The 544,075-nt window shown below is 40.4% G+C and overlaps 3 protein-coding genes across 10 annotated transcripts; all 3 read left to right on the plus strand.

The window, feature by feature from the left end:
• Positions 1-159,491: 159,491 nt before the first annotated feature.
• cdk6 (cyclin dependent kinase 6) lies at positions 159,492-410,560 on the plus strand. Of its 6 annotated transcripts, none has more exons than XM_072575262.1 (8): positions 159,492-159,660; positions 161,885-162,204; positions 228,778-228,913; positions 287,700-287,867; positions 382,114-382,223; positions 402,533-402,583; positions 409,395-409,530; positions 409,854-410,560. In XM_072575262.1, the coding sequence occupies exons 2-8, from the start codon at positions 161,930-161,932 to the stop codon at positions 409,998-410,000; spliced, it is 1,023 nt and encodes a 340-aa protein (XP_072431363.1). In that variant the 5' UTR covers positions 159,492-159,660; positions 161,885-161,929; the 3' UTR covers positions 410,001-410,560. The 6 variants fall into 6 exon arrangements, with proteins under 6 accessions (XP_072431363.1, XP_072431366.1, XP_072431364.1 ...); XM_072575265.1 differs by lacking the exon at positions 159,492-159,660 and adding an exon at positions 160,386-160,402; XM_072575263.1 differs by lacking the exon at positions 159,492-159,660 and adding an exon at positions 160,605-160,722.
• A 13,018-nt stretch (positions 410,561-423,578) lies between these two features.
• Positions 423,579-466,599, plus strand: fam133b (family with sequence similarity 133 member B). 3 transcript variants are annotated; one of them, XM_072575268.1, is made up of 11 exons: positions 423,579-423,724; positions 427,854-427,951; positions 443,620-443,698; positions 444,687-444,761; positions 448,162-448,191; positions 448,330-448,398; positions 453,074-453,172; positions 453,236-453,310; positions 453,844-453,918; positions 461,368-461,415; positions 465,948-466,599. In XM_072575268.1, exons 1-11 carry the CDS (start codon positions 423,701-423,703, stop codon positions 466,038-466,040), a joined length of 765 nt encoding a protein of 254 aa, XP_072431369.1. In that variant the 5' UTR covers positions 423,579-423,700; the 3' UTR covers positions 466,041-466,599. The 3 variants fall into 3 exon arrangements, with proteins under 3 accessions (XP_072431369.1, XP_072431371.1, XP_072431370.1); XM_072575270.1 differs by lacking the exon at positions 465,948-466,599 and adding an exon at positions 463,076-463,233; XM_072575269.1 differs by having other exon boundaries at positions 423,580-423,724; positions 453,257-453,310.
• A 38,276-nt stretch (positions 466,600-504,875) lies between these two features.
• grna.1 (granulin a, tandem duplicate 1) lies at positions 504,876-539,923 on the plus strand. Its single transcript, XM_072575271.1, has 6 exons — positions 504,876-504,951; positions 509,221-509,361; positions 521,838-522,047; positions 524,229-524,471; positions 527,256-527,513; positions 539,404-539,923. Exons 1-6 carry the CDS (start codon positions 504,922-504,924, stop codon positions 539,548-539,550), a joined length of 1,029 nt encoding a protein of 342 aa, XP_072431372.1. The 5' UTR covers positions 504,876-504,921; the 3' UTR covers positions 539,551-539,923.
• The last annotated feature ends 4,152 nt before the right edge of the window (positions 539,924-544,075 follow it).

Here is a 544,075-nt window from a genome sequence, read left to right on the forward strand (position 1 = left end):
GATCTTATTTATTCCAAATATCTGGACCTCAACAGAGACAAGGAGCTTTAACCTTAAAAGTAGAGAGTTACTCATTCAGAGGTGATATTAAGAAGCATTTTGTCATATAAATGGTAGTGAAAATCTGGAAATGTATCATAAAATGTTATTGAAGCTGAGTCATTTGAAAACTTCACATGTGACATTGATCTATTTTTGTTGGTATTGAGAGATAGGAAACCAAGATGGGTCAGTGGAAGTTGGCTATCAGATAGTGATGAGCAAATGGAAGGGTAGAACATAGTTGAGGGGCTGAATAGCCTTTTCCTGTTCTAATAGCAAAACCTCTCCAAGTCACCATTATTGTCCCTGAAATGCATGGGGTAGAAAATTAATTGGAACTCTTGATTTTGTTTGATACCTGGCAAGCGTATCCCTCCCAACACATTGGCATCCCACCCAATCTTATTGTCCTGGAAAATCAATCTATTCAAGAAACAAAAGGTTTGCTCAAGAAGTGAACAAATATTCACAGTTAAACGTAGAATAGTCACAGAGAGTTGCCAAGGTATTGGAACTCTATCTCAACATGAGCTATCTCAACATGAGCCGAAAGGGGAGGAAATGAATTTGGGGATGCTCTTATTGAAAATCAGTGAAGAGATTTGATGCAGCATAGACTCTCGACAGATTCTGGACTGGAAATATAACTGGTGCTGTCTGAACCAACTCGAATCAGACAGAATGGGAAATTACCTCAATGTGTGCCTTGGTCCAAAAATATCGAAGTGAGAGCAAAACATAAAGCAGCTTCTGGTAAAACATGATATTATCATTGCAGCAGTAGTAGCAGTTACATTAACATTGTAAATAGGTGTTTCAGCATGTTTATTTCTTCAGCAATAGTAAACACATACAAGCTGGACAGCAGTGGGTAGAAAGTAAAACCTCCTGTCTGCGCAGTTCTTTCCAAGTTTGTAGACAAACTACCACATACAAACACTGTGCCTTTCTTGGTAATTCTGTGTGCTGAGCAAAACCACAGATAAGTTTGCATAATGTAAACAGTGGAAAGATAGGTTTTTTTTCAAGTGTAAAGCAAATAGTGGAGCTTCTAGAAACATCTAGAAACAACAGTCTCACCAACAAGAACCTGCTGTCTTTCTGGATTCATTTGTTCCTGAAAAAGAAATAGCAGCCTCAAATTTTCTGACAAAATAATGACATGTGAATAATACACAGCTTTTTAAATATGCAAATCAGCCATCAGCTTGAACCTAGATACACTGTGAATTTAGAATTGCTTACACAGTTCTGCTGTTGACTTCAAAAAATAGCAATTCACCATTAACTTCTTTTTAATCTCATGACGTTGCAGCCTGTTTGACTGGCACCCAAGCAACTGCCTTCAACACTCATTGTCTTCACCACCAATGACATTGGCAGCAGTGTGTAACACCTACAAGATGCACTGCAGTAACTCACCAAGGCTGCTCTTCAAACCACACCCTCCACCAATTGGAAGGAGATTGGCAGATGCATGAGAATAGAACAACTTACAAGTTCTTTCCCAAGCCATATACTATTCTGAAATTAGGACTATATATTTTTTCCTTCACCGTCACTGCGTCAAAATCCTGGAACTCCCCTTCTAATTAGCTTGCTAATATACCACAAGGACGGCAGGAATTGTAAATAGCCATCCAGGGTAATGGGATGGATATAAATGCTAAACTGACTAGCCACACCAATATCCTATGAATGAATAAAAATAGTTGTCCATTGAACTCGCTATAGAATGTTAAATCTGGTAACAACAGTACTACTGGTTTTTTTTTCTAACAACAGATACTGATAATGATTGTCAACCAATCTCTCCATCCCAACAGGTGAAAATATGGAACTCAATTCTAAAGGTTCAACTCTTAGAAATTCTGCAAAATTCACTTCTTTTTAGTGAAAAAAAAACTCTGACTTTGCCCTTGCACCATTTTTCTTTCTGCTTAGTGTATTCCATGGTCTGGAGTGCAGCTTAGTTCTGCTTGGTTGCTGCACAATTTGAGATCTCTCCCTGTGTCATTGACAGCTCATCTTAAAGGAACTGAATTCTGCAGTCAAACCATTCACCACAGAGTAACCTTCAACTGTGCTCAATAATAAAGAGAGCAATCAAGCAAAGGTAATCGCCTCCTATGCAGAAGGATTATGAAAAAAATGAATAGGCTTGAACTGTTTGGTTTGCAGTACAGAGGAAGTAAAAGTTTCCTTTACTACTTGCAGTAATAACAGCTTATTTTCATTTGCAACTGTCTCATGGGAGACATCTCAATCTCATACTGTCCTTCCTTACAGTTTCGAAGTCACTGTGTTAAGTATTTGCTCACCTTTTTCCTGATCCTAATGGTTGATTCCTGTTACAATGCAATTCCCTTGGTGCCAGTAGCTTTACCTGAACAACGACTCTTCACATAAGTTTACACAGTTAGCAAAATTTATGAAGTATAGCAGCAATGTGTGCCAACTCTGGGCATATTCCTGAGGTTGTCACCACATGACCTACTGCCTCTAATCATCCGACTGCATGCTCCTCCTACTGGCCATCCAAATAAGGCCAGCCTCACTGGCCTTGCCTTCATATGCTGGTCACAAAGTCAATGGATTCTTCAACACCTACCTGCATGATTGCTTGACTGTCCATTAAACAGCCTTTTGCCTTCATTTTGATATTTCAATAACAGGACAATAAAGCTATTCAACAACGTTTTTCAAAAAAAAGACGCATCATTTCTCCCTGATGATTTTTCTCTGGGATTTCTTGCAGAAGTGTACTGGAGATTCATCGTTATTTCTTGGAGACTCTCAAACATTCCTGGAGCATTGGCAAACTTTCTCACAGCCTTACCCAAGCCTGTCCTCACACCCACACAAGTGCGAGTTCATCTCTTTCTAGTACACCCAGTTGACTTCAACAAACTCTCCCAGTTAGATAGGTTTGAAATATACATTGAACAATCCCTTGATACATCAAAGTACTGGACAAATTCTGATAACCACAGTTTAAGTGTATTTTGAGTGTTTCAGTTTGTACAACATTCAATGGCAAATGTGACAGATACTTAACGACTGAGTCATGAGAAATATTCTGCTTGATTATTTGGCGAACCTAACATGAATCTAGTGTCTTTGAAATCCATTTATTGGATAGTTTATTTTTGTTAATATCTTTATAGAATTGTATTTCTCTCATCAGTTTGCAATATCCAGCATTACAGAGCCTGACCACACTGGTGGTGATGGGGAGGGTGGATTTAATTAATCCCACCAGGGTGCAAAACATAGTCTGCGGTATTACTTCATCAGACTGGATGCAAAATCTTGATTTCCTGACAGTGGGTTGAGAAATAGAGGTAGAGTCAGCAACTTGCCTGTGGTGCACCAAACATAACACTAGCTTGTAGCAGGTTTATGCGTCCAGCACATTACATGTCATGTGCACTGATTAATGTCCGACAGTTTTCAACAAGCTCCGACTGTCTGGCTAAAGTCAGCAGCTCATGAGTAGTTCATATCATCAGATTCATGACTGTTGAAAGGAGGCAAGTGCCAGTGGGCTCCGTGCAGCTGTGAACAGCCAGCTTTCCATGGGAAACTCTGGCACAAAGCAATGGATGTTGAAAGATTGGTGTTCACGTGCTGAGATGTCAGGGGGACAAGGAACGGTGGATAGAATATGGTGCTAGGATGCAGGACGGCGCAGTGGAAGAAAGGGTCTGGTGTCAGGGTATGTTTGTTCTGTAAAGAAGCAAGTGGTATTTGCTCCAATACCACTGTTGATACCTTCACCAGTACGTGGTATTTGGTAAGGATTGCTTGAAATTGTCCACTGTTACCAATCCTCGTCTGTCTTTGCCGTATCCTGGGCCTATCTAATGATTTGTGTTGGAGGTTACACCAGTGTACAGTGTCTGTAGAAGAGGTTTCTTAGATAACAAGAAAATTTATTGCATGATAGCAATAAGAACAACTATATTTGGTGAGACACAATTGCGCGGAGCTGGTTCAGATACATCGGCTGGAGTCGAAGTCCTTGTCTGCACGAACGGACTGTGTGTGACACCAATAGAATGGGTTGAGGAAATGTCACATGACCATTAACCCCTTCAGCACCATTCTTTTCTGCAACGGGGGTGGTGAGTCAAACAGGGATTGAAAGATGGATGAAGGGCTAAAGGATGTGGACCTGAGCATCAAATTGATGGCTCTGGATAGCAGAGGAAAGAATAATTTTCAAAGGGATTTGTGGTACAGGTCCAGAGTCAGGTTCAGGTACCAGGAGATCATATGGAATGGTCATAGAAGCCAGCAAAAGCATGGAGAAGGATAATTGGGAGAGTTCAGAATCAAAGTGGGCAATGGAATGGTCATGGAGGAGATGGCATGCGCAGGGTAATAGTAATAGAAGTCAGGGTAATGAGGAAGGGTTCAAGGGTCGGGGAAGAAAGAGAAAAGGTTATGTTGGATGGATCAAAGATGATTGGGGCAGGTCTGAGTGTGACAGGGAGGGTAGAACACACAGGATCAGATTTGGAATGTAACACACAATATAATTTTATCATTGCTTTTCAAGTGTGGATTTTCTGCATATAAGCTCGATTAATGGTGGAACTAGATTGGGTTGGAATATCTGGTCAGCATGGACGGGTTGGACCGAAGGGTCTGTTTCCATGCTGTACATCTCTATGACTCTATGACTCTAATGCAGGAGATAGTACATTTTAGGTGGGTGGACTTTATGTCATGCATACTTCAACACTTTAAGGGGATGACCTCATAATTTGTTAAATGGATGGGAGCCATGGACAATGTTGCTTTTACATGTATATCTTCCCTCTGCACACACTTGTAGTTTCTAGCCATTGGTCTTATTCATATGTGCTGCCCAAAACCTGAAGAAGAGCCAGAGACTGTGCAAAACAAGAAACAACACAGGATGCAAAACCAACAACATCAGTAGGGATGGCATTGGGTGACAGTAGGTACCAACGCAATAACTCGAGGACCAGGAACAAGCAACTTCTAACATGTCAGAGAAGGCTGTGCTACCAATGTCTGGTGATGCCCTAGGAAATTATTATTGAGATAGGTCAAATCAGGACATACAGCTGCATGGAATTGTTGGGACCAATGGCCCTCAAGGCTACAGTAGCACTCAATTTCTATACCATCAGTGGTTTCCAGGAGTTGGTTGGTTCTAAGTTGTGGCTGCCACACACAGGTGTATAAATGGGATGCCTAATGGCCTATTTAGTCAAACCAGTGATTTATTCACTTTGCCACCGAACAGGAGCACCAGGCTGCAAGGACAGCTGCAATCGGTGTCATCGATAAGTTTCCTCCAGTGTATCATGTCATCGACTGCATTCACGTGACAACAATGGCTCCTTGGGAACAGCCAGTTGCATTTGTAAGTCATAAGAGGTTTCACTCCGTGGTAGTGTAACTGGTGAGTGACCACAGCAGGGAATTGACATGACACACATACATTGCAAAGTCTCAGCTCCAAGAGCTTCAGGTAACAGTCACCCAGATCGATAGATGGTGCCTTAATGATGTGGATTATCCCCCAGGTATGTGGCTGATGGTACCAGAGAGGCATCCTTTGAAGGAAGCAGATGAGCGTTACAATCAGACTCTTGTGTCTGCCAGAGGCATCTTTGAGCATACTATTACACTTCTTAAAATGTGTTTCCACAGTCTTGACTAGCGTTGAGGTACTCTGCAATATACACGTGCTACAACACAGTCAAATGCTTCAAGGGAACAAGAAATATCAGCCCTCTTCAGATGAGGAAGAATTGTTGGACCTTGAGGAGGGGTCCAGACAACCTTTCGTGGATGCTCGAGTCATGGAAGGAATGCCAGGGGCAACCAGAGGAAAGGCAAGAGTGACTAGGCCTGTGTCTTTCAGACTTTAGAAGAATCAAGTGTGACGGGATTGAAATATATTAGATCCTGAGGGGAATTGACAGGTGCATGACAAAAGGCTGACTCCTCTTGTCATCCAGAATCTGGATCTGGAATTCAGAATTAGGCCGTCATCGTTTAAAAATAAGGGATCGACCATTTAAAATAGAGATGAGGAAGCATTCTTTTCCTCTCAGAGGGTTGAGAGTCTTTCAAATTCCCTTCCGCACAAAGCAGGGAATGCAGAATCTTTAAATATTTTTAAGGCAAAAATTCTTTGATGACTAAGGCGTGGAAAGATTATCAGGGATATGCAGTAATGTGGAGTTGAGGTGAAGATCAGATCGGCTGAATGCAGGCCTAGCAGGCTTGAAGGGCTGAGTTGCCTACTGTTGTTCCTTGCTTATAACCTGATCTAAGTAAAGGTTAATACAACAAGGAGTCCTCTCTATGATCATCGGGATACCACCCGACTTTAATAGCTGTGTCAGGCACTTTCACCTCCTTTAATACATATTTCTACCCATAATAGGGTGGAACATGCAGCTCCTCGCCCCTTATGTGGAGGGCATTGTGACTCTAGCCACCCCAAGCAGAGTCTGCTCTTGTATCGGAAGCTGCCCTGGTCTTACAGTGTCAAGAACTCTGAGCAAAAGCTATCCCATTGATTTGACTGAGGCCTGCTGACAACTATGATGGGCTTTTCTGGCTTTTTGTCTGTGCTATGGCAAGACAGCTGCAATGTAAGCATCATACCTTTGGCTGGGGTAACAAAGATCTAAGAAGCAAGGCAAGACAATGCAAGGCAAGGATGGGCTCAGAGTGAGTGACCAAGCTGGAAATGTAGCCTGGCCTAGGCCGTGAGCTGGGTGTATGTCCCTGAGAGCACAGTATCCTTGCCGCAGCATGATAATGATAGCTCCCGTGCAACCTGTGAGGCAGTTTTGAAATGCACAAGTGAACCATAAGTAGGCTGGAGAAGTGCCAAGAAGATTCTAAGAGGCTGGCACATGTCGAACGCCAATGTCCATGGATGTGGAATGCAATGCCCATAGGTTGTGCCCTGGGATACTGGATACTGGTACAACAAGGGAAGCCAGTTGGAGTAAGGAGAGGGCTGAATCTGCAAGGTACACACTCTGCTTTTTCTATGTCAGGTTGTTTGGTAAGATGGGGAGCTGAATATTAATGAAGTGAACCGACAAGGTGTTTAACAAACAATAATCCCCATCAAGTCGCAACTCGCCACTGCCTAGGGAGAATCTCGCCACACCACTGGTGAAAAGCTGAAAAGATAGAGCGACATTAAGGTGGACCTTCCAGCTCTTGTCACCTGATATCACCTGATATATATATATATTTACAAGTACTATTTATAACCTTCATTTTCTTTTGATCGGTAAGTATAAAGTGTAAATAGATTTCACGAACATAGGCATGTGAAGATTTCCTGTGTATAAAGTGTAGCAAAATTGTATTTGTGATCCGAAAGAATGAATTTCCACTTTTACTCCAGCTCACAGCGAAAACTTCTTTACCCGCTGATACAATGAAAGATTCTTTTGGTTTATTTCCTGTGTCTGACAGCGACTAAGAATCCAGTGAATTGAATAAGCTTTATTGAATTGTCGAGTAAAATCCTGCATTGTACTGAGCATTGACTTTCCATGCATCCATTTCTCATCAGGTCGCTTGTCTGGGGAGCAGGTGAAACTGCCCACTGACTTTGCTTTATTTCTGCATTCCAACAGTAACTACACTTTAAAAATACTTTCGTGTTTCTAAAATGCCACAGGAGAGGGAGGAAAGTGTTATATAAAGTTTGAAAGGGCCTCTTTCAGGAAATCATTTACGGTTAGCCAGAGAATAGGGAGGAAAGGCTGGCACAAGCTACAAATTAAACAAATCCAATCAAGCCATTAAATAGATGTAAATATTATTAAATACTATTCCACGAATACTGAATACAATGTTGTAGTGGGAATCATTAGGCTGTGAAATTCTGCAGGTTTCTCAGGCACTGTGTGATTTTGGAAAAATGTTCCCTCCAAGAATGTAATACTACTTTACAGGCCCTCATAATGAAATATAAATGCCAGCAGAAAATTCTTGTCTATGCCATGACATTGTTTTCCTTTACTATCAATCTTAGCCCCTGGCTCAATCTCAGACTTAGTCACTGAGCCTGCAGCTAAGCTGTGACTGTATGAAGACTGTTAGTTGGCAGCACTTACCGTCTGGGAGCTTGGTATGGCCAACAGCGCAGGAACAGGTCCAAACTGACTGGATGATTTCTCCACTGCTGCATTACCTGAAGGTCCTCTGGCGAGGTTTGGCAATTTAAAAAAAAGCATCGTGGGCAGAGGTAGCACAATGTGTGGCCCGCTTCTGAGACACCATGTCAACACAAGTGGCGACACACTGGCTCAATCCAGCCACATATTTATTCAATTCTGCCAATCTAAACTGTATGAAGCCTTGTAGAAGATCAACATCAGCATGGAAAGAGATTAGTAGGGCAGGTTTTCTGTTGCTGACTTCTTTTTTTTAATGCCAGAATGCTTAAGCCAGGTCATGGCTGGCCCCACTGAATCTCTGGAGGCAGTCCAAATTGAATACTCACGCTGCGCCCTTGATCAGTATTCGGTTTCCCATTGGCATGGTGGAGTGGGTGGAAGTAATAGCATGAGCTTTTGGGAACTACTGTCGCTCTTAAAGGGACGAGAGCAGCCATCTCAAGGGAAGCACTCCTTTTCTAGTCAAAATAGTATGATTCAGGAAATACCATGAATGACACAGTGACAGACAAGATTAGGTACGCTTAAGGAGCTCTTGTTTCAGAAAACTGATAAAAGGAGGGTTCTCCGATTGGGATAAAATCCTTCCCGTAAGGATGCAAGACAAACAATTTGGAGAAATGTGGCAAAAAATAGTGAATGTTCTGATCAAAATTTAGGAATCGTGATAGAAGTGAGAAATAGATTTGCCAGTCTGGAAACAATGCCGACATTAGATGGCCTAACATTACCCTGTTACAAGTTGTCACAGACAGATGGCAATTTTAAACTAAATCTCTCCACCTATTCTCACCACCCAGCTGTAAGAAAATTGCGATTTAAATTTTTCATTTCTTTTAAACAATGTGAGTAATTTCCTTTGTTTGCAAGCTCCAACTCTGTGAGGAATGCATTAATCCTGTGGTGACATTAAAGCAGAATTAGGGTTTATTCCACCGTTCGATACGGGGGAACACTTTGCACTCTCACATATGTACCAGAGAGATAGAATACGAAAACAGAAAGGATCTATTCAATCAGTAACAGTTCCTGTACAAACAAACAAGAGATACCAGTTTAACAATTAAAATGGAGCACAAATTAAATTCAGATTTACGCCATTTGTAAGAGAAGTAGTTAGGCATAAACAATGTTTCCTCATAACCTTTTAAAATTTAGCTCCTTCATAAGCAAACAGGTTAGAGTGGCTCTTTTGTAATGTCACATACATGCCCCCATTGCAACATGATATATTGTTGTGCTGTGACTAAAATGTAGTGCATGTGTTCCCTATAAATCCATGCAGCAAACCTCTCAGACAACCTGACAGAAAAACATATGTACATGCTACACTGATGCATATTTGGGAGCTAGCACCTCCAGCACCTCAGTGCTGTCTTCTGCTTATTGAACAAAGTATTGTGTAAAGAATTTTGCATACCCAAATGGGGGTAGCATCTAGCAATACTAATCGCTTCAATCTCTTTGAAAACATTACTCTTAAAATCATAGGTTTGGAGAACAGAGGAAGTGAAGAGTGATGCTGAGAACCTCCTCAAGCTCATTGCTTAGACTATTTTTGACCAAGTCACATACAGAAAATTTATTTGAATAACATGTATAGCACACAGGCTAAAAAGCATTTTTCAGATCATATTTCAACCAGCTTTATGTTCTTCTTCTATTTATGTGAGGATTAATCAAAAACAAGGCTGAGGTCTCACTGAAATTGTTTGGGAAGTTTTGTATTAAAAGGATTACATAAATGAAGCCATTGCTTGGTGAAATACAACTGACATACATACTCCCGACCTGCTCAGTGAGATTGGGTTGACTTCATGACCCATAGAAAGGGAGCAGAACCTCAGCAGATAAATCTCACAGGAGATTTTAAATGCTCGACTGTCCAATTTTCTGTGGGTGGACAGGATTAAAATTGTCTTTCAAAGAGATTTCAAAAATGGAACAATTGCGATAAACGAAATCTAATATAGGAATAAAACTGTTACAAGATATGGGAACAAACATTTTCTTATTCCAATATGCTAGATGTGACTATTTTCAAATCATTCAGCAAAAGTAACAGGAGTGAAAACCTCTTTGCATGAGATCTTTATTTCTAGGGAAATTCATAACTAAAACATTTAAAAGTGGTGAAGTTGACACTGAATTGGAGTCATGCCTTAACACTACCCCCATCACTTTCCTACAGTTCTGCCAGACATACACACACACACAATGGAATCTTCCAACTCCAAAACAATTTGGCCATTGGTGAAGTGGGGTGAAATCAATAGAAATTAGGTTTTTGATGTTGAGAAAATTTTGAAGAGTGAAGCAAGAATTTCACCAGTGAGTAATGAAAAGCTTACTTGCATCCATTTGCATGCATTAACATGCCATTAGTACCTAATCTGTACTCATTGATCTGGAGCTTCCTAGTCCCACAACTGCCGGATACAAACTTGGCGACAAGATGAAAGTCAGAGCTGGTACCTGGTGACTCCAGCTCACTACTTGCTCCTCTGGGCCTCCATCTTAGGCAGCAGTCCCCAGTGTTTCAGGGTATGGCCTGGGAAAGGGTCCACCTATATTCACCAACCACAGAGGTTGGCATCTGACATGTACCAACATCTCCACGTATCGTGACTCACTTACAATCCAATTCTGCACTTCGATGCTACACTTTGGAGCAGAGTAACCACTTGAGCTGCAATTCTTCTACCAGGACACATTTATCACAGAGACACTGGCCAGTCATAAGGATTGGACCAGCTGTACCTGAAGACTCCTTGCTTGTTCTCTTGATGCTCACTCAGTGCAGAGCATCTCCACCCAGGCCTTTTTGAACTTTGTTTCCTCAGCCAGAACTTAAGGCTCACTGTACTTCTGTCCTGTCTTGCCTTTCAGTGCAGGCACAATGCCAGGCAGCAGTCGTCAATCAGAGGTGAGGACATGTTGCTGTATGGTACCGTGCCATACCTGAATCATGTGAGAGCACCGTATGCCATAAACACATTGCACATGCTTCCAGTAAACAGCCATGGCTCACAGTCTAAGGCAATGGTCCTCACTCAGGCCAAGGGAATCAGTACTAATTCAGGGAAAGTGAATCAAGGGCATCCAGGGCCAGGATGCAGGCATTCAGACCCTTGGGACAGTCAGGATCAGGGGTTCCATATCACTACAGTCCGGGGAGTAAACTACAGTTGCTCCTTTAGGTCCAGTGCAATAAGTCCAGGGAAATGGCCAGGAGACAGGCAGGGGCATACTTATTTATCAGTCAGGACTATCTGACCAAGCTAATCAGAGGGGGTGGGCCATAATCAGTCCTGGGGTCAATTCAATGAAAGTCAAATGGATTATCAAGGACCATTGCAGTGTTCAGGAAGCTCAGGAAGTTCAGGAAGTTGGTTCTGGGCATTGGAGCCAGTGTTCGGGCATGCAGACAGGACAGTAATTAAAATGGGGGAAACTCAACATATAACAGGGGAGACAATATTAGATTGGAGAACATGAGTTACTGTAGGCCAGGGGCATGGTCTTTGCCAGTCACATCCATCTTGGCCTCGATGGGGGACAGTGCAGCATGCTGGTTGGCATGACCAAGCTGTAGAGCTAGTGCTCAAAGCATAATGTCTAGAGATGAAGTTGTGAGGTCAAAGCCCTGTATGGGAATGCGTGGAGGCACAGTGCCGAGGGGTTTGACAGGGAATGCAAGGAAGAAAGGAACATAGAATCTTATGGGAGCCCTTGGATTTTCCAGCTAAGCCTGCCCCTCCCTGTGCAAAGAGCAATCTGCATTGTTTTCTGTGCTCATGAATCATAAACGCTCAATGGAAATGAAAACTGGTTGTGGAGTGGATGGAGTCAGTGTTTCTTTTCAATAAGAGCCATTGGGTTACACTTATGATCATGGGGCAATTGCATTAATAAAGCACATCTGGAAACATTGTAGCCCCCATGTGAAATACATGCAGTGCCCAACTGTTGGGAAACAAATCCTGGTCACAAGCAATCTTGACTATGCCTTTGGAAATTGCAGATGAAGTAATCACTGGCAATGCCAAGCGTTTCACTTGTGGGTCACTATTCACGAGGGCCTGGAGTGGATTTTCTCTCATCTTAAACTGTAAGTATTTGACAATATGTTATTATTTGCAAAGTTGCCTGTCTTGGGTGACACAGGGGTGAAAGTGAGGACTGCAGATTCTGGAGATCAGAGCTGAAAATGTGTTGCTGGAAAAGCACAGCAGGTCAGGCAGCATTCAAGGAATAGGAGAATCAACGTTTTCGGGCATAAGCCCTTCTTCAGGAAAGGGCTGAAGAAGCCCTCCTGAAGAAGGGCTTATGCCCGAAATGTCGATTCTCCTGTTCCTTGGATGCTGCCTGACCTGCTGTGCTTTTCCAGCAACACATTTTCAGCTCTGACATAGGGGTGACCAAGTGTAAGTAATCATTCAATACTTGCAGCTGCTGATGTATTTGTGTGTGAAGGTCCGTACTACAGTCGTTGGAGTAAAGCTCCTTGCAAGAGTATTCCATGCCTCTCCTTGTCAGAGCCCTCCATGGTCCACTGTACAGAGGAGAATGCTAAGTAGCCGACGGCCCAATGCTTGAAAACAATGGTCACTGCGAGACAAGTGCTACCCTCTACAGCAATGGCTTCCACAACGCTGTGACTGAGGCTGAACATAGGTACAATACAACCCATTCTTTCATCAGGGCTATCATAGAGCAGATGATATGTTTACTGAAGGCAGATCCTTGTAGTATAGTTCAGACATAATCCACATAATCCTTACGTTCTGTAGTCTGCACAACTGGAGCAGACAAAAAGGGGATGTGAAGGATGCTGGCGAGCTGAGAGAGCAGCAGTGGTGTTCTGAGAAGAAACATTAAGACATTGAGCAGGAGGAATATCACCCGATACAGTGATGCAGTTTCGACTGCAACAAACCAGACACCCAGTTCCTGGAGAGGAGAGCACGGTGCATTGACTGTAAATCTGTTGCTGCTCCAAAGTTGTCCCAGAAGCAGATGAAGCGAATTTGAAATGTCCTTTTTCTTGACATTTATTGTTGTCGAATAAAAGTGAATGTTTTGAACAATGTGGAGACATTCCTGTATGTAAAGCTTGAAAATTGAACAATAAGATGTCCAGGTGCATTGCACACTGGGGAAAGAGTAGCTCTATCATTAAACAGCATTCAAAGGTGTAATGATGTTAAGGACAGGTAACCTGTATAGCTTGGTTCACAAACAGCAATACATTTCTGAATGTCCACTTATATTTACAATGAAGTGTCAGCCATATTACCTTTCTGCCCTGAGGAGTATTTCCCTTCCCACTACATGCACGGGGAACAGCAACTCCTGGCTAACAGCACTCAGCCAGTGGGTACAGCTGGGTTTGAAATATAATGTCGATACTGACTAATCCAGGGGGGATCCCAGTGGTGGTGTGTGCATCTGCCTCCGGCAAGAGAGAAGATAGGGTGAGGGGAGCACCAAACAGTGCACAACTAATGAGGTGAGTTTTCAGAGAATAATGGAAGGAAACTCAGCTGTGCTCATTGGGAGTACTCTCCCCCCTCAATGAAACCTATCAAACTGCTGTGTAGCCAATTTCTGGTAAAATACAGAAACTGACAGGTTGTGGAATAACCCTTAAACCAGAGATCGCTAAAAGAGAAGTCACTAATCTCCTGGGGCCTCAGCACAGTGTGGGCGCACTTAAAGGTTACAGTCAATTCAGTTACTATTACCGAAAGGAGATAGCAGGCCACCCTTGTCAATCATGCTGCTACAGACATTTGAGAAACACATGACTGCCCTGCCATATTATGGAGTGCCTAACCATTCTCAGAGACTGGTCATGTAGCATTTTCCAAACATATTTAAAACACCTTGAACCAGGAGAGTTCGGATAAAGTCAATTATGGAAGTCCACGTAAAACTAACATCCTCAAGAGCATTGACATAAGAAAAGATGGGGGCCATGGGGGAGGTTGACAGAAAATCCACTAATGAGCTAAATAAATTCAAGATTTTGACAGTAGTGGTGGTGGTGCTGATGGGTTGGGCTGTTTACAGCATAAGTTATGTTGAACTATGAGAGGCGAAATGGAACTGGTTTCACAACCACAATGAAGTCTATGTGTTTGAATGCCTGTAGCGATGTAATTCTGGCACCTATAGTATGGGAGTGGGGTGCACCAGACTTTGAAATACTAGGCGCAGAATGTGCATTTAAAATAAGTGCACAGTATCAGGCCTACAAGTTAATGGGCTGCCAAATGCAAATTTGGATCCAGGCAGCTTAGTTTACAAGAAGATGCTCATACTTAAAGCTGGAATAGTTCTCAGATGTGTCAAGTACCAATGAAGTTGCTGAATGATAAAGGAGATAGAAAGAGCAATATAAATTAACTACTGTACTTTATTCTTCTAAGAGCCTGCAAGAGCTGAAATAGGAGGTGGTGCAAAGCTTATTATTGAGGGGTTTTATAGGCAGTGAGTAATCTCCTTATGAAGGTAGTAGTGCAAGATATATAGAACACGTTTGGAGAACCATGGGCTCAGTGAACCTGAGAGCAATTAAGAAAAACACTTTTGGATATTTGCAGAAGTGGACCCTTCATTATACACATGCCTGCTGTGAAATTTGGTTCCCGCTAGTCAATGCAGTCTCCCTAGTGTGGGCGAACAGCCAGTAATGTCCCAAGAGGTCAATGACCTTCACTGCTGTCTGCAATGTCTTCCCCTACACAGTCTCACACCAAACCACCTCCAAACTGCCACACCACAGCCTCTGTGCTGCCTACTCACTCACCTGGATGCACCCCACCATCTTTTGATCACTCCCACAGCTATGTCACCAAATTTCATCTCACTCATTCCCTCTTCCAGAAGACAGCCCAGAAAAGGGAAGGAGGTGCCCAGATGGGTGGAAGCATGCCAGCAAGAGCAAGGATTCACTCCTCCCAGGTAGTGACCCGGGAGGAGGGAATTCTCGTTCTTGCAGGGGAAGACCGGGATGATTCCTGCTGGGATACTCAAATCCAACTGAGTGTGTATCACTCTTCATCCCACTGAAACTCCCACATTAACCCCGCTTTCATTGTCGGCCATTGCACATCACTTCTTGGCGGCTGTGCCCTCTCTCCGTTGTTTGTTACAGGCACCAGCAGGATGTCCCAACTCCGATGGAGAAATAGCCTGATCCCCCTGAAGACGCCTGTGCCATCTCGGAGGTCAAGATTATCCCGGGGAGCTTCAGCATGAGGATGTTCAGGAGTAGTGGCTGGTGGGGGTGCCCCCACAGATGGCCGAGGCACAGGTATGCCAGACCGCTGGCACTCAGAGGGCTGCCCGATGCTGGGCACCCGTTACCCACCTACCCCACCCAGTCCCAGGCAGGAGAGGACCCCATGGTGTCAGCAGTCAGGGACTTGGCCCACATGCGCAGAGAGGAACAGCAGCAGTGGGCAGGGATGTGGGAGGCGATGAACAACATTGTCCAGTGGCGCAACCACCTCAGACATGCGATCGCCTGCCTGCCCCCCTTCTGCCATTAGAGAGTCAGAAGACCCTAGACCTAGACGGTCTGCTGAATACATGCACAACCTGTGGTCCATTATCCAATTGATCCTCAGGACTGAACATATGGAGACAGGTCGACAGGGGAACATGGCACACATTCCAGGTGGCTAGAATAACACTGAGACACAATGGGAGAGAAAGAGGAAAACTCCCTTTGGGAGCATGAGTGACAGCGCCCTGGATGTAAAGTATTGCACTTGTATCAATGGGATTGGGCATCTGGAGCAGGGAGGTGAGCAGCACTCAGTGAATCCCAGGCACCCTCAGGGTTGTGCCTCAGGCAGTCAGTGGGTCTGGGTCCAATACTGGGTCCAATACTCACCACAGAGGGCCCTGAAATACCATCCCTCACAGCTCGAGACATTTAATCCACCGCCCCCACAACCCCAGAAGAGGTCACAGCCATTTTCTTTCTTGTGATGGAAGGCGACAGTGAGCATTCTTCAGATTCCAATACTGCACTTCTACGTGTCAGTGAAGTCCTGAACATCCAGATCCGAATCCAGGTGGCTGTTCCCTTGAATCCCAGAGGCTTCATGGCTCCCCCCCATCACTCCCCATCCTTCAATCCCCGGAATATGTGGTGACCACATCCGGTATGGTCATACACACCCCACTCCCTTGAAACCAGGGTGCTTCTGATTGTGAATGAACCCCCTTCCCGTATAGTCCTGTCACCCACAAATATCGATTCACACACCCCCCCCCACCCTTTACAAATGCATTTGACCACCTTCACAATTGTCATCTCTCCTCCACTACCCTCCTACTGCCTGCAGGCCCAATCTCAAATAGGTTCCTGAGTCTCTGCACCATGGCCGTCAGCCCCTCTGCCCCACCCTCAGGCCACTACCACTCACTTTTCCCTTAGTTTCTGTTGACAGAGACTGCCCTTGCGTTACGAGGCTGAGACCCTGTGACTGACCCTCTGATTGGTGCCTCCATGGCCTTTAAAGAGGATTACTTCTTAAAGACTTTGAGTCAGGGCTGCATGTTTGCTATACGTGAAGCGTGTTTGCTGCATATGCTGCTGGCACAGCGTAAAGCGTGAGATTGACATCCCATCCAATCCCATCACTGAGGACTGCTGAGCAGCACGACAAGCTGCCTGGTCCTGTGACTGCACCAATTAGTACACTAAGATAAAGTTAGGATTCTGTTAGCATTTTGTTAGGCTCTAAGAATGCAAATAAGCAGCCTGAATGCAGCCAATCCAATCCATGAGCTGACTGCCTACCTAAGTGGCCAAAGCCTTTCAGTATTTGGTAGTGGTGAGCAATAGAATGCAGACCTATGCATCCTTGGCATCCTGCAAGTAGATTGGAGAGATGAGGATCCTGAGGCATTGGCAAATAATGGATGTCAATGTCCATGGACAACGGGTGCATGTAGCTGATATCCATTGATGGTGCCCTGAGGTACAGCTTGGTGATAGTAACATGGAAGATCCCCAGAGCCAGCAATGAGCTGAAGTCAGATACTTGCTCTGACTTCCATGTCAAGAATTCTTAATGTTTAGTTTGCTCAGTGCATTTAGTATGATAGGAAGCTGTAAAACCCATGTCATTTAGGACCCTGTAAAATTCCACCTCATGTAGTGGTCTGGTGTGAAGAAGGAAATTAAAGATGTATGCATTAAGGGTGCTCCAGTAATCATGAATAACTTTAAGTTGCACATAAACCGGGCTAACCAGATCTGTAACAATTCCCGGGGTATACACAATATGTCTTTTTAGACCAGGACATGAGAAACCAACTTGGAAACAGATTATCTTAAATTTGGAATTATGCAATGACAAAATGATGATTAATAATTTTGGAGTGAGAGGTACTCTCGGAAAAAGTGACTATAACAAGTTAGAATTCTTCATCGGGATAGAAAGTGAAGTAGTCCAATTCAAAATGCGGGTCCTAACTGCGACTGAAAGTTGGTAAATCCCAGGGTTTGATAATCTACATCTAGGGTGCTAACTACTTGCCCTGAAATTGTAGATATGTCAGTTATTATTTTCCAAAATCCAGTAGATTTTGAAACAATCCCAACTGTTCTGAGTGGAAAATGTGAAACACACAATTTTAAAAAGGAGAGAAGGAGAAAACAGGGAATTGTAGACTAGCTGGCCTAACATCAATTGTAGGGAAAACGCTAGAATAGATTATAAACAATATGACAGGAGGGCACTTGGTACATACCAATGGGATTAAACAAAGTCAATATGGCTGCATGATGTGAAAGTGCCAGTGTTGGATTGGGGTGGACAAGGTCAGAAGTCACATGACACCAACAGTGCTCCAAAAGCTTGTGATCTCAAATAAACCCATTGGACTATAACCCTGGTGTCATGTGACTTCTGAACATGGATTTATGAAAAGGAAATCATGTTTGATAAACCTACTGGAATATTTTGAGGCTGCAATTGGTAAAATAGATGACAAAGTAGTGGGTGTTAGGTATTTGGATTTTCAGAAAGCATTTCAGGAGTCCTATATAAGAGGTTCATGTGCAAAGTCAAAGTACAGAGGATTGGTGGTAACATACTGGCATGGAGTGAGAAATGGTTAGCAGACAGGAGGGCAAGTTGGAATAAGTGGGTCATTTTTGAAGTGGAAGGCAGTCACTAAGGAATATAACAAGGATCAGTGCTTGGGTCCCAGCTATGCACAATATAGACCAATAATTTGGATCGGGGAATCAAATATGATATTTCCAAGTTTGCTGATGGCACAACACTAGGTAAGGTTGTGAATGCTGAGGAAAATGTAAAGAGGCTTCAGGTTGAATTAGACAAGTTGATCAAGTGGACAAATGCATGGTGGAAGGATTATGATGTGGATAAGTGTAGAGCTGTCCATAAATGGAATACAGGAAAGGTTCACCAGGCTGATTCCTGAAATGACGAAGGACCGATTAGATCTATCTTCACTGGAATCCAAAAGAATGACAGTGGGCTTATTGAGACATAAACATTCAGATCAAGCTGGAATGATGCTTAGCTGAGGAGTCAAGAACATTGGGTCATAGTCTCAGGTTTGGTAGACCATTTCAGAATAAGATGAAGAGAAACCTCTTCAGCCAGCTGGTGGCAAACTTGTACAAATCTCTACCACAGAAGGCAATGGAGATCAAATCACTGAATATGAATAAGACAGAAATAGATTTCTAGAAGTTAAGAGTGTCAGGGGGTATTGGGAGAGAGCGGGAGTAAGGTGTTGAGATAAAGGAACAGTCATGATCATGTTGAATAGAGGAGTGAGGTCAAAGGGCCAAATGGCCCACTCCTGCCCCTATTTTCCATGTTTTGATGCAAACATTAATATTTTTGATTGATTGGCTTCCTGGTGAGACTGGTTTTTCTTACGTACGTCATTATAGCCCAGTGATTTAACTGTGGAATTAACCTCTTTAGAACGGCATAAAATTAAGTCTTCAGTTCTCTACCCATTAGCAATTCTGATGGTGAGAAGCCACAGAAGTGGAGTGGGTTAGAGACTTTACAGCACTGTATAAAAGTCAACATTTTGCTTCAACATTGACTGTCTGGACCTCATGCTTGGCTTCCTCCTTTGACTAGTTAGCTCCGTGAGCTTGTTATATCTTCAAAACCAAAGTGGCTGAAAGCCCTGGGCCAGGAGCTAGTTTCCTTTTTTCTGGGAATGATGGGGAAGCTGGGGGCAGTCAGGAAGCCACAATGGGAGTGGCAGAGAGAGGAAGGCTAGTGCGATGAAATAAACTCTTTCTATTCTGTCCTGCAAGCTTCTTTACTTTACCCCTAACTGCATCATCTTTAAATTGACAGATGTTTCCCTTCACTTGAGGATGATGCCAGTTTTGTTTTTTGCTCTTTACACCACCTAGAGGTAGTGTTCATGGAAACCCTAGCCTTATCTGACAATTGTGTAATGAATATTTCATGCAAGACCCTGATAACTGTATCAATGATAATGGTGTTTGGCTTTCTTAAGCTCAATCTATTCATCAGCAATAAAGTTAGATTGTCTATCAAACAGAAATAGGTCTGTTCCCACCCATTTCCCACATTCTGATGGGGAAAGTTAGATGTATCAACAGCTCTCACCATTCAGGACTGCAAATAGCCCAAACTTAGCAGTCAGCTCTAAGTTTTGTTTGGCATCCTCAGCCACCACACCAATGACAGTGATCTCTTTCAAGAATTTTATTTGGTCTCAAATAAAAAAATAATTGTCAACAATTTGTAGAACTTAATCAAAAGAATCCGACTTCTTTTAACAGTTTTATGAGCTATAATGACACTAGTTATAATCTCAATTGGTAATAAAAGCATGCATACTTGTTCAGCTTCTGATTTAGCATCTAGCTTTGAAGCAATTCCATACGTTAGAACCATTTTCTCCAAGATGTCCAATTCTGTGTTTTATTTGGGTCATCTCTGAAATCTTGCCGCTGATAATATTTATGGTCTGTCCAAAATCCTAACATGCTCTATCTTTTCCCAACTTAGTTCCTATGACACCATTGAGTGGAATTAAATGCAATCTTCAACACTGATCTTTTCAGAAATATTACAGGTTTCATTTTGATGATATAAGTTAAAGAAATTGAAAATAAAATAGCAGACAGAGTTTACTGTCTGAGATTATTGATTAGATTAGATTACTTACAGTGTGGAAATAGGCCCTTCAGCCCAACAAGTCCACACCGACCTGCTGAAGTACAACCCATGCAGACACATTCCCCTTCACCTAACATTATGGGCAATTTAGCACGGCCAATTCACCTAACCTGCACATTTTTTTGGATTGTGGGAGGAAACTGGAGTACCCAGAGGAAACCTACAGGGAGGATGTGCAAACCCTACACACAGAGTCACCTGAGGCAGGAACTGAACCCAGGTCTCTGGTGCTATAAGGCAGCAATGCTAACCATTGTGCCACCCACAACACTGAACTCAATGTTGAGTCAGAAGGATATAAAGTGTCTAAGTGAAAGACATCAAAGATAAATGAAAGTAACAAAGAAGGACTCTAGGAAGGAAATATGGTTAACCAGGAAAATTTTGTGCTATCAACGAAAGTATCAGATTGAAAGAAAACAAATCAATAAGGCAAAAATTAACAGGAAGACAGAGAATTCGGAAAGTTTTAAAAACTTTCAAAACAATGACAATGTAAAACATCTTTATGGTAAGCTTGCAGGTAATATCAAAGTTAAAAAAATCACACAACACCAGGTTATAGTCCAATAGGTTTAATTGCAAGCACTAGCTTTCGGAGTGACGCTCCTTCATCAGGTGGTTGTGGAGGACACAATTATAAGGCACAGAATTTATAGCAAAAGTTTACAGTGTGATGTAACTGAAATTATACATTGAAAAACACCTTGATTGTCTGTTGAGTCTTTCATCTGTTCGAATACCATGATAGTTTCATTTCTTTCATGTGTAAATCACAAAACCTTTTTTTAAATGTTGCATTCCCAGGTTAGCTGTAACAATTGGTGTTAGCTAGACAATATGTTGAAGGTGTTAGCCCCCTGTGTTCTCTGTCTATGCCCTGATGTTTAGATTGATTCTAATCTAAAAAGTGAGATAACAGAGATTTACGTGAATTCATGCAGTTTTTGAGTAAAGTACAATGTAACTCTGCAAGTATAAATTCACCCCACAAAATATATGTGCACATATTGGTCTTTGTGTCTGTCTGTGTGTGTGTGTCTGTCTGGGTTGGGGGTTATGAGTGTGAGAGATCGGCATGACAGGTTGGCGCAACATCGAGGGCCGAAGGGCCTGTACTGCGCTGCAATGTTCTATATACTGTTGAGAGAGAAAAATTGGCAGATGAAATATAACGTGGGAAAATGTGAGGCTTTGCATTTTAGCAGGAAGAATAGAGGAGCTGAATATTATTTAGATGCAGAAAGACTGCAGAAAGCTCCAGCACAGACATTTGGGAGTCCTTGTGCATAAATCACAAACAAAAACAAGAGTACAAGTTAAGCAGGTAATAGGGAAAGGAAATGAAATGTTGACCTTTTTTCAAAGGATGTGGGGTATAAAAATAGGGAAAGCACAGCAGGTCAGGCAGCATTCCTAATGAAGGGCTTTTGCCTGAAACATTGCTTCTCCTGCTCCGCAGATGCTGCCTGACCTGCTGTGCTTTTCCAGCACCACACTCCCGACTCTAATTTCCAGAATCTGCAGACCTCACTTTCGCCTATAAAAATAGTGAAAACTTTGTGGCTGCTAGTCAGACCACAGCTGGGATACTGTGAATAGTTTGTTCCCAATATCTAAGGAAAGATAGTTTGGCAGTTGAGGCAGTAGAGAGAAGGCTCACTATTTTGATGCTGTGGATGGAGGGCCTGTCTTAGAAAAAAAGATTGATTAGTTTGGACTTATACTCATTGCAATTTAGAAGATTTAGAGGCAACCTTATTGAAACATACAAGTTTCCTGGGACTTGACAGGGTAGGTGGAAAAGGTTGTTTATCTTGTGGTAAAGTCTAGGACTAGAGGGTGTAATCTCATAATCAGCCATTTTGGACAGGAATATGGAGAAATTTCTTCCCTTAGAGGCTAGTGAATCAGTGGAATTCTGTATCACAGAGGGCTGTTGAGATTGGGTTGTTAAGTATATTCAGGGCTGAGGTAGACAGATTTTTAATCAGTAAAGGAATCAAAGGTTATGGAGAAAAGGTAGGCAACTGACATCAAGGGTTACCAAATTATCCATGATCTCATTGAATGGTAGAGCAAACTCAATGGGATGAATGGCTACTTCGGCTCCTACATCATATAAGGTCCTATGCTCAGAAATTACACTCATTTTCTTTCTTGCTTCTGCTTTCTCATGGTGGCTGTTTACCATTCTGTCATTCACCTATTCTAGACTCATTTTTTTTTGTTTTAGTTCCATTACCACTTCATTTACAACTCTTTCCATCTCTCCCTCATTTTCCTCTTTTTAGATAAGCTTTAAAACCTAACTCTATCACCAGACCTTTGATTATGTGACCTGGTTTCTCCTTACCTTACTCCATACCTTTACATTAAATGTGCAATATAAATTTAAGACTATTTTGCTGGAACAGAGATTATACCCTCTGGTTCTAGACTTTCCCACAAGCTCATAAACTGATGAACCTATCGCTCAGTGACAGCAGACCTATGCTAAGTAGTGTTTATTTTTGTATCCTTAACACCAGCAGGTTAAGACAGGGATAGGTAGCAGCCAGAGATGAGTTACCACACCATCAAACTCTGGTGCTGGGAGCAGGACCTCACCCTCACCATTACTTTTATTCAGCAGTATCGATAGCTACTGGAGATAACTAAATGCAGGTACTGCAACCTCTCAATAGGTGTGAAATTGGGCAACTGTACCACTCCATTTGAAAGAGCTATGTTCCATCCAGTGTTTAGTGACGTGAGGAACACAGAGTCATAGAGTCATACAGCACGGAAACAGACCTTACTGTCCAACCAGCTCATGTCAACCAATAATCTCAAACTAAACTAGTTCCACCTGCCTGCTCCTGGCCCATATCCCTCCAAACCTTTCCTATTCATGCATCTATCCAAATGTCTTTTAAACATTGTAATTGTACCCACATCCCCCACTTCCTCAGGAAATTCATTCCGCAAGTGAATCACTCTCTGTATAAAATTTTGTCCCCATGTCTTTTTTAAACTTCTCTCCACTCATCTCTCCCTAGTCTTGAAATCCCCCATCCTAGAGAAAAGACAACTACCATTATCTCTATCTATACCCCTCATTATTTTATAAACTTCTAACCTTTCTTTACAACTCAAACTTTCATTATTCGGCAGCATCTTGGTAAACCTCTTCTGAACCTTCTCCAGCTTTGATAATACCCTTTCTATAACTGGGCAACCAGCACTGGAAACAGTTTTTCAGAAAAAACTTGACCAATTTCCAGTACAACCTCAACATGACTTCCCAGCTCCTATATTCAAAGAACTGAGCCATGAAGGCAAGTGTGCCAAATGCCTTTTCAATCACCCTATCTGTATGTAACGCAAACTTCAAAGAATTATGTACCTGCGCCCCTAGATCCCTCTGTTCTACAACACTACACAACACCCTACGATTAAATGTATAATCTCTCTCACTCCCAATGAGGCTTCCAGCTTACTCAGGTCACCATAAGTCTATGCTTTGAGTGCTACCTTCAGATGTTGGTGAATTGCTTGGATATTTTGTTACTTATTGGTCTCCCATACCATCCCAAGAAGATCAATGGACTTTGAGAAGAATTCAGTCAGTGTCAAGGTTTGAAGGGAATGGACATATTCATCAGATATGTTCTGCTGCAATCTCCTGATTGGAAATCAAACAGAGATCACAGTTGAAGGAAGTTTTCAGAATATTAATCATAACCATCTATTTTAAATCTGCTTCGATCCTTTATGGCTTTGACATCTTTTCTGTCTGATTCTTATTGGTTCCTAAGGGCTGATTTTCCACTGACCAGATAGACACTCATTCTTCCTGTGTAGTTGGGGGGTGTGCATGAGGACCCTGCAGAACTCCCTCCATAGCAGACCCCAAAGGAATTGCCTGAGAATTAGAATTTTCTACTGGATGATTCCTTTGTGCCTGGAACCCTCTGAAAGTTTCCATTTAAATCAGAGGTTTTGATGAAAATAAGTAAAGAGCTCCTCAAGAAAAGTTAGACTGTTTATTACATGGTCTAACTCCAGAGTAACTTTCAAGGAGACTTCATTCTTAGCTGTAACTCTCCCAGATCTCTTATACCCCAAAGACCCGACCCTAATTCACATCCTCCCACGGGACATTCCCCCAGACCTGAGAGCCATTCCTGCCCGATCCTCCAGCTGGACCCAACCACTCTCACAGTCAGACCCAAACCAACTATTATCCACCCCCTAGACCCTTAGCTACACCCCTCCTTCCTGATGCCAAACTGACCCACCTCCCTCTCCCTTCCCCAATGGACTCAAACACTCATTTCCCATCCATCTTCCCTGGTTCTGCCCACACCCCAACAGGTATGAAAACCCTCCCTCACCATCGAATACCCCATACCTGATTGCTCCCCCCCACCCAAACTGACCCCTGGCCACCCCTGCCCACCATCAGACACACCCCTGGCACCTACACCTTGCTCCCACTTCCTGGATCCAACCTGATCTAACCCCATCCAAGTCAACAAACTGATCTTCATCTTGATTCACCACACTCTACATCTACGTGATGGCCACAATGAAGTCCAATTTCTCGCCTCCACAATTCCGGCCCTTGATGACAGCTTTTTTCCTCATCTTCAACGGAAGTAATTTGCATCTTTGAAGTTACTTGTACTAACTTGGAACATAAATAAATGTGAACGATATGTTTTTTCCTGCCAAGTTGCTATAATAATGGGCCTCTCAGACTGTGTAGTGCAAACGCAAAAAAACACATTTGCCATATAAACTGAAAAAGTGGAAAAGGTAGCATTAAAGCAATCAGAGGTATTTGTTTGACTTGACGATGAAGGCTGCCTTGTTTCCATAGTGCCAAACAGTAAATGCAAGGTTCCCAGTGGCTATAATCTCTGTTTGGCTGATCATTTTAAGGTTAATGTCAAGCAATTGGCTTAATTCCCAGCCACTGCCTTACCCTGAGAAAATAGATTTAGTCAGACATACAGACATCATCACTGGCCCTCACATTCCTAACATTTCACTCCAGATTAAGGCAAAATGGTTCTAGTGTTTACTGAAATCTCCTCGGTGTTGCATTTTTCTCATGGTTTCATTCAGCCAGGTCAACCACCTAAGGCAATCCACTATTCATTCAAATCAAAAGGAAGAAACGTGTGGTGTTTAGGCAACCCTTGCATGTAAATGCAGAACAACGGCACTTGCACTGGCCAATTGTACAGAACAGGTAATGCAGCTAATAAACTGGAGCACATAATGCAGAATAACAAACAATACTGACCACATACATTCCATAAGAAAGTGAAACCTTAATCTTATTAATCAGGATTCAAATCCCACAGAAGCTAAGGAAATAACTACGAGAACATTAGTCCTTATTCTTATCCCAATGTGAATACATTGTAAACCCTCAAAATAGATCTCCCAGGTATAAAGAGGTTTTTTTTTGTGTGGACTGTCAGCAATTGAAATTTATTCCTCCCAATGTTACTACCAAAGGCTACTGCCATATACTGACAATCCAGCCCAGTAAAAAACGTCAGAGTGTCTGGAAAAAATATGCGGCAATTCAAAAAGTTCAGAATTAATTTTGTGAAGTATTTGAGTGAATCGGACATTGTGCAGGGTGCTCCAACATCTGCAACAAAGCCCTGACAGAGGAATGTTAATTCATCAAATCAATCTCTGCCAGGACCCTGCAAGTGTCTACAGAGGGATGCCATGAGGATCGAGGAGCTCGGAAAATGGTGGATGCCAATGTCCATGGACATGATCTGACTGCAGCTGGTGCTCACTGTTAGTCTTCTATGATGCTGAGTATCATGGAAGTTCCTTGCAGGCAGCAGTGAGTTGACGTTGCCAGCCGCCTGTCCCAACTTGTCATGTCGCAATTTCTCGACATCCAGCTTGTTTGGAACACAAGCTAAGATCAGATAAGAAGCTGAATATCAATGAAGTAAGCTATGCTTTTAATAAGGTGTTTGGTGGCAGACACATAAAAAACACAACGAGATGGTCTTGACATCAAGATAGCTTTGCCAGACTCCTCATGCAATTCTGTCACAAATCTCACCACCACATTGCTCGGGGCCCTATAAGGTACTACCCATAAGCTTTTGATTTGTAGAGAGCTAAGTCCATTTTCCAGAGAAGGTTAGCACCACTGCAGCCTAGGTAGAGATGATTACCAAGTAATTGCTGTCTCTGCTGGGCTAGGATGTTGATATGGTTAGGGCCCTCACTTTTTAGACTGCCCTCTGAAACGATCTAACAGACCCTCAATTGTGTCAAATTGTACCACTATGGAAAGGTTGGTAAGAATAAAGCTTGATTGGACATCCCCAGTACTGAATACGGCTTTGATATGAAGAAGGCACACTTATCTCAGTCAAGCTGAAAGGGCTAAAGGGGGATTTATGTTGAAATGCCGGTGCTGTCCCAGACACATTAGGAAACAGCCTGATAAAGGGCTGGACTTCATGTGCCCCTTCCAGGGTTGTCTGTTTGATTCGGTGGCACATATGCTAGAGCAGGCACCCAGCCCACCACCTTCCCAATCACCCCCAAACTCATCTTCAAGATACAGGGAAGGGTTGTCGGTTGACATTGCTATCAGTACTGGATTAGTGGTGCTGGAAGAACACAGCAGTTCAGGCAGCATCCAACGAGCAGCCTGTCCACGAGGCTTTGTGAATAATTGAGAATAAGTTAAGCATGTTGAAAGTCAGACTGGAAGACATTTGTCGAGGGGCATGAGGAGCAGGGGAATTGTCCTTCAGAAGTTGAAACTTTCTGAACAGATCGGCGTATCAGGACGTCTGCAGGGTCTCGATGTGCACCTCAGTCACATAGCCAGTATCCGATCATTCGGAAATTTGACTCCTCGTATTAATTAAGAATCGCGCCCACTTCTTGCACTTCCATAAAGACTACATTTTTGATCTCTAACAGACCATTATTCTTTCCTCGGATATCCTCTTGTTGCTATCTATTATTAAAAGACCTACGTGTTTTGTTTTATTTTAATTGCATATTAACGTTGGACTAGAGGCACAAATGGGCCAGACTGGGAAGGGACAGCAAGCTTCCTTCTTTACAGGAAATGAACGAACCAGTTGAGCTCCCTGCAGCAAGCCAACATCACTGTGTTCCCTTATATTGATGTCACCTTTTTATTTGCAGATTGTTTTGTTAATAAATACCAGCTGTTGGTGTTGTCATTGTTGAAATATTATGAAGCAACATAAGCCTTCAGTTCTCTCAGTGGAAAATCCTGGGCAGTGATTTTTGCAAGGAAATTAAGGACAAGGTTCCTGCCCTAGAATTTGGCCCATGCCCCAATGGCACACTCACTGGAATTTCATCTCTTTGATATTACACCAGGCAGCAATGAGCTGGCCTTGTGAGACCATCTCTGTTCCTGAACGAAAGTAATAATTTTAAAAAAGGCTTATTACTGCATGACTTGTGGACAGCAGTAAAGATAGAGACACAGGGTAAAATATCACTAAGACCAATTTTTGGGCTGTAAAAGGATCATCCCAGGTCTGGGCCTGTTGAGGCAGGCAGCATGCAAAAATTTGAAAATGTTTTCCTCTTGATGGAGGGATCACTGACTAGGGGGCTTAATCTAAGGTCGGGGCAGGAGCTTTAGAAGGGATGTCAGGAAATATGTTTCACCAGAGGCTGGTGGGAATCTGGAATTCACTACCTGCAAGGGTGGTAGAGGCAGTAACCCTCAGAACATTTCGATGTATACTTGAGATGCCAAGGCCTACAAGACATGGGTAAGTGCTGGAAAATGGATTAGAATAGTTCGGTGGTTGTTTCTGGCCAGCACAGATTTCTGTGATGTAGACCTCAATGAGTCTATCACCTAGTCACCGCACTCATCCTGGCACACTGTTCAATGCACAGCAACGCCATCACCAATCCATCAGAAATAAGGATTGACACCTAACAGTCAGGTAGTCCCTCTCACCTCACACACAAATACCAATACTGTGAAATTCACATGCTTCCAGCTAGTCAGCAAGAGCAAACTCATCCCCCAGAATATTATAACACACTCAGTAATATTTATTTATCTTTCTTACATAAGAGCCTGTCCCTTAATCACAGTGAGCATCAGGATATGAGCCTATCTGTATTCCCATGCTCTTTCAGGACACTTTGCTGTGGTGATGGTCACTGAGGCCATACACTGCCAGGAATGTTCAGGATAAAGGCAAGTTCCTGCATTCTGCCCCTTCTCAAATCCCAGTCCACCATTATCTCTCCATCTAACATAAAGTCCAAACCGCAGATAGTGTCACCAGGGAACCCAAGCTTTCCAACCAATTCACCTTCCCTTACCTAAAACCTGACACCCACATCCATCCTTGGCATTCATTCTGTCAAATTTCCAGGACCTGCCACCCAGCCAGTTGGTGCTGTCCAGTTTTATGATGAAATGCAACAGTTATGCCTGACAGTCGTTGAACACAGAATTAGAGTCAAAGTGTCATACCACATGGAGACAGAATCTTCGGTCCAACTAGTCCACGCCGACCATGTTCCCAAACTAAAGTATTCCCACCTGCCCATACTTGCCCTGTATCCCTCCAAACCTTTCCTATTCACGTACTTATCCAATGTCTTTTAAACGTTGTAACTGTACCTGCATCCACCACTTCCTCTGCCAGTTTATTCCACACACTAACCAATCTCTGCGTGAAAGCATTGTCTCTCATGTCCTTTTTAAATCTTTCTCCTCTCACCTTAAAAATATGTCAGATGTTTATCCACCTTTATGTTTTCTAAGACCTCTAGCACTTCCTCTTCTGTAATGTGAACTGTTTCAAAACGTCAATATTTATTTCCCTGACTTCTCTAGCCTCCATTTTCTTCTCCACAATAAGAACTGATGCAAAATATTCATTTAATATCTCTCCCGTTTCCTGAGATTTAACACGAAGATTACCTCATTGATCTTTAAAAAGCCCTACTCTCTCTCTAGTTGTTCTTAACATATTTGTAGAATCTCTTTGGATTATCCTTAACCTTATCTGCCAAGGCTACCTCATTTCACCTCTTTGCCTTCCTGATTTCCCTTTTAAGAATGCCCTTACATTCTTTTTACTGTTCAAGAGATTCATTTGATTCATTTGTCTATATATAATAAGCGATTCCTTTTCATTCTTGACTAGAACCTCAATATCTTTATTCATTCATTATTTTCTCAGCATACCAGCCTTACCTTTCACTCTAACAGCAACAGACTGCTTATCACACTTTTGAAACCCTCCCACTTGTCACTTGTCTCTTTACCTGCAAACAGTCTACTCCAAATAACTTTTGAAAATTCTTGTCTCGCACCATGAAAATTAGCCTTACTCCAGTTAAGAACTTTAACTTTTATAGAAGGCATATCCTTTTTCATGGCTATTTTCAAACTAGTAGAATTATGATCACTAGTCCCAAAATGATCACTTGAGTGTGTTGTACAGAGTCAGGATCTATGCATGTTGAGTTACTGTACACAGCTAGGAAGGGAGGAAGGGCATGTTATCAGTTCACCCACCAGGGTCACTGAAAAATTCTGCTACATTGGACTCAGATGAACCTTTCAATGGGGTGGCCTGTAGGAGAGTGCTGGAGGTCACATACCATAAAACTATAAGGCACAGGATCAGAATTAGTCTGATAATTTGAGTCTGCTACATCGTTTGATCATGGCTGATATGTTTCACTACTCCATTCTCCTGCCTTCACCCCATCACCCTTACTCATCAAGAACTTTTATATATTAAAATGTTTGGTGCATTGACAGGTCAATTTGTTCACCATCAAGAAATAAGGATACTTTGCTTCACTTGAATCTCATCTTTTCCAGTGTAGAAGTGGTGGCAAACCCCATGAAAATATTTGTGGATGCCCCCATGATGTAAAATCTATAGAGTGATGTGGAAGTTCCTAAGAGTGATGAAAACCAACAACTTGTCCTAGACTTCCCACATTGATGCTATAGTCAAAAAGGCACAGTAATGCCTCTCCTTCCTCAGGCAGCTCAGGAAATTTGGCATGTCCATAAGGACCATCACCAACTTCTACAGATGCACATTGAAGGTGCATACTATTTGTGTGTATAACAGCCTGATACAGCAACTGCTCTGTCCAGGATTTAAGAAACTATGCTCCACCCAGACCATCACGGAAGCCAGTCTCCCATCCATTGACTCCATTTACACTTCTCACTGCTATGGAAAGGCTGCCAACATCATCAAAGACATTTCCCACCATGGTAATGCACTCCTACAACCCCTTCCATCACGCAGAAGATACAGAAGCTTGAATACACACACCGACAGGTTCAAGAACAGCTTCTTCCCTGCTGTTATTAGATTGATGAATGGATTATCTAACTTCAAATAATGTTGATCATGTTATTTTGATCTTGCTTCATGCACCTCCTCTGCAGCATAACCTGTATGCCCCACTATGTCTAAGAATCTTATGCTCTGTATGTCCTTGCTTAGTATGATTTGAGAATGCTGCTCACAAAACAAAGCTTTTCACTGTACTTAGGTACATGTGACTACAATAAATCAAATCAAATCAAATTGAACCATCCAACATCCCAGTATCACAGTGGAAGCTCAAACTGAAACTATGAGGGCCATGCTTGTTGTCATGTAGAGGGTCTGACTGCTGCTGCCATAGCTGTGGAGACTTGTGTTCAATGGGGTAAGTGTAGTACACTCGGTTACATTGGATATTGTATTGGTCTAATTTGTATGCTGTGTACACTATCAGAATAAGTGAGGCAACATCATATGTTTTGGCCTCTCGTTCAACCTTGTATAAGTTAGAGCAGTAATGATGGGTTCCAGCAAAGGTCCTGGTTCATATGCTCTCCAAACTTGATGTCTATTTCATATTAGTTTAGCAATAACAAGACTATTGCAGTAAATAGGGTCCTAGTCCCTAAGCAATCAATAAATCTATCTTCAATGATTTACAACAATTGCTATGTTTCATTTCAGGTGCGTGCTTGTTGTTCCATGGGAGCACAAACCTGCCATCCTAGCTCAGGATGACAGCACTCATACTCCTGACACTACCCTGCCTGTGTTCCTGCTGCTCGTTCTCAATCAGCCAGCTCATATTATTGCCATTCATGTTCAAGTCATACTATCCAAAAAGAGCTGAGAACTGCAATCTTCCACAGTGATGGTGATCAGCCTTCCACCAGCTGGGAGCATTGAACAGTCAGAGGAACTCATTGAACAGGCATTAAGGGAATACAAAGGTCAATAGTTTGATTTGAAGCATCAAGAGATTTGAGAGCCTTCATTCAAAACACAAAAGACTAGCATATAAATTCAGTAAGATATAAGAAAGGAAGATGGAATGTTTATCTTATTTCAATGGGAATTCTATAGGGAAGTCTCACTAAAATTCTACAAGGCACTAGCCAAACTACAGCAGAAATATCATGAGCAGTTTTGGATCCTTTATCTAAGGAAAGATAAGTTGGCAATGGAGGCAGTCCAGAGAATGTTCACTAGATTGATTCCAGGTATGGAAGGAGAAGTTGAGGAGGTTGGGCCTGTACTCATTACAGTCTAGAAGAATGAGAGGTGACCTTATTGAAATACATAAAATTCTTAGGGCATCTGGCAGGGTAGATGTGGAAAGGTTGTTTTTCCTCGGGGGACAATCTAGGACCAGAGAGTATCATCTCAGAATAAGGGGTTGCACTTTTAAAGACAGTGGTTTATCTGTGAAATTCTTTACTCTAAAGGCTGTTGAGGCTGAGTCATTAACCAAATTCAAGCTTGAGGTAGATAGATTTTCATTCAGTAATTGAATCAAGGGTTAAAGGGAAGAGGCAAAAAAAAGTGGAGATAAGGATTATCAGATCAGCTATAATCTCATTGGAAAATGGAGCAGACTCAATCGGATGAATAAGATGCCTCTGCTCCTACTTCTTATGGTTTTACAGGAGTTTCATTAATGCATTATTGGACATATTGCTCGATAACGTTAGGGCGTTTTTATGTTGGTGTCAACTCACAGCTTTTACTGTACCAACAGCATGATTGCTCTGTGCAGCTAGTTGCAGTGAGCTGACAATCCACCCAGAAATGGAGAAGTCCAAGGAGCTTCTGGGTTTACGCCTCAAGCCTCATTAAAATGTAGATGGTACTGCAGCCTGTACTGCAGGTTACTGCTCAACCTCCCAGCCGAGTGAGTAGGTTGGATCCTAGGAATCTGAAGGAGGAAAGGAAGAGCCTCAGATAGCATGGTCAGTCTTCAATGGAGATTGAAATGAGGAAGGTTGGTGGGAAATAGCTTGGAAGATTGTAGGCCTCAGAAATATTGTTGGGTCTTTAAAGAGCAGTGAGCAGTTTGCATCTGACTGGATGGAAATTAAACAAGATTTTGGAGGTCATGATTGCAAGGGAAAGATCAGAGAGGAAGGGAAAGATATAACAGAGACCTAAGGTGCAGTGAGCTGACAATCCACCCAGAGGGTGATGCATGTATGGAATAAGCAGCCTGAGAAAGTGGTGGAAGCTGGTACAATTACAACATTTAAGAGGCACCTGGATGGGTATAAGAACAGGAAGGGTTTAGAGGGATATAGGCCAAATGCTGGCAAATGGGACAAAATTTATATTGGATATCTGGTCAGCATAGATGAGTTGAACTGAAGGATCTGTTTCTGTGCTATACATCTCTAGGACTCTATGAATCTAACAGGGAATGATAGTGATTATGTTAGTACTTTGATTATTTATATGGCATATACAGTTAGCTTCCTAAAGGTAACAAGTACTTTCTTTCGCTACCTAGGAAGAAATTTGAAGCAAGGACTCTATTTGCATAGTTCAATCATTTGCCTCAGATATGTATAGAGGATACTTCTTGTTTGTCTTTTCATGAGAGAAGATGGAACACTTCTAGTTTGAGGTGAGCATGTGCTCCTTGTCCATCATTTTGTATCTTAAGACACCACTTTGCCTTAAAATTGTGCACTAATGTTTCTTCCCCTCAGACTTTAAAGATCAGATATACACCATTTTTCACCCTAACTGATTTATTTTTAAACTCACCATAAGTATGAGCTTGACATCAAGTTACTGAAATTCTCTGGTAGACTAATTTTGAACACATTAAATAACAATCCATCTAATATTATTATTAGTACAATCAGGAAAGTTATTTTTCTCTGTGCTGTGAGATCATGAAGATGCTATCAAAGTACTGGCATCAAATCTAAACGCATTCATTAAGTTAATGCATCGACCACCCAATGTTTAAATATTGTGAATGGAAAATAAAAAAAATGCAGAAGTGATATGTTGCATTACCTGAAGAACTGAGCATATAAACTGTCCTTTGCACTTGGTTTTGATTAACTTAAATGATAAGTTGATAGAGGCAGCTATACCAACACGTCAACATGAATGGCTCAAATCTGAAATGGAGCTACTGGCCAGATTCAATGTACCCCCTAGATATGGCATTATAATTTCCCTCTCCAAGGAGACACCTGACAAGAACACCAGTGACAGCACATTTCATCAGCAATAAGAATCATGCTACATTTTAAAAGTAACCTTTCTAATTTCATTTTTGTTGTTATTAAGCTGTAAATAAATTGTTGATATCACGGCTCTTCCTGGCATTTGTAGCTCTCTTACCTTTGGGCCAAACTCTTAAAAATATATTTCTTAATGTCAACGACATAAAACATGGTGTAAGTTTTCAAGTAGAACATGATTATTCATGGTGTTAGAGACAGCTTTTGAACATTCAGGACTCCTTCAGCCTCCCTGATGTGTGCAGAGCCCACAGGCAGCTTAGGCAAAGAGGATGTCACTCTGGAACTATCTTGGGTCAATGCCTTCAACTCAGTATGCATGGGTGCAGCCAAGAGATCACAAATAGCCACCATCCCCGCCCAAGAAAAAAAAGAAAACCACATTTCTAGCTGCTTTCATTGGAAGAACAGAACTGAAAAGAATTAATCAGCTTGACACTGCTGAAATGCAAAAAATTCAATTTGAATTTCCAAACAAAATTTAGATTGAGTAGGCTCCAATGACGGAAGTAAATTGAAAGAAAGGAAATGCTTCCTTATTTAAACGTTATTTAGAAAATTTAACAAGATGCATTCAGACACCTATCTAATGCCTAGACATCTCCCCAATAGAGTTGGCCTTCTCCCCGGCACTGGCCACTATGGAGGAACTGGACTGACTGTGACCCACTCCCTAGACTGCAGAGACACAGACCAGCTAATCAAGATCACCCTGACCTGATGTGTAACCATGGACAATTTCTAGATTGATGTGTGAGGCTGCCCCTAACTTATTATACAATGATCCCGTGACTAATGGGTGCCTCCATAGACTTCAGTGAAGACCAGTCAATTAAGACATGGCTACTTGCAGTGTGCTTGTCACATAAGCTGCTGGTATAGGATACATGTGTGAGGTTGACAACATACTGCAGTACAACCAGATGAGTACCCCAACCCCCAGGCTGAGGACTGGTTAGCAGCAAAGTAAAATGCCTGTTTGTTCCTGCGCTGTTGGCACAGCAAGGCAAGGCAGAGATGCTGCGAGCATGCAGGTAGGTGATAAGTGAGCAAGCGCTAAGAGAGCAAACAAGTAGCCCTGAGCAGCAACCTAATCCAGTCTGCATGCTCAGCGCCTCTCCCTGTGTATAGTGCCCCAGCTGCAGCCTTTCAATGTTAGATGCCAGTGCACTCTGCAATACATGTCTGTAGTTCCAGCGTGCACTGCCAATGGATGAGAGAAGTGCTAAGATAGTTGCGAGGTGTTGGCACATGCCAATGTCCATGGATCATGCCTGAGGCTTTGATGTGGTCATAGGCAACATGGAGGTTGTTCGGAGTAAGCAACCAACTGAACCTGTCAGGTAGTCATCCGAGTTTCCTGGTCAGGTTTCCCTGACATTGTGTTGATTTGGTGAGTTTGGAAAGATGGGAGGCTAAATACTAACAAGGTGAGTGGTACCATTAACAAGGTGTTTAACAAACATTAATCCCTGGTGTATGGCAACTCATTGCTGCCTAGCAAGAATCTCACCTTACCATTTGGGAAAAGCACAAAAGATGGAACGAGGTGATCTTGACATTGAGATAGACCTCACTAAAACTCTAGCCTGATTCTGACACCTATCTCACCGTAGCCATGTTGCTCAGACCCCTGTAAGACTCAGCCATTGTTTCTATTTAAAGAATCATCTAATTCCCAGTTAAAAGCCTCATTTGAACATACCTCCCCAATAATTCCAAACTGTGCATTCCAGACTGGAACCATGTATCGCATTTACAAAAAAGTCTCACATCACATTTTGTTACATTTGGAAATTACTTTAAAACTGTGCAGTCTTGATACTTTTCCAGATGGGAACAGTTTCGCCCTATCTACATTATCCAGCACCCTTATGATTTTGAAACCTTCTATCAGATCTCTTCTTTGCCTTCTTCCCTCCAAAGAGAACTGTCTGAACCTCTTCAATCTATCCTCACAGCTAAAATTTCTTCTCGCTGGAATCACTTTTGTAAGTTTCTGTTCTGCACCCTCCTCGATGCATAGATTTCCTTCATTATGTGACACCCAGTACCCAGATGAAGTCTTGTATATGTTCAGCATCACTGCTTTCTTTTCACTCTATGTCTGTATTAAAGCCCAGAATACTGTATGTTTTATTAACTGCTCTCTCTCTCTCTACCTACTCTGCCACCTACAATGACCCGTGCACAAAAATGTGCAACCACCTGATCTATATTAGAATAGGATGGAATATTGTTTATTGTCACACGTACTCAAGTACAGAAGTACAGGAGTACAATGAAAGGTTTTACAAAGTCGCCATCTCAGGAACAAGTACAAATCTTAGATATAAAAGAGGAATAAAAAGAAAAGTACTTGCATTACTTTATAATGTTTAAAGAATAAATTAGAAATAAGACATTATCAAAGGATTGACATTACAGTCAGATAAAAAGATTTCAAATAAACATTCCGTTGCAGCAGCTCAGTGCAGGCGTTTCTACATGTGGTCTGAGTGCCCATACCAAGCTCCAGTCCACCAACTGTCCCCGCTCCACTCCAAGCCTCCAGACAGCTCCGCACTGGCTCTTAGCTGCTCCGAGGTAAGTTCCAGGACTGCCTCCCCCACACTAGCTTCCACCCAGGACTCACTCCTCACGCCAGCTGTGGCTCCGAGACTCTTTCCCAGTGTTAACCGCTGCTCCGAGACTCTTTCCTCGTGCTAGCTGTTGCTCTGGGGATTCTTCCTCGTGCCAGCCGCTGCTCCGAGACTCTTTCCCCGTGTTAGCCACTGCTCTGGGTCTCTTTCCTCACGGTGGCTGCTGCTTTGGGACTGCCTCCTCACACTGGCCTCCACTCGGAACTGACTCCTCATGCCAGCCGCTGCTCCGAGACTCTTTCCCCATGTTAGCCACTGCTCTGCGATCACTTCCTCATACTAGCCGCTGCTCCGAGACTCTTTCCCTGTGCTAGCCGCTGCTCCAAGACACTTTTCCCGTGTTAGCCGCTACTTCAGGAATGCTTCCCCTATGCCGGCTGCTGCTCCAGAATTCATCTCCGGGGCTTGCCAGCTCCTCTGTTCCTGAAATGCATAAGGTGGGGGAGAAAAGGAAGAAAGAAAAATAAGGGAAGAAGAGACCAGGCAGAGCAGAGGAGCTCTGGCTAGCCCATCCTTGTTCTTCCTGCAAAAATGCATCATAGCATCACAATACCTCCAAGTTTTGTATCATCTGCAGATTTCACTAGGTACATTATAGAAAGCAGTGGTCCTAATGTGGACTGCTAAGGATTATCACAAAGTACCTTGCTCCAATCTAAAAAAAATACAATTGTTTGCCATGACTGTTTTTCTTTGGTCAGGGAACAATGTGCCACTTTCTCTGGTACTCCATGGAGCTTCAATGTTTCAGGCATGCCTATTATCATTTTACCAAACACCTTCTGGAATTCCATCAATGGTATTACCCACATCAACCCTCTCGTGAATCATCATAAATCCCATCAAGTATTTAAACACAGCCTGTTTTCTCAAATCTGCAATGGCTTGTCTTAATTGATCCATGTTTGCTCAAGTAACTTACTCTTCTTCCACATTGCTGTTTCTAAAAAGTTTCTACCACAAAAATTAAACTGACTGGCCTGTATTTAATGAGCTTACCCCTACACCCTTTTTTGAACAATGGGGTAACATTTGTAATTCTCCAGTTCTCTGGAGCCACTCCCATATCTAAGGAGGATTGCCAGTCCCTCCACAATTTTGATACTGATTTCCCCAATGGTTCCATCACCTAAAACGTACCCAGGTTTTCTAATGGCCCCTCTCAAATTCTAGCCCATCCACTGTCTTGACTATCTCCTCTATGGACTTAGAACATAGAACATAGAACAGTACAGTACAGAACAGGCCCTTCAGCCCACGATGTTGTGCCGACCATTGATCCTCATGTATGCACCCTCAAATTTCTGTGACCATATGCACGTCCAGCAGTCTCTTAAATGTCCCCAATGACCTTGCTTCCACAACTGCTACTGGCAACGCAATCCATGCTCTCACAATTCTCTGTGTAAAGAACCCACCTCTGACATCCCCTCTATACCTTCCTCCAACCAGCTTATAACTATGACCTCTCGTGTTAGCCATTTCTGCCCTGGGAAATAGTCTCTGGCTATCGACTCTATCTATGCCTATCATTATCTTGTATACCACAATTAGGTCCCTTCTCCTCCTCCTTTTCTCCAATGAAAAAAGTCCAAGCTCAGTCAACCTCTCTTCATAAGATAAGCCCTCCAGTCCAGGCAACATCTTGGTAAGCCTCTCTGAACCCTCTCCAAAGCATCCACATCTTTCCTATAATAGGGCGACCAGAACTGGACGCAATATTCCAAGTGCGGTCTAACCAAAGTTTTACAGAGCTGCAACAAGATCTCACGACTCTTAAACTCAATCCCCCTGTTAATGAAAGCCAAAACACCATATGTTTTCTTAACAACCCTGTCCACTTGGGCGGCCATTTTAAGGGATCTATGTACCTGCACACCAAGATCCCGCTGTTCCTCCATACTGCCAAGAATCCTATTCTTAATCCTGTACTCAGCTTTCAAATTCAACCTTCCAAAATGCATCACCTCACATTTATCCAGGTTGAACTTCATCTGCCACCTCTCAGCCCATCTCTGCATCCTGTCAATGTCCCGCTGCAGCCTACAACAGCCCTCTATACTGTCAACGACACCTCCAACTTTTGTGTCGTCTGCAAACTCACTGACCCATCCTTCAATCCCCTCATCCAAGTCATTAATAAAAATTACAAACATTAGAGGCCCAAGGACAGAGCCCTGTGGCACACCACTCATTACTGACTTCCAGGCAGAATATTTTCCTTCTACTACCACTCGCTGTCTTCTCCCTTGGAAAAGATTGATGCAAAGTACTGACTTGATACATCAGTCATGTCCTCCTCCTCTTAATGCCCTTTTACTATTTTTATATCTACAGACATGGCTTTATTTTTTGTCAGCCACCAATCTCTTTTATTGGTTTCTGTTTACTTCTCTTTTCATTTCACTTTTGAACTTTTTACCATCAGCCTTGTTCTAACTCGTATTATCAATCTGATATCTGATATACCCCTTTTTCTCTGGTTTATCTTACAATCTGTTTCATCATCGATGGAGGAAAGGATGTTTTTATGAATGCTTGTTATATGTGTGATTTGGAGATGCTGGTGTCGGACTGGTGTACAAAGTTAAAAATCACACACCAGGTTATAGTCCAACAGGTTTATCTGGAAGCACTAGCTTTCAGAGCACTGCTCCTTCATCAGGTGGTTGTGGAGTATAAGATCGTTGGACACAGAATTTATAGCAAACGTTTACAGTGCGATGTAACTGAAATTATATATTGAAAAAGTGAGAATGTAACTTGAGAATGTAACTTTTTAAAAAAAGTTTTGTGACTTACATATGAAAGAACTGAAACCGACATGTTCATTCTAAAAGATGAGAGACTTAACAAACAATCCAGGTCTTTTTCAATATATAATTTCAGTTACATCGCACTGTAAACTTTTGCTATAAATTCAGTGTCCTATGATCTTATACTCCACAACCACCTAATGAAGGAGCGGCACTCTGAAAGCTAGTGCTTCCAAATAAACCTGTTGGACTATAACCTGGTGTTGTGTGATTTTTTTAACAGGTGCCATGTCAGCCCAGATAATGCACTGAAGGTGGGAGGTGCCCTGTGTTCTGAACACTGGGGCAGAGACAGCCTCACACAGAGCACCTCACACCTTGAATGCATTATCTGGGCCAACATTCACATTTTAATCCAAATATCAACCTTTTAATAGCAAAGAGAAAACATATTTATGCGCACAATTATTTATAACTGGAAATTATCCAAATGAAGCACTATTCAACCAATGGTTAACATGTATGAATAGCTGTTTGTTATTCTTGTTGGTTAGTTTGGTCAGCATGATGACTGCTCTGCAATGCAGAGTGATGTTAACAGTATGGGCTCAATTCCTGTACTAGCTGAGGCTACCATACCGCTTTCTCAACCTCAGCCCTTATCTGAGATGTGGTGACCTGCAAGTTCAATCACCACCTATTGCTTCTTGCTCACTGGGACTACAGTGGCTTGTGCACTCTAATCAATCCCATTCTTGTCACTTTTTATAGAGGCTTGGAAGGTATGACCTTTAAAGTGTTTAGCCCTTGTGGTTTAGCTTCTTTCAATTACGACATCTCTTTTCCCATGCTGGATGCGCTTTCTTTTGCTTTATGTGATAGAGATGATGGAATAAGATGGGGTTTAATGCAGGAATGCGTGTCACATATGTTATAGAACATAGAACATAGAACAGTACAGCACAGAACAGGCCCTTCAGCCCACAATGTTGTGCCGACCACTGATCCTCATGTATGTGCCCTTATTAGGAGGAATTAAAAGGCAGACTATTACTTGAATGGAGATTAACTCCAGAAGAATGCAGTGCAGAGGGATCTGTGTGTCCTTGTGCATGAAACACAAAATCTTGCATGTAGCTGCACAAAGTAATTAAAAAGACAAATGGAGTATCGCGAAGGAGCTGCAGTTTTAAAAGAGGGAAGTTTTCTTACAGCTTCACAAGGCGTTGGTGGAGCTGCACCTGGAGTACTGTGTAGAGTTTTGGTCATGGTATTTAAGAAAGGATATACTGGTATTGGAGACAGTTCAAAAGAGATTCACTGGGCTGATTCCTGGAATGAAAAGGGGTAGACTTATCAAGAGCAGTTAAACAGGTTAGGCCTTTGTTCATGAGAGATTAAAAGAATGAGAGGTGATCATACTGAAAATCCAAGATCTAAGGGAGTTTGACAGGGTGGATGATGAGAACATGTTTCCACTAGAGGAAGGGGTTTTAAATCAGGGCACTTAGTTACAGATGGGGAGCAGTCATTTAAAACAGAGAATCAAAATAATTTCTTCTTCCAAAAGATAGTGAATACCTGGAATTCTCAGCCCCATAGAGTTGTGGGAGCTAGATCACCGAAAGTAATTAAAGAGTAGATGGATAGATTTTTGAAATATCAAGGAGTGGACACTATACTGAGCTGACACAAAAGAGGAGTTGAGGCCTAGGAAATATCAGTCATGATCTTGTTAAATGGACTGGACAAGCTTGAGGGGCTGAAAGGCTGCTATTTCCTGAGTTCTTATGGCCTCCACAATATTCACAATCTTCCCTTTGATATTGATCCTTCTGTTGGTTTTTCTGTGGGTTTTGCATCTTTTCCCCCACAATGTTGCCCTTGTGAGGGTCTAGGCTGTCTGTCAGCATGGTGATCCAGTTGGAGCTGCTTATCAGGGCAGTGGATAGACCTGAGCTGCTTCTCCACATTATGGACAAACTCACCAATTCTTCCATGTAGCTGTCAAGTTATAAGCTCAGAGCTTCTGCATATGCTTAAAACATTGACATTTTCACAGAGCAGAATTTTGTGTTTTAAACTGAGACTCAAAAAATGCTCCACAAAAGTAATTTTAAAAGTTAACATATTCAGTTGGAAAAGGGTGCAGAAAAGATTTACCAGGACGTTAGCAGGACTGGAGGATTTGAGTTAAAAGGAGAGGCTGGATGGCCTGGGTTTTTATTCCCCTGGAGGTTGAGGGGTGACCTTATAGAGGTTTACAAAATCATGTGGGACATGAATAGGGTGATTAGCAAAGGCCCTTTCCCTGGTGAAGGGGAGTTCAAAACTAGAGAGCAAAGTCTCATGTCTAAGATCAGTTTATCTTTGATGAGGTCATCTTTGGGTGTCAAAATGGTCAGAATTCTATGAGCTATATTCATGCAGTCACATATCCGAGATTGCGCTCTACTTTTACCTTGAACTCTAATTTCAAATACATATCATTCATAAAGTACTTTTACTTGGCGATCAAAGTGTACCTTCAAAATTTCTGCAGTCAGTATCTGACACTTTTCAGATAAAGTTTACACTTAGTAACAGTCTCTCCCCGATAGTGATCAAAGTGTAGCTACTCATAGCTGCACCAGCTTGGTAACTAAATCTGTCATAATCTCATATTTTTCCATTGTGAGCGATAAAACTGCCAGTTCTGTTTCATTTCTCTTACCTTTTGACTAGGCCCAAAAAACAAGCTTTTTGCAGCTTTCAACACCTCTGAAAATGTTGTGTTCCTTCTTTAGAGTCTGTGTTTATGTATAGTTCTTCAAAACTCAATCAGAGCTCCACTTCTGGACATATTGTGACATCTCTTTATTAGATTGCTTGATAAGATGGCTGCCTGCTATGAGCATTCCCCATGGCAGAAGTCATATTACAAGAACTGTCTATGAAAGTCTTTTGTATATTTTTTTCATTTTAATGCAAACAAATGGGAAACAATGCTTAACAAGCCTTTCTCTTGAAAGCCTGGAAATTGCACTTCTGAAATTGGGGTCGGGGCTGGGAGTAGGGGTAGTGGGGATAGTAAATGGTGTTCTGCTTGTAGTCTCCATGATTATCCCTGCTAGTGATCAAGCATCAGCTACTATAAGAAAATAAAGTTCTATTAAATAAGATCAGACTTCAGCATAGGAGGTCAGTTAGCTGGATAGTAGGTTTGCAATTCATTCCTGATGAAGGGCTTTTGCCCGAAATGTCGATGTTCCTGCTCCTCGGATACTGCCTGATCTGCTGTGCTTTTCCAGCACCACTCTAATCTTTCAATTTATAGTACACCAATGTGGGTTCAATAGCTGATGATATTAGAGAAGGCCTCTCCTTTCAATCTTGGTGTTTGTCTACGATCTGGTGAAGCTCAGGTTAAACTATCACTGGTTATCTTTCTCAAGAGGGTCAGAAGTCACATGACACCAGGTTATAGTGCAACAGGTTTATTTCAAATGATAAGCTTTTGGAGACGCTATTCCTATGTCAGGTGAAATGACTTCACCTCCGAAAGCTTATGATTTCAAATAAACCTGTTGGACTATGAGCTGATGCCTTGTGGCTTCTGACTTTGTCCACCTGTCCCAACACCAGCACCTCCCCATCATGGCTTCTCGAGAGGGACTGTGGTAAGTCTACCTTTATTGTGAACTGTGCCATAATTAAGAAAAACATTCTAGTTTGTAAAAACATGAATTATATTTATATTCCTTCACTTGAATAAATTACTATAATAAACAAACATTACATTCAAGGGTAACAAACATTGCAATTCGTAGACCCATATCAGAGTCCGAAGCCACTTATAACTCTCAATCAAACTTTGGAATGGAAGGCACACCACTGTAATAATGAATCCTTATAATATTAATCATTCAGGACTAATCAAGTAATGGAAATCTTCTGCCTTATGTTAACAGACTGGGTGTAACAGAAAACCATTTAGTTTTAATTCTCTAGACTTGAAAAGCTTTATGTTTTAAATGTCTTGACAGTCCTGAAAGGTTCGTTTGGTAGCCTCATCAGGTTCTCTTGACACTTTTACAATTCCCTTTGACAACCTGACAGCATTTTTTTTTACAGCTTTGACAGTTCTTTAAGCTTTGACAGTTCTTTGGCGTCTTGAATGTTATTTGGAAGCTCGACAATTCCAATGAGTTAATGCGATTTATAGTCACCAGCATGACTACTTTGAACAGTCCCATAGGTCACCTGACCTCTCCCAAACCAACTTCATTCCTGCCATCGGGAAAATGGAGAGTCCATTGTTCAGACAGAACTTGTGATTTTCACCTACTACTACCACCTTTGCCATATCCTGCCAGAAATCTGGGTGTCTCAGTCTCTGCAGCTTAATGTAATGTGAACACAAAGTTGTTGCTGTATGGCATAGGTTTGGAATATTTACACTTTCAATGACTTCTGTCAAGGGGTGGCGGCATGGTGGCACAATGGTTAGCACTGCTGCCTCACAGCACCAGGGACCCAGGTTGGATTCCAGCCTCAGGCAACTGTCTGTGTGGAGTTTGCACATTCTCCCCGTGTCTGCGTGGATTTCCTCCGGGTGCTGCGATTTACCCCCACAATCCAAAGATGTGCAGGTTATATGAATTGGCCATGCTAAATTGCCCATAGTGTTTGGTGCATTAATCAGAGGGAAATGGGTCCAGGTGGGTTATTCTTCGGAGGTTGGTGTGGATTTGTTGGGCTGAAGGGCCTGTTTCCACACTGTAGGGAATCTAATCTAATATGAATATGAAATGTAAACATTGTTTTGATCCATGACACCATAAAATACAGTAGTAGAACAAGGCCATTCAGCCCATTGAGGCAGCTACACTATTTAATCATGGCTGATAAGTTTATCTCCCATTTTCCTGCCTTCTCCCTGTAACCTTTGATTCCTTTATTAATCCAGAAACTATCTGTCTCTGTCTTAAGTACACTTGATGACCAGGCCTCCACAGCCTTCTGTGGCAATGAGTTCCACAGATTCACCACCATCTAACTGAAGAAATTCCTCCTTATCTCAGTTCTAAAGGGTTATCCCTTTACTCTGAGACTGTGCCTTCAGGACCTAATGTCTCCTATTAGTGGAAACATCTTCTCCATGTCCACTCTATCCAGGCCCCTCAGTATTCTGTCCATTTCAATGGGATCTCCCCTCATCTATCTAAACTCCATCGGATATAGACCGAGTCCTCAGCTGCTGTTCATATGACAAGCTCTTCATCCCCAGGATCATTCTTGTGACCTCCTCTAGACTGAGAGAAAGTGAGGACTGCAGCTGCTGGAGATCAGAGTCGAAGTGCATGGTGCTGGAAAAGCACAGCCAGTCAGACAGCATCCAAGGAGCAAGAGAATTGACGTTTCGAGCATAAGCTCTTCATGAAGAGCTTAAGCTCGAAACATCGGTTCTCCTGCTCCTCGGATGCTTCCTGTCCAGCTTGTGCTTTTCTAGCACCAACCTCCTCTGGACCCCCTCCAAGGCCCACACATTCTTCCTTAGACACGGGGCCCAAAACTGCTTACAATGCTCTAAGTGTAGTATGTGGTATGACTAGAGCCTTATATAGCCTCAGCAGTACATCCCTGATGTTGTATTCTAGACCTCTTGAAATTAATGCCAGCATTGTATTTGCCTTCCTAACTGCCCACTGAAGCTGCATGTTCACCTTAAGCAAATCCTGAACTATTATTCCTATCAAAGTGCATAACCTCACATTTCCCACATTGCTTTCCCAACTGTCACATCTTTGCCCACTCTCCTATCCTATCCAAGACCTTTTGCAACTTCCTGCTTTCTCAACAATATCCATCCCTCCACCTATCTTTCTGTCATCTGCAAACTTAGCAAAAATGCCCTCAGTTCTTTCATTCAGGTTGTTAATGAATAGCTGAAGTCCCAACATTGACCCCTCAGTACCGTACCAGTCATCACTTGCTATCCTGAAAAAGACCTCTTTAACCCCCCCCCTCTCTGCCTTCTGCCAGTCAACTAATCCTCTATTCATGTCAGTACCTTGCCTCTAATACCCTGCACTCTCTTCTTATTTAGCAGCCTCCTGTGTAGCACTTGGTCAAAGGTCTTCGAGAAATCCAAATAAGTTACATCCACTGGCTCTCCTTTGTCTAACTTGCTTGTTACTTCCTCAAAGAATTGGCCGACAATTTCCTGTCTTCTTCCTCCCTCCATTCTTTAACAGTGGTGTTATATTGGCTATTTTTAGTTCTCTGGGCCCGTCCCCCTGACTCCAGGGATTCCTGAAAGATCGCCACTGATGCCTTTACAATCTCCTCAGCTATCACCTTGAGAACTCTGGGGTGTAGTCCATCTGATCCAGGTGATTAATCCACCTTCAGACCTTTCAGCTTCCCTGCACCTTCTCCTTAGTGGGGTCCTATGCTCACCTGTGCCCCCTGACTATCCTGAGGTTTTGGTATGCTGCTGGCTTCTTCCACTATGAAAACTCATGCAAAGTACCTATTGAATTCCTCTACCATTTTTTGTTCCCCACTGCTACTTTTTCAGCCTCATTTTCCAATGCTTCAATGCCTATTCCTGCCTCTCTCATCTTTTAGATATTGAAAAAATCTCTTGCAATCTTATTTTACATGACTAACTTACCCTCATATTACATCTTCTCCCCTGTTATCGCTTTTGTTAGTTTCCTCCATTGAGTTTTAAGGCTTCCTAATCCTCTGATTCCCAGTAAATGTTTTCACATTGTATACTTTTCCTTTGCTTTTATGCTATCCTGATTTCCCTTGTCGACCATGTTTGCCTTGTCGTCCCCTTGATATGTTTCTTCTTCCTTGGGTTGAATTTCTGCTATGCCTTCCAAATTGCCCCCAGAAACACCTGCCATTGCTGCTCCATCATCTTCCCTGCTAGGGTCTCTTTCCAATCAACACTGGCCAACTCCTACCTCATGTCTTTGTAGTTACCTTGACTCGATTGTATTACTGTTACATCTGATTCCCACTTCTCCCTCTCAAACTGCAGGGTGAATTTTATTATATATTGTAGTTATTAATCCTAGGGGTTCCTTAACCTTAAGATCCCTAATCAAGTCTGCCTCAACACCTCCAAATCCAGAATTGCCTATTCCCTAGTGGATTCCACCGCAAACTGTTCCAAAAAAAAAATCTCGCAGACACTCCACAAATTTATTTTCTTAAGATTCACGACCAACTTGACTTTCCCAGTCCATCTGCTTAATAAAGTTTCCCATCGGTATTGTAATAGTGTCTTTCTTACATCCTATTTTCTGACTTTTGCTCGGAGGCCTGTACATAACCCCATTAAGGTCACCTTTTCCTTTGCATTTCCTCAGTTCTACCCAAACAGATTCTATGTCTTCTGACTTTATATCACTTTTTGCTATCGATTCAATTTCATTTCTTGCAAACAAAGCAGCCCCAGCTCCCTCTGCCCATCTGCAGTTCCCCAGGACTCTGGCCCCAGCATGATTCAGATGGAGTCCATCCCATTCAAACAGTTCCCTCCTTGATGCCAATGTCCCATGAATTTGAAACCCATTTCTCCCACACCAACCTTTGAGCCACGCATTAACCTTTTAAATTTTGCTGACCATGCACCAATTGGCTCATGGTTTCAGGTAGTAATCCAGAGATTATTACCTGTTTGACTCTGCTTTAAATGTAGCCCCGAGCTGCTCATATTCCCTCAGCAGAACCTTTTCTGCTTTCTATCTCTATCATTGGTGCCTATGTTTGCTCATTTTCCCAACACTCCCCTCTCCTCCACATAAGGAGAAAGAATCTCAAACCTGTTGGATGAGCTCCAGGGCTGAGGCTCCTTCAGCACTACCTTCTTGATCCTTCTACCTGTTTTGCTGGTTGTCACATCCTCCTGTCCCTGAACACTGACCAAATTTGAGGTATTTAAACTAAGGGGCATGTTTTCCTCCCAAAACACAGGGTCCAGGTAACTCTCCCTCTCCCTGATGTGTTACAATGTTTGAAGCTCAGACTCCAGCTCATCAACTCTGAGCCAGTGTTCCTCAAGCAAACACCACTTGTTGAAGACATGGTCACTATGAACCACAATGGGGTCCACCAGCTCCTACATCACGCAGTTACAACACATTGCCTGGCCCGGCATTGCTATTTTATTCACTTAGTCCTGAATTCTCCCATTTGCCTTCAATCTGGAAGTAACCTTTACAGGCCTGGGGCGGCACAGTGGCTCAGTCGTTAATATTGCTGTCTCACAGAACCAGGAACCTTGGTTCAATTCCAGCCTCAAGTGACTGCGTGGAGTTTGCACATTCTCCTCATGCCTGTGTGGGTTTCCTCCCATGGTCCGAAGATGAGTCAGGTGGATTAGCCAAAGTAAATTTCCCATAATGTCCAGAGATAAGACCATAAGACATAGGAGCAGAAATTAGGCCATTCAACCCATTGAGTCTGCTCCACCACTCAATCGTGGCTGATAGGTTTCTCAACCCCATTCTCCTGTTTTCTCCTCAGAACTCTTGATTCTCAAGAACCTTTCTGTCTCAGTCCTAAATATACTCAGTGAGCTGGCCTCCACACCCTTCTGAGGCAATGAATTCCATAGATTCACCACTATCTAGCTGAAGAAGTTTCTCCTTATCTCCATTCTAAAAGGTCTTCCCTTTACCCTAAGGCTGTGCACTCGGGTCCTAGTCTCTCCTACCAATTGAAAAATCTTCCCAACATCCACTCTGTCCAGGCCATTCAGTATTCTGTAATTTACAATTAGATCCCCCTTCATCCTTCTAAACTCCATCATGTATAGATCCAAAGTCCTCAAATGTTCCTCATATGTTAAGCTTTTAATTTCTGGAACCATTCTCATCAACCTCTTCTGAACATGTTCCAGGGCCAGTATATCCTTCCTGAGATATGGGCGCAAACCTGTGCACAATATTCCAAATGTGGTCTGACTAGAGACTTATAGGGCCTTAGAAGTACATCCCTGCTTTTATATTCAAGTCCTCTCAAAATAAATGCCATCATTGCATTTGCCTTCCTAACTACTGACTCAACCTGCAAGTTTACCTTGAGAGAATCTTGGACTAGAACTTCAGAGTCTCTTTGTACTTCAGACTTCTGAATTTTCTCCCCATTTAGAAAATAGTCCATGCCTCTATTCTTCCTACCAAAGTGCATGACCTCACATTTTCCCATGTTGTACTCCATCTGCCATTTCTTTGCCCACTCTCCTAACTTGTCCAAATCCTCCTGCAGCCTCCCTGTCTCCTCAATACTACCTGTCCCTCTAGCTATCTTTGTATCATCTGTAAACTTGGCCAGAATGCCCTCAGTTCCTTCATCTAGATCGTTAATGTATAAAGTGAAAAATTGTGATCCCAACACTGAGCCTTGTGGAACACCACTTGTCATCGCTGCCATCCCGAGAAGGACCCTTTTATCCCCAGTCTCTGCTTCCTGTCAGACAGCTGGGCTTCTATCCATGCTAGCCCCTTGCCTCTGACACCACATGCCTGTATCTTACTCAGTAGCCTCCTGTGCAGCACCTTGTCAAAGGCCTTCTTGAAATCCAACTAGATAATATCCATTGGCTCTCCTTGGTCTAACCTGCTCATTACTTCCTCAAAGAGTCCTAGAGATTTGTCAGGCATGACCTCCCCTTGATGAAACCATGCTGCCTTTGATCTATTTAATCATACACTTGTAAGTATTCAGAAATCTCATCCTTCACAATGGATTCCAGGACGGAGGTTAAGCTAATTGTAATTTTTCATCTTTTGCCTTGCTCCCTTTTTATACAATTTAGCAATTTTTCAGTCTTCTGGGACCCTCTCTCATTCTAGCGATTCCAGAAAGATCACCACTAATGTCTCTACTATCGCTTCAGCTATCTCCCTTAGAACTCTGGGGTGTGGTCCATCTGGTCCAGGTGATTTATCCACCTTCAGGCCATTCAGTTTTTCTAGCACCTTCTCCTTGGTGATGGCTTCCATACTCAGCTCTGCGCCCTCATTCTCTTGAACTTTTGGGATATTACTTGTGTCTTCCACCGTGAAGACTGAGGGGAAGCAATTATTCAGTTCCTCAGCATTTCCTTGTCCTGCACTACTATCTCTCCAACATCATTATCCAGTTGCCCAATGTCTACTTTTTCCCTTTATTAATCCAAAGAAACTCTTACCGTCTTCCTTTATATTACTGCCTAGCTTCCTCTCATATTTAATCTTCTCCCTCCTTATTTCTTTTTTTGTTGCCCTCTGTTGGTCTTTGTAAGCTTCCCAATCCTCTGATTTCCCACTGCCCTTCACCAGATTATATGTTCTCTCTTTTGCTTTTATGCTATCCCTGACTTCCCAAACCAGTCTTGCTTGCATCATCCTCCCTGTACCAGGCTTCTTTTTTCCTCAGGATGAATCTCTGCTGTGTCTCCTGAATTACTCCCAGAAACTCCTGCCATTGCTGTTCCACTGTCTTTACTGCTAGGCTCCTCTCTCAGTCAATTCTACCCAACTCCTCCCTCATGTCTCTGTAGTTGCCTTTATTCAGCTATAATACCGTTACCTCTGATTCTATCTTCTCCCTTTCAAATTGCAGAGTAAATTCAATCATATTACGGTCATTGCCTCTTAAGGGTTCCTTGACCTTAAACTCCATTATCAAGCCTGCCTCATTGTACAAAACTAAATCCAGGATTGCCTGTTCCCTCGTGAACTCCATCACAAGCTGCTCCAAAAAGCCATCTTATAGACATTCCACAAATTCCTTTTCTTGCAATTCACTACCAACCTGATTTTCCCAATCCACCTGCATATTAAAATCCCCCATGATCACTAACTTTGCCTTTCCTACGCATCTTTTCTATCTCCTGGTGTACCTTGCGCTCCAGCTCCTGGCAACTATTTGGAGGTCTGTACATAATTCCAAATATTCATTTTTACCTTTGTGGTTTCTCAACTCTACCCACATAGATTCTATACCATCTGAACCTACTTTTTTTCTTATTATTGATTTAATTTCATTTCTTACTAATAAGGCAACACCACTCCTTCTGCCCAGCTGCCGAGGTTTATGATAGGATGTATGTCCTTGAATATTCAGCTCTCAATCCTGATCCCCTTTCAGCCACATCTCCATGATGCCCGTTACATCATCCCTGCCAATTTCAATCTGCGCCACAAGCTCATTTACCTTATTCCTTATACTGTATGCATTCAGGTATAACACCTTCAGTCCTGTATTAATCATCCCTCTTCTCATTGTGATTTAGTTTGTCCAGTGTGCTTGAAGTTTGATTGCTAACCTTATCCATAAACTCTGTCCTGTTTGTGTCTGCGCTGGAGATTTTAATAACATCTCCTGAGTTCTGCACTCTTACCTCCTGCTGTAATTCAGATTTTCTAACTTCCCCTATAACCGAGCCCCCCACCCCCTCCACATTTTAGTTTAAAGCCCCTGTCTACAGCCCTAGCTATACGGTTCAGTAAGACTCTTGTCACAGTATGGTTCAGATGAAGACTCTCCCAGTGGAACAACTCCCTTCTTCCCCAGTACTGGTGTCAATGTCCCATGAATTCAAACCCATTTTTCCCACACCAATGTTTCAGCCACACATTTACCTGCTTACTCTTATTGATCCTGTGCCAATTAGCTTGTGGCTTGGGTAGTAATCCAGAGATTATTACCTTTCTGGTTCTGCTTCTTAACTTAGCTCCGAGCTGTTCATACTGCCTTAGCAGAACCTCTGCCCTAGTTTTATATATGTCGTTGGTACCTACATGGACCACAACCACTGGATCTTTACTCTCCCACTCCAAGATCCTGTGCAGCCCAGATGAGAGATCCTGAACCTGAGCAAGAGGCAGTCAATACAACCTTCAGGACTCTCAATCCTGGTCACAGAGAACAATGTGATATCTCTAAATATACTATCCCCAATTACCAACTCTTCTCTCCCCCCACTTGAATGGCTCCCTGCACCACGGTGCTGCACTCAGTCGGCTCTCTCTCTCTGCAGTTCTCATTTCCGTCCACACAGGGAGCAAAACTCTTGAACCTGTTCGACAAAGACATGTGTAGGTTAGGTGGATTAGCCGTGGAAATGTAGGGTGATAGGGCAGCGGGTGGGTCTGGGTGGGCTGATCTTCAAAGTGTCAGTGTGGACTTGATGGGCTGAATGGCCTACTCCCACACTGTATTGATTCTATGAACCTATAAACGATAGTCAAGTTAGTAGCTATTGCCAGCTAATGAATTTACAGATTTCCTGTGATGTCACTCTTTTGTGCTGAACCTGTGAGCTCCAATTTATCCTGTTCGAATAAATCTTCCAAACTATTAGCCAAAAAAGCAAGCAAAAAGCACCTCTGCACTGGATTCCCATGCTACCTCCAAATTCCCCAAACTATTTGCTCACACGGGTTACGGCTCATTCTGGGTATGATCTCTCCTTCCTGACTGTGTGAAATTCCAACGATAGTTCTGAAAAGGCTCACTGGAATAGTATCATACATACAGCACCACACTTTCAACACAGCCAGTTGTAAAAACGCTAAAAACAATTTTCTAAGTCAGAAAACTTACAAAATATAGAATCAACTGAATGAGGCACTCTACCCCAAAAATGAGGTGTCTTATATATCCGCTCTTTTACAGGCTTTGGTTTTAGTCAATGGTGATTTAAATGTATACTCAATAGAAAGTCGGAAAATAACTGTTCTAGCATTCCTGGATTTTATTGTTATTTGTAGTCCTCAGTGGTAACTGCCCTTTCATGGTTAGCGCAAATATCTGCTATGTAATACCCACCCTTTCAAGAAAGAGATGGATAGAGCTCTTAAAGATAGTGGAATCAAGGGTTATGGGGATAAGGCAGGAGCAGGATACTAATTGTGGATGATCAGCCATGATCATAATGAATGGTGGAGTTGGCTCGAAGGGCCGAATGGCCTACTCCTGCACCTATTGTCTATTGTCTACCCAAATTGAATAGATAGCCACAACTCACTCTGCTGACTCACTAATAAAGAATGGTCCTGTGAGAAAGTTACCAACGGATTGGTTGGCCCTTACTACAACATAAGTTGCACTCTGAGAGAACTGGAAAATATTACAATATAACAATATAGTTAACAAGTAAATGCTAAAGGAGAGCATGATTATGGGATGGGATTGCAAAGTGGAATTATAGAATAATTTCAGTACTCTGTGTAAAAGGTACTTCTTTTTTAAAAAAATCTTACTCGTGATACAGTGGTTAGCACTGCTGCCTCGCAGCGCCAGAGACCTGGGTTCAATTCCCACCTCAAGCGACTGACCGTGTGGAATCTGCACATTCTCTCTGTGTCTGCGTGGGTTCCCTCCGGGTGCTCTGGTTTCCTCCCACAGTCCAAAAATGTGCAGGTTAGGTGAATTGGCCATGCTAAATTACCAGTAGTGTTAGGTGAAGGGGTAAATGTAGGGGAACGGGTCTGGGTGGGTTGCGTTTGGCAGGTTGGTGTGGACTTGTTGGGCCGAAGGGCCTGTTTCCACACTGTAAGTAATCTAATCTAATCCTGTCTGTTTTCTTAAAGATGATTTTCTTCTTGTGTTCTCTTGCTCTATAACAAAGACAGTATTTAAATATGATTTGGAGATGCCGGTGTTGGACTGGGGTGTACAAAGTTAAAAATCACACAACACCAGGTTATAGTCCAACAGGTTTAATTGGAAGCACACTAGCTTTTGGAGCGATGCTCCTTCATCAGGTGATGAAGGAGCATTGCTTCGAAAGCTAGTGTGCTTCCAATTAGACCTGTTGGACTATAACTTGGTGTTGTGTGATTTTTAACTAAGTATTTAAATATGCAGCAACTACAACCACTTCCTGAATGGTCAGTGTACCAGGTATGTGATAGAACACAGATTTCCTTAGGTTACTGAGTAGATCTGGGCAGTACGGTGGCACAGTGGTTAGCACTGCTGCCTTACAGTGCCAGAGACTTGGGTTCAATTCCTGCCTCAGGCGACTGACTGCACGTTCTCCCTGTGTCTGCGTGGGTTTCCTCCCACAGTCCAAAGATGTGCAGGTCAGGTGAATTGACCATGCTAAATTGCCCATAGTGTTAGGTAAGTGGTAAATGTAGGGGTATCGGTGGGTTGTGCTTCGGTGGGGTGGTGTGGACTTGTTGGGCTGAAGGGCCTGTTTACACACTGTAATCTAATCTAATCATGTTATAGACTGTTGAGAGATTGTTTTTATAATTCCATCATTACGTATTCGAGTCTCTGCCCCATCCCGGGTGCTAATTGAGGGGGCCCAGGGATTAAAACCTTGCTCAAGGCATCTCCACTTACCAGCTCCTTTGATTAGAAGTGAAGGAAATCATATAACATTGGAATGTTAAGTATTTTCTCTGGGCTGTGTGACCTATTTACTTGCTTTTGTCTAGTGGAGACCCTATTCAAATTTCACTGTGTTCTATAACGCATAAGTTAGATCAAACAATTGTTGAAATTCTTCCTATTTGGAGCTGATTTCTGTACAATTGTTGAAACAAATGTGTTTTATTCAGAGAATTAATAATCCAGATAATGTAAAAGACACTTTTAATAAATCTTTTTGACATGAGTGCCAGTTTTTCTTTACAGAATTTGTGTTTCTTCAATATTCAGCTGAATCTGGAGTATCATTGTGGAGAATAATTGATGGTATAGCATGGTGTCGATTGCCAGTGGCATAACAGAACAAAATATATCTGCCCTGTTGCTCCCCCCGACACACACAAACCTTTTCCTTATTTGTAAGTTTGTTGATGAAGCCAATAATTTTGACCACCATCAAGAAGGACAACCTGAGCAAATTGAGCAACAGGATAACTTGGGTTCTTCACTGAACCCCTCAGCTAAATCGGACATCTTTTTGACTAAGAGTGAAATTTATTGAGTTTCATGAAGGGTTTCACTCCTCGAGGGCGAGGGAGTTGTCTTGCTGCACCTTACCAAACCCAGCTCATTAACTAGCTACTCTATCCCTATGTTGCCCTGTCACCTGATTCTAGCTCTATTCTACTACCCATCACTCCCAGGAGAACTCACCCCTCACAACATCCTTAGAAAGGCCGTCACTTCTGGTACCCTCACTAACTTTAAAAGGCTGCTGTACACCAAGACAAACACTGGCATTTCCCAGCCTCTAGGCCTCAGTACTGAATTCTTCAGCCTGACTGCATGATATCTATATTCTTATATTCCTCCTCTCAACTGCCCTCACTGCTTAGGCTTGTTTAGGTTGTTTATCCATTTTCCATTGAGAGGACCCATTTTCTCTTTTTCACACCTCAACTTGCATTCATTTTATATCTCTATTTCTCCCACACCACAATTAGTAACAATTTGTCTTTGTACTGGGGCTCTACAACATTTGTAGACCTCATTCCTGCTCCGCTTCGTTGAGAAGTACTGAACCATTATTTTTCAATCCCTTTCACATTCTAAAGAATCATACCAGGTTTGAAACATTCACTCTGTTTCTCTCTCCATAGATGCGGCCAGACCTGCTGAGTTTTGCCAGCATAGTCTATATTTTTTCTGGGTTTCCAGCCTCTGCAGTATCTTGCTTTCATTTGAAGGTACATGAGAGTTTCTGTGGAATGAAGAATGGTACTTACTCATTCGGCAGAACACGGGTGTCTTGGCATTCCCTCAGGAGCTGTCCCTGTCATCTTCTGCGGGGGATGGGATTCTTTCCTCCCCGGAGAAGAGGAATCTGAGGTCCGGCCCCTCCCCACCTGCCCAGGCTCCTCCTGGCTTATTGTGGGCTGCCTTGTCCCCGAGTGTGAGGAAGGGAGGGATGGAGTGAGATGGAAGTGGGTGTGGCAGCAGTTAGTGCTGGCATGGGTTGAAAAGTGGTGAAGTGTTCCGGGTGAGTGAGTAGGCGGTACAGAAGCCATGTGGGGTTAGTGCTATGGGAGGCTAACAAGGGTGGGGCTGGAGATGGGAAGTGAAGGGAGAGGGTGAATGTGACAGCAATGGAGGAAGTTATTGCAGGCAGGAGTGAGAATGGCAGAGCATGAGCCCTGGTGGGAGGTGGTTGCCATCTTTATAAATTCATTAATGTGACATGGCCATCATTGGCTGGTCGGCATTTATTCATCATCCATATTTGTGCAAGACAAGGTGATGGTGAGAATGGCTTCTTGAACCATCACAGTCCATTTAGCAGAGAGTGTGCGATAACAGAGAGAAGAGTGAGTCACCTACCCTGGTGCAGCCAAGAAAGACGTGACATTCATATGGCACTGCTGACCAGGGCTTGGTATGGTGGCCTCTTCTGCTATCCTCTGGAAAATGGTCACCCCCTCCTCTGTACCACTCCATCTACCAGGATCTACAGATCCAAACTGGAAAATCACATCACCATCTTACCTTTCCACAGCATCTTCTGAGAGACAGTCCATCACCATGCAGGGCAGCTCCAGAATGCCAGTGCTCACCGGGTGCACAGCAGCCTTTTAAATATGGCACAGACACCGGGATGCCAGCCTATTGGTGGTTATCTGAGTAACAAGTTATCACAGAATCCCTACAATATGGAAACAGGTCCTTTGGCCCAACAAGTCCACACCAACCCTCCAAAGAGTAACCCCACCCCCCCCAGACCCATTCTCTCATTCTATTGCTCTACATTTCCCCCAGACTAATGCACCTAATCTACCCATCCCTGAAGACTATGGGCAATTTAGCATTGCCAATTCACCTGACCTGCACATGTTTAGATTGTGGGAGGAAACCGGAGCACCCAGAAAACCCACGCAGACACAAGAAGAATTTGCAAATTCCACACAGATAGTCACCCGAGGCTGGAATCAAACCGAGGTCCCTGGCACTGTGAGGCAGCAGCACTAGCCACTGAGCAACCTTGCAACCCACAGTTGTTCCAGGAACAGCACATGGCAAGGTAGGACTGGAATCAGATGAGCGCAGTATTAGAGGGGAGGGTAATATTTAACGGACGGCAGTTTGCTCAGTTATGGTGAGAAACCATTCTAGGCCTGACAGCCTTCCAAAGAACTTGACACAACTGGCATTTACCAACAAAAATATAACATTTAGCCACAAGGCTGAGCTGCACACTGACTGAAAGAGAACTTCAGCAAAACCAATTGACAGAAAGCTAAGCATGATGGGAAGGAAGCAACGATATTGATGGACAGTGAACTGAACACTGGAGAAACCTCAGCACAGACAATCCTGTCTCAGCTAATAGTCTCCATTCTTGCAACATCTTTGTAAATCTCCTCTTTAATATGTCCAGTGTGATCACATCCTTCCTGCAATGTATGCACTGCTCCAGACGTGGTCTTGTCTCTTATACTGCTCCAGCGCAGCTTCTCTTTTCTAACATGAAACCTGAACAAACAGGAATGTGTCCAACGACCATACCCACCTCTGCGATCTTTGAACACACTCTCCAATGTCCTTCCAGTGCTCCTCATCATCTTACCATTTATTGCCTATGCCCTTGTCTTGTGTGTTCTACCTAAAGTCACACACTCCATGTCACTTTCTGCCTGGCTGACATATTCATTAATATTTTCCTGGAGTCTACAGCTTCCTCCTTCACAGTCAATCAATAGTCAAGTTTTGCATCAATTTCAAACTCCTTAATTATGCCCTTGACATTTAAGCCAAAATTATTGACACATACCAAAAAAGCAAAGGACTTAGAACTGTGCCCTGCAGAATTCTATTGGAAATAACTCTCTAATCTTAGAAATATCTTTAAACAATACCCTTTGTTTGTTGCCACAAAACGATTTTGGAATCAGCTTGATATCTTTCATTGGGTGCAGTTGGCTCTTCTTTTAATCCTATTTGATTGTATAGAAAGAACAGAGATAAAATTAAAAGGGATATTATGAAAGCAAATAGAAGGCATGAAAATAATTGACAAGTAAAATTACTTGTCAAAGGACGTGTTAAAGTCTATCCATCAAATGAATCCCTCTCATTGTTAGCTCACTAGAGAGGTTCATCAAGCTCATCAGATACTACCTCTCCTCAACAATTCCATTCTGGTTGTCCAAGAGTAATCTGGGTTTTTTTCAATGACTACTTATACTGTCTCTTAAAATGTTTTTAATAATTAACCCAATGCCAAGATTAGACTTTTTAAAAAAAATATTCTTTCCATCCCTTCCTTTTAAACCGTGGATATAATGTTTGCAGTCTGCTGTTAGTATCTAATTCCATTATCAGGTTAGTAAATACATAGTGGTTAAAGGTAACGAGGTGCTGTGAACTAGTTGGATAATTTCATTCATTTATATATGAGGGAATGTCAACCAGAAGATGGCTGAGTTTGTGGTTGGTTGAAATAAAAATCTAACTAGAAAGCCCATCCCTAGAATGCTTCTAAGATAGTTTAACTCGTAGTGAATCAGTTGTGCAGCACTGCCCAGTAACCCGAGAAGATTGGAAATGCTGGTCGGAGCCTTTACATTTTTCTCCTTTGTTTCTCTCTGGAGCCTGAGATATATTTCACTCAGGCCTGGCAATTTATTCACTTTCAAAGATGGCTAAGTCCCTTAATATTTCTTTTTACACGATTCCATACACGATTCTGTGCCCCTCTTTTAACTAATGGTCTACATTGCTTCCCTGTTTTGAATATTTATGAAGAACTATGCCACAACTTCTGCCTTCACACCCATTGCTGCTTAGACTCTCATCTACACTACTCTTCCTTTATTTTCCCTCTTGCTCTGTTTATTTAAACACCATCTTTAGATCTTCCTTAATTTTACTTGTCAATTATTTTCATGCCTTCTATTTGCTTTCATAATATCCCTTTTAATTTTATCTCTGTTCTTTCTATACCTATCAATGATATATGTGCAGTATTGAGCTCTCAATATCAGCCATGAGGTTCCCTGTTTGCTTTACCTGGTTGGTATCCAGGGGGTTCCGGATTTGAGTCCAATTCTTTCTCTTTGTTACATGTTTTTTTTTCCCCCAAACAGTCTCCACCTCCTTTTTGGATAGACTCCCCTGACATTGACTTACATTCAAGTAGCTGCTCCCACATTTTTGGTAAATCATTTCGCACATTCATAAAATTGGCTTTTTCCTGGTTTTTAACATTTAAGTTGCTTTATTTGTTTCCTTTTCCATTACTACACTAAATATAACTGAATAATGAGCATTGCTACCAAAATGCTGGTTGACTGATACCCCTTCCACCTGCCTAGCTTTATTTCTAAAAACTATTGATTGATTTACTGTTACCACATGTACCGAGGTACAGTGAAAAGTGTTATTTTGCATGCTATACAGGCAGATTGTATCACACAAAGTGCATCAGGGTAGCAGAGCAGAGTGCAGAATATAGTGTTACAGTGCAGAGAAAATGCAGAGAGAATGATCAGAATTAACATTTGAGAGGTCTGTTCAAAAGTCTGATAACAGTGGAGAAAAAGCTGTTCTTGAGTCTGTTTATACATGCATTCAAACTTTTATATCTTCTGCCGGATGGAAGAGGGTGGAAGAGAACGTAACCAGGGTGAGAGGCATCTTTGATTACACTGGTTGCTTTCCCAATGCAGTGGGAAGTGTGGATGGAGTCTCTGGATGGAAGGCTGGTTTCTGTGACAGATAGAGCAGTGTTCATGTCACTCTGTAGTTTCTTTCAGTCTTGGGAAAAGCTGTTGCCAAACCACACTGTGATGCATCCATATAGGATGCTTTCTATGGTGCATTTATAAAAAATTGGGAAAAGTCTTTGTGGACGTGCTGAATTTCCTTAGCCTCCTGAGGAAGTAGAGATGTTGTTTGCGCATTGACTGTCACGTCAACTTGGGTGGGCCAGGGCAGATTGTTGGTGATCATCACTCCCAGGAACTTGATGCTCTCGACCATCTCCACCTCAGCACCATTGATGCAGATAGGGATGTGTCCTCCATTCTACTTCCCAAAGTCAATGACCAGCTCCTTCGTTTTGCTGACATTGATGGAGAGATTGTTGTCTTTACACCAAGCACCTAATCTCTTACCTGTATTCTGTCTCTTCATTGTTTGAGATCTGACCTACGGTGGTGGTGTTGTCAGCAAACTTGTAAATGGAGTTGAGATGGTATTTAGCCACTCAGTTGTGAATGTATAAGGAGTGTAGTGGGTGCTGAGTACACAGCCATGAGGGGCACCAGTGTTGAGAATATTATGGTGGAGGAGGGTTGTCGCTTATTCTTACTGATTGCAGTCTATGGGTCAGGAAATCAAGGATCCAGTTACAGAGGGGGGAGATAAGACCTTGGTCTTGGAGGTTAGCGATGAGTTTATTTGGAATTATGGTGTTGAAGGTGGAACTGTAATCAATAAGTAGGAGCCTGAGGTAGGTATCCTTATTATCCAGATGTTCCAGGGATAGGTATAGGGCCAGGGAAATGTCGTCTGCCTGTTGCACTGATTTGCAAAGAATCAAGGCAATTTGGGAGGCTGGACTTGATGTGAACCATGACTAACCTCTCAAAGCACTTCATTATTACAGAGATCAGAGCCACCGTGTAATAGTCAATGAGACAGGTTGCATGTTTGTTTTCTTTGGCACTGGGATAATGGTGGTCTTCTTGAATCAGGTAGGGATTTCAGATCAGAGGAAGATGTCTGCAAATCCTGCACAGGGTCTGAATGCAGAGCCGGGGACTCCATCCATCCAGACCAATCACTTTCCATGGCTTCCCCCTTAAGAAGGTGATCTGACGTCTGCAACAGTGACCGTGAGTACACACATGTCCGAGGCTGTTGGGATAAGTGATATTTTTTCACTAACCTTTTGTTCAAGGTGAGTGTAGAATGCATTGAGTTCATTGGGTAGGGATCTACCATTGCCCACTCTTCTGTTTAACTTCCCTTTATATGCTGTTATGTCACGTAAACCTTGTGGTTGGTCTGGATCTCAAGATTAGTTTGGTAACACCTCTTGGTGTCCCAGATGGCCTTGCGAAGGTCATACCTGGATTTCTTGTATTGGTCAGGGTTGCCCAACTTGAAAGCCTCAGACATGGACTTCAGAAAGGAATGGAACTTTCAGTTCATCCATGGTTTCCAGTTGGAACATTCAGACTAAGCCAGACCTTTTAGATAAGGAGAAAATTCTTCAGCCAGACAGTGGTGAATCTGTGGAATTCATTGCCACAGAATACTGTGGAGGCCAGCTCACTGAGTATAGTTAAGACTGAGGCAGATGTGTTCTTGAGTATCAAGGGGATCAAGGGCAGAAAGCAGGAGAATAGAGGTTGAGAAACTTATCAGCCCTGATTGAATGGTGGAGAAGACTCGATGGGCTGAATGGCCTAATTTCTGCTCCTATGTCTTCTGACCCTCCTTTCATTAGACTTGTTACATACTGACTAAATAAAAGGTCTTGTAAATGTACTTTAAAATTGCTTCACTCTCTGTACCATCTTCATTGGTTACAAACCAGTAATTGAAATCCCTTGCTATTATGTATCATTTTTGCACTTTAGTCATTTTAGTGGGCGGCACGGTGGCACAGTGGTTAGCACTGCTGCCTCATAGCGCCGGAGACCCGGGTTCAATTCCCGCCTCAGGCGACTGACTGTGTGGAGTTTGCACGTTCTCCCCGTGTCTGCGTGGGTTTCCTCCGGGTGCTCCGGTTTCCTCCCACAGTCCAAAGATGTGCAGGTCAGGTGAATTGGCCATGCTAAATTGCCCCTAGTGTTAGGTAAGGGGTAGATGTAGATGTATGGGTGGGTTACGCTTCGGCGGGGCGGTGTGGACTTGTTGGGCCGAAGGGCCTGTTTCCACACTGTAGGTAATCTAATCTAAAAATTTTGCTACCTGTTTGCTGTTTTATCTCCCTTTGACTGTTTGAATGTCTGTCAGACTCTCCCAGTTGAGCGATTGTCCCTTTGTTGTTCCCCAGTTTAGCTCATCTGGCCTCATCTGATGATTCCTGTAACAAACCATCCCTCCTGTCCTGCCTGCAACAGTAGTAGACTCGCCAACATTAAGGGCATTTAAATGGTCATTTGGATAGGCTTATGGATGAGAATAGAATAGTGTAGGTGAGATGGGCTTCAGATTGGTTTCAAGGTTTGGCGCAACATCAGGGACCAAAGGGCTTGTATTGCACGATAATGTCCTATATCCTCACGGCTGTAAATGCTCTTTTCACCAAGTAACATCGGACATCTACCATTCCTTTTTTGAGCACTACACATCTCATTGGGACGCCCTGTAACCAGCCATGCCAGGCTGACTTTTCTGCCTTTCTTTAAACCCATAAGTTCGATACAGAAATAGACCAGAAACCCCAAACTGTTCACCCTCCTCCCTCAGAATATCCTGCAGCTGCTTAGTGACATCTTTGACTCTGGCAACAGAGAGGGAACATCTCTAAGGCTGCAGAATGCCAGCCTGTTCCCCTGAATGCTGATTTCCCATTTAGTTTTTAAGCAGGTTATATCTTCATTGCAAAGAGTAATGTGAGGCAAGTCTATTTGGGGAGACGTGCAGTTGCACATTTTCTTACTTTTCCGTCGTTTGCAAAAATCAGCTTGCTCAGGGTAGCTTAAACTACAAGTAAATCAACAACATAAAGTTACCAAAGCCTTCTGCACTTTTATTTCAATTCTTTCATGAGATGTGAGCGCCAACAGCAAGGCCATCATTAGTTGTTCAACCTTAATTGCCTTCAAGTTCACATTCATTCTTGTACACATGCAAACAGTGAAGCAATTTTGGCATGTCTGAAAGAACGAAGCATATGCAGGGTCGTAGACATGTGTTGAACATGAAGGCTTTTTGAAGTGTGCCAAAACTTTCAATTATAATTTACTGTTGCAATATGTGCCCTATGGGTATGCATGGTCAGCAATAAAGTACTGAAGGATGGTACAAATGTGCTGAACACAAGCCAACTGCTCCAACAGAATAGTAGTTCTGCCAGAAACACTCAACCCCAGGCCTGTTACAGACATGAACAAAGGAGCTGAATCTCAGCAATGAGGGCAGTGAAGCTACCCTACAGGACACTGGGAATCAGAGGAAATGCTTAGTACTGGCTAAAATCATAACCAGTACAAGAAAGGTGATTCTTGAGACTAATAATATCAGCTCCAGCATCACTGCAGAAGTTCCTCAGGGCAGTAAACCATTTTAACTGCTTTGTCAATAACCTTCCCTCTATAAGAAGGTCAGAAGTGGGGATATTTGCTTGTGATTGCACAATGTTCAGCACCTTTAGTGACTTGTCAGATACTGGAGCAGTTCAAGTCAATATGGAGCAAGACTGGACAATAACTAGGCTTCGGCTAATAAGTGGCAAGTAACATCTAAGGTACACAAATGCCAGATAATCATAATTAATCATCTCGTCTTGACATTTATGAGCATTAATGTCACTGATTCACCAACCATCAAAGTCCTGAAGGCTATTATTGACCAAAAGCTGCATTGGATGAACCACCTAAACACAATGGTTACAAGGGCAGTCACAGACTAGAATTAGGGATGATCAACTCACCTCCTGACTTTCCAAATTCTTTCTAATGTCTCCAATTCCCAAGTCAGTTGCGATGGAACACTCTCACTTACCCAAATGCACACAATTCCAACAACAGTCAAGAAGCTTAACACCATCCAGGACAAAGCAGTCTGCTTGATTAGTTTCTTATTCACCACCCTCAACCTACATTCCCTTCACCATTGGTGCAGTAAGATCAAGTCTACGCTGTTGTAAGTGAACAGTAACAGATTTTATTAAACATAAGAGAGATCAACTTCTGCAACATTAAGGATGCAAACTCTAGTACCAAGTGATCTGATTTATCCATGATATTGCTCCTTTTATACATGCTCAGTAGGTATCTTAAAGTAAGTTATGGTTAATTCTTCACAACACAACTGGGGCAGTGTGTGTCATATATAAGATGCACTTCAGCTGCTTGCCAATACTTTGTTGAAAGAACATTACCAAGCTCAATCCTCTACTATTGCAGAAGGTAATGATTCTGAAGGAGTTAATGGTCATGTTATATTGAGATCCACCCAATTTGATGATGTCATACAGTTCTTTGGGTGGAGACAGTAATGTTCTGAGAATAAACAAAGAGAGTGGATCTATTCTGCACAGTTCCTGACAGTCCTTAGTAATTGCCTATCAAGTTAATGTATATGTTGCTCATAGAATCAGACAGAAGAGGCCCTTCAGTCCATCAAATCTACACCAACAGAAATCTACATTAGTCCCACTTTCCAGCACGTTGCCCGTAGCCTTGAATGTTATGGATTTCAAGTGCTCATCCAAGTACTTTTGAAAGTTTGTGAAGTTTCTTGCCTCATCTACCTTGCCAAGCAGTGTATTTCAGATTCGCATCACATTCTCTGGGTGAAAAAAAAACTTTCCCTCAGTCCCCTCTAAAGCTCTTGCATTTCACTTTAAAATTACACCCCCTCATTAACCCTTCAACTAAAGGGAACAGCTACTTTCTATCCATTGTGTCCATGTTCTTCATAATCTAACACACCTCACTCAGGTGCCCTCTCAGTCTTCCCTGCTCTAAGTAACCCCAAGCTTATCCAGCCTCTCTTCATAACTAATCTGCTCCTTTCAAGGCAAAAGCCTGGTGAATCTCCTCTGCAACCCCTCTAGTGTAATCACATCCCTGGACTTTCAAAAAGCTTTTGATAAAGTCCCATATAGGAGGTTAGTGAGCAAAATGAAGGCGCATGGTATTGGGGGCAAAGTACTAACTTGGATTGAAAGTTGGTTGGCTGACAGGAAACAAAGTGTAGTGATAAATGGCTCCATTTCGGAATGGCAGGCAGTGACCAGTGGGGTACCGCAGGGACCAGTGCTGGGACCGCAGCTTTTTACAATATATATTAATGATATAGAAGATGGTATTAGTAATAACATTAGCAAATTTGCTGATGATACTAAGCTGGGTGGCAGGGTGAAATGTGAGGAGGACGTTAGGAGATTACAGGGTGACCTGGACAGGTTAGGTGAGTGGTCAGATGCATGGCAGATGCAGTTTAATGTGATAAATGTATGGTTATCCACTTTGGTTGCAAGAACAGGAAGGCAGCTTACTACCTAAATGGAATCAAGTTAGGTAAAGGGGCAGTTCAAAGAGATCTGGATGTTCTTGTACACCAGTCAATGAAGGTAAGCATGCAGGTACAGCAGGTAGTGAAGAAGGCTAATAGCATGCTGGCCTTCATAGCAAGAGGGATTGAGTATAGAAACAAAGAGGTTCTTCTGCAGCTGTACAGGGCCCTGGTGAGACCACACCTGGAGTACTGTGTACAGTTCTGGTCTCCAAATTTGAGGAAAGACATTCTGGCTATTGAGGGAGAGCAGCGTAGGTTCACGAGGTCAATTCCTGGAACGGCAGAACTACCTTACACTGAAAGACTGGAGCGACTGGGCTTGTATACCCTTGTGTTTAGAAGACTGAGAGGGGATCTGATTGAGATATATAAGATTATTAAAGGATTGGACACTCTGGAGGCAGGAACCATGTTTCCACTGATGGGTGAGTGCCGAACCAGAGGACACAGCTTAAAAATACAGGGTAGACCATTTAGGACAGAGATGAGGAGAAATGTCTTCACCCAGAGAGTGGTAGCTGTGTGGAATGCTTTGCCCCAGAGGGCAGTGGAGGCCCAGTCTCTGGATTCATTTAAGAAAGAGTTGGATAGAGCTCTCAAGGATAGTGGAATCAAGGATTATAGAGATAAGGCAGGAACAGGATACTGATTAAGGATGATCAGCCATGATCATATTGAATGGTGGTGCAGGCTCAAAGGGCAGAATGGCCTACTCCTGCACCTATTGTCTATTGTCTCCCATTATGTGGTTGTTTAGAAGTGCACATAGTACTCCAGCTGTGACCTAAACAATGTTTGTACAGCTCCAAGATAATCTCCCTACTTTTCAATTTTTGCTTTTTGATTCACCGTTTTTTGATTTAATCCCTGCCTTCCTCTTCACCTTTGGTTTCCCATAAGCATTGCTTGCTCTGGGTTTTGCTTGTCACTCATTCCTTGGCCATATGAATGTTTTGTTTCTGGTGGTGGAATATTAATGAAGTTATTGATTTTCTCACTGTGTCTTGCACCTACACACACACAACATGGGTACTGGGGAATATAAGCAGTAGTGTAGGGGGAAAATTATAACCAGGGGATTAGAAGCTCCTCAGTTGAGGACCAGCTACAAGCAGGCCGGCCACAGCTAGTGTACTGTGCATGAGGAAATAAAGAGCACTTGGAGAACTTGGACAAAAAGAAAACCCCTGCTTTTATAAGCTATGCCATAGCTGAATAAGGCAGTGTCTTATATGCTCTCTGAACTATCCCGTCAAACTGCCCTATGCCTTCCAGGAACTGTGTATAAACAGCCCAAAATACCTGTGTTCCTCTTAGCCTCCACTAGCCTACAATTCATTGTGTTCACCCTTGTCTTGTTAATTCTTCCAAAGTGCATCACCTCAGTCTTCAGGACTGAATTCCAACCACCTCTGATCTGCCCATCTGACCAATTCATCTATGACCTCCTGTAACCTAAGACCTTCGCTTTCACTGTCAACCACCCAGACAATCTTTGTGTCATCTGCAAACATACTTATCACCCACTTCACATTTGTTTCTATATTGCTTATATGTATCACAAACAATGAGGCACCCAGCAATGGCCCCCGTGATACACCATCGGATACCAACCTCCAGTTACAAAGAAAGTCATCGAACTTCACCCTATGTCTTATATTGTTAAGCTAACTTTGGCTCCAACTTGCCAAGTTACCTTGGATCCTATGTGCTTTTCCCCTCTTTCTTAGTCTCACATATGAGCTCTTGTTAAAGGTCTTACTGAAATCCGTACAAACTACATCAACAGCACTACCCTCATCTATACATCTGGTGACATCCTTAAAAAATTCTATCAAATTTGTTAGGCATGACCTCCTCTGATAAAGCCATGCTGTCTATCCCTGATCAACCCTTAACTCTCCAAGTGGTAATTAATTGTCTTCTTCAGAATCTTCTCCAACAGGTTCCCTACTGTAGATGTGAGACTTGTTGACCTTTACTTTCCTTGTCTACATCCTTTCTGAAGTGTGCAGCCATGTTAGCTGACCTCCTTTCCCCTGGCCAGACAGAAGTTAAAATTTCGATCAGAGCCCCTGTAATTTCCTCCCTCACCTCCCACAGCAGATTGGGATACAACACATCCCTGACATGGCCATTAATTCACTTGTAATGCATCCAAAACCTTCAACACCTCCTCACTCCCTAGGTCAGACTGCTCAAGGACCTCAAAGTCCCTCTTCCAGATTTTGTACCTATATGCTCCTTCTCCGAAGATGTGAAATGCTCATTTAACAATTGACCAATGTCCTCTGGCTCCATGCACTGATTTCTCCCTCAGTGCCTAATAGTCCTTACTTTTTCTCTGGTTATTCTCTTCCCATTGATGTATTTATACAATGTTTTGGGGTTCTCTAACCTCACCCACCAGAGATTTTTATGTCCTCTCTTTGCTCTCCTAATTACTGTCTTAAGCAACCCCCCCCCAACTTCCTTCAGTCTCCAGCACTCTAATGAAAACAATCCACAATTTTCTCCTTTTGTATCGGTTAACAGCTTCTCTTTTCCTTCTTCTCCATTCCTGACAGCTGGGATTCTCTGGGCTTGACGCTCCAGCATTTCCCCTGAAACTGAATATGTTGGGCTTGTACTCTCTCCAAGTCTATTTGAACACTCCCCACTGTTCTACTATAGATTTACACAGAAGCAGATGTTACCAGTCTACTATTGCTACGAACCACCTTGTTCTGTAAAACATGTTCTGTTTAGACTCACCAGTGGTCTATCCTTACCACTGAAAATTAGAGAAGCCATGGACTCATCATAAAGTAAGATGGATTAGTGTCAGCAAAGTACACAAAGCAGAATACTGCATGCTTATAGTGCACAATTTGATAATGCAATATGGTGCCAGTGGTGAGCAGATGGAATCCTTTTGAAACTGAGAAAGAAAAAAAAGTCATTTGCAGTGAAGCAAATTTACCACTTTTCAAGTTTTACTTCTTTAAGAAAAAACAAACTGTCAGCAGCTGAAATGCATAAACCAACAGGCAGCAGCAGCCATTGGAGCAGGAACAGAGTGAACTCACTAATCCAGCCACAGCCATTACCAAGAATCCAGTATGAGGCGCAGAAACAATAGTGTGAGCTACTGGAAGAGAAGTCACTGAACCACACTGAGGGAACTTAGCAAGGAGGGAGGAACAAAGGATTTAGGGGGTAAAGATAAGGATCACTGAAGGAGTTTCGAAACACCTCCATGAAAATGTACAAAGTCCAGGTAGGGAAAGTGAGGGAGCGAAAAAGGGAATTCTCACCTCTTAGAGACAAGGATTGCCACCATTGCATATTGGTTCTGTAAGGCACAACTGGAAGAGACAGAATAGACTACTCTTACTCCAATATTACTTTGTTTCTATTAATATCCATGTGGTAACAAACCCATCAGTTTGAAAACACCACAGTTTCCAGATTGCAACATCAACACCACCCATAGCCTGCCTACAGTTCACCCAGGCAGCTTTGATGCTATTGGCAACTTTAAAAGAAATGCAATGTTCCATTTGAAAGATGATGCAGAAATTGTTAGACCTGCTCTTACCAAAATAGAAGATGTTCAGAAGCTGTAACCCCACAAGTCAAAGATGATTTAAAAAGATTTCCTCCATTTTTTATTCACATATATTCTGTTTTTTGCAACCAAGGTTTCTTCTCTTTAAGACTTTCTCTATGAGAATACATTCCTTATATGGCAGGAAGATCACCAACATACTTTTTAATCTTTCAAAAACCATACAGCTCTAAAATATGAGAGCAGCTTGAGCAGCTTCTACAATGCCCTCAGTTCCTTCATCCAGATTGTTAATGTAATGCATGAATAGTTGTGTCCCCAACACTGACCTCTATGGAACTCCACTAGTCACCGGCTGCCATCCTGAAAAAGATCTCTGTGTCCTCACTCTCTGCCTTCTGCCAGTCAGCCAATTCTTCTATCCATGTCAGTACCTTGCTCCTAACACCGTGGACTGTTGTCTTATTTATCTGTGTCTTGTGCTGCATTTTGTCATAGGCCTTCTGGAAATCCAAATAGATCACGTCCACTGGCTCTCCTTCATCTAACTTGCTCATTACCACCTCAAAGAATTCTAACAGATTTATCAGGCATGACCTCCCCTTGATGAAGCCATGCTGAGTCAGTCTGATTTTACCATGCACTTTGGGTAGCTCGATGGCTCAGTGGTTAGCACTGCTGCCTCACAGCACCAGGGACAACTGCCTCAGCTGACTGTCTGTATGGAGTTTACATATTCTCCCCGTGTCTGTGTGAGTTTCCTCGGGTGCTCCGGTTTCCTCCCACTGTCCAAAGATGTGCAGGTTAAATGGATTTGCCATGCTAAATTTCCTGTAGTGTTCAGGTGGATTAGCCATGGGAAATGGAGGGTTATAGGGTTGGGAGGTGGTGGTGAGTCTGAGTGGGATGCTATTCAGTGAGTTGGTGTGAACTTATTGGGGCTATTGGTCTCTTTCCACACTGTAGAGATTCTATGGCACTTCCAAGTATTCTACAATCTCATTCTTAATAATGGACTAGAATATCTCGTCAACAAGTGAGGTTAAACTAACTGGTCTGTAGTTTCCTGTCTTCTGCCACTCACCCTTCTGAAACAAGGGTGTTGCATTATCCATTTTCCATTCCTCCGGGACCCTCCCCAACTCCAGTGATTCCGGAAAAATCACCACCGATGCCTCCACAATCACCTCAGCTATCTCCCTCAGAACTCTGGGGTGAAGTTCATCTGGTTTGGGTGATTTATCCACCTCCAGGCCTTTCAGTTTCCTCAGCAGCTTCTCCTTAGTGATGGACCACAACACTGGCTCTTCCCTGACTCCCTCGAAGTTCTGGTATGCTGCTGGTGTTTTTCACTTGTGAAGACTAATGCAAAATACCTCATCAGTTCCTCAGTTATTTCTTTGTTTCCCATTACTACTTCTCCAGTCTCAATTTCCACCAATCCAATGTCCACTCTTGCCTCTCTCTTTTCTCTTGCCTTTCTATATTTTTAAAAAACCCTGGCAAACTTCTTTTATATCTCTAGCTAGTTTCCCCTCATGTTTCATCTTCATCCTTGTTATTGCCTTTTTAGTTATCCTCTATAGAGTCATAGAGTCATAGAGATGTACAGCATGGAAACAGGCCCTTCAGTTCAACCTGTCCATGCCAACCTGATATCCCAACCCAATCTAATCCCAACTTTTCAGCACCCAGCCCATATCTCTCCAAACCTGTCATATTCACATACCCATTCAGGTGTCTTTTAAATGTTGCAATTGTACTAGCCTCCACCACTTCCTCTGGCAGCTCATTCCATACATGTGCCACCCTCTGTGTGAAAAAGTTGCCTCTTAGGTCTCTTTTATATCTTTCCCCTCTCACCATAAACCTGTGCCCTCTAGTTCTAGACTCCCCACTCCAGGGTAAAGATTTTGTCTATTTATCCTATCCATGCCCCTCATGATTTTATAAACCTCTGTAAGGTCACCCCTCAGCCTCTGACGCTCAAGGGAAAATAACCCCAGCCTGTTCAGCCTCTCCCTATAGCTCAAACCCTCCAACCCTGGCAACATCCTTGTAAATCTTTTCTGAACCCTTTCAAGTTTCACAACATCTTTCCGATAGGAAGGAGACCAGAACTGCACACAATATTCCAACAGTGGCCTTACACATGTCCTGTACAGCTCAACATGACCTCCCAACTCCTGCACTCAATACTCTGACCAATAAAGGAAAGCATACCAAACGTCTTCTTCACTATCCTATCTACCTGCAACTCCACTTTCAAGAGCTATGAACCTGCACTCCAATGTATCTTTGTTCAACAACACTCCCTAGGATCTTACCATTAAGTGTATAAGTTCTGCTAAAATTTGCTTTCCCAAAATGCAGCACCTCACATTTATCTGAATTAAACTCCATCTGCCACTTCTCAGCCCATTGGCCCATCTGGTCCAGATCCTGTTGGAATCTGAGGTAACCCTCTTCGCTGTCCGCTACACCTCCAATTTTGGTGTCATCTGCAAACTTACTAACTATACCTCTTATGCTCACATCAAAATCATTTATATAAATGACAAAAAGTAGAGGGCCCAGCACTGATCTTTGTGGCACTCCACTGGCCACAGGCTCCAGTCTGAAAAACTACCCTCCACCACCACCCTCTCTCTTCTTTGAGCCAGTTCTGTAACCAAATGGTGAGTTCTCCCTGTACTCCATGAGATCTAACTTTGTTCACCAGTCTCCCAAGGGGAACCTTGTCATTTCCTGAAGAAGGGCTCATGCCCGAAACATCGATTCTCCTGCTCCTTGGATGCTGCCTGACCTGCTGTGTTTTTCCAGCAACACATTTTCAGCTCTGATCTCCAGCATCTGCAGTCCTCACTTTATCCTCAAACCTTGTCAAATGCCAAGGCTTCTCAAGCCTCTGGCCGCCCACTAATCTTCATCACAATGCATGTTGTCTTTTATGCTGTCTGTAACTTTCCTTGTCAGGCATGATTGCTTTGTTATCGCCTTAGTACGGTTCTTCTTCCTTGGGATAAATTCCTGCTGTGCCTCCTGAATTAGCCCCACAAACCCCACCATTGCTGCCCCACCATCTTCTCTATTCGGCTCCCTTTCCAATCAACACTGGCCAGTTGCTCCCTCAAGTCTTTGTAGTTACCTTTACTCATTTATAATATAGGAACATTACATCTGATCCCAACTTCTCCTTTTCATACTGCATGGCGAATTCTATCATAATTTGGTCACTGTTCCCTCGGAGTTCCTTCACTTTCAGCTCCCTAATCAAATCTGTTTCATTACACATCACCAAATCTGGAATTGTCTGTTCTGTATTCGGCTCTACCACAAGCTGATCCCAAAAACATCTCGTATTCCACAAAAATTCCTTTTCTTGAGATCTATTACCAACTTGATTTTCCCAGTCCACCTGCATATTGAAGTCCCTGATGATTATTGTCATAGTACCTTTCTTAATAGTCTTTTCTACCTCCTGATTTATTTTCTTCCGCACATCCTGATTACTGTAAGGCGGCCAGTACATAACTCCCACCAGGGTTTTTTTACTTTTGCAGTTCCTCATCTCCACCCACACAGATTCTATACCTTCTGACTCTATATCACTGCTTGATATTGATCTAATTTCATTCATTACTATCAAGGCAATCCTAACACCTCTGTCCATCGGCCTATGTATCCTTGGATATTTAGTGCCCAACTCTGATCCCTTTGCAGCTACATCTCTGTGATACCCACAACATTATACCTCTCAATATCAAACTGCACTACAAGCTCATTTTCCTTGTTTTTTATACTGCGTGGATTTAAGTGCAACACCATCAGTCCTCCCTTGAGTAACCCCTTCACATGATTATTCCTCTTTCTGCTGTGTCTAATGTTAGATTCCTGACTCTTGCCATACTCCCTGTCTTATTACTTATTCTGGAAACTTTAATAACTTCTGCTGAGCTCTCCCCACCTTTAAGTTTTTCCATAGTTTTCGATGCAACTGAACCCTACACCCTCCCCTATCTCTACCACTATTTAATCTAAAGTTCTAAAAACCACTTTATCTTCCAGTAAGTGTGGACTTCAATATTAATCCACCACCTTCACCACTTTGGAAGTCCAGTTTTGAAGTCAAATGCAAATCACATTCCTAAAATACCATTCCAATACTCTTATGGGAGGGCATGGTGGCTCAGTGGTCAGCACTGCTGTCTCATAGCACCAGAGACCTGGATTCAATTCCAACCTCAAGTGACTGTCTGTGTGGAGTTTGCACATTCTCCCCATGTCTGCATGGGTTTCTTCCAGGTGCTCCGGTTTCCTCCCACAATCCAAAGATGTGCAGGTTAGATGAACTGGCCATGCTAAATTGTCCATACTGTTCAAGGATGTGTCAGTTAGGTACATTAGTCAGGGGTAAATATAGAGTAGTATGGGAATGGCTCTGGGTGGGTTACTCTTTGGAGGGTCAGTGTATACTTGTTGGGCCAAATGGCCTGTTTCCACACTGTAGAGATTCTATGACCAATTTCCAAAGAGGCAAAATTTATTGAACTTAATCTGAAGATCAATTTCAAACATTTGGTCATAACCAAGCAGAGCAGGTTCAAGAAGATATATATAATGTCCACTTCCAATTGCTCAAAACAACCATCTTCAGTGATTGCCCCAACACATTCAAGGGAGGCCCCTTTTTTGACCTTAGCAGTAAACTGGGACTCTTCATACGTGTAATTTTTAAAGTGATAATTCTGCATGCTCTGCATCAAACCATGCCAGACCACACACACATAGGTCACATGGGTGCAAAGCAAATCAAGAGATTTGCACATGAATCCACCTATTGGCCCAGCATCATTAAGGACAATGAACAGCTGATCACATTGAATGAAACATCAATTCCATCAACTTCAGCAATCATGAGGACCTCTCATTTCACACAAAATTCCTTCCAAGCCATGGTGCAAGATTGCGACTGATATTTTCAATGTCCAAGAACGTAATAACCTACTGCTCACCAACAACTTCACTGAAATCCATTGTTTCAGCAACTCAATGATACCACTAGATCAACAACTGTTGACACTTTGAGCCCTGCATTCAGGAGAAGTTCAGAGTCTCTCAACAAATCGTGTTTGACATCAGTTTGCAGTGCGCCACTGCACCTTTCCAAGAATTCAACTGTTACCTCCTCTCTTCACCACCCTCATGCTAATGTTCTCCAGAATGCTGTGGCTGTCTCATAAAATCCATGTACCTCAAGTACACCGCATCTTTCCAAGGTTTTTGGATGGCTATGTTAAATCATCATGCTTATCTTCAGGACAACAGTTTACCTTTTCTGGCAACCCTTATGTCTGGAAGATAGATTCACACAGTTCTTCCCGTACTCTCACTACCCAAACACGTGTGCTCCATGTAAAGAACAGAGAAAGTACAAGACCATAATGGATGAGCATGGAGATGGGTATCCCAACTTACACCAGAACAATTTCTAAGAGTTTGAGATCATCATATGATTCATGGAAGGGTATCACAATGCTGTGTCTAGCCGAGGTTATATGACATTGCAATGAGCAATAGTGATGCCAAGCGATAGATAAATATCATCAATCACGCAACACACAGACTAATGAATCAGACACTAAAACTATTATGTTAGTGCCAAACAACAGGAACGCATCAATGACAAATGATACAGATCCATCTGCAATGGTAAAGATACAGATCCATCTGCAATGATAGAGTGAAATTGAACGGCCAAGTTGTGATAACTGTGTAAGGACTAGGCCCAGTCATGTTCTACATCCATCAAGGTGTAATCTTAATATGTAGAGATAGCATATGTATATGCATCCATATAATTGTTTACTGGAAAAAAGACTCCTAGGACATTTGAGGTGGTACAATGGCTCAGTGGTTAGCACTGCTGCCACACAGCACTGAGTCTCAGGTTCAATTCCAGCCTCGGGCAACTTTCTCTGTGTTTGTCCATTCTCACTGTGTCTGTGTGGCTTTCCTTTGGGTGCTCCAGCTTCCTCCTACAGTCCAAAAGTGTGCAAGTTAGGTGGATTGGCAATGTTAAAATTGCAAGGGTGTGCAGGCTAGATGGATTAGCCATGGAAAATGCAGGGTTACGGGGATAGGGTGGGGGGCCTTGGAGGGTCAGTATAGGCATGATGAATTGAACAGTCTAGTTCTGTACTGTAGGGATTCTAGAACATTATTGGAGTCTGAGCAACATGGGTTATAGAGCGATGTGTGGCAGAATCAGGTCTCACAAGGTCCATCAAGATCATCTCACCCTAAGTTTCATTCACTTTTCAAAAGCAGCATGTCAAATTATTACTGCACAGTGGTGAATTGCAAATTGGTCTTGATTACACTTGCTAAGATCCTTGTTGACAGCTTAACTTGCCTCATTAACTTTCCGGGTGCGATGAGCTTGCCAAACAAGCTAGACATTGGGAAAATCCATCATCAAAATCACAGACGTCCTTAGTAGGTTGAGTTTGTCACTTGGTCCAAACAACATCCACATTAGACACAGGGCACCAACCCATCAGGGCACACTCCCTTGGTGCCAGCCACTTGCAGCCCACCAGGTTATGGCCCAACAGAGTTATTTGAAATCACAAGCATTCTCCTTTGTCAGGTAAAGGCACTTCACCCAGTAAAGGAGCAGCCCTCTGAAAGCTTGTGATTACAAATAAACCTGTTGGACTATAACCTGGTGTTGTGTGACTTCTGACCTTGTCCACCCAGGTCCAACACCGACACCGCCACATCATGTTAAGATGGAACATGAGATACCTTCCAGGCCCAGGGCTCTTCCTTCTTTCTGGAAGCTTGATGTTATCTGCCCGATAAGGTTCCAATCCTATCAAGGCAAGTTGAGATCTCTCAGAAATGGGGCAAGTTAGTGCAATTTGCTTCTTTTCCCAAGGGCTTTTGCTAGTTTCCCTTAATCCCAAAGAGATACTTTGCGAGGCAGAATAGAACTCCATGGAATTTGTCTATTATATCCATGCATTTGATGCTGGTAAAACTTTGAATTTTAAATCACTTAATGCTTGTACAGGCATGGGTCAAGGTTTTACACCACTACCAACGTCCCGCAATCTAGCAATGGGGCTGGAAGGCAGGAGAGGAGGGGGGGTGGGCTGCAGAATTGGGTGGGATGATGAGGGGCCATGTAGGGGTCGCTTTGTGTCATTGAGAGCATCTTTTCAGGAGTCCCATCATCGGCCCACAGGCCTGCTGGTGACGCTGGGACTGTAAAGCAGCCTGGAATCTGATTAGCAGGCAGGTTGTGGGGGCAGGAGGTCCTCCTTCATGGAGGCAGAAGCCATGATCTCGGGAAGTAAGTCCGGTCATGGCCTCCAGGTCCAGAGTTTTATCCCTAACTTTCCTGCCAGTGAGCAGGGCTATTGCCTCCATGCTAAATCACAGCCAGTGAAAAGGAACAGCAGTCACATTGCTAACTGCACAGCTAGGACTTCTCTCCTGCAACATAGTAGCCTATAATTGGAAGAAACTAAGTATAAGCTCTCTAATTCTAATTAATGCAATATGATGATTATATGTTTCAATGAAAATTTGAGCAATGGGAATATGGGCCACACGACCTCCCTGGCCTGTAGTTATCTCTATGAAGAGTGGTGTGAAGTTCTGGTAGTAATTCTGGGAGTCTATGGATTCTATCTATGTATATCAATGACTCAAGCTTTGTTTCCCTGGCTTAAGGTGTCACCAGCTCCACTTTATTGAATTACAGCCTGCCATTTCATGTTTTCTCATATATATGTATCAGAGACACAGCCTTTGTGGATAAGGGAAACCAATTATGGTCAAGGAAAATATTTAGGGCAATTTCAAATATGCTTCAGGTCATATTTCTACTTTTTTCAACTGTTGCCAAATAAGTTAAATGTAACTTTTAATGTTTGAAGAAGAAATTAGAAGAATAATCTTTTTCTCCCATGTGGGCTAAAGTAGAAAGGAAAATGCTTTGGAATTGCTATCATTGTGTTGGGAAATCCGTGAAGTACCACTGTGCATTGTTCCCTGTCTATCTAGAGACTGGAAACTGTGGGCCAATCTGGAATTTCTGAATGATCATACAATTGTTAAATTTGATTAATTCAAAGAGTTCTAAGATCACTTCCTTGGAAGCAGGGAATGTTTTGAAATTACAACAATTTATGTAACCATAACATTCCAAGATAGTTTAAAAATAATCAAATGAACAAAAATGTACTTATTTGCTAAACATGATCAGGCCTGGACAAAATAGTGTCCTCAATCTTAAGAAGGTAAGGGATTACAAGACAAGTTTAACTGCATGTGTTAATTTACACTTTAAGTCCAGGTTTAAATCAATTGAATCTACACCATGTCCACCCCAGGGCCAAATTATCCCCCCGAAGATGCAGTGCTGGGAAGTGAATGCAATTCACCCGGTGAGATTTTATGTGACTCTTTCACTTTGTATTTCAAAGATAAAGGCCAATGTTCCATTCTTTTGTAACATTGATTTGTTTTTTTTTTGTTATTTATGTACATGAACAACCAAATTTCTTTATAGTTCCTTTCCAGTTGGCAGTTTCTCAGCGAGAAGAAGATATTGGCCCACAGTTTCCAGTCTCGAGATAGACAGGGAACAGACATACCCCACAAAATGCACATTGGTACTCCACGGATTTCCCAACACAATGATCACCAGGAAATTGCTGGAAATTAAAATTCCAATGAGCAATTACGCTGAAGAAGGAAGTCTCCAAAAAGGTCTCCAACACTGAATTAGTCAGAGCCTTCAGAAAGTTTTGACTCACTTTCCTGAATAGCTACTCAGCAAATATTAAATGGATAACAACCAATTGTAACTCCTGGATAACTGTATAACTGGATAACTCCTGTACAACAAACCCCTACCCTTCCTGATGTCCTCAAGCTTGACTTGTCCTGACCTTACCACTGTCACCACCGTACCCAACCTATTGCTTTAACATCCTACCCAAGTGACACACTGTCACCCTGCCACTCTGTCCCCCACTGCTCTACAACTCTGCCACCTCACCATCCTAACACATGGCAACACTGCAGTCCTACCCTCGACTCAACTACCATGTTGCCATCCTGTCTCCATACCAACCCACCCAGCTGATGCACTGCCCTCCATTATCCACTTACCTCACCCACCCTACCAAATAGGCATTCACCTATTCACTCCGATAACACAAGGCCAATGGGGAAATAGCAACAGCAGTTGCCTTCTCCAAAGAGTGGAAGAGATGACCACTAGGATACAACAGGAAGTAGAACAGAACACCCCAGTGAAGCTGTGAATACAGTTCGCTTCATGTAAGTGAGTACCAGTGTCTCAAGAGTTCATGCCCCTTGGAAGGTCACTGCAGACATTTGGACCCTCCTTCCCGGTGGTTCAAGTGAGCTGCAGTGCCCAGTGGCCAACAACATACCTGTCAATAAATGTCAACCACTCCATCTCTGCCTCTCACCAAGATGACTTCTCTCTTCTCCTAAGAGGAGAGAAAGCAGGGAGCTGTGAGCAATTTTAATGACTTGTGGACAAAGGAATGAAGGTGACCATTTGTGGACAGTGATTGTGAGGCAGAGGCACATGAGGGCAATGATTTGGGGCCAAATGTTGGTCATTCAGATGGCAGTATTAGCAGCTTGCAAGGGGAGGAACGTATGAAGTTGCAAGCTACATTGACCCTGGGACATGTTGTACAGGAGAATGTTGGGCGACTGCAGCTTCTTGATTAGTAAGGGGCTTATGTGTTATAGCGAGAAGGCAGAAGAATGGGGTTGAGGAATTTATCAGCCGCAACCAAATGGTGGAGCAAACTCGATGGGCCAAATGGCCTAATTCTGGCACATTTCGGACATTTAATCAGATGGAAGAGCAGTGAATGGGGACATTGCCACTTTCTTATCTGATCTCAAAAGAAACATGCAACAGCATCAAGAAAGAGAAAGAGAAATTGCTGAAGAAACTCAGCAGATTTGGCGGCATCTGCAGAGCGAAAGTAGAGTTAATGTTTTGGGTCCAGTGACCTTCTTCAGAACTGATTGTAGATAGGAAAAGGTTGATATAGGTGCTGAAGAGGGTGATGAAGGGAAGGAATAAATGATAGATGGAGAAAAAGAATGGCAGTTGGGCAGACAAGGAATACATAATGGTGAGTCAGGGAGAAAGAAGAGCTGCTACTGGTGATCAGCATCTCATTTTCCACTTGGGAACACCCTGTGACCTTTAGGACTCAATATCACGTTTAATAGTTTTAAGGCCTGAGCACCTTCTTCCATGTCCTTCCCTCACCCCAACACAACAGACTTTATCATCAGTTAGGTTGCTTTCCCCACAGCCAATGATCAATGGTCCCCACTGCTGATTTCCTTTCTCCCTGGCTGACTATTATCCATTCCTCTTTCTGCCCGACTGCTGGTCTTTCTCTCTGGGCTCCACTTCCACCTATTGTTTATCGTTCCCTTCCCCCGTCATCTTCAGCACCTATACCATCCTTTTCCTAGCTACGATCAGTTCTGAAGAAGGGTCACTGGACCCAAAATGTTAACTCCACTTTCTCTCCACAGATACTGATGGACCTGCTGAGTTTTTCCAGCAATTTCTGTCTTTTGTTTCAGATTTCCACCATCCACAGTTGTTTGTTTTTTGTTTATGGAAATTGAAGAGCACAGCTGTTATTTGTCATTGCTGCTGCACAGGAGATTTGAATCCATGCTTATATCCTCATAATCCATAGAACTTTGCATTTTTCTTACATTTGTATTCAGCTTTCCTTTTAAATTGATGCTGTCTTTAATGTCGAAACTGGGCCGAAGGGCCTGTTTCCACACTGTAAGTAAAAATCTAATCTGATCAGGATTGCTCAGCTACATGATGGAACTTCTGTCTTATAGGGACTTGTACGAGTTTGGTATTGTACCAATTACCTCCTTGAATACTTGCCTGTGGGTTTACCTGTTAACCTTTCGGCCGAGTTTAATGTGGAAAATTTATGTTTCAACTTCAGAAGTTGCAGGTCAATGAGTTGCTCCATTTCATATTAACTTTTGAAGACTGGGTTTTGGGAAGCAATGGACTTCCCTTTCACCTCCCCAAATTTTCCTACCAAGGTTTTGAATAAAGAAGGAGCAAGCTGGACTGAATAGGTGGTCCCTGATGCCAGCACCCAGGCCGCCGTCTCTGTAGATCCAAGCAAGATTACTTCACTGTGACCCTTTGGCAATGCTGATAAAAGCTGTAATTCCTTCAAGAGATACGAGTTACAGAGTTGTGCCAGCTGCTGGACAGATGTAGGCATAGACTCTAGTGACAACTTCAAAAGAATTGTTTGTACTTGTTCTTGAAATGTGGATGACACAGACAGGGTAGCATTTACAGCCAGTCCTCACTGCCCTGAGGCCATTGCATTACAGTGGAACTGAAGTAATTCAGAGGTCCTGTCAGTTCAGTGTGGCAGGTTCATAAGTGCATTGGTTATGTTTTTAAGATAGTTTACTGTTTTTATTGTCGTTTTCCTGCTGCTAACCACAACTTAATCAATCCACTGGAATCTGCTCCCTCAGAATCATGACAGGATTTGTATTAATTTTCTGCAAAGTGCTTGAGACAACCTGAGGATGCGGAAGTTGCTAAATTAATGTAATTTATTTCTATGTATATTATACGTTCATTTTGTGCAGAGCTTTTCTAGTATTGGTGGTGAATGTTGATCTTTCATGTCATAAAACAATTCCTGCAGTGGTTTGTTCTACTTTTAAAGCTATTGTGCATGTAAAATCAGTGGACCAGCATTTTCCTCATTATCTGAAAAGCTCTGGTACCTGCCAGTAACTTCTTGGTGTAGCTTCTGTATGTCCCACCGGAAGGGTACCTCAGCCATCCAATCAGCCAAGACCCAAATTACTTTGCTGTTTTTGCTTCCAACATCAGAACTTATATTTATGCCTGAGGAATTGGCTGAAAATCATTGGTATTGATAGTGTGTTCCCCTTCAGTGGGAGGAGTGCTGCTTTGTTCAGTTCATCGCCAACAACGGAGATGCTATCAGCAACAAATCTCAAGTATAAAATGTTATAAGCTTGCATTGCTAAATAAATTGTGGCTGGTTATTAGACAGTGATGGTAACAAGTAACAAAACCTTAAACACCATTTAACCGCCCAGCTACAGAATTCTGACCCAGCAAAAAGATTCTTGGTTAATTCCTGGAAACCAATCACTAAAAACTGTAACAGATGTGCTGCAGAATGAAGGCTTGTCCTGCTTTCAGCTTCCATCCAGGACAAGTCTCCTACCAGCATCTGCAGCTCTGCATTTATCCGTAACATGATACTATGATCTCCATCCCAGGAAGTATGATTACAAAATTAAATAAATATCATTTCAGAAGCTTGGCAAAGTCGTCAATCAATGTATTAATGAATTTTGTGTGCCAGAAAGAGCTGCTAAATTGTACAGACATAATTTCAAATCCACCGATGTTTTGAACAATCCAGTAACCGTCTTTCTGGGTAAGTTTGAGGCTGAAGCTCAAGTGTTACTTATTAACGATAAACATTTTAAAAGGGTTCACTACAAACCTGCCAAGTGTTTACCTTACAAGAAAAGAAAACAAGTTTCAATGCAAACACGTTTTATTTCACAAAGAAAAACGTCTTTTTCTGAATGTAGCTAGGGCAGCAGAACTAGTCAGTTGTTAATGGAGAATGACCTAATTGCAGTTGCATTGTGAGCTCTGTGGGAATTTCTGTTTGACATGTGGTTTAAATTGAATAAAGAAATCCCTGTTTACTGGTAGTAATTACTGTAGGTTATGGATTTCAAAGAATGCCTTGATGATCAGTAACATGCTTGCCAAAGTGACATTCCTCAAAATCCATAGCCTACTGCTACCCATCAACAGGAATCCATGTCGTTTATTTAATTGAAACATTGTAAACATTCTAAAAATATTGTGTGATATTGTTAGCTAGACAGACACCTGTAAAAATGCTCGACTGAGAGTTAGCCTCAAAACTAAACATGATCTTCTCTTATGACCCTGTTAACTTCAAAATTTATAAACTGCCATTCCCCTCCCATTCTACATTTTAGAGGTGCAATAAACCTACCTTTTAACAAAAAACAGCTTTTCACTGCCTGAGAACCAGTTTTCAAAGATGGCTTTGCAGCCGATGAAAAGCCAAAACTGAGCAAATGAAGGTGCTCGCATCATTTGCCCATCAATTGTGGCAAAACAAGAATTCAATTCTTTGTCGGTTGCGACCTCCCTCCCACCCCAGCCACACCCCACCCTCATTCCCCATCCTGACAGTCAATGTGTCCGTGGTCAACAAGTGAGGCACTAAAGCTATTCCACTTGCCATGTATCGTATTGTTTCTGTTTTCATTTAATGAAGAACATTCACTTCAGATGCAGAAACTGGCAATAGTTTTTGAAGAAATTTTGAATAAATCTGGTCAAGCAATTAAAATGTAATGCATGTCTCTTATGAAATGGAAGAAAAGCGCTTCAAGGTACGTGGCATTCTGGAGAATTAACATTGTTACAACCTTAACCAAGGCTACAAAAAGTGAAATGTTGATGGTCTACCTTTTTCAAGGTCACCTGGAATCAAATTGTTGAAAAGGCAAGAGATGGATTCTTAAAATATGTGCAGCCTAAATGGATAATAGTACAAAATGGCCCTGAATGTAAGAAGAGCCCTATTTAACACCCCTGTACCTAGCAGGACCTAGCAGAACAATGCAAATTATCAGCAGAAAAAATCTCAATGCTAACTGACAGGAATAGATATGGGGGTGAAAACTGGGAACAGTATATTTATTCTTTAACGGAATGTAAGTGTCACTGGCTCATTTTGCATTTATTGTCCATCCCTAATTGCCTTTGAGAAGGTGGTGTTGAACTGCCTTCTTGAACCATTGCAATCCATTTGCTATAGGGAGACCCATAATATTGTCTGGGAGGTATTTTTATGATTTTGATCAAGCAAAACTGAAGAAACGGCAATATATTTCCAATTCAGGATGGTAAGTGGTTTGGTGAGAACTTGGATGTGGTGGTGTTCCCAGGTATCTGCTGCCCCTGTCCTTCTAAATGGTCATGGTCATGGGTTTGGAAGGTACTGACTAAGGATCCTTGGTCAATTTCTGCAGGGCTTCTGTAGGTGGCCTACATTGCTGCCCCTCAGGTCAGTGATAGAGGAAATAGATGTTTCTGAATGTGAGGCCAAACAATCCTGGATGGTATCAAGCTTCTTGAGTGTTCTTGTAGCTGGATCCATCTAGGCAAGTGGGGAGTTTTCCATCACACTCTTGACTTGTGCCTTGTAGGTGGTGAACAGACTTTCGAAGGTCAGGAAGTGAGTTATTTGCTGCAGGATTTCTAATCCCTGACTTACTCTTGTTCTCATATGGCTTTTGCAACTTCACTTACCAATGTTATACTGCAGTGTGACATGCACTAAGAGCAATTTATTACTAGTAATTTTGTATACTTGCATCCTTATTCAAATTGGCCACTCGTTAATATGTGGGATGAGCTATCAAAGAATCAAATGCCTTTCATTAGTAAATCATCTACTTTAAGAAATGTAGCACTGAAGCAACAATATAAAATCATGCCTTTTTATTTTTCTGGATTTTTGATTGTGGGCTGAAATGGAATAAGACTTGAAGGATCATCACACTTGTTAAAAGCAAGTAATCTTAAACCTAACCCTGGCCTGACACTCATTGTAAGTACTGTTCACACACCTGCTTGTTCAAGCAGTAGCAGATGGTTTGCAGATGAACTGGATCCAAGGGCTGTGTACAAATGGAGATTACGCTGGCAACAATAAGCTGTTAGTTCTATGGACTGGTGACCAGTTATCAATGACAAAGACCTTCTGCCTGCCAACAATAAAAAGATTGGTTCCCATCTTGGGACTATGAATGTTTTGGCGGAAACCATTAGACCACTGGAGGAGAAGGCACTGATTTTGCTCTGCAGTAAATGTATCTCAAGTTAAACTGATTTTTCTACTTTCCAGCTGCTGTAACTTTTAATTAATAAGTCAAGGACATTTATATATGTGAACCACACTTGTCTTTGTGCCTCCTACAAACAAGTGAAAGAAACTGGAGAAGGAAGTTTAAGAAGCAACATTCTGACCCACAAAAGGATCATCACAGCAAAGGTTATGGACAGCGATCACTGAACTTCCTTCTCAGACTAACCGTCCACACAAAACACCCAAAGGTGGTACTATGTCTATCTCTGGATGTGCGCACAGAAGGGCATTTTATAACAGGGTTAGAGTTTTAACTGGTAGTGTTCTATGCCCAACAGTTAACAATTGTTTACCTGTGGCTAAAGTCTATTTATTTCTAATAAACAATATTTCTTGGTAAGTAAAGAAATCTGCTCTGTGTTTTCTGTCAAAGTGTGTCTGAAAGTCTGACAACTTGGGAATTATGTGTACTTTAAAAGCAAACATTAACTTTTGGGATGACTCTGGGAATACTGGGGCTTGGTTGCCGGTACATTACTCCAATGTGGTGGACCAGACTGCTGTTGTTATTCTGTGAGAAAGGAGTGTGAAGTACTGGCAGTGCATCAAATGCTTGGTTGACCCATTCATGAAAGGGCAATCCATATGCTAACCTAGAGAGAAATGGAGATAAGAAAGTTAAGGGAGAAGGTGAAATTAATTGCTCGTAGCAACACCATCTTGATACTTTCAGTTGTTATTATTATAATGGAGCCACAGATCTCTGCCCAGCTAGTGTTGAACCTTAGGAACCACTTCTGTGCAGAGACTTCAGGTCGGCGTGTCAAGGATGGCTGATAAACTAGTGGCATCAAAGAACAGTCCAGTTCTGATGCCTGATGACCTACTTTACATATCTTCTTCCATTCTGAACTGCAAAGATCCTAAATCATTTACTTATGGTACTTCAAAATTACTCCCCACCATTAATGTTAACTCAACTCACAACTGACCATAGAACTCTACATTTAAGTGTCTTATTGATACAAATGCCTGTGATGTTTTGGATTTTAAGAGTCCCTTTTACATATCTCCTCTTCTTCAGTTCTTGCAATTTTGTTAAAGTACTTCACTTACAGTTAGCTTTCCATTTTATTATCAATCTACTACTATTTGACTGTTCTCAGAAACATTTCCTGTTTGAAGGAAGAAACATTTTTAATGCAAATATAAGACAAGTCAACAAAAGCCTGCGCCAGCAAATGTGCTATAAAGTTGGAAGATAAGAAGGCCTATAAACGTTGAGACCCTAAGACACAAGAGCTGAAGCAGCCCGTTCAGTCCATCAAGTCCGCTCCACCATTCAATCAGATCATGGCTGAAATGATGATCCTCAACTCCACTTTCTAGCCTTATCTCAATACCCTTGATTCCCTTACTAATTAAAAATCTGTCTATCTCAGCCTTCAGTATACTTAACAGCATGCTCTGGTAAAGTGGTCTACTGATGTTTACCATGTGAGAGAAGGAGTCCTCCCAACTTCCATTTTAAATGTCTAATCCCTTATTCTGAGATTATGCCCCCGAGTCCTAGACTCTCCCACAGGGGGAAACAATCATTTCACTTCTATCATGTCAAGTATTTGGCATATTTCAATATTGTCTGCTCTTATTCTTCTATACTCCAATAAATACAGGTCTAAGCTACTCAATGTCTCCTCATAAAACAACCCCTCCCATACCTTGTATTAATCTAATGAGCCTTCTCACAACTGCCTCCAAGGGCAGTTTCTCAATTTTTAGCTAAGACCCAAAAGTATTCACAGTAGCCCAGCTTTGGTATTGTATAGTTTGAGCAAAGCCTCCCTCCTTTTATATTCCATTCCCTATGAAATAAAGACCAGCATTCCAATTGCCTTCCCTATTACCCATAGACCTTGATGCCATCTTTTTAAATATATATATACGAAGATGCCTAAAACTGTCTGATCCATAGCTTTCTGCATTTTATCCATTTAAATATTGGCTGGCTTCTCTATTCTCCTTGCCAAACTGCATAACCTGACATTTCCCCACATTACATTCCATCTGTCAAGCGTTGGTCCACTTGCTTAAGCCATCTACGTCCCTCTGCATAATTCTTGTATGATCCTCAACATTCCCACTTACTTTTGCATTATCCACAAACTTGGTGATAGTACATTCACTTTCCTTAAACAAGTCATTACTGTACACAGTATATAATTGTGGCTGTGGCACTGGCACTGCTTCCTGTGGGACGCCACCTTGTCATCCTGAAAATACCTCCCTTACCCCAACTCTCCACCCTCTATTAATTGGCCAATTTTCTATCCATGACAATATATTAGGTTTAACACGATGAGGTCTTACCTTATTAAGTAGCCTGATGCGTGGAATGTTATCAAATGCCTTCTGAAAATCCAAATATATTATATCCACTGCTCCCCCTTTATCTAGCCTTGCTGGTACCTGCTCAAAGAATCTTAGTAAATTTGTCAGGCATAATTTCCACTCTATGAAGCCATGCTGAGTCTGCTTGATCATATTGTGTAGTTTTAAATATTGTGCTGTTGCATCTTTTATAATAAATGTTTCCCAATAATAGACATTAAGCTAACTAGCCTATGATTACCTGCTTTTTGACTCTTTGCCTTTTGAAATGAATATAATATTGACAGTTTTCCAATCCATTGAGACCTTTTTGCAGAATATAATGAATCCAGAAAGATTATCAACAGGGCATCCACTCTCTCTGTAACTACTTCATTTAACATCCAAACATGCACTCCATCAGGTCAGGGGCCCATTGGTGTTTCGCACTTTTAGTTTCTCTAGCACCCTTTCTCCAGTGATAACTATTGTACTTATTTCATTTTCTTCTTTTGCGTCTTGAATAATCTGTGACTTTGGCAAGTTATTAGTGTTTTCTACTATGAAAACTAATGCAAAGCATTTATTCAACTCCTCTGCCATTTCCTTGTTTACCATTATTGTCTGCCTACCCTCATTCTCTAAGGGACCTATGTTCCCTTTGGCTTCTCTCTTCCTTTTTAAATATTTAAAGAAGCTCTTGCTGTCCATCTTGACATTACTTGCAGGTTTACTTTCAAGTTTATTTTCTCCCTTTTATTTTGATTGTCTTTTGCTGCCTTTTTAAAACCTTCCTAATCCTCTTCCTTCCAACTAATCTTTGTTACATTGTATGTTTTTCATCTTTTCAATCTGATGCTATCCTTAACTTCCCTGGTTAACTATGGTTGACTGTCCCCTTCCAAGAATTCTTCTTCCTCACTGGAATGCATCTTTGCTACGTACCATGAGCTATTTTCTAAAACATCTGTCATAGATTCTCATGTCTTTGCTGGTAAAGTCCTTCCCCAGTCCACTCCAGACAGCTCTTCCATCACTCTACTGTTGTTACTTTTATATAAGTGTAGCACAGTTGTTTCCAACCCACATTCGTCCCTCTCAAACTGATTGCTAATTTCCACTACATTCTGGTCACTGTTTCCAAGGGGATCTTTTACTCAGATATCAATTATTAAACCTGCCTCATAATGCATCACCAGATCCCAAATAGCCTGAACCCTGGTTGAATCCAAAACATATCATTCTAGGAAACTATGCTGAATACACTCTATGAGTTTGTCTTCATGGCTGCCTCTGGCAATCTGAAATACCCGACCAACATGAAGATTGACGTCACCCTTATCTGCCCTCAATATGTCCTGATTTATTCTCTGTCCCAAGGTATAGGCCATTGTTAGGGGGTCTATAGATTACTTTGATCGTAGCATTCTTTCCTTTTAATTTCTTGCCTCCACCCCATCTGGATTCTACCTCTTCCAATTCAAAATCATTTCGTGCTCTTGTACCTATTCCATTCCATACCAACAATGCTCCCCCAGCACCCCATCCTTGCTGCCTCAACTAAAGCAAAACCACACACTCCTGTTTATTTAGATTCCAGCTTTCATCTCCTTGTAAGCATGTCTCCGTAATGCAAATACGAGCACATCAAGTAACCTGTAATTGGCAGTTAATTCTTATATTTTTTTCCAAATACTGTATATTCAAGTAAACAGCCACTATGTTTCCTTTTTTTATGATTTTTTCACCTTTTGTGTCTATTTTTTGCTGTTTTGCTCTTTATTTTTTTCAAAAAAACTCTGTCCCTTCCCACCACTCTGGGTATCATTATCCAAATAGTTTAAACCTCCTACAAGGGCGGGGGCACGGTAGCACAGTGGTTAGCACTGCTGCCTCACAGCGCCAGAGTCCCGGGTTCAATTCCCATCTTGGGCAACTGTTTGTATCAGGTTTGCACATTCTCCCCGTGTCTGTGTGGATTTCCTCCAGGTGCTCCAGTTTCCTCCCACAGTCAAAAGATGTGCAGGTTAGGTGAATTGGACATGTTAAATTGCCGGGAATGTTAGGGGTAAATATAGGGGAATGGGTCTGGGTGGGTTGCTCTTCGGAGGGTCGGTGTGGACTTGTTGGGCCGAAGGGCCTGTTCCCACACTGAAAGTAATCTAATTTCTAAAAATTCCTTGAATTATGACATTTCTCATAGGATCCCTCTAAGTGGACAAATATCCCCTTCTAAGCAAATAGAAAAGCACACTGGACCTAAATTTTTAAGGGGATGGAGAAAGTCTGGGGTCTGATTGTAACAAATTGGGCACACATGGCTACAATTTGAACTGACGGATGAAATAAAGGAATCTGAGTGGTTAAACTGTCGTTTTGAAACTATTTATTTTAAAACTACCGAAGACTTTTTGAGTTTGCATTGCCACAGTATAGAGATGTCTCTGTGCATTCCCAGCAGAATAAGAGAAATTACTTTTGAGGATCTTAAAGTTCTGATCTTTGAACGGTTACAAAATATAGGTAACGATATTCCCTAAAAGTACAAAAGCCCACAACTTTAACAGGACTGTCCAAAGATTTACAGGTAAAAATTGAGAACAGAGAAATGGAAAGAGTAGCACTAGAGTGATTCAAATTGGAGCAGCAGGAATTAGAATTTCAAGAAAAACAAATGAAAGGGAGAGAGCATGTAGAGGAAGAGAGAAAGAGAGAAACAGAAGGAAAACCAAGAAAGAAAAACAGGAAAGAGGGGGAAACAAGAGAATTTCAGGAAAATGGCAGGAAAGGGAGTTTGAAAAAGACAGCTAACGCTGGCTGAGAAGCAGAAGTTTTACAATGTTCCATGAAGATTCCACTGCTCAGAATGAAGAGAGTTGACAGCTCAGTTTGACCATTTAATTCCTAAATTTGAGGAAATAGAGTTGGAAGTCTTTCTTTTTTAATTTTGAGCAATTAAAGTGGCTAGTCCAACATTCGCTCCTATTACTGCAGAGTAAACTATCAGGGAAAGCACACAAAGTTTATTCACTCTTGGCTGAGGGAAAGGCTGCTGAGTACAACATAGTAAATAGGACTATCTTAAGTATGTACCAAACAGCATCAGAGGTGTACTGTTATTATAAAGATGTGGGTATACTGTACCTTTGTAGAGGGGAAAGTAAAAGATAGGTTAGAGGAATGAGTTGTAAATAGTTGTTAGTTAATTATTCTCTGTAATACTTTAAGAAATAAAGTTGTTAGTTTTTACCTTAAATAGTTCTTGGCCTCTCGAATTTTCAGAGATTACGGTATGGGATAAATCTTTTCTGTGTTGCGGGTTTATCGCGAGTCATAACAGTGTGGGGTCACATCGTTGGGATTTGAACTGGTTTAGACAGATTTGAATAGATTTGGGGGTATGAAAATCCCAGCAGATTTGAACACCTGCAGGTTAATGTCCTAGATCTTTAAATAAAATGTATTTGAGGCAATTTGTTTACTTTTGGTGACTTATGGTTGATTAAATTAAAAGTGAGAGAAATGGCTCTTGAAATTGCTAAAGAGTTTGAAGATGATTCTCAAATTTGCCAAGAAAGTTGAGAAGGAACGAAAAAGGCCATACTTTTAGATTGAACAAATAAGTTAGATTTAGGTTTAACCAAGGACAAAAGTAAAGCTGATATTGTAAGGGAATTACTCAAACACTTAGGTGTGTCAGAGAAACAGACAAGTGCAGTAGAGGCAGAAAAACTCCAATTGAGGAAAATGGAGTTAGAAGATAAACAAAGGGAGAGAGAAAGAGAATGAGAGAGAGAAAGACAGGAAAAAGAGAGAGAGAGAAAGAAAAAAGAGAGAGAAGGTTCTTAGCTGAGCAAAGACAGAGAAGAAGGGGAGAGACAAAAAGAGAGAGCATTTGAATTTGAGAAGTTGTGACTTGGCAAAGGCAAGTTAACAGGATGGAGATTAAAAGACAAGGTAGTGATGTATATAAATATGTCAAAACTCTGCCACATTTTGATGAGAAAGGTGTTGAAGCCTTCTTTATTTCATTTGAAAAATTGGCTACACAGATGGAGTGGTCCGAGGATTTATGGGTAACGCCAGTTCAGACTAAACTGGTAGGCAGAGATAGTGAGGTATTTGCCACACTGTCAGATGAGGGGTCAAGAGATTATGAAGAGGTTAAACAGGCTATTTTAAGTGGTTATGAATTGGTACTAGAAGCATATAGACAGTGGTTCAGAAACTCAAAGAAACAACCAGATCAGACTCATGTTGAGTTCGAAAGAATTAAACATAGTCATTTGATAGATGGGTGCATGCTTGGAAAATAGATCGGACCTCTAAGGCTCTAAGAGGGATTATCTTGCTGGAGGAGTTTAAAAACTCACTTCCAGAGATGGTAAAAATTCACATGGGGAAACAGAAAGTTCAGCAAGTGAAAAGGGCTGCAGAATTTGTAGCTGAGTATGTGTTGGTGCATAAGACAAGCTTCCAGCTAGAATTTCATCCTGTGAGGGATAGAAGTAGGGAGAAGGTGAGATCCTACACTGCAAAACCAAGAGTAGAGGGCATTGGTAAGAGTTTACCACAGGATCAAAAAAAAAAGCCCAAGAGGATGGAAAGGAGGTAAAAAGCCTCAGGTGTTTCCACTGTGGTAAAGTGGGACACGAAAAGTCACAGTACTGGTCGTTAAAGAAAGATGTGCTAAAAGAAGCTAAACCAGTGGCATTAGTGAAGGCAGTAAAGGAGACCCCAACAAGAGCCAAGGAGCTACAGGAGAGTGCACAGTCTAGGCAGGGGCTGGGTATGGAGTTAGTACCTGATCTCCCATAAAGAATTCACCTCTGTGGGTAATGTTTACTCAGACAAAACAGGGGGAGAAGGAGAAGTAGTTATAATTTTGAGAGATACAGGACCTAACCAGTTACTGATAGTAAGGGACAAGCAAATGTTCACTCTTTCTGATCTGTTACCTAAGAGTGTGGTAATTTGTGGGATAGATGGACAAAAATATAGTGTTGCCCTAAGTAAGATCAGATTGGAGTGTTGACGCAAGTCTGGGAAAGTAACAGTGGGAGTGATTGACAGAGTGTCAGTTCCAGGAATTCAGTTTTTTCTTGGGAATGATTTAGCAGGGTCCAAAGTGGGAGTGACACCCCTTGTTGTAGAGAAGCCCGAGGAAGATCAAGAAACTGAGGAGTTAAGACAGAAATATCCTGGTATTTTCCCAGACTGTGTGGTAAATAGATCCCACTATCATATGTCACAGCATGAAATGAAAAGTAAAGAGAAAGATGAAGGAGTCAAGATTCAATTAGCGGATACTCTGTTTGATGTAATAGTGCAGGAAAAACCTGAATGGGCAGACGGTCAGACAGAAATGTTTAGGCCTGAAAGGCTAAAGGTCTTGCAAAAGCAAGACAAATCAAGAAAAGATATATATGTGGATGCATACACCGAAAAGGAGGCAACGACTATTCCGGAGGGTTATTAACTGAAAGATAGAATCCTCAGATGAAAATGGAGCCCATGGCACGTTAGTGCAGAGGAGAAATGGGCCGAAGTGCACCAGATTGTGTTGCCGGTAGCATACAGACAGGAGGTGTTACAGGTAACACATGAACTACCTAGGGGTACAACAAACTCAGGCTAAGGTACAAAAACATTCTTATTGGCCCGGAATGCACAAGGATGTGGTTAACTTTTGCCGAATGTGTCATACATGCCAAAGGGTAGGTAAGCCACAGGCGGTAATAAAACCAGCTCATTTGTTGCCAATTCCTACATTTGAAAAACCTTTCACGCAGCTTATAATTGATTACGTAGGTACGCTCCCAAGAACTAGAAGTGGGAACCAGTATTTGTTAACCATAATGGATGTATCTACCACATTTCCGGAGGCAATTCCATTACAGAGTATCAAGGCAAAAAAGGTGGTTGAGGAGTTAGCAGCTTTCTTCACACGGTATGGGCTACCCAGAGAGATTGAGTCGGACCAAGGGTGATATTTTACTGCTAGGCTGTTTAAGGAGGTTATGGATAGCTTAGGTATACAGCACTTTAAATCCAATGTGTATCATCCTGAATCCCAGGGAGCTTTAGAATGTTGGCATCAGACCTTGAAGACCATATTGAGAACACACTGTCAAGATTACCCAAATGATTGGGATAAAGGCATCCATTCGTATTGTTTGCCATTAGAGATGCCTCAAACGGATCTATTCAGTTCACTCTCTTTGAGTTAGTATTTGGCCATGAAGTGAGAGGCCCTTTGAAATTAATTAAAGAAAAATTGACAGGACCAAAGTCGGAGATCTCACACTTAGGTGAGGGAGAGGTTAAATAGAGTAGGTGAGTTAGCTAAACACCACCTAAAGAGGGCACAGTGTAGAATGAAGCAGGTGGCAGATAAAAGCTCTGAGACTCAGATATTTTCTCAAAGGGATAATGTTTTAGTACTGTTACCAGTGATAGGAGATTCCTTCAAAGCCAGGTTTAGTGGTCCCTATCAAATTGAGAAAAAGTTTAGTTGGGTGAACTATCTAGTAAAGATGCCAGATAGAAAAAAAAAGGTATCGAGTATGTCATGTGAACATGGTGAAACCGCATTATACTAGAGAGAAAGAACTGGAGAAACCGGTGTTAGTTACTGCCCCGCAGACTGAGGAAACAAATCCAGATGATACGGATTTTGATGTGCCTCAAAATAGATTAGAAAATGAAGAATTCCTTGAGGAGTGGGATAGGTTAGTAAGCTATCTGTCTCAGTAGCACAGAATGTAGTTGAAAGATTTATTACTGCAGTATAAGGACATACGTAAGAATCAGATGGGGAGGACTAATGCTATTGTACATGAAGTAGATGTAGGGAATACTGCTCTGATAAAACAACATCCCTATCGGTTTAATCCTTTCAAACCCAGGTCCAGGTGAAGGTGGAGGGTATGGTCGACAAGGACATCATCAAACCAAACCAGAGCGAGTGAAGTTCGCCAATGGTATTTATTCCCAAACCGGACAGATTCAATGATTCTGCGTGGATTATCAGAAGGTTAACGCCGTTACAAAATCGGACTCATATCCAATGCTGAAATTGGAGGACTATATTGAGAAAGTTGATCAAGCCAGTTACATCACCAAGTTGAACTTAATGCATGGTTGCTGGCAGGTACCTTTATCAGTTGGCAAAAGAAGTTTCTGTATTTGTAACCCCAAATGGGATATATCAGTTTAAAGTGATGCCCTTTGGAATGAAGAATGCACCCGCCACATTCTAAAGACTCATGAACAGAGTTGTGGCTGGGTTAACAAACTGTGCAGTCTATTTGGATGATATGGTGATCTTTAGTAAGTCCTGGAAAAATCGCATGGTACAGTTGGCAGAGCTCTTGAACAAGTACAAGAAGCAAAACTGGTGATAAACTTCAATAAAACTGAATTTGTGAAAACAGAGGTGACATTCTTGGGACATAACATTGGTCATAGAAGGTTGACCCCATGGACCACAAAGATGAAGGCCATCGAGGAATTTCCACAACCAACCTCGAACAGGTGCTTTCATTCTTAGGACTCAGCGGATTCTATTGGAAGTTTGTTCCAAACCTTAGCAGTGCAGTGACACCATTAACCGACTTGCTGAAGAAGAACACAAAGTTTCAGTGGACAGAGCAATGCCAGGAGCATTCGACCACTAAAATCAATGTTAACCAGTTTTAGCTACACCAAACTTTTCAAAACCTTTTAAAGTCGCCATCGGTGTTAGTGATAGAGGAGTTGGAGCTGTACTCCTACAGGAAAATGAGGATGGGATTGAACTGCCAGTTGGTTACTTTTCAAAGAAGATCAACATCCACCAAAGGAAATACTCTACAATCGAAAAGGAACTATTGAGTTTGGTTCTGGCCTTACAACATTTTAATGTATATGTCACGAACAGTGTGTCAGAGACAGTCGTGTACACGGATTGCAATCCTCTTACATTCTTAGAACGCTTTAAAGACTAGAATATGAGACTATCTTGTTGAAGTCTTAAGTTACAGACATTTAATTTTTAAAAATCATACATTTTGCGGGTCATAAGAATATAATCGCAGATGCATTATCGTGGATTTAACAGATAAAGTTTTGATGAGATTTGTATTTATTTAATGTTTTATATGTATGTAAATAGAGGTTAAGGTGAACTTATATTAAAGTTACCTGTATGTTAAAGTAATCGGTTTAAAAAATGAAACCATCTTTTCATTATGATATTCATTTTTTTTCTTAACGGGAGACTTGTTATGAAGATGTGGATGTACTGCACCTTTAAGAGAGTTAAATGTGAGCAAAACCACAGCACTAACTGTTCTCAATAAGTTAACAATGTAACACTTGGTCAACAGCTAGATTAGCTAGGTTGGCTGGAGACAAAAACAGATTTGAATTAGACCAATCAGTTTAAATAAAACAAACTCCCAATCCAGTTTGAATTTAGCATACTGACAATCTTAAAAGCCAATGACACAATCTGGTGCTTTCAGGGTATAAGACCAGGGAAAATTGAACAGTTGGGATGAGAACTGCCAAGCCACCCGCATGGAAAGATGCCAAAAACAAGCTCTCTTAAAGGTACCTTTATCAACCAATAACCTGTAAAGCAGAATCCCCAAGAAGAAGAAAAGAAGACAGGAATACAGAGAAGAACTGAAAGCTGCCTGGTTTTGAGATAAGAAATTTTGTTTTGTAAATCTTAATCGGGATTTTTATTGGACCAGTATTGTAGAGGGGAAAGTAAAAGATTGATTAGAGGAAGGAATCGTAAATAGTTGTTAGTTAATTATTCCGTTATACTTTAAGATATAAAGTTGTTAATTTTTACTTGAAATGGTTCTTGGTCTCTCAAATTTTCACAGATTATGGCACAGGATAAATCATTTCTGTGTTGTTGGTTTAAATTAAGCAGGAAGGTTTATCCCGTGTCGTAACACTGTCAAAAATTTTGTCTTTGAAATTACCTGACCAGATGTATTTGGAATTTGAAAATCTTAATCAGTTTAACTTTGACCAGCCAATATGGACAGACAATGGAAGTCAGTCAGGCAGCATTGTAGACTCAACAATGGATCTAACTAACTGCAAATTCTACTTTCAGGAGAATGCAGATAAGGTTAAATGGAACTCTGGGATATACCAATATTTTTGAGTGAAGGGTAAGGTGGCTCTATTTCTCTGGGCTGAAGCATGCAAACCTATAGTAATACTAAAGGACACCAAGACCAGCCAAACACCACTATTGGAAAAGACATGATTCTCCCAGCAATGAGTGTAGTAACTGCCCAGGTACTGGTAAAAAGGATTGAAGGAGGCTATGTGCCCATTCCCTTGTGCTATATGCATCTGGAGTGTGATATTGTGACAGGACCTAGTGATCGTGAGAGTCATCCTCACCCTGATAGGATCAGCCTGCTCCTCTGAAATGACCTGATGGGATCAAAAGTAATATCACCTTCAGTAGTTTTTGAGAAACCTGGTGACGTCAGGGAGACTGAACATTTATAGGAGAAAGTTCCTGGTATTTTCCCTGAAGGTGTGATCAGGCAGTCCATAACAGAGCAAGCCCAGTCAGTGGAGGCTGGGGTGGCGAACAGAAGACCATACTGTCTGGTAATCAGAAACCCTTCTTGGAGTCGAGAAAATCTCAGCAGTAATAAACAGAACTTCCTCAGTCGCAGCCTCTCAAGCTGACTCAGTATTAAAATCATTAGCTCAAACTGCTCACACTGAAGCTTAGGCAGAAACAGTCCCTGAATGCTATTATAATAAAACAGAGGTGTTGATGAGGAAATAGAGAACCCCCTCACAGACCTGTAGACAAGGAATGGACATTGATCCAATGGGCAGTGGTGTACTGCGGTACCATGGGGAAATGCTCGAGCTAGCTCTTGAGATTCCGAAAGTTGGGAATGCTGATGTACAGCAAACCCAAACCTGGGTCAACCGATATCTCTACTGGTTACAGCTCCACAAGGACGAACTGAAACAGAACTATGTTAATACATAAATAAAATGACGTTATCACCATTACAAATGGATTAACTTTTCAAATGGGCAAAAGCATTGCACTTAAAAGAGAAATCCACTGAGCTCAGAAATAATTGCACCAATCTAACCATTGTGTGCCACTTTTAAATAAAGGTGAGCCAGGTGTCATGAGGTTCCCATACAATGTTGACTAAATCTTGAAAGTAGGAGTTAATTACAAACTATTATAAAACTGTGAGTATTAGTAACATGCAAATATATGAAAAGTAGGAGCACATCAAGGAATGGCATGAGGCCCAGTCTGCCACTCCCATGCCAATTATTTAACCTCTGCATCTCAGCTTGCCTTCAGGAAACCCAAAATGTTAGCTTCCACCTAGTTCAGATACCCCTACCCAACACAATTCCTGCTCATACAAACCCCATTAAGTACACCCTAAATCTGGTAGCTGGTATGGGACCTTATTTACTATAGCTACATGTTCTGGCAGAGAACATTGGGCAAAGATTTTAGGCATGATTGTAAATGGCAAAAGGCAGCTCTTAGAATTTCAAAGAGTTGACACCAAATCAATCTCCGATGAAAACAGGTGGAAAAATTGTCCCTATGAGTTTTCCATGCAGTGGATGTGCAGTGAATATTGAATGCAGAGAAAGGCAAACACGTTACTTGTTATTTGCAGTCATAGAGAAACTACACCACAACAAACCACAGCAAAACTAAACCTCAGCAAAATTACACCATAGTAATTTTGTTAACTATCTTGCAAGTTCACTTCCTATCTATTATTCTTCAAACTCAGAATTATCCATTGTCTGTGCCCAGAATAGTGATGATAACTTTAATTCCATGATCTTGTTTATGAGTAACACTGACTAAAATTATTTAAAAGAAAAAGGCTTATGTGCTGCATAATTGCTCTTTGAATGAAAAATAACATGTTTCCTCTTATTTTTGCAATCAACGATCCACAACTCAATCCAGAGCAATATATTGCTTTGTAGAGTGCAATTAATTCTGAGAAGATGATTTTGTCAGTGCTTGTTAGCTTGAATTAATAGATGAATTTTACTTCCTCTGAACATCATAACAATATCAAAAATTATTTGAGGAACAAGAATACCTTCACTCCCATCTAGAACAGCTCTTCTATAATTTTGAACTGAACTGAAACAGCTGCTCGTTGGATGCTGCCTGAACTGCTGTGCTCTTCCAGCACCACTAATCCAGAATCTGGTTTCCAGCATCTGCAGTTATTGTTTTTACCTCTGAAACAGAACTATGTCAAGATATAAATAAAATGATGGTATCACTATTATCATTGGACTAACTTTTCAAATGGGCAAAACATTGTATTGAATTTTTACCAGAATAATTTAAATGACTGTAGCTGCTTTTAATAGAGTGTAACCAGGCATCAAATCTAAGTAAGAGACATTACGACAGGTAACAAAAAGGCAGGCAACTTGAAGGGAAGAGTGGAAATGTGAAGTGATGTAGAGGGAGAATTTCTGAGCTTAAATGACTCAAGGAACTAAAGTGAAATCTGTGGCCAGGTGGCCAACAACCTAAGCAATTAGGCCAAACATCAAATTAGCTTAACAGTTTCTGCAAGCAAAGCCTGATGGAATGCAAAGAGGCTAAGGTTACCACAGGTCAAAAGCAGTCAAGGATCAGCTCAGGCCTGTATTGAATATTGAACAGAGATAGTCAACATTAACAATTAGTAGTCATTATGGTCTGAAATTCATTACATGGTACTCAGCCAGGACCATAGGGAGAGATATCACGTTTGTGTATTCCCTAGTCTTGACCAGATTTCTTGGCACTATGGAGTAATCATACCTTGGAAAGGGATGGATTCTCCTAGGATGAATTGGCTCCTGTGACTTTGCCCTGAGAGCCCATTGGATGAAGTCAGAGAACATCCCAGAAGGACTCAGAAAGGAGTGATAAGAAGAAACACCTGGTGGCCATTCCCTCAGTGAAGACTCAGCCAATGAAGACTCTGCGAGATCCACCTTCATACTGAGAAGATCGAGAGCAACCTGTCGAAGGAGCTCAGTAAATTTGGTCCTGCTGCCCAATCAAGTGCACTAGAGTGGTTAAAAATGTGTTTTTCAGGCAGTCAGCTTAGTTTGAGAAAAGGTCATTTGTGTTTTCTTTAACATTCAAGTGTTTTAATAAAACTGAGTTTGAGCCCCAGTCATTTATACGTCTCACACAATAAGATCCTGGATAAATGCGTTTTATGAATAATAAACTGATCAAATATCTTATCAATTATTTCACAGAGAACAAATACCTAATAGCACAATCTATTAAAATGCTACAATTATGACATAGCTTTGTAGGATGAAGGCTCGAATATTTGCTTCTCCACTAGATGTTATGTTTTTAACAACCAATTATGTCAATCACTTGATATCATTCTTAGTTTACAGCACTCTGTGAAACAAAATACCCTGTTCCAAATGGGTACCTCTGCAACAGTTCCCAGGCATCCTTCCCAATCAGTTGTGGGCAGATCTGAAATCTATAGCAGTAACTTGTAAAATCTATAATGCCACTTGCAAAAAAAAAACTGTCTTAGGTTCCAATAAAGCTTGGAGAATAAACCAAAGCACTGCTGGGCTTCAAGTGATTATGTTAGCTACTCAACAAGTTTCATTCAGATTTATTTACTATTTTGCAATTCATGCATTTTAAGTCTGATCTGTTCATGGATTAGTATGAATAGAATCTTAAAGACTGTTTAGCCCAAAGTATAAAATGTGTTTTCTCATCTTATACTAAAATCATCTTTTCTGAAGAATATTATCGAGTAGAGGAAGTTATACCCATTGAGAAGCACTAATCTGAAACAAAGAGCAACTGATATCACTGTCAATAGAGGTCTTTATCATATCAAACTGGAGAGGCACAGTTGAGTGAATTCCTTACAAGTAGTGGCTAGTTTATTGCATGGGAAAGTATGTCTTGGATTTCTACCAAAGCAAGTTATACTGGATTTCTGAACATGATTCTCAAGACAAAAAAAAAGTGTACAAACTTGTTCTTTATATGTTGTTGCTCTCCGATTGGCAATAATTTTAAAAGCGTGCTTTAAACTATTTCAAACACTTTGTCTCGCCTTTCCATCCCTTCTGTTATTCCATTTTTCAGTAATAAACAGTAATAGCAAAAAGTTCAGTTCTTCTGGCAAATGTCTTATTTAGTTCTAATAATGATATAATGCAGTAGAAACAGCCTCAGTAATAGTTATTCACTGACATGTACATAGTAATTCTGGATTCTCAAGTGATCCATTTACCTCCATGCATTAATGTTAATGAAAACTTTACACCCTTGACTCATGCTGAATTTTTTTGTTAGCATTGGCAGAGGATAATATATGTATGGATTTCATTAGTGAAAAGTACAGAATGAGAACCAAATCAAATATTGTTCTGAATTTTTGCTCATGAAATCCTTAAAGTAATTTTGCAAGTATTTTCTCTGTTCTCTAAGCACAGCAAGATCAATGTTGGTTTATAAAACTCCTCCAACAAAGAAAAAAACCTCAAGGCACTTTAGAAAAGAGTCACCGAATGGATGGACATTGAGCTCTCGGAGAAGTTAATAGATGGGGTGAGTAGTGGGGTTTAAAGAAGGTCTTAGATTAAGACAGGCAGATGAGGACACTGAACTGCTCAGGGAGGATTTGATCTCAAAGTGATTGATGGCTTTGCTATCACTGAAAGATGTAAAAGGAGGGGCATGTGCAAAAACAGCCGGAGGATGAAGAACAGAGGGCACAAAATCAATTGCCCCATTATTTATTCATGAGAGCCTCAACTCACAGCTCACATATCAATTGGAAATGAGGCATTTTGCTCTTCAACCTATCTGTGATTGCAGAGTGATCCTGCGCAGAGCTGGACTAGACCCAATCTCGATTTCCATGCAGGTGTGCTCTGCACACTCCAGTCTGCCAAGTATCACATTGTCCTAGGCAACCTCCCCTTCTTAAAGGCATCCTCTTTATGTAAGGCAAAGTTTCAATAACACATGCTGGATACATTCTTTACACTATTCAGCGAAAAGTAACGCTACAGCAAGTGGAGAGAACTCACAGGTTCTGTGATGCTCCCTTGTACTCACTTTGTCGAGAAACCCATGCCAAAAGGTGTCATTTTTCCGCCAAGGGAACAGGAAATTCTCCAGACTAATCTTGTAGAGAGGGTGGCAACAGGTAGCAAGAGTAGTGAATGCCTAGAATGGAATACCATTCACATGGCAGCAGTGCTGATGATCTAATTTACCTGCAAAAGACATTGCTCATGGTCTAGAACAGTTCCAATCCATACTGCTAATGCATCACACTTCCATCAGTATCACTAACTGACAGATAGAACTCATCCAACAGCCTTACAGTGTACACACACCTTCCAAACACATCAGCTGCATACATATATCTGCAAACATTTACACATCTACTGTCATGGACACTGAATTACCACATGGACAAAATGAAGAACCACAGATCTTTAACACATGAATGAAAGTTTTGTGAAGTTATCGCATTGACTTTTCCCAGTTGACCTATCCCTCAATTTGCACCCTCTGAGCTATACTTGCCATGAAGACTTCTGACAGTTTGTTTTATTTAAAATGGGAATAACAATTTATCACTCATGAAAACTACTTTACAAAATTCTAGAAATTACAATGATAGAAACTCATAAAACTGCTAACTAATTACTTGGAGTGTTTTCCCAAAATGCCCTTTCTCCCCCAAGTCAACTCTTAATCATGACAGACGAGACAAAAGTTTAGTATTGGAGGTTCGATATCGGGTGCAAGATAGAAAGGGGGAAAGGTCGTTGAATTCGGAGTATTTGAATCTCAGTCTAACAGTTCAGAACTCCGAATGTACTAAACCCCCCTGAGCAGCTCGAACAGTTTGGTGAGGAAAGAGCTTAAGCCTTTGAATCAATTACTGAGTTGGGTTGCTGCCTTCTACTGGGAATGTCCACATGGTACCCTACCAATGGGACACTCACGATATATCTGCTTGCCAAAAATGATTTTTCAGATCCACCTTTCCTGCTCCAGTTAGATTTCTGCTCAGTGCTTCGAGCAGTATCTCTATGGTTCCGTACCCAGCAGGCACTCATGGTGTGTTTCCTGTCTAGGAACAATCCTTTCTCAGGCCTTACTGCTCAAGCTCTAGTCATCGACTCCAAACACAGGGCTGCAGCATTTGGCTTCATGACCTGGGCCCCTTGTTTCTCTCCCCATTTGTACATTCTTACTAGTCATTTTTATACCTGTTGTGAGGTACATAGAACAGTACAGCACAGAAGCGGGCACTTGAGCCAAAGTACACTCATACTTTCTGCCTGCCATTGGTCCATATCCCTCCGTTCCTTGCACATTCATGTGTTTATCTAAAAGTCCCTGAAACGTTCCTATCATATTTGCCTCCATTATCCCTGGCAGCACATTCTAGATTCCTACTATTCTGTGTAAAAACAAAATGCCCCTCACATCTCCTTTAAATTTTCCCCCTCTCACCTTAAATGCATGCCCCCTGGTATTATATATTTCAACTCTGGGAAAAAGATCCTGACCATAAACCCTATCTACAATCTCATAATTTTATATTCTTCTACCAAGTCCCTCCTCAGCCTCTGCCACTCCAGAGAAAACAACCTAAGTTTTTCTAGCCTCTACTTATAGCTCTACTTATTACCCTGTAATCCAGGCAGTATCCTGATAAACCTCCTCTGCACCCTTTTCCAAATTCTCCACAACCATAACTGAACGCAATACTCTAAGGGTGGCCTAACCAAAGTCTTATAAAACTGCAACATGATATCCTGACTTTTGCATTCAACTCCCCAACCAATAAAGGCCAGCATGCCATACACCTTCTTTACCACCACATCTATTTGCATAGCCACTTTCAGGGAGCCATGGACTTGAACCCCAAGATCCCTCTGTATATCAATGCTGTTTAGGGTCCTGCAATTAATTTAACATTTAATCTCCCAAAGTGTAGCACCTCATACTTACTCAGATTAAACTCCATCTGTCATTTCTCTGCCATATTTGCAACTGAATTATATACAAACTGTATCCTTTGACAAACTTCTAAACTAACCACAACTCCACTGACATTTGTATCATCTGTAAATTTACTAATTCACCCATCTAAATTTTCATCCAAGTCATTTATATATATCACAAACAGCAGAGGTCCCAGTACAGATCCCTGCGGAACACCACTAGTCACAGACCTTCAGCCTGAAAAACACTCCTCCAACATTACCCTCTGCCTTGTATAGGCAAGCCAATTCTGATTCCACTTAGCCAAGTCACTGTGGATTCCATGCATCTTAATCTTTTGGATCAGCCTACATGAGGACCTTGTCGAAAGACTTACTAAAATCCAAGTTGGCAATACCCACTGCTCTACCCTCATCAATCACCATCCCCTTCTTGAAAAATTCAATCAAGTTAGTAAGACATGACCTGCCCTGCACAAAGCCATGCTGACTGTCCCTAATTAGGCCATGCTTTTTGAAATGCGTGTAAATCCTCTGCCTATGAATTTTCTCTAATAGCTTTCTAAGCACCCATTGAGACTCATCAGTTTATAGTTTCCTGGAATATCCCTATTTTCCTCCTTGAACAAAGGAACAACTTTAGTTACTCACCAGTCCTCCAGGACCTTATCTAGTGGCTAACGATGAAACAAAGGTCTTGGTCAATGCCCCAGCAATCTCCTCTGTGGCCTCTCTCAATAACTTGGGGCAGATACCATCAGACCCTGGGGACTTACCCACCTTAATGCTCTTCAAGAGACCCAGCACCACTCCTTTCTTGATTTCAAAATGCCAGAGCATATTAGCATGTTCCATACTAATCCCACAATCCTCCATATCCTTCTCCTGGGTGAATACTGATGCAAAGTCCTCATTTAGGATTTCACCCACATTCTGTGCCTCCAAGCACAAGTTACCTCCTTTATTGGAAGGGTCAAAGGCTTAAACACCCATCTTAGCTTTGGTTAGTTTTCAGCAATGTTGGTGGTTGTTGGAGGGGGGGGGAGGTGGTGGGTGCTGCAGTGTCCAATCCATGGCGAATTCTGGTCTGTCCTGATTTCTGCTTTCTCTCCAAGGTTAATTCCCGGCAGATGCCCGCTCTGAATCGTGAATCCCAGTCTTTTCTGATAAATATTTGAAATTAATGTTCAAAGTTACTTATAGAGGGAAATGTTAGAATGAACAGATAGTCATAACAGTACAAAGACTCAGTTATGGTAGGCATATCACCTGACCTCACTTAAACAGTCACTGGATTCTGCTCTCTCCCTTGTAGAAGAAAGTGATTTACAACACACATGGGAGGGAGATGAGGAGTGGAGGATCACTATAGGGTCCAGACCCACTATACTCTCAGACAGATGGTGCTGAGTATCATAGACACCTCATAGAATCAGTGCCACAGGCACTGCCAAGGCTACTATGGATGATGGCCTTAAGCATCCTCCCCAATTTCTTCTCATCCTCATCCTACTTCCAATGGAAACTGCCAATGGAGTAACCATAGATCTTCTGATTTCCTCCCATAACACATTGTTCTCCCCTCACTTAAATTGTTTTATTCTTTCAGATACCACAAAAAGCTCAACCTCTTCAGTATCATGTGGAAAGTTAAGAGCAGGAAGATAACCCTGAGGGAGAGCATCAACTCTCAACCCAAATCTCATAGCCATCAGCTTAAACACTGGCACTGCACGAATATCAGAAGCTAGTGCAGAGTTGAGTTCTGCACATGGTGTGTAAATGGGCACTAGTGAATCAGGGGATTGGACAGTCTCCATTCACAGTAAGATCAGATCACAGGCCAGTTTAGTTGCAGTGGTTTCAGGTAAGGACCTTATTTGGGCAGATTAGTGGAAAATGCTGATTACAATGCACATCAAGATTGTGGCTTCATTAACAGACCTATAAAGAAATGACAGTCTCTGGCTAGGAGCATCCATTTTGACACAGGGCATCATACAGAATTTGGAGTCCATCCTTGCCACCTTTGAAATGGTGGGTACCTCCAGCGTCTGCTGGTCAAGGCCTCAGTCTTCACTGCAACACAGTTGAATTGATGTACTATAAGGGAACTGAAGCAAAGCCTCACAATGCAGCTTTCCTTGTTCCTTCTTGGTGCTCATGATCTCAGTTCACTCTTGCTTCTTCTCTCCTTCCTTCGGAAGTGGCATTGCGGTTAGTTGTAGGGCTCCCATCGCTGCCAGATTATTGAGGGTGCATCGCAAAGCACAAAACCGTAAGAGCTTCTTGACTGTGTATTGCAAAGATTTCTCCAAGTGATAACTTTGCTTCAGTAACGAGTCAAATCAGGTTTCCTATTGTATTGTGCCCATAGGTGTTGGTGAGTTTTCAGAAAATTTGTAGCTCAGGTTGACGTTCTGGATGTAGGTTTGCTCGCTGAGCTGGAAGGTTCCAGGTTTCTTATTGAATTCACATATACGAAATTGCACATTGACAGCTTAAGAACTCTTATGCTATTGCTCCCCATTGTTATGAATCCCATCTCAACTAGAGGCTCCCCAAGGGAAGATCACCAGCACATATTCTCCCTTCTCTTTCTAACCAAGCCCCCCCCAACTCCCCTTATATTCTCTTGGGGGCTTACCAGCATGGTGCCAGTGATATCCCAGACTTAGCTCACAGTCTAGCTCCATGATAGCATCCTTCCCTTATGGACTTGCTGTAGTCCCAGCAGTGAGCTATTCCCCTGGTGGCACCTTTGGGACATGCAATGCTACCAACCATCTGACTGACTGACCAGCAACTCTCCGAGATAGAGCTTTCTGTTGGTGAGGGGTGGATGCAGGAACATAGAAACATTAGTAGGCTATTCATTCTACCAAGTTTGCTCCACATTACTATGTCATGGCTGATCACCTGTTCAGTGCCACATACTTTCCACATACCTTAATGTCACTAGTCTCCAGAAACCTACTGTCTTAAACCTGCTCAATGATAAAACTCCCATAGTCCTCTGGGGTAGAGAATTATCTCAGTCTTAAATAACCTTCCCCTTATCCTGGGCTGACATCCACTGGTTCTGGAGTCACAAACCCAGGGAAGCATTCTACCTATCTCCACCCTGTCACGGCCTGTAACTCTAGTGATTGTAATGAGGTCAGCCAGGTGGAGCTCCTGGAATATGAGTTCGCTCAATGGGGCTGTTAATCTGGTCCAATCAGGAATCCCTGGTTGACATAAAAAGAGTGTCAGGGATGCTAACAGTCTGGTGCCTGACTCTGTATGAGGCAGAGCTATCATCAAGGACTGTTCATGTGTAAATAAAAGGTGACTTGGTGATGGGATAAGTGTCTCTGTGGAGTTATTTCACTCAGAGTTTTGTGTGGTTCAATGCAATCACCTCTCATTCTTCAAAACTCCAGAGAATATAGAGCCAGTTTCCTCAATCTTTCCGCATCAGGCAATCCCACCATCCTATAGATTAATTTAGTGAACCCTTGTTGCACTTCCTGTATGGTAAATGCAATCTTCCTTAGATAAGGAGATCAAAACTGTACATAATATTCCAGGTGAAGTCTTATTAAGGTTCTACATAATTTCAGCAAGAAATCTTGATTTCTGCTCTCAAATCCCCCCAAATGACTGCCAGCATCTGTTTACCTTTCACGCCCCACCAATGCCAGGCTATGACCATCACCAAACAATCCAACAACTCCCCTTTGACATTCAATGGTGTTACCATTACTGAATTCCCCCACTATAAACATCCTTGGGGTTACAATCAGAGTCATAGAGTCATAGAGATGTACAGCACGGAAACAGACCCTTCAGTCCAACTCATCATACCGACCAGACATCCTAAATTAACTTAGTCCCATTTGCCAGCACTTAGTCAATATCATTCTAAATCCTTCCTGTTCATGTACCCACCCAGATGCCTTTTAAATGTTGTAATTGTATCAGCCTCCACCACTTCCTCTGGCAGCTCATTCCAGACACACACCACCCTTTGCATGAGAAAGTTGTTCCTTAGGTCCCTTTTAAATCTTTCCATCTCACCCTAAATCTATGCCCTCTAGTTCTGAACTCCCCCACTTCTTCTGAATCTCCCCCAAAAAGGCCTTGTCTATTTACACTATCCATGCCCCTCATGATTTTATAAATCTCTGTAAGATCACCCCTCAGCCTGCAACGTTCCAGGGAAAACTGTCCCAGTCTGTTCAGCCTCTCCCTCTAGCTCAAATACTCCAACCCTGGCAGCATCCTTGTAAATCTTTCCTGAACCCCTTCAAGTTTCACAATGTCCTTCCTATAGCAGGGAGACCAGAACTGCACACAATACAGGGGAACCTCAATTATCCAAATATCAATTATCCGAAAATCGGATTATCTGAAGGAGATCTAGAGGTCCCGATAGAAACATTACATCAAAGATGCGTTTCCCACACTGATCATGTCTTTTGTTACAATGCTTAAACAGGCAATGTGCCCAAATGACTGACTCTCTCCCCACATTTTCCCTGGAGTTCTACAGAGGGGTGTACCCTAAACTCCCCACTTCCAGGAATAATCTCTCCAACATTGTCCTGTGCAGGGCAAAAGTTCTGAGTGTGTGTGTGTGTGTGTGTGTGTTTGGAGGCTTACCCCACAAAGGCAGCAGCAGCAGTCTTGTTGTTGTACAATCTGGATGCCCCGGAGAGGGGCTGACAGTGCTAGGGGGCTGTATTGGGGCAGAGGCTCGCATGCATTGTGCTAGGGGGCGAGGCAGGGTTGGACCGTGTTGGGGGAGGGGGCAGGTTTGGACCATGTTGGGCGGGGGGCGGATTTGGTCTGGGTTGGGGGTGGGGGAATGGGGTTGGGTGCAGGGGCCAGGGTTGGAGGGTGTTCTGAGGGCGGGCGGAGGGCGGTGTTGTGGGCGGGGGCTCATGCACGTTCTGCTGGGGGGCAGGGGTGGTGTTGAACCGGGTTGGGGAGCAGTGCTGGATGGGGGGGTTGTCAGGGGGAGCGTTGTTGGTCCGGGTTGGGGGGGCAATGCTGAACAGGGGGGTGTCGGGGGTGGGGTGGGGGGGAGTTGTTGGACAGGGGTAGGCAGGCTGGGGTCTAGTGTTGAGAGCGGGGGGCAGGGGGCAGTGTTAGACGGCAGGGGCAGGGTCTCGCGCGTTGTGTGCTCTTAGTCTCCTGAACTGGGAGCAGCCTTTAAAACTCCGAGCCCCAGAGGAAAGGCATTTAATCGATTTTCCAAATAATCAATTATCCGAATGAAATAGTGCCCACCCATCTCGTTTGGATAATCGAGTTTCCACTTTATTCCAAAAGTGGCCTAACCAATGTCTTGTACATCCAGAACATGACCTCCCAACACCTATACTCAATGCTCTGACCAATAAAGGAAAGTATGCTAAACACCTTCTTCATTATCCTATCTACCTGTGACTCCACTTTCAAGTAACTATGAACTTGCACTCCAAGGTGCCTTTGTTCAGTGCTCCCCTGGACCCTACAACTAAATATATAAATTCTGCCCTGATTTCGAAGGTAGGAGATAGAGGGTGGTGGTGGGTGGCCTTTCCGACTGGAGGCCTGTGACCAATGGTGAGCCACAAGGATTGATGCTGGGTCCACTGTTTTTCATTATTTGTATAAATGATTTGGATATGAACATAGGAGGTATAGGTAGTAAGCTTAATTTAGATAAATGTGAGGTGCTGACCACAAACTCAACTGGACTTGCCATATAAATACAAATGCTACAAAAGAACGTCAGCGGCTAGGAATATTGTGACGAGTAACTCACCTTCTGACTCCCCAGAGACTGTCCACCTTCTACAGACACACGTCTGGAATGTGATGGAATACTCCCCACTTGCCTGGATGGGTGTAGCTCCCACAACACTCAAGAAGCTTGACACCATCCAAGGCAAAGCATCTCACTTGATTGCCATTGCATCCACAAGCATCCATCACCTCCACAGCCAATGCTCATGAGCAGCAGTTTGAATTATCTGCAAGATGCACCCCAGAAATTCAGCAAAGATCCTGAGATAGCACATTCGAAACTCATGGTCACTTCCCTCTAGAAGGACAAGGGTAGTAGAGATATGGAATACGGCCATCTGTAAGTTACCCTCCAAGCATCTCACCATCCTGACTTGGGAATATAACACTGTTTTCCTTCAATGTTGTTGGTAAAAATCCTGGATTTCCCTCTCTGATGGCAGTGTGAGTCAACCTGCAGTAGGTGATTGTTGCGTTTCAAAAACGCTTCTCAAATATCACTAGGAAAGGACAATAAATGCTGGCCAGCCAGCATCGCCCACATACCACAGTGAATAAAAAAAATTGTTTTCTGCACCTGCATGCTCATTTTTATTGATTTTTGGACAAGGATATACCCAGATACTTATTTCCTCACCTCTGACTATTCAAGAAATATTCTGCCTTTCTCAATTTTTTTAACAAAGTAAATAACTCCATACTTAATCACGTTATAGCTAATCTGCCACTTTCTCATTCATTCACTTAGCCTGCCCACATTATTTTAAAGCATCCTGCACCCTCCTCACAACTTACTTCCCCACCCAGTTTGGTGTTATGTGCAAATCTGGAAATATTCAAATTGCTCCTCACATGCAAATCATTTATATAGATTGTGAAAAGCTGTGCACTTAATAATCTGCATTTCATAATATCCTGCATTCGTGAGAATAACTTTTTTTTTCCAAACTCTTTTCTCTCTATTAAGCAATTTTCAATCCATACCAGTATCTTCACTCTAATCCCCTATGCTCCAATGTGGGTCTTTATCCAAAACATTCTGAAATCTAAATGCAAAACATCCACTGGTTCTCCTTTTTGTCTGTGCCACAAGTAACATCGTCAAAGATCTGTTAAACATGATTTTCTTTTCATAAATCCATCATGGTGCTGTCAATTTTGCCATTCTTTATGAAATCTTCAGTTATCATGTCTTATTATGTAGATCCTAACATTTTCCTTACTACAATATTAATATAGCAAGTCTGTCCTTCTCCATCCTTGTCCTTCCTTCATAAATTGTGAGGTTATATTTGCTACCTTCCAGTCAGTCAGCAGGAATCTTTCCATAATCTATAGAAGTATAAAAGAAAATCACTGAATCCACCATCTCTTTTGTTACTTGTACAGTCTGTTGAAGCACATCTGTTTCAGGAGATTTTAACTCTCAATCCAGCTAACCTTTCAAATGTTGCCGCTTTACTGATACCATTTCTTTTAGCTTTTCATTTTCAAAGGTCCCTTCATCACTAGACGACATCCTGCTCTGGGCCACATCCTAGACTGGGTAATATTGGCAGCATATTTTTTGTACATTCTTCCATGAAGACAGATAGAAAGTAATTGTTTAGTTTCTCTTCGACTTCCCTACTTTCCACAATAAACTCTCTTATTTGTCCTTGCTACGCCCCTACAGAAAATACTCTGGTCTACCTTTATTATCCTCTCCAGCTTCTATTCCTATTCTCTTTTCCATCTCATTATCCATTCCATTGTTGTGTCCCAAACTGTTCCCACAGCCTTTACTTTTTGTTTAACACTCTGATAAGTCACTTCAATTGATTTAATGTAATATTTAATTTATTTTGTTAACCACAGTTGATTCATCTGCTCCTTTGGGTGCTTATGTCTTAGAGAAACATATAATTGTTGTGGACCTTTTAGTATTTCTTCAATAGTAGCCAAACACACCAAATGTACACATACGTTTGCAAACATTCACATATCTGCTGTCACAGATACTGACTTAACCACACGAACAAATAAAAAGTGGGTCTGTAACACACGATGAACGTTTGTGAATTTATTGTCATAATTTGTATTTCTTTAAAAGTAATCATTGCTCAGAGAGTAGTAGGGGTGTGGAACGCACTGTCTGCCAACAGTAGTAGACTCAGCGAAAGTGAGGACTGCAGATGCTGGAGATTGGAGTCAAGATTAGAGCAGTGCTGGAAATGCACAACAGGTCAGGCAGCATCCGAGGAGCAGGAGCGTCCTAATGAAGGGCTCCTGCCTGAAATGTCAATTTTCCTGCTCCTCGGATGCTGCCTGACCTGCTGTGCATTTCCAGCACCACTCTAATCTTGACAGTAGTAGACTTGTCAAGTCATTAAAGGCATTTAAATGGTCATTAGATAATGATATGGATGAAAATGGAATAGTGTCGGTTAAATGGGCTTCAGATCGGCTCCACAAGTTGGCGCAGCATTGAGGGCCAAAGGGCCTGTATTGTGCCGTAATGTTCTATGTGCTATGTTCTATGCTAGGCTTCCATCAAGTCTTTTGATATGTACTCTCACATATAAAACCCTAATTCCAGAATGAAGGTTGTCATATTCAACATTTATGTAAAATTCTATTATGATCACTATTACCCAAAGGTTCCTTTATTAATGAATCTTTTCTCATTAGATGACAACAAATTCAAAAGAAAATCTAATTCCTAGTTAGCTCCCGAGCACACTGTTCAAGAAACCTAACTCATACATACTCGAGAATCTTTTCCATTATCACGATGATTCTTACTTCGTTAACCCAGTCTATATGGAAATCGAAGTCACCCATTATTTCTAGATTATCAATATTGCATACATTTCTAATTTGCTGATAATAGCACTTCCAACATTAGTGTCAATAGTTTACAATTTTATAAGATACTCCCACCAATGTTTACTCCCCTTGCTCTACCCAAACTGGTTTTACATGTTTATTCTTTAACCAAAGATCCTCTTTCTCTAATGTACTGATGTCACCTTTTATTAGGAGTGCTACTTCTCCTCCTTTTCCTTTTTTGTTGAATTGAATTGAATTCAATTTATTGTCACGTATACCAAAGCACAGTGAAAAGCTTTGTCTTGCGAGCAATACAGTTGGATCACAGAGTTAAGTAGCAAAGATAAGTAAATAATAGATAAACAGCAGCAAAAACAAAAACACAGGTACAGGCAAATGTTAAGCATTGGTGAGTCCATTCAGTATTCTAACAACAGTAGGGTAGAAACTGTTTTGAAACCAGATGTGTTCAGCCTCCTGTACCTTCTCCCCAATGGTAAAGATTGTAGAAAAACATTGCAAGGCTGGGATGGATCTTTAAGAATGCTGGCAGCTTTTCCTTGACAGCGGGACTGGTAGATGGATTCTATAGATGGGGGGGTTGGCTTTTGTGATTGTCTGATCCGAGTTCACCACTCTCTGTAACCGATCTTGAATGGTACAGTTGCCATACCAGGTAGTGATACATCCAGACAGAATGTTCTCGATGGTGCCCCTACAAAAGTTGGCAAGGGTATTTGCTGTCATGCCAAATTTGCTCAGCTGCCTGAGGAAGAAGAGATGTTGTTGGGCCTTTGTAACCAGTGCATCCACGTGAAGAGTCCAAGAAAGCTGATTGTGATGACCACTCCCAGGAGCTTGACACTCTCCACTCATTCCACCTCTGTACTGTTAATGTGTAGGGGGGCATGAGTAACATCTCCTCAAAAGTCAATAATGAATTCCTTGGTTTTGCCAGCACTGAGAGCTAGGTTGTTCTCAGTGCACCATTTTTCCAGGTCTTCCACTTCCCGTCTGTAGTCTGTTTTGCCGCCATCTGAGATTCGACTGGCTATGGTGGTGTCATCAACGAACTTGCAAATGGCATTAGTCTGGGATTTGGTGACGCAGTCATGGGTATACAGTGAGAACAGTAGGGGGCTGAGTACACACCCCTGGGGGTCTCCAGTGTTGAGTGTTAGTGAGGATGAAATATTGTCCCCAATATTCACTGATTGTGGCCTGTGGGTCAGGAAACTTAAGATCCAGTTGCAGAGAGTGGGGCTTAGACTTGACGGGATAATAGTGTTGAAGGCTGAGCTATAGTCTATTAGTAGGATTCTTACATGGCTGTTTTTAGTGTCAAGATGTTCTGGGGAGGTGTGAAAGGCAAGTGATACAGAACCTGCCATGGATCAGTTGGTCCAATAGGCAAATTGGAGTGGGTCAAGAGTAGTGGGGAGGCTGGAGTTGATTAATGCCACAACCAGCCTTTCAAAGTGCTTCATAACCACTGAAGTTAGGGCCACTGGGCGGTAGTCATTGACACATGCTGCATGAGCCATCTTAGGCACAGGGATGATGTTGGCCCTATTGAAACAGGCAGGGACAGTGGCCTGCTGCAAGGGGAGGTTGAAGATGTCCGAGAAGACCTCTGCCGAGAAGACGTCTGAGTGCACGGCCTGGTACTCCATCTGGTCCCATTACTTTCCTTGGATTCACACGAAGGAAAGCTGATCTAACCTCTGATGTTGAGATAGGTTCATCAGGACTTGTCAGAATAGGTGCTACCTCTCTGCCAAAATTCTGCTCAAAGCCAGCATAGAAGGCTTTGAGACGATCTGGGAGGGCAATGTCATCATCTGCTATCTTGCACTGTGTCTTTTTAGAACCTGAGATGGCATTCAGTCCTTGCCATAGTTGCCGGGTGTTTGTCTGGGTCTGTAGTTTGGATCAGTATTGGTCCTTGGCTGTCTTAATGGCTCCGCAAAGCCGTCTTATAGACCATGGCTCTATAAAGTCCATTAAACCATATCCATTTAACTCAATTTGTGAATTCATCTTATCAAACTTCTTTCAAGTGCTGCGTGCATTCAGATTGTGTGCCTTTAATCCAGCCTTTTTTCAACATTATTGTACATATTGATCCTATTTGGTGCTTACCATTGTTTCATCTGCCTTCGATTTTTAATATGTCATTGGGCTGAATCAGGCAAAGGTCTCACCTTCACTGAGATTCTTGGAGAGTTTCCCTCTTCAAGGGCGAGTGAAGTTTTCTTATGTTATTGTCCCAAACCTGCCTCATTAATTCCCTAACAAGCCTGATGGTTGCCCAATTCTCACACTTGCCATTAGGCAGAACTAATGTTCGTATCCTGAAATATCATGTCATACCTTGTGTCGTATTTAAAAGACTGTTGCATACTCAGATATGTGTGTTGGTCTCAAGCTGCCCTCATGATATTTGCCTCAGGCATGGCAGAGAAGGGCCATTGGAGACGGGGCCTCAAGATCCTGGTCGATGGTGCACTGTAAGGGGGCAACATCCACGTCCCCTAGGAAGCCCTGACAGCACCCCTGTCAGCCTGGCCCAACATTCCAACTTAGGACAGTGTGGTATCAGCCATCTGGAGGAACACGCAGCAATGTAGGAAGAAGGTCAATCACTTTAGCTGCTCAACCAGGGTAACAGCCATAATCTTCTCTCTACCACATTCTCTATCTCTGCTACTGCACCCATCTGCCACCAAGGCTTTCCCACTATAACTAGCTCATGTAATATCTTTCACTAACTCTCACCCACCCTATCCCTGCATCTGACTAACCCTCTATGGTCTCTGAGCTGCCTAGTCGCTCACTTAGGAGGTCTCCCCACCTTTCCCCAACCTGCACCAGCACTAATAGCTGTGCCACCCACCTGAATCTCACTCAATCCCACCCTTTCTCTCATTCCGGAGAAAATGGCCCACGATGCTAAAAAGGTTCCAGATGGGTGGTGTAATGCCTGACATTCAGCTCACCCTCTCAGTGGAGGGCGTCCTGACCCTGACCACCTCAGGCAGCCTATTGACCATATCCGTAGGCCTGGACTGATGTCAGAGTCTGTCTTTGACTGACTGTGTCAGGACCGCTGACTGGAGACTGTTTCCCTTCAAATACTGGTGCATGACTCCCCTCCGACTTTGAGACATTGCCATTCAGTTGAGTGTTGTCAGCTACATGTCAGCAACTGGCACATGAAAGAGGCCCATTATGTCCCTGCCAGTTACCAAGCACATTTCTTTTCTAATCTCATTTTCCACCACTCGGCCCAGAGTCCTGTATGTTTGAACTGTTTTTCGTTATACATATTAAATGTAGTGAGATTTTTGTGGTGCACTTTTCTACTTACTTTAACTGGATTTGTTTCCCTTGAATCTGAGCTCCCTTTTAGGCTTCAATCACCCCATCAATCTCGTCTAAATCCCCTCCCAACTGCACTAGCAAATCTTGCTGCAAGAATGTTAGTGCCAATCCTGCCAAGGTGCAACCCATCCACCTCGCACAGGCCCCAGCTTCCCGAGGGACTGGTCCCATTGCGTCAGAAATTGGACTTCCCCTCTCTGCACCCAATCGCCCCATTTGAATTTACAGCTATGTCTTTGAATATGTTTAACGTAGAATTTGATACATTTCTTATGACCAGTGTGTACACGGTTATGGGCATGTGGTGGGTAAAAGGCATTGAAGAATATGATCAACCATGATCATATTGAATGGCATGACAGATCAATAGACTAATGGTCTACTCCTGTTCCTGTGGAAGGTGATGCAGTTCATCTGAGACTGGATATTAGTCGAGTGATCTTAGAAAACACAGTTAAAGCAAAGTTTGAGAAAGAAACTAAAAGGATAATTGGGTCAAGAATTGAGTGTCAGTGGGAAGTGGTGAATTACAGGATTCAGGCGCAGAGGCAGATTGTCTCATGCTCAAAGAAATCCATGGGCACTTATTAGAAGTAAAAATGGAGGGGTATTATTCCACAAAATGTAACAATAAATAGGAAATCCTCTAAAGACAAGTTATTAAAAAAAGTCCCAGTTATGATTTACTTGAAACGTTTGATGATGACATGAGATGGCAGGTTTTATGATTTTTTTTAATCAGATTTTTTCATGAATTTATTTAAAGAATTAGACAAAAGATTCACTAATGCCTATATCACACCCAAATATCCAACGCAAAAAGTGTGAAACCAGTCCCTTCCTTCAACAGTGTCATCTCTCCAGCTGATGATTGTAGAAACAATTTTATGACTTGTATGTGATATTTAGTTGTTTATTCCATGGGCTGAAATTTACACTGGTGGTGGAGAGTGCAACTTTAATGTAAACTTCAGGGTGAACCAACTTCCACTTGGTCAACTGCTTTTGTAACCGCATAATGCTTGAGGTGGGCTGTCTTACCCTCTCAAGGAGGAGGCTCTGTCTCTAAGAACATTTGTCCCTGATTCCCTGATGTACCATTGGGAGCAGGTGAGCTATAGGAAATTCCTGAAGGAATTGTGCTGTGCTGGATATGGCAAGAAGGTGACACTGCAGTGTCACCAGGCTGAAGCTGGCTGGTTCTAGTGAAGATGGTATGGGCATGAGGTATACAGGAGAAAGGGAGGGGAGAAGCAATAGGGAGAATACATTGTTGAAGTTCTCTAATAGGTACAGAGGGCTGCAAAAAGAGATTTCCTCTGCCCTGGACTGACTATCAGCTACATGGTTTCATCTTCCGGACTGGATTATTGGCATCAGAACCCTCTGCATGGGCTGAAAGCCCAGTGGTGGTAATTGGACGCATAAAAGCTTCAATTGATCCAAGCACAAGTAGACCACTGGGCATCTTCCCAACCCCTCCACCACAAGGAAAAGTGCAGCAAGGGGCAGACAGAGTGGTGGGATGCCAGCAATGGCTCCATCATCCACCACACACCCACCATCCTATCTTTGGGCATGGCATGAAATTCCAGCCTATGTGTGCGATCACAGCAAGTCAAAACTTCAAACCATCAACTGTCACTTTAAAGTAAGTGATAAAATCAGCTAGCGCCATGTGCTGTAGCATATCTCACTTTCTTTGCAGAATAATAGTCCAACCCATGCCGCAACAATACTGACAAAAGAATAAAAATAGTCTTTGTGGCACATGTTCAATGTTTTTTGTCTAAAAAGGGTCAAAGATCCAACAGGCCCAGGGCTGCTTTGCTTCAGATAACATTTCCCTTTGATCTATAAGATCTGTAGTTAAATATTAGCAAACTTTATTTCGCTTTCATTTTATGTATTTTTTTCTATTTTCTTCTAACTCGCAAGTTTGGTTGCTTTGCATCTTTGTGTCCCTATTTGATTAAAAGGGCTTGCTTATTTAGCAAAAAGATATCTCCAGAGTGGATTAAAAGATTAAACTCCTGGTTGAAATAGTAAAGGTAAGTGACTAAGTAGGGCACCTGTTTCTCGAGGGCTTTTAACTCCCATCTTTCAGACTTCTTATACATTTAGCGGTTCTGCTGAAGGTCAAGGCTCACAGTAAAGAACACCAACAAAGTGAAAAAATAGAGTCAGAAAACTTGGGAGTTTTTATTCAAGAAGCAGAAATTGAGAAACTCTCCCAAAAGAGAGACATGGGTGGAAGCAGCAATTCAGATGTATTTTAAAGTTTATGTCTCCAGGTTGAAATTTCAACATTCTGAAAACAGACAACTGAACACTTATCTATCTGCCTTCACACGAATCAGGAATATTTCTCCATACTCCTGAAAAATCATGTAGGCAGTTGCTAGCTTGGCATCACCCCTCCCCCTCTGCTTTACCTGACTGGCAAACTGCATGAGAATGGCTTTCATCAGCAGCTCATTGGTTTCATGTAATGAGGCCCAAAGCCTATTTTTGAATTGGATTTGGGCTGATGTCTTCAAAAGGTGTACCTCTACACACCGTTTCCCATTTCACACTGGAAATCTGCATGAGTTGAATTCCTTCTACAGAATGTTGTGTTCTATTACAGAAAATAATGACGGTCTTATGTTAATAAATCATTCTACTATTTACAGTGTATGTAATAATTTGCACCTTCAGACTTACATTATCTTTTTTTTAATCCTTGGGAAAACTCTGTTTTCTGCAAATGCACTCAATAATCTTGATTGAAATTCTAAACAATATCGTTTGACCATAGATACAGACTGAACTTAAACTCTTTCGACATAGCCATTATGAAGTTAAATCTCCTTGCTTAAAATAGAGTACAACAGTGACAACCGATAACCTCTGTTTCTAAGAAATGTCTTTGGCAATAAACGGCTTCTGTGCTTTGATTAATCGGTTTGGCTTGCAGACCTGTCAACAAATCAGCCATAGAGACATTTATTACCTAATGCAGTCCTGACGAATGGAAATTATTGCTCAACAGTCTTGATGTAAAAAAAAAGTTTATTATCTAACAACGAAATGTTTTCATAGTCCTCTGAATGTTAAAAGTGCATACATTTTAATAATTCTTCAACAATTAGGTTTTATATAGTGCACACCTGCTGTGGTTATTCCAATAACTAAATGGTGACAAAGCATAAAATCCAGTTAACCCCTCTCTTAAATGCTTATTGCAAAATGCACGCATCTATTAAATCACGGGCAGCTGGTGTTCTTAAATTTTGTTTTTAAATGCTCAATTTTCAACAAACGTCACACAGAATGGGAGCGCTCTGAGTAGATAATGAATCTCCACAGCACTTTGGCTTTCAAATGTAATTATTTAATTTCTGAGAAACAGGTGTATTTGCTGTAAAGTAGCTGGCAATTTTTTGTTTGTAGCTACTGTGACTTACATGCTAGATGTCTGTTCGGAAAAACGCCTATCGATGGTGTACTTACTTAATATCATTTAAAGAATAATTGTCACTTTCAATACACTGCTTACAGTCAGATAATGACCTTACATCCTCTTGTAAATGTCAAGTTTTTTAGACCAATTGTTAAGCCAGACATCATTGGGTTGACTTATTCCCTAGTAATGTTTTCAGAAAGTAGGCATGCTTGATTTGGACCTAAATTATATTCAGAAAGACTGTTGCAATACCATGAAATAAAAACTAACAACATTAAATGGGTTTGATAAGGCAACTCGGAGCACAGGGTGTTGGAGGTAATACATAGAAGACAGTGTTTTGGGATAAAGGAAGAATTTTCAGGATGGCAAACTCTAACTAATGGAGTATCACAGGGATCAGTGCTGGGACCACAATTATTCACAACATACATTCATGATTTGGATGAGGAATGATAAAGTACTATAACCAAGTTTGCAGATGACTCAAACATAGGTTGGAAGACAAATAGCAAAGGTGGCTCAAATAGATACTACAGAGGAATGCAGACTCGTTAAGTGACTGAGTAAAAACTCAGTAGATGGAATATAATGTGGAAAAATGTGAGGTTATATACTTTGGAGGGCTGAATATCATTTAAATGGACAATAGAAAGCTGCAGCATCGAGGAATTTGGTGTCGTTGTGCACAAATTACAAAAAGCTACCATCTAAATTCAGCAAGGAGTAGGGAAGCCAAATGAGCTGGTGGCATTTATTTCAAAGGGAATGGAGTATAAAAATATGGAGATTTTGCAAAAACTATACTTGGCACTGGTCAAACTGCAACTGGAATAATGTGAGCAGTTTTAGTCCCCTTTTCCAGGGAAGGTATACCAGCATTGGAAGGAGTCCAGAGAAGGTTCATTATGTTGATTCCAGGAATGGAAAGATTTCATTATGAGAAGGGTTAAGTAGTTTGGACCTATACTTATTGGGGTTTGGAAGAATCAGAGGACACCTTATTAAAACAAGTAAGATTCTTGTTGAGCCTGGTAGAGTAGATGGGGAGAGGTCGTTTCCCCTCAGGGGCGAGTCTAATGTATAATCTCCGAGTAAGGAGTTGCATATTTAAGATGGAAATGAGGAGAATGTTTTTCCTTCAGAGGGTAGTAAATTTATTCGTTACCACTGAGGGCTGTCAAGGCTTGATCATTGAGTATATTCAAGGTTGAGATGAATAGATTTTTAAGCAATAAGCAAATCAAGGATTATGGGGAAATGACAAGAAAATTGAATATTATCAGATCAGCCATGATCTCATTGAATGGTAAAACAGTCTCAATGGGTCAGAGGCTTACTTCTGCTCCTACATCATACGTCTCAAAGAATTCATATTAAATATAATTCATCACCTGAACCTTCATTTAAACAAAGAAAAACAAAACTCAAACACACAAACACTGTAAGTACTTATTTAACAATACTCTATTTCATCAGTGTTTATACAGTATGAACTGGATTCACTAACATCTTTAAGGTTATAGGTTGGTTCCGAAAGTTTGAGACTCTGATCCCTGAAAAAACTTGTTGATTAACTTTTCAATGAGATATATGAAAAAATACTAATGTTTCGGCTAAAAATTGTGATGTTAACTTTAGATCAATGTTTACTTGACAATATAGGGCATTATCAATTTTAATGTCTGATTTGTTTATTATGGCTTCTTTGGATATTTTTCATTTGCTTAAATTGCAACTGCCACAGCATTCTCAGTTCAGAGGCATTTTTGAATCCAAGCTGATGTAGAGACATACTTATTGTGGTATAATTGAATAATGGGGTATGAATATGTCCATGATGATGTTACTGTCGATATAACTCTGATATTAACAGAGTAGAGCAGAAGAACAAACCAGAGAGAAGTATGATATGGAACAGGAGTAAGAAACACTAGAGAGCTATACTCAGTATCACTTATGTACACAAATATAAATAAAGACTATTCAGTGCAGAAGAGAGTTAGAGAGCCTTATCTCAAGATAAGCATGAATTAGAAATGCTATAAACAAGAATAGTTGCAGTCTAGCAATGAGGGAGCAGGATCAAGGAATAGATGTGTGGAATTCAACACCCAAACAATAATGCAGGGTGCTCTTGAAGTCCAAGGAAGATAATAATCATCTTACACCATGGTGATAGAGAGGAAGCCCTCAACATCATTGAATTGAAGTCAGATCATAGTTGATGGAACACAAAAGAGAAGCTTCTGAAGGACAGAAAAGAACCTTTGCAGACAAAGTAGCATAACGGAGAATGAGTGGAGTTATTCAGAAGAATTTAAGCAAAGGAAGGAAAAGTTCCAATACTTATCCAGGTCAACGCGATACGGTAAACAATTAGGGTGGTGGCTCCAGTTCAGCATTGCCATTGCCATAGTCATTTCAAAATGCTAAGGGCCACAATGAGACGAGAAGTGAAAGCTCTGCAGGCAGCAGTTGTACACATACAGCACCACAGTAGGAACCGCATGTTCCAGTCAGTGCATTTCTGTAAGCTGTTGAGCCTATTGACAGTGATCTCCTCGTGAGGAAGTATGTAGCAGAAAGTATTACTGACTTTTAAGTTGTAAGCAAGACATTCATTGTGTAATTTACTCCTAAAGCAAAATTTTGTCAAAGAATGAGTAAGGTTTATTCAATGGTCCTCAGTTCAAGGGGGTATGTTTACACAGATCCACAGGGAGCTGTGGAAATGAAGCATTAAAAGCTTTGCTAACAAGACATTCTGATGTTGCAGGCATTAGGGATGAAATGTTATCTGATTTTCTTCAGTCAAAAGAGGAGCTGATGCTAAAGCAATTCAATTTGCTATTTAAGCTGAAATCAGGGCCCGATATTGGTCTGTTTGTACAGGCAACACTAAGGGTCCTTCTAATTTTATCATATAATGGGTAGGTCGCAAGAATGGTGTTGTCAAATGCCAAAGGAACAAGAAATAACATATTTCCCATGAGGATGTTCACAATGTTCAAGGTAACATCACAAGTGCAACCAGTGCTCAACAGTTGGAGCAGAGTCCTGTTAATGTGGATGGCTAAGATAATTCAAGCAATACCATAGGTCAGCAGTACCTACATCACCATGGAAACTGAGAAATCTCAACTAGGCAAACATTCCTGAAAAAGAGAAATCATTTGTAAGGGAAAATGTTGAAGAAATCAAGGATGAAAATCAACAGAGCAAGCCAACATTCCTAGGTGAAGTCACAGAGGACCTGCAGTGTTTCTGGGCTATTATCTCGCAAGTGAAAGAGTTTAATACAGAAATGAAACAATGCGGATGAGGGAGGGGGATCGGTTATTTCAATGATGGCTAATAACTTGTCATGGTTAAAAATCAGTGAACATTTAACCTGCAAACATCAAACTGCAAGGTCCTGGGAACACAGGTCTTCAGTTTACCACTAAATCCAGTCATAAAGGTCAAGGGCTCAGTGGAACATTTTACTGACTGTTACTAAGTGCAAATGCATGCATTCAGTTAGGCCTATAAGAGTGAGTGGATCCAGTGCTGCAAGGGGAAAATGAAAGAGAATTTCATTAAGAATTTCCAAAGTTATTCAGAGGCTTGAGCAAACCAAAACAGGACTACCACACTACTCAATGAAAAGATAGTATGTCCTCCTACTCCAAGAAAGGTACTTCACCCACTATTAGAAAAAGTGAAGGCTCATTAGACAGCATGTTAAAAAGTGAGGTCATATCACCATTGACAGAATCAGCACAATGGTAGTCAAGACTGGTAAAGGTTCCCACATCCGACGGAGAACCACCATTGTACATCGATCTTACCCAACACATCCAAGAGATTCAAAGAGAGGTTCATCCAGTTTCATCAATTGCTGGCAGCTCAGCCAAATCAAACAGAAGCATTTCTTTTGAATAAATCAGACCCAAACCGCAACTTTTGTCAGTTATCATTTTATCCATCACGATTCTGTTTCAATCATCTACTTTTTGCACGTTCATCTATATTATATATCTTACAGACAGCAATGTCAGGGATTGTTGTCAGCAAGCAAGATATCATTTGTCCCTGGTACATAGCCAGGCCATAAAATAAAATAACTGCAGACTCAGAGAAGTTTTAACAGTTTTCCAAGTTCAGGGTCTACAGAACATGAAGTGTCAATTCTCAAAGACAATAATCGTTTTTCTGTGACACATAATACAAGAGCAAGACATCAGAAAGGATCTCAGCAAGTTGAGAGCCACAGGTGAATGTCTACAACCAAAGTGTGAAAGCAACACATAGCACTTCTTGGTGAACCAATTAGGAAGGTGTATTCATAGTCTTACTCAACAATTAAGATAGGTTTTGCAAAAAGGCCAACAATAATATGCAAGTCAAGAACAGAGAACAGCATTTCACTAGATTAAAGAGAAGCTCCTTTCCTCAGATAGACCATTTCTCTTTAACCCAGTCTTATCTCCCATAGTAGTCACAGATGCATTGTCAATGGGATTACGTTCAGGTGCAGAACAAATAAACAGCAGAGCATTAATATAAACTAAATGGAGCTGGAGTTGACAAAGAAACATTGACTGTTACATGGGGATGTTACAAGGTTTGCAGATGGTCTCACGAGGTGAGGATGATAGAATAAAACAATCATAAACCATAAGTGACATTGCTAGAACAACAGGAAATCATAAAAATGCCGGTGGGATGAGGACCTTACATGTGATTATTGGCTTACATGTGCATTAACTGGCTCTTTAACCATTTAAGGGCCTCAATTAATGCCTGGACAGGAAGGCCTTTCAAACCAACCTGCCCCTGATTTAATCAGGTGAAGACAGGGTTTCTACCCTCTCCCTATTAAATAATCCACCCCTCACCACCCTCCCTTTCCAAATTTACCATTGTAAGTACATTACATTACACCCATAGTTTTCAAAAAACAGCTGAATTACATTTCATCTGGAAAAAAATTAATTTGTCCTGAAATTTTCCTTTCAAATAATTTGAAAAGGAACAAGAACAGCTAGAAATATTTCATGAGAATTCCAACGGAAATAGTTAATCATGATATCATGCATTATTTTTAAATACTTTAAAGCTTTTACTTTAGACATTACAAATGTAAGTGACTGAAGGAAAGAAAGCAGAAGCAAAATTTCATAAAATATTTTGAGTGATTTTAGGAGCGAGAATGACACAGCATTAACCAGTGATGAGTTGTACCACTGTAGCAAGATGTGTTTGATTTAGAAATTTCACTATAAAAATGGAAATAGGAATTCCTAATGGGAAAAGATTGATTCAATGACAAGTCAAGGAAATCACAACAAAGAAATAAGATGCAGAATGTAGATAATGAGGACAGAGATATACAGAAAGATTTCTAAATTTCTTGTGATTGGCCATGGCAATACCAGAGACAGAGTGCAAATGCCATTCTTGATGTTTCTCTGAGGTTCCATTATATTTTCCACCAAAGTTGCAGCCATTGATCAGGTCAATCAGAATGAAATTAATGGCAAAGAATTTTTCATAAAATGCTAAAATATTTCTTGGGGCACTGCAAATAATGAATCAGAGAACTTGTTGTATTATGATAGAGATATTTATGTCATGGAAGGAATAACATCAGGACATGCATTCACAGTGACTGATTTAGTGAAATTCCATTTCATTAGATAGTACTCTTTGTGGGACAGGGTTAACCTGAACCAATCACAAAACACTATATTCAATGAGCACAAAAGTTCCTTACAAAGTCAAAAACTGGGAAATACAAAGACAATGCATATCTGGAGTTAAATCACAATGGCCAATAAAGGTCTAATCTCTGGCATGTGTCAATGTATTCTTGTTTGTCATACCAATGAAAAATCATGAGTAGAAATTAGTCTAATTTTGTTTGATAATACAGACTTCATCAAGATATTTCATAATAGTTACGTTTTTTTCTGGAGTGAACCATTTAAGTTCAGGGAGGGAGAGTCGGAATGAACTATTGGTGGAGAGGTGAATATTAGGTGCGTTCCCTTCCTACTTGGAACTGGAAACCTTCTCAGTTCCTGTGCTCTCCAGAAATGTCATCCAGTTGGAAAATGTTTTGGGAGATGTTCCAAAATAGCTCATCTCTATATTACCAGTTACACCATGAACTCCAACACCATCATCGCAGGTCTGAGGAAATACAGCCCATTATCTTATTGTGTGGGATAATGTTGAGGCATTTTTGTGATAAATTTCTAGAAATATACTAGATATCAAATCTTTAATTCACTTTCCCAAAAGCAGGTCAAGAAAGCTGATTTTGAATTTTCCTTTTGTTCCAATCAACCCCTAGTTGTAATATTCCCCCAGAAATCTTACATTTTAACAAGAACAACTAATATTTATTTGAAACTTTAGGATTTGAAACTTTTCCCAAGGCATTTCAAGGAATAATACAAATCAAAACATGATACCAAGGCGTACAAAGAGATATAAGATATATATTTTAAGGATTATTTTAAAGGAAAAAGTGAAAGGGAAATGGAGATGTAGAGGGAGGGTATTCTAAGGCCATCAATGATGATGTGATTACGATTAGGGATTCTCAGGAGGTCCGAATTAGAGAAATGCAGACAATACAAGCCAAAGCCTAACTTATGAAACAGCTGTTGGAACTGGCTCTCCATCTGTATTATTTCCTTGTTCTTTCTCACTACAAAAAGGCAGACTGATTTCTCATTCACCCTTCATCCATTGTTTGGCCAGCAGAACCACCAGTGAAATCTTCCATCATATCGGCAGTCAATTCTCACCAGAAATGTCAGCGGTGTCTCAGTGACTGTTGTTTTACAGATTTCTGCACCCAATTCCATTCCAGGACATGAATGTGAAAATTAACACTGTCTTGTGTATTTCTACAGGTGCTGTCTTTTGGTTGAGACATTAGACTGAAAATACAGCAGCCTCCTTGGATGAATACCAGGGTGCTCGTTCAAAGAAGAGCAGGGGAGTTGTCCAGGATGACCATGCCAATATTTATCCCTCAGTCTACACTACAAAAACAGATTACCATTGCATTCCTCTTGGTGGGTGTTTGCTGTGTGCATATTTGCATCCATGTTTCCTACATTACAACAGTGATTACATGTTAAGAAGTACTTCATTGGCTATAAAGTACCATATTTACAATGTCCATTGGTTGTGAAAAGTGTTATATAAATGCATGCCTTTCTTTCTTTTTCTCTTAAAATGCTAGGATAACTGAGCCCCATCATGATCAAATTAATGCAGTCATCCTCATTATAATGGCTGTGGATATTTGCTGGAAGCTCTGCGATGAAATAATGACCATTACGCTCTTCCAGACCATAAGGTCATTATGCAGTGGTCTTCATCAATCTAATTTGATTGCAGTACTCTGTTCCTTCTGGATTTAGCTGCAGGCATAACTTCATTTGTTCCAAAATTACTTTAGTTTAAATATAATCACTTCTTTATAATAAATTATCTAACCCTTTCCGTAGAAAAGGGTTAAAAATACAAACTTGTGACAGGATAATACCTTATGCTGTTCTTGGGAGTGGGAAGCAAGCCAGATGGGAGGACTTAATTTTGCAAGAGACCAAACATCAAGTTCCGAATGAATGGATGAAAGTTTACAATTAATTTCTCAGAACTCAAAAGGCAGGTTGAGCGTCCTGGTAGCAAGTGTTGGGAATCCCTTTTGCATGCATTTTTGTGTTATGCATGCTCATTAAAAGGCTAGCTCATCGGAATGAAGATGCTCTCAGTGAAATGAGAAATATGTGCTTTCTGATTCTGATTAAAAGAGGCACACAGCAGGCAAGGTAATATATTTGCTGGACTTTGCAATGACTGGCTGCTGCTTTGTCCTCTTTGAGGAGAATTTGTCTCTGCCATGTCACGATTGACATTGAGTGCTGATTGTCTTAGTAATGGAGGAAAGCCAAGCGAAGGAGGCTGGAGAATAATGGGGATAAGTCAAGGAGGCTGGCAAAGAGTGGAACTCTGGAAAAGGGTGGACATCTGTCTGGGAAAGGGAAGCAGGCTGACCAAAGAAGAACCTGAATACTTAGCAGATGTCCACTCCACTCTAGGGAATGAATGCATATCTTGTCAGCCTTTAAATAAGTGCGGTGACAAAGGGAATGCCCCACTACAGGATTCTCCAAGCTACTCACACATGCAGGGGCAATGAGTTGAGAACTATGTATTCTCACAAGAAAGGTTATGCTTGAACTTGCACTCCAGGAGATTTCACCCTTGATGTTTCTCTCTTACACAACCATAAGAAATTACAATATTATAATGACGAAGATTCATATTGTGTTTGCTTCCTGAATGGGTTAATGTTTCGTCTTATTCTTTTCATTTTCTGCAGTTTCAGTCTGTCTTTCATACAGCTATAAGAAAATCTAATTGTTTAAAGGGTAGCATGGTGGCTCAGTGGTTTGCGCACTGCTGCCTAACTGCAACAGGGACCCAGGTTCGAGACAAGCCTCGAGCAACTGTCTGTGTGGAGTTTGTATGTTTTCCCCACGTCTGTGTGAGTGTGCTCCAGTTTCACACACAGTCCAAAGATGTATAAGTGAGGTGGATTGGCCATATTAAATTGTCCATAGTGTCCAGGGATATGTAGACTGGTAGATGAGCCATGCAAAGTGCAGGATTGGGTGAAATGCTCTTTGAAGAGTCTGTGTGGAGATTGAATGACCTGTTTCACACTACATGGATTCTAATTACTGAATTACAAATAAAATGTATAGAATAAATATCTCAAAATTCAACTCATTTATTTATATGACTAAATGAACACACATTGAAAGAATGAAAGATTTCTTCTGTCCCACTACTCTTACTAATTAGCAAAGCAATACATTGTAGATGTTGACAGTGCACAGATGACAGTAAGGGATAATTATGTGTTATTTGCTTGAAGTTCCAGCTTCCTTTAAAATATGAGTTCAAATTAAAAATAGATTAAGCATTCCTTTGTCAGAATCTGAATTTTTTTTATCTTGTCATTCACGTTGGTCAAATAAAAGTCACATCAGGCCTATAATAGTTAGTGTTTTATTCAACATATCCAGATTCTTTAAACATCATATCTGAACAAAGTTTTCAGATCTGCTTTTGAGCATTCCTTCAATTATTCTGAAAATTGGAAGGAAACTGCTGGAAAGAATTCAGCAGTACAGAAGACCTAAATGTACTACTGCTACCAGGGAAATTATGCATAATGCACAAGATCAGACTTCAGCATCTAAAAAGATTTACCATTCAGATACACGTGTCAAATCTGAGCCCACATCTTTGAGACAGAATGAAACCTTTAATAATGAACAGTGATGCGGGCATCCTGGTGAGGGCAGCACTTATTGCTCCATCCCTTATTATCCTGCAGAAGATGGTGGTAAGCATATCCACAATGCTTCAGGGTGTTCCAGGTTTTTGACTCAGTGACAGTGACAGTGAACAAATGTTGATACAGTTCCAAATCAAGATGGTGTGTGGCTTAGAGGTGAACTTGTAGATGGTGTTTTTCCCATGCATCTATTGGCCTTTCTTTCTACCTGGTAGAGATGGGAAGTTTCAGAGGTGTTATCAAAAGAGCTAGTGCATCTTTGACTTGATACACACTGTTGCTACCGTGCATCAGTAACAAAGGGTGTGAATATTTAAGGTGGCATATGGATTGCCAATGTGTTACCTTGCCCTGGACGATGTCAAACTTCTTGAATGTTGTTGGAGCTTCTCCCATTCAGGGAAGTGGAGAATAATCCATCAACCCTGGCTTGTACCTTGAAGATGATTCTGGGGATACCTGAGATGTGTTAGTTGCTGCAGAATTCCCAGTCTCTGACTTGCTCTAATAACCACAGTATTTATATGGCTAGTCCAGTTCAGTTTCTGGTCAACGATAACTCCCAGGATTTTTTTTGTGGGCAATGCAGTAATGGTAACACTATTGAACATCAAGCAGGAATAGTTTGATTCTCTCTTGTTGGAGATGGTCAATGCCTGCCACTTGTGTGGTACAAATATTACTTATCAGTCTGAGGCTGGACCTTATCAGGTCTGGCTGCATATGTACAGGATTTGCTTCAATATTTGAGCAGCATTCCTGCTATTTCCTTTCCGGCTGCTTCCAAAGCCCATGTTTGGCAGTGATTTCTGAATCCACAAGTCAATGTCGTAATTAGTGTACCAACGTCGATTGTCATGTGTAGATCATCAGGCAGCTGAGCGCATGTGCAGCCATGTAGCTAGTGGGAATTTGGTTGCAAATGGCACATCTGCAATCATCAGTGAACATCTGCATCTCTGACCTCACAATGAAAGCAAGGTCATTGGTGAAGCAGCTGAAGATGGTTGGATTTAGGATACTACCCTGAGCAACTCCTGCAGGGATGTCCTGGAGTTGAGATGACTGACCTCCAAAAACCACAACCATCTTCCTTTCTGCTTACTATGACTCCAACCAACGAGGACTTTTCCCCTTATTCACATTGACTCCAGTTTCATGAGGACCCCTTGATGCCATATTCAATCAAATATTGAAATAAAAACAAAAAGTCCTGTACAAACTCAACAGGCCCAGTGGCATCTATGGAGAGAGAAAGACAGTTAATGTTTTGAGTCCAATATGAGTCTTCTGTGGGACTCAAGGGCAGTAACTCTCACCTCATCTTTAAAGACACAGAAAATTTGATAGATGCACAATTTAATAAATAATTATATTATTATAATTATCTATGCAATAATTTTGATTTCTTATATTTTAGTTGAACCTCTATTTTGCACATTAGAAATAGCAGATACTGAGGAAAAGAATGGCATTGGAAAATTTTTGAAAAGCCACTTGAGTGATTTTGAAAAGACAGCATTACTAAGTAGCTCATTGTGGTATTATAAATTGACAAGGCAGTATTACCCCTTCTCATTCATACACAAATTGCCAGAAACCAGTAAATATAAGCATATGATAAGACACAAACATTTGGAAATTGCTGTCTGATGAAGAGTCACCTAGACACAGAACGTTAGCTTGCTCTTTGTCCAATAATACTACCTGACTCATTGCAATTTCCAGCATTTTTTGTTTTCAGAACAATTTCACCCAGTCTGACTCGCTATTCTAATACATCAAATGCAATAAAGATCCTGTACTTTCATGGTACATAGAATATAAACTTGCCAAAGAGTGTTGGGGCTTGTCCATTCCAGACCATGCATCCTTTGAAGTTGTATGATAAGCCTTAATTGCTTACAAACAATCTCCACCATTGAATATTAACTATTCAAGTTGTGAATTATCATTCTTTGGTTTTATTATGTTATTGGATATTTAAGGTTAAATTAAACATAAATTTCATTTTTCCCCTCTCTCTTAACCTGATATTTCTTTCTCTCCTCTCTTTAATTTGCCTTCTGTACTAAATTTTCCATTGAGTTCATAATTCTAACATTTTTTAGGTCAGACTGCGCGTCATTTTACAATATTTCAGTCTCATTGGTTAAGGAGAGACACAGTTGTTTGCCATGGTCTCAAAATGTCTTTGTGAAGAACTCAATGCCATTTCAATCTTCAAATTGTATTGTGAAAATGTTTGTGGAAATGAAATGCACAAGTGCAAGACTAACAAACATCAGGCACCATTCGTATACTGTAGCCAGTAAATCCTAGCCTAACAAGTGTACATTAAAACTATCAATGATTAATAACATTCATATATAAAATATATGCAGTACTAGATGTTAAAAAGTAATAATAGCTTTGTTATATTTTACATATCAAGACCTGTAATCTGAGGAGTTTTTGTGTGGCATTTTGTTCCAAAAATGGAAACATCTTTTGTTCAAAATTAAGTTTACAAATTAAAGAACTACATAAAGAACTACAGTTTAGATTAATATTTATTCTTATAAACAGGGCACATTGCGAAGTAATAGTCCTAGCAATTTTTTAACAATGATCTGGATCAGAACAACAGGTAACAATCCATGAAGTTATGGATGAGACAAAGATAGGTCCAGGAATTAGGACCTTAAATGAAAAACACTGCTTGTAGTAGGATGCAGGCAAGGGGAGAAGATGAAGGTTTCAGATGTCCACTCTGATAAGCCATTTTGATATTTCAAATTTTCCTTTTGAGAAGATTTGTAGCTTAGGTTGAGATCCTGGATGTAGGTTTTCTCGCTGAGCTGGAAGGTTTGTTTTCAGACGTTTTGTCACCATACTAGGAAACATCTTCAGTGACCCTCCAAATGGAGGCTCCAAAAGCTTCCATTTCTGTCAACTTCTAGTTTTAATGTCAACTGTGTATTGATCCCCAGAGAAACCAACAAATGGAAAGGAACTAATTGACAACAAACTCCGACAAGAAAATCATGGTTTTAATTTTATGGCTTTCACCTTACCAATCAAGGAGCAGGAGAATCGATGTTTCGGGCATGAGTCCTTCCTGAAGAAGGGCTCATGCCCCAAACATCAATTCTCCTGCTCCTTGGATGCTGCCTGACCTGCTACGCTTTTCCAGCAACACATTTTCAGCTCTGATCTCCAGCATCTGCAGTCCTCACTTTCACCTTGCCAATCAAACCAAGATTGATATTAAAAAACTGAATTACCAGACAACTTATAGTCAATATAAACTATAAATAACACATTATATAGATGCAACATAGACTTCGTGCACTTACATGCAGTCTGCTTAACATATGTGGCTTTCAAAGCCATAAACTTTCTCTGATGGAATTCTAGCTCCTTTCCTCAAGATTTTAGTCTTCAGCCTTTAAGCAACAGAAATACCCAATCAATATGGATTCCACAGACATGTTTTGTCAAAAATTATGCACAGTTGCAGAACCTTCCCAGCTCTGTTCACCACAATCTTGATGGCATGGATGTCCCATAATCACCTGGATCTGAATCTTTTCTTGTAAATGCAGTAAAACTAAGCTTACACCTCAGCATGTGGTAGATTTTCTGTCACCATCTTCTTTCCATTTAGTGATCTATAGGACCTGCTTGGTCTACTGCAGTAGAGGAAAACCACTTGCAGGTCGAACTGGAAGAGACTCTTGTACTGAACAAGAAGTGATTTATTGGAAATTAGCAACTAGTCACAGATTTCATTGATATCATAGGTATTGTTACAGAGACTACAAGCAGGATTTAGATGTTAGATCTTACTCCTTTGAGATCCTCAGCTGTGCCTACAAGTCCACAAGACATCAGCCTGCTAAGCAGTGCTAAAGGCTTTCCTCAGAATGAAATCTTTCGGACTCTTACATGCTTATACAATATTAGTAATTATCCGTGCATCTTATGGCTGGTTCTGGCTAATTCGATCCATTAAAATAACTGAATCTACATCGGTAATTTCACTTTTATTTATCTTCACCCTCAGTCAAGCCATACTGACTTTGTTTTAGATGGCCCACAATCTTCTACTCCCACATGTGCTGGGCCACTGCTTATCCCTGTCTTTTTTTTCAAATATTGTAGTGTTACGTTACATCACAACTCTCTATTCCTTACAGTGAAATTGCTGACCTCTTTGTGCTGTGGTTAATACCAGAGCACTAACAGGTTATCTGTCCCTTATTTTAACAGTTACCACATTCATTACAGCTGTGCAGATACTAAACAGCCAGCCTTTCAAAACTCAGTCTTTCAATCCAGTCATCATAAATTACTCTTAAATACTTAAGTTCATGTGTTTTTTTTTACTGAAACAATGAAATGATTAATGTCTTAGGAGGTCAGATAGAAAATGGATAACAGGTTTATTTTACTCCTTATATCTACAGTAAACAAAATCTGTTAGCTGTCATTTCAACAGAGTGACAGTCCTTGTCTTGATATAATAACCAACATCCTGTAACCAGTGTAGAATCTACACAGCCAAGGCTGCAACTGTCTACTTCAAATTTCCTGTCACCTGTCTATGAAAACAACTGCTTCTTCAACACATGTTGGCAAGACTTTTTTTTATTTCATCCATTCTAATCTGAGTTCCAGTGCCTATAAATGCTAAAATCTTAAAAGAGAAATATCTTTTAACAACTTTTTTTTTAAATGTGAGAAAGTCAAGAGGTCAACTGGTAAAATTAAAGGTACTGCTAAAGATATGATTCTTGACATATTAATTGAGCAAGAAAAAGGTGACCAAAAGTTACAATTAGAAGGTGTCAAAATAAAATAACAAATTATAATGAAGAATTACAATAATAGGAAATATATGCACATTGGATTTATAGGGATTAAACTGTATAACCTCTGAAAACAGGTGCTGAGATTGCAATGCATGATTAACCCCTGGTCATTCAATGTGATGCAGGCATCATGCCAACTTCTTATCACCAGCTTATTTGAATGATTTCTGTGTGTAACCAGTCCTAACTGTTTATTGCCTGAATTCATTAGAGGGGCACAAAATCGTAAATTGTTAATTAGTACCAGTTAGAGTTAACCTATACTTCGTAAAAGAGAGGCTCATTGCAGCTGGAGCAATTGCTGGGATTCATGTAAGAAATGAATCTAACCCAAAACATAGTGGAGAATGGTACAACATGGGAAACAACAGGCGCCAAGACATTGAAGGCATCAGTGCAGGAGATAGAAAGTAGGAGAGATGTTCTTATATCCACAAGGGGCAGGTGGCTGTCCAGATACAGAGGAAAAAGACAGTGGATAGCTGTAGAGGTCACTGCTAGATCTCAAGACCAGAGAAGTGGCATGAAATACCGCACAAGAGTTCGATCTAACTGGGAGGTTGAAGTTAATGAATCTATCTTCAAATGCCATTTCCTACCAATTGTACAACTAGCTTCAGACACTGCTCAATATATCACACCTCACAGTCACCTACCTACAACCTCTACTAATCAGGATACATATTCATTATTCATTTGCTTCACATTAACCTTGCACATTTAGCTCTGCTACAAACCTCACACTCACATGCCACAACTTACATATATTTCTATTTCTTAACCACTGCACTGGTCAAAGACATTGCATCCATTTACTGGCATACTTGCATCAGTCTTGCAACAGAATGTGATGCACAACAGAAACAGTGGTGCCCAGCTGGAGGCTGGGTGATATTCATGGAGTAGTCTGCGCTGGCTTTCATTTGATGAGCTCCCTTCTTAAAACACTACAGTCTATCTGCTGTAGGTAGACCTGAAATGCCATAAGGGAGGGAATTGCAGGATTTTAAACCAATGAAAAATTATTTGTGGAAAATAAAAGTTCATGTATACATCATTGATGGGCAGGAAGTAGTAAGTGGAATTCTGCACATGTCTGTGCTGGGGTCTCAACATTTTACAATTTACATCAATTATTTAGATATGGGAAGAAAGTCATGATCACTACATTTACAGACACTTTCAAGATAGGTAGGAAAAATACATTATGAAGATATATCCCTAACAATGAAAACCTGAGTCACCAGAGCCAATGTACTTCATGTTGAGAAAGTTGTTGCTATAAACTCTGGTCTGTGGGTTACACCTCCTTCAAGCTAAAACTCTTATTCCAGCTCCAGTGCCCACCGGCTGTGGCGAAGCAGTTCCTGGTGCTGTTGATGTTACCAGGGCTGCTCCTCTTGTTCCTTGGGAGAGGTCCAGGTGAAAGCTGTACACATTTGTCCCATGCTGCAGCGAAAGCTGGCAGCTGGGAAGTTCAGATCAAAGCTCAAAGTTTGCAGCATCCAGTACCTCCACCCACTTTTTGTCATCATGCAAAATGAATCGAATTGGCTGCAAACTGGTATCTGTGATGCTGGGGACCACTGGAGGAGGCTGAGATAAATCATCCACTTGGCATTTCTAGCTGCAAATTGTTGCAAATGCTTCTGTCTAGACTCCTCTATTATTGAGGATGAGGCTATTTGTGGAAACTCCTCATTCATTGAGCCTCAGAGGAAGGTTAGACTAATAGCTAGAGAAGTGGAGGGAAGTAACAGATGGAACTGATCAGATGGCCTCAATCTTATAGACAAAGAAATCAATGAATTTCTTGCGCTTGTTGTTGGAGGTGAGGTTGGAGGACATAGGGAGGGGACTTAAGAGGACAGTTTTCAGAAGAGAAAAGAAGCTAGAGTTCACCATTGCATTCAAAGATAATTTTGCAATAGTGAACAGTTTTAACAGAGTAGAATAGCACATATAAATCATAAGAGAAAAAACTAACCAAGAACACAATAAAACAGTCCCCTAAGGTTGGTTAAATATATTATGAAAAGTAGATACTACTGAATAACTTCAAAGTGGTAATCAAAAGATAAGTAGAAACTGATTGAATTTTGTTTGAAACAAAAAAGCAAAGATGCTGGAATCAGAAACAAAAATAGAATTTGCTGTAAAAAACTCAGCAGGTCTGGTAGTATTTATGGAGAGCGAACACAGGGTTAATGTCTTGGGTCCAGTGACCCTTCTTCAGTATTTTTCTAATTGGTTATGATGTTATTCTAACTTTTAACTAATACACTGTATTTGAATCAGTCTCATGAACACATTATTCCATCTATGAAACTTTTCAAAAGTTAATTGTAAATACTTTATTGTATACCACGTGGGTATAACCTAAAGAATTTACGCATTTTGGTGTAAATTTATAAGTTTTATTTAAAAACATTTAAACAAGCAATTTTTATTTTACTGTAATGGATTATATTAGCAATCATTTGAATTATATAAACATAATTCATAAAACTATCATATCCAAATAATAACTTTTTAACATAAATAACATGTTAAGACACTTGTAATAAAAGTATTATGCAATCATATGCCAAGATTGACTTTCTAAACATGTAAAGATGTTTGATTTTAAGCTCTGATGTAAGATCACTGAACTGAACTTCTAACCTTTTGCTTTCAATACTAGCTGCTAAGCATTTTCAGCATTTTCTGCTTTTACTTCAGTTTTAATTAATTTTTACTGATCTCATAACTTAATTTTAGCTGAAACTCTACTGTGTCTCTGAGAGCGGACACATAAAGCACCTCCCATTACATATTTCACTAATGCAGTCTTATCATTTGCCATAGACACATGATTGTGGCAGGAACTGAACTCTATGGCCTTGGTCTTCACAATTTTTAATTGAAGGAAACTTCTGCTCATCCAGTGTCAGATAAGCAATAAGCAATTTAGAGATAGTTGAGAAACCAAGAGAGTGTTGTGAATAGCTAACTCATTATTCCTAAGTTTGAGAATCTACTTTCAGTTTCATTAAATTAAATTTTAATGACAATAAAGGGGGGCACCTGGCTCAAAAATTGATTTGAAAAACAAATGTTAAGTCAAACCAAACAAGACTAGGTTTAATTAACCCATGTTTATCTTGTAAGGTCAGAGTTAACCCTGATAAAAAACATGAATAATAAATGATTCATCTCTAAGTTTGTAATGGAACCAGAAGGATGGAGTATTCAGTGCACTGAATAGTACAGGATACATTTTGTGATGTATACTATAATATTTAGCCCAATTATAATTGCCTGGAATTTCCATATAGCGGATTTGCCATCCAAAGTAATAATTTACAATGTTGTAGTTTCCAGTGCTTCAATGGTGATTTTTATGCAAAATTTCATGGAGAAACCATTTGAAAATACCACATGAGTTTAGTGATGACTTAAAGCTGAAACAGTCAATTGAAATGTCTAGCTCAATGGGAACACAATACATGGCTCAAGTAGAAAATAATCCTGAAAATCATATGTTAAAGTTTTCATATTCATCTTAACACAGACACGGTAAATTAGCTCATATGCTATACTCACATTCAGGGAATGTGTGTGTCACTGGCTCGACCAGTATTTATTGTCCATCAATAGTGGCCCTTAAGAAGTTGATGGTGAGTTTCCTTCTTGAACCACTGCAGTCAATTTGATGTACATTCACACGTAACACCATTAAGGAGGGAGTTCCAGGAATTTTACTGAGTGGCACTGAAGGACTGATCATACATTTCCAAGTCAGAATGGTGAGTGGCTTGGAGGGGAACTAATACCTGCTACCCTTGTCCTTCTAGATGGTAGTGGTCATGCATTTCATCGTGTGTGGTGCACACATCTTAGGAGTCATGAATGGTGCTGACTATTATGTAATCATCAGCAAAAATCCCTACTTCTGACCTTATAATGGAGGGAAGGTCATTGATGAAGTTGCTGAAGATTGCTGCACCAAGGACATAATCTTGAAAAGCTCCTGCTGTGAAGTGCTGGTAATTCAATAACCACAACTATCTTTCTTTGTGCTAGCTATGATTGCAACCAGCAAAGAGTGTTCCGGTGGATTCCCATTGACTTTATGTTTGCTGCCACATTCAGTCAAATGCAGTCTTGATGTCAAAGGCAGTCACTCTTGCCTTTCCTCTGCAGTTCAGTTCCTTTTTCTATGTTTCAAGCGTGGCTGTAAGGAGGTCAGGAGTTGAGCATGAAGAAGAAAAGCCAGTGGATTCAAAATGTCAATTTCACACTCTCAGCTAACTTCCCCCCAGCCTCACCACCTCCCCCCCGGACTCCCATCCTTATTCCTGATGAAGGGCTTTTGCCCGAAGCATCGGTCTTCCTGCTCCTTGGATGCTGCCTGACCTGCTGTGCTTTTCCAGCACCACACTCTTGACACTAATCTCCAGCATCTCCAGTACTCACTTCTGCCTTGATATATCAATTCTCTTTCTCTCTCCACAGATGCTGCCAGACATGCTGAGTTTCACTAGCACTTTCTGTTTTTATTTCAGAAACTGAGTGGTCTAGGCAGAATGGGGTAGCACAGTGGTTCGGTGGTCAGCACTGCTGCCTCACGTTGCCAAGGACCTGGGGTTCAATTCCATCCTCAGGTGACTATCTGTGTGGAGCTTGCACATTCTCCCTGTATATCTACATGGGTTTCCTCCTGGTGCTCCAGGCTCCTCCTACAGGCTAAAGATGTGCAGGTTAGTGGATTGGCCATGCTAAATTGCCTATAGTGCCCAGGGATGTGTAGGGCAAGGTGGATTAGCCATGGGAGGTGTAGGGTGAGATAGGGATAGGATGAGATGCTCTTTGGAGGGTTGGTGTTGGGCCGATTGGTCTGTTTCCACACCATAGGGGTTCTATAACATTTCTGGCTGAAGATAGTTGCAAGTGCTTCAACTTTATCTTTTGCACTGATGTGCTGGGCTGCCTCATGATTGAGTATCCAGATGTTTATGGAGCCTCCTCCTTGTTCAGTGAGTTGTTTTCTTATCCACCACCATTCACCATTGGATATGACAGGACTGCAAAGCTTAGGTCTGATCCATTAGTTGTGGAATAATTTACTCCCATCTATCATTTGCTGCTTATGCTGTTTAGCACGCAAGATGTGTTGTAGTTTCACCAAGTTGATCACTCATTTTTAAGTATGCTTAATGCTGTTCCTGATACGCCGTTCTACATTTTCCATTGAACCAGGTTCAAGCTACTGTTTTGATGGTAATAAAAGATCTGCCAAATCACAAGGTTGCAGATTTTGTTGAAGTACAATTCTGCTGCTGCTGACAACCCACAGCACCTCATAGATGCCCAGTTTTCACTTGCTATATCTGTTCCAAATCTATTCCATTTAGTATAATGGGTCTGCCATGTACTTTCACTGTGAAAACAGAACTCAATGTCACTCCAGTGGTGGTGGCCATTCCATCAGGACGGTCAATGACAGCTATATCAGCTGCAGGCAGATAGGTGACGATGAGGTCAAGTATGTTTTTCCATCTTGTTAGTTGTCCACCAGCTGCCAAGGACACAGTCTAGCAGCTATGTCTTTCAGGAATCAACCAACTCAGTCTCGGAATTAACATTGAAGTACCCCACCCAGAGGTGCCCTTGCCATCTTCAATCCTTCCTCCATGTGGTGTTCAACATGGAGGAGAACTGGAATAGGGAGGATTGCTTTTCGTCATCTGCAGGATGTTTCCTTGCCGATGCTTGAACTAATGTCATCAGACTTTATGGAATCCAGAGTCAATGTTGAGGATTTCCAGAAGAACTTCTTCACGACTTTATAAAACCGGTCTGCAACCATAGGAATTGGATGGGGATGGGGTTGGTGTTGTCTGGGACATTGATTCCATGAGAATGAATGTGTCAAGCTGCGGTTTCGCTAGTCTATGAGATAGCTCTCCCAACTTTGACACAAGCTGCCAGACATGTGTGAGGAAGACCATACAGGTTCAACAGGGCTTAGATCTACTGTTGTCATTTCCAGTTCTTTAGTAACTGTTGGGTTCTTTAGCAATTAGAAACAACTGAGTTGCTTGACAGACCATGTCAGAGTCAATCACAAGTTCAGATAAAGGACATCAGTAAGTCAGAAGGGATTTTTATAACAGTTGACAATCATGAGACTTTTAATTTCAGATTTTCATTTAAGATTATTTATTTTACTCTGTACTGGGATTGAACTCCAGAATATTACCTGGGTATCTGATTTACTAATCTGACCACAATATAACTGAGCCATTGCCTTTTCATATTACATTGTCTATGGAATGTGATTATTTGTGTGGTAATCCACTTTAAAAGCCACTCTCAGATATGAAAACACAATAATAAGCTCTTAAATTTATTGTTGTACAGCAATACATCTATTTGAAAAGGCAAGGACTGATTAGGAATAGTCAACATGGCTTTGTGCGTGGGAAATCATGACTCACTAACTTGAGTTTTTTTTGAATAAGTAACAAAGAGGATTGATGAAGCAAGAGTGGAAGAAGCGATCTATGTGGACTTCAGTAAGGTGTTTGACAAGGTTTCTCATGGTAGACTGGTTAGCGTATGTATATTTAAAGAATTATGTGAACAATGAGGAGATATTAAATGGTTGGACACTTTCTGGTTTGAAAAGGGTTTACCATGTGGTTTCATCAAGGAATGAAGTCAACAGCTTGATATTTACCACAAGCACATGCTTTTTACTGAAAAATCATGGAATATAGGGAGAACCAGCTATTTGGATACAGAACTGACTGAGAGGTAGGAGACAGAGGGTGGTGGTGAAAGGATGCCTCTCAGACTGGAGGCCTTTGACCAGTGGGGTGCCACAAGGATCAATGCTTTCCACTGCTTTTCATCATTTATATAAATGATTTGGATATAAACATAGGAGTTACAGTTAGTAAGGTTGCAGATGGCACCAAACTTGGAGGTGTAGTGGACAGCGAAGAAGGTTACCTCACCGTGCAATGGGATCTTGACCAAATGGACCATTGAGCCAAGGAGTGGCAGATGGAGCTTAATTTAGATAAATGTGAGGTGTTGCATTTTGGAAAGGCAAATCAGGGCAGGACTTATACACTTAATGGTAAGTGTTGCTGAATAAAGAGACCTTGGATTGCAGGTTCATAGCTCCTTGAAAATAGAATTGCAGGTAGAGAGGATAGTGAAGAAGGCATTTGGGATACTTTCATTTATTGGTCAGAGTATTGAGCACAGGAGTTGGGAGGTCATTTTATGGTTGTACAGGACATTTGTTAAGTCACATTTGGAACATTGCGTGCAATTCTGGTCTTCCTGCAATAGGAGGGATGTTGTGAAACTTGAAAAGTTTCAGAAAAGATTTACAAGGATGTTGCCAGGGTTGGAGGGTTTGAATGATAGGGAGAGGTTGAATCGGCTGGGGCTGTTTTCCCTGGAGCATTGGAGCCTGAGGGGTGCACTTATAGAGATTTATAAAGTCATGAGGGGCATGGATAGGGTAAATAGACAAAGTCTTTTTTTGCGGGGGGGGGGGGAGGTGGAAGGCAGCATCCAGAACTATAGGTCATAGGTTTAGGGTGAGAGAGGAAAGATTTAAAAGGGACCTAAGGGGCAGCTTTTTCACACAGAGGGTGGTGCATGTATGGAATAAGCTGCCAGAGGAAGTGGTGGAGGCTGGTACAAATACAAATTTTAAAGGCATCTGGATGGGTATATGAATAGGAAGGGTTTAGAGGGATATAGGCCAAGTGCTGGCAAATGGGACTAGATTAATTTAGGATATCTGGTTGAGTTGGACCGTAACGTCAGTTTCCATGCTGTATATTTCTATGACTCTAATTATTTTTTGCCTGACTTTCCATATAATGCAAGGTATTTCCATTAGTGATTTTAAACACATTCCAGAAGAGGCATCAAAGTTTAAACAGCTTTCTTGTGAGATATATGCTCATCTCTTATAACACAGAAGTTTTACAATTGTTGGGAATGCCTACTTACATTTAAAGAATTATGTCAATGATTAGAAGATATTAAATTGTTGGACACTTTCTGGATTGAAAAGGGTTTACCATGTGGTTTCATCAAGGAATGAAGTCAACAGTTTGATATGTACTACAAGCACATGCTGTTTACTGAAAAATCAAGTGAGTTTTATGAAAAGCTAAGCCAAGCTTCTAAGGAAATAAGAGATGGGGTTTATGGTCTTTAATTAGTTTAAAACTTGATTTTAAAAAGATTTTGTGTCTCTGTGCTAATATTTGTCTGGGAATCCTTTCCAACTTAGTAGTCAATTTTATATACCTAAGCAGTTAGTAAGAAAGACAACATGGATACTGCAAATCCCCTTGCTGAATTTTTTGTTTTAGCAGGAGTTATCAAATACCGATAGGTCTGACTACCTTGTAAAACCTGAAAATCAGAAGTGATGTTCTACCACCCTGGAGCAGCCTCCCTACCAGCTTTGGGTGTACCTACACTAAACGGATTGCAGTGGTTCAAGAAGATAGGTCACCACCACAACTAAGGATTAATAAATAAATGCTGGCCCAGCCAATAATGCCAATATCCCATCAACGTTTTTTCAAAAGTCTATAACTGTCAAAGATTCAACTTTGTTGACAAGAAATCTAGTGTACCATGAAAAACTATTACCTTCTAATATTTGTTGTGTTTCCCTTTTTCCCTTTAGTTTAAAAGATTCTCTGCGGATAATTTTGTGTGTGTGTGTCATGTGACTGTGTCTGTGCTTGAGATTAAGGAAAGATAATTCCCATTCAGGATCATACTTTGGATGTTAACCACTGTTTGCCACTTGGTTTAAGAATAAGTTTTGTTTATAGTAAATTAATTATTTTGGGTTCATAAAATAAACTTTGTGAGCATTTCTTTTTTTTCTGGATAGCAGTACAAGAGAAGTGCAATTATATTTCAGGTGATCAAATCAGCATATTTATACAAAAGTGACTGGTGAAGCAGTGGGGCTTATTGTGCATTCCTCCCATCACAGTCATGACACTGTTTGTAGACTGGGGCTTAGACTGGGATTTGGATATAGAAATGGAAAATTGGATGTGGAGTATCAATAAATAGGCATTTTTATTGGTTGAGTCTTCATAAGGACATAGTGTAATTCTGTAAAACATGCCAAGTATTGGGAACACCTCAATGTACAATCAAACTGGCACCTTTAATGTACACACCACATTTTGAGGAACCATTCAACAGAATGCTAGTTGACTATGTAGGACTATTACCCAAAAGCAAAAATGGAAAACCAGAGTATCTTCACTATTACGAATATAAGTTGATTCCCAAGGACCACTATTTTGAGAATAATCACAGCCAAATTAGTGGTGTAAACATTAGGTTGAGTTTTTACTCAATGTAGACTATCAATCAAAATATAGTCGGACAAAAGTTCCAAGTTTTTGTGTAAAATTATTCAAGACATAACAGGAGCAAAACAGTTGACATCCACGGTATATCATACACAAACTATGTGAGATCACAAAATGGCTGATGATACTGACTACTGCAAAAGCCAAGGACCTGGACAATAATCCAGCAATTGTACTGAAGATTTGTGCTCCGAAACTTGCCATACCCCAAGTTGTTCCTTGATTTGGAGATGCCGGTGTTGGACTGGGGTTACAAAGTTAAAAATCATACAACACCAGGTTACAGTCCAACAGGTTTAATTGCAAGCACCAGCCTTCAGAGCGCTGCTCCTTCATCAGGTGGTTGTAGTGCAGCTACAACACTGGCATTAGAGTTATCATTTCAATTCCAGTATGCTTCTTCTTCAGAACATTGAGGAACACCTAAAGAAGAGTCATATTGGACTCTCAAAAGTAACTCTACTTCTATGGGTAGTGTGGCAGTCAGACTGTGGCTGTCACACCTCAGTGTATCTGAGCTGTATAATGTAGGCTTTCGATGATAAAGGCATCCAACTATGTACACCTTAACGACTTTAGAAATAAAGTTTAAAAATAAAGTTTAGAAATAAACAGCAGTAAGTAGAAGTTAGAACAGGGGAAGGAAGGAAAGCAAGGAAGAGAAAGAAAGAAAGAATAAAGAAAAAGAAGAAAGAAACAAAAGGAAAATGGAAAGGAAAAGAAGGAAAGAAGAAAAGAAAGAGAGGAAAGGAAGGGAGGAAGAAGGAAGGACTGACTATATTTATGGTAAATCGACTTTCAGTATCAGAATGGTTGATTGGCAGTAATTTAAAAATATATTGTTAAAAGTATGCTGAAAATGCAAGCCTTTGACTTTCTGTAGTTGAGTTTTTTTGTATTTACCGAGCAAATCATGAGATTCAATGACTGTAGATAGAATTCACAGTGCATCTCAGGAAGCAACTGTAGGATGTTCATATTTAACATGTCAGAAGTCACAAGTTAATTTACAAGTCGATGATGGAAAATGCGATTAGCCTCACCATTATACTGAAAGCAAAACTGGCCCAATTAACTGCAAAGTGTTGATTGTTTGCATCCAACTTGTCAACATTCAGTGAGTTGGAGGAAATCTGCCCAAATATTTGCAATGTTGGGAAAAAAACGACATAAACATAGGAAGAATAGGAAGTTATCAGCAACATGTATCGGCAATAAACATATGCTGGCAAGCTGCGGCCTTGGTTCTTAATTCCCGGCCAACACCGTACAAACTGCCACCTTGGTGTTCAAAGGATTACCCAGTTTGCTTTTAGTCATATATTTCATGCTGTGTGTCTGGTTCCCTCTCCACCAAAAATTGTCACTAATTGAGGAAACTGTGACAAAAGTTACTTAACTCCAGAAAATCCAGGCTTTATAAAATATGTTCAATATTATATTCAGAAAGCAACACTGGGTTTTGTGTGACCAGATTGTCATGAATACACCTAGGATCAGCAATTCGTAGCCCAAAGCACAGTAGTTGTTTCAGTTGCTTTAAAGTGAGAACACTTTTAAAATATGCCATGGTGGCTCAGTGGTTTAACACTACTGCCTCACAGCACCAAGGACCCAGGTTCAATTTCACCCTTAGTGACCGTCTGTGTAGAATTTGCACATTCTCCCTGGGTCTGTGCAAGTTTCCTCCTACAGTCCAAAGATGTGGTCAATTGGCCATGCTACCTTGCTCTTAATGTGCAGGCTAGCTAGATTAGCTGAGAGGGTAGGGTTTGGGGTAGTGCTTTTCAGAAGGTCTGTGTGGACCTGATGGGCTGAATGGCCTGCTTCCGCACTATAGGGATTCTATCAAATACAGAGAACTTTAGAAAGACTCCAGATAATGATTAAAACATATTTTATCATCTATCCCCATAATTGTACAAAGGTCTTTCTGTTACTTGCTAGCAGTGACTTGCTCCCGGGTTGATGTTTCATTTGAATTAATCTATGGTCTTGAGATAACAGGTCCATTTAAAGTGATCAAGTCAAACCTTTGAGGACAGAAAGATGAACTCTCCATATTGTTTTATGTGTCCATGTTCTTGGAGAGACTCTGAGGAGCATGCAAAGTCACACAGTGAAAGGTGAAGGATTGGGAAGCTAAGATTGCTGAAAGCAGAATATTCAAACAGGAGATAAAGTGTTAGTATGTTAATTACAGATGGGAAACCTTTGAAAGAAAGGTTCAGTGATCCATACAAGGTAATTAAGAAGGTTTGTAACGTGAATTATCTGCTGGATATTCCAGATTGCAGGAAGAAGAATTGGTTGTGTCATATTAAGTTATTGAAATGATATCAGTATAGACAGGAAGATAAGAAGGAGCATGACATTTATTAAGAACAGTAGAGAATGACAGAGACAGTGAGAGTGAGGTAGAAGGAGACAATGACAATTCACAAATTGGACTTTTTACTATCCAGTTAACCAAATACCGAAATACTAGGACCAAAATCAGAAATTGCTGGAAAAGTTCAGCGTGTCGAGCAGCATCTGTGGAGATAAATCAGAATTAACCTTTTGGGGCAAGTGACCCTTCCTCAGAACTGAAGGAGGCTAGACGAATGTTGGCTTATATGCAGAAAACAGGGTCGGAGAGGGGGTAAGAGTAAATGGTAGGGGGATAGAGCCCAAAGAAAGAGAAGACCAATTGGACAAAGGAGTGGATAATGATCCAGCCAGGAGGGTCTTTAATGGGGACTGTTAGTGGCTGACAATGGACTGTGTGTAATAGCAGGCTGTGTAATTAGATTAGATTACATTACTTACAGTGTGGAAACAGGCCCTTCGGCCCAACAAGTCCACACCGACGCTCCGAAGATAACAAGGCCTTGTCTATGGGGTTGGGGTAGGGACATGGGAGAGCTCAGGCCTTAAGGTTGTAGAACTCGATATTGAGTCCAGAAGGCTGCAGGGTGCCCAAGCAGAAAATGAGGGACTGTTCTTCGACTTGCATTAACCTTCACTGGAGCACTGCAGCAAGCCTGAGACAGAAATGTGGGCCAGAGGATTTCTGAAATACTACGACCATTGGACACCCTATTCTCACATTTACAGGTATGCCAAGGGTTAGATCTAATGAGATTACATATTGAAATTAAGGAAATTTGTAGATAATTCAAGAAGTACAACATTAGCCAGATATGATGTGGATGTAGGGGAAACTGTACAAGTAAAACAACATCCCTATTGTTTACCTCCAAAAAATAAGTTTAGGTGAAAAAAAGTAATTTAGGAAATGTTAGAAAATCACTTGGCCAGTCCAAGTTAAAGTAATTAGAATTCTCCAGTGGTATTCGTGCCTAAACCTGATGGGTCAACTAGATTCTGGATAGACTATAAGAAAAGAAATAAAGTAACAAAACAGATTCAGGCTCAGTTCCTTCGTATTTAAGGTAAAAACAATGACTGCAGATGCAGAAAATCAAATACTGGATTAGTGGTGCTGGAAGAGCACAGCAGTTCAGGCAGCATCCAACGAGCAGCGAAATCAACGTTTCGGGCATTCCTGATGAAGGGCTTTTGCCCGAAACGTTGATTTCGCTGCTCGTTGGATGCTGCCTGAACTGCTGTGCTCTTCCAGCACCACTAATCCAGTCCTTAGTATTTAAGATTGTCTTGATAGGGCTGGCAATGCCTCATTCCTTCAGTACCATTCCCTTTGAAAGCTAAGGAGATACCTGCTTTTATTACACAAAATGGATGTATGAATATAGAGTTATGACATTCAGGTTTCTAAATCAAAACCAGATATTTTCCAAAGACCAAGTCATTGTGTTCTAATTGTCTGGTGCACTTGAATGATGAGTTGGTATACAGCAGCATTTAGGTAATGCAACCAGAAGCCTTAATTAAACAGCTACAATTAACTGATCCCATGAAAATTTTACCAAAAGTGATTTTATGAAAACATGGGTAACTTGCTGATGATGAGTTGTAGTGCAAGAGCAAGTGTTGTCAAGGACAGCAAAAGTAAAGCAACCCTCCACCCCCATCCTCTGTCTTTTACCTTTGAGCCAGTTCTGTATCCAAATGGCTCGTTCTCCCTCTATTCCATGTGATCTAACCTTGCTAACCAGTCTACCATGAGGAACCTTGTCAAGCACCTTAAAGACTTCAGAAACAAATCAAAATATTGATTCATGCCAGTGGTGCAGTCTTATTACAAGAAGTTGAATCGGGTATAGAGAAGCCATTAGGTACTTTTGAAAAAAAAACCAGCACAAAATAAATTTTCTATAATACAAGAGAAAACTTTGGGACTGTTCCTAGTTCTTAAACATTTCAAAATTTATATCCATCATGACCACAACAAAATGTTGATATCTATAATGACCATAATCCCTTCAACTTCGTAGGAAAATTTTAGAATCAAAATTGTAGACTATTTCAGTGGAACTTGCTCATTCAGCTTTATAAGATAAAGATTGTTAATATTGTTTAAAAGGATAACTTCATCTGTCACGCACAGTCAAGAGTGTAATTAGATAGGAATAGTTGGGGATTAGGAAGGTGACGAGAAACTGTGGGTGGAATCTTTCCAACCCCTGAATGACATGAGCAATGGGAAATCAGTTGGCAAACAATGGTGAGTTCGGAAAAATTAGATTCTTAACATAAAGAAGAAAAAGTCCAATTATCCACCCAAAGTTTTAATGATGGGATGAGAACCTCATTTCTGAACAGTGAGGAATCGATTTGCATGGATTACCATTTTGCTATTACATAGGGCCAAATCTTATCAGGGTCTGAACAACATGAGCTATGGCAAAACATCTGGCAGAATCATGCAAGAAGCCCTTCGAGGCCTATCTCAATGACAACACAACTCAATGTTGGAAACACCCGCTATACCATTAGCAAGTACCGACCACCTAGGCAGCAGTGAGGTGTTTATTAGGAAGATTTTTGCTTGTTAATGACCTGATTAACTGCACATTTCCTAATCTCCTATTCTATCACCCACTGCAAGCAAACTAGACACAAAGAATTCTTGAAGTGGAAATCGGAACAGGTACCTGACGGCTTCAGCTTGCCTTCATGTTAGTCACCATGCAACAACATCTCAGGGGACAAAACATGAGCATCAGCCACATGCACTCCAGGACACTCAAGAAGTTGAGACCAGCATCAGAGGGTGCACCAGTGACTAGCATAGAAAATCTGCTGCAAGGACACTTTATGCACAGGACAGGCTCCACCTCAGGGTTCTGTCCACACTCCTGCACTTACTGCCTACCTGCATGCTCACAGCAACAATGCTTTGCCATGCTATGTCTGGTGACATGTTTGCACTTCAGCCTAAAGGCTATCATTACTGCCATATGAACCTGCTCTTTTCTACAGACATAGAGACAGACTGCTGGTCAAGTGTGTCAGTAGCAATCTGTCAGGGGACGGGGTATAATGAGATGTTAGTCTAACATCAACAGCATGTGCCCACTGCCTGTGCGGCAAACCCATTGCATGTTTATTCAACTGAAGGTGGAGGGGTATAGTCGAGGGGAGGGGGTGTGCTCAATCGGGAAGTCCTGAAAGCTCTGGTACCAACAGTCTTGGGCACAGTCTGCACACAGTCCAGGAGCTTGGCCACTGTCTATCATCCGCTTGGGCCTGACACGGTCAATGGAAATGTCAGGCTATGCTCCAAGGAGTGGGTCATGGTCAGTCCTAAAGGACCATCAGAAGATTGGCTCCTTCCAGGGAGTGATGTGTGCCCTGCATGAGATCTCTCAGTTGTGCTCCCACAAATCCATCAGCGCAGTGACTGATGCAATCTGAGCAAGGCCACACCAGTTCATTTTATTTCATCATCATGAAGTCAGGGCCGGAGCTTGGGCAGTAGGATTCAGGAACATAACTGGGCTCCCCAAGGTGTCGCATGCCATCTTAGACACACACGTGACACTGCCCCTTTTACACTGAGAGGGCCATATCACAATGCTGTGGAATTCATCAAATTGAAAGGGACCTGTTTGATTAATGTTCATGTGATAACTGCTACCACTTCCTGGGGGGGGGGGGGGGGGGGGGGTTAAATTTGTTGGTGCCTTGTGTGGGTATCCATCTTGGCCAGCATTGCCCAACACCTCCATTGGCATCCTTTGTCCACAGGAGTTGGTATCAGCAAAGCAGCACCCTCAGCACACCATCAGCACACATTTGGGACTCACGTTTAATGCAGTTCAGCACTTCAATTTTGCAATTTGAACTTACATTGCAATGCTACTAGTAGGCTGCATTGTGGGTAGGTCAGGCATCTGTCTCATGCATCTGAATAGGGTGAATCTAAGGGCTCTGAGCTGACTTTCTCACTCACTTTGCACTTACTTGGATGATCATAGTGTCTCTGCCTTTTACCACAGAAAGATAACCAGGTAACATTTCAATTTTGCCAGCAATAAACAGTAAAGGATCACGATGGTCAGTCAATGGGCAAGTCATTCATCCGTAAGGAAAGGTGGTTAAGTGGGTTAAGAGGGCAGGAATGGTGGGTCATTTACAGGGATAGAGTGGAAGAGAGCCATTGAAGGAAGATGTTGCATGCAATATTGAGAATGATCAGCCAAAGCCTTCGTGGGTACAACGGCACAGTAACAGTGAGTGTAAAGTATCAGAGAGAAGATGGTGACATGTACCCTTTTGAAGTATAGAAGGCCACTTCTTGTGCCATTCCTGTACACTCCCCCAGACCATGAATACTGTACTGATCTAGGCAAACCTGAGGACTGCAGATGCTGGAAATCAGAGTCTACATTAGAGTGGTGCTGGAAAAGCACAGCAGGTCAGGCAGCATACACCCTTCATCAGGAATGGGGACTGATCATTTCACTGTTTTTGCCTGAAACATTGATTTTCCTGCTCCTCGGACACTGCCTGACCTGCGGTGCTTTTCCAGCATCACTCTACTGTACTGATCTATCTGGCTGTATCAGACTAGACTGTCAGCATTTGATAAAATGCACAGCTGGCATTGAGATGGCATCTGTGGTGTGGGTAGCAGAAGATCCATCAAGCATTTTGCCATTGCTAGGTGCAAAAGCAGCACCACAAAGGTATGGTGCATAGTTAATAACATGAGCAGTGGAGAAAATTAAGTGAGATAGCTTGTTAGAGCCTGTGGTGAGAAATGCTCCATGAAACTCCCTGAGATTGACACTTAGACAATTTTTGGTAAAATTCCGCCTTATGTAAATTTCATATAGCAAATGAATATAGATGAATGAATGTAAGTTTACTCTTTTGGGCTTTCATGTTTTATATGCTTTCATTTTTAGATCAAATTGCATTTGGAAGTGGTATTGTCCAAGGGTGGAGGCTATACATATTTATAGTTAAGGTAAACCGTCTGCTGTTTACAGAAAAATCAAATGAATTTGGAGAAAAGCCAAGAGAAGTTTTCAATAGATGTGAGATATAGCTTGTTGCCTTTAATTACTTGGAAATCTGGTTTTGAAGGATGTAGGCCTCTCTGCTAATGGTAGCCTGGAAATCTTTCTGGACTTACTTTTCTGTTTTACAGACTTAAGTGGTCAGTCAGGTGTTAGAAGTCTCTCTCCTGAAATTTTTTTCAGAGTAGTTCCTGGGAACCTAATGAAGTTCCCAAATACCAGCATTCCTGACTACCTTGTAAAATTGGAATAGTTGGTCTGGGAACTCTTTCCAAAACCTTGGATCCAGGTTTATTGTAGTCAGAAATGAAGTCTTACCATCGGACTACAGCTGTCAGCGATTTGATATTGTTGACAGGAAACCCAGTGGACTGTGGGATAAAATCACATTCTATATTTTGTTTCCAGATACTTAGCCAACAGAGGTTGCTTTCTCCTTTTGCCCTTTCATAAAGAAATGTTGTGGTTGTTGAGATTGTAACAGTTAGGAAGCTAGATACCTTTCCCATCATCTGGGAAGGTAGGTAACTGGGGAGGTGTTGCACTGAGACCTTTAAGTGTTCATTATTTGACAGGTTGGCCATCCAAAGGAGCAATTAATTTATTGTTACTCCCTTTGTCCCTGCACAATTCTCCTCATTGGATTTGTAGGATATTTAGAAAGCATAGAAAAAATATGGCATAGAAGGAACCCCACTACCCATAATGTCTCTTCCTACAAAACTAAATGACCCAATCTAATCTCATGTTCCAATACTTGATCCATCTCCTCGGAGTTTATGAGCCTTCAGGTACATATCAAAACCCTTTTTAAGGAGTTCTGTCTCTACCACCCTTTCAGGAAATGAGACCCAGAATCCAATCTCCCTCTGACTGAAAAGCATCTAATCTTTCTAAAAATCACTTTAAAAATTATGCTGTCTCATAACTGACCCCACTGCTAAAGGAATTTGGTCCTGCAAATCCACTTTAAACAGGCTCATCACACCTTGTACACCTCGATCAAATCAAATCTCCCCTCAGCCTTTTCTATTCCAAGGAAAACAATTCCAGCCTATCTGACCTTCCCTCAGTGCTACAATTTTCCAGTCATGGCAACACCCTTTTAATTCCTTTCTGCACTCGATCTAGTGCAATTACATCCTGTCTGTAGTCCTCTTTTTTTTTATTCATTCAAGGGACGCGGACAGCACTGGATGGGCCAACTTTTAGTACCCTCTTTAATTGCCAAGAAGGCAGTAGAGTGTTAACCACATTGCTGTGGGTCTGGAGTCACATGGAGGCCAGACCAGGTCAGGCTGGCAGTTTCCTTTCCTAAAGAACATTAGTCAACCATATTAGTCTTCCCCAGACAATCAGCAATGGTTTCACAGTCATCATTAGACTCCTAATTCCAGATATTTATTGAATTCAAATTCCACCATCTGCCGTGGCAGGATTCAAACCTGAGTCCCTAGCATATTACCAGATTCTTTGGATTAATAGTCTAGCAATGGTGCCAGAAGGCTATTGCCTCCCCTCTGCTTGACATATAGCCTAAAATTGTGTTCTATATTGGTCCAGCATATCTTTCCAACTCATGTATTTAATGCTTCAGCTAGGAAAATGTTCCACAGGCTTCTTAAACACCTTATCAATCTATCATGCTATCTTCAGGAATCAACAATCATTCCAAGATCCTCACTTCCCCTATACCTCTCAGTCTCTTTCCAGTTACTGTGTGTTCCTTTACCTTAGTTGATATCCCCCAAATGCATTATCTCACACTTCTCAAGAGTCTTGCATGAGCTAAAGTTTATGTAGGGAGGAGAATTCCAGGGGAATCTTAGAGTAGTTGGATCTGGAGATATCTAATGCATGGAGGAGAAAGTGAGGACTGCAGATGCTGGAGATCAGAGCTGAAAATGTGTTGCTGGAAAAGCACAGCAGGTCAGGCAGCATCCAAGGAGCAGGAGAATCAACGTTTCAAGCAGGAGCTCTTCTTCAGGATTCATATCTAATGCATGGAGAGTTTTAGCAGCAGGTGGAACATGGCAGGAGAAGAGGTAGACTGTGTTACAGAAGTGAGGTTGCCATCTTTATGAAGGATAGAAGAAATCCAATAGAATGACTTTAACATGTAAGGAATGAAATTCTCAATTACCAATGTAGACTGACAATCTATATGCTTCCAACCTGGATCTAAAGGATGTGAAGACAATTTTAAAGTAAAAGCATTGCTACTAGTTTCCTTTAAATGGTAAAATTAACTAGACAAGTAAAAAGATTTTAATTGTACATGTCATAATGGAGATTGATATTTGATGAACTACTGTGTGAAATAACAACTAGGTCAAGCTCTCTGATTGTGTTCTAATAACAAAGCTTTAGCAACCAGTTTACAAGCTTTACAACACTTCATTTACTGAAATTCCTTTGTTCGTCATTATTATAACTCAGTCATCTCAGACCTGAGGCTGATAGAATTATCATTTTACATTGTGGAATTTTGTTACCTAAATGCAATGTTCTCCAAAGATGCAGATCAATTTTACAAATCAGTAGGTATTGGAGCAATGCATCAGATCTGGTAGCAACTATGAAGAGAGAGAGTAGAATGTATCTCCTTCCACAGATAACTCCAAAAGCAAATGAGTTTCTCCACACTTTTATTACAAGTGTCCAGCATCTGCAGTAGAGTCATAGAGATGTACAGCATGGAAACAGACTCTTAGCTCCAACTCGTTCATGCCGACCAGATATCCCAACCCAATCTAGTCCCACTTTCCAGCACCCAGCCCGTATTCCCTCCAAACTCTTCCTAGTCATATACCCATCCAAATGCCTTTTAAATGTTGCAATTGTACCAGCCTCCACCACTTCCTCTGGTAGCTCATTCCATGCACGTACCACCCTCTGTGTGAAAAAGTTGCCCCCTCGGTCTCTTATATATCTTTCCCCTCTTACCCTAAACCTATGCCCTCAAGTTCTGGACTCCCTGATCCCAAGGAAAAGACTTTGTCTATTTATCCTATCCATGTCCCTCATGATTTTGTAAACCTCCGTAAGGTCACCCCTTAGCCTCCGATGCTCCAGGGAAAACAGCCCCAGCCTGTTCAGTCTCTCCCTATACCTCAAATCCTCCAACCCTGGCAACATCCTTGTAAATCTTTTCTGAACCCTTTCAAGTTTCACAGTACTTGCTTTAATTTTACAAATCTCTACAGCACCATACAAAACAGAAATCTTAACCTGTCAATAATGCACTTAAAACAAATAAGAACCAAAGTAAATCTGTGGACATCATACCCTCACTTAACTAAATACTTTTGGGAATAGACTTTATGAAGGTTCTTTCAGTTGGCAGCTATAAACTTTACAAAAGAATGTGGAAATCTGGAAAAATTGAGCATGTTCGTATGTTATCTTTCTCGGGCTTCTGTGCCTCTTTTGCCAAAATTATCATGGATAAGCAGTAGAAACATTATGGAAATTCACTGATACAGCCATCCAAAATTTCAATTTTTAAAATCTAAATATCATTTTAGTTAAATGCACAACAAAAAATTAATTAACCTTCTGCTATTTCTTTCCCCAATTGTCCTAATTTAACTACATCAGTTACTTTTTCTCATCACATACTCTGAATTTTCATGGACTCGCTAAGTTTTGTGTAGACATTGAGGTTTACAATTATTTCAGCATTATTTTGTTCATAACTGATGATTAGGCACAGGATTTATTTGGTATGCAGCTTTAAATCTTCAAAATGTCAAATAATTGTAAGGGAAGAAAATGTTTTCAAATGTTTAAAGAAATGATTTTAGTCGTTTTTCAGTGACAAATAAATTAACTATTAAAGTAATCGTATTACCCTCAAGAGTATAATAAAATAATCTTACAACTTTTAACTAAAACATATTTCAACAATTGGTAGTTGATTGTAATACTTCATGATTGCCTACTTCATACCTCATGAAGCTCACCAAACATTTTGAGATGAATTTATATCGATTGACCAATGAGATATTTTGCTGCTAGAAAGTGTTTTTAAAAATTACCTTCATGGAGAGAAGAATAATATATTTAACATTTAACACTGGAATTCATACATCATAATTATAGCTGCTATCTTCTTCACTAAAGGATGGATGAAATAGAACCAGGAATATGTTATTCAACTTCTCAGACTTGCTCTGCCATTCAATAAAACCATAGTTGATGCAGTTGTGATCTTAACTCCCCTTTCTTGCATTACCCACATAAACCTTTACTCCCTTGTAGAAAAAAACTCAACCTTGATTGTTCACTGGAGAAGTGAATTACAACGACTAATAATCCAGTGAGAGAAGAAATTTCTTATTTCCGTATTAAACAGGAGACCCTTTATTTTGACCCTATGTTTACTGTGCCCTCAGTTCTAGATTCCATCAGGAACAAAAATATCCTCCTATGTTGTCAAATCTTTCAGAACCTTGTGTGTTCTACCTCTCACCTTTCTAAATTCCAATGGCTATAGGTCTAATTTCCTCATAAGCCAATTACTTCATCTCAGCAATCAGGCTAGTGAGCCTTCCCTGAACTGTTTCCTATGCATGTATCCCACGTTAAGTAAGTTGACCAAAACTGGATGCAGTATCATAAGTCTGTTCTCTCCAATACTCCACAAACTTATAGGAAGAATTTCCTATATTTGCATTCTACACCTTGCACTAAATACCATCATCCCATTTGCCTTCCTAATTATTCACTGTACCTGCATCTTGACTTATTATGATTAATGTACAAGGACACTTAGATCCAACTGTACCAAAGCATTCTAGGCTTCTCTCCACTTAAATGGTAATATTGTGATTTAATGTTTAAAGTTATCTAATGAAAATAACTGCATTTAATAAATATTGTAATTAACATGGAAAATCCAAGAATTGCAGATGCTGGAAATTACAATTAAAAACAGAAATCACTGGAAACAATCAACAGTTCTAGTAGCATCCGTGGAGAGAATGCAGACTTAGCATTTCAGATCCAGTGCTTTCTCTCCACAGTTGATGCCAGAACTTCTGGGTTTTTCCAGTAATTTCCATTTTTGTTTGTAAATAATGTGGTGTCTGTGATATCATAATGAAGTAGTTGTTTCTCTCAAGTTACAGGAATCTCAGTTTAATATTGAGTTTACTGAAGTAAATTAACATTTTATTTGTTTTGCTGCAAATCCATATTCACCAATTAACATCTTCATATAGACAGATCTGATTTAAGATCAACAGGTTAAAAGGATATGCATACCATTTATCGCATTAATTCAAGGATAATTTATTTTTCAACATTTTTCTCCAAATTATATTTCATTTTTCTCACAATCATTGTCAATATTTTCCAGATAAAATTTTTAATTATTTTAAAAATACTTGCTGAAAGGCAAAATTTTAAACAATTTCGGAAGCTGTGCAATTGTAAGTAAAGCAGCAAGATCACTGATTGTAAATAAACAGTATTTATTCATGATATTCTTAGGTTTGAAACTCAATACTTCTTAAAAAGAAGAAAAATAACAATCACAACAAGAAGTAAACAATTGGAGATATCAACGGAGGAGGAAGACATTCTTAAACTGTTCAGCTAGTCAGTCTACATCAATGGAGAGAACAATGAACTTATACTGTCGTGAGTTTACCTTTCAGCTAACCAGTTTTGACAAACGATCCACATCCAAAATATTGCTCTTCTTAGTCTCGTCTACTAAGTGTTAAGCAGTTTGAACAATTAAAGTGATTTAACTAAGGAAGTATTAGATTCCAATAAATAAGATTTTGGCAAACATAAGAATTTAAATAATTTAGTTAACCATCCCATGTGAAGTTAAAAATCACACAACACCAGGTTTATTTGGAAGCACTAGCTTTCATAGCACCACTCCTTCATTAGGTGGTTGTGGAGAATAAGATCATGCTCACGGAATTTATAACCACAGGAGTCCAGTGTCATGGAGATGTGATATAGTAAACAATCTTAGGTTAAAACTTTCATCTTTTATAATGGGATATTCTGGTTTCTGTTCTTTGATTATGTAAATCCCAGAGCTTCTTTCCATATCCCATGTGAAGGTCAAGTTTTACAGACATTTATGTGCAGAGAGATTAAGAAATAAGATACAAATTAAAAATTAAATTCAAAAGATGGTAGAATAGATAGTGATACAAATGCTATTAGCCACTTTAGCTGGATTCAGCCAAAATAAAATGACAAAAGAAATGACAAGGTATAAAACAAAGAGTGTACTATACAAAACAATAAAAAGGAAATACTTTTCAGTTTGTCCAAATTAATCAAGCTTGTCTATCCCTCACCAAACATTTCAGCCTTAATTTCATTAAACAATAAGTTGACTCTTACTAATACATGTTAATGCTTTCAAATAATTTCAAACAAAATGTTATCTGTTCAAGAAAGTTACTTGACAGTGAGATTTCATTGTACCATTTCTTTAGGTTTAAGTGATATGGTATATTAGAGATTTAAAATATTAGATACATTTTCAATGTTAAAATTATTAGTATTGAAGAGCCTTAGATATATAATATTACAAAGGTTTTTAAAATTATACACACACCAATAAGAAACTAAATTGTACTGGCTAGTTTGTTCCCAAGTTGATAAGAACAGAGTTTTGAGAAAATGTTGAGCAGAAAACATAATACTAAACATTATTCAGTTATTAAATAACTAATTACTGTATAATTTAATAGATTTTATTCTGGGATTACAAACATACATGAAGAAACTAATGTCATAAATAGTGAAAGATATTAATGGCCTGTTCCACACTGTAGGGATACTATGATTCTATGATTCATTCTATATGTCTCCGTATTTGAAAATTCCTTATTTAATTACATACTATACAAACACTACTTATTGACACTACGGCAAACTTAGAGAAGAAAATTCTCCTACACAATTCATGGTGTATAGTAAGTTCTCTAAAATGCTGTCTATGATTAAGGATGTTTAAAACACTAATTGCCTTCCATCCATTTACAGATAGAATCTGATTCAGGCCAAATATTTTTTCAACAGGAAATATTTCAAGATCAAAGGATTTTGCAAGAATAAAGGATTGGACATGGCATCTTTGACTCTTTAGCCTGCATTTACAAAACACTTTCTTTGTCAATAAATAAACTGAGTTACTAATTATTTTGAATGAGTTTGTCAAGGTGGACTGGGGTTGGGGTGGGGTTGGTGGGGGGGGGGAGATCAGAGGCGGGGCAGGTACAAAAACATGATCTTAAACGAAAACCTGTAATATTGATCTGTAACATATATGTTTTTCACTATACATCCAAATAGTTTTGAAAACTTACTAAGCATAGAAAAAATGAACAGGATTAAAGTAAATTGTCTCTATTAGATTATATAGGGATCATAAGTGCCAAAGCACAGATAATACTATGCATTAAAATGTGTCTTTATACTGATGAATTTATGTAAGTTTAATTGACTAATATCATTATTCATTATTAGAAACTTTATTTGGTGCTTTCAATACCAAAATTGTAAATTTAAATTATATATTCTACATTATGTATTTTAAAATGTTAATAAAATATTAATGGCTTATTTCATTATTCTTTGTGCTATGGATTACTTTTATATCGCGACATTAATGTATGTTTATATTTTATAGGTATATTATAGGAAATACTGTACAGAATGGAATTATAGGACCCCTTCGCTATTTAACATGGCTGTAATGCCAAAATCATGGATAGTGTTATACATCTCAAGTATACTCAAATATACACATACTACAATTCTTTAATAAAGAAATAATAGGTTTTCATAAATTAGTTACACAAAAGGCATCTTTCATGACATAATATTTCCATTTGTAATCATAATTATGACATAACAAAATATTAATTATAGAAATCTGATTTAAAACTTTAAGGAGAAAGAGTTTTCTGTATCTGCTGAGAGAACAATCAGCAGTGAAATCTGCTGAGTACAGTCAGCAGTGAAATCTGTTGAGTACAATCAGCAACGAAATCTGTTGAGTACAGTCATCAAATGAAATCTGCTGAGTACAGTCAGCAGTGAAATCTGCTGAGTGAAGAATTAACAGGGAAGCAAATGATTTGTACTCAAACTCCTTAACAATGAAGTTGAAAACCAAACACATCATTATAGCAATTTCGCCATCCTATTGGATCTAGCATTTTTTTAAATTTGATTTTCTTTACCTAATTGTTAAGAATATAAATAAAACAATTCAAATTGCTAAGTGCATTCAAGGTTTGTTTCACTATTAAATTGTTTATCCTCACTGCACAATGGATTAAAATTCTCTATTTTTTAAAATAAGCACTTATTTACATCCTGGATCTTTGGTCTCTGCAATAAAGTAACAACATCATCTAAAACATTTACAGCCATGGTTAGAAATATTATAAACTCTTAATAGCAATTCTAATGGAATTAATTTCAATCTGATCATTCCATAAGAATGTTAAAACAAAGTAGATATTGTAAATGTCTTTTTTAACACAGTGAAAAGCAATAGTAAGTTTACATCCACAATGTATGCTGTGAAGATATTTTAAGAAAGATTTATAAATAATACTTATGCAGTTTTGGCACCTTGGCTTTCTATGTTAATCATGCTATGTAGCTGCAACTTTCAACATATAGAAGGTAGAAAGCACATCACTAAGGTTTAATGTTAGAAAGCATATTGAACACTATTTGTTGTTTAATTTCAGCCGACAACTAAATTTTTACTTTTAAATGCATAGATTTTGATTTCAAATGGTATAAGAGTGAACATTCTGCTTTCTTTGAAAATTGTAAAGCATTCTAATAGCAACAAATAATTACAGCATTTTGAAAGTTCCAAATCAATAGATCAAACAATGTTATCAGCATATTTCAGACTACAAAGAGTCATTAATCCTATAAGAGTGTTCAGTTGCAATGTCACTGTCACTTTCCATGTTTGCTATTTTCTATTCTAAACAATTCTGAAAATGTTTCTGTAATTACTCTAAACGAGATTAAGCCTCTAGTTAATTCAATTCTGTAATAAGTATACACGTCAATGCTTTCTTTCATACTTAGTCATAAATAGTACACAAATCACATTTTTAATGTAACGTGCATGAAGGTAGCATTCCTTTTTCATGTTTCATTAATTTCAGAACTATTCCTCTTGTATATGAGATGTATGACATCTCTTGCCCTGAATTTAAGAACAGTATTGACCTTGCTCAAAAATCAACTGCCTTGTTGTTGGTTTTCAAATGAAAGGTCAATTAAATGTTCAATAATGTGGATAAACTGGAGGCTATGTTTTGAAATGCCAGACAAATAAAATATTTGGAATATACATGACACAATAAAGTCTATGATGGAATATAGCTTCATAATTTTATTACATGTTGAATATGTACAGATTTTATTGAACAGATATACTTATTTTATGAACAGTTAAGTATTATATTTCTTATTATGCGCTTTCAAGCATAATTTTTCAGGTTATTTTCTGAGCTTTTCTTATTTTCAAATTTGATTAGTTAATTAGCTACTTGCTCATTAGAAAGTCTTCTAATTGAAAAGAAGTGACATTGTTTTTCGAAACTTTTCAAAACCAAATGATATTAACAACTTCCAACAATAATCAGTTATTAAAGCAAGTTAATAACTATTTGTTATTCTATTTTACAAAAAGGATGAAACATTACATAAATTTTAGTGCTGCAACATTATGTAAAGATTATCATCTCTACTGATGAAAAATTGCTTTCCAAGTTGGATCAGTTTTAAAATATATTTGCTCTATGTATTAATATCAATTATATGAAATTTGTGTACAAATGTCTTTGACTCTGCTCTTTGCCTTTGGGAATCTGCCAGGATCTTTGTGGGGTAAAAGGAGGTGTGGGGGAATAAGCAGGAACTATACTGAAACATAACTTTGTCAGTATAGTTTTAGATGAATAAAACTTGTAAATGTACTTTTCACAGTATCTTTAGATCATATCGTAAATATACGTTAAAATCATTGTAATTAACTGTGATTCCATTGCAATAAGCAGTATATCATGATGTTTGAAAATTATGACTGTTTAAAAATTGCAAACCCCAAACACCACAATTCCTTTCAGAAATATCAAAAGTTTAAGACCTTAAAGAAAATAACACTTTCAGTTTTATCCATCTTTATAATTTTTAGTTCTAGCCATCAAATATTTAATGAAATATAAATCAGCAGGTATAACTAACCTAATAATGAGAAGATCAGTCATACTTAATGTTTGAATGCAATAATTATGTTAATATAAACATGAACAGAAACGTGTTAGTTTGTAATACATATTAATGTTGTATTTGTATCAGATTAAATCTTATTTAGTAAATCTTCAACTCATAAACATTTTCTAAATCAATGGAAGAGAAAGCTACATTCTAAGGAAATAATTATGCCTCTAAAGGTTGTTTTGAAAAACAGTACATTGTTTTTGTATATCTACTAGTTTCAACTAATGTCAATAATTCAACCATTGGATACATGCCTTGGATTTTAAATTGACTAATTTTTCACAGTTACTTACAAATTGCTAAAATAACATACCATAACTGTTTGCTACGATTTCAGGAATTTAAAATCATTACTAACTTTTCTTTTGTGTTTTACAAATTAGGTTTTTTTTCTGCACATTGCTACAGTCTTAGACAATTCATTTTCCTCCTCTCACTTTTCATTTTAACATTGTTGTAAACTGTAAAAGAGAAATCTAGAGAAAGACTTACCAAAACAAAAAACCTTTTGCCACAGGACTGTTGCATCGTGCCAGTTACAACGCATCTTTCAAAAAGGCGTAGATTCAGCTGATCTCTAAACTGTTGATTATTTTGAATAATTGCAACAGTAGGGTCAGGCTGGAATCTTGTTTCTGACTATATACACATATAAATCATCATGACACACAAATGAGCAATCTTCAAAGGGTTTTTTTTAGGAGAAATAAAGCGATTCACATTTCCTGGAATGGAGCAACTTTTAAACAAGTTCAAGATTTTCAATGCAGGTATTGATGTTTTACCCCGCGGTGGCCCCACTTGATTAGTGCAGTTTGGCCTCAATAACCTTAAAGATTTGAGTGTTCATGTAAATTAAGTAATGAACTGCAGTGTTTGAACTTAGAAAAATGCTCAATCTTTCTTCCAGAGTAAGCTAAATTTACATTATATGTGTGTAGTTTACCGCTGATGTTCTGAAACATAATCTATTGCCCTTTAAGTATTGTGGGTAAAAGAGTTGCTTTATGACAGACCCTTTGGACGTGTGGTTTGAAGAAAGTAAACGTTGTGTTGTAGGTTTAGTTCTGCCCCTGTTTACTGATTATCCGCGTAGCGTTAAAACTGGTTACTTTCACATCACTTTCGGGGGCAAGGGAAAAAAATCCTACACTTTTCAGGTTCGCAGCTGGCAACGTTGACAAGGGCAAATGAATTGGAAGTAACAGGATATGCGGTACGTATACATCGTGAACTTTATATCACTTTTGATTGTTGTTGGCATTATTCTGAACTTTGCAAGTTCACGATCATGACTGCTAATATACCGTTCGATTCCAATACTTTTTGTTAGCGAATGGAACAAAAGGGTCGGAATCCAGCGGGACATTAGCCAAGGATTTAACTGGCTTAAGTTTTCCAAAAGTTAACTGAGCTGAACCGTTAGCATGTTGTGATCCAGGAAACAGGATTGGAGTTTTTTTTTCTTTTTTTAATAAGGAGAAAGTGTGTTGGTGGTTGGTGGCGAGGAGAGGCGAGGGGGTGGGAGGGGAGAGGAAGTTTGTGTTGCGTTGTGTAGACCTTATGAGTTTCTTTTCCTTTCGAGGCTGTTGGAACTTGACAGTGAGAAACGAAAGGTTCATTGAGCGGAGAGTGCAAGAGAAAGAGAGAGAGAGAGAGAGAAAGTGAATGAGTGAGTTGGGAAGAGAAAAAGGCCAGGCGGCGTTTCGCCTTTGTTGTTTGAGGAATGCGGAAATGTTGATGCTCTGTGTCAACTGCTGAAGGGGGGTCACATTCAGGCGTCATGGGAAAGAAAAAGCAGCACCGCTGCTCTCTCTTTCTCTGACAAGGGCGAGAGGGGAACGAAATCCTCGGGATAAAAAAAGAGAGAAAGAGGCGGGGGGTGGTGGAGACAGACACTTTCCTTTCAGGATTTCTACACACACATGTATATATACTGTTCTGTTCGGCAAAGAAAGGTATATTTACTCGACAAGTTCTGCAGATTGCATGATCTGCGCCGATTTTTAAAAACTTTTGCGCGAATTGCAATCTCTCCTCCACACCAACCGCCCCCCCCCCACCATGGATTTCCCCGTTCACACGCTATAAAGTGTGCAGCATCTACCTGTGTGGCCCAGTCTGTTGGGATCAGGGCTGTCTGTCACATTGTACACTCGACTGTGGGGTTTTTTTTAAAAACTATTTTTATGTAAAAGGGCAGGGCTTGAGTTTGGCCATAGCTGTAATAACCGAAGCTGCGTCCCAGTGGGTGATCTCAATGCATGCTCAGTATCAGGTATATTGTTTTAATTCAATAACTCTTGGATTTTCGACAGCGTATTAAATATACATATGTAGTGTAAAATATATTTAAAGCTGCGTGGTGTTTTCAACGTGGGATCGTGACTCAGATATAAATATTCTGGGTGACAAATGCAATGGGGGAGACAGCACATGATTGCTGATAAATGTATTGTTCCCCTGATTTCAGCGTTTGTCCTGTGCCACACAGTTCCCCCCGCCCCCCACACACACCCCACACACAACACTGCCAAAAATCCCAGGAACCGTCGGCTCTGGAGAGCCGGCTGTCAAGTCTCGGTGACAGATCGAGATTTGAGGTAGGGGGGCGGGAAACGATAGCCTTTCTTTCTTTGTACCTGTTTTTATTTATAGAGGGGCAGCGGAAAGGCTGTCCGTTTCCCCAATCCCGTAGCGGATAAAATCCTACAGGAATTTTTCATTGTGTTGGGGTAGGAGGAATTCAGACACTAAGTCCACCCCCCATACCCCCGGACGATTAAAACTAAAGGCAGAGTGATTGACTGAAAATAAACTCCAGTACGGGGAGAAGTAAAGGGTGGGAGTTGAGGTGATCAAAGCTGCACCGGGGAGCTGGTTTGTTTAAGCTGGCGGCTGTCTGGCTGGGGATGAAAGTTTGAACTGCAATATTTGTTTTGTACACAATCTTTAGCCAGCAGCACGTGTTGAAGGTGGTCGCTGTGCGCATGCTTTGGAAAGTTGGGATCCCGGTCGGCGGCTGCAGTGAGCGGGAGACAGAGTGTGTGTGTGTGTCTCTCTCTCTGTGCATACCCGGGGGAGGGCTGCAGCTGCTCGCCCCATTAACCCATGTCGCCTCGCTGGGAACCGAGCTTTCGAGGCATCGCTGCGAAACTCTCAATGGTAGAGCGTCGCCCTCATGACTGGACCCATTAACTTTCTGTCAACTCGACTAACTCAAGTGTTGCTTAAAACCAAAAAGGAAGGAGGGAGGGGGGGATGGTGGAAGAGATTTTTTTTAAATTAAAAAAACCCAACTAGCTGACCATGCATTTTCATCTCAACTCCCCGCATTTGTTTGTTTTTCTTTAATCGTTTTGTGTTTTTGTTTGGGGGGGGGGGGGGGAGGTGAGTAGAAAACAATCATCCATCAGCCGCTCATTCTCTTCGCTTTCCAGATGTGATTGGCCCGACTCTCCTGTCCCCAAACTTGTTTCCGTCTGATGTGTGAAGGGGCAGCGCGGGGATCCGGAGCCGGAGCCGGCGCCATGGAGGGGAAAGAGGCGAGTTTCTCCGACCGCTACGAGCCGGTGGCCGAGATCGGGGAGGGGGCGTACGGCAAGGTCTACAAGGCCAGAGACAGGAACAACGAAGGTCGCTTCGTGGCTCTGAAGAAAGTGCGAGTTCAGACCGGCGAGGAAGGGATGCCTCTCTCCACCATCCGGGAGGTGGCTGTACTGAGGCAACTCGAGTCCTTCGAGCATCCCAACGTGGTCAGGTGAGGACGAGAGGGAGACACTGACAACTGAACTGGGGGAGGGGGGGTAACCTCACCACCTTCTATAATGCTGCACCCTCCCCTCGCCCACCACCCCTAATGGTACTGGGGAAACTCAATCTCCACAACCCGTAAGGTTGGAGGGGTGGAAATAGAGCTTAAAGTCACACCTTCGACATGTATCACTTCCCAGCCTGGAGCAAACCTGGGATTTTTTTTTGTGAAAGGACCCCGAGTTGTGTGAGATTTGTATTTGAATGCACACACACACACACTCACATATGCATTCACTGGTGGAAAAGTCAAACCGTGTCGTGTGGTCAGTCAGGTGCGAAAGCATCAAAAATGTTAATCAGTCCCACCCACAGAAACACTGCGCTTCCTCTAGCAGGCATTTATTGAAAAAGCACCAGTAAAACAAGCATCCCGGTCAAGTACGGAAGAGTTATTCCAACCTGCTCTGTAATATGCACTGCTTTAAACATTTTAGAAATATCTTGGGATGATTTGCCCATTCGAGTTCTAATTTAAAATGTGTCATAATTTAAATTTCATGCTTCACTAATTCAGATCATTTGCACGCGCGCTATTTGATATTCGGGGTATAAGTACTTGGGTGTAATTTCTATACTTTTTTTTACAAAGTACGTTTATTGCAACCCCCCCACCATTCAAAATACTTAAAGGCCAACATTTTAAAAGTGCCTGCCCGCATCATTTCAGGCAGTGCACGAGTCCAGAAAACACAAAGTTAATGCTGTGACATGGAGAACGTTTTGTGCAAATTAGGTGAAAATGCAACAAGTTTCTGATTCTCCGTCACACAAGAACTCTTGGTGACTCCCGGGGTGTCGGCGGTCTTTTTCCGAAGTTTACTTTATTTCAGAACTCCGGATTAATAATTGCAGGAGAGATGGACGCGTGGTGCTAATTTAAAGGGCATTCGGAAACCGGGGGCTGCTGAAGGTCTCGCGTAATTAAGCGCGAGAAGTGAGCGGGAAGGCGCCGCTTCTCCCTTTCCCGTCCGCTTTGGGGAGGGCTGCTTCCATCCCGTCTACTTTCATACCTAGCCTTACTGTCAATCTGGCCTCCTATTCACAAGAATTTCCACTGGACAAAGTGCCACCTTTTATCGTCCTGTAACGCGGCATGCACAAAAAAAATACGTCAATGAGTAATTGCCAAAGATAAGATTAATTTTAGCTGACATAGCTATTTAGGGAATTTCCCCAAAAGTCCTAATTTTAGGGACTCGTACTGAGTATTTTAGTTTAGAAAGGCCTTTTTTTGGAAACGTTTTGAGTACGTATGGGATGATTGTTAACATTTCTTTGTTTCAGTCTCCCTTCAATTCTTACTGTAAGGCAGAAGCACCAAAGCTTCTTTTGTTGGCGGTTTTCCTCATTTCATGTCATTTGCATTCAGCTGCAGAGTAGTTGTTACCTTTTGAATGCACATTTGGATTTTAATTTGATTATAGAAACCACCTTAAGTCACTTCTAGAATAGACGTTTTCATTTTCACTTGCAGCCAGAAGTTGGAAACTCCTACTGCCAAGAGATTTTTTTGGGGGGTGGAGAGTGCATAAAACAGTTTTTGGCTCTCCTTGTGAAATGCTTATTTTGTAATGGCTCATTTCATTGCAAATGACATAACCTTCTATTGACTCATCATCTATTCTAAGTTGAAAAATGTACTTCACTTCCTTTCACCATTAATTTTTATTTGTTGAAAAAAGGTGTTAATTCTTAAATTTTCACTTTTGTCTTTTATATAATCTAAGCAGAAGTTATTTTCTGCAAATATTTAAAGAGACAAAATTTTTGTTAAGTGCACGATGAACCAATTTTAATTTGTCTGGAAATATGGGATTTGATGCAAATCATATTGAGGACAGTCGTCACTTAAACATTAAGCCATAGTAAATGGGTCTCATTCAGTCTTCTCCTTCATCTTATTATAATAGGAGTTGATATATTTTCCTGGCAAAATAGTTACTCTTTCAAAATGAAAGGGAAGAGCCCAGTCGAAGGGAAAGAAGTCTTTTGAAACGTACGGAATTCTTTAGGTGCAAAATTGATTTCAATATACAGTATACATGTGGAATTATGCACAAGTATTCTGCTTGCTTGGAGCAAAAATGTACACCTAATTTATTTTATCTCTGTATTAATAGTGAATATAGGAAATCATATTGTATTTCCAGCAGTTTTGAGGAAATAGCATGCTTAGTTTTCATTCTAAAAGAAAGAAGAATGCACACTTACGTTGCAACTTTCATGATATTTGGATCTACAACTACTTAAACATAAAATGTAGGCACTAATGTAATATAGGAAACAGGGCAATAATTTGTTGCATGGGTCGAAAAACAGCCATAAGGTAATGATCAAATAATCTGGTTTAGTGATGTTGGTTGAAGAATAAACATTGAACAATGGGGTCATGTCTCCTGCTATTTTTCAAGTGTGGTAGGATTTTATGTCCAACTGAACAAAGATGGGACATTGATGTAATGCTTCATCTTCCGCGGGTGCAAGACTCTTATAGTGCTCAGTTGTAATCCAGTTGATGTAATCGACACTCCAACCTTCTGAGTCAACAGGGGATATGCTACCAACTGAACCATGGCTGACACATTTTTTGGATCTGGGTTGACTTCCCCCTTGATCTCAGAGCTCCCAAGTAATTTCAGAATTCAGTTCTGGAGGTAATTGGATTTGTGGTTATATTGAATCATAGAATTCCCACGTTGTGGAAACAGGCCATTCAGCCTATCGAGTCCACACCAATCCTCTGAAGAGCATCCCACCCAAACAATCTTACTGGTTTACAAATAAAAATGAATAGGAAGATAAAATTATACTACATCGTGTAGGAGGAGTTCACTTTAGACTGTTGTTTATTCTATTTGGTTAAATTACATGGAATGTTGATCTGTATTTGGCCTGAGCAAATAGGAGGCAAGTGGGAGAGAGGTGCAAATATTGGGAAAGGACAAGCAAGTTCACCAGGGCTAAAATCAGCAGCCCTGAATGCTCTTTATATTTTTTAACCATTCAGGTTGAAGTTACAGCATTAAGAGTCTGTCAGATATGGAATGTTAAGACTTGTGTAAATGCAATAGAGCAAGAAAATGAGGCATGCAAAGTTAGTGAGAGATAGAAAATGAATGAAAAAAGCCCACAGGGTATTTTAAAGATAAATGGAGTGCTTAAAGAGTTGTAAAGAAAAGAAACATGCTTTGAGAGCCAAAAGAAAAACTTGAAGACATGAAGAGTGGAAATAAGCATCGAGAAAGAGTGTTAGAGATATAAAGTAGGCATGAAGAGGCACTGTTTTGTGAAGAGATTGTATACAAAATAATGCTATGAGAGAAAAATTGGTAACTCTTCATAATTGAGCAAAAACCATTTCTGTGATCTTAGAAGCATTCAATCAGGTGTGTCTATGTTTTGTAGGCTTCTCCTCTGGATATGACCGGACACTTGGCAACCTACACTATATTTGTGATACTTCATGCAGATATTTCATCAGATTTATGTTATAATTTTTCTAAGATAGTGTACACAAATATTCAGCTAGCTCTCACGACAACTTGCTTTAGCAAAATATTTTTGTCAAGTTCATTGTACCATTGGATGTCTTGCAGTAATGCATTTGTCAGTAACTTATTATTATTCTTTTACTCAAAAAAAATTACAAATCAGAACAGCTGACATTACTGAATGAACATGACATCTGTAGATCATTTAAGATCAGAGGAAAATAAAATTTAACTTGTATTAGCTTTGATAATTAAATTTAACCACTATCACAATATACAATGTAGATTTAATAAAGTAAATGCATTTTCTTATTAATTTAATGAGCAAATTCTAGTTACTTTTATGTTTGTAAATTCATTGGAGAAATGTGAAGCCAACTTGTTCATTTAGCTTTCGGTGTGCATTGTATTTAAAAAGAGATTGAGTCTCCAATTGATAAATACCTTCTACCTAATGTTTAAACTAATTGATAAAGGTTAATGTATTTTAGTTGAAAATCAGATCTGCTCTAATCTTGAGAACTGATCCTTTAAATTGTGTAATATGGCTACGAAAAATGAGGAAAGCTAGAGAATTATAAACCAATTATCCGAACATTTAGCATTCTGGACACAGCAACAGAACCCCTCGTAAATTTTTAGCTGACCAGAAATAGCCATCAGGGATTTCTGATAGGAAAGCAATGTCTGATGAACCTGTTTAATTTTTTTTAAATGAGAAAATTAACTGGCATAGCAGACAGAGAAATTCTAAATTTATTTTAGCTTATTTTCTAATCAATCTGTTCAAAGATGTTGTTATGCACCCCTGAAACAGGTGGGACTTGAACCTGGGCCTCTTGGCTGAAAGGTAGGGAACTACCATTGTATCATAAGATCCCTTACAGGGACAGTCTACGAATGTCATTTGCGTGGGTTCTAGGAAGTATTTTATTAAAATCCCTCAGCAGAGGCTGTTAACTAAGGGTGAATCTTATTAAAGTTGAATTATTGATCTGGTTAGGAAATTGAGTAGCAAGACATAGGGTGAGGACAGTTGGCAGGTACTCTGATAGCATGTGACCGGTGGTGTTCTGCAAGGATGCATGTTGGGATCTCATTGCATTTATTAAAGACCTAACTGAGAAAGTCACATAACCAAGTCTTTTGATACAAAGATTGACATTGTACACAGTTAAGATAAAGACACAAAATTACAACAATATTAATAGATTGTGAATGGGCAGAATGTAGTAAATGCATTTCAACCTATTGGCATATGAGATCATCCAATTTGAATCTTAAAAATTAGACCCGGCTATTTTCTAAGTGGTGAAAATCTAGAAATAATGAAAATCCGAAGGCATGGGGTTACAGTGAGGGATGGTTGAGGGTGGAGAGGGATGAGCATGTTTTGGAATGACCAGCTACATGGATGATTAAAATGTCTGCAACTTAAGTATGTAGTCAAAAGGCTCCCAGAATGCTAACCTTTATATCTAGTGGACTATGACATGATGGGATCGATTATTATGCTTCAAGTCGTGTTATTTTACCCCTGATTATGCCACATCTGGTGTATAATGAGAAGCTCTCGATACCACAATTTAGGAAGTTTGGAATTGATTGGTACACTACATAGATTTGTTAGAATGGTAAAGTGATTCCCATAGAAATGTTCTGGAAATCTGCAGACCTAAACTGTCTTCATCAAGTTTTATAAGTGACTTAATAAGGTTTTAAATTGAAACTGGTTTAATAGTAATAAATTGAATGCTATCAACACATTAATAACTTCCCCAGCACTTTGAACCATTCTAATTCTAAGCATCACGACTAATGGTTGCAAAGCTCCAGACAAGAATAAAAATTCACTATTTAATAGCTCTTTGTATCAATCATATGGTATGCTAATCTTTTGAGGAATAACTTGTTTTTAAAGTATGTATGGACAGTGATAGATGTAGCATTTGTATCTTAAGAGATCAAGGAATATGGGGGAAAGCGGGATTAGGATATCGAGCTCAATGATCAGCCATAATCACATTGAATGACAGAGCAGGCTTGAATTCAAATGATCTATTCCTGCTCCTATCTGTTACGTTTCTAGGCTTGAATTTTACCCAATGGAAACCACTCTGGAGAACATTTGTCTATAATTATCCTTTAATTATCATTTTTTAAATTCATATCACGTTATTAATGTTGTTAAAAGATCCATCAAATAATCCTACTAACAGTTTTGATTGATTAGACACCAATAGTGTAGAGTACTGATTGGATAAAGTAACTCAATCCCTTACACATTATTTTCAGAAACAGACCACTTTTACACTTGGGAGGCATACCTACCTCATTAATATCAATTTTCCCAAAAAATATAAATTTTCCCAAAGCCATTATGAAAATAACTTGTGCATTTTTTTTCTTATTCGTGGGTCGAGAGTGTGTTGCTGGGAAAGCACAGCAGGTTAGGCAGCAGCCGAGGAGCAGGAAAATCGACGTTTCGGGCATAAGCACTTCATAGTTTTATTATTATGATTATCTCTTATAGTTGGATAGAGGTCAATGATCACTATTTCATTTAAAAGGCATTCTTAAATGAAATAAGTTTGAAAAACATTGGACTAATGTTTGAGGAAAGGTTACACAACACGGATATACCCAGAGATTCTTCTTGTTTAAAAGATGATTTTGATTAATTTTTCATGATGTTAAGGGGAATTGATGACGTTGATGGAGTGAAATTATTTTTGCTGGTTATAAAGCCTAGGATTGGGGACATGGCCTAAAAGTTAGAACCCGACCTTTCAACAGTAAAATTAGGAAACTCTTTGACACACAAGGTGTCATATCTTCCAGGTTATAAGTTAGAAATAATCACACTATGGAATCAAAATTCTGGAACTTCTTGACATGTATTTCTTTTAGTTCTCCATGTGGCTGGTGACTGTACTGTTATACGTTGCAATGACTATAGTGCAGCAGTCAGGATATATGTTCACACAAGTTTTTTCCTAGCTGAATACTATAACAGTGTAATGTAAAATGTGGCAAAGTTTGGAATTCTTCTCCAAAAGCGGCACTTCATACTGTCAGTTGTTAAGTTTCAAGGCAATTGATTAACTTTTGACATCCAGAATTGTTAAAGGATGTGGGACAAAAGTGGGTGGCTACCCGAAGTTGAATCCTGAAATACCAAATCAACCATTGTCTCGATGAACTGTAGAACAGGCTCATGGGACTAACTGGCTTAGTCACATTTCTAGAAACAATATCAACATTATTGCAGTTTGGTATTATATTTCATTACTTACTGCTCAGAAGTGAAACATAGGGCAAATTGCACTTGTTGAATTTGTCAAATTAACTGAATTTACAGGATCTTTAAAGAGGATTGTTAGCAGTACGTTGTTTAAAAATGGAAGTGATATAAATGTTAAAAAAAGAGACTTTGTTTGTTTGTTTTAAGGTTAGAACTTGTTAAAGCATCTCGGGTAATGTGGCACTGATGTTTAACATTGCATTTTTGGGTATTTGAAGTCAAGAGAGATTGTGAAGTTATATACCACTCTAAATACTGTTCATTGTGTCCATAACTTACAGTATTGGCAGCAGTGCTATTTGCATTAAGCATAAGTTGTTGTAGTCGCAGAGTGTGGTGCTGGAAAAGCACTGCCATGTTGATGAATTCCTGATGAAGAGCCTATGCTCAAAATGTTAATTCTCCTGCTCCTCTAATGCCCTCTGACCGGTTGTGCTTTTCCAGCACCACACTCTTCGACTCTGATCTCCAACATCTGCAGTGCTCGTTGTCTCCCATAAATCATTGTTGACCTAGTTTGTATTTAATTAGTTCTTTTAAAAAAGTTTGTTTTTTTGATGTTGGGTGCAATGCTAAGATAACAAGCACATTTGGCTGAATCTTTATCTACAGTACAAATGAAAATTAACTGTCCTGAATTAGCTTTCACATTTCTATAAGGCTATATAATTTGAATTGCAAAATTTTACAGCTCTGTGACATATTCTCCAAATCATTTCTTAAACGTAAAGGGAGTTCATTTTTCTTTTGATCATTTCCAATATTATTGTCCAATATAATTTTTGATTTTTCTCTGTTCTGCATAGTGTGGCTCAATATGAGTGAAGCAGAGTGAAATGTTCATTTTAACAATAACAATCATAAAATTTGTCATTATCAGCTTGTATGCAGTTTACAATGTTGCATAATGCATTTCTCTAAAAGTATCCAAAGACTTACGGTACAGTGATAAAGGGTGCATCCAAAAGAATGCTGTATAAATATCAATGTAATAATAGTACTGCTATAAAGATTTGAGATGAGTATGTTTCATGTTTTGTTGCATGTTCAGATGGTGTCACAGTTGTAAAACAAAACAGAAAATATTGACAGCAATGGAAATGAAAGTTGAGAGATGTGAAATGAGCTGCTGATTCATCCATTTTACATTATTGCTCCAATCATTGTGTTTCAGGGATGTAAATTTATCTTGGAATTCAAATGAACCAGCATGTTTTGGAAAAGCATTTTGCTTGCATTTTCCAGTTTCTTTGGGACACCTTGAAATTAGTCTCTAACTTGTTACAGAAAGATAAAACAATTAGGTCTTGTGACACTAAGTGAGCACATGATGCTAGATTTTCAACTCCCCCTCCTTATCCACTTATTAATTAAAAAAACCGAAATATCTGCAGTTTGTTTGTGACTCTCTCTCAAATTCCCTGTTTAAGATAATCTAATTTTTATAAGTGCCCATTTCTTAAATATAAAGCAGTCCCTTCAAAAGATGTTTACCAGCAACAAAAAGAGGAACTCAACTACATCATGTTGACTATAGCTGCACTTTAGCAGAGCTCTACTACTTTAATTACACGATAAATACTTCTGTTCTTGTAGGATAGTTGATTCTCTAACTTAAAAGAACATCGAACAGCACAGCACAGGCCCTTGAGCCTTTAATGTTGTGCTGACCTTTTTTGCACCTCTACGATCAAACTAATCGAGGTATACTTCATTTTACTATCATCCACGTGCCTATTCAAGAGTTGCTTAAATGAACCTAATGTATCTGACTGTGCTATCGCTGCTGGTAGTGCATTCCATGCACCAAGCACTTTCCACGTAAAGAACCTGCCTATGACATCTCCCCTAAACCTTTCTCCAATCACCTTTAAAATTATGCCCCCTTGTGATGTCTCTGACTATTCACTCTGTCTATGCCTCTTATCTTATTTGCCTCTAACAAGTCACCTCTCATCCTCCTTCTCTCCAGTGGGAAAAGCCTTATCTCCCTCAACCTTTCTGCATAAGACATGCCCTCCAGTCCAGGCAGCATCCTGGTAAATCTCCTCTGCACCCTCTCTAAAGCTTTCACATCCTACAATGAGGCAACCAGAACTGAACACGATATTCCAGGTGTGGTCTAACGAGGCTCTATACACTGCAGCATAACCTTGCAGCTTTTAAACTCAATCCCCCGGCTAATGAAAGCCAACACACCATACGCCTTTTTAACAACCCTATCAACTTGGTTGGCAGCTTTGTGGGATCTATGGACGTGGACCCCAACATCCCTCTGTGCCTCTACACTGCCAAGAATCCTGCTTTTAACCCTGTATTCTGCATTCAAATTAAACCTTCCAAAATGAATCACTTCACACTTTTCCTAGTTAAACTCCATCTGCCACTTAACAGCCCAGCTCTGTATTCTGTCAACATCCCGTTGCAACTCACAACAGCCTTCCGCACTATCCACCACTCCACCAACTTTTATGTCATAAGCAAACTTACTACCCAAACCTTCCAGCTCCTCATCCAAATCATTTATAAAAATCACAGAGCAGAAAGCCCAGAACAGATCCCTGAGGAACACCAGTGGTCACTGAGCTCCAGGTTGAATACTTTCCGTCTACTACCACCCTCTGTCTTCTATTGGCCAGCCAATTCTGTTTCCAGACAGCCAAATTTCCCTGTATCCTTTGCCTCCTTACTTTCTGAATGAGCCTACCTTGGGGAACCTTCTCAACTGCCTTCCTAAAATCCATGTACACCACATGCACTGCTCTATCTTCATCAGTATGTTTTGCCACATTCTTAAAGAATTCAAAAATGCTTGAGAGGCATGACCTGCCCCTCACAAAGCCATGCTGACTATTTCTAATCAGACTGTATTATTCCAAGTAATCATAAATCTTGTCTCTCAGAATCCTCTCCAATAACTTACCGACTGCAGACATAAGACTGACTGGTCTGTAATTCCCAGGATTATCCCTATACTGTTTCCTGAACAAGGGGATAACATTTACTACCCTCCAATCATCCTGCACTACTCAAGTGGACAGTGAGGATGCAAAGATCTTCACTAAAGACCCAGCAATTTCTTCCTGTAGTAACCTTGGGTATATCCTCCTTCTTAACATCAATCACCTGTTCCAGCATGTCAGCTCGTTTCATGCTGTCCTCACAAACAACAAGGTCCCTCTCAGTAGTGAATACTGAATTAAAGTATTCATTTAAGAATCTCCCCTACCTTGTCTGATTCCAGGCACCAGTTCCCTCTTGTATCACTCTGGCCATCCTCTTGTTCCTCACGTAAGTGTAGAATGCTTTAGGGTTTTCCTTAATCCTACCCATTAAAGCTTTTTCATGCTGCCTTCTAGCTCTCCTAAGTCCATTCTTCAGTTCCTTCCTGGCTACCTTTTAACCCTCTAGAGCCCTGTATGATCCTTACTACCTCAACCTTAAGTAAGCTTCCTTCTTCCTCTTGACTATGTTCCACATCCCTTGTTACCCAAGGTTCCTTCATCCTACTATCTCTTTCTTGCATCCAGTGGGACAAAGCTATCCAGCACTCTCAGCAAGTGCTCCCAAAAGAACCTCCATATTTCTGTTGTGCTTTTTCCTGAGAACATCTGTTCCCAATGTAGGTGCCCCAGTTGCTACCTCCTAGCATTGCAATTCCCCCTTCCCCAATTAGATACTTTCTGATAGCTTCTGCTCCTATCACTGTCCATGACTATAGTAAAGGTCAGGGAGTTGTGATCAATATCACTGAAATGCCTTCCCATCGAGAGATCTGACACCTGGCCTGGTTCGTTGCCAAGCACCAAATCCAATATGGCCTCCCCTCTAGTCAGCATATCTACATATTTGAGTGAGGAATCCTTCCTGGACACACCTGACAAAAATTGCTCCATCCAAACTATTTTGAACTAAGGAGGTTCCAATCAATATTAGGGAAGTTAAAGTCACCCAGGACAGCAACCCTGTTACTTCCACACCTATCCAAAATCTGCCTCCCAATCTGCTTCTCAGTGTCTCTGTTGCTGTTGGGGGGAGGAGGTCTGTACAAAACTCCCAATGAAGTGACTGCTTCTTTGCTGTTTCTGGCTTGCACCCATACTGACTCAGTAAACAAACACTCCTCGACAACCTCCCTTTCTGCAGCTATGATACTATCCCTGATTAAGCAATGCCACTCTCTGTGAAGAAAGACCAAGACTTCGCTGTACAAATTTTAAACCTCATTTTTACTAAGTACTTTCCCTTGTAAAACACAATGAATTAAATGAAATAAGACAAGTTCTTATCACCAATCTTGTAACACAAGATCGAATTTTCTATCATGATACTTGTTACAAGTACAAGTGAATTGCGTTGAAAACTGAACAGCTCAGTCTAGCTTCTGAAGCATAGCACAAGCCAAATGGTGCATCAAGCATTTAATAAATCATGGCTTTAGGCTATACTGTTAAACACCCTTTGTGCTTTATTAACTTTGCTGTTATTGCTTTGTTACTGTTTTACAGCAAATTATTTTGTTATCCTAATATTTATGTACCAGCTGTAAATGATTTTGATGTTCAGCAAGTATTTTAGCAACTACCTAGTAGCATGTAAAGAATGCCTGGATTAACAAAAATGTTTGATCCAACATTTTTTAAAAAATGACACCATGAATCTTTTTGGAAAATGGATACCATATTGTCTTCCTAATGGCAAGAAAATCAGTCCATGCAAGCAAGCAAACAAAGTTTTGAAGAAAGAACCTTTCCCAAAAACTCTAGTTCTCTTGCCACAGATGTTGCCTGACCTGCTGAGTATTTCTAGCATTTTCCCTTTTTAACACCACTTCATTATCAGCATCCTTTTCTGTAGCTCTGTTTTTTTTCATCTATTGGTACTGATGGAAGTTAATAATTTTAGCATTTTCTTTGGTCTTTTTAAGCAAACAAAAACCCTCTTATGTAATACATTAGACTGTCTATGCACCAAACTGGAAACAGAGTTGAGATGCAAATTTGACTTTCAATACATTGTGTGCCACCAAGGAGATACAAACAATAGTCCAGGCTGTACTCTTGCATCATAGGTAAAGAATTGTTGGTGAACGCCTGAGATCAGATTGTTTTATGAACTTTAGTTGCTGGATGGATCAGGCAAAAATAAATAAAGGGAGGTTATTTTGATGGGAACAAGTTGCTTTACGTTTGTTTTGTTATTAGGTCAGAGCAATAAAGGTAGTGTACAAAAATACCCTTGTATTTTATTTAAACACATTATATAACTGTTAAAAACATCCCCAGAAACCAACCTTTTATGCATAAGTTTTTTTTTCTTAAAGTTACTTGAGTTATTTTGGATTGTATTTATCCTTGTAAGATGAAAGCAAAGTGATTTTGAACTCCTGAAAAACGCAAATAACTATGTACTGAATCGTAGTTATCTACAGTTGATAAGAAAACTGCAATCTTATTAAAGCTTTCAACTGATATCAGAAATGATTTCTATAACAGTCAAACAAGTTCCATGCATTCGTTTACAAATGAGCACACCGAAAGAAGAGCAGAATTCGACCATTTAACCCCTCAAACCTGCTGTGCCATTCAGTAAGATCATAGTCATAGAGATGTACAGCATGGAAACAGACCCTTCGGTCCAACCAGTCCATGCCGACCAGATATCCCGACCCAATCTAGTCCCACCTGTCAGCACCTGGCCCATATCCCTCCAAACTCCTCCTATTCATTTACGCATCCAAATGCCTCTTAAATGTTGCAATTGTATCAGCCTCCACCACATCCTTTGGCAGCTCATTCCATACCCGTACCACCCTCTGTTTGAAAAGGTTGCCCCTTGGGTCTCTTATATCTTTCCCCTCTCACCCTAAACCTATGCCCTCTAGTTCTGGACTTCCCGACCCCCAGGGATAAGATTTTGTCTATTTACCCGCTACATGCACCTCATAATTTTGTAAACCCCTATAAGGTCACCCCTCAGCCTCCGACGCTCCAGGGAAAACAGCCCCAGCCTGTTTAGCCTCTCCCCATAGCTCAGATCCTCCAACCCTGGCAACATCCTTGTAAATCTTTTCTGAACCCTTTCAAGTTTCACAACATCTTTCCGAAAGAAAGGAGACCAGAATTGCACGCAATATTCCAACAGTGGCCTAACCAATCTCCTGTACAGCCACAACATGACCTCCCAACTCCTGTACTCAATGCTCTGACCAATAAATGAAAGCATACCAAAAGCAGCCTTCACTATCCTATCCACCTGCGGTTCCACTTTCAAGGAGCTATGAACCTGCACTCCAAGGTCTCTTTGTTCAGCCACACTCCGAGGACCTTGCCATTAAGTGTATAAGTCCTGCTAAGATTTGCTTTCCCAAACTGCAACACTTCGCATTTCTGAATTAAACTCCATTTGCCACTTCTCAGCCCATTGGCCCATCTGGTCAAGATACTGTTATTATCTGAGGTAACCCTTTTTGCTGTCCACTACACTTCCAATTTTGGTGTCATCTGCAAACTTACTAACTGTACCTCTTATGCTCACATCCAAATCATTTATGTAAATGACAAAAAGTAGAGGACCCAGCACCGATCCTTGTGGCACTCCACTGGTCACACGCCTCCAGTCTGAAAAACAATCCTCCTCCACCACCCTCTGTCTTCTACCTTTTGAGCCAGTTCTGTATCCAAATGGCTAGTTCTCCTTGTATTCCGTGAGATCTTACCTTGCTAATCAGTCTCCCATGGGGAATCTTGTCAAACACCCTACTGAAATCCATATAGGTCACATCTACCACTCTGCCCTCATCAATCCTCTTTGAATTTTTGAGAAAGTAACAATCAAGTTTGTTAGATATGATTTCCAATGCTGAACTGTTTACATTGTGAATTCCACATTCCAATCTTTCCGCAATATTCATTGATTCCTTTGAAGAATCTTTCCATCCGTCTTAGAAGCGAAATCACTGGATTTTCTGAGGCAGAGACTTCCAAAGTTTCACAGATATTTATCCCTCCCCTACCCTCCTTTTTCTTTTTAAAAAAAGTATCCCGTAGTTCTGGACTCACCCACAGGAGGAAACATTCTTTCCACATCCAGATCCAACTCATTAAAGCCATTCAAGCTCTTGGACACTTCAGTCATGTCAATCCTGCCTTTTTTTATGAACTCCAATGGAAATACATCTAGCTATCCAACCTATCCTCCTAAGACAATCCACTCGTTCTAGGTATTAACCTAGCAAACCTCCTCTGAACCACCTCAAATGCTTTTATATTTTTCCTTAATGAGACCAAAGCTGCATACAGTCTTCAAGATGTGGGGCCACCAGTGTCCTGATTAATTGAAACATAACATCCTTGCCATTATCAAAATGAAAAGAACTGCAGATGCTACAAATCAGAAAAATAGATTTCTGGAAAAGCTGAGCAGATCTGGCAGCATCTGTGAAGAGAGTCAACAGAGCACCCAAGTATTGGACCTGAAATGTTAATTCTGACTTCTCTCCACAGATGCTGCCAGATCTGCTCAACTTTTCGAGCAGTCTCTAATTTTTGTCATTGCCATATATTCAATTCTGATTGTAATAAAAGATGATAACATCCCATTAACCTTCTGGATTAGTCTTTTTTTTGTATCATTTTATTTCTATACTTAAGTTGAATAGAGTTTGTTGGGGCAGTTTTTTTAGTATAAGTTGTTGCTACTACAAACAGTGGTTCATGAATGATATCCTCATATAAGGAGTCATGTTGAGAGTTCATAAGAACAGATTTCAGCCATTCAAACCTTTTATACCACTTTGCTTTCCAATTCTATTCAGCTGTCTATCTGTACCACAATTCCATTTAGCCACTTTAGTCCCATATTCTTTGATTACCCTGTCTAAAAATTGATCTTGAAAATTTCAATTAGGTAAGCTTCCACAATCCTTTGGGAATGGCTGTTCAAAATTTCTACTACCTTTGTTTCATTATCATACTTCCTCATTTCTCTCTTAATTTGTTCTCTCTTTGGATTTCTCTAGCATGAAATATCTATCCTGTTAAAACCCCTCATAATTTAACACTGAGCCCTGTCATAGAAACTTAAAAAAATAAGAGCATGAATAGCACCACCCTTGGAGCCTGCTTATCTGTTCATTACCATCATTGATCGTCCGACTCAATAGCCTGTTCTTGCTTTTTCCCTGTATTCTTTGATCCCTGTAGCCCCAAGTGCTATATCCAATTCCTTCTTGAAATCATGCAATGTTTTTGCCTCAACTGCTTTCTGCGGTAATTAATTCAACAGGCTTGCCACTCTCAAGGTGAAGAAAGTTCTCCACATCTTAGTCATAAACCATTTATCATGGATCCCGAATAATCTGTGCATATCCTGCCAAGGTTGATATGTATTTCTTGAGTTTCTTTGATTTAAAAACTAAATTTAGGATTCCAGATCAGGTTTGACTGTGGCTTTTTAAGAAATTCACTTATGGGATCTGTGCATTGCTGGGAGGGCTAATATTGATTGCCCAACCATAATGGATATGATGCATACATTAATTCCTCACTTTTGCATATTGCCCACTTTTAGATGAATGCCATCAATCCATTGGCTTTTAGATGACTTGTTAGTGCTGTGTGTGTATGGTCATATAAATTCTGTTGCTCATCTGTATTCTGAGAGTGGTAGACCATGACTTTGTATGTAATGGAAAGCTTGTGACAGTGTGTCAGCAGCCCATTTTCATTGTTCCACCTTTAATACCTCTTAGAATACCATTTGAGTATGGTTGCGGCTCAGAATGAGGCCCTTTTGGCCTGTCAAATCCATGCCACTTCTTTGAAACAATAATTTAGTTAATCTCTGTCTGTAGCCTGCAGTTTTTCCCTCAGGTATTTATCCCGAAAGCCTTATTGTGCCACTATTCACCACCCCTGGATGGTTAGAGACGACAAATGGATTGGTAAAGGTACATCGAACTAATCTAGTTTAATTTTTTTTTCTCAACTCATTAGCATGATAAATATAAGAACTATCTTTCATCAGCTGGGAATTAATTGTATATCCAGTTTTAACATCTGCAAACTTTGTACCACTCTTCCATGTCTGTATCCAAATCATTGATATCCATATTGAATAGAATGGCTCTAACTGCACTCTGAGGGACACTGTAGCTGATTTCCCATAAATTCCTACAATTTCCCTTCCAACCAGTTCTTAGTCATAGAGTCATGGAAATGTACAGAATGGAAACCGACCCTTCGGTCCAACTCATCCATGCCGATCAGATATCCCAATCCAATCTAGTCCCATCTGCCAGTACCCGGCCCATATCCCTCCAAACCCTTCCTGTTCATACACCCATCCAGGTGCCTTTTAAATGTTGTACTAGCCTCCACCACTTCCTCTGGCAGCTCATTCCATACACCTATCTCCCTCTGTGTGGAAAAAGTTGCTCCTAGGTTTCTTTTATATCTTTCTCCTCTCACCCTAAACCTATGCCCTCTAGTTCTGGACTCTCCCAGCCCAGGGAAAAGACCTTGTCTATTTACCCTACCCATGCCCCTCATGATTTTATAAACCTCAATAAGGTCACCCCTCAGCCTCTGATGCTCCAGGGAAAACAGCCCCAGCCCATTCAACATCTGCCTATCACTCAAATCTTCCAACCCTGGCAACATCCTTGTAAATCTTTCTACACCCTTTCAAGTTTCCAATAGGAAGGAGACCAGAATTGCACATGATACTCCAAAAGTGGCCTAACCAATGTCCTGTACAGCTGCAACATGACCTAACTGCTGTACTCAATACTCTGACCAATAAAGGAAAGCATACCAAACGCCACCTTCACTATCCTATCTACCTGCGACTCCACTTTCAAGGAGCTATGAACCTGCACTCCAGGGTCTCTATGCAGCAGCAGTCCCAAGGATCTTACCATTCAGTGTATAGATCCTGCTAAGATTTCCTTTCCCAAAAATGAAGCACTTCACATTTATCTAAATTAAAATCCATCCACCACTCCTCAGCCCGCTGATCAAGATCCCGTTGTAATCTGAGGACCTTCTCTGCTGTCCACTACACCTCCAATTTTGGTGTCATCTGCAAACTTGCAAACTATACCTCTTATGCTCACATCCAAATCATTTATATAAATGATGAAAAGTTGTGGACCCAGTATCGATCGTTGTGGCACTCCACTGGTCACAGGCCTCCAGTCTCAAAAAACAACCCTCCACCACCGTCTGTCTTCTACCTTTGAGCTAGCTCCATGTGTTCCATGAAACCTAACATTGCTAACCAGCCTTCTATGGGGAACTTTGTCGCTCACCTTACTGAATTCACCTGTTTGCTTTCTGTCGTTCTGCTAATTCCTTGTTCCTTATTTTTCTCTCATAATTTTCCTAGGTGGTTCTTTGTTAAAATTTTTCCTGAGATCTGTGCATCTGCAGATGCACTGTTCTCCCGTTTAATATGTCTGTTATATCCTCAATAATATTTTAAGAAATTGGCTGTGCGTAATTGTCCCTTTTATAATCTGTTGGGTATTTCAAACTTCAAAAAATAGCACAAAACAAATTGTGTGTATTTGTTAGCAACAAGGAAGGGATTGAAAGATATAATTTTAAATATTTAAAAGATTAGTGCTTTGTGAAAGAGATTCATTGTATGATTCTACTCACATTTGAATGTTCTCCTTTTTCAAGTATTGCTTCTTATTGGGATACATTTGGAGTTTAATTTTAGATTAGATTACTTACAGCGTGTAAACAGATACTTCGGCCCAACAAGTCCACACTGACCCGCCGAAGCACAATCCACCCAGACCCATTTCCCCTACATTTACCCTTTCACCTAACACTACGGACAATTTAGCATGGCCAATTCACCTAACCTGCACATCTTTGGAATGTGGGAGGAGACCGGAGCACCCAGAGGAAACCCACGCAGACACTGGGAGAATGTGCAAACTCCACAGAGTCGTCTGAGGTGGGATTTTCTCATATGTAACTCTAGATAATATATCAAAAACCTTGTCATGTTTTCATCTGGCATTCACGTATGTATTACTGTAGGGATCAGAGCATGATGATCGAGAGAGGAAACCTAATCATGGCCATGTTCCCTGAAAGTAATTATATGCATTAGGAGCTTCACTGCACTTGGCAGAGATCAGTTGGAAATCAAGAGTTAAATAATACAAGAACAGGGGTGGATCAATTAACTCCTTGAACCTGTCGTGCCACTGTTTACCGAACTCCTTATACCCTCGTTGTCCTATATTCTTTAATAGCTTTGTCTAACAGAAAATCATGCATCTCCATTTAGGAACTAACAATTAATCCAGCTTCATTTGCCATGTGGAGAAACTATCAACCTTTTTGTAAAGAAGTGTTCCCCAGTTTTGACTCCTGAAACTTTAGCTCTATGCCTTCTAGTTCCGACCATTTCCTAATCAATGGAATTAGTTTTTTTCCAATCTGCTCAGTTTGGTCTCCTTTTAAAGTCCTGAAAACATCAATCAGATCTCCCCTTAACTTTCTGGAGTCTAGAAAATACAGCAACAGCTTGTGCAATTTCTTGCAGTTTTAGATTAGATTTCTTTTGAGTCCAAGTTTTATCCTAGTAGGGTTAAACTATGCTCAAGGCGTCCTCTTTTGTGTATGGTACAAAGAACTGTTGTACTCCAGGTGTGGTTTATCCAGGTTTTTGTACAGCTGAAGCATGAATCTCGCCTTCTGTATTGTATTTTTCTAGATACAACAGGTCAGTGTTCATTAGCTGTTTTGATCATTCTCATGTACCTTTCCCAGAACACTTTTTTTTTATCATTGTGTACCTCAACCCCCAAGTTTCTTTGAACTTCCACCGTTTCTAATTTTTCACTATTCAGAATGTACCATGATCTGTCGACTTTAGTCCTTATATTTGCTCAGTTTTCAGACCATTTCTTTTTAATTTACTTAATCAATGTCTCTTAACTTTGTGTATATTACTCACAATACCAACTATCTTTGAATCATTGTCAGATTTAGATATGTAAGTTTCTATTCCATTAAGTCAGTAAATAATTGAAAGCGCAGAAACAAAAACAAAAATGGCTGGAAAAACCCAGCAGGTCTGGCAGCATCTGTGGAGAGAAGTCTGAGTTAACATTTCAGGTCAGGTGACCCTCCAGACCACAAATTCTTTGGAATTTCACATTCTGGCAACCAGAGTGCCTGCTCATTATCCCTACCCCTTGCCTCATTCTGTTTAACCAGTTTCCTAACTCGATCAATAATTTGATTTGAATAATATTAGTTTAAAGTTTAACTACCATAATTTGACTATCTTTATTAAATGTTTTCTGGAAATCCATATAAGTAACAGTTGAAATTTCTCTGTCCAATATGTCAGCCATCTATTCAAAATATTTAACCAAATACATAAGGCATAACGTAACCTGTTACACATCATGTTGACTCTCAGTTCAGATGAAAATTGTCAAGGTGTTCAGTTATCCTCCTCTTAATTTTGGCCTCTTTGCAATTTCCCTCCATTAGCTTTCAACAGAGACAATCACAAGTTTCTCACTTCTGGAAATGAGAGAGATTTCAAAATTACATTTTAGGCACCTGCAGTATTCTCACCTGTTTGCCTTCAAACTCTAGCAATAAACCATCTAATATGTTGCATTTTAGTTTCATTCCTTTTTTCTATAAGTGGTAACTTTCTTACAGTAATTTTGTTGAGTCTGCCCTTGATTTAGTAATTGTTTCCTTGGGATGTCTGGCATACTGACCTCTTCCTGAACTGAGAGTTCAGATGCAAAGTAGTCATCATGTCTATCATTTCTTTATTTTTATTGACAGTGTTATCATCAGTTTTTGAGGGCCCTACGTTGCGTCTGACCTTTTTTCTCTAATTTAATTGTAAACCTACTTTTTGCATTGATTTTGTAGCCCTTGCAAGTTTCTTACAATACTCCCTTTCTGTCACTAAGACAATCTGCTTTGTTTCCTATTCCTGCTCCTTGCATCTTTCCTATTTACCAGCATCTATGCTTTTTTCATTTTTTTAAAATGTGCTTTTCCTTTTAGTTTTATGTTGTCTCCTGTTAGGATCTCATTTGAGACTTGTCACCCTTTAAATATTTAATCACCAGTAGTGAACTGCAAGAATTACAAATAAATACTTCACATATTTAGCAAAAACCTTTTGTGTAAAGAGTTGAACAAAGTAAGCGTTACTAACAGCATTATATTTCATAAACACTTTCTGTTTAAAACTTCCTGTTCTATTTTTATTTCAATGCCAGAGTTGCCCTAAACTTTAGAACTTTGGATTGAGTGTTCCCTTCACATTCCTTTGGACCAAACTAAGATGTGCCACTTCAGAAATTCACTTTTAATTCTTTTCAATGTTCTAATTATCCTTGAAGGAAGGATTTGTTTGGGGAGGCCCACCACCAGCATAAGGCTCAGAGAGCCTCATACATTCTTTTAAGCTTCTCACAATTGTGAAACCCTTGGGTATGGACATCGCCATTTTTTTGCTACGTTACTCCAAAATACGAGGCTTCTGGTGTCTAATGGCCGTTGGCTTCTGATCACCAGCCTTGGGCAGATTCAGTTTCTCTCCCTTATTGTCTCAAATCTACTTCCAGGCTTCAACTGCATGGTTCCATGAGAGAAAACATAGGTAAACCCAGAGGAGGAGATAGACCTTGCAATGTAGCCCCACAGCAATATGATGTCTGAAATAAAAATCAAATCCAAGGTCACCTGCCTTTTCCAAACCTGACCTTTGACCTGCAAAGTATGTGGATACTTGAAGTTTCCTTGTTGATCAGTTGGCTCCAAAGCTTTTTGATCAGGAAAAAATTCAAGAATACTTTTTATCTCTATTGGGGAAAACTGCAATCCTGTTGGACCAATTGGATCAGCTACAAAGCTAAGTAAGCTTGTTTATTGTTTTTGCGGCGTTGACTCTAACCCCTTTTAAAGGGCTGCTGTGTTGAGGTGGTAATGTCTCTATTTCTGAACCTGGAGGTCAGTATTCAAGTCCCATCTGTTCCAGATTTGTCATAACATATCTGAACAGGTTGATGAAATATGTAATTCTAATCTGCTTTAAGTAAAGATTAATCGAGTTGCATGTAGTCCAGTTTTTTAGCAACCTATGAGTATTCATTTTTTAATTTTAAGAACTCAACCCTTAAATGTTGGATGTGCCTTAAACATATATGAATTATGAAAGTACCTTGTCATAAATAATCTTAAACTCTTGATTTGTTTATGGATGCTTTTTGAACATGTCATTGATTTGCTGTTCTTTCATTTATCACCAGAAGTATAAGTTGCTATTTAATGATTTGGAGATGCCAGTGTTGGACTGGGGTGTACAAAATTTAAAAATCACACAATACCAGGTTTAACACAATAGTCCAACAGGTTTAACTGAGGTATAGTTAGTAAGTTTGCAGATGACACCAAAATTGGAAGTGTAGTGGACAGTGAAGAAAGTTACCTGGGATTACACGGGATCTTGATCAGATGGGCCAATGAGCTGAGAAGTGGCCGATGGAGTTTAATTCAGATAAATGCGAGATACTGCTTTTTGGGAAAGCAAATCTAAGCAGGACTTATACACTTAATGGTAAGGTCCTTGGGAGTGTTGCTGAACAAAGAAACCTTTGAGTGCAGATTCATAGCTCCTTGAAAGTAGAATCGCAGGTAGATAGGATAGTGAAGAAGGCATTTGGTATGCTTTCCTTTTTTGGTCAGAGTATTGTATACATGAGTAGGGAGGTCATGTTGCGGCTATAAAAGACATTGATTAGACCACTGTTGGAATATTGCGTGCAGTTCTGGTCTCCTTCCTGCTGGAAAGATGATGTGAAACTTGAAAGGGTTTAAAAAAGATTTACAAGGATGTTGCCAGGGTTGGAGGATTTGAACTATAGGGAGAGGTTGAATAGGCTGGGGCTGTTTTCCCTGGAGCGTCAGAGGCTGAGGGGTGACCTTGTAGATGTGTGCAAAATCATAAGGGGCATGGATAGGATAAATAGGGAAAGCCTTTTCCCTGGCCTGGGGGAGTCTAGAACTAGAAGGCATAGGTTTAGGGTGAGGGGAAAAGATATGAAAGAGACCTAGTGGGCAACTTTTTCATGGTGGTTGGTATGTGTATGGAATGAGCTGTCAGAGGAAGTGGTGGAGGTTAGTACAATTGCAACATTTGGATGGGTTTATGACTAGGAAGGGCTTGGAGGGATATAGGCTGGGTGGCAGGTGGGACTAGATTGGGTTGGGATATCTGGTCAGCATGGACGGGTTGGACCGAAGGGTCTGTTTTCGTGCTGTACATCTCTATGACTAGCTTTCAAAGCGCTGCTCCTTACCATCTGATGAAGGAGCAGTGCTCTGAAAACTAGAGCTTCCAACTAAACCTGTTAGACTATAACCTGGTATTGTGTGATGTTTAACTTTGTTTTTTGATAGTGATGTCTAACTAAAAGAGTATGGGAAAAGACTGACAATAAAGTATTTTGCCAATGGGCAACTAGGAAATTGTTAGCAAAAGGAATGGGGAAGGGAAGCTAATTTGGACCCAAAATATGATCTCTCCAAGGAAGTTGAAACAAGAACATCTACATAGGAGTAGAAGAAAGGCCATTCAGCCCATCGTCTCCACTCTGCCATTCAACATGGCTGTGCATTGCAACACCACTTACCTGCACACTCCCCATATCCGTTAATTCCTTGCGAGATGAAGAATGTATCAATCTCCGCCTTGAAGGCGTTTAACGTCCCGGCCTCCACTGCACTTCGTGGCAATGAATTCCATAGGCTCACCACTCTCTGGCTGATGTCTAACTCAGTTGAATACTGTCTTGATGTCAAAGGCAGTTACCCTCACTTCCTTTCTTGAGTTTGAGTTTTGTCAGGGGCTGAATTGGCCTGGTGTACCACAAAGTGAACATTATTAAACAAAGTAAAAATCTCACAACATCAGGTCTAAATCATTATTAAACAAGTTATTGTGGAGAAAGTGGATTGTGTGGCAATATCAATGACACCTTGCATAAATTTTCTGATTGTGGATATACTGGGGTGGTAATTAGCTGGGTTGGATCTGTCCTGTTTTACTTTGTCAGCAAGTTATATCTGGATAATTTTGCACATTTCCAGGTAAATGCCAATGTTTTAACCACAGTGGAAAAGGCAAGGTGCATGGCTGGTTCTGGAACATGAGTATTCACTAATATTGCTGGATTGTTCCTTTGCCTTATGCCGTTTCTTGCTGTAACATAGATTGAATCAAATTGACTGAAGAATAACATCTGTGATGCTGCGGACCTTGAGTGCTGAGTTGGATTATCTACTTGGCAATTCTAGCTAAAGATGGATACAGAACCTTTACTTTTTGTTCTTTATGCTGATTTGCTAGACTTCCACACTGTCAAGGATGGGTATATTTGAGGAGCCACCAATGAGTTGTTCCACGTTCCACTGTCCACTGACTTTCATGACTGCATGTAACTGGGTGTTCAGAGTTTAGAACTAATCTGTTATTTGTTGAGTTTCTTAGCTCCCTCATTTGCTTATGCTGCTTGGAACTTGTGTGCTTCATCAAGTTGACACACTACTTTGAACCAGTAGAGTGGGGTATGCTGGACTCTGAGGTGACAGATTGAGGTTGCATATTGTACTCCTACTTCCAATGGCTCACAGGACTTTGGCTATCCAGGCTCAAGTTGTTGGATATGCTGAAATCAATTGCGTTTGGCATGGTGGCCCTGCTACCCAACACAATGAAGTGTATACTCCATGTGAAGTTGAGATTTAATCTCAAAGAACTGTGCAGTAGTCACTCCTGGATATATTCTAATCAACTTGCTCAGATGTTATTACATGCCTCTAGAGTAGGTGCGACTTGAAACCAGACCTCCGGGCTCAGAGACAGGAACATTGTCATTGCAGCAGAAAAAAAAATCAGTGGTTTTATAGTCAACATTGGACTTGCTTTTGATTCCAGACTTACTAATTGAATTAAAATTGCACCATTATCTGCAGCAGGATTCAAACCCTTGTCCCCAAGACCAGAAGCCTAGGTCTCTGGAATAGCTGTCCCATAAAGCAATACCACTGTCATCGCCATCTGTTTGTTCCTCTCCTTTTCAGTAACCCATCCAAAACTGAAGACAAAATTAACAATTATTTGAATAAGGCTGGGTTGATTAAAGAAAGCTGCCATGGATTTTTGATGGCAATACATGTGTAACTAATTTGATTTAGCTCTTTGGCTAAACATAGAAGATTGATGAAGGTAATGTCAGATACATGTATAGATTTATGGAAAATGTACAGTCTTAAAACAAGATGGAAGATCTGCTTTGCAACACGTTTGGATTGAGATACCAAGTGACCTCTTGTCTGCCAAGATACCTGCAGTTAGACGAAAGTAAAGTTAGCATGCTTGTCTAGACAGGAGTTTAAAATGGAAAAATCTTCTGGAAAATTTTAATTGGGAAAGCAGTAAAATGCAACATATTTCTGCCATTGTATAAATAACTGTAGAAGCTAACTCATGGTGAGCCTGCAGATTTTCTGATTGTAGATTGACTTCTCCAGCATGTGTGTGAAAAACCCCAATCTATCATGAGATCCTGATAGATGTGAAACTGAAACATTTTGTCAGTTCCTCAATTGTTTATGGAGAAGTTGAACATTAAAGAAAAAAACCGAAACAACTATGGATGCTGGAAATGAAAAACAAGACAGAAGTATTGGAAAGTCTTTGCAGGTTGGGCGGCATCTGTAAGGAGAAAGCAGAGTTAAAGTTTCTGGTTCAGTGACCCATTTTCAGAACTTCAGAAGTTGAGGTTGTTCTCCTTGGAGAAGAAGAATGAGAGCAGATATAGTAGAAATATTCCAAGTCATGAACGATGCAGATCAATTAACTAAAACTTTTTATTTTGGTTGAGAATCTGCGAGCCAGACGTAATACACTGAAAAGTTTCTTCTTATGCTGAGAGCAGTTTGGATCTGTGCACAACTGATGATTGTGATGGAGGCAGATTCAATTATGGTTTCAGAAAGGAATTGGATAAACACCCGAAGATGAATTTGCAAGGTTACCATGGAAAGCCCAAGGGAGTAGGACCAACTGAACTGTACCTGTAGAGAATTGCACCCAGCCTCCCCTATTCTATAACCATTGTTGATATTTTATCTATCAAACTGCGAAGAGATGTTGTTACATTGCTCTGGAGTAGGTAGATCTTGAACTTGGACTGCCATAAGAGACCTTTGGAATGCTTCCGATAACTTGTTGAACAATTGGCAATAAATGAATAACCACTGAATTACTCCAAGAATTGGAAGTAGTTAACACAACAGTTGTCAATACATGTCAACTGTTTTGGAGTACATCCACCTGGGAAATAGAATATCATATCATTAAAACACATTAAATAATTCTTCCTTTTGTATTTAAGGTCTTTTAAATTTTTTTCATTTGGTATTTACAGTGCTTTGAGAGTTGTGGTTACGTATATTTGATAACTGGAATTCTCTCTTTTTCACCTTGGTCAACACTAGCTGTCTGGTTGCTTAAACTTCTTCCTCTGTTCCTTATTCGCAGTTGAACACCTGATTACTTCAGATTCTTATTGCTAAACATTGTTTCTGAGCTCATTTTTACCCAGACTTTTGCCAACATTTGGCTGCCAAAACTGTAGAGATTAAATTTTATTTAAAACTTTACAGTTCACATGCTTTCCTGCACTAATTACTGCTACCTATAGTTCACTTTAAATTATCTCTGACCTTCAAAAACTATCAGAATTCTTGGCCAATGTGGTTTCTCTCTCTCAAGCTATCCCCAGCTTGGAAAAGTTTTGATCTTCCAACCTTGGCCACTTTTAGTTGTCTTCCCTCCACAATCTAGAATGCTGTCCTTAAGCCAGAAGGGTAGATGACAGTTGTGAAAGTGGTTGCAATGGCAGGTTACTGTAAATTATAGATGGAGGTGGTTGACCTTCTTGCAGCACTGCTGACCCATGTATCTAAGCAGGCTGCCTGGGTCTGGTGGCATGGCCTGCTGCCTGTTTTCTGGGAAGATGTCTGTCCTTTGCGACACACTCTTGATCAGAATCTCCAAGTCCCTGTTGGGGAATTATAGTGTCACTGTCCCCTCCTTGGTATCTTCTGGGACTGTCCTCGACTGAGCAGGGCGGCTTCAGAATGCCAGTGCTCACTTAGGATGTATGACACCTTTTAAAGATGGTGCAGACGTAATGGGTGCAAGTCTTTTTAGCAGATATTCGCTGAGTAGTAAGTTGTCCTAGGAACAGCATGTGGTAAGATTGAGCCGGAATGTGATCTGACAAAGCCATAGAGATGGGTTAAGTAGTTAATGAGGCACATTTGGTAAGGTAACTGAGCAACAGCTTGTTGAGCCTGGCAAAGGAGTCTTCCAAAACTTGACACAACTCACACTTTAGCCAAAAAAAAGTAAGCTTCATACTATTTATGCAACTTTTATCAGAAATACTCATTGCATGTTCTTAGTCTTCATTCTTGATGGATTGAAATCATGGCCCCAAAAATCAGTTGTCTGTTTGGTGTACTTTTTCCCCCCCTCCTTTTTTCTACGTGCTCCCCGCTTCCCCCCACCCCCCCACCACTCCCACCACACCTTCAAAAACCTAGTGGCTGATTGCTGTGCTTTGTATAAAATAGCACTTGTCTCAAAAGATGTATCAGACAAGCATGAAGCCTTGTTACACTGCCACCTACATGTGTAACAGATACTGTTTAAGATATTTGAGTTTTCAATGAAATGTGCATTCTTGTGATGAAGAGCATGAGAATTGCTGGGCCTGTGGTTTTTGAAGTAGCCCTCACATCATCTGCACATGTTACATAAATAAACAGAAGTGACGCGATGGAAAGCATAATGTAGTATTTAACTTGCCTTATCTAACTTGTAGTACTTGAATAGCAGATAGTGATATAGCCTTTTGTGATAATTACTCATGCTTATAGAATTTCTTGGGATTTAAATCTTTTAAAGTATTGAATTATTTTGTAGATGTTATTGAGATTTGTTTGATAAGATTATAGACCTGTTCTTTAATAAATGGGATTGCAATTTGTTGTGTGTTGTGTATAGAGATATCAGACCTTCTGTCTAGATTTGCCAACTGGATAGTTGTCTTATTTTTGAAGCTGGTGATAACATGCTTTATTTATAAATCTATGGTGTGGGAATGTTCGACATTTTTGTTGTGCCAAACTGCTGTTGGAAGCTGACAGATGGGTGTATAAATACTGCATCCTGGCATTTCTCACTTCTGATATTTTGTGTTCATCCAAATAATCCTTTGTAATTGTTTTACAAAATAAAATTATGATATTGTGAACAGTTGCTTTTCTCGGGTCAGGCTGACCATTTACTGCCTAAGTTGACTGTGGCTGTCTCCTCTGTACAATAGCTCTTCCCTTATTGGCACTTAGTCTAATGACAGTCCTGAGAGAAGAAATTCCTTCTCCTTTCTATTTTAAATTCAAAAACCTTTTATAAAATTAAAGTGCTTGGGGTTGAGAACTTAATGGGAATATGAGTTGTGAGGAGGATAAAAAGAGACTACATGGGAATTTAAACTCCGAGTGGGCAAGAGCATTAGCAGATGCAATTAATGTGGTTAAATTTGAGGTTAGAAGAACATGAGTGAACAGTTATTTGTGAATGATGATGAGATTGGCAAATGTAATTATTTAAAGGGTGTAAGTGTGCCTAAGTCTCTGAGAGCTAGCATGCAGGTATAGCAAGGAATTTGGAATGCAAAAGATACTTTATTATCACAAGAGGATTTGAGTGCAGACGTAAAGAGGTCTTATTTGAATTGTATAGGGCATCAGTGAGACTGCATCTGTAGTATTATGTGCATTCCTGGTCTCCTTCCTTGCTTAAGGAAGGATATATTTGTCATAGAGGGAGTACAACAGAAATTCACCAGACCAAATCTTGGTATGGTTGGACTGTCCCGAAAGGCGGGATTCTGGAGACTGAGCCTGTATTTTCTGGAATTTTAAAAGATTGAGAAGTGATCTCATGCAGACTAAGGAAAGTCTTCATGATAAAGTAGATGCAGAAAGAATATTTCATGTTGCTGTGCGGTCAAGAACTAGGGAATATAGTCTCGGAATAAAAAACATACCATTTAAAATTTTGGGGAGGAACTTTGTTTCTTAGAGAATGATAAGCCCCTTTGGAATTTTTATACTCCAGGGGACTTAGAAGCTCAGTCATTAAGTTGAAGTTAGGAACTAATTTCTAATTATCAATGGATAGCATGGGAATGTGGTACTGAGATATATCACCAGCCATGATCTGATTTGTTTATTGTCACGTGTACCGAAGTAGAGTGAAAAACTTTCCTTATGAGCAGTAAGGACAGATCATAGTAAGCAATGATATACAGATCGTAGGGTGAGGAAGAAAAGCTTAGAGGCATACAAGTTGTGATGCACAGAGCGTGCGCTAAACAAGGTCAGCATTATTTAAAGTTAGAGTCCATTCATCAGTCTAATAATAGCCGGGAAGAAGGTGTTCCTGAATCTGCTGATGTGTATGTTCAAGCTTCTTTTATCTTCTGCCTGACGTAATAGGCTGTAGGAGAGCATTACCAGGGTGCAATGGGTCTTTATTGTTGGCAGCCTTTCCATGGCAATGAGCCATGTAAATAGAGTCCGTGGAGATGGAGGGGGTGGGTGTTTTGCTTCCATGATTGTATACACAGTCGAGACCATCTTCTGGTCGTGGGCAGAGCAGTTACCATACCAGGTCATTGTGCATGTGGATTGTATGCATTTGTATACATTCCAGTGGTGCATTTTGTAAAAGTTGATGAGGGTCTTTATGGACATTCCAAAATTCATGTGCCTTCTTGACCATCACATCTAAAGACAAAATGTGAGTTGTCATTACTCCTAGGAGTTGACACTCCACCCTCTGAACCTCAGTGCCATTGATGTAAATTGGGGGGGGCACACTGATTTAGTTCTTAAGTTTTGTTAGTGTTGAGAGGAGATTGTTCTCACTGCACCATGTCACCAAGACCTCTATCTCCCTTCTGTATTCTGACTCTTTGTTAGATATCTGTCTTACAGCAGTGGTGTCATCAGCAAACTTGTAGACGACATTTGTTTGGAATTTGGCATCATGGTCATGGGTGTACAGGGGGAGTACAGTCTGGGACAGAGGTCCCATCCTGGTGTGGGGGGAGGAGGTGGTTCCAGTGTTGTTATCATGGAGGTGCAGTTGTCTATCTTCAGTGATTGTGGTCTGTGGGTCTGAAAGCTGAAGATTCAGTTGCAAAGGGCAGTGATGAGACCAAGGTCTTGACGTTTTGAGATCAGTCTAGAGGGGATAATGGAATTGAAGGCAGAGCTGTAGTCAATGAGTGGGAGTTTGACGTAGGTGTCCTTGTGCAGATGTTCCAGGGCTGACTGCAGAGCTAAAGAAAGTGTCTGATGTGACTTGTTGCATTGATAGGCAAATTGTAGGGGATTGAGGCAGGCTAGGAGACTACAGATTTTGTGTGTGTGTGTGTGTGTGTGTGTGTGTGTTGACCAGCATCTAGAATGGCAGAGGAGGCTTAAGGGACTAAATGGCCTGTACGTATCTTGTGTGCACCCTAATTGTATCCTTTCCCATGAGAAGGAATATCTTTTAGCATGTATTCTGTCAAATCCTCTTGAAATTGTGTGTCTCTCTCAATAACTTTACCTCTTACTATTAAGTTCCAAGGAATATAGGCCCAGCCTGCTGAACCTTTCCTGAAAGACAAACCCCTAATCCCAGTAATCAAATCTAGTGAAACTTCTCTGAATTCATTTCTGTACAAGTGTATGCCTCCTTAATGAAGGTCCCAAAACTGCAGTGCACATTAGATGTGGTCTCAGTAATGTCTTATGCAGTTGTACCAAGGCTTTGCTACTTTTTGTACTCCATCCCCTTAACAATGAGGCCAAAGTTCTGTTTGCTTTCTTCATTGCAGGCTCCACCTGTGTGCTGGATTTGTAATTCATGTACAAAGATACCCAAATAGCCTTTTACTACAGCATTCTGTAATCTCCCTCTATTTAGATAAAGTTTTTTTTTGTTGTTTTTCTCAAAGAAGGCAACCTCCTATTTTCCCATGTTATTATCTGCCAAATTGTTACCCACTTGCTTTATCCCTTTGCCAACTCTCTGAATCCTCCTCACAGCACACTTCTTTCCTTTGTTTAGATCATTTTCAAATTTGGCTGCAATAATCATTCTGCTCATCATTAATATTATTCAATCATTGATAAAGTTTGTAAATATTGAAACCCTAGCACTAATCCCTGAGGCAACCACGAGTTTAGTTGACCATCCTGAAAATCTCCCTTGAACTTTTAGTCCTAATACGCCAATGTTAATATGTTACCCCAACATCATAAGCAATTACCTTGTTTAGTGACTTTTTTAATGGTATCTTACCAAATGTCCTTTTGGAAATCCAAATTGATTACATCTACTTAGGTTTCTCATTATCCACTCTTTGTATATCCTCAAAGAACTCTAATACATTTGTCAAACATGATTCCCTTTTCAAGAAACAGTGCTGAAAATGTTCACTCTCTTTGATTGTAATTTGGTCTTCTAAATGACTTTCAACTTTTTTTTAAAAAAACGTTCTGCTTCCTTTCAACAGTACGAGCCATCCTATTTTGGAATAATTGCTATTTGATCTTTGAATATCTTTTTACTATTTCCTTAATTTTGATTACCTGGTGTTGTTAATCTAATGATCCTTGATAGGCACCTGACCACCATAAATCCTTTTGATAATCGAGTCAGTCAGTTTATTAAGTTTACTTTAAGATTACACATAAATAAGTATTCCGCAGGAAGTGTGACAGACACAAACTAAATGTTTTGCAACTTTCTATTTTTGGTGCCTTTCAATTTTTAGTTTTGATTTACACCCATGGAATACCTGAATAATTCTTGATTCTAAAAGGTGTCTAATTGCATAGGGGTTGGTTAGCTTAGTTGGCTGGATGGCTAGTTTGTTATGCAGAATGATACCAACAGTGTGGGTTCAATTCCTGCACTGGTTGAGATTACCACAAAGGATCTCCTGGTTCTCAACTGCTCCCCTTGCCTGAAGTATGACCGTCAGGTTAAACCACCTCCAATTGCGCCTCTCTAATGTGGGAGCTGTGTCATGGTCTGGTAAAACTGGCAACTTTACCTTTGCTAATTTCATAGTTGTGTAGTCTTGAAGATTCTGTTCTGTACTCCTCAGTTCATTTTCACTCCTACTCTATTGCTGAGTAGCTTACTCACCCAACCTCTTTATTTCACTCTAGATCAGAATCTCTACCCTATGCAATCTGCCTTTTTCCATCTCCAGATAAGGTGTCAGGTCATACTGAGTATGTCTTCCAGTTATTTCTATGATAATGCCTAATAAATCTTTTGAGTTCCTGTCTCTGTCTTTGTCCCAGATCAGAATGTAGAGCAAAGTTGCAATGGGAAGGAGACGCTGGAGATGAAATGCACAGAAAAACAGCAGAGAGTTACATGAGAATGATGAATGAGGGAGGTTTATTGGGAGAGGTATGTTCAAGGCAGCAATTGGATAAGGACAGAAAGAGCTTTGACATGTGGGGCCATAAAAAGATGCAGTGTACTAAGGCAATTGAGAAATCCCTATTGGTCATATTTTAATGTCTATTGATTATGAATGTCTTTTGTTCTGACATTTGGGGAAACTGCACCTGTGAAAACCTGTTGTGCTATACTTTCAGCCTCCCACTTGTATTGGTGCTGCAGGACCTCATTTGCACAACTCCATGTTACAGAGAACCTTCTATTATTCAAGCAGCTCTTTCTCTGCTTCCTACATTGCCATACATGTTGTCATTTCGTTAAAAGTAGTATGAAAATTGAATAGTATATATAAGTAGGGGCATACTGTGTAACATTAAAATGTTGACTTAAGCATTTCTCCATACCCTGCTCTAATATGTGGCCAGTCATCTAACCCTGCTGCCCTTGGAGATGACCTTTGAGTCTAACTCTACGTGTGTAACAGCACCATAAAATGGACCAATATGTATTTTTACAAGATGCCACTTTTTTTTTCATGCAAGTCTCTAGTTCACTGTTCAAAGATTGATGGACTCCACCTCAACAATAGTCCATGGCAGAGATCTCTATATTCTAAACGTCTCTTCAATTATTTTCACAATTGCTACAAATATGTGTCCCCTCATCACCAAATGCAGATGAGTGAACAATCTTGTTGTCTTTGTTACCCCTTCATTATCTGAAAGATCTTTTATTGTCAATCTCTAACCTTAGAAATACAGAATACAATAGCAGATGTAGACTATTTGGCACTTCAAGCCTGTTCAGCCATTTTGTATGATCAGGGCTGATCATCTGACTTATTTCCATTTTCTCCCATATCCTTTGTTTTTTTTTTAGTTCCAAGAGTTACATTTTATTATTTCATGAAAGTTTTCAATGTATTTGGCATCAACAGTTTCCTGTGGCAAAATAATTCAACAAGCTCACCATTCTGGGTGAAGTCATTTCTCCTCATCTCTCTCCTAAAAGGTCTGTCCCCTATCCCTTATTGTGACCACTGGTTCTGGACTTGCCAGTCATCGCAAATATTCTTCCTGCATTGACCCTGTCCAATCCTATTGGAATGTTAAATGTCTGAGATTTCTGTTTAGATGCTACAGGAAAGTTGGCAAGAAAGGTGGGAGAGGGTGGCATTTTGTACCTAGAGAAGATACTTCTGAATAATTGTCCAGTGAAAATATATGGGTAGAAATCATAAATAAGAAAGGAAAGATCACCTTAATGGATTGTACTGTAGGTCCCTAGTAGTAAGAGGGAAATTGAGCAACAAATATGTAGGAAGATCTCTGATATATGTAAGCATAATAAGATATAGGTAAGCATAATTACCTACCACTGTAGGTAATTAGATTAGATTGCCTACAGTGTGGAAACAGGCCCTTCGGCGCAACAAGTCCACACTGACCCTCTGAAGAGTAACCCAACCAGACCTATTTCCCTCTGACTAATCCACCTAACACTATGGGCAATTTAGCTTGGCCAATTCACCCTAACTTGCACGTCTTTAGACTGTGGGAGGAGACTCTCATAGACAAGGGGAGAATGTGCAAAATCCACACAGTCACCTGGGGCTGGAATTGAACCCAGGTCTCTGGCGCTGTGAGGCAGCAGTGCTAGCCACCGTGCCATCCCAGTGGGGAATAATGGGGAATTATAAATTTCCAAAAGTTGACTAGTGCTGCGATGATGTCAAAGGTTTGGATGGTGAAGAATTTGTTAAATATGTTCAAGAAAATTTTCTTTATTCATATGTGGATGCTCCTGCTAGAGACGGAGCAACATTGAACCTTCTTTTGGATAATCAAGCGGGGCAGGTGACTGAAGTAAATATGGGATTAACTTTGGATCTAGTTTCACAATGGTAATGGAAAAAGATAAGCCTTCCTCAAAAGCTAAAGTTTTTAATTGGAGTAAGGCAAATTTTAATGGTATTAGACAAGAACCTTTAAAAGTTGACTAGAGTAAACTGTTCACCGGTAAAACGATGACTGACAAGTGGGAGGCTTTCAAAAGTTTGGTGATTTGATTTCAGAGGCATTCTGTTCCTGTTCGAGTGAAGAGTAAGGCTAGTAATTAATTTTTAGGGAAAAATGGATGAATAAAAATGTTGAGGTTCTAGTCCAGAATAAAAGAATCTTATTTTCAATATAGACAACTTGGTTGAATTGAATCTCTTAATCCATATAGAGTGTAGGGACATTCTTAAGAAAGAAATCAGGAAGGCAAAGAAGGGATATGTGATAGTATTGGCAAATAAGGTTAGGGATAATCCAAAGAGATTCTACAAATACATAAAGAGCAAGAAGATATCTAGAGAGAAGATAGGGCCTCTAAAATATCAAGAAGGTTGTCTTTGTGTTGAAGCCCAGGAGATGGGAGCGATAATGAATATTTTGCATCAGTTTTTACTTTGGAGGAAGAAATAGAATCTAAAGAATGCAGAGAAATAAATGATGTTTTGAAAAAAGTTTTAGAGAATATAAGGGTGGATAAATCTCCAAGACCTGATCTAATGTATCCCAGACCATTGTGGGAGGTAACGAGGAAATTGCAAGACCCTTTGCAGAAATATTTGCATCATCTATAACAACGGATGGGCTGCCTGATGATTGGAGGGTGGTTAATGTTGTACTTTTTGCTTAAGTAAGGTTATAAGGAGAAACCAGGGAACTGTAGACCTGTGTGTTTGACTTTGGTTGTGGATAAATTGTTAGAGGTGATTATAAAAGATAAGATATGTGGACATTTGGAGAGGCAAACATTGATTAGGGATAGTTAGCACAGTTTTGTGTGAGAAAAATCACATCTCACAAACTTGATTGAGTTTTTTGAGGAAGTTACCAAAAAGATTGAGGGTAGAGCAATAGATGTTTATTTGGACTTTACTGAGGGCTTTGACAAGGTTTCACATGTAGACGAATTAGTAAAGTTAGGTCACATGGGATTTAGGCTGAGCTTGCCATTTTGGATACAAAATTCGTGGTGGAGGGTAACATAGTAGACAGTGAAGAAGGTTTTCTAAGGTTATGATGGGATCTTGAATGAATGGGTCAAAGTTAAATCTGGATAAATGTGAGGTATTGCTTTTTGGTACAACAAACAATAGTAGGGCTTATACAGTTAATACTGGATTAGTGGTGAAGAGGGCTCCGTTGACGCCTCAGCTAAATATATGGATATATGATTGATAAACGTACAGACCTGTATATATAAATTCTGATCTCTGTATGCAAATGTTTACGCATATATGGCATGACCAACCGTACAGACCACCAAGTTATTTTATGAATAAAGTGTATTTTTGAAATTTAAAAACAAAACATGAGTGACAGTGTAGCCGCCGAAACGGTTCCTCCACCAAAGCCAAGGCTCCCAAGAAGAAGGCGACGGCTCCCAGGAAAAAACACCTGGTGCCGGGTTGGGAGAACTGATTTTGAAGGTTGTCAGGGATATCAAGGATCTGTCTGCTATAAAGAAGGCGCTGGAGAGAAGCGGGATCGATGTGGGAAAGTGAAAGGCACAGATCAGGATGAGTATCAGGAGGTGCCTGACGAACGGCTCCCTTGTTCTGGTCAAGGGCCAGGGCGTCTCTGGCTCCTTCAGACTTTCTAAGAAACCAGTCAAGGCAAAAGCGGGAAAGAAGGCGGGAACATCAGTGGCCCCCAAGAAGCCGGCTGTGAAGAAATCACCGACCAAGAAGGTGACAGTCAAAAAATCCCCAGCCAAGAAAGCGAGCGGCAAGAAGACGGCATCGCCAAAGAGAGCGGTGAGCAAAGCAGCGCCAAATAAATGCACTCCCGTGAAGAAGGTGAAAAAGACCAAGGGTCCTAAAGCCCCCAAATCCCTCAGCAAACCGGCTAAAGGCAAGGCCAAGCCCAAAGTGAAAGTGACCAAGACAGCAGCAAAGAAATGAACCAGTCAGTGTAATATATAGGGCTTTTGCCCGAAACGTCGATTTCGAAGCTCCTTGGAAATCTAAACTTCCAGCTCAGCACTGTCCCCTTGACTTGTCCGGACGTGTCCTACCTGCCTATCTCCTTTTCCACCTATCCACTCCACCCTCTTCTCCCTGACCTATCACCTTCATCCCCTCCCCCACTCACCCATTGTACTCTATGCTACTCTCTCCCCACCCCCACCCTCCTCTAGCTTATCTCTCCACGCTTCAGGCTCACTGCCTTTATTCCTGATGAAGGGCTTTTGCCCGAAACGTCGATTTCGCTGCTCGTTGGATGCTGCCTGAACTGCTGTGCTCTTCCAGCACCACTGATCCAGTATTTGCTTTCCAGCATCTGCAGTCATTGTTTTTACCTTATACAGTTAATGCTCGGGCCTTGGATAGTGTTGTAGAACAGGGCGAAAGTGAGTACCGCAGATGCAGGAGATTAGAGTAGAGAGTGTGGTGGTGGAAAAGCACAGCAGATCAGGCAGCATCCTGCTGTGCTTTTCCAGTACCTCACTCTCTAATCTCCAGCATCTGCAGTACTCACTTTCGCCTGATAGAACAGGGACCTAGAGATGCATGTACATAATTCTTTGAAATTTGTCACATTGATAGGGTGGCTAAAAAAGGCATTTGGCACACTTGCCTTTGTTGCTTAATCCTTTGAGTATAAGAGTTGGGGAGTCTTGTTCTGCCTGTTCAGGACATTGGTTGCCCAGTTATAGGAATGATATTATTAAGCTGGAGAGGGGTCTGAAGAGATTTACCAGGATGTTGCCAGGTATAAAAGGTTTGTGTTATAAAGAAAGGCTGGAATATTTTTCACTGGAGCATAGGAGGTTGAGAGGTGACCTGATAGAAATTTCTAAAATAATGAGAAGTGTAGACAGATGTAATGGTTATCTTTTCTCTGGGATTTGGGATTTCAAGACCGGGGGCACATTAAGGTGACAGGAAAAAGATCTTAAAAATTAGACAGTCTGCTGCCAAAGTGGATAACCTCACATTTACCAATTGATGCTGCATCTGGCACATATTTGTCTAGTTATTTAATTTGTGCAAATCGCACTGAAGCTTCTCTGCATCCTCTTCAAACATGACCTCCCATCCCACTTTTTGTCATCTGCAAACCTGGAGATATGACGCACTATTTCCTCATCTAAATTGCTAATCTATATTGCGAATAGCTGGCATCCAAATCATGATCTCTGTAGTACTCCAGTAGTCATTACCTCCTACTCAAAAATATCCATTTATTCCTCCAATCCATAGGAATTGTTCTGAATCTATAGAATTGTGGAAGATGACCACTAGTGAATCTTCGGTTTTGAGAACTACTTCCTTAAATAGTCTAGATGAAAATTATCAGGCCCTGGGGATTTATCTGCCTTTAATTCCCTTCATTTCCCCAGTACCGTTTTCCTACTATTACTAATTACTTTGTTACTCCTTCCTCCCTGTGTTCCCTTAGTATTTTTGGGATGTTGTTTTGTTTTCTTTTGTGGAAACAAAGCTAAAGTGTATATTTAATTGACCTTCTCTTTGTTCTCCATTATACATTCACCTGCTCCTCACTGTGGAGACCTACATTAGTTTTTACTAATCTTTTTCTCTTCATCTACTTATAGAAACTCCTTCTATCGGTGTGCATATTACCTGTAAGTTTATTCTCAAACTCTTTTCCTCCTCAATTGGTCTATTTATCTTCATTTGTTGGAAATTAACCTGCCTAATCCTCAGTTATATTGGGTTTTTTTTGGCCCAATTCCTATGCTTTCTTGGATTTAGTACTGTTCTTTAATTTCCCTTATTAAACACTTTATTTTTATGCCAGACTGGAATGAAAACCTTTTACAGTTCGTCTACGCACGCTAAATGTTTGTTGCCCACTATTATCTTTTAAGAAATGATCCCCAGTTTATCATAGCTAGCTCATGCCTCATTCCATTGTAATTTCCTTCATTTTATATTCAGGATCCTTGTCTCGGAAAGAAATGCATCTCTCTCCATATTAATAAAGAGATCTATCCTGTTTTGACCACTGTTTCCTAAGGGCCCACACGTAGCTAATTTGTCTGTTATTTCTTCCTCATTATATAGTACCCACTAAAGGAAGACTTTTTTTCTCTAATTGATTCCTCAACATACACATCCATAAAACTATCCTGTATATGTTTCACAATTTCCTTCTCTGTTATTACTACTGATTTGATTTGTGTAATGTATATGCAGATTAAAGTTGCCCATAAATGCCTTTATTACTTGCATCTGTAATTTGCTTTTTAATGCCTTCCCCCAATATTGCTACTACAATTATAGGGGGTCTGTATTAAACCCCTACTATAATTTTCTGCCCCATGGTGTTTGTCAGCTTACCCTGTACAGATTCTATTTCACCAGAGCCAATATGATTCCTCGTAATCACATTAATTTTATTTTCAATCAGCAGTGCTGCCTCCTTTTTTTTTTGTCTGTCCTTTGTATAAACAGAAAATCCCTGGACATTCAATTTCAATTCCTGGTCACCCTGCAGCCATGTCTCTGTAATCCCCAATATATCATGCCCACTTAAGTCTATTTGCATGACATCCATTTTATTGTGAATGCTCTGCACATTAAGACTTAACTTTTTCACATTCTTGGCCCTGTTCACTGTGGCTCTGCTCAATTCTAGCTCTTGAGTTCTTTACCTATTGGCTTTCTTATTTCCTATTTTTGTCTTGTGTTTTAGTCCTTATTTTGATGTAATCTATGTACCTGGAGAGCTTTCCTTTCCCCTATTATTTAAACCTTCTCCACTACTGGAAATGATATGCAATTCTCAATTGTCTTAAGCACTAACTGTTTGTCAATGGCATGGCCGTACAGTTGCTTCTGATATAATGTGATAGTTCTGTTTTTGTGCGATCTCGTGTTGTAAGAAAATCCCGCAATAACTGCGCCATTTAAATGAATGGGGCCAGAATTGCTTTATAGCCAATACAGGTAAGGAAAGTTTGTGTTCTACAAATAATAGTCTAAATTCTTCAATTGCATTAAAGCCAATTCGTGTTGAAGAAACAGAACTGACTGTTAATGAATCTAGATGACCCCTTTTTTGATTACTTCATATCATTCACCTAACAGAGTTCCGAAACTGCATGAAATGATGGGGCCTAACTAAGATTGTGAAAAGGTTAATGTAGCCATTTTGCTTTTGTATTCTGTGCTTTAAATTTTGGTTTTCACTGCACAGTCATGCAAATTGATCCTTTACATTCATTTTATAGATTTATCCACTTGCATGGCAAAATTGAATAGTCTTTGTATTTGCAGCATTGGGTGGTATGGTGGGTCGGTGGTTAGCATTGCTGCCTCAGCACGAAGGACCCAGGTTCAATTCTAGCTGTGGCTGACTGGCTGTCTGTGTGGAGTTTTGCACATTTTTTCCCAATGTGTGGGTCTCTGGTGCTCTGATTTCCTCCCACAGTCTTGGGTGGGGTGTTTCCATTTCCCAACATTTCTGCAAATTTAATTTTTATCCTTCACTCTAATTTATTTTTATACTTCTAACCTGGATTCTAAGACCAGTGCCTTATATTGTCTTTACTCAGCTGTGATGCAATTGGCATATTTGTTGCTCGTTCTTGGGATCTGTATGTCAGCAGAAATACCAGTATTTATTGCTTAAGGCTGATTCTGGGTGGTGGTGAGCTTCTTAAACTGCTATAGTCCAATGTGATGCAGATGGACAAACTATTCTTAGGGAGGGATTTCAAGAATGTAATCTGGCAATAATGAAGGAATGGTATAACATCAAGGAGAACTTGCAGGTGATGGTGTTCCAATGCATTTGCTGCCCTTCTTCCAGATAGTGGTTGCATCTCCATTAGTGTTGGCATTCACTTTGAGATCTTCCTTGGCCTATATCTGAGTTGCATGCCAGATTACTTATGTCATCAGTGAACCATGGGGAGTTGATGTCTTTTTATTATTTATATATTGAAGAACAGAAAACCAAATGTGCTTGGACACTGATAATATTTTTAAGCATTTCTAGAGAGCAATATTTAACTATGCCTGAAATGTCGATTCTCCTGTTCCTCTGATGCTGCCTGACCTGCTGTGCTTTTCCAGCACCATGCTTTTGACTCTAATCTCCAGCATCTGCAGTTCTCAATTTCTTTAAATATTTAATAATCGCTGAGATTTTTGTGACTGTGGGCCAGCTTATTAACATGACCATATACTTCGAAGTGGCAAAAATAAGGCACCTTAACCACAGAATTTGAAAAGAACAACAATAAAGTATATTTATGGACAAAGTTCAGCTCTACATTTATTCAGTTCTGAAGCATATAAAAATTACATTTTGATAATTTATCAGCAATCTAGAGGTTAAAAAATTTGCTTTTTAGTATTTTGCTGTCAGTGTTGTCAATCACCAAGTGAACCCGCAATGGGTGTACTACCAGAAAATCTATTAGGTGGACACATTTTAGACTTTTACTCAAAACCGTTTCAATGTCAGAAAAATGGCTGTGTTGCCATATCAGTGATGCTTCGTTCTTGATTCTCCTACACAAGGATGCATCACTTTTACATTCACTTTGTTAGGTGGGTGTCCAATTACTACTTCACTACTGTGTCCCTGTATGCTCCATGATCACCATCCCCTCGAATTCAGGAACACAGATGACTTTCATGTTTTGCCAGGATCATTTGCTTGTAGGGAGACAGTCATTTCGTGCTCAGGCACAGGGTAAGTCTTATGGCTCTTATGCCTGCTTTCTTTGTGTCCACTTGTTTTGCACTGACTTGCAGTTTATCAGCCTCTGTGACTTTGTTTTCTTACCCACACTGAGCCTTCCAGTGCTCAGTTACAGACTACCTGTCTTTGAGGTTTGCATTTTTGTTTAGTACGGAAGGAAATGCAAGCATCTTGTCAAGATAGGATTTAAGGGAGTGGATGTGTACCCGTGCACCACTATACTCCTACACACCTCCAACATGGGTTAGCAGTTTACATGTAAACAGACTACACGTGCTTCATATGTCCATGTGTGAAAATCAAATAGGACTAATTCTTAGTGAGGTGACAGGGGATCATAGAATCTCTACAGTGTGGAAGCAAGCTTTTTGAGTCCACATTGACCCTCTAAAGAGCAATCCCACCCAGACCCACCCCGTAATCTATCCCTGTAACCCTGCATTTCCCCTGGCACAGAACACACCAGATGGCCTCCTTCTTTAGAGACCGTAATTTCCCTTCCCACGTGGTTAAAGATGCCCTCCAACGCGTCTCGTCCACATCCTGCACCTCCGCCCTCAGACCCCACCCCTCCAACCGTAACAAGGACAGAACGCCCCTGGTGCTCGCCTTCCACCCTACCAACCTTCGCATAAACCGAATCATCTGCCGACATTTCCGCCACCTTCAAACGGACCCCACCACCAGGGATATATTTCCCTCCCCACCCCTTTCCACCTTCCACAAAGACCGTTTCCTCCGTGACTACCTGGTCAGGTCCACGCCTCCCTACAACCCACCCTCCCATCCTGGCACCTTCCCCTGCCACTGCAGGAATTGCAAAACCTGCGCCCACGCCACCTCTCTCGCCTCTATCCAAGGCCCTAAAGGAGCCTTCCACATCCACCAATATCATTTATCGTATACACCAGCACCAATCAACCACACCACCCTCTGCCCTGAAACTCTTCCACTTATTCATTCCACCTTCCTCCTCTTCTCCCCCCCCCCCCCCCCCCAACCTATCACTTTCATCCCCTCCCCCACTCACCTATTGTACCCTATGCTACTGTCTCCCCACCCCCACCCTCCTCTCACTTATCTCTCCACCCTTCAGGCTCTCTGCCTGTATTTCTGATGAAGGGCTTTTGCCTGAAACGTCGATTTTACTGCTCCTCAGATGCTGCCTGAACTGCTGTGCTTTTCCAGCACCACTCTAATCTAGACCCTAGCTAATCCATCTAGCTTGCATATCCCTGGACACTAGAGGCAATTTAGCATGGCCAGTCCACCTAACCTCCACATCTTTAGACTGTGGGTGGAAACCAGAGTACCCAGAGGAAACCCACGTGGACACTGGGAGAATGTGCAAGTTCCAAACAGGCAGCACATGTTTGGAATGTGGCTGCCTGTTTGGAATCCACATTCCTGAGGCTAGAATCGTGCCCAGGTCCCTGTTGCTAACTGAGACAACAGTGTTAACCACTCAGCCACCATGCCACCCATCAATCACAGGTAACAACAAAGTGAGTAAAGGGGCTCATCTGATTTAAATCCAGAAGGTTGGCCTCAGTTTATCAGGCTCTCGGTCCATCTGTGTCCATATAGTCCAGAGATTGTTTGTTTGTTTGTTTGTTTGTTTGTTCGTTCCTGTAGGCCCCCCTCAGCTGGTGGGTCACTGATGGTGTGAGGGCATATGTCCAAGGATTACACCAGCAAGGAAGGTGGTATGCCTCCCCAGTGAGTGAGTAGGAAGTGCAGAGGGCAGAAATAGTTTTAATAGTTTGGGAGTATGTGGTGCGTGAGAGTAAACATGATACATGCAAAAATGAGACTTGTAGTCCGTGAGCCATTGTGAAATATGGCAGAGTTAGTGTGAGTAGTGGACTTGAGTGAGGGGTTGCAGACAGAAGACAGTGATACTTTTCAGAGTGAAGATGATCATTGACCTGCTTCCTTCATTGCTGGGCATCCTGCTTCATCTGAGACATGTTTCCTACTGCATAGCAGTTTGAATCCTGATGACATAGCATTTGTGGTGGTATGTCCCCTCCTTTGTCGCATTGACCAGTATCTACAGGTCCCTATCTGTGAAATAGAATGGGGAAGCTAGCCTTTAAATATGGTGTCTCTGGCATGAACACCAGAAAGTCCCAACAGTAGAGAGCACCTCTGTCATTTCTGGTTGCATGATTGCTTGATGGCCATCTAAGAGTCTGTTGATTATTAATGAAGTGAAGAATGGAAGATTTTGAGAGAAATTGCTGAGCCTTGGCACACTGGGCTCTGTGCATCTTATTAGATAAACAACTTTAACTTAAAATGGGAAGCCTTTGCCCCAGATTGGTGTTAATTGGTTAGAGAGAGCATTGCTTGTGGTTTCATGTTTATATTGCAAAGTATTGAAGAATTTCTAGTATAAAAATATTATTTGTTGTCAAATTTTCTCAATCAGTAGTGTGGATGATTAGTGTATGTTTGCATGCTGCTTTCCTAACACAAGACTCTAGGTTACAATGTCCAATCAATTCTCTGATAAATGTTAGCACAAATCTTGACCTTTTATCTAGTTTGAGATTATTCCTTTGTATACAGTCCAAGTACTTTGGTTTATCTCACACTCTCTTTGTGTCCGTGATATCGTAGGTGTATTTCTACGAAGATAGTTTACTGTTAAATGCAATGTTGTATGTAACTTGTCTTCTCGCTCCATAACACTGCAGCATAAAGTTTCAAATTAGATGAACTGATATTTAAACGATAATTTCTGAATACATTTTAACTCATTAAGAGCTAGAATAATTTAATGGAAAACGTTAAGTGCCACAGTTGTTGGTTTGATGCCCATCCCTGATTGCCCCTTGTGTTTTGCGAAACTACCACAGAGGTCATTACAGTTGCATACAAGATATTTTTATTGATCATTTGCCATTGCAGAGCCTTGCCTTTCAGGAACATCAAATGGAAATTAGAGTATATTAACCCTGTGATTTTATTGATTAAAATGAAAAAAAAATTAAAATGATCAGACAAATATATTGTGACTAATTTGATACAAGTACCCCTAAGAATATTGAGGTATTGTACAACAGGCCCCTTTGGAAGTAGAGATACCAAAAGTGATACCTTGCTCGTGAAGCTTCATTACGCAGATAACAATGTTATCTCTGCTTTCTTGGAAGAGAATCTTCAAGCCTCGATGCATTAATGGAAGCATACTAAAGAATTGGTCTCCGTCTCAACCTCCAGAAGACTCTAATCCTTTACCAACCCATCCCAAGTCAAGTTTCGGTCCATCTCTCCATTAAGATCAACGGAGAAATCTTTCCAAATGTGGAACATTTTCCTTCCTGGGAAGCTACCTCACATCTAAGGTTGATATGTGGAGATTGAACATTGCATCAAATCTTTAAGTCCCACCTTTGGACTCCTGATAATGAGTCTTTTGACTGTGACACTGTGCAGATACCAAGATCATTGTGTCTAAGACAGTCTTTTCAATATGGCTCAGAAACTTAGACTAGATCCTTGAAGTACCATCAAAGCTAATTGAGACAGATTGTCCGTATCAGACAGGACAGACACACTAACATCAGCTTCCGTGTGGCAGTTAACAGTGCAAGCATTGAGGTGATGAACATCTGAAACCAACTCTGGGTTGGCCACATGCCTAGGATGCCAGATTTCCACCAACAATGCAAATCTTCCTCACCAGTCAAAGGAAGGTACTTAAATGAGAGGAGGATAAAGGAAACATTTCAAGTACTCCCTGAAGGTTTCCCTCAAGAAATGCAGTATACATGTCAATGCATGGGAGACTTTTGTTCAGAAGAAACAGTTTGGAAGAGCCCCCTTTATAAAGGGACATGATTTTTATTGAGAATACCCTTTGCCAGCAGAGGTATGGAGAAGGGATTGCTGACTATCTCGAGGTCAAGGAACAATCTACCTCCCAGAAACACCTGCCAAATGTATGGTTAGGATGTGGCTTTAGAATCAGACACAGCACCCACGCAAGGGCCCAGAACGCAGGACCAGTGACACAGAATTTAATAGGTGGACAACCATACTTCTTAGCAAGTGATCGCTGATGATATCTAAATGCCCATTAAGGTCAAAATCTTATGGAATGTCCTCCATAAGATTCATTTTCACAAAACTGTAACTTACACACCCACGATTTGATTGTATTGAAAAACTTAGCAAATCATTTCCTTTTTTATATCTATGATAGTAGACCATTTACTGTAGTAGATCTTGATGTCTCAATGATAATTTAGATTGGCTATTGAATGCAATAGTGAGCATATCCTCCCTGTCTCTGTTTAATATGCTGCCTTGGAAGCAGGGACAGTGGGTCAAGGCTGAGGAGGAGGATATCTGTTCCCTCAACGCACTAATACTCCTATCTCAACCAATCATATATTTTAGCCCTCATCAATGAAATGGTCTTTTTTAAAAAATCGACAAAGTACCATTAAGAGAGAAAACAAAAGTTAATCTGAGATTTTTTTTTAGCAAGAGAATAACAGCATTAGCTGCTGGGCTCCTTTTCAAGTGAAGCCTGAGAAATGCTGGACTTTAATGATGCTTTGCGCAGTCTGCTAAAGTACAGTTATGACAGATCATTTTTCACATTAACTGGTTGGCTTAAGTAGAACAAATCATTTATCATGTCTATTTTTCCCATGTTTGTGCATATCCAAGTAATTCAGGGAAATTGGTCATGTCAATCATTCCACATTAATAAAAAAATCACAAGTTTCCCCAATCTTTTCAGTAGAGATGCCTGCCAGTTTATTAGTTGAGATTGACAAATAGTTACCTAGAAATAATGCCATCTCCATTTAAACATACGCTAGGTTGTTCCAGTTGAAGAAAATTAGTTCCCTTCAGCCACTATATCTCTAATTTTAAAAACTTCAAACCATGTCCAACACAAGATACAATTTGCAATTGGATAGCAGTTGCTGTATAATCCAATGTGCGAAGAATTAGATTGACAATCTATTAGGTTCCAGCCCCATTGCAGAGACTTTAGCACATGATCTCGATTGGCACATCTGAGCCAGTGCTGCATTGTTGGACATTGTTATTTAGGTGAGACTATAAACCTAAACCTTGAGTGAGCGTAAGGGATCTTATGGTCCCCACTAATGCAATTAACTACCAATTTATCAGGTAATTCTTCTCCCTTGATTGTGGACTCTTGGCTAATGCATTTACAAACATTGCTGCAATGACCGTGACCCCAAAACATAATAGGATTGTGGTTGTAGATATAAACCTGCAACTCCTAAGAGCATACAGATTCTGCTGAATTTATCACTTTTGAGAGCATGCCATTCCCTGGCAGCTTGACAGGCTAGCCATTGTTGAAGGATGAAAACCAATGGAAAAAACTGCCAATCAGAAAAAGATGCGGGATAGGTGGGCTGTTGCAGTAGTCTGAGCATGGCAATGTTTGGAGCTTGAAGGGAGCAGGGCAGATTTTGGCCGCTGCAGATTTGTTTGAAGGCTGGAAGGGAGCATGCCTGCTCCTCCTGTCTTACAAGCATCACTTAAAGCCTTTTCTTTTTTGATCCAGCTGCTTCTGCTTATATTTACTTGCCAGCTTTGCCAAGTACTGGGAAATCAAGCTACTCACTGCATAAGCCCCTCCTGCCTGGGTGGGAGGTACAGTCTTAATATCGACCCTCGAAGTTTCAGAAATAATTAATTGAAAGTGAAGTGATATCCCGAAAATGCGAAAAATGCTAAATAAGTGGCAGTTTTCATACTATATGTATCCTGTGTCTGTCAGTGGCACTTTCACCTTGAAAATGAGCTCGTTGCATAGTAAATTACTTGGCTTTTTCTAGGGGAACTGGATTTAAACATTTGTTTCATGCATCTTTCAACTAATTTTAAAGGAGGCTTATTTGAAGTTAGTGATTTCTAATTGTTGTATAATTTCAGATTAATGTGTAGACAATAATGTGATAAATGGATTCACGTTTTGCAAAAGGATGTGTGCAGTATTTCTGTTCTTTTAAATCAGGAGCTTCTATCTGAAGCATTCTTATGTCAATATGATTGGATCAAACTTTGTGTAATTTCCTAAATTTGCAATAGAAAGATATTACGTTTAAGCTTATCTCAATTACATTGTAAATAATATTAGTAGCAAGCATAAAGTAAGTAAATCGGGGAAGAAAATAAGCTTGTCTCACTGAGAAAATAGCTTAAGTCATATATGTTATTAGCTCGTTTGCTGTAATAATAAAGCGAGAACATTTTGCAGGCATGATAGTGAACACTAGTTCTTGGCTAGTTATGAACCTTTTAATGACTAATAAATTATCAATTACTGCAGTGTAATGAATGCAGTCTTGCTTTAGTTATTCTTTTGACAGTAGATAAAAGGTATAATTACAAGAAAGCTTTTTAATGCTGATGGGAAATTAACATTTACAGTTCATTTTGTAGTGTCTGTAAATGGGAGATTGCTTCCATTTTTTTTTAATCACCCACAGGATGGGTGTTGCTGTCTAGGCCAGTTTTGCCCATACCTATTGCTCTTGAGAAGGTTGTGGTGAGTTACCTTCTTGAATTGCTGGAGTCCATGTGCTGTAGGTTGATCCACAGTGGCATTGGGAAGGGAATTCCAGGATTTTGACCTAACAACATTGGAGGATCACAATGTATTTCCAAATCTGGATGGTGAATGGTTTTGGAGGGGAGCTTGCATGTGGTAGTGTTCTTGTGTATCTTGTTCCCTGATGAAGGGCTCATGCCCAGAATGTTGATTCTCCTGCTCCTCAGATGCTGCCTGACCTGTTGTGCTTTTCCAGCACCACACTCAACTCTGACCTCCAGCATTTGCAATCGTCACTTTCTCCTGTCTGTGATGGAAGTGGTTATGGATTTGGGAACTGCTATCTAATGAGCTTTTGGTGAATTTCTGCAGTACATCTTGTAGCTGGTATACATGGCTAATACTGAGTATCTGTGTTGAAGAGAGTGGATGTTTGTAGATTAATGCCATTCGGGCGGGTTGTTTAGTCCTGACTGGTCTCCAGCTTCTTGGATGTTGTTGGAGCTGCATTCATCCAGGCAAGTGGGGACTTCCTATTACTCTCCTGCCTTGTGCTGTCTAGATGGTGGACAAGCTTCAGGGAGTCAGGAGATGAGTTGCTCACCACTGAGTCTCTGAACTATTCTTGTACCTGCTGTATCTATATGGTTGGTCAATTGAAAGTGTGGGATTCAGTGATGGTAATGTTATTATCTGTTATTGAAGATGGTCATTGCTTGTTGTGTTGTGGGGTGAATGTTACTTGCCACTTTTCAACCAAAGTCTGGATGTTGTTCAGGTCCTGTTGAATTTGGGCGTGCAAAATTTCAATACTTGAGAAGTTACAAATGGTGCTGAACATTGTGCACCCATTGACAAACATCCCCACATCTAACCTTATGACATAAGGAAGGTAGCTGATGAAGCAGCGGTAGATGGTTGCATCTGGAATTCAACTCTTTTTTTTTGGGTCTAAATTTGGACCAAGGCTGTAATGAGGTCTGAGTCTGGCCCTGGCAGAATCCCAACTTGGTATCACTGAGCAGGTTTTTGCTGAGGTAGATGTTTAACAGTAATGCTGATGATATCTTCTATCTCTTTACTGATGATCGAGAGTAGACTGGCTGAAGTAGTAACTGGGTTTGGATTTGCCCAGTTTTTGTGTATTGGTCGTACCTGTGCAGTTTCCTGGATAGATGCCAATATTGTAGCTGTACTGGAACAACTTGCCTAGGGGAGTAGCAATTTCTGGAATACAAGTCTTCAGTACATGTGCCTGAATGTTGTCAGGACCCATCGCCTTTGCAGTATCCAGTGCCTCTAACCATTTCTTTGTAACCTGGAGTGAATCAAATTGGCAGAAGACCAACATCTGTCATGCAGGGGATCTCAAGTGGAGGCAGAAATGATCATGCACTTGGCAATTTTAACTGAAGATTGTTGTGAATGCTTCAATCTTCTCTCTTGCTTTGAAGTACTGAGTTGTCTCATCATTGAGGATGAAAGCATCCTCTAGTGAGTTGTTTAATTGTCTGCCACCAGTAACAATTGGATGTTGCAGGACTGAAGAGCTTAAATCAGATTGCTCAAATAAAGGTAACATACCGTGGATGCTGGAAATCTGAAACAAATACAGGAGAATGCTGGAGAAACTCTGGTCTGGCAGCGTGTGTGGGGAGAGAAAGAGCTAATATTTGAAGATCGGTTTGGCTTCTTCAGCGCATGGCCTAACCTATTCGCCATTTTATCATTGCCATTAAGTCAACAGATTCCAAAGAAATGTCACAGCAAAGAAGGTATCGGTGCTTTGGTGAGCAGTATCTAGGTGCAATAGATTCTGATATGGAAGCATTTTCAGGGGAAATAAGGACTAGCGAGAGTAAAAAGTGACAGCTGAGGTCCTTTATTGATCGCCAAAGAATTGCCTCCTGCAGGAAAATGTAGAAATCGGGAAATAATTTTGGTGTGTACAATGGGTAGTATCTTTTGTTGTGAGTGATTTTAATCTGCACACTGAGTGGGCAAAAGTGAGGACTGCAGATCAGAGTGTAAGTTAGAGTGGTGCTGGAAAAGCCCAGCAGGTCAGGCAGCATCTGTGGAGCAGGAAAATCGACATTTCGGCCAAAAGCCCTTCATCAGGAATGAACTCAGATGGCCAGGGATGACATGGAAGACAAATTTGTAGAGTGCATCAGGAATTATTCCCTTGAGCATGAGAGTAGCACACCCCAGGCTGTTTTAGATCTGATGCTATATAATGAGGTAGAATTGATAAGCATTCTCATAGTGAAGGATTCTGAGAGGGGTAGCAATTACAAATTTCAAATAGTTTGAGGGAGCAACTTGGGTGTCGAACTGGAGTCCTCAACTGAAATAAATGCAATTATGGAAGTATGAAAGAGTTGTCTAAAGTGGGCAGGGAATATTTACTAAGAGGAAGGTCAGTGGATGACAGTAGCAGATATTTTACAGCATCAGCAAAACTGTATTGCTATTGAAAATAAGAACTCAGAAGGACGAACCACCTGTAGCTAACAAAGGGGGTTAAGGAGAGCATCCAGTTTAAAACTAAGGCATATGAAGGGTGAAAGTTATTGATAGGTCAAACGATTGGGAATTTTTTTAGGAACCAGCAGTGATGGCTAAAAAGCTAATAAAAGGGAAAATATTTGATTTGTGGAAGTTAATTAACCAGAAATATATTAACACAAAAGCTGTTGCTGTTTTTTTTCAAGAAAAAAGAAAGAGGGTAGCTGAAGTAAATGTGAAAACCTTCGAGGATGCAACTAGGAAATTAATGGGGAAAAAGGAAATGTTAGGTAACTTAAACCAATATTTTAATCAGGACAATTTTAATTATTTAAGGATAATTTTAATTATTACAAGGACACCAACTACCCCTCAAAGGTAGAGATAAGCAAGGTGCTAATGGGAGAAAAGATCTTGCAGCAGTCTAGCTTGTACTGTGTTCCTCATAATATAATGAGACTAAAGACTGGCCCTTACTAGGACCTGATGGTCTACTCCCAAGGGTTTTAAAGGAAGTGACTGCAAAGATACTGGAGGCATTGGTTGACCTATTCCAGTACTAATTGGATTCTGGGAGTGTTCCAGCAAATTGGAAACTGCTAATGTGGTGATTCTCTGCAAACAGGGCAGGAAACAGAAAGGGAATACTATAGGCCATTTAACTGAGAACCTGTCACTGGGAAAATGCTAGAGTCCATAATAATGGAAGAAATATCAGGGCAGTTAGGCTTAGTGTAGTCAAACAGCGTCAACATGGTTTTCTGAAAGGGTAATTCTGATTGGTGGAGTTCCTTTAATGAGTGGAGTTGCAAAAGAAGAACTAGTAGATTGGTATATTTTGACTTGCAGAAGACATTTGAAAAGGCACAGAGCGCACAAGATAGGAACTTATGATATCAGATGTAGTGTATTAGTATGGGTTGTGGCTTGGTTAACAGTGAGAAAATAGATTATTGGCTGTATTTCAGGTTATGAAAATGTGACTAGTAGTGTGCCACCAGGATCAGACCTAGTCAGTTATTGACAAACTATGTTAATGGCCTGGAGGAAGGGGATGAGTGTAAAGTATCTAAAATTGTTCAAGATGCCAAAATAGGTGGGAGGACGTGTTGTGATCTGCACGTAAGGAATCTGCAAGGGGATATAGAGAGGATGAAGGAATGGGCAAAAATTGGCAGATAGCGTTAAATTTAGGAAAGTGAGATCATGCATTTTGATGGAAAGAATCAAAAGACAGACTATTATTTCAGAGAGAGAGAAAAACACTGAAACAGTTCAGTGCAGAAGGATCTGGATGTTCCCATGCATCTAACATATTTTGGCATGCAGGTGAAGTAAATAATTAAGGCGGCAATGGATTTTTGGTCTTTATTGCTGGGGAATTAATTTAAAAATAGGTAAGTCTTGTCTAACTGTACATTGTGCTGGTGAGGCCACATTTGGTACATAGTGTACCATTTGTTCCCATATTTAAAAGCGTATGTTCTGGCATTAGTGGCAGTTTGAAAGACATTTTATAGGGTTATTCCTGGAATGAAGAAGTTGGCAGATTAGGAACAGCTAAATAGGTTAGGCTTTTATTCATTAGAGTTATGAAGAGTAAGGGATGATCTTATTGTAGCATGTAGGCTTGATAACGTAAATGTTGAGAAGGCTTTTCCACTGTGGGGGAATCTTGAAAATGGGACAGAGTTACAGAATAAAAGGGAACACATATAACAATGAGATACGAAGCAATTTCTTTTCCCGGCGTTTAGCTTTTGTCTGTAATTCTCCGGAGAGTCGTGAGGTCAGATCAACGATCGTATCTACCACCTCAGTTGAGGGCTATTGGGATCTGGCAATAAAGAGTTAAGGCAGTCGAAAGACCAGGTATGGGCTTATTCAGGAGTGGGACAGACTTGAGGGGCCATATGGCAGACACATGCTTTTGAGTGTTATGTCCTTATGTTGGAGTCTGTTTGATCTTTGTCAAGATAATACAACATGCAATATTCTGAGACATCAGCTGCAAAATTGCTAACATAATACATCCGTTTTACTTCATGCGGTAGTTTCCTTTTGACTTTATCAAATAACTAGCAAATTTTTATGCATTCTTTTGTACTTTCAGTAACTGAAAGGTAGAAGATATTGCAGTTTCTGAGCATTCATCTGTTCTACCAGAAAAGTTCAATGTGAATTTTGCTATCATTGCTCATACAAAAAGCAGAACTATCATATAGAGTCATAGAGATGTACAGCATGGAAACAGTGCTTTCGGTCCAACTTATCCATGCCAACCATATATCCCAACCTAATCTAACCCTACATTCCAGCATCCGGCCCATATCCCTCCAAACCCTTTCTATTCATATACCCATCCGGATACCTTTTAAATATTGCAATTGTACTAGCCTCCACCACTTCCTCTGGCAGCTCATATACCACCCTCTGCATGAAGAAGTTGCCCCTTAGGTCACTTTTATATCTTTCCTCTCTCTCACCTGAAACCTGTGCCCTCTAGTTCTGGATCACCCCCCCCCCCCACCCCAGTCTATTTATCCTATCTGTGCCCTCATGATTTTATAAATCCGCTATAAGGTCACCCCCTCAGTCTCCGCTGCAGGGAAAACAGTCCCAGCCTATTCAACCTCTCCCTATAATTCAAATCCTCCAACCCTGGCAACATCCTTGTAAGTCCTTTTTCTGAATTCTTTCAAGTTTCACAACACCCTCCTGATGGGAGGGAGACCCGAATTGCATACAGTATTCCAAAAGTGGCCTAACCAATGTTCTCACTTTGAATTAATTTTTGTTTATCTATTCACAGAATGTCAGCATCCCTGGTTGGGCCATCAATTTTCGCACATCCCTCATTGTGTTTGTAAAACTGGTGGTGAATGGACTTATTGAGTCATTGTCATGTTCTTCGCGTTAGTGGTCCCACAGTGTTGTTCGGAAGGGAGTTCCAGAATTTTGACCTAAGGATACTGAAAGAATGATAGAATGGAAATACATCACTGTTCCTTCACTGTATCTGAGTCAAATCCTGGAATCCTTCCCTCAGAGCATTGTAGGTCAGTGGACTTCAGTGTTCAAGAAGGCAGCTCACAACTGCTTCCTCAAGGGCAACTAGGATGGATTATAAATGCTGACCAGGCCAGTGACTCCCATGAAGCCACATGTGAATAAAAGAAATCCAAGTCTGGATGGTTTTAGATTTTAGATTACTTAGTGTTGGGCCAAGGGGCCTGTTTCCACAAATCCACACCGACCCTCTGAAGAGCAACCCACCCAGACCCATTCCCCTACATTTACCCCTTCACCTGGTGAGTTGGTTGGAGGAGAACTTGCAGATTAGATTAGATTACTTACAGTGTGGAAACAGGCCCTTCGGCCCAACAAGTCCACACCGCCCCGCCGAAGCGCAACCCACCCATACCCCTACATTTACCCCTTACCTAACACTACGGGCAATTTAGCATGGCCAATTCACCTGAACTGCACATCTTTGGACTGTGGGAGGAAACCCACGCAGACACGGGGAGGACGTGCAAACTCCACACAGTTAGTCGCCTGAGGCGGGAATTGAACCCGGGTCTCTGGCGCTGTGAGGCAGCAGTGCTAACCACTGAGCCACCGTGCCGCCCAGATGGTGGTGTTCCCATATATCTGCGGCTCATGTCCTTCTAAATGGAAGTGGTTGTGTGTTTGGAAGATGCTGTCTATAGAGCTTTGGTGAATTTTTGTAATGCATCTTGTGGATGGTACCACTGCTGCCTCTGCATCATTGTGGAGGGCTGAACATTTGAGAATTGGGTGCAAATCAAGCAGGCTGCTTTGTCCTAGAGCAGCACCCATCCAGGCAAATGGGCAATATTCCATCTTACACCTGACTTGTACCTTGGAGATGGTCAGCAGCTTTGGGGTGTTGAGATAAGTTGCTCATGTTATACCGCATTAGGATAGGATGTCGGAAATTGAATCCTATTGTTCCCACAGTCAGAATAAGAGTTAAACTTTTTCACCATGTGTGCAAAATTTCCAAATGTACATATCTTTTAGATCAGACTTCTGTATGTAACAAGAAGTCATATTTATTAAAAATATTTCTTGTCTGCAGATGAACAATTATGAATGGTCAACATATAACTCTTGTTAAAACTAGCCTCCTTATAAAAATCCCCACTACACACCTGTACAGCTAGAGAAAAGCATGAATGTTATGGGTGAGCAAACGATTGGGAAGTCAGATCCAATGGTCTCTATCATAAGGTACACTGAGATTATCTTTATGCTGTTTCTCAATCTTTTGTTCTCCAGACACTTTCACTTGTTTTCAAGAGGTATAGGGAGACTGGTACACACTTATAAAGATCTCTGGCTTTGAAATTAAATGTCACAACTTGCCATAAGTGATACATAGCTAGTGGACCTATGCCTTCCCACCAACTTCATCTTTAACAACAAAACTTACAGACAAACCAATGGAACATGCATTGGATCTCTGATATCAGGGTTCTTTGCAGAAACAGTAATGCAGAGACTTGAGCAAACAGCTCTGCCAACCATCCAGCCCAAACTCTGGGTCTGCTACGTGGATGACACCTTTTGTCATCACTAAATGAAACAAGTTAGAGGAAACCTTCAAGACCATCAATAGTACCCTTACTGGCATAAAATTCACTAAAGTGGAGGAAAACAACAACAAACTGTCATTCCTAGATGTCACAGTAGAGCGAACAGCCAATGGAGAACTTCAAACAAGCGTCTACAGAAAAATAACACATACGGACCAAATATTGAACTACAGAAGCAATTATCCCAATACACTCAAAGCTGCATCAAAACATTATTTCAACAAGCCAACACACTGCAGCACAGAGGAACTACGCAGAGCAGAGGAAAATCACCTATACAATCTATTCAAAAAAGAATGGGTACCCAATGAACACAATCTGCCAATTTTTCTCAGCAACAAACCCAAACGAGCAGACAAAACACGTCCAGAAACCCTAGCCACTCTCCCCTACATCAAAGACGTCTTGGAAATGACTGCCAGACTACTCGCACCCCTTTGGCATCATGGTAGCCCACAAACCCACCAACACTAAAACAGCAGCTAATGAACTTGAAAGACCCAATACAGACAACAAGCAAAACTAATGTCATTTACAAAATACCATGCAAGGACTGTAACAAACACCACATTGGACAAACAGGCAGAAAACTAGCCACCAGGATGCATGAACACCAACTAGTCACAAAAAGGCATGACCCTCTCTCATTAGTATCCTCACATACAGAGGAGGAAGGACACCACTTCAACTGGGACAATACATCCATCCTAGGACAAGCCAAACAAAGACACGCACGAGAATTCCTAGAAGCATAGCATTCCAACCAGAAATCTATCAACAAACACATCAAGTTAGACCCCCATCTACCACCCCCGGAGTAAAGGAACAGGAAGTGACTTCACCACAGGAAATAACATCATCAACCCAAAGAAACCCAAACATATAAATAAAAAGCAGGAAGTTTCAGTATTGCTTCGCCTGAGGTCCACTGAAGACGTTACCTAATAAGGTAATGAAACATCTGGAAATGAACCTTTCAGCTCAGCGGGCAAACCTACATCCATATAACAAAATCAATAAAAATGATGAGAACCATAAGAAAAATGAGTGGAGATCAATATCTGTTAAGTAATTGTATACCTCTAGTTATGACTAAAATTGACTCTGCTTGGTAGGTAGCTGTCTTGCAGTTGCGCAGCTATTACTGATGATGCAATTGAGTTCTGACTCCCTTATACACTCGATCGTGGTGTTAGCTGATGAAATCTGGAAAAATCATTTTGTTATTGTTTGGTTAACTAACATGAAAGTCCAGTTCATCTTTGAATATAAGCAAGTCAAGGGATGTTGGAAGTATTTTAGTGCAAGCTGCAATTATATGGAAATAGGGTTGCTGAAATTGGCTGCCCTTCAAGTGTAACATTTCACTGGAAGAGCATCTGGTCATAACCTACAACTGATCATTTCCAAAGGCTTTTGAAAACGTGTTGCATGCGCTTTGCTTAACTTTTTTTAGTTAGTTCGGTTTGAAATTATACTTTAGTGCGTGATCCAGAATTCTGTGTGCATGTGCCATGCCTGTGCGTCTTCCTATATACTAAATATGGGTGCTTCTAAATAGCTGCTTACTGGTAATCACCCATAAAAGCTTGAACAGCCAACTGCTGCAGTGCCAAGTCCTGCTACATCAATTAATCAAGAGGTCCATTCAAAATTTACACTACAGGGTTCTCCATACAAATTATGACTTCTACATGTCATTGTGGAGTGCCAATTGCTTGTGGGTCAAGCAAGAATTCGGACAAATCTTTTTATTTGTGCCTGTGTCAAAACTCCTTTGCTGATTCAATTTGTATCTTGGATGGCTGGCCTTTGTATACAGGTTCTGGGGGGTGTCAAACTGAATGGCCTAGCTATGGCTGTTTTCTTAAGAATAACTCCTGAACACCACTGATATCCTGTACCCAAGCAGGCAAAAGTGAGGACTGCAGATGCTGGAACCCAGAGTCTAGATTAGACTGGTGCTGGAAAAGCACAGCAGGTCAGGCAGCTTCTGGGGAGCAGGAAATTTGACATTTCAGGCAAAAGCCCTTCATCAGGAATAGAGGCAGGGAACCTCCAGTGTGGAGAGAGATTGGAGGGGGAGGGGGGGGTGGTGTGGAGGGTGGAGGTGGAGAAGAGAGGGTGTGGCTGGGAAGAATGTAGCAAAGAGTACAATAGGTGAAGGGGCGGTGGGGTGGAGGTGATGGGTCAGAGAGGAGGGTTGGGGGAAGGTTGCAAAGAGTAAAGTGGGTGGATTTTCCTGCTCCTGTACCCAAGTACCTACCAAATGTGTACTTTCCACCATCTTTACAAACATTGTCACTGACTTCGAGGTTAATCTTTTGCATAAGTTGTACTTTCAAAGAAGTGATTATTATAATGGGAAGAGAAAATCGTATGACTTTATTGGGCTGCTTTCAGGAAGTTTAGGGCTGCAGGAACAAGTTGGATATAGCATGGAGTACAGTTGTTTACCTTGTTTCCCTATCCTGGCTGTACAGTTCCTTTTCATTATAAAGTCTCTCGAATTCCACAGACACTCATTCTTCAGTTTTAGTGTCTCTAATGTATTATGAATCTGTTGAGGGTGGGTGTGTTTCAGCATACGTGAAGAGTTGTATTAATTTTGCCCATGGCCCAGCATGATAACTCAGATACATTGGCTTGGGAACTGGGATGGTACTGTGCCACCTTTACTGGTTCACCTGGAAACAAGTCAGCATGTGGCTTTGGGAAGAGGTGCCAGAGGGCCTCTGAACATCATTGGCTGCTACATCCTTTTCAATCCAGCTGTGGGCATGTGGCCGTTTCCCTTCTGTCTGCTGATGCCTAAGGTGTGCTTAGTACTCTCAATGTTGCCTGTTGTTCAGGCTTCTTGGCCTAAAGGTGGAAGTGGTGACTCTGTTGCTTCCTGGATGGAAATTTGCACAGGATTTCCGCACACATCATCCAGGTTGCTTCCTACTTTTGATTGTGATTATGCAAACCTTTTTGCCCTTTCTTAGTACTTTTCTTCTGTAGCTTCACATTGCTGCTGGCTTTTACTTTCTTAGCTGCTGGAGAGCCCACAACTGTGCAGGCAGTTAAAGCAGCGGGCGATGGTTGGGATGCAAACTGTGCAACTATGATTTCCTTCCTGGACTATGGGGGGTAAAAGACATGTATGAATAAATCAGAGTACAAGATTTTGCTTGCTAAGATTTGTTCCATGCCATGCTTACCACAAGTATTTTCAATTTACTTTTTTTATTCTATTGTTCGTTATTGGGATAATCATTGCTAGCGCCACACCTATGCAGTTGAGGACATAGATCATGCACTTCAAACAATGCTAAGTAGGTCAACTCCATTACTTGTCACTTACAAAATGCACAGCTGTACAAGATGGTCTATATTTCTTTCACAGATCACCAAACATATTCACTAGCCTTACTTTAAAGCCACTGTATCCGCCCGACTTCATTGTGGTATTGGGATTTGGAAGAAAAAAGTACTGACCGCCGCCCCCCACCCCCACCCCTCTCTTCCCTCCTGTTTCTATTTTAATGTATATACATTTGATGTTACTTCTGGATTCACACCAGGCATCAAAGGGCATTGGGACAAGAGGGAAAATTTCAGGTATGGTGTATGCGACTTGGGGAGGTGGGAAGAAGAAGAATCTTGGGAGGCACAGAATCTGGGGAAGCAGGGAGAAATTAATGGAGAAACTCAGCAGGTCTGGCAGCATCTCTGGAGAGAAAGCCGGGTGAACGTTTTGAGTCCGGTGACCCATCTTCAGGTTGGAGCAGCTGTACTGGGAGGAGAGAGAAATTGCAGCAATGGTGAGAGATTAAGTGATACCTGAAAGATTCCATTTAAAATAAACGAAAGGAGTTGAACGAACGATGTTGAATGATGTCAGAAACTTCAGATAGGGTGTGTAGAATCGCTCATCTGACTCTGTTCTTTACATGTCATCAAACATAAATCAGATACTTTTTAATTAAAACATGAAATCTCTTGAAGTCCATGGAAACTAGGAGAGATGTATGATATTTGCAATAGTTTTGTCGTTTTAAAACGACAGTATAGCACTTGATGCGATATGATATAATGATTAAACAATTCTTCAGGATGTGTGCTAGATGGCTACATGTTTGGATGCTATTAGGACAGTTTTCCAGAATATCATTATGTTTACTCTTGCACTTGAGGTTGTCTCAGTGTCTCAGCCCAATTTCTTGCCCTTTAGCTTTAATTCCTTAAAGGGGTATAGAGCTGTCCTTTTTGCAAAAGAATAGTGCATGTGGGATGGTGCAAGGTTCATGCCCAGGTGTTACTGGATTTTGAGTGTTGTGAATACTGGAACTTGCAACTGCCAGTGTTTCAGAGGCCATACCAATAATAATGAACAGTGATTTGCTTCATTCATTGATTCCATTTTCTTAACTGCAACCTCACTGACCAATCTACTTTGGGAAACTAGCATTGTACATGTTAACATTATAAAATGTTACCCAAATATGACTTGTTGCACACAAAGCAGGACAAATTTAATCATTGCCCTGTAAATCTACTGGGGGGGGGGGTGGGAAACAACCATCTTGAATCAGTATTTTCTCATTAATGTCCTGTTTGAGTTGCTAGGTCCTTTTACCTTTTCATTTAATTACATCCTTAATCCAAGCATGCATATCCAAGGTGAGGGGAAAGTGATTGCCCTTAATATCAAGCAAGGTTTGACTGACTGTGACATGAAGACGTGATTCTCACAAAAAGGGAGGTGAGGCCTTCCACTTGCTGGACTCGTAGCTGTTGTGTAAGTTAATAATTTTGATTGTATAGTGTTGAAGGTGCATTACCAACTAGATTATATCACAGTCTTTGTGTTGAATATAATTAGATGCTGATGAGATCCTGATGGCTATGGACATTCCTAGTTGCCTTTTGATGGTTGTAATTATGTCTAACCAGTTAATGATTATTGTACCTATTGCTATCATGCAATAAACTGCACTGTTATGTAAGATAAGTGCCTTCTTACGTCAAGGCTCTTTAATGGGCTTGACGATAGGCCTTTAGACTGAGTATAATAAATGGTTGGTAACTATAAAATACAATAATAACATGACACACAAATTGTTGTTTGTTTGGATGCCAGGAATTCCTGGTGTCCTGAGGATCACCATCTTCAGTTCCTCCTTCAATGAGGTCCAGCAAGAGGTCAGAAATGCAAATCTTTGTTTATGATTGCAATGATTTTAGTTCTATTCGCAACACTGAGACATGGACAGCTTCATTACCTACTTTACCAAACCTTGACAACATTTGGGTTTCAGCAGCTGGGTTACATGTACCATTCACGCCATCAATGTGTTTATCAATGATCATTCCCTAAAATGTAACATCCAACCATTCTCCCTTCACATTCAAAGACATTGCCATTGCTGAATTCTTCCAGTGTGTCACTGATGACTAGAAACCTTTAATGTACCAACTACATAAATATGGCAGCTACAAATGTGGAGTCAGGAGTCTGAAAGAATACACTCTCTCCATTTGTCCACAAGATTGCAGGTCACACACTCAAATTGATAATCCACAGCAAAATCACCAAGGCTTCTTTGCAAACAATTTGCAAACCTGTGAACTTTATTCCCTGGAAGAACAGGGCAGCAGTTGTGAGAAAACACTGCTGCTGCATATTCTCCTCCAAATCATGTAGCATCTAACGTGGAAATAATTCACTATTCCTTCATCATCCATGGGTCAAATTCTTGGAATTCCTTGCATTGTAGCACTATGAGCATACCAGAGGCTTAGCACCACCACTAAGGTCATTCAAATTTAGTTGTAAATTTTGGTCTTGGCAGTGGTGCCCAAGTCCCTAGAATGAATGCAAAAAAAAATTCATAAAATGGCTAGAAATCAGCAGATTCCAGGCAGAAATTGGATCTGCCGCAAATTGTACACTCTATGCTCAGATTGTCCCATTGCCTATCCTAAAATAGGTCAATGTTTCCACAATATTCGAATGTATTTATCTGTCCTTACTGTAATGTTAAACAAAGAATTTTTACAGCCCAGGAACAGGCCCTTCGGTCCTCCAAGCCTGAACTGATCCAAATCTACTGTCCAAACCTGTCGCCCAATTGCTAATCATCTGTGTCCCTCTGCTTCCCACCTACTCGTGTATCTGTCCAGACTCCCCTTAATTTACTGTATCCGCCTCTACTACCTCTGCTGGCAACGCGTTCCAGGCATCTACGACCTCTGTGTAAAGTACTTGCCGTGTGTATCCCCCTTAAACTTTTCACCTCCCATCTTGAAAGTGTGACCTCTCTGTATTGAATCCTCCACCTTGGGGTAAAAACCTTATCTTTATCTACCCTGTCTATATCCTTCATGATTTTGTAGACCTCAATCAGGTCCCCACCATTAAGATCACTCAACCTGCTCTTTGACAGTAAGAGCTTACCCAGATTCTGCAACCTCTTTAGTGACACCTGCTTCATCCCAGTTATATATTTAGTTGTCCTGTACTGCAAGCCTTTCAATCTTTGACCTTCCCATCAATGGGTTAGAGGTGCTGGAAAAGCACAACAGTTCAGGCAGTATTCGAGGAGCAGTAAAATCTACGTTTCGGGCAAAAGCCCTTCAGGAATACAGGTAGAGTGCCTGAAGGGTGGAGTGATAAATGAGAGGAGGGTGGGGGTGGGGAGAAAGTAGCATAGAAGTTTTCTTCCTCCTCTCTCTACAAGAATCTCAGGGAGTCCCTCTCCCACTGCAACTCCCAGGTCATTTCCTATGCCCTGAAGATCTTCCACCTGTCCACTCCACCCTCCTTCCTGACCTATCACCTTCACTCCCCTCCCCCATTCACCTATTGTACTCTATGCTACTTTCTCCCCACCTCCCCTCCTCTCATTTATCTCTCCACTCTTCAGACACTCTGCCTGTATTCCTGATGAAGGGCTTTTGCCAGAAACGTCGATTATACTGCTCCTCAGATGCTGCCTGAACTGCTGTGCTTTTCCAGCACCTCTAATCCAGAATCTGGTTTCCAGCATTTGCAGTCATTGTTTTTACCTGCCCCTTAATGGAGTGATCAGAACTGTATTTAGTATTCCAGCTGGGTAAGAACAACACTCAGCAAGAACTCTGAATCACTTGTCAGTTCATTGTGTACAGCTCAAGATATTTTAAGTTAAGTACTTCTGTCACATTCAGCACTAATAGCCTCTGTATTTATCTACTCGTAGTCCCTTTACTGTTCCATAATATTTTGTTCACATTACCACTGTTTATGATCCTTAATTTCATTAGTTTGCACTGCCCGCAGTCAATGATGAATGAAAATCATTAGTCCAACTTCCCACTTTATCTGAAGTATACTATCTCCAATCTTGGATAGTTTTGTTTCTGTTTTCAGTTGCAAATCACTTAAGTGCTTTGTAAAACAGTCAGTAAAATACTAATGCCTGAGGTAATCTACTTATTAGCTCTCCCAAAACCTGTGCAGCTCCAGATTCAACCACCGTTCACTCCATCTATTAAATTTCAAAGCTATTTCAGAAGCACTCTGCCTATCATGTTCCTCCAAATTGTGGTCCAATCTCCTGATCAGCAGTGAATGAGAATTTACGAAATTGGAAGTGGAGATCTTTGCTTGTGATTGCAGTTTTCAGTTCTGTTCTGAACAGTGAAGTTAATTAAGCAGTCCAATTCACCAGCCAAATAAGTGTTTTCTTTCCTGTTATTCACATTGTAACTAACCCAATTATTCCTACTATATTGATGACAATCCCACACATTGTCTCTTTTGAGTATATCAAACCAAATCACTTCAAATACAAAAAAGTAAGCAAACAATTTCATTTCATTTGGGACAGCTTATTTAAGTCTGTTTTTTTTAAAATGTCTTCGCCTTCATTAACACTTCTTTCTATATGTGTTCTATATTACTGGAAATTTACCTTGGAGATAGTAAGGACTGAAGATCAAAGTGTTGCATGGAAAAGCACAGCAGGTCAGGCAGCATCTGAGGAGCAGGAGAATCTGTTTCAGGCATAAGCCCTTCATCAGGAATGTGGGTGTTTGGAGGGGGGGGGGGGGGGGAATGCTGAGGGATAAGTATGGGGATGAGGTAGCTGGGAAGGCAGGTGCAGGTGGGGGGTGATGGTGAAAGGTTGGAGGGAGGGAGGAGGGAGGGTGGAGTGGATAGGTAGGAAGGAAGATGGACAGATAAGATATTTTCAAGAGGGTGGTGCAGAATTGGAGGGTTGGATCTGGGAGGAGATGGGGGGAGAGGAGACGAGGAAACTGGTGAAATCAACATTAATGCCATGAGGATGGAGTTTCCCAAGGCAGAAGATGAGGCATTTTTCCTCCCAGGCATTGGGTGGTTAGTATTGGCAATGGAGGAAGCCCAGGATTTGAATCACTGACTGACTGACTGACTGTGGTGGTTTGGGAGGAGGAGTTGAAGTGATCTGCCACAAGGCAGTGAAACTGTTTGGTGCGTGTGCCCCAGAGATGTTCCCTAAAACGTTCTGCGAGTTGATGTCCTATATCCCCAGTATAGAGGAGACCACATCAAGAGCAACAGACACTGTAGATGAGATGTTTGGATGTGCAGGGAAATCTCTCCTGGATGTGGAAGCGTCATTTGGGGGCTTGCATGGCCAGATGTTTTACATCTCTTGCAGAAGTGAGGGAAGATGCTTGGGGTTGAGGGGGAGTTGGTGGGGGGTTGGACCTAAAGAGGAAGTTGCAGAGGGAATGGTCTCAGCAGAATGCTGATAGGGGTGGAGAGGGAAATATATTTCTGGTGTGGTCTGACTGTAGGTGATGGAAATGGTGGAGGATAATGTGCAGAGTCTGGAGATTGGTGAAGAACATTAGGACCAAAGTGGGGAGTTCTGTCCTTGTTGCGGTTGGAAGCGTGGGGTTCAAGGATAAAGGTGGGGGACATGAAGGAGATGAGGGGGAGGGAGAATTGCAATCCTTGAAATAGGAGGCCATCTGGGATGTTCTGCAGTGGAATTGTTCTGCCTGGGAGCAGATACGGCACCGGTGGAGGAATTTGTGATAAGAGATAGCGTTTTTATAGGTGGTGGTTGGGAGGCGGCGTAGTCCAGGTAGCTGTGTGAGTCAGTGTGTTTGAAATAGATGTTAGTGTTGGGTTGGTCACCGGAGATGATGAGGTCCAGGAAGGGAAGGGAGATGTCCAAGATGGTCCAGGTGAACTTGAGGTCAGGGTGGAAGGTGTTTGTGAAGTTGATGAACTGTTCGACCTCTGTGTGGGAGCAAGAGGTAGCACCAATGTGGCCATCGACGTAGTGGAGGAAAGGTGGGGAATGGTGCCAGCGCAACCATCTATATTATGTAACCATCCATATTCCCTCTTTGGTTCCCTTGTTAGGTCCACATCCCTCACCAACCCACCCTCCACTCCTGGCACCTTCCCGTGCTGCCACAAGAGGTGTAAAGCCTGCGCCCACACCTCCCCACTAACCTCCATCCAAGCCCTTAAAGGACCCTTCCACCAGTGGCAGAGATTTTCCTGCATGTCCAAACACTACATTGTCCATTTGCTCTCAATGTGGGTCTCCTCTTGGGGTTTTAAATCATTATTTCGCCAACTCTTTGGGATACTATTACGATCTGGAAATGTGGAGGAGGCAGGTTCAATTGATGCAACCCAATGGCTTTGGGTTGAAGTAGTGTGCATAGGTAGGAGATTTCATTGAGTCAGGATGTACATTTAAAGTTCTTTGTAGGAATCGTCAACATTCCTTTTACTTTACCTGTACTTCCAGTACCTGCATATTAACTTTTTAACATCCCATATACCAGGACATCCACATCCCTCTGTACACTAAGCCCTGCAACCTCTTTCCACGTATAGTATTTCTATTCTTCCTGGCAATGTGGGCAGGTTCACATTTATCAGTGTCATACTCAATCCGGCAAATTGTTGCTCACTTACTTAGCCTCCTCTGGACAACTTTCTTTCTTAACCAGCCTGGCATTATCCACAAATTTAGCGCTTATTCAGTTTCCTCATCCACCTCATTCGACAGAGATAAAGGAGAAAAGGGAAATATTTGGTATTATCCTACCAAAAGGTAATCAAACACTTGAATGGGAAGCAAATGTGTAACTTTCCTGCTCTGACTAACTCGATCGCTCTCAAAACTGGTTCTGGCTATTGTGGGAGTGCAAAGTTTACCAGACTGATTCCTGGGTTTGTGGGACTGATATACAGAGAAAGACTGGATTGGTTAGAACTATATTCACTGGAGGAATGGGAAAATCTCAATGCTATAAAATTCTAACCGGACTAGACAGGGTAGATGCAAGAAGAATGTTCTCAATTATCCGGGAGTCCAGAACTAGGGGTTACAGTGTAAAGGTAAGGGATAGGGACAGAAGTGAGGAGAAATCCTTGAGAGATGGGTGAGCTTGTGGAATTCTCTGCCACATGAAACTGTTCAGGCCGTGACATTGAAGATTTCGAAGCAAGATGTAGATATAGTTCTTCAGACTAAAGGAACCAAAGGATATAGGGAGAGAACAGGAACAGGGTACTGAGTTGGATGATCAGCTATAATCGTGTTGAATGGCCTACTCCTGCTTTGACGTTCAGTGTTCCAATATCTATGTTTCTATAACATTGCCTCCCTTGTAGTTAAAAACAAATTCTTTAACTCAGCCTTAAAATATTCAATAACCCAATCTCTACTCCTGTCTGCAAAAGAGAATTCCAAAGAGTTACTGCCTCTGTTGAGGAAAAAAAAATATTTTCATCTCTATCTTGTATAGGAGTCCCCTCAGTTCTCGTCTCTCCCAGAAGGGGAAACATCCTCTCAGCATTTACTGTCAAGTTTCCTTCGGATCTTATGCATTTCAGTAAAATCACTAGTCACTCTTCTAAGTTCCAATTGAACAGTCCTGACTGTTCAGCCTTTTCTTTATAACTTAAACATTGTATCCCAGAAGTCAGTCAAGTGATCCTTCTCTGAACTGCTTCTAAAGCAATACTGCAAGCTTTGTTTTAACTGTAACTTTATGAACCAACACTCTCTCCAATTAAACTGGGAAAAATTATATACCTCAAATACTGCAACATTTACTGTATTATTCTGTCCAGTTGTTGTCATTTTTAATTTATCTCCATGTAAGAAAACGTGTTGTTCAATCGAATGACCACACGAAATATCAACGGTTGATTCAATTTCTCCTCAAATACCGCAATGTCTCAGTAGTCAGTCAAGGGTGTATGTGAGAAAGCTCACTGTTGGTAAGTTTTTATTTTAAGGCAAAGTTGCATTATTTTTTAAGTGATTTTACGCTATAAGTAAAGTGCAGTAGTGACTGTATATCCCCTTTATTACATTTTCTTTTACAACAATTACGCGGACATTTTGATTATCCAGAATATTTGATCAACCGGCACACTCCTGGTCCTGTGAATCCCAGTTAATAAAAAGTTTGTTGTATATATTTTTAAATTACAAAACCAAAACCAAAACTGCATGCAGTACTTCAGTTATGACTTCAGCAACAACTTGTATAACTGTAGCAAAACTTCCTAATCTTTATATTTAATTTCAGTTGCAATAAACAACAGCATTCCATTCACTTGTTATGCCTACGTATTAACATTTGTAACTCAAATACCAGGACACCCAGAATCCCGGTGTTCTGCAGAATTCTAAATTGTCTCTCCATTTAAAGTTTTTCTACACTCCCTTACAAATGCATTAGTTTGCATTGTCCTGAATAATTCAATCTGCCAAATACATGTCCTATTAGTCAAACTTCCTTAGTCATTTTGGAGACCATTTATATCCTCATCGCAACTTACTCTCCTACCTATTTTAGGCTGAATTGAAAAGCTGAAGACTGACATCTGTGATACTAGGGACCTCAGGAGTAGTCCCACATCGATCTGGCTGAAGATGTTGGACATGTGCCAGCCCTGACTTTGGTAGCGATGTGCTGGGCTCCTCCATCATTGAGAATGAGCTTGTTATGGAGTCCACTCCTCCAGTTAAAGTTGGTTAATTGTCATCCACTAGTCACAATTGGATGGGATCGTACTGGACAGCTTTGAGCTGATCTCTTGATTGATGGTTCACTTAGTTACATCTGTTCCATGCTATTGCAATTTTGCCCACATAATCCTGAGTTTTATTTTAGTCATTTGGCATCTATGCTGCTTCTGGGATTCTCTTCCGTACTCATTGAACTGGGGTTGGTCACTTTGCTTGATGGCATTGGTAAAATAATCACAGAAAAGAAGAGATTTTCTGGATGGTTGTTTGGGCACAGCAATGCAGAATCCATTTTGGCTTTTAAGAAAACTGTCGAGTATGGAAAAGGGTAGGACTATTAGGAATAAATGGCTGGTTCTTTCAGAAAATTATCATACACACGAAAATCTTGTTTAAAATTTTACTGTAAATTTTTGTGAGTAGGGTTGAGAATAATCAGGCCTACAGTTGCAGAGTAACCAATATATACTGACACCACCTGGGCTGAAGTATTTCAAGAAGAGAATTTAAATCTAGTTGTTTGGTACAATGTTTTACATTTTTTGTAATGTTTAATTTTCTCAGAAATACATAGTGATGAAGGGTTTTGATCTGAGAGGTTACTAACAATCGCATTCGTGTTTCCCATATTGAAACTTTATTTTCTTGTGTCCCTAGGTTGTTTGATGTATGCACAGTGTCTCGAACAGACAGAGAGACAAAATTGACTCTAGTTTTTGAACACGTTGATCAAGATTTGACTACCTATTTGGAGAAAGCCCCTGCACCAGGAGTTCCTCCCGAAACAATTAAGGTATATGGAGTGATATTAAATACAATAGCTTATATTTTAGCTCATTCACACACTGTCTGAAAAGTTGGCAACAATTTTTGATACATTAATTCTTATTTCTGTTGTTATTTTATTTTGTCTTGTGTATTTTTCCACAATAAGGGATTTCTTTTTGACTTGGTCACATTAATAACCGGCAGCAGTAATTGATCAGCATTGTTTTATACTTGTCTTCACTGGCATTGAAGATCAGGAGAGACACACACGATATGTTTTCATCTCATTGTCCATTTTTTTTTTGTCTCACTCAAATTGAGAATAATCCCCAAGAACTGAAGGAGAGATCATTCTTGAGTACAAAGTGCACAAGGAGCACTTTTTGAGTGACATTTGTACAATGAACTAAAGGATATGCTCTTCATGCCATTATATTAGATAACACCAAGCCCTTTGATTCCATCCCGTCTCACCTCTACTGTTCTTCCCTATTTGTCCTCCTACTACTGATCCTTTTTCCTTAGTACATACTCCCATCACCATCCCATCACAACTGGACCCTGTAAGCTCACTCAGATCTTTGCATTTGTGCTGGCTTGTGTTAAGAGTCACTCAGCTGGTCCCCCATTCTACCTGTAGTCACTTTCTCTTAAAAGACAACTGGATAATTATCTTAGACCTTGATTGAGTCAACTTCCGCCACACTGTCAGGCAGTACATGATTCTTGGAAATTAACTCTACCCAGACCCCTCTGTTTTAAATACTTCTATCCATTCCCTGGTTACATCTCTCCAAGGGGGACAACCCCAGCTTTTTCCAATCTGTCACATTTGCTCCAATATCATCACATCTTTCTGAAGGGGTCATGCCCAGATTTTGATACAATCTGCAGCTGAAGGTGAACTAATGTGTTATGGATTTAACAAAACTCCTAACCTTAACCCTTCCTTCCTTATGTTCTCTATTCCCCTAATAACACACCCCTAGATATTTTTTAAGCCATACTCTTAAATTGTCCTGGTACTGTTACAATATGTTAATATGCTGTTCAATCAGGCGAGAGATGTGTGATAATTATTCCTTTTTTCCCCTCACCTCTTGACATTTTTGAAATGTAGTATCCTAGTGACCCTTTGCCTATTCTTAAAATTTATGTCACAAAAGAGGTTTTTTGATAAGTTTAAATTAAAAAGAAAGGTCAATGGTCATCACTTCTGTGCTCACTGACTTACTCTTGTTTAACAGAGAGCCAATGTAAGGTTTTAAAATTCTCTTTGGTTGGAAATTGTCTCAATCACCTCTCTCAACCCCTGTAATCTCTCCTAGCCTGTACCCTCAAAATATATTTGCATTCCTCTAATTCTGGCCTCTTAACTATCCTTAATTTTAATTCTCCACCATTCATGGCTATTCAGGCTGTGAGTTCAGGAATTCATCTTTAAACTTCTCCTCCCTACCTCATTTTGCTTTTTTAAGGTACTCCTGAAAATGTTTTTTCTTTGATCTTACTGTTGGTCATAAGCTCTGCATCTCTTTGACTATACTGTGTACCCATGAAATGGGAAAAGCACCTTAATGTATTACAATGTTAAAGATGCCATAAAAATACAAATTATCATTATTTTACTAGTTGCTATGTGAGTGAGGCAGCAAGATCAAACTTTCTTCTTAAACATGTTCTGAACAATGGAGGTAAATTTTGTCCTTGGGCACTAGCATAAAATAACATTGTGATCCAGTTGTCTTGATATCCTTGATAAAGTTATTCTCTTTGGCAGGGAGAATGAAAAAGCAGAGTATTACTTAAATGGAAAACATCTCTGGAATTCCAAGGTGCAGAGAGATTTGGTTGTTTTGGTACAGTAGTCACCGAAAGTTCTCATGCAGATACGTTGCATAATCAAGTTGGTTTTAGGGATGTGATCCTTTATTTCAAGAGTTATTGAAAATATAAATAAGAGTGCTATGTTTCAGTTGTACAGGGCATCGATGAGACTGCATCTCAAATACTGGGTGCAGTTCTGGCCTCCTTTTAAAGAACAATATAAATGCATTGGAGGCAATTTTCAGGTGGTTTACAAGATTAATAGGTGGAATGATGCTGTGAGGATATGTTGGACAGGCTTGGCTTGTTTCCACTGGAGTTTAGAAAATTAACGGCTGACTTGATTGAAGTATATCAGAACCTAAATAATCTTGACGAGGTGAACTTGTGAAGGATGTTTCCTCTTGTGGTTAGGGCAGAACTGGTGGGTTTAGTTTTAAAATTAGGGATATCACTTTCATGACTTCGATGAGAAATTTTTCTTTTCTTTGAGGTTTGTGTGAACTCTGGAACTCTGTCTCCAAAGATGATGGAGGCAGTATCATTGAATATTTTCAAGACCCAGATGGATAGATTCTTTTTAGGCAGGGGAATAGAGGGTTAAAGGAAATGGAATGTGGAATTCAAAACAAACAGATCAGCCAAGATCTTATTGAATAGCAAGGCAAGCTCAAGGGGCAAAGGGCTCCTCCTACAATTTCATGCATTTGTTTATTAACGATGAGTCACATGCTAACAGGAGTAGATTTAGTGACTTGTAACATCATTCTAGAAGTGGAGTGTCTGTGGACAATAGTCCTACACACACTGCTCTACGTTAAGTACTAGAATCTCAGCCATTTCCACGTGAGCAGTTGTTTGCAACTTCTAAAAATCAGACGGTTAGACAAAATGTCAGACATTGAGGTGTTTACCTGAGTTGACACACCAAGCATCTGCGCCATATTATAGCCACACCTGCTCCATGCCTAGAGAACCACCTTGCCAACCAATTTTTGATTGTAATTTGAAACAAATGAAAGATGGAAATAACCTACATTAAGTAGAATGTTTGTAGGTGCTAACAGGTGAACTCATCTGTTAAACTATCAACTGCTGTTTTTCTTGCCTGGGAGGTATGTGACAACGAGCTTTTGTCTGACCAGACAGATTTCTATTAGTCAAGTTAATAATGCTTTAATGAAGCATAAGGAGCTATAACAAAATGACATATAATGGGTAGACATCTGCTGTTGATTTGTGCCTGGCCAAAGAAAACAATATAGTTGCTGAGAGCAGAGTTTAAACAACAATAGAGCACTTTCAAAACAGCAAATGCTCCTTCATTTTACCATGTGGTAGTTTTATTGTTGACTTTATTACACTCCTCTAAATGTAAGCACAGCCCTTGTATAATGCACTACCTTTTGCTTTCACTCAGTTCATCTGGATAAATATTTGTAACCTTATTTCAACTTTCCAGTCACTTCCAAACCATTTGCAGAATGAAGTAATGGGCCTCTCAGAACTTTCAATGTGGGGTCTTGGCAGGGCATCCAAACAACAGTCCTGTTGCAACCAGTGTCAAAGCCACTTAAAAAGAATTGGCAGCACAGCGTCCCTGTTAATTTCTGCATGTCATATGCTGTCATTCCAAGTTACACCAGAGGAAATGACCGTTAAGATGTATGGTTTCAACACTTGGGTACCCCCCCCCCCAGACATTTGCCCTTCAGTTAAACAAGTGGATGCAATTAGCTGTTATCCACAAACTGCTGCAGGCAAAAAAGGGGCTGTTGCTGGGGCTTTGTAAGGCTAAAGCTGAAGTTTAAATGCATTTGGCCTGCTAGCAGCAGTTTAGGATATGAAATTTTCCATTGTTTAACTGTTAAGGCTGGGGAAAAAAATGTGTGGCTCTGGCTAAATAATCCACCTAAATAAACTTTTTCTTTTCTACAATTCTATCGCCTTGGAGTAATAGAACCTGATAAAGTTACCCAGATGAGAAACAGTTTTGTTTCCTAGAAACCAAACAAAAACAATATTTCGCTCATTGATGAGTTAAAGAGTTACGTTAATGATTTCAAATGGCAAAAAGAAATGAATTTAACTTCCTAATAAAAGACCAATCAGGAGACAGCATCTCTCAACTCCATTAAGTGAGTTTATAGAATTAAAATTGAGTATTATTTTGTATCTATCTTCAGTCAGAAATGCTGAGTGCATAATCTCTGCCTCCTTCTGAAGTCCTCAGCATTGTAAATGTCATTTTTTTCAGTTCAATTCATTCCACATGATATCAAGATTAGATTAGATTAGATTAGATTAATTACAGTGTGGAAACAGGCCCTTCGGCCCAACAAGTCCACACCGCCCCGCCGAAGCGCAACCCACCCATACCCCTACATCTACATCTACCCCTTACCTAACACTAGGGGCAATTTAGCATGGCCAATTCACCTGACCTGCACATCTTTGGACTGTGGGAGGAAACCGGAGCACCCGGAGGAAACCCACGCAGACACGGGGAGAATGTGCAAACTCCACACAGTCAGTCGCCTGAGGCGGGAATTGAACCCGGGTCTCTGGCGCTGTGAGGCAGCAGTGCTAACCACTGTGCCACCGTGCCGCCCATAGCTGAAGGCTCTGGATACTACAAAGGCCATGGATTCTGACAAAAGTCTTGCATTGGTACAGAAGAAATGAGCTCCAGAATTAGCTGTCCACTAGCACTGCCTCTTTCCGTACAGCTACAAACTGGCCACTACCTGGAAGTGTGAAAACTTGCTCAGATATGTCTTGTCCTCAAAAAGCAGGGCAAACCCAAAGTGGGCGATTACTGTCCTATCAGTCTCCTCTCGATCAGCAAAGTGATGGGAGGGGTTGTCACCAGTGGTGTTAAGCAGCACCTAATCAGTAATAACCTGCTCACTGAGGCTGTTCAGCTCTTGAGTCATTGCCGTTTTGGTCCGAACATAAACGAAAAGGCTGAATTCCAACAGTGATGTCAGAGTGACTGCCATTAATAGACAATAGACAATAGATGCAGGAGTAGGCCATTCAGCCCTTCGAGCCTGCACCGCCATTCAATATGATCATGGCTGATCATTCCCAATCAGTATCCTGTTCCAGCCTTATCTCCATAACCCTTGACTCCACTATCTTTAAGAGCTCTATCCAATTCTTTCTTAAATGAATCCAGAGACTGGGCCTCCACTGCCCTCTGGGGCAGAGCATTCCACACAGCCACCACTCTCTGGGTGAAGTAGTTTCTCCTCATCTCTGTCCTAAATGGTCTACCCCGTATTTTTAAGTTGTGTCCTCTGGTTCGGCACTCCCCCATCAGCGGAAATATGTTTCCTCCTGCCAGAGTGTCCAATCCTTTCATAATCCTATACGTTTCAATCAGATCCCCTCTCAGTCTTCTAAACTCAAGGGTATACAAGCCCAGTCGCTTCAGTCTTTCTGTGTAAGGCAATCCTGCCATTCCAGGAATTGACCTCGTGAACCTACGCTGCACTCCCTCAATAGCCAGAATGTCTTTCCTCAAATTTGGAGACCAGAACTGTACACATTTCTCCAGGTGTGGTCTCACCAGGGCCCTGTACAGCTGCAGAAGCATCTCTTTGCTTCTATACTCAATTCCTCTTGTTATGAAGGCCAGCATGCTATTAGCCTTCTTCACGACCTGCTGTACCTGCATGCTTGCCTTCATTGACTGGTGGACAAGAACACCCAGATCTCTCTGAACAGCCCCTTTACCTAATTTGATACCATTGAGGTAGTAATCTGCCTTCCTGTTCTTGCCACCAAAGTGGATAACCAGACATTTATCCACATTAAACTGCATCTGCCATGCATCTGCCCACTCACCTAACTTGTCCAGGTCACCCTGTAATCTCCTAACATCCTCATCACATTTCACCCTACCACCCAGCTTTGTATCATCAGCAAATTTGCTAATGTTATTGCTGATACCATCTTCTATATCATTTACATATATTGTAAAAAGCTGCGGTCCCAGCACGGATCCCTGCGGTACCCCACTGGTCACTGCCTGCCATTCCGAAATGGAGCCATTAATCACTACCCTTTGTTTCCTATTAGCCAACCAATTCTCTATCCAATCTAGTACTTTGCCCCCAATACCGTGCGCCCTAATTTTACTCACTAACCTCTTGTGTGGGACTTTATCAAAAGCTTTCTGAAAGTCCATGTACACTACATCCACTGGATCTCCCTCGTCCATCTTCCGAGTTACATCCTCAAAAAATTCAAGAAGATTAGTCAAGCATGATTTCCCCTTCATAAATCCATGCTGACTCTGTCCTATCCTGTTACTATTATCCAGATGTGCCATAATTTCATCCTTTATAATAGACTCCAGCATCTTTCCCACCACTGAGGTCAGACTAACTGGTCTATAATTTCCTGCTTTCTCCCGCCCACCCTTCTTAAAAAGTGGCACAACATTAGCCGCCCTCCAATCCTCAGGAACTGACCCCGATTCTATTGAACTGTGGAAAATAATCACCAGCGCATCCACGATTTCCCGAGCCACCTCCTTCAGTACCCTGGGATGCAGGCCATCAGGTCCCGGAGACTTCTCAACCTTCAGACCTAACAGTCTCTCCAACACCAAATCCTGGCAAATAGAAATTCCCTTAAGTTCAGGTCCTTCAGCCACTGTTACCTCAGGGAGATTGCTTGTGTCTTCCCCAGTGAACACAGATCTGAAGTACCCATTTAATTCCTCTGCCATTTCTTCGTTCCCAGTAATATATTCCCCTGTTTCTGTCTTCAGGGGCCCAATTTTTGTCCTAAGCATTTTTTTGCCTTGGACATACCTAAAAAAGCTTTTACTATCCTCCTTTATATTCTTGGCCAGTTTACCTTTGTACCTCATTTTTTTCTCTGCGTATTTCCTTCTTACTAATCCTCTGTTGTTCTTTAAAAGCTTCCCAGTCCTCAGTTTTCCCACTTATCTTCGCTAAGTTATACTTTTTCTCTTTTAACTTTATATGTTTCTTTACTTCCCTCGTCAGCCACGGCCGCCCATGTCTCCTCCTGGGATCTTCTTCCTTTTAGGAATGAACTTCATTTTTAAATCAAACAGCCCTAATTATGAAGCCAATGAGAATAGAGGGAACATTCATTGTTGATTGATGTTATAACTAGCACAAAGGAAGATGGGTTGTGGTAGTTGGAGGTCTTTCATGTCAGTCCAGACTATCATGACAAGAGTTTTAGACCCAACCATCTTTAGCTGCTTTTTCAATGACCTTTCTTCCGATCGTGTTCAGAAGAGGGGATGTTCCTTGATTGTGCCATTGATTCAGTGCCATTTGTGACTGTGTACTGGAAGGTTTCCATTACTGGATTATTACTGCATGACTGGTTTCACAACCATTGATTACCGCAGTGGGGTGACTACCATTTTTGTAGTTTGATTAGCAACTAATGAATGACTTCAGATTCTTTTGTGAGACAACAAATCCAAGCGTTTGGATGGGTGGGGAGAATGTGGGGGGGGGGAGAGGGGGAGAGAAGAGGGTGGAGGTAGCTGAGAATGCGATAGGTAGATGAAGTTGGGGGTGAAGCTGATAGGTCGGAGAGGAGGGTGAGGTATTTGGGTGGGAAGGAAGATGGACAGGTAGAACAGTTCAAGAGGGCAGTGCTCAGTTGGAAAGTTGGATCTTGATTAAGGTGGGGGGAGGAGAAATGAGGAAACTTGAAATCCACATTGATCCTGTGGTTGGAGGGTTCCAAGTTGGAAATGAGGTGTTCTTCCTCCAGGCATTGGGTGGTTAATGTTTGTTAGTGGAGGAGGCCTAGAACTTGCATGTCCTTGGCATTGGGAGGGGGAGTTAGTGTGCAGCCACAGGGCAGTGGAGTTATTTCCAACACCACACTTTTTGACTCTGATCTCCAGCACCTGCAGTCCTCACTATCTCCACATCAGATCATCGAAGTAAGTCTTGCAGTCAGCTCCCCTCTGTCCACAGCAGCTTTGACATTTCTCTCAGGGTTGCTTCTCCTGACTTCTAGTCTTCAATATTAATACATCTTTTCTCTATTCCGAGAAAGTGCCACCTTTCAGAACCCAGGTTTTATAAAAGTGGGGTGATTTATATTTCCAATGTTAGCAACTATATAGTCTGAGTGACAATTCACAATCACTGCTGAGTTATGGATGCTTTGCCCAATGGGCTTAGAATTAAGAGCTGAAATGAATCAACCTAAAACTTCTGCATCAGGCTGCTGTACAGCTGTTACTAAAAAATCCAAATCTGAATTTTTCTAAATTAGATTTACAGGTAAGTCTATTCGCCAAAGGACCATTGAGAGTGATTTTGTTTTAAAATTCCAGTGTAGAAAACAGAAATAAATGTCATGATGAATGTAGCCTATAAGTTAAATATGTTTCTATTCTGGTATAGTCTGAAAAAGCATCCAACTTATCAGTAAGCTTTGACTACGTGTAATGTTTATGGTACAGTGCACTGGAAGTACTGCGTACAGCATGCCAATGTCTTGAAGTCATGAAGTGCATCATGAACGAACGTATGAAATACTTCTGATATTTTATCATTATTTATTATCAAGCTGTTATTTAAGTATGTGTAAAATTGCATTCATATTCATTTTTAATGTTAACCTTGCATCAAATAATCTCAATTCATGAGAATTTTTTATAAATGTCAAGAATGTTGTCTGTATAAAGACCACATTTTTAAACAATATTTTTTCCTTTGAATTATGGATCAAAATGGGCAAAGGACTGCTTTAAACCAAGAACTATGGAAGGACTGTTGCATTTTATAAAACAAGTTACTGGAAGTCACTAAGAATCCTGTTCACAGTGTTGCTTTGTTCAAACAGTGGGGAATGGTGTCAAAGATGCCATGGCATCATGGGTGCGTTTGTAGAGCAAATTTCGCCCAGAGACAGACTGCTGATTGGTTTGGTTTGGTTTGTGCCATCAGGACAAGTTGTGGAGGCCAGGAATCATCAACTTGGCAACTTCCTAATTGGCTCCTGGGCAGGTGAACAGAGTTTGTGAACAATGCTCTCTATCTGTCTTTCTCCTTTGTTTTTGTGTGTGTGTGTGTGTGTGGCGCACTCCTCTCTCTCTCGGGGGCGCCCTCCCCTCTCTCTCTCTCGGGGGCGCCCTCCCCTCTCTCTCTCTCGGGGGCGCCCTCCCCTCTCTCTCTCTCGGGGGCGCTCTCTCTCTCTCGGGGGCGCTCTCTCTCTCTCGGGGGCGCTCTCTCTCTCTCGGGGGCGCTCTCTCTCTCTCGGGGGCGCTCTCTCTCTCTCGGGGGCGCTCTCTCTCTCTCGGGGGCGCTCTCTCTCTCTCGGGGGCGCCCTCCCCTCTCTCTCTCTCGGGGGCGCCCTCCCCTCTCTCTCTCTCGGGGGCGCCCTCCCCTCTCTCTCTCTCGGGGGCGCCCTCCCCTCTCTCTCTCTCGGGGGCGCCCTCCCCTCTCTCTCTCTCGGGGGCGCCCTCCCCTCTCTCTCTCTCGGGGGCGCCCTCCCCTCTCTCTCTCTCGGGGGCGCCCTCCCCTCTCTCTCTCTCGGGGGCGCCCTCCCCTCTCTCTCTCTCGGGGGCGCCCTCCCCTCTCTCTCTCTCGGGGGCGCCCTCCCCTCTCTCTCTCTCGGGGGCGCCCTCCCCTCTCTCTCTCTCGGGGGCGCCCTCCCCTCTCTCTCTCTCGGGGGCGCCCTCCCCTCTCCCCCCTCTCGCACGCGTCCCCCCCTCTCCCCCCTCTCGCGCGCGCTCCTCTCCTCTCTCGCGCGCTCTCTCGCTCGCGCTCCCCCCGTCTCTCTCTCTCGCTCGCGCGCACGCGCGCTCCTCTCTCGTGCACACGCACTCCTCTCTCTCTCTCGCGCTCGCTCCCTCTGATCAGAATGGCTCGATAATAAAAGGAATGCCTCATGGCGGCCTGTGGAGTCATGATATTGATCTGTTCCTCATTATCTATTTTGCACTCTAACACCCACATTTGCCTGTGTGTGTATGCAGGGGGCTGGAGTTTCAGCTGATAGTTACATCATGATAATTCTTCATTTTGTATGCCTTCTTGCTAATAGTGGATCTTAAGTATCAGTGCAAGTGCAGTGTCAGCGCAAAAGTGCGTAATTTGATTAAATCATAAAAGTCCTCAATTTACCTGTCTGGTGGACTCAAGTTAGCAGAAAATACTGACCAGATTACTTTAGAAGAAACTGTTATACTGCCAAGAAATAACTATAAATCAAAGGCATACAAAATGATGAATTACCAACATATAATTATCAGCAGAAACTCTAGCTCCTTGTATACACTAGTTGTAATGGTAAGTAAAAGTTATAGGATCTCACTGATATCTTTTTGCCATGGGAATGATAATTGTTATTTGGATAGTAATTGTGTTTTTTTTTAAGTAGGTTCTTCTGTTGGTCTACTGAATACTTGTGGTGAAGTTACAACTTTGGTGGCACTGTGGTTAGCATTGTTGCCTCACAGCGCCAGAGACCCGGGTTCAATTCCTGCCTCAGGCAACTGTGTCTGTGTGGAGTTTGCACATTCTCCCCATGTCTGCATGGGTTTCCTCCCACAGTCCAAAGAATGTGCAGGTTAGGTGAATTGGCCAAGCTAAATTGCCCGTGGTGTTAGGTGAAGGGATAAATGTAGGGGAATGGGAATGGGTCTGGGTGGGTTGCTCTTCGGAGAGTCGGTGTGGACTTGTTGGGCCAAAGAGCCTGTTTCCACACCGTAAGTAATCTTTTCCAAACCTCCACTCCTTGCATCGTATCCTACACTGAGATACCACTTCTAACTTCTAAGTGATTGGGTTTTGAGCCCTAGGTCTTCCTCCTCAATTCTCCTAAAAGTAATTTCTGGTTGTGTAGCAGCTGTATCCCCAAGAGAATTGTCAACCCTACCAGGCAGCCAAACCATAGCCTCTTCTGATTCTGGTTTTATTTGTCATTCTCATCTGCTCCATTCTTGGCGGCAGTCATCAGCTGCCTTGGCCTTATACAGCAAAACACTCCTTTAAAACCCTCAACACTTTATTCACCCTTCAGTAGCTTCCGCATAAACATTTTCTGTTTGACCATGCTTTCAGCCATCTTCCCGCACCATTTATTACCATATTCTTTCTTCTGATGATCAACGTTATTAAATTGGACAGCTTTTTACTGCCAAAACATAAATGTCCTGACCTGAGACCTGTTGTTATGAAGCTGCCTATTGTTCACATGAAGCAGCCTGAGCATTACGATAGTTAATTCCATGTTTTAGTGTTTCACTGAAGGTCACTTAGTTTTCATGTCTTTTATCTTTGATATAACCTGCCAGATGATCAAAACACAATAGTGCCTGAGGCTTTAAGCTTATAAGAATAATCATATTAGTAAACCCTTCCTGTTTAAAGTCTTGTGTTTCAAATAGTACTAAACACAGAAGAGTAGATGACCTGAAGTTGGACTTTATTTAACATTGGCCTCCTGGGTATTAATTTTTTTTTCTTTGCTTGCTGACAGAACAATTATTTCCTGAGTGTCTAGCTAGGCTTTCTTTATGAATGATTTCTTTTTTTTAAGAGGAAGAGTTCTGTGAGTAACTCTAAAGCATAAGCAATGCTTGTGAGCATGTGGTGCTGTCGTTTGTTTAAAAAAAAGTCAAGAAATTTGGATGGTGTGATAAATATAAGCAGTGACATACAAATATTCTAGACAATACTTCAAGGCCATCTTCCTAAAGATAATGCTTTCTTTTTACATCATAGATCACTCTTACACAGATTACTGTCTTTGAAATGTGTCTAGAGTTAATACTGTTTTCTTGTCAAACTATGCAGTCTGTCAAATAACTTGAGTTTAAAGTCGACTGACTTGAGTCCAGACTGATTTTATTGGAAATGTTCAGAGTCCACCTCAAGGGGGTCATCTTTCATTACTTCAGCCTCACATCAGCTGGAGAATAACTGATTGGTACAGAGCCAAAATTTTAAGTGCTAAAATTAAAACCAGGTGATTTGTTGGCCCACATTTAAAGTTAATATTAATACAACTCTACAAAAGTAGATCAACCATTAATAATGATAGATGCTTCACCAGCACTTGGATGCCAGTGAGTGGAGCTCTGCACATGTATTAAAGCAGGCACAGACATCTGTCCATTCAGTGCAGAGTGGAGTGAGCAGGGACCCTGCAAGCCTCTCTAAATGAATATCACTCTCTTTTGTATGCATTAAGACTCTAGTCTTATTATATCAGTTGAGAAGAAAGGGGTTTTACTGAAGGATGTTTCATTTTTAACAGTGATTTATTAACCATAGCTCTTTTATCATACCCTGCCTATTGGTTACTCTGTGGCACTCAATCAAAATTGTTTAAAATTTATCTCAGTTTCTAAGGTGTGAACAACATGATCTTTTCACAGAAACATAAATACCTGTGTCTGAAAATAAAATTTTGTCTTTGGCAGTTTTACATCATGTGTCATGATAAATCAAATGCCTTTTTTTATTTTCTGTTCATTTCACCAACACTTCTCAGGAACAGTTAAAGATCAGCAGTATATGCTGACCGAACCAGTGAAGCTCATATCTTGAATGAATAATAAAATTGGATGGACTCTGTAAAGACCAGATAAACTTACTGCCAAAGATCAATCTTGCTTTATTTATGTAGAATATTTTTCCTTCTGAAACATTTTATTTTTTCAATATTTTAAGTAGTGACCTTATTGAACTTGACGCCAACTATGTGGTTTCTTTGTAGGTTTCTTACATCTCAGATGACTTGTCCTCTAATCAGCTCTTCACCTAATCTTGCTGCTCAATGATCCCCTGAAGAAATATATCTGAATAAAGATCCAAAGCTGATCAGCTTAATCTTATACCTTTTAATGCCCATAGTTTCTTTTTTAAGCAAGAGGTTTATCTTCACAATCTTTCGTGAACTGAACTGGAACATCTCTGCAAGAATTCCCCAAGTCACAGCTAATTATCATCAGTGACCTTCCCTCCATCATAAGATCAGAACTGGGGCTTTCACTGATGATTGCATAATGTTCAATGTGAGTCCTCAGATACTGAAGCAGTCTGTCTAAGTACAGTAAGACCCAGGCAGTATGCAGGCTTGTGCTGACAAGTGGCCACTAACCTTTGTGCCACATAAGTAGCAGGTAATGATTATATTCCAGCAGAAATAATCTAACTATTACCCCTTGATATTCAATGGTATTACTATCACTGAATCGCCCTACTGTCAATTTCTTGGAGGCTACCATTGACAAGAAATTCAATTAGACTAACCATATAAAGACTGGGGCTAGCAAAGCACGTCAGAGGCTAAGACTTCTCGAGCAAGTGACTCCATTTCTGACTCTCCAAAGCCTGTCTGTTATCTACAAGGCACAGGTCAGCTGTGTGATAGAATATTCCCCACTTGCCTGGAAGGGTGCAATCCACCAACACTAAAGAAGCTTGACACCATCTAGGGAAAGCAGCCAATTTGATTGGCACCACATCAGCAAATGTTCTCTCCCTCCACCACCTCTGAAATAGCAGTATATGATATCTGTAAATTTCTCTGCAGAAATGCACTAAGGCTTATTAGATAGCACCTTCGACTACCATGATCGCTACCAGCTGGAGGTGCAAAGGCATAAAATTCATGGGAACATCAATCACAAATTCCTGTTCAAGCCACACACCATCGTGATTTGGAAACTTATCTCTGTTCCTTCAATGTTGCTAGATTAGAATCCTGAAACTTGCTCAGTAACAGCATTGAGGTGGTGCCTAAATGAAATGAAGTGCAGCTGTTCAAGAAGATAGCTCTCTATCATCTTCTCAAGGCTAACTAGGGATGGGCATTAAACGTGGGCTGACCAGTGGCAAACCTATTGCAAAGAACAGCCTTTGGACTCAACATTAACACTGTTTCTCGCTCCACAAATGGTGCCAGACCTGCAGATTTCTCCAGCACTTGCTGTTTTTACTTACTGTGCTAATACCTGGAATGGGTGGGTTGTCTTACAAGGAAATGTTGGACAGGCTTCTATTTGTTGGTGTTTAGAAAAGTAAGAGGCAGCTTGATTAAAATATACAAGTTCCTGAGTGATCCCAACAGGGTGAATGTAGAAAAGCTGTTTTTGCTTCTGGGCAAATTGAAGCTAGACATAATTTTATAAAAATAAAGGGTTGCCATTTAAGACAAATGATGATTTTATCACTCTTGAGTAATGTCTTGCAAACTGGCAAATTTTCCAGAATGCCACAGCTGCCTCTTGAACAGGTGTCCTGATTTTTTTTTCTCAGCTGGAGATGAGATATGGGATAGACTTGCACCCATCATTCCCAGATGCAGTTTGGATAATACCAGAGGCTGTCAAGGGTCGGCATGGAAGAATGCCTTGGTTCACAAGGACTTCATTCCAGTTGTTTTTAATCAAACATTAGGCCGTCTAGTCCTCACTCCTCATTCTCCCCTACACACCAGCCATGTCTATACCAACCCAACCATCAACCAACTATTTCCATATGCAAATCTAATGCCAACATATGCCTTCTGCCCAATTCCTTTGCCATTGTTGTCTACATGCCCATCACCCAATATCCACCATTAGCAAATCTCAGGAGCCATGCTGAGATTAAATGAAATAAAACTCTAAGTATCTTTTACAGGCTTCTTCTTATTTTTTAAAAAAACTTCTACTTATGAAAGCTTATTCAATATATTTAAATCTCTTCAAGCTCTTAATCCGTTATTTAAAACAAAAGTTATAACCTTGCAGCAAGGACAGTTAATCATTTAATAACTTCATTGAATTGTGTATCAAACTGTGAATGTTCAAGCTCCAACTGTGATAATGAAAGCAATCAAACATTAATGATAACATCTGGAGTTATGCAAACAAACATCTAATGGAACTACTGGAACAGATTTTGTCAACTGTCAATCTACAACAGACTCTTTCCTTTCCAGTAATTAAAGGGCAGTCTGTTTAAATGACTTTGCAGTTCTACACACCTTACCCATACTTCAAGAGCATTTATCTCTATTCTAAAAATTTATAACTGACACTGTATGATAAGGCCCACACTCCAAAATCCCAAACTGGGTCTTTTTGAACTCTGCAATGAGTTCAAATTCTGTGCTGAATTTGTTTCCTAAATAGAGGATTTATGTCTGACACCCATCCTGTTTCTCCTCCTTGTTGTCTCTTTGCAATGTACTCCGTAATCAGTGCTATCACTCTCCTCTGTCTTGTCTCTCCTGAAGACTCCATAGTGAACAATATTGAATACACATACTGGATTAGTGGTGCTGGAAGAGCACAGCAGTTGCTCGTTGGATGCTGCCTGAACTGCTGTGCTCTTCCAGCACCACTAATTCAGTATTTGGTTTTCAGCATCTGCAGTCATTGTTTTTACCATATTGAATACACAGTCCAGTCCTGTAATACAGAAAACACCATAATTTCAAGGGGCTATATGCATCCGTAACTGGCCAATCTTAATTTCCACAATCAGTTTAGGCCTGTAAAAGCATAGTAACCCTTATTCAAACTTTATTGTTTGCCTTACTCTAGTGCTCTCTGACTCTTGATATTCTGTGCACCTCTAATATTACCTCACAGTTCCTAGACCCTTTAAATTTAGTTTAGACCCTCCCTAAAAAATCCATAATGCATGACTTTAAGCATACGAATATAGATCTCAATAATAGTAGTAGTGTAAAGGGCAGAGAGGGTCAAGAGTTCCAAGAGTATGATTGAAGAAAATTTGATAGCAGGATGTTACCAGTCCAATGAGAAAGAAGGTTTGAATGTAAATTAGTCTATGGGTGCAACCTGCCCAACCCTTATTGGTCCCACTTCCGCCAAGTATGGTCTGAATGGTGCAAGAATCTAAAGCCCTTTTTCATACACCATATTTCCAGGAATGCACTTGCATACATTACCCTGCCATGTCTATACTAACTTGCTACAAGGCACAGATTGGTGTTTTTGGAGTCCTGTTTAATAATTTCATACTTAGTTCACTAAATTCTGATAGCAGGAGCACAATTCTCTTTGACCTATGTAGAGGTTGCGGGAGCAGAGGAATCTGCCAATATATGTCCATTAGTCATTGAAGGTGGCAGGACAGTTGAGGGAACACTGTACAGTAGATAGTATCCTAGGTTTTAACAATAGGGCCATGGATAACAAGCAAGAAGGTTATGTTAATTTGTAGAAAACACTTACTTAGGCCTTAGCTGGAGTTATTTTGTCCAATTCTAGGTGCTATACTTCTGCAAAGATGTGAAGGCATTAAAGAGAGACCAGGTATATTTCACATGAAAGGGATGTATGTAGATTGCAGAAGTTGGGCTTGTTTTACATGAAAAGAACCTGGGGAAGCGTTGACAAAGTTATTTCAAATCATGAGTTTGCTAGTAGAGTAGATAGAGAGAAACTTCCCATTCATGGAGTAATCAAGAACAAGAAAGCACAGATTTAAGGTAATTGGCAAAAGAAGCAATGATAAGAAAAACTTAACTCCTGTGCTGTAAGCCTTTGAGATTCTGAATAATGCTGGCTGATCACTGGTGGCAATGTACATGGAGAATCAAGAGAAAGCATGTTTTTCAGGTGAACTTAACTTTGAGGAAAAAATGGATAAACTCACGTAGATGTAGTTTCGTCCCGCTAGAAAGTTGTAAAGTCAAACCTTTGAAAATTACTATTTCCGGTTAAAGTTTTACAATCTAAGATTATAACACAAGAATTGAGGAAGCAGACTTGGTGGGAGGATAGAATTTTGTATGTTATGGCAATGCATCTCGGGGTCATCTCCTCAAATAGTCATATACCCGCTGGAATAAAGTTAGTTTTTATTATGTGAGAAAGTCAAATGTTAAAAAAAAAGAACAAGTGGCCAGTTTGCAAATTAAATATTTGAATTCTTTGATTCTTTCAAAGTTACCATACACAAACCAGCAGGTATCCACAGTATTGATCAATTTCAGCAAAGAATTTTGAATCAAATTTCTTTCTTCACCAAAGTGCATGTATATAGCAAAAAAAATTATAGCACAATGAATGAATACACATAGAAACTTCAATAAGCCTGACTAAGCATTAAGCTTATCAAATAATTTGAATATTTATGATGGCAATGCTTTCAAAACTGATTTGTGCCCTATTTCAACTTGCCTTACTTGATTAACCTGTAATTTGAGTTAAACATTCGACCTGGATTTAATACCATGATAACTTTGAAACAAAAAGATTTTATGGTTTTTAAGACCACTCCTAATTGAAAAGAGAAACTGAGGAAGGAAACACAGACGGAAACTGAGTTTGGAAACCAAAACCTCAGAGCAAAATAGTTGAAACCAGCATTAAAGATCAGGTAATGATTCCAATCTCTGGAGGCCAAAGTGGATGGAGACCAGATCCAGAAGCTGAGGAATTCCAAAAATTCAGTTTCTGCAATTGTTATTTGAAGATAATAGTGGTGGCTCTGTACCATTCAGGCCATTGCAAACGGTTGAAGAGGTTCTACAGATGTCTCATTTTTGGTGAAGGCCATGTCCTTGGAACTCTGTAGTCAGCCATAGATGTTTTCTGACGATCAGGCTAAAATAATCCTAGAATTGGAAGGACCAACATCCTTCACCAGGAAGGCAGGCATTGGGAGAACTTTGTGACTGAAATCGATTTACACTGAAATTGGGAAGAGCCAAATCCAGACAACCCAGAATTCCAGTTATGATGAAGTTATCAGCCATTCTCTCCAGGGGAATATAATATCTAATGCTACAAGTCCGTGATAATCGAAAGGTTCAGCCTGATGACTCTTGATTACTTGAGTTCATGCATGCTTGTCATATGACCACCCCAAAAAAAAACAGCTAGGCCATTCTAAAATATAAAATCATGGGCAAGACTGCAGTAATGGACACACAATTGTTGCAGTCCATCCTCTACCAATATGCAATAAAGATATTTTAAATGAGGATGAAAGCAGACTGTTTTGTCATATTTCGTTCTTTACTGTTTAAAGTTGAAATAAGTAACGGTGCAAAGCAAAGAATGTAACACTGCTGTGGTTTGTAGCAATATGGATGGCAGCAAAAACCTGTTTCTTATTCTGACATTTTAAGTCCAACAAGCCACTTTGCTTTAAGAATGTTAAGACATCACCCATATGATACGAGGTTAGCAAAACTGCCTGAATGACCTTCAGCATGTTTGAGGTTTGAAAATGGACAAAATATATCAATGAAGTATTATCACCTTGATGACACTGAAAAATGTCATTATGCGTTGCTGTAGTGCATTGGAAATCGACCCCTTCTATTCCTGAAGTTGTCACAAATAGGAAAAGATTTAATTAAACTATTCAATGTCCGGAATATTCCTAATTGACTAACTAAAGTTAAAAGAAAATATTCTTTATGTGCATAATAAGAAAATAGCTGTTCATTGCATACAGATGGTTATTTAGCTGATAGCCTGAGCGAAACCTGATTTACTGACTCCTAACTCTCCATAATGCAACTCCTTTTAACAAAAAAAAATTCCACACACAAACAGATGTACAAACCAAGAAGACAAATCACAAATATTACGGAGGAATTTTTTTAAAAAAGTGAAGCACAGCTGTGGCACCAGTCCGGATTACTAGCCCGAATGATGTTTCCCATCAGTTCCCTTTTGGCTAGTTGAGTAAGATTCAATGTCATAGATACACCGAATCTCAAACTTGCATTCACCAGTTAAGAATTCACCCTGGGTTTACCCAGTATCTCTAAACTTGGGGTTCCTTTATTCCTTTCAAGAAGGGAATTTGTTGTGCGTGAATCATATCTGACTCTGTGTTAACTCTGTTTGCCTCTCCACAGTTTCTGTCAGACCTGTTGAGCGCTTGGCAGGTTCATTCCCTTCTCCACTCAAAAGGGAGAAAGAGATTTTTTCATAAGCTAGATGTTTCTGCTATAATGTCCAAACAAAAAGCTGTAATCACTCACTCGGGAACTAATCAAGTGCAAGTCATTCTGTTATAACGTGCATTTTGTTAACACAAATTCGCTGTAACTTGATTGATGAATTGGGGACACTGTTTCTAAAGTGTGAAGTTTTTAAGCATATATTGGTTATAATGTGATTCTGGCCCAATTAGTTTAAATGGTGATGCTTTAACACTACATTCTTATAACATAGGATTTCACGAGAACAGAACTGCTGCATTATAACAAAACTGACGGTGTTAGTATGGTGAATGCTTCTGAACACACAACTGGTACTTTTTGAAAATCCAGCCAAAAGTCTTATGGGGCAAACTTACCCTGAACACACACTATGTAGCCAGGGTGTCTTAAAATCCTCCCCTACATCTTTTAATAAGGCAACATTATGGATGTAACTCACAATGAGTTCCAGTAACTCATTTTGGTTTAAAATTGTAACATAATCTTTGACAGTCCCTTGTTTTAATGCATTATCTTTTTTCCATTTTGAGGTCCAGAGAACAAAAAATACTTTGTTCATAGAAATTAATCTCTATTTCAAAACTGCTAATGTTGTACATCTAGGTGTATTGCTACAGATTTCCTTATAATCCCGAAGTAACCTTACCAGATCTTATTGTTGTCTTTCCTCTAAATAAGAGAGCACAGTATCTTTATTGACTTGATATTTCCGTATTGGCTAGTTGAATTATAGGAGCTTCGGTTTATGAACTGTCTACTTTTCCTTCTACTTCACTGTTGCTATCGGTCGTCCTCCATGACTCTTGTCATTGGAAACAATTGTTTATTCTTATCTCCTAACCTGCAAAGATATCATGTCAACATGTTTGTGTGAGAGTCAATTTTTTTTTCTCTCCCTGTGATCAGGAATATTAATCAAAACGTTCATTTTATAAGGCAGTTAGGACACTTAGTAGCAGCTAGTGGATTTTTCCTTCAGAGGTTCATTTATCGATACTTAGTGTAATGCTTGAAATGTTCTAATTTTAAAACATTTTGTAGAATCACTGAATCTTTATAGTGTGGAAAGAGGCCATTGGGCCTATCACGTCTGCACAAACCTCCCAAGAACATCCCACCCTATCTCCATAACCTTACATTTATCATGGTGAATACACATACCCTGCACATCCCTAGATGCTACAGGGCAATTTTAGGATGACCAATCCACTGATCCTGCACACCTTTGGACTGAGAGGAAACCAGGACACCCAGCAGATACCCACACGGACAGAAAGTAGAAACTCTGCACAAAGTCACCAAGAATCAAACCTGGGTCCCTTGCGCTTTGAGGCAGTAATGCTAACTGCTGAGCTACTGTGCCACCCTCTTTGTTTGCCCATTCTTTCACATTTGCTTGTGAAGTTTTTAAATGCTCTTCCGTGACTTTACATGCTTTTGCTACTGTCTAGAAACATGGGCACATAATTTAACATTGAATTTGCATGCTTTTGTCTGAAGAACTTTAATCCGTTTGAATGGACCTCTTATCTGATGACCATAGATCAATGTGAATGCACTGACCCCTGTAAATTCATTTGGGGATCCTCTGGTAGCAAGAAATATCATCCATTGTCCCAATACTTTGCATATTCATGATAATAGGCTTCAGTCATTGTTTTGAGAGGCTGATAGAATCTCTCCTTGTTTGTGGGTAATAGGTAGCAGAGTTCAACTCTTTTATATCCAAATTGCTGATGATGATCATGGAAAAATTTAGATATAAAGTTAAAAACCTGGCCAGAATTAAATTTAGTAGTCCATTGTGATTAAATGATTGAATCAGTTTTTCCACTACTACTTGTGCTGTACTTGTCCATAAAGGAGCAGCTTCTGGAAATAGGGTTGTAGCATCAGTAATTTCACGACTATGCTGATAACCCTGTTTTCATTTCAGTCTACTAATACTGACTAAATGGTTTTCAAAGATTGACAATGATATTAGTGGTGCCAGTTTAATTACATGTTATGGTTTACCTGACATGTATGACATGGTGTAATTCTGTAAAATGTGTCTTTGAGGTCTTGGTCATGTAAAATGCCTGTTTGTCCATATTTGAGTTTTCCTTCTTCTTTCCCGTCCTGCCATAGGGCCCCCATGTGTTACGTTATTTTCTTACGATATTTAGGCAGTACTCCTATCTGATGAACAACCTTCCATACCTCATCCACAAGTCTTTGGGTGTTTCCAATTCTTCATCAGTTCTTCATTTTAATAACACTGGATTTATTTATTTAACTCCAAACTTGCTTTCTGAGCTTCAATTAATGAAGACATGTCAAATACTTCCTTTTGAAGTATCCCCTTCTTTAAATAAAGCTTCAGCTACTGTAACATCTGCTTGTGGTATTACTTTGACCTCTGATGATAAACTTTGTTAAGCCATTGCTGCACACAATAGAAAGATACCTGAAACGTGTTCCTGTAACTGTTTGACTTTTTAACCTCTTTCAGACTGTGTGATACTATTCTTGCTGCCTATCTGGTATTTGCAACCCTTGGTCTCAACAATAGTTCTTATTACAACAGTGAGTTCTTGAATTCTTCGAAGCGAATGGTCTCTCTGAGAACTTCATATGCAGCTTCAATTTCTCATGTTCTTATCCTCTATGACTCTGTGACCTGCCAAAATTACTTCACTTAATCCTTTCAGATTCAAGGTCGGTTGGTCCAGACTATTTCCTTAAATTCTAAAGCTTTCACTTAAATGCTCAAACTGACTCTGGCCTAGTTTTCTTTTTATTATTCGTCGTCGTTGTGGTCATCTGACAGTGAAGCATAAATTTTCTGTGCTTTGTTTATGTAGAGCAAGTTAACAAGTAATGTCCAATCTTCCTTTGTCCAAATTCACTTGAAGTGCAATTTTCTAAAATGACAAAGAATATTTCCTCAGTCTCCATTAGGGCTGATACAATTTTAAACATTTCCATAACTGGACTTCATGTTATGACTTGGATCAGCACTTGACATCATCTTTTTAAACTGCACCAATTCACAACCTTTCATTCAGTAATTGAGAGTTTGTCCTTCCTGTCTTAGGAGATTTTCCCTCTTCCCTTTCAAGAAAAGAATTTTCAAGGAGGAAAAAGTACCTAGTTGCTTGAAATGTTTTTATTTCTCCATTCACAGAAGGGAGAGTGGTGTTTTCTCCTCCACAAGCTGGATGTTTCTTCTGTATTGTTCAAATGCCAACTGGTTCCTGGGCAAGTGACACAATCAAGACGACATCACTATGCTGAGCATTTCAGTAAACGAGCAACTGGTCCTAAAAGAAAAGCCAATCACATTCTGTTACTTGGCAAAAGTGTCCCTAAGCATACACTTATGGAGCCAATGTACCTGGTACCCTCTCCAACTGTTCGAATAGGCCATCATGTAGATACAATACAAAAAAAATTAAATAAATCTGTGACATCATCTTTCACGGTACCTTGGTTTAATGCAGTTCCTTATCCCATTTTTAAGTAGAGTCCAAAAAATAAAAGTGAACTCCACGAGAACATGAGAAATTTTGCCTCACTCACCTGCTTTCCTAGAAACTGCAAATGGGAGGCAGAAACATAATGATATTGTCAATGGACTAGTAATTTAGATACCCAGGATGATGATCTGGGGATATGGGCTGAATCCCACTATGACCGAGGGCAAAGTTTGATTTCAATTACTAAACTTGGAATTTGGGGAGAAAAAGCCAACCTGATGGTAATTAGCAAGCCATTGTTGATTCACCAATGTTCTTTAGGGAAGGAAATTTGTGATTGTCTCTTGGTATGGCCTGCATGAGAACTTTGAGCCCACAACAACGTGGCTGACTCTTAACTGTCCTCTGAAAGAACAGCAAGTAATTGAGTTTGAGCCCAGTTAGGTGGGGGCAACCAATGTTGGCCTTATTGGAAATACCCATATCCCATGATGGAAGAAAAGCACCAGGATTCCACACAGCAACGCCGAAACACGGGAAACATGTTTGATTTCACTAATGATATAGCACACTCATCTGAAGACAGCATGCTAATTAGAAAAAAACTTAGGGTTTTTCCAGAGCTGGCTCCTACTGTTTTGTACCGCCTTTTACTATACAAGTTCAGTTCACAGCAAGTTGTGAACAAATTGAGAAATAAGGATGTTTTCTACATTTTTCTCCATGACTGTTTTTGTTTTTGACATAACCTGTCTTGCATATGAATCTGGTCTAATGAGGGGCTATCTCAAAGCTCTGCTTAATATGAATTTTATTGGTGACTCCCTGAATTCAACTTGTGACTGGATTGAATGTAGGAACATAGTGTTAAGAGCAGGAGTAGGTTACTTGGTCGCTAGAATCTGCTTTGCCATTTGCTAAGATTACAGTTAATATGATTGTGGTCTCAACTCCACTGTTGTTGTCTACCCCAAAAGCCTTTGACTCCATTATTAATCAAGAATCTACTTAACTGAGGCTTAAAAATATTCAATGACCTTGCCTCTACTGCTTTACTGGGAAGCGAATTCCACAGATTAATGACACCGAGAGATCTTCACATCTCTGCCATAAATGTTAATCCCTCACTTTTAACCCAAGTCCCTTGGTTCGAATCTCTTTCCAGTGGGAAACCTTCTCTCAGCATCGAGTTTTCCAGCTTCCCTCCGGATCTTGTATGTTTCAATAAGATCATTCCTTATTTTTCTAAATGCCAACTAATACAGGTCCCATGTTCTCACCTTTTCCTCGCAACAAAACCTTGTTATTGCAGAAATCAGATTCTGGATTAGTGGTGCTGCAAGAGCACAGCAGTTCGGGCAGCATCCAAGGAGCTTCTGCAGAAATCAGTTGAGTGAACTTTTTCTGAAATGCCTGCAGTTCAAGGGGACTAAAACTGAACACAGCGCTCCGGCTGTGTTTCTACCAATATCCTATACGGTTATAGTAAAACTAACCTGCATTTACATTTTGTCCCCTTTGTAGTAAATGACAACATTCAATTTGTTTTCCTAATCACACTCTGTACCTATGTAAAAGCATTATATGATTCATATACCAGGAGACCTGCTCCTTCTGTGCTGCAGAGCTTTATCTTTCTCCATTTAAACAATATATTGCTTTTCTAGTTTGTTGCCAAAGTTCTAACTGCACAATTTTTTCAGGTTATATTCCATTGGCCATTATTTTACTGACTCACTTATCCTATCTAATACACATTGTAGACCCTTTATGCCCATCCACATTTTACTTTCCCATTTACCTTTGTGTCTTCAGCAAATTTAACAACTGTATACTTGGCCCTTTCACCTCAATCATTTACGGCTGGTGTAAGTAGTTGATGCCCCACCCTGTGACACTCAACTGGTTGCAAATTGCCAATTTGAAAACAACCCATTTGTGCTTACTCAGTTTCCTGTTAGCTGATCAATCCTCTATTCTTGAACTGCTATCCCCCTACAACATGAGCTCTTATTTTGGAAATTTGAAAATAATATAATTCAAAAGTTTCACTATATTAATGTTACTTGTTACTTCCCAAAGGACCCCCTAATTAGTCAAACATAAGTTTCCATCCACAATATACTATTGACTGCTTGATTACATAAGAGCCTTATAAGCTCTATTATAACCTTATGTGGACTGAAGGTTCACGCCTCAGAAATGCTTTCTTGAAAATAGTTTGCATGTACCATTGCAGATGGTTTAACGTAACTTGGTATGGGGGTGGGAACCAGGATGTAGCATTACAAACAGTAAAAGATTCCCAAAGGATTTTGAGAAATAGCACTGGTGTGAGAAATAGTAAGGTACTATGTTGAGTCATTGTATGAGGGAAAGCAAAAATGTTTAAATTAATTTTACATTTTTATATATGTTAATGCACAAAATATGCTAAACAAGACTGATGAACTGCTGGCACAGATAATTACATGACATTGCGATGTTCTGGTAATGACCAAGACTCAAATAGGTGCAGGATTGAGTATTAAATATCCCTGAAAACAAGCTATTCAGAAAAGCGAGAGGGAAGGAAAGAAAAGAGGAGATTTTAAGTATTGGTGAAGGAAATATTTTAATGGTGGAGACAAAGGATATCCAAGTGGAATCAAGGACGGAATTTGGAGTTTTAAGATAGTAGTAGTTGTTAACAATTCAATGAGTGTTTACCTGTTGAAGTGCTGTGATTGTAAAAATAACTCAGATTTTCATTTAAGTTATTTAAAGGGAAAGAAGTATTTGGTATACTTAATGGCTAATCTCAAATACAATGCTTCAAATCTAACACTAAAGCATTCAAGAATTCACGCATGCACACACAAGTAAATTAGGATGTGGAAGGCTGAATGAATTAGATTTTAAATGTTGTTTAAAAGTTTTTCTTGGGTCCAGTAGATTAATGCCTTGGATTGTTTTTATAATATAGACACATGGTTCTTTCTGGATTATGCATCAAGACGTTTAAAGATGTTGACGGATGTTTTATCAATTTCTGCAGTCTGCAGTTGGGCTGATTCTTGAAATTCTGCCTATAGCCTGTGTCACATCGAACAACAGGCAGGACCAGACTTGCAGGATAAATGGAGAGTTGTGAGTACCCAGTCAGGGACTTTCTTCTTTTGCTATTATTTCTGCTTCTTCTGCCTGGCTAGGAGGAATACAGTTACTTAAAACAAACAAAAGAGCATTAGTTTGATCATCACACAATCCTACTTAAACATGGTCATAGCAAGTTAATTTTATGTCTGTGTTTTAGAAATTATTAGACAATGGCTGGAAGAGTTACTTTCTCATCTGAAGTGATCACACCCAATAGCTTGTTCACCTAGTTAAATATGCTGGATGCTTTGTATAATGGGTCAGATAGTGGGGATCATTAACTTTTCTCTGACATGATTGTCCTTGATTTGTTTGTCTAGTAAGTCTAACTTCATTTTTCATGTTTTTGGCATTTGTGAGGTCTAGTCTTACAAATCTTTGTATATGTTAGAAACTGCTGTTTTAAGCAATTAAAATGCTGTTACTGATCTTTTGTAACTTAGCCAGTGGTTTTAGTTCAGTAAGTAATTAGTCTTTTTCAAAATAAAATATAGCATTTATGACATATGGAAAAGAACAAGGAGCAATCTAGAATAAAGCTACTCAAGTGGAGAGGGGCTGATTTCAGTGGGATTAGATTAAGTTTGGCCTAGGTCAATTGTAATCAAAGTTTGGCAGGCAAAATTTTAATTGAACAATAGGCTGCATTTGAAGGAGAGATGATTTGATTATAGTTAAGATGCATTCCCATGAAAGGCATATGGAGGGCAACATGCTAGTTCAGGAGCAAAGATATGTGGGTCCTAGCTTAGTGTACAGGACATTCTCTAATTTGCTGTTCAAGTTTTCAATTTCTCATATTGGTGCCAATTTCCATTATTTTTTATTCATTTGGGCATTACTGGCTGGACAGCATCTGTTGCCTTCTTGAACCACTCCATGTGCTGTAGGTAGAGTTCCAGGATTTTGACTCTGTGACAGTGAAGGAAAGGTCAAATCTGGATGATGTGTGGTTTGGAGGGGAACTTTCAAGTGGTAGTGATCCCACATATCTTCGAGATGGAAGGGGTCAAAGGTTTGTAAGGTGCTGCCTTAGGATCTTTGGCACATTTCTGCAGTGCATCTTGTTGGTAGTACAGTGATACTACTGAACATCAGTGGTGAATGGAATGGATGCTTGCAGATGTGGTGCCAGTCAAGCAGACTGCTTGTTCTGGGTGGTGTAAAACTGATTGAATGTTTATGGAGCTGCACCCATCCAGGCAATTGGAGTATTCCATCACACTCCTTACTCGTGCCTTGTAGGTGGATGGACAGGATTTGCGAGCCAGGAAGTGCATTTTATAGACTGGTTGTAGAGACAACCCTGGGTGTTTTAACTTGAGCTCAAGACATCTGTAACATTATCACAGCTTCTCTGAGTCACAAGTGTTCTTCAGTTAGTGTTATTCTTACTGAGTTTCAACCTTCAGTAAGGGTAAGAAGAATGCCTTCAACCTGTCAATTGTTAGGAGTCACCTGGCAGTGGTGATCTCACAACAGGATTCTGGTTATTGGCTAGATCATAAAACAACTGGTTCAAAACCCCAACTAAGCAATAGCTTTTAGAGTTGAATCAAACTTTGATCAACTATTGTACAAGTCCTTCCCATCTTGGTTTGGCTACACAATAGTCACGATATGTCAAGGTCATTTAATTTGTGATGCAGTTTGAGATATTCTGACATGACAAATTTCTACATGAATGGAAATAATGACAATACGTGAAAGTACAAATGTGTCTAAAGTGAACTTTCAGCTGTGATCTCTTCTGACAAACCTATCCCCAGCTCCCACCCTGCATTTCAGTACTCTGCAGTGGCTCTCCCCTTCCCACAATGTGTCCTTCCTGCTGAATTGTGAGACATGACCTCTGCTTCCTCACCCCGTCTCCACACCCTACACCAATCTTCTTGCTTACAGGGAACTTTCCTACCTGGCAGCTAGCCAGCCTTTCAGTTTGTAAAACAACATTCCGCTACGGTCTGTTGTTAAATTGGCTGGCCACTGATATGTGTTCCCCGGTCCTCCCTTCCTCTTCCTAAATTTTGGTGGCCATTTATTGGGATCAATGAAATCCATTTTTTTTTGTGAAATGAGAGTCATCGAGTTATACAGAATGAAAACAGACCTTTTGGTCCAACGCATCTGCGCCAACCAGTTACTCTAAGCTGATCTAGTCCCATTTGCCAGCACTTGGCCCATATCCCTCTCAACCCTTCCTATTCATATACTCATCTAGATGTCTTTTAAATGTTGTGCTTGTACCTGCCTCCACCACCACCTCTTGTAGCTCATTCCATGCACACCACCATGAATTAGTTGTCCCTCAGGTCCCTTTTAAATCTTTCCCCTCTTCAATCTATGTCCCAACCTATTCAGCCTCTCCCTATAGCTCAAACCCTTTTCTGAACCCTTTCAAGTTTCACAGCTAGTTTCCTGTAGCAGGGGAGGCAAAATTGATTGCAGTATTCTAAAAGTGGCCTAAACATTGTCCTGTTCAGCTGCAACATTTTGTCCCAACTTCAAAACTCTGCACTGACCTATGAAGGCAAGAGTGCCAAATGCCTCCTTCACCATCCTGTCGACCTGTGATTCTGCTTTCAAGGAACTATGCATCTACATCCCTAGCTCTCTTTGTTCAGCAACACTCTGCAGGGCTCTACCAATAATTGTATAAATGCTGCCCTAGTTTGCCTTACCTCATGTTTATCTAAATTAAATTCCATCTACCACTCCTGTGTGCATTGGCACATCTGTTCAAGGTCCCATTGTGCTCTGAGATAATCTTTGTGTTCATTAAAACACCCATTTTGATGTCATCTGCAAACTTGCTAACCATGCCTCCTATGTTCACGTCAGAATGCCATCCATGTAGCACACTGGCTCAGTGGTTAGAACTACTGACTCGCAGTGTCAGGGTCCCAGGTTTGGTTCCAGGCGACAGTATGAAATTTGCACATTCTTCCTGTGTCTGTGTAGGTTTCCTCCAACTTCTGCAGTTTCTTCCACCGTCCAAAGATGTGCAGGCTAGATGGGTTAGCCATGGGAAATGCAGGGTTACAGGGATTTGATATGGTGGGATGCTCTTTGGAGATCATCATAGACTCAATGAGCTGAGTGGCCGTTTTCAAACTATACTGATTTTATGACATCATTTTATAAAAATGATGAGAAATAGTGGACCCACTGATCCTTCAGTCACAGGCCTCCAGTCCAAAAAAAACCCTGTACCACCACCTTCTGTCTCCTATCTTCAAAGCTAATTTTATATCCAGTTGGCTAGCTCCCCCTGGATTCCATGTGATCTAACTTTGCCTAATCAGTTTGTCACGTGGAACTTTGTCGAACGCTTGCTGAAATCCATACAGGCAACGTCTACAACTTTGCCTTCATCAGTCTTCATATGGCACCACATCTTCCTCTATGGTTGTCGATGATACAAATATCTCTGCAAGAGGCCCAGCAACCTCTTCCCACAAAGCTGTGCTTGATCTACATATCTTTGTGTTTTACAACCTCCAGCATCAGCTCTTCTGTGATGTGAGCACTTTTCAATACATCCCTATTGATTTCTGCAAGATCCCTAGCTTCCATGTCCTTCTCCATCATAAATACTGGTGCAAAATATTTGTTTAGTACCTCATCCATCTCCTGTGGTTCCACACACAGATGGCCTTGTTGATCTTTAAGGGGCCCTGTTTTCTCTCCCTACTCATTCTTTTTTCCTTAATGTATTCGTAAAATCTCTTTGGAGTTCCCTTAACCTATTTGCCAGAGCTATCTTATGTCCCCTTATTGCCCTTCTGATTTACCTCTTGAGTATACTCCTACTGTTCTTGTACTGTAGGGATTCACTTAATCTGAACTGTCCATACCTGACATATGCTGTCTCCTTTTTTCTTGACCAGAGTCTCAATTTTTCTCGTCACTAGCATTCCACATACCTTCCAGGCATTCCCTTCGCACTGACCGGAGCATATGTATCTGAATGCTCGTTGTCACATATAAAAGGTCTCTAACAACTATTAAGATAGCCTTGATTGTTGTTGGTTTTGTTTGGTTTTTATTCAGCTTTCATTGTTGCTTCAAAATTAGACCAATAAATTACACATTTTGTATTTACTTGATAAGCATCGGCATTTACTGATGCTGACTAGCAATGGCTTAAAGCTCTCCTTGCATCTGTTAACCTAGACAGATCATTATCAGAATTCCTTGATTATAATAAGAACACCTTAATGCCACCTGCTTTGAAACAAAGAGGAATGTGACTTGACCTTCTCAGGAATGTACAACAGTATATCAAAGTTGGCTTATAGGATGGCTTGCCAACATGTAGATGAGAAGGAAAAGTTAATTTGTTTTTCAAGACTTAAATGTTCAACGAACTAATCCATTGTACTGAATATGACAATGACAGAAATTAACGTATGCTTGATGAAGGCCACTTGGCACATCTTAATTCGTCCAACTAGACTGCACTCTCCTTCCATCACTAATTATCTCTTTGTGAATGGACCTAGGGTCTCCAGTTTAACTCGTGTAAGTATGTAACAAAAGACAGTTTTATGGCTGGATATTTATTTCAAATGACCGTCATTCTATAAATTAACAAGAAGCTTCTAATATCAGTATGAAGTTACCCTTTACCAGTTTGAACCTGCGTCTTGTTCCACTCCCACTGTTTGAAGTCATATTCCAGATTAACCTTTTCCACACCCTTTTATTGCCATCTGTCTGTGTAAAATTGCTTTTTCCTTTCCAGGCTGGAAAGAACTTGTCGTTTCTTAGAAATAAGTTCCATTTGTGACCTGTCCATAGCTGTAGATCTTGATCACAACGTCTGACTTGTATTTGACAATTTCGGATAAAGACATACAAATTGAAAGGGTTACAAAATGTAAACTAAGAAACATTAACTCAGGCTGAAAAACTTCTGGCCGTGTCATAATCAGTGGCCTTTTACACAGTCTAAGCTGGTTGGACATATGGGACAGAATCTTATAGGGGCCTGAACAATATGGCTATGGTGGGAAGCCCAGAATAACAGTTAGGAGCAACGCACTGCATCTTCCAAATGGCGAGGCCTGATTGTTGCTAGACAGCAGTAAGTTGCCAAAATGAGGGGGATAATAGTTTGTTCAAAACATTATTTATGCCAAAATGGAGATAATTTATATCCAGCTTCCCATCTTGCCAAATGTTCAGAATAAACTATACATCGAGAGTTCTCAATGTGGAAATCGGAATACGTATCTGGTGACTTCAGTTTACTGTGGGTTACGAGAAGTTTCTGTTGCACAGTCTCTCAGGGAACGAGCTGCATATAGCCCTTATCCATGGACATTAGCATCTACTTCAAGGATGCTCAGGAAGCATGGACGTGCACTGTAGGCTGGATAGGCAACTAACTTTTAAATCAACGAGGTAAAAACAATGACTGCAGATGCTGGAATCCAGATTCTGGATTAGTGGTACTGGAAGAGCACAGCAGTTCAGGCAGCATCCAAGTAGCTTCATTTAAAGGCTGTTGCAAGGGCACTTTGCATGCAGGGACAAACGTTCAGCTCACAGATTGGACCAAGGGCTGTTGTATTTGAGGGCTGTTCGCTTGTTTTCGTAGTGCTCATTGACTTAGTGCCTAGCTGGATGCTCACAGCATCCCTGCTTCACCTTATGTTGCTTTCCTATGCCAATTAGTGCAGTCACGCAAGCAGAGAAGAGGGTACACTTCCTCTACACCACCCACTTCAGGGACCTCCAGCACTATCATCTACTCTGACAAGTTCAGGATCTGTCCTCAACGTGCTGAGAAGCTCCAGAATACCGGTGGTCGTCTGGATGCACAGCAGCCTTTGAAATGTGGCACAGAGCTTGGAGTGCCAGTCTTTTAGCGGATATCTGTTCAGTGGGTGAGCTTTTCCTCAAATGGTATGTGATAAGACGGGAATAGAATTGTTCAAGATGGATGCCATGTGATGAGATGGATGTTTAGTGAAGTAAGTTTTGTAAGATATAGCAAGGAATCCCACTAGATCTCATGGTAAAAGCTCAAGACCTTTTCTGAAAATGGCACTTAGCCAAAAAAGTAAGATTAAACCCTTTGAATATAAAATATGTAAGATTTCTAGGTGTCTTTCATTCTTAAAGTTTATAAAGCTGATATTTCTGTATTGCGTTTGCTTGGCAATTGAACAATTGGAATAAATAATGAAAAGTAAGTTAATTTTAATTGGGGGTAATATTCCTGACATTAGGACCTTTTATATTATTGCAGCGATGATATTTGTTTTACATCATATTGCTGCAGGCATGAGGTGTGTGATGGCGTTTTTGTTAATTTAGGCCAAAAACTAAAATAGCAGCCAAAATATCACAAACGTGTTTAAGCATGCTCAACACACAAATGAAAGAACACAATTTGCCTATACGTGAAAATAAAATAAAAGCCTTGAGTAAAATGTTGATTTTTTAAAAAATTATACCATTTCATACTTCATGAAGACAATCATGATGGTGATGAAATTTAACATTGGCAAGGATGCAAAATGAATATCAGCACCTTAGCTGCCTATAATAGATATTTTCCAATCTACCTCTTTAGAAATGTTAGCACGCACTTCTGGAGAAAGTGGGACTTGACTTCAGGCTTCCTGGTGCAGAGGTAGAGTACCACTGTGCCACAGGAAACCTCACCCCACCCCGATCATTTTATCATCATCATCATCATCATCATCCACCTCCAGCTCCACATAAATGGCCATAGTACTCCAGTTGTGGGATTGACCAGTAATTTATAAAGTTCTAGTATGTTTTCTTTTGCTTTGATGTTATTCTATAGCAGACATGGTCTATATCCTAAGTTTGTAATGGATACTTGGAGCTATAGTAAATACACTGGTTATGATTTCCCATAGCTTTCCAGATTCTAAAACAATTTTAATGGATTGGAAGTTAGCAAATGTGTGCCAGGAAAAGATAACAACATCATATCTGGCAGTGATTTATTAGTTCAGACCAAATGGATCTCAGAAACGGGTGCTGGTTTGGTGTTGATTAAGAGATAACTGGGTATTCATATAAGAGAACACAGCATCAGTGTTGGAGCTTGTGGTGTAAGAATGGAAGTAAAACTCTGACTAGGAAGTATATGCTAGACACTCACTAACCAATATTTACCTCTGGTACTTAACAACTGGACAGTTAACCTAGGAAAATGTTGGAATCCATTATGAAGAAAGTCCTAATAATTCACTTAGAAAGCCATTTAGTAGTCAAGCAGTCAATGTTGTTTTATAAAAAGGAAATAATATTTTGACAAATATCTTTAATTTTTGAGAAAATAACTAATAGACATAGCTGAACCAGTACACACAATCTGCTAAGGTTAATTAAAGGCATTTATTAAGAAGCAAATAAAAGGGGTAATATGCAAGATAAGGACTTGGAGTGATATATTCACATGGATGGATTACTGGTTACTGGACAGGAAGCAGACAGGAGGGATGAAGGGCCATTTTCAAGTTGGTAGGTTGTGATTGGTGGAGTACTGCACAGAGCATTATTGGGGCCTCAGCTTTTTATAAAGAGAACAGGGGTTGCATTTACTTTCCTAGAGTAGACTGTAAAGAGTGAATATTTCCTGACTTCACAACTCAGTCAGAGAGAAAATATGTCAAAATTGGAATTTGTGTTCTGGGATGGGGCAAGGTTCACTGGAATGTGGGTGGAGTAACCCCAAAAGGTGTGAGGAGGATTCTGGGTGAGGCTGAGCAGATGGACTACATCAGAGTTCCAGCATTGTGTCCAAAATTTAAAAGGACAGAATAAAGTCAAAAACATGTTTCCAGTTCACAGCCCTCACACCTTCTCATCACCCAACACCGGTCAGCCTTACACCCCATGACTCCACTCAATTCACAACTTCTCATATGTTCTGTGCCAACTTAGTGCCAACCCATGTACCCCACTACATGGGTACATTTCTACCATGGATAAATGCCAAAACTCAACTCTGAAATGAAAAAGTATAAGCTTCTTAACACATTTATTTTTGTTAAAAGTTAACTTTTGTTTTAATAAAGAAAAGCACTACATTTAACTTCCTTGATGCTCACAGTCCCTTTGGATTGGAATTGGATAGATATTAGACTTCATTGTCTCACTTCAAATGTAGCTCCAAATGTTTATGGAGGTTATCAATGAAATTGTGAAATGGTAGGCACCTGACTATGATAATGGATGATTGTGAAATAAGTCATGCAGGGAGGTGATGGGTTGTGGTAACATTATTATTAATCCAGAGACACAGGTGATGTTATGTGTACCTAGGTTCAAATCCCACTCATGGATATTGAATTCAATTAAGAAGGGACAGCGATATAGTTCCAAGTCAACATGATGGGTGACTTGGAGAGAGAATTTCTTTATCTTTTTCAATGATTGTAGCCCTGCATTTGGAAAGTGGTTTCAGAGGGCCTTGTTAAATTTCTGCAGTGCATTTTGTAGATAGCACGCACTGTCTGCTTTGAATTGGTAGTGGTGACAATGAATGTTTGTGCATATAATGCCAATCAAATGGGTGCTTTGTCCATGAAGTAGGACAGTATTGTTGTTGAGTATTGAGTATTTTTTGAGCTGTACTCATCAAGGCAAGTGGTAAGTATTCCATCACACCCCAGTTTGATCCTTGGAGAGGGTAGCCTGGCTTTGAGGAATCGAGAGGTGAGTTACTTGCTGCAAGATTCCTACCCTCTGACCAGTTTTTGTCATCAATGCAATTATATTGCTGATGTAACTCAGTTTCTGATCAATAGTAACCTTTAGAATATTGATAGTGGGATACTCCATGATGGTAATGCCATTGAATATCAATGGTTATGGTCAGATGCTCTCTGGTTAGAGATGGTCATTGCTTGTGGGACGTGAATGATACTCGCCATTTGTCAGCCCAAAGCTTTCTGCATTGGACATCAACTGCTTCAATATCTGAGAAATAATTAATGCTATGAACATTATGTAATCATCAGCAAATATCCCACTCTGTCTTCAGCTTTCAGGCTGTAAGCCCAGGCCTCGTCCAATCTATCCATTTCTCTTTCTTTTTCGTTTTCTAGTTTGTGTTTTATTTTAACTTGGCGTCCAGAGAGAACTTGGTCATTAGAGGTGATAGCATCAGGGTTTGGAGCATAGCAGTGGGCAGACTGGCCTAGAGTGGGATTTTGGCAATCAGTGACAAGGTGCCTGGTGATCCGGTGGAACTTACACTGAAAAACTGGAGCGACTGGGCTTGTATACCATTGAGTTTAGAAGACTGAGAGGGGATCTGATTGAGACGTATAAGATTATTAAATGATTGGACACTCTGGAGTCAGGAAACATGTTTCCGCTGATGGGTGAGTGCCGAACCAGAGGACACAGCTTAAAAATACGAGGTAGACCATTTAGGACAGAGATGAGGAGAAGCTTCTTCACCCAGAGAGTTGTGGCTGTGTGGAATGCTCTGCCCCAGAGGGCAGTGGAGGCCCAGTCTCTGGATTCATTTAAGAAAGAGTTGGATAGAGCTCTCAATGATAGTGGAATCAAGGGTTATGGAGATAAGGCAGGAACAGGATACTGATTAGGAATGATCAGCCATGATCATATTGAATGGTGGTGCAGGCTCAAAGGGCAGAATGGCCTACTCCTGCACCGATTGTCTATTGTCTAATTCCAACCAGGTAGCATTGTGGCATTGATATATTTCCTGGCCCCGATGGGCTACATCCTAGAGTTCCGAGGGAGGTGGCTGAGGAAATAGCGGAGGCGTTGGTTGAGATCTTTCAAAAGTCACTGGAGTCAGGGAAAGTTCCGGATGATTGGAAGATCGCAGTTGTAACCCCCTTGTTCAAGAAAAGATCAAGACAAAAGATGGAAAATTATAGGCCAATTAGCCTAACCTCGGTTGTTGGTAAAATTCTAGAATCCATCATTAAGGATAAGGTTTCTAAATTCTTGGAAGAGCAGGGTCAGATTTGAACAAGTCAACATGGATTTAGTAAGGGGAGGTCGTGCCTAACAAACCTGTTGGAATTCTTTGAAGAGGTGACAAGTAGGTTAGACCAGGGAAACCCAATGGATGTGGTCTACCTAGACTTCCAAAAGGCCTTTGATAAGGTGCCACACGGGAGGCTGCTGAGCAAGGTGAGGGCCCATGGTGTTCGAGGTGAGCTACTGGTATGGATTGAGGATTGGCTGTCTGACAGAAGGCAGAGAGTTGGGATAAAAGGTTCTTTTTCGGAATGGCAGCCGGTGACAAGCGGTGTCCCGCAGGGTTCAGTGTTGGGGCCGCAGCTGTTCACATTATATATTAATGATCTGGATGAAGGGACTGGGCGGCATTCTAGCGAAGTTTGCCAATGATACAAAGTTAGGTGGACAGGCAGGTAGTACTGAGGAAGTGGGGAGGCTGCAGAAGGATCTAGACAGTTTGGAGGAGTGGTCCAGGAAATGGCTGATGGAATTCAATGTGAGCAAATGCGAGATCTTGCACTTTGGAAAAAAGAATACAAGCACAGACTACTTTCTAATCGGTGAGAAAATTCGTAAAGCCAAAGTACAAAGGGATCTGGGAGTGCTAGTTGAGGATTCTCTAAAGGTAAACATGCAGGTTGAGTCCGTGATTAGGAAAGCGAATGCAATGTTGTCACTTATCTCAAGAGGGTTGGAATATAAAAGCACCGTTGTGCTACTGAGACTTTATAAAGCTCTGGTTAGGCCCCATTTGGAGTACTATGTCCAGTTTTAGTCCCCACATCTCAGGAAGGACATACTGGCACTGGAGCGTGTTTAGCGGAGATTCACACGGATGATCCCTGGAATGGTAGGTCTAACACACGAGGAACGGCTGAGGATCCTGGGATTGTATTTATTGGAGTTTAGAAGATTAAGGGGAGACCTAATAGAAACTTACCAGATAATACATGGCTTGGAAAGGGTGTACGCTAGGAAATTGTTTCCGTTAGGCGAGGAGACTAGGACCCGTGGACACAGTCTTAGAATTAGAGGGGGTCAATTCAGAACAGAAATACGGAGACATTTCTTCAGCCAGAGAGTGGTGGGCCTGTGGAATTCATTGCTGCAGAGTGCAGTGGAGGCCGGGACGCTAAATGTCTTCAAGGCAGAGATTGATAAATTCTTGATGTCACAAGGAATTAAGGGCTACGGGGAGAATGCGGGTAAGTGGAGTTTAAATGCCCATCAGCCATGATTGAATGGCAGAGTGGACTCGATGGGCCAAATGGCCTTACTTCCGCTCCTATGTCGTATGGTCTTATAGTTGAGTCCAGAGCATTCAGCGGTCAGTCAGCGGTGAGATGGCAGTGCGGGTGATATTCAAGCCCTCATGGTGAAAGCCAAGTGTGGAGAGTCTGCAGGCCGACTGCTAAAGAAGGGCTATAATACTAAATGATTAACTTCATTTCTTTTTACTTTATGCTGAGAATGACTGTAATGTTTAACTTTAAACTTATTTTTCTACTTTGTACTAAGAATTTGTAACTAGGTACCTTTTGTACCTAAGATGGCGCCGGGAATGCTGACTTTGTACACTTTTCATTGTACTCCTATACCCCAGTACTTGAGTACACATGACGATAACTCCTAATTGAAATTCTAATTCATGATGGAGGGAAGGTCATTGGTGAATCAGCAGAAGGTATGTTGTGCCGAGGACACTCCCCTGAGGGAGTTCTAAACTGATGACCTGAAATGGATGACCTCCAACCACAGCAGTATCTTCCTTTGTGTCAGGTATGACTTTAACCAGCAGACCACTTTGCCCTGATTCCCATCAACTCCAGTTTGCTTGGGCTGTCCATCATTGAGAAGGAACGTGTTGCTGGCTCAGCCAGCATTTATTGCCTACATCCCATGAATGAAAAACAAAGCCCATATTTGATGGAGTGTGGCAGTTATGACCCACGTTGCTGTGGATCAGGAGTCACATGTAGGCCAGACGAGGTATGGATGGCAGTTTCCTTCCCTAAAGGACATTAGTGAACCAGATGGGTTTTTCTGACAATCAACAATGGATTCATGGTCGTCATTAGACCATTAATTTCACATATTTATTGAAGCCAACTTCCACCATCTGCCATGGCGAGATTTGAACAAAGTCCCCAGACCATTACGTGGGTCTCTGGACTAACAGTATAACAATAATACCACTAGGCCATTGCTGTTTCCCCTTTGGAATTCCGTTCTTTTATCTTTTTTTTATTCAAAGCTGTGATGAGGAATCCAAACTGTGCATTGGTAAAGAGGTTATGGTTAAGCAACTGTTGCCATCATTTTTTTTGAGTGTGGGTTGATGCAGCAGTAATTGTCGGTTGGATTTGTTCAGCTTCCTTGTGTACAGGTTGTACTTAGAAAACTTTCTACATGATCTGTAGACATTGGTGTTGTAACTATACTGAAACAGTTTGCTTGGGGTGCATTGAGCTATGAAGAATGAATCTTCAGTGCTAATGCAGGAATATTTTCAGGGCCCCTAGGCTTTGCAGTATCCAATTCCTTCAGCTGTTTCTTGATATTATGTGGAGTGGATTGAATCGGTTGAAGACTAGCATCTGTGCTGCTGGGGATCTCCACAGAGGCTGCGATGGATTTTTCTCTCAGCATATCTAGATGAAGGTTTTTGAAAATGCTTGAGCTTTTGCATTGATGTGGCGGGCTCTCCATCATTGAGACTGGGGATATTTGCAGAGCCATCTCTTCTCGTGAGTTATTTCATTGTCCATCACCATTCAAAACTGGATGTAGCATGACTGCAGAGATTAGATATGATGTGTTGGTTATGGAATTGTTTAGCTCTGTCCATTATTTGCTGCTAATGCTGTTTTTCAGGCAGTATGTAGTCCTGTTGTTTCACCAAATTGTCAGCTAATTTTTATATGTATCTAGTGTTGCTCCTGGCATTTCTTGCTTAAACTGTTCATTGAATTGTGGTTGGCTTTATTGTACCTGTAGAGTGGGGATATGCTAGGCCATTAGATTTGAGTACAGTTCTGCTGCTGATGGCCTTTAGTGCCTTGTGGATGCCCAGTTTTGAGTTCCTAGATCTGTTCAAAATCTGTCTGTTTTTCTTTTCTTTGGTCCCCTCACCACATGGTGCATACCCAGTCTAGCAACATTGACATTTAGGATTTGATCAGCTCCATCAGTACTGATGCTGCTGTTGATAGTCTTTGAAGTCCCACACCTAGAGTACATTTTGTGTCCTTGCAGCAGTCAGTGTTGCCCTCAAATAGTGTTCAATATGGAGCGTCATTGCCTCATCAGGTGTTGGGTGCAGTAATCAGCAGAAGGTTTCCTTAAACATATTTGACCTAATGCCTGCATTTGGGACCCGGAGGGAATTTTGTGGGCAGCCAGGACAGCTCCTTTCTGACTATATGCTAATATATCACAGTCTCTGCTGCGTTGGTGGGATAGGACATATCCAGAGTCAATGATATTGTCAGGGGCATGGTCTGTAAGATATGATTCAGTGAAAATAACAATGTTAGGCTGTCTGTGAGACAGCCCTTCCAATTTTGGGACAAACCTCCAGATGTTAGTAAGGAGAGTGCTTGCTATTTTCTTTTCTAATGCCTAAGTTGATGCCAGGTGGTCCATCCTGGTTCCTTTTCTTTTTGTCCATGTAGCAGCTTGATACAGCTGATTGGTTTTCTAGGCCATTTCAAGAACAATTAAGAATTAAATATGTTACATGTGACTTCTGACTTTGTCCACCTCAGTCCAACACCAGTACCTCCACCTCTTTCCTAAACGGCATTAGTAAACCTGATGTGTTTTTACATTGATCAAGAATACTTTCCTGGTCGTGATTAGACCTTTAATTCCTGATTTTTTTAAAATTCAACTTCCACCATCTGCCTCAGTGGGATTTGAACCTGGGTTCCCAGACTATTCTCCGGGAATCATGGTTTGGAGCCATCATCTGACTGCGAATAAGTTAACCATAATACAGTTTTTTAAACATTAAGAAGTGCTCTTACAACTGAATGTTTGTTTTCTTCCTCCTCACCAAATCAACTATGATACTTTTTTCATCTATTAGCCACCACCAGTAAATCACTCATGTTTTCCAGTTGATAATGTACGTGCAAAGCCCATTGATGGCAATGCAAACCATCAAAGGAGAGGGGAAGGAGGAGGGAGAGGGGGAGGGGGGCTAAACCAAAGTAGAGTGGGAAGGGGACATAAAGCGCTTCACCTCCTGCTCACCACTCTCTAAAGGCTTTCTCCCTCCCTCAGGGTACCCATTAAAGTAATTCTAAAGTAACAGCACAATGCATATCAGGTAATTACAATGAATATTTATAATTTTGTATCCCTCGGTGTAATTTCAAGATCAAAGTAAATTCCCACCTTGAAAAATATTAATTTCATTATGAAACTTTGATTCATTATATCTTAAGATGTCCAATAATATTCTTTTGCATAAATGATTTTTCATTTGCTTTATAATAATACTTTTTAAAAGCAAATTTAATGCTTGGCCATTTCTAAAGGATTAAAGCAGAAGAAGGTACTGTCACCACCATTTGTAATAATTTCTGTTAATGAATCGTGGATTGATAGAGCCAACAGATAATTTTATTATTTGGTGCATACTTTTCACAAAAGTGTTCACTAGTGCAGTGAATTGTACCATTGAGATCCAATGACAAGGCCTCCAAGAGGAAAAAACATTTTGTATTCTTGTCTTGCCTGGATGATATTGTTTGTTCTGTTTAGTAAGTTCGTGGGTCCTGGAGGTCATAGTCATTATATTTGCATTAATTACTTTTGAAAGAAGAGAAGAAGTGTGAATAATGGTTTGCTTTCTTTTCTCAGAAAAGCCTTCAAAAATGTTGATTGCAACAAACCACTTGGGAGTGTACACTCCAACCATTGCTTCCCAGATATTTATCTATGGTTTATGTAGCTAGAGTTGGATTTTATAGCTTTGTCTGTCGGTTTGCGTATAAATGGATAGATATTGTTTATAATCATTTAAAAGTTAAATTATTAGATAATTAAAGAAATCACAAAATTGAAGACACATTCTTAATTATCAAAGCAAATATATTTAAACTTGTCCCTAATTACCCTTCTGAAACCACTAAATCAAACTCAAATGGCAGCATAAGCAGCTTGCGTCCGGCCAGGGTAAGTTTGATCACTGCTGAGAAGAAGGTTTGTATTCTTTTAGACATTTTCGTAATTGCTTAAATCTATGATCTGTGTCTTTACAAGGTTTGATTTTAAATGTCTATAACAAAGGTTAGGTAGAATAAAGGCTTTCCAGCAGTTCTTTTCACTGAATGAATATTCATAATGTCAGATTATCGGTAGATTGTGTGTAGCCCTGAATTAAGGAAAACTAGATCCTCCTGCAATTTACCCAAAATGTTGAAACAGGATAGCATTTAAAATAACAACAATTTACATGTGTATAGTGCTTATCATGTTCATAAAAAAAAAATCCACTCTGTTTTGCAAAGCAGCAAATGATGAATAGGCCCAAGCATGAAAAGTGAAGAGGTATTTGGAAGAGGGAAAGCATGATCAAGGAGGAAAGTTGTCTGGGGCACAGTGAACCAATGTAATCTAACTGATTTAATGATGGGAGTGAGAACAGAAGCCAGGACTCTCTTGGATGGCTCTTTGTTTCTGAATGCCCCAGGAGAAAATACTTTGAATCCTAACCCTGAACTGGAATGTTGAGTATGCTGCTCTTGTCTGACGTGAGGGAAGAAGGGAACCACTCAAATCTGACCTACCACTTGAGGCTGGGGTGCAGAATTTTGCCAAGTCCTCATTTGTGAATGTTGAGACAGTGACTGCTTAGTGTTTAGGAATGGGACCTTTTTTCCTCAATTTGCCTCAGTGCCGAGAAACATGGATGAATTGCTGTTGTCTCTTTAAAGATGCTATTTATTGTTACATTAACTTCTCACAAAGGCAAGGTACATCTTATGAATAGAAATATTTGTTTTCACAAGTTTCAAAAGTAACTTGGGTTTGTGGTTTGGATTCCGCTGGCCACTTGTTTAAGGGGGTGCCCAAACTGGCCAATATCTAATTAGCTAACAGCTCATTCTGCACTTTAGCAATAAAGTTGTGTTTTAACCTGAGTGGGATATTAATGTCAGAATGTCTGAGATGGAATGGAGATGAAAGGGTAATGAAGCCAAGTGGGTATAAATAAATGTTTGGCCAGTTGTTCAATGTATTATTGTTGATGCAGTTGCCAGGTGGCTGCATTAAAAATGCTTGGCTACAGTCTGAGAATGACTCAACCAGGGTCTGATTACTGATTTGCAAAGGGGAGTGCTATGTTTGTGGGACTTGTATCTTTGTTATCTGATTTTTTTTTATTTGAAGAATTTTTTTTATACAAGATTAAGAAGTATCTAGTGGGTTGAAGATTATCTTTGAGACCTTCCCAGCTTGTATTTTGTTGACAGCGCTGTGAGAAGAGGTATAATGTTTTCAGAGCTAATGTTGAATGGCTTTTATTCCCTCGTAAACATTTTAAAGTCTTGCTAGCCTGAGTGAATTGCTCATTTGTAGTGTACTTTGCGCACAGTGAGTGCGCATGGTAGGATGTTTTGGGCTTGAACATGGATAACGTAGGAGGTGGTTGGAAAGTGAGAAATTGTGGGTTAGAGGGCCTAACCTTCAATATTATAACTGGATCACTTCCCCAGTAAATGGAAGTGGGTTTCTGAGCTGCTAACCTTACTGCTTACCTGCATCTGTTGTCTTCGTGCTGCCTCTTGAGGTGCTGGGTTGACCTGTAAACTAGGCTTACCTCCCCAATACATAGGTAGGGCAGCAAGATCTGCAAAAGTTGAGATGAAATTGAGAGGTCAGGAGCATTCTCAATTCCCCAGTCCTTGATGAAAATCCAATCCATTGTGTTCAATGATACATGTCCACACTAGCCACCTTTCTGACCTTCTGGCACCAGAAATGCTTTAGTGAGTTGAAGCTGGATTTGAAACCGGAGCAGTTGGTCCTGTACACCTGTTATTAAAAAAGGTAAGTAATAGTTTATGGTGCCTTTTGTCTTAGAGGTTAAGGCCTGGATATTTTCTGGAGCGAGTGGGAATGAGGAAATACAGAGAGCCTGCAGTAGAGTGGGGTACAGAATTTCAGACAGGAAATCGAAATGTCTGAATTTTCCTCCATGTTTGAAGATATAGTTCCTGACAAGCTCACTAAAATGTCAGCTTGATTGAGTGACTCAGCTTCCAGTTGAGGAGGAAGTGTTCTGGAGCAGACTTGGATGAGGAGATGGCCTGGGAGAGTTCAAATTCCAGATTCTGGAAGGAGGCACAGATCCCTGATCATAGGGTCTTCATACAGGGTGGAGGGAGTTATTCAATGGGATTTAGCCTGAGAAGAGAAGCAGTCCTGCTCCTTCTAACCAACAAGAAGTGCTGCAAGTGCCCAGAACCCCAAGACTTGGAAGCTTGCCTGCCCATGGTAAAAAATGCAGAAACAGTTTATTGTATGTTGCTATCCTTTTTAAGATACTTAACTGCCAACTTGCCTCCAGGTTGACTGCTCATGTAGGTGACACCCAGAGGTCAGCAAATTTTGCAGGTGGTTTCCCAGTGCATCTGGAATTTTGTTTCTACTTTTTACAGCCCACTTCCTACGCATCCTCCAAACTCAAAGCTCAACCATGTTAAAGTTCTCCCCTAAAAAGGCAAATAACACTTACTGTATTTACACTTTTTCAATTAATTTGTTTTAAACATTTTCACATTTGTAATTTAATCCTGAATTTTAGTTTTCTTCTCACGATTGCTTTCCTCTCTGATTATAAATTGCCAATTTAGCTAATCATGGCTTGTATTTTACTTAAGTCAATAAAATGATCAGCACAATGCTATGATCCGTGTTCAATGTTGATTGATAAGCTGCAATGGAATTAATGTTCACAAACTAAAAACTACTTCTGGTAGTTCTCTGTGCAACACAAAGATCTAAATCTTAATAAGACTTGCATTAGTCATTAAAGGTGGCAGGATGGGTGGAGAGAGTAATTAATAAAGCACATAGTATCTTACGATTCATTAAAGAGTGGTATAGAGTACGTAGGCATGGAGGTTATGTATAATATGTTTACTAAACCTCACCTGGGGTATTGTCTACAGTTCTGGGTACCACCATTTAGAAAGTATATGAACACATTGGATAGAGTACAGAGGAACTTTAAAAGGATGTTTCCAAGGATTCAAAATTTTAGTTAGAAAAATAAATTGGAGGATTTTGGATTATTTCTCTTGGAGAGGAAAAGAGGAAATTTGATGGAAGCTCTCAAAATCAAAAGAGGCCTGGAGAGACTATTCCTGCTCATAAACTGATCAAGAATGAAATGTCAGAATGATGTGCAAAAGTAAATGTGATGCTTGAACAACTTTCTTTCACACAGCGAGGTGGTTCACGTGTAGAATGCACTGCTTTGGAAGAGTGATGGAAATGGGTTCAGTCAAGGTATTCAAGAAGGTATTAGATGATTATTTCTATTTAAATAATGTGCAGGATACAGGAGAAGGGTAGGAGGCTGGAATTTGGTCATGATGCTCATTCAGACAGTTGTTGTAGATGTGGTGAAACAAATGATCTTCAGTATCATAGCAATTCTGTGACCCTGTGAAGCTACCAAAACTAAGCATATGGAACATTTTTCAAGTATAATATTCAAGTAAGCAAAGTACTAGACTTGTTAGATGTTATTTTGAAGTATTGCTGCTGTTTCCAATGTATTAAAGACATTGGCTCAGTGGTTAGCACTGCAGCCTCACCGCACTGGGACCCAGGTTCAATTCCAGCCTCGGGTGACTGTGTGGAGTTTGCATGTCTCCCTGTGTCTGCGTGGGTTTCCTCCGGGTGCTCTGGTTTCCTCCCACAATCCAAAGATGTGCAGGTTAGGTGGATTGGCCATGCTAAATTGCTTGTAATGTTAGGTGCATCGTCAGGGGAATGTAGATATATAAGAGAGTGGGTCGGGGTGGATTATTCTTCGGAGGGTCGGTGTGGACTTGCTGGGCTGAAAGGCCTGTTTCCACACTGTAGAGATTCTAAGTTCTAAGAAATAAAACTATCTACCACCTGAAACTACATGACTGTTAAAAACTGCACTTATGGATGTGCTGCAGCAGCTGGTTCTTGTGGCTATTCCTACCAGATCTGCACTCATATGTGTGCTGTACTCTGTCTTGTACCACCCTCACACATCCACTTGGCTGCAGCTAGTGAAATATTCTGTGACATCCTTCATCCAGCTAATCACCTACACCTAGGTCAATCTCTGACTCTGCTGTCCTCCGTTTTGCCATTTGAAGAGATCAATGTAGCTTTTCATTTCTGAACAAATAGCTGAAATTCTTGCATTTTCTTTTCTGGATGTCACTTTTCTAAGAGTTCTTTTTGCTGTTGTAATTTCACATATGTTTAAAATGGTGTACACATAAGAATTTTTAGCATATATCTTTGCATCAAAATTTCAAAGCCTCAATTTGCTTTCACAGACCTTTTTAATATAGTCCAGGTTTCTGACTCCTACAAGAAAGTGCATATAGTGTAATATCTTAGGAAGACTGTGACCTTGCTATAGGATCCTCAGCCAGGGGGACAGCACCCTGTATTTAGGGACAATCGAGTATGATTCAAGTGAAAAGAGGGGTATGAGAAGGCTGTGATGTTGCCAAACTTACTCGCTGTGTACACAGAGCAATTATTCAGCAAGTTATATTCAGAATCAGAATTTTATAGCTTTCAATGTGACCACCTCTCATCCTTCCAAACCTCAGTGAATACTGGTCTCATCAACTCTGTCTCTCCTTACCTCATATACCTGCCATCTCAGGTCTGGCGAACCTTCACTGCACTCTCCCGAAGGCAAATCTATGTTTCCTTGGGTAAGGAGTTCAAACTGCACACAGCGCACTGGATGTTGTGTCATCAAGGCCCCGCAGAGCTGCGGCAAGACATTCTTAGCCTGTACTTAAAACATCTTGCAATGAAGACCAACTACCATTACAGCTTCCTGCAAATACAATTTTGATTTCAGTGACTGCTTTTATTTTAATCTTATCTACTGGCTCCTGTGAAACGCAATCAATTATAATCTTCATTCAAGTTAATTCTAATATGTCCTTTCTAACTACTTTTGTTTTGACATTTTGGGTAACCACACACAATTCATATTGCAGAATTCTTGATTTCACTTGATCCAGTATATATATAGGACCTCTACTGATGCTGCATGTTCTTCCTGGGGCTGAGTGGGATTCCTCTGAGTGCTCCAGTTTTGCTCCCACAGTCCAAAGAAGTGCAGGTTAGGTGAACAGGTCATGTTAAATTGCCCATAAATTTTAGGGATGTGCAGGTTTAGGTGGGTTAGCCATGAGAAATGCAAGGTTTCAGAGATAGGGGAGGTGGGTCTGGGTGGGATGCTGTTTGGTTTGTCATTTTGGACTTGTTGGGCTGAATGGCCTGTTCCCACACTGTAGGAACTTTGTGATGATTATTTTAATACAGATTTGTGCAAACAAAGCTGTTGAAACCTCAGACGACTTGCATTTGAAAGACATACTTTCGATATCAGTTTTACTGGCTGCGAAGCACTTTAGTCAGTGAAGTACTTCTGATGTGTAGTAGCTCGTGGAATATGGAAAACACCTTGAACAAGTTGTAGTAAGTAAGCTCCCACAAAGATCAATGTAATGGTGCATAACCGAAATTGCTGGAAAAACTCAGCATGTGTGGCAGCATCTGTGGAAAGAAATCAGTTAGTGTTTCGCTTCCAGTGACCCTTCTTTACAGAACTTTGGTTTCAATGTAATGGTGACTTAAAAATGTTTGTAGTGATGGTGATTGATATAAATGTTGATGTGGAGATGAGCATATTTCATAAATATTGATCACAAGACCAGAAATAATTCCCTTTCTCTTCAACATTTACTAATGGATTTCTGAAGTTCACCTGAGATAACATTTGGGCCTTGGTTTAGCATCTCATCTGAAAAATAGCAAAAGATGGATAGGCAATTCAGCATCGAGAACCTGTTACATCATTCAGTTAAGTCATGGTTGCTCAATATTTTGTTTCTTTAACCCTTAATGTCCCTTGGATAGTGTCCTAGACTCACCATCCTCAGCTACTTCATCAATGACCTTCTTTCAATCATAAGGTCAGAAGTGGGGATGTTTACTAATAATTGTTCAAGTACAATTTTTAACTCCACACATGTGGAAGCGGTCTGTGTCTGTATTCATCAAGACAAGGTCAATATTCAGCCTAGGACTGGTAACTGGCAAGTAACGTATGCGTCACACAAGTTGTCAGGCAATGGCCATCTCCAGTGAGAGGAGGAATAGCCATCAAAGCAAGTGCATTCACTGATACCTCACCATCAACATCCTGGAGGTTATCACTGTGTTTGTCATATTAAAGCAACAGCAATAAATGTTGGTCAGAGGCTAACTATTCTGTGGTGAGTAGCTCATTCTTGACTCCTGAAATTCTGTTTACTGTTTAGAATTGTAATAGTAATTGGCTTGCTAACAATACTGAAGATGTTCTACAAGAGCATTCAAAACCAGTAGCTCGCTTGATTGGCTCCCATCTAGTATGTTAATCCTCATAGAGGGAATGAATGTTTGTGTCATGGTAGTAGCTTGTACCATCTACAAGATGCACTGCAACAATTCACTAAGGCTCCTTCAACAGTACTTACAAATTTGCAGTCTCTAACGTCCAGAAGTATGAAGGCAGTAGGCAATTTCCCCTCTGTCAGACACCCTCCTGAATTGTAACTCTATATGAAATCATCTTTGGCAGTTGTGGTGTGAGCAATGGCAAGAAAGCTGAAAAATATTGAAATGACTAAGAAATCAGAATTGTGACACTGAGAAATAGTTTTGCAAGTTATCTCTTGTGCTTTAAATGGTCAGAGTCTTGCCATCGAGGCATGACTCTTATTTCCAGTGCATCTTATTGAAGCCCAATTTGCCTTATTTACCTACCACTTCTAATTCTCCTCTCCTTCCCAGAGAAACTAAACAGTGCAAAATTTTCAACCTGTAAATCAGAGTGGGTATGGGCAGCTGCAGCTCACTGAATGCTGTCCTGACTATTATGCAATGGTTTCTAAGCAACAACATCTCTGCTGCAATCCTGCTTAGCCCCTCATTCATGCAAGCCAACATCGGCAAACAGCCATCCTCACCACGTCTGCTCTCAGAGCAACTTTCACACCACTTTTGCCTTAAACACTTTACAGAACCATAGTATCCTTGAGATTCAATGTAAGGTTGCTTGTGCATCTGAACAGGATGCACCTTGTGGCTCCAAGTTTGTTCTCTTAGCATTCAGTCCCTTTGAGCTTATTTGAGCTACTTCATATAACTTTCTTAGGTCAAACTCACTGACTTTAGGGGCTGTTGGTCTGTATGTGGCTTGAGTTGCTTTCTTAGTGCACAGGATCCTCAGTGATCTGTTGCAGACTATTATGCTGTAGTGTTGCATTTTAGCGCAGAAGGAGCAGAAGATAGCTTGTCATGTCGGGGAGCTCTGAACAGACCATGAGATGGATGTGTGTCTCTGTGGCACCATGCTGCTTTGTCTTTGCACTGCAGCATGTCTCAACAGTTTACACAATGAACTGCACAATAACTACACAATTGGCTGATGCTGCGTCCAAAGTGGATGCAGTAAATTACTGTTTTCTGTTTCTTCAGGGAGCAGTAAAACTTGTGGAATTTAAGACCCTGCTAGGGACAGTTGCAGTAATCATGGCACTGCTGGTTAAATATTGCCACCCATTTGGCTTCAGATTGCACTTTATCAGTAGGTATCAGTTGGTGCATTGTCCAAGAATGCACATTAAATCTATGGTCTTGAGTAATTGTGATCACTGTAGTATGTGCATTAGTTGCCGCCTCATTATGTCAGCTAAGCAAATGTAATCAGACAAGGTACTTAAAAGAGGTACCTGAAGTTTCCATTTCCTAAGCAGCTTATTCTAGAGCTAGCATTGGAAGGCAATGCTACATAACTGCCACATTTGCGCACTGTACTTTTAAATATATTTGGATACGATCTGTGATGTAGAAGAGTGTACTTTCTTTTGGAGAAGCTATCACAGTGGCTTACTATCAGAATTTTACTCCCTCTGTGTAACACGGAAATGTTTTGGCTATGCAGTGTGTGTTTGAATAAGGTAACATGCTTCGATCAGTTGCTGAGGTATGACAATAACTTTCCACACTGAGGGCAGATCATGAGGCTTCATTATTATGGATGCGAGTTCCTTCAATTAAATGGTGTTATCTTTCGGACATTCCCCACAGATTATATGCTCACAGATCTTGCATGGAAATCACCATGACTGGAGTCCTGGTGATCTTGCTGCCACTACAAAGATAGTGTAAAAGGAGAAAGTGGTTAGTAGTACTTCTGCAAGCCTAGCACAAATTAGCTGCTACAAGTTACCCTCTATTAGCTGCTGCACAACCTCCCAGAGGCAGAAGGATCAGGATGTAAAGGAGAACGATTGGACATCACGTCTACAGACTGCATTGTCATTTTCTTCAGTGAGCTGAAAGACAGTGCAGGTGCCAATTCACAACCCATGTCTTGTGGATTAAACCACAGGCCTCCTCACCATAAGGTTCTCCCATGGGATATTGCCATGTCGCCCCAGAAGGGTGTACTGCATCATTGTGGCAACAACGAGGAATGTCCTGGAAGCAAATGAAAATGGAGGATGCGCTGCAACCTCTGAAGATGAAGCTGAGGCAAGGGTCAGGACCCAATCTAAGTAAAATCCACTTACTTAGTGGATGGAGCAGGGTTTAGATTTTGTTTAATTGTTTAAGATTCTGTTATAATTCAGCAGGTAGCTCTCACTACTTTTGCAGTCCTTGACCTTTCATTGTTGCTTAATAAATGTCTCTTGGAAGAACCCAAATAGAAAACAGTAACTTACTCCGTCCAATTTGGATAAAGCAGTAGTCTGTGAGAGAGTGCACTAACAATACATGACTCTTAAGGTTAGGTAGATTTGAAGGCTTCTGTCATGATATCATGCCAGACTGCTCTGCATTGATGACTCTTACTTGGCAGGTTAACAGGAATTTCTTTTTGATCTCTCTCTATTGTTGATACCCTTAAATGTTGCAGAATTCACTAAAATTGTTAAGTTGTCTTGAAATCTTTGACATCAAGTGGGTCAGCATTGATCCTGGGAGAGGCAGGGCTTTGAGTGGCTTTTCTTGGCAGATCACCTACTATGAGTCAATGTGAGTATGTGACCTACCCATTGTGTATCTCCAACTTTGATTCGCAATGCCTTCCTGTGAAAAACTCATATGCTTTCCCAGCAGAGATAAGTGGAATCATCACTGATTCCATGCTCTCACCCCCAAACTGTGCGATGACATACACAGGCCAGCGCTTAGTGCAATCCATTCACATGGACGTGTAGACTCAATGTTATTCACATTAAAGTGCAACACACTAGTCAGACAACAGCTGGAATTCTGAGAACAGTTCTGGAACTGTTATCTCAGGAAAGTTATGTTGGCATTGGAGGCAGTCCAGAGAACATTCACTAGATTGATCCTAAGCGTGGAGGGACAGCCTTAACAGGAGAAAGGTGAGGAGTTTGGGCCTGGACTCATTGGAGTTTAGAAAAGTGACCTTATTGGAATGTACTAAATTCTTTGGGGACCTTTTGGGATGGAGGACATAATCTCAGAATAAGGGGTTGCACATTTAAAATAGAGTTGAGGGGGAATTTCTACTCTCAAAGAGTGGTAAACTGTGAAATTTCTTAGCACAGAAGCTGGGTTATTAATATATTCAAAGGTGAAATAGACTTCCAAACGGTAAGGGAATCAAGGGTTATAGGAAAAAGGCAAGAAAGTGGAGTTGAGGATTAACAGATCAGCCATGATCACATTGACTGATGAAGCAGACACAATGGGCTGAATGGCCTACCTCTGCTCATTTGTCTTATGACCTAACATTTGACTGCAATCATGGTTCAAGAATTCCTGATGTCTGAGACTATTTAGGGGTGGTTGCTTATGAGAGATGAGCAATGCATGGAAATTACAGCTTCTTTCATCCTCAGCTTGTTCTGAAAGGGCTGCTTATTTCTCATGTGGATAACCTAACCAGAGCTGAAAACGTGTTGCTGGAAAAGCGCAGCAGGTCAGGCAGCATCCAAGGAACAGGAGAATCGACGTTTCGGGCATAAGCCCTTCTTCAGGAATGAGGAAAGTGTAACCTAACCAGGTCTGAATACTGAAAATTATACTAAGCATACATTTTAAAAATGCAGGTGAACATACAGTGACATTTTTGGTACAATGAAGTTTCACCCATACCATCTCTGGGCCGTCAGTAAGTTAGTTTCTTTCTTTGTCTCCCACGATAACTACAGTGCTAGCTTCTACAGCTGGAATTGAGCCAGTCTACTCTCTAGTTAGCCCTGTCGGCTTGAAAGACTTGGGTGGCCATCTCCTGGTGCCTTTGTGCCTAGAATGCTCTTACCTCTTAAGACCCCCTCTGCCCAGATGCAAGCTCACCTTCCCAGCTTGAACTTCTTCAGACTGAGAGATCACAGGCAGGTGGAAGATGGAAGAGCCAGTAACTTCTGTGTTACCCAAGAAGCATCTTCTGTTGGTCCTGGTCTGACTCCTGTATCTTTTCTGTATAAGCTGGCACCATCCCCTCTCCCTGAGAGGAAGAACCTGAAGTGAGATCCAGCTCCCCCGTCCCACAATGTCCTTGCTATTGATGCTGAACATTAATGATTAGAGTCATGAAATGCATGCACGTGTGTATATTTGATGGGCACCCAATGTGCTGGTCCTGGGTCTCTGTTGCAGTTGCCAATTTGTCCATAGAGATAGCCAGATAGATCACGCCAGTGCTGATAATGTTAAAGAAGAACTCCTTCCTTTCACTCATTTTACTGAATGCTTCTATCAAACCAGTTTGATGTTCTGTGCCAATCTGTGCATTTTGATAAAATGAGATGATGGTATCATCTTCTGAATGATGCCCAGCTGCCCTTTGTGTGCCAGAGACCTGAGATGTTTCTTCCTTAAACAACTGATGTGTTCACCAGATTGTGCTCCTGGGTCTAGAAAGAGAAACCACTGAGGTGAAAGTCTCTGAGCTGGGGAGGGTGCAGGCTTTCCAGTGCATCCTCCGTGTTCAATGGCTTCCATCTCACAGGAGGAGGTGGAACTGCGGGTCCCTAGCAGTGGCCTCTTTAAGGGGATTTTCTGGGTGCTGCAAGTGCCTGCATAACAGAAGAGAAGGAATTAGTAGTCTTAGAGGGATAAAACGTTCGGCTGATGAATAATGAGCAACCACTGGTGGTAACACATACTGGGTATATAGGACATAGAATCGAGAGTGTGATTCTGGAAAAGCACAGCAGGTCAGGCAGCATCCAAGAAGCAGGAGAATCAACATTTCAGGGCTTTTCCTGATGAAGGGCTTTTGCCCGAATCATCGATTCTCCTGTACCTTGGATGCAGCCTGACCCATTGTGCTTTTCCAGCACCACACTCTTGACTCTAATTTCCAGCATCTGCGGTCCTCACTTTCACCATGTAGAACATAGAAGTCTTCCCAATCCATGCTGCTCCTCTGGCCAAGTCAAATATTTTCCTCATAATGAAAATCCGAAGTATGCCATTTAGCAATTAATGGTAATACCCAAGCAGAAGAGGTGGGGAGGTCCTTGAGTGAGTAGGAAGCTCAGAGGGCAGCAGAGGTTAATCATCTATGAGGGTGAGGTGCATGAGATTGACATGAGGCATGCAATATTGGATGCTGTAGTCCATCAGCCTTGAGATACTGTAACCGATCGAGTGAGTGAGGTGTGTCAATGGTGCAGCCTCACCACCCTTTTCTGCCTAAAACCTCCGATCAGATGTGACAACCTGCTGAATTTAAGCACATTACTAAGTGGAGGAAAAGAAACTAAGATTCCCCTAGTAACTGAGTGAAGAGGGAAAAGCCAATGCCATAGAGCCAAGTCCTCCTGATCGAGGCTTAACCCAGAGACTGTGTGAAGCCAGTGGTGGCCCACTGCTCATCAGGACGGTGTCTTCTCGGAGTCAGTTTGCTTGTGAAAGCAGCCCAAAGTGGGTGGTAAAAGCTATAGTATCAACCAAAATAGGATTAATGTGCCAAACAGCAAAATAAGCAAGTGATGAGACCGAGCTAAGAGATTCAACAACCAATGAATCAGATTTGAGCTGTGGAGTTCTGCCACATCCAGTTATGAAGGTGATGAATAATGAAGCAACTCACTGGAGGAGGAAGTTTCACAAATATTGCCATCATTAATGGTTGGGAATGTCCAACTTTACAAATTCTTTAGCGTTATCTTTTTATAGTCATCTTCAGCCTGATGTGCTGAGTGGATTATCTATCTCTTCCAGTCAATTTGATTTACTCTGCATGATATTAAATAATGGTGAAGGCACTGGATACTGAAAACAGAATAGACTCTGTCAACATTCCAAAAACAGTACTGAAGACTTCTGCTCCAAAACTAGCCATGACAGAAGTAAGCTGTTTCAGTACATTTACAACACTGGCATCTACCTAATAATATGGAAAACTGCCTACGTTGTGCAGAAAATGCAGGGTAACTCTAAATCAGCAATCAGCAGCACTTAACTCAAAAATAACTGACTTGCTGATGCTCATTATGGGTTCTGCCAGACGCACTGAGCTTTATATTTCCTTGCAACCTTGCTCCCAACATAGATAAAAGAACTGAATTCTCAAGATGCAAATGAATGCCCTTAACAGCATTTGACAGTTGTGTGGCTTCAAGGACCCCTCATAAAATGGCATCTGTGCAAATCATGGAGAAGACTTTCCTCTGGCTGAAGTTATATCTAGTACAAAGATAGATGTAGTTGTTGGAGATCGGTCATCTAAGCCACAGGACATAGCTGCAAGTGTTCCTCAGTGTAGTGTCTTAAGTCCAACCATTTTCAGCTGTTCATTAATGACCTTCCCTCCATCATAAGATTAAAAGGAGGGGTGTTTGCTTATGATTACACAATGTATTACTTGTGATGTCCTCAGACACTGAAGTGTTTTCTAATTGAAGCCTTGAATGGCCTGCATCTAATTTTATGGTTGCACCCCTTATCCTGGACTTTACAAATATACCTGTCGTATCAACTCCATCTTAAACACCTTAACCTGATTAAGAGATTCAAACTTGGTCTATGACATTTCTCGAAATGAACCCTTTTGACCCTAGTATTACAATCCAGTCCTCCTATTCCTCTATGCTGTTTGTGAATTCTCTTATCTTGCTGTCTGCCTTACAACCATTATAAACACAAACATCAATTATCATTGGTATTAAAGGAGAAAAGCTTCCTAGAATAGGAAGTGCACATCGTCCATATGACACATTGCAGTCCCCTATGGTTGCTCATTTGTAGAAGTCACCAATTGAGTTTTTTTCCTGGAATGAAATATCCTGTATGAATGACAGGACCAAACTGCATTCTGTTGGACTCCTCCAAGGTCACTGTACCTTTTTTGATTTATGATGCCCGGAACTGAACACTCTTCCAAGAAGATAATTCATAGGGCTGTATCAGAACTTCCACTCATCTGTAATCAGACCCAACTATAATTCAGACCTCTCACCAACATTCCATGTAGCGTTTGAATTACTTTTGTACTGATTGATAGGCCATAACGAAAATGTTTGAGCATGATGAGGACTCTTAGAGGTTGAGGGAAAGAAATGAGTATGGGTGGAGATTGATTTAAAGAACAGGCAACAGTAGGGCTTTGAGATATTTCATGTTGGCAGGATATGACTAAGTAGTGGAGTCCCACAAAGGTGAATGCTGGGGCCTCTGTTTGTAATCTATATCAATGACTTGGCAAATAAATAGAGTAATGGATCTAAGTTTGCTGATGATACAAAGTTAAGTGGAAATGTAAGTTGTGAGGAAAACGCAAAGAGGCTGCAAAAAGATGTGGACAGGTGAAGTGAGGTGAAGCAAAAATATTTTTTAAAAGACATGGAACATTTAAATGTTGATTTTGAGAGGGACTTTTGTGTTCTATTAGGAACATTGGAAATTAGCTTGCAGGTACAACAAGCAATTTTGGATGCTCAGTTGCTAAACATATGCAAGACTTCAATTTATACATTTTTGTTCTTTTAGAATGAAGAGATATGAAGTAATGTGCATAGAATTGTGGAGGCCAATAGCACAGAATAAAAGCCTTTTGGCCCATCACATCCATGCCAATCAAAAATGATCACCTATTATAATCTCAATTTCCAGTATTTGCCCCAAAGCATTGCATGTCTTGGTATTGCAAGTGCACCTTTGTAGGACTACTTGAGGCTTGAATATGAGGGTTTTGGTTTCTCATTCCTGGAGGTCGTGAGTTCCAGTTTCCCACCGCCTTCTGGGTGAAAAGGTTTTTCTTCACATCTCTAAACCTTCTGACCCTTACCTTAAATCTGTGCTCCCAGTCATTGATCTGTCCATCAAGGGAAAAGTCTCTTCCTGTCTACCCTATCTATGCCCCTATTAATTTTGTACACCTCAGTCATATCCTTGCTCAGTTTCTTCAGCTCCATGGAAACCACCCCCAGTCTGCCCAATCTCTCCAGTCCATGCGTGATAATTGTCCTCTGTGCCTTCTGCAATGCAGTCACATTCCTCCTATAATGTGGATTCCAGAACTACACACAATACTCTACTCTAGGCTGTGAACAAATCAACATTTTACACTGTTCCAGCAGAACTTCCCTGTCCTTAAACTCCATGTCTTGGCAAATAAAAGGCAAATACACCATAAGAGTTCTTAACGACTTTATCTATTTGTCTTGATACCTTAAGGAACCAGTGAGCATGCATGCAGTGATCCTTCTGATCCTCGATGCTTTCCAGGATCTATCATTCTTCATTTCTTCCCTTGCCTTTTGTCCTGCCCAAATGCATCTCCTGACATCTCTCCAGATTGAATTCCATTTGTCACTGATCAGCCCATCTATATTCTATTATTGTAGGGCTATCCTCCTCACAATTTAGCACAATTTTTGTATCATCTACAAACTTAATGAGCAACTTTTCTACGTTTGAATCTAAATAGTTTATATAAACCACAAACAATAAGCGCCTCTGGACGCAGTCTTTTAGTCAAGAAAACAGCTTTGAACCATCAGCACCTGCTTCCTGCTGTTCAGCCATTTATGCATCTAGTTTGCCAATTTGTTTTAGACCTATGGCTCTTATCTTCACTCATGCAGGACCTTAGCAAATGTCTTACTGAAGTCCAAGTAGACTTCATCAAAAGCATTGCCATTATCTGCGCACAGGGTAACATCTTCAAAAACCTCAATCAAGTTAGTCAAATATAACCTACACTTAATAAAACAATGCTATCTGTTCTTGATCAATGCAGATTCATTCTGCCCCTCACTATACTTCCACTCGTTATCCCCTCACTGAGGCTGATAGACTGGCTTGTTGTTTCCTGGTTTATTCTTTGCTCCCTTCTTGAATAGTGGTACCATATTGGCTGTCCCCCAATCCTCCAGCGTGTCTCCTATGACCAGGGACAAATTAAAGATGTTTGCAAGTACCCCTACAATTCCCTCCCTTGCTTCACTCAATCTGAGATATGTTTCATCTGACCCTGGAGCTTTATGTACTTTAAGTCTGTCAAATTACTCAAGAACTTCTTCTCTGTCTATGCTAATTTCTTTATAATTCTTCATAATTTCTATGTCCTTATTGTCCCTGTCACTAGTGAACACCAACATAAAGTATTCTTATCTATGTCCTCTGGTTTCACGCACAAATTAATGCTGTGGTCCTTACTGGGCCCAACTCTCCTTTTACCCTTAATGTACTTGTAGAACAACTTAAGATTTTCCTCCATTTTATCTGTCAGTATCCTTTCATGACCCATTTTAGCTCTCCAGTATCCTTTTTAAGTTCCCAATTGCACATTCTGTACACCTCTCTTGCTTCTACTTTTTGAGCCCTCGGTATCTGGCAGAAGCCTCCCTTTTTCTCAATCCAGTGTTGTACATCCCTGGACATGAAGGGTTCACAGGATATGTTGGTCCCATTCTTTTTCTTTGTTGGAACATGTTGGCCCTGTCCTCTCCTTATTTCCATCTTAAATACATCCCACTGTTCTGAGAGAGATTTATCCGAGTATGTCTACTCCCAGTTCACTCTGGCCAAATCATATCTGATTTTATTAAAATCTGCCTTACCCTAGTTTACAACTTTAATTTCAGCCCATTCTTGTTTTGTTTTCATAACAATCTTGAATCTAACGGGGTTGTGATTGCTGTCTGCAAAATGCTTCTCCACTGATACTTCAACCACTTGCTCAGCTTCATTGCCTGAAATTATGTCCATTGTCGCCACTCTGTTCTTGTAGGGCCTTCTACACCATAGCTTGAAAAGCTCTCCTGGCTGCCTCTTAAGAATTCCATTCCCTCTAAGCCTTTCACACTATAACTAACCCGGTTAATGTCGGAGAAGTTGAAATCCCCTACTACTTTTACACCTCCCTGAAATTTGCCTATAAATGTAGGCAACTTGTGCAGTTGTATAAAGCATTAGTGAGACTGAAGCAAAAGTATTGCATACGGTTTTGGTTTCCTTACTTGAGAAAGGATATAATTGTTTTGGAGATGTATTGAAGTAGATATAGGAAGGACGCTACCTCATGTGGGGAATTCTAGAGTGAGAGGTCGTACTTTTAGTGTAAGGAGTGTCAGATTTAAAACAGACAGGAGAAAATACCTCCTTACCTTTATACTCAATCCCTTCAGCAATAAATGTCAAAATTGCACACGTGCTCCTTAGTTAACTTCTATACCTGCATACTAGTTTTCAGTGATTCATACACAAGGACACTCAAATCCTTCTGCACCAAAGCACCAGAAAGCTTCTCACCATTTAAGCAATAATTTGCCTCTCTAATCTTCCGACCAAAACAGAGAACCTCACACTTGAACATAGTAAATTTCATCTGTCAAATTTTAGCCCATTCACCTCACCTAATTCACATCCATTTGTAAATTTCCTATTTCTTCACTGCAGCTTACTTTGTGCCCTCACCTCATTCTGCCTTGTTCACCAGAGTCCTTGCATTGAAATAAATACCACCCAACCTTACCAAACCCCCCTGTCCCTTAACTGGCCTATAATACCTGTCTTCTGTGTTGTCTCTTCTAATTTCAGCTGTTTATTCTCCCTGCTGAACTTCTCGCTAGTTCCCAACCTTCTGACAATTTAGTTGAAATTCTCCCCAACAGCACAGCAAACCTCCCTGCAAGGATGCTTGTCCCATTTCAGGTTCAGGTGCAACCAATTCACTTTGTACAAGCCCCATCACCCCCCCCCCCCCCCCCCACCCCCCAAAATGGTCCCAAAGATCTCCCTTTGCACGATCTCTCCATCCACACATTCATTGGACTAACCTCCTATTTCTGTACTCACTCTCACATGATGCCACAGATAATTCAAAGATTACGCATGGCTCCTGTTCGTTAATCTATTTCCAAGCTCCCTAATTTCTGCCCGCAGGACCTCATTTCTTTTTATACCTATGCCCTGTTGCTACTGTTCAGTGACCTCCTTGACCCTGGCACCAGGGAGGCAGCATACCATCCTTGAGTCTTATTTACAGCCACAGCAACATCTTTCTGTTTCCCTTACAATTGAATCCTCAACTATTAAAGCCCCTGCCATTCTTTTCCAAGCAAGATCCTGAAATCCTGCTGATCTGCAGTTACTAGCTTCTCAATGCTGAATAAACCAGTGTGACCTGTCTATCTTAGAGCCAAAATGGATTTTCATATTTTCTCACATTGATCATCATCAGCACATTTTGCCCACTCACTTAATGCATCACTAATCCTTTGCAATTTTTCACTCCCTTCACCACTATTTCCTGTATTATCCTTGTGTTGTCAGTAGATACATGACTCACTATTCCCTATTCCAAGTAATTTAGAAATATAGTGAAAGACTGAGGCCACAGAACAAATCCCTGAGGGGATACCACTCGCCAGTTTGGATGCATATCAATTATGACATAAATATTCATAATTTGAGGCACACATTGACTTTTATCACCCTCATTACAATGCAGTAAAGTGCACTTTGCTGAAGTGAAGAACTCTCAAGTTACTGAAAGTGAGTACCAAAAGTGAGATTTATCTTTTGCAGCGAGAAAGAACAACATTCAACATATTTAACTATAAATTATTTGAAGTTTCTAAATCAAGCCTGTGCCATGGGTAGGATTTGTTAAAAATTCTAATGTCCCATTTTTCCTTTCCTTTTACATAGGATATGATGTTCCAGCTGCTTCGTGGACTAGACTTTCTTCACTCACATCGTGTGGTTCATCGAGACTTGAAGCCCCAAAACATACTTGTAACCAGCAATGGCCAAATCAAGCTGGCTGATTTTGGCTTGGCACGCATCTATAGTTTTCAGATGGCACTTACCTCAGTGGTAAGTTCCTGAATGATTTATATGAGAATATATAACCTTGCAACCAATGGAATGTGTTAATGTTATGACTTGAAAGTAGGCTTTTGTGGAAACAAAGGTGCTGTTCCTTCTGATAGACCAAACTGGCCTTTTTTGGGAAAGGTAGTAAAAGAGACTAAACTCCGTACATAGCTTTTAAAGTAATTATATATTTTTGTCCCTTTTAAATAGTGTAGTTTGTTTGTAACTATTTCCATGTCTTCACATCAGACAACTCGGCTTTCAATTATTCTTGATTGTCTGGCTGTACTTAATTTGATGGATAAGTAACTATAATTCCTAACAGATGAACAGTTCCAAGGCCAAGTTGACATGTAATGTTGAGCACAATTTGTAATGATCACTGCTAAAAGTTTCTTATGAAATTGTGAATATTTCAACTATTCAGTGATATTTGAAACAACATGAAAATGTTTTGTCCAACATTAGTTCCCTGTGTTTAGTATTTCATTCACTGTATTGCTTCACTGGTAAATACTACTCATGAACACTGTGGATGATGTTATCACCAGTTTAGTGCATTCTATCAAATGCATTTTAGATTAATTTTTTAAACAAAATTGGAAACATTTACTCACTTATGCAGGATATATGCGCTACCAATTAGGACAGCATTTGTGACTCCTCACTAATTTTCTTTTATTAGCTCATTGAGGGGTTGTGGACATCACTGGCTAGTGCAAGATTTATAGCTGATCCCTAATTGTCATGGAAAGGTGAAAGTTGTTTGCCTTTATTAAATACTACAGCCCGTAAACAGGACATAGATACACAATGCTATTAGGGAGGAAAGTCAATGACTTTGTTTGTGTCAGTGGGTCAATGTCAATATATTTCCAAGTCATGATGGTGCGTGGCTTGAAAACAAACTTGCAGGTGGTGATGTTGCCATGTATCTGCTGTCCTTGTCCTTCTAGATGCTAATTGTCATATGTTTGAAAGATGCTGTGTAAAAATATACAAAGTGCTTTGCATCTTGTTTGTGGTGCACACTGTGGCTACCGAGCGTCAGTGATGGAGGCAGTGAATGTTTGTGTATGTGGGGTGCCAGTCAACCAGGTTGCTTTGTCCCAGATGGTGTCAAGTTTCTTAAGTGGTATTGGAGCTGCATTCATCCAGGTAAGTGGGAATATTTCATCATACTCTTGATTTGAGCATTGTAGGTGCCGGACAGGCTTTGGAGAGTCAGCAGTAGAGTTACCTGCTGCAGGATTCCTAGATTCTGACTCGCTCTTATAGCCACAGCATTTACATGGCTAGTCCAATTCAGTTTTTAGTCAATGGTAAGCCTGCAGGATTTTGATAGCGGGGAATTCAGTGATACGAATCCTTGAATTATTTTCAATGATATTGAATGTCAAGGGGCAACAGTTTGATTCTTACTTATTGGAGACAGTCATTGCCTTCCAGTTATCTGATATCTATTACTTGCCACACGTCAGTTCAAACCCGGTTGTTTTCTAGGTCTTGCTGCATTTTGATGTGGACGCTTTCAGAATCTGAGGAGTGGTGAATAATGCAGATCATTGTGCAACCATGTAGATAACATTCCCCACTTCTGACCTTATTGAAGAAGACATGGTCATACTGATGAAGCAGCTGAAGACGGTTGGGTGTGGAGCACTACCTTGGACTCCTGTAGAGATGTCCTGGAGACAATCACAAAAGTCTTCCTTTTGTTAGATATCAGTCAAGCAGGCTGTTCTGTTTAAAATGATGTTGAGCTTCTTCAGTGTTTTTGGAGCCTATCTTATCCACGCAAGTGTGGAATAGCACATCACACTCTTGATTTGTGCCTTGTAGATAGTGAACACTCAGAGTCAGGATGTGTGTTGGTCACCTTAGAATACCCAACTTGAAGATCATTGGCCCTCGGACGCAATTATGAGGAACTCCTTGCGGTGGTGTATTGCAAAAATTAGAGCATTTAATAAACCTTGGGTCTTAACGAAGAACTATGACATTCATTGTTTTCCTGTGATTTACTCCATAAAAGACTGCATGTTGACCAAACAGGAATCACTGCTGAGAAAAGAACAAATTTTAATCTTAATATCGCAAATTAATTTACTGATTTTAATGGAGATATCCTACTTAAATGTCTACTAGTTATGGAGAGAAACTTTTATGTTCTGTAATAGATCAAAAAAATCCAGTTACAGCTAGAACCATGGGCCAAAGTGGTTTTTTTTCTGATCCCAAATAACTTTGAATGAACTTCCAGATCTTTCAAAGTTACAAGTCCCTTTTTTAAAGCAAAGGATTCATTCCTGGGTGTAGACATGATTTACGAGGAGAAAGTGAGGACTGCAGATGCTGGAGATCAGAGTCGAGAGTGTGTGCTGCTAGAAAAGTACAGCATGTCATGCAGCATCTGAGGAGCAGGAAAATCAACGTTTCGGGCAGGAATCCTTCACCAGGAATGAGGCTGGGAGCTGCGGAGCTAGAGATAAATGGGAAGGGGGTGGGGCTGGGGAGAAGGTAGCTGAGCGTGCAACACGTGGGGGTAAAGGTGTTAGTTTGGAGGGAGGGTGAAGCAGATAGATGGGAAGGAAGATTGACAGGTGGGACATGTCACGTGGATGGTGCTGAGCTGGGAGGTTGGAACTGGAGTGAGGTGGGGGGAGGGGAAATGAGGAAACTGGTGAAGTCCACATTGATGACATGGGGTGAAGGGTCCCGAGGCGGAAGATAAGGCGTTCTTCCTCCAGGATTCAGGTGGTGAGGGAGTGGCAATGGAGGAGGCCCAGGACCTGCATGTCCTCAGCAGAGTGGGAGGGGGAGTTGACATATTCGATGGGCAGTGGGGTTGATTGGTCCTGGAGATGTTCCCTAAAGTACTCTGGGGAGACTGGACGCCTCCTCACAATGTAGAGGAGACTGCCTTGGGCACAACAGATACAATAAATGACATTGGTGGAAGTGCAGGTCAATCTTTGGCTGTGGAAGCCTCCTTTGGGGCGTTGGACAGAGGTGAGGGGGGAGGTGTGGGTGCAGGTTTTGCAATTCCTATGATGGCAGGGGAAAGTGTCGGGGTCGGGGGGTGGGGGGTCTGGGTTGTTAGGGGGCATGGACCTGACCAGGTAGTTGCGGAGGGAATGATCTTTGCGGAGAGCGGAAAGGGATGGGAAGGGAAATACATCCCTGGTGGTGGGGTCCATTTATATCTGGCAGAAATATCAGCAGATGATGCAATTTATGCATAGGTGGGGGGGGGGGATTAAGGTGAGGATCGGTGGGTTTTGTCCTCGCGGTTGGAGGGGTGGGGTTCAAGGGCAGAAGTGCGGGATGTGGATGAGATGCATTGGACGGCATCTTCAACATGTGGGAGGGGAAATTTCAGTCTTTAAAGAAGGAGGCCATCTGGTTTGTTCTGTGGTGGAACTGATCTTGGGAGCAGATGAGGTGGAGGAATTGGGAATACAGGATAGCATTTTTGCAAGAGGTAAGATGGCAGGAGGTGCAATCCAGGTAGCTGTGGGAGTCAGTGGTTGTTTAAAAAAAAGTGTTGAGTCGGTCATCATTGATTGTGATGGAGAGGTCCAGGTAGGGGAGGGATGTGTCAGAGATAGTCCAGGTGAATTTAAGATCGGGGTGGAATGTGTTGGTGAAGTTGATGAACTGTTTAGCCACCTTGTGGGAGCGTGAGGTGGCACTGATGCAGTCATCAGTGCAGCGGAGGAAAAGATGGTGAGTGGTGCCGGTGTAACTACGGAAGATGGACTGTTTTACGTAGCTGACAAAGAGACCAGCATAGCTAGGCGCCATGCAGATGCCCTTTCATCTGGAGGAAGTGGGAGGATTCAAAGAAGAAATTAAGGGTGAGGACCAGTTCAGCCAAATGAATGTGTATCATCGGGAAAGGAAGAAACTGAGGGCTTGGAGGCCTTGGTCATGGTGGAGGCGTAGAGGGACTGGATGTCCATGGTGAAAATGAGGCATTGGGTGCCGGGGAAACTGAAGTCTTTGAGGAGGGGGAGGGCATGAGTAGTGTCCCGAATGTATGTGGGGAGTTCCTGGACCAGGGGGATAGGATAGTATCGAGGTAGGTGGAGATGAATTCGGTGGGGCAGGAGCAGGCTGAGATGATAGGTCGGCTGGGGTAGTCAGGCTTGTGGATCTTGGGTAGGAGGTAGAATCAGGTGGTGCGGGGTTTCCGAACTACGAGGTTGGAAGCTGTGGATGGGAGATCCCCCTGAGGTGATGAGGTTGTGTATGGTCTGGGAAATGATGGTTTCGAGACGGGGGAATGAGATCATTGCCAAGGGGACGGTAAGCGGAGGTGTCTTCAAGTTTGTGCCTGTCTTCAGTGGTGAAGAGGTTAGTGCACCAAACTACCACTGCATCCTCTTTGATTTACCATTTAATTGCAAAAGGAACCAATTCCAAAATGGCTGATGTCCATGAGGCCTGAAAAATAGCTTTAATTTTAATAAATGTAAAATATCTAATTATTTTGTGCATTGCAGTACAACCTTGATTATCTGAACATCGATTATCCGAATAAGTTCTCAAGGTCCCAATGCTTGTGTAAACTGTGTTATCCGAATTTGATTATCCACATAAAATGCTCCCTGCTTGTTTCATTCAGATAATCAAGGTTGCCCTGTACATGTAAAAAGGAAGGAGTTTGAACATATGCCGTTCCTGTAGTTTATTCTCCTTCGTGAAAAGAAGTTTCTATATTAGTGCTGTTGTTGGACTGATAAAGTAAAATCCAACACTAATAATCCAAAAATATATATTTGTATTCCATCAGAGAAGCTGGGAAATTTAAATTTGGTTTAAAGTCTGAAATGAAAAGCTAGTATTTTAAGTGACAATGCAACTTACAGCTTGTCCTTTTTAAAAAAATTAGTTCACTTGTGTCCTTTTGACTCTGCTCTGCTTATCCGGTCTGGCCTATATGTGACTCCTGGCACATGTCAATGCAATTGACTCTCAACTGCCTTCCAAAGTGAGTCTCGCAAGCCAATCAGTTAAGGTTAGTAAGAGATAGGCAGTAAATTTTCATCTTGCCAGCAATGCCAATCTTGCATGAAAAAAAACAAAAAAAGTCAATAAAAGCTGAAAAACTCTCATTTGTGTCTGTTGAAAGAATTACAGCCTGAAAGTACAGACTCCACTTCATATCATTTCAACAGGTCAAAGTTTGTTTGAGCCAAGAATACATTGAGGACATTTTAGTGACAATGATTAACAGCATTGTTTCATTTTGACTTTGTATGTTTAGAGATAGTACAATTAATATTAAAATTGTGAATTAAGTTTGCTACATCCTTGCAAATAGTCACAAAAACACACCTCTTTTTCACAAGTTATTACTTGAGTATTGCAAATGTATTTTGAAAATTGTTAAACTAATGATTGGCAACCAATAGCAAATTTAGCTGGCTAGTCAAAAGCAAAAGCAACTTGAAGACGCACTTCATTATGTACTTGATGCTGAAGGCAGATACTAAGCACCCAGTCTTAGAAAAAAAGGTCCCTATCACTAGATCTGTTGAAAGAATCTTCTTGCTTTCCTTATTCGCATGTTACTGCACCCACATTCTCTGCTGACAAAGGGGCTGTTCATTGAGACAATGAGCTTTGCCAGAGAGCCTTCTGCTGAAAAATCCGATCTCGTCCACTAGATGTTGCAAGGATTATCAAAGCAAAAGCTTCCTGGCGGAAAATGATTTCTGCAAAATTCTGAATGCTGAAGAATTCCTGCTGGCAAGTACAACAATTTCAGCTGTGTGAAAGAGCTTGTCTTTTGGGAAAGCCGAGAGCCCTTCCATGGTATTCATGTGGGATGTGATCAAATGGTGCATCTGTAAAGTGAGAGTAACATAGCAGCTGCAGCAAGAACTATTGTCATCGTTTTGCAACTGAAATAGTTGATTTGAGTCAGACCTTTATCACTGACAGGAAGATGGTGGTGCTTTTCAGTTGATTTAAAAGTTGGGGTGTTCTGCGTGTGCTTTTGTCTACTTAGATATGAGTAGGCATTGTACTGATTTTAAAAGGAATGGTCAAGTCAAATAGTTAACAGTAAACTCGCAACTGTATACCTTTTCACTTTTACTATACATGCAATAAATTAATTGCTATATAACAGCTGTTAAGTAAATGTCATTTAGGTACTTCTTTACTGCACTTTTAATTTTATATCCTTTATTTGATCATTCTAATTTGAGGAGCTGATTCCATTTTTTTTCTTTAAGTGGCTACTTTAATACTCAAAAAAACCATAAAACATAATAGCTTGCCACAAATTTTGTTTTTTTTTTCTGATAGTGCTTTCCACAATTATAGAGGATGTTATAATGTCTGGACAAATCCCATGATTTCATTTTAAAGTGTCTCAGTTTATCCATCATTAGTTTTGTCAAGGGTGCTACAGTATTAGTTATGTCTCATGCTTTGTGCTGAAGAAATGCAATTGAATCATTGTATTGGCACAAAATGTTATTCCTAATGAAGCCTGAAATGTTAAGCCTGAAACGTCGATTCTCCTGCTTCTCGCATGCTGGCTGACCTGCTGTGCTTTTCCAGCTCCACACATCTCGACTCTGATCTCCAGCATCTGCAGTCTTTGCTTTCTCCTACAAAGTATGTTGTATCAGAAACAAAAATAGTAATGGTTGGAAAACTCAGCAGGTCTGGCAGCATCTGTGGAGAGAAGTCAGCATTTTGGTCCACCAACAGACAATTCTAAAGAAGGATCACTGAACCCTAATGTTAACTCTGATTTCTGACCACAGATGCTTCCAGACCTGAGTTTTTCCAGCTGTTTACTTTTGATTCTGATTTCTAGCATCTGCTGTTCTTTTGAGGCTTTTTTACATGATATATCAGTTTTGACCATAAGACATAGTCACAATATGGACACAGCTAACATTGATTTAAAATATCTAAATGCCACTCAGCAATCTGTTCAAGGATACTCAAGGGACTTGAGTATCGGTCTTCTGGTCCAGAGTTAGGGACACAACCACTACATCACATGGGCCCCCACACATGTATTTATTTTTAGCCTTCAGGTGAAAATAGTTAAGTGCTGCAATAAACAAGTTGATGTCCAGGATGCCCACTATTAACAATATAATTGTGGTGTTGCTGGTCCGCCTCATCGCTAGAAAAAAAGCACTGAAGGTGCTGTGTTTGCAAAGTCACAGTAAACAAGACTTGTTACAGAATTGCATCCATTTAGTAATGTGATATTAATAACTACAACAACCTCTCTGGCACTAAAAATACCTTTTAAACAAGTGGAAACACTCCTCTGGTTTTAAGCCTTTTAGGAGATTTTAAAAATGCAAAGTGTGAATTTTTCCCTTTACGTCTTTCTCCCAATCTTAGAGCACTTTATCCCTGACCCCACCCCTGTCTTTATTTCGCTTCTGTCAAACTCATCTACTCGATATTACACTTACTCAGTCCTTTCACTGTAACTTCTCAATCATCACTCTGATTAGCTGAGAACTGGTTTACAGATTATCTGGTACTTTGGCCTTCATTTTTCTGTTGTACTGGTTGCAGGTTTTGAATCCAGATCAGGATAGCTTCCTGATGTTGGTGTTCCTGTGATTTTTCACAGTGTCTGGCTGTCATGGGAATTTATATCCCACTCCATCGAGGCAGGCAGGCAATGAAGCCAACGAAATATATAATAAAGGGTTATTTTCTGCAGCTGTACAACTTCTCAGCATTGCTCAGCCCCCATTTTGTATCAAGTGCTTGGAAACATTTTGAAGGCAGCTCCTCATCAATAAGGTCAGTATATAATTTGATGGCTGAATTAATTGTCATCATAAGCAACAATACACAGGGGTCCATGAGCAACCAAAAATACTTTCTTTTGGTTGGGAGTTGGGGGAAGTGCAAGTCTTCACAATACATTTACTTTCATCAGAAGCCTTTAGGAAAATTGTATTTCCCTCGCTCACTCCAGCGGTGCTTGCATCTATCCGAGAATTTGTCTGACATAATTATTGCCCCCATCTACTAGGCCTCCCACTTCCCTGGTCCACCCACTGTCTTAAATGGATGGTAAGCATGAAGGTGGCCAATTAGAAGAATTATTTAGGACTGGGATAAGGAGAAGTTACTTCACTCAAAGTTGTGAATCCTTGAAATTTTCTACCACAGAGGATTATGGATAATTCTTTGTTAAATACGTTTTAAAGCGAAGATATACGGATGTTTATTCTCAGAGAATCAAAGGATATTGGGAGTAGTCAGGAAGGTGAAGTTTAAGCCCGTGATTATATTAAAAGATTCAACAGGCCAGATGGTCAATTCCTGCCCTCATCTTTTTGGATTATTTATCTTAACTCATGTAATATTGCTGCGGTGTGTGTACTGAGATCATCTGCATGCTCAAGATCTGCATATGGTCTTGATGTCAGGCAGCTAATATCCATGGGAAAATACAGCCTCATGTTTCCCTTGCTACATCAATGCAATTCGTATATTTCAACAAATTGCCACAACATTGAAAAGCCTAAGCATGCAAGAACAAACCTGACTAAAGGGGAATGATGTTAGCAAATTATACAGTATTAACAACTTGGCATGGCACCTTTTAATATAATACAGCATTTCCAAGGAATTCCATTGAAGCATTATAAAACCTGACTAAAAACTTGGCCAAACAGGTCATTTTTCAAGCGGTCTCTTGGATAAGCAATCTCGTAATTTTGTAATAGTGGAATTGTTGAGAGACAGAAGGTGGTGGTGGTGGAGGGTTGCTTTTCCGGCTGGAGGCTTGTGACCAGTGGTGTACCACAAGGATTGGTGCTGGGTGCACTGCTTTTTGTCATTTATATAAATTATTTGAAATTGAATATAGGAGGTATAGTTAGTAAGTTTGTGGATAACACCAAAATTGGAGATATAGTGGACAGCGAAGAAGGTTATAATGAGATCTAAATCAGATGGGCCAATGGGCTAAAGAGTGGTAGATGGAGTTTAATTTGGATGAATGTGAGGTGCTGCATTTTGGAAAAGCAAATCTAAGCAGGACTTACACACCTTAATGGTAAGGTCCTAGGAAGTGTTGCTGAACAAAGAGACCTTGGAGTGCAGGTTTGTAGTTCCTTGAAAGTAGAGTCACAGGTAGATTGGATAGTGAAGAAGGCATTTGGAATGCTTTTCCTTATTGGTCAGAGCATTGAGTATAGGAGTTGGGAGGTCATGTTGCAGCTGTACAGGACATTAGTTAGGCCATTTGGAATATTGCGTGCAGGTCTATCGGAAGGATGTTATGATACTTGAAAGGCTTCAGAAAAGAATTACAAGGATGTTGCCAGGATTGGAGGATTTGAGCTATAAGAGGCTGAATAGGCTGGGGCTGTTTTCCCTGGAGCGTTGGAGGCTGATGCGTGACCTTATAGAGGTTTATAAAATCATGAGGGGCATGGATAGAATAAGCAGACAAGATCTTTTCCCTAGGGTGGGGGAGTCCAGAACTAGAGGGCATAGGTTTAGGGTGAGTGGGGAAAGATATAAAAGGGACCAAAGGGACAACATTTTCACACAGAGGGTGGTGCCAGAGGAAGTGATGGAGGTTTGTACGAGTACAGCAAATAAAAGTCATCTGGGTGGGTACGTGAATAGGAAGGGTTTGGAGGAACATAGGGCAAATGCTAGCAAATGGGACTAGATTAAGTTAGAATATCGGGTCAGCATGGATGGGTTGGATCAAAGGGTCTGTTTCTGTACTGTACGTCTCTATGACTCTGAGAAGTGGTAGTGAGGGAGAGTTATGTGTCCTATGTACATGTGAAAATCAACACTGATGTTTTAGATGATGTTGCCAAGGGACAGCATTTAGATGAGACATAGAAAAGGGACAAAGGTAGATTCTTGGTGCTCACTAGAGGCAATGATTCAGGGTCTGAAGGAACAAAAAAACTATTGTAACTGATGACAAGCCTGCTACAAAGAACAGAACCTAGTCCCAGTAATCCCACCAACTGGTGGATGGTGGAGAGGCATTGGTGGAGGATGGTGTGTCATAGGCTGCAGGGAGGAATAGTTTACATTAGTCACAGTCACATGAAATGTCACTTATGACTTTGGTAAGGGCCTAATTATGGTCAGATATTTATGTGATAGTAGTAGGCCTAGTCCAAAGAAATAACTGAATCAAATGCAATAAAATTGAAAATGGTGTTCAGCAAGCATTATGAAATACAACAAAATCCCATGGCAACCTGCAAACATTTTGAATATTGTTATTAACCTGTTTAATATTTGTGAAAAGCTGACAGATTTCATTGGTTTTAAAATGTAACTGCTGTTGCGGTACTATTGAGCAGTACTTCTAAGCATACCTGCAGAGAGCTGTGTTTTGTCTGGATAAACTTCAACACAGAACTGGCTGTATAGCATGTGCCTGCTGGTTTTCTATAACTCACAGCAAAGATCAATAATAAACCTGCATTCTTGGGTCTTATGTTTCGTCACGTATTTGTGATCCTTGTTTGAGAAGAGATTTGGACTTAGCAGCAGTTTTGGAATTATTTCCTTTAGATTTTGTATGGTTTGTGATTTCATGTTGGCAGTTTGTGTATTGTTTGAAGTGAACCTACTCCAGGGGTCCAGATTTGCCTTGAATTTTGATTATTGACATTGTTTAGTAACACACACACTTCTTTTTCATCAACCACAGTCAAACCGTAAAAGTATCTTTTGGTATGAGTCCCATCTTCGGGCTTGGTCTCACCTAAGATCTGAAGTGAAGAACAACCAACGCAGTGTATCAGTATGACTTAGTAAAGCATTCCCTTTCTTGGTTGTATTCAAGTTGACCAATGCATTTAGAATGATCATAGATCTAGCCCATTCTTCTCGATTACAGTATATAACTTTCTTTTATATTCATGGGATGTGAGCACCACTAGCTAGACCAATATGTATTACCCGTCCTTAATTGCTCAGAGGCAGTTCAGTTTCAACCATGTTGCTGAGGGTCTCATGTTGTGTATAGGCCAAACCTGGTAAGAATGACAGATTTCTTTCCCTAAAGGACAATAATGAACCAAATGGATTTTTACGACAATCGACAGGAGTTACGTGTTACCATTAGACTATCTTTTTATTTTAGATTTTTTAAAAATTGAGTTCTGATTCTGCCATTGTGGGACTCAAACCTAGGTCTCATAACATCAGGCTAGGTTTCTGGGTTACTAGTTCAGTGATATTACTGCTACTCCACCATCTTTTCCTCAACTAATGTTATTAATTAAAGTCAGCATAAAATAAAATTGTGCCTTTTACAACACTTACAAGTCTGTAACATTGTTATCATTTTTTAGGTAGAACCTGAATAGCTATTGCATCGATATATAAAATTCTTAGCAAGTTTTGCAGACCCTCTGTTCTGCAGCAGGCATCCCTTTGAGATCTTGTAAGTTCACAATTGTATTGTGCCACCATGTGGTTGCTTACAAATTTGTCTTTGTTTCCTCATGTGAAAAGTTCCAAATCTCAGCCAGACCACCCAAGGCAAAATGCAGAATTGCTGTCTAAGAATCTTGTCTGACTGCTCCAGTGCATTGCAGTGATGGGTGCATTGCAGTAGGTTGTCTATCCTTTTTTTTCTGCAAATGATTAATACTGGTAATTGGGAAGACTGAGAAAAGAAGTGAGGAGATTTGGAAATGGGGAAAAACATTTGTAGAAAAAAGGAGCTGAAATATCAATAAAATTACCAGTTGAATGCTGCAATATATAGAGTTTTACGGATTTATGGTTCTGTGCAATCTTTGTCATTACATTCACAGAGAAGCATGGTTAATATTTGATTAGATTCCCTACAGTGTGGAAACAGACCCTTCAGCCCAACCAGTCCACACTGACCCTCTGAAGAGTAACCCACCCAGTCCCATTTCCCGCTGACTGATGCACCTAACACTATATGGGCAATTCAGCATGGCTAATTCACCTGACCTGCACATCTTTGGACTGTGGGAGGAAACCCGCTCAGACACCGAGAGAATGTGCAATTTGCAGTGAAGTAAAACTATGCCGTTTGTACTCCTGATTTCTGCATGACATAATAGTATGACATATCACATTTTATTGTTTGCTGTTTGGGGTTGGGAATGGTGACATGGCTGGTGTGACAACATTAAAGTGTTCACAGCAATGGTCTTTTATTGTATGTAAGGTCTTTTCAGGCCAAGACTCAGATTTTAAGTGTGATTACTGTCATGTGGTTTGTGAACATTCAGAGCACAGAGCAGGTCAGTTGCCAAAGTAAAATGTAAAAGTCAAAGTGGCCTCTTGATAATTACTTTGACCATAATGGTGAGGAATGACTTCAGAATTCTTTCTTTTGTAACAGTGGATTGGATTTCATTGGATGATGATCTTCAAAGCATTATCATTTAAGTAAAGAATTTCATTGCTGATTTTGCTGCTTATGCACTGACATTAAATCAATATTAATTTAAGAAGTTTCAAGATTAAATAATTTTTGAATTATTACAGATGTTTTATATTGGACAGTGAATCCTTTCTCTGCTTTGCTGTCTAATATTTCTGAGGACATATCAGATAAAGGTTATCCAAGGATAGCACACGAAAGTGTTCACTTTTTAATCGCATAACTAATGGAAAAAGTGGAAACACTTCAAAGGATTTGTGTGTTGCTGTCCAAGAACAGTTTTTATGCCAACAATTTAAAATATAAAGACTTCTAAAGAACTCTTCCATCTAAAGCAGACACCTCATTCCCTAATCCATGTTCCCACACTGTATTTAAGAAGTTCGATGCATTTTAGCTTATAAAGAACTTCAACATTGATTTATGTTTGGAAATGATATCAAACTGCTCCAAACATTAACATCCATGCTAGTTCAATTGATTTGTTTCTTCTTTGTTTTGACCCTGTGAAGGCTGATGACTTTGTGGCAGTGAATTGGATGAGTTGCTAATTTGTGCTGAGCCGCAAGTTTGATAAGCAATTGAAAATGACAGCTTAGTTTAAATTGAGATTTTGGTGCTGGAAACGCATAGCAGGTCAGGCAGCATCCGAGGAGCAGGGAAATGGATGTTTTAGGCAAAAGCCGTCATTCCTGATATCCAAAACGTCGATTCTCCTGCTGCTGGGATGCTGCCTGATCTGTTGTGCTTTTCCAGCACCACACTTTTGACTCTGATCTCCAGCATCTGCAATCCTCACTTTCACCTAGCTTAGTTTAAGTACTGTATCATCAATGATCATCACAGATAAATATGTCAGCTACTTAACAAAAAAAATTATTAGCTGGAGAAATAAAGTGGAAAGCTGAGAAAATTTAATCATAATTCTTTGCAGCTGAGTTTATAAGAAGGATCCAGATGAACAGACTCCCTTTCAAACCAAAACACACTCCACTCTGATCTAAACCGAGTTTGAAACCTTTGCAAAAACGTTGCTCATAATAAAGAATTGCATTTAGTTTTTTTGATGTCGTAAAGTGGCGTCATATCAAAGGGACCCAAAACTTAATTGGAGTAAAAAGTGATTTACAAACCTCAAATAACATATGGAGTGCAACTTTCTCTTCCTGGCGGAACATGATGAGAAGGGCAAATAATTGTGTGTTGTTGGCCCTGCAGAGATGATCATCACTTCTGACCACCTCAGCAATTAGCCATTTGCCATAAAGGTCAATTAATGACCACGTAAGGGCCCCAACTCTCAAGCCTGATTACGTGACTTCTCACAGGTAAGAAAAGTGGCTGGGACACTGCTGCAACCAACCCACTGACTTTGAGGTCAGGCTGTATTTGTCGCAATCTAGGGCCAAGGAATTAACCTTTGTAAGTCACTACCTGCCCTTGTCTCCAACTGCCCTGATTGTCCTCTCCCTGCGATTCTTCATTTGATGTCACTGGTACTTTTGATTGTTGGCAGTTAAACATTCAATTTTGATATTCTTGATTTTGTGGGGTTTCTAAAGTCCCTTTTCGCTGATTCTTTTTGAACTGGCTAACCATACACAAAACGAGAAAGATCCTTATTTTATTTTACCTACACTTCAAGGATGTTTCAATGGCTGTTCCTAAAATTGTGCCCTGAATAGTAATCTAGTCCAAACCGTAGAAAGTCCAGCCAATACTGTAAGCAGACTAGTGTTGCACTCAACTTCTTTTACTCCTTTTTGTTGCATGTTCCTGGAGGCTAAAACAGACATGTCTGCCAGATGTAGCTTTCCACTTAAAAGGGGTACAGACAGCCCTCTCAGTTTTTTGTTTGTTGATTTTTTTTTTGTCGTCTTGTTAAGTCTCTGCCTGTTTTGAAGTTTCCCTGAATCTTTTCAGGTGTGACATTCCATTGACTTCACACCAGACTTTGCCAGACACTACATTTACATCTACAGTTTCCCTTCTGTCATTCTGCTCTTTTTTTTTGAAAAAAACATTCTTTGGAATTAAAAGTGAATGGAGGTTATGATTTGTCTTCATAGCCCTTTCCCATGGCATGAGTGAAATCAGATCTATTCTCATTCAAAGGAGAAATATTTTAAAACTAAACATGAAACAGCACTCACTCATTTATATGTTCACTCTCTCATCACTCACTCTTCTGGTCTTGGTCAATTAACTTTTCAATTCTGACCAGGTCTCTCTAAGTTTTGAACATTGTGTCTGCAATCGCATTCAATTTCCAGTAATGTAAGTTATTGTTAAGTGAAATGGTTGAAGGAACAAGTTCCAAAGAAATAACCAGACATTTGATCAGTTGTGGTTACTATAAACTGTCTCTCACTACCTATTCCGGACATGTCTTTCAAAATGTTTGAGAGCCAACAATAAACAGACAGTTTCCTTCCCTGCTATGGAGTTCTGTTTCTGATGTATGTTTAGTTTTCTTTGAGAAATACCAAATTATACCAGTTCTGCATTTGTTTTCCTGAAGGAGGACAGCCTTTACTTTGTCACATTGAAGGCTACTTTTTAAATGCTGTTTAAGCAAGCACAGGTTCACTTGTTAAAATGGCTTTCAGTTTTTCAGAGTCCAAACAATCTTGTTTTTTTATCAATGGTAGGGCTGTCAACAGCACAGCTACTGTACCACAGTTTTGACAAACTTATAATAGAACCAATACCTTCCTTAGAAATCCATAATTTTCCATTTAATGGGAATGGCTACTGCTTCTACATTTGCAGTTTTTATCTTTGACCCACTATAAATCTTAGGTAGGTCACTTGGGTCTTAGCAAACTTGCTTTCTGTGAAAATCCTGGTGAAGGGCTTATGCCCAAAACGTCGATTCTCCTGCTCCTTGGATGCTGCCTGACCTGCTGTGCTTTTCCAGCACCACACTCATAACTTCAGGTTGACCAGTAGGTCAGCTGACTGTCTTTTCTGGAAAAGGCCTTCTAATTGCTGCAATTGCAATTCTCACTACGAGGCCATCTAATTACACCTGACACTATCTGGTTCATCAGGCCATGAAAGATGGCCGGGACGTTTCAGAGTCCAAAATGTCATGACTCAGCACTGGTATAACTTACCCAGTGTTACAAAGGTGGAGATTTCCTTAGGTAGGCAGTCAAGGGAGGACATAAAACGTAGGAGCAGAGGTAGGCCATTCAGCACATTGAGTCTGCTCCATCATTCAATGAGGTCATAACTGATTTCATAGTCCTCAACTCCTTACCTGTCTTTCCCTGTAACCCTTGATTCCCTTATTGATTAAAAACCTGATTGTATGAAATATACTAAGTAACCCCAGCCTCAATAGACTTTTGCGGTAAAGAAATCAAGAGATTTACTGTCCTCTAGAGGAAGGAATCCTTGGAGCATCAGGTTGGACTTGGCTGTGATCACTGCTTTAACTTTTCTGTAGTTAATGCAGAACTGTCTTGCTTAGTCTCTAGCACAAATGGGAAGCTCCAACTTCTGCTAGGCTGTATTGGTTGCTGCTCCAGCACGTAATTGCTCTCCATCTGACCCAAGGCCAGATTTTCTGGGCTTCTTTCTCGCTCATGTCCACATAATGTAGGTGAAGACTGGTGCACACAGGCTTGTCTCTACAAAAGCCCTTGAACACAGTGAGCAGCCTTGTTTAATTTGCTTGCTGTTCTGCACTTAGATAAGTGAACAAAAAATCTACATGTGGTAGTATTTCTGTATTGGTTAGACAGATAATTGGGGGTGGTGGTGATTGTGGAACTCGTTCTTTTCCCTCCAATTCAACCCACTGCTCTAAGTCCTCCAGATTGCAGGCAATGGGAAAGATCATCTGCCTAGTCCCTCCTTGGTGGTGTTGCTTTACTATGTTGACATGCCTTTGATTACCCAACCTCCACCTCGATCTGAGGTCTCAGCCAGATAATGCTTTTCCCCCAAGCTTCTCCAAGCCTCTAAACAAGGCACTGAGTCAGGCCTTTAAAGGTACACCCGATAATGAGAAGAGCCCACAGTTTGCTAGCTGAAAGGTTTGGGTTCGGCCATGTTTGTCTGTCTTGTGTTCTATCACTGGGAGATCTTCAAGTGTTCTTGAACTGCAGGTCATTCTGCTGTTCTTCATTCTTCGTCAGTGTGAGTTGGCTGTAACGCGATTGATGAATTCCGGACATTGTTTGGATAATGTGAACTTTCAACTGAACAGATATGTAGCGATTTTTCTATTAGTGATCTTCGACAGCGTGATTTTCTGTTGCAGATTTCCATCGCGCGAGGTCACAGAGGAACACAACTGTCACTTTGTAGCAGAACGACCTGTACTTATGGGCTGACAAGTAATGCTGTCAGAACTCTGCTACGTAGTCTACGACTAGAGACTTCCTGCTTGTGTTCTTATAAACACTTCCTCGTGTTGTTGAAGTGGCCCATAACCTCACATTGGGTGAGCCCCTGATGGCAATTAGATGGAGACCTAGTTCCTTTATCCCAGTCATGGAGGTACTCATGTAAAATGCCCTAATCATTATTTATAAGAGTGTGATGGTTCTGTTGTAGTGCCCACTGAGAGACTATAGATGATATGCTGAAGCCTTCTGTTGGTAGAAAGTTTCAGCAGCTGATGGGCTGAGGCAGGAATGGATTCAGGTCATGTTAACACAGAAGCATTTACAACACCTCAAGCCCCTACGTTTTAAATCTAGATTTAAGTCACTAAATGTAATAATCTCTACAAAGCAGATGAAAGGAATTCTTAATCCATTTAGGATTATTAAAAGTACAATGGATGGCACACTCTCTTTTCATTTCTCCAACTTTCCTTTCGGACCTAGACCAGACTGATGGGGTTAAGTATCTCATCTCTCTTCTGTGCGCAAGAGTCCCAAGTATAGTCAGTTTGAACTAGATTGCAGGCGTTAATAACAATTTTAAATTGATCCTAATCAGTGCCAAATTTACAGTCTTGCTAAGAAAAGCTGCAGTAATGTGTGGTATCAGAATTTCTGACCGTTAAATATAAAATGACAAAAAAACTAGATGAGCTATGCCATTAGTATGTTATAAATGCACATTATAAAATAACAATAGTTGAATGCTGATCTGATACTCTTGTTATCGATTTGCTTTAGTACACAGCATTTTTAGAGCAGTGTTATTTTTTCTGCATTTGAGATGGAAATCAATTTACCTGATTCCTCCCAATACCTAACTTATACGTCTACCACTTGTTAAAGCTTCAACAGAGTAAACTAAATCTGTGTGAGTACTGTTGCAAGGTCGGGACCTGTGTGGACAAGGAGGAAGTCTTTTTTACAAATTAAGGTGAGAATGAGACAGTAATGAAAAAAGTAATGAACATCATTGGCCCATTTTATTAGAGCCATACAGCATGGAAACATACCCTTTAGCCCATGCTAACCAAGTTTCCCAACTGAACCAGTCCCATTTGGCTCATAGAAAAACTGCACATCGAAAGTTTACTTCAAGCAATATTTCCGATTTGCGATTAATTTTAACCTTTTTTCTGGTATTCATAGTTGGTGTGTCTGGTAAAAAGGCCCAGCTAAACATCAGCTAAGGACAACAGAAAAGGAGGAGCCTTCCCGCCCCAATTCTTGGTGGTGTTCAAATACAGCTTCACCACCTTCTTAAAAAAATCATTCAGAATTGAGGATAACGTGCTCTGATGTGTTCTGAAATGGCTGATATGTCCACATGCAGTGCAGATGGTGCTTGGGAGCTGGGCAGATAAGTCCTTTGAAGGTATTCAGGTGTCTTCCTGATACCTGAATTCAAACTCTTCCTGTTCCCAAAGTGTCTCGATGTGATCACTTGCCTTTCCAAGTGAGCCGTTTCCATTTTGGTCAGTTACAAGCCAGGGAATTCAAAGCGTTGACAGGATGTTTGACCTCTTCAGGGATTCTTTGAAGACATTTGTGTTGTCCTCCTGGGATTCCCCATAGGGTTGAGCACTCAGTGGAAAGATAGACTCGAACTTAAAGTAGATGTAACTGATTGTGTTGTTTGACCAAGAAATAAAACAATTACGAATGAAAATATATCTACTCAGCTATCTACTCACTCTCCCTTCTACTCCCACACCCCCATCTTCAACATACATACCACATTATCCTAGCTGCCACTAGTCATGAAGAGGAATCACCAGACTCGAGACATTAACTCTGCTTTCTCCCTGCAGATACTGCCAGACCTGCTGAGTTTCTCCAGTGACAGGATTATATAGCCAGTTCATTCCAAAATATCCTGTCATTCATCATGAATACTCTCCTGACCACCAGTACCTTAGTTTGTGAAACAAAGGATTCTATTCCATGTTCATCCTGGCCAAGTTTTTGAACTTAAGTTAATACAAAGTTCAGAAGTAGATGGGTATCAGGTTATAACTAATTTTAGCAAGGTTTGTAAAATGTTTATCCATTTTAACTGTGCCTTTTTGTTTTGTGTTCTTGAAAACTGGGGGCTGAAAAAAGAAAGAGCTGTTTTAAAACCAGTGTTTGGAAGGGTGGCTACAGCTTTGAAAGCAAGTAACTTGACACTCATGCCAGGCATTGTGTGAAGAACTGTTTAAGTAAGACATAATTGAAGCTTGACTTTGCAGATGATTTGGAGCTGAGAAGGTGTTTAGCTGCAAATATTGCTGGCAAGAAGAAGTTGATTAATCTATGACTTAGTGATCACTTATCAATGGCAGAGATCGTTTCACCTGCCAATAACTGTGTGATCAGTTCTCATATAATTGAACAGCATGGAACTGAGAACAAATTAGAGACACAGAAGTATTCAGTTCTTCCCAGCTCAGAAGCAGTCTTTCTATTCTCTGCAGTCAAACTCACTATAAACCTAATTATCTTTCCTGCAATAGTTGATATATGCTTTTAACTGATGAACCACACAATTTTTGTTTGAGTGAACCAGCCACTGGTACCAACCAGAAGTATCCAGAGAAGGGCAACTGAAGTTATAAGGAGCATCTCAAAGAACCTAGGAACAAAGACTATTGAACTGTCTTTCCAGTTCCCCCTGTTTCTATAACCTATTTTATTCTGTCTGTGTGTAAGGAAGATTTTGTAAGAGGATTAAAATTTTAAGTAGTAGTGGTACATGCCAACAGTTTGTAAATGCTTACCTATAGCTGGTGCGTAATTACTTTTAATAAATAGTAATTCATGTTCAGTACAGAAACCCAGTCTGTGCTTTCCTGACAGAAAGCAACCTGAAAGTCTGATAAGTTGAGGAACTTTTGCATATTTTTAAAAGCCTTTAACTTTTGTGATAATGCTGTGAATAAGGCTGCTTGGTTTCCATGTGCTATCACAGAGAGTTATAACATAATGGAAATAACTGCTTGTGTTTTGCCTCTTTTTTTTTTAATCAAATAAACAAGTTATTTTTTACAAAAATGGCAAAGACATTGAAGACAAGAGCTAAGTATCTTTTGTGTCCCACAATCTAATTTCAGGCTCTATGAATGATTTAGGTATTTTCACAATGGGCCTTACATCAAAACACGTCTTTGCAATGATGAGCACCTACTGTTCTGTAAAAGCTGTGCGAAAACTCAGGAAAGTTTTTTTGTTTTTGAATTCTCTATTATCTCTATAGTGATCTAAGTTCAGCTGTAACCGTGGTTTCTGTACTTGAAGATTTCAGCCCTGCAGACTGTGGGTACCACTGTAGTGAGCCTCAAAAATAGTGCAATTCTCAATAACTCAGGACATTTTAAACTGTGTTCAATTGAACCTAATTACCTAGACAACAGGATTTTATTATGAAACAAATGATGCAGATGCTGGCGATCTGAAGCAAAAACAGAAATTGCAGGGAAAACTCAGCAGGCCTGACAGCATCTGTAGGGAGAAAGCAGACTTAACGTTTTAAGCATGATGACTCTTCACCAGAACTGATAGCAGCTAGGAGAATCTGGTGAAGATGTGGGGTCAGTGAGCAGTTAGGTGGAGACAGAGCCCAGAAAGAGAGATGTATGAAAGGGGTAGGTAGATAAGGGGATTATAGGTAATAAGCCAGAACAGAAGCCAAATAAGTGATTATGTGAACTGAGATTTAGAGGGAAAGGGCAGAGAGTGGGTGAGAATAGGTCAGCTGTGCCAAGAGTACCCCATATCATGACAGGACCAGGTGTGCAGATGGGTAAGAAGCTTCAGGCATTTAAGTTATTAAACTGATGGTGAGTGCTAGAGGCTGCAGATTTCCCAAGCAAAAGATAGATGCTGTTCTATAAGCTTGTTCTGAGTCTTACTGGAACCTCACAATGTGATTTCCTCTACATTTAGGAGATGAAATACAGAATGGGTAACCACTTCAAGAACACCTATGTTCTGTCCGAAGAATGACCCTAAACTTCTAGTCCCTGCTACTTAAATGCACAACTATGTTCCCGCGCCAAAGTTTTGGTCTCCGGCCTGCTGCTGTGTTCCAGTAAGCCTCAGTGTAAAGTTGAAGAACAGCACTTCATCTATCACCTGCAGCCTCTGGGACTCAATATTGAATTCAATAACTTTGAAACCTGATTATATTCTTCCATATTTTTTACTCTCACCCTGGTCCCATCATGACATGAGTTGCCTTCAGCACAGCCAACCCATTCTCATCCGCTCTTTGTCTTACATGCGGAAAATCCCTACAGTGCAGAAGCAGGCCATTCGGCCCAGGGCATCCACACCATGGCTAACCCACCTGGCCTGCACATCACTGGATATTATGGGCAATTTAGCATAGCCAGTCCACCTAATCTGCACGTCTTTGGGAGAAACCAGAACACCCAGATGAAACCAACACGTAATCCTTTCAGTGCAGCCAACCCACTCTCTGCCATCCCTATCACTTGGTCAGCTTTTATTCTGACCTGCTTTACTAACAGTAATCCCTCTTTCTGCTTATCTCTTTCATATTCTCTCTCTCTGCGCTCTGTCTCTACCTATCTACTCACTGTCCCTTATACTCCCATACCCCCATTTTCATAGCTGCCACCAGTTATGAAGAAGAGTCACCAGACTCTAGATATTAACTCTGCTTTCTCCCTGCAGATGCTGCCACACCAGCTGAGTTTCTCCAGTGACAGGATTTTGTTTTGGGTCAGGTGTCCCAGCCTCTCCACTATAACAGGTACAGATGTTGATTCTGTGAATTGACTGATTCGTGCCCCAGAGGACATGTAGCCCTTGAGTTATGGGCAATGGGTGAGCTTTCAAAGCTGGAGACCCAGTAGGAGGCACCAAATGAGTTGCAATCCCTGCTATTGCAGTCATAACAGAGAAAGGATCTGCCCAAGAAGCGCATCCTCACAGCTTTGAATAAATTGTCTCCAAATTTGAATAAAATTGTCTCCATTATCATCATCATTGTTTTTTTTTAAATTTAATCATTTTTGTGGGATATGGGTGTCGCTGCTTGACCAGCATTTATTGTCTATCCCTAGTTGCCCTTGAGAAGGTGGTGGTGACCTACCTTGAACCGCTGCAGTCCACCTGTTGTGGGTTGACCCACAATGCCATTAGGGAAGGAGTTCCAGGATATTGACCCAGCAACAGTGAAGGTAAAGTGATATATTTCCAAGTCAGGTGAGTGGCTTGGAGGGGAACTTGAAGGTGGTGGTGTCCCCACATATCTGCTGCCCTTGTCCTTCTAGATGGAACTGGCCGTGGGTTTGAAAGGTGCTGTCTGAGGATCTTTGGTGAATTTCTGCAGTATATTTTGCGGAGAGTACACACTGCTGCTAATAAGCGTCGGTGGTGGAGGGAGTGGATGGTTCTGGATGTAGTACCGATCAAACAGGTATCAAGCTCTTTAAATGTTATTGGGGCTGCACTCACCCAGGCAAGTGGGGAGTATTCCATCACAATTCTGACTTGTGCCTTGTAGTTGGTGGACAGGCTTTGGGGAGTCAGGTGACTTACTCACCTGACTGTAACCTGCTCTTGTAGCCACTGCATGTATGTGGTGAGTCCACTGAGTTCCTAATCAATGAAAACTCCCAGGGTATTGATTGTTGGGTATTCGGTGAAGATAACATCATTGAAGGTCAAGGAGTGGTGGTTAGATTGTCTCTTATTGGTAATGTCTCATAGCTAGGCATTTGTATAGCGCAAATGTTACTTGCCACTTGTCAGCCCAAGCCTGGATATTGTCCAGATCTTGTTGCATTTGGACACTGACTGCTTCAGTATCTAAGGAGTCACAAATGGTACTGAACATTGCACAATCATCGGTGAACATGTCCACTTCTGACCTTGTAATGGAGGGAAGGTCATTGATTGTGCAACTGAAGATGGTTGAGGATAGGACACTACCCTGAGGGAACTCCTGCAGAGATATCCTGGAGCTGAGATTACTGTACTCCAACAACCACGACCATCTTCCTATGTGTCAGGTATGATTGTAACTGCCGAGTTTTCCCCTGATACCCGGTGATTCCAGTTTTGCTAAGGCTCCATGATGCCACATTCTGTCGAGTGCAGCCTTGATGTCAAAAGCTGTCACACTCACCTCACCTCTGGAATTTAGCTCTTTTTTTCCACATTTGAACCAAGGCTGTAATGACGTCAGGAGCTGAGTGAAGTCTGTCCCGTTTAGCACAATTGAAGTGCCATACAAGACAATGGAGGTTATTCTCAATGTGAAGGCAGGACTTCATCTCCACAAGAACTGTGCGGTAGTTGCTTTTACTGATACTGTCATGGACAGATGCATTTGCAGCTGGTAGATTAATAAGGATGAGGTTACGTATGTTCTTCCTCCTTGTTGGTTCCCTCACCACCTGTCGCAGACAGAGTCTAGCAACGATGTTGTTTATAGAATCAAAGAATCCCTACAGTGTGCAAACAAGCCCTTTAGCTCCAGCAAGTCCACACCACAGCTGCAGCCTCTGAAGAGTACCTCACCCAGATCCATTTCCCCTACCCTATATTTGCCCCTGACTAATGCACCTAATCTACACATCCCTGAACACTATGGGCAATTTAGCATGGCCAGTTCACCTGACCTGCGCATCTTTGGACTGTGGGAGGAAACCAGAGCATTCGGAGGAAACCCATGCAGACACGGGGAGTATGTGCAAACTCCACACAGTTGCCCGAGACTGGAATCTAACCCAGGTCCCTGATGCTGCGAGGCAGTGGTGCTAACCACTGAGTCACCGTGCCACTCTTGTTTAGGACCCAACCAGCTCAATCTGTGGTAGTGCTGCTGTGTAGGCGAAGCCTTCCACTGGCTGGTCTGTTGCTGCAGCTGTGTCTGGTTAAACAGGGAAGATCTCAACGATGCCAAAGGCCATTAGCCCATAGAGTCTTTTGCAGGGAGGTTATCTTCAGGCAGCTGACCTTCCCAGCTCCGATGTGGAGACACAGGCCGGTTGGAAAATTCCAGTCAATTTCCGATAATTGTTTTTTTTTTCAAACCTACCTTAATAATCTACCTGCCATTGGATATTTTGGGCCTGGCTTTGGGTAGCCCTTCCAATCCCAAATCTGGGAATTTGGCTCAAGTGTGGCATGATGCTGGAATGGTGGCCAACTCTGTGAAATTAAGCACCCACTTGCATCCTTTATCATCTTACACTGAGGGTAAAATTCTGCCCCAGGTCTGAAATGCTAATCGCAATGCAGGTGATTTGATATCAGTAAATTTAGTAATTTTTTGGCTGGCATTGAAAATGACTGAGTAGATTATCAGATTATTATAAAGGCAGCAATTGTTCCTCTTCACGAAAAGGAATGTGCTACCTATATATGGTTTGGCTTACTTGTGACCCGTGATCACGTTATTTGGTTGACACGTAATGACATCTCTTCTAAGGCCATCTGAGAATAGCCCATAAGTGCGGTCATACCAGTACAGTCTGCAATAGCATTTGAAGGAAATGTAGAACCAAGGGTCATACAGGACTAAAGGAAGATCAATTAAGAAGTTTGGGGTGAAATTGAAACAATAAGCTAAGAGAGTAAGAGTATTCACTTAAGAGTAAGAAACTTGAGGAGTGCAGAGATTAACAAGAAAAAGAATGTTCAATGATCAACATGTTTCTTGCACAAGAATTAATGACCCTTCTAATGGATTTTATATCTCCAGTGGAGAAAGACGCTGTTACAAAAATGTAAAACCTAAAAATAAGTCTAACTGTAAGCAATAACTGTGTAAAAGCAATAATATCTACAGTAACTGATAAAAGGTTCATAATGACTCAACCAGATACAGTTCTGGTTAAATCTAGTCATTTTTTGCATTTTGGGGACAAACAGGCAATAGAAACTAGAACATCAAAAGTCCTGACATTTTAACTGATGAATTTTCAGTTACTCATAAAAATTTCCAAAGATGGTTTAACCAATTTTAGCAAATAATGCCATGTTTCTGAAACATTTTAATAATTAGTAATATACTGAAATCCTGATAATAACTTAAGGATGTACATTGGCCATCATTGCATGGCAGGGTGCAATTTGAAGTTGGAAACAGTCAGTTGATTCACCACTCACAGGGGGACTGTCAAGATTAGCATAGCAAAAACTGCTTCACCAACATGAAAACAAAATGATCTTCTCTGATCCCTTCATCACTGGAAAGTCAACACTGAAAGAAATGTGTACTTTAGAATAGGCTTCCATTGACCTTTGTCCAGTGTTGTCCCCAGTCCCTTTTTCAAAAATGTAGGCATTTGTATTTTGCCTAATTGTATTGTGAAACTGCATCATGGATATCTCAATCCAATCCATAAGTAAATGCATGACCATTTTATCATGAATAATAACCTTCTTTTGTTAATACTATGGCAAAAGCAATCTTCTGCTCTTAATATAATTTCAGGTGGTTGGTGCTTTGCATAACAAATCAAGACCCTAATGCTTATTATGACCGTGATCAAAGATGCATGGAGATTGCACAGCACGCACTCCTGAATTAGTTTTAATTGTTAGCAACTGAAATAGCAATCGTTGAAGAAATTGTTTACGAAGTGGCAAAGTTACATTTTTCATAATTTGCTTTCTGTGGAAACTCCCCCCCCCTCCCCTTTCAGAAACAACAACTTTGTATTTATGCGATGCTTTTAACGCAACAAGATGTTCCAAGGTGATTGCAGAAGAGTTACAGAGCAGAATTTGGCACAGAACCACATAAGGAGATATTAAGGAAGATGATCAAAACTTTGGGCAATGAGTTAGATTTTAAGGAGCATCTTAAGATTGGAAAGTGAGGCTGAGTGATTTAGGAGGGCATTTCGGACCTTAGGGTTACGGTAGATTAAGGCTTGGCGGACACTGGTTGAGTGATTAAAGCTAGAAATGCTTGAGGTCAGTTGGGATGCAGTTGGTAAATTGGAGGGCTTTGTAGCACTGTAGCAGATTACAGAGATGGGCTGAGGTATTGGAGGATTTTGAAAATCAACACAAGATAAGTTACAGGTAGAGGTTTGGATGAGGTCAAATCTATGGAGGTCAGACAAATCCTATCCACTTTACGTCCATTAATCAGAAAACCCATTCAACAGATGTATTACATTTTCCTAATAACTTAAACTCTATTCTTACCAATAATCTGTCCTGGAGAATTACATTACCTTGAAGTTTAACCTTTATTTTTATTTGTGTTCATCTGCCAGTTGGATTAACTGTAAACTACAGTACAACACAACATCTTTGAACTGGCTCATGAAATTAAATTCAAATCAGATAAAAGCAAAACAAATATTTACACAAATATTTGAAAAATAAAGGAGAATAAAATCTTGAGTTCCCAATGTGAAAACATCAAGCAGAAATAAGGTAAGCAATTTTCATGTCACAGCTACCTGTTTGCAGTTCTAAACATGACAAGGTTGGTTGATTGTCATGTTGATATACCGTTACCTATGCCATTTTTTGGGGCAGATTTCCATGCTTGAAGCCAGAGCTTCTGTTGGAAATAGGTGGCAGAGGTTTGCACATAGATGGAAGTCTGGATCAAATGACATAGTTAAGATGTCAAGGCCATTTTTGCCTTGACCTGTTCCTTATCAGGTGAAGATTAACATAAGCTTTAACATACCACAGAGTGATAGGAAGTTAGCAAATGTAATGTGGGGAAAAAAAAACTTGTGTCTGGAATGTACTGCCTGGAAACAGGTTCAGTTGAGGCTTTCAAGAGTGCATTTGATGATCATTTAAATGGAAACATTGTTCAAGGATATGGGGCAAAGGCAGAAGGCTATTGAGGGGAGGTAACAAAGAATGAGGGAAGATGTTGCGGACAATACTGGGAGTGTTGGAGCATAAGGCATGGTGGGAGTAAATACAGTGACAGAAATAGTGAGATGATGATGTCACATATGTTGATGGAGTAGAGACGTTTTGACAGTCTTCCTACGGTGCTCTGCATTCCACTGAGATTACAGTGACATAGGTTGGCATGTCTGGTGTCATGGTCTTCACTGTTAGCTCTGCACTACCCTGTCCAAGAGGATGTTGAGATCCTTGTCCACAAAGTGGGGCGCCAAGTGTTCCTTGTCTGCAATGTTCAAGGCAAATATCAGGAACCGACCAGACTCCAGTCTAACATTACTCATCTGGGTGCACAATAACCCTTTAAAGGCAGTGCTGGTGCTAGATATACTGCTCCATTCCAGGATATCCCAGCAATGGTGAGCTGTTCTGGGTATGGCAAGCAGTAAAATGGGGCTAGAATTAGAAGAGTCCTAGGGGCGGGGTAGGTAGTTAATAAGGCAAGCTTGTTAAGATGTAATGAGGAAACTCAATAGGTCTGTAGGGATGTAGTGGCCTAATGATGGTGTCACTGGGCTTGTAACCCAAAGGCCCAGGTTAATACGATGGGAATACAGGCTCAAATCCCACCATGGCAGCTGGCAGAATTCAAATTCAATTCGCATAATCTGCAGTTTTATTCAGAGAAGGTTTACAAGGATGTTGCCTGGTATGGAAGGTGCTAGCTATGAAAAAAGGTTGAGTAGGTTAGGTTTTTTAGATTAGATTACTTACAATGTGGAAACAGGCCCTTCGGCCCAACAAGTCCACACCGCCCCGCCGAAGCGTAACCCACCCATACCCCTACATCTACATCTACATCTACCCCTTACCTAACACTACGGGCAATTTAGCATGGCCAATTCACCTGACCTGCACATCTTTGGACTGTGGGAGGAAACCGGAGCACCCGGAGGAAACCCACGCAGACACGGGGAGAACGTGCAAACTCCACACAGTCAGTCGCCTGAGGCGGGAATTGAACCCGGGTCTCCGGCGCTGCGAGGCAGCAGTGCTAACCACTGCTGTTTGTTTTCATTAGAAAAAAGGAGATTGCGAGGGCTCCTGATTAAGTTTTACAAAATCATGAAGGGTGTAGATAGAGATGAGCTTTTTCCCAGGGTGAAGGATTCAATTACTAGAGGTCACGCTTTCAAGGTGGGAAGTGAAAAGTTCAAGGGGGATACACGCGGCAAGTATTTTACACAGAGGATGGTAGGTGCCTGGAATGCGTTACCAGCAGAGGTGGTAGAGGCAGGCATGGTATATTCATTTAAGATGCGTCTGGAAGATGCATGAGTAGATGGGGAGCAGAGGGATACAGATGCTTGGGAATTGGGCGACAGGTTTAGACAGTAGATTTGGATCGGCTCAGGTTTGGAGAGCCAAAGGGCCTGTTCCTGGGCTGTAAGTGCTTTTTGTTCTCTGTTATTTGTCTCATGACCAGAAAACCTTCCATGATACTTGCTGAAGACCACTTGGCCTATCCATCAACATAACACTTCTGTGAACTGTTAGATGCTTTTAAACTCTGCTGTAAGTTGGACTCCATTGTTATGTAATAACCTTTTATGTAGTTTAGTCATTATTGCTGAATATTAAGTCTGTCTTTGTCTCTGATGGAGGACAGTTGATTACTCACTCTTAATAAAACGTAAAAATTCTATTTCAAAAGTGACTCAGACAAAGCGCATTTTGACAAGTCTGTCTCAAAAAAAACTGCAAAATCAATAGATAAAGTATGATCTTGTGATATCCTATCAAAACCAACTGGAAGGGTTTTTATATTTTAATCTACTGTGTTCTGCCTCAGAAAACGAAGAGCCAACTAACATGTTGCACAAATTTTATCCCTCCATGCACTATGTAATCTAATATAGAATTTTTCTACACACATCAACTGAACTCTCCCTCTCTCCAGAAAACAGTAGTTTACCAAGTGATCTTAACTGCTTCACACAAACTGTCCTCCTTGTGTGTCCAGTCTGCAACATGCGTAATTCTACCTGTGGTTGCTGGACAGTGATGAAGAGTTGGTGTGCCTTGTGTTCCTCCCTCTAATCTAACAATGTTCCAATAGCTTATCTGCTTTTTCTTGTTTTCCATATTTTGTATTCTTATATATATTTCATCTGAGTGAATGATGGGTAGAGATAGAGGAGTTCTGTCAGGTAATTTTGCATCCTAAAGGTGCATAAGAATTGTGCCATAAAAAAGCTAGGCTCATTTGAACCCTGAATCACATTAAAGTTGTAGGTATAAAACAGGAAGTCATTGATTGGTAATGTAAAAAAAATGCAGAAAATACTGGAGGTTACTAAGAGTTACAACAGAAATTCTGGAGGTGCACTTCCACCAACACCTGGAAAGAGAAATAATGGATAAACCTTTTACGTTGACCTTTAACAAGGCTAACAAAATGATGTAAGTGTTAGAATGGGACAGAGATGCCTGTTGGCTTCCCCACCTAGATCTGGAATTTAAATGCTAATGGTAAGGCCCTTGGGAATATTACATTGTGGTTCCTTTTTAGCTGATCTTTAATCTTAGCTATATTTCATCAGTGTGCTTTTAAATTGCTTTCCTTATTTCTTTATTCCTGAACACAGACTTCGAGTAAATTATGATTGTTCAGGCATTAGAGACATGGAGTTCTTCCACAAATGGTTATTTTTTACATATTAATTTGGACAGTCAAAGTCAGAAGATTATTCAGCCATGTGTATTTCTCAGCTTAGCCTGATTCTATCCTCATTACAATATCAATGTTTTTAGGAGAGGGATTGGAATGGTAGTCTGAATCACATGCCCTGATCAATCTGCCTAATCATTACATCAAGATGCTGTCACCGACTGTATTTATTCCATTGTTGCGGATTATCCTTTAAATCAATTAATTATCTATTTTTATTAAAACCCAAATTCTGTCAGACCTTGCATAAGATGGCTAGAGACAGCTGGCTTTCAGACACTTCAATAAAATGGACCAAGCAGCATACAATGGGCAATGATAGATCGGATCAAAGCTCTGCAGTCCTGCCACATCCAATCATGAATAGTAGTGGGTGATTAAGCTGGCGAAGGAGGCTCTACAAATACCCCCATCCTTAGTGATGGAGAAGCCCAGCAACTCAGTGGAAAAAGATAATCTTTTACATCTATCTGATTAATAACTCACTTCCTGACTCCCCTTAGCAAGGTTCAGTTCAAGAGTTTGATAGAATTGTGTCCATTTGCCTCAGTGAGTGCAGTTCCAACAACAGTCTAAGAGCCCAATTCAGAACAAAGCAGCTCACTTCATTGGCAATTCATCTAACACTTTCAATATTAGCTCCCTCCACTAATGAAGCACAGTGGTAGTAGCGTGTACCATCTGTAAGATGCATTGCAACAACTTAGCCAGTCTCCTTAAACAGCACCTTCTAAAGCTGCAACCCCTATTACCTAGAAGAACACGACAGTAGATGCATGAAAGTATCACTATCTGCAAGTTCCCCTCTAAGTCACTTACCATGCTGACTTGGACCTATATCACCATTCCTTTACTGTTGCTGGGTCAAAAGCCTGGAAGACGCTCTTATAACACTATGACAGTACCTACACCAAATGGACTGCAGCAGGCAGCTCACTACCACCTTCTCAAGGGCAATTAGAGATGGTAATATATACTGTACTAATGAAAGGTTCTAACCTGAAATGTCAACTCTCCTCCTCCTCTGATATCGCTTGACCTACTATGCTTTTTCCAGTTCCACAGTTTATTGATTCTGACTTTCCAGTATCTGCAGTCCTCACTATCTCCAATAAATACTGGCCTTGCTAGCGATGTCTAAATTCTGTGGCCGATTTTATTTTAAAAACGATAATGATAAAAATCGCACTTGTTTGCCTGTGTATTCGTCCTTCGGATGTTAGCATCACAAGCAAAGGTGGCATTTATAGCCTATCTCTAGCTGCCCTTGAAATGGTTATATTAAACCATTGTAGTTCATGTGGCGAAGGTGACCCAGCAATGCTGTAATCTATATAGTTTCAGGATTTTGCCTCAGTAACAATGATTGAATGATGATTTACTGACAGTTCTGAGGAAGGGTCACCGGACCCTAAACTTTAACTGGTATCTCTCCGCAGATGCTGCCAGACCTGCTGAGCTTTTCCAGCAGTTTCTGTTTTTGAGGGAGAGATGAAGTCATGAAGAAGTTGGGAGGTGCAGGAGAAGCTAATAGAGCTGAAAGTACAAGTGGTAGGGCACACATTTGTTTCCTCCCCTCCACTCAAGAATGCTTATAATCTTCAAATTTTATATAGCTCACCTGTTAGGAGATGCAATAGTTTGTCAATCAATGTGAAAAAATTGGAAATTTGTACTTAAAACAGAAAAACATATACATTCGAAATATCACTGATCATCAAATATCCTACAAACTGAAGCTAAAATAAAACAAGATCTGAAACAAAAACAAATTGCTAGAGAAGCTTAGCAGGTCTGATATAATCTGTGAGAAGGAAACGGCTTTATATTTCGAGTCCAACTCAAAACGTTAACTCTTGAGAGAGTTGAAGAAAGAAAGGGATCAAGTTTTAGGAGGTAGGGGAATGAGCAGGCAGAGAGGGGGTAATGAAGGAAGAGAAATGGGAGTGGTGAAATAGAAGAAAAATGGGAGGTGAAGTCATGAAAGAGTTGGGAGGTGCAGGAGAAGCTAATAGAGCTGAAAGTACAAGTGGTAGGGCACACATTTGTTTCCTCCCCTCCACTCAAGAATGCTTATAATCTTCAAATTTTCACCCCACATCACATCAAGTCTGAGACAGTAAAATCAGGTTTCATCAGGAAAGGATTTTGGAAGCGCTGAAGTAAAATTAGCTGTTATGATTTAGTTAGGGACTATTAACATTTAGAAAAACATAAAAGTCTATTCTTTACCCACGTAGCATTCTACCCACTTGGCACCTTACCCAATTGCACCCAAACCCCCCACCCCCCTTTACCCACTTCCCACACTATTCAACCTGACACCCAACCCATCCGGCATCTTATCTTTCTAGCAGCCTAATCTCTCACTTGGCTTATATGCTTATCGTTTGACATTAGCTGTCAATGTGGCTAAGTATGATTCCGGACTTCAAGCTTCAGAATATTTCAGCTGAATGCTGTGGAAAGGGAGTATGATTTGCTTTCCTCAGACAGGTCTGATCCAGGAGAGATCTGCCAGAGTAGAAGCTACAGCTCTGCATCTCTGAAGGAGCCCTGATCAGAATCATCTGTTGGAGATACTGAGCTCTCCCCTTTCCTTAAAAGAAAGGAAAGAGCGAATGGCAATTTGCATGAAATTGCTGCAAAATGGAAAATCCAGTGTTTCAGAACAATTACTTCTCATCACAACGGAAGAAAGGTAGAAATATGAGGGTTTCTTATGATGGTAGAAAGGGAGGAGTTAAGCACATTAAAAGGGAAAGTGAGAGGACAGGAGGGATGAACTAACAAGATTTCATGCTGCGAAAGCTAGAAGGAATGGCCATGGGCCTGTAACAAAACAAAGCTCGTATCCAGCTGAACTATTAATGGCTCTTTAGGAGCCACTTGAGTGCATCACGAAGGAAAGAATCAAGCTAGCAAATAAAAACAAAAGATCTTTGAACAGGATGGAGCCAGATATAATGATCTAAAATTATTGAACTCCCTACTGAGTCCAGTAGGCTGCCAAGTGCAGAGACAAAAGATGTGATGCTGCACTTTGAGCTTGCATTGAACCAAAGTGGACTCCTTGCAGGCCATGGACAGAAACAGAGAATTAAAATCACAAGCAGCAGGAAGGTCAAGGGCATACTTACAGACTGAAGGACACCTATGAATACATTAAGCCCACAAAGCAGCCACCCTTTCAACATTTGGTCTCTAATATAGAGGAGGCCACATCATGAACATTGAACACAATATAAAGATGTACAGGTGAAACTCTGAAGTACAATCAAACAGGTGAATATTATAGAGTCATAGAGATATATAGCATGGAAACACCTTTCGGTCCAACTTATTGTTCAACTTGGAGAACAGGATGGTGAAAAAGGAAGAGGCACAAATTCAAGTATTCCATCCTCTGCATTAGGAGAGAAACGTACTTCAGGGAAGGGTGATGGTGTTAGAGGTAACTGAGGAGTGGACTAGTGTCGTGGAGGAAATGGTCCTTTCAAAATACTGAAGGAGCAGGCCAGAGAATATATGTTTTATGGTGGAATCATAATAGATGGGTAAATATTGCATAGGATGATCCAATGAATATGGATGCTGGTGACGGCGAAGAGGAACCTTTTCATTGCTTCCTTTCTTTCTCTCAGAACAATGAAAAGGCAGTAGATATGTTGGAGGGCCCTGCCAATTAGAATAAGTGAATTCTTCAGCCCTGTTCCTAAGCGTCCATTAATTAACACTTCACCTCTAAATCTGAGGATGACATTGGTGTAGGTTTTTGGTTCAGTGTTGGAGGTCAGTTTTCCATTTTGCAATTTTAGGAATGAACATTTAAGCACATTTATATGAAATGCCTAAAACAACTGAGTTGTTGCCTATGTGACATAGCAGATCTCAATAAGCTTGCTACAAGAAGACTGTCTTCTAACAATACATTAATTTGACAGAAACTGAATGGGTGAGTTCCATTGGTACAGTATGGATATAAGCAATTGGCTTTTCAAATATCAATCTATTTTAGTTTGCATAATTCATAACTTACTAAAGATGCATATGTACTTTATGTACTACTTGCAATTACTGGCATACTCACCACTTTGTTAATTTTATTATGATGCTTGGTTTTGGGGAAAGCGTAATTATTAAAATATCAAAAGGAAGTCAGAAGGTGTGTACTCTCTCAGTTACGAATTCACACAATTATCAGTAAAACAAAAAGTCCTAATGTACAACCTAAAACGGACAGCTAGTGAATAAATAATAGGTTATTGAGGAACAACAGAAGGGAATACTTCTTTGGAAATCATACTTTGATCTAGTCACAGTCTATTACATCACAATGTACTAGGCTTAGTAGAACTCTGCTGCAGAAAGATCAAGGATCAAAAGGCATTCTTGATTAACTGTTCAAGTTTCTAATTCCATCATGTTTTAAAATTAATTTATATGCCCTTCCTTCCCTGTTCACATTCCTACTAAATCCTACCTTTGATTAAAGTGTTTGTTTTTAAATTTAATCAGTTCTGTTCATTATGGTCTCTTGCTTACCTTGTTCCTGCCAACTGGCATTTTTGGTCACAGTTCCATTCAATTCTGGTATGCATTCATTTTTTTAATCACAATGATGTTGCTCTCCAATTTCATTTAATTTACCAGTTTCTGATCCTTAAACTCCCAGATCAAGCAAATCATCACAAATTCATAGGTATCCTATAGCAGACTGTTTTATCTTGTTATGTGCCAGGATATTTTGTCCATAACCGTTCCTCTCAGCTTCGTAAAACTATTTTGTTTTCTTTCTACTGTCACCATCAATTTTATTCTCTCCTGTTACTAATCCTGCCAACCCTTTAAACTGAATGTAATGTGAATATAGAATTAAAATTAGTTTTAAAAAAAACTTTTCCTGCTTCTATTTTTACAATGAGTTGCTTCACTGATGCCGAAAACAGGATGCTACTTGGCTGCTTGTGTATTACAATGTAATATAGCTGTGAAGATAAAAGAAAATACTGGAGCAAAGTTCAAGCTATATACTCATTAGATGAACCCAGAGACTGGAATACTGTCTTCACTCCCCTGACAAACTTATTCCTTTCTGTCTCTTTGCATATAAAATGGAAGAAAATCACCAACTGATCTTTAACATTCTTTCTAGAGATGTTAACCTATATTGGTTTGGTGAGTATGTGTTCACTAGTAGCTCTGTGGTAGCCTTCTTAAATGGTTACTTCATTTGAATAATGGCAAAATATTGTGGACTCTGGAAATCTGAAACAGCCACCGAGGATGTTTAGAAACTGAGCAGATCAAGCAGCATCTGTGGAGGGAGAAGCAGAGTTGATTCTTCGAGGCCAGTATGACTTTTCTTTAAACTTCATTGGAGCGTAGACAATGAATGTCAGTGAATTAGTCAACAAGAAGGACATCACAAACAAAGTCTTTTCTCATCTTCTATTCACATACCAGTAGGTTTCAGAAATAATTATTGAATTAAAAATCGGCAGTAAAGATCAGCTTTGCCTTCTTGGCCCAGGATCCTGCAGTCTGAGCCAGTGATAGTTGGGTTTCATCAGCAAGCCTGAGTGATGCTGTTGCAATGGAATGGGTTTTCCATGACTCTGTAGATGACATATGTAGGCGACAGTGAAACCTTGCCTCTGAGCAGAGAAACTCTGTAAAACTGAGACTATGACATGCTGCCAGAAGAATGTACTCCTTTCTCTTGTACAGAATTCAATATCTATTCACCTTCTCCTCCAGGTATTTCCACCTCTTGATTACCATCATCAACTTTGACATGCAATACCACCTGAAGCAACTCATTTTAAATGTCCATCACTAAGGTAATGCTTTACGTCTTGCGAAGATGGAAAGGTCCGGCTTTCCTCCTCTACACACAATTAGGAACATCTGGTTCATTTGTTTGGCTGCACAATTTTTAGTTTTAGGAATTATAGTAAATGGGATAAATGAGCTAAAGCAAACTTGTGATCTATTATCCTGAAAGTGCAGGGGCCATTTTGATATTGTTTATAGTAAGATCATAAAATATCATTTAGGTTACTCAGCTGGGAAGCTGGAGAAATGATCTCTGCATTCTTACGATAGTGACAGTCCAGAGAGATTTTTCTGTTTTGGGAGGTCAAGCTAAATTAGTTTAAAAGTATTTAGTGAACCCTGATTTGTATAATCCATTTGTTTAGAACATAGAACTTTACAGTGTAGTATAGGCCCTTCAGCCCTCAATGATGATGCACTGATCTGTGAAATCAATCTAAAGCCCATCTAACCTATACTATTCCATTCTCATCCATATTGCATATCCAGTGACCATTTAAATACCCTTAAAGTTGGCGAGTCTACGACTATTACGGCAGTGCATTCCACAGCCCTACTACTTTTGACATCTGTCCTATATCTATTACCACTTCATTTAAAGCTATGTCCCCTCATGCAAGCTTTTGTCGTCTGAGGAAAAAGGCTCTCACTGGCCACCCTATCTAACCCACTGATTACCTTGTATGTCTCAACTAAATCACCTCTCAACCTTCTACTCTCTAACAAAAACAGCCTGAAGTCCCTTAGCCTTTCCTCATAAGACCTTCCCTCCATATCAGGCAACATCCTAGTAAATCTCCTCTGACCCTCTTCCAAAGCTTCCACATCCATCCTATAATGAGGTGAACAGAAGTGTACAAAATACTCCTAAGTATATACAAACCAGAATTTTGTACAGCTGCAGCACGACTTCATGATTCCAAAACTCAATCCCTCTACCAATAAAAGCTAACACACCGCATGCCTCCTTAACAACCCTGTCAATCTGGGTGGCAACTTTCAAGGATCTTTGTACCTGGACATCGACCTCTCTGCTCATCTACACTACCATGAATCTAACCATTAGCCCAGTACTCTGCATTCCTGTTACTCCTTCCAAAGTGAATCGCCAAACACTTTTCCACATTAAATTCCAAATGCTACCTCTCAGTCCAGCTCTGAGCTTATCTATATCCCTCTGTAACCTACAACATCCTTTGTCACTATCCACAACTCTACCAACCTTAGTGTCATCCACAAATTTACTAATCCATCCTTCTGTGCCCTTATCCAGGTCATTTATAAGAATGACAAACAGCAGTGGACCCAAAACAAACCTTTGCAGTAACCACTAGTAACTGAACTCCATGATGATTATTTCTCATCAACCATCACCCTCTGTCGTCTTTCAGCTAGCCAAGTTCTGATCCAAACCGCTAAATCACCCTCAATCCCATGCCTCTGTATTTTTTGCAGTAGATTAACATGGGGAACCTTCTCAACTGCCTTACTGGAATCCATGTACACCACATCAACCGCTTTACCCTCATCCACCTGTTTGGTCACCTTCTCAAAGAACTCAATAAGGTTTGTGAGGCACGACCTACCCTTCACAAAACAATGTTGACCAGCCCTAATCAACTTATTCCTATCGAGATGATTATAAATCCTATCTCTTATAACCTTTTCCAACACTTTACCCACAACTGAAGTAAGGCTCACTAGTCTACAATTTCCAGGATTGTGTCTAATCCCCTTGAACATCAACATTTGCTATCTCCCAGTCATCTTGTACTATTTCTCTAGACAATGGCGACATTGAGGTCAAAGGCGCTGCAATCTCCTTCCTGGCTTCCCAGAGAATCCCAGGACAAATCCCATCTGGCCCAGGGATTTATCTATTTTTATACTTTCCAGAATTGCTAACACCTCCTTGTGAACCTCAATCCCATCTAGTCTAGTAGCTTGTATCTCCATATTCTCCTCGACAACATTGTCTTTTTCTAGTGTGAATACTGAGGAAAAGTATTCATTTAACGTTTTCCCCTATCTCTTCTGACACCAGCTCACTTCCCACTATTATCCTTGATTGGTCCTAATGTTACTGTAGTCATTCTTCTTTTATTCCTGATATACCTATTGGTCTTATTTGTCGACAACTTCTCATGTCCCCTCCTGGCTCTTCTTACGTCTCTCTTTAGGTCTTTCTTGGCTAACTTGTAACTCTCAAGCACCATAACTAAGCCATCGCATCTCCTCCTAACCTAAGCTCCTTCTTCCTCTTGACAAGAGATTCAACTTCTTTAGTAAAGCACAGCTTCCACGCTTGACAATTTCCTCCTTACCTGACAGGTACATACTTGTCAAGGACACACAGTAGCTGGTCCTTGAATAAGCTCCACTTTTCAATTGTGTCCATACACTGCAGTTTCCTTCTCCATCCTATGCATCATAAATCTTGCCTAATTGCATCGTAATTTCCTTTTCCCTCCAGCTAACTCTTGCCCTGTGGTATATTCCAATGCCTTTCCATCACTAAAGTAAACATAAGCAAATTGTGGTCACTATCACCAAAGTGCTCACCTACTTCCAAATCTAACACCTGACCAGGTTCATTACTCAGTACCAAATCTAATGTGGCCTTGCCTTGTTGGACTGTCTACGTACTGTTAGGAGACCCTCCTGCACACACTGAACAAAAACTGACCCACCTAAAGTACTTGAACTATAGTATTCCCAGTCAATATTTGAAAAGTTAAAGTCCCCCATAACAACTACCCTGTCACTCTCTCCTGTCGAGGATTATCTTTACTATCCTATCCTCTACATCTCTGGAACTATTCGGAGGCCTATAGAAAACTTCCAACAGGGTAACCTCTCCTTTCCTGTTTCCAATCTCAGCCCACACTACCTTAGTAGATGAGTCCTCGAGCATCCTTTCTGAAACCGTAATATTGTCCTTGACTAACAATGCCACACCTCCCCCTCTTTTACCATTTTCTCTCTTCTTACTGAAACATCTAAATCCCAGAACCTGCTCTACACGTCTCTGAAATGGCCACAATATCGAAATCCCAGGTACCAACCCATGCTGCAAGTTTACCCACCTTATTCCAGATCCTCCTGGCATTGAAGTAGACACACTTCAAACCAACTTCTTGCTTGTCGGTGCCTTCTTGCAACCTTGAAACTTAATTCTGACCTCACTACTCTCAACCTCCTGTATGCTCGAATTACATCTTCGGTTCCCATCCCCCTGCTGTGAATTAGTTTCATCAGAGCTAAGGCAAAATTATAAATGTCAGATCGTTAACCTAAAAGTCAGTTTTAGGATATCCAGGACCAGGTTATGTCCTCAAGTTTAGAAGGCTCCCTTGGTTTCAATTTATCTAGCTGATCATTGAGAAAGTTAGCTACATGCAGTTTGCGCTTCAATACACAAAGAAAGCAAAATAAGTGACCGAGGGATCTGCAGTGCAACAGTGTGAAAAGCCTAACTTCTTCAATTGCTATGTGGAATATAGGTGAGGTTTAACCTCAGTTTGAGTTTTCTGATGGAACAGAAATTTGAAAATTACCCTATTTTGAAACTTATGGAAAAATCCATAATGGTTATCGCAGTCTTATTAACAAAGAAAGTGACCAGCAGCGGTAATTTGGAAGTGTTGAAAAAGTAATTAAAACAATAGATTGAAAGATCCACAGTCAAGAGACTGTAAATAGAAGTTTTCCTTCTGAAAATAGCTGTAGTTGAGAATTTTTTAAAAACTAATCTAATCTCCAGAGGATTATGACCTACCTGCCATTGATCCCTGCAGAAATAAATAACATTAAGGCACCTGAACAACACTATAACTTATTCCCACATATGTTAGGCCTTTAAATTTGCTCCTTACTTAACCCCATTTCTTCTCTTAAGATAATTAAATTTGTTTTCTTTAATTCATTCTAAATGTCGTCAAGTATGTGTTTTATTTAAAAACATACAAATTAGGAGCAGATTAGGCCACTTGGCCCTTCAACTCTGCTCCCCCATCCTGTATGATCAAGACTGATTCTTTATCTCAATGCCATATTCCTGCTTTATCCCTTGATGCCTTTAAAGTCTAAAAATGTTTTGTCTCTTTCTTGAATGTTTTTGGTGACTTATTCACCCAGCCTTCTGTGATAGTGAATTTCACAGGATCACGACGCTTTAAGTGAAGAAATTTTTCTTTACCTCTCTCTCTTCAGTGGTCTACACTGTATCCTGGGACTATACCCCCTGCTTGTAGACTCCTCCGTCTGCATCAAGTCTGTTTAGTCCTGTTAGAATTTTAAACCTTCCAATATCTAACGAATGTTAGCCCAGTCAAATCAGCCTCTCCTCATTGGATGGTGCTACTGTCACCAGTATGAGCTGAATGCAATTCCAGTGCACTCCCTCATGGCAAGTATATCCATTCTTATAATACTCCAGGTGTGCTCTCACCAAAACAGTATATAACTGCAGTGTGATGTCCCTACTTCTCAACTCAAATCTCTTGGAATGAAGGCCAGTGTACCATTTGCCTTTCTAATTGCTTGCTGCACCTGTCTGACCACCTTTCATTGGCTGACTGGTATACACTCACTCCTCAATGGATGAGAATTTAAATAATACTCTTCATTTCTGTTTTTCCCACCAAAACGAATAACATCACATTTAGCCACGTTGTACTGTTTGTGTTGCCCATTCATAACTTGTCTATACTATATTACTTTCAACCTCTTTACGTCCTCTTCATAATTCTCAATCCTGCCCAGTTTTATATCATCAGCCAACTTGGAAATGTTGCAATTTGTTCCCTTGTATGGGTGATTTAAAGGAAGCATGAAATCTCGTGCATAGTTCTATTGATTGAAGTAGATCTTTATGTTTTTCTGAATGTTAATGTGGGCAACATTGTGCAATGATCAGTGAACATCCCCAATTCTGACCTTATGATGGAGGGCATGCCATTGATGAAGCAGCTGAAGACAATTGGATCTATGACACTAATCTGAGAAACGCCTGTTATGATATCTTGGAACTGAAATGTTTGATCTCCAACAACTGCAACCATTTTCCTTTGTGCTAACCAATGGGTAAGTTTTCTCCTAATTTCTATTAACTCCAGTTTTGTTCGCTGCTTGATATCATACTTTGTCAAGTGCTGCCTTGATATCTAGGGCAATCACTCTGACCTACCCGCTGGACTCCAGTCCTGTTTGACTGTGTTTGGGTGAAAGCTGTAATGAGCCCAGGAGTTGGGTGACTTTGGAGGAATCCAAACGGATCACCTATGAGTGAGTTATCACTGATAAAACCTTTCTTGTTGCACTGTTAATGACCCATTACTTTGAAGAGTAGACTTACATGGAAGTAAATGGACTGGTTTGATTCTGCTTTTGTTTTGCGGATAGAACATATCTGGACAATTAAGAGGTTGACACCTTGTTGGGTATGCTTGATGCTGCTTTATATTGTAATATGCTACCTGACATTGTTCTCTGTCCCATGTGTAGCAAGTTGCCAGATAACAGAAATCAAAAGCAGATATAATTCAACCTGAAGAAGTGTGAGCTGATGGATTTGAAAAGGTCAAAAAAGGCAAATCTACGCATAATTCATGGGAGAATGCTGAGACTCAGCTGGATCTGTCCTTCTGGTGGCACCACACATGTCCAGGAATGTAATGATGTTGTGTGACATTCTCTATAAGGTGCCATGACTACGATTAGGCTGTTGCTTGACTATTCTGAGAATCAGCTCTCCCAATCTTGCTACTAGCCCCAGATGTTAGGAAGGTGGGCTTGGTACGGTTGATAGTTGTCCATTCCAGTGTCCAGTGCTGGGTGGTCAATCCACTTTGGTTCCCCTTTTTTTTTTGAGACATTTTAATCATTAGATACAACTGTTTAGTTGCTCAGGCATTTCGGAGGGCAGTTAATTTAGTTGCTGTGTATTTGTAGTCACATGTAGGCCAGGTAAGGATGACAGATTTCCTTCCCTGCATGAACTAGATGGGTTTTTACACCAATCAACAATAGATTCATAGTCATCGTTAAAGCTTTAATTTCAGATTTGTTTGAATTCACCTCCACCATCTACTGTGATAGGATCTGAACTTAGGTCCCAGATCATTTTCTGGATTACTAATCCAGTGACAGTATCATAATGCAGTCTGCATGAAGTTTCATTAATATTCCCTTAACTGGAAGCTGTAGTCTGAGACCTACCTGAAGTGCACAACTCCTTTCAAAGATGCAGCATCGCTCCCCTCTGACTTAACATAATTTCTGTCAATTCATCCAAGTGTGGAATGGAATTACATTATTTCTTTTTGATTTTTAATGAAGTTTATTTTTGTTTAAAAGTGTGGAATAATTGCTTAATTGCTGGGTGCTCCAATTTCATAAATATAACAAGTGCTTCACAAGATCGTATCATGTAACAACAGTTTGCAATTAAAAGATGTGTTCATTGTAGCAAAACATTTCGAGATACTTCAAAGAAGCATTCTCAATAAAAATTTAATGCTGAATAACATAGGGATAGTACAATAGATGCTTAACCAAAGAGTCAGATTGTAAGGGAAGACTGGAGCTGAGGTCCGCAGCTGAAGATACAGCTACCAATAATTAGCAATTCAAATTAGAAATGACCTGTGAAAAATTGAAGAAGCTCTGAGATAGTGTGATTACTGCCCTGAAGGGAGGAAGCAGATGCTGGAGAGTCTGTCGAAAAGCGTGGCTCTGGAAAAAGCACAGTATGTCAGGCAGCATCTGAGGAACAGGAGAGTCGACGTTGCTGCCTAATCTGCTATGTGTTTTGCAGTGTCGTGCTTTTCGAGCCCATAGAGTCTTTGCTGACACTCCATAGAACAATCCAGTTAAATGCACTTCTTGCTCTGTTTACATAGCCCGACAAGTTTATTTCCCTCAAGTGCCCATCCAATTTTTTTGTTTTGAAGTTATTTATAGTTACTGCTTCCACTACCGTCATAAACACCAGATTGCAGGCTGTTACCAATTCATGTGAAAAAATTGTTGCTGACAACACCCTTGCAACTCTTTCCCAAGACCTTAAATCTGTGTCCTTGTGTCATCAGTTAATGAGAATAGTTTTTCTTTGTTCACTTTTATATAAGTGTGTAACAATCTCTTAGGGCTTTTGACATAGCCTAATAGATAAGGTGTCTGACTTCAGTGTTTAACTTTGGTGCTAGCAGATGATTGCAGGTTTGTGTCCACCTATAATTTATTCTTTATCTGAGGAAGAATGCTCTTGCTATAGTGGGAGTGTAGCAAAGGTTTACCAAATTCATTCCTGGGCTGGCAGGGGACTGATACATACAGAGAAATTGAGTTGATTAGGATTATATTCACTGAAATTGAGAAGAATGAAGGGGATTTCATAGAAACCAATAAAATTCTAACAGGACTAGACAGGTTAGATGCAGGAAGGATGTTCCTGATGGTGGGGAAGACCAGAAGCAGGGTTCATAGTTGAAGGGTAAGGGGTAAACCTTTAATGACTGGGATGAGGAGAAATTTCTTTATCCAGAAAGTGGTGAGCCTTTGGAATTCACTGCCGCAGAAAGTGATTGAGGTCAAAGCATTGTGTTTTCAGGGAAGAGGTGGAAATAACTTTTGTGGCGAAAGGGATCAAGGGGTATGGGGATTAAGGTTTTGTGTTTGATGATCAGCCACAATCATATTAAATGGCGGAGCGGTCTTGAGGGTTCGAATAGCCTACTCGAGTAGCAGGGTAGGAACACGATATATAGAAACAGGCAGTTGAGACCAACAAGTCCACGTCGACCCTCGAAGGGTAACCCACCCAGACCCAATCCCCCCACTGCCCTACATTTACCCCAGACTAATACACCTAACCTACGCATCCCTGAACGCTATGGGCAATTTTAACAGGGCCGATTCATGTAACCTGCACATCTTTGGACTGTGGGAGGAAACCGGAGCACCTGGAGAAAACCCACACAGACGCAGGGAGAATGTGCAAACTCCACACAGGAAGTCACCCAAGGCAGGAATTGAACCCTGGTCCCTGGCGTTGTAAGGCAACAGCCTAACCACTGAGCCACCGTGCCACCCCAAGCATAGAACATCTCTTCTATGTTTGTATCAGATGTTCTGTCAATCTTTTTTCCAAGGAGAAAAATTCTTCATTTACTTTCTGTATTCAGTTTCATCTCTCCTTGTCCGGTCATTCTGTTAGCTTACCTATTGTCTGTTACAATTGATTGCTTACATCTTCACTCTTTGCCATACCTAGAACTTGGGTACCATCAGCAAATTTTGAAATTCTATTCTATATTACATTATTCAAGTGAGATTACATAGAGAGAGAAACAAACCACATGGATCCTAGCACTGACCCTTGTAACACTTCTGTCTACATCTTCTAGTCTGGAAAACAACTATGTACCATGACTTGCTGTTATTAACAAATTTTTTTCCAAGTTGACACTCTCTCCCATTTCATGATGATTAGCTTTCTGAATCTTTTTATGTGGTATTTTGTCAAGTGTTTTTTTTTATTTGAAGTTCATATAACATACTTTGTTTTCCCTTCAGCAACCTGCTGGGTTACTTCATCAAAAATTCATCTTGCTTAATAAGCACTGTCTGCCTATGACAAATCTGTGCTGGCTCCCTTAACTAATTCAAACATCTCCAATTACCTATTGCCTTTTTTTCCCCAATTATTGTTTCTAATACTTTATCCACCACTGAAGTTAAACTATTGCATATGTAGTTGTTATGACTGGCTTTATACCTTTTCTTGAATAATTGTATCACATTTTCCACTTGCCAATTTTTCTGCACTTCCATATCTCAGGAATATTGGAAAATCATGGCAAGCTATTTCCTTACATACATGCCACACGTTTTAGCAATCGGCGATGCACAACAATCAGATGTGATGATGTATTAGCTCTAAATATAGTTAATGTTTCGGAATGTCCTGCCTATTAAATTTCAACCCGTTCAACTCTGAAGGTTAAAGGGCTGGAAGAATTTGTTATGTAGGAGAGAATGGAAGTTATGGACAAATCTGAAAACAAAGGTAAGAAATACAGAATATGTTTGTATGTTTATACATAGACCTCTGGTCTGAGAAAAACACTTCCTCGTACACTTTTCCATTTTCCACATCTGTCATCCCTGAGGTCTCATGGCTAGCTTTGTAATAGTCAACATCCATTAGGTTCTGGATTAAGCCTGCTCAAATTCATTTTTCAGAGGATACTTATAGCTAGCAGAGAGAGGAAATGTTCATCCCATTTGTCTGGGATAGATGCAAATCCAAGTCTCAGAAGTGAAAAGGCTATATTTAACTAGTTTTACTATGCAATCCTCCGGCTAATATTTTTTAGATCTATAATTAAAAACTGTGGTTTGAGGCAAGGACCGAAACACACAAAATGAAAGCCCAGTAATCATAAGAGGAATAAGATATAAAAGTAGAAATTGCAGGTGGAATTAATTGTCCCCCAGCAGAGACTTGAAGATAACAGGATCCTTTCTGCCTCCACCCGATCAGTTCTGGGATGGGGGGGGGGAAGGTTCTTGCTAACAATGTATGGTTGGAGTTATATGTAGGCCAAAGTAGGCAAAGATAGCAGATTCACTTCTTTAAATTAGATTTGATTAGATTAGACTCTCTACAGTTTGGAAACAGGCCCTTCGGCCCAACAAATCCACACTGACCCTCCAAAGAGTGACCCACCCAGACCCATTTCCCTCTGACTAATGCACCTAACACTATGGGCAATTTAGCATGGCCAATTCACCTGGCCTGCACATCTTTGGACTGAGGGAGGAAACCTGCGCAGAGACAGGGAGAATGTGCAAACTCCACACAGACAGTCACCCGAGGCGGGAATTGAACCTGGGACCCTGGTGCTGTGAGGCAGCATTGCTAACCACTGAGCCACAGTGCCGCTCAACATTAGTACACTAGATTTTTTTTTTAAATAACAACCCAGCTGCTTCTTGATTACTGGCCTTTTTTTCATTTTGAACTTTTTTTTAAACAAAATTCAAATCTCAAACTGCTATAGTTTTGAACTCTCATTCTCTGGATTAGAAAAAAGAGGTAAGGCATCAGTGTACTAAATATTTGAACATTTGTATATTCCTTGCTAACAGTTAACCAATGCATCCACCATTCTAACAGGACAAAAGCAGAGATCATGACCTTGCAGAGACGCAAGAAGAATTCATTGTATGTAGCTGATAGCTGAGCAAAGTGATTTTCTCCTATTCTCTACATTGTAGCTATCCAAAATGGATGTTAAAACCAAGAAACAGTTTCTGAAAATGGCAATTGGTGATAGGGTCAACTTGCGGGAGCAAGGAGGCCAGAGGTTGCAGGAAGATGGAGAGAGTGGCCGTGACTAACAGAGGATGACCAACTCCCAGTGGTGTAGGCCCAATTTAAATATATTAAGAAAGTAGTCTGCCTCTCCACTGAGATGTTTAAACACTTTAAAACTGCCACTTTAAATAAATGCAGTGTTCTCAATGGATTGTGGATGTGCCCCAAGTTATTTCACTTTTAAACCGCAGTGATAGAGGGTTTGAAATGAGAACCCATTTTACCTGTGATGTTTTATAGCAGGTACATTTTGGTGACTAGGTCTTTGTCACAGGAAAAGGACCATGTTCCTGAGTAACTTTCCATATTCCCCAGTGCATACTGAAAAATCAGAAGTTAAATGTGAAGTTACTTTTCAGTCCCCACACATGCAATTATACCTCAAGTTTAACATTCATTTTCAGAGTGATCGTGAGCACTAAGTTGGCAGAATTCCATATGTAAAAGCTCATCAATCTCGCTTAAAGGGATGATGTGTGACTGTTCAGAACAGTGTATCCAACAGCCATGCTGGTCAGCTGCAAAGGAAATAGTTATATGTAATATAAAGTGAAAGTGCTTTTGCAGTATTATTGTGTAAATTTCACCTCTGTACACTTTTGAATATCCATCTCTAGAACAACATACTGTACTTGGCATCACTGATCTACTACATAATGTACCAAACATTTGGAACTTCACCACTATCACATTCACAGGCGAAAATTTGGACAAATGCCTTTGCGTGACATATTCTGGGAATGACAAATCTCTGCTAAGTGTCAAAAATGGAGTGTACCAATAGATAAATTACACGTAGAACAGGGTGGCCTATGGGCAAGCAAAATAGCTAAACGACGCATAATACTTTGTATTTGGTATTTTCTGTCAGAGTGCCAGTTGCCAGGGAGTGTACTTTTTTTTTCCTGGTGTATTAATTATTCACCAAGATGGGCAAAAACCCAATTCAGTGAGGATAAATTGGGAAAATGTCATCTGGATATTAAAGTTTTGACTGTACTGGGGGAAAAAAAAGCAAAAATTACAACATATCTCAGGAATTTTCCACTAACGATATGCGGATGTGGTAGCACTGAGGGGGCTGGGTGGCGGGGGGGGGTGGGGGGAGCAGTGGGGAGGGGGGGGGGGGGGGAGAGTGGTGTGCAGGAAGAGCCAAACTGAGCTTTCTTTGTTCACAAGCTGGGGCCCCCTAACATTCCTTTTGAGCTCTGCTTATTAAATGTTGAGATTTTTGAATAGAGCATATTTTCTATGTCAGTTTTTTTTCCTGTTGCTGCTGCTTTTGCCTGGTGGCTCCAATAATGTTTAATGTGTTTCCTTGTTATTTTCCAGTTTTCTTTTAAACTTTGGTTTGCAGCATGAAATGATTTTCTTTCATCGGTGTCGTTGGATTTAGGATTTACTTTTCGGGGCGGGGGGGGCACGCACGCAAAGTGTTTTAGTTGCTGGGACAAGTACTTCAACAGGGCTCTGATTTTTTTTTGGTTAAAAATTGTTTGGAGCAGCATTTGAACAGTTAAATGGAGAATTCCTCTTAAAGTATGAGAGTAGAGGGGTCACAGCAGCTACAATTGAGAATTTAAAGGCATGCCATCAAAGGCCTTTCACCCTGTATTTCCCACCCGGGGGGGATTGTAAACATTGGCACATTGCTGAGAGTCCTGCAAAAGCTTTATGTGCATTGAACACCACCCTCCTGTTTTTAATTAAGGAAAACTGAAGAGCATAAAACATACATTTATTTTTATAGCGCGTGGAGTGGGACAGGAGGAAACATTGTATTGATAAAAGTGCATTTGAGGTCTTTTGTCAGTAGTTCTGTGTGCAAAACTTTGCATTCTCTCTGGTACTAAATGTCTGCTGTACTGTGGCTGCCTGTCTTGAGCTAATGGGACAACTTTCTCACCAGAAAAGAATGTGTAAAATGTTGTCATTTAATCATAACCAACTTGGGCTCTTTTATCTGCCATTCATTACTGGCCAGCATTATTGTTCTTATCTGTCTGTCCTTCAAGCTGCTTCACTGCCTTCAGACATGGGAACTTATAAAGTGAAAAGACCCTGCTATTGCTAAGCAATATTTGCATATTTGTATTGTGTTGTTTAACCTGGTCTTGTAATTAACCAAAAAGAAAAACATGAAAGAGTGAACTTCATAAGTGTTCTGTGTAGAGTTTGCACATTCTCTCCGTGTCTGCGTTGGTTTCCTCTGGGTGCCCCAGTTTCCTCCCACAATCCAAAAATGTGCAGGTTAGGTGAATTGGCCATGCTCAGTTGCCCGTAGTGTTAAGTGAAGGGGTAAATGTAGGGGAATGGGTCTGGGTGGGTTGCACTTCAGAGGGTCGGTGTGGATTTGTTGGGCCAAAGAGCCTGTTTCCACACTAAGTAATCTAATCTAAGTAATCTAATCTAATCTTACTTTTTTGGATTAACATGTTTGGTGTGTCATCAGAATTACCACTCTCCCCACCATTAAGTTATTTTGTCTTTCAAGTTACCCTGTGGCAGTGCTTTGGATCAAGCCAGTAGGCTGTCGCATTAATTTGAAAAATTCCTCTTTGCCATATGTTCTTAAAATGGGGAAATGTCATGGCAGTTGTGTGTCCATGCAATGAACTGTACTCTGTTTCCATATAATAGACACCAACAGTTATCAAATTCAAGTTAATATTAATGTACTGTAAATGAACCCTTAATCATTTGGGCAGTAACATTATTAACAGTGACTTCTGTGTGTTTGTTGTTTCATCCTTCGATCATGGAAAATTTGTATTGCAGTGTTCACAGTCACTGTCTTTTTCTGTGTAGTGCACTGGAGTGCCACTATTCACATGTTCAATATGCAAAGTATCTCTGAGGTGCAGGTGCTTATCTCTCAATACTAAGTCCATAAGATCAAGAGTGGCCAATCCATGCTGAACTTCTTTCTGCAGCTTAAGAATGTTACTTTATTTATTTGGGTTGGCCCATGCACTCAAAGTTCCCAGAAACCAGAGGTATAAACAAAAAGCAACACTTCTGCTATCAGCAGAAGCACAGACTTAAAGTCTGTCACTAGTCTTATATAGCCAAGTTAGGCAGAGCCTTTTGAGTCTCTCTGCTATTAACAGGGTGCCACACACACACACAAGTTAGAACAAAATCATATGCATTTTTCTCCCCCAGTAATTACTCTTCATTGATTTCAATGGGATAAAAAGCATAGGCAATGTATTCACAATTTTACAGAAAGACACCCATGGCACACCAGAATCAAGTCAAAGTTTGCTCATTAGTTGGAAAAGTTTGCTCATTGGTCAGGTGCATTGAAACGGAGGCTGTTGGTCACTGTGAGATAATTTATTTCCTTTTTGTTTTTTTTTCATTTTCATTGGATTGTTATTGGCTCCAGTCAAGGACAACTAGGAATGAGCAATACATGTCAGCAAGCCCAGGTTGTGGAATTTTTTAAAAAAACACACACTATAACAGAACTACGTAAAGACACAGGCAAGCAAAAAAAAAGTCATAGGTGATGAATGGCTTGAACAAATATGGTGTGCATAAAAGAGGTCATGTAAAAAAATGCAATACTTTTAGGACATGTTGTTAAGGGATATAAATATAATTCTTAGAAACTTTGCAGCTTTCCATTCCTGTGGGATTTTCCCAGGCTACTCTATAAGTTCTGGCAGCTAGAAGATCGCATGTTCTCATGGAGTTAATTACTTTCAATAGTTACACAATGGTCTTGGATACAGGAAGCATTTTCTCAGGGTTTCAAATGTCAATATTTAAAACCTTTAGGCAAAGCAATGCACAAAGGTACTAATTTTGGCAGGAAGAAAATAGCGTATTTAGTGCTTTGCCACCCTGGGTTTCCTGAAATGTTATCAGCTCAACTTTGAATGAACAGATTGCACCTTTGTTTTTAAAAGAAGATGCAGCTTGTAAATTTTAAATAAGCTGAATCATAAACTATAAAGTAGAAATGATAAAAGATGTGTGAGTTGTTTGTACACTATTGGGTTAGGGTTAGTTTTTCCTTCTATGTAAGTTTGAAAGTCTAACAAGCAGAATGAGTCCTTAGTTGCAAAATTGGGTTGTGCAGCATCTGCAGTATGGGAGCTACAGATTCCTATCAAGGGACCTGAAATAACTCCTCAGAGACCAAAATTCCATCACCAAGTCACCATTTTATTTACCTGTGAACAATCCTTGGCACTGATCCAGCTCTATCAGAGCCAGCTCGGAGTGCACAGGATGTCTGACACTCTTGTTCTTTTTTTTTTCTTTCAATATCCAAAAGGGGGAAAACACCCGAGTGGTCAGTGAGACACTCTTGTTCTTAGCTGTCTGCCAGGGCTCCCTCATTGGACCAGATTAACGGTCCCAATCAGAAAACTCCTATTCTGAAGTCCATCTGAGTGACCCCGTTACAATTAATACATCTTCTTCACCCCCACAGAGTCGAAGGACACAGGCCAGTTCTTTTTTTGTTGTAGCTTTTCCTGGGGCGCTTTAGCACTGGGTTAGGTTCCTCCAACTTTGCCTCTGATAAGGGCAACGTGTAACATGCAGTAGCTTTCCTCTTGTGCCCAGAGCGACACAGAAGAAATTCATTTTCCTCTTCAAGCTGCAAAAGCATCAAGGCATGACATCCGCCATGTCCATCTCCAATTCTGAGGAATCTTCAATGCTTGACAGAGAGAGAAAACCCACGGGTTCTGGAACAGACCAGAAGGCTGTCAACAAGCCAGGCATGTTTTGCTCCTGCACAGTTTGCGAGGTTGTGGCTTTCATGTGGTCTATGTGCTTGTTCAGGACTGTTGCACCTACCTTAATTTTATTTTTGACTGGACCTGATCATGCATTGACCATGCCAGTTACCCATGCAGGGCCATTCTCATAGTTCCTATACGAAACTTTGTTCCCTGAAGTACACTGTCTCTGTCACTTAGCAGTGTCTTGTGTCTGGCATTGTCGTTCCTGATGCCGTTTCACACACTTCAACCCATGCCCAGCAGGCCCAGGAAGATTAGATTTAACCTCATGCGGAGTCTTCTCCCCATCAGCAACTCTGCTGGTGCTATCCCTGTAATTGCATAAAGGGCAGTCCTATAATCAAGTAGGAACTGGAACAGTTTGGCATTTAGTAAAGTTGTAGGCTGTGTCTTTTCACCTGCTCCTTCTGCCAAACCACTGGATGATATGGAGCTGTCTTTATATGACGAATACCATTCAACTTTAGGTAAAACTCAAATTCCCTGCTGGTAAATGATGGCCCATTATCCATGATCAACACTTCTTGGAATCCATTTATTGCAACGGTACACACAGTTTTTCTATCATCATCCCTGTGATTTGACAACTGAACTCTATGCACATCCAGCCATTTTGAGTGGGTGACCACAATGATGAAAAACATTGATCCCATGAAACGAACTGTATACTCAATGTGTAACTGTGTCCAGGGTTTAATCAGTCATTCCACAAATGTGTGGGAGCTACTGGTGGTAATTTTTGTCCTTGTTGACATTCTGGGCACTGTGCCACCAATGTGGCTATGCACCAATCTGCATCCATTCCTGGCTACCAGACATAACTTCTCACCAACATCTTCATTTTGAAAACTCTGGATGACGCTGGTGGAGTTCAGCCAATATCTGGCAGCAAGCTTTGTTTGAACAATTACTCTTGCCCCCATAATAGTATGCCGTGTCCTACTGTGATCTGGTCTCTCTTCGGGTCCAAAAAAGTTTCATTTATGGTTGTGACAGCTGCTCGATTTCCCCCATTACTGTTTCAGTTTTGCCAGGACCGGAACTTCTTGCATCCAAAGTCTGACATCATCAGCTGTGACTGAAAAGTGCAATGATTTTGGCAGAAGCCTTAGGGGGAGACAATGTAGACTATATGCACAGTTCTGGAGAGTGATAATGACTTTGGCATTCATGTGCATAGACCTTTTATTGTGGCAGGTCATATTGAGCAAATGACAAATAAAGAATTTTAGATCTTGGGCTACTTGAACAATTGTGTACAAGGGAAGTTTGTGTTGAACATTAAAAGCTTTAGTTAGACCACAACTGAAGTATTGTGACCAGTTCTTGTCACCACACTTTAGCAAACATGTGAGCACCAAGAGAGGGCAACATGGTGGTTCAGTGATTAGCACTGCTGCTTCACAGTGCCAGGGATTTGGGTTCGATTCCAGTCTTAGTTGACTGTGTGGAGTTTGCACATTCTCCCCGTATCTGCGTGGGTTTCCTCCAGGTGCTGTGTTTCCTACCACAGTCCAACGATGTGCAAGTTATGTGGATTGGCAATGCTAAATGTGGGGTTACCTGGATAGGGTGGGAGGTTGGCTCTGTGGTATGAGTGGGATGCTGTTTGGAGGATCGGTGTGGACCCCTTGGGCCAAGTGCCTCTTTTGCATTGTAAGGGTTTTATGATTCTATGGGATGGTTATAAGAGATTTTCCAGAATGGTTCCAAATGTAAGGATTTTAACTACTAGATTAGGTTGAAAAGGCTGTAATAATGCTACTGGGAACAAAGAGTAAGGGGAGATCTGATAGAGTATAAGATTTTAAGTTTAAGTACATACTACAGCGAGACTTCGCAGAACTAGGAAGAAGGCTAAAAAGCAGGACGTCCAAGGTGGTTATCTCCAGTTTGCTTCCAGTTCCTCGGGCTAGTGTGGCCAGAAACCGGGAAATAATGGACTTGAATGTGTGGATGGGGAACTGGTGCAGGAAGCAAGGTTTCAAGTTCTTGGATCACTGGGGTATATTTTATGGTAACCATAAATTCTACAAGAGAGACGGCTTGCACCTTAATAGAACAGGGATCGGCATTCTGGCAGGCAGGTTTTCTGCTGCAACACCGCTACATTTAAACTAAGTAGCGGGGGGGAGGGGACAAGCTGGATGTTTAAAAAGGAAATTGAAGGGGTAGTTAGAACAAGAGAAGTCAAGAAAGACAACTGTATCAAGGAGGCAGAAAACTGGAAAAGGCATCATGCTGTAAAGTTGAGTGAAATAAGGGTTGAGGGGAAGGGTGAGAGCAGTAACAAATTAAAAATTCTATATATGAATGCACGAAGCATTAGACACAAGGTGGATGAGCTTGAGGCTCTTTTGGAAATTGGCAGATACGATATTGTGGGGATAACTGAGACGTGGCTTCATGGGGACAGGGCCTGGGAAATGAATATCCAAGGCTACACGTGCTATCGTAAGGATAGACTGACGGGCAGAGGGGGTGGGGTGGCCTTGTTGGTAAGGGAGGATATTCAGTCCCTTGCGCGGGCGGACCTAGAGTCAGGGGATGTAGAGTCAGTGTGGATAGAGCTTCGAAACACTAAGGGTAAAAAGACCCTCATGGGAGTCATCCACAGGCCCCCAAACAGTAGTCTGGATGTTGGAGGTAAGTTGAATCAGGAGCTGAAATTGGCTTGTCGCAAAGATGTTACTACAGTTGTTATGGGGGATTTTAACATGCAGGTAGACTGGGAGAATCAGGATGGTATCGGGCCTCAAGAAAGAGACTTTGTGGAGTGCCTCAGAGATGGATTTTTAGAGCAGCTGGTGCTGGAGGGATAAGGCGATTCTGGATCTGGTATTGTGTAACGAACCAGAATTGGTCAGTGACCTCGAAGTGAAGGAGCCATTGGGAAGTAGTGACCATAATACAATAAGCTTCAATCTGCAATTTGAGAGGGAGTGGGTACAATCTGAAGTGACAATATTTCAGTTGAATAAAGGGAAATATGGAGCTATGAGGGAGCAACTGGCCAAAGTTCAATGGTTCAATACCTTAACAGGGAAGACCGTGGAGGAACAATGGCGGATATTTCTGTGTATGATGCAGAAGATGCAGGATCAGTTCATTCCTAAAAGGAAGAAAGATCCCAGGAGGAGACATGGGCAGCCATGGCTGACGAGGGAAGTAAAGAAACATATAAGGTTAAAAGAGAAAAAGTATAACTTAGCGAAGATAAGCGGGAAAACGGAGGACTGGGAAGCTTTTAAAGAACAACAGAGGATTAGTAAGAAGGAAATACGCAGAGAAAAAATGAGGTACGAAGGTAAACTGGCCAAGAATATAAAGGAGGATAGTAAAAGCTTTTTTAGGTATGTCCAAGGCAAAAAAATGGTTAGGACAAAAATTGGGCCCTTGAAGACAGAAGCAGGGGAATATATTACTGGGAACGAAGAAATGGCAGAGGAATTAAATGGGTACTTCAGATCTGTGTTCACTGGGGAAGACACAAGCAATCTCCCTGAGGTAACAGTGGCTGAAGGACCTGAACTTAAGGGAATTTCTATTTGCCAGGATTTGGTGTTGGAGAGACTGTTAGGTCTGAAGGTTGAGAAGTCTCCGGGACCTGATGGCCTGCATCCCAGGGTACTGAAGGAGGTGGCTCGGGAAATCGTGGATGCGCTGGTGATTATTTTCCACAGTTCAATAGAATCGGGGTTGGTTCCTGAGGATTGGAGGGTGGCTAATGTTGTGCCACTTTTTAAGAAGGGTGGGCGGGAGAAAGCAGGAAATTATAGACCAGTTAGTCTGACCTCAGTGGTGGGAAAGATGCTGGAGTCTATTATAAAGGATGAAATTACAGCACATCTGGATAATAGTAACAGGATAGGACAGAGTCAGCATGGATTTATGAAGGGGAAATCATGCTTGACTAATCTTCTTGAATTTTTTGCGGATGTAACTCGGAAGATGGACGAGGGAGATCCAGTGGATGTAGTGTACCTGGACTTTCAGAAAGCTTTTGATAAAGTCCCACACAAGAGGTTAGTGAGTAAAATTAGGGCGCACGGGATTGGGGGCAAAGTACTAGATTGGATAGAGAATTGGTTGGCTAATAGGAAACAAAGGGTAGTGATTAACGGCTCCATTTCGGAATGGCAGGCAGTGACCAGTGGGGTACCGCAGGGATCCGTGCTGGGACCGCAGCTTTTTACAATATATGTAAATGATATAGAAGATGGTATCAGCAATAACATTAGCAAATTTGCTGATGACACAAAGCTAGGTGGTAGGGTGAAATGTGATGAGGATGTTAGGGGATTACAGGGTGACCTGGACAAGTTAGGTGAGTGGGCAGATGCATGGCAGATGCAGTTTAATGTGGATAAATGTCTGGTTATCCACTTTGGTGGCAAGAACAGGAAGGCAGATTACTACCTCAATGGTATCAAATTAGGTAAAGGGGCTGTTCAGAGAGATCTGGGTGTTCTTGTCCACCAGTCAATGAAGGCAAGCATGCAGGTACAGCAGGTCGTGAAGAAGGCTAATAGCATGCTGGCCTTCATAACAAGAGGGATTGAGTATAGAAGCAAAGGGGTGCTTCTGCAGCTGTACAGGGCCCTGGTGAGACCACACCTGGAGTACTGTGTACAGTTCTGGTCTCCAAATTTGAGGAAAGACATTCTGGCTATTGAGGGAGTGCAGCGTAGGTTCACGAGGTCAATTCCTGGAATGGCAGGATTGCCTTACACGGAAAGACTGAAGCGACTGGGCTTGTATACCCTTGAGTTTAGAAGACTGAGAGGGGATCTGATTGAAACGTATAGGATTATGAAAGGACTGGACACTCTGGCAGGAGGGAACATATTTCCGTTGATGGGGGAATGCCGAACCAGAGGACACAACTTAAAAATACGGGGTAGACCATTTAGGACAGAGATGAGGAGAAACTACTTCACCCAGAGAGTGGTGGCTGTGTGGAATGCTCTGCCCCAGAGGGCAGTGGAGGCCCAGTCTCTGGATTCATTTAAGAAAGAATTGGATAGAGCTCTTAAAGATAGTGGAGTCAAGGGGTATGGAGATAAGGCTGGAACAGGATACTGATTAGGAATGATCAGCCATGATCATATTGAATGGCGGTGCAGGCTCGAAGGGCAGAATGGCCTACTCCTGCATCTAATGTCTATTGTCTATTGTCTATTTTAACATGTTTAGATAAGTTAATCAAAGAAAAGGTGTTTTGTTAATGATGCAAGAACAATGGAACATGAATTTAAGGCTTTTGGATAAAAAAATCAGGGAGGATTCGAAGATGATCTTTTTAAAGGCAAACAATATTAAGAGCCTATAACTTATCACCTCCAAGGGGTAGTGGAAGCAACGATATGAATATGCAAAAGAAAATTGGATAGGCATTTAAGAGAAATAAACTTGCAGGGTAAATTTAAACTTGGGCATATAGCAGGTAAATGTGACTGATCAGGTTGTTCTAGAGAGAATGGCCTGGACTTGGTAGGCTAAGTGGGTCTCTTCTTTGCCAGTGAATCATTCATTGTGTTTGGCTAATGTGCTTGTCATGGTTGAAAGGTGACAGTGTATGCATTTTGTGACACATGGGTAGCTGTTTTATGAGGCTAAGGTGAAACATGGAATATTAGATACATATCCTGTTTAATAGAGACTGTTGGTAGGTGAGTAATGGAGGTGTGGTGATTTAGCTGTGGCTGAAGGTCATGGTGAACTTGGAGAATATCACCTCTGAAGACAGCATTCATAGCTCTTAACCAAATGTATGGAACCATCAAACTAATTGTGGCATTGCATGCAGGTCCTCGGGGCTTGATGGTCAATGTTAAAAACTATTATTAAAACCTCTAGAACAGGTGGGGCAGTACTACTGTGCCACAGGAGCCTGCTCCAAAGTGTTAGAAATGAATTTTCTCATCAACCTATTTAGCGATGTTGTGAATATCTGTGGAGCAGGTGAGACTTGACACTCGGGCATTCTGTCTTAGAGGCAGAGACACTACCTTTGTGCCACTAGAGTCTGAGTGTTAAGAAATGCAGCTGCAGAGTCATACAGCATGGACACAGACCCTTCGGTCCAACCAGTCAATGATTACCATGTTCTTAAACAGAGTTAGTCCCACCTGCTTGTGTTTGGTCCATATCCATCCAAATCTTTCTTATTTGTGTACTTAGCCAAATGTCTTTTAAACGATGTAACTATACTGGTATCCACTACTTCCTCTGGCAGTTCATTCCCACACTAACCACTCTGTCTAAAAGTGTTACCACTTAGTCTTTTTCCTCTCACCTTTTAAAATATACCCCCTAGTTTTGAACTCGCTCACCTTAAGGAAAAGATCTTTGCTATTCACCTAATCTATGCTTCTCATGATTTTATAAATCTCTGTAAAGTCAGCCCTCAACCTTCTAACACTCTTTAGTGAAAAAAGTTGCAGTTTATCCAGCCAATTTTTACAACTCAAACCCTCTATTCCAAGCAACATCCTGGTAAATCTTTTCTGAACCCTCTCCAGTTTAATAATATCTTTCTAATAACAGGGCAACCAGAACTGCACAGAATACTCCAGAAGAGGCCTTGCCAACTTCCTGTACAATCTCAACATGATGTCCCAACTCCTATACTCAAAGGTCTGAGCAATGAAGACAAGCATGCTAAACACCTTCTCAATTACCCTGTCTACTTGTGATGCACAAGATGTACCTGAACCCCTAGGTCTCTCTGTTCTGCAACAATACCCAGGGTCTGACCATTAACTGTATAAGCCCCGTATTAACTGAAAACAAGTGGGAAGATAACAAAAGCCGGGAATCCCTGTTTCTGACAAAAGCAAAGTTCTCAGGGAAATAGTTGATTCACGCTGCAGAATCATGAGTTATGATTATCCACCAATGTTTTTAGAATTGGAGCCATGAGAACAGTCCGAGAATGAAATGGAAATATTGACTCTGATCACTTTTCCCACCAAGAAGAAGCAAAGTATTTTGCTTTGGCTTTCTCCTTACCGGAAAGTAGTAAAATTATAGTTGACGTATTTTAAGAACTGGATGTAACAGACCTGGATAACATAGAGATTCTAATACGATTTGTGGACAACATATTTAAAAATAACTTGTAAGAAGCCTACAGATTGTGTTCAATATCTGATAATGAACAATCAGTCCATAGAAAATCAGATCATGGAGTTTGAGAGCTTGTATAAAAGAGTAAAGAAATTCAATCTCGAAATTCTAGAGTCTGTATTGTAAATTATTAGATTGCGCACAAATATTGTACAGGGGTAAACATTTGGACTTGACGAGGTTTCAGTTTTGTGGTAATATCTCTCTTTTTGAACAAGTGGCGGCTGCTTTGTTCTTTGTATATCATCTCAGGACAAATTGGAAATTCTGTGCTGGTACAGAGAATGGAACACAATGATTACTGAACTCAAGGTTGAAGGGGCCCAGTGTCAGGTGCATGTATAAGAATGGCATTGTTGAAGGATGTCTTAGAGAGACATACCTGAAATAGATTTATGAATCAAAGGAGAATGTAAGATTACAGTGACAGCTGGCAACAAATTAACTTCAGAAATCCACTGGAAATAACTGATCGATATTTACAATGTGACTCTAAATTTCGCCATGTCAGCAACTGTCCAAGAATCTGGAGTCAAGTATTTGAAGCAACTCATGAAACAGATGGTCTTGAGGGCGAATATGATAAGGATTAGCAGCTGAAGACTTGAGTCAGCCCATGAGTATCTTAGTTGCTGATTCATTCAGTTGTGCCATTTGAGATAGCAGCTATTCTTCAACAGTGTGTGGCATTGATTGGCTGAACTATTATTTGGAGACCCTGGACAAGGCAGACAAAAATAAAATCAAGCAATATGAAAACTGTATCTTTCAATTCATGGTAATTCATTGCCATCTTCAAAGAGAGCAATTCTCGGCTGTGAAATTACAGGATTGAGTCCATTCAGAAGCAATAATATAATTTAAAATGGCATACCTTTATAGCTAAGTAATCCTTCAATGAGAAAAGAAGAAACTGCGTTTGGACACAGAAAGAGAAAGCATTTGTAAAACAGTGAACTTGCAATTCTCAAGATCTGGATATTATTGTTATTCAGTTAAGGAAACCAGGAGTTTCTCGTCAAGTGGTCCAAGAAGTGTAATTGACCTCTGCATATAGAAGTTTATCAGCAAGGAAGAGGAAAATTGCATAAACCCTTCGTTCCTCCCTCCTGATAAAAGAAATTAAATCTGTTAATGATGGAAGAGCTGGCTTTGAAAAATACAAATTTCTTCAAGAACAGATCACGTTGTGTATATGTTAAACATTGGAAAGACTATTTGCAAGCACAAACATACAAAGGAACAAGAGTAGGCTATTTGGCCCTTTAAGCTTGCTTCACAATCAATAGATCACTGCTGAGCTGAGTTGACCTCAACTCTACATTACATTCCTGCATAATCTTGATAATCTTTCATTGCCTTGGTAATCCAGAATCTATCTACCTTTGCTTTAAAAATATTTAAGGATTCTACATCTACTACCTTTTGAGGAAGGGAATTCCAAAAACACTCTCACACCTTAGGAAAAAAAAGCTTCTTCAACTCTGTCTTAAATAGGCATCCTCTTATTTTTAAACTATGACTGCTAATTTTAGATTCTTGCACAAGTGGATACGTCCTTTCTACATCCATCTGGTCAAGTCACCTCAGGATCTTAAGTGTTTCAATTAAATTGTCTCCAACTCTTCAAAATTCAAGACAATACAATCCTAGTAACCTGTGTAACTTTTTCTCACAAGGCAATCTGCTCATTGCAGGTATTAGTTTAGTAAACCTTCTCTGATCTGCATCTCTATCTTTGCATATATACAGTGACCAGTATTGTATACACTAGTCCTACCAATGTTCGATATAATCTTCATTTAGCCTGGGAATTTTAATGAAATAATAGCTGTAAATTTAAAGTTAGGGGATGAGAATCGGAAAGTCTATCAATTACATTTTGTAGACATGGTGACTGGGCTTAATATATCCACAGTGATGAACAGGAAGAACAGACAAAGCCATAGAAGAGTGAATTGGCACAGGCCTTGGTTCACCAACAAAATTCTGAACAAATTGCAAATGACATATATTTTGGAACACATTTGAGATCTTCAACTCTAGTAAAGAATACAGCTGTAGAAAGTCCATTCAGCAATGGTTTGTGTAAAAGAAGCCATGCAACAATCAATGAGATGTTAAGAAAAATATTGACCCATCAGCTGTAAGCCACAAGTGGCACTGACATGGGCAAGAGATGCAAAAAATTCTTTGAAGATGCTTTGGTGGTATAGCCCATAACAATTAGTATAAAATTGGAACTCCAAAGTTGCCTTCAGTGCTGCATGACAGTCCTCAATGCTAGAAGGAACACTATCTTGCATACATCTAAATTACAGAAGAAGAACCTTCATTGAAGCTGAGACATCAGCAAAAATTAGCACAGCATTGAAACATCACTTGACACTGTCCACGAGAAAGTTCAGATCTTGTGACATGGTTTACCATAAGAAACGACAGAAGGATTTGAAAGGGGCAGCAAAAGTTATTGGAAATGACAGGAAAAATTACATAATACAACATAGGAATCAGACAGTAAAGAAATATTCCTGAAAGAAATGGGGATGAGCTATGCATTTTTGAACCCAGAGAATGTGGGAGAAGGTGTGATGCTGAAGCACCGGGTCCTTTGCATACCCATGAGTTCTACAATTCGGAACCATAGAGACAGGAGTTAGAGCTCAGGAAATACATGCCGATACATATATAAAACACACAGAACCTGAAAACATAATCTAGCAGGATTGTTTACTCAAAATAATTCCTGGATAGTTTACCAGCCAGCGGCTTAGGATGAGTGGAGTAGGGATATAGTAATGACGTGCAGTCAAGTCAATGGGAAAAATATATCATTAGCTAAACATTTAAGGTAAGGAACAAGACGTGAATGCCATCGTTGGCAGCAGGGAGTACGAGAGTGGACAACTAGAAAACACCATTCCGATACTGAGTCAGAAGATAGATTTAGGAAGAAAATGTTATGTAGAATGGAGAGGATTTTTAGCAGACATCCTGATGGGAGTAGTTCAACATGTGCAAAAGAGCCGCAACCAGATATGGCAAAAAGATAGTATGGGTAATAGATAAGGTGTCTTCTCAAACCATGGACAAAAGTAGAAATCCCCATGATCAGGAGTTATTTGTGGCTACTAATTGGATGGAAGATAGAGTAATAAAAACGGCTAAAGTACGTGTGCTACGGAACTGGAAAGAATTTGAATAATATTCAGAAATTGAGGACAGATGTCATCCTGCTTTATCACATAGATGAATCTGAATGGACTACTTGGGAATTATTAAGACCAAGGCTAGGTAGATAGCTAGAGCTTTGAGGAATGTTTGGGGGAAAAGCAAATTAGGGTAAACTATTCTACAATGGGACGATAGTTTTGAAAATCTTAACTAGCTATTTTGACCAGTTTTTATGAGAAGTGTAACTGTATGAATATCAAAGCAGCATTTCTTCAACTGCTGGAAAGGGAAGTATTCTCACAGCCCCAAAGGAAGCACAAGAAATTGTGAGGAAACTCTGGAAATTGCACAAATGTGTTCCAGTTAAATTATGCTTCTCAGGTGTGGTATATTTTTCAGTTACACAGTTCTGTTAACATCAGGGTGTTCACAACTGAAGGCAGAACAACTGGCATTATAGTGAAAACCATTAGGAATCTTTATAATGAATGTTAATTTTTGTGAGGAACACCAATAATAAAAGATTATAATTCCAATTAGGAAGGAATTCAAAATTGGAAGTCATGCTATTACAGCTTTAAAATATGTGGGCTTGGAAATTAAGCAGGATGGTCAAAGATCAGTGCTGAGTGCATTGCTTTTCATCATTTATATAAATGATTTGGGTGTATGGTTCACAAGTTTGCAGATGACACCAAAATTGGAGGTGCAGTGAGTACAATGGGATCTTGATCAGATGGGTCAATGGGCTGAGAAGTGGCAGATGGAGTATAATTCAGATAAATGCGAGGTGCTGCTTTTTGGGAAAGCAAATCTTCGCAGGACTTATACACTTAATGGTAGGGTCCTAGGGGGTGTTGCTGAACAAAAACCTTGGTGTGCAGGTTCATAGCTCCTTGAAAGTGGAGTTGCAGACAGATAGATAGGATAGTGAAGAAGGCGTTTGACACACTTGCCGTCAATTGTCAGATATTGAGTATAGGAGTTGGGATATCGTGTTGAGAGAGTGCAGAGTAGATTTACAAGGATGCTGCAAGACTGGAGGATTTGAGTTAAAAGGAGCAGTGGAATAGGCTGGGGCTTTTTTCTGTGCAGCATTAGAAGCTAAGGGCTACCTTATAGATGTTTATAAAATCATGAGGGGCATGAATAGGTGAATGGCCAAGGTATTTTACCTAGGGTGGGGGTGTCCAAATCTAGAGGGCACAAGTTTAAGGTGAGAGGGAAAAGGTTTAAAAAGGACCTGAGGAGTAACATTTTCATGCAGAGTGGTGTGTGTATGGAACAAACTGCCAGAGGAGGTGGGTACAATTAGAACATTTAAAGATCACCAGGATAGGTATAGGAATAGGAAGGGTTCAAATGGGCCAAATGTTGGCAAACTGGACTAGGTCAGTTTAGGAGGTATGGTTGGTAGAGATGAGTTGGACTGAAGGGCATGTTTCTATGCTGTGTAGCTCTGACTCTGAGCCTTTGGAAAAGGTCAGTCTTAGTGCAGTCAGTCATACCAGATACAGACAGGAAGGCGAGCCAGCTGCAAGGGTGAGATGGAACGGCTGGGGAGCCTCGTCAGACAACCCAACCTATTAGACTCAGACCAGACTAAATGGAAGTTTTGATGTGGTGGAGCTAAGTTTAGGAATAAAAAAATCCAAAGTGGAGGGCATCTTAAGAGCAAATATGACTTCTTTAAAAAAAAGTATACTCTGAAGTTCTCAGCTTTTGATGCAAATATTGAAAATGAATTTTCTCAATGCAGGAGGATTTGTGATATTCCTTGTGGAAGAAAATGGATAAAGTAGCCCTTGGCATAGGAGGAAATAGATTGGAAGAGTGTTGATAGCATATTAACTGCTGAAACTACAGCTTTCATTAATGTTCCTCCAAACAGAATAGCTCCAAGAGTTGATTGAGAGCTTGACAATTGTTTTTTGTTTTATTAGTTAATTGGTTGTCTTTAAAAATAAAAGATAAAAAGTGCCGAGTTTGTTCCCTCCCTTGTTGTCACCATCTTTTCGTCCGAAATTGTTATGACATGTGTTGCTGAAGAAGGGTCAGACTTTATTTAAGCAGTAGGGTGAGTAATTTGGTCAAAAAATAATTTAAGAGCTGAGTTTGAAGTGGTAGTGTCCCTACCTCTGGCCAGTAGATCTTGATTCACCTACCCCAGATGTCCGTCATAGCATGGCTGAATGGGTTGATTAAAGCAAACGATGTGTAGTAACAGAAGTGATAGAATTTTTAAAAAGCTGTGTTCTTCCCCAACAGGGATTTAGTTTCTGAACCAGAAAGGGTAGAAATTTGTATTTGTGCTAAATGATAAATATACATGAAATTGCTTGTAAATCTGTGAAAGTCATCCACTGCCTCATTCAACATATGGATGAACTCTGGTTTCTAGCATTGATTGTCAGAGCTGTATTCTCCAGCTGCTTTTGACTGTGTGTATCCAGAGTGTCTCCTGTCTGCAAATACAGATGTTCTTCCTGTACATCTCCTTCAGTGCAACTTCCAAAACACCTTGGAGAAAACTCTGTCCAGTGCTTTGCCACTCCCATTGTTTCTCCGTTCAGTCATATCCTGAATGATTCTAGCACCTGTTCAAACCACATTAAACTTTACTTGGTACCATAAGTTACATTTTTGCACCCCCTGCTGATGGTGTAGCCAAAAATATGTGCACGTAAGCATTTTCTGTACACACAACTCATCCTGTACACACCGAATGAAGGAGGCTGAGAGTTCAAATCTCACTTCAGAAGTCAAGCTTAACAGTTAAGGCTGATCCTCCAGTGCAGTATTGGGAGTGATATGTCTTTCTGGTGAGATTTTAATCTGAGCTTTCATCTTCCCTCTCATATGGAAAACACCCCATAACCTATTTTAAATAAGAGTGTGGGAATTCTTTCTAGTATCCTGGTGAATGTATATCCCTCACCTAAAGCACATTGCTGCTGTCCTGTAGCTGCAGCATTTTTTCCATTACAACAGTGATAATGCTTCAAAAAATACTACTTTGGATGTAGAGTACTTAGGGATTCTTGGGTCATGAAAGGATACAAATGAAAATCTATCTTCCTTTATTATATATCTCAATCTACAAAAGATACAATTTCTCTCATGATATTTACATGAAAATAAGGAATTCAAGTGTTAAAAAAAAGGTACATTTATGCAAGCAGTTGAGTTATAATCATGATTGAACCGAGTAAAACGTTCTTCAATGACTTTTTTTTTGGTAGATTCTATGCGACAACAGTTTGAATGGCAGTGATTTCCATAATTCAAATAATTTTGAATAAAATCACACACATTTTTAATGAGACCACAGATCTAATTTCCGAACTCCCAGTCTTATTTGGGCTGTTGGAATGGGAATGTGCAACAAGGCCAAACAGACTCAACATATGAAGGAGGGAATAAACATGATATTGTGGGAAGCCAAAGATACGGTCAAAGAAGAGTGTTCTTAAAAAAAACCAGAGGGGTGGGTGGGGCAAAAATGCCTTGGTAATGAATTCCAAAGATCACATGGTCAAATCAAATTTGGAATGAAGAGAGCCAAAGTTGTAAAGTCCAGTGTTTGACAATTAAAATGGCTAAAGTCATTAAAGTAAATGATATGAAAAGAAAAGGAGAGAATTTGAAACCTACCCTATTGGTGCACAATTTGTGGAACTTGTAGAGGATAAGTGTGAGGGATAATTTGAATAGGAACAAACTGCAGAATTCAAGATTATTTGAACCTGATGGGAGTTTGCAGCAATAGCAAGGAGGCACTTTTTCACTGTTAGATAGTTGAGGTAAGATCTAATCAATATGGATTAAGTAATAGATTTAATAGGATTGATAACTCAAAATTATTTCCTCAGGTAAGAAAAGCAGATATAGGATATATAGATATAGCCCATAAAGGATTCAAATAAAGAAACATTTTCTCACCAAAGGTTTCTGGAAACTGCAACTCATACTTGCCAAAGGTTTTTAAAACTGAGATTGATAGATTTTTGTCAGCTGCAGGTATAGACGAATAATTCATAATGTACTGTATTTATTTGTGTATAAGTTGATCACATGTATAAGGCAACTCCTTATTTCCAGCCAACAAATCTTGAATTTTCCATCTATCTCGTGTATAAATCGACCCTAGTTCTTTACAGTTATAGATCAACATTTACAATGCTGGCCATACCACTCCATTCTGAGTTTTCCGGTCTGCCAGCCATCACTGTCCACTCCAGCTTTTCAGAACTACTGTAATAATGCAACAGTACAGGGTGACTGCTGTATCCATGGAGTTTGTTCCATGGTTTCAGTTACCTGCCGTTTACTGCAGCCCAAACATATTACAGGGAACATTCCAGGACCAGGGGGCTGCCAGGCAGGTAAATTTCCCGTTTAAGTGAATAAGTTCGCACCTATCTGCAATTTCGGGCTTCTACGGTAGGTCTTGGAACATATCCCCCACAGGTAAGGGGGGGGAAATCTACTGTACCGTTCTACCATAGCAGGCAGAATGGTGACAGTGATTTTGTAGATAAATATTCAATAATGGCCATAATTCTTTTTCCTTTTGTTGTTTATTATTTTATGTAAAGATTTGGCTCTTGTTTGTCCACTTCTTGACTCATGCCAAGCATGAATTTCATCCCCTCGAAAACAATACCTCGTGTATTAGTCCACCCCTTAATTTCAGCTTTAAAAAAACCATCTTCAAAATTCAGCCTATACAGTAGTATATACAGTATCAAAATTGAGCTAAAATTCAGATCAGTCAAGGTTGAGGTCAGTGGTTGAACAGCTGATGTTCCTATATAAATGTTTAAGAATGCAAATTTTCCTGCCTCCATTATATATTTGTAACTTAACATCTGGGAACAAAATACAGTGATAAATTTGGAATTGATGCTTTGGTTTCATATGATCTCATGTAAATTAAATGCATATAACAAATTACATTGACAGGCTTTTTACCTTTTTAAATATTTTATGGACTTCCCATACCTCTGTGCCAAAGATGGTCTGGGTTTGGCCAGTACCTCTGTCAAATATTCACATATTCAAATTGAAACTCTAAAATAGTGGTTGAGGTGTTGCACCTTTGGCCTACCCAAGGCAAGACCAGCTATTTGCTTTCGTAGGACCCACCACAGGCCGGGTTTGAAATTTCTCTTCCTGAAATTTTTAATGGGTTAAAGGATTATGGGGAATGGGCAGGAAAGTGGAGTTCAGGTCAAGATGAGCATTTGATCACAGCTAATCTTAAGCGGCTGAATTGCCTGTTCCTGCTCCTTGTTCTTAAGAATTCAGCCCAGAAATTTGAGTCTCAAGCATCCAGTTAATAGAAAAATAGAAAGACATATAGCTCTCCTAATGCGAGGCAGATTATTTTGCATTCTTCAATAACTTAGCACTCAATTCCAAAATCCTTAATAATGAAATAATATTTTGGGCATAGTTCTAATTTACCAAACGATAAAATCTTGCAAATCAATTACATATCTGTGCCTTTAAAAACAATTATTGGAAATTTTTGTTTGACGTAGAAGTACAATGTTGTACAAATGTGTCTTCTGGTCTGATGTGATCATGTGACCTCTGCCAAGCAGTATATTCACTGCAAAGATCGATCTTACAATCAGTTCAATAATGATAGGGAGCAGACACCACCGTACTCCATTGAATTTGCAAAATTATGTCAGGGCTGGACTGAGAATGAGTTATGAAGAACTGCATATAAGCACAGTATATCTACTTAAAGAGGAACACCGAAGTGTTTAGTGCCTAACAGCCATAAAAGCAATTTTAAAGAAAACAAACAAAGAAGCAGACTGCACTTGAAGCACTGAGGTGGGTCACCACAATGGTTGCAAATTTTTCTAATCCCAGCACTGGTCAAAATGAAAGCTGACATGTGGCAATTTTTGTTAAATGGCAAAATAACAACAGACCTGTTTAACAATCCAGACCAAATCTTATAATTGTTAAGAAGAGATTGTTTGAAGGTCTATTCCATTCTAAATTACCCAAGAATAAAATAATGGACAGCAGAGATTTTACAGTGCCTCAAAGTCACATTTTGAATCCCAAGTGAACTTAAGAGACATAGGTGTACATTGCTGACCTCCTGACAAAAACAACTCCTCCCTGTAACATGCTGCATCTGAATGTGAAATCTTCCAAGTCCCATATGAAGCTGTAGTTCAATGTGCTCTGGAAATCATAAACCTTACAGAGAGTTTGAGTCTGACAGACAAGCACCTTGCTGAATTCAACCAAACTCTTCAACAAGGTACAACTCCATGTGGCAAGAAATAGTGACAAAAGGATCACCTAAAAGAGTCACAAGAACATATCGTGCAAACAAAAATGAATTGACAGTCCAAGGTAGCATGTTGGCACAGAAAATAGAGGCATTATCCGTAAGCAGAAATACTATAGTAGATCTATGCAAGCCACCAGGGAATTGAATTGAGTTTGAGGAAGGCAAGAGATACTGGCCAAACATTACCAATGGAATCAAGTACCATATTAGCCAATGCACAGTGTGTAATGTGTACCAAGCTAATGAGAGGCTAATGACACATGACATCTCAGACCATGGATGAAACTGGGAGTAGACCTCTTCATTCTCACAGTTGATTATCTTGTCACACTAGATTACTGTTCTGTCAACTGGAAGTACGTTGAATGACTGAAATTCTTGAATGCCTGAGAGCACACTTCAGTTCCTGACATTATGAAGAAGAGTGACTGCCCTCCGTTTGTGAGTAAAGAAGTCATAACAGACTGGTAAACTTGACACCATACAGCAGCATCACGCTATCCCTAACAAAATGGAAAGACTGAGCTAGCAGTGAAAAACATCAAAGGAAATCAAGAAAGTACCACAGATGTATGCAAGGCAATCCTCAAGTTGCAAAACACACCTATTGAAGGCATGGAAAGAAGTCCAGTCCACACTCTGATCTTTCTGTAGCAGAAAAGTCACTCAAACCAGAAACAAGCATGTGTGACAAAACCAACAGCAGGAAGTAAAACCTTTTTTTTGATAAAACTGCAAACTATCGCAAGACTTAAACATTCAATCAACAAGAGCCAATTCAAGTGGCAACTGGGGATCTAACAAGCAATGTGGATGAAGATGATCTGGTAGATATATTATGCTTAGATTTCCAGAAGGCACTTAAGGTGTCACATCTCAGGTTACTGTGGAAAATAAAGCTCGTGGTGACAGGGCAACATGTTAGCATGGATAGAAGGCTGGCAGAAAACAGATGGTATCCATAAATAGGTCTTTATTTGATTAGCAGGAAGTGATGAGTGGAGTCTGCAGGAATCTATTGGTGGGGCCTCAACATATTACAATTTACAATGATTTAGAGAAAAGTGAAGGCATGAGGCCTAAGTTCACATGTGATATGAAGATAGGTGGGGAAGTATGTTGAGAAGATATCATAAGGAGATTTCAGACGGATATAGGTAGGTACTGTGAGTAGGCAGAAAGTCTGGCAGATAGTGTCCAATGTGGGAAAACTTGAAGTTATTCCCTTTGGGAGGAAGAATAAAATTGGAGAATGTTATTTAAATGGAGAATGTCTGTAGTATTCTGAGATGCAGACTAATTTTAAATATTCTGGTGCATGAGCCAGAAACAATTGGTATGTGGGTATAGCACAAAATGAAGAAGGTTAATGAGATGCTATTCTTTGAAAGGAATTAAAAATAAAATAAAGTTATGTTTTAGTTATACAGGGCATTTGAGAGACAACATTTTAAATACTGTTTTTAGTTTTGGTCTCCTCATTAGTACAAGAACGTAAATGCATTGGAGGCGGTTCAGAGTAGGTTCACTAGATTGATATCTGGACCGAGCACAGTATTTTGTTTGGGTGCTTGGAAGGGATGACCTTGTTTCCACTGAATTTCTGGAATTCCTGATGAAGGGCTGTTGCCCGAAACGGCAATTTTCCTGCTCCTCGGATGCTGCCTGACCTGCTGTGCTTTTCCAGCACCACTCTGATCTAAACTCTGGTTTCCAGCATCTGCAGTCCTCACTTTTGTCCAGAATTAGGGAGCACTGTTTTAAAATTATGGGTCACCTTTTTAGGACAGAGATGAAAATTCTTGGACAAGTATGGAATTCTCTGCCTCAGGAGACAGTGGGAGGCAAGGTCAATTTTTTTTAAAGACAGACGTGGATAAATTCTTTTTTTAGAAAGGAACTATGGGAATTCAGAGTTGGATAAAAATGTGGAATTTGAAGCAGAAATTGATCAGCCATGATCAGAGATACTCAAGGAGCAGACTTTCTGTATGTGCTCCTATTTGGTATGTTTGTATGATCTGAGTAGAGCAGTTGTCACCTTGGTAGTACAGTTTGGAAGTGAATGACCAGGTTTATCACAACAACTGTACAAGCAGAGAAGCAGTTCCTTCATGGCAGGCAGGCAACCAGTCAGGATGATACAAACTCACCGTCTGCACAGACTGCAGATCAACTATCAGTGTCAGAGACTCTCAACATCCCAATAATGTAAATTGAGCAACGATAGTTTACATAGTAACAACAACTGACATGGAAATAGCACTCCCTGGAGAATAAACATCATCCAGATGAATGGCCAATGACAATGTGTACTCATACCCTTAAGAGACTGGCATGATTTAAAGACTATTCACAATGTATGTTGCAGAGACTGATGCAAAGAACAAACTGCTAAGTTGTAAGAACAGTTGTCTACATAACATTTAATCTGAGCAACACGCACTGTAAATGATACTGGATACAATTGTTTTTGTTTTTTTTATATGAAAATGGGTATGTTTAGGATAGGAAAGCATCTCTACTAATTTGCCTCTTGGCATAGTCGAGTGACCTCTACCATGAAACACTTGCAGGTATGCATCTTACAGCCAGGTGAATAAAGACAAATTACAAGCAACATTGTATTCCATTGAACTCATAACTATTTTTGTCTTCTCTTTAAGGTCCTTTGTCTGCCCCGTTGTAGTGGCAGGATGCTGCTCCAACTACTAATAACACTCATTCAATAGTCAGAGGCTTCATGCCCTAATTATGAAAGTCAACTGTATAACAATTTCCCCCTTCCCCATTGTTATTCAAAATCATTGACCATCTGCAGAATGTTTGATAACAGCAACACTGTTTTATCAGTAGTCCGCTACCTTTCAGCGAACAAGCCAAAAAGAAAGCACCCACAATGGTCAAAGAAGTGTTAGACAGCCTTCTTTCTGTCTTATCATTTTACCAACAAACCCACAAAAATGTGAAAGTTTGAGAAGATGTGTACTGTGATCATGTGTCCAAGGATGGTGTATTAATTAGCCTTTTTTAAGAAATGAATTGCCCAGATATGAATTCCCAATTAGCCACAGGTAACAGATATCTTATGTTTTGGTAAACATTGATCATTTTAGTTATTTCAAAATCTAATATGCTTCTAATTTGGGGCTGTTTGAGATAAATGCAGAAAATGCAAATTGACATTATTTGGAACTAATGATAATGAGAATAATCACAACAGATACACTATTCTATAATTAATAAAGACTTGTCAAAAAAAAGTTATCGTTTGAGAATGTAGCTCTTCTACTTAGTGACTCTTGTGAGCACAGTATCTCTCCACAAAGTTCCATCTTCATTCCTCTTGACAAAAATAGTTGTGCCTTACGGTTGTGCTATGTCGGGGGATGAGGTGGAGGAAGCGAGCAATATTTATTGAAAAATGTCAAATGTTTTGATGCAAAAAGACACTCCCTTTCCTTTTAAGTGGTGAAGAGCTGTAATTTTATGAAGAAACATTGAATCACAGATGTTGTGAAGTTGCCACCTCTATCTTTATATTTGTGGTGGCTTCCAGTGGTTTTTATACATAGGCAACGGATGTACCTAGAAGCACAGCATAGTTGGCCTATTTCAATGTGTGGTTCTACCTAGAAATGAAGTTGACAGTAAATACTTAATTGAAAGGCCTGAGGAGGCGAAATATAAATGCATGATTTTAATTGAGTGTAGTTTTGTTTATAATCGTGTTCCTATTCATAACAAACATCCAGCTGAAGCATGTATTGCCATGTATTTCATTTTATATACTTACCTAATTATATTATATTTTGTTTTCTTTGTTAAGCCTGTTTGTGGTGACACCACCGGTCAATATTAAATTCGTGTTCTATTATTTACATAATACTGCCAGGCTTTAAAGTCGTAGAAGAAGTTAAGGAAGGGTTTAAACTAGATTGGCCGGAGGGGGCATGGGATCCTCAACAGCAGGGAAACAAGTGTGAGGCTCAAAGGAGATACAATAGTCAGAAATAGGAAGTTGAAGAGACCGGTCAGACTGGAACATGACGGGGAATGAGGAACGTCTATTGGATTACATAGCATTTAGTTCGATGCAAGAAGACTGACCAGTAAGACTGATGAACTCAGGGCATGGATTGCTATGTGGAACTGGGATATTATAACCATTACAGAAACACGGCTAAGGGAGGGACACTATACAGGTGCTTTAGGTGGCACAGAGGTCGTGGAAGGAGGGGTGGGGGAGTTGCATTTTTGATTAAGTTGAGTATCACAGCAGTAGTCAGAGATGAAATAACTGGAGGATCATCCAGTGGGGCTTTGTGAGTGGAGCTAAGAAATAAGAAGGGGATGGTGACGTTATCAGGGTTATATTATAGGCTCCTAAATAGTCAACAAGAATTAGAGGAACAACTATGCTGAGAAATTGGGGAGACTTGCTGAACAAAGAAACTTTGGAGTGCAGGTTCTTACTACTTTGAAAGTGGAGTCTCAAGTAGATAAGATAGTGAAGAAGGTGTTTGGTATACTTTCCTTTATTAGTATGAACATTGAGTACAGGAGTTGGGAGGTCATGTTGCAGTTGTACAAGATATTGGTTAGGCTGCTTTTGGAATATTGTGTGCAATTCTGGTCTCCCTCCTGTAGGAAGGATGTTGCGAAACCTGAAAGGGTTCAGAAAAGATTTACAAGGACGTTGCCAGGGTTGGAGAGTTTGAGCTACAGGGAGAGGCTGAACAGGCTGAGGATGTTTCCCTGGAGTATCTGAGGCTGAGGGGTGACCTTATAGAGGTTTATAAAATCATGATGAGCATGAATAGGATAAATAGACAAGATATTTTCCCTGGGGTCGGGGAAATCCAGAACTAGAGGGCATAGAGTTAGAGTGAGAGGGGAAACATTTAAGAGGGACCTAAGGGGCAACATTTTCACACAGAGGGTGGTGCGTGTATGGAATGAGCTGCCCGAGGAAGTGGTGGAGGTTGGTACAATTACAACATTTAAAAGGCATCTGGATGTGTACATTGAATAAGAAGGGTTGAGAGGGATATGGGCCGAGTGCTGGCAAATTGGATTAGATTAGGTTAGGATATCTGGTTGGCCTTGACGAGTTGGACTGAAGAATCTGTGTCGGTGCTGTACATCTCTATGACTCTGACTTGCAAGAGCAATAGGCTAGTCATCGTGGATTTTAATTTTCCTAATATAGACTGGGACTGCCAGATGAGGTGGAATTTGTTAACTGCGTGCAGGAAAGTATCCTCCAGCGGTATATAGAGGATTCTGCTCGGGAAGGGGCAAAACCCAACCAACTCTTTGGAAATAGGGCAGGACAGGTAATGGAGGTGACTGTCGGAAAGTATTGTGGGATCATGATGATAGTTCTATTAATTTTAAAATAGTTATAGAGGGACAAAACTGGTCCGCAGGTTCACTTTCTAAACAGGGGCAGGGTGAAGTTTGATTGAAATAGACAGGAGCTTGCAGGTGTTGATTGGAGTAGTTTGTTTACTGGTAAAGGGATCTCCAGTAGGTGGGAGGCCTTTGAACATGTTAGAGATAGAGTTCAAGGTCTATATGTTCCTGTTAGGATGAAGGGCTAGGGTGGCAGGAATAGGAAACCCTGGATGACCAGAGATATTGAGGCTTTGATCAGAAAAAAGGAGGCGCAGCTCATGTAGGAGCAGCTGGGATTAAGGGAATCCCTGAAGGTATATAGTGGATACAGGAGTTTACTGAAGAAGGAAATCAGGAGGGCAAAAAGGAGGCATGAGTTTGCCTTGTCTGAGAAGATTAGGGTGAATACAAAGCGGTTCTTTAAGTATATTAACTAGAGAGAGAATAGGACTTCTCAAAGTGGACATGTATGTGTAGAACTGCAGGAGATGGGTAAGGTTCCCAATGAATATTTCTCCTCTGTGTTTAACATGGAGAGAGACATGAAGACTTGGGGAAGTTAATGGTGATATCTTGTGGATAGACCATATCACAGTAGAGGAGGTGTTGAATGTATTAGAATGTATGAAGGTGGATAAACCTCTGGTCCTGACCAGATATGTCCAAGAACTTTGCAAGAGGCTCGAGAAAAAAATTGTGGGGGCCCTAATTGATATTTTTGCATCATTGTTAGCCAAGGGTGAGATCCTTGAACACTGGAGAGTAGTGAATGTTGTGCCATTATTCAAGAAGGGCTGCAAAGAAAAGCCTGGGAACTATAGATCAGTAGGCTTAACAACTGTGGTGGGTAAGTTACTTGAGAAGATTCTGAGGGGTAAGATATGCATGCATTTGGAAAGGCAGGGTTGATTAGGAGTAGTCAGCATGGCTTTGAGAATGGGAGATCATGCCTTACAAAGTTGTTAGATTTCTTTGAGGTGACTAGGATGATTGACAAGGGCAAGGTGGTAGACTTATTCTATATGGATTTCAGTAAAGTTCCACATAGGCTGCTCTGGAAAGTTAAGTCGCAAGGAATCCAGGGTGAGTTAGCAAATTGGATACAAAATTGGCTTGATAGTAAGAAACAGGGTAATAGTGGAAGGATGCTCCTCCGATTGGAGGCCTGTGACTAGTGGAGTGTCTGAGAGGTTGTTGATGGACCCATTACTATTTATTATCTGTATCGATGATTTGGATAAGAATGTACAAGGCATGATCAATAAGTTTGCAGATGACATGATAATAAGCAGTATCATGGATAGTGAGGAAGGTTATCAGAAATTGCAGCAGCACCTTGATCAACTGTGAAATAGGTCAAGAAATGGCAAATGGTATTTAATATAGACAAGTGTGAGGTCTTGCATTCTGAAAAGTAAAATCAAGGCAGCAGTTTCATAGTTAATGGTAGGACTTTAAGGAGTGTAGTGGAACAGAGGGATCTTGGAGTTCAGATTCACAGTTCTGAAAGTGGAGTAACCGGTAGACTGGGCAATGAAAAAGGTTTTTGGCACACTGGCCTTCATCAGTCAGGGCATTGAGTATAGAAGTTGGGAAGTTATGTTGCAGTTATACAAGACATTGGTGAGGCCGCACTTGGAGTATTGTGTTCCATTTTGGTCACTTTGTTATAGGAAAGATGTTATTAAACTGAAAAGAGTGCAGAAGAAATTTACAAGATGTTGCCTGGTCTCAATGGTCTGAGTTATAGGGAGATGTTGGACATTTTTCTTTAGAGCGTAGGAGACGTAGGTTCCCCCCTCATAGAGGTATATAAAGTCAAGAAAGGCATGGATAAGGTGAATCCACTCAGTCTTTTTCCCAGGGTTGGGGAATTGAGAACTAGAGGGCATCAGTTTAAGGTTCAAGGGGAAAGAATGAAAGGGAACTTGGGCAACTATTTTTTACACAGAGGGTGGTAGGCATATGGAATGAGCTGCCAGAGGCAGGTACATTAACAACGTTTAAAAGACATTAGCGCAACTACATAGCCCATATTCTTCTAATTATTTCCTAGCTAAGTGCAGGGAAATGGTGTTAGTGTGGACTGACATTTTGATTGGGCTAAAGGGCCTGTCTCTCTGCTTTAGGGGCTTATGACTCTATGACTCTAAGCAATTTATTAGATTCCATACAGTTCATTTGAGAAGCACAGAGCTGCATTTAATGAAAAATTCCCTCTTGATTTTGAGGATGGATTTATTATTTTGAATTGAGTTGCTTCAGCTTCATAATAATGTGAAATAATTTAACAAAGGTATAAAATTTTGCTATCCAAGAAAGTATTAAAGAGCCGATTTCTTCATCTAAAAGTTTGGCAGACCTTTGCATCAGCATTGAAACTAAACAGTACTGTTGCATCAATGCATGTTGTTGCTTTAGATTAACAATGCAGGGAAATCCATATGTCATTGTTGAACAGAACATAAAGAACTGCTGCTGTGGCTACTTTCTCTTTATTGATGTGGATAATAGCTGAAAATGCAACACCACTTCACCAGTTTCCAAAAAACTGAAAGTGGCAGATACATGGGTGGTGGTACAACCTTGCTTTGCATGTACTGGGCAGCACACAGAGATGGCAGTAGTAATGTCAAACTGCCTTTAAGGCTGGCCTAGTGTATATTCTGGGGCCACGGTTAATGCCTTCTCAATATCAGTCATGGTTGAACGTCTCCAACCCCCACCAGTATTAGTTGAATGGACAGCCAGCAAACCTACAAGTGAATTGCTTTTGATTCAACTTTGATTTTGAAAAATTTGTAGTGGTAAGGTGGTTGTCCTTCAAAGGGGTTTTGGTGATCTGCCAGATTTTGAAGGGAATGTGGCAGGATACTGAGTAGGATGTCATTGAGAAGCCATGATAGTCAAGGGTCTGTCGAGTTATAGAGACTTTAGTTGCAATCCTTGAACCGCAACATGACAAAGGTATAGAGCACAGGTTGCAGAGGGAACATCCTCTGCATACAAGAAAGACATGGATTCTGAGCAGAAAGCTTTTCCCACCAAAAATAATCAGTATTTAGGTGCATAGAATCACAGAAGGAAACCCATCAACTCATCATATCCACACAAGCTGTCTGAGAAAGGAATTCATACATTCCCACTTGCCCACTTCCTGCCCATAGACCTGTACTGTAAATGTTTTCTGTGCAGGTAATTATTACATTCTCTTTTGAAGACCTTGATTTACTCTCAGGCATTGCATTCCAAATCCTAATCACTCACCACTTTTTTAAAAAAAGGTTTTCTCAACTCTATATTGGTGTTTATTTTGCCAATCACCTTAAATTAGTGACCTCACGTTTTCTTTCCTTCTGCCAAAGTGAACAGATTCTCCCTACCTAATCTATCCAGGTCCTACATAATTTTGAATATCTCCATCAAATCTCCTATTAATTTTCTCTTCTTTGAGGAGAACAGCACCATTTTATCCAGTGTATTCATGGAGCTAAAGTTCATTTTTCTCTGAAACATTCTCATGAATCTTTTCTGCACCTTTGCTAAAGAAAAGTCATGAGTGGAAGTGTCAGTGTTGGACTAGGGTGGACAATGTCAGAAGTCATATAATATCCGGTTATAGTCCAACAGGTTTATTTGTAATCACTAGTTTTCAAAGCGCTGCTCCTTTGTCAGGTGAAGTGGCTAAAGAAAGGCAAGTGGCACTAGTTCAGTTTGGGAAACGTGGTCAGCTTGGATGAGTTGGACCAAAAGGCTTGTTTCCATGCTAATTTTCATCCTTCCTACAGTATGATGACCAGAAATGGAAATAGTACCCAGCTGAGGCTGAACCAATATTTTATACAAGTTCACTATAACTTCCTTTTGGAAGCACTAGCTTTTGAAGCGCTGCTGCTTCATCAGGTGGTTAGAGAGAGAATAGCCATATTTAGTACTCATGAGGATGGTCTCAACTAGGATTTGGATTCATGTCACACTACAGGTGGCCACACATACATGCGCATGTACTCTCGCGCGCACACACACACACACACACACCCAACGCGCATACAAATAAATCCATGGGGTGAATTTGTATTTGCAGATACATTCTATTTTGCTGAAAAAATGCACATCCTGCAGGCAAGTGAATCCATGTAATATTTTGAAATTCCACTTTGGAAATAGAACCAGTCTGCTTCAAGATTGGGATACAAACATACTGTAACATCACACCTTTAATGCAGTCTGAGCTGAGCTGTCAGTTTTTTATATATAAAACTTTAAGTTATCTTGAGAATGTGTCTTAAAAGAAGTTCTGGGATTTACATATTAATGAACTGAAACCTGCATCCATTCTAAAAGATGAAAGACTTAACAACAATCAAAGTTTGTTTAACATATCATTTCAGTTTCATAACTATGTAATCTTTTGCTATAAATTCTGTCTTATACTCCTGCTTCACAAATACCTGATGAAGGAGCAGTGGTCAGAAAGCTAGTGCTTCTAAATAAACCTGTTGGACTAACCTAGTGTTATGATTTTTAACTTTGCCCACCCCAGTCCAACACTGGCTCCTCCACTTCATATCTATTTATAAAGCCCAGGATGCCATGTGCCTTATTCACCTGCACTGTCACCAACAATAAATCATGCACATATACCCCCCAAATGTTCTGTTCCTCCACTCCTTAGGAATTATACCCTTTATTTTGAATTGGTTTTCCTTGGTTTTCCAAGTAAAATAAATCATTTCACACTTCTCTGCCTTAACTAAGTTTTGTCATCTGCAAAGAGGTATTAAGAGAAACTGCATCTGAATGTCGACACTTAAAAACACCTCACACTGTACCCTAATACATTGAAAAAAGCAACCATTCGTCACTACTCTTTCCTGTTATTCAGCCAATTTCTCACCTATCGTGCCGTTGTCCTATTTATTCTAAAGGTTATAGGTTTGTTGGCCAGTCGATTTTTTTTTGTTCTTCATTAAATGATTTTTGGAAGACTATGCATTCCATATCATCAGTATTACGTTCATCATCCTCTCCACTATCTCATTTTTTTTAAAAAACTCAATCAACCTAACAAATATTGTCCTTCAATTTGTACTGACTTTCCTTAGTTAATCTATATTTTTCTCAATAGCTGCTAATTTCAATGTGAAATATCATTTCCAAAAGTTCTTGCACACGATCTCACTTGCGGCTGCTTGATTTTCAGAAACAGATGTGTAGCACTTAGATTTCTGCAGTCCTCTAGCGCCACCCCTGTATCTGAGGAGGATTAAAAGATTATGGAATTTCCACCCAACACATTGTATCCTTGGATGCATTTCTCATTCTTATGAATTATTAACTTGAAGTACAGACAGCCAATCGAAAACTTCCTCTTAATCAAATTTTAGCACATCCAACGTCTCAACTACCACCTGCAAAATGAAGGTGGTGAGGCGGCAGCATGGAAGGATTTGTGAAGATGAGGTACAGTACTTAAATGTTAGGTCGAAGTTCTATATGCTGATGAATGTATGTTACAGGTGAAGTGCTTTGAGTGACACATGAGGTTTGTGTTTAATAGATACAGTATATCTTTTGAAGATATGTTCACTGACCTTGACCATCCACGTGAGGCCATTGAACATTTCTCAGCACAGCAGTGATGTCTTTAATGCCAGATTTGGAGGATTGGTCTCCCTGACCACCTCCCATTTTTGCCCAGGAAGCATCATGAGAGCTTCCTGGCCCCCTGGAGAACATTGCTTCCCTCTTCATTTCTACCTCCTATGTATCAAAACCTGGGAGCCCTTTCTCCTGGTGTTCTGTTTGATGGGTTTTTCTTTGTAGCAGCATTGTGCAGAATCTGCTGCAACTATGCAAATGAGTGAAACTCCATTTGGGAGGTGAAGGCAGCTCTTAAAACATATAGGCAGAGTGAAACTTGCTAACTGTGCATACTGTTTGATCCCTGTTGAACATACAGGCAGCCACCATGTTTGGTATTAGACTACATGTTGTCATATTCAATTGAAGAAGCAAAGCAAAGTTTGCAAACTACCTGGTTCCACAGGATTAAACACAGCTTTCTCATGAATCGTGACCATCTCACCCAGAATGTCTTAAGAACATAAGAAATCAGAGCAGAAATATTCAGCAAGATTGTGGCTTACCTGCTACATAACATCATATATTCACAGAAGGCCACATCCCTTGATTAATTTACTACCCAAGAATTTTATATCAAACTTGGTCTTGAATTTCCAGCATCGGGAGTTCTTTCGGTTTTTGTTAATTTTATGTGATGAGTTTACAAGGACACCTAATTCTTCAGAATACAAGCATTCACTGCTATCTCACTTATTTGATAAAAGTCTGCTTCTCCATTCTTCATACCAAAATGAATAACTTTACACTTCCTCGCATTAAACCCAAAGTGTCACCACTTGCCCACACATTGAACTATCCATGTCCCATTGTAGCATCTGTGAATCCTCCTTACAGTTTACTTTTCCATCTAGCTTTATATTGTCAATGTTCGTGTATATACTACATGCAGTACCTCATTTATTTTATTGAAATTAAAAATAAATAGCTGAGGCTGAAATACTAATCATCATGAAATATCTCTAGGTACACCCAGCTATCTTGGAGTTGCCCCTTTTATTCTTAAACTTTTTTTGTTCTTTAATCAGTCCTCATTTCATGCTGAAGATTAGTGCCAATCACATGAACCCTAATCTTGCATAACAACTTCTTGTGTGATTGAATGTCTTCTGAAAATCTAATTCCACATCTACCCTGCCCTCTCCCAAGTTTCTACAGGGTGGGATTGAAGGTGAAGCTACTCATTTTCCATTTCCCAGCCTTTTAACCGTGTCCAGAACTGTTAGCAACTCACCAGGGGCTTTTAAGGTGAAACTGAGAGTTGGGAAAGCTTGAAAAGTTACTTTGAAGAGCTCGAGCCCTGACCGTTTCCAGACTGTTGACTAAAGCCCATCTGTCACAGAATGCTGTTACTGCTTCACCGCTGATTGCTACCTGCTTGAAAGGCACTTATCAGTTTTGTACTTCCCTCAGCTTCAATGAAACTTCCCTCTTACCAGTCTTTGTTATTATTATGGGAGCAGCTTACACAGCTGACTATCTTGCTGTAAAAGTAGAAGGTAGAACCTACAGCAGCAAGAAAGTTAGAAGGAAAATTGCCATGTATCTAGACAGATGTTATAACATGAGCAGAGTCTTTGTGCTAAAGAAATCCCCAAATGCTTAAGTAACATCTCTATTTTGGGATCAAATATAATTATGAAAAATGTGTTTTCTGAAAAATGGTTATTAATTCTCTCTTCACATTTTACTTCGAATCAATTTAGAGGAAATAGATTCTCCTGATTTGACTTGATAGGCATATAAATGTAATATCACAGTTCAGGAATTATAAAACCTCAGAACACAGGAGGTCATTCAAATCCTCAAGTCCATGCCGGCTTTTTGGAAGTGCAATACCTGTAAAGATTGTATCTTTTAATCTTTCTATGTTTTTGATTGTAAACTGAAATGGGAAAAGAACAGTTTTACAGTCCAAAGATTGTTGAAGGCTTGCTGTACTGTTTTAAAAGCCGAAGGGTTCAGAAAAGATTTACAAGGATGTTGCCAGGGTCAGAGGATTTAAGCTACGGGGGGAGGCTGTATAGGCTGGGGCTGTTTTCTCTGGAGCATCAGAGGCTGTGGGGTGACCTAATAGAGGTTTATAAAATCATGGATAGGTGAATGGACAAGGTCTTTTCCCCAGGGTGGGGGAGACCAGAACTAGAGGGCATAGAGCGAGAGGGAAAGATTTAAAAGCGATCGAAGGACAACTTTTTCACACAGAGGGTGGTGCGTGTGTGGAACGAGCTGCCAGAGGAAATGGTAGAGGCTTGTACAATTAGAACGTTTGAAAGGCATTTGGATGGATATATGAATAGGAAGGGTTTAGAGGGATATGGCCAAATGCTGGCAAATGGGACTAGATTAATCTGGTCAGCATGGACAAGTTGGACCAAAGAGTCTGTTTCCATACTGTACAGCTCTATGATATGATGACTGTGAGTAACCTGAGATCTAACCTGACACGCATGCTAAGTGCTATTCACACAGCTACTTATTTAAGCAGCAGGGGAAGCCGAGTTTGTAAACAAACTAGAGCCAGTAGTCGTGTACAAATTTAGCTTTTGGCTGGCAACCAGTAGCTCATTTGTCTGTGGGCTAGTAACTGCTCATCAATGGCTAGTAACTACTCATCAATGACAAAGACCTCTTGCCTATCAACAACAATGTGATTAACTCTCAGGTAGCTGAACAGCTTATAGTTGTGAATGTTTCAGAAGAAACCATCGCACCTCTGGAGGTGAACGAGTTTTTTGCGCAAGCCTGAAGATAGCCAGTGTGCTTCCCCTTGTACAGTTGCTGTAAACTGAGAGTTTGATTGTTAAGACCATAAGACATAGGAGTGGAAGTAAGGCCATTCGGCCCATCGAGTCCACTCCGCCATTCAATCATGGCTGATGCGCATTTCAGCTCCACTTGCCAGCGTTCTCCCCGTAGCCCTTAATTCCTCTAGACAACAAGAACCTATCAATCTCGGCCTTGAAGACATTTAGCATCCCGGCTTCCACTGCACTCCGTGGCAATGAATTCCACAGGCCCACCACTCTCTGGCTGAAGAAATGTCTCCGCATTTCCGTTCTGAAATGACCCCCTCTAATTCTAAGGCTGTGTCCACGGGTCCTAGTCTCCTCGCCTAACAGAAACAATTTTCTAGCATCCACCTTTTCAAAGCCATGTATTATTTTGTACGTCTCTATTAGATCTCCCCTTAATCTTCTAAACTCCAACGAATACAATCCCAGTATAGTCCAATACCTTTACGAGTGTGTATCTGTCACCCTGTGCCTCATGTCAACAAGTGAATGTATCTGGAGAAGGAAGATCAAGTGAAAGGATCAACTCAACAATCCTTACAGACTGTCTTCCCAGTCTTTCCCTCCACTCATCCTTTTATTTTTTTGTTGTGAATGTATGCATGTGTGTGTAGAGGAGAAGTTTATATGGGGTTCAAATTCTATGCCAACATTTTGTAATGCTTACTTTGTAGCAAGAGTCTATTTATTTACAATTAATAGCATTTCATATTTAATATATAAACTTGGTCTATGCTTTCTGTCAATCTGGATTTAAAAAACAAGTAAATTGGGAAATACTGTGTACTTTTCAAAATCTTTAACTTTTGTGATAACACTGGGAATAGTGGAAGCTGATTTCCAGTGTTCTAGTCCAATGAAGGGTAAGGCACCTCAGCCTTTTCATCCCCCCATAATTCTACAAATTAATTCTCATCACACATGTTAACTTGTATTTTTGAAAGTTCATATGGAATTCATTTTCAATCTCCTTTCAAACAATAGATCATACCAGTAATCTATATAAAAGTAGATTTTTCTCTTAAATCTATGACCTCTAGTCGTCATTTCCACTGTCAGGGGAAACACTTTCAACTTAGAGTCATAGAAATGTACAGCATGGAAACAGACCCTTTGGTCCAACCTGTCCACGCCAACCAGATATCCCAACCCAATCTAGTCCCACCTGCCAGCACCTTGCCCGTATCGCTCCGAACCCTTCCTATTCATATACATATCCAAATGCCTCTTAAATGTTGCAGTTGTACCAGCCTCCACCACTTCCTCTGGCAGCTCATTCCATACACGTGCCATCCTCTGTGTGGAAAAAGTTGCCCCTTAGGTCTCTTTTATGTCTTTCCCCTCTCACCCTAAACCTATGCCCTATAGTTCTGGATTCCCCGACGCAAGGGAAAAGACTTTGCCTATTTACCCTATCCATGCCCCTCATAATTTTGTAAACCTCTATAAGGTCACCCCTCAGCCTCTGACGCTCCAGGGAAAACAGCCCCAGCCTGTTCAGCCTCTCCCTGTAGCTCAAATCCTCCAACCCTGGCAACATCCTTGTGAATCTTTTCTGAACCCTTTCAAGTTTCACAACATCTTTCCAATAGGAAGGTGACCAGAATTACACGGAATATTCCAACAGTGGCCTAACCAATGTCCTGTACAGCCGCAACATGACCTCCCAACTCCTGTACTCAGTACTCTGACCAATAAAGGAAAGCATACCAAACACCACCTTCACTATCCTATCTACCTGCGACTCCACTTTCAAGGAGCTATGAACCTGCACTCCAAGGTCTCTTTGTTCAGCAACACTCCCCAGGGCATTACCATTAAGTGTATAAGTCCTGCTAAGATTTGCTTTCCCAAAATGCAGCACCTCACATTTATCTGAATTAAACTCCATCTGCCGCTTCTCAGTCCATTGGCCCATCTGGTCAAGATCCTGTTGTAATCTGATGTAACCCTCTTCACTGCCCACTACACCTCCAATTTTGGTGTCATCTGCAAACTTACTAACTGTACCTCTTATGCTCGCATCCAAAACATTTATGTAAATGACAAAAAGTAGAGGGCCCAGCACCGATCTTTGTGGCACTCCACTGGTCACAGGCCTCCAGTCTGAAAAACAACCCTCCACCACCACCCTCTGTCTTCAACCTTTGATCCAGTTCTGTGTCCAAATGGCTAGTTCTCCCTGTATTCCCTGAGATCTAACCTTGCTAATCAGTCTCCCATGGGGAACCTTGTCAAACACCTTACTGAAGTCCATATAGATCACATCTACTCCTCTGCCCTCATCAATCTTCTTTGTTACTTCTTCAAAAAACTGAATCAAGTTTGTGAGACATGATTTCCCACGCACAAAGCCATGTTAACTATCCCAAATCAGTCCTTGCCTTTCCCGAATCAGTCCTTGCCTTTCCAAATACTTGTACATCCTGTCCCTCAGGATTCCCTCCAATGACTTGCCCACCACTGAGGTCAGGCTCACCGGTCCCTGGCTTGTCTTTACTGCCGTTCTTAAACAGGGGCACCACGTTTGCCAACCTCCAGTCTTCCGGCACCCCATCGATGATACAAATATCTCAGCAAGAGGCCCAGCAATCACTTCTTTCGCTTCCCACAGAGTTCTCGGGTACACCTGATCAAGTCCTGGGGACTTATACACTTTTACCCGTTTCAAGACATCCAGCACTTCCTCCTCTGTAATCTGGGCATTTTGCAAGATGTCACCATCTATTTCCCTACAATCTATATCTTCCATATCCTTTTCCACAGTAAATACTGATGCAAAATATTCATTTAATATCTTCCTCCATTTTCTGTAGCTTCACACAAAGGCCGCCTTGCTGATCTTTGAGGGGCCCTAGTCTCTCCCTAGTTACCCTTTGGTCCTTAATATATTTGTAAAAACCCTTTGGATTCTCCTTTAATTCTATTTGCCAAAGCTACCTCATGTCCCCATTTGACCTCCTGTTTTCCCTCTTAAGTATACTCCTACTTCCTTTATACTCTTCTAAGGATTCACGCGATTATTCCTGTCTATACCTGACATATGTGTCCTTCTTTTTCTTAGCCAAACCCTCAATTTCTTTAGTCATCCAGCATTCCCTATACTGACCAGCCTTCCCTTTCACCCTGACAGGAATGTACTTTCTCTGGATTCTTGTTATCTCATTTCTGAAGGTTTCCCATTTTCCAGCCGTTCCTTTAGCTGCGAACATCTGCCTCCAATCAGCTTTCGAATGTTCTTGCCTAATACCGTCAAAATTGGCCTTTCTCCAATTCCTTTAATATTAACCATTGCATAGCCACTATCATGCCTTTTAATGTTAAAAATCACAACACCAGGTAATAGTCCAACAGGTTTATTTGGAAGCACTAGCCTTCGGAGCACAGCAAATCTCCAGAATCTCCTAATCAAACCTTTTAATGATTTTACCAATGTATGGCAGACATATCATCCTTCATACGTGTGTAGTTTCTTTTATTTAGGTTTAGAATAATGATGTTGTTGTCCATGTTTATTACAATTACCTAGGTAAGCATGGGAATTAAGCCCTGCATGTATATTTAAGAGGACACAAAAGGAGGTTGTCAAGCAAATTGTTTAAAATGGTAACCTCAGGATTACTTCCAATTGTGTGAGGTAATGAGCTTAGTAATAGGAGAATTACGTGATTGAACATATGACTAGAGAACGCGTATAGGAGGAAAGGCATCAGATCTCTGAGGCACTTCTGGGGCAGAAGGGACCTCAAAACAATGGATATGGGCAGGACCAGGATTAACATCCTATCAGGGAGACTCCACTAGTACTGTTGTGAATGAGTTAAACTAGATTGGCAGGGAAATGGGAAAGTGAGAAGGAGCATAGATTCCAGGAAACAGGAACTAAGAAAAGGAAGTTGAAGAGTAGATGGCAAAAATAGAAGGCAGAGCAATCGCCAATGAGCATGAAATAGGATCAAAATTGGAAATAATATTTTAAAAATAGAATTAAAGGCATTCAGCCTGAGTTCACTTATCTTTTGCAGAATGGTTGATAATCTGGATACACAAATTGAATGAAATGGGTATGATTTATTTGCCATTACAGAGGTATGGCTACAGAATGATCAAAATTAATACTTGGCAAATAGGAGGACTATGCAGAAAGAAAGAAAGAGAGGAGGTGCTGTCGCAGCCTTAGCAAAATGTGAGTTCATGACAATAGTAAGTGACGAGAGATTTAATTAGAGACATGGAGGGCAAATTTTCTTTTGTACACAGAAAGTGGTTCTCATGTGGAATGAATTTCCTGAGGAAGTGGTGGACATGGGGACAGTTACAACATTTAAAAGACACTTAGATAAGTATATGACTAGGAAAAGTTTGGAGGGAAATGGGCCAGGAGCAGGCAGGTGGGACTAGTTTAGTTTGGGATTATGTTCAGTATGGACTGGTTGGACCAAAAGGTCTGATTCCGTGCTGTATGACTATGAATAAAAATATGAATATCAGAAATAAGTTATATGTGGTAGATTGTGTAACTATTCGAAGATGGGAAAAGCCAAGTTTATTGCTGTTTCCTCAAATCAATAGAACCTTGTGTCTTTATTCTCTTAGTAAGTCTCAAAATCTCACATTTCATCTACTTGACAGAAAAAGTCAAACGGTTCTAACCACATTGTAACAAATTTGACTGTCCCGTCCAGCATCATCATAATACCCACTAATCAAAGAAATACTGCTGATACGATTTTAAATTTGTTGATTTCATGTATTACATGAATCACTTTTGTTTGTTTCTAGTCTTGTCGGCTTGCTGAGTTCTTATTCAAAAATAAGTAGTGAAGCAAAAGTATAAAAGAATGTGGAAAAAAGACTTGCTTCGTCCTGGATAACCAGAAATGAAGAGGAAACTCTCTCTCAAATGAGGAAGCTAGGGTTATTTTGGTTTATGTGGTTAATGCTTGAAAGCATTTCCATGAAATGAGAAAGATGCCCACAATCGGACGTTTTAGGTAACACTCTAAAACTAGTCACGTCACTGCTGTTACATTAACTCTTTGCCTTTTCAAGTAGCTTTAGCGAAGCATGAGTACAAAAGAATGTCACCTGCTGTCAGCACCTAAATGATAGCTCTTAAACACATTTATTTTGGAACACACTATATTGAAAATTAGGCAAAGAAATAAATGTGTCTTTTTTGTCAACAACTAAACTGAGCAAAGACTTTCACTGCAAACAGCTAAGCTCCCCAACACCTCCCCAATAGAGCGGGCAGCTCTTAAAATATATTACGCTCCTCTGGCACTCAAAAAGTAATTATTTCTACATTAAAATATAATTTCTCAGAATGCAATATAACTAAAATAATATCAATAATATTTGTTTGGTTTCTTATTGTTAGTGAAATCGCAATCAAGCCCACATGACTGATATTTACAATAACACTTATCATAAAAGGTTTCCTTTAAAACTAGAACATGGTAAAAAAAAATAATTTGATAAATAAAGAACAATGATTTTCTCTTTCTTGCTACTCCCCATCAAATAACGCACCTTTTGTATTTGTCTGGATATCTTTCATTTCCATTATTTTGTTTCAACATTTTTCCTTTGGCTACCTATTCCATTCGATGTTTGGGACTGAGACATGAACCGACCCTACCTCAATTTGCATTGTGATACCTGAAAACTTTCAGTATCTTTGTTATTTTTGCTTTCTTTCTGGCTTTCACTTTAAACTATACGGAGGTTGGTTTCTAAGAAATTTATCATACGCTCCTTTTATCTGATTTCCTCTTTCAATCAAATGATCTAGCTCATGTCGATCAAGACTAGCTCCAGTATTCACTAGATTTGTGAATCCTGATCTCTGTAAAACCACTCCAATCATACAAGGAAATTGCCAACCTTACTGGTCTGACCTACATGTAACTCAAAACGCACAACACTGATTCTTTACTCCCTCTAAAATTCCTTAGCAAGCTACTCAGCTCTAAGGAAGTTAGGAACGGGCAACTAATGCTGGCCTTTCCAGTGATGCTCACATTTCACGAAAGAAAAAAAATCTTTGGTGTTTTTTTTCTTCCATCATGGCCTTCTGACCAGTACTGAACTTGAGTTTCATCCCTGCTGTATCAGTAATAATTTTCCCTATGCCTTGCTGTTCCCAACTTTGCTACTGACATCAGTCCTAAGCAAACTAAGGCTTGTTCTCAGTTAATGTTTAAATAGAGTAACAGGCTTCACACCTAATCAGTTAGACTCTGGCATTACTCCTGAAGAGAACAGAAAATTGTTTAGCTTGTGTCAAAAAGAAACAAGTTACACAAGCAAATACTTTTGCAAGGAGATTTTGTTGCAAAGTGTTAGCATTTCTACTTCTAGATCAACAGTTCCACTTCAAAACTTGATAGTCATGAAAAGTGTGTTGTACTGCTGCCAATATATAAATTCCTCCAAATGGTTATGGCAGTAAAATGGAACCATTTCCTGGTCATCCTGAACACATTAATAGCTGCGTCCACGCATGCTAAAAGACTGTACGTGCAGGATGTTACTATAAGCAAACATCGACCTCATTCTGACAGATTACATCACCTCCCCCTCTCCCTCTCACGCACACATACACACTGTCACTCATATTATCCACACATACAAATCACACCTCACTCTTTCTCTCTCTCACAGACACTCACCCATCAGTCTACTCGGTCATTAGTAGCAGAAAGTTGGGATAAAAGGTTCTTTTTCGGAATGGCAGCCGGTGACGAGCGGGTTCAGTGTTGGGGCCACAGCTGTTTGCATTATATATTAATGATCTGGATGAAGGGACTGGGGGCATTCTAGCGAAGTTTGCAGATGATACGAAGTTAGGTGGACAGGCAGGTAGTACTGAGGAAGTGGGGAGGCTACAGAAGGATCTAGACAGTTTGGGAGAGTGGTCCAGGAAATGGCTGATGGAATTCAACGTGAACAAATGCGAGGTCTTGCACTTTGGCAAAAAGAATAAAAGCATTGACTATTTTCTAAACGGTGAGAAAATTCGTAAAGCCAAAGTACAAAGGGATCTGGGAGTGCTAGTTGAGGATTCTCTCAAGGTCAACATGCACTGGAGTCCGTGATTAGGAAAGCGAATGCAATGTTGTCACTTATCTCAAGAGGGTTGGAATATAAAAGCACCGTTGTGCTACTGAGACTTTATAAAGCTCTGGTTAGGCCCCATTTGGAGTACTGTGTCCAGTTTTGGTCCCCACACCTCAGGAAGGACATACTGGCACTGGAACGTGTCCAGCGGAGATTCACACGGATGATCCCTGGAATGGTTGGTCTAACATATGAGGAACAGCTGAGGATCCTGGGATTGTATTCATTGGAGTTTAGAAGATTAAGGGGAGACTTAATAGAGACGTACAAGATAATACATGGCTTGGAAAGGGTGGACGCTAGGAAATTGTTTCCGTTAGGTGAGGAGACTAGGACCCGTGGACACAGCCTTAAAATTAGAGGGGGTAAATTCAGAACAGAAATGCAGAGACATTTCTTCAGCCAGAGAGTGGTGGGCCTGTGGAATTCATTGCCGCAGAGTGCAGTGGAGGCCGGGACACTAAATGTCTTCAAGGCAGAGATTGATAGATTCTTGTTATCTCAAGGAATTAAGGGCTACGGGGAGAATGCGGGTAAGTGGAGTTGAAGTGCCCATCAGCCATGATTGAATGGCGGAGTGGACTCAATGGGCCAAATGGCCTTACTTCCACTCCTATGTCTTATGGTCTTATGATTCAAGGTGTTATCTACAGTGTTATCAAGCAGCACCTACTTCGCAATACCCTGCTCACTGATGCCACTTAGCTGCTGACCTCATTACAGCCTTGGTTCAAATGTGGACAAAAGAGCTGAATTCCAGAGGTGAAGTGAGAGTGACAGCACTTGACATCAAGGCTGCACTTAACTAAGTGCAGCATCAAAGAACCCCGGCGAACTGGAATCAATGGGTATTGGGGCAAACGCTCCACTGGTTAGAGTCATACCTTGTACATAGGAAGATGGTTATGGTTGTTGGAGGTCACTCTTCTCAGTTCCAGGACAGCTCTGCAGGAGTTCCTCAGGATAGTGTCCCAGGCCCAACCATCTTCAGCTGCTTCACTAAGTACCTTCCCTCCATCGTAAGGTCAGAAATGGGGATGTTCGCTAACTGCACACTATTTAGCACTATTTACGACGACTCAGATATGGAAGCAGTTCATGTTCAAATGCAAATTATCTGGACAATATCAGGCTTGTGTTGACAAGTGACAAGTAACATTCGCACCAGACAAATGCCAGTCTATGACAATCTCCAGTAAGACATAATCTAACCACTGCCCTTGACATTCAATGGTGTTACCATCACTGAATCCCCCACTATCAACATCATGGGAGTTTTCACTGACCAGAAACTCAACTCGCCACATAAACGTAGTGGCTACAAGTGCAGGTCAGAGGCTAGAGGTTAGTGGGCAGCACAGTGGTTAGCACTGCTGCCTCACAGTGCCAGAGACCCAGGTTCAATTCCTGCCTCAGGCAACTCTCTGTGTAGAGTTTGCACATTCTCCCCGTGTCTGGGTGTTCCGGTCTCCTCCCAAAATCCAAAAATGTGCAAGTTAGGTGAATTGGCCATGCTAAATTGCCCGTAGTGTTAGGTGAAGGGCTAAACGTAGGGAAATGAGTCTGGGTGGGTTGCGCTTCAGCAGTTCGGTGTGGACTTGTTGGGCCGAAGGGCCTGTTTCCACACTGTAAGTAATCTAATCTAATACTGTGGCAAGAAACTCCCCTCACCCCAAATCCTGTCCATGATCTCCAAGACACAAGTCCCACTTGCCTGAATGGACGCCGCTTCAACAACATTCAAGAAGCTTGACGTTATCCAGGATAAAGCGGCTCGCTTGATTGGCACCACATGAACAAACATCCACTTCCTCCACCACCAATGTTCAGTAGCAGCAGTATGTACTATCTACAAGATGCACTGCAGGAATTCACCAAAGACCCTCAGACGGCACCTTCCAAACCCCAACCACTTCTATCAAGAAGGACAAGGGCAGCTGATACATGGGAACGCCACCATCTACAAGTTCCCCTCCAGCCTCTCGCCATCCAGACTTGAAAATATCTCATTGTTCCTTCATTGTCGTAGGGAGGGAATTCTAGATTTGACCCAAAGAGCATTGAGGGTCAACCTGCAGCAGGTGGACAGTTCAAGAAGGCAGCTCGCCACCACCTTCTGAGGGGCAACTAGGGTCAGGCAATAAATGGTGGCCAGTCAGTGACACCAGACATCTGTGCTCTCTCATATGATCACCCTATTCTTTCTCACAACACACACACACATTGTGCGCATGTATATACATATGAAGTCATCCACACATGTAACGCACATGCACCATGCATGACATGCACACACCATGCATCCACACCATGTGCATGCACTCGCATGATGCAGAAACATGAATGCACACAAACGCATTGCCACACGTACATTCAGATGTGCACACATCGTGTACCCACACATGACATGCATCCACATGAATGCAAACAGCACACAAATACATCCACACACAAACATACACACTACATCCATGCACATTTCCACGAACACATAAAATATATAATATACTTCTGCTCAAACACACACACACACACAGTCATCTGTAAGATCATTTCATAATCTGTGCACTTGTTCAAGTATCACTATTCAATGTTGGGTGATGTAGTGGTGTAGAAGTGTGTTTGATTTAATTGTTACTCAGAAATATTTCAAGCAATTCTGACATAAGCTACAGACCATTGTCTGGCAACACCTCTGACAACTTATGAATTGTGAACTAACTTATCAAAATTAGTTTTAGCATTTGTGGAGTTGGCTATGGGTTCATAGCCATTCCACTTCATAGAAATCAACAGATACTCATTCACATTGGTCTGTTATGTTAGCCATGGAATTAAAGGAATTTTTGGTAGATAATTTCTCATCAAAACACACTTCACGAGTTTTCACTCATTCTTCAATATCCCTGTCTATAATAGAATGCAAAAATAACTTTTTGCTGCAACTTTGATGTGGGCATGCCTGTATGATTTTAATGAAGTTTCATACACCAATTCCTTCCTATCAGGAGTCTATGACCAATGGGCAAAAAACAGAACATATTCTACCCTATCACTAATTTGACAAGCGGTGGAATAGAGGAAGTGGTGGAGGCGGGTACAATTACGACGTTTAAAATACACTTGAACAGGTTCATGGACAGGAAAGACTAAGGGGAAATGGGCCAAATGCAGGCAATTGGGACTAGTTCAGTTTAGGAAACATGGTCAGCATGGACAAGTTGGGCTGAAGGGCTGTTTCCATGCTGTTTGACTCTATAACTCTATAATACTGTTATTGGAACAACAAGTCAGTTTGTGCAGAGGGGAATGTGACTTAGGAATTTCTTGTACTCTCCTTCTAGAGCAGATACTGGTGGAGCTGTCTCAGTGATGAGAGCGAATTCTGAATCTCTGACTTTCCTTTCTACTGTGAGTTGTTGAATTTATATTCTCAGCTATAGTACTCTCACCTCCCATTTGTTGTTTTACCTGTTTTTAACTGAGTGCAACTCTTGATTTTGTTTGGTAACATCTGTTTCATGTTTTTCATAAAATAACAGGTATAACACTTTGAATGGAAATAGGGCAATTTAGATAGGTAATGGCTACTGTGGCAATGGTAATGTCTAAATTTCTGTCTCTGAGACTCTGAACATGGCTACTGTAGACGTCACTGAAATCCAGTGAACCTCCTCTGTTGCCTTAGTTTCCTAATACAAGTTTTCCTTTCTCTTTCTTCCATTTACATGGATGTGGCCCCATTACAGGCCTCCTCAATAACAGTTTATTTACTATAGCCAATCGTTTGACCTGGATATTATTGTTCTGTGGGCTTCCTGCAAAAACGCCTCTAAGATTTATTTGTATTCTCTACATTCACAATGGTGAGATTTTTTTTTAACTCAAGAATGTACAGTTGGTTCTGCTATAATGCATGTTTCTTCAACTCAAAATGGCTTTAACGCTTTTGAAGAATTTAGACTGCTATTTGTAGAATGTGAACTTTCCTTACCTGTATTGGCTATAACACGATTCTGGTCCCATTGGTTTAAATGGTGCAGTTATTGCGCAATTTTCTTATAACACAAGATCGCACAAGAACGGAACTGTTGTTATATCAGAACCAACTGTAATCTACAACTGTTTCACAGAAACTGCAAGCAAGTGTAAGCCGTTCAGCCTTTCGAGCCTGCTCTGCCATTCAAATCTAACATCCAACTCAGTACCTTGTTTCTGCTTTCTCCTTATACCATTTGATCCCTTTAGCCTTAAGAACTAGATCTAATTCTTTCATGAAAACACTTAACGTTTTATTTTCGATTGCTCTGTGTGTCAGAGAATTCCACAGGCTCACCACCCTCTGGGTGAAGAAATTTCTCCTCATCTCAGTCCTAAATGGCTGACTCTATACCCTTAGACAGTGACCCCTGCTTCGAGACTCTCTGGACATTGGAAACATGGCTCCTGTATTTACCTTGTCTAGTCCTTTGAGAATTTTATAGGTGTCTCATTCTGCTAAATGCCTGTCATCCCAGAAATCAGTCTGATAAACCTTTGTTGCATTACTTCTATAGCCAGAACATCTTTCCTCAGATCAGGAAGCCACAACTATACGCAATACTCCGTGTGGTCTCACAAACGCTCTGTCTCCCTACAGCAAGATAACCCTGCCCTGTACTCAAATAGTCTCATAATGAGGGCCAGCATACCCTTTGCTGCCTTCATTATGTGCTGTACATGAATTCTTACCTTCACAGACTGATGTATAAGGACACCCAGACCTCATTCAACCTCCCCATTTTCCTATCTATCACCATTCTGATAATAGCATGCCTTCTGTTTTTGCTACCAAACTGGATAACAAATGAAGTAGGTGGATAAATGTGAGGTTATGTATTTACCCATTCACTGAATTTGGCCAAAACTGACTGAAGCATCTCTGCATCCTCCTCCCACCTCCCCCTCCTACCCAGCTTTCTGTCATCTGCAAACATGGAGATGTTACATTAATTCCCTCATCCAAACTGTTAACATGTGGTGTGAGTAGCTGAAGTCCAAGCACTGACTTCTGTGCCCCACTAGGCACTGGCGGCCACTTGGAAGAAGTTCCATTTATTTCTACTTTTTTTAAAATCTTTTCTGCTAACCAAGTCTCTACCTCGTCAGTACACTACCCTAATCTCACTAAGTAACTATTACCTTTGACAGAATATAACTCTCAGTGTAATTTCATTCTTAATCGTGCTATAATAAGAGTCCAGAATTTAATTAACTTCAGCATCATTCATAAATTTGGTCTGTTATGGGAAATAGTGGTTAGACTATGAGCCTCCCAAGATAAGAAAAACACTTGCCTTATCCCCGTCTTCTATTTTAGAGGCTTTTGCCAAAATGTCTCTCACCTTAATGGCACCAGTGTTCTTTGCTGGGGTTCAATTTCCCCAAAATTACCTGATTTCTTTTTCATCCAATTGCATACCATGTTGACTCAATGAGTTGTTCATGAATATGTCATCTGCATCTAGCCAATCTTTTGAACTACTTATACTTATTCATAGTCAACGTTTGGAGTTCCAGAAAGTGTGCAGTAATTGTTTTCAGTCCTTAATTTCTCAAAAGGAAATTTAAAAAAACAATCCATCCCCTCCACATTTTTTTTTCTGTTGTGTATTGCTTTGAGATATGATTCTCTCACGTTGACTCTCTGAAAGCAACCATCAACAAAAGAAAGGCAACAGAGAGGGCAGCTCGTTACAATATACTTTGTAAATCTTGGCATGCTATAGGGATTAATAGCTACGAAAATGGTTGTTTAATTTGAGGTACGAGGTGGGGAATCCTAAGGTTTGAAGCAATGGGATGTCAAGTTTGAAACATTGAGTACTTAAATACAATGTCACATAAACCTGAATGTGGATTCAGGGAACTGCCCGGTTTATTGTGACCACTCTAGCATTAAAAAGTCCTCTCTTGAATAGATGGTTACATAGGGCCAGAATCTTTGTGACACAGAAACATTTTTCTTCAAGTGAATATGTTCCAGAGAGCCACCATACCTCTCTGATGTTCTTATTTGGGATTGAAGGGGTGGAAAGTACTTCTCTTAAAAAATTTGTAGAGTACTTTTGTCACTGCATTATTACAATATGCCATTTAAATAGTCAGAGAAGGCATGCAGTGCTGACTTTTTGTACATAAAACTATTCTGTCAGTACTTGTCACAAAAGCTACAGATTAATATATGCCATTTGAAATGCGATGAGGACTAAATCAGACATCTTTACTTTGCAGGTTGTCACTTTGTGGTACCGGGCACCAGAAGTTCTGCTGCAGTCTAGTTATGCAACACCTGTTGACCTATGGAGTGTTGGCTGCATATTTGCAGAAATGTTCCGTCGAAGGTAAGGCTCTTTATTGGTGCAAGTATATTACAATTATTTAAGGAAATCAGGATGGGGGTAAGTATTCCTCTAAGCTCTCTCTATAATAGTATTGTGTGAATACTTTAGGACTTTTTTTTAAGCTAAGTGGCTACTGGGTCAGTTCTGTTTGACGATGGGGTCTGACGAACATGCTGCTTGTCAGATCCGTGCTCTGAATGGATGTCCTGCCATATCCCACTGACTTTAGATTTCTGCTAGATTGTGCAGCCCAGAGGCTGGCTGAGCTGTGGAACAGGCGATCTGGCTGGAGAATAGTCCTAGGGTGGGAAGGCTGAGGATGCTGCAGTCTGCACTGCTCTTGTAAAACTCCGAAGCAAACACTTACTCCTATTTGTCATGTATGACTATTATTATCCTCTTAACATTGGAGATGGAAAAGCCTGCTAAGAGAAAACTGAGCACAGTTTGCTCAGTGTGCCCTCAAAACTACTTCAAGGTCCAATATTCTTAACTTAAGACTGATCTGCATGGATTAATCTGAGACCCAGTTATTTAGGGCCAGCTAATAGAAGGCCAGTGCTGAAATAGCAGTGAAACAGGAATGGAACTGTAAGTCAACCATCTTGATTTAATTCTACTATAGTCCCAATTCAGTAAAATAGATGGACTTAGATTCCGCCATGCTCTCTTCACTATTTCTACTGAAACTAGTAATTCATTTGGAAAGAGCTTCCAATTCTGTTCATACTAGCAAACCTTGTTCTTAATGATGAACCTATATCATTGATTTAAGGGTTTGTGCAATATCCTGTGTATAATATCAAATAACTGAGTGTGCAAGTTTGAGTTCTGTTTGAGGTGCTTAAAGTGTTAAAAGGATTTGGTTGAGTACATCTGGAGAAACATTATGCTAGTGAAAGATTCACGAACAAGCAGGTGCAGCAGTAGAGTTTGAGCTGATTTATTCATCAAAAAACAAAAAAAGTTTTAGTGTACAATGATAATGGAATTCTAGAACTCACTCCCAAAAAAATATGGTTATTGTGTCCGAAAGCACTTTCAAGATTGATAGGATTAAATTTTTTTGGATAAAGATATCAAAGGATATTGAATTGAGGTATAGATCAACTATGGTCTACTCGGATGCTTGAGCAGATTTGAGGGGTAAAAGGCTTCCTCTTATATCCCTAACTTGCTAGCGAATGTAAGCATTCTTTTTGGTTTGCTTTCTGACACAGATTTCTGATTTGTTCGTTACCTAATAATTACCTAACACCTCATAGTTTTGATGCTATGGTTTGGTTTCCCTCTGTCCAACATATTAATTGCATTAGGAGTGGTGAAGGTAATAGCAATAAAGAGAAAATGGCCTACAAATTGGTTGAGCCTGTGTCAACTAAAGTCTCAATACAGCAGACGAAAAGTGCACAACATTTCTGACCATACATCACTGTCTGCTAATGTAGATAAGGACAAAATATCATTTACTCAATGCCGTCCCCAGACGTGTTTAGAAATAGCCATAAGTGCACAGCAGCAGCTCAATTTTGCACTGGGGAGTCTTCAGCCTCATTATTCATCCACAGGAAACATACTCATCACCCTACCCCATACACCCAAAAATGACAGGTCTGAATCTCTGGTTCGATCTCTTTTCCAATTTATCCAACTTTAAGGTTAATCATCAGCTCTCTGTGTGTGACTTCATTAAGTTTTCTAAGAATGCTGCTGCAGTTCTTGAGGATATCTTCACTTTGTGCCACACCTACACACTGTGAAGCAACCTACACACTGCCCAGCTCTTTATCACAGGCCAGTTGCTGAAACATATCAAGTGTATTGTTATCAGCTGTTATACAGTAAAGCATTGTCATGCATATCTACATGAAGTAAACGTGAAAGAAGGAATTTTTTTTTGCAGCACTTGGAATCGTTGTCATCTGTTGAGGATAATAATTCTAAAGCATTGGGAGCTCCTAAAACTTTGGTGAAAACTTCTATGTTTGCTTTTCAACATGAATGTGAACAATCATTTGTTTAAAACTGAAAAGCATACAGCACTTTGAGGTTCCTGAAATAATTTACAAATTAAATGCTGCAGAATTTTGAGCGATGAATTAAACATGTCATTCACAGGGCAACCAAACTGCTGAGTCACGTTGACTGATGCAACCTCATGCAGGTATTGGTGCTGGAATTTTCAGCCTGTGAGAGCAAACCTGATTATCCTTCGTATCCACACCAGAATTCATTTCTCATAAACAGAAAAAGTGAGGGCTGATGATCACAAATATCAGCTGGCAATTATAGAGATTTCCAAAGTAAGCACAATCTCACACTCTTCAGCTGTAGTTGCCCAAGCAAATTAAGCTGGGAGTGCCCCAGGCTGGACATTTCTCCACCTATTCAGATTAAGCCTTAGATATATTGAGGGTAAGTCATAGTGGAAATTAAAAATGGGTGAGATGTAATATGCGCTGCTGATTCACAGTCACCTGGTCAACACTTATCATGCAAATTCCAAATTTGCCCCATTTAGATTTAAGGAATTACCCCTTGTATTGTTAAAAATGAGAAATGAATAAAGTATTTTAAGCATTGGACAACATCAAGATGAACAATTTAAATACAGACATCGTTGAACACTTGAAGGGCAACAGTGCAGAAACACAAGTGTAGAGAATTGATCAGTTGCACTGGTCCAATGACTTGTGCACAAAGTCCAGACTGATAGTGTATTGTACTGTAGTAAGGCTGTCAGAGCTACTGTTATTTCCCTGTTTTCCATCTCTGGTTAACATGAAAGTTTCCAAAATACTATTTCTTAATGCTACTCAAGTGCACTGCTATCCAGACTTTCATCTTTCCCTTGTGCACACAATTCTTCATCAAGCCTGCAATTGTAAGCTTTATTCAAAGCTACAAATAGAGCGACATGTAATACTAATACACAATTCTTAGGAAGTAACGGTCTGATTGTTTAACCATTTTGAGCCAAACAGTAAGCTAGGGTATTATTGGTTTTTGGTTGTGTAGTTTTCCAGAGTTCCTTTTCAATGGGGATCGCTGTGACCCAAGGTACAAAGGGAAGAACCTTACTTAACAGTGTTAATTGGATTAGATTACTAGCATGAGTAGTGAAATATGAAATCAAATTGTTTGAGAAAGTGCTAGGGTGTAATCAACAAGTGAAATTCAGTGTTATTAGAAACGCACCAAGGGGATATTGTGCACTGGACAATAAGATGGACTAATGGCCTTCTGCCTAAAACTTGGTACTGACTAGTCATTCTACACTTTAAACATCATTTATTTAAATTGTATCCTGCATTTATTGTTTCCCAGTTTTTGTAGTACGCATTTTATGATTACTGGATGTTGTATTACATGTCCGATTATAATCCTGAAATATATCCAATTTCTGCTCTACATAACTATTTTCCCTCAGCAGCAACTGAATTGGTAATACTACTAAAAGCAATGCTAATGATGCTGTCTATTTCTAGGCTTACCCAGAGGACTTCATGTTTTTGAGAAGAGGGAGAATAATTCTGAAACATAGTAATAATTAAGTATAATCACTAAATCATCCAGGATCCTCCAATTATTCTCAATCTTCTAGCTCTCCCTCACAGTTAAGTACCATAGTAAGCAATTAATTTTGAAGTCATAAAATCCCTACAGTGTGGAAACAGGCCATTTGAACCATCCCATCCACCCAGACCCACCCTATTTCTGTAACCCTGCATTTCCCATGGCTAATTCACCTAACCTGCACACCCCTGGACAATATGAGCAATTTACCATGGCCAATCGACTGTAGGAGGAAACCCACACAGAGATGGGGAGAATGTGTAAACTCCACACACAGTCACCCGGGACTGGAATTGAGCCTGGGTCCCTGGTGCTGTGAGGCAGAAGTGCTAACCACTGAGCCACTGTGCCATCCAGAAATTTAATGCTTAATCATTATAATAATGTTTCAGTATTATTCTCCCTCTTCTCAAAGTCAAGAAACCAGGAATAGTTCTCTCCACATCTGCTTCCCCAGGTGGTAACAGATATAATTCTTTTGGCTGAGATGGTTCCTCAGCTGTGTGTTACTGAAGAGAAGGTAGTTAAGACCGTTATCTTCGTTACCTGTGGTTAAACTCTAATATTAGAATGTTAAGATTTTGAATGATTTATAGTTCTGTGGTTTTCCCTTATGTTATCTTTGCCTGTACTTCTGTTGTCTGAACCATGAAGTCATCCTGATAAAGCCACAAGAACAATTCCTTAGCATGTACCTCTTAACTCTTGCATTTTTCTCCAAGAATTTTTTTTAAATAGTAAGTTACTGGGGTTTTCATTTTAAAAGAAATAGCAAGCGCCAATTATAATTTGATATAAAAATCCAAAGGCTGGGGCCCCGGCCAGTGTGCTAGTTTTGCAATGCTAATCCTTACACTGAGCTGAAAATGTGTTGCTGGAAAAGCACAGCAGGTCAGGCAGCATCCAAGCACTGGCAATGTTCATTCCCAGCAAGGGGAGACTGGGACAGCAATTCTGCCTGCTGTATGAATCAGGTAAGTTGTAGGAGTTGCAAGCCTTTGTTAAGGGGTTGTTGAAATCTCACTGTGTCTCCTGACACTCCCAAAAGGGTCTCATTGTGCATACAGAAGATTGTGCACTTTCGTGCCCTTCCAGTAAAAAGTGTAGTGACACCCAAATAAACGCAATAAATATGAATGAATGGGACAGAATGACATCAGGGATAGTGCCAGTGTACTATAAACGTTAGCAGACATTCTCTTGAAGTTTGCACAAGGCTACTTGAGCATGCATTGTCTGAGGCTAACCTCCTGAAGACAGATGGACATAGAGTGGAGAATCTCAGTAAGAAGGGTTTGCAGTCTATCAGCATTCAACTAGTCGAGAACCATAAGCAATTCTTGCAAATATGTCCTCTGAGTAGCTGCCAACATTCTTCATCCTTCTGACTGCCTCAGCAGTTCATTTCAACTCGCCAATGGAATGATTGTCAAGGGATAAGAAATACTAACTTTTCTCTTGATGCCTCATGGAGACATAAGCAGAGAGGCAATATATATCCAATGCTGCCACCTCCCTAAAACATCTATTGTACAGCCCATCAGGAAACCATGAATATCATTTCATAGCAGGGATCATTTTGATTTTAAAAATCACTTAGATAAGTATATGAATAGGAAAGGTTTGGAGGGATATAGGCCAGGAGTAGGCAGGTGGGATAGTTTAGTTTGGGATTAAGTTCAGCATGGACTGTTTGGACCAAACAGTCTATTTTGGTGCTGTTTGACTCTATAGCTATGACTCTAACCTAGGGTGAGGAAAGGTCATGACAAGGAATTCGATCTGAGAATTTAGTGCGAACACATCTATCAAAGCTATGCACTGAGCCTTTAAATTCTTATCACCGAGGATGAAGGATGCATGTATGCCCAGGGTTTTGTCCTCATCAGGGAGATATGCATAATCTCCTTCATTACCTCATGGTCCTTTTCCAGTGCTATTTGTACAATGCAAAGAAAAGAAAACCATAAACCTTGACAGCATGAAACACAGCCTCTGTGCTTGTCCACTCCTAGGCAGTCTTCAGAGAATGCGGAGGTTGCCTGCTTACCACTGGGTCTCTTGGGCTGAGATGCTTTTGATGGTCATTCTCATGTTGCATGTGAACTTGGGGTCATTCTCTGAGGCTGCTGCACCTGTATCTCTAGGCCCTGCCATACAGATGGATCTCTGTCAGACGGGCCAAGAATGATCAGAATGCCCATCAGGTCCCATCATAAACTCCTTTCCAGCAAAAGATGTTGGTGGCGATTTTAACATTGTTTACAAACTCTTCTTACACAAGTTTTTAGGATCATTAATGGGTCCTTCTCCAGCCTTTCAAAGAAAAAAGAATTATGAGACTGAACATTTCTGATGACTAAAGTTAACTAAAGGAGTATGTTAATGCTCAAGATATTTACATGATGACAGGGGCTACAGCTCACTATAAAATGTTTGATGGCTTGGAAAATGTTAATAATCAGATGCTATTTTTGTCCAATTTCTGCTTTTCAGGCTAATCCCAATTTTGATTACAATCCACATGTCCACCCTCCTTCACTATCTGGAGGTTGGGGTTTGCAAGGAGCACAGTCTGATTAGGCAGGAGGGTGGCGATTCCATGGTCTTGCTGCCTCTCTTCAATTGTCTTCCTGTCTGAAGGCCATTTGAGGCTCTTAAGTGGCCACTTAAGGGTATCATCTGACTACCACCGGTATCCAACTAGCGACCTTTCAGCATTTTGTCTCTTACAGCTTAATTATATTGTCTGTTGATAGCTGAAGACATTTTGCTTTCTCGTGATATATTTTCAAAAGAACCCTGTTTTAAACAATCCAGAGTATCATTTTGCTTTGAAAGGGTGATCATTATATGAAAATTGTTAACATTACCAGTGTTTCACTTGAGTGAACACCCTCTTTCACAAAGTGAATCAGGTAGCATTTCCATTGTTAATTCTCCCCTGCATCTCCAGCACCTTGTGTCCTTTCAAATGTCCTATATAGCCTGGACAGAATTCAATAGATTAGATTAGCGTGGTGCTGGAAAAGTGCAGCAGGTCAGGCAGCATCCGAGGAGCAGGAAAATTGACATTTCGGGCAAAAACCCTTCATCGGGAATGAAGACCGGGAGCCTCCGGGGTGGAGAGATAAATGGGAGAGGCTGGGGAGAAGGTAGCAAAGAGTACAATGGTTGGATGAGGGTAGGGATGAAGGTGATAGGTCAGAGAGGAGAGTTGAGCGGATAGGTGGGAAGGAAGATTGGCAGGTGGGACATCACCTTCATCTCCACCTCCATCCACCTATTGTACTCTTTGCTATCTTCTCCCCAGCACCACCCCACCCACCCCTCCCCCCTCCCATTTATCTCTCCACCCCGGAGGCTCCATGCCTTCATTTGTGATGCAGGGTTTTTGCCTGAAACATCGATTTTCCTGCTCCTCAGATGCTGGCTGGCTGCTGTGTTTTTCCAGCACCACGCTAATCTAGACTCTTGATTTCTGCAGTCCTCACTTTTGCCTAAGATTCAATAGACTTTGAGAGTAAATGTATGAATATGGCCACGTGTAAAATCCAGGGAAATAGGATATTACTAGCCTACTATCAGATTTATTCTCTTGCAATTTCCTGCTAATGTCCACCATAGTTTTGAATGGAAAATTGATATATAACAAGCAACAGAGTTCATGGATTACACTTGGTTTAGCAAAGTATTTGAAGCGGTGCCCCCCAGGTTGCTGGTTGCATCCACCAGTGGGATCACAAGACAGGATTTTGTGGTCATGAATGCTGAGGCCACAGTAGCAGCTATGGAGTATGGGCTGATTGCTGCATCGTCCCTTTAAATGCTCAACCCTTTTCTCTGTTGGTGGGCATGGACTGTTCTTTGAGGCCACTTGCAGCTGTTAAAAAAAAAAGCAGCATACACACACCCACAGACAGATACACAGACACTCCTTTAAAACAGGGTTAGAGCAGAAAAACGTTGGGATGCACTGTTTAGATAATCTCTGTTGGATTATGAAACTTTTACTGCAATACATTTGACATCGAATAGAACATAACAATATTCCGATCTGTAACCTAACATGACCTATTTACTGGATTAGTGGTGCTGGAAGAGCACAGCGGTTCAGGCAGCATCCAAGGAGTAGCGAAATCGACGTTTCGGGCAAAAGCCCTTCATCATGACATATTTACTGCCCAGGCTAACCAGACAGCCCCAGTTTGAATCTTTGATTTATTCCTGTCCTTTAGTATTAGCATCTGCTGGCACTTAAACATATTATTTTTGTACAGACAAAATGTTAGAGGAAATAGAAGCCTTTTGTTCAATTCTTACAATTGTGATTTGGCAGCTATGAAAGCTTAAAACTATAATCTGGAAGACTGTTCTTGTTACCTATAAAATTGCCTCAAAACTTTCAGAATGCAGGAAGAAGAGTTCAAGTACAAGGAACTCATTAGCTTCTCCATATCTTAGGCAGAGTCTCCATGGTACTTCAGGATCTGTAAACAGAACCAGCCTTAGTTCATGTCGCAGAAAGCAACTTTTAACCCCTGCACTCGAACCTTAAACTTTTCTGCTCCCTATAGAACAAAGTCACATCTGTTTGCATATAAGGGAAAGTTGAGAAGAAGTCTTCACTGTGTAGATTTTTAAACTTTTAGTTTACAGGGCAGTTTAACATAAATGCCAATATGTCAATCAAATTTTAATCTACCTTATACAACTTGCTTGATGTTAAATATATTGGCTGCCAGTTAGTTCAGTTTAGTTAGTGAAATAAAAGGAATTGCTAATTCACCTACATTGTTGATGTCTTGATTTATTTCAATTGACAAACCTAGAAATAACACCAAGTCTGAAATTTCCTGCCATCTAATAATTCCAAGAATCGAGAAACAGAAGAGCTGCTGTGGTTACAAATATGTTTCAATGTTTTAGTTCAGTAATTTATTTCTCTTCATTTATCAACATTTAAAGATGAGCCATTTTCTGCAGATTCCTCAACCATTCAGACAATGTATAATTGCATTGGACATTCCAGTATGCCAGTGACTAAACTACACTCCAATTTGATACAATCTGTGCACAACCAAGAAGTTATTGAGTGCGCTAGACATAAGAGACTGCAAGTCTCAATGATATTCTGGTTGTAGTGCAGAATGCCTATACTCAGTAATTGTGCCTCAAACCAAGCTGTTCACAGCTACAATACCAGCACTTCATCAACAATGTGGAAGATTTTCAGATATGCTTGTAATGATTGTAGCAAGGTCAGCCAGGAGGACTTCCTAGATCATGAGTTCCCTGATTGGACAAATAAAAACAGGTGTGTCAGATATCCTGACACTCAAAGCTGCCTTTGAGATGCTGAATCAGTGCCAACAACTCTCCGTATGGAAATAAATGGTGACTTAGTGATAGGATACTGGCCTCTGGAATTATTTCATTGGCAACAAGAGAGAAGCACACTCCTAAAGAAAGTCACACACAACATTCGTCTTTGAGCTAAGGTAACCATTTCTGGTATCGTACCATTATTTGGAACATTGATTCATTTGATCCTCATGTCAAAGACTGTGCCCAGTATGTGGAAAGAATGTTTTACTCTTTCTAGGCAGATGAAAAGTAATGAGTAATTCTCCTACAAGCTTGTGGAGCTGTCCTGTTAAGCTGAATGCTAAATTCTACCATGTTGTGGTCAGTGTTTCCAGGGGTTCATTTACTCAGACATCGTTTATTAGACATGACTCATCACACATCAGATCCAAAATAGCCTAATTTCAAACAGTTTGGATCCACAACACATTGTTGTAGGAAAGTGTACTGAATATACTGTATTGTTATGCAAATAGCAGTCCTGTAATGCTGCCATATCATCTTGCTTTGCAAGTCTACATTTCACTTGTCCCAAACCGCCCTTTTATCGAAGGATATAAATGCATTCAAGGCAGTTGAGAGAAGGTGAACTTGACTAATAGCTGAAATTGCAGGTTGCCTTATGAGGAAAGGTTAGGCTTGTATCCACTGGAGTTTATTCCTGAAGAAGGGCTGATGCCCGAAACGTCGATTCTTCTGTTCCTTGGATGCTGCCTGACCCGCTGCGCTTTTCCAGCAACACATTTTCAGCTCAACTGGAGTTTAGAATTGTAAGAGGTGATTTGATTGAAACATATTACATATTGAGGGTTTTTGACAGAATGCTTCCTCTTCCAGGAAAATCTAGAATTAGGATCACTATTTTTGATGTAACAAGGTTTCTTTTCTCAGAAGATCATAAATCTTTGGAATTCTCTTCCTGAAAAGATGGTGGAAGTGGAGTTCTTAAATAATTTTAAGGCAGAGTTAGGTAGATTCTTGTTAAGGAAGGAAGTTGAAAGGTTATCCAGGGTAGCTGGACATGTGGATTTGAAGTTACAATCAGGTCTAGTGTGTGAAAGCTAAATATCTTTCTTCTGATTTATATCTACACATGTATGTTACTTAAGATATTTTCAGCACCTCACAAAACAGTGGCTCCACTGAAACATCAACTAAGTTTGTTAAAAATAAGTAGTCCCCAACAAAGGATGGAATTGGGATATAATTAATCTGCAGTGATTCAAAGCAATGTAGGAAGCACAAAATAATTTTTCTGTCTGTTAATTATAATGGTAGAAGTGTGCAGCACAATCTCAAGTGCAGTTCTGAATAGTTATAAACCTTCACAAGGGTCCAGTTATATATGAGGTTAGCACTGTTTAAAATTTGCCTTTATTATTTAAAGCCACCCTAGTTTTACGGTGGGATTCATTCTGGCTGGAGCAGGTTCTGGAAGATTATATGAAGTGTGATAGGTGAAAGAGCTTACCTCAAGGTTCTGCAATCTGACAGGAAATGGGCAGGAGGAGAGAGTTCTTTCTCCGTTAATGACCATGAGGCTGTCCACTCAGACATTGGCAGCACTCGGACATTCTTCAGCTCGGTGATGACATTTACTCAGGGTTGAGTTTTTACCATGAATCTTTCAGTGAACAAACAAGTTGATTCTCAGCCCACAAATCTTTGAGCACATTGAGCAGGATTCCCACAAACACGTGGGATCCAGAATGTAGATGTTACTTCTTTTTCCTACCTTCTCTGCCACTGCATTGTCTCATCATTAAATTGTCACTCAAACAGACTAGCACTAATAAGGTGGTGGGAGATGATGGCCATTGCCAGCAATGAGGTGAGGATACAAAGCTGCAGAAAAGTACAAAGCTTGTATCATTGTCAAGGAGAATGGAGAGGTCCAGTTGAAACCTGGCACAAGGCATTATACAGAGTTTAGAGTGTGTTCTTTGCAGCCTTCAAATGATCAGTAACACTGAGATCACTTGTGGACCCAACCATGGCATGTACCTGATGACCGATGACTCACCTTCCATTGCAGCATGAGCGGAAGCCATTCACCATCCAAGAGTTGGAGCGGGAGGTTCAAATGGGAAGCATGAAATCTCAGTTTGTTGCCAAGTTGACACAGACTGCTGGTATTATGGTTACATATAACAGTGCTCCGAAGAGCTTTCGGGATCTCGCAGCAGTCCTGACAATTTGTGCTGCAGCAGCTTATGTATTGCAGAGATATCAACCCGGTTTGTGGTCAAAGTGCCCTGTGGATTATGAACCTGTTGATCTCTCTTTCTCTCTGGATGACCGCATTTGTGCCCCAGTACAGCCACTTTTCTAGTACACCTGCTATTGCCTGTTAGCCAGCCAGGCCCAGTTTTGCTAGTACTGAGGTGGTGCAGTCTAAAGCCAGGCCTGTTACGGCCATAGCTTAGGTCAATCTCCCCCATTGAAGGTCTGTATGCTGCAGCCACTAGGGTAGCACTGCATCAAATGCTAGGTTTAGCAAGGACACACATAAGACAGCTACTAAGGGAATGTATAATGGTCATTTCGTTCTATTTTGCAAGCAATGTTTTTTTTCTTATGGATAAATATGGTTCAAAATGGTTGTTTAGTGTAGTGTTGATTTAAACATTGTGATGAAGGGAGATGTATGATGGGTCTCATTAGAATAATATGAGACTGTTATTAAATGGGCTTTGGGATTGCAATAATGGGAACCATAGTCAAATGAGGCAGTTAGAGACAGAGTCCCTTCTCCTCAGCTGACCACTGTTTCCTTTGAGCCAAAAGCTGTGACTCAGTTGTAGACAATCGAACATTTCACAAGAAATCAATACAAACGTTTGGAGGAATAGTGCAGGGCTCTTCCACAGTGGTCCAGATAACTGAACAATTGTTTCATTACCCCAACAATCTTCTCTATTATAGATTGTATAGTGGTATGGCTCTCCTCTTCATGAGCCACAGATAGTGCAGTCAGTATTGTGGCGCCTCACTGTTTTCGCATGGAGGCTGAGAAACGGCAGACTCCAGAAGAACAAAAGTATCATGGTGGCTGCCAGTCCAGTGAATATTCGTAAGTATGATGTTTTGATTGTGGTCAGTCACTAATTGCCTATTCTGCACTTGTTATCTTGCACTGTTTTGTATCTCTGTGTTTGGACACAACACCCCCAACACCATGTGCATGCACAGCTTGTTATCCTGGTGAAATCCCATGCATGCTCCAGCTGCTTCCTTTTCGTTGGATAGAATGTGATGAACTCCCATCTCATGGCATAAAGAGCAGTGATGTTAAACACACAGATGCTCACTAGGTCGCTTGCTCTAGATAGAGCCTGAGGCAAAGAAATTCAGGACCCTAGAGCCAACCTCACAGCCACTGGCTACACAATCTTTGCCCTGTTCTGAGACTGCATGTAGGACAGTTATGAGTACCTCCTTCATAAATCACACATGCTGCCCTGAGTTAGATGGAGGTGAGAGAAATTATCTTGGAAGATCCTAGACGGATTCTCTCTGTTGGGAACCCTCCTCCACCCCTCCCCCCTTGACAAGGGCTTGTCCATACACCCAGTGATAACTGGTAGCATACTGCCTAATTAGAACCTTTACAATAACACAAAGGACTTTGTCATGTTCAACCCCACTTACCATCTAGGCAATTATCAAAACCCAAAAATTGCAAACCATAAATGACCTTCCAGACGGAAGTCACAAAAGCTTTAATGTAAAAGTAATTGTCTCTGCAGTTCTGATCCAATGCAGAAATAATTTGTAGCCCTTAGATACAGAGACTGACCACTTCAACCTTGGACACGTTTGCATTGAGCACCTACAAAAAGCTGACTGAATGTGACTCGTGCATCTACGATTTCTATAGAGCCATTAAGTGGTATGTTAAATATGTCAAAGAGCAGAGAATGCTGCATTGCTTCACTAATCACAGTAGAAATATGTACATCCTTTCCATTTCTAAAACACTATGCAGAAAACAATAGTGACCTCTATGGTCAAATCAACCATTGTACCCAGCATCTGATGAACATTGCCTCATTTGTATAACACAGACGGGTGTTTACACAATGGGCACAATCTGTGCAACAGCCTAAAGAAGATAGGAAATGTATCACCTGGTATAAATTACAGTCACATGTGGCCCCATTAATAACCCACTACCAGGAGGAACTGCAGCTAAAATGATGGATCTTTCTTCCACAAGAGAGCTGACTAAGAAACTCCCAGACACATTCACAGTGTATTATAAAGAGCCTCCTTGGACTGCAGTGGGCCTCAGTACTACCTCTTCACTGACCTTCTAGCCAGGTTAACCTCACTTGGTCATTTCTCAGATGACCACTGCTGCTATCTTGTAGTATTTGCCACTTCTGCCATTATGCAGTACATGGTAAGAGTTATTTGAAGCAGTAGGCTTCCACTAATCCTGCTTTGTCTTTGCCAATCTAGTGATTAATGGTAGAGAATACATCGCCATAAAGTATCAGTAAAAGAGAAACTGTTTTTAATAACATTTGCTGCGACGATACCAATAAGTAGTTGCATTTGGTCAGGCATAGTTACTAGGGAACTGGTAAAATCATTTGAATGGATGGAGCCAATGAAAAATGGACACCAACCTTCTTTAGAATCATACTTTATACAGCATCTACCCACCAAGTATTTTTCCTACAGTTAATCATTATAAGATTATGTCTATATCTATATCTCATTTACCATTACTCATGTCTTCCCAATTCTTTAACTTTACAAATTCAGATGATCTGCATGTTTCTTAATTCTCTCTTGTTTGAACTTGTTTGAACTTTGAGGAGTTGTATGTCTTTCACTTGTGGTCTGTTAACCCTGGTTCCAATCTGTAGATAATTTCTCTCCTAGAGGACCTCTTATTTCTCACATATCCTATGCAGGTGGTGTTGTTCACCCATTAACCTATCTGGAGCACTCCTAAATTTCTTTCCTGAAAGAACAGCTGCTCTATTGAAATCGGTATTTTATTTCTTGTATTGTAATCTTCTTGACCATATCTTGCATTCGTGATCTTTCATCTGGCTCACATGGAGTCATGTGCAAATTATCTCCCTGGAGTCATTGCTCAGGTTGATCTCTTTATTGACCCATTGTTTAACTGGTGAAATAAACTCTTTCAGGCTTAGTCATGTCACTGAAAGATTCCTGCTCACTATCTCTGTTCCTAGCATTACCTGATCTGTTTTGGAAGACTAAGGATTGAACATGTTTACCAATCCAGTGAAATCTTTGGTTCTCTCTATGTTGACTACATTAAATAGCTCTCCAATGCTTACATTGGGAAACTAAAAATCGAAAGAAGCAATTAAATCATTGTCAATAGTTATAAAACCCTTCTGGTACACTAATATCTTTTAGGGAAGGTAGTTTACTGTTCTTGCCCAGTGTAAGTCCAAAATCACAGCAACGTGATTGAATCTTAATTTCTGAAGTGGCCTGGCAAGCCCTCACTTGCCTCAAACTGCTGAATAGTCTCAAAGGAATTTGGAGGAACTGGAGGAATCACTGAAGGTGCATAGAATGTACTCTGGATGTAGAACTTTGATGTTCATCACCAAGAGTGCCTTGACAGCATCATTACTAAACAAACTGGTCACAGTCTGAAAGAACATAGCTGCTAGTCTGGAACCGACCTATTGTTTAAATGTAGTATCCTTAGTGCTGGCTTGACATTGTCTGCGCCAGTGATTGTTGCCCTATAGCATTAACACTGGTTTTTGGGCTTGTTACAGGCTGTGTGGACTTGTTACATGCCTCTCTAGACTGTCCACAACTTATAAAATTAATAGACTATGTTGCCCTCTTGAGGTAGTGTTTGTGTTCTGCTTCAGGATTTTTCTGAATCTTTAAGGTTTCTGCTTCTAGGACAATTTGAATCACTTTTTCCAAAGTTGAATATTCTTTGGACTCTAAGGAATCTGACAAAATTTCATAAGGAATTCCAAAAACAATTCTGTCTCTTTTGAATTTTGATTTCAAAGTGCCCTATTGACAGTTTCCCATTAATCTGGAGAGGTTATTAATGAAATTATATAACCACTCCTCTGTAAACAGAACTGTTCTGTTAATTCCTGCATATTCAGGAATTCTATTTCTTACATTGAAATAATTATTGAAAGCATTTTGGACAACCTCAGCATTTTTTTGTTAAATAATATCATTTGCAGTTAGGGACACTGAATATTATAGTCTGTTCACTTGCTCACATCACTCTTGAAGTTTAATATTGAGGCTTATCTTAAGAATTGTCAAGTTCATTAAGTTCAATGCTGTATTCTGCATTGTCTTTCTCTGACCTTGAATCTTTTAGGAAGTTTTATATTGTTTTCCGTTTCTTCTCAATGTGCTGATTGATCTTGTAAAGATATTCTAAATCAATATTGCTTTACATCTGTTTTTTCACTTTTGTATTTCACTTTGTACTAACTCATGCTATTTTAAACTGAATGTCTGTAGAGCTTGCCAGAGTCTATGCCACATATGTGTCATTTAGATTTTTAAACTCTGCATTGCTTTAATTGTAGTCTTGTAAATTATATCAACTGGTTGTTCCTTGGTGATCTACTGAGTTCAAGATTTTTAGGTCTGCTTCTGTGTTTCTATACTGCTTAGTCAATTTGCTACCAAGATGGAATTTTCCTGCTAAAAAGAACATTTTCCTGCCTTTCATGGTCTAAAACACAAAGCATCTTCTTCTGTCCAAGTTTTTAAATAAAGCTATTGGGTTGCATCCTTTATAAATCTTTTTGCAAAATTGTAGATAACTACTGAGTCTGTCCTTAAACGCCTGTAACTTTTCCTGCTTGATCAAGATGGTAACGACAATAGAATTAGATTTTATTGTCACGTGTATTCAAGTACAGGAGTATAGTGAAAAGTGTACAATGTCACCATTCCCAGCACCATCTTAGAAAATCTTGTATCTAAGTATCTTTGTAACTATGAAGAAAAATAAAACGTTAAAAATTAAACATTAAAAATTTAGCTAACAAGTCCTTTTTAGTATAAAGTAGAAAAGAAAGAAATAAAGTTACAAGTTTAACAGGTTTTTTTTAAGTGCTCAGCTATGCTAGGCTCACACTCCTACGAGGGCTCGATCTCTTCCATTTTGGCCTGCAGTCCAGGAGACTGCAGGCTGGCTGCTGTTGCCGCTGCCGCAGTTGCCAAGGGAACCTCACACACCACCCCATTCGGCTTGCTCTTCCTGCGATGGGTTCAATATCCAGCTGTCAAAATACTGTTCCCGGGCCACCAGATGCTCCCATGCATTGGAACCAAAGAAGCCACAATGTGTCACCGCCACTGTCTCCATCACCGGGCTCTCGCTGGAAGGTCAGTAAGTAGAAAAGCAACATACAAGCTAAAACTAAAAAAAAGAAAAACGAGAAAAGACAACAAAGAAGAAAAGCAGTTAGAGTGGACAAGCCTACTCTCCCGCTGCTGTAAGCTACCAGTCATGGTTATCTGGGAAAATACCACAATGATCTCTCTGTGTTTGTATGTGAAGAAATTGAATACAATATTTTACGCCAGATGAGCATAACTAACTGCAAAGGTTTTGAAGAGATTTGGCTGTAAGCTGCTTCATTGTGTATGTGAAGTCAGAATAATATGCTTAAGGAATTCTGAGCATATTTATTATTAACAGTTACCAGTGCCAGGTTTTTGTGAATCCTGGTAATGGTGAACCTTTCTTTGGCATTTTGTAAGACTATTGGTTCTGTCCATTAAACAGCAACATGTTAATTCAAAACAGCCAACGTTTCTAAAGGCAAAAGGCAATACGATTTGTAATGTTGTGTAATGAGAGATCACAAGCAATGCATTCTTACACATTTTTAATTTGTCCTGGCCAAAATACTTTGGATTACTATGGCCCATCTTCTTCATCCATGCAAACTATAATTGTAGGTCATGCACACAACAAACTGAACTTCATAAGCAACACGCACTGCGGATTGATTTTGTAAGGATTAAATTATGTAGTCATCTTTATTCGGTTTTGACAGAGTACAGTGGATAATTATAGTTTGGTTTTGCACTGTAATAATATAATTCGCAGCAAGTTCCTATTTGAAATCTACATAGCAATAGTGGGAAAATTCCTTCAGAATCTCCAACATTGTACTTAGTTGGCATGACACTCTCTTTTAGGTAAATTAAGAATAAAACTGTTTTTCCCTTGATGTTGGCATGTGTGTAGGACCGTTGAAGTCTACAGTTGTCCTATTTGTTATCACTTTCTATTTCTGGCCACGATTCTGTTCCTTGGACACTTGTTCAGTTTTATCTGATAAGCCAATTGTATAAATATTCTTTGTCACATCATGCCCTTTCATCATGGTTTAGACATGTACCTCTTATTTTTACTTCTTTATTACTTTGAGTTAATTGATCATTGAGAGACATGAGAATTTCTTTCAATATGTCACTTGAAATTCTACATTTGATACAGTACCTGAAACAAGCACGAAAAGGTGCATCAGTATATTTGCACAATATTCAAATTCGTCCTGAACATTTTGTATGGATTTCTCACCTCATTCTATTTATATCTGAGCCACAATCTAAGCCAGCACCAGGATACACTAATTCCTGGATTTCCTTCAGAGTTTGCTAATATGTTTACAATGGAGCTTCCGCCATTGCACAGATTGAATGAAGCCCTGGGTAGTTTTGCACTGTTGCTGCGAGGCCAGAGGAAAATAATGTAACTTTCTACAACTTTGAGTCTTATAGCCCACTAGCTATCTAAAATTACCATAGTAAAAATGATTGGAAAAGGTGGAGAAGTTTTTTTTAAATGTTGAGTTGTATACATTGAGTAATGTTAAAAAAGAAATTTGATATGTACTCACAAAAAGAAACTTTTGCTGAGCTGTCATTAAGAGCAGGAAAATGTGACAATTGGTTAGCTCTTTAAAGAAGCCTGTATAACTATGATGAACTAAATTGCGTTATTGTGTTCTGAAACATTCTACCAAACACCACAACAAAATTGCAGTAACAATCAAATCATAATCCATCACAGAAAATGAGATACAGTTCTGCTCCATGGATTAGCATGAGAACACTTTATAGGCAGTTTAATGCACACTGCCAGCAAAAAGCTAGAGACGTAGTCCATGGATTTATATTGTCCCTGTTTTGCTGCTGACTTGTTTTTTTTTTGAGTGATAAAATGTAAAACTATTGATATATAAAATAAAAATATAGTAACAGGTGCTCATATTAACTTGGACTAAAGCATAATATTGGAGCAGAGTGAAGTGAGCTTTGCTGTACATCTTTATCTAAAGTAAGCTTACTCAAAGCTGATATAGGTTATCTGTAAAGTTTTATAAAAAGTCGATTCCTCATTTTGATGAGTCGAGAAGATTCCAAAAGAACTGTGAATATGAATGCATAGGTAGCTTAGGGTTTAAATTCTACAAGCTTCATCAGCTGTGCAAGTGTTTGTAAAACCTATCTTGTACCCTTTAAAAGAATTAAGAAACGTATTGTATTATGCCTACATATTTTTTGGGACCTAATATGCAAGCATGCAGCAAGCTGACTATTAACTTGCATGCAGCAAGTTAAACGTGTTGCATTTTCCTGAATAGTGTCAAACTGTTTGAATGCTGTTGAAGCAGCACACACCTGATTCATGGTTTGAATATATTTAGGGAATTATAAGGCGAGGTATTCACCTTGGAATTTTCAACCTGTAACCTGCACATGTAGTCAGTGTTTTTGTGACTGGCTCAATTAAGTACTGGTCAGTCATGAGTTCCAGGATGTTAATAGTGAGAAACTGAATGCAACTTCATGTCAAGGGAAGATGGTTAGATTCTCTCTTCCTTCAGGTGGGCCAGGTACTGGTGTGGCACGAATTTTACTATCCGTTCTCAAAGTTACTGAAGGCTATAGACACTTTCAGTATCTGAAGGGACACGAATGGAACCTGAATATTGTGCAATCATCTGGAATCCTTCCTGTTTCTGACCTTGTCAGGCTGATACCAGTATTGTAGTTATTCTGGAACAGCTTGGCTTGTATCTTGTCTAGTTCTGGAGCACATCTCTTCACCACCCAAGCTGGGATGTTGTTGGGCCCAAAACTTTTGCTGTATCGAAATTGTAAGTTGGAAGCGTATGGGTTTGTAATGTTGTGAGGGAGAATTTCACCTATTTAGAGCTGGAGTTACATGGTGCAAGCATATGCCAAATTTATGCCCAGCAAATAATGCTTCCAGAGTAAGAAGGGGAGGGATTTTTACTTGTATTCCTCTGAGCATCGTCATAGAGTGCGGTGCTGGAAAAGCACAGGAAGTCAGGCAGCATTCGAGGAGCAAGAGAATTGACGTTTCAGGCATAAGCCCTTCAACAGAATTCCTGGTGAAGGGCTTATGCCCGAAACGTCTATTCTCCTGCTTTTTGGATGCTGCCTGACCTGCTGTGCTTCTCCAGCACTACACTCTCGACTTGGGTCTCCAGCATCTGCAGTCCTCACTTTCTCCTTTGAGCATCACAAAAATAAAAATGAAAATATTGTGTGTTGTTCTTTGAGTAGCCTCCAACAGTGCCTTTAAAAAAACAAATTAAAACTAATAAGAAATCAGGCAGCTCAACACCTAACCTACGTGGTTACAGAGTACAGCAAACATACTCGAAAGCTCATCAAAAATGCCCTCATGCCTACACCAGTCAACCTGTTCACCTAAAGACCTTTACCTGGATAGTGATGGCTAGGATACCAGCGGAAACAGAATGGGAAGTGCCCAGAGATGATCTTCAGGCCACTGCTGCTCCGTTTGTACCTAATGGTCATAGTTAAATCTTTCATCATTTGTTTTTACTCTTCAGCTGTGGGGTCAGTTAGATTTGCAGTCAGCCTTCTAAGTCCATCTTTAGCTTGATGCAACTTGTTTTACTTCAAGATATTATAAAATAAGCACTGTGTAAAAAAAATCTATTGTGAAACTACAAACAATATTTAAGAGGGGGTTTTTGGTCATTGGGTGAAGCCGCAATCTTTTTTTTTTCTCTCTCTGTATTTCTACCAGGTTAGGGTCATCAGACTGTATATATTTAGTTCATACTTGATTCAGAAACCTGCCATTTTGGATGCTCTGAATGTATCTTGAATTTGCATAGGGACATGAGCCAATACAGAACTACAAAGAAGGTTGACTTGGCAAGCTATTTCATCACTCAGAACTAAATTATTGAGAAATTCAATCAACTGTTTGAGTGCACATCATTACATCAATGGCAACTCTGTGTCAAAAAATGACTAAATTAACATTTTGACTAATAATTTGTTTCTTTTTTTTCCAGTGCCCTTTTCCGTGGTAATTCAGATGTTGATCAATTAGGAAAAATTTTTGAGTAAGTTATCTGACTTTTACATTGTGGTTATGTAGTGATTATAGATTAAAATAATGGAATTAAGGTGAAATGGGGTTTAACTGCTTTACAGTTTGTCAAAATATTTTGCTTGGCTTTGGCCAGCTACATTTCTTTAATTGTGCAAACAAAGTCATACTTTAAAAGTGATCTGGCATTAACAGGTTATGGTTACCAGCTTTCTTAAAGAGCTGCCAGGTTTCACAGCCACAGTGAATCTACCAAGTGCTTTTCCATTTTGTTTTTTAGATTATTCTTCCCCTAGTCCTCCTTAGAGTAATTACACCAACAGACATATCGCATCTCATCAAATGTCTTCTATAAATCCCAAGTATATTATGTGTACAATCTTTCCTTTATTCAAAGTGCAAGTTACTGCTCCAGAGAAGTGTAATAAATTAATCATAATATCCCTTTGTGACAAAGCAATGCTTATTTCTCTCAATTACCTTGAACTTGATTAGCAATAACTTCCTCACTAACACTCTGTGTTTGGATTCTGCAAGGGCTGCTCAGTTCCTGACCTCATTGTAGCCTGGTCCATACATGGACAAAAGAGATTAACTCAAGAACTGAGGTGAGAGTGACAGCCCTTGCCATAAAATAAATAAACAAACAAACCGACAACCCTTTTTAAAGTATTTCTTGTGAATTGTGCTGATGAGTGCACGTATCCTTTTTCAGCAATGCACAAAATGCTTAAGTTGGGACCACTAATTTAACATTAATAAATATTCAAGATAAGTATTTATATTTCCTCATTCCATGTTAGTTGTGATGCACTATTTCAAATTTTCTGACTGTGATGGTTTGTGTATGTTCTGTGATGCTCCTGCACAAGTTAGAGGAGCAATATTGTGAGAAGTACAATTTCAGTGTAATTTATGCCATTACTCTTTGGCTGAGAATTTGCAATAAAAAGAGTGAAGACATCAGTGCTCACCAATATTAAGGGGTGAATTGGACATAATGTTGCTAACTGAACAAGCTCAGCTCAACACTGAAATCAGGAAGTTGCTGTACAAGTTGGCTTGCTGCTCCAGAAACCTTGCAATAGCATCTTGGTGTTCATTTGGATAAAGGTCTTGATATTGTGACCATTTTTGTAAGAGCGACAGAACGTAATATTTGGGAAATCTTGCTACAACTCTCTGGGACATTGGAAAGCCACATCTAGAGTATTTCATATAACTTCTTCTTACGTGAGGAAGCAGGTCAGAGAATCACTAGGTTGCAGTAGGATGAAGAATGGTTTGCTCAATACTATTTGGAAAAATGTATGGGATTTTAGAGGACTTAACAGAGTTGATGCTGAAAGGTTGTTTCCCATTGATGAAAAGCCTAGAACAAAAAGGTATAGTTTCTAATAAAGGGTCACCTATTTACGATTCTGTGAAATTTTCTATCCCACCACTTTGGAGGCTGACTTATGTATGCAAGTTGAGCTAGACAGATTTTTTTAACTGTAGTGGAGTTAATGATAATGGAAAACAAGCAGGGAAGTGGAGTTGAGGCCAAAATCAAATCAACTGTGATCCTTTTGAATGACACTGCTTGTTGAAGAGGCCAGTGTGAAGTTTTATTTCTTCAATATTTTAATTATTGGTCAAGATTTAAAATTTGAAAAAGCTTCATTTTTCTTTTCCTTCTTTCTCTCTCAATTCTACCTTTCCTTTCTATGTTTGTTCTATTAATGTCTAATCTATTATTGCGTTTCTCATGTCCGAGTTCAGATCTTGTTTGATAACAGAGAGACGACTTCCAGTCTACCATATGTTATTACTAAATCATAATGATGAATACTATAATTAATATAAGATCAATACATAAGAATGCAGCCACAAAATGAAGTTGGAATAAGTTAAGATGGGTGAATGAATTCCATTCTTTGTATGACTCCGCTACTGGCTTCAACAAACCTTGAATTTTGAAAGGGAGGATGGTGTTAGCCAGTTATCTATATAAGATTGACTCTAGCTCAGCTCAGAAGCAAGAAAGCCAAACTCCTTCAATTGACAAATAAAGAACAAGTATTTTACAAAACACCTACTAAAGCCAAGATGCAAAAGTTATTAACAAATGTTTAAATTGTATAGATGTGTCAAGCTACTGTTCTTTAAAAGTAACACACACTTCCTCTTTTAAAGCCTGGGGAAAAATATAAAACTCAGTAGTGTAATCTTGCAAGTACTTTGGACAAGTTAACTTCAGAAAAATTAATTAATCACAAATAATTAAAAATGCTGATTTGCATCCACTGTCACTTCCCACAAATTGTTAGTACTGGAATGGGTTTCTTTCTAAATCAGTTATGGCTGATTGAATTTACTTTTCTTAGAGAAAGTATTGTGAATGTTCAGCCTTCTCCTTCAACAATGATTAGATCTTCCTGTGGATTTTCAGCTGTCAAGCTTTGATGGAAATGATATCAGATAAAGAGAGAGGGCAAAGGCTGTTTCTCCTGCAACAAGTTTTTTCTGGCCATTTGTTCAAAACCAATATGTTTTGCACCCACAGACTGAATTGTTTGCCTTCCAGTGTTGTAAACAGCTTGTGTTCTATGCAAATGCAAGACTTGTGCTATTGTAACTAGTGTCCTTTGCTTGAAGTGTTTTCTTTTCTAAAATTTTGAAGTTATATGTATGTCCAGCCAGTGATAAATATTAATATATCAAATAACATATCTTCATAGCATGTGATGAAATCTCCGACTTAATTCCTAAAGAAATACTTTGTGAAGGATAGGTAAAATTAGGTAAAAAATTCAAAATGGAAGATTTTGGGCAACATGATCTGTAGATGCAAAATAACTGCAGATTCTGGACGTCTGAACTGAAAGCAGAAAGTTCTGGAAATAATCAGTTTATCATGCAGCATTTCTGGAGAAATAAACTGACTTTCTGTTTCAGTGCTATCATAAACTGAAGAATTCATTAGAAAATGCAGCAATAAATCTCAGTCCTTTAAACAGTGTGTGCAGACCTGACTCTCTCTATTGCAACTTCAAATGCAGTGGTCAAGGAGTCATGCCACATATACCTTACATTACATTAAGTTTTGTGGAAAGTGCAAATTCATAAACTATTAAATTTTTATGGTGATTAGTTAGTGTTTGATGTACCACAACATAATTCTGGATTAGACTGGTGCTGGAAAAGCACAGCAGTTCAGGCAGCATCCGAGGAGCAGGAAAATTGACGTTTCGGGCAAAAGCCCTTCATCAAGAATAGAGCAGCGTGCCTGAAGGATGGATAAATAAGTGAGAGGAGGGTGGGGGTGGGGAGAAAGTAGCATAGAGTACAATGGGTGAGTGGGAGAGGGGATGAAGGTGATAGGTCAGGAAGGAGGGTGGAGTGGATAGGTGGAAAAGAAGATAGGCAGGTAGGACAAGTCATGGGGACAGTGCTAAGCTGGAAGTTTGGAACTGGGGAAGGGGAAATGAGGAAACTGTTGAAGTCCATATTGATGCTCTGAGGTTGAAGTGTTCTGAGGCGGAAGATGAGGCATTCTTCCTCCAGGCGTCGGGTGGTGAGGGAGCTGCGGTGAAGGAGGCCCAGGACCTCCATGTCCACGGCAGAGTGGGAGGGGGAGTTGAAATGTTTGGCCACAGGGCGGTGTGCTTGATTGGTGCGGATGTTCCCTAAAGCGCTCTGCTAGGAGGCGTCCAGTCTCCCCAATGTAGAGACCACCGCATCGGGAGCAACGGATACAATAAATGATATTGGTGGATATGCAGGTAAAACTTTGATGGATGTGGAAGTCTCCTTTAGGGCCTTGGATGGAGATGAGGGAGGAGGTGTGGGCGCAGTCTTTGCAATTCCTACGGTGGCAGGGGAAGGTGCCAGGACAGGATGGTGGGTTGTTTTGGGGGGGGGGGGGGGGACCTGACCAGGTAGTCACGGAGGGAACGGTCTTTGCAGAAGGTGGGGAGGGAAATATATCCCTAGTGGTGGGGTCCGTTTGGAGACGGCAGAAATACTGACAGATGATTACTAACCGATAATTCCCTGTTTAAGTTCAGTCTCGAGAAAGAAGTAGAATGACATTACAGGATTGAATCATCTACTCATTTAGTGAGGGAGATCTCCTTTTTAAAAAAAACCTTTAACATTGTAATAGGATGAGACGGGTGAATGCAGAAAGGACCTTGCCAATGACTGGGGAGTCCAGAACCAGGGTTCACAGTTCAAGGATATAGAGTATGCTATTTAGGACTAAGATGAGGAGAAAAGAGTGGTGAGCCTGTGGAATTCTCTGTCACAGACAGCAGTTGAGGCGCAAAGCATTTAATATATTCAAGGAGGAGTTAGATATAGTTTGTATAGCCAAAAGAGATCAAAGGCTATGGGATGAAATTGGGAACAGGGTACTGAGTTGAATGATGAGCCATAATCATATTGAATGGTGGAGCAAATTTGAAGGGCTTGAATGGTCTACTCCTGTTCCTGTTTCTATCAGTTCAAAATGAGAGGGTTTACCATCCACAATTCTCAGTCCAGAGATAATAGACTCGTGATATAGGAGGCCAGCAGATGATGTGGATACTTGGGAGCACTGCTCAAAAAGTTCTACCAGCCACTTTACTCCACCTCACTGACATGCATACGGTCGATATATCATTACTTTGCCTATCTGTCCTGCCACACATTATAGCACTAATGTGCCAGTCAGTACATAAGAATAGGCAGCATAGATCTTCCCCAACATTGACAGCACAAATATTGGATCGGAGTAAAAAACAAGGTGTAAATTGTTGGAGCGACATTCTGCAGGCAGATCAGATTTGGAGTGGAACTTATTCCTCAGTTGGCAAATGCACCCTGAACCTGTCCAAGGTGTCATGGTCACTAACATGGGAACACAGGAAAGGGCGCTGTACCCACTATAAGTCTCTGAACAAAAAGTATATTTTAAAACCTGCAAACACCAGTTGTATTTGGATCGGAACCTATCATGTTATGTGTGCTAACATGGTGGACGTTTTTCGTTTTGAAGACATTAAAGGCTGGCATGGAGGGGGCAAGAGTGGGGGAAGCAGTTGAAATGTGAAAACAGAGGTTTGACACTGGAATTTCAGATAGACACAAAATATATCCAATATTTTTCCCTAATTCCTCCACCACTCACCAGAACATCCTGAAACCATATTTCCAGATCAAAGGAATTGCCAGGCAAACATTCACTAATTGTTTGTTATTCTTTCAAACAGGATAATAAAATTATTTAAATGTTTTGTTCTGTTAGAGGATATGACAAGTGTTGGATCAGCCGTGATCCTGTTGAAAGGCAGAGCTGCATCAAGGTTATGTTCCTATATCTAATGGTCTTATTATAATGACTGATTCTTGGCACAAATACACACGTTTCATGTATTTATTGTTCTCATTACAGTAACATCAATTTATTAAAATATTTAAGGTCATTTCTACAGCATATTTGATTTTAGGTAACGGAGTGACAGATGTGTTACTTTTCCAATGGCATTGACAAATATGTTCCTGTTCCTATGGTTTAGCAAATGGGGTAAACACTGCCCTCCGGTGGCACATTTAAGTAACTAAATATAATTCTGTTAGACTTGACCATTTCTCCAAATTCTCACTAGTAATATACATACAATATTTTGTCAGAGACAACTCTGAGGGTTCAGGGTAACAAGTGAAAATGTCAAGTTTACTCATGTTGCAAATATAACCTAGATGTCAGGTATTATTTTGTAACAATAGTTAAAAAAAAATCACACAACACCAGGTTATAGTTGAACAGGTTTATTTAGAAGCACTAGCTTTCAGAGTGCTGCTGCTTCTTCAGATAGCAGAGCTCCGAAAGCTAGTACTTCCGAATAAACCCGTTGGACTGTAACCTGGTGTTATAGGAATTTTAACTTTGTCCACCCCAGTCCAACACTGGCTCCTCCACATTATTTATAACTCTAACATTTAACTGTCAAAATAATAATTGCATAATGCCAGTAAAGTTGCCTTCCATAGTAGAGGAAGAGGGGTGTTTCAGATTCCACTGACATTGAGAAAAGTATCAAAAAATTTTAAAGTAGCAACAATATGGTTATTTGAACATTAATAATCGTATCCATCAATATGGGGTGATTGATTTACTGTTGTCGCATGGTACCAAAATACAGTGAATGGTGTTGTTCAGAATGCTGTACAGGCAGATCGTACTATACAAAGTACATCAAGGTAACAGAACACAATGCAGAATACGGTCTTAGAGCTGCAGAGAAAGTGCAGAGAGATCAAAATTAACATTTGAGGAATCAGTTGGAATGCCCATCAGCCATGATTAAATGGCAGAGAGGACTCGATGGGCCATTCCTATGTCTTATGGTCTTATATTCAAATAGCTACAGTCACAAAAACCAGATGTGAAACCTGTGATTCCTGAAACTGAATTATTTAAAGCAGGTTGATAGTTACAGAGAAAAATACAGCTTTTCATAAAGAGGAATTTCTCATCTGTTACCTGACAGATTAAAGAATGACTGGTCACTTCTCTCAGCAAGGGAGTGAAGTTCAAAAAACTTGCTCAATCAACTTAAGGTTTCTCTGAAAGATAACTATAGGATAATATTGATTCATATTTGACATAAAGCAGCCCGTCCACTCTTTGAGGTGAAATCACATGTTACGTGAGGGAAAAAAACAAAATGGAGGAATTAGAGTTAAATATGTTCCATTATAAAATATAATTTCAAACCAATTAATTGTTGTGAATGTGATTTTGTTCTTAAATTGCTTTTGCACACAAGTTAAAGTATTGTCTATTCATACAGTGTACTTGGTCTTCCAAGTGAGGATGACTGGCCTCTAGATGTGGCACTACCAAGAGATGCATTTTCAACAAGATCTCCACAACCAATACAGGACTTAGTACCAGAGATAAATGAACCAGGGAAAGACCTGCTGCTGGTATGCTTGTGTTCATATGTTATTCATTAACAGTACAATTAATTTTTGTGAGCAAATGCAATTTTTATTATTGAAAACTGGCAAATCAACATGAAAATTTACCAAATTATATGATTTTTCTCAAATAGTGGATATCTATGAATTTATAGATTTTACTTAAATTCTGCATTCCTTTGTTGAAAGAACATGACTAGGAATTTCTTCAGAGCTATTATTGTTTTGCTGCTGTTAATCGAGCTTTGACAAAAATATGCATTTGGCTAATCTTGTGCTAATTGTAACTCAATATTTTATTTTTATTCTGTTTCTTTTTTAAAAAACAGAAATTTCTAACCTTTAACCCAGAGAAGAGAATATCTGCTTTCAGTGCACTGTCCCATCAATATTTTATGGACCATGAGAAATACACTGAGAATCAGAACTTGTGTCTATCTTCAAACCAGTCTTCTTCAGAGGGGAACACAGCTTAACCAGAAGTGCACAAAGCCGCAAGATGTGCTGATTTCGTAGTACGATTTCATTTGTTGAGCATTGAATTTTTGGTCAGACATTATATTCTTGCAAAGATTACTTGACAACTCAACTCAAATATTTTACAGTATGACACAATCTCATCAGTATGCTGCTTTTAAAATATGTCTCTTATTTGTGCTTTCTTGATTAACAGTAAACCACCAATCGGTTATATAATGAAACAATGCAAAAACTGTTGCGGCTCCTCCGTCATCTCCTCCCTATCCATCCTGCCCCAGGAAATTTCTGGACTCAATTAGCTGCTGTCTATTCACAAATGCTGCAAAATCCTGTTACCTGAATGTGGCGTGCTGCAAATGTGAAGTATTTGGAAAAATGGGATAAAGTCACTGCCAAACTACCAAGTACAGTCACTGCCAATCCTGCCAGAGTTTGTTCTCCAGCTGCTAAGGCCACAATTTGTTACGTTAAAACAAAAGACATACTAAATGTCCTCACTGAAGAAAGAATGTAATTTTTTAAATGATCTTTGAATAATAAACCATTAAAAGTGAAACATTTTTCTTCAACCATTGCCCAAGGTGCTGTGAACATTTGGGTATCAACAGTGTTTTATATCAACAAATATGGAAAACATTTCAGAAGTGATTGCTGTGGCATTAGCTGGAACAAAAGATTCTAACAGAACAGTTGGATTTTAAAGAACAGCTTCATGTTTTGCCAATAAGAAGGAACATTGTTTTTAAAAAATCATGACTACTTTTTTGCATTTATACAAGATGCTTGTTTTAGATGGTATTTTTATATATACTGTAACAGAAGACAAAGCAGTGAATTTGGAAAAATATATCTTTAGAATTATAAGATGCTTAACACATATCAGTATGTTTAAATGCAAAATGAAAAAGCTAGTGAATGAATCACTTACATTTTCAATTTATGATGATCTTCAAATTTCACAGAAACACTCCTCCATGCCTAGTACTTACAGAATGTTATGAAGAGGTAATGTATGTTCAACTTGGTTGTCACCATTTGCTGAACTTAAAACTGGATAGTCACATCTTAGGGACATGGTATAGGATCAATAACTGATCCGTGCAGATAAAAATACAGAAATATATTAAAAATCAAGTTTCTGTGTTTAAAAAAATGACTTGTCACAAGTTTACGTTTTGGAAATTGCCAGATAAAGCAGACTGGCTGGGGCAAACTGGATGGATGGCATCCCAGTCAAACTGCAATATTACAGATGAATGGATACTTATCCCATGGTAGTTGAATCATTGTAGTGCAATACAGCACTGACTATGATCGAATCCGATGCATATTAGTATCTTTCTTATAAACTGCACTGTATCAATTGTGTTCAATTAGAAAGCCATCAGCTTCAAATAACTCTGACAATACAGATTGGTAATCATAAAGTGCTTGTATTTAACATATAAATCTGGATTAATGTTAAATCAGCCTCAAGAAACAATTTGTTTCATATAAAAGCTAATATTTATATTTTTCTTTGAGATAGACTTGCTTTGGTAAGAAATCATTGCTGGATGGCTTTTAGGACTGTATTGTGTAAAGTTGAAAACAAATAAGTACATCAATCACATTAAAACACTGCAGTTTACAAAAATTAAAGCATGGTGAGAAAGGCATATTTACTTTGATGTACTATGAATAAAGAGAGTTTAACATGTTAAAGTAGCATAATATTGCAAGGGACTTTTATATATAACATGATTTGGAGATGCCGGTGTTGGACTGGGGTGTACAAAGTTAAAAATCACACAACACCAGGTTATAGTCCAACAGGTTTAATTGGAAACACACTAGCTTTCGGAGCGACACTCCATCAGGTGATTGATGAAGGAGCGTCGCTCCGAAAGCTAGTGTGTTTCCAATTAAACCTGTTGGACTATAACCTGGTGTTGTGTGATTTTTAACTTTATATATAACAAGGTGTGCAACCAGTCTTTGTTTCAGTGACTGATGAAAAGCAAACAAAATATTGATTACAATAGACTTTGGTGTTGATGAGGTATATCTTTGATCTCAACAACTAGGAAATGCATGTGTTCAGCCTAATTTCAGTACAGATGAATCTTATGCATCAACATGATTTGTAAATATTGTTTAAAAGGCATAAAATAAAGGGGATAATTTTAACCTATATTTTAACAAGACATTTATATTAAACTGAAGCTATAAACTTTCTAACATGTCAATTTCAGGGGAATTAATAGTGTTTTTGAAATGTATCTACATGATACCAACATTCAGCAACTAATTTGACTATGGTGCTTCTAGATAATATTTTTATCTTTCAGGAGAGCTCTAGGGCTGTTCTTTCTAAAATAGGTGAGGTGGATTTGTAGCAAACATCTTCCATCCTATTGTAATAAAGTGTTTCTTTTGTCTTCAGTTGAAATCATAATCATTGTTAAACATACTGCCATTGTAGTATTAGACCACTGTCTCCAACAAAAATGGCCATGAAAAGCAGAAGTAGATGAATGGGTCAGCAAAGAGGAAAAAAGTAAAATGCAAAAGAAACAGTAAATGGTATAGGGAACATTTCCTGTTTAAGGAACAATCATTGCAGTTTAGTTTATGTATGAAGTAAAGGTAATGTCACCATTGTCCGAGGTGACCAGAGGGCTGCTCTGTCATAGAAAGAGATGACAGGTGGTACATTTAACCTGGGGGTTACTGTGCCTCAGGCAAGGAGAGAGTTTGAGCACGCAGAACCATCCTGATAGTGTTATTTTAACAGCACCTTTTTTATTTCAGGGCAATAAGTGACATACAGTATTGCAAAACAAACCTGTTTTATAGGTTGCTATACATTCTTTCAGATATTGCAATGCCATTGTCCCATCCTCCAAACTATGATTCTCACTACCATGTCTCATTCCTGCCCTACTCTCAGCATATTATCAAAGTCCATTTGTGAAAAAAAAAATTTAATGCCATTAGTGGACAGTTGAATGTCAGTTTTGTTTTAATTTTAAGAAATAAACAACAATGAAACAGTCCAATGCTCATACCATTTACAGTGCTGTTTGGTTTCCTACAAGCCATGGAACAGAGTTTTAAAGAGGCTGCCTCAAGTTCTATTCTACATAGTAAACTTTAAGTCTTAAATTGAAAATAAAATCGTAAGCAATTGGTACATTATATAGTTTAACCATTTGCTTAATAATTAGAATGTAGCCCAGAGTATTTCCAAATAAATTGCAAAGAAACTGATAGCAGTGGAGCTCCCACATTTCATAGCTCATAAAATCAGAAAACCTTGTTTCTTTTAGCAGTATGTATTAAAAATAAAGCTTTACTTCTGTACACAGGTTCATATATATTTCAAATTCCCAAGTTTCTGTGCAAAATGTTCAGTTAGGGATTTCATGGATTGCTGACGAGAGTGGTGCTGGTAAAGCACAGCAGGTCAGGCAGCATCCAAGGAGCAGGAGAATCGGCATTTCGGGCATGAGCCCACTCTCAAATCTGATGATCAGCATCTGCAGTCCTAGTTGATTTCATGGATTGAACAAAGCCAGTGAAGTTTATGTACCTGGTGAATATCACTACAGAATCTAGGTAACCCAGATATGATTTTCAATATCCCATGACTCTATTGTCAATCAGCCATAGTTCAGGCTATAAACCAATGACAGTCATTATAGTGTATAATAATAATTTACATATTAATTGTCTGCCTTGAGACTATTGTATGTTGCATCCTCATTGAGAACAGGTAAAACTGAGTATCAAATGTGATGTACCTGTGGCCGTCGCATCCATCAACATGGAAGTTTTCTGTACTGACTTCAAACTCTAGCTTAATCAGTGGATTACATTGACATTTCAGTTAAAACCATTCCAAGTAATGTACTGTGCTGTACGTAGCAAATAAAACTGCAAGCCAAGAGGTGTTGCCGGAGCTACAATGAAATATATCTAATAATGACACAGTTCCTTACAATTTCATTTCTAAAAAAAATTAAAGAAACTTGTCCTAAATGAAAAGGTTTAGCAATGCAGATTTGCATTGATTTGATTTCATTATCCATTGTCAAAGAATTTTAAAAACAACTTTTCATGGAAATTATGATTCTTTAACCATTGATTTATAATACTTGTATCTAATTAGTGAAAGTTTACTTGTATATAGAGTAAAATAGTGGCTGTCAAATGTCTCAACACTAATATAATGTGCAGTTTTTAATTAGGCTGTTGAGTTCACTGAAACATTAGCCATAGCTAGTTGCTAATATTGATATAAATGCTAGTAGACTGTTGGTGATTTTTTTTCCATTTGTGGCTGTGATGATATTTCAAATGTTTCAACAGCAAGAAATAGCACATAAATGACAGTCAGTATTTAACATTTTTAATGAAAATACTGCAGTCAGAAAGCGGATTTCCACTAATGATCTCAATCCAATATAACCATTTAAAATAATAACTTTCGAAGTATTTCTGTATCGAACATTGTGTTTTAATGGAGTTCTGGGAAAAATATAGCAAAGAAGATTTAGTCAAGCAGAAATTGCTTAGTAAAACAAATGTAATCATCCAGACTCTTAAAAGATGAGGAATAAACTGTTGAAGCATTTGATTACAGCTAGAAATGTCAGTTTGTTTTCTTGTAACTTTTGTAACAATGAGCAAGATAGTCATGTTAAATATGTAATGTCTTATCAGTTATCCAATTTTCAAATTAATCAATGTTCCAGAAATACTGTATACTCCTCCTCCATAGTCATTATTTTGTATTGAGAGGAAGACAGACAAAGAATGTGATAAAAGAGAATTGAGAATGGGTGTTAAACGAGTATTGAGTGAGCATTGGAAAGGTAAAGGAATTTTGGGAGTGGATAACAATTGAAAACAAATAAGTTAAAGTAAATAACATTGCAGGAACCACAGAGGTTAAGGTGTTTCAGAAAAATGATTGGCACATACATTATCCAATGGTCTAAGCATTGATAACTGCCAACAACAGAATTATAAAAAACAGAAAACATTAGGCAAGTATTATACCCTTTCACAGGATGGGTAATATCTCAAAATTAAAATAGAAATGAGAAATTTGATATGAATTTAACAAGCATTTGTAAGGTGTTAAACAGGTTTATTGTTAGTGAATAGAAAAAAAATAGAACAAAACAGTGTCATATTGAGAAATATGTCACCCCAGAGAGCATGACCATGTAATAGTGGGTTAATAATGTGACCTTGCTTTTCAGTAGAGCACTATGGCTCTGCATGTAACTGATTGCAAACCTTTTAAACTCTGACAGCAATGTTAAGTAGGCTGCAGTGTAAAATCACGGAGGAGGTTTGGTACAAAGTGCTGCTTTAGTTTGGACAGTTGTGGACTATGTATGATTTCAACCTTATGCATTAATTGTTCTTATGGTATATATGCAATTTTAAAACAATTTTTAAATTGTTAGATATGCTGAATAGTTCAATAGGATAATGAAAAGCTGGACAAGGAAGGCCCCAAATTCAATTTCCACTGTGTACAATCACAACTGGGTAGAAGTATGAGACACTACATTTACGTTGAGTATCCATGGTTAGCAAAGAGAAAATCAACCAAGTTTCCTATTTCTGACCAATATCCAACAAGTCTAAAATGAAATGTTAGTCTGTGATTGGCAGGTGAACAAAACAGTGTTCACCTGCCAATCACAGACTAACATTTCATTTTAGACTTGTTGGATATTGGTCAGAAATAGGATTCACAGTACTCACATTGAAGGTTCACAAATCAGCATCTACAGCACAAATAATTCATTTTAACTGCATGATTATTTTAAAGTTGTGTAACTGAGGCAGTTCCATCAGACGTTTCTTCCACAGATCTTACATCCAAAGATTGGGATTTCAGAACATTCTAATTTTAGCCAAAAATTGAGTGGAAAAGTGGCACTTGTCCTGCAATTTCATTTTGGTTTTTAAGTATGGTGATGGGGCATGCATTGTCAGATTTTACCTTTATATGTTGTCCTATTGCTAAAAATACATTTTTTTTCCAGTGTAGCTACAGTTACAAAAGTAAAACCTCACATTTTCATGAGAGGGAGAATAAATGAATCCTCAATTATTTAAAAAAAAGTAACACAGAAATGGCATTTTCCAAGAAGCAGCTTTAAGGAATAAAATAACTCCGAAAGAGATGTCACTAACATTTAAAACTAAATAATGGGAAAAAGTTTTCAATATCAGTGCAGAAAATCAAGAATAAATTATACTTTGCATATATTGAAATTCCACAATCATTAAAGCTCATCTGAAAATATTTTTTCCAAACCTGTCCTGTCCACAAAACTGGCTGAGACCCCAGATTGAAATACCAAGGGTGATAATTTTACCTTTCACCCATTTGTAGCTGCTAAGTATGTCAGTTAGTGTCTTTTAAATGCAAAAGAAAAAAAAGTCAACAGTTGTATTCTGTTATGCTGACTAATGGCACTGATTCATGGGATGATTTTAAGTTTTATTATGCAAATTCACTTTTTAGACAAAATTTGAACTGTAACCTAGCCTTTGCAGTCTGAAGCTTATTTCCTAATTGTGCCCAAAGGAGAAACACTCTCTCTTCAACACAATATTAAAGATAGAGTTCTGCTGGTACTGTACCCCTGTATATAATACATCATGTCAAAGTAATAAAAAAGTTCAACAAAGCACAATCTTGACAAAATACTTCTAAATTGCATTTTTTGTTATTTATTCAAGAATATATGTCATATAAAGCAGCAATATTGTTTAAATCAGAAATTCATTTTACAGTGAACAGTGGTTTTAATCCTTAAAGCTAAATTATACTTAGAATATTTGACATTTGAACAATATCTTGCCAGTTTAGAATATTGACTGTGTCATCATAGAACTGCTACAAAGTGAAATGTTGCAAAACACATAAGACACACTGCAATCTTTATTTGTGAATTTAAGCTGCAGTTGTAACAAATGCTTATTTGATTCAACACATCATGGCACTTTATTCTTTTGGCTGTGCCTGTATCAGTCATAAGATTATGAATTGTATTATACTCCACAGTTTACCATGCATTCAGCATTGATATATTGCAGCGGATAGGCTGTTACTTCTGTGAGCTGACACTTAAGAGTATGACATATGTTTTATATCTGAAGTATAATTGAAGGTATCCAATGTCTAAATCAGAAGCTGATCTAAATTCAGTTAAAACACCATAATTTACTATGGACATCAGGTATTAACAAAATTCACATCATACTGCGAGTTTAATTTGCAACTTAGTGAATGAACCACTTTGCTAATTAATGCATATTCGTGTATTTTAGCATAAATACATTTTAAGATGTCCCATCAGCTACGATCAATATTGTTTATCAAATGTCATTTAAGTTTTTTTTCTGTTTTACACTGAATTAAGTCGGAATTCCAGTGTTTTACAGAAAAAGAAATAAACTAGCTTGTATGCACTCCATTTCCTCAAGTTGACTTTGCAAAAATGAACCCCAATACATATTTGATATAACTAAATTTTGATTTCTAAAATGCTTTATAAATTTAAGAACAAGGAGTGGGCTGGCAATTCAACCCCTTGAGCCTATTCTGCTATTTCATATGATTATGACTGTACTCATCTCTGACTTAATTCCACTTCTCTACCTGCTCTCCATAACCACTCAACTTATTACTAATTTAAAATCTGCCCATCTATCTTAAATTTACTCAATGTCCTAGCATGACTAGTAAATTCCAGATCTATGGCTCTTGAGAGAGGTAATTTCTCCTCCTCCATTTTACACCTGCTCCCTTTATCCTAAAGCTATGACCTCTCGTTCTAGATTAACTCACATGAGAAAACATTTTTTACACCTACTCTGTCAATCCCTAAAACAAGTTGCTCACATTTAATTACTTAGCCACACCAACACATTTTTATGTTCTGATGCCTCGACATTCCCACAGATATAATTCCAGTAGGTGTGGTTGGATCACATCCAATAGATCCCACCAGCCATAAAACCTGAAAACTTTGGAAGGTTAATGGGAGAACACCTTGTTTCAGTAAAATTCATCCCTTAACTGTCTTTTCTACATGCCCACAGAAACTCCCACATCCTTTCTATCCTTGATCTGCCTGACATTCCTGTCAACCTTATGAAAATAGGAATATTTTTCAAAAATGCCTTGAATTTTCAGGGTTCATATGGAGGCCAATATGCCTTCATTCAAAATACTGCACACCACATAAATGCTGATTGCCAGTTGGAACAATTCCGTAATGAGTACACACTTGTAGCTTAACATATTCCTTCCCACTGCTAATTGTCTCATCCAGAACAGATAGAAGTTCCACCCCTTATTCTGGGGAACAGTGAAGATCTACCAGTTGGATCTCCACCAATTCCTTGGTTCTTCCTGGAGTTATGGCAGGAGACTGTCAAAATATCTGTGATATTTCAAACATACTTTCTAGACCATGTACCCTTTGGGTCCAAAAGGTATTTTACCAATGTATGGATGTTCATAACATTGGTAATTTTGTCACTTTCCTATGCCCTTTAGCAAGGACCTTGTCTGTATAGACTTACATGACAGATAAATCTTCAACCTACAAGTTAAATTGAATTAATTTGTAAAACTTATTTTTGATTAAACAATCTTGTGTTGAATCAAATTATATTTATATGTTCAAGTATCTTGTATGACTGGTCAAGCTTGCAAAGCAGGTGGTTAGATTAGTATGGACACCAAATATGTATAATGGAACAAATATGATTAAATATTTATAGGTTTTTTTTGTAATAGCTTTGTACTTAGAGCATTCCTGATTCATGTTTGCTGCTAAATTTATGCCTTGCCTGGGTCTACAGTTTAGAATGTGTTAAATAGGGAACAAGATTGCATTGGGAAAATACACCAATGTTAATGCTGCTTGTGTTTGGTGGACTTTTGCTGTCTCTATCTTATGTTTTACTTTAGCTTGAACTGTTCTTAGCTGCTAAATCATATTTTGGAAATAAATAAATATTGTAGTGTGTACCATACTGTGGAAATGTGTGTGACTTCAAGAGAATCTTTTTTATAATTCTGTAAATGGATATTAATAATATGCCATGGGATAATACCACATTTCTCAGTCCAGGTGGTAAATGAGGATTGGGGTTTAGAATTGGCAGCGGTAGTCAAAGGAAAGTGATAGTCCACCTTCTTTAAAATGTGGAATCAGCTAAATACATTTCAAAAATTTACTATTTTGGTAGCAGACAGAGGCCAGAATTTTGTCACATTGCCAATGGTTTTACCGCTGGTCAGAGAACCAACTGAGCACTTCCCATCAGCTCTTTAGGGAATGCCCGAGAAAAACTTGTGTTGTTGAGACAATGAATTGGTTATCCACACATCTTCTCTACAACTGAGATTTCCAGTGGTGGAATTCTGGCTTGCTCAGAACTGCAAATTAGAGGTTAGCTGCTCATCATCTAGACAGACAAAAAGGAAAGGAAAATGTTGTAGCTCTGATATTTAAGGATGACATCAGGGCAGTAGTGAGAAATTATATTGGTTCTATGATGGAAAAGGTTGAATTAATGTCAGTGGAAATTTGAAATGCTAAGGTGAAAAAGTTACTGATAGGTATAGTCTGTAAGCCATCAAATAATAGCGCAGTAGAGTGGACAATAAACAAAGAAGAAATCGATGAATGGAAAAACAGTATGGTAATTACCATTGGGGATATTGATTGGTCAAAAATCAAGTCAGTCAAGGAAGCCTTGAGGGGGAAGTTCATAGAATGTATCTGTGATAGTTTTTCTCGAACAGTATGTTTAGGAACCCACAAGGGAGCAAGCTATCCTAGATCTGGTCCTATGCAACAAAACAAAGTATTAATGATCTCATACTTGGGGATGAGGGAGATGTACACTGGAAGCAAATAATAGTGGAGGACTTTCAAAGTGCTTTTTCAGTGCTCAGCAAAAGTATACACCAGTGAAAAGGAAGGACTGTTTTTAAAAGAAAAATGTGATTAAACAGCTATGGATAACTAAGGAAGTGAGGATATCAAATTGAAAGCTAATGCAAACAAAGTGGCAATGATTATTGGGGAAACTAGGGGATTGGGAAATCTTTAAAGGTCAACAGCCACAATAAAAGCTATAAAGAAAGATAAGATGGATTATGAGTAAACTAGCTCAGAACAGAACAGATAGCAAAAGCTTCTACAAATATATAAAACGAAAAAGTTTAAAGTAAACATTGGTCCTTTAGAGGACGACAAGGGAGATTTAATAATTGCAGATGAAGAAATGGCTGAGGTGTTAAACAGGTATTTAGTGTCAGTCTTCACAGTGGATGACACAAATGACATTGCAGCATTTGATGACAAGGGGTTAATTATCTAGAAATGATCATCATCACAAAAGAGGTAGTGTTGGGCAAGCTAATGGGGCTAAAGATAGGCAAGTCTCCTGGCCCTGATGGAATGCATCCCAGGATACTAAAAGAGATGGTGGAGAATAGCAAATGTGCTTGTGGTAGTTTACCAAAATTCGCTGGACTCTGGGGTGGTTCTGGCAGATTGGAAAACAGCAAGTGTGACACCAGTTTAAAAAAAGGAGATAGACAAAAGGTGGGTAACTATAGGTCTATTAGCTTAATTTCTGTAGTGGGGAAAATGCTTGAATCTATTATCAAGGAAGAAATACCAAGACATCTGGATATAAATTGTCCCATCAGACAAAAGCAGCATAAGTTCATGAAAGACAGGTCATGTTTAACTAATTTACTGAAATTCTTTGAGGACATTACAAGCACAGTGGACAACCGAGAACTAGGGGATGTGGTGTATCTGGCTTTCCAGAAGACATTCGACAAGGTGCCGCACAAAAGGCTGCCACATAAAGATAAACATTGTTACAGATAATGTATTAGCATAGATAGAAGATTGGTTACCGAACAGAAAGCAAAGGTGTTTTTCTGGTTGGCGATCAATGACTAATACTGTTTGAACCGCAATTGTTTACAACTTGCATAGATGATTTAGACTAGAGGAGTGGTAAAGCAAAGTGCAGACGAAACTGAAAATCTGCAGAGGGATATAGATAGGTTGAGTGAGTGGGCAAGGGTATGACAGATGGAGTACAATGTTGGTAAATGTTAGTAGGAATAACCACAAAATGGACAATCTTTTAAGTGATGAAGGCGCATGGTACAGGGATGGAGTTTAAAAATAGGGAAGTTATACTGCAACTGTACAGCATGCTGGTGAGGGCACACCTACAGAAATGTGTATAGTTTTTGTCTCCTTACTTGAGAGAGGATGTACTAGCACTGAAAAAGGGTGTAGAGGAGGTTCACTAGGGATGATTCTAAAGTTGAGATGGTTGGCTTATGAGGAGAGATTGAGTAGTCTGGGACAATATTTATTGAAATTTGGAAGAATGAGAGGGGATCTTAGAAACATATAAAGCTATGGAGGGAATAGACAAGATAGAAGCAGTTTCCATTGGTGAGTGAAACTAGAACTAAGGAACAGTGCCTCAAAATAAACAGGAGCTGAGTTGAGGACGAACTTCTTCATCCAAAGGGTTGTGAATCTGCGGAATTCCCAGCCCAGTGAATAGCTGTTGAGGATACCTCACTGAATGTTTTTAAGGCAAAGATAATAGATTTTTGAACAGTAAAGGGAATTAAGGGTTATGATGAGCAGGCAGGTAAGTGGAGTCAAAAGGTGTAGAACTGGAAACACATAGCCAGTCAGGCAGCATCAGAGAAGAGTCGACATTTCTGAAGACCTTATGCTCAAAAGGTCAACTCTCTTGCTCCTCGGATGCTGCATGAGCTTTTCCAGTGCCACACATTTTGACTCTGATCTGCAGTCCTCACTTTCTCCTAGGCAGTAAGTGGAGCTGAGTGCACTAAAAGATCAGCCATGATGTTATGTTCATCATTGCTGCCAGCTGCTGGTGGCACTGCACCAACTGGAAGCCCAGGATCAAAGAGCAACTCTGAGTCACAGATGAGTGAAGGCAATTGGGGAAACTCCACACCATGCTAATTGTTTGCAGCTCTAAGACTAAGAAGTTTGACAGCATCCAAGAAGCGGCTTGCTTTTTTGGCACCATATCTGCCACTTTGGTCATTCACTCCCTCAACAGTAGATGCACAGTGAGATAAAATGCTCTGAAGCGGGCTCCTCCAACAGCACGTTCCAAACCTCGGACTTCAGTACCTGAAGAAGAAATTTAGCAAATGCATGATAACAACACATGCAAGTTCCCCTTCAATCTACACACCATCCTGAAATGAAATTATATCTGTTCCTTTAGTGGCTTAAAATCCTGGTAATCCTAACAGACTGTGTGCACCAGTACATAAATGCTGCAGTTCAACATAAGAAGACCACCACCTCACGCTGCAGTTAGTGATGGGTAATAAATCCTTGCCCATTCAATAATACTACTATCCCTAGAAAGAATAAGAAAAGATAGATCCCACAATAGTGTAAATGCAGAAGGAGCATAAAATTGTTTTCCAACAATGCAGTGGTGTACTGCATTTTGTCTATGAGCAACAAATATTGGTATAGTGACAGTTTAGGTGATAAATTTGTGTCATACAACAGTTTATTCTCATCTGCAAAATATGATCCAAACATTAAGGTGTTTTCTAATGTAATAGACAATGTTAACTTACTCTATCATATTGATCAATGCTGTTAATTATGGTCTTTCCAGATACCTTTTGTTTCAATTAGATGGTCCCTGGATATCTAAGCACTCAACCACGTTGAACGCCTTTATCAGGTTTTTTTTGGTTTACAGACGAACACACATGCACTGGAAATTTCAAAGTAACTGAGCATCTCTAAAATACACAAACTGTTGACTGAAATGCTGGAATTGTTAAACATCAGATGCTCTAATTAAGACAGTTACAGTCTTCATTCTGGACGAATGACCCAAAACAGACCTGAATGCTTTCATCATTTGCGTTTTATCACGTGAAATCTGTGCACTGTCGGTAGATTCAGTAACACTCGGCGCACAATCTAAACCGACCTTGTATTGCCTGGAGATGGACATTAAACATCCACGGGCACAATAGTTTAAAATGAGTTTAACGTCTTGGCCGACATCAAACACAGCATCAGCATCAAAACGAAGCATTCTCCGGCCACTTATCCAATAACTTTTTTTTTTGAAACTTGGAATTACGTGAAGATTTACAGTATTTCAAAAGCAATCCAATGGGTATCAAGCGTTTGTTCGGACATGGGATGCTACAAGTTCATTTGGAAGAACAGCAGCATCACACCCCGAATGTATTTGTTCAAGCTATACTTTGAAAGAAATTTTATAACAAAACAACAACCAAGACCGCTAATTATTCAGAACAGTTATTGTTTTCTTTTACCCGAATCCAAGCACCAAAAAAGACTATTTAAGTTCGTGAACACGGATTAAGGAGTTTCATTCCGAGCCCGGCACGAGCCGATAACGACCGTTGAAAAACCGGAAGTGGCGGTACCAACGGCCGGCCCCGCACTGCGCATGTCCTGCTTCCCGTCGCCGTCACTTCCGGCGTCCTTGGGCCGCGCTGCGCAGGCGTGACAGCTGCCGGATTCAGTTGAGAGCGGTGTCGGGCTCGGCTTGTGCATTTGCGGACCGTGGTCCAGGGAACATGGGCAAGCGGGATAACCGAGTGGTGAGTGGTTAGCCCTGCGGCCTAAACCGGTTTTCCGGGTCTCCGGCTCTCCGGCTCCGTGACAGCCGCTGACGCCCCTCCAGGGGAGATAGGGGCCCTTTTAAGCACATTCGGCGGCTGATGTTTGTAACGCAGCAGCGCAGGAAATGATGAGCTAGGGGCTGGTGAGCTGCTCTCTGATCCACATCCCAGGTTGCTAAAGGAAGTGAGGGTGTTGATAACGGAAGAGCTTTCCATAATCTCCCCCAGAATAGGGGAGTCAGTGGGAGGAGGGTGGTGGGAGATGTTGGAAACCTGGAAAATGGCAAATGTGATAGCTTTACCCAATAAGAGGCCTAAATATATTGCTGCTCATATATTGCTAGTCAGTTTGACACCAGGTGGTGGTGAAGTTTTTTGACATCATAATTAAGAGAATTTAAAATCAACAGGTACTTGGAGAGATTTTGTTAATTTAGAAGAGCCGGCACGAGCTTATAAAAGTCATATTTTGATTGAATCGAATTTCACTGATTAACAGAAAAGTTTGAAAGAGAAGAATTAGATGTTGTCAGTATGGACTTGAAGAATATGTTTGACAGAGGACTGGATAAAATGAACTGGTCGATGATACTCATTCGCCTAATAATAGCGCTAATGTAGATATCAGTACGGGGGCAGTGCGTTGTGTTAAATTACAAACAAAAACAAATTGCTGAAAAAGTTCAGGTTTGGCAGCGTCTTTGGAGAGAAATTAGAGTTAAGGTTTTGTGTCTGGTGACCCTTCCTCAGAACCGTAATATTGTAGTAAATTGTTTTTTGGTCTAGAGAAAGATATGAACGTGGTATATCTCAAGACTCAATGCTATGGCCCATGACGACTTTGATATATATTTTTATATATAAATAAATCGCATGCAGTGAAGTACATAGTAATATTCTAAAATTTATCCAATGTTAGCAAACGGAGGTGTTACAATTGACTGAAGCAAAGCAGAGCTAGTTTCTCAAATCGGCAGATAAGTGGCCGGTGGAATTTGAAAAGTGAAGTGGTAACAACATATGGAGAGGAAATATATACCTAATGGCATAGTTCTAAGTGGTGTACAGGATGGGAGGCTCCATGCGCATACATCTTTGAAGATAGCAGGCCATACAGGCAGTTCAGTTATAACACATCTTTCGCTAATGTGAATTGACTGTAACACAATTGGGTGAATAAGGAGTCCTTTTTCTAAAACGTAAACTTCTAAAGTGTGTGTTGCATATAACGCCATTACATCACCAGCACTTTGTGTATTTGTATTATGTGGTTTTTGTATTACACAGGGTCACACAAGAATATAAATATTGCATAATATTAGAACTACTTTGTGAGAATAGTTGGCAAAGAATATGGGACCTTGGCCTTCATAAATGGAGGTATTAAGTACAAAAGCAGGGGAATTATGCTGTTATAGAACCGATTAGGTCATTCAGGCTTGGATTGGAAAGTGGTGAATGACATTCATGTGCCTCAAGTGTTAGATAGCAACTATGCTCACTGAGAGAATCTAACCATCTCTAGTTTGCACGCTTGATCGCTGAGCTGGAAGGTTTGTTTACAGACATTTAATCACCATGCTACGTAATATAATCAGTGAGCATCTGGTGATGTGCTGCTGTTACTTCACCGGAGGCTCACTGATGATGTTACCTAGCACGGTGACAAAACGTGTGAAAGCAAACTTACAACCTGAACCTCAACCTGAGCGACAATTCTTCTCAAACATTGCTAATCATCTCTGTTCGAGATTCAAAAATGTTGCCATTGCTGAATTACCCAACCTTTGATATTCTGGGGATTACCACTGGCCATAATCCTAACAGAGGCACCCACTCATTAATATTCTGGGTCCAAGAGAAGGTCTGAAGATAATCCTGTAGAAAGTTACTCACTTCTGACTCCCCAGAGCAAATGCCACATCTTCAAGATATAATTCAGGTATGTGAAGGATTACAGTAACTATTAACCAGTAGTTTGCTAACCGCAATTCTCATGCAGCCAGGTATTGACCCGGAGACCACCCCCATGCCACTGACACCACCACCTTTGGATCGAACCTTGTTGATCGTAATTGCAGGCAGTCCTGGCCACAGCTGACACAGTCAACCTCCCTATGTGTGCCTGATATGAGAGTTTACTGTACTTTCTGCTTTCCTGACTGAGTTCTTTACCATATCTAAGACATAGTCATACAGCCAACCATAATCCCAAACTAAACTAGTCCCACTTGCCTGTGCATGATCCTTATCCCCCAAACATTTCTTATTCATATACTTATCTAAATATCTTTTAAAAGTTGTAACTGTACTCTCCTCCATCGCTTCCTCTGGAAGTTCTTTCCACATACAAATCACTCTGTGTAATAAACAAAAAAATTGCCCCCATGTCTTTTTAAAATCTTTCTCCTGTCACCTTAAAATATGCCCTCTACCCTCAAAATACCCCCCTGCTGGAGGAAAAGGCACCTGCCATTCACCACCTTATGCCCTTCATGAATTTATAAACCTCTATAAGGTCACCCCTCAACATCTTGCTCTCTAGTTTAAAAAAAAGTCCTAGCCTATCAATCCACTCCTTTAAAACTCAAGCTGTCCATTCTCAGCAACATCCTGATAAATCCTTTCTGAACCCTCTATAGCTTAATAATATCCTTCCTGTAACAGGGCAACCAGAGCTAGACAAAACTCCAGGAGAGGCTTCTTAATCACTGATTGTATAAAATTAACTAATATGAGTGTTTTGGTGTCTCAATATGTCCTTGATTAATATCCCATTCGCCAAACGAGCATTCATTTCTTTCACCAGCATCTCGTGGCAGCAATGTGTACACCCTAATATAAAACAACTTGGGAAACTTCTTTCAACAGTATTTTCTTAACCCAAAGCCCCTCACCCATTTTAACAAAGGCTACAGGTAGATGGGAACTAAGATTATTTCCCCCCCCCCAATTACCCAATTCACATTACTCTGACTTGAAACTATTGTTCGTGCATTGCTATTGGGTCAAGATCGTGGACCACCTCGTGGTATCCCTCTTCACATCACGTCTAGCAATTCTGTAAGCCATTACCACCTCCTCAAGGGTAATTAAGAATGGTCAGTAAATCCTGGTCCTGCCAGCACCCTCTATCCAAAGAAAAAATTAAAGAAAAGGCAATATTCCTGTTTCATGTCCATTATTGAATAACTTGAATTCTGAATGACCTGAATACTGACCTGTGACAGTGTCTGACTGCATCATTATCCCTTATCTTCAAAACTCACCCATCTCTACAAATCTTTAATTACTCCTTTTATTTACTGAGACATCATGTAAGTGGACCATTGTGGCCAACCACTGCAAATCTGATGTGCTGTGGACATGGAAAACAACTGTGGCAACCAGGAACAAATTTGTGGTTGCTGACTGCATCCAAAGGCATATACCAGTAACCATCCTTTGGTGATTTGGCTCTTCTTTAAACTATTGCATCTGCTGCTCATTTTTATACAGCAGCTTTATTCATCCTAATGTTCTTATCATTGGCCACATGTTGTATATTACAGAGACGTATACACCACTAATGATCCCACCACATTATAGTAACAAATGTCAGAATTTGGTCCACAGCTATGGAGTAAAGGATGCCCTACAGCTCACTGCATTAATTTTGCAGGAAAGATGAGTAACAGAAGTTAGTTGTAATTGTGATCGCGAGAATACATTTTTTTTCTGAAATTGCAAGAAACAAATTTAAAGCCAAGCAGGTACTTGTGAATCTTGCCATTCTAGCTGCAGATGTATCCCAGAGCTATTACTAGCGCTAGTGACTGTCATCCATCAGAGAAGATGGGTAAACCTATTCCAAAGGTTTTAATGTTTCCAATGAAATTTGTCATCTTTGTTGAATCTTGCTTCAATAACTTTTTTACTATGAGAGGCAAACTTAAAAGGTAAGTGGATTATTAAAAAGACCTTTTTAAATACTAAGTCATCGGCATAAGTTAATAGTGGTAGAGGCATCTTGCTTTGCATAACCAAATGGCTTGGCAATAGCTTTGTTTTACTGTTTAGTATTTACAAATTCCTGGTGCAGTTGTCTAAGTCTTCCTCACGTTTTTAGGCCTTTATTAATCCAGTGGCTCTTGCAAGAGCTCGAGGCCCTGCACCTTCTTCTGGACCTTCTATACAAGATTACTTGAGTCGACCAAGACCTACTTGGTAAGAAGGATAGGAATTATTCCACTTTTTCCTTATTTGAATTTGATGTCTTACATTTCTTTGTTGTGAGGAGTGATGAGATTGTGATGCTTCAATATCAAATGAATATCAATGCAAATAATAAAATCATAGCGATTTGTCCAAAAACATGTCAAACTGTTAGTTTAGAATGTACTTTTTATTACTAAAGATTATTTTGTAACTTACCAACTGACTTGAAATATAGTTCTAAAAGTTTTAAATTATTTTTGATTCATTAATTATTTGCAATAAGAAAACAAAATTGATTCTAGCTTAACCTTTCTTGCAGTTGTTCTGACTTTCTAAAATGGATACTTGGTCTTTACAGCTGAATGCATTGACTTTCATCTAGTAATGCTAAGCCATTTCATTTTGAATACCATGTCATACCACATGGGAACACTGTGCACATTCAGATCTGCTGCTAGAATTGTTCATTTGTTTCGATTACAACTTGTGTTGTTAAATATGTGAAAACATTGACTGATTTACATCAGCCATTTGCCGTTTCAATAAACCATATTCATTTTCTGGTCATCATCCTTGGTTTTAAAGGCAGTGATGTGTATTGTCATTTAGCTGATGTACCTGCTACAGTGCAGAGAGGAAAGAACTGGGGCTAATCATTGGGTTATTATTTGGGATAACGATTGTGATATGTCTTCATTGGTGGAGAGTGCATGTAGCATGAAGACCCTTACCAAATCCTGAAGACAGTCAACGAATGAGGCATAAAGATAGCATTATAAATTGGAGAGTTGAGGGAGGTGTCAAGTTTGAATTCCATGATTTCTTGTCTAGTCATCATACCCACCAACATTTTAACAAGGTTTTTTTATCCAATCTGTGAAAGATTGTGAAATGTTTGTCGTCCAGAATTAAAATCCAAATGACACTTTATTCAAAGTGCATCCTTTATTGAAAGCAGAGGTTGATCTGAAAAATATTATGGGATATTTACAACTAGGTTATAAATTTTTTTATAATATTTGCAGCTGCAAACTTTTTTGTGTCCTGATTCCCAGGTTTAACAGTTCTTGATGGTCTGAAAATGAATTTATCATATTCATTTGTTGTGGAACTGACTGAGAAGGGAAGGATTTACAGCACAAGGACAAAACAAACCATTCAATCCCTCAAGCCATTCAAAGTGATCACACCTGTCCTGACACCCAGCTCCGTCATCTCTTCCCCACATCCCTTAATATGTTTATTCGACTACACAATTGATCTTGGATTTTTTTGATATCAATTGCTGTTTATAGAAGATAGTTCCAACTTTTTATTACACAGTGTGGAAAAGTGTTCCCTGATTCCACTCTTGACATTTCTATCTTTATTTTTTAGTTTATAACTATAGTAACTGCATTACTCCAACAATATAGTTTCTCCATCTTGACATGTTTCTTTTATTATCTTGAAACCTTCACTCATATTATTTCTTCACCTTCTAACTTCCACGGAATACAACCAGAATTTGTGTAATCATGCTTCGTAATTTAGCCCTTGGAGTGCAAAAACCATCTCACCATAACTAACAGGACTTAGTACTGTGCAGAGACGGAGTCCTTTCAGGGTCTTTGTGCTGGAAAGGATCCCATTCTTTAACTTTTTTAAAAGTATCATCAGCATTGCATCATCTGTAAAGAGATGCAATATTTTAAATGATGTCAACTTTTCTTTTTTTTAATAGCAATTTATACTCTGCAAATATATACCTAAACTACTCAATTTCACCATGTGACATATGTCTTTCATTTGTACAAGGCAATGGTGAGATTGCACCTGGAGTGCAACTTGCAGTTTTGATCCCCTTATTTGACTAAGGATGTAATTGCTTTGGACACCATTCAGAGAAAGTTTGCAAAATTAATTCACGATGAGAGGCGTATCTTATGAGGTGAGATTGAGTAAATTAGATTAGATTAGATTAGATTACTTACAGTGTGGAAACAGGCCCTTCGGCCCAACAAGTCCACACCGCCCCGCCGAAGCGTAACCCACCCATACCCCTACATCTGCATCTACATCTACATCTACCCCTTACCTAACACTACGGGCAATTTAGCATGGCCAATTCACCTGACCTGCACATCTTTGGACTGTGGGAGGAAACCGGAGCACCCGGAGGAAACCCACGAAGTAGTTTAGGTTTATACTTGTCTTTCAAAAGATGAAAGGATATCTAATTGAGGTATGCAAGATGCTCAAGGGATTTGACAAGGTAGATGTAACATAGATGTTTCCCCTTTGGGGCAATCTTGAATGAGATTCCATTTTTTTTTAGGCTAAAGGGCGGCAGATTTAAAACAGATGAGGAGGAATCACATTCTTGAAGGATTGTGAATCAGTGGAATTTGCTGTCCCTGAGTGTAGTGGATGCAGGAATAAAGAATAAATTTAAAACCATAAGACATAGGAGCAGAAATTTGGCTATTCCGCCCATTGAGTCTGCTCTGCCATTCAAAGATGGCTGATAAGTTTCTCAACCCCACTTTCTTCCTGTAACCTTTGATCCCCTTGATATTCAAGAACCTATCTATCTCGGTCTTAAGCATACTCAATGACCTGGCCTCCCCAGCCTTCTGTGGCAATGAATTCCATAGATTCACCATAACTTCTCTGGCTAAGTTTCTCCTTATCTTCGTTCTAAAAGGCCTTCCCTTTACTCTAAGGCTAAGGCCTTGGGTCCTAAACTCTCCTACCAATGGAAACCTCTTCCCAACACCAACTCTGTCCAGGCCATTCAGTATGTTTCAATTAGATCCTCCCTCATACTTTTAAACTCCATCGAGCATAAACTATGAGATCGGTAACGTTTTTCATATGTTAAGTGTTTCTTTCCTGGGACTGTTCTTGTGAACCATCTCTGAACACGCTCCAGGGCCAATACGTCCTTCCTGAGATATGGGCCCCAAAACTGTGTGCTGTACTCCAAATGACCAGAGCCTTATGGAGAATCAGAAGCACATGCCTACTTTTATATTCAACTCCTCTCAAACTAAATGCCATCATTGCATTTGCCTTCCTAACTACTGACGCAACATGCAAGTTTACGTTGAGAGAATCCTGGACGAGAACGCCCAAGTCTCTTTGCACTTCAGGCTTCTGAATTTTCTCCCCATATAGAAAATAGTCCATGTCTCTTTCCTATCAAAGTGCATGACCTCACTCTTTCCTAAATTGTACTCCATCTATCACATCTTTGCCCACTCTCCTAAGCTGTGCAAATCATTCTGTAGCCTCCCTGCTGCCTCAAAGGTAGAGGGATAAGTAGCGATCTTTGGCTAAGTCTGCAGATGATACAGAATGCCTTCATTACCTTCATCTATATCAAGGTTAAAAATCACACAACACCAGGTTATACTCCCAACAGGTTTATTTGGGCACTGCTCCTTAAGGTAGCTATAGAGCAGGATCATAAGACACAACTTATAGCAAACGATGACTGCCATGCATGCAGCTGATACGATATGTTGAACAAGCCTAGATTGCTGTTAAATCTTTCATCTTTTACAATGGATTGCAGGTTTCACTTTATTCATATGTAAATCCAAGAACTTCTTTCAAATCACACTCTTGAGATAACTTAAGGTTTTACATTTAAAAAAAGTCACGTAGCAGATCAGGCAATGCGTTAAAGATGTGAGGTTAGGGTCTGTCTTATCCCAATTTTGAGTCAGACAGTTTCTGTTTCCAGAGTAGGAATTTATAAAATGTTACATGGATTGACTGCCTACAGATTGTGTGCTTTTTGAACAAAAATAAAAATGTATCCGCAATTACAAATCTGCAAATGCAAATTCACCCCATAGACTGTGTGTAAGAGTGTACGTGTGTGTGTATGATGTAGTGGGGTCACTTGTCGTATGACATGAACCCAAGGTCCTGGTTGAGGCCATCATCATGGGTATCGAACCTGACTAACAACCTCTGCTCGACCACTCTGCGTTGTGGCGTATCCCAAAGTCCACCTTGGAAAATGGTCACCTGAAGATCCAAGGCCAAATGTCCCTGATCACTGAAGTGTCCCCTAACTAGGAGGGAGCATTCCTCTCTGGCAATTATTGCGCGGAGTCCATTCATCCATTGTCATAGCTTTTGCTTAGTCTCACCAAGGTATTATGCCTCAGAGCATTCTTGCCTGCAGCATATGAGATAGACGATGTTGGCTGAGTCACATGAGTACCTGCCACATACATGGTGGGGGTGATGTCCCCACGTGTAATGTTAGTTTAGAGCGTTAATGTATAAGGCGAAAAGTTGTGGTCCCAACACTGAGCCTTGCAGAACACCACTTGTCACCGGCTGTCTCCTGAGAGAGACTCTTTTATCCCCCTTCTCTGCTTTCTGTCAGACAGTCAAGCTTCTATCCACCTTGCCTCTGGCACTTATCTTACAGTAGCTTCCTATGTGGGACCTTGTCAAAGGCCTTCTTGAATATAACATCCACTGGCTCTCCTTGGTCTAACCTGCTTGTTTTTTTTATCGGTATTTTTATTGAACATTTAAGATTTTTACAAGTTTACAAATAAAAAAAACCAAGTATAAACATTGATATACAATTAAATCTTAAATAACTAAAAACCAAAATCTATCAAACAGAAAAAAGAGATACCGAGAGAAAAAAAAACAAAACTCAATTAACTACTAATCTAACCTACAACTAACCAGAGTGTATGATTAAATCTCTTAACTTATTCAGGGAAAAAAAAACGACGGATAACACAGAAATTGAGTAGTGAGATACATGCTCGGAATGTCTTAACATCAAATCATAACAAAACCCATATTCATGCGGGATTCCTCTCCCAAGGGGTCAAGGACCAGCCAGGTTCGCCATCTCAATTAAATAAAAGCCCTTGTTAGGATGGCCAAAATATCTGTGTTTGTATAATTCAAGAAGGGCTGCCATATTTTATGGAATAATTTGGTTTTTTGGTGTACCATATTTGAAAGGAAGTCAAGGGGAATATATTCCATGATTATTCTGTGCCAATTTGAAAGTCCAGGGGGGCCCTCAGCCACCCAGTTTACCAAAATATTTTTCCTTACACAGAAAGAGAGAATGGAAAATAATCTCTTGCCGTGCATATCCAGGGAGGGTAAGTTCGAAAAGCCCAAAAGGAGAGATACTGGATCCACTCTAATTTCCGTTCCTAAATTTCTGTCAGCACTTGCTACTTTAGTCCAATATCTACGGATCTTATGACAGGTCCATAAGCAATGTACAAGAGTGCCCACCTCTATTTTACATTTGGGACACATTGGAGATGCTCCTGCCTTAAATTTTGCCAATCAGTTCGGTGCTATATGGACCCTATGAAGTATCTTCAACTGAATGGCCTGAGTTCTGTTGCAGATGGAGATTTTTTTTCTGGCATTTTCCCAAATGTCATTCCACATTTCTATAGAGATTTCCAGTCCCAAATCCTGATCCCATGTTTTAAGCAGATTGCCCATTTCTTCCGATACTTCATCACGTAATAAATGATAAATAGTGCTGACCGAAGATACTCCCATTGGCTATAACACTCTACGTTCTCTGTCTGGTTTATAAAGACTAAATAATAGCAAAGTCGTCTTCTGTATGTAATCTCGAATTTGGAAGTATCGAAAGAGATCACCATTAGGTAATCCAAATTTCTGATGCAGCTGTTCAAAAGACATCAGGACCCCTTCTTTAAATAGATCCCCTAAACAGGAGATACCCTTGGATCTCCAGAGTTTGAAAGTGGCATCTGTCAGCCCAGGTTGGAATCCCCATGCTCCCACTTTTGGAGCATAGGAGGATGTTTTACGTGAATTGCCGTCATTTTGCCGGATTATATTCCAAGCTTTAATTGTATTTAGTATTATAGGGTTTTTACATTGATCAGTGATGATTTTCCTCTTGTCTGAAAACAAGAGGTTATTAAGTGGGTATACTGTCTATTTTACAGAATGATATGGAATTTTTTTAAAAATCGAGGAGGCAAAAAACATATCAATTCTGGTATGACATTTATGTGGATTGGAGTAAAAAGAAAAATTTCTGCCCTATGGGTGAAGGCATCTCCATACATCATCTAGTCCTAATTCTTTGTTCAAATCCACCAATTGTCTGGATCTGGGGAATACTCCTGCAGTACTCTTGGGAATCCTGTGTATTTCTGGATCCATGATACAATTAAAATCTCCCCCTATAATTGTATGATGAGCACCGAGAGCCATAAATTTTATAACGGAAGCCTTCTCAAAATTGAAAAGGATGTGCCGGGGGACAATACAGATCTAAGATCCCCTAGTCCTCTCCATTTATAAGGGTTTTAATCAGAATATATCATCCAGATTCGTCTTTTATCTGATTTAGGATTTTGAAAGGGAGATTCTTCCGAATAAGGATAACAACTCCCCTACTTTTTGAGCTGAAGGAAGAAAAGAAGGCCTGATCAAATCCACCCTGTCGTAATTTCAAATGTTCTTTATCCAATAAGTGTGTCTCCTGTAGGAGAGCTATATCAACCCTTTCTTGAGATTTGATAATATTTTCTTCCTTTTGACTGGTGAATTACTCCCCTTGACGTTCCAGGTACACCATTTAACCAAATGATTAACCATAATTGTCCGGGTAAGTCCGAGACCCCTTGGGAGAAGAAACCCTATCCAAAACATCCAGAGCATAGTGCATATAAAATTCACATAAATAAAGGCTCTTTAATACACTCCCATCAATATAATAAAAAACTATTTCTAAATAAAAAAATATAAAACGTATTTAAATGGAGATTTTCCCCCTTGTTCCCAGGGGACATCACTTCCTTTCCAAAAGCCCATCATATCCTCTCCCAACCAGTGCCCCACCCTTGACCCAGGCACCCCACGATAAGATGAAGAAAATTCAAATATACTAGAGGTGGAACTAACAGTGAGCACCCTACCCACCCCCACCCACACCAACACCTGGATATATTTGGGAATGTTAATACCATGTATAACTATAAAATTACAGTCTCAACAAGTAATAATTAAATGTATAATATAAAATAACAGGGGAAAACGACCCCACTCCTAAAGACAGATAAAATAGCATAAGGTAACCACCTCCCCCCACCAACATTAACTAGACCCCCCAGCCTTTATAAATATATATTTAAAAAAAAGGAGGGGGGAGGAGAAAATCGCTAAGTAGAGAACTAATAAACCCCTCTCTCCACCTCCCGGAGATGATATTAAACAGTAAGGTAATGAAAGGAATTAATAACTTAAAAAAGGGGGGGTGTATACTGGGATGGGGGGGGGGGGGGGGGGAGGGCAAAACAACATCAGTTAACTTTTACAATTTATCTAAGAGAGTCCAAAAATTCCTTGGCCTTCTCCGGCGATCCAGAGTTGTACACTGACCCTTCATGGTTAAAACGTAGCGTTGCTGGGTAGCAGAAGGAGTACTGAATATTTAAATCCCTTAAATGCTTCTTCTCTTCGTCAAACATCTTCCTCTTTCGGACCAAAGTTGAGGAAAAGTCCTGGAATGACATAATCTTGGATCCTTTATAAATCAAGGCTTGGGGATCTTTCCCAAGATTTCTGGAAGCTTCTAAGAGTATCTGCATCTCCTTGTAGCTCTGCAGCCGGAACAGGACCGGTCAGGGGTGCTGGTTCGAGCCGGGCCCACGTATTGCAACCCGGTAGGCCCATTCCACTCTAACCTGGCCTGATCTAGCCTCCAGATTTAAAAGCTGTGGAAGCCATTGCTCGAGGAACACTGTAAGCTTGCCTTCCTCTTCTCGTTCGGGAAGGGCCGGCAAACAAATATTTTTTCAACAACCCCGATCCACGGCCGATTTTGCTATAGTCTCGGAGGTTGCGGCCTTTAGCTCCGCCCCTCCGTCTCAGCGCTTGATTTCCTCAAAGTCTCGGTCATGCTTTTGTAGCGTGGCCGAGAGTGAATTCCATCTGCTCCGGGACTCTTCGATGAAGGTGTCGATCTTCGCATCAAGTTTGGAAATTATTTCCATGAGGCTCGCCACCGTAGGTAAGTCCCCTGGGGTGGCTGCGAATTCCTCTGCTGCAGCCGGGGAGGGTGGGGTCGGGGTCGGGGGGGGGGGGGGGGGGGGGGCGGGGGCGGGTTCCTGCCTGCTGAGAACTGCGGGCTCCCTTCCCTTTAATCATTTTTACAGGAGATTAGATTGTTTAAATTCAGTTTTTTCCTCTCCAGACGTCCCCAACAGTACCCTTCCACTGACACACTCATTCGTTTGGCCGAACTGGTCCTCACCCTTAACAATTTCTCCTTTGAATCCTCCCACTTCCTCCAGACCAAAGGTGTAGCCATGGGCACACGTATGGGCCCCAGCTATGCCTGTCTCTTTGTTGGCTATGTAGAACAGTTGATCTTCCGTAATTACACCGGCACCACTCCCCACCTCTTCCTCCGCTACATTGATGACTGCATTGGCGCCACCTCGTGCTCCCGTGAGGAGGTTGAGCAATTCATCAACTTCACCAACACATTCCACCCTGACCTTAAATTTACCTGGACTATCTCTGACACCTTGCTCCCCTTCCTGGACCTCTCCATCTCCATTAGTGACGACCGACTTGACACTGACATTTTTTACAAACCCACTGACTCCCATAGCTACCTGGATTACACCTCTTCCCACCCTATCTCTTGCAAAAATGCCATCCCGTATTCCCAATTTCTCCGCTTCTGCCGTATCTGCTCCCAGGAGGACAAGTTCCACCTTAGGACACACCAGATGGCCTCCTTCTTTAGAGACCGCAATTTCCCTTCCCATGTGGTTAAAGATGCCCTCCAACGCATCTCGTCCACATCCCGCACCTCCGCCCTCAGACCCCACCCCTCCAACCGTAACAAGGACAGAACGCCCCTGGTGCTCACCTTCCACCCTACCAACCTTCGCATCAACCAAATCATCCGTCGGCATTTCCGCCACCTCCAAAAAGACCCCACCACCAGGGATATATTTCCCTCCCCACCCCTTTCCGCCTTCCGCAAAGACCGTTCCCTCCGTGACTACCTGGTCAGGTCCACACCCCCCTACGACCCACCCTCCCATTCTGGCACTTTCCCCTGCCACCGCAGGAACTGTAAAACCTGTGCCCACACCTCCTCCCTCACCTCTATCCAAGGCCCTAAAGGAGCCTTCCACATCCATCAAAGTTTCACCTGCACATCCACCAATATCATTTATTGTATCCGTTGCTCCCGATGTGGTCTCCTCTACATTGGGGAGACTGGGCGCTTCCTAGCAGAGCGCTTTAGGGAACATCTCCGAGACACCCGCACCAATCAACCAAACCGCCCCGTGGCCCAACATTTCAACTCTCCCTCCCACTCTGCCGAGGGCATGGAGGTCCTGGGCCTCCTTCACCGCCGCTCCCTCACCACCCGACGCCTGGAGGAAGAACGCCTCATCTTCCGCCTCGGAACACTTCAACCCCAGGGCATCAATGTGGACTTCAACAGCTTCCTCATTTCCCCTTCCCCCACCTCATCCTAGTTTCAAACTTGCAGCTCAGTTACTAACTCCTTGACTTGTCCGACCTGCCTATCTTCTTTTCCACCTATTCACTCCACCCTCTCCTCCTTGACCTATCACCTTCATCTCCTCCCCCACTCACCCATTGTACTCTGTGCTACTCTCTCCCCACCCCCACCCTCCTCTAGCTTATCTCTCCATGCTTCAGGCTCACTGCCTTTTTTCCTGATGAAGGGCTTTTGCCCGAAATGTTGATTTCGCTGCTCGTTGGATGCTGCCTGAACTGCTGTGCTCTTCCAGCACCACTAATCCAGTGTTTAAATTCAGTACTGAGCAACTAACTACACTAATTAAAAACTATTTTAAATGATTTGGTGAGTGTGGTGGAGGCGAGTGGCTCACTCTGCCCAAGTCTTGGGAGGAGCACTATAGACTCGGACTGACTGGGTTGCCGCCATCTTGCATCCCCCTAACCTGCTTGTTACTTCCTCAAAGAATTCTATCAGATTCATCAGGCATGACCTCCCCTTGACGAAACCATGCTGCCTTTGCCCTATTTTATCATACACTTGCAAGTATTCAGAAATCTCATCCTTCAGAATGGATTCCAGGATCTTATCCATGACCACGGTTAGGCTAATTGGTCTATAATTTTTCATCTTTTGCCTTGTTCCCTTTTTATACAGGGGTGTCACGTTAGCAATTTTCCAGTTTTCTGGGACCCTCCCTAATTCTAGCAATTCCTGAAAGTTCACAACTAATGCCTCTACTATCTCTTCAGCTATCTCCCTTAGAACACTGGGGTGTGGTACATCTGGTCTGGGTGATTTATCCACCTTCAGGCCATTCAGTTTTTCTAGCACCTTCGCCTTGGTGATGATCACCATACTTGGCTCTGCCCCCTCACTCTTGAATTTTTAGGATATTACTCATGTCTTCCACTGTGAAGATTGACATAAAGTAATTATTCAGTCTCAGTCATTTCCTTATTCCCATTACTATCTATCCAGTGTCATTTTCCAGTGGCCCAATGTCCACTTTTGCCTTTCTCTTTGCCCTTTATATATCTAAAGAAACTCTTACAGTCTTCCTTTATATTACTGGCTATAGTTTACCCTCATTTAATCTTCCTCCTTTTTTTGTTGTCCTCTTGGTCTTTGTAAGCTTCCCAATCCTCTAGTTTCCCACTGCCCTTTGCCACATTATATGCTTTTGCTTTTTGCTATCCCTGACTTCCCTCATCAGCTATGATTGCCTCATCGTCCCTGTACCATGTGAAATTTCTTTGGGATGAATCTCTGCTGTGTCACCTGAATTACTTCCAGAATCTCCTGCCATTGCTACACTCTTTCCTGCTAGGCTTCTCTCCGTCAATTTTACCCAGCTCCTCCCTCATGCCTTTATTCAGCTGTAATACCATTACCTCTGATTCGATCTTCTCGCTCTCAAATTGAATTTACTCTGCAAGCATATTGTGATCACCACCTCCTAAGGATTCCTTCACCTTAAGTTCCCTTATTAAGTCTGCCTCATTGCACAACAGTAAATCCAGTATTGTCTGTTCCCCAGTGCTCCAAAGCCAGGTGGAGAGATGTTTAATTAGTTATTTGTTAAAGGGTTGTGGGGATTGGGCAGGAAGTTGGAGGTGAGGCCAAGGTAAGATCAGTCATGATCGTATCAAATGGCAGAGTAGTCTCAAAGGGCTGAATCACCTATCCTAGTTCTAATGTTCTTATTCAGGCTTGCTATATTGAACAATTACGCATTGTGACTCCTGATTTTGTTCATTGTTTTCAAATCATCGCTTTCTAAATTAGCCCACCTAAAATTGATCTGCATCTATGCCACAAGATTTATTTCTCCACTTCCAAGCACATGCAATTTTAGTGCTCTTAATTTTGTCTTTATAGAGTATTTCCCTGCAACATTTCCCCTCAAGCACCTTTTTTTTATTTTGGAGTCTTAACGTTATGTATCAACAGTCTGCAGGAGATACATGATAAAAACAAGGATTGCAGCTGCTGGAAACTAGAGTCTAGATTAGAGTGGTGCTGGAAAAGCACAGCAGGTCAGGCAGCATCCGAGGAGCAGGAAAATCGACGTTTCGGGCAAAAGCCCTTCATCTGGAATAGAGCTGTATTCCTGATGAAGGGCTTTTGCCCGAAACGTCGATTTTTCCTTCTCCTCGGATGCTGCCTTACCTGCTGTGCTTTTCTAGCACCACTCTAATCTACACTTCAAGAGATACATACCAACCATATCAACAGCTGGCATTATGGCATGCTGCTTCTGTAGGGATAACTGGATAACAATCAGGATTCTGACTATTTTGTTCACCCTCTTTTTGAGCACACAAGCCAACTTTAATACACCTATCAGTTATCAGCTGATGTAGCAGCACTATGATTTGGACAATAAGGCTTCCTGTCTCTGTGCCTGGGTTATTCAATTCATGAAATTGCTAAGCCATCAGCAAAGCATTGTTTTTATGATACAATGAAGTGAATTTTGGAATATTAACTCTGAAGAAATATTCGTGTGTCAACAGGAATAGTCATTGTGCTCTGATACGTCATTGCCTTGTGTCACCTACACTGCATCTATAAATGACACTTCCTGGTTTTCAGATTTCAGGCAATTTTTTATTCACCCAAGGGATATGGGAATCGCTAAATGGTTGACATGTATTACCCGACCCTGGTTGCAGTTGAGAAGGTGGTAGTGAGCTGCCTTGTTGAACCTTCATTTAATGAGCTGAAAGCGTTTTTAATTTGCAGGTAATTTTGGCATTTGCCATCTTGGCACATCCAACATAAAAAACAAAGCGTTGGAGGAACTCAGCAGGTATGGCACTGTCTGTGGAGAGAGATTTGCATTAACAAAGTTCCCAGGGTTCCAAACAAGAGTCATATTGGATTTGGAGTTTTCATTTTGTTTCTCTCTCCACATACACTGCCATACCACGAAGTTTCTCCACTACTTTATTATTTCAGATCTTCAGAGTGTGCAGTACTTTGCTTTTATTTACATATCCAGAAACTGTGTTTTTCAGTTGGCACAGAAAATTCTAATTCAATCTATTTTCTAACCAAACTAATCAGCAATGATGTGAAAATGAGAATTTGAAAGAAATTAGTATAATTTAAGAGGAAGTACTCAAAATTAATTACATGAATGTTGTTAAATTTCTTGAACAGTTGAGCCAAATCTCAGAGAATTGAATGAGGTGGCTGTAGGGATAGTGGATGCATTGGTAGTCCAGTGTATTCAAGTCTCTTTAGATTCTACAAATGTTCCTGCAAATTGGAAAATAGCAAATATATCCCCCACTTTTTAAGAAGTGAGACAGAAATTAAACAGAACTAAAAATCTGTTAATTTTCCAATCTTTTGATGTGAAACTTTGGTATCTTTTGTAAAAAAAAATGTAAATGGACAAAAAAGGTATGTTTGGGGAGAGTCATTATGGATTTTCGGAAGAAGAAATCATGTTTGGCAAACCTGTTGCACTTGAAGGTGCTACTTGTAGCTTAGATAAAAGAGAACCAATGCCTTTGATGTAACTGGATTTCAGAAGGTGCTCAATGAGGTCCAAATAGGAGGTTAGTAAACAAAAGTAGAGTGTGTGGGATGGGAGAGGATATAGATATGGTGGATTGAGAGTAGAAGGAAATGAATCATTATTTGGATGGTAGACTGTTACTAGTGCAAGGGTCAGTGCTTGGCCACAGCTGTTCCATAATCTATAGAAATGATTTGGATGTGGGCACCTGTGCACGCTTGTGGTAAAGACTGTAAGAAATGGGTACAGAAATAGGCCATTAGGCTCCACCATTCAAAAGCATCATGGTTTATCAGACATTCCATGCATCCACTTTCCTGCCCTTTCCCCATATCTCTTGATTTCCCTTTTGATCAAAAATCTATGTCAGCTTCAGATTTACACAAGGACTCTGCCTCTGCAGCTCTCTGAGGTAGAGTTCCAAAGATACTCCGCCCTCAGAGAGAAGAAATTGCACTTCCTCTCAGTCTTAAATTGGCACCTCTTCTTCTTTCTGAGACTATGATCTCTGTTCCTAGAAATTCCCATGAGGGGGAACATCCTCTCAGCACTTGCCCTGTCTAGCCCTTAAGAATTCATGGGCAGCATAGTGGCTCAGCGGTTAGTACTGCTGCCTCACAGCGCCAGGGGCCAGTGCTGTCACCAATGAAGTAATATGTTTCCTAAATATATTATTTTCAACTTTGCTGATGATGCAAAGCAAGGTTGGAATGCAAATTAGGAGAGTGCAAGGAGACTTCAAGTGATTTAGGACAGGCTAAGTGGCCAGACAAGAACATAGTAGTTGGAATGTAATATGAATAACGCTGAGGATATCGTTCTCAATAGAAAAATCTGAAACATGTAATGTTTCTTGAATGGTAAGAGGGTGGGGAAGTGCTGGTGTCCAAAGAGATTTGGTGGCCCCTCTACAGCTTCCCACATCATAATCCCCTAATCGCACAGCCCGATTCCACATCCTTGCTAAAATCCAGAAACAGGACCACCCTGGCAGACCCACTGTTGTAGCCTGTTTCTGTTCCTTCCTTCTCTTAGTTTTATTTTGGGTAGTGGGGAAGATATAACTTAGGTTATTTCCCTTGATTACAAGTAAGTGACCTCTAATAAGTTCAATGTTGGATTTGCTCAGTAGCGGTCTTTCTATGTAAGAACACTTGGGAAAATTGAAAATACGAGCATGAGCAGGAGTAGGCCATTTGGCCCACTGAGTCTATATCAGAGAAGCTTCAGTTACATTGGAAAACTTAGTCAGCATGGATGAATTGGACTAAAGGGTCTGTTTCTGTGCTGTGTGACTCTGTGACTCTGACTCAGTCTTAAATTGGCACCTCTTCGTTCTGAGACTATGCTCTCTCGTCCTAGGAACTCCAATGAGAGGAAGCATCCTCTCAGCATTGACCCTGTCGAGCACCTTAAGAATGCTACATGTTTCAATAAAATTGTTTCTCTATCTTCTAAACTCCAGCGAGTAGAGTCACACCTTTGTTCATAAGACAATCCCTCCATTACCAGGAATCATCCTCATTTACTGACACAGAACTGTCTCAAATGAAATGTGTACTGAGGTACAGTGAAAAGTGGTCTTCTGTACTTTACAGGCAGATCGTACTATGCAAGTGCACCAAGGTAACAGAACAGAGTGCAGGATACAATGTTACAACTGCCAAGAAGGTGCAGAGGTATCAACATTAACATTAAAGAGATCCATTCAAAAGTCTGATAACAGCGAGGAAGCAGCTGTTCTTGAATCTGTATGCAAACTTCTGTGGAAATATTGAGAACGGCAGATGCAGGAAAGTCAGAGTCGATAAAATGTGGAGCTAGAAAAAGCACAGCAGGTTAAGCAGGCCAGAAACATCGACTCTCCTGCTCCTCTGCTGCTTGACCTGCTGTGCTTTTTCCAGCTCCATATTTTATATATCTTCTGTGCTGTGATAAGGTGGATTGAAAAAGATGTTTCCTCTTGTGGGAAAACCGAAGGCTAGGATCACTCTTTTAAATTAAAGGGTTGCCCTTTTAAGACATGATTTTTTTTTTTCTCTCAGTCTTTAGAACACACTTGCTCAAAAGGCAGTAACAGCAGAATCTTTGAACATTTCTAAGGCAAACTTAAATTCTTGATAAACAGGGATGAGAGGCTGTCAGGGTGGGTGGGAATGTAGAGTATTCAGATCCGCTGTAATCATATTAAATGGCAAAGTAAACTCAAGAGTCTATGCCTAATTCATGTGTTCAATTGTTGGTTAATCTTTGGTATTTGTGTAGAAAATACCTAATTCAGATGTGCTCTTTTATCGAGTAATGAGTAGCTGTATTGCTGCAGAATTGGATAAAATAAATTGTATAACAATTTTCATGTTTATTGCAGTCAAATTATAAACCTACCCAACATATTCCTGGGGTGGCAATAATTGGAGTTTGCGTGCTTTAGTTAGGATAGTTGTACTTCTGGTTCTCCATTTGGATGTCCATAAACCAGTGCATAATGTGGCCTGCTTTCAAAGAAGATGTCAAATCTAAAGAGAGTGCTCTGATTCTCATTATTTAATATAAATATTTGTTAGCATTGCTTTTGAAAGTATCTGTTTTGTATCCTTCCAGGGAAGAATTAAAAGAGCAGCTTGAGAAAAAAAAGAAAGGTTCAAAAGCTCTTGCAGATTTTGAAGAGAAAATGAATGAGGTTTGTTACACTTTATAGCATGACTATATGAAAAATCCCGTCAAATAGCCTGTTGATAATTAAGCCGTTTTGTTTGCAAAATTTTAAATGCGTTCATTTTTTCTAATTTCAGATTATCACAAGTTTTATTTTCCCTGACAAGTAATGTTGTAGAGAATTTATTATTCTGAATAGATCAAATGTGTTGTGTAGAGTAAGAATGATTCTTGGTGATGCAGTACATTTCTCCTAAGTAGCTTCAACATGTTGCTTAGATTTTGATTGGTTGTTGAATGTTGTTAGTTTTCAATGCCAGAAAAATTGTTTATCAGAAATTAAGTTTGTCCACACAATTTTAAAAAAAACTTGACTACTAGAAAAGCTAAATCCTAATTTTTCTAACTAATGTAATAGATGTGTCGTGTAAGGACCTTTTACTTTAGTCTCATTCAATATTATGTTCAGTGCCCAGTCTTTCAGCAAGATACGGTTAAAATGAAGCTTCAGGAGCAGCAGGATAGCTCTAACATCAGCTTCCTAAGTTCCACGTTTGGAGTCACCAGAAGCTGTCAACTGATTTACTTTTTAAATTAGTGAGCTCTAATTGCTTCAAAAGTAGGCATTAACATGTACAATTTCTGCCTTAAGGTAATGCTCCATTATTGAGAAATTCAACTTTGTGTGATTTTCATCACCATGCATACTGCTTCAATAAGATAGTAAAAATATAAGAGCACCGATCTCAATGAATTACAATTAAAACATCTTGTTTGAAAAATTTATGCTATTTGTGTTCAAATAGTTGCAGCAGGTGCCCACACTTTCAATACCGTAAATCTAAAATAAAGTCATGGCAGTGATGTCAGTGCAATAGGTAGGTAATGCAAATACTGTCAGAGATCTATTAAAGTTGTTGGTAATATAGTAGTTCTGAATAATAGTTTATATTTTAATACAATGTAACAGTTGTCTAATTTTTTGACCTAATTATTTGTTTTACTATCTTTAGAAATGGAGGAGAGAACTTGAGAAAAACAGAGAAAAGAAGCTTGGTGGAAGTGAAAGTTCATCTAAAAAGAGAGAGGTAAAGCTTACTTAAATCTGTAAATATCTAAATAATGGGTGGCCTTAGTCATTATGCTTTGTGCTTGCATTCAAAGCTGAGAATTAAATTCTGTCTTCTGCAAGGTTCTAATGAAAATGAATCTCTACAATCTCAATTAAATTCCTAAATGGCATCTTTGCTTATTACCAACCGTCCAAAAGGAAGGACTAAACTGAGAGTGAGTGAAGAAAGAGCTTCTGCGTAAGAATAACTGTTCTTAGTGATTATTTGATAGTGAGATTTCTTTCAAAGTTGAGCTGAGGTACACAATTAAGATGCTTTGAAACTTTACGATGAGACTTATCATGTTATATCCAACTTGAAGATGTTAGGTTGTTGAACTTCTCTGCATTAGACAGTGCCCTAAATCTACTTACCACAAGTTTTCTTCAGAGTTGCCCATCTGAATTCATTTTGTTCTGGGTGCTTTCTTCTGTTTCCATGCTCTCCACGTCAAGCCAAAGTCGTCTTGTTTTTTGTGTCTGTACCAGTTACATAATATACAGAGTCCAATTAGCTGGTTTAGATTTTTCAACTTACTTAAGCAGATTTCTGAATAACTAAAGTTTCTTATTGATGGAGCATGCACATTCTTTGCCCTCCTAGCAGCTTTGACAGGTTGACAACTAAAATAAGAGAACTTTGAAGGTGTGCAGGGATATTGCTCTACCAGAAGTCTAGCTATCTTCCTGTTATTTTCTTGAGTAGAACTATCCTTCCTTTTGGGTATTTTCTACAGATATTTTTAGGTTGTGAACATTACTAGCAAGGCCATCATTTCTTGCCTGTCCTTAAGATGGCGATAAATTTTCATCTTGAATAGCTGAAGTCCACTTGATGTAGGTATATCCACGATGTTGTTAAAGGGGAGTCCCATGATTTTCACTCAGGATATTGCAGGAATAATGATACAGTTCCAAATTGTCAGGGTGTGCGTGTCTTGAAGGGGACCTTCCAGGTGTTGACTTCCTGTGATACCTAAAAGGAAAGGACAACAGTCGAAAGTTTGAAAGGTGCTGTTGGAGGGGTCGTGCTGAGTTAATGCAATGCACTTTGATGGTACACACTGTTGCCACTATGCATCAGTGCAAGCCAAGGTGGTTGGAGTGCAAACTCGAGCAAGCTATTTTGCTTGAATGGTGTTGAACTTTTTCGAGTGTTGCTGCAGCTACACACGTCCAGGCACATGGGAAGTATTCCTTCAATTAGTCTTTGGTGGACAAATGTCAGTGAGTTAGAAGGTGAGTATTTCCCTCTGAGGTCCTGTTGCAGCAGCAGTATTTACAGAGGAACCTTGATTATCCAAAGGACATGGGCGGGGAGTATTTTGATCGGTTAATCGAATGCTGCATAACAGTTTAGCCAAGCATTGTGTCTTTGCGATCTTGCTGGATAATCCGGGATTCAGATAATCAAATGCCAGATAACTGAGCCAGCCATATACAGAGGAACCTCCATTAAGTTTCTAGTAAATTATATACCTCCCAGAATTCTTGTGGTGAGGATTCAGTGATGGTAATGTCGTTGAATATCAGGCAGAGATAAGTTATTTGCCACTTATTAGCTCGTATACTGGTTGATAGAAATGATTGAGTGTGATGATCTAGCTATATCATGAATAGTGTGTGGGATAGCTGTCCACCTTTTGCAGATGTTAGTGAGGAGTTCGAGTGCTTATTTGTCATAGAACAGTACAGCACAGGAGCAAGCCTTTAAACTCACCATGTCTGTGCCAACCACGATGCTATTCTAAGCTAATCCCGTTGCCTAGTTGTGGTCTGTATCCCTCTGTTCTCTGCCTACTGATGTCTGTCTAAATGCTGCTTAAGGTGGCACGGTAGCTCTAGTTAGACTGCTGCCTCACAGTGCCAGGGATCTGGGTTCAATTGTGTGGAGTTTGCACATTCTCCCCATGTCTGTGTGGGTTTCCTCTGGGTGCTGTAGTTTCCTCCCACAATCCAAAGATGTGCAGTCTATGCTAAATTGCCCATGGTGTTCAGGGATGTGTAGGTTAGGTACATCAGTTTAGGGGTTAACATAGAGTAATGGGGAATGGGACTGGGTGGGGTACTCTTCATAGGGTTGGTATGGACTTCCTGGACCGAATATCCTGTAGGGATTCTATGATAAACTTTACTGACACTTCTGCTTCTACCACCTCCCCTGGCAATGTGTTCCAGGCACCTACCACCATCTGTGTAAAAAAAAAACTTGCTTTACACATCTCCTTTAAACTTTCCCCTCTTACCCATGTCTACTTAAACACTCCCTTTCAGCACCATTTCCATATTCTGTGATTCTTTTTCTAATGTAGATACCTATCAAACTCAGTCTTGAAGATTCAGTCACTGAGTATCTTCGTAATCCTTTAGGGCAGAGGACTTCCAAGATTCACCATTGTCTAAGTGAAGAAATTACTTCATTTCTTAGACTCTTTATTCTGAATCCCTTCTTGAACACCTTGCCCAGCCCCACCACACCAAACCAAAGGAAGCATCAGGCGCAGTTTTCCATTTTCTCTGACCGAGTATGGGGATAGATATGTTTTGGTGACTAACAAACCACCCCCACTGTTGCGGTAACTCAATTTATTGGGCACCGATCAGCCCATTTTGTGCTAACAGGCAGAGTTCACATAACTTTCTCGGCATATTGCAGACCTTGATCCTGGCACACCAGGTCACCAGAAGCTGCAAATGAATCAAAGGTCAGCAGCTTCTGTGTTCTGAGACACATTTTTTGTAGATCCGGTAGCAAAAAACATAGTGTGTTTTTTCTTGTGGGGCAGGATTTATGGGGAAAGGGGATTGTTGGCAGGGGAACTTTGAGACGACCCTTCCTCCCTGCCAGAGGCATGGATGTTGGGTAGTTGCCCAACCCCACAGCCTTGCAGGTAGGTAATTGGAGAGGTGGTGATCTGAAACCTTTTAAAGTAGCCACAGTTAACCACTTAAGGACTTTAATTGGTGATCAGTCAAGGAAATTTCCAATGGACTTTCTCGCCCAAAACTTAATTGATGACGTCACAAGAAATGGGACAAGTATCTCACCTCTACCAACTCACCTAATTGTTTTCCCTTGCCACCTCATTGATAGAGAGAATTCCACCCATCCTCCTTGTATGAGATCATAACTTGTTCTTCTGAACTCCAATCAATTTAATCTTGGATCATAGGCATTTCTTTCATCCTGGGAATAAACAGAATGCTGCTGGGTTATTGTGCGGTGAATTAGGCATGACATGCAGAAGCATAGACCTGTGCTTCTGTTTCTTGCTGAATTTTCATTTTTGTTTAAATAAGAAATGAGTGTACAGTCCTTCAATACAGATAATCTTTTAGACCACAATCAATAATTCTTTGTTGTTATTCCTACTTAGAAAAAACGAAAAGAAAAGAAGAAAAGTAGGGTGAGCAAATTTTCAAAGAAAGTTTTTCTTCAAATTCTTATCATTTGATTTAATTCATTTCAGTTTGCTTTTAATTGCTAAGTTACAACAAATGGATGATAAATCTCTCAAGCTGTACTTTTGTTGTGTTTGGTCAAGCCGTCTTCATCTTCCTCCTCATCATCAAGCTCTGATTCTTCCAGCAGCTCTTCGGACACTGACAGTAAGGTGAGTATATGAATCTGCCGCAACACATTCATTTAATAAGAACACTTAAGATAATTCTATTTGATTTTAGTGAACTCTTTTGTTTTAAACTTGCATGTGCCCAGGTTGTTTTGTTGAATTTTGAGTTGGGAATTGCATTTGTATTTTTTTTGGAGGGGACACGAAAATAGGATTAAAACTCTGGAACTACTTTGGCTGTGGTGTAGTTTCCAAACATCCTGCAGTGAGCTGATAAAAATAGTTTTTCTGTTAACTGTAAAGGTATCCTTAAAAGCATAGGAAAGCTATCTGCACTTGATATCACTTCAGGAACTAAGGCTGGATTTTATCAGCCACCCAAAGATAGTTTGTGAGAAATGGAGGATGATAATAGAACAGAAGAGTGGACATGTATAATGATTATGCCTTCACGCTATCATGCTATTTTACGAATAACAGGAAAGGTGGAGAACATCCTTCCTGGCCAGAGTCCACTCAAATGAAAGAATCTCCACATCACAGCTGATATTTTACTTTTAGGGAAACATTTAGTGAACCATTGGTAGTCTGACTTTAGGCTTCAAGGGAGGGGCGGGGAGTGTCCCTCTTAATGGACCATTCTTTCGTCTACATTATGACACCCTTGTGACAATGCTCCACTGCCCCTTCATCCTTTGCAATCTTTATACCTCTCATAACATTTTCTGGCTCTGCCAATCGCACCAGATTGGGTGACCTACTCCCATATCATCCACTCTGTTAAGTGCAGTACCAATAGTAACCACCGTTCATTGTAGCGCTGCTGAGCTGTTGGTCTTCCATTTGGCTGATAGTTCTTTAATACAGAGTCTCGTGTTTTCTAGGGGCTAGCGGCCCTGAGAGCTGCTAATTAGTTGCAGCACAGCCAGAAAAAGCATTAGAGGTTCCAAACTCTGCCAGGTTGGGTTATCACCAGCTTTTGAGCCTATTGTCATGATTACCACTATACTACATTCCAGTGAGTATCTTGGAAGACTCAGTACCTGATGCCTTTTCATTTAAAAAAAATCAGACTAAAATTTTTAGTGTATAGTTGTTTTCTGAATAAAATTGGGTAAATATTCCATCTTAAACAGCACGCTCTTTTAATCCACAAATAGCAGTTGCATTTATGTGCTAACCATTTTAAAAATACTTTAGAGATAATAGAACTTTAATGTTTAGGGGATTGAATATAAAATTAATTGAGTGGTTTAGTTTAAATTTTATTCCCATTGCAGTGTTTTGAACAATAATTAATTGACCCTTGCAATTTTTATTAAATTACAGCACCACTACCTTTTGCATTCAATTTTTGATCTCTGCAAGATTACTTTCATGGAAATAACTCATCATATAAAATGATATTTAAGGTTTTTTTTAATAATTTATTCTAGTCTTAGCTTAAACTTTGAATTTACCCTGCTGCATTCACTAATAGGGTGAAGCAATAGGGTTCTGCACCATGATTGTGTTGAATGCAGCCTGAATCCAGATTTGAATACCTAAGCCTGGAATGAAGTAATGTGAAACTCCCTGGCAGAGTTAATTTGATTATTGTTTTGTTTCAGATTTAATTAATAACGAGTAAAAAGCAGTGGAATTCATGTTCTGCCAGGTGTAGATGCAACATTCCACATTTTTACTTCACCCCTTGACACTTGCTGGTGCCTGGCCATTTTGAAATCTCAAATCTAACAACTCAGAACTGGGCATTCATAAAGCCCTGTTGGCCATCGACAACAGCAGAATTGTATCCAACACAATGTGCAACCTTAAGGTAGTGATTGACCTGGACATAAAGGCTACATCAGATTGTGTGTGAAATTAAGGAACTCTAGCAAAGCTACAGTCAATGGGAATCAGACTGGAGGCCTATGACTCAGCAGTGCATCCACTGCTTTTTGTCATTTATATAAATGATTTGGATATGAACATCAGAGATATAATTATAAAGTTTGTAGATGACACCAAAACTGGAGGTGTCGTGGACAGCAAAGAAGGTTACCTCAGAACACAATGGGACCTTGATCAAATAGGCCAAAGGGCAGAGGAGTGGCAGATGGAGTTTAATTTAGATAAATGTGAGTAAATCAGAGCAGGACTTATACACTTAATAGTAAGGTCCTGGGGAGTGTAACTGAACAAAGAGATCTTGGATTGCAGGTTCATAGTTACTTGAAGGTGGAGTCCCAAGTAGACAAGATAGTGAAGAAGGCGTTTGGTATGCTTTCCTTTATTGGTTAGTGCATTAGTATAGGAGTTGGGAGGGCATGTTACAGCTATACATGACATTGGATTGGCCACTTTTGAAATATTGCATGCAATTCTGGTCTCCTTCCTATTGGAAAGAAGTTGTGAAACTTGAGAGTTCAGAAAAGGTTTACAAGGATTTTGCCAGAGTTGGAGGATTTGAGCTATTAGGAGAGGCTGAATAGGCTGAATGGGGCTGTTTCCCTGGAGTATCAGAGGCTGAGGGGTGACCTTATTGAAGTTTATAAAATCATGAGGGGCATGGATAGGTTGAATAGCTAAGGTCTTTTGCCCACAGTGGGGGAGTCCAAAACTAGAGGGTATAGGTTTAAGGTGAGAGGGGAAAGATTTAAAAGGGACCTAAAGGGCAACGTTTTCATGCAGAAGGTGGTGCATGTATGGAATGTGCTGTCAGAGGAGGTGGCGGCGGCTGGTACACTTACAACATTTGAAAGGCATCTGGGTGGGTATATGAATAAGAAGGGTTTAGAAGGATATTGGTGAAATGCTGGCAAGTGGGACTAGATTAAGTTAGGATATCTGGTTGGCATGGACGAGTTGAACCAAACGGTCTGTTCCCATACCATACAGATCTGTGACTCTATCTCAGCTCCAGGCCAACTCTGCAGGGGTTCCTCAAGGATAGTCTTAAGCTGAAGCATGTTCAGCTGCTTCAGAAGATCTGAATTGGGGGTGTTCACTACGATTGCACGATGATCAGCATCATTCAGTGACTGCTCAGACACTGAAGCAGTATTTTGCTACATTACACCCAGTCAATGACCATCTTAAGAGAGAATCTAATCATCGCCCCTTGACATTCAACATCTTACCATCACTGAAGATCTCACTATCAATATCCTGTGTGTTACAATTAACCAGAAATTAAACTGGTCTAGCCATATAAATGCAATGACTACAAGTGGTTTGAAATCCAACAGTGAATAATCCCTCTTGACTCCCCAAAGCCTGTCCCCCATCTGCAGCGCACAAATCAGAAGTGTGATTAAATATTATCCTCTTGCCTAGGTGATTGCAGCTCCAACCACGCTCCAAGCTTAACACCATCCAGGATAGGGCGATCAGCTTAATTGGTACCATAGCCACAAGAATTTACACCCTCAACACCTCACCCAGTAGCAGCTGTGTGTACCTTCTACAAGATGTATTGTAGAATTCGCTAAGGCTCCTTAGACAGTACCTTGGATAACCAGGACCCCCCTCATCAGGAAAGATAAGGGCAGCAGATACATGGAAATACCACCACCAAAGGTCCCCTTAATGCCAATCCCACCCTGATTTGAAAATGTATCATCATTCCTTCAGTGTCACTTAGTCAAAATCCTCCCTCCCTAACAGCACTGTGGATCCATCTATAACAAATGGACTCCAGTTCATAAGGCAGTTCACCATCACCTTCTCAAGGGGAATTAGGAAAGGACAATAAATACTGACCCAGTTGTGAATCCCACATCCCATGAATGATTTTTAAAAAACATAGTTTTGGAGTTGGTTTGGATCTTGTATTTACATTACTCAACTTTTCGAAGTTTGGTGTTGTTGCAATGCATGCATATGGTTATCAGTTTGTGAACTGCAGTTTGCAGTAGTAATTCCATCTATAGTGAGTTCTTGTTCTGTTTCGCTGTTGAGTCAGTGATTTTTGTTTACCATGGGATAAAGTGATCTCTGTAATGATTTATATACATTTTTCTGTGAGTGGAATGAAATTGACAAAGATCTAGTTACAAGCAGTGTGAATTTCAGTGCTTAGGGTTTCTTCTATTTAAAACAAAAACTGCTGTTTACTACTGAAGCTGCTTTATACTTTGTATAATTGACCCAGATAAACTGATGAAGTGCAGTTCCAAAATAGATATCTGGGAAAGAACCAAAAGCTTCATTAGAGGGGTTGTGGTGTGAAGAGCAAATTTCCATCAGCTGAATACTTAGCTGAACCTTGAACACATTCCTTAATTTATATTAAGATTTTTAAAAATATTTGAATTAATATTTCTGTGAAAATCTCACTATTGAATTTGACTGTTAAGAGACACTTAGATTTTTTTCTGATGCCGTAACCAAACTGTTTTCAGGGAAACTTCAGTCCATTACATAATTTTCAGAACAAAATAGACCATTTTTAAAAATGGTCAGACCTAATTTCCAAATGGCTTTTGAAATAAAATAACAGAGCATTATTGACTTTGAACTGAAATATAGTTTTTTTATTATGTGTCCATTTATACTTTTTTTTTGGATAGCAATTTAACAATTTTGTGCAATTCGCTCATGTTCGAGCTATACTAACTAAAGCTTTTGGATCAACACTAATGTTGCATAGTGCAATTATCAGTACAAGTAAATAAATATTTTAAAATAAATGGATCTGTTATTAAAACACAAATTAATATGTGCATTACAGGATGAAAAGAAACATGTTAAGAAGAAACGCAAGAGAAAGCATAGTACTGTGAGAAAATCCTCAGATGATTCTCAAGTTGATTGTGACATGAATACTAAGGTAGAGCAATTATCCATATGCTTTATTTTAATAAACATCAGTTTATTAAAATTAATTTAAAAGCATTGGTATATTTGTTTTAAGGAAAGTACAAAAAATAAAAAGAGAAAGATCAAGCAAGAAACAGAAAAAGAACAGGTGAGTAATCGTTCAATTGTAACACAAATGAAAAATTCTCTGATTAGACTTTGTGTTGCATAGACTATCCATGGAAACAGCTTATGAATCCCAAGCCAAGAACTTTGACATCATAATCACATCTCTGTATATAGACTTTGAGAGCCTTAGATTGTATATTCATTCAAATGGATGGGATGAAAATAAAATCACTCAGCTGCTTATCTTTTTGTTTTAAATTGCAACTTATATTGACATGGTGTCAGGTCAGGATTTGCATTTCAGATACAGCTGCTAAACATGTCATTCCAGTTCTCGACCTTGTCCCTCAGCATTCCAATAATTCTTTCATATGAACACTTACAACAATGTTAGAAGTCAACATTAAGCAACCAAAAGTTATCAGCAGTTTAGGGGGTGGGAACAAAGCAGCTCTGAAAGTGAACTTTTAACAGAACTTAGTATGTGCCTCCAAGTATTACTTAACATTTATTGCCAGACAGCTGACTAAACAATGTGGGTTCATTGTATTTTTAAATTCCCCATTCAATTAGGATAAGAAGAAGAAGCGTGATCATGCACAGAGAAGGTCCTCAGAGGAAAAATCTGACTCAGCTGAAGAAAATAAGGTTTGTAGAGAGGTGTTTTATTTACATGGCTAATCATTGTTTTCACCCAAAATATAACCGCATTTTATTTGTAATTGTTTTTTCTCTAACTGAGCGGAGAGATTCTGTTTAACAATTAATAAAGCATCTTAATTACAAGGTTGTTGACATGTGAGAGAGTATCTGGATGCTGATTATGCTATATAAGATTTGCTGGAAGATTTGAGCAAAAGGAAGAAGTTAAATAGGCTGGGGCTGTTTTCCCTGGAGCATCATAGGCTGAGGGGCGACCTTAGAGGTTTATAAAATCATGAGGGGCACAGATAGGGTAAATAGACGAGGTATTTTCCCTGGGATGGGGGAAGTCCAGAACTAGAGGGCTTAGGGTAAGAGGGAAAAGATATAAAAGAGACCTATGGGGTAACTTTTTCGCACAGAACGTGGTAAATGTATGGGATGAATAGGAAGGGTTTGGAGGGATATGGGCTGGGTGTTGGTAGGTAGTACTAGATTAGGTTGGGATATCTGGTCAGCACAGACAAGTTGGACCGAAGGCTTTGTTTCCATGCTGTACATCTCCATGACTCTATGACTTGTTGCTATTTATTGAACATTGGTTTGGACTTGTTTGGGATACTAATTTTTCTGGTGCATCTAAATGACATTTAAAAATTTTCATCTGAATGATAAAGATACGGTTCATTTCTACTATCTCTTGCACGCTGAGTAAGAAATTTATATTTTCAAGCCCCAAACCAGGACCATAATTTCAGTTGAATTTCTAATGCAGCACCAAGGCAGTGCTCCACTATCACGTGTATAACATATTCAACTAATCTGATGTGCGCACTTTATTTTTCCTATGTGATGAGTTCTGTATAGATTTCATCAATATTGCTAAGGTTCTCTGGTAATTTCATCGTGGCGGCTCCTCCTCTTGAATCAGAATAGTGCAAAAGCTATCAGGTAAGTTTACTTCTAGTTTCCTTTAGAGCAAGGTCACCAATTGGATACGAATGGATAATGAGCTATGACAGCAGTAAACACAAAGGGATTAACACTGCAGTATACTACATTGTGGAAAATTGAGAGATTCCTCGGGTAGCATAAGAAACATTCAGCAGAGTTCACAAATGGCTTTTTCTTGTTCCTCTTGATTACTGAGGTGGTCTTCACCATTTTTGACATTCCTGGCTGCGCTCTCTCTTAACTCCATTCAATATCTTTTCTAATATTATTAATAAACCTTTCCAACAAAATATCTCTTCCAGAAAATATTTGTCTGTGGGTTTCCTTTATCTATTTTGGGACTTTTTTTATTGTCAATATTTTTAATAAGCAAAGTTGTCTTCGGACCAGAGGCCAGCGCTGTCATGAGAGAGGTGATAGGTAGTGGTTTAAGCTGAGGGTTACCATGCCCAAGCAAGGTGAAGGATAACAGTGGAGGAACATTCATTGTAATCTCAGTCAGTGCAGGAATTCAGCCCATGCTTTAGTATCACGTATTAGCCAACTGAACTAACCGACTCCCTATATGCTTTGCTTATGAATATGCAATCTTTTCATTCCAAATTACACTGAACCAGTTTTGCATTTTATGAATTTGATCAGTTTTTCTTTTGCCTCTGCCTCTGGGCAATTATCGATGGCCAGCAAATGCTAACCTAGCCAATGACACCTACATCCTTTGCCAAATAGAGTTGGCAAAGCTGACAAGTGCAATTAAGGTAATTTTTAGTTCTAACACTCTGGTATTATATGTTGCACATGCAGATGCTCAATTACAATGCTTGCTTGTTTGTAGCAAGTCTCTTACAATTTTAAAAATAGATCTGAGAAGAAAACAGTATTTTCTCCTGAATAATTTTAAACTAAAGACATTTCAGCAACGTATCCTAACAAACTTCAAAATTTACCTCTTCCTTCCCTGCTTTTTTTATTCTGCTTAAGGAAACTCAAAGACTGCTATCGGAAATCATTTATTAATGTTGCATGCATACAATGTACTTGAGTGGACAAGCTTGGCACTGCCAGAATTAGAAACAGCAGGCCCTGTTTTTGAGTTCAAAGACAGTAACAATTTTACATTGACGTGAGAGGCTATTCAGAAGTTAATTATTATTAAACATAATTATGTATGGAATATTAATATTCTTCTATTTATACTGGGTCATTATTTGAACAAGAGTATAATAAGATTATAGCCCTGGCACTGAACGAGCAACCACCAGCTGTCTGTTTTTCACCTTGCCTGACAAATTATGGAGATTAATTCAGTAAGTCTGCTCATTTGTGGACTAGCACAGAAAATTTATTAAGCAGTGATAACATTGTTGAAACAAATTTTTCTCATCTTGAAAGAAAATTTTCCAGTCACGTATGACTTGAGTCCTACAGTACATGATTGATTGCTAGTGCCTTCTGACATCCTCATCCACTGTTTCATGTGTCCCCCTAACCTCCAACCAACCCACCACCTCCAATAGTTTTCTCGCTCTTTTTGCGGCTGGAGCATAAACACAGGTTTGATATTGTCACCCATTTTCCAAGAATAGGTGGGGAGACAGAAGCTTTCCTTTCACCTACTAATGCTTCAGACCCCACAAAAGTAATGAGAGCCTTCCATCTCCCAGACTTCCTGTTGTCCACAGTCATTCTGTTGCCTCCTTTTAGCTTAACATTGAGAAACGGGTGATCTGATGTGGCATTGAAACAAGAGATCCTACAATTAAGGCCTCCCCAGGTTAGCTCTGACTTCTCTCTTTTTTAAAACAAAAAACTTGCCGGGGGAGGAAACAGCTTTGAATAGCACGGTGAAAATGGAGATTAAACAAAGAACCAGATGAGAAGACAAAAAAGTTAATATATGAAGTCAAATATGCTTTGGCCAACGAGTAGCAAGATGGGCAGGACAAAATATACAAATGTTTTCAAAGCATAAAGAGCGGCAGCCAATAAAGAGGAAATGGCTTTAACAACTGCAGCATTTTGTCACATGCCATTCAGCAAAAACAGAAATATCCATAGCTCAAATCCAAAAGCATACAGACCAGTATAGCACCAGCCTGAACTAGGTTAGACTATACAAAGAGAACAAGCACTTTAATCCACATCTTGCCTCACATTTACATATTTAAAGAAATGTTATCAACCTCCGTGACCTCGTTTGTAAATCAGATTACATCAGTTACTTCCCAAAAAAAATTTAAACCAGAGAAATTAAAAGGAAATGAGCAAAAGTACAACAAAGTTAAGCAATGCATTAATCCTCTGACCTACAGTGGACAGCTGATCCTTTATTGAAATTTTTGACCTTGAGTTTAGTGTTTTTCTTTAAACTTGTCACACTTTTTAATTTTGATTAATTGAAAGTAAAAGAGCTGAACTGAGGAGATTGACATTAAATATTGTGTTGCACTCTTAGTCTTGGTCCCCAGTTCTGTTTCTCTTAATTTGAGCGAACATGCTCTGGTCTATTTCAGTAGGTTTTTAAAACATCATAATTTAAAGTATTAATTTCTATCAAATGCTGTCAGCTGGCTCTGCTTTCCACCAACCCATGCTGACTTTAGTACCAACGTTTAGCCATTCATAGGGATCTGTAACTCTCAAGTGCACCCTGCTTTACCAGTTTTTTTTTACTTATAATCAATTTGTAGATCTTGTATCATAATCTGTTTAATTACTTGTATTTGTTGGTAGGGGATGTAGGGAGATTTATGCTTGGGTTATGACTACATTTAATTTTTCTTCTCCATTGCTCTAACCTATTGACAGGTTGTCTTTCCGAACTGCTTTAATTCCTGTGACAGTAAAAGTCCCATAATGTTAAAAAGGAAATTCCAAAATTGTATGCAATGTCTGAAGGATTGATAATTGCATGCCCAGTTAGAGATGAGCATGACCAAAGACTGAAAAAGTCTTAAAAAGTTAGTGTCCTGAGTCTTATTACAGTGGTTAATTGTAATTAGTGCATATGCATCTAGGCCATTTCAAACATATAGAACCTTAACTTTTTGTTTGATCTAGAGTCTTGCTGGGAGCAGAAAGTAAATAATGCATTTTGAGGGTCTTGTTCCTCTGGGGGGTTTACTTCTCCAGGTATCAACCACAAATTTTGATTGGGGGAAGAGGCAGTAGTTGAGCTTGTGATAGCTCGAACTGGTCAGTTTCACTTTTAATGTGATTTTTTTTAATTCACAGTTACAGAGAGAAGCTTCCTGGGTGACCATTTAATACTGGATCTTGCAGTTGACTGACAGTCATTGAGAGTAAATTGCTTCTTGGGTAGTTTCATAGATTTCAAGTCAGACTCTTCTCAACTCCTCATTCCTGTGCATGTCCCATAACTCTTGACTGCTCTATCAACCAAACATCTGTCTAATTCAGCATTGAATTTATTCAATGACTCAGCCTCCACTGATTTCTGGGGATAAGAATTCTGCAGATTAACTCAAGAAAAAAGAAATCAGTCTTGAATAGTAGACCTAAAATTGTTAAGCTGAGTTCAACATTCCCCACAAGGGGTTCCCTTGAGCAAAATGAGGCAGGGATCTGGGAGTACCAAATAGAGGGATAGGATTATTCCAGCGTTGTGGAGAGCTGGGGAGAAGTAAATACCTGTGTCAGGAAACTCTGGGATAAATGTTCTTGGCTTGCAGGAGGTGGTTTAGATTCTTTTTACTATTTGTAAAGAGGGTAAGTTGGCTCCCATCAAGAGGAGGAATGCAAGATGGCAGGACTAATCTACCCTAGATTTCTGGGCTGTTGAAGAATCCTTCAAGCTGTTAATTTAGTTCAAAGCCTGAAGCAAAACCTGCAGTTTTGCTGCAGTTTGTGACCATTTACTTCTATATCTCAGATGTAATAGTGAAATGTCCAGAACTGGATATTTCTGATTGAGGGCAAAGAAAAATCAGTCATATAACTAAGGGCAAAAGGAGTAAACAAACAAGCTTGCATTCGTCGATCTAATCCAGATTAGATGTGAACCGAGTCTTTTTTTCCTTGCATGATTACTTGCTATGATACACTTTGATTACTGTTGATGTATTTATATTAGCATTTGATATCTGACTTTAAAACTTATGCTCTTATATCCTGCTGTATGAAGTGTGCTGTTGATCTAATTTCTTTCAGACTTTTTTTTAGAAAGTCTTTTCATGATATTGTATTGCAAAATGTGCACTAGGATAAGATGTTTCATATTTTGATATTTACATGTATTGCATTCAATTGCATATTTACAAGCTTAAAAGCTACCAAGGTACTAATTATTTATAATAAATCAAAAGCCTGAAGCCTTAAGGTTGATACCCAGAGACCAAAGACTTTTTTGGATTTGTTAAGACCAAATCAATCCATGACCCAGAAGGTGATGACACTTTGGTAAATAGACCAATCTGTGACACAGAAAAATACTAGGAATAATCATAGAGATGTACAGCATGGATATAGACACTTCGGTCCAACCCATCCATGCCGACCATTTGCCAACCAAATCTAGTCCAATCTGCCAGCACTGGCCCAAATCCCCCTCAACCCTTCCTATTCATATACCCAGCTTTTAAAGGTTGTAATTGTACCAGTCTCCACCACTTTCTCTGGCAGCTCATTCCACACAAGCGCCACCATCTATGTGAAAAAGTTGCCTCTTAGATCCCTTTTATATCTTTCCCCTCTCGCCCTAAACCAGTGTCTTCTAGTTCTCGACTTCCCCTACCCCAGGGAAAGCACCTTGTCTGTTTATCCTATCCATGTCCCTCATGATTTTATAAACCTCTAAGTTCACCCCTCAGCCTCTGTTCCTCTGGGAAAATAGCCCCAGCCTATTCAGCCTCTCCCCATAGCTCAAATCCTCAAACTCTGGCAACATCCTTGTAAATCTTTTTTCTGAACCCTTTCAAGTTTCATAGCCTTCCGATAGGAAGGAGACAGGAATTGCACGCAATATTCCAAAAGTGGCCTAACCAGTGTCCTGTACAGCCGCAACATGACCTCCCAACACCAATACTCAATGCTCTGACCAATAAAGGAAAGCCGCCTTCACTATCCTATCTACCTGTGACTCTACTTTCAAGGAACTATGAATCTGCACTCCAAGCAACACTCCCCAGGACCTTGCCATTAAGTGTATAAGTCCTGCTCTGATTTGCTTTTCCAAAAATGCAACACCTCTCATATCAATTAAACTCCTCCTGCCACTCCTCAGCCCATTGGCCCATCTGATCAGAGTACCTGGTGTAATCTGAGGTACCCTTCTTCGCTGTCCTCTACACCACCAATTTTGGTGTCATCTGCAAACTTACTAACTATACCTCCTATGTTCACATCCAAATCATTTATATAAATGACAAAAAGCAGTGGACCCAGCACCGATCCTTGTGGCACACCACTGGTCACAGGCCTAGCTTCAAAGATTCATACGAGAGATGCACAGACTTGTGATTGAAGATGTTTGCTTTTTTCAAGTTACTTGATAATGAGCATGTTTAGCAGATGGATAGACCACTAACTACACAAGGAGTGAAAGATGATATTGTATATTCAATATTTGTGAGACAGTCATGCAGCATGGAAACAGACCCTTTGGTCCAACTAGACCATGCCATCCATATTCCAAAACTAAACTAGTCCCACCTGACAATGCTTGGCCCATATCCCTCCAAACAGTTTCCTGTACATGAACTTATCCAAATGTCTTTTATTGGAGCTGTACCTGTATTCACCATTTTCTCTGGCAGTTTATTCCACAACACTAACTACTCTGTATAAAACCATTGCCCTTCATGTCCTTTTAAAATCTTTCTTCTCTCACGTTAAAAAATATGGCCCCTAGTTTTGCTACATTGGCAAGCATGTCAATCATAGTGCATACAGCAAGATCTCACAGATCATAAAGGTCAATGCTAAGTCATTGTGATAACTGGAAAGAGGAATATCAATGAAAAATGCACCCTAAGTGTCATGTGAATTGTATTTTAATTGGTTATTAACTTGGGATTTACTTCCACTCTTATGTGTAGGAGCAAATACACATGGAGCTGCGCACTTTAGTTTTCATCTCTAAACAAAAGCTTGACTGCACAGAATAAACTACAGGTCTAGTATTCATAGAAAAATAGAATTTTATCTTCTGGCAGACAGGACTTTGATTTCAATCCTAGCAAATTTTTTTGTCCTTTAAAAGTTGATGTAAAAGCATAAACTTCCTTTAAAAAGAAGAATCACCCAAATGGCACTGAACTTCACGACATCCTATTCCTTGTCCCTGTTTACTATCAGGTGTCTAAACCATAGCTATAGTAAATGTGAAGTTGAAAAATGATTCAAGGTATGTATATAATTTTAAAAATTAAAGCTTTAAGGCTGTGGGAGATAATAGGACCTGCATTTGAAGTGTGCAGATTTCATGTTTATATTTCTTATTGGTGTCCACTGTATTTCATTAATCAACAATTTGTTTTCAAGGTACAGTCAAGGAAAAAGAAAAGTAATGAAGAGAGAGAGAAAACTGCAGTAAGTGCTAAAAGTCTTATAATGCAATAAATTTGACAGTGCAAATAACTCTTTATTACAAACCTTTGATTTATTGCACATGATAGCTGTCTCCCCCCCCCCCCCCCCCCCCCCCAACCATGCAAATGTATTTATGGCGACGCCAAGAACAGGAATAAAGCACGGTTGCATTCAAACACCTGATGAGTATGATTACATTTCCCACCGAATATAGTTATTTCTTATGATGACTTGGCAGTTGATGCCTGAAATCTTACTCTGGTGCTATTAAGGAGAAGCACAAATGTCCTGCTGAACAATTCAGATCCTGGAGTGAAACTTGACTTGATATATCGTAAATTTTACATTAGTTACCTTGGTGAATCATAAACATTTTCACAGAGACTGGCATTCTTCAAATGCTCAAATGCAGAGAAATATCACCCCAGTCTAAACTCTTTAGTTTCCTTCCTGTCTGACTTTTTCTAGTCATTTATCCTGAACTGCTGACACAGTTTTACTACTACTTTCCAGTCTGCCAGCAAGAATCTCCTTTGCATTCTGATGGCTTGAGCATCTTGTCATTTCTGACAGCTTGAAAACTACTACATAAATACACTTAGCATAGAGACTTTAGAAACTCAACACATTTCTTTTCGGAGGGTTAGCTGTGAACTTGATCTTTTTGCTAGTCCGAACTGCATTCCTGATTCTTCTGAACAGAAGCCAATACTGAACAAGTGGTCCCTGGTCTATCTTATCTGTCTGTCCTAAACTCAACAGTACAAACATTCCATCAGTTAATACCACAGGTACCTAGCTATGCACATGATTAAATCTCATGCTTTCATGGAAGTGATATATTTTGTTCCAAAATAAGAGAATATTATGTGCAGTTCTGGTCTCCTTCCTATCGGAAGGATGTTATGAAACTTGAAAAGGTTCAGAGAAAGATTTACAAGAATGTTGCCAGGGTTGAAAGATTTGAGCTACAGGGAGAAATTGAATAGGCTGGGGCTGTTTTCCCTGGAGCGCTAGAAGCTGAGGGGTGATCTTATCGAGGTTTATAAAAGCATGTGAGGAATGAATAGGGTAAATTGACAAGGTCTTTTTCCTGGGGTGGGGAAGTGCAGAACTAGACGGCATGGGTTTAGGGTGAGAGGAGAAAGATATAAAAGAGATCTATAGGGCAATGTTTTCACACAGAGGGTGGTGAATGTATGGAATGAGCTGTCAGAGGAAGTGGTGGGGGCTAGTACAATTGCAACATTTAAAAGGCATCTGGATAGTATATGAATAGGAAGGGTTTGGAGGGATATGGGCTGGGTGCTGGCAAGTGGCACTAGGTTAGCTTGGGATATCTGGTTGCCGTGGACGAGTTGGACCGAAGGGTCTGTTTCTGTGCTGTTCATCTCTCTGACTCTGACAGCAAATGCAGAAAGCAAGCAACAAGTTATCCACTTGCGCCGCTCTCAAGATATATTAGAGAAATTATATAACTTCTAATAATTAATAGAGAACAAGTATTAAACAGCAAGCATTAGATAAAGATTATGATTGAATGCTAACACGAACAGATTCTCTTACTCCTTTATCTGCAATATTATTCATGTATTGTTAGGCTCTGTGGAAAATTTCTGGGAATTGATCTTAATGTACTGAATTTTGATTAAAATTTCAGTGAACTAGATAATCAATGAAGAAGATTTGGAATAAAGTTTGAAAATATTTGGAAATTACTTGTAATGCACTGTCAAGAATGTACATAAGTAGGTTGAGGCCAGTGTTTCTGTAAAATTTGTAAGTTGATTAAATTAAACTTAGTACCTTATTCTTAAATATTACATTTGTGTTGGCAGCTCTTTCATTACTATCTTAAGAGGTATAGTCTGACAGGAATTGCTCATTCAATCTTATCTCCATACAAAGGCTATTCCTAATTTTGCTTAACTACTTGTTTTTATTTTAGAATTTTCCTTTCATTAATGCTTTGTGAACCAGTGAAAATAGTCTGATTAATTAATTTTCTCTTAACCCTAAAGACCTCCAGAGTCATCTTAACCTCATAAACTCTAGTGAAAATTCCCTAATTTATGAATTCTCTATACTTAACCCATAACACTTCATCTTAGTAATATCCTCGTAATAGCTTACTAAATTTCATTGCGTCTTTCTATCCCTTTTCTATCTGACTAATAATGTGCACAGAACAATCTTTTCAGCAGTCATCTGATTAAATTTTTCGCCAAGTTCATTACTGCCCAGTTGCTCTTGGTTTGCATTTGGATATATAGGACACAAGGATCTTGTTTGCAAGTTTTATGACCTTCTATCTTTGTATTCTCATGCTTAACAGTGCATGTATTTGAACCTGCATTCCCTTAGCTTTACTCCTATTTAAAACGCTGCTTTCTAAAGTTTCTTTCCATTCTCTAGCCTTGATTATCACTTAACACATGCATTTTACTGTCCATCTGTCAACTTTGCTAGACAGTTTTCTTTCCTGCAATCACAATTTCTCCTCTGCCCCAAATTAGTGAATGCTGCTGACAGCAGAACAAGAAAACAACTGAATTGCTTCAAATAACTCCTCTCGTCTAAACTTGTTCACGTCATTCAACATTCAGAAGATTCTTCTGAACAACTTGCACCTAACATTTTTTTTGCTTTATTGTTCTTCTCCATGACTCTAAGTATTGCTCACTGTGTTTTATGTTCAGTTGCCTGTTTAAGTTCAAACTCAAATTTGAAATTGACAAGAGTAATTTAAATGGATGTATTAATAAGTAACCAGACTTTTTGAATCATGGAAATGTTATATCCGCCAAAACTCATGGTCATATAAAATGTGCTATTCATCTCTAACAGATATCTAATCATGATGATTAGGATGCCATTTTTACAAATGCAGTACAGTGGCCCAGTGGTTAGCACTGCTGCCTCAGCTCCAGGGTCCTGGGTTCAGTTCTACTCTCGGGCAACTGTTTTCCCCGTGTTTGGGTTTCTGCTGGTGTTCCAGTTTCTTCCCATAGTCCTGAGGTGTGCAGGTTCAATGGATTGGCCATGCTAAATTGCCAATAGTGTCCAGATATGTGCAGGTTAGGTGGATTAGTCATGGGAAACGCACAGTTACAGGGATATTGTGGGGGAGTGGGTCTAGGTGGGATGCTCTTCAGAAGGTCAGTGTGGACTTGACAGGCTGAATGGTCTACTTCCACACTTCTATGATTTTATGAAATGTTTAATTAGTTTTGCGTCATTGACACACCTAAACAGTCGATACTTGCGAGTACACTGATTTGCTTCACTCTGGTCTATCAAGCCTCCTCCATGGGCCTGCCTGCAGCCCTGACAGTGCTCACTATAAGAGTTCTGGTCCTGCCAGCTCCAGTAGCTGAGACTTCCTGTCCAGTGATGGGCAGCAATCCAACTCTCCAAGACTTCATCCTGGCTGAAAGATATTATGACTGCAGGGTCCCTATAATTTTCTGTAATTTTTTTTTTGAAAGTGTCATTTTTAAAATGTAGCTGAAACAAATATCAGGCAAAGTTCTGTTATGAATGATGTGCAAATAGTCTACCAAAGTTCAGCAAACATTTTCCCAAAAAGTGGACACATTCCTCCAGCTTCTTCAGGATTATTTCTTTGTATAATACGTAATTTGGAAAATGGGATTCTAAATAGTTAGTGCAGCATGTTATCCAAAATGAAAAATAGCTTGCCTTGTCATCAAATTAAATGGCTATTTGTTGGCTAACGGGATCAGGCCAAGTCAGCCTAGATTTACAAATAGGAAATCCTAGTTAACAAATGTACTGGCATTTTTCAAGGATTTGAGTAGTAGAGTTGTTAAGAGTTGTAACAGGCACAAAACAATGGAATAAATAGGTCTTTTTCTGAGTGGCATCCTGTGACTAGTAGAATACTTCAGGGATCAGTGCTGGACCCCACCTATTCGCAATATATATTAATAATTTAATGATGGAACTAAATGTAATGTTTGTAGATGACACAAAGCTGGGTGGAAGGGTGAACTGTACGGAGGATGTAGAGATACTTCAATGTGATCTGGATGTTGAGTGAGTGGGCAAATGCATGGCTCGTCGAGTATAAAGTGAGATTCTCTGCCACACAAAGTGGGTTCAAACCAAAAGAATAAATCTTTTTCAAGTAGGAGTTGGACATAGTTCATAGGATGAAAGGGATCAAAGGGTAAGGGGAGAAAGCAGGAACAAGATACCAAGTTGGATGATCAGCCACAATCACATTGAATGGTGGATCAGACTCAAAGCACCGAATGGTCTCATACTCCTATTTTCTGTGTTTATCCTTTTTAAAATTTAGTCTAATTCAGGAGTTCTGACTCCCAGTACATAATTATTTCTGTCTGCCAAACAGAACAAGTAAACTTATTCCATATTGCTTAGTTTGATCAAATTTTCTTTTTTCTTTCCCCAGGCCATTTGAAATGGTATTATAGAATAAGGCATCCATTTGCATTTTGTGATCTCTTGATACTGTATTTATACTAATTCTTTTAAATGTTGCTCAGGAGAAATTGAAGAAGAAAAAGAAGCATAAGAAACATGGAAAAAAGAAAAAAAGGTCAATAGTTCAGATTTTGATTCAGCATGAAAAAGAATGAATAAAATTATTTTTTAAAAGTGCATCTTTAGGTTCTTCACTGAACTCTGCAAGCTGCATGGCAAAGACCTGAAGAGTTGAGATGGAAAAGGACTTGAACACTAAACGCATGATTTTCCGAACTCTGCTTGCATTTGCAAACACTTGTAACTTCACAAGTTGCTTTTATTTATCTGAAGTGATGAACAACAAATAAGCCTCCGTGATTTCTTTTTTGTAGGGTTTAAGTATACCAACTGTGAACATTTTTGATAAGTAACATAGTCCCTTGATAACTTGTTTAAATGTGAGATGATCCAACTGTATCTGTCTATATCATATGAATCTAAACAGGACTGCTAAGTTGGAAAATTTTAAGCAGTTCGTTATTACTGTGTTACTGGTTAACTCTACAGAAAGTGATGCCTGTTAGCTTGCTGCCGTCTGGCCTACACTAGAAAGCTATTTTTCTATAATTTCTTGATCCTTTAGCTCAATGTATCTAAGTTTTCAGTTGTTTTAGTTTGCAATTTGTTTCTGAACAGGAAATAGTATCATTCCTAATAAAGTATTGACCTGTGTTTTATAACTTTGTAAAATATATAAATTCAGTCATAAAATATCTGTCCTATTGTCTGCTGTTTGTCATAGTGGTCAGTGTATATTTAAAGTATCAGTCACTATTGATATAATTGACATCTTTTAATAGTAATAATATGGCATTCCTAAAGGTGGTAATTTGAAATTTCATTTGTCTTGACTAAACTGTTTGGAGACTACAAATATTATACTATTGCTGGTTAGTTTTTTTTAGTTTACCTTAAATTGTCCTTTCAAAGCATGTAGAAACATGGACACCTTTTATAGGCTTATAAAAATGATAGAGGAAAAGGTGATCCTGGTAGGATTATAGAACAATGGATGAATAAAGATATTGAGATTCTAGTCAAGGGAAAAAAATAATCATACATTAGATATAAACAACTGGGTTCAAATAAATCTCTTGAAGAAAAGAGTGTAGGAGCCTACTTAAGAGGGAGATCAAGAAGGCAAACAGCAAACATAAGATAACCTTTGCAAATAAGCTTAAGGATAATTCAAGGAGATACTAAAATACATTAAGAGCGAGAGCAACTAGAGAGTGAGTAGGCCCCCTTAAAGATCAACGAGGTCATCATTGTGTTAAACCTCAGCAGAGGGGAGAGATATTAAATTAATATTTTGCATCAGTTTTTACTGTGGAGAAAGAAGTGGAGGCTAGAGAACTTGGGGAAATAAATACTGAAGTTTGTATACAATTCACATTACAGAAGAGGAAGTGCTGGAGGTCTTAGAAAATATAAAGGTGGATAAATCGCTGGGACCTGATCTAGCATATTCCAGGACTTTGTGGGAAATTAAGGAGGCGTGTATCGGGCGCCTTGCAGAAATATTTTGTATCATACGTAAATGCAAATGACTGGAGAGTGGCTCATGCTGTGCCTTTGTTAAGAAGAGATGTGAGGAGAAGCCTGCAAGATATAGACCTGAGAGTTTGACTTCAATGAACAAAGAACATTACAGCACAGGAACAGGCCCTTCAGCCCTCCAAGCTTGTGCTAATCTATATCCTCTATCTAAATTTGCCTATTTTCTAAGGATCAGTATCCTGTTGCTCCTTGCCCATTCATTTATCTGTCTAGGTACATCTTAAATTATGTTATTGTTCTTGCCCCTACCACCTCTGCTGGCAATGCATTCCAGGCACCCACCACCCTCTGCATAAAGAACATTCCACTCCTATCTCCTCAACTTTTCTCCTTTCACTTTGAACTTGTGACCCGAGTAATTGAGTTCCCAACTCTGGGAAAAAGATTCTTGCTATCCACCCTGTCTACACCTCGTGGTTTTGTAGGCCTCATTCGGGTCCCACCTCTACCACCTTCTTTCCAATGAAAATAATCCTAATCTACTCAACCTCTTCTCATAGCTAGCACTCTCCATACCAGACAACATCCTGGTGAACCTCCTCTGCACCATCTCCAAAGCATCCACATCCTTTTGGTAATGTGGTGACCAGAACTATACGCAGTATTCCACATGTGGCCGAACCAAAGTCTCACAACTGTGATACGACCTGCCAACTGTTGTACTCAATACCCATCTGTTGAAGGGTATGCTTTCTTGACCACTACTGACCTGCGTTGCCACCTTCGGGGAACAATGGACCTGAACACCCAAATCTCTCTGTACATCAATTTTGTCCAAGACTCTTCCATTTAATGTTCACTCTTGAATTGGATCTTCCAAAATGCATCACTTTTCATTTGTCCAGATTGAATTCCATTTTCCATTTCTTTGCCCAACTTTCCAATCTATCTGTATTCTGCTGTATTCTCTGACAGTCCCCTTCACTATCTGCTACTTCAGCGGTGAGTACATTGTTGGAAATGCTTCTGAAAGATAGGATTTTAAGCATTTGAAGAGGTAAGGAATGATTAGGGATACTCAACTTGGTTTTGTGCAAGTGAAATCATGTGCCTCAAATTTGATTTGAGTGTTTTTGAAGAAGTAACCAGAAAGATTGAGGGCAGAGAGCTAGACATTGTTTACTTGGACTTTAGTAAAGCTTTTGATAAGGTTCTGCATGATAAACTATTTTATATTTAGATCATGTAGAATTCAGGGTGAGCTTGCCAATTGGATACAAAATTGGCTTAACATAAGGCAACAGTGATAGTGGTTGGTTGTGACCAGTAATGTTCCACAGAGATTGGTGCTTGATCCACTTTTGTTTACCATTTATATAAATGGTTCAGGTGAGAATATAGAAAGGATGGTTAGTAACTTCCCAGATGACAGCAAGATTGGTGGTATAGTGATCAATGAAGAAGGTTACCTAAAATTACAAAGAGATGTTAATAATTGGATCAATGGGCTGAAGAGTGGCAGATGGAGTTTAATTTGGATAAATGCGAGTTACTGCATTTTGGTAAAGCAAGCAAAGGCAGGTCCTATACAATTAAAAGTAGGGCCTTGGATAGTGTTATAGAACAAAGGCTGGGGTTCAGCTGCATAATACTTTGAAGTTTACATCACTTACAGGTTGGGTGGTTAATAAGGCATTTAATATGCTTGCCTTTGTTGTTCAGACCTTTGAACATAGGAGTTGAGATGCCATGTTGAGGTTGTATAGGCTGTTGGTGAGGTCTGTTCTTCAGTACTGTCCAGTTCTGGTCTCCCTGTTATACGAAGGATATTATTAAGTTGGAGAGGGTTCAGAAGAGATTTACTAGGGTATTGTCAGAAATGGAGGGTTTGAGTTACAAGAAGAGGCTGGATAAGCTGGGACTTTTTTCACTGGAGTGTAGGAAGTTAAGAGGTGACCTTTAGAGGTTTATAAAATTATGAGCATAGGTAAGGTGTTAATTCCCTGGGATGGAGGATTTCAAGACTAGAGGGCATATTTTTATGGAGAGAGGAGCAGATTTAAAAAAGACACAGGGGCAATTTTTTTTTACACAGAGTTAATGTATGGAATGAATTTCGAGGTGATGTTGAATGCAGGTACAGTTACAGTTTAAAAAACATTGAGGTAAGTACATGAATGAAATGTTTGAAGGGTATGGACCTAAACCAGATAGTTGGACTAGTTTAGTTTGGGATTATGCTTGGCTTGGACTGAAGGGTCTCTTTCTGTGCTGCATGATTCTAATACTGTCCTAGTCAGTCATGTTCTAATACTGTGGAGAAAATGGTTTGATGTAAGCAATCAGCCATGATTTAGAATGACAAAGTAAGCCTGAGGGGCCGACTGACCACCACCTGCACCTATGTTCCTGTGAGCATCAAATGAAGATTTATGGCTTGAATTGAGGAATGAAGAAGTAGTAATCACAATACTGAATGATGCTAGAGGAAGGTGGTGGTGTAATGGTAACCTCCATGACGAATCTACAGCCACAGGCTAATGTTCTGAGGACATCAGTTTGAATCTCACCATGGAAAAGTAGTGAAATTTGAGTTCAATAATAATCTGGATTAAAAAGCTATCTTAATGGTGAACACTGTCATAAAAACTGGTTAATTAATGTCCACTAAGGAATCCAATCTGTCATCCTCGTCCATTCCAGCCCACGTGGTTCCAGACAGCTATTTAATTGACTCCTAGCTACCTTCAGAAATGGCTAAGCAAGCCACTCAATTCAAGGACATTTTTAAAATTTGTTTCTGGGATGGGGTGACATTAGCTCAACTAGTATTTAATGCTGATCCCTTGTTGCCATTCAGCAGGTGATTGTGAGCTGCAATCCTTGAATTGCTTCCACCCATTTGGTGTGGGTATACTCTCAATGCTGTTAGTAAGGGAGTTTCAGAATTTTGACCCAGTAAGGAACAGCAATATTTCGGTCAGGATGGAGACTTGCTTGAAGGGTAACCATGTATCTGCTGCTATTATCCTTTTGGATGGGATTGAAAGGTAATAGCCAGGAAGACTTGCTAAATTTCTACATGGATACACTGTTGCTACTGAGCATCGGTGGTGGAGGGAGTGGTTGTCTGTGGATGTGATGCAAAATCAAGTGCATATCATTGCCCTAGGTTGTGTCAATCACCTTGTGTATTGTTGTGGAGCTGCACTCGTCCATGCAAGTGGGAGTATTCCATCACACTCCTGGCTTGTAGGTGGTGGACTGGCTTTGGGAAGTTGGGAGATTTGTTATTCACTGCAGTTTTCTAACCTCTACCCTGATCTTGTGGCCACTTCATTTATGTGCCTAGTCCAGCTGAATCTCTGGTTAATAGTAACCCCCCCAGAATGTTGTTCGTGGGGATTCAATGATGGCGAAACTGACATTGAATGTCAAGGGATGATAATGATTGTCTCTTATTGGAGATGTCCATTGTCTACATTGGAAATGTCTATTATCTGGCATTTGTGTGACACAAGTGTTGTTTGCCATTTTTCAACCCAAGCCCAGATAGTGTCCAGGACTTGATGCATTTGAACATAGGTTACTTCAGGATCTGAGAGGTTGCAGAAGGTGCTGAACATTGTGCAATCATCAGTGACCATCACCACATCTGACCTAATGATGGAGGTAAGGTCATTAATGAAGCACCTGAAGATGTTTGAACCTTAGACACTACCCTGTGGAATTCCTGAGTGGTGCCCTGGAACTGAGATCACTGACGATCGTGAGTATGTTGATGAGTGGTAATTATCCAAGTTGGATTTGTCCTGCTCTTTTTGTGTTGTATTGTCACGTAGCTATGCTGGAACCATCTTCAAGACTTGATAGAATGTCATTGGGGGCCATCGCCTTGGCAGCATCCAGTACACTCAGCCATTTGTTGATATCGTGGAGTGAATCGAATTGGCTGAGGACTGGCATCTGTGATTCTGGGAATGTCTGGAGGGGCTAGATCGTCTGCTTTGCATTTCTAACTGATGCTTTTTGTGCATATTTCAGCCTTAGATTATGCACCGATGTGTTGAATCTCCACGCATTGAGAGTTGTAGAGCACCACCTCCGGTGAGTTGCTTAACTGCCATCACCATTTACAACTGGATATGGCAGGACCAGAGTTTAGGTCTGATCTGTTGGTTGTGGAATTGCTTTGCTGTGTTGATTACTTGCTGCTTATGCTGATTACCGCACAAATAATCCTGTGTTGTAACTTCATCAAGTTGACTTCTCATTTTTAGGTATGCCTGATTATGCTTTTGGTATGTACTTCTGCAATTTTCCTTGAACCAGGGTTAATCCCTTGGCCTGATGGTAGTGGTGGAGCAAGGGATATATCCAGTAGCTCACAGTTGCTCGTGGATCCCCAATCTTGAATTTTTAGATCTCAAAGTTTATCCTATTTAGCATGCTAGTCGTGCCACACTCCACAATGCAGGGCAACTTTAATGGCACTTCATCTCCACCAGGGATGTGCAATGGTCGCTCTTACCAATGCTGTCATGGACATATGCATCTGTAGCAGGCAGATTGGTGACGATGGGGTCAAGTGTACTTCTCCCTCTTGTTGGTTCCCTCACCATTTGCCCCAGACACAGTCTAGAAACTATGCCTTTTAGTTTCACATAGCTCAATCAAGCCAATCTTAGTGACAGACATTCGAATCCACGTCAGGGTATATTTTGTCTCCGTGCCACCCCAGTGTTTCCTTGACGTAGTGTTCAACATATAGGAATCTAATTTCTCTGCTGAGTGGTGGGTGTGTTCTCAGGAGCAGGACATGGTAATCAGCAGAAGTTTGCCAATTTTTGATCTAATACCATGAGACTTCATGGGGTCTGAAATCAATGCTGGCTTCTAGGTCTGTTCCCTCTTTACGATACTATATATTACTGCTGGGTAGATGCTGCCAATGACAAAGGGCATACTCACCAGTGGTAATGGGCTTGTCTGGGACATTATGTTTAAGATAAATGATCCTGTGAGTATTACTATGTCAACTGTTACTTGAGGCATCTCCCTCAATGTGGGAGCCACACCCCCCCCCCCCCGAAGTTGGCATGGACCATATTGCAGGTTTAAAAGGCTGAGATTGCCATTTTCGATGCCTTGGACGATGCTGGGTGGATTATCCGGTTTTGTTCCTTTATAGGGGAATTTTTAACTGGCTGATACAACTGAAAGGCTTGCTCAGTAATTTCAGAGGGCAGTTGAAAATCAACTACATTGCTGTGCTTCTGGATTTACACATGTCGGGCAGAGCATTTTGATCCCTGAAGGACATTAGTGCACCATCTGGGTTTGAATGGCAATGGTTTTATGGACATGTTAGACTTTCAATTTCAGGCTTTATTGAATTCGGATACCACCTCCTGCTCTGGTGGAACTTAAGCCTTTGGCCCCTGAATGCTACCAGGTCTTTGGATCAATAGTTCAGCCACATATCATTACCTTCTCCCTTTGATGATTGAGATTATTGGGGGTTGACTACTGGCCCTGCTAATTTCAAAGATAATACGCTCACCACATGCACAATATTTTAGAATGTAATGACTATAATTTATAGCAGTAAAAAGGAAATGTTGGGTCCTTTAATATAAACTTGGAGAACAAACACAATAAGGTTATACTCGATGGGCTACAGTTGGAATTTCATGCCCAATTCTGGACACACTTCAGGAATGAGGTAAAGACTTTGGAAAGGTTGCGGAAGTAGTTTATTAGCATAGTTCTAGCAACGAAAGACTTCAGTCGCTAAAAGCGACTGTACAAAATTAAAAATCACACGACACCAGGTTATAGTCCAACGGGTTTAATTGGAAGCACCAGCTTTCGGAGTGCGACTCCTTCATCAGGTGGTTGTGGAGGACACAATTGTAAGACACAGAATTTATAGCAAAAGTTTACAATATGATAATTATACATTGAAAAATAGCTTGATTGTTAAGTCTCTCATCTGTTAGAGTGACCATGTTAGTTTCACTTCTTTCACCCGCCAGTTTCAATGTGCCAAAGCAGGGAACCAAAATGGCCTCCTCAGGATACAGACACATGCTGCAACTGATAGGGTACGCTTCGTTGTTCAGTATTTCCCAGGAGCCAAAAAACTACGCCATGTTCTTCACAGCCTGCAACACATTATCAATGAGGATGACCACCTCACCAAGACCTTCTCTGCTCGCTTTTAAACAACCACCAAACCTCAAACAGATCATTGTTCATAGCAAACTGCCTGGCGTTCAGGACAGCTTCATACAATCCTGTCACAGTAGGCGCTGCAAGACGTATCAAAGAGTGGACATGGATACCACCATTACATGTGTGGACACCTCCCACTATGTGGCAGGTACTCATGTGACTCTGCCAACATTGCCGATCTCATACGCTGCAGGCAAGGATGCCCTGAGGCATGGTACATTGGGGAAACTGAGCAGAGGCTATGGCAACGGATGAAGGGGCACCGCATAATAATCAACAGACAGGAGGGTTCCCTCCCAGTTGGAGAACACTTCAGTGGTTCGGATCATTCGACCTTGGATCTTCGGGTGACCATCTTCCAAGGCGGACTTCGGGACAGGCAGCAGCAAAAAGTGGCCAAGTAGAGGCTGATAGCTAAGTTCAGTACCCATAGGGAGGGACTCAACCGGGACCTTGGGTTCATGTCTCACTTCAGGTGACCCCATTGCACTATATATATTATATATATACACACACGCTCACTCTGACATTCATTCATGCACCCTCTCACAGACTTAGACCCTTTTACACTCCCACACACATGTATACACTCTCTCACACAGACACTCACAACCCCCCACCCCAGATACACATACACACTCCCACACTCTCACATGCCCTCTCACAGACTTAGACCCCTTTACACTCGCACACACATATACACTCTCTCTCACACAGACTCTCACAACCCCCCACCCCAGAGACACACACACATACATTTGTGGGGTGAATTTGTACTTGCACAGTTACATTGTATTTTGCTCAAAAACTGCATAAATCCATTGAAAGACTCTATTAACTCATTTTTTAGATTAGAATCAGTCTAAACATTATGGCACAGACAACAGCACACAGGGGGCTTAACACCTTCAACATATTATCTGGGTTAACACCAGTTCTTAAAGTTAACCTGAAAATGTAACTTTTAAAAAAGGTTTTGTGATTTACGTATGAAATAAGTGAAACTAACATGGTCACTCTAACAGATGAGAGACTTAACAAACAATCAAAGTATTTTTCAATGTATAACTTAAGTTACATCACACTGTAAACTTTTGCTATAAATTCTAGGTCTTACAATTGTGTCCTCCACAACCACCTGATGACAGAGCAGAGCTCTGAAAGCTAGTGCTTCCAATTAAACCTGTTGGACTATAACCTGATGTGTGAATTTTAACTTTGTACACCCCAGTCCAACACTGGCATCTCTAAATTAAGTGAGAGTGGATTAACTGGATGACTTCTTAGAAAATGAAACTTGGAGGTGTTCTCAAGAAGGATTTTGATATTGAAAAGTTAGAGACAAACTGTTTCAGTGATAGAAGGATCTAAGATGATTAATGAAGATTCAGAGACAGTGTGAGGAAAAAGAAATAATTTACTGTAGTAGGCTGTTAGCTGAAATACATAATCTAAAAGGTGCATAACAAATTCAGTATTGTCATGGACCAGTCCAGAGCATCTCAAAATATTTTAAGAAAAAGTTAGGGTCTAGGCTACCTTCTTATTTTAAAAGCAAATGTAAAATGCTTTGTTCCAGGTGCAATTCGATTGGTCACACTACTTGATGTTAAGCAAAACACAATTTATTCAAGTGCTACAGTTAAAATACAGCAAAAGGAGGAAGAAGAACTTAGAGTCATAGAGATGTACAGCACGGATTCAGATCCTTCGGTCCAACTCCTCCGTGCTGACCAGGTATCCTAAATTAATCTAATCCCATTTGCCAGCACATGGCCGATGTCCTTCTAAACCCTTCCTATTCATATACCATCCAGATGCCTTTTAAATGTTGTAATTATACCATCCTCCACCACTTCTTCTGGCAGCTCATTTCATACACACCACTGTCTGTGTGAAAAAATTGACTCTTGCGTCCCTTTTAAATCTTTCCCCTCTCACCTTAAACCTATGCCACCTCGTTCTGGACTCCCCCACCCTGGGGAAAACACCTTGGCTGTTCACCCTATTCATGACCCTCATGATTTTATAAACTTCTATAAAGGTCACCCTTCAGCATTCGACACTCGAGGGAAAACAATCCCCAGCCTATTCAGCCTGTCCCTGTAACTCAAACCCTCCAACCCTGGCAACATTCTTGTAAATACTTTCAGATCCCTTTCAAGTTTCACAACATCTTTCCTAAAGCAAGGAGACCAGAATTGAACAGTATCCCAAAAGTGGCCTAACCAATATCCTGTACAGCTGCAACATGGCATGCCTGATATCCCAATTCCTACAATCTATGCTCTGACCAATAAAGAGTCAAGGGTGTGGTGCTGGAAAAGCACAGCTGATCAGGTAGCATCCGAGGAGCAAGAGAATCAATGTTTCAGGCATAAGCTCTTCATCAAAAATCAGGCTGATGAAGGGCTTATACCCGAAACATCAATTCTGCTTCTCGGATGATACCTGACCTGCTGTGCTTTTCCAGCACCACACACTCAACTCTGATCTCTAGCAGCTGCAGTCCTTGCTTTCTCCATACTGGCCAATAAAGGCAAGCGTGTCAAATGCCTTCTTCACTTCCCTGTCTATCTGCAATTCTGTTTTCGAGGGACTATGAACCTGCACTCCAAGGTCTGTTTGTTTGGCAACACTCACTCCCCTGTGTCCCAATATGACCACATGACAGATAAGACACCACACTTGCAAAAAAATGTACAGTCAGTATGCAAAACTTTTCATAGAACTGATAAACCACAGGACTCTGCCATTTGAGTCATTATGCCTCTATCAGCATTGGAAAGTGATATCTAATTAATCCTCCTTCTTTCCCTAATAGCCCATCACAGATATACTAAATACCATTTTTAAAATGCACACACCACCCTCTGCGTGAAAATGTTGCCCCTTAGGTCCCTTTTAAATCTTTCCCCTCTTACCCTAAACCTATGCCCACTAGTTCCGGACTCCACCACCCCAGGGAAAAGACCTAGTCTATTCACCCTATGCATGCCCCTCATGATTTTATAAACCTCTATAAGATCACCCCTCAGCCTTTGACACTCCAGGGAAAATAGCCCCAGCCTATTCTTCAGAAGTAAATGGGACTAGATTTATCTAGGATATCTGCAATGCTTGCAGTAGGAAGAGAGACCCCAGCTTCCAACTGTAACTGAGAGAGGAAAAATAGCTTAAAGTCACAGCATCGTCATATAATAAAGTATTCACTTTTAAAGGGTCATTTAAAATATAGGTGATGGGCTATTGGGGAAAGAGCAAGGAAGTTGAATTAATTGAATATCACTTTCCAAAGCTGATACAGTGGCAAGTGGCAGTTTCCTGTGGTTTATCTGTCTGTGGTTCCATGAAAAATTTCCCGAAGTACCCATTTTTGCTTAGTGAGACTATATGTTTTGCAAGAGTGGTGCCTTATCTTACACGTGGTCACATTGGGAAACCGGCACCAGCCAAGTAATTTTGTCTGTTCAGAACTAACTTGGTTCTAGCAGATCATGAGATGGTTGTAGTCATACTCATATGCTCAGTCAGCTCACAATGTGTGGAACATAGGTGTGTAATTAAAGAGAATCGGAAAAACAAAAATGAACAAACTAGTTGAGATACTGATTAATTTTAATATCTTACATGAGTTAATAAAATGTGGAAGTCTAAATCACTTTCACTCTATCTATTTTATATTTAACTTTTATTATCTGTACCCACCCACTTTTAGAATCTTTTGCAATTTATGTTGGGATGTGATGCAACAGATTTCTCAACAGAAACATGTTGGTTGAACCATGCGATCAATGATCTTTATAAGATGATTCAGTAATATATTAAATATATCTTGCTGACCAATAAATAACAAATGATCAAATTCCTTCTATAAACCATGTCATACCCAGTATCCAAACAGATTTATACAATGCAGCTTTGTTACTCGTCATGTAGGTAACCTGCAATAGTTCTGCAGGCCCACATTGAGTCTTTGTCTTCTCAAACTAAGCTAAATGTAACAAATATTGCTAATGAATGACAAATGGTAATGGTAAAGATTAATATAATTGTAAGATTATTGAAAAGTTAATTGACCTTGAGTCAAAATGTTAATGATACTCTTTGATTCATTTCAAAATATTACAAGATGAAGGGGATGGGGCCTATAGGCATCTAAAGATCATCTGTGGAAGAAATCAGAGGATGGTTGAGGAAATAGTCAGCAGAATTGTCACGATTAGTGTCATAGAACATAGAACATTACAGCGCAGAACAGGCCCTTCAGCCCTCAATGTTGCGCCAACCTGTGAACTATTCTCTGCTAGTCCCCCTACACTATAGAACATGCAAAAGGTGTCAAATTGAAGATGCATGAACCAGCACTGGTGCCACCACAGTGCTGACAGCCATCAACACATGATACACATTGCATTTACTGCAGAATAAATGAGAGTTTTACTAACAACACGAAACAATCTCAAAACTATTCAAATATAAACAATTTTGTTATGTATATTGTAAGTGCTCAAGATGTTTTTTTTGGCAGTAACAGTAACAGATGTTTGACATCACATGAGATCCCCTGCACAAAAGGAAGATTATTTTAAACACAATGTTCGCATCTTTATCACCCTGAAAATGCGAAGATTGGCAAACTGGTGCAGTTCTTCGTGTATGGCTTGGGAATATTGTCCTGGAACTTAACCAACCTGTTATAACAGGAAAGGCTTCTGGCATTGCTTCTTGAAGCTTGAAGAGCAGTGGAGTATTCTTTGCAATCAAACTTTCTACCAAGTATACACAAGGAGGTTGACTCAGAGGCTGGTGTCAGAGGTCAGGTGAATAGAGAAGGAGTCGCACAAGTTCCCACTTTTGTCATCACTAGCAACGTAGCCTTCTGACACATGTAAAAAGAGAAAACAGACATGGTGAAGGAACTATAAGCTGCCAATCTGAAGGAATGTAAATGAAGTGACTTCAAGACTTAAATTGCAACTCACTCTTCTATTTGCTAGAGCATCCATTAGCAAACTCTTGGGCGCTTGAGTGACATTGGATCCTTTGTCTCTAATTATTCCAGGGTGTGCGCGCAGTACAAGGCTCTGCTCTCCTTGGATCCATCTAGCAAGGATACTTATAGCTTTTTGTGGAATGAGCTTCCAAAGGTCAATCCACACTACACTCCCTGATACTCCTTTGAGCATGGTGGTGCTGACCAGTGCCCTTTGTCTAATCTCAAGGTGCAAAGTCCTATAGTTGATTGACTGGCCAATGCCCTTTCACAACTCCTAAAGGGTAAAGGCTGGGTGTTGATGCTGAACCAGTGCATTTTGCTAAATCTCCAGGGAGAAACCCCTGAGGATGAATGGGCTCGTTGTGACTGTTGCCCTTGGGAAGATGGTGGTGAACTGTCTTCTCAAACCACTGCAATCTCATGTGCTAAAGGTTGACCCATGATATCCTTAGGGAAGGAGTTCCAGGATTTTGATCCAGTAGTTGTGAAGAAACAGTGATGTATGATGACGAGTGGCTTGGAGAGGAGCTTGCAGGTGATGGTGTTCCCATGTAACTGCTGCCCTTGACCTAGAATAAAACAGAATAGAAAAGTAATTTATTGTCACTTGATTTGTGGGTTTGGAAAGTGCTGTCATTGGATCTTTGGCAGATCTTTCTGCAGTGCATCTTGCAGACAGTACACACTGCTGCTACTGAGCATCGGTGGTGGAGGGAGTGGATGGTTGTTGATGTACCAATCAAGCAGGCCACTTTGTCCTGGATGGTGTCAAACTTCTTGTCTATTGTTGGGGCTGTACTTATCCAGACATGTGGGGAGTATTCCATCATCTTCCCGACTTATGCCTTGTGGACAAGCTCTGGGGAGCCAGGAGGTGATTTACTTGCTGCAGGATTCATAGCCTCCGACTTGTTTTTGCAGCAACTGTACTTATATGTCAAGTCCATTTGAGTTTCTGGTCAATAGTAATCCCCAGGATGTTGATAGTGGGGAATTCAGTGATGGTAACACCATTGAGTGTCAAGGGGCAGTGGTTAGATTGTCTTTAATCGGTGATGGTCATAGACTGGCATTTGTGTGGAGCAAATATTACTTGCCATTCGTCAGCGAATATGGACTGCTTCAGTGTCTGAGGAGTCTTGAATGGTGCTGAACATAGTTGCGATGTTCCCTGATGATTGCACAATGTACTACTGTGCTGCCACCTCTGTTGGGTGATGGTGGTGTCTGGGACCATATAAGGTCTATAAGGTTTGATTCCGTGAGTATGACTGTGTCAGGTTGTTGCATGACTAGTCTGTGAGACAGCTCTCCCAATTTTGGCATTAGCGCCCAGATGTTAGTAAGGAGGACTTTGCAGGGTCTACAGAGCTGTTTCTGCTGTTTTCTTTTCCGGTGCCCAGGTCAATGTCTGGTGATCCATCTGGTTTCATTTCTTTGATGGGGAGTTTGTAGCAATCAGTACAATTGAATGGGCCATTTCAGAGGGCGGTTGAAAGTCAACCACATTGTCGTGGGTCTGCAATCACATGTAGGCCAGACCAGGTGAAGGTGGCATATCGCTTTCCCCGAAGGGCATTTTGTGAACCAGATAGGTTTTTCGCACAATGGTTTCATGGTTGTCAGCAAATTCATAATTCCTGATTTTTACTGAATCCAAATTCTGCCGTGACAGACTTCGAACAGAGGTCCCTACGTCATTAACTGAGTTTCTTGATTATTAGTCTAGCAATAATACCACTAGGCCATTACTTTCCCACAAGTGTTGCTAAAGTGTAAGTAAGCAAGAGATTGCATTTCCACACATTCTCCCAAGCGCACTGCAATATTTGTGCAAATGCTGAAACTCAGAAAAATAGCAACAGAAAGTTTAAACCACTGTGGTCCAGGGCTTCTGGGGCTTTTCTGAGAAATTACAGAAGACAATGAGAAGATTCATGGCTTAACTGCATATATGATGGAAGACAAAAAATAAATATGCCAATCATTTATATTCTCACTTCATAATGAACAATGGTTAGAATAATGATATGGTGTAAATGCTCAAATCCATAATTCTTTCAACCCAAACAATTGCAAACCAATCAATATAAACATTGCTTTTTCAGACTACCAGCGTAGTCTTATCTATTAAGTCTACTCATCTTCAATGTTTCCAACCTTACCTTTATAGGGGTGGGACGATGGCTGGGAAATGATCAATCCACTCCTAAAAGTCAGGTGACTCATCTAAACATATTAATTAAACTTCATGTCTAATTTCATCTCTGTTCCAGCTTTAACACAGGTTGTCTGATAGCTGAAGGTAAGTGCAAAATTCTCCGTGAAGCAGTTCAGTGATTTTCCAGCAGTGTTTGTGTGCAGGTGGAGCCAGGCTTCATTCCCCCCAACTCTCACCTCACCATGTCCCTCCACAGACCTGGAGCAGCACCATTCAGGTCGCTGACCCCTCCACTGCAATTGTTCCTCGCCCCTCCAAAACAAGCTGGATCCCTCCCCCCACACAATCCTTACCTTGAGGAACAGAAAACACAGCTGCTGCTCTGTAGTGGCTGAGCCATTTCTGCTACACTCCCTACCTGAAAGGGGGCCATCATTTCATTTTTGCTTTTTGCATGTAACTTTCGCATGATTTGAGTTATCATATAAACTCTGCAACTCTGACTGACTGTTCAATGCATCTTCCTTGCTGTTTAGTTTATTATTTTCTCCTACTATCTTTAATTTCTCTTGCAATTGCCACACAATTCTTGTAAGCCCCCATGACTCTACTCTTTGAGGCTTTTTGCATCCACTGAAAAATGAGTCTTCCCTCTACTTTAAGGTCACAAAGACAGCACACAGACATCACGAGAATATTTATGACTCAATGACATAAGCATTAACGGGCTTTCACATACTTAACGCCAACAAAGAAAACAGAACTGTAAAATATACTAAATTATGACTATCCATCACCCCCACCCCCCATAAAGACAAAGTTGGGAACATTGAAGATGAGTGGACATAATAGATAAGAGTACGCTGGTAGCCTGAGAAAGCAATGTTTATATTGATTGGTTTGCACTTGTTTGGGTTGAAAGAATTATGGATTTGAGTATTTACACCATATCATTATTCTAACCGTTGTTCATTATGAAGCGAGAATATAAATGATTGGCATTTTATTTTTGTATTCCATCATCTGTGCATTTAAGCCATGAAGGTTATCATGATACAGCACAGAAAAAGCCCATTTGGTTCATCATGTCTGGGTCAGCTCTTTGATAGGATGTACTAATCAGTCCACTCCTTGCTCTTTTCTATAAGGCTAAATTTTTTAAAAAAGCTCCAAGTATTTATCCAATTTTTATCTAACGTTACAATTGAATCTACTTTCACTTCCCTTTGAGGTATTGCACCACAGATCACATCAGCTTGCTCTGTTTAAAAAAAGTAGTGTCTTCATGTCGCCGTTGGTTGCTTTGCAATTGTTTTGACCGGGTATTTGAATGTTTTTAAGGCTGAGGTGGATAGGTTCTTGATAAACAAGGGGGTGTAAGGTTATCACGGGTAGACAGGAATGTGGAATAATGATATCAAGTTTGGCATCACTGAACAGCAGAGTAGGTTCAAAAGATTATTAGGAGCATTCTCCTGCTCCTAATCCATGTGTTGAATGTCTGAGCTGGGGATGGGGCGAGGATTCAGCAGCAGCTACTCTAAAGGACTGTTGCCTGATTCTCATTCTTGGGCACAGCCCAATCTAAATAAGGTGTAGTAACACAAAAAAGGACCTTTGTTAATTTATGTCCGTCAAAGAAACCTAGCCCCTCCTGACAGTGTCCAGGCATTTGGATAGCATCACCCCCAACCCTCCCATTGCCCGTCTTCACTCCCTCAATATGGCCACCTGCTTGTGCCACAATGCCAGAATTCTGTGATGCCACATCTGCTGATGTCTCTCGGGCTATGTCGTTGGCGACTCAGCACACTAAGTGAAACAAATACTCTAGCTCACAGTGAAGCAGTGCATTCGTATTGAAATGCCATAATATACAAATGTCCCTCTTAGTCTGCTCCAGTCATATGGCCTCTCCTATGAGGCACACACACTGCAGGCAGACATCTCTAAAAGATCTTGTGTTGAACACACTCCAATGTTGTATACTCCAAATACACTCAAACATGGTGTCAGGAATTACGCCGAGGTGACTGTTGTGGTTCTGCCGGAAAGCACAAGTACTGACAAAGAGACATAGGCAACAGTTATGGACTGCCAGCAAGGAAAAACAAAAAAAAGACATCAGCCGCAGTTAAAACACTGGTAATGAGAAAATGGCTACAGTAGGAGAATGTCAGGTCAATGTAAAATGTCCAGTAGGTGCTGGTGCCATCATAGAGCATCATGACCTTCACAGACCTGTGCAAAGCATCTTGACATTGCAATCCAAAAACAAAGCCCTTGAAAGTAAGGTAAAGGCTTTTATGATAACATTGTACTTGTGCTGAGTGGACTGATTACTCTGAGTCAATGGCAACAATGCAATGGAGGATCTGGAGTTCTAGATCATAGGTGGCAAAAAAAGAACATCCATCTCAGCCAGAGCAAGTTTAAAGCTTGGGGTGATAACTCTCTATGTACTAAAAGAGATTTGCAAATTGTTGCAATACAATAAGCCATTGACCATGGAATAGATTCTATATGAGTATGAAGGTGTGTTTGCAGGGTTACAAAGTTAGAAAATCACACACACCAGGTTATAGTCCAACAGGTTTATTTGGAAGCACTAGCTTTTGGAGCACTGCTCCTTCATCAGGTGGTTGTCCAGTTAATGCTTCCTAATAAACCCGTTGGACTATAACCTGGAGTTGTGATTTTTTCACTTTGTACACCCCACTTCAACACCAGCATCACCAAATCATTTGCAGGGTTAGGATGTCTCCCAGAGGAATATCATCCTGAAGTCGATGAGAATGTAAGACCAATTCAGCATCTGCGGAGGAGAATTCCAGCTGCCTTCCAGACCAACCTGAAAGTTGAGACAGAAGAGCTGGAAAAGCAGGAAGTATTCAAGAAAGTGACCGCTGCTACAGAATGGATGAGCAGCTTGGTTTCAGTGCAACAACCCAGAAAGCTGCAAACAACCTAAAGAAAGCCCTGAAGAGATCTCACTGCTCCCTGCCAACCATCAAAAGAATTTTGCCACAACTTGCAACGGTAAAAATCTTCCCCATCCTAGATGTGAAGGATGGTCACTGCCAAGGGAAGCTGTGTGAAAGCAGCAGCTTTCTAACCACATTCTGCATGCCCTTCAGGAGATACAGATAGTTAAGTTTGCCATTCAGCATTTCAATTGCTCCGCAGAATATCAACACATATCGGTAGTGATCCTCCCAGAGTGGAAGCTATAGTGGATGATCTTCTAGATTACAGATGCGAAGACCCAATGAAAGAAGCCATTGCTGTCCATGATCAAAATCTAGTGCAACAGGACAAAATCTAGTGCGACGGGGCAATAAAGTGCTCAGAGCTTTGTAGGTGAATCTGAAGATGAATAAAGAATAAATTACAATTAAAGATAGACTGGAAGGTATTTGGAATTAAAGATACCCAAAGTCAAGTACTCAGGCCATGAACTAATAGCAAAATGTCTTCCCCTAGATCCTGAGAAAGTGAGAGAGATGTGTATATTAATGATCTGGATAAAGGGATTGAAGACATTCTGGCGAAGTTCGCCGATGATATGAAGTTAGGCGGTCAGGCAGATAGCAACAAGGAGGTGGGGAGGCTGCAGAAAGATTTAGATAGCTCAGGAAAGTGGTCCAGGAAATGGCTGATGAAATTCTATGTGAACAAGTGTGCGAGGTCTTGTACTTTGGGAAAAGGAATACAGGCATGGACTATTTTTTAAACGGTGAGAAAATTCATAAAGTCAAAGTAAGCGCTAGTCCAGAATTCTCTAAAGGTTGATTTGCAGGTTGGGTCCGTGATAAAGGAAGCAAATGTAATATTGTCACTTATCTCAAGAAGATTGGAATATAAAAGCAGCAACATGCTTCTGAAACTTTATCCAGCTCTAGGCCCCATTTAGAATACTATGTCCAATTTTAGGCCCTGCACCTCAGAAAGGATATACTGGCACTGGAGCATGTCCAGTGGAGATTCACATGAATGATCTCTGGCACGGTAGGCCTAACATATGATGAATGGCTGATGATCCTGGGATTGTATTCATTAGAGTTTAGAAAGTTGAGGGGAGATCTAATAGAAACTTACAAGATAATGCATGGCTTAGAAAGGGTGGACACTGGGAAGTTCTTTCCGTTAGATGGGGAGACTAGGACCAGTGGGCACAGCCTCAAAATTAGAGGGGGTCAACTTACAATGGAAATGAGGAGACATTTCTTCAGCCAGAGTGTGGTGGGCCTGTGGAATTCATTACCATGGAGCGTAGTGGAGGAGGGAAGTAAAATGTCTTCAAGGCAGAGATTGATAAATTCTTGATCTCGCATGGAATTAAGGGCTATGTGGAGGGTGCGGGTAAATGGAATTGAAACATCCATCAGCCATGATTAAATGGCGGAGTGGACTCGATGGGCTGAATGGCCTTACTTCCACTCCTATGTCTTACAGGTCTTATGGTCTAACAGATATAAGTGGCAAAGTTTCAACAATTTTTCAACAGTGTGAGAACCAACTCACTACCAAGAAGGTACAGCGGTATTGGAGCACAGAACAAGAAGTAGCGTTCACTAAAAGCATGCAGCCAGTGCAGCAATGCCAGGGAAATGCAAAGAGATCCTGTCATATAAATGGTGAAGTCAGCTTGCAGTGTGACACCGAGGTGACAGCATTTGCAGCGGCCTTATTTACATTCATGGTGTTAACATAATGGAGGGACGCTATGCTGAGATTGAAAAAGAGTATCTGCATATTGCCTTGCGAACATTTTCATCAATACCTACATGGAAGACATAAAGTCACAGTCATGTCCAATCACAAGCCACTTCAAAGCATTTTCCTGAAGCCACTAATGTCTGCTTCATATTGAAGTCAAAAACAGTTATTCAGGTTATAGAAATACTATCTTGATGTAACACACAAGCAAGGGAAGTGAAAATACATTAGGGTGGAACAGCAATCATTTTGCAATAAGGTGGAACAATATACTAAATCAGTTTTGGCTGAGAAAGGGGAGTTTCAGAGAATGCTACAGTTATTCTTGGAAACTTAATTTTGGATAGAGTAATTGAAACAGGCCCTTCGGCCCAACTCATCCATGCCAACCTGGTTTCTTAACCTGAACTAGTGGTCAGGAAATACTGCAATATGGATAGAAGAATCAGGTAGTTCCAAGTTCTGGGAGCATGATGATGTGAGTATAGAAATGGTGGGAATAAAAGAGATGTTATGGTGTGAAAATGTTAGCAAGTGTGTCTAACTGCATTAATCTCAGCACTAAAGAGTGTTTGGTATGTGAGAAAGGTTCAGAGGCTTGGGTTTTAGATCATTAGCCAAGTTCGTTCATACGTGCAAAAATGATGAGAAATCACCACCAGAAAGATGATTTGCATCAATCCCCCTCGTTTCCCCCCCCCCCCCCCCCCCCCCTCCCAAAAGGTTAAAAATTGGATAATCTGTGGCACATTCACCCAAGTTGGGTTTGGAGAGAAAGGAGATTTCCCGAGCTCCCAGGTCCCAACTTTGTAGTGCCTTTTGTTTACAAAATAGTGAACTTATCAATAGGCAATTAGAACCTTTTCGCCTAACTGAGGGTCTTGATGCCTACCCATCCAAAGATGCTGGGCGGGTTGGCATGGAGGGCAAAAGATGATAGGTAAATAAAAGCCAAAAGAACTGCAGATGTTGTAAATCAGAAACAAAACCAGAAATTACTGGAAAAGCTCAGCAGGTCTGGCAGCATCTGTGGAGATAATCAGAGTTAACGTTTCGGGTCGAGTGGCCATTCCTCCGGAAGGTTGGTGGTGGCCTGGGTTGGCAAGAAAAGCCAATTGTTGTAAGGAAATTTGTAAGGAAAATCCTAAAACAAGAAGAACAGCCTCTTAACAACTAGGTTGGCACAGTTGGTTTAGGTGCTATCCAAGGCCATGAGAGGAGTTGCTGGGGAACATTGGTTGGAATGGACATTTTTTGCAAGCACGAGTTGACATCAAATTAATGATGGGCAAAGGGGTTGGCTAGAATGGCATAGATTGGCAAAGAGTGTTTGAAAGGAATGGAGGTGGGTACATTGATTTAGGTTGGCAAGGAAGGTGTGAAAGGCCTCAGGAAGAGTGTGGATTAAGGAATGTGAGGTGTAAGGGCTAGAGGGCTATTTTGTGTTTTATTAATTTGTTTACAAATCCATCAGGAATGAGGTTGTTCTTTCACACAGCCCACGTCCATATCCAATGGCTGCATTGGCTGTCTCCACATTGATACTGAGGAAACAGACCTCACATTAATGCCCACTACAGCAACCCAGATTTCCCTGGCTCCCTGTTCATGACTTGGCTGCAAAGTCATATTGATTTGGTAATGGATAAGCACATTTCAAAATTAATTATGCTGCTTACGAGGAGCCTTGATGGCAGCAGGTATATTAACAAGAACTTCAAACCCAATTAAGAGGTAGTTTTTTTAGTTGGGGATTATAACTATTCCCATGCAGTTTCATTAAAAAAAACTGTAAGCAGCATACCCTTTTGGGTAATCATTACTATACAAAGAATATGAAATGTGTGCCTAGTTGGCTGCAAGTTAGGTACATAGAAACACAAGCACTTAGGAGCAGGAATAGGCCATTCAGCCCCTCGTGTCTGTTCTGCTGTTCAATGAAATCATGCCTGATCTATGGCCTAACTCCATGTACCTGTCTTTGGCCCATATCCCTTAAAAATCTTGATTAACAAAGTTGAACCTAACCTGGGTGAACTACAGTTTTTGATTACAACCACTGGGAAGCTCCCATTCATTAGTTTTAGTACTTGTATCCGGATTGGAAAGGGCTCTGTGCCCCTACAGAGAGAAAATGCAATCCATAGTTATTTTTAAAAATTCATTAATGGGAAGAAGGCATCACTGGCTTGGCCAGCATTTATTGCCCATCTCAGATGGCAGTTAAGAGTCAAGCACATTGCTGTGGGTGTGGAGTCACAAGTGGTCCAGTCAAAGTAAGAATTGCAGTTTCCTTCCCTGACAGACATTAGTGAACTAGATGGATGCTTCAATAATTACATGCTTAATTCAAGATTGTTTTTAAATTTATCGAATTCAAATTCCATCATCTGCCATGGCAGGATTCAAACCCAGGTCCCCAGAACATTATCTGTGTCTCTGAATTAACGGCCCAGCAATAGTACTACTAGGTCAATGCCTCCCCCGATATTGGGAAAACAAATACTCTACCTGGGTTTGTTTATTTGGTTTGGACACTCTTGAACAGAGTGATGAGTTTCTGCATGTTCCGGATAACTTTGACCTAAACATCTCTTTATTTCAATGGCAGGATCAGTCATGCCTTGTGACATACTTCCCATTTCACAAGGGTTTCACTTTTATTCACTTTCCTACTTCCATTGGTTTCAATTCAGCCCTCTCATTCATGGTGATATTCTTCCCACACAGTAAAGTGCAGGTGATGATTTGTTTCTCATGTTTAATATTATTTTCTGTTTGTAAGACCATGTGTGGTATGACTAAATACTGAACACTCCTTGTTTTGAGTGCCAAGTTGGAATTGACAAATATGTTAACCTGTTTAATTCAAGCACTGCAGCATGAGGCAACAATGGTTTTCCCGTCTGCTATAAAATCCTAAGATTTGCTAAACTCTGAATTATTTCATGAAATAGAGGTACTAGCTTTCTGAGCGCTGCTCCTTTGTCAGGTAACTAATCCCCGAATGAGAGGTGCTCTGAAAGCTAGTGCTTCCAAATAAACCTGTTGGACTATAACCTGGTGTGTGATTTTTAACTTTGTCCACCCCAGTCCAACACCAGCTCCTCCACATTCTGTATTTGAGACAGTCATACTTAGGAAAGTGTATTTCAGTGAATAGCAGAAAGGGCTGCTCTGTAGTAAGGTTCTTTAAATCCAGTGCAACACATCCAGGGAGCATTGCTCAAGAATTTGCAGGCCTGCTCTGCCTGGTTTCTGTACATTTAAATTAATTTGCAATGCATAATTTCAGAAACATTCACTTCATGATATGATTTGAAGAAAAAAAACAAATCCTATCTCAAAGGAAAAGTAATTCAAAATCTTAACCACAACAACTGATCAGGTTTGCACAATCAATATAGCAATGCAAAACTCCTTGGTGCTTTGGTAGACTTGTGATAGATGGCCCAAGTAACAGGTTCGACCTAAACAGGCTGTATTCTGGTCTAACCTGAGAGTCCTCACTTGACCTTGTACAAAGTGAAGCCGCAGTCCATCCCTTCGAAGGCCACTGACATGGAATTCCATATTTTGAAAAAGCCCCTCGCAGCAACTTTAGAGGTCAGTATGCACAGACAGAAGCTGAGCTGTCTGCCAGGAAGAACAACTGCCAATGTTCATCTTCGCATGCACTAAGCACCAATCCTAGCCATCCTCCAGGAGAGTAGAAAACATGGTTGAAGCTCACTGTCATTTCAAGATTCTCGCTGGAGAGTGAACACAGATTAATAAAAACAAGTAATTCTGGTTGCCAAGACCTGCTTCTCGTCCACCTCTGAGCACATTTTCAACAAAATCTACCTTGTGCTCTGTTGACCAATTTTGGTCCTTTTGTCTTCACTCCTGTCAAAATAAACTTATTTAGCCAAACTTATTGTTAACCCAAATTCTCAATTAGGTGTAGCTCTAAATTGCTAAAGGATCTTGGTCAATGATTCTAGGTATGGATCTGGTGCTAAAATAAAATGTGTTCACTCCCAGGATTATTCAGACTACTAAAGGTGTCTCAAAATAAAGTAATTATTAGATATATTACAACAGAGAAGGCACCGAGTGACCCAATGTTAATACAGAGACTCCTTACTTAAGAATTCTGGAGGTTCCTTTGGTCCCAAATTAAAAATGTGAGGGTGACTTTTATAATTATTACTCAATAATATTTTATTGTTAGAATCAAGCTGGATTACATTATAGTAATGGTTGCAATATTATAGAGTATAGAATAATCCAAATAGTCAAATCACCTAGTAAATGTTGGAATGATACGTCCAAGCATTTTAAAAAAAGTATAACAATTCTACTTTGTAGTAAATGTTCAGTAATAAATCCACTTGAAAAGAAGTGTGAAGTATTCAAATCCACTTAATAACACGTGCGGTATATTCAAACAAATAATACACTTTAGATTAAACTCCCAAAGTATGAATCAAAACTTATTTTGTCTTGTCTGAGCTCAAGCTATCTCCTTTAAGACAGCAACTCTGTTAAAAATAGTGTGTCTTACCCAGTGCTTTCCTAGGTGATAGCTTTAAGCAGAAGCTGCTGCTTTTGAAACAAAGTCTTTCACTGTTCTTTTCTCTTTTAAGAATTCTTTTGGATCAAATCCTGGTCTGTGTGTTAGTGTGTTTTTTGGAGCTTGCCTGAAGGGTCCTGTGAAATAACTGCAAGACTTTGCTCGATATATTCATGCAAAGTTGTTTATTATTTTATTTTTGACATTAGTTGTTTTAAATTCTTAACACTTCATATTGTGCGTTAATTTAATACTTCTAATTTTACACTAATTGGGTTAATTCCTTTAACACTTCACATTCTGCACAAGTTAGGTTAATTCCTTAAAATATGCTGAAGTGTTGACCAATCCACTTCCTCCTTCTCTCTCCAACAGATAATTCTAGTTTCAAGCAACACTGTATCATCTAAAGCAAAACATGCAAATGCTGGAAATCTGAAACAAATACAGAGAATGCTGGAGAAACTCAGCATGTCTGGCAGCATCTGCTAAGTGAGAGACAGAGTTAATGTTGAATCCAGTATGACTCTTCTGCAAACCATTATCAATTAAGTTCCTGATGCACTCTTTTCAAAACTGCCAAATACACCAATTTTGTGAATATTTTGTAAGCATCCTGTTTCAAGATGTTATTACAAACCTCTCAGGTAGGTGGGACCTAAATTCAGGTCTCCAGGCTCAGAGAAAGAGACACTATCACAGCTGTCTGACTTGCTGTGCTTTTCCAGCACCACTCTGATCTTGACACTATCACTATGATCAATTTTGTAAGCTAATTCCTTGACATGAATTGACCCTAAATGCTGTTAGCTAACAATTTTACTTCATTAATCAATCACCTGCAGGGAAACACATTATAACACATTATAATAACCGAGGGAAACACTTTATAAATACATTTGCACATAGTCCAGCATCTCAAGAGATTCAGTAACACAACACATTGTGTGTTTCTCTGAATTTCAGCTTTACCAAAGAAATTCTGCACATTTAAGTGAATCCTGTGCTGAAGGTCAGCTCACAGGAAATGTATATTAATGCTGAAATGTTTTAGTAAATAGTCTGAGTTGTATACTAAAATAAAAACAGAGTGCTGGAAATAGTCAGTAGGTCTGGCAGCACCTGTGGAGAGAGAAGTAGATTAAATCTTGAGTCACATAATACTTCTTCAGAACTGATTTAATACGTTTAGAGCCACATCCACTAAAATATTTAATCAGATAAAAATATTAATAGAAATTTCTGTGATCTTCTGATGAACAATATAATTAGTTGGAGAGCATCAGTTTGAGGAACCTCTTCCAGCAGAGTGCCTATGGTTCTCTATCAAACTCAAGGATGTGTATCTTCTGTCATGCCCACTTGGTCACTGTGAGCAGGTAGTGCCAGCTACTCAATAAGTTATTTGCCAGAACCTATGAACCTCTGATCAGGATCTGTCGATCCAATCACCTTACTGATAGGCATCCTGTGTGCTACTCTGGTGTGACAAATTAAAGAAAAGGCCCATAAGACATTTACCTGTTTACATGCTATCGTATCTACTTCCATCACCACCTCTGGCAGAGTGTCCCAGGCACTACTGCTCTCTGTGTAAGACTTTTCTTGCACATCTCCTTCAAGATTATCCACCTCTCACCTTAACCCTATGCCCCCTTGTATTGGACCTTTCCACCCTGGGAAAGAGGCTCCAGGTACCCTCCCTATCCATGCTTCACATAATTTTATATACTTCTACCATGTTGCCCCTCAGCCTCCAACACTCCAGTCACAGCAGTCCAAGTTTCTCCAACCTCTCCTTATAGCCAATACATGCCAATCCAGGCAACACACTGGTAAGCCTCTTCTGAACTCTCTCCACATACTTCATACAGTGCAGCGATCAATACTGTGCAGAGTACTCCAAATGCTAAAAATCACACAACACCAGGTTATAGTCCAACAGAAATATTTGGAATTTTCAGACTTGCAGAATGCTGCTCCTTTGTCAGGTAGCTAGTGGAGCAGGATTATAGGACTCAGAATTTATAGCAAAAGATCAAAGTGTCATACAACTGATGTGATGCATTGAACAAACCTAGATTGCTGTTAAGTCTTTAATCAATTAAAATAGGGATGCAGGTTTTAAATGATTAATATGTAAATCCCAGAACTTTTTTCAAGTCACAGTCCTAAAATAACCTAAGGTTTTATATTAAAAAAAGTGACCTCTCAGCTCAGACAATGCATTAAAGGTTAGAGTCTGTCTCTATCCCAACCTTGAGTCAGACTGATTCTATTTCCAAAGTAGGAATTTATAAAATGTTACAAGGGCTGGCATCTGGATGGGTATTTGAATAGGAAGGGTTTGAGGGATATGGGCCAAGTGCTAGCAAATAGGACTAGATTAGGTTAGGATATCCAAAGATCTACACGTTAGGTGAATTGGTCATGCTAAATTGCCCATAGTGTTTAGGGGTGTATAGGTGAGGTGCATTAATCAGGGACAAATGTAGAATATTAACATCGGAGATTGGGTCTGGGTAGGTTACTCTTCAGATGGTTGGTGTGGACTTGATGGACCAAAGGGCTGGTTTCCACACTGTAGGGATACTATGATTCTGTGGTCGGCTTGGATGAGTTGGACCGAAGGGTCTGTTTCCGTGCTATACATCTCTACGACTCTATGACTGACTGCCTATAGATTGTCTGCTTTTTGAACTAAAAAGAATGTATCTGCAAATGCAAATTCAGTCCATAGACTTATATATGTGTGTGTGTGTGTTTGTGTATGTGAGGGAGGGGGGGGGAGACAGACAGACAGACAGAGAGAGAGTGTGTGTGTATGTGCTAGCTTGATGGAGTGTGTGTAAGAGTGTGACAGATTATATGCCTGTGAGAGGATATGCGGATGAGTGTGAGGGTGTGTGTGTGTCTGAGTGAGAGTGTGTGCATGAGAGAGGGTTTATGTGAGTGTGATTGTGTGTAAGAGTGTGTGTGTGTATGTGTTCTTGTGTGTGAGAGTGTATAGTGTAGTGTGGTCACCTGTGGTGTGGCATGAACCCATGATCACCCATGAGGATGGCCTCAACCAGGATTCATGGAACACTACAAGTGACCGCACTACACTATACACTCTCTCACACAAGTACACATACACACACACACTCTTACACACAATCACACTCACACAGACCCTCTCTCAAACACACGCTATCTGTCACACAAACCCACACTCACACTCAGATGTACACCCTCTCACAAGAATATACTCCGTAAAACTCATGCACACATCTATAAAACATAGTTAAAAATCACACAACACCAGGTTATAGTCCAACAGGTTTATTTGGAAACTCTAGCATTCAAAGCGCTGCTCCTTCATCAGATAGTTGTGGAGTATAAGATCATAGGGCACAGACACCACCATTACCCATGGGGCATCACCCACCATGTACGCGGCGGTACCCCATGTGACTCAGCCCACGTTATCTATCTCATAAACTGCAAGCAAAGATGCCCTGAGGCATGGTACATTGGCAAGACCAAACAGATCTATGATAACGGATGAATGGACACTACACAACAATCACCAGGCAGGGGGATTCCCTCCCAGTCAGGGAACACTTTAGCGGTCTGGGACATTCGACCTTGGATCTTTGGGTGACCGTCTTCCTAGGCGGATTTTGGGATATGCGACAATGCAGAGTAGCTGAGCAGAGGCTGATAACCAAGTTCGGTACCCATGGGGATGACCTCAACCGGGATCTTGGATTCATGTCACACTGCAGGTGACCCCACTACACTATACACAGATACACACAGACACACACACACTTACACTCCAACACACTCACACACACATTTTACCAAGCTTTCACACATGCAACCACACACTCTCTCGTGTGCACTCACACTTACACGCACTCTCACTCTCTCATGTACATACACATACACATATAAGTCTACGGGGTGAATTTGTATTTGCAGAATAATATTTGCAAATACATTTCTATTTTGCTCAAAACAGGCACAGTCTGCAGGCAGTGAATCCATGTGATATTTTGTAAATTCCACTTTGGAAATAGAATCAGCCTGACTCAAGATTGGGATACAGACAGACTCTGACCTCAAACCTTTAATGCATTGTCTGAGCTGAGATGTCACCTTTTGTTATAAAACCTTAAAGTTATCTCAAGAAGGTGATTTGAAAGAAGTTCTGGGATTTACATATTAATCACTAAAAACCTGCATCCCCATTCTAAGTGATTAAAGACTTATCAGCAGTCTAAGTTTATTCAATACATTACATCAGTTGTATGACACGTTGATCTTTTACTATAAATTCTGTGTCCTATGATCCTGCCCAACTAGCTACCTGTCGAACGAGCAGTGCTCTGATAGCCTGTACTTCCACATACATCTGTTGGACTATAATCTGGTTTTATGTGCTTTTTAACGTTGTCCACCCCAGTCCAACACCAGCACCTCCACATCATTACGTCAAAAGTAGTCTGACCAACGTCTTGTACAGATGCAACATGTCTTGCCAAGTTTTATACTCAATGCCCCAAGTGATGAGGGCAAGCATGCCTTATGCCTTCTTTACGATCTTATCCATTTGTGCTGCCACACATCACAAAACTCAACAACACTGATTACTTGGTCCCTGACAGAGTTAAAGAGTTTCAGTTAGTGTCTTTCAGTAAACTAAGATGAAAGCAGAACTGAAAGTTAGAAGATGTACTTTAGACAGGATAAGGAATGGACAAAGCCACAAAGAAAAGCATGGTTGACAGAAACAGAGCGGCAGCCTAGATTGCAAAACCAGTGAAATAAGGGAAGCATGCATGGGTGAAAACAATGTCTGGTGTATGTATGCACAGAAACAAGGGACTGAAACCAGGAACATCTGTTTAGACTGTCATTTTATGTTGTAAAATTGAATGATGGTATTTGAGCAATTTCAGGTGTATAGAAGGATGAACACTGTTCCAAGTACTGTCTCAGACTGCCTAAGACCATAAGACATAGGAGTGGAAGTAAGGCCATTCGGCCCATCGAGTCCACTCCGCCATTCAATCATGGCTGCTGGGCACTTCAACTCCACTTACCCGCATTCTCCCCGTAGCCCTTAATTCCCCAAGACAACAAAAATCTATCAATCTCTGCCTTGAAGACATTTAGCGTCCCGGCCTCCACTGCATTCTGTGGCAATGAATTCTACAGGCTCACCACTCTCTGGCTGAAGAAATGTCTCCGCATTTCTGTTCTGAATTCACCCCCTCTAATTCTAAGGCTGTGTCCACGGGTCCTAGTCTCCTCACCTAACGGAAACAATTTCCTAGCATCCACCCTTTCCAAGCCATGTATTATCTTGTACGTCTCTATTAAGTCTCCCCTTAATCTTCTAAACTCCAATGAATACAATCCCAAGATCCTCAGCCGTTCCTCATATGTTAGACCTACCATTCCAGGGATCATCCATGTGAATCTCCGCTGGACACGTTCCAGTGTCAGTATGTCCTTCCTGAGGTGTGGGGACCAAAACTGGACACAGTACTCCAAATGGGGCCTAACCAGAGCTTTATAAAATCTCAGTAGCACAATGGTGTTTTTATATTCCAACCCTCTTGAGATAAGTGACAACATTGCATTCGCTTTCTTAATCACAGACTCAACCTGCATGTTGACCTTTAGAGAATCCTCGACTAGCACTCCCAGATCCCTTTGTACTTTGGCTTTACGAATTTTCTCACCGTTTAGAAAGTAGTCTATGCTTTTATTCTTTTTGCCAAAGTGCAAGACCTCGCATTTGTTCACGTTGAATTCCATCAGCCATTTCCTGGACCACTCTCCCAAACTGTCTAGATCCTTCTGCAGCCTCCCCACTTCCTCAGTACTACCTGCCTGTCCACCTATCTTCGTATCATCGGCAAACTTCACTAGAATGCCCCCAGTCCCTAAGGCTGGCTCTCCATGCATACGCTTTAATTCATTATTATAACCTGTACCTGAGTCATCTGGTGGCTTGTGGAATCACACCCACAACATTCTCCAGGTATTCTTTAAATCAACCTACTCAGAGATGTTATAACAAATCTGTACAGCATGTGCGACTGGGACCTGGGCTTCCTGTTTCAGACGTACGGACACTACCACTGCATCTCAACAGCCCTCAACATTCTCCACATATAAGCACTGATGTTCACACAGCTGCCCCTTAAATGACATGTAATCATCATTTAGTTTCATTTGGACTCAGGCACCCCTGACAGATGATAAAAAGTGTAAGTTAGAGGTTCTACATTACTCACCCCCTGAGACATACAAATCTGAGTCAATGCAGGGTCGGGGCAGTTGGGGGCTTGACCTCAGGCCTCTTGACCCAGAGATAGGGTCACTCCCACCGCACCATGAGTCCTTCCCCACATTAATGTTATATACTGCACTTCTGGGCTGCATCAGTCTTCACTTTTGCCTATGGAAAGCAGACTTTGAATCATCTCTTTCAGTAGCAGCCATCAGTTTGTCAAGAATCCAGTTGGTGCTCACCTGACTCCTATCTGTTGTCAGGCTGCAGCTCTTTTATCAGTGCATGAATGCCTTACAGGCCACCTTTCCCTTTGTACTCTTCACAAGGTGTGTTTTTCACATAGGACTTGGCTTCGTACATTTACTGCTTCTAAGGTCAATCATCCACCAACTCCCAGTGATCTGGACTGAAAGTTGAGCCATCGAGGCAGTTTTATCTGAGATGGGTGTTGGGAGATTTTTATGTATGTGTGTAACTGGCTGAAGGTGCTGGGTATTATATGGCCTTGAGAGGGTGTAATTTAAGCAGGGAAAGGCCATGCAGTTGTAACCAATCATCCATTAGTCAACTCTTCCTCACCCCCACCCCCCCCCCTCCCCAAATCCCCACTTTAATATGGAGGCTAAGCAGAGCCAAAATATGCTTCCTGCCCAAACCATTTAAATAAATATGTTCTGAAGACAGATCACTTACCCCAAAACATTAAAACTCAGCTTTCTTTCCACAGGTGCTGCCAGACCTGTTGAGTTTATCCAGCAATTTCTGTTTTTGTTTATGATTTCCAGCATCCTTGCTATTTTTGTTTTTAAATAAATAATTTGGCGAAACCTCAATTGATCTCAATATTACCCAGTCCACACATAAAATGGTTGGCGTTTTTAAAAATATTAAATAGCAAAGAAGTCTTTGGAATGCATCCTTTGCTCATCAGATGTAAACTGTCCATACTCCGCAAACACTGAGTTTTTGAGAAGGTGTGTTGTGTTGATTTTTTGGGTATATTCTGGGCCTATAGACTGTTTAAGATGTAGAGATAGTTTTTAGTAGAGTGAAGTGCTCTTTCTATCAGATGTGGAAGATTAGGGAGAATTGCAATGTTCCTGGAGATTATCTCTGCAGGAAGTGTGTTTCGTTGCAAATCCTATCAGATCACATGGATCGAATTTACATTACAGATTTAGTCAGGTAAATGGGTTACCACTAGGAAAGGTAGGAGGGGTAGGCGGGTAGTGCCTCCTGGAGTTTATCCCCATCTCAAACATGTATGCTATTTTGAATAATGTCAGAGATAATGGGCTCTCAGGGCATTGACAGCCAGGTTTCTGGTACTGCGACTGACTCTACTATAATGAGGGGTCTATCAGGTTCCAACCAATTAATTATGTGAAGGGACTCTCTAGTCAGAGGCACAGACACATTTCTGCGGCCAACAGCAACACATCAGAATGGCATAATGCCTCCTAGGTCAAGGGTGTCTTGGAAAGGATGCAGAATATTCTCAAAGAGTAGTGACCAGCAGAAGGTCGATATACACATTAATACCAATGACGTGGGAAGAGAAAGGGATGAGGTTCTACTGAGAGAACATAGGAAATTAGGCAGGAGTTAAAAAATAAGTACTTGAGGGTGGTAATATCTGGATTACTCCCAGCAGGGTGTAATAGTAGGAATAGGAAGATACAGCAAATGAATGTGTGACTGAGGAGCTGGTGCAGGAGGCAGGAACTCAGTTTTTGGATCATTGGGTAGAAGTGACCTGTATAAAAAGGATGAGTTGCACCTGAATTTGAAGGGGACCAATATCCTAGTGCAAAGATTTGCTAGTGCTACTCTGGATGTTTTAAGTAGTAAGGGGGGGTGGAAAACCAAAAGTGATAGTGAGAAATGGGACTGAGGCTGGTATGGTAGAGAAGAGCAGCAAGTTAAATAATCAAGGCAGACAACAATGCAGGAGAGAACGAGTGTGAATTAAAGTGCATTTATTTCAATGCAAGAGGCCTGACAGAAAAGGCAGATGAACTTAAAGCATGGTTAGGAACATGGTACAGGGATATCCCATTTTCCCCAATTCCTCTGTCTCCATCACAATCTGCTCTGACAAGGAGATTTAGATTTAGATTTAGATTTAGATTCTCTACAGTGTGGAAACAGGCCCTTCAGCCCAACAAGTCCACACCAATCCTCCAAAGAGCAACCCACCCAGACCCATTTCCCTCTGACTAATGTACCGAACACTAAGGGCAATTTAGCATGGCCAATTCACCTGACCTGCACATCTTTGGGCTGTGGGAGGAAACCAGAGCACCCGGAGGAAATCCACGCAGACACGGAGAGGATGTGCAAACTCCACACAGACAGTTGCCCAAGGCTGAAATCGAACCTGGGACCCTGGTGCTGTGAGGCAGCAGTGCTAACCACTGAGCCACCGTGCCACTCCTAGCATCCCACTCCCAAGCATCCCAGATGTCCACCTATTTTAAACAATGTGCTTTCCTTCCCTCTGACTGCCCTCACCACATCTCCTCCATTCCCCCACTCCATTGCTCTAAAAACCCCCCTTCCAAACATAAAAAACAGAGGGTCCCCCTTGTCCTCACTTTCCACCCCACTTGTCTATGCATCCAATCTATCATCCTCAAACACCCCCACCAACTCCAACAAGACCCTACACCAAGAACATCTTCCCCTCCCCACCCCACTCTGCCTTCTGCAAGGACATTTCCCTTCACCACTCCTTGGTTCGCGCCACCCTCCCTACCAAACCCCTGGTACCTTCTTCTGCAAATGTAAAAGATGCAAAACATGCCACACACCTCCCCTCTCACCATCATCCAGGGGCCCAAACAGTCCTTCCAGGTGAGACAAAGGTTCATTTGCTTCTCCTCCAACCTAGTTTATTGTATCCGATATTCCTGATGTGGTCTTCTGTAGATTGGGTAGACCAAACATAAACTTAGGGAATGTTTCACCGAGTATCTCAACCAGGCTCGCAAGGGCTGATTTGACCTGTCCATTTCAATTCCTCTTCCCATTCCCTCTCCAACATGTCCATCCTCGGTATCTGCCATTACCACAGTCAATCAGACCGCACATTGGAGGAACAACACCTCATCTTCCACCTGGGCAGCCCACAGCCCAGAGGACTCATATTGAGTTCTCCAATTTCAGTTAACCTTCCCACCCATCCCCTGACTCCATTTCCAGCCCCACCTCCTCCTTTTCATCCTTCCCACCAACCCTTCCTTACAGCTACCAACCAGATTCATTTCTCCTATCGACAAACCAGGTCATACTCACCACCTGTGTTCACCTAGCACTACCTCACTATTCCGACTCTCTCCCCACCTAAAACCCTTCTCCCCCCGCCTTTGTTTATCTGCAGCTCCCCCTAATTCCACCTCCCTTCCTGAAGAAGGGTTATACTCAAAACGTCGACTTCTCCACCTCTTGATGCTGCCTGTCTTGCTGTGTTCTTCCAGTCTCCTGTTTGTCTACTGGGATATCATAGCAATTACAGAGACATGGCCCAGGGAGAGGGAGGATTGGCAGCTCAATGTTCCAGGGTATAGATGCTATAGGACAGATTGAAAGGGAGACAAAAGAGGAGGGGAGTGGTGTTTTTGGTTAAAGATAACATTATGGTTGTACTTAGGGAGGATATTCCTGGGAAAATGTCCAGTGAAGTCATAAGGGAGGAAACTGTGAAATAAGAAAGAGATTATTACCTTATAGGCTCCCCAGTAGTCAGTGGGAAGTTGAGAAGCAAATATGTAAAGAGATCTCAGTTATGAGGTTACAACGGTAGGAGATTTTAACTTTCCAAACATAGACTGAGACTGCCATAGTGTTAAGTACTTGAATGGAGAGAAATTGGTTATGTGTATAAAAGAAAATTTTCTTCTTCAGTTTGTGGATGTACCTATTAGATAAGAAGCAAAACGTGACCTTCTCTTGGGAAATAAGGCAGGGCAAGTGACTGTGGCGACAGTGGGCGAGTACTTTGGGCCAGTGATCATAATTATATTAGTTTTAAAATAAATGGGCCTGATCTAAAAGATAAAGTTCTAAATTGGTGCAAAGTCAATTTTTACGGCATTAGGCAAGAACTTTCAAAAGTTGATAGGGAGAAGCTATTCGCAGGTAAAGGGATGGTTAGAAAGTAGAAGGGCTTTAAAAATGACATAACAGGAGTTCAGAGATAGTATATTCCTGTTATTGTGAAGGGCAAGACTGAGTGAAACCTGAGATGAGTGTAAGGGCAATAGGAGTATACTTAAGAAGGAAATCAGGAGGGCAAAAAGGGACATGAGAAATCTTTGGCAAATAGTGTTCAGGAGAATCTAAAGAGATTCTCTAAATACACTAACAGCAAAAGAGTAACCAGGGAGAGAATAGGACTCCTTAAAGATCAACAGGGCTGTCTATGTGTGGCATCACAGGAGATGGGTATTTTGAGTCAGTATTTACTGTGGAGAAAGATATGGAAACTTAAGAATTTGGGGAAATCGTGATAATTTGAAAAGTGTCCATATTACAGAAGGGGAGGTGTTGTCTGTCCCAAAACACACAAAGCTGGATAAATCTCTGGGACCTGATCAGGTGAATCCCAGAATCTTTTAGGAAGGTAGGGCAGAGATTGTTGGATCCACTCCTGAGATATTTGTATCATCGATAGCCACAGGTGAGGTGCCAGAAGACTGGAGGTTGGCTAACGTGGTGCCCATTATTTAAGAAAAGTAGTAAGGAAAAACCAGGGAACTATAGACCAGTGAGGTTGACATCGATGCTAGGTAAGTTATTGGAGGGGATTCTGAGCGATAGGATTTATATGCATTTGAAAAGGCAAGGACTAGTTAGGGAAAATCAACTAGTTTTGTGCATGGCAGATCATGTCTCACCAACTTGATCGAGCTTTTTTTGAAGAAGTGACAGTGGTGTTGTCTATATGGACTCAGAAGGTTATTCAACAAGGATCCGCATGGTAGACTGGTTTGCATGGTTAAATCAGTGCTGGTCCACTGCTTTTAGTCATTTATAGGAACAATTTTGATGTGAATCTGGGAGTATGCTTAGTAAGTTTGCAGATAACACCAAAATTGGCTGTGTTGTGGACAGTGAAGAAGGTTATCTCAGAGTGCAATGGAACTTCAATCAGATGGGCCAATGGGCCGAACAGTGGCAGATGGAGTTTAATTTAATAAACATGAGGTGTTGCATTTTGGTTAGGCAAATCAGGACAGAACTTATACAATTAGCAGTAAGGCCCTAGGAATGTTGCCAAACCAAGAGACCTAGGGGTGCACGTGCTTAGTTTCTTGAAAGTGGAGTCGTAGGTACACAAGGTGGTAAAGAAGGTATTTGGCATGCAGTGTATTGAATATAAGAGTTGGGATGTCATATTGTAGCTGTACAAGACATTGGTTAGGCCACTTTTAGAGTACTGCCTTCAATTCTGATTGATTAGTTTATTGTTATAGAGTCTTGTACCAAGCTACAGTGAAAAGTGCTGTTTTGTGTGCTGTACAGGCTAATTGTTTCATACAAAGTGCATCAGGGTAGCAGAAAAGAATGCAGATTACAATGTTACTGCTGGAGAGAAGGAGCAGAGAGAGAGAGAGAGACCATAATTTGAGAGGTCCATTCAAAAGTCTGATAACAGCTGGGCAGAAGCTGTTCTTGAATCTGTTCATATATGTATTCAAACTATTTTATCTTCTGCCCAACAGAAGAGAGTGGAAGAGAATATAACCGGGGTGGGAGGGGTCTTTGATTTTGTTGGTTGCTCACCCAAGGCAGTGGGAAGTATAGATGGAGTCGGTGGATGGAAGGCTGGTTTGTGTGATGAAGTAGGCTGTGTTCATGATTCACTGTAGTTTCTTGCGGTTGTGGTTTCACTTGGTCTCCCTGCTATAGGAAAGATGTCATTAAATTTGAAAGGGTTCAGAAAAGATTGACAAGGATGTTGTCAGGATGGGAGGGTTAGGGCTATTGGGAGAAGCTGAACAGGCTGGGACTATGTTCCCTGGAATGTCAGAGGCTGAAGGGTGATGTTACAGAGGTTTATTAATTCATGAGGGGCAAAGATAAGAGGATAAGACAAGGTCTTTTTCTCAAGGTAGGGGAGTCCAAAACTAGAGGGCATAGGTTTAAGGTGAGATGGAAAAAAATTTAAAAAGAACCTAAGGGGCAACTTTTTCACACAAATGGTAGTGTGTGTGTGTGTGGAACAACCTGCCAGAGGAGATGGTGGGAGGAAGTACAATTGCAACATTTAAAAGGCATCTGGATAGATACATGAATAGGAAGGGGAATGGACGAGTTGGACCAACAATCGTTGGTTTTTTAACTCCATTACTTCAAAACCCATCCCCCAGTCCAAAGCCTCCACCTTCACTTTTGCCATCAATCCAGCCCCTTTCATGGACCTGCCTGCAGTCCCGGTGGTGGCCACATCGGGGTTCTGGTGCTAGAGCACAATCCGATTGATCTAGTGGGTGTGATGTCAAAGTTAAAAATCACACAACACCAGGTTATAGTCCAATAGGTTTAATTGGAAGCACTAGCTTTCGGAGCGCTGCTCCTTCAGCAGGTGGCCCATGGCGCGTCATACCTGCGGAGCAGAAGTCCAGCTTTGCTTTGTCCATTTGTTTTCCATCTCTTTACGTTGTGGGTGTTCCAGTAAATGTGTGGCTGGGAGTGATAGTTCAGTCGAAATTAGCCTTCCAAATTGTTGTGGGGAAAATAATTAGTGACCAGTAAGAGAGTGTGGGCAAAAACAATCAGACCGTTTCAGGCATATTTTGAACAGAATTGGCAAGACTTTTGATATGTCAGGAGTAAAGGGTGGAGAGCAGTTGTAGTGAGCAGAAAGAAAGTAGTACTTTAAATCTGTTTTCAGGCCCAGCTTGGCTCCTGCCTCACAAGGAAATCTGAAAAATAAAGTTAAAAGTTACCTTCTGGGTCCCAGCAGAGTTTATAATGACAAGGCAGCTAGCACAGTTTCCCCAGTCAGGTCTCAGCCTTGAATTGCAGAAATTGGTATTATATGGGTGGAGATATTTTCTAGGCAGAAGTGGGTACTGCAGATGCTGGAGATTAGAATCAAGATTAGAGTGGTGCCAGAAAAGCACAGCAGATCAGGCAGCATCCGAGGAATAAGAAAAATCGACATTTTGGGGCAAAAGCCCTTCATCAGGAGCTCAATGGCCTACTCCATGGAGTGTGAATGCTGGTTGAAACAGTTGCTGAGAGAACTCACCATTCTGAATGATTTAAGAAGGAGTTGGAATCCCCATGTTGTCTGTCATATGGAGATTCATCCTCATTTTAATTTACCTCCAGAATATACTGTTTTTGTGGTAATGTGCTTGGTCATACTGTAAGTTGAAGGACTCCCTTCAGTAAATTATTACTGTACACAGTACTTGTGTAAATATTTAATGTTTAAGAAATAATATGCTATGGAGATATTTACCACTCAACCTGTTCAGAAATAAGAACCCATTCACTTGTTGCTCACCTGCACCAGTAAGCAAATTGATAAGGAGGTACCACATGTCCCTCTAAACTTCGCAATAGCTTTGTGGAGAGAAAACAAAGTTAATATTTTGAGTCCAGCGACCCTGAGACCTGGAGGCAACTGCTAAGTGGCAGTATTTATGATGATGAGGCAGCATGGTGGCAGAGTGATTAGTTCTGCTGTCTCATAGCACCAAGGACCTGGGTTCAATTCCAGCCTCAAGCGACTGTGCAAATTCCACACAGACATTCTCCCTGTGCGTGTGTAAATACCCTCCTGCGGTCCAAAGATGTGCAGGTTAGGTGGATTAGCTATGCTAGATGGTGTGTAGGAGTGAGTAATGAACATGGAGGGAGGTGTTCACACTCTTGAAATTGTTAAACTCAATGTTGAGTCCCTACTCTCACACCTTAAGGTTCTGTTCTGTGTATAACACTCCCAACACATTTCTAACAATTCACAGTTACCGTTATCACCTGTTCAGCAGTTTCTTCTCCAATTTACCAATAGCAATCTCTTTGTCCATTTCCCTTTTTTATCTCCCTCTCTATGTGGACGCTCTCGATGTATTTTTCTCACCCCCACCCTGTCATCAGCATAAATACCTCGTTTTCCCAGTTGCTTTGAACATGGGATGACTGAATTCAAAACATTATCTGTTTTGCTTTCTAACGATGCTGCCAGATTTGCTGAGTTCCTGCTTTTGTTTTCATCTGCAGTTGTTTGTTTTGTTTTATTTATGGGTCCTCTCCCTTTTAGCAAACCTATTTTGCATTAAACAATTACTGAAATAGCTTTCACGCCTGTACAAAAGAACATTTTGATTTTACACATCACTTTATCAAACAATTTCTTTGAACTTTCACACAAGCAGTTTCACTATGTTATACTTCCTCGTGATATGACTTCACTTTAAATCCTATTGGCTGACAATCTCACTTTATAAATCAATCACGGGCATTTTACCATAACCCACTCAGGGAGCACGCCTAGAACAGCAGTTACCATGGTGCTTCTGCAGAGAATGATTGACATAGTAAGTATTAAATGCTTCTTTAAATTTCACCTTGACTGAAACATGAATTGCATGCTGAGGATCAGTTCACCTTAAGTGTAAGCAGTAATAAGGGTGAAGTTATCTTAATTTATTTAAATGTTATACTATGTGATCCTCATTAACTCATGTATGTAGTCAGATTTAAAGAAAAAAAATTCTGGTAATGATTTTTAATGGGCGCCAAGAAGAGCTTTGAAATGCAGATAGTAATTTTTGGATTTTTTAAAAACAATTAAACATTCATACGTAAGTCAACAATTTAGCATTTTTCAGACTTGGAATTGCTGTTATTACTTTTTATCAGCATCCAAGGAGCAGAAGAATCGACATTTCGGGCATGAGCCCTTCTTCAGGAATCTCATGCCCAAAACGTCAATTCTACTGCTCCTTGGATGCTGCCTGACCTGCTGCACTTTTCCAGCAACACATTTTTAGTTTTGATCTCCAGCATCTGTAGTCCTCATTTTCTTCTTAATATTATCAGGTAAACATTTATAAAGCATTTCTCTGGCTTTATTATGTCCAATTTCAATCTTCACTCAGGAGTTGATTTCACAACTCTGCACCAGTATGTTGTAAAGTGAAATATCCTGCAGAGATTTCAGCCAGTAATTTAGACTTACTGCTGCACTTTGAGGGTCTGGCAGGAAGGAAACAGGATTTTTTTTATTTTAACTTCACTTCTCTTATAATAATGGGAAGTCTGGAAATGGCCAAAGCATTGAATAGAAATCTTGTGTCAGTATTCACAGTGGCAGACACAAATAATAGGTCAGTATTTGATTAAAGGAGGCTTTGGCAGGTAGTCACCAGATTTCAGATGTGATGTTAGTAACTTGCATCCACCCTGTCTGTGGAAGTGAAAGATGTCATGGCATGTTTTGTGAGGAAGAGCATTATACCTCCAGCTCCAAGTTTCCTACTATCCTTTAACCAACACCACTAAACACAGACGAGCTGGTTACTGTCATATTGTTTTTTATATGACTTTGCTGCATATAAATTGGCCTCTGTGTTTCCTACATTAATATAGTGACTGCCTTCCAAAAGTGTTTCGTTCACTAAATCCATTAATATAATTTGATCAAAAGATGAAAGTCATTACTTTCTCATTTCAAGTGAAATATTAATTCGTTTATAGGAAACAGCTGCATCCTAAAGGACAAAGACATTTTTGCAAGGTTTGTGAAGGTTTGTAGCTCAGGTTGAGATTTAGGGTGTAGCTTTGCTCGCTGAGCTGTAGGTTTGATATCCAGACGTTTTATTACCTGGCTAGGTAACATCATCAGTGGCGACCTCCAAGTGAAGCGAAGCTGTTGTCTCCTGCTCTCTATTTATATCTTTCTCCTGGATGGGGTTCCTGGGGTTTGTGGTGATGTCATTTCCTGTTCGTTTTCTGAGGGGTTGATAGATGGTATCTAGATCTATGTGTTTGTTTATGGCGTTGTGGTTGGAGTGCCAGGCCTCTAGGGATTCTCTGGCATGTCTTTGCTTAGCCTGTCCCAGGAGAGATGTGTTGTCCCAGTCGAATTGGTGGTTTTTTTCATCCATGTGTAGGGCTACGAGGGAGAGAGGGTCGTGTCTTTTTGTCAAGGCTGACAATGCAGACTGAGCATCATGTTGCCAGGTTTGCCATACACTGGAGTATAAATGCAAACAATTTTAAAAGCAAGGGCAACTAACTTAAACTATTTTAAATAGAGATGATTGATGTTATTTAAAGAAAAGGTCCAGATTTCGAACTATCAAACAGGCGTTAATGATCTGAATCATTTGTCTGTGGAAATTCTGTTTAATGCCCTGACGTTGGGTAAAAGACTGCCACATTTCTGTCCTTCCAGATGCATTCTGACCTCTCGCTGCTAATTCTATTAAAAAATTTAGGTTAAGGTTAAGGACCCAAGCGAGTATCAGCTGACTCCATCAGCTATGAGGTGCTGGCTATGAGACTGGGATCATCTTTGTTGTTTGGAAATGACTCAATTTTTAATGTTTCAAGATAGCAGCCACTGTTATTGACCTCAAAATATCTTCATGACTTGTTCCAGGAGATTGCAAAGCTACATTTGCAAATTATTATATTGAATTTCTGGACGGATTCACCTGGTCAACTGCCATACCTCCAGTGATTGTTTAAGAAATTCATAGCCACCGTCTGCTAATCTTTCCAAATATATTGAAGTAGACCTCCTTAGCTAACCTACATGGGAGGTAGGAATAGGAAACAGATGTCTTAAACTCCTAAAATGTAAATGCAGGCTACCTTATGTGCCACCTCTGACCCCTCTCTTCCTCTCAAATTAGCTAAAAGAATTCAGTACCAAAGCAAATATTAGAAATAATATAGCTCTCACTCATTAAATTGCTGTTGCCAATTATCAATTAAGGTGACAGCATTATGGTAATAGTTGATACAGAGATCAAACAGAAAAATAAGATAATGAAGCATTACATTGATTGTGAGTTAAAATAGTTGATTCCCTAAAGGAGCCTGACTGAGAGATCTCTTTATAATATGTATTTGAGAATCTTGCATCCGAATCAGTTTTCTGGTACAGCTACTCTTGTGTGTGGTTTCAGCTTGAGTGCTAGCTGCTTTACCAGTTGGCTGCCGACTGCATCAGGAAAGCTTGAAACCTTCAAAGTAGTTGCCATTAAATTTTCATTTAACACAACAAAATCTGCACTCCCGAGTTCTTGCATAAACAGAAGACATCAGCGACCTGCATTTAAGTAAGCTTTGTGCAGTTTGAATCCTTAACTGCAGTCAAAGCAGGAAGTTTGGCGAATCCTTACCCAACCTGTGACTCATCCTAATTGGCTCCATTTCAGTGTAGACCGTTACATTTGTTATGCCAAATTAAGATATGCTGATGTTTGAAAAAAGTTGTATTGGTGACAGGAATATGCAGGCTTGCTTGCAGACATGAGCAGTGGTTAGCTTCTTTTCTGTATATTACAAAATTCAAGAACAAAGAATTTGCATTCCCACTGGAGACTGTCATTTCTTGAACTTTAGGAAAAGAATCCCAATCAAATTACATGGTGACTGTGGTGTTTTGGAGAATTGTGGAGGTGCCGGTGTTGGACTTGGGTGGACAAAGTTAACTGAAGTCGAGAGTGTGGTGCTGGAAAAACACATCAGGTCAGGCAGCATCCAAGGAGCAGGAAATCGACATTTTGGGCAAAAGCCCTTCATCAAGAATGAGGCTGGGAGCTTCGGGGGGTGAAGAGATAAATGGGAAGGGGGTGGGGTTAGGGGAATGGTAGCTGAGAGTGCAGTAGGTGGATGGAGGTGGGGGTATTGGTGTTAGGTCGGAGGGGACGGTAGGGCGGATAGGTGGGAGGCAAGATGGACAGGTCATTTGGATGGTGCTGAGCTGAAAGGTGCTAATTATGAAGGGAATATCTCATTGAAACTTACAGAATACTGACAGGTCTACTTAGAGTGAACATGGAGAAGATGTTTCCACTAGTAAGTGAAACTAGGATTCAAGCGCTCAGCCGCAAAATGAAGGGATGAAACTTTAGAACTAAGATGAGACATTTGTTCAGCTGGAGGGTGGCGACCCCGTGGAACTCATTGCTACAAGAGGGCTGTGGAGGCAAAATCGTTGAGTGTCTTTTAGATTGAAATAGATTGGTTCTTGATTAGTAAGGGCTCAAGGGTTAAGAGGAGAAGATAACAATGTGTTTGAGAAACATCAATCATGATCAAATGGCAGACCTGACTCAATGGGCTGAATGGCCAATTCAGCTCCTATATCTTATGTCTACTGGTGGTGAGTGTAATCTGAGGGTTACCATACCTCAGACGAGGGCCAAGGAAGGATCTGCATGGTAACATCAGCTGATGTGGGAATTAAAACATGTTGCTAACACCAGTCAGCTTCCCAAGCCAGCAGTCCAGCCAAATGAACTAACTGATCCCAGAAGAGTCTTTGTATAATGCTGCTTAATGCGCAGCTTCCTCTGACGCTGTTTGACATATTCCAAGGTTAGCGAGTAAACAGTTTAACAGAGGTAACATTCTTCCATAGCTATTTGTAGCAAATCTATATTTTTATTGAAACTGTTCTCAAGGGAAGGTTGCTCAAATGACCAAATCCCAATGTGATCTGAAATACATGTATTGTATGTTTAATTCAGATTTAATTTGTGATAGAAAACATCTAAATTCCATTAACAGTGCAACTCTAAAACCAATTTCCTGACGTTGCTTCACTACTTTATGGTCTTTTCTTTCAGATGTGGTCATCAATCTTAATTTTGTTGCTGGCAAACTTGGTCTCAACTGAAGTGCAATGCCCAGATGGAAGACCTTGCCCAGACGAATCAACGTGTTGCAAACTTGAGTCTGGTAGTTATGACTGCTGCCCAATGAAAGAGGTATGGAATAGATATTCAATAGAAAAATATAATTTAATCATGCTTGGCTCCAGCATGAAACTCTGAACCCAATGCTTAAAAATAAGGGTGAGCCTTATTAAATAGCCTGCAGCTATTTAATTCTGTCAGGCCAGTAAGCATATCTTGGAGCACTACCAGCCAATTGAATGACCAGTAACTCTATTGTATCAGCAGTTCCATTGGGTTAGGTGTTTTTGAGAAGTTGGTGGGGGCAGGTGGCATTCAGGTTTGAAAAGCTGGGTGTGGATGTTTAAAGCGGGAAGATGATTTTGGAGTGAGGGATACCTCCAGTATCCCAGAGGATTGTCCTTCTTTGGCCAGATACCATCTTTCACAGCTAAAGCTTTTTGACTACAGCGGACCTGCTCCCACTGCAGGCATTGTATCAATTGGTGACTGAAACGTGAGACCCTTATTAATAGGACTAAGGACAGATGGGATGTCAGATGGCTCCCCTGCTCCACATTTAACTGCATTGACTGGGAATGGAAAAGGTAGTCAAAATTATGAGAGCCACAGAAGTTAAGACACAGTTAAACTCAAAGTGCTTGACAAAGTGATCACTTTATCCTGTCTTTAGTCAGCTTGGCCTGTCCTATAAAGGTACATTAAAAGAGAAGATCAGATGAGTTCCAAAATTGGCTCCTGAACCAGAAAGACTGTTTTATACTCAGAATTGTCCATATTGCCTTTTATCCACTTCGAAAAAAAAAGCATTTTCAACACTTCCAGATAGACTGAGATCTGCAGATGGAAAAAGACAGATAAACTTATATCTTGGGGCAGAATATTACAAATCCTTGACAACAGCTTTATGGGTTGAGACAGCATATAAAATTCCTTGGTAGTTTTCTGCTGCTCCCCATGCCTACTTCTGATGTGTATGCAATTTTATGTGGGGTGAACAAGGCCTAGGGCAGCTCACCTACCTTCAGCCCAGTGAGATTTTTAATTGACCATAAGGGCTGCTTCCTGTGGAGAGCTCAATTTTAAGGCTGGCAGGTGGCCTGACAAATCATCTTGCTGGGGACCCATGGTGTGAGGTGTAGAGAGTGGTGGCTTCATGATGTCCTAACCATTTTCAGATGTGCTTCTGCTTTCAAGCCGAAAGATCTTCCTATCTTTACCTCATTTGGACGCTGGGACTTTAAAAGCTGAAGACTGTTTGTTATCTCAGTCTTGGCCAGTTCTGCTACTGGTTGTGCTGAGACTACAGAACCACTGACAAGTTCAGTTGGCCTGTTGCTCTCCGAGGTGGAACCAAGTCCTATTTTTATCTGGCTTCCAGGATACGTTCTCCTTTTTGTAAAGGTGGTAATGTAGGATAACCTGCCATCTGAAAAATCCTGCACCTGGTACTTACAGAGAGCAGGAAGATTCTTGGTTTAATTTCAGTGTCAGTTGGGTCAGCTATTTAAGTTGTAATTGTACAATTGGCCTCTGTTGGATTTAGAGAACCAAAATCATCTATTACGTTGAATGTAGGCACAGTAGTTGGCACTGCTGCCTCAGTACCAGGAACCTAGGTTCGAATCCAACCTTGGACAACTATCTGTGTGAAGTTTGAGCATTCTACCTGTGACCGCCTGGGTTTCCTCCAAGTGCTCCGGTATCAACCCACAGTCCAAAGATGTTCAGGTTAGGTGAATTGGCTGTGCTAAATTGCCCCATAAGGTCCAGAGATGTATAGTCTAGGATTAGCCATGATAATGTGTGGTTATGGGGATAGATTGGCGTGGGTTTCTAGGTAGACTACTCTATGGAGAGTCTGTGCAGACTCAATGGGTCAAATGGCCTGACTTTTCACTATAAGGGATTCAATGAAATCTTGTCAGCTAAACTAAAGCTTAGATATAGAACAGATTATCTCCCAATTACCTACTCAATTCTGGATGCCTTTCTGATTCAAAAGCCTATGATTGAATTCTCCTCAAAACTCTTCAAATCTCTCCTCAATCTTGTACACCAACCTGCTGACCTCCCTTTCACAGATTTCAAACATTCTCTCTTACCTCCCAAGCCTCTGAATCTGTCTCCTTGTCCTTCCTGCACAAGGTGTCTGGCCTCCATGTTGCTGAGTTTTCCAATCTGCTCATGAAGCCTCAAACTACATTCCTAATTCTCTGACACCTAGATGCAAGATTGAACCACTTTCTCCCTCCTTCCAACAATCTGGAGCTCATGATAACATATGGGCTCGCGCGTGCACACACACAAAAACACACACACACATAAACACACTTGTGCTCTTTCACACTCACAGCTCCAGTTGGCTCTCTCTACCTGACTGGATACTGAGAATGTCAACCAGTTTACTGTCCACTCGGGGAGCATCTCAGTGAAACCATGCTGATGCTCTGGAACATGCAGGGTGAACACCATTTCAGGGATCCCTTATACATTACTGTTGTCCCTAAGTCCTGGTGGTTCAAAGAAGTAAAAACCTCCCCCGCTTACCTCTGACGAAACCAGTGACCAGCGAGTATCTACTTGTGAAAGCTTCATAAGGTGTCAATCAAGTTCAATTGTTATGAAATTAAAAACAAACATTGGAAATACTCAGCAGGTCAGGTGCATGTGTGAAGAGAAACCAGTATTAATTTTTCAGATTACCTTTCATCGACTAGAACAGTTAAATTTATTATAAATGTAGCCTCGCCACGGTTAAATAGCTTTGTGGACAATTGGCACAGTTACAGTCAGAAGAGTGGCCAGTCAGTGAAACCTCTTCTGTAAATGTACACTGAAGTGTTATCATATTCAGGGGATCAAGGGAAAAAGTTGAATTGGATAAAGAAACATTTTATGACAGCCTATCTCTTGAATCATAGTGGATGTGAATAATTGCTTTTACATATTTTGGATTCTCAATTCCTAATAGTCCAAATGTTTTGCTGAAATAACTTTCACTTACTAAACCAGTGAATAAACAGTTTAGTATTTGAACGTAGAATTTTACACTTGCAGAGATATGGCTACATGAACACATTTAGGCCCAAGATATGGCAGCTCAATAATCAGGAATGTCTTTGGAACCACAATTGTTCTGCAAGCATGCTTCACTGGAATTGAGGCCAAAACCCCATCTGCAGAAGTAAAGGGGTTTTTGATGAACTTCTGGCAAAGTTCCAAAGTGAGAACAGGCCTGTGACCAGTGGAGTGCCACAAGGATCGGTGCTGGGTCCTCTACTTTTCATCACTCATATAAATGATTTGGATGCGAGCATAAGAGGTACAGTTAGCAAGCTTGCAAATGACGCCAAAATTGGAAGTGCAGTGGACAGCGAAGAAGATTACCACAGAATACAACAGGACCTGGACCAGATGGGCCAATGGGCTGCGAAATGGCAGATGGAGTTTAATTCAGATAAATGCAAGGTGCTGCATTTTGGGAAAGCAAATCTTAGCAGGACTTAATAGTAAGGTCCTAGGGAGTGTTGCTGAACAAAGAGACCTTGGAGTGCAGGTTCATAGCTCCTTGAAGTGGAGTCGCAGGTAGATAGGATAGTGAAAAAGGTGTTTTGTATGCTTTGCTTTATTGGTCAGAGTATTGAGTACAGGAGTTGGGAGGTCATGTTTCTCCAACTAACTTGCCGTGGTCTACTTTGAGGGGCTGAGAACATTCAGCCCCATGTTGTTATTAACTATGCTTTACTCAAACCTTCTTTAGGAATTTTACTGATTCAAGGGATTGAGCAATATCGATTAGTTCCACAAATGGCCTTATTTTTGGAAGGAATATAAATTTAACCATTATATTTTACCTAAATAAATATTCTCCTACTATCTTTATCCAATATATCGGTGATCTTTGCTTTCTTTGCCAATTGTCTTTATCAAATAACTTAGGCAAGCACTTACCAGATACTGAAAGGAACTGATATGTTCTTTCAATTCATTCATATCATCTTATCAGTCTGAATAAACTCTTATTGCTTCAAAGTATGTGCTTTAAATTAATATGTTATCTACATAAAGTAAATGAATATACAGTTTAACATAGCATTTTCCACATGTTTCAATATGTAAAACAACAAACATGAAATATAATTCTTTGGTTTTATTTAGCCATTTCCAGATTTTTAATTCTTTTCCTTTTTTTTTAATTCTGCACTTTTGGAAGGTATCATATCTAGTCTGGATTCTCATTATCTCATTTCTGAAGGCTTCATATTTTCCAGCCATCCCTTTACCTATGAACATCTGCCCCCAATCAGCTTTTGAAAGTTCTTGCTGAATACCGTTAAAATTGGCCTTTCTCCAATTTAGAACTTCAACTTTTAGATCTGGTCTATCCTTTTCCATCACTACTTTAAATCTAATGTAATTATGGTCGCTGGCCCCAAAGTGCTCCCCCACTGACACCTCAGTCACCTGCCCTGCCTTATTTCCCAAGAATAGGTCAGATTTTGCACCTTCTCTAATAGGTACATCCACACACTGAATCAGAAAATTTTCTTGCACACACTTAACAAATTCCACTCCATCTAAACCCTTAACACTATGGCAGTCCCAGTCTATGTTTGGAAAGTTAAAATCCCTTGTGCATAGGAAATCACGTCTCAAAACCTTGATTGAGTTTTTTGAGGAAGTAACAAAGAGGATTGATGAGGGCAGAGCAGTAGATGTGATCTATATGGACTTTGTAAGGCGTTCGACAAGGTTCCCCATGGGAGATTGGTTAGCAAGGTTAGATCTCACGGAATACAGGGAGAACTAGCCATTTGGATACCGAACTGGCTCAAAGGTAGAAGACAGAGGGCGGCGGTGGAGGATTGTTTTTCAGACTGGAGGCCTGTGACCAGTGGAGTGCCACAAGGATCGGTGCTGGGTCCTCTACTTTTCATCACTCATATAAATGATTTGGATGCGAGCATAAGAGGTACAGTTAGCAAGCTTGCAAATGACGCCAAAATTGGAAGTGCAGTGGACAGCGAAGAAGATTACCACAGAATACAACAGGACCTGGACCAGATGGGCCAATGGGCTGCGAAATGGCAGATGGAGTTTAATTCAGATAAATGCAAGGTGCTGCATTTTGGGAAAGCAAATCTTAGCAGGACTTAATAGTAAGGTCCTAGGGAGTGTTGCTGAACAAAGAGACCTTGGAGTGCAGGTTCATAGCTCCTTGAAGTGGAGTCGCAGGTAGATAGGATAGTGAAAAAGGTGTTTTGTATGCTTTGCTTTATTGGTCAGAGTATTGAGTACAGGAGTTGGGAGGTCATGTTGCACGACATTGGTTAGGCCACTATTTGAATATTGCGTGCAATTCTGCTCTCCTTCCTTTCGGAAAGATGTTGTGAAACTTGAAAGGGTTCAGAAAAGATTTACAAGGATGTTGCCAGAGTTGGAGGATTTGAGCTATAGGGACAGGCTGAACAGGCTGGGGCTGTTTTCACTGGAGCATCGGAGGCTGAGGGGTGACCTTATAGAGATTTACAAAATTATGAGGGGCATGGTTAGGATAAATAGACAAAGTCTTTTACCTGGGGTCGGGGGAGTCCAGAACTAGAGGGCATAGTTTAGGGTGAGAGGGGAAAGATATAAAAGAGACTTATGAAGCAATGTTTTCACAGAGGGTGGTACGTGTATGGAATGAGCTACCAGAGGAAGTGATGGAGGCTGGTACAATTGCAATATTTAAAAGGCAGCTGGAATAGGAAGATTTGGAGGGATATGGGCCAGGTGTTGGCAGGTTGGACTAGATTGGGTTGGGATAATTGGGCGGCATGGATGGGTTGGACCTAAGGGTCTGTTTCCATGCTGTACATCTCTATGACTATGACTCTATAACAAGTCCTTAGCCTTGATATAACATTAAAATGTAATTGTAGAACAACAGCATATATATAGAATTGCCCCAAGCAAAACCATTGTACAGTTCAAATCCAAAATTGCTTAATGCCAAAATAATGAATTGTCTTCCATTTCTCACATTCAGCTTGCCTGTTCTGGGTTCAGTTTGCTATTAAAGTGGTATTACCTTGAACCTTTCTACTTCCTCCTGGACAAAGGAATCTTTCAGCATTTTATAGTCATAGAGGTGTACAGCATGTAAGCTGACCCTTTGGTCTAACTCGTCCATGCCAACCAGATATCCTAAATTAATCTAGCCCCATTTGCTAGCATTTGGCCCATATCCTTCTAAATGGGACTTATTCATGTACCAATCCAGATGCCTTTAAATGTTGTAATTGTACCAGCCTCCACCACTTCATCTGGCAGCTTTTTCCAAACATGCAACACCCTCTGCATGAAAACGTTGTCCCTCATGTCCCTTTTAAATCTTTCCTCTTTCACCTTTAACCTATGCCCTCTGATTTTGGTCTCCCCCACCTCAGGGGAAAAGACCTTGGTATTCTCCCTAACCATGCCCTTCATGATTTTATAAACTTCTATAAGGTCACCCCTCAGTCTCTGCACTCCAGGGAAAATAGCCCCAGCCTATTCAGCCTCTCCCTGTAGAGGGAAAACAAGACATTTAATTCAGAGATGAGAGGTGGTATGGAGGTGACAGGGGTCTCCGTATAGCCACATAAACAATCAGTGTGGGCCTGGCCAATATAACCAACTCAATGGACACTCAAATGTGGGTCTACATTATGTGGGGGTTTGCTGATAGCCATAAGAGAAGTAGCTACAGGTGGCTTAAGCAACCAAAGTGTTAACAGTTTTTTTGTATGGAGTCAGAACATTATCATCTCTCCAGTGGCCAATTCAAAACTTGCAGTCCTGACCAAATCAGGTGACTGAGGCTTTACACTTGGCCTCACACAAATTGTCCTAGAAATAAGTAACTAAATGTGTAACTTAAGGATAAACAGTCAACATAAGAGGGAAGACTCTTAAAAAATGGAACAGCGTAGTCATTTTGGCTCCCCCATCATGTCTCTTACACATTATACTAATGCAGCATTGGGCCTTCCTGTGAGCAAAAGTCTGAGGCAAAGATTGCACCCATCAAGAGCTGCCAGCCAATCAAAGCTTCCTGTGCTCTTGACAAGACTCTCTCAAGCACCAAGCTTGTTAATACTAGCAGCAGTTGGATGACAATCCTTTGTAGCCATTATTTGTCTATTAATAGCCTCAGTGGTAGTTGAGTGAGAAGGCTGTCATTGGGCTCCCGTATTATGAACTTAATCAGGATGGAAATGGGTCACACTGGCAGCTTTCCACTGCTCAATAGACAATAGGTGCAGGAGTAGGCCATTCTGCCCTTCGAGCCTGCACCACCATTCAATATGATCATAGCTGATCATCCTTAATCAGTATCCTGTTCCTGCCTTATCTCTATAACCTTTGATTCCACTATCCTTGAGAGCTCTATCCAACTCTTTCTTAAATGAATCCAGAGACTGGGCCTCCACTGCCCTCTGGGGCAGAGCATTCCACACAGCCACCACTCTCTGCGTGAAGATGTTTCTCCTCATCTCTGTCCTAAATGGTCTACCCTGTATTTTTAAGCTGTGTCCTCTGGTTCGGCACTCACCCATCAGCGGAAACATGTTTCCTGCCTCCAGAGTGTCCAATCCTTTAATAATCTTATGTCTCAATCAGATCCCCTCAGTCTTCTAAACTCAAGGGTATACAAGCCCAGTCGCTTCAGTCTTTCAGCGTAAGGTAGTCCCGCCATTCCAGGAATTGACCTCGTGAACCTACGCTGCACTCCCTCAATAGCCAGAATGTCTTTCCTCAAATTTGGAGACCAGAACTGCACACAATACTCCAGGTGTGGTCTCACCAGGGCCCTGTACAGCTGCAGAAGAACCTCTTTGCTTCTATACTCAATCCCTCTTGTTATGAAGGCCAGCATGCTATTATCCGCCTTCACTACCTGCTGTACCTGCATGCTTGCCTTCATTGACTGGTGTACAAGAATACCCAGATCTCTTTGTACTGCCCCTTTACCTAAATTGATTCAATTTAGGTAGTAATCTGCCTTCCTATTCTTGCCACCAAAGTGGATAACCATACATTTATCACATTAAACTGCATCTGCCATGCATCTGACCACTCACCTAACCTGTCCAGGTCACCCTGTAATCTCCTAACATCCTCCTCACGTTTCACCCTGCCACCCAGCTTAGTATCATCAGCAAATTTGCTAATGTTATTACTAATACCATCTTCTATATCATTAATATATATTGTGAAAAGCTGCGGTCCCAGCACTGATCCCTGCAGTACCCCACTGGTCACTGCCTGCCGTTCCGAAATGGAGCCGTTTATCACTACTCTGTTTCCTGTCAGCCAACCAAGTTTCAATCCAAGTTAGTACTTTGCCCCCAGTACCATGTGCCCTAATTTTGCTCACTAACCTCCTATGTGGGACTTTATCAAAAGCTTTCTGAAAGTCCAGGTACACTACATCTACTGGATCTCCCTCGCCCATCTTCAGAGTTACATCCTCAAAATATTCCAGAAGATTAGTCAAGCACGATTTCCCCTTCATAAATCCATGCTGACTCTGACCTATCCTGTTACTACTAACCAGATGAGTCATAATTTCATCCTTTATAATAGACTCCAGCATCTTTCCCACCACTGAGGTCAGACTAACTGGTTTATAATTTCCTGCTTTCTCTCTCCCACCTTTCTGAAATAGTGGTACAACATTAGCCACCCTCCAATCCACAGGAACTGATCCCAAATCTATCGAACTCTGGAAAATAATCACCAATGCATCCACGATTTCCCAAGCCACCTCCTTCAGTACCCTGGGATGTAGACCATCAGGCCCCGGAGACTTATCAACCTTCAGACATAACAGTCTCTCCAACACCAATTCCTGGCAAATATAAATTCCCTTCAGTCCAGGTCCTTCAACCACTGTTACCTCAGGGAGATTGCTTGTGTCTTCCCCAGATCATAGATCTGAAGTACCAATTCAATTCTTCTGCCATTTCTTTGTTCCCCGTAATATATTCCCCTGTTTCTGTCTTCAAGGGCCCTTTTTTCTTTCGTCTTGAAAGTCTTCAATTGCTCCCCCAGCAATTGAACTGTCCAAGGGGAGTGGCAGTAAATTATGTCTTGAACATCTGAGAAACTTGGAAATGGAGATTGAATCTTTATTGAGGAACATTAATGACAGCTCAATAATTTACTGCAATTGCCATCTTGATGGATATACATGGTTTTGAATGCACAACAGAAGTTGGAACTGGTACCCATATCTTATAGTAGCTTAAACACTGTTTCACTGGTCAGAACTTAAAATCATTGCCCTACTGCCATTGGTATTAATCCAATAGCAAGTGCTCAGTCTGTAGTGGGCACAACAAATGCACTTGGTGTTACTTGCGGGCTTCTGAGGGTTCCTTTACAAAGCATCTGGAATGGGGGTGGCCCTTTCCCCATGAGCCCATTCAAGACTCTTTTCCTGTAAGCATACCGCAGACGGCAAGATACGAATGACAAAAATATTGGAGCAAAGTAACGTGTGAAGCTTGAAAAAATCCCTCGGAGGTTAGTTAAACACCAAATATACAAATGAATTGCCAGTTAGGGTGTAGATGGGTGGGGTTAAACATTTTGAAGTTTCATTGTCATGCAAAATGTGGCTGTGTCTTAAACTCCCACGAATCTTCACAACATAGCCCCTTTTACCAGGTTAATCTGATCGTCTGATGATTAGATACCAGTAAGTAAAACATTTGTGAAATGAAAATTTGAGGCTGATTACAAACGCAAATCTAGTATACTGCAGTCAAAAAGGAAGATTAATTTATGTGCCCAGATAAGTGAAAAAGCATTAGTTTCAGGACTGGAGAAATGGAATTGCCCAGTAGAGTGAGGTAAATGTGTTTACCATGATTTCTCATAGTTAACTATAGAGGTAATACCAAGCAGTTAAAATTCACACAATTTATTAGCTGAGAGGATAGAAAACAATGAGAGGAATTTTATAAAGTTGGACAATGATCAAGTTGAATTTCTCACAGCTTAATGCAGACAACTATATGGATGCTTCAAAGTTTAATTTCTCCCTGGTTCCAGCATATATTGTCCAAGAAATTTCCATAGATAGAATTTCTGAGGTAAATTCAAACGATGGCAGTATATTCATCACCCTTTGAGTATTGTATGTTATAAACATGTAGCTAAATTCAATCTTCAGATGACCACTGTTATATGAGCTAGCTGGACTCTTGGTCTTTGTAAGTTAGATTTCTTTCCATCCTGTTTCTATAAGCTGCTTATTCTATTGACTAGAGCAATAAAGTTAAAATGTCTTTGTAATCCAATAGATAAAGCTCTTGTCTTAACAAGATGTAGTTTTATAGTGATTGGAACCATGGCCAGGTGGATCTCATTGACTGAGATTCTTGATTGGGGTTGTTAACCTGGGCCAATCAGGGAGCTGTGGTGGGCAGATATAATCAGGAGATTAACTGTTTTGTAATTTGTTTAATACAATAAAATAATCAGGAGATTCAGAAGATCTCTTCAGTCCAGGGGACTGGCTTTGAGCTGGCTGGTCATTGTCCACATAAATAAAGGGTGACTTGGCAACAAGGATATCGGCCTCTATGCAGTTACTTTGAGTTTATTGCATGCTTGTGGTAAATGCAAGTAACTTCGGTATTGTTACAAAGACTGTAGAGATCTAGATGGAGGAAGTCTGACTTCAAGGTGCCTTTCTTCACCAAGGTTCTTATGAGATCATCAAATTGGATGAATCTTGATGCAGTCTTCAGTATTAATCCTTTCTAAGTGGTTATCTGATAAGAACAATATAATAATGAAATCAAATGTAAATACCTGGATTAAGCGCTGTGGCCTGGTAGCTCCAATTGCAACAAAGGTACGATTTCAGTGGCCATCTGGATCAGCAACCATTTTGAACCACTTATGTAACCCACAAAATACTTCATATCTCTGACAACTATACCTTTGCAGAAACATCATCCAAACATTTCCATTGTGTTCTTTTCGTCATTACTCAATTTGTGGATTATTCACCAAAGCTACAGCATGTCTTTATTTCAAAATAGGATTATGAGAGACTGTGATTGTGTAGTTGCTTGATTTATATTCCGAAACACCATGTATGGTCTGTTTTCTTTGGTTCATTGCAATAGATCTTCAACTTCTGCTGGAAGGCAGATGAGCTATGCCAGTTTTTAAAAAATAACTGCAAATAGATTTTTTCCAATCTTAAGGTTCATTGTACTGTTACAAACGTTAATCATTCTTGGCTATAGAGTCACAAAGCACAGAAACAGACCCTTCGGTCCAACTGGTCTATTGCAAACATAATCCCAAACTAAACTAGTCTCATTTGCCTGCTTATGCCCCCTACCCATCCAAACCTTCTCTATTCATGTAGTTATCCAAATATCTTTTAAACATTGTAATTGTACCCACATCCACCACTTCCTCATTCCACACATGAACCATCCTATGTAGACAAAATAACTTGGCCCTCATGTTTTCTTCTAAATCTCTTTCCTCTCACTTCAAAAATGTGTCTCCTCGTCTTGAAATCTTCCCTCCTAGAGAAAAGACAACTACCATGAACTGTATCTCTACCTCTCATTATTTGATAAACTTCTCAACCTCTACATTCCTTTGAAAAAAGTCCCAGTCTATCGAGCCTTTCGTTATAACTGAAACTTTCCATACCCAGCAACATGCTGGTAAATTTCTTCTGAATCCTCTCCAGCTTAATAATATCCTTCCTATTACTGGGTGACTAGAACTGGATACAGTATTCCCGAAGAGGTCTGACCAGTGTCCTGTGCAACGTCTACATGACTTCCCCACTCCTATACTCGAAGGACTGAGTAATGAAGGCAAGTGTGCCAAATGCCTTTTTAACCACCCTGTCTATATTTGATACAAACTTCAAAAAATTACGCATAAGAACCCCTAGGTTCCTCTATTGTATAGCAATACCCCAGGCCGTACCATTAATTGTATATTGCACCAAAATGCAAAATCACATTTATCCTGATTGAACTCCATTTTTCAGCCCATTGACCCATTTGGTCAAGATTGGTGAAATGTTTATTGATGTTTTTTCACCCTTTCATGCTCATTTGCCCTTTTATGGTCTCCTGCTGCCTCTTTAACTGACATTCTTGCTTCAGGACAATTATCCTCTGTCACACTGAGAGGCCCCATTTCGTTAATGTTGTGACCCCGTCTGTATTTGCTTTGGCTCCTGATCCAGGAAACAGTTGGTTTGCGGTGGTTACAGTGGAGCAATTTGGCAGAACAAAACTATCAGCAATGTGTAATGCATGAGTGAGAACTTATTTGTCAACTATTTTAACAAAGGCATTACTCCATTAGAAAACGATGACTGACACTCATTACAATAATGATAATACAACAATGTCGCACTTTACGGTTTGGATTGATAAGCTCTAGCTTGTGTTCTAATGTATATAAAGCTAATGAATTGACTTTACAAAGTTTTAACAATAATGTTTTCCTAATTTTATACCTAGAATGATGGGACCAAGCGCTGTGGGAAAGATGACACAGATCCATCATCCTCAGCACTGAAATATCCCAGCATTCCAGTTGAAAGTGCTCTGAGCATCAATGTCAAGAGTGACAGTTCAGTAGTCCAATGTGATTATTGGCATTACTGTCTGGATGGATATACCTGTTGTAAAGTGCAAACCGGAGGTTGGAGTTGCTGCCCACAACCTCAGGTAGGGGTTCCAAACTGTATCACTGAAATGTAAATACTGCCCTTTTTAAACTCAAATTACTTTCACAATATGGAGATACTACCTTGCATGCATGTGAGCACTCACAACAGGACATGTACACATATTTGTAAAATATTAAAATTACCCAATATTTACCAACAACCCAGAATCCTCTTGGCATCTATCTGATCCATTTACAGATCATTTAGGAAGTACAGACCTACATTGCAGAACACACTGAAAGCTAGCGTTAAAAGTCTCCTACAAGGACATTCTGTGTTCAAGGAAATGTACCCACCTTACAGATTGGACCAGGCTGCATCACAAGGCATCTAGCTATTTCTCTTTGTGTCCATTCAGTTAGTGACTACGTGCAGTCTCGTGACACCCTTGACTTGCCTTGCCCTGCCAACTAGCATCATCCTATGACCAGGCAGTTTGCCTTACTGGTCAGCATACCTCTCTCAAGGGGACATACATCTTGTTGTACAGCAGGCTATGATGTCAATCTCACGCCTGCATCATGTACCAGTAGCTTATGTGGGAAACAGCTACATATGCAGCAAGCGAGCAACTATGGTTAAGTCGTGGTGTATAGACTCACCATAGTTCATGAAGGCACCAATCAATAAGTGGTGAATGCAACATAGTAACATAGTAAGTCATAAAATAGTAAGTCAAAGCAGCCTCTGATGTTGCTGTAAGTGATACCACTATCATAGAAAGGAGACTCTGGAACATAGTCATGAGGATTGGGGGCTGCAGGTTGGGAGAATTATTGTTATGGGGGAGCAACTGTATTTGTAAGAGAAGATCCAATAAAGCAGGGATATGTGGTGGGAATGGGGTAATGGAGGAGTGGGAGGTTGTCCATGGTCAGGAGCTCAGCTTCATGGCAGGTACAATATATTATGCTGACACCAGGTGTGGTCGTCTCCATATAGGAGGGGCTGAAGTGAGAAAGGTGGGAAGGTGCAGGATCATGTCAACAGGTTGGATGGGGACCTAGGAAGGTGAAGCTGATTGGATTTGTATGAAGTTGTCAAAAACGGGATCCGGATGTTCAGGGCCTCACCAAAACGAGACAACAACCACATTGCTGTGTTGCTGCGGATCTGTGCTCTGACTTAGGATAGACCAGGTAAGGACAGCAGTTTGACTTCTCTAAAGGACATCAGTGAATCAACAGTGTTTTTATGGCAATGGTTTCATTGGACCTTTAATTCCAGATTTTAACTGAACTGAAGACTTTGTGCTTCTAGTGGAAAGACAACATTTAAATAATTTTACTGTTCAAACCTAAATCAAATGAATAATTCTTTTCTTGGATTACAGATTAAGAGCAATCAATTGGCGATAGGGAATTGTGATATTTTTATGCTTATTCACTGCTCATTTATTATTGTCATCTTTTGGGTTAATTCAACTTCAATGAATATTGTGAAATTTGTAGGTTGTTGGTTCTTTCTTTGACCCTTGCAAATAGAACACTTGATTTCAAAGCAGGTTTATTAGAGATTGTACATGGTGCTTGAGTATCACATTCACAATCTTTTGTTTTTCACCATACGAGATGGATTTTGAACTTTCTGCTGGCACGAGACAGCTATCCCCAATGCTAGTTGAAAATGCATCAAATAGTTTTTACCAGTTTTACTTGATGACACCATGATTATAATTGAGCATTTTTGCCAATGGAGACCTATTTATTGGATCCTTCCACTGTAATGCACAGCATTAAATTATTCTGTGTTAGCTGATTCATCAGAATATGATAACTATTTTGTTTTAGGTCACAGCTGACTGTGTAAAGCTCTGACTATCTCTTTGGATGACACTGCTGCGACAACACCACTAAATCCTCCTGTGCTCCACAAGGAGGCCCTTCTTGCTACTGTCAATTCTGATGGAAACCCATGTGGATTTAATGACTTACAAGTCACAGAATTGGGTTGGGTTGCAGTGGTGGTAGTGGAGTAATTTGGCAGCACAAAAGTATCATAGCAACACAATCAACTCAGTTATAAATTAGGCCACTAGCCCTTTCAATAGTTGCATGGCAATATCACAGGATAATTTAAGTGTTTGAAATACACTTTTAAGCACTAATTCATGTTTTAAATATATCATACTGAATAGAATTTACAAAATGTTAACTGTTATTTCTTGGTTTATATTTAGACGGTCTGTTGTTACAGTGGGACAAGGTGCTGCCCACGAGATGATACCAATCCATCATCCTCAGCACTGAAATATCATAGTTTTTCAGTGGAAAACCAGGCACTTGAAATGGAAAGTGCTTTGAGCAGTGGTGTAAACAGTGACAACTCGAAAGTCTATTGTGACTATACACATTACTGTCTGGATGGATATACCTGTTGTAAAACGCCAAGCGGAGGTTGGAGTTGCTGCCCACGACCTCAGGTAGGGGTTCCAAACTGTATCACTGAAATATAAATGCTGCCCTTTTTAAAATTCAAATTACTTCCACAATATGGAGATACTACCTTGCATGCATGTGAGCACTCACAACAGGACATGTACACATATTTGTAAAATATTAAAATACTTTAAATGCTTTCTTGCTACTTAACAAATTGTAGATAGAGTTTAGTTAAAGTTTCACAAATTACTTGCTGAGAGCATTTAAATAATGTGAGGAATTTTATGGAGTTAGCCAGTGATCAAGTTGAAGATTTCCGTTAATACACACCCCCACATCCCTTTTCAGCATTATATTTTCTACCTGGTTCCACAGTGTTCCAGATTACAAGACTGCAAGGCAGAATTTTGTGATAAGCTTGATGAATGTTAATTGATTATTTTGTCTCTTTGGCTGACGTATAATGTTAAAATCAAGATGGAGCTGTTGAACAAAAACAAAGAGTGCAGATGCTAGAATTTGGAAATAAAAGCAAAAAATGCAGCAAGTACTCACCCAACCTCAGATGACAGCTGAGGGGAGAGAAAAGAATTAACCACTGAAATCTTATAGGCTCTAGCTATAGCTAGAAATGAAGCAGAATTGCACTATGTCCAGCAAGGTTGATTGAATGGCAGGAGCAATGTATTGCATCTTTTAACTAAGTTCCAGCTGTCAAGTAAGATTCCTGCAGGAAATGATGAGTTGCCTGGTAAAGATGATTATTACATTTTGGGATCTTATTACCAGCGCATCTTGCCTCATTAATATACAGTTTCCTGTCCTGCCAACTGCATCGAACAAACTAGATACAGAAAGTTCTTGCCTTAGAAGTCAGAGGGGTACTTGGCACAAAAACAATTATTTGGTTGTTGTACGCCAGGCATCTTAACTCAATGTCATTACTGCAGGAGATCCTCAGGCTAAAGTCCTATTCCCAAATGCTTCCAGCTGCTTCATAAATGACCATGCCTACATCATAAGGCCAGAAGTGGGAATGTTCATTGACAATTACATGATGTTCAGCATCATTCATGACCTTTCAGATATTGAAGTATGTGGAGCATGCACTGAATAATATTCAGGCTTGGGCTGATGTGTGTAGTGAATTTGACTCACTATTTAAGTATAAGGCAATGACCATATGTGACAAGACAGAATATGAGCATGGTCCCTCAATATTCAATGGCATTACCATTGCTGAATCCAACCTCCCCACACCCCCTCCCACCTCCCACCATGAACACACATAATTAACATAATGAGCATTACCATTGACTAGAAACTCAACAAGCACAGCCAGGTAAATATAGTAGCCAAAAGGGCAGTCAGAGGTAAGGTAACCATGTGTGTAACTCCCTTCCTGACTTCTGAATGTCCACCTTCTGCAAGGCATATCAGAATATGATGAAATATTGTCCATTTGCCTAAATGGTGCAGCTCCAAAAACATTCAAGAAGCTCAATACCTACCTGGAGATAGCAGCTTGCTTGCTTGGCCCTTCATTCATCACTTCAACATTCACTCCCCCAACATGGGCACACTTGCAGCAGTGTATATCTACAATATGCATTGCTATGCTTAACAAGGCTCCTTTAACCCTTCTAAAAGCTCCTCCCATGAAGTCATCAAGCTGGAAGGACAAGGACAGCAGATGTATGGCTACATCACCACCTACAAGCTCCCCTCCAAGCCATACACCATCCTGAATTGCTATTTCTATTGCCATTTCTTCACTCTCATTAGGTCAAAGTTCTAGAAGTCCTTACTTAACAGCACTGGAAGGACTATAGAGACTTGAGAAGGCAGCTCACCACCACTACTTCCAAGGCAATTTAGTCTGGAATGTAATGGCTTATCCAGTGATGCTTGTATCCCATTTAGTGAATAGAAAATCAATTGAGACTGTCCATTGTTCCACTGTAACAATGTGCTGTCTGCATGACTACACAGATGGTTTTCATTTTTCATTCATGCCACTGAAATATTCCAAAATACCAGTTTAAAGGAAGAGGTTTGAACTGAGGACAGCTCTGAGTACCAGCATTTGGATTGTCTAGAGATGGTGTACAATACTGTCAAAATGGATTTATCTGCTGTAGGTCATGCAGTGAGAAGGGGCTGTTATCCACCTCCAGGGATAGGTTATTACAATCTGTAAAACTGAAATGCAAATGATGTTTTTACATTTGTTTTATTATGTTATGCATAACTGCACGGTGGAAGGGAATTAACTTCCCATTACATTTCCGTCATAAGGGGATTTTGCAATTTTCTTGCTTCAAAAGCAGAAGACTGGAGATAGTGGAAAATATAAAACTACTGATTTACCTGTTATTTGCAAAGATTTATTCTGATACAGAATGGTGATCTCATCCAGGCCATTAGTATGAGTCACTTCAAGCTACATTTAGTCTGAATGGATTTCCTTGCAGTTCATTAAATATAGCTTCATAGTCTGCAAAAGGAATGGAGAATAGAGATAATGCAGTAGCTTGCTATAATTATTTAATGCATGGCCCGACTACCTACAATACTTGTAGAAGCTCATATGATCAGTGGTTTCAAACAGAAATTGGATGAACACTTGAAAGAAATAAACTTGCAGGGCTACAGGATAAAGTTGTGAAATTGTAATGTTACAGAGAATCAGCATGGGTTAAGTGACTTTCTTTTGTTTCCTTACTTCCCCTTTCCATAATGTTTTTCCAAAGAGTAATCAAATGAAAATGTAAATTACATGCTTTAATGCTAAAATAGTTACTTTGGTCTTTATTGTCAATTAGGCTGTTTGTTGTAAAGATGGTGTCCACTGCTGTCCTCATGGCACCAGATATGACCTTCAGAGGTCAAAGTGTATAAAGGATAGCGCCAGTATACCATGGCTCATGAAGGAACCTGCAATGATTCGGTCAGAAGCTCTGCAGAACAGCCTCAGTGGTGATGGCTCGGTCGTCTATTGTGATGACACACATGTTTGTAAAGCTGGAAGTACATGCTGTAGGTTGAGTCACGGAGAATGGGGATGCTGTCCATATCATAATGTAAGTCACACTTGATGCATGGACTGTGAATTTGTTAAAACAATACTTGTTTATCTCAGACATTTGAATTTGAGGAATCATTCTGTGTCCACAAGATAAAAAGCAGTTTAGAAGAATACTGCTATTGCTATGCAAGAAGTGTACAAAATTCTGATTTATTATGAGTCAATTTATTATATTTATATAATTATTACAAATACTTCATACTAAGAGTCTAAGATGAATTCCAATTTGTTCTTATGAAAATGTTTTCAATGATTTGGAAATGTTGCAGACCAATTTTCCCACTTGTCACATATGTAAAACAGTTTTATTAAATAAAAACAAAAAAGATGTGGATAAAAATATTTCAGAGATCTGAAATATATATATTAAAAAAAGGTACTCAAGAAGCTCTCATCTCAACTTCCGAGCAGAAATTCTGAAGAAGAAACATATTGGACTTGAAACATTATGTGGAATCTTATAGGCGTGTGAGTAATGTGGTCTATGTATGGCAGAATTGGGCAATAAATGCGGCAAGGCCCACTTCAACAATGAGATCATCTCATTACATTTTTTACGTACTTCACAAGTGGCATGGCAAGATACTTGCTAAGCAGTGACAAAATACCATTTGATTAGATTCCCTACAGTGTGGGAACAGGCCCTTCAGCCCAACAAGTCCACACCAACCCTCCGAAGAGAAACCCACACTCCTATACTTACCCCTGACTATACACCTAACACTACGGACAATTTAGCATGGCCAATTTAATGGTTATTATTACTTCTTAAATTCCTTAATGCCATAACTTAGAATCCATGGAGGTTTTATTGGGCAATAGCAGACCATTTGACCCATAACATCTGCACCAGCTCTTCAAATACGTGTCATTACCTAATACCAATCTTGTGCTTTTTCCCCATACACTTGCACATTGATTTTTTTCCAAATAATTGTCTATTGCCCTCTTCAATGCCTCACTTGAACCAGCCTCCACCATTGACATTGAATTCCATATCCTAATTACTTGCCAAGTGAAAAGGTTTTTTTGGCATATCACCTTTGCCTCTTTTGTAAATCACTAACTATGTGCCCTGTCTTTTTTGATCTTTATACAAGTGGGAATAGTTTCTCCCTATCTGTTCTATCCAGTCCAATCACAATTTTGAAAACCCCAACAAGGTCTCCTCTTAGACTTAATGTAGGAGCAAGTTAATGTATATGCTGGAAGCTGTACTGAAAAAGACTTCTTCATTTGAGGGTGAAAAGTCCCAACTTTTTCAATGTATCCTCTTATCTGAAGCTCTTCGTTTCAAAGCCATGATTGTAAATTGCTTCTGCATTTTCTCCAATGCATTCACATTCTTCCTAGAATTATAACGTATATGAGGTGGCAAATGTACAACTATATAATACTCACTTCATTAGTATTCAGGTTCTCATCTTAAACTTGCCAAACATGCTAGATGTTGGGAAACCCAACAAAAATCAGAATGTGTACCTGTGACATTCAGCACACTATTTGCTCTGAATGGCTTCAAAGTTGGAAACCAGGCACTAACATCTCAGGACATGCTCCATGGGTGCCAGTTACATCTGCACCCAATATATGACATCTTCTACAAGCCCTTCCAAAGTACATCTCTGATTTACTTACAGGATGCTTCTGCACTTAGAGTCAGAGAGGTCTATAGCATGGAAACAGACTCTTTGGTCCAACTTGCCCATGCTGACCAGATATCCTAAGTTAATGTAGTCCCACCTGCCAACATTTATCCAATACTCTTCCAAACCCTTCCTATTCATATACCCATCCAAATGCTTTTTTAAAAGTTGTAATTGTACCAGCCTCCACCATTTCCTCTGGCAGCTCATTCCATGTACCCACCACCCTCTGTGAAAAGGATGCCCCTTAGGTCCCTTTTAAATCTTTCTCATCTAACCTTAAACCAATGCCCTCTAATTTAGGACTTCCCCCATCCTAGGGAAAAGACATTGACTATTCACCCTTAATAACCTCTATAAGGTCACCGCTCAGCCTCTGATGCTCTGGGAAAACCCCAGTCTATTCAACCTCTCCCTATATCTCAAACCCTCCAACCCTGGCAACATCCTTGTAACTCTTTTCTGAACCCTTTCAAATTGAACAACATCTAGCAAGGAGACCAGGATTGAATGCAGTATTCCAAAAATGACCCAACCAATGCTCTATATAGCTGCTACATGACCTCCCAATTCCTATACTCAATGCACTGATGTTCGTATGTCACTCCTACTTGTCAGCGCCCACTTTATGCAATATTCTTTTATGCATAATCTTGTCAAATGCCTTCTGGAAATCCAGGTACAGTACATTTACAGCTTCACCTTTATCCACAGTACATGATATTTCTTCAAAGAATGCTAATAAATTGATTAAACATGATTTCCCTTTCACAAAACCATGCTGACTCTTCCCAATATCTCAACTTTTTCCAAGCGCTATTGCAAGTTGTAATCTTTATGATCAATTAAAACATCTTCTTCATGACATATATCATCTTAGCTGTTTCTTGCCTCCTGTCCTTTTTTTAATAAAGAAGTTATATTTGCTGCTTTCCAGTCTCACCTTTCCAGAACTGAACAAATTGAATTTTGGAAAATTGAAACACTAATGCACCTCCTATTTTTTAGCCAAACCCTTAAAGATGCAGTTCACCTGGACTCAAAGACTTATCAACCTACAGCTCGTCAGCTTGGTCAGCATCACTTTCCTACTGATTATAAACTTTTCCAAGTTAACCTCTTCCTTCAACCTTCTAATTTATAAGAATCTTAATCTTTGTAATCTCTTTAGTCAAGACTGACAAAAAGTCTTTATTTATAACAGACACTATTTCTTTATTACCTACTATTAACTCCCCATGGTCACCTGCTTGAGGATCAACAGTATTGAACTTGCTCTTTTCTAGAAACTTGTAAAATTACTTGTTGCTTTAACCCCATTTCTAGCTAGCTTCCTCTCATGCTCAAGATTCGTTCTTCCAATTAACCTTTTAATCATTCTCTGCCTTTCTTTGTATTCTGACCAATCATCTGACCTGCCACTGACATTTGCCCAGTTATACACTTTTTCCTTAGGTTTGATGCTTTTATTTGTTTTCCGCATTTAGAACTTTTTTTGACATAGGAATGTAATTAATCTGATGACACTGAAAGATCTTTTCAAAATGTCTGCAAGTGTTTCTTTGTTGATATAGCTCCAAGCCTAATATTCCCATTCACTGCAAAATGGGCAGAATCAACGTGTATTTCTGGAAGAATAGTCCTGTTTCGCAAAACTGTTAGAGCTTTTACAGGCTATAACCAGCAGCTAGATAAGAACTACTAGTGGATGCTGCATTTGTGGATTTTCAAAAAGCTTTCACAAGTAATTATATAAGAGGTTATTGTATAAAATGAAGGCCCTTTCGCCTAATATATTAGAATGGATGAGGATTGATTAATGGACAGAAAAAAAGGGTAGGAACAGATTAGTCATTTTCAGAATGAGAAAGTGAAACTATCAAATTCCACTAGGATCAGTGCTCAAGCCTTAACTGTTTAAAATCAATATCAATCACCGATGCAGAAACTGAGAGGTTTGCTGACAATATAAAGTCATATGGGAAAGTAAATGGTGAGAATACACAGACTACAAAGTGAGAGACAAAGGTTAAATGGTTGGGCAATGTCGTAGAAATAATTTGAAGTGTGAAAATCCACTTTAATAGGTAAAATCTTTAAAAGCAGTACGATTTTTAAATGACGAAAGACTTGGAACATTTTTGATTAGCGATATTTCCTAGGGAGCTATGTGGCCACAGAGTAACCCAGTCATGCCTGCACAGGTCACCCATAAGTCAACCCTTTTAACTTACATCTGCCTCACTACACAAAAAAAAGGCCCACATGCGTAAACAATTTGCACATGCACAAAAATAAAGTTAGGGGGTAGGTTAGATGTGAGTGTCCTTGTCCACAAAGTGCTGAAAGTAAACACCGAAGTATAACAAACAAGAAGGAAACAAATTGTATGTTAGCTTAAAGAAGTCTTGCTAAAATTATACAGGTTGTTGTTGATACTATATATGGAGTACTGTCTACGGTGTTGAATTTTTATCTAAAAGGGTATAATTGTCTCAGAAGGAATACAATGTAGGTTCCTGGGATGGCTAGACTAGATCCATTTTCTCGAGTTTAGACAATGCATGGTGGCAATCTCACTGAGGTATATAAAATCCATAAGGGTCACAACAAGGTAATTGCCTGGATGTTGGAAAACTTAGAACTGTAGGTCACAGATTCAGAATAGAGGATCAGCTGGGAGAAGGGGGATTTCTTCAAAGATTTGCAAACCGTTTGAATTATTTCATATTTCAAAGCAAATCAGGTAATGTGGGTTAAGCAGAGTTGAGATAAAACCTCAGCTATGATTTCAATGAATGGCAGAGATGGCTCCGAGAGCCAAATAGCCACTGTTCCTCCTAATTCATATGATCTTATGAGGTAAAAAATTCTAGAATATTAAGTATATCTTAATTTTACATGTTATTAAATCTAAATAATAGATGGTACCTATTTGCCTGTTAGTGATACTATATGTGGAATATTCTGTAGAATGTTGAACTCCTTATCCAAAGTTGGCTCCAGAACATTTAAACCCAGCTCATTTGTCTAAAAACATTTGTCTCTTGTGCACATATCATTGAACTATTTTTTTCTATTCACACATTACCTGAATAATAATGCTATGTATGTATCACTCTGTAAGTGATGAAGAATGACATCAGTCCTAGCCTCTGTAAAAACTTTTTTTAAGCCATTATTCTACAGATACCATTATGATTTTTTTTTTCTCCTGTCCCCTTTATGGAACATTTGTAGTAAATTTTAGATTGCTGCTCACCTGTCTGCACGTGGATAGGTGAAGTATTAGCAATTGCACAGGTTTTAGAATTCCCAATAAATGAGTCTTTCAATACCAGTGTAAGTTTGCAGCAACTATCATTGTAATGCTGCAGCAAGGACACTTTGTACTCAGGGACACTTGCCCAGCTCATAGACTGGACCAGGTTGCTTCACTTGTTTGTTACAGTGCTCACTTATCCTCAGCATACCTGGATGTTAACAGCATTCCTGCATTGTGTTGTCTTGCCTTGGCATTTTGCACTTTAACCCTCATCCAGTGATACCAGGCCATATTACTGCTGTCTTGCCTTTCTGTTTAGTGTACACTCAAAGCCTAGAAGCTTGTCATAGGGTTATCAGTCAATACAATCCCTCAAAGTCTCAGCACAGTAAGTCAAGGCTTGCCTCTGATACGAGTTCAGGTCTTGCTCTGGGCAGTCAGAAAGGGTGAGGAGCTGAATGACGGGCATTACACCACCTGACGACTCTTTCTACACTATTGTGGGCTGTTCTCCTGGAATGAGAACGAGGAGTTCTTACAGGAGTTGAAAGTAGATGACACAGCTACTTTTGATGAAGGCGGAGAAGTGTCCTGAGCAAGTGAGTAGGCAGCTCCTGGATAGTGTTGCTGGGGGTTGTGTTGGGTGAGAGTGAGCAGAAAATATGTTGCAGGCATTTTGAGAGTAGTAGTGAAACTTGATAAGAAATGGGTACAGTAGAAGAGTGTGTGTGTGTGTGTGGGGCATCAGAGAGAAAGTGTTGGCACTTAGCTTGACGGAGAGGAGAAGGACATTGACTACTGTCGTGGAAATTAAATTGACTTGACTCAACTATTAGCAAGAGCAAAGAAAGGAGCTTTATTGTTACCTCTGCAGAAGTGACTCCAGTACACAAATGCTAGATGTCTTCATGTAAAGGAGTGCCTTAACATGGTACAGACACTTGCTTTATTCTGTTTCTTATCACGCCCTCAAGGGTGAATCCCCTAGTCTTAGACATAACAGTCCTTTAGCTTTCGCAAAGTCGAATTGAATGTTTACAGAATTCAAACAGAGATAAGCTGACTACAGGCCTTCATCAAAGTATTGTTTAACTTATACAGCATTAAGTTAAAGAAAAGCATTCTCTTTCAAATTTCACAGTAAATGGTTAATTTACCATTACATTTTCCCCCTTTTTGTCATTTTATGATAACAAAGACAACTACAGCAACAATTAAAAAAAATACAGAGCCAGAATAGTTATACATCAGAAAATGTTTAGGAAACACCAGGCCTTTCCTCAGACACCACCAACCCAAAACACAGCTTTATGGTGGTATTGTCACGGTGTGTGATGGGCTTTCCGGTGGAGGTCAAGCAGCCCCTGTGTTTCCACAAGGTTTCAAAATCATGTACAACCCCAAATGCGTACCTGCTATCGGTGTAATTATTCACTGTCTTTCCCTCAGCCAATTTAGAGGCCTCAGTCAAGGCAATCAGCTCTGCTTCTTGCGCTGACAGATGAGAAGGGAGTGATCCCATTTTGACTATCTCGTTGGGTATGCTGTAGTCACTACAGCATACCCAACACAATTCTGGCCTGTCTCCTTGCTCCTGAATGCTCACCCATCCACAAAAAACTCTATATCCGGATTCTGAAGTGGTGAATCCTGCAAATCTGGTCTAGGGCTGCAAATTTCATTAGTTACAGTGACACAATCGTGTGGGTCTCCATCTCCTTCTGTGGGGAGAAGGCTAGCAGGGTTAAGGATGTTACATCGCTTTATTGTAATGTTAGGCATTTCCAATAACACAGTATTATATCTGAGCCAATGTTCTGCTGACATGTGTGCGGTTCAGCAGTAAGGATGCTTCATGTGGGACCAGAAGGGTTAATTCACCATAGCCGACTATATCCCTGGATGCTACAACAGCCTTTTCAGCTGTGGCCACAGTTTGCAGGCATTTAGGCAATCCCACCACTAAGGGGTCTAATTTAACTGAATAAGATGCCACCGGCCTCAATCTGCACAAATGTCATCCAGCCATGCTTCTCATCTACTGTTTGTACAAAAGGCTTGTTTGGGTTTGGAATTCCCAATGTAGGTGTAGTTTGGAGCACCCTTTTTAATTCAACAAAGGCACTCTCAGCCTCTGGGGTCCACTGCAACAGACTCTGGTTCTGCAAACCTTTGCCATGGGCTATGTCACTTAGGGGCGCCTCAAGGGTTGCGTAATGTGGGATAAACATTCTAAAGTAGGAGCACATGTCCAAAAAGGATAGAAATTGTTTCTTCGTGTGAGGCTTTGGAATTTGCTGGATTGCTTGAACTCTGTCCTGACCAACGGCCTTCTCTTGTTCAGATGTTAAGTGACCTAAGAACTTCACCTGTTGTTGCACAAATTGTAGCTTTGCAAAACTGACTTTGTGCCCCTCACGCTAGATGGCAGAGCAACGCAAGGGTATCCTTCTCACATTGTTCCTTTGTTGGTGCCACTATCAAGCAATCATCTACTTACTGCAAAAGTGCTGACCCCTGGGTTAGAACAAGAGTCTCCAGACTCCAGACTCGTGCGCAGAGCCTCATTATATATGGTGGGGGACTCACAGTAACCTTGACAAAGTCGCGTGAAGGTATATGATTTTCATTTAAATGAAAAAGCGAACCAGAATTGACTATCTGGGTGTACCGGTACACTAAAGAAGGCATTTGCTAAATCCACATCAGAGAACCATTTACTGTCCGGTGGAATTTGGGCCAATATAGTAAAGGGATTGAGAACATTTGGGGTGCGCGGAACAACAGCGTTATTGACTGCCTGCAGGTCTTGAACAAACCTCCATTCCTCCAGTTCACCGGGAATGTTTGCCTTTTTGACTGGAAAAATGGGGTTTCTCACCATTGAGTTTTCACAGGGGATTATCACTCCAGCCTTTAGGAGGGATTCAAAGACTGGAGTAATTCCTTCTATAGCTTCGGGTTTTAATGAGTATTGTGCTCTGCAAAGTCGATACTCAGACTTTGGGGTTATCCTTGTGGGTTCACAGCCCAGTATGAGCCCCACATCATGTTTGCCCTTTGCCCACAACTCAGTAGGGACCATTTTTAATCTTGGGTCCAAGTCTTCTATCTTAGGGAAACGCCAGGCTATCCCCCTAGGCTTCTCAGGGCTAGCAGGGGTTATCTGGACTGTCCTAGCTACCTGACTTAGCCTATTTAGTTTCTTTTTATATGTTCGCATATCTGTATTGAACCAGATACCCACATTGTCCCTGAAGACCCAACCTTTCGTTCTTTGTGCCTTTAGCACCCATGATCCCAAATCCTGCCACCTGCCACCAGACCTCTTCGCCAGTGACACGTGAGGAGCGGACCCTTCCACATCAAAAAGATAGGGTCTGCTTGCTGTTACTGATACCTTAGATAAGTTCACACTGACTGCATATCTGTGATCATTCCAATAAAATTCGCACAATAACAACTGATCTGGTTTAACCAACCTCCTGAACCAATCCTTCTCATATGGTTTGTCAGGGCCATCACGGTGTGTGCTGTGCAGTGCAGCTTATCTCCAGCAAGAAAATCGGTGTTAGTAGGATTAACATGGTTGCTTGCTTCCAGGGTGAGTGAATAACTCACTGAACTTATCACTCTCTGATTTAATTGCCACTCAGAGACATACATCAGGGGTCATGGGTCATATTTTACAGCCTGCACTAATAAATCTTTCCTTTCAATTACCTGCAAGCCCATCGGAGTATTGAGCAAGTCCAGCCCCAGTCTCCCTATGAGATCCCAACCCATCAGATTTAAAGGACAAAATTCCGATAACAAGAAGGAGAATTGGAATGTTTCCCCGTTGGTAGTTTCGCACAATAGGGGTGCGAAAAATCTCTCCCCTGCCAAGACTCCTGATGCACCCATTGTGTTCAGGAACCTTTTACTCATCTTTATTTGTGTCGATTGTGTAAACTGGCTTAATTTAAGGACTGAGCAAGTTACCCCTGTATATACCAAAAAGGTAACTGATGTACCTTTCACATATAACACAGAGGTGAGCATTGACTTATACGCATCATTGTGATATTGGACATACTGTCCACACTTTGCAATCTCAGCGCTCAACATAGAGGTGTGACATGTCTCAGTGCCCGTAAGGTTAGTAGAAGAGATTAGCATAATCGATGCCAAGCATAAAGGAAAGAGGCTTACCTGTACCTTGTGGGCTGCCCACCTCCACCTCAGCCTTCCCCTGTCAGTCACCCTGCTGTCGCTCAGCCTCCAGGGCCGATTGGGACTGTCTGTGCGGGCACTGCCTCACCCAGTGGTCCATTACTCCGCAAACAAAGCACCCGCCAGATCTACCTCTGCCAGCACCTCTTCCTCGACCTCTTTTTCTGCAGCACCTTCCTCCAATGGCTGGGTGACCATCTTTTTTGGCTATTTCATCCTTCATTCCATTGATGAAGCTGTTCCTCAGGTGTGCTTCATACGGCGTGATTTCTGCCGCCGTTATGTCTTCAGGTGTTCTCAGTCCACTATGGGCATTATGGACTTCAGTGAGGCACATAAGATACTGGGACACTGTCTCATCTTCTTGTTGTTTACACATTGCTATTTTAGTCATGTCCATTCGCACTGGGAATGCCTCCCTACAGGCGGTTGCCAGCGCTGCAACAAAAGCCTTAACGTCTCCATTCTCTTCTGCTTGCGGGTTGGCTACTCTGGCATGGACATTTACGACTGGCCAGTTATACATCTCTTGGCCTTCTTGCTTCGATCCGTTGCGGGTACGAGATGCTACCGGTGATTCAGCAGACCCTGAGGCGGGGCCGCTGACTTGGAACCTTCGCCAGGCGGATCTCGTGGGGGGGGGGGGCTGCAGGTCTCGGAGGGTAGTCATCAAGGTCAGGATCTGAAACAGACTTAAGACACTGTACAGCTTTGTTAGGTTGTTTTCCCACACATGTCTGCATGTGCACTGGTGTTTGTATGCATATTTGATCTATCTTTTACTTAAAATTTCCTTTCCCTGATATCAGCCTCAGCCTTGCACATGTTATAAGCATTCCAATTCACAGCTTCTATTTTTCTCTTCCTTTTCTCCTTTTCTCTCTTCCTACCTCAACCTCAACATTTCCAGCTGCCTTTTACTAAAACTTCCTCCCTTCGGAAAACTACATTCCTTGATCCACAATTCTAACTGCTTCACAGACTCTGGGCCGTAATTATTTAGCATGTACTGTATTTTTGTTTGACCATTCCAAGTCCTGTGTGGACTCTTCTTTTGTTCGCTCTTGCCAGAGCCCATTTTTAGTGTAACTGGAAAAGTGTTCAGCTCTCTCTCTGTCTTTCTCTCGCTCTCATGGTACCATTATCTTTACCCTTTGACTTGCTTTTACCTCCGGAGGTCCCCTCTTGCATTGGGCCCGTCCACCTCAATGCCTTGGTTTTCGTAAACCAAGAAACCACGTACCCGGTACGTCTTAGGCGAGTCCACCTCAGCCAGTGGTGGTTCCAAGTCTAAAATCACCCCTAAACTTGCTGTCTCCTAAACACTCTTGAGACGGCAAGCCCTTTCCCTTGGGTTTTTAACTCTAATACCATGCGAGAGTTCACTGAACCCTTTTCCTGCTGTAATCTTCTCTTAGAATGAGTCTCTATGCAGGATTACTTAAGCCATGACTCTTACCCCAAGCTTATTTGATTTGAAGCCCCGGCCCTAGGGCGATCCACAGATTCCCATTCCTCTCACGCAAAAAGGGGCAATTCAGCGCTTGAGATGAAGTGAAAGACCTTTAAGGCGCTGGCGCCTGTGCCTCCTGGGAATCTTCAGAATCTCGTCCAGTCACAGGGTCCCGGGACAAGCTCCAAAGTTTACTGTCGTGAAAATTAAATCGATTTGACTCAACTATTAGCAAGAGCAAAGAAAGGAGCTTTATTGTTTCCTCTGCAGAAGTGACTCCAGTACACAAATGCTAGATGTCTTCATGTAAAGGAGTGCCTTAACATGGTACAGACACTTGCTTTATTCTGTTTCTTATCACGCTCTCAAGGGTGAATCCCCTGGTCTTAGACAAAACAGTCCTTTAGCTTTCGCTGAGTTTGACTATCGCAAGGTCGAGTTGAATGTTTACAGAATTCAAACAGAGATAAGCTGACTACAGGCCTTCATCAAAGTATTGTTTAACTTATACAGCATTAAGTTAAAGAAAAGCATTCTCTTTCAAATTTCGTAGTAAATGGATAATTAATTTCATAGCAAAAGGATAATTTTCCATTACAACTACCTTCCTGCAGTTAACACATTTATCAAGACAGCTGAGATTGCACTGACCTGGGTCAACCTTGGACCAGGCTGACACGATCTCTATTGCAGGCCCTGAGGGAAACGGACGTTCTGCAATGGCACCACCCCTGTCCAACAGCACCTTAGAGACCCCACCTGCAAAGCAGGGCACCCATTTTCCCCTCTGTCTACCACGTTCAGGGCAAATGTAAAGTACTACGCCGGGCTCTTTGTGCTTGTCCCAGTATGCAAAGGTTTTTTAAAGATGGCATGAGCACAAGGGATGCTGGTGAATTTCACGATATCTGCTAAGTGGCCAGTTGTTACGGAAATGGGGAGGCAGGTTGCTAGGACGGGGCAGAAATCAGAGTTGAGAGATGCCATGGATAGGCAATTAAGGAGGTGGGTTCAGAAGATAGGATGAGAGAACTCAAAAGGACTCACGGCAACAAAGCCTCCCAAAAAGTTGATGCAATTCGGACTTAGCCAAAATGAATTCGGTCAATTAACTGTTTTTTCTTCACACTTGCTGCTAGACCTGCTAAATTTCTCCATCGCTTTGTTTCTATTCCCAAAACTACAAGTGTATTGACTGTAAATGTAACACCTCCCATTGCAGAATCAGTAAATTTATATGTTTTCTTGAATGTTTTTGCTCAAATGTAATTTTGTCCCATTGCTGTTTGCTGCATTTCCTTTTCAGGCTCACTGCTGCTGGGATGAAAAACACTGCTGTCCGAAATATCACATCTGTGATATAAAGCATCAACGCTGCTGGAAGATCTTTCCTTCATACAACTGGATGCAGCTCTCCTCAAGCAAAACATCTGAAGATTCTGAAAATCTTTAAAGCTGCCCTGCATCTATCATAGTACTGAGGTTAAGATTACAAAAACGGCATACTTTTATTCTGCATTGCAGCTATAGGTAGAAATAGCATTGACATCTTAGTTTCTATTTGGTGGATACTTTCAATAATCACATAACAGAAAATCATTCTTTACTTGTCTGCTTTTGAAAGAATTACCAGATTTGTCCATTTGGCAGAATTTTTATAAGAGAATATTGTCAAATATTATTGTTTTTGTTGTCCAGTAAATCTTTGTTGAGTTTTAGCACATACATGTATCTTAATTAGTTGCTCCTAAATAAGTATCAAGAATATGGCAAGGAGATTTAATTATGTTGATTGTAAAAATAAAAAAAAACATCATTTTTGGTGATTTCATTGTTCCAGTTCTATTCTGACTCATTCACAGTGTACATAAATTATTGCATTATTAAGTCACCAATGTGAGATTAAAACCATTCAAAGAGATGACATAGGATCAGGGTAACAGCACAGAAACCTCTACCACCATCTCCACAAATGTTTTTCTTCATGGGTCCATTTAAAGTCATGTTTTCTCACTATCTTTTTTAACGTCCCAGCATTTTAAATCAACTATTAAAGAAACATGGACCATAAAGTTATCTCGGAGCTGATTCTGTTCCCAGATTGTAACTTTGTGCAGCAGAACCTTGGTTGGATTTTGTAGGAGTGAGGATTGATAATTAAGTATCAATGCTCACTCCTGTCATTAACATTCTGAAATTGACTATGTATTGTTATCACAGCAACCCCCTTCTCCCCTAGAGCTGGCAAGAGTTGAAGTCAGAGCAAATTTCAACTTTCTATTCCCGTTCTGCCATTTGAAACCCCACAAAAAAACTTAGATCTTATTTAAATAGGTGTAACTGGATTTTGAACAGTAATGTGGATGGAATTCGGATGTGAATAATGGAGATATGGTTAGTAAGTTTGCAGATGACACCAAATTTGGTGGTGTAGTGGAACAACAAAGAAGATTATCTCAGAGTACAATGGCACCTTGATCAGATGGGCCAATGGGCCAAGGAGTGGCAGATGGAGTCCAATTTAGATAAATGTGAAGTGCTGCATTTTGGAAAGGTAAATCAGGGCAGGACCTATACACTTTTAAAAATTTTTTCATTGAAAAGGATTTTGAATTTTTTACAAAATTATGAATTTACTACAAAATATAACAATCTTATAGTATAATTATAATAAACAAACTACCACTCTATTTCACAAACAAATGAGAGAACAAGTATCTACCCATACTACAGTTCAATTAATAATTGATCTACAGTAAATTAGATTGAACTAAGTTAAAATACAGCACTCAGCGCACCCCACCTAAGCTCCCCATCACCAGGAGCGTTAGTTAACATACCCATATTTATTTGGGATTCATCCTCTCAGGGGCCCGACAAGTCTGCGTCCATATAGTTCAAAAAGGGCCACCATGTCCAATTTAAAAGTTCCATTTTCTGGTGCACCATACTTGTAAGGAAGGCTAGGGAGATATGTTCCATAACTAATCTACGCCATCCCAAAAAGGACTTAATGGTAGGGTCCTGGGAAGTGTTGTGGAACGAAGAGTCCTTGGAGTGCCAGTTCATAGTTCCTTCAAGGTGGAGTCCATGTTGACAGGGTGGTGAAGAAAGCATTTGCTATGCTTGCCTTTATTGGTCAGTGCATTGAGTATAGGAGTAGTGGGGGCGTGGGGGGTTCATGTTGTGGCTGTACAGGACATTGGTTACGCCACTTTTGGAATACTGCAGGCAATTCTGGTCTCCCTGTTATAGGAAGAATGTTGTGAAACTTAAAAGGTTTCAGAAAAGATTTACAAGCATGTTGCCAGGATTGCAGAGGTTGAGATATAGGGAGAGGCTGAATAGCTTGGGTTGTTTTCCATGAAGAGTTGGAGGCTGAGGGCTGACCTTATAAAGACTTACAAAATCATGAGGGGCATGGATAGGGTGAATCGTCAACATCCTTTCTCCAGGGTGGGGGAGTCCATAACGAGAGGGTATAGGTTTAAAGTGAGAGGGGAAAATTTTAAAAAGGACCTAACGGGCAACTTTTTCATGCAGAGGTTTGATGTGTGTGTAGAATAAGTTGCCAGAGGAAGTGGTGGAGGCTGGTACAGTGACAACATTTAAAAGGCATCTGAATAGATATATGAATATGAGAGGTTTAGAGGGATACAGGCTTAATGCTAGCTAATGGGACTAAATTAATTTCGGATATCTGGTCAGCATGGACGAGTTGGACTGAAGGAACTGTTTATTTTCTATGCTTTACAGCTCTATGACTCAAATGTGATGGACAGCATTATTGCAGAAAAACAGAGTTGATCAGTACTGTGAAATGATTAACATTTTTTTAAAAGCTAACTTTCAATAGTTCTGAATATTTTAGCTTCTATCTTCACCCCGAACATTCCAGTCTTTAACATGATCTCTAGAAGGAACGTTAAAGGTTGTTTTATTTGAGTGTTTGTTTCTTTCCAACTTGGGAGGCTGGGAAAGCCTTTTAATAGGGTAAGTTACTTTCACCGCCTAGTGGCTGCTGCGCCATACTGGAAATGCCCAACTAAGAATGCCGCAATCAATTGCAATTCAACTGCAGAAGTTTAGAAGTGAAAATCTCACCAGAGGGATCACTACAATTCTCACTTAGACTTGCTTCAAGGTCAGTAGTGAGAACCTTTACTTTATCGTTAACCACAAGCTCCAATTCTCCAATAAGTTACAGCAGTGCAGCAGGAGCAACTCGGAGGGATTTTCCACCTGTGGATTCTGTTAAGCAACATTGTGATTGAGATTTCCATTTGGTAAAGTTTTTTTTGAGAATATAAAGAACTCTTTGATTCTATTTCTGCTTATCTTAAATTTTTTGTCCTCACATCACTTGGCAAAAGCAATCTCACACAATTTATCTTAACATAACGTATTTTAATCCTCAAAGATTGTTATCAGGTCACATTATCATCTTTCTAAATTCTCAGCTTAACTGAAAAACTTTCTCAAATCCTTCTTCATTTAAGTAACCATGATTATATGGAGTGCATTTATGCTGCAATTAAGTCCTTCATGTAATGATGGGTTAAAATTAACAACAATTCATCCAGCTGCAGCCTAGTCTTGCTGAAAATCAACATTGATTTCTTCAATTTGTATTCTAAAGTCTTGATTTTGCAGGAATTAGAATGGTGTTTACGCCCAATTTTGATCATTTCAAATTGGCCAAAAGCGTAAATGTTTGCCGTGATAAACCACTGCCTGTCCACGAAATTATCTGCAAGTTTTTCATCCAAATTCATAGTGGAGGAAGGAACACCTGTTCAAATACAATCAGACAAACGTAAATAATTAAATACACGTCAAACAAAGGACCCAATACCCAGCATGAGCAAAACCAACGTAGCGTACAAAATCCCATGCAAGGACTGCACAAAACACTACATAGGACAAATTAGAATTAGACTGTGCATCACTGATATCAGAACCTTTTTATACACAGTAGTGGAAGACTGCACTATCTACCCTTAAAAAAAGTGTTGAGTCTATTTTAGGTAAAAGGTTATTAAATATTACTGAACCAAAGTGGGTAGATGGAGTAAAAATACAAAACAATTAAGATCTCATTTAACTTGAGATCAATGGGCTGAATGGTGCATTCCTATGCCAATCTTTCTATTATAGCATCAAAACTGGGCAATCTGCTTTCCAGTTTAGACCTTCTAAATGTCACAGTGACACAATCAATAATGGCAAGTTTTTTTTCCCCTTTAGGAAAAACTCCTTCTAGTTTACATGGACAAACCAAGCAGTTGAAATGCAAGGGATTAGGTTGGCCAAGAAGCTTTTCTTTAAGTTCATTCATGAGATGTGGGGTCACTGGTTTGAACAGCATTTATTGCAATCCCTAATTACCCTGGATACAGTGGCAATGTACTTCTATCTTAACTACGGTCTTTGAAGTGCAAGGGGCGTGGCCCACTTTCTATTTATGTGTTTAAAAACGTGGGTGGAGAACGGGCCGTGCCGCCGGTGTTTTGTCCAGGGGCTCACTGGTGGTGTTGCCTAATGTGGTGGCGGGGTGTCTGTGAGCGAGCCTTCTGGCTCAAGGCTCCTCTCTCCACCCACAGATCCCTTCACATGTCTCCAACGCACTCTCTCCACCTGGAGCCCTCCCTGTTACCTGCATTTGAATGGTTTATTGAGAACTATCGATGTGACATCCATTGCCTTCATTTCTCTGCCCATCACCCATCCATTTGAACCCATCTGCCTCTGAGCTGACTGCACTCCTTGCTCCCAGATCCAACCCTAACTTTGTACTCAAATCTGCCAACAAGGGTGGTGCTGTTGTTGTCTGGTGTATTGACCTTTATATTGTAGAGGCTAAGTGCCAGCTCATGGACACCTCTCCTAGCTCCCCATGGTCCATGACCCACCACAAATATCAGGCTATTGTGTCCACAACAGCTACTAATCTCATTTTATCTGGGCATCTCCCCAAT

This window comes from Chiloscyllium punctatum, chromosome 8 (genome assembly GCF_047496795.1).
Source record: "Chiloscyllium punctatum isolate Juve2018m chromosome 8, sChiPun1.3, whole genome shotgun sequence".
Classification (NCBI taxonomy): domain Eukaryota; kingdom Metazoa; phylum Chordata; class Chondrichthyes; order Orectolobiformes; family Hemiscylliidae; genus Chiloscyllium; species Chiloscyllium punctatum.

What these genes read in the sequence shown, in the direction of transcription:
- fam133b (XM_072575268.1), top strand. Translation starts at nt 423,701, where the DNA reads ATGGGCAAGCGGGATAACCGAGTG. An exon ending in CTTCGGACACTGACAGTAAG is followed by an intron (nt 448,399 to 453,073) that starts GTGAGTATATGA and finishes TGTGCATTACAG; the next exon opens with GATGAAAAGAAACATGTTAA. An exon ending in AAGAAACAGAAAAAGAACAG is followed by an intron (nt 453,311 to 453,843) that starts GTGAGTAATCGT and finishes CCATTCAATTAG; the next exon opens with GATAAGAAGAAGAAGCGTGA.
- grna.1 (XM_072575271.1), top strand. Translation starts at nt 504,922, where the DNA reads ATGGTGCTTCTGCAGAGAATGATTGACATA. An exon ending in TGCAGAGAATGATTGACATA is followed by an intron (nt 504,952 to 509,220) that starts GTAAGTATTAAA and finishes CTTTTCTTTCAG; the next exon opens with ATGTGGTCATCAATCTTAAT. An exon ending in GATGCTGTCCATATCATAAT is followed by an intron (nt 527,514 to 539,403) that starts GTAAGTCACACT and finishes TTTCCTTTTCAG; the next exon opens with GCTCACTGCTGCTGGGATGA.
- cdk6 (XM_072575262.1), top strand. Translation starts at nt 161,930, where the DNA reads ATGTGTGAAGGGGCAGCGCGGGGATCCGGAGCCGGAGCCGGCGCCATG. An exon ending in GAGCATCCCAACGTGGTCAG is followed by an intron (nt 162,205 to 228,777) that starts GTGAGGACGAGA and finishes TTGTGTCCCTAG; the next exon opens with GTTGTTTGATGTATGCACAG. An exon ending in CAATTAGGAAAAATTTTTGA is followed by an intron (nt 402,584 to 409,394) that starts GTAAGTTATCTG and finishes CTATTCATACAG; the next exon opens with TGTACTTGGTCTTCCAAGTG.